Genomic DNA, 576716 nt, shown 5'->3' on the forward strand with positions numbered 1-576716 from the left:
ATGGGTCAGAACAAGGGTTAAGCAGAACCAGGGCCAGAACCAGGGTGGTCAGAAGAAAGCAGACCAAAAGGGTAAAGATACCAAAGGTGAACAAAATGACCAGAAGTCTTCAACAGGTCCCCAACAAACCAAAGATGGTGGGGGTCAGGCTTCCCAGAAGAAGAAGAATCAAGAAGGCCAGTCTAAAAGGTGGTGCCAATACTGTAAAAGTAAAACTCACTGGTTTAGTGAGTGCACCAAGAAAGGAGGGCAAACTCCTGCCACTGCAGCCCCTAAGGCAACTGCACCCCCTAGTACAGCCAGCAGTGCTAGTGCACCTCCCAAGGGATTAGTTGGGTTAACCTTGGGTTCTGAGGGGTATGACAACTTAGTTGGCACACTCACTCAGGCTGTCCTTGTCTGTACAGGGGATGTGGATATATCCCCTGATGTCAGTCCCAATACTTTGGGCAAATACAGGCAGACACCTTTGATAAATGGCAAAATGGCTCAGGCCTATAGGGACCCTTGTGCCAGTGTCACCATGGTGACACCTAACTTTGTGGACCCTGGACAGATCATGCCAGGTACAGATTTCCTGGTGACCAATGCCAGCAACGTCACTACCAGTCATAGTATGGCGATTGTTGCTTTCTCCTAGGGAAGGGTAAATGGCCAAAAGAAGGTTGTAGTTAGTTCAGACCTCCCAGTGGATTGTTTGTTGGGCAATGATTTGGAGTCATCACAATGGTCAGAAGTGGAGCAGAGGACTCACATGGAGATGTTAGGCTTGCCAGCACATGTGCTTGCTGTGACTAGGTCACAGGCCAGAAGATGCCCCACTGAACAGGTGCTGGATCCTGGAACAATGGACCAGACACCATCCAAGAAGAAGAGCAGTAGGGTTAAGGCATTGCCTTCCCCCTTGCCCCAGGTTGAGGATCAAGTCTCAGAGGAGGCTGACCTACAGGAACTGAGGGAAACTGAGCCTAAAGAATTTGAACTTGATCAAGTTGAATTTCTGGGCTCAGGGGGACCCTCCAGAGCAGACCTGGGGAAGGAGCAGTTAGCCTGCCCTTCTCTTGAACCCCTCAGACAGCAGGCTGCTGCTGAGGCTGCAGGGAACGCAACAGGTGCCCACAAGGTATACTGGGAAGATGGACTCCTATACTCTGAGTCAAGAGACCCCAAGCCTGGTGCAACCAGGAGGCTGGTCATCCCCTTGTCTCTGAGAGGTTTCCTTCTCACCTTGGCCCATGAGATTCCCCTTGCAGGTCACTTAGGCCAGAACAAGACTTGGGACAGGATTGTCTCACACTTTCACTGGCCTCACATGAATGAAGATAACAAGGAGTTTTGTCGCTCCTGTGTCACTTGCCAAGCCAGTGGTAAGTCAGGTGGCACCACAAAGGCCCTCCTTATACCAATGCCTGTGGTGGGGGTGCCCTTTGAAAGAGTGGGGATTGACATTGTTGGTCCAATGGAACCCCAGACAGCATCAGGGCACAAGTTTATACTGGTGGTGGTGGACCATGCCACCAGGTATCCTGAAACTATTCCCCTTAGGACCACTACAGCACCTGTTGTGGCAAGAGCCCTAGTTGGAGTGTTCTCCAGAGTGGGCTTCCCTAAGGAGGTTGTCTCTGACAGAGGTGCAGACTTCATGTCAAGCTACTTAACTGCTATGTGGAAGGAATGTGGTGTCAACTACAAGTTCACTACACCCTATCATCCACAATGCAATGGGCTTGTTGAAAGGTTCAACAGGACCCTAAAAGGGATGATTCATGGACTACCTGAAAAGCTCAGGCGTAGATGGGATGTCCTGATACCCTGCCTTTTATTTGCTTATAGAGAAGTCCCACAGAAGGGGGTTGGCTACAGCCCTTTTGAACTTTTGTATGGACATCCTGTAAGAGGACCCCTGTGTTTGGTGAAGGAAGGATGGGAGAGACCTCTCAAAAAGCCTGCAACCAGCATAGTGGACTATGTACTTGGTCTCCGCTCCAGGATGGCTGAGTACATGGAAAAGGCATCTGAAAACCTTAAGGCCAGCCAAGAACTCCAAAAAGCTTGGCATGACCAAAAGGCTGTCCTGACTGTGTATCAGCCTGGACAGAAGGTGTGGGTGTTGGAGCCAGTGGCCCCAGCAGCACTCAAAGACAAATGGTCTGGGCCCCACACAATCCTTGAGCAAAAGGGAGAGGTCACCTACCTGGTGGACCTTGGAACTCCCAGGAGCCCCCACAGGGTGCTTCATGTGAACAGGCTCAAAGCATATGTTGACAGGAAGGACATGAGTTTGCTCATGGCCACAGATGAGGGACAGGAGGAAGAGAGTGACCCTCTCCCAGACCTGCTCACTCAGAATCCTGATGATGGATCAGTAGATGGTGTTGTCTTTTGGGGCTGCCTCTCTGAACATCAACAGAAGGATTGTAAACAGGTTCTTCAATCCTTCAGACATATGTTCTCTCTAACACCCAGTCAAACCAATTGGTGCACCCATGAGGTTGACACTGGTGACAGCTTGCCAGTCAAGAGTAAAATCTACAGGCAGCCTGATCATGTTAGAGACTGCATCAAGACAGAGGTGCAGAAAATGTTAGAGTTGGGAGTCATTGAAGCCTCAGATAGCCCTTGGGCTAGTCCAGTAGTTCTAGTGCCAAAGCCTCACACCCAGGGTGGTAAGAAAAAGATGAGGTTTTGCGTAGACTACAGAGGTCTCAATGCAGTCACTAAGACTGATGCCCACCCAATACCAAGGGCAGATGAACTTATAGATAGATTGGCTTCTGCCAACTACTTAAGTACATTTGACCTGACAGTTGGGTATTGGCAAATCAGGTTAGCTGAGGATGCCAAGCCCAAGACAGCATTTTCAACCCCTGGTGGACATTATAAATTTGTGGTAATGTCCTTTGGTCTGAAAAATACACATGCCACCTTCCAAAGGCTGGTGAATCAAGTTCTCTCTGAGCTGGATGACTTCTGTGCAGCATATCTTGATGATATAGCTGTCTTTAGTTCCACCTGGGAGGATCACCTGGTCCACCTGAGGAAAGTGTTAGAGGCTCTGCAGAAGGCAGGCCTCACTATCAAGGCCACAACGTGCCAGATAGGGCAGACACAGGTTGTATACTTGGGCCACCTTGTAGGTGGAGGCCAAGTTCAGCTACTGGAGAGCAAGATACAGTCCATCAGGGACTGGGCTCCTCCAACCACCCAGACTTAGGTCCGAGCTTTCTTGGGCCTGACTGGTTAATACAGAAAGTTTGTCAGGAATTATGGATCAATTGTGACTCCACTTAATGAACTGACAAGTAAAAAGATGCCAAAGAAAGTTCAGTGGACAGCAAGCTGTCAAAAAGCATTCGATGACCTATAGCAGGCCATGTGCACAGCACCTATCCTCAAGAGTCCAGACTACTCCAAACCATTCATTGTCCAAACAGATGCTTCTGAGTTGGGTGTGGGAGCTGTTCTATCTCAACTGAATTTTGATGGTAATGACAAGCCCATTGCTTTTATAAGCAGAAGGCTGACCCCCAGAGAGAAAAATTGGTCAGCTATTGAGAGGGAGGCCTTTGCTGTGGTTTTGGCCCTGAAGAAACTGAGGCCATACTTGTTTGGCACTCATTTCAAGATTCAGAACGACTATAAGCCCCTATTGTGGCTAAATCAGATGAAGGGTGAAAACCTCAAACTGCTTGGGTGGTCCATTTCCCTACAGGGGATGGATTTTACAGTGGAGCATAGACCTGGCACTGATCATGGCAATGCAGATGGGCTCTCCAGGTATTTCCTCTTAGAACAAGAAGACTCACCTGGTCAAGGTTAGTTTATTGTCCCAAAGTTTGGGGGGGGGGTCATGTAGGAGAGTAGGGTCTGCAATCCTATGATCACCCAGATTTTTTGCTTTTGTTTCACTGGTTTACGACTTTCTCTGGCTGTGGGCCTGCTAATCAGACCCACAGCCTAGCTGTTCTCTCACTAAATTACAACATGTACCCTAGGTGCATTTACCAATTGGTACTGGGCCGCCTTATCAGACCCTGTAACTCAGGGCATAGGTGTACCCAGGGCCTACCAGGGGCTGCAGCATGTATTATGCCACCCCTGGCTGGCCATCTAAATCTGACACAACTGGCTGCACGACAGCTGGGGCAAGGTGGTGTAATCACCCTTTGCTTTAGATATAGTATACCTATATCTAACCCTAAAATGGACACACAGATTCCTATCAGTCACTCCTATGGCAGGCCTTGACAATCCTGAAGGCAGAGTGCTTGGAATCGTGTGAGATGGTGCTCTGGCATGAGCTGAGCCCGTTTGCAGCTTGCGGAACCAAGTCCTAATAGCTGTTCCATGATAACGCATACCATATACTCTTAAGTGCATTATAATCCTCGCGGTTAAATGCTATCTTTGGTATCGCTCCATCAAAACATGTCGAGTAAGGTGTCATACGAATTGGAATACTAACCCCTCGCCAATTCTGGCGACGGGGTTAGCATTCCACCCTTCTAGAGGGACACGACATGTATGTAACTGTGAACCCCGGTTAAAGTTAACTCAAGCCTCAGCATCACAAAATGGATGCTGCCACCACAGACACAAGTCTGACCCCCTGCAGCTGGGAGTCCTTCCAGCGAGGGGAGCTTGGTCAAAGGGTTTCCTGTCAGGGCGGTGCTAGCACCATCCCAGACAGGGTTTTGTGTATCCTGGGTAGGCAGGGCTATACAGGAAGGTGACTGCAAGTGGCACCCCGGTGCTCACTACGCATCTGCCGGCTAGAACCAGTTCCAGGGGCACACCAGCCCCTGAGCTGGGGAAAGTCCGGGATGGGAGAGGGTGTAACCACCCCCCTTCCTGGTCCCACCCCTAGGGCAGGACCTAGTTGCGTACCCACCCCTTTCTTTAGGATAAAGGCAGGAGCGGGGACCCTTCCAAATTAGATCATCTTTGAATCAAGAAACTACTTTCTACGAAAGGAACTCTCGACTTCTTCTCAAGATTTCTCCCTTGTGACTAAGGAGTAGTCACCCTGCACCCGCAGGCACCATCTAAGAACACTGCGGTTTGCTGCACGTCCTTCCTCCGGAATCCGACCGACCAGCATGACGAGACCCGGCTTCCCTGGCACCTCTGACCTCTACCTACCTCTACAGCTAAGCTGAGAACCGTAGGTGCGACGAGACCTCGAGGGACCGGCCATCATCAGAACTGCACGACTTCTATCCAGCACGACCGCCGAGGGATCCTCTGGTGAGTGCTTTGAGGTTGGAGAAGCCCCGACCCTGAGCAGCTCCAGCACCGAAGTCCAGTCCCCCAGCATCCACCCGATCTGCGTGGGGCCCTTCTGCTTTTTGCTGCTCACCGTGTTGTCTGGCTACTAGCCCGCTGGCTTGTGGCCTTCCTGACGATGACCGACGACAACAACACTGCTGGTCTGGTTGCTCCAGACTGGCCCTCGCTCCCTTCCAAAAGAGGAGCACCCCGGACCCTCCTGGTCCACTCCAGACGCCATTTTAGGTCCACCGCGTGGGCTTGAATTTGCCAAGACTTGTTGCCCCAATCCTGGGTCCAGCGACGTCGACAGCATCAACCATCGTGGGACAGCTCGCACCTCCATCCTGGTCGCCGACAAAGCCTCCTGGTCCGTGAGACTGCAGAGCCCAGCGTCGCCCACTCACCTGGTCGAGGTGCTTCCATCCGGTGCCCTCCTGGTGCCCATCTAATCACTGGCTAGTGATTCAGAACTTGGTCCCCTCTGCTTACAGGTGTCTTCCATCTTCGATCCAGGCTTGGATCCACCGAACAATCTTCACTGGTCGCCTGCCAGCAACTCCTTCTTTCAGGCTCCTGGTTCGTCAACGAGGATTTCCGACGCCTTTCCAAACCTATGCAGCCGCAGCCCCTGGGCTAGGTAACTTCGGCATTTCGGTGCCCCAGCATAGCTTCACTATCCAAGGGTCCAGATCCACTTTCGTTTTCGACCTACCTAGTCGGGTTCGCCCGAGAACACTAACTTTGCTTTTACTAGCCTCCATAGACTTTGTCCCGCATCCCGCGTGAGAGTGCACACTCTGCACCCGAGTCCCCTAGGCCTCCTACTAGTAATCTGAAGGTTCAGTAACGTAGTCCTAGCGATTCCAAACCCTATGAGATTAGTACTTACCTGCTAGTAATTTCGCATTCCACTTTTAGAGTATATGGTTTTTCGTGCCCCTCGGGCATTTGTGTAAATTGTGCAACTTAAAGTATTTTCGTAAGAGTTTTGTTGTGTGCTTAGTACCCTGTCCTCATAAAGAGTACAGGGCTGTTGTGATCTAAATAAATACACTGTTTATTTTCATAACACTTGTGTGGTGTCCTTTCACTTGGTGTTCAAGGGGTATATGTGATGGTATAACAGCTGGCTTAACACGCCCTCTAGAGTTTAGCCCGAAGACTGCTCGTATCCACGCTACTAGGATAGCTGGTCTATAAGGTTGACTTTCAACCAATCATCAATAAGGGTTGTTTGGACTGATACATAGTGATCACTAGAATAGTGAGCACTGCATATCAGGCCAACTTCTCACAACCTGCCCCTAGACTTTCACCTCCCCCTATCTCCAGGACTACCCTTTCCCCTGCCCCAGGAAGGACTGAGCTAGCAGAGAGCCTTAAACGTCAGCTGAAACTCCAGGAAGCTAAGGATTTAGCAGAGGAGAAAGTAAGAGAGTTTAAGAGGGAGAAGCTAAGGATGGCCTGCCAAGCAGAAGAGGAGCAGCAAAGGGTCAGACAGGAAGAGTGGGCTTGGAAGGAGGAGGAGAGGGAAAGGGAGAGGCTTGGGAAAGAAAGGGAGCAACAGGAGAAAGAGAAGAAGAGGGAAAGGGAGATGCTGGAGAAAGAAAGGGAGAGACAGGAGAAAGAGAAGGATATGGAATTGGAGAAAGAACGGATAGCCCTGGAGAAAGAGTAGCTCAAATTAGCAGCTGATAAATGGCTCAGCTCTATGGATGGTGAATCCACTTCAAAATCCCAGGGAAACGAAAAAACACCACCAAGGTACCAAAAGAATTGATACACATGCATGTCCCTGGCACTGATATTCTCAGTTGGATGCGTGCCTTTCATCTAGCATGTAAGGCTCAAGGTCTTAATGGTCAGTCCAAAGCAGCAGCTTTACTGAGTCGCCTCCCTCGGGAAGGGACTGAAGTGATTGAAAGGATGCCTGAGAAAGACAGTCTGACATATGGGTGCATGAAGGATGCTTTGATTAGGCAGTTTGGGTTGAAACCAGCCCAGTACTTGCAGAGGTTCCGTGAGAACAAGATGGCAGAGGGTGTTCCTTTTGAGAATTGGGTCCATGACATAGTGAGAGACTGGAATGAGTGGGTGAGAGGGATGGAAGCAAATGATTACCAGTCCCTAAATCAGGTAATGATTGCAGAGCGTCTCCGGGAGGAGTGCTCTAGCCCACTCAGACAGTATCTGTCTGACCTTCCTGAGCGGGATCCTGAGAAACCTGCAGTGATGGCAGATAAGTGGTTTGCCAGCAGATTGAACAGGGGGCAGGGGCAACCCCTTTCCAAGCCCAAGGGGGAGAAGAACTCCCAGCAGGCTGGCCCTAAACCAGAGGGGAAGGGCCAGAACGGTTCCCAAGGCTCTCAGTCAGGACCAGAGTCTAAGGGAAATGGGGCCTCGAGTCAGCACCGGGAGGGGAAAGGAGGTAAGGGTCCTTTCACTCCCATGGTGATTAAATGCTATAAGTGCCAATGAGAGGGACACTTAAAGCCAAACTACCCAGTGAAGGGTGTGGTGCCAGTGCCACCCGTGATAGCAAGTGTGCTTTCAGTGGGGACAGACATGAAGGGAGGCCCAAGTGAGTGTAACTTAGTCACCAGGGACATCTGGGAACTTGACACAGAAGCCCTTAAGCATATACACCCTAACTCAATGGGGTATATGAGTGTGGCAAGTATCAATGGAAGGAAGGTTCCTGCCATGAGGGATACTGGTACCCACAGGACTATGGTTGAACAGAAATATCTCAAACCTGAAGAGATCATTCCTGGTTCGAAGGGGTATGGACTTGTAGCTAGTGGTGATGACATGGAGTACCCTCTTGCTAGAGTGCAGGTAGGGGTGAATGGCAAGAAGGCCATGGTCAATGTCAGGGTGCGAGAGAAGCAGGGTGCTGGGTGCTTTCTGGGGAATGATCTTGTTGAACCTGGGTTGGTACCAGTCCTTGGAGCCTATATGGCCTGGATTTCATCAGCTGTGCTCACTAGGGCACAGACTGAAAAACTGTGTCCTAGTGAAGTGGGGACCACTCTAGTGGAAGAGACACTTGAGGGGAACAGGCCAGAACAAGAACTAAGGACAGATTCTGAGAAGGAAACTGTCCTGGTGTCTGCACCTCCTGCTCCGGTTGGAGAGAAGGGTGAGCATCCAGTGGCGGATAAGGTGTTGGAGTCTGGGTCCCTGCCAGAGCTGCAGGAGCTGCTTGTGGCAGGAGGACCGTCCCGTGAGGAGTTTTGTAAGGCACAGGCTGAGTGTCCTACACTTGTTGGCCTGCGGACGACTGCTCAGGAGAAAGTCTCCACTGGAGTAGTCAGAAAGCCCAAGGTGGCTTGGGAAGATTGACTCCTTTACAGTGAGCCTGCTGACCCAGAGCCAGGAGCCAGCAAAAGGTAGGTGGTTCCTCAGCTGCACAGGAATTTCCTGCTGCAGCTAGCCCATGATGTACCCCTAGCTGGTCACTTGGGCATCAAAAAGACAAAGGACAGGTTAGCACCTCTGTTTTACTGGCCAGGAGTTGGTCAGGATGGGGAGAAGTTTTGCCGTACCTGTCTGGTCTGTCAGGACAGCAGCATGTCTGGTAGCCCGATGAAGGCACCCTTGGTTCCCCTACCATCCTTGGAGGTATCCTTAGAGAGGGTGGTGTGTCTTACCAGGAATGGCACAGTTTCTTTACTTGCAATGGCTGAAGAGTTGGAAGAGGAGAGTTAGTCCCTCCCTGACTTATTGCAAGGTGATGAGAAGGATGGTTCATTTGAGGGAGTTAAGCTTGCCTCTGAACTGACACCTGAACAGCAGGTGGAGTGTAAAGCGCTGCTGGGGAGATTCTACCATCTCTTATCACTTACCCCTGGGCTGACGCCTGTTTGTGTGCTTGACATAGACACAGGGGACACCCTGCCTGCTACGAAGCAGCCCAGGAAGGTGATCTGGACTGAAGAGTGTCAGAAGGCATTTGATGAATTGAAATCTGCACTATGCAATGCACCTGTGTTGAAGGCCCCTGATTACAGTCAGACCTTCATTGTGCAGACAGATGCTTCAGACAAGGGAGTTGGGGCAGTTCTTGCCCAGCTCAATGAAAAGGGAAGGGAGCATCCAGGGGCCTTTATCAGCCGCTGACTACACCCCAGGGAGCAGAACTGGTCTGCAGTTGAAAAAGAATGCTTTGCCATAATGTGGGCCCTTCGAAGATTCAGGCCTTACTTGTTTGGTGCAAGGTTTGTGGTTCAGACAGATCACAAGCCCCTCAAGTGGCTCATAGCAATGAAGGGGGAGAACCCAAAGTTGCTCAGGTGGTCCATATCTCTGCAGGGACTAGATTTGACTGTGGAACATAAAGCAGGCTTACAGCATAGTAATGCAGATGGACTTTCCCGCCGGTTTATCCAATCAGATGATCGGTCTTCTCCCACTGGGAAGTAAGTACCGGCCATTCTGATATGGGGAGGGCATATGTTGGGATGGGAAGTCTCCTGCATGTCTCTGGAGAGAGTGCTTCCCCTGCCTAATGCTAATCACCAGGCAAGTCACTCAAAAGCTACTGTACAGTTTCTAGATCCCTTCCTCAGTGAGCATGATAATCATACATGTCCACTGATGGTCTCCCTGTTTACATGGATTGAGACCCTAGAGCTTGGCTCTGAGGTCGAGGGGGCATGTCAAGTCAAGTCAAGTCAAACATTTGTATAGCGCACTACTCACCCAGAGGGTCTCAAGGCGCTTGACGTGGGGGGGGTGTTCGTTACTTATCAAATAGCCAGGCTTTGAGTTGTTTTCTGAAGGAGAGGTGGTTCTGTGTAAGGCAGAGGTGGGTGGGGAGAGAGTTCCAGGTTTTAGCCGCTAAGTAGGAGAAGGATCTTCCTTTCATGGTGGCTCTTCGGATGAGTGGAATCGCGGCAAGGGCTTGATTGGACGATCGTAGTTGGCGGGTGGGGGTGTAAAAGGTCAGGTGCGTGTTGAGGTATTTGGATCCCAGGTCGTGGAGGGCTTTGTGTGCATGGGTGAGGAGACGGAACGTTATTCTCTTGTTGACTGGGAGCCAGTGAAGGTCTCTCAGGTGACCGGAAATGTGATTGTGGCGGGGTGTGTCAAGGATGAGTCGGGCGGAGGCGTTCTGAATGCGTTGTAAGCATGGGCGGAAAATCCGTTACGCTCGTGGATTTTGCGGATTTTCGGGAAATCCGCAATCCGCGAGATTTGCGGATTTCCCGCAAAATCCGCAAATTCGCACGCAGCGGATTTTTTTGGCGGCGCGCGGCGTTGGTGATACAATTTTTGCGGCGCGCGGCGTTTATCATCGTTTGCCGAGTTGTTTTTTTCGATAGTTTGCGAGTGCTGCGCCATTTTGGATCTTGCTGTGTGATCCCGCGGGAATTGGCGAGCGCGATTACGTCATCGCGGCTTGCCAGCGATAGTTTGTCAACGCGAGTACGTCGAGATCACGTCTCGCGGTACTTCGCAATTGCGAGATTTGAGATGCGGCGCGCGAAAATATAAATTTGCAATTCTGCACAAGAAATCCACCAGCAAGCAGCATAAACCTTCTAGAAATGATGATTTTTATGTGAATAACTCCTTAGTTTGACATTTGCCTGCACTTTTTTAGCGAGGAGTCCATTTTGGGGAGGGGGGCAGGGGGGTGGGAGGAAGGAAGTGCCCCATAGTCTTCAACTTCCTGTTCCTGTTCAGCAGGCTCCTCCCAGTGCTTTGTCCATCTCCTGGTCACTTTTCATTTGGATGTGGACCTGGAAGGATTACTTTTTGTGGATGCTGCTGGATCTTTGGATTTGAGGCCTTTTTGACTTTCTTTGGATCACTGTTGGATTAGAAATTTTACAAGTAAGTTTGTTTGGGGCATTACAGTTGCTGCAACTAAAATTTTGGGATTTTCGATTTTTGGGCTGTTTTGGGGCCTTTTGCCCAGGGGTACTCAGTGGTGGGTGGACTGATTCTTTCTGTGGGTTGTCTTGAACTTAAACATCATGGAGGCCATAGATGAATTGGGATTGTGCTGATTTTTCTGTGTTTTTCGATTTTTTTTTTGTGTAAAATTTTGTGTTTTTCGATTTTTGACCTGTTGTTGGGGCCTTGACCAGGGGTAGTGAGTGGTGCATGGGCCTAGTCTTTCTGTGGGCTGTCTTGAATTTAAACATCATGGAGGGCATGGATGGAATGGGATTGTGCAGATTTTTCAGTGATTTTCGTTTTTTGGGCCTGTACTTGTGGCCTTTTCACCAGGGGTATTTGAGTCTAGCATGGGCCTAGTCTTTCTGTGGGCTGTCTTGAATTTAAACATCATGGAGGCCATGGATGGAATGGGATTGTGCTGATTTTGCAGTGTTTTTCGATTTTTGGGGGTGTTCATGGGGAGGGACATGCCATGTGGCTGGTGGCCATTTTGAGTGCAGCTACAGGCACTGGCCATGTGCTGGCAGGCAAGTGGCCATTTTGAATGCAGGCTTTGTTGTTAGGCCTCCAACCATTTTGCCTACTTTTCAACCTTTATTTATGCCCAGGGGTAGTGAGTCTTGCATGGGCCTAGTCTTTCTGTGGGTTGTCTTGAATTTAAACATCATGGAGGCCATGGATTGAATGGGATTGTGCTGATTTTGCAGTGTTTTTCGATTTTTGGGTGTGTTCATGGGGAGGGACATGCCATGTGGCTGGTGGCCATTTTGAGTGCAGCTACAGGCACTGGCCATGTGCTGGCAGGCAAGTGGCCATTTTGAATGCAGGCTTTGTTGTTAGGCCTCCAACCATTTTGCCTACTTTTCAACCTTTATTTATGCCCAGGGGTAGTGAGTCTTGCATGGGCCTAGTATTTCTGTGGGTTGTCTTGAATTTAAACATCATGGAGGCCATGGATTGAATGGGATTGTGCTGATTTTGCAGTGTTTTTCGATTTTTGGGCCTGTACTTGTGGCCTTTTCAACAGGGGTATTTGAGTCTAGCATGGGCCTAGTCTTTCTGTGGGCTGTCTTGAATTTAAACATCATGGAGGCCATGGATGGAATGGGATTGTGCTGATTTTGCAGTGTTTTTCGATTTTTGGGCCTGTACTTGTGGCCTTTTCACCAGGGGTATTTGAGTCTAGCATGGGCCTAGTCTTTCTGTGGGCTGTCTTGAATTTAAACATCATGGAGGCCATGGATGGAATGGGATTGTGCTGATTTTGCAGTGTTTTTCGATTTTTGGGCCTGTACTTGTGGCCTTTTCACCAGGGGTATTTGAGTCTAGCATGGGCCTAGTCTTTCTGTGGGCTGTCTTGAATTTAAACATCATGGAGGCCATGGATGGAATGGGATTGTGCTGATTTTGCAGTGTTTTTCGATTTTTGGTTTTGGGGGTGTTCATGGGGAGGGACATGCCATGTGGCTGGTGGCCATTTTGAGTGCAGCTACAGGCACTGGCCATGTGCTGGCAGGCAAGTGGCCATTTTGAATGCAGGCTTTGTTGTTAGGCCTCCAACCATTTTGCCTACTTTTCAACCTTTATTTATGCCCAGGGGTAGTGAGTCTTGCATGGGCCTAGTATTTCTGTGGGTTGTCTTGAATTTAAACATCATGGAGGCCATGGATTGAATGGGATTGTGCTGATTTTGCAGTGTTTTTCGATTTTTGGGCCTGTACTTGTGGCCTTTTCACCAGGGGTATTTGAGTCTAGCATGGGCCTAGTCTTTCTGTGGGCTGTCTTGAATTTAAACATCATGGAGGCCATGGATGGAATGGGATTGTGCTGATTTTGCAGTGTTTTTCGATTTTTGGGCCTGTACTTGTGGCCTTTTCACCAGGGGTATTTGAGTCTAGCATGGGCCTAGTCTTTCTGTGGGCTGTCTTGAATTTAAACATCATGGAGGCCATGGATGGAATGGGATTGTGCTGATTTTGCAGTGTTTTTCGATTTTTGGGGGTGTTCATGGGGAGGGACATGCCATGTGGCTGGTGGCCATTTTGAGTGCAGCTACAGGCACTGGCCATGTGCTGGCAGGCAAGTGGCCATTTTGAATGCAGGCTTTGTTGTTAGGCCTCCAACCATTTTGCCTACTTTTCAACCTTTATTTATGCCCAGGGGTAGTGAGTCTTGCATGGGCCTAGTATTTCTGTGGGTTGTCTTGAATTTAAACATCATGGAGGCCATGGATTGAATGGGATTGTGCTGATTTTGCAGTGTTTTTCGATTTTTGGGCCTGTACTTGTGGCCTTTTCAACAGGGGTATTTGAGTCTAGCATGGGCCTAGTCTTTCTGTGGGCTGTCTTGAATTTAAACATCATGGAGGCCATGGATGGAATGGGATTGTGCTGATTTTGCAGTGTTTTTCGATTTTTGGGCCTGTACTTGTGGCCTTTTCACCAGGGGTATTTGAGTCTAGCATGGGCCTAGTCTTTCTGTGGGCTGTCTTGAATTTAAACATCATGGAGGCAATGGATGGAATGGGATTGTGCTGATTTTGCAGTGTTTTTCGATTTTTGGGCCTGTACTTGTGGCCTTTTCACCAGGGGTATTTGAGTCTAGCATGGGCCTAGTCTTTCTGTGGGCTGTCTTGAATTTAAACATCATGGAGGCCATGGATGGAATGGGATTGTGCTGATTTTGCAGTGTTTTTCGATTTTTGGTGGGGTGTTCATGGGGAGGGACATGCCATGTGGCTGGTGGCCATTTTGAGTGCAGCTACAGGCACTGGCCATGTGCTGGCAGGCAAGTGGCCATTTTGAATGCAGGCTTTGTTGTTAGGCCTCCAACCATTTTGCCTACTTTTCAACCTTTATTTATGCCCAGGGGTAGTGAGTCTTGCATGGGCCTAGTATTTCTGTGGGTTGTCTTGAATTTCAACATCATGGAGGCCATGGATTGAATGGGATTGTGCTGATTTTGCAGTGTTTTTCGATTTTTGGGCCTGTACTTGTGGCCTTTTCACCAGGGGTATTTGAGTCTAGCATGGGCCTAGTCTTTCTGTGGGCTGTCTTGAATTTAAACATCATGGAGGCCATGGATGGAATGGGATTGTGCTGATTTTGCAGTGTTTTTCGATTTTTGGGCCTGTACTTGTGGCCTTTTCACCAGGGGTATTTGAGTCTAGCATGGGCCTAGTCTTTCTGTGGGCTGTCTTGAATTTAAACATCATGGAGGCCATGGATGGAATGGGATTGTGCTGATTTTGCAGTGTTTTTCGATTTTTGGGGGTGTTCATGGGGAGGGACATGCCATGTGGCTGGTGGCCATTTTGAGTGCAGCTACAAGGCACTGGCCATGTGCTGGCAGGCAAGTGGCCATTTTGAATGCAGGCTTTGTTGTTAGGCCTCCAACCATTTTGCCTACTTTTCAACCTTTATTTATGCCCAGGGGTAGTGAGTCTTGCATGGGCCTAGTATTTCTGTGGGTTGTCTTGAATTTAAACATCATGGAGGCCATGGATTGAATGGGATTGTGCTGATTTTGCAGTGTTTTTCGATTTTTGGGCCTGTACTTGTGGCCTTTTCACCAGGGGTATTTGAGTCTAGCATGGGCCTAGTCTTTCTGTGGGCTGTCTTGAATTTAAACATCATGGAGGCCATGGATGGAATGGGATTGTGCTGATTTTGCAGTGTTTTTCGATTTTTGGGGGTGTTCATGGGGAGGGACATGCCATGTGGCTGGTGGCCATTTTGAGTGCAGCTACAGGCACTGGCCATGTGCTGGCAGGCAAGTGGCCATTTTAAATGCAGGCGTTGTTGTTAGGCCTCCAACCATTTTGCCTACTTTTCAACCTTTATTTATGCCCAGGGGTAGTGAGTCTTGCATGGGCCTAGTCTTTCTGTGGGTTGTCTTGAATTTAAACATTATGGAGGGCATGGATGGATTGGGATTGTGCTGATTTTGCAGTGTTTTTCGATTTTTTGGTGCTCTATAACTGAACTGATGTTCCTCTGTCTTCCATTTTTTTTAGGTGCACAAGACTCAAGAGAACCACCAGTGCCTGGAAGAAGTCCTGCAGCGGTGTGTGTGTGCAGCATAACGTCACGCGACGTCACGTCTGGCCTCAGACAACTCTACAATTCGTGCAACTGCGGCCTGCTGTCTGACCTGCTCTGAAGAAGATGGCCCCGCCCCCAAAGAAAGTTCTCCGTAGCTCCTCTAGCAAGAAAGTTGCTAGTAAGGAGCAGAAGAAGCAAGTTACCAAGGAGGCTGGTGTGCCACCCGCCACTTTTTTTGGGAGCAAAAAAAAAAGTACGCCTGCAGCAGCAGGATCTGCTGGGGACCAAGCTGGGAGCAGCACCCCTGCTCCATTGGGTTCAGTGCCTCCACCACCACGCCAACTTAAGTCAAAGCCCTTGAGTGCTTCAGAGGCAGTCAGTGTACTTCTCCAATCACCATCGACCAGTGATGTTGGCTCATCGCAAGAAAGTAGCAGCAATGTCCCTGAATCAACACAGGTTGTTGTAACTCATCTGACAAGTGTTGAACAACCACAGCCGCAACAACAACACCATGTGCAAGTACACGCCCAAGTACATGTGGAAGGAGAGGCAGCAAAAGGAGATGCGCAAGCAAAGGTGCATGGAGGTTCACAAGTGCCCACAATAGTTGTTCCTCCCGAAGTAGGGGCACATTTGGAAATCGACAATGAAGCCGAGGTATCATTGGAAGCCACTCCTCCTGATGATCATTCATTGTCTTCCACATCCCTAGCAAGGAAAAGATCAAGGGGGGTGTCTACATCTTCTTCAAGCCCACCTCCTTCTGATGCAAGTGATCTGTCTTGGGAACCACAACTGCGGTCTGACAGTGAGGCACACCATGATCTGACACCGGTACCTAAGCGTAAAAGGAAGGTCGTCCAAAAACTCAAACCTATGGAGTGTGATGAGGCTCAACAAGAAGTGACAGATACTGCTGGTGATGAAGCCTCTCACGATGACGACGAGCCAGTCATCACAAAGGTCACTGCAGCCCCACCGGGCATGCAGCAAAGAGACATTTTGACCCTATCCCGAGAAGCTGCTGAGCGTGATGATGATGTCGGCGAGGAGGCAATGGAAATGGAATCATTAGATTTGGAGTTAAGTAGTACACCAAAACCTACCGCTTCCATATTTCTTCCTCGCAAGAAGGTACCCACCTCGTCCTCGACCTCAATTCGTGGTGGTGAAAGTGCAAAACGTACTGAAGTTCGGCAATCCACATCCTCCACTTCATCTGCCATTAGCAACAGGACCACCACCACCAGTATCGCCGCCTCCTCTGCCCCCCGAAGACATTTCAAGTCTCCAGTTTGGGACTTCTTTAGTGTTTGCCCAAAAAATGAAAACATAGCCATTTGTAGCATTTGCAAGCTTCGAGTTAGTCGTGGTAAGTTGGGTTCCAACTATGGTACCGGAGGCCAGAGAGGTCATCTTAGGAGAACGCACGATGTCCAATGGTTTGCGCACCTACACACGATCAAGGAAGCCGCAATTGCACGCAATGAAAACGTTGTTTTTTCATCTGGTGATGACGAGGAGGTAGAAGACGATTCAAACACTTCACTTAAACCCAGTTCCCCTGTCAGCAGCACACCCCATGGGAGCCACACTAAGAGTGTGGGAGAGAGTGAGACATCAATGCGGAAAAGTTCATCAGCGAGCGTAACTGGGTCGAAGAGATCATCATCATCCCGTAAATCCTTGGTCCAGGGCAACATTAAAAAGATGTTGTTTACAGAAGCGCAATATGAACGCAACCACCCAATGACCCGTCTGTATAACACTAAGCTGGCTAAAATGCTAGCTCTGGACCTTCTCCCTTTTTCTTTTGTAGAAGGGGTTGGTTTTCTAGAATTAGTGACAGCGCTCTGCCCTAAATGGAAGGTTCCTAGCCGGTTCTATTTTGCACGAGTTGCGGTTCCAGATCTACATGAAGATGTTCTGAAGGTGATTGGGGCAGCTTTGCAGAAGAGTGCTGTTCACACTATACATCTGACAACAGACATGTGGACCAGTGGCGCAGGCGCTGATTACATGTGCATCACTGCACACTGGGTCTCTTTTTCAGGGGCTAAAGCAAAGCTAAACTCAGGTGTTGACACTAACATTGTTTTTAAAGGTGCTCGGAAACATGCAACACTATCCATGTTTGGTTTGGAGAAACGTCACACAGCAGAAAACATTTTGGATGTCTTTAACAGAAAGGTCCTTAACTGGCTGTCCCCACTAAAACGCAAGGTTGGTTATGTTTCCACGGACAATGGCTCCAATATAGTTAAGGCCATGAGGGACGGTTACTATTTCAGAGTGCCGTGTTTGGCGCACTGTATAAACCTGGTTGTCCAAAAATTCTTGGGTAATAAAGGCAGTGCAGCGTACGGTGTATTGGACACCTGCCGAAAAATGTGCAAGCATTTCAGCCATTCTTTTAAGGCCCGGAAGCAGCTGAGGAGCCTGCTATATCAACATCAAATGCCAGTGAAAGCACTCATCCAGGAGGTGGTAACTCGTTGGAACTCAACCTTCTACATGCTTGAGCGTCTGTATGAGCAGTGTACGGAACTCGATCAATATTTCTTTAAAGAGGGTGCAGAGGAGCTGAGGATGGGTGGGCCGCAATGGAACATAGTTGAAAGCCTGACACGCATGCTTCGTCCTTTTGAGTTCTTCACGCGTGCAGTCAGCAAGGAGGACTCTAATTTGGGAAAAGCTATCCCATTGTTGTACATGCTGGAGGACCAACTGAAGGAGGTGTGTTCTGTGTTTAGAAAAGATAAAAACCAAGACTCTTTGCTTCTGGCCGAGCAATTATTAGAGCTCCTACAAGGTGATGAACGTCTTAAAAAGATCCACTCAGAACAGCATTACATTTGTGCTACTATTCTGGATCCACGCTACAAAAAGGCGCTGGCAGGCCAAGCATTCTTTCCTTTTGATGATGAACATGTTCTAAAGTACAAACGTTGGCTAGCCTTGTCAGCCAAGAAGTTTGAAACAGAACGGCTGGAAATTGAAGGAAATGGCAGTACATCAGCAGGCCATCCCCAGTCAAAACAATCCACTTCTGCACCTGTGGCTGTGGCACAAGTGACCTCTCAGCCGTTAAAGACACCGGCAACCGGATCATCTGCACGAAAGACAACAGAAACATTGGAGGCTGAAGAGGATTGGCTAGCTCTGCGTGGGTTTGGTTCTCAAAAGGTCAGAGGCACAGCAAGAGCTAAGCAAAGTGGAGGAACCTTGGATGAGGACCTTGAGTCGATGGTGAAGGACTATCTGAATGACTCAACAGAGGTCTATGTTAATTCTGACCCATTGGCGTATTGGCATGGGAAAAAAGAATTGTGGCCACAGCTCACCAACCTGGCTTTAAACTACTTGTCTTGCCCACTCGCAAGCGTGTCTTCTGAACGGGTTTTCAGTGCGGCTGGTGGGATTGTAACTCCCAAACGGAGCCGCCTCTCGCCCAAAAATGTGGAGAGGTTAACAATGATCAAGATGAATCAGCACCTCATACCACCAGATTTCAGAGTACGAGAGAGCGTGCCGGATGAAGAGGAGGTGGACAGCAACATAGATGAGGGAATTTCTACTCTGTCAGGTGACACTGACCTCACCCTGCCTGAATTCGCAGAGTATGATGACAAAGCCTTATTCTTATTCCTGGACCGTGATACCGACTTCGAGCCCTGAAAATGAGACAACGAATCAATAACTTTCTTTTTCATCCTTATTCACTTTTATTCCTGTGTGTCTGTCTTTCTTTGTTGTGCACAGTTAATATAATTCAAACTTTAATCAGATAATCACAAAAACAAGCCCATCAGCAGAACTGTCTTCACTTGTTTGCTAATTTATTTGAAGGTGCCGCAGTCTGCATTCCTCAGGTTCACAAGTTCAGAAGAACATGCTCCTCTATCCTCCTCCTCCAGACTCCTATTTCCATCAAAGCAGAGGGCTGGTTTACGCCCAATGAAGAAAGACTCAGCACTTGTGGGGGTGTTGTTCTACCTCTTTGCAGGTGAGTTGACGGGTCTGGGGCCATTGCTGGGAAGCACTAAAAGTGGTTTGGACCAAATCCGAGGCGGAAATTTTTTTGTGTTTTTGATGACTTGCTTGCCTTTGAGGTGCTCTTAGGGGGGGTTCCGTCTGTTTGCGGGTGAGTTTCGTGGTCTGGGAGCACTGCTGGGACACTCTAATCTTGATTGCATTTGCTTTTCAGGAAATCCGTCGTGCCAACCCCGACTTATGGCCTAGCTACGCAGCGCGTTTGGACCGAAGGCCCAGAAATATTGCAAGTATGAGATTTTGCTTTTGGCCTGTTTGGGGGTGTTATGCTTCTTGGCGGGTGGGTTGACGGGTCTTGGGGCATTCCTGGGAAGGTCTAATACCGGGTAGAAGTGGTTGGGACAAAATCCAGGCCGATTTTTTTTTTGGCTATTTCTGACATTTTGCTCTATGTAGCGTTTTCGGGGGCCTGTTTGGGGGGCTTCCTGGTGTTTGTGGGTGAGTTTCGTGGTCTGGGAGCACTGCTGGGACACTCTAATCTTGATTGCATTTGCTTTTCAGGAAATCCGTCGTGCCAACCCCGACTTATGGCCTAGCTACGCAGCGCGTTTGGACCGAAGGCCCAGAAATATTGCAAGTATGAGATTTTGCTTTTGGCCTGTTTGGGGGTGTTATGCTTCTTGGCGGGTGGGTTGACGGGTCTTGGGGCATTCCTGGGAAGGTCTAATACCGGGTAGAAGTGGTTGGGACAAAATCCAGGCCGATTTTTTTTGGCTATTTCTGACATTTTGCTCTATGTAGCGTTTTCGGGGGCCTGTTTGGGGGGCTTCCTGGTGTTTGTGGGTGACTTTCGTGGTCTGGGAGCACTGCTGGGACACTCTAATCTTGATTGCATTTGCTTTTCAGGAAATCCGTCGTGCCAACCCCGACTTATGGCCTAGCTACGCAGCGCGTTTGGACCGAAGGCCCAGAAATATTGCAAGTATGAGATTTTGCTTTTGGCCTGTTTGGGGGTGTTATGCTTCTTGGCGGGTGGGTTGACGGGTCTTGGGGCATTCCTGGGAAGGTCTAATACCGGGTAGAAGTGGTTGGGACAAAATCCAGGCCGATTTTTTTTGGCTATTTCTGACATTTTGCTCTATGTAGCGTTTTCGGGGGCCTGTTTGGGGGGCTTCCTGGTGTTTGTGGGTGACTTTCGTGGTCTGGGAGCACTGCTGGCTATATATACTTTACTTTGCAAGAGGTTTGAAGCAAATCCATGGTGGCAGAGGGGACTTAGGGCCTAGCTGCAGAGCGCGCGCGGAGTGATTTGGGAAATTTGTGAAAAATTGACTAAGTCCCCATTTTTGTACTTTTGCTCTTTGGCTGTTTGGGGGTCTTCTACTCGTTTTCTCCTGGGTTGACGGCTCTGGGGCCATTGCTGGGAAGCTCTAATACCGGATAAAAGTGTTTTGGACCAAATCCCAGGCGGAATTTATTTTGTGTTTTTGATGACTTGCTTGCCTTTGAGGTGCTCTTAGGGGGGGTTCCGTCTGTTTGCGGGTGAGTTTCGTGGTCTGGGAGCACTGCTGGGACACTCTAATCTTGATTGCATTTGCTTTTCAGGAAATCCGTCGTGCCAACCCCGACTTATGGCCTAGCTACGCAGCGCGTTTGGACCGAAGGCCCAGAAATATTGCAAGTATGAGATTTTGCTTTTGGCCTGTTTGGGGGTGTTACGCTTCTTGGCGGGTGGGTTGCCGGGTCTTGGGGCATTCCTGGGAAGGTCTAATACCGGGTAGAAGTGGTTGGGACAAAATCCGCGCGGAAAAGCCTTTAGTTTTGGCACTTTTTGTAACTTAGGGTTCGTTAGGGTTAGCCCTAGCAGCAGGATTGCATGTGTTTCGGGGTGTTCTAGATTTTTCAAACTGAGTTCTGGGGTCTTAGAGCACTCGTGAAAATGTGTAATTTTGGTTGCAAGTCATTTGAAGAAAATCCATGGTGGGAAAGGGGGGATTTGGCATAGTTAAAGAAAGCCTTTGCCACTATTCTTAACTTAGGGTTCGTTAGGGTTAGCAGTATTTCTATTGCATGTGTTTGAGTGGGGGGGATTTCGAGTCTTGGAGCGATGCTGGCTATGGCTACTTTTGCTTGGTTGCTTGTAAGTGGTTTGAATGCAATCCACGGTGGGTAATGGGTAATTAGGGTACTTCGGCCTACTTTTACTTTCAAAGTAAGTTTTGTCACCAGTTTTCTGCTAGGCCTCGTTTTTTGAGATTTGATTGGGGGTCTTCTACATTTTTGCGACTGGCTTTAGTAAGGGTCTGGGTGGGAGCACTGCTAGGAAGATCTAATTTTGTTCTAAAACACAGTTTACAGTACACCTAGCTTGAGGGGCAAGATCCGCTACATTAATTTTCCCATACTTATTTATCCTTCAAAAGGTGACTCAGAGTACGCACTTTCAAAAACATTGTACTGTCTACTAGGAAAAACAAATTGTGACTTTTTGCACTCCACAGCCTACATACCTTATATTTATTTATCAGTGGTGTTGTAATATTATATCACTTCCTGTTTTTCGTTGAATAATTACAGGCCGGGTTTCAGTCTCTGCAATGGGGAAAAAAGGATGGAGTCAGGCTTCACAGTAGCGAGCCACAATTCAGCATCAGGCAGGCAGTGGACAGGGTGTCTTCTGGTGACCAACATCGATGGACGAAGCGTCGGCTGCAATGGAGGAGTGCCGCTAATAGGAGGATTTTTTTTCTGCGGGCAACCTACTTACCACTTCCAACAGGACCACTACAACCACATAGATACAGTATCCCTTGCCTTTTTCTCTGACTGTGACTGCATTTCTTGGCTCTCTCTCGGCTTCTACATTGATCCCTTAACACATCACTTAGTCCACTCCACTATCACATCTGCACCACACATAGTCATTTGTAAGTGCTCCTACGTAATTCGCAAGTCGCAGCACGCCCCAGGCCGTAGAGGACTGGGATGGCCCCAATGATGAAGCATGTCACCAAGGGGCAACCCTGGTGAGTGAGGGGACACCTAGAAAAAAAGCAATTTCTCCTTTTCTATCTACTATACCTTCTGTCAGGTTACGCAGCCCCTAAGCGCCTACCGTACTATGAAACTACATTTCCCATGAGTAGGCGGGAGACTTGCAGACTATTTAGTGAGACTATATGAGAGTACCCTTGTATGTTAGGACAGCACTTCACTGATGCCTGTCTTGTCTTCTGTTACAGGTATCCTTTCCCTGCTGACCCTACCTTTACCCATCCCACATTTTTTATTTTAGTTTGTTATTTTTCTCCCCCGCCTAATGCCTCGAACACCCTGTGTTTACACTTCTGGGTGTTGGTGACATTTGGAGGTGGAACCATATTTGCATCGACTGGATCACGGGGAGTAAACCTGACACCTTCCAGACCAACCCCATTGAGTGTTGTTGTGAATGGATTTATAGTGACCAGCAAGGCTCTCGGGTATCTGGCTACAGAGACCTTATGTTGAATATCGTTATCAATAATTCCACACAGGCCCTGTACTGTCGCATTCTTTCTTTCCACAGTTGTCGATGATATATTCTTACTCTGCTTGACAAAGAACCATTGCTAATGTGAAAGAACTTCAACCGAATTAGTAGTTATACTTTACCATTTGTTAGGCTACAATGTGGCACTGCTCTACTGTACTTCTGTCACATGCTATATTCTCAGTTGTACCGTTGAATTGCTCAGGAGGACAAACCAGATTTCATTTTCTTTTTTTTCATAGGCATGCAACTGCCACTGTGTCACAACAATAGTACCACCGCTATGAGGAAATTTTATCCGACCAAGATTGCCAACGTTATTCGGTGTTTCCCGTGGAGCCAGCCCTGGGTCTAGCCCTACTTTCAAACACAAATTACAGGTAAGATAAGCGTTTGGTGGTTTGGGGGTATAATGGAGTATTAGTACGAGAGACGAGAGAATGAAGGTAGTACTACTAAAGTCCTAGGACTCTTGGATTCACTTCACTTAGTCTGTGAGAGGCACTTAGTGTTGAAAACATTTGGGCATTTACACTTAAAGGAAGAAAATGGAACTAAACTTTCAGGAAAACAGTCAACGTTAAACCCCCACCCACCAGGCAAGCAGTAAAAAACAGGTATGCTCAGATAAAGTTTGAAAAAGTATATTTATATCCCTAACAAAATAATCTCCCGCAAGATCCTCCCTAACCCCAACGATTGTCCTTCAAAAGTCCCCAAAAACCCAACTCCCAATTCCCACCCCCCAAAAGTCTCTAAAAAAGGGGCAAGGGACACTATGGGTGGATGCTGTTAACTTTTTGGGCCAGGGCATCATGCTCCTCGCGGAGCAAGGCGAGCTCCTGCTGAAGGCGGGACACCATCAGGGTGGTGCGGCGCAGGCGTGCCTTCACTGCCTTGCAGGTGCAATGCCTGTGAGAGGCAGCTGTTGGCCTTGCTGCTCGGTGGTGGCGTTTGCCTTTGGCAGCCCGGCTCAGTCTGGGTGGACCACTGTGCTGGGTGGCAGCCCGTGGGGCCACGGAGGCCGATGCAGACGACGTTGTTGTAGTTGTCGACTGCACACTTTCCACGTCCTCCAGGGCCACCAGCCGCCGATATTCCGCAACAGTGGCCTCGATCCTCCGTTGCCGGGCCGCTCTAGCCAGCTCCTTCCTCCTTGTCCGTTTGGAAGGAGAACCTATATGAAGAAAGAAAGACATAGTCTGTAACCAATGCTCTTTTAGATTAACTCAATCATTCAGCAGAAATTTGTGTTGCAGTACAACTAGCAACTTGCAAGCGCATTACATAACTATTGAGGCCAGTATCTATCTAACCTCACACTTCTTCATCCTTGCTCTAACATTAGTGGGAGTTTAAGGAACAAATTCTACGAGCACTGTGGACTTCCATTGGAGTCGACTATGAAAGTACACCAGTCTTATTCTTCTTCTTATCTCTTGTTTTGGAAAATTGGTACGTTATTTTCTGCAAGCCGGCATAATGCCAGCGCGGTAAACTTGCACCCGAGAAAAAGAGACGCACGCCATGAGGAGTGACCTAGACTTGCGTTGCCGTTGCGTTACTGTACCCGTCCAGTACATGCAGGTGGTGAATCTCTTACTTTTCTATTACGGGTGGCACTGAGAATACTCTGTTACAACTCAAGGGCTACTGCTTAATTAATTTAACTTTCACCCTACAGTGGAAATGAGTACTAGAAATGGAAAATTGAAGAAGATAAATAATCTGATTATCTATCACTTCACATGGGATGTTTTTGCTTATATATGGGATGACTTTAGGTGCTTTGCTTTTTGTTGAGTGACCAGTGATACATCCACACATGAATGACTGAGTACTACTAAACTTATTAAGAGAGGTAGGGAGTGGCCACCATAATAACCGGATCTATGCAGTGCTTGCAATACAAACTACTGCTACTATTTATGGTAGTATTTGGACAAAATTAAAAGTTCTTTTCCTTGCCTTTCCTACACTGGAACGGACGTGCGGGTGCAGTGTTACATGCTCTTCAAAGTTACACTTAGTTCATCCACTGACCGTCTACTCTCTCTAGATCATGGGTACTCACAAACTTTCTCTCAGGGGCTACATTTACAGTGTAGTTTGGGGCCGAGGGCCGCACTGGTGGGGGCGGAGTCAGAGGGGGCGGGGCTAAAGCAAAACGATAACTTGTGACCATGAGGTTGCACACAGGTCCCTGCAGCAGATGCCCTCATCCACTGAGCCACCAGACCCAGCATTTACATACATCTCTCTCCCTCCTGCTCTCCCTCCTGCCCTCCCTCCATCTCTCTCTCCCTCCTGCCCTCCCTCTCCCTCCCCCTCTGTCATCTCACTGTGTGTGTGTCTATCTGTGTCAGCCTTCAGCCCGGGTTGAGACCGCTTCCTCAACGCGCACACACAGACAACAACACCAAAGTACTTAACAGGTCTTTAAAAGACCATTAACATATTATTGAGGCTTTGTTTGTTTTAGCGCCCCTGCTTCTCCACCCTGACAATCACTGCTTGCCCGGCCCCACAGAGCAGAGGCTTTGTTCTATTTCACCTCTTTGTGGCCTTGCATCTCCACTCTGCTCTGTGGGGGCCGGGGGAGCAGTGATTGTCAGAGTGGAGATGCAGGGGCGCTAACAGGTGAAATACAAAAAAGCCTCTGCTCTGTGGGGGCCGGGGGAGCAGTGATTGTCTGCAAGGTCTGCGCACCGCCAACGAAGGCTTGCCGGGCCACCACCGGCCCGCGGGCCGTACTAGGAGTACCCCTGCTCTAGATACACATATGCTATCTAAGAGTCAGATAGTAGCATGATCCAGGTATATGGACACATACAGTTTCTGTGTCACCCACCCAGGCTGTTGTCCTTCCACCCATCATTGCTTCATCATTCACCCAGCCATGCATCTCATATTCTTGCCTTCCCAGCTAGTCTTCAATCTCAATAAGTAAGGAATATATAAGAGCTTACCTCTGGCCGCCACCACCACCGTCTCAACTCTCACAGCCGCCGCCTCCTCCCCTGAAGAATCGCCCTCCGCCTCCGTGTCGAGCACCACTACCTCCACACTGGCCCCGCCACCAGATGTTCCACCTACAAAGTACATTTAAGAATGTTAGAATAAAGCACTCACTAGTCACTAGTATTTGGTCTAGGAATGAAGACATGTGAAAACAATGTAATTTGTGACTGTCTACGTTAAAGTTAAAAAAATGTCCCTTTTTCCAGGGAAGGTTGTCTTGCTGCACTTTTTGGCACAACTGATGAAGGCTGTTTTTTTAACACGCACCATTTTTCTCCACACAGACAGAAGATGGACTTCTAACAACAAGATCAAGTTGAAACCAGGTGAGAGCTCGGCTCGACCACAAGAAATGTCTTCAATTAATCGTCAGCACTAACCACTTTTCCATTATCAGTTAAACGTTTAGTTTTATTATGACTTCATTTTAATAAATGTGTTTACTTTTAATAAAGCTTTTAAACTTAAATACAATCTGTGTTTTTTGGTCCAGACTAGAGTGACTGAGCGAAAGGTTTTGCAATTTTTGCAAGCATGAGTCCAGATAGAACACTTCAAAAGACATTATGGACAATCCCAGAGGACTGCACTAAGTTGATAGAGCTATTGCTGACTAGAATCATGGGAGTTTCGCCAACCGTGCAATCTTAGTTAGCTACACAGACAGACTAATAAGAATAATCTAGTAATACCACAGGGAGTCATAGTAGAGGCAGGATAAGAATTTAGATACAGTCTACAAGAAGAGCAAAGACAATTTTGAAAAAAGTCAAATGAGGAACGCTAGGAAAAATAGGTACTAGTCTAAAATGAAAACTTACTGGGGCCAGCAGAGGAGCCCTCGCCTGCCCGATCCTGGCCCTGTTGATGAACAGCATCCGCCGCCTGCTGCTCCTGTGTCCTCCTCTCGCCCCTGGGGGGAGCTGACGTACAACATGAAAGAAAGAACAGAAAACATGGATGATTGTTGCTTGTCAATGTCAACCAAATCAAACATTTCAAAAGAACAATAACAAAATATTTCTGCGAAATTATATTGATTATGGTTACTTTTCATTTATTTGCGGACCTGTGACTTCGAAAGTCACGTAACTCACTAAACAAAGTACTGAAACGTTCACCTAGGACTGGCAGGCAGCAGTCCGCAGGCAAGACGCAAAGTGACAGACAAACTCCATTGTGATTTCAGTCAGATCAGTGACAACACTAACAGTTGCCTGCTACATTACCAGTCATTTAAATAGTCAAACTATCAATCCACCGCCACTATTTTTCTTATTGTCAGGGTTACAAAGGAAGGGGCAGATTTAAGCCCTTGCGGCTCTTTTGCGCCGTTCTTGCGTGACTTTTGTGACGCAGCAGCTAAACAAAAAAGGGCGCCATGGTGCGGCGTATAATATTATAACAACGTGACGCATTTGGGAGATGCATCCCGTTATAAAGCCCTGCGCCATCAGGGGGCGTTCCGGCGCAAGGGAGGCAATTCCTGCGCTGGAACACATCCTAATAGTGGCTGAGGGAAATCTACAAAATATCAATCAGTCACCTTTAGGACAATGATGCGTCACACAAACCCTGCACCTGCTTGAAGCAGACGTACGGCTTGACCCAGCATTGGGGAGATAGGGTACCCCAGAGCATTGATGGAGCTGCGCCATCGTTGCGACGCAACTCCAGCAGTAAAGCTTCGGTGACGTTTTGGGCCCATGGTGCGCCGCATTGCAAATACGGCGCACCATGTTTGGTGGTGGTAGCGGGCCGCACAATTAATGGCGCATCCCTGCTACTTTGCAGGGATGCGACGGTAATTGCAATTCTGCCCCTTAGGGGCATACTTACTTACGCGTTCTGGCGCATCTCCAGAGATGCGCCAGATCAAATGCGTCACGCAAAACTACCCTTGCGACACGGCAGATGTGCCTCATTTACAATGCGGCGCGCCCTGGCGCAAGGGTAGGCACTTGCGTGAGGCATCTCGTCACGTAAGAGCGGCGCATCGCTGGAGTCACGTCGCCAACGCAATGCAACTCCAGTAATGCTCAGGGCCACCCAATACTTAACATGCTGTGTCAGTCCTTTCGCCTGCTTCGAGCAGACATAAGGAATTGAATTGACGTAGCAGCGTCGCAGAAGTGCCTGCGTTAAATCTTGTACATTTCACGCAGGCAATTTTGCGAGGCGCACAGCCGCTGGACCGCCCACCCTGCGTACTAGGAACGCACCCATTGTGGTGCAGGCCCATGGCTTTATAACATGACGCATCTCCCTAGATGCGTCATGCTGTAAATGACTCGCAGGGATGCGGCACGTTTACGCCGCTGTTGCGTCACGCAAGGCAACGTAAACGTGGCGCAAGGGGCTTGTAAATGTAATCTGCCCCCTAGTGTCTAGCATTACGCAGTTCTGTAAAGTACACTCATACATAATAGTTACTCAGGCCAATGAGACCACGAAATAGAAAACAAATAAGCATAGTAGCAACGCCACTGAGAAGGAGAGCAGTGCACCTGAAATGCACAGAAGATTTTGAAATATAATTTAACTACAATGTAATCGTCATCAGCGGCATTATTGGCTTGCTCCATGTAAAAAACAAATATTTGCAATACAACAACACAGAGCAGGAGAAAACATCATAGTAGTGAGTGATTAAATGGCTACTACTACTCACCAAGCCCGGGGATCTCCAAGCCGAGCTGGTCCAGCAGGTCGCGCTCGCGGTCCAGGAGGTCCGTCCAGCGATGGGTGACCTGGCTGTAGGTGCGCTGGACCCCGTAGAGGTGGGATATGGCCCAGCACACCTTCTCCCACCGCTTCCGGCGCTCCCGCATGTTGTAGCCGCCGGCCGCGATCCTGCCGCCTCCCGCGATGGTCCTGGGCAGGCGGCGCTGGACGAAGTAGACCAGCGCGCCCACTTCCTCCGGGCTGAAGATCTCCCGTCGCGTCACCTGCTCCCCCCTCAATCTCCCGCATGCTGTCCTGCCACTGGGTCCAGCACTACTCCCCGCCGCCGCTGCGGCCCTCAAGTGCCTGGGCAGCTTCAGGGCGCCTGGCTTGACCATGGTCTGGGCAGGTAAGGTAGGAAGAAGTAGAAAATTAAGAAAGAATAGGATAGGGAAGAAGAAAAGAAAAGAGTTTAAAAAAGTAGTTTAAAAGTAAAGAAAAATAGCAGAAAAGACAAAAATATACAGCTAGGAAAAGAGAGGGATAGATAAGAAGCAAAATCGTAAAAAAAAAACTGAAAACAAGCAAAGGATGGCAAAGATACCAAGAGGATTAAACACCATGCCCAGACACAGGAAATGAATGAAAAACAAGATGGCCGGCGCCCGTTCACGAGCGCAAAAGTAAGTTCGCGCGAGATTTTCCTCGCGATCTCGTGCGAACCTCTAGATTTCCCGCGCGATCTCGTGCGAACCTCTACTCGCAATGCGCTTACTGCGCGAGATTATACATAGCGGGCGGAAACGGAAATACGTCACGCAAACAAAATGGCCGCGCCCGTACTCGACCTTGGGGTAAATTCGCGTGTTGCGCTGCAAGCGGCTCGCGAATACTGCAAAAAAACTCGCGAAACAACAAGCCGCAACAAAATAAAATGCTCATTCGCACGAATTGGCGGCTTCCGCGGTCGGTTTCGCACGACGCCGCGCCCCGCGAATAGCGCGAAAAAAACCGAAAAACGATTTCAGCAAAAGCAAAAGCAATGAGCAGGTGCAAAAGGTCAACCTCATGATTTGTAACGATTCTTTGTAGTGCTTCCTGAGGGGGCCCTCCAGAATTCGGTTGCCTGCTTGCAACTATTGTGTGACCCTGCTCTGACCTTAACTGTATGCCACAAAGGTCCTGATTTACAGCTAAAGGAGCAGACAAGCAGGTGCCAGGCTGGAACTTTAAATTCTTTCAGTGACACATTAATTAGCCCCTAATTCATTATTGTCAGTTGGGGCAGGGCAGGTGTTGTTAATAAACTAACCCCAAATTAATTCATGTCAGTTCAAGCAGGGCAGGTGGGCTTGCTTTTCCCCCCCATCTTCTACAGTGATGATGAACCAGAGGGTGGCATTGATGTAACAGAGGGTGGCATGGGTCAAAGAGAGGGGGCCAGTGGTAAAACAGAGGGTGCTGGGAGGCTGTGATGATGAACCAGACGTAGAAACAACATAGTCGCGACCGTTGCGAGCCGACAAGTAAGTTCGCAATTGCGAACTAGTACCAAATCCTCGCGAACTGGCAGAAACAATTGCGAACACAAAAAAAAAAATCCGCAAATTCGCGGGAATTCGCGGATTTTGCGGATTGCGAATCCGCAAATCCGCAAAATTCGCGAACGCGAGATCCGCAAAATTCGCCCATGCTTAATGCGTTGGAGTTTATTCTGTAGTTTGGCTGTGGTTCCGGCGTAGAGGGTGTTTCCGTGGTCCAGTCGGCTTGTGACAAGTGCTTGGGTGACCGTCTTTCTTGTTTCGGTGGGGATCCAGTGGAAGATCTTTCTGAGCATACGTAAGATGTTAAAGCATGATGATGAGACAGTGTTGACTTGTCTGGTCATCGAGAGGGAGGAGTCTAGAATGAATCCCAGGTTGCGAGCATGGTCCGTTGGTTTAGGTGCGCTGCCCAGGGCCGGTGGCCACCATGATTCGTCCCATGCGGAGGGGGATGATCCTAGGATGAGGACTTTCGTCTTGTCAGAATTCAGTTTTAAGCGGCTGTTCTTCATCCACTCGGCAACGTCTTTCATTCCTTCGTGAAGGTTAGTTTTAGCGGTGTTTGGGTCTTTGGTGAGGGAAAGGATTAGCTGGGTGTCGTCAGCGTAGGAGATGATGTTGAGGTTGTGCTGGCGTGCGATGGATGCGAGGGGGCTCATGTAGACGTTGAAGAGGGTGGGGCTGAGCGATGATCCTTGTGGTACGCCGCAGATGACATCGGTGGCCTCTGACCTGAAAGGGGGAGGCAGTCTCTCTGGGTTCTTCCAGCGAGAAACGAGATGATCCAGTCCAGTGCTTTTCCTTGTATCCCGACGTTTCTGAGGCGTTGTACAAGGGTGCTATGACAGACCGTGTCAAACGCTGCGGAGAGGTCCAGAAGGATGAGGGCAGCTGTTTCCCCGTTGTGGAGAAGTGTTCGGATGTCGTCTGTGGCTGCGATGAGGGCGGTCTCGGTGCTGTGTTTGGCTCGGAAGCCGGACTGTGAGGGGTCGAGGGAGCCATTAGATTCGAGGAAGGCTGTGAGCTGATTGTTGACGGTCTTCTCTATGACCTTGGCAGGGAAAGGGAGGAGCGAGATGGGGCGGTAGTTCTTGAGTTCAGTCGGGTCTGCTGTGGGTTTCTTCAGTAGAGCACTGAGTTTGGCATGTTTCCAGCTTTCTGGGAAGATAGCGGTGTTGAGGGAGCAGTTGATGATATCCTGGAGATGGGGTGCGATGATGGAGTCAGCCTTGTTGAAGATGTGGTGGGGGCATGGGTCGGTTGGTGATCCGGAGTGAATGGAGTTCATCAAGCGGATGGTGTCTTCGGTGCTGATTGGGTCCCAGGTGACAAGGGTGGTGGTGGGGGGCTTCAGTTCGGTGGTGGTGAGGGGGGTGGACTGGTCGCCAAAGCTGTTATGTATGTCAGCAATTTTGCTGTGGAAGAATGAGGCTAGAGAGTTGCAGAGATCTTGAGAGGGAGTGATGTCGTTAGAGCCGGCGTTGGGATTGGTTAGCTGTTTGACGAATGCTGAAGAGCTCCTTGCTGTTGTGGGCGTTGTTATCGAGTCGATCCTTGAACGATAATTTCTTGGTGGATCGGATCAGCTGATGGTGTTTGCGGGTGGCGTCCTTGAGGGCGGTCATGTTGTCTGTGGTTGGGTTTTTTCGCCAGGCTTTCTCGAGGGTGCGGCAGTTCTTTTTGGAGTTCTTGAGGTCGTCATTGAACCAGGAGGCTTTTTTGCTACCTGGTTTGTTTTGATGGTTTTTCAAGGGTGCTAATTCGTTGGCGCAGTGGGAGATCCATTGTGCGAGATTGATGGCTGCTTGGTTTGGGTCCGATGGTTTGGTGGGAAGGTTTTGGTTGAGCGATGTGGTGAGCTGGTCGGTGGTAATTTTGTTTCAGTTTCTGCGTGGGACTTGTTGTGGGTGGTGGTGGGTTGTGGTCTTTCTGAAGTTGAAGTGGATGCAGCTGTGGTCCGTCCAGTGGAGTCCAGTGGCGTGAATGAAGGAGATGTGTTTGCTGGAGGAGAATATTGGGTCGAGCGTGTGTCCGGCGTGGTGGGTGGGGGTGTTTACCAGTTGTAAGAGTCCGAGATTGGCGAGGTTGTCCAGCAGGGTGGTGGTGTTGCTGTTGTTATTCTTTTCCAGGTGGAAGTTGAGGTTCCCTAGGAGAATGTAGTCCTCAGAGGGGAGGGCGTGTGGGCTGATAAAGTCAGTGATCTCTTCGCTAAATTGTGTGCGGGGTCCTGGTGGTCTGTAGATGAGGGTGCCTCTTAGTGTGGTCTTGGGGCCGGTGTGTATCTGGAAGTGGAGGTGTTCGGCGGCGGTGAAGGTGTCGTCGAAGCTGGTTGTGAGGCGGATGGTGTTCTTGTGGACGATGGCGATGCCTCCTCCTGTTCGGTTGATGCGGTCCTTTCGGATGATCTTGTAGCCGTCCGGGATGGCTATGGCGATGTCGGGCGCTGATGCGGTATTCATCCAGGTTTCTGTGAGAAAGGCGACGTCCGGTGTTGTGGTGTCTAGTAGGTTCCATAGTTCAATGGCGTGTCTGTGGACCGAGCGGGTGTTGAGCACCCCTATTTTTCAGAGTGTGGCTATTGCCCTCTCTATTAAGGCTGTGGTGGACTGACAGTGGTGGCAGCAATAAATCTATAGTCAGGAGGGGTGAGTCCCAAGGCACCCTCCTGACCAAGTCTGTGCAGATTGCCATGCCTGTGGGCCTGTTGCCTTTGTCAGCCTGATGTATGTTTGAGAGCCCGTGGGTGTACAGGGGAAAAATGGTGATTTGAGCCAGTGTGAGGAATGCAAGCTGTTCTGCTGGATATCCCAGATCCCCCGTGCCCCTCCCTATTTCCTTGGAAAGGCCTGGTGGGCTGGGGTAGACACTCAGATCTTATCTAGGTTTAGCTGTACTAACTTTGGAGCGGACCCTCCCCCACTGGTCAGGGCCTCCTGGGCTGGAGTTAATTAAAAATCCACTTTAGGGAGTTGCACAGCCTGATACCAGGAGAACATGGGGGTGGACTGGGGCATGCTTTACCCATGCATTGAACACGCCATGAATGGTTTGTGATTGGAGGTGTATTCAGGATGCAAAAGAAGCAGACCCTCTGATTTGATGAGCCATCAATCAGAGGTGATAATAGTCTGGCCTGAGTGGTCAGCTGTTGTTCAAGACTGCTCTATGACTGACGAGGCAACCACACCAGGGCCGTCTGAAGATAGCGAGGTACGACCTGCAGTGTGAAGGCAGGATATAAGACCCTGTTCACTGCGTCTGGGCCAGCTGGTTCTGTTAGGCTTGTAGAGCGGAGCGTGCGCTTTGGAACAAGGTAATTAGAGACAGCTGCCCAAGGTGTGGAAAGGAAGCTTGTGGCACATCGCCCAAGGTGTGGAAAGGAAGCTTACAGCCCATCACAGAGGCTTGTGGAAAGAAGCTTGCGGCACATCAATTAAAGCTGGTGGAAAGAAGCTAGCAGCCAGGAAGGGAGCCAGAGAGGAGGAAGCTTGGTTCTAGTCGTTGAAGGTGAGATCAAATTCCATCTAAGCTCCTTCCGTGCGCTGTGGGAGCCTGTACGAGCAGTAGTTGGGAATATAGGCTAGTGAAGCAGGCCCCCACCGTTCTTTGCGTGATCTCTGAGGGTTTCAGGGTGAACTGGCACTCTGTCCAGCCACTACCCTCCTACAGCTAGCCAGTGGCTACTGGACTAGTGGGACTCCAGTAAACTGTGCCAAGACATCAGGCAACTGTGATCAGATCCCTGAGACCACTAGAGCGGTGTCCTCACTCACGACGGGAGGGCACTTCTGTTGCTTTGGGTGGGGGGTATAGGGCTGATCAAGAACATTTGACTTCACATCATATGCTGAAACTATATCCTTTCAATTCAAAGATTGGTATCAAGGCTCTAGTGAATGAGAGCAGCCCTGTGCAACATGATCTGTAAAATGCAATGCTTATTGGGTGTTTTCATGTTAACTGTGTTTTTATAGTGCTTGGCGTCTAGGCGCTATGATACTGTTTGGGGTCAGAACTCTGTCCAAGAGGGTTGTAGATTGAGAACAGCAATATCCAGGCAATCAGAAATAGTATCAAACTGGCAAAAAACACACAATGTAGTGCAAAAGAATATAAACACAAGTAAAAGAAAGCAAGATAACCATTAATTATAATCACATATGAAATTTAATACCATGGATACAAATTGATAAAAATTATTACATTATTAATAATAAGGTAAAAAATAACATTAAGAGAAGACAGATAGACTAATCTCTTTATCATAACAGATGGGGTGGGAACAGTAATGGCTCCCACGGCTGATAGTTCGGGTCGATGTCAACGCGTTTCGACACAGAGTGCCTTCATCAGGACCTTAACAGCACCTTATCAGCACATATCTAGAATTATAGAAGGATAACAGATAAACTTTTACTTGTGTTTAAAATTATATATTTCATTGGATCTGATAGATTGCACTTACATTTACTGCCAGAAAGTATTTATAGTACATTTCACCGCACAAAAAAGACATGGACAGGAAACCAAATAGCAAACTATGTACTACATAGGTCAATTTTTCGCATCCTTTTGTAACACATATTTTACATCTCCTAAAAATCACTAATTCCTTACATGATCTTGGAATTCTTTTGCAATGCATATTTACCATTTCCTAAAGAACACTAATTTCTTACATAGTCTTGGAATTCAAAAACAATGAAGAAAAAATATATACACACATCGTTATACCAAAGATGAATCACATAGAAACATACATAAATAGTATATATACAATATATATTCTGGTCCTTAGTAGGTAAGAAGAGAAAGGAAACCGGAAAAGGCCATTTCTAAAGGTTGATCCTATCTAAAGGGGAAGAAAGCCTTCCTATTAGGTTGTGTTTGAAAAGAATAAGATGCCAAGCAATAAGAATGTCTCGCACTCTAATCAAAAGACTCCATTTAATATAGCTATCTAGCTATTCGCAATGTTTAAATTTATTCAAGTGTGTGTCATTGGCGCCCACATCATTGCAATATCAATCTCAGTAATTCTGCTGTGTGGGACCTACTGGAGGTAACAGGAGGGGTAGTTGGCACCCAAGGACCCTCATTAGTGAAGTGGGCTTCATCCCCCAACAAGTAGTGCGCCAGGAGTCGCATTTGCCTAGGGGTGAAGAAAGAGGGCGTTGCCTCCAAATACCTCTCAGCAACCCTGCTGTGTGGGAAGTACTGGCGGTATCAGGAGGGGCAGTCAGCCCAAGGACCTTTAGGAGTAGAGTGGACTTCATCCACCAACCAGTAGTGTGCCAGAAGTTGCACTTGCACAGTAGTGGAAAAAGGGGGTAAGGCCTCCAAAGACCTCTCAGAAATCCCGCTGTGTTGGACTTACTGGAGGTAACAGAAGGGTTAGTGCCCCCAAGGGACCCTCAGCATCTAAGGGGACTTCATCCCCAAATAGTTGTGTAAAAGGAGGCGTGTTCGGAGAGTGGTGTTGAAAGGGAGCTGGGTTTCAGCCACTTGCCGGTCTCGGCTTCTTTAATTATTATTATTATTATTATTATTATTATTATTATTATTATTATTATTTATTAGGGGAGGGAGCCACATATAACTCCTACCCTGGGCCAATTTCGGCCAGGGGCCAGGCCTTTTTGAATGGGGGGGCCACACGGACCCCTCCTCTGGCAGATTTTGGCCCCAGGGACCCATTCCCCTAGGGACTGGCCTTTTTCTATCATTAAATTAAAGAGATGGGGCTGAGTGCCCCCCTGGCCGATTTTGGCCCCTGTGAACCCTTTCCCTGGGGCCCGGTCATTTTTGTTCTAAATAAAGAAGGGGAAGGACTACACGGCCCCCCTCCCAGGCCATTTTGCGCCCAGGGTCCCCATCCCAAGAGGGCCCGGTCTCTCTTCTGGGTACCCTGGTCCACCCAGGGCAACCACTTATAACTGTTGGGGACCTCAGGCCCCCGTGATCCCTGCCAGCAGCCCCCTCCTGTGGGTGTCAACATTGCTTTTATGGAGAGGGAGATACTAAACTGCAGCTCCTTCTCCGTGAAAGCAATTCTACTCTGCTTCCAGCAAGCTAGAGCATATTTAGTGCTCTCGCTTGCTGGAAGTAGAGCATTTGCTATGGCTTGGCGGGAGAGGTAAATCTCCTGCCAAGCCATAGCAAACAGTTACGTCCTGGGGGTGGGCGCCCCGGAACATACTAGTAGTCAGCCCTAGGGGGGTGGCAGTACCCAGGGCCATCTATGGCTCCATCAGGGGGGCTGTGCGTCCCCCCACCTTTCTAATTTGTAGGGACTTGCACGGAAGGTGGCAGTCTGGGAGGGGTGCCACCAATTTCTTTATAAAAAGATAGACCAAGGGAGGTTGTGGTCCCTGGGGCCCACGGGGTCCCTGAGACCCCAATACAATTGTGTTTTGGCCCCAGGGAGGTGGTGGTCCCCAGGACTAGGGGTGGGGAGTCTGAGAGGCTGCCTCTATAAAAATATAGTAGCCAAGGGGAGGTGGTGGCTCCCCCAGGGCACAGGGGGGGTCCATGAAACCCCCTGATTATTTTGTGGCATGTGGCCCTAGGTAGATGGTGGTCCCGGGGCCCTGGGGGAGGTCAGAGAGCCTCCCAGTTATAAAATCAATATGCCAATGGGAGGTGGTGGTCCCCAGTGCAATATTAAGCCTCAGAAGGGCAGGGTCGTGTACCCTCCTCCCTTATTAACAAAATCCTGCCGGGACCTGGCCCAGCATGGGGCCAATACCTATTGAAGCACAGGAGCCTGCACTTTAAAAAAAAAAAAAAAATTCAGTGGGATCAATGGATATTAAAAAACAAAATGCTTTTTTGGCCCAGCGGGGTCCCTGTGGGCCCCCTCCGCAAGAGGCCCAGGGATCACGGTATTCCTACCCTGCCCTTTTTAAAAAAAAACATTTCTGGGACGAAGCTCAAGCCGAGTCCCAAGATGGCTGCCAACTCTTACTGGTTTGAAGTGTTGGCAGTCAGTCAGATCTCAGCCCGAGATCAGGAGGGGTCGCGGATCCTGAGTGACCCTAGACATACAATTGGAAATGTCTTTAGGCTAATCTGCAACTACTGAATGGGTTTACAACAATTTATAAATGTATAAGTTTCTGGACCAACAACTACCATTCTACCAAATGTGGTTTAATTCCGTTCAGCAGTTCAGGCTGTAGCCATGTCTAATGTTTTTATGGAAATTAACATAGGGGAAATCCAGTTTTGGGACCCCTCTTTTTCTCAGCTCCCGCTTAAAGGATAACCCCGAAATTTTCCAGACAGCAGCTGAAGTGAGCATCAAACTAGTTTTGACAATTATTCTCAAGGATTTATCAAACAATGCAAAAGTTACTGGCAAATCAGAAAACACTCTTCCTAAGGAAACTACATCATTACTAGAACTACCTACCGGCAACCACCAGTAGGTAATTAAAAAAGGATTTTTACTTTCCTGCGATATGCATACATTTTCATTGTAAAGGTATTCGTGGTAAAGGCATGTGCATGGTAATGACTTGCGTGGTAAAGGCAATCCATGGTAATGGCATGCGTGGTAATGGCGTGTGTAGTTCCATCATACATTCCATAAAAATAAGCGCAGCAAATGAGCCATGCTCATTTAGCAGGAGATGGGTAAGGAAGTAGCATATTTCAAGTTCTGTATTTTGGAGCACACTGTCCCAAATATATGGCTAAAGCATGGTGCGATATGGCACTGATATTTCTAGAGACCACATTTTTTATTGAAATGACACCTAAATTTGCATAAACCCATATGTTGGACAATGTATAATGTATGGGAATCGGGTTCATGCTTTTATAATTATCATGAGTACATCACACAAATGCAGTGCCCTGGTTTGTTTAGATTCCATTAAAATTGTTGTTCCATCACACTTCAGAATTACAAACAAAAACAACGTAGCTCATTTGTACTTTCATTGATGCTGATATAGTTTGAAATATCTATATAGTTCATTCACAAGCATTTACATTTTGTATTGACACCCTACAGCCTGTCCTTTCACAATCCCTTGCAGTCAAAGAGAAAAAGAAAACACCAATGTCTATGTTGAAAAGAATTATCAGCAATTTGTCAATAAACCTTGCCTTACATTTGACCCTTCCTGCTCATACTCCTATGAGGTTATGCTAGGGGTCCTGCAGCATCAGCCTCTCCCGCACCCCTACGTCCTGCAGAGGAATGACAAACCAACAAGGCAGAAGTGCAAAGGACTGCAACTCTAAACTCTGCCATATGCCAGAGCACTTGGTACTCCTTGGTATATGAACTGAGAATTTACTTGGAAGGTTCTGAGAAGACCTGTGAACTAGGATGTAATCTCTGGGGACATACGAGCCATCCTCCTCTGCCTCTGGGAGGCAGAGGTGAGATAAAGAGGCATGGCTTTTATAGTAGGATGTTATCTCTGCTCTTTTCAATTCCTCTATGTCATTAAGGGCCTGATTTAGATCTTGGTGGATGGGTGGCACAGTCACAACGGTGATGGATATCCCGTACGCTGAGATATAAATCCCATTATATCCGATGGGATTTATATTTCAGCAAATGGGATAACCCTCACCTTTGTGAGGAGTAACCTGTACGCCAAGATCTAAATCAGGCCCTAAGTGTAAATTTCCATCTTAAAACCCTGCACTGGAAAGCCTTAGATGTCCTCAACAGGGCATCTCCACACAACAAGGAAAAAAGATGGATATTAATTCCATGCGTAGTAAAATGTATGAAGAAGTGCCATCACTCCATTGGTTGCTGCAGTATTTGGACTATTTCCCAGAGCAATCACTAAACACAACTATAAATGTATTCACACATTATGGGCCCACATTATGAAGTGTTTAAGTCACATCCAAAATGTGATGTCCATCTTACCAAATGTGATACAGGAAAATAACTCAAACATGCAAAAAGAATGACACAATAAGCGTTGGCAAAGCCATTAGGTCTCACCATTGCAACCTATTGGCTTTGCCAGTACTTTTAGCCATGCAGCACATCATCCCCAATACTGTGCTGCATATCTACATAGCTAATGTGGGCAAGCACGCCACATATGCACGCACCTACAAAATGACATGCCAAACTTATTTTTTTCTTCTCAGTTACCAGTCCGAGCTGGATCAATAAATAAGCACATATATAAAGTAGGTGGGGTGCAGGAAGCAAACATGGGGATGCCTCGGTGTGGGGAAGAAGTAACACATGGAATGAGGAGCAGAAGTGACTTGGGGCATGGGCAGATGGAAGGTTTTCAAAGCAGGTGTGGTGAAAGCAACACAGGAAAAGCAATACATGGAGCATGGGTAGGTTGTGAAAGCAACATAGGAGCACGGGCAGGTGAAGCAACACTAGGGCAAAGGTGGAACTATCAACTGGCCGAAAGAGAGCAGTATTGAGCAATGTTAAACTGGAAGGGAGAAAGCACACAGGTGAGAAGGCAATGCTGGGGAGTGGGGGAGAAGCACAAGGGTGACAGTGAGTGTGAGTAACAGAGCACGGCCGACCTGGTGAAAGCAGCACACGAGGGAGCCAGCAGGAAAATACATGCACTTTTGTAAAGCGATTAAACAACAAGTAAAAAATAGCACTTGAAAAAGGGAGCAATGGAAGGACATAGTAATGCATTCATCCGTCAGGGGCGTGGCAAACACAGTAAGAGGAAGGAGAGCCCACACAGCTGACGAATAAGAAGCAAGCAAATGTGAGTGACTATGATACCAACCAATGGTAAACAATGGGCAGGCCCTAAGCCCACTGTAAGACAACATTACCTCTCACAACAGATAACCCATGGGCTGTCATAGGCAAAGCCTAAAAAGGAGTAACAGGTAATGGTCTGCAGTAAACCCTTGGCAATTGGCATTCTTGGCAGAGAAAGAGGACCGCTGAACCTGTTTAGAGATCCTCTCTTGTGTGCAGGGATATCTAAGCCTGCTCACGGAAAAATGGAAAAAGATAAGAGATGGGTCAACTAAAAAGATAAAGATATAGAGAAAAAAGGCATGAATGAAAATATTTGTGGGGAGAAAAGAAACAACAGGAAATAGGCTAAGGTTAGCAAGAAAGAGGTAATAGGACAAGATGCCCAGAAGACAAGGTAAGCAGTGAGGCAAATGAAAAGCAAACATAGATTGATTAGAGATGCATGTGACAATACTACTGACAAAGTAGAATAAAGAAGCCCATTGAGAGAACGAAATAGGTAAAACCGAGAAAGTATGAGCTTCGGAAATGGCTAGATGTTAAGACCAGAAGGAGAGAATAAAAGAGCCAAAATATGGATTAAAGAGGTAACTAATAGGAGTGAAGATAAAAGTACACAGGGGTGGAAAGAAAGAATACCAGGCACGGATTTCAGCAGCATTCAGTTGGACACTCATCATTTCAATTTGATTGGTTTTGAGCTCCCGAGTAGATGCATGGCAATGTGTAGGACTGTATAAAACTATTTATTAAATAAAGACATACACGGCTAGTAGGAAGTAGAAAAACGGATGAGGAATAATGGTGTAAATGAGAAAGAAAGTGTCAAACATGAGTTCTAATATTGGAACAAAGAGGCTTAGATGAAATGAAGAGAGACAAAGATGAGGACTACTGAGACTACAGTGATATGGAAATACAAAACTGGCAAAGGAACCAAATAAGGATTTTTTTAAAAGAGGCATAAGAAGGAAAGACTGAATATACCTGAAGAGTACGTTGAGATGGTATAGCGCCAAAGGGATAACAGTCAGTAGAAAAATTGAAATAGGAGAGAGAAAAAGGATTAAAGGGTGAGGTAGACAAGCATGATAATGAAAGTAAAAGACGAGAGATAAGAGCTGGTTTTGACTGACAACGAACATTAGTGCCTGAAAATGGATTACTACCATTACCGGGCGTGTGCACAGTGAATGGAGCTTTACATAGTGACTTCAAAGGAGTTCAAACACTTCCAAATGAATAATTCTTATAATGTGGCAGTAGAATTCCTGACAACACATATGTGGTTTGAAAGCCATATTTTAGATGCCGCTCTGAAGAGAAACTCACCAAATATTCCAATACTTCAGGAACTGACACATTGTGACAGGATGGTGCTTGCTGTGGCACATACATCCACAGATAGAACCACATGCTAACTATCAAAGAACATGACTGATGCAGTGGAGCACTTTATCCATAAGACTTGATGTGCAGTGGGTGAGTAGGCTTTGTTCATGCGCCAAACTCTTGTGCTCAAACAAATCTCCCAGGGTTTGATACCTGCACCCCTTTGACAATACCCAGAAGTGCTATTTCTCCACCCCATCAGAGACAGTATGTGCCTATGACAAAATTGGGTATGGTTCTCGGAGGGATGCTTTCCGGTGTTGGGTGGCCAGAGATCTCTCGGCCCATGCAGCTCTGAAGACCAGCAGGGACTTGCACTGCATGACATATGACTGGTCCAGAATTGGATGAATGAAAATATGTCATTAGAAAAGAAAACTAGGGATAAAAAAAATTGAGGGGAAAAGGAAAAATAAATTGGCCTTGCCTGTCCACCTGAGGTTTTACAGCACCACACCCTTGTGGAAGTATATGTTGCAGCTGAACATGAGCATTAGGACTGTGGAGGCTTTTCTGCTCTGTTCTTTCTATTGAGGTTGTCAGTAGAAGAGGCGAACAAATGTAGGATTAGAGATCAAATTGGAGCTTGAAAGAAAAGGCAACATATCTTAACAATGCATGTCCTTCTCAACAGTCCCTGGCTTTCTTTTACTGCAGTCTTCCTTACAAACCTGGGATTAGTCAATGAGCATTGTGCTAATGTATAAACATTTAACTTTTAGGGAACTTATTTGTGACATTTTATTAACGCTAAGGGGAACATTACAACCAAATAAAAAAAAATTTAGGTCCCAAATAGAGAATTTTTTGTTACAAAAGGGGACATGATGGCTAATATTGTGGAACATTTTCGAAACCAACAAGGTAGAATTATTTGGTAAAGAAATAAAGAGAGTTCACTGTAGGGAATGGAAATTGATATGCTGGGATAAAACAATGACACATGGGAAAAATAAAGAGGAAACTATGTGGTTCAAATGCAGACATAGACCTTTTTTGGGGATTTTCTTTGATACAATACAGGTCATTGTTCACATTTGTGCGTCCGTGTGGAAATGCCATTATACGTGGTGAGTGACAAGGACCATCGCCACCTGTTTGGTCACCTTGTGGGGAAGATAATGATGACCCCAGGATGAGCATCCGGGTTAAAAAAAGAAACTGTGTGATGTCCGCTTGTGGATTCCGGCTCCAAGTGAAGTGTTAGATGCAGCCTTCCTTTTTCTGTGTATCCTGGCAACAAATGGGGAAGAGAGGATAAAGCTCTGCCTTCCTCTCCGAACATCAGCAACGCTCAGCGATGCTGACAAGGCGCGTGCCTCTGATGAGCAGGAATCCCCTGCTCTGCAAATAAACATTTCCTGTACCAGTGTCTAGGGAAGAGCCTGAACATTTTTTGGGCTTAAATATGCACTGAAAAGACAACCGTGCAAACACAAAAACGGCACCTTTGACCTCTCTTCGACAATCAGTCGTCTCACTCACTTACCATCAGCTCTGTGAAGCAACCTGTGTCCAACATTTCGTGCCTTCTCCCTGATAATAGTTATTTTGTGGCAAAGAAACACACCCCCCAAACACCCTGCTGTGACAATTATTTTGAAGTTGATTTATTTTGTTGAAACATTTCAGCAATGCAATTTTTCGCTATGGATTTCTGATAATTATTGCAACTTACGTTTTAATAAATTAAAACATTATTTACACCTCTGAATTATTGCAACATTAGCTGTTGTTCAGTTGTCGTAATCCACAAGGCACCTTACTTTTGGAATGACTGGTTGGTGTTCTTTTTCTGTGAGATCAGCCCAACTGCTTATTCTTCCACTGTTAAATGTTTTTTTTCCCTGTTTTGAAGGCCATAAATACCACGATATAACGGTTGGGAGAGGTTAAAAAGAGCAAACATTGGTGTACAGAAGGTGGAATGTTCAGTGAAGAGTGTAATGTTGAGAAGCACATATTATATAATAATATATATAGCTCAGAAGGAACTTTAAAACACTTTACGCAATACCCCCGTGACAGGGAGCAAATCAAAGCCACAAGGAATACATACAACTGGGTGATTGAAGATAGGTAGAGGGAATTAAGGAAGATAGCATGAGAGGACCTGGAACAGGCTGTCTCAGAGATTAAACAAACAAATTGGGAAATCATTAACTGCCCATTGTTTACTCAAGAGTTCAAGCATATTGATCCTAGGAGAAACATGGGAAGCCCATTTTGCAGGCATTTTTAATACATTACAAAAGGGGCTAGAGGTTAAAATAAAGGAAATAGCTATTGATCTCACTTTAACCACAGAATTAAGTTTGTCCATTATTGTGGACGAGGTGGAGGTTGCGCTAGCAAAGGGCCTTTGTTTGAAGGACCCTGGTCCTGATGGGGTGCCCCTTGATCACTTTAAAAATAATCCTAGGCTCTGGTCACCTCTGCTTACGAACATCTTTAAAGCAGCCATAACTGTCCCCTTGCCTGCATCATGGAAGAAAGCAATAGTGGCCCCAGTCTTTAAGAAATGAGCAAGAAGTGATCCGGCGTTTTATAGGCCAATTTCATTGATAGATACAACGGCCAAAGTTTTGGGCAGGGTTCTCTTCACACGCTTGGAAAATTGGGCATCAGAAAATGTGATTATGTCCAACACCCATATAGCTTTAGGGGAGGGTGGGGCACAACTGAACAATGCCTTAATATATCCCAAATTATCAATAAGCACGTATGGTCCATGTTGAGCTCTATCCATCTGGCCTTCGTGGACCTATCTAGTGCTTTTTACACGGTCAATCCTGATAAATTATGGGCTGTGATGGAAGGCATGGGTGTGGAACAAGCACTAGTCACCTCATTATGCTGGCTCCACTCCAGTACTTTCATCAAAGTGGCAGTAAAGAGGAAAGAAAACGCTCCATTATGTCGACAGAGGGAGTTATGCAAGGATGTGTCCTGGACCCCTTCCTGTTTTTATTTATACCAACAGGTTGGAGGCTTTCTTACTAAATAAGGAACTTTATTTCCCTAAAATTGGAAATAAACCGGTCTGCTTTTATCTTATGCAGATGACACAGTTTTATCAGCAAGGACAGCCATGAGTCTGCAGAAATCTCTTGCTGCTTTTACCGATTGAATGACTGTTTGATCTAAAAGTACATTTTATTAAATCATATACAAAGGCATGCGGACCCAAAACTACTAAGACAAAAAATTTTACTGTGCAGGAAATGAGGATTTAAAAGGTTAATAACCTTTCATATTTGGGCAATCTTTTTGACAGCCGGTTGAGATGGGATCCGCTCCTAACTCTAAGAGCACAGTAGACAAGCAGGGCGATGGACACATTATTCTGCTTTGCCTGTAAATTGGGGCACAAGCCCGTGAAGGAACTAATCACCCTTTATAGAGCCAAATGCCTCTCTATTGCCACGTATGGAGCTGGGGTTTGGGGTTACAACCAAAGCCAACAGCTTGTTTTCATCGAAAATAAATTCATGAAGAGATTACTGATGCTCCCGAAAAGTGCTTCTTCCCTTTTCTGCTACACTGAACTTGGTCTAGAATGTATAGAGGACTGTTTAGGCAGTGCCCCATTCCTCTTATAGCCAAAGATATGGACCCCTGATGACCTAATGCTCTCAAGTGAAATGATTAAAGACTGCTTAAAATTAGACAATGTTTTAAAGATTCCATGGTTTCAATATGATAGGAGGAAGGTCAATGAGATTGGCTTGGAACACTTTTTGAAAACCCTCAAGGAATTCCCCTGAATGCCAATAGTAAAATTAAGGAGACGTACCATGCTAAGGGGAAATGACTCACTATGCACAAATATGGTGATATAGGAGAACCCCTTTTGCTTTCATCCCCTGCACAATGTTATCTTTCTTTTTCCGTTAAATCTCAGTTTAGGTTTTATTTAACTAGGTTCCGCTTATGCACTGTGCACATTCTGATGTTATTCCCCAGCCAAAGAGGGTGGTCAAGAAAGCTTACACTGTGTCCATGTGAGAATACCTCTGTTCAAAGCACTATGCACTTTACATTATCTTGCACACTGTATAAATCGGAGAGAATTTCATTTCTGATTCCATTGTTAAGGAATATTCGGCCATGTTTGTATACTGATGGTATTAACTTTTTATATTCCCTAGCTACGAACGAATTCTGTATTGCAGTAGCTAACTACATAAGAGGCTCTCTTGTGATTAGAAAGTCTTATGAGTTAAATCTGCATAGAGTTTTAGCCTTTTATTGCGATTCCTCTAAGTATTGTATTTAAAAAAAATGTAATTTGTAAACTTTTAATGGCTCTCTAAGCCAAAATAAAGTTATTCTTGACTTGACTTGATCAGTAGTCGTAATCCAAATGTGCATTACTTTTGGAAAGACTGGTTGGTGTTCTTTTTCTGTGAGATCAGCCCAAATGCTTATTCTGCCACTGTTAAAAGTTTTTTCCCCTGATTTGAGGCCTGAAATACCACAATATAACGGTTGGCAGAGGGTAAAAAGAGCAAACATCGGTGCACAGAAGGTGGAATGTTCAGTGAAGAGCGCAATCTTGAGAAGCATATAATGTATGCGCTAGAATGTACCCTCCAACCCACCCCTGCGAAAAACTGAATAATATTCCATATCAAGAGAGTTTTCTAGGGCCTATGTTACCCACGAATAACTGAATTGAGATCTCGGTAAATGGATACTTTTACAAGCTCACTTAATGTTTAGGTACTTTACTTTTAAGTCCAGCCTACCAGACAGCATAAGCAGTCTGCTTGCAAAAGACCTATTGTCAGTTTACCAAGAACTTACAGTGGACTTAAAGCATGTCCATTGCAAACAATTGGTTCACTCTATTGTCATTCTCATGTACATGGATCTTACTCCATGGTTGTTGATAATGATGATGGTTTGATGGATGCTTTGGTCAGCTTATGTTTGTCCTCCCCCCCCCTCCACCCCAGAGCATTGCCACTTTATTTGGGTTTTTGTATTACTTAATTTTAGGGAACTACTTTTTTCTGTTTAACCACTCCAGTGACGGATTAAATCCAGATCTGTTGACTGGGTGTGAGTGTTTGATTGGTTCAGATGCTCCGTCCATCACCACCCCCTTTTGTACCGCTTTGTTCGCCATAAGTGTGGCAGGGTATGCTCAGACGTGAGTCCCTTGCTCACTTTGCCACTGGATTAAAGCAAGCTTGGCTGAAGACGGCTGTAATGCTAGAAACCGGTTCTAGGAAGCTGGTTTCCGGTCCAGGGAAGGCATGGTTTGGCAGTTCGGGCTGGACGGTTCCCATGAGGCACAGGGTCAGACTGATTTGCATATGACGATGTCTGAACTGGGGTGGCAGAGTGGGCTAAAGAACGGTGATGGATTAAACCCAGATCTGTTGACTGGTTATGAGTGTTTGATTGGTTCAGATGCTCCGTCCATGATCACCCCCTTTTGTACTACCAGACAGCATAAGCAGTCTGCTTGCAAAAGACCTATTATCAGTTTACCAAGAACTTACAGTGGACTTAAAGCATGCCCATTGCAAACAATTGGTTCACTCTATTGTCATTCTCATGTACATGGATCTTACTCAATGGTTGTTGATGATGATGATGGTTTGATGGATGCTTTGGCCAGCTTATGTTTGTCCTCCCCCTCTATCCCCGATCATAGCCACTTTATTTGGGTTTTTGTATTACTTACTTTTAGAGAACTACTTTTTTCTGTTTAAGCACTCCGTGAGAGCGCATGTGTTTTCCAGCTGCCTCCCACACATGCTTCTTTCCCTATTTCCCACTCGGTGTTACACTTTTTCATCCATGGGCTTCTCTCCCTTCCACCTGCAATGCTCTCCCTTGTCCATCTGCTTGCCTCTCCCCACCTCGCAATCCATGTTGCTCTCTGTCGCCCATGTGCTTCGTGGTATTCTATCCCACTTTCTCTTCTCCCCCACACTATGAATGCTCATTTTCCCCTTCCTACCCTCTTTCGTTACCCCCCTCCGACAAGACTTAGTTCTTATTTTTTAATTTCAGTTTTGTGCTAAAAATCTTTTTTTTATTTACCAATCCAAATAAGAAATTAAAACAAAAGGAGCCTGTGTTGTTCCGCTGGCACAAGCTTACAATCTGAAACATGCAAGAAGCAGTGGAATCAGGTAACCACTGTTACACCTTTTTGCTTGTTTTTTTTTGAAGATGCTGCACCAGATCCTGACACTGTATAGCACTGCCAAAACCAATTGATGAAGCCAACAGGTCCCAAAAGTGAGACCCAGTGGTTCTGCTAAAGCTTATTAGGTTTTGACTTAACGTGGTAGAGAGCTTGAGCAGCTTCCTCTTGGCGGGTGATGTATATTAATAAAGACATATAGATAGTAGCAGAGTCAAGCACTCTGCAGGGGAGCAAGTAGTATCAGAAACATGCAGAGTTCCTACCTGGAAACTTGTGACAGCAACCTCCTATACTGGAAAGTGTATGGAGTTTGACAGATATAGCGAAATGAGGAGAAGGGCGGCAAGGGGCTGCAGCTCCAGAGACTTTAAACCCTACTCTTCCATGAGGTTTGTATAATGAAGCCAATAGCTTATTATCAACCGGAACATGAAGAGGTCATGATTTCCTCTACATTCTACTGACTCAAAGAACAGTGCAACTCTTCTGTGAAAACATATTCCATTGGAGACACTTCTCATATGAAACTGCCCTTATATTAAGCTCCTCCACTACGTCAGCTTCATGAACTTCCAATTCCTACTTGCCCATACATCTACTCCTCTCTTGTTCAGCAATGACCTTTGATCTATTTGGTCGTTACGAATTGACAAAATATGAATGCCCAGTAAGCTTTTTCATCAATTATGTAACAGAACAAAATCAATAAGCTTTTGCTGGAAACAATGATCTATGACACCCAATAAATTAGAGTGTAAAATACAACATGGATTAATTCCCTTATGTCCATCCCCTGACTTGCTCCCACTTGCTGCTGAATTACTGAGATGCCATTCTTTGGAAAGAATATTCTAAAATGGAAAATGCTGTAGCTTCAACATCATGACACCAATCATTCCTTGCTTGAACCCAAATATAGTCGATTCCGCTCTTACCACTACTCACTGACTAGACCATGAACAATTTGCAGTTTTATGATTTTAGTATGGATTGACGTAACGTAAATTGATACTTGTATAGCGCACTACTCACCCGCAAGGGTCTCAAGGCGCTTGTACGAATACTGCTGTGGAACCCATCCTGGCTTTCCCTGTGAGGCGTCCACTCCTGGGCACCCCCAAGGTGGAGGCCAGGCATCCTTAGCGTTGTGGGGTCCGTTGTGGAGATTAAGCAAGCTATTGCCCAGAGTTGCAGAGTGGGACTCCATGATAGAATAGGCACCGAGGCGAGAATTATCAGGTCCGTGGAATTTTGAGCCCAAGACCCACCGAGGCGGGGAATTGAACCCTGGTCCCGGGTTAGACCTCTGCATCAGGGTCTGCCGCTCTAATCATTGAGCCACACTTCTCTATTGAGATTGAGACTGAGAAGATTCCCTTGACAGTCTTTCATACATTTAACCATATGGTAATTGCCATAGCCAGATTGAGTATACGAGTTACCAGATGCTTGCCTAGAGAGCAGCACCTGATTTATAGAACTCCAAAAGTCCCAACAGATTACTTTTTGCTATGGATAAGCACCTCCATTTTTCCCTTCTTCTGAGCCAAACAGCAACCCCTTATTCCATCAACAATTTTGTTTGCTAGGAAAAGGGCTTTGTTCAAACTTATGGCCCGAGTTTCCAATGCTGCCCACAGCACTGCTCCCAAAAACGCCTTAACCTTTACTCACTACATCACTGAACAAGGCCTATATTCAGACAATCAAACCTATTTGCCACCACCAAGCCACAACAAACTGTATCCAACAAGCAGTGACCTCCCTACTATAACCATCAGCTAAACTGAGTGCTACAATTTCACTTCACTTCGTCAAAACCACTCCCAGTGTGTAGCTCCTCGAAATGAAATAAGAAAATGGCTGCCAACCCACCACTTTACAAAAGATCCTTTCGAATATTACTCCTCGAAAAACTACTCAAACAATATTACATATAATAGTGCATGAACTGGTTTGTTCTTTTTCTACATTGATTATCTTCGGTAGCATAAACCAAACCACTATACATAAATACTAAAGCTGATTATGACCTTTGGTACCATTGGTTTTCTAGCATTCTTAGGTCTCACCTAGAAGGAGCATGCACTGTCTCTTCGAGATGTGCTACATTCAGAATATGGGCTTGGAGCATCACCCATCTTTTTAATTGCTTCCTCTCTCTTTCCTTTGGAAATGCTGGTTTTTGTTTGGTCGATGCTCTTAATAGTCCCTCCATTTGGACTTTGTATCCTCCCATGAGGCATGCGCCAGTTACATGTGTTCTTACTCTTCAGGTTATGTAGAGATCTTAGAGAGCACTCTTTTTTTTGTTGGCCTCCCTCTGCTTCTTAAGTATTCTGCTTCTTTGGGTTTGTTGGCTTCATTTACCCCTCACTTAATCACCTTGTGCTGTCCCCCCAACCCCTTCTACAGCACTGCTTCCCTGCCCTCACTACTCCTCCGAGATCGCTGCAATCGCTGTTTTTTTTTTATTTAAATGAGTACATTTATATGGCAGGGGGAGATTAAATGATGTGCCCAGATTCACAGGATGTTAAGCCGATGTTGAGGCTCGAACATGAATCCCAATCTCCTAATTCAGCAGCTATAACCTCTGCGCCACTTCCTCTCTGGGGATCCATGTGACAGGAAATCGCCTCAAAGTTACTGCTCTTATGTCAGGGGACTTGTGTGGCTATGCACCTTTTTTAGCACCGCGCCCACTGCTTCAACAATGCACCTTCCACTTGTTTATTTTCATTACCGCTTCTCATACTTGACCTCCCCATGCCATCTCTCCCCACCCTCTCACAACACTGCGTGTCTGCCCCACAACTATCTCGTTTTAGAAAAAATTTAACTTAGTTCCCATATATAGAGTGGGCACTGGGGATATTAAGTAATTTACCCAGATTCACAGGAGATTGAGTCAATGCTGAGGCTCAAACATGGGTCCCAAGCTCTCAAGTCGGCAGCTTTAACCGCTGCACCACTTCCTCTCACACTGGCCTGGGATCCATGCTGGAGACTTCCTTTGTGGACACAGTAGTAATGTTTGGGGGCGGGGGGGGGGTCACTGATTCCTCGATGCAGGGCTCCTTCCATAATGAGACCTCAAGACATGTAAGGAGTCAGCTGAGGGGATTGGCAGGCCATGAGGAGCGCTTCCTGTCGCCACCTCATGTTCTCCCTGTGGCCCCTTTATCTGGAGCTCTGCCAGTGTCCCCCGGTCATGTGGTGCAGGGCCAGGATGGGTCTCACGGAGCTCAAACAGTGCACATCAGTCACGATCGATGGCACCGCGTTTTTAGGTCTCGCCTATGCTTTTTATTGGTGCGCGTCATACTTTATGGTAAACACTCACTTTCTATTTGAAGTGAGACTTGTTTGTTCCCTCCCCTTCTCCTTTTCGGCTCAGTGATCCAGACTGGATTGTGCACTGGCGGCGTGACATGGTGAGATTCATATGTTGGTTCAGTACTATTTTATACACACACTGTTCAGGACAATGGCAGCTGTGCTGCATTTTCCAGTATGTGACTTCTTACACTTCATGGTGTTATCACTTTAACAGTGCGCAGTGTAAGGGACTGAGGGGCCTATAACAAACGGGGCAATCACTGTAATAAATGGACATGCACACTCTTAGTACTGGAGCGGACTCGGGGCCACGTGCAACCCTCATCCATTTATTTAAAGCCTTCTGGCCACGCCTGGCCAGAAGGTGATACATTGTGTGGAGGTTCTTCCGGGCTTCAGCCGAGACCCGCGAAACACTAGACCGCTACATCCCTACCCAACTTGGTATTTTAAATCAAACAAGTTCAAAAAGTTAGCATGCGAAATCCACCAGTTTTTTACTTGGTCGGGGGTTAGGCCTGAGGTGGTAATGTTCCCTGCCTCTGGCCAGCGGAGGCTCCAAATCTCTGGTCACGGGGGAGGATGGCATGCTGACCGAAGCAGTCACTGGCGATTGACTGGCCATGTCCTCAGGTGGACCAGAGCCATCTTCCGGGACCTCCTCGCCAACCACTGGGATATCAGGCACTGAGGGGATGCGCTTAAACCATGACACGTTATGGGTCACTTCTTCTCCATTCCGCTGCACTGTCACTGCCGTGCCATTGGTCGTTTTAATTGTCCGGGGTTCTGCTTCGAACGGGGTCCTGAACTTCCCTCCCGGTCTCCGGGTTCGGATCAATACCGTGTCTCCTGGAGCTAGTTCCTTTTCTCGTGCACTCCTCTTCCGGCTTGCTCTCTCGTTCGTCCTTCTCCTTCTCTCTTGAGTGGCCTCAGGTACATATGGTTCTGGCGTCCAGTTCTCAGCCATTGGTAGGAAGTCTCTCCGGGGCCCCGTTAGCATTAGCTACCAAGGAGATCTTTGTGTGGTGCTAAGCGGTGTGCTCCAATATTCCCTCAGGAAGTGTTGCAACGCTTCCTCCTGGTCTGTTCCATCTGCCATTGATATTCTCAGTATCTTGTTCACAGTCCTCATGAACCGCTCAGCCTCCCCATTGGCCTGAGGTCATTGTGGGGTGATCCTATGGTGTTTCACCCCCAAACTTTGCAGGAATTCTTTAAACTCACTGTCTTGGAACGGCGGTCCATTGTCTGTCTTTATCACTCGTGGGATGCCAAACATTGCAAATGTTTTGCTGAGAATAGGCTGCATGTTTGCGAAGCTGGTGGATGGTGCCACTTCGACCACTGGGTATTTAGTATAACTGTCTATCAACACTACTGTCACCCTTCCATCAGGAAAACTTCCAAAATCTAGGCTGACCCAGGCCCACAGGGATGGGGCAGGTTCTTCGGTAATGACAGGCGCCGGGGCCTCTGGCATGCTGGTCAACTGGCATGTCCGGCAGTTCTTTAAAACCTCTTCTACTTTGTTTTCCATGTTGGGAAACCACACCTTCTCCCGCATTCGTGCCTTCAGTCTCCGGGTCCCTTGGTGTCCTTCGTGGGCCAATACTGTTGCCTTGTCTTGAAGACTAACCGGTATGACTACCCTAGATCCTCGAAGTATGAGGCCATTGTCTGCCCTGCTGAACTCATTGTGTATCCTCCAGAACTGTGCCAACCGTTCTCGATCCGTTTCATGCCACCCACTTACATTACGTAGGAAATTCTCCCATGAGCTAGCTTCCATCGCCTCTTTCACTCTTTGTATGACCACATCGTTCTCAAATTGGGCTATCATGACGTATGCTGCTAGTGCCTGGGGACAGGCCATCTGCGACACCATGTTCACGAACTCCTCTGTTTGCCTCTCCTGATCCGGCACTGGGTGTTCTTCTAATGGAGGATGTCGTGACAGGAAGTCTGTGGGGTTCTTCACTCCCGGCCTGTAGATCAGGTCCATTTGGTAGTGTTAGATCTGAATCGCCCATCTCTCTATCCGCGGCGGCGGATGTGGGGCAGTGCCTTTGAACAACGGTACCAACGGCTGATGGTCCGTTACCATCCTGAAGGGATGTCCGGTGATGTAGAGGTGAAAATGATTACAGGCCCATTTCACCGCTAGCGCCTCTCTTTCCACTTGTGAGCATCTCGCCTCTGTTGCAGTGAGGGCCTTGCTGGCAAAAGCCAACGGAACCCACACTCCCGGTTCCGCTTCTTGTGTAAGCAGTGCACCTAGCCCAACTGGGCTAGCATCCACAAGTATCTCTGTCTGTCTCGCTGTGTCAAAATACGCCATTGTTGTACCATCTAATAGCGCCGCCTTTACTTTGTCAAATGCTTCCGCCTCCACCCTGGACCTTTTCCAGGCGTTCTCCTTCTTCGTCAAGTTCCATAACGGCTCTGCGATCGTTGCCAGCTGAATGAAATGAAATGAAAATTACATTTATATGGCGCATAAACTACCCTGAGGCCTCACAGCACTATTATCTGAAACAGAAGGGTACAGGAATTTCGTGCTAGCAGGATGTACCAAATAGGTGGGTTTTAAAAAGTTTTCTGAATGCCAGCAAGTTGTTGGTCCTTCTAAGCGAGAGGGGGAGGGCGTTCCACAGCTTTATAGCGTTGAATGTAAATGAGCGGCCTCCCCAACGAGCTTTGTTTATCTTGTTTGAGGTAGCCGAATGGGATGAACAGGAGCGCAAGGCTCTATGGGGGAGGTATGGGGTAATCAAAGGATGCATTATGGCAGGACCGGTCCTCCAGATTGCTTTCCACGTAAGACACATAGCTTTAAATGGAATCCTAGCTGTTATAGGCAACCAGTGTAACTTCTTAAGGGCAGGCTTAGCAGATTGCCTCTGTTGGATTTGGTAGAGCAGTTGGGCGGCACAATTCTGTGTGACCTGGAATTTATTAATTGTGGCCTTTGGGGCTCCCAGATAGAGAGCATTGCCGTAGTTCAGGCGAGAGAGTATTAGGGCCTGAACCATGACTCTCCTTGCCTGGAACGGAAGAAGAGGGAGGATCTTACAGAGCATCCTCATCAAACCGTAACAGGTAGATGAGGTCATAGTGGCCTGGACCATAAAATCCAGGGAACTGTCTAGCCAGACTCCCAGGCTTTTTATCTGTGTTTTTGGGGGGGGAGGGGGGTCCCATACATTCCGGCCACATAGGGACCAGAATGTTGGGTGCTGGGTTGCCTAGTAACATAATTTCATTTTTTTCCCCGTTGAGTCTAAGGCAGGAGAGCTCCATCCACTTGGCGACCGCCTCCAAACAGGGGCCTAAGGTGCTAGACGACCCCCCAGCCTGGTTTAATGAAACCACAAGCTGGGTGTCGTCTGCATAGGTGACAATTTTGACGCCAAAAGGATGGACCACCTCCGCCAGAGGTCTCATGTAAATATTAAAAAGGGTGGGGCTCAGGGCAGAGCCCTGAGACACCCCGCACATGAGTGGCTGCTTAGTGGAAACAATGTTTCCCTTAAAGACCTGGAAGAAGCTCTCCTCCAGGAAGGAGGTCAGCCATGTCAGTGCCACGCCCGACACCCCCATGCCACTAAGACGATGTAATAAAGTGGCATGGTTAACCGTGTCGAACGCGGCACTGAGATCTAATAGGATGATGGCCGCCTTGCCTCCCCCGGTCTAGCAGAATCCTTGTCTCCTCTATCACAGCCAATAGAGCTGTCTCAGTCCCGTGCTGGGGACGGACCCCGTCTGAAACGTAGAAAGCAGTTGGTTAGATTCCAAGTGCTCGACCAGTGAGTTGTTAATGTGTTTCTCCACCAATTTGCTCATCCAGGGCAAAAGGGAGATAGGGCGATAATTGGACAAATTGCTTTGGTCCAGATTGGTTTTTTTAATAGAGCCCTGACCATAGCGCATTTCCATGATACAGGAACTATGCCTGAAACAATTGAAGTATTAAGGACATCAAGGATTACTGGGCGGATTGTATCAATGACCTTAATTAGAGATTGAGGAGGCGCTGGGTCTCTCGGGGAACCCGAGGTGACCTTGAAAATTATTTTCTCCAAGGAAACAGGGTCTATAGGAGTGAATTGTTCCAACATGCAGATGGCCGGGGAATCAGAACTCACTGTTCCAGCTGTTTCTAACTCTGCACTGTTAGGGGTGAAGGAAGCATAAATGGTCTGGATTTTTTGATGGAAGAAAGTTGCCTGGTTATTGCATCGTGTCAGTGCTCCCTCTGCGGAAACCAATTCTTGGGGCGGGGAGATCCATGATTTAGCTATCTTAAAGATCTCCTTGGGCGAGTTGGCAGCTGTGTTGATTTTGGTTTCATAAAAGAGGGCTTGTGCTGCCTTGCTTTCAGTTTTGTAGAGACGGACCGCTGCTCTGTAGTCTGCTTTCTTATCTTGAGAGTAGTCCCGTCTCCACCCCCTTTCCATCTTACGGCAAGATTGTTTCTTGTCCCCTAGTCTAGCTGTGAACCATGAGGCTACTTTTTGTCTCTTTATATGCTGCAACCATTCTTTGGGAAGGACTAGATCAAGGGAGTTCTGGATCCAGTTGTCAAAGTTACTGCTGGCCTGGGTGGGATTAAAGACCTTTACTGGCTTGAGATCAGCAAGGGCAGACCCAATGAGTAGGGGAAAGTCTTGACAACTTCCTACCCCATTGTTCTTTTGGCTCCTGGATAGACATGTTACCCAGTTCAAGGGAATCAGGTAGTGGTCAGTCCAGGGTAGAGGGAGAGGTGTTTTAGTGGTTAATGTATCAATATTACTGAATACGTGATCCAGTAAATGGCCCTTATTAAGCGTCGGGGCAAATCCTTTTTGTGCCAGATCAATTGCTTGGAGACTCAGCCGCAAATTATTGGCCGAGGGGTCGAGAGAATTATCCAGGTGGAGATTTAGGTCGCCTAGTACCGTACAGTTGGCCGATGCAAGTGCTGAGTCGGCGAGGGATGAATCTGGCACAATATTGGGCCATGCCCATGAAACTTCGAACCTCTGATGCAGTTGTCGGGGCTGGAGCGTGTTTGATGGCTGATGACTCAGAGGGTCCACTTTGACCCCTTTGGAGTCAAAGACGTATCCAAAGAACTCTATGGATTTTTTGAAAAACTGGTATTTCTCTTTGTGCCACTTACTCCGTATTCCGCTAGTCTCCGCAGCGTGGCTCTCAGTCTCCGATGATGTTCTTCACTGATCTTGGCATGAATGAGAATGTCATCACTGACATTTAGCACCCCTTGCAGACCGGACAATATCTCTCTGATGGTGTTTTGAAATATTTCAGCGGCTGACGTTATGCCAAAATTAAGTCTCTCATACCTCCTCAATCCTAGGTGTGTTGAAAACGTTGTGATGTGGCGGCTTTCCTCCGCCAGTTTTAGCTGGTGGTACCCCGCATTGAGATCTAGCTTGGAGCACCACTGTACTCCGTTCAGGTCTGTTAAGATATCATCTACGGTAGGCGTGAGATGTTTCTCCCTCTTTATCGCCTTGTTGGGCATCCGCATGTCAATGCAAATCCTTATTTATTTTGCCAGGTTGTCTGGGTTTTTCGGCCATCACCATCGGCAAAACCCCGGGTGTCGGGCCCGTTACCTTCTCTATCACCCCTTGTTCTTCTAGCTGCCTGAGCTCTTGTTCGACTGCAGCTCTGAGGTGTAGCGGGATCCTCCTATGACTGAGCGCTATGGGTTGTATTGACTTGTCAATGTGTAACTTCACTGGTGGTCTTTTGATGGTGCCCAATTCCTTGAATAGCGACGGAAACATCTGAATTATTTCTTCTGTTTGAATGGCTTTGACCGCATTGGCAAATGCAATTAGCTTTAGATCTTCTGCCGTGTGACTTCCTACTAGCAAATCTGCCTCCTTGTCAATCACATGAAATGTTGTCCTCACCTCTTCATCTTTTACTTGTACAGTCATTTTTCCTCGCACTGGCAGCGGCTGCTGGCTGCCTTATGTCAGAATGCGAACATTGGATGGCACTAGCGGTGGGCGGGGTTTTAGAGCCTTGTAGTGCTGGATGCCCATCACATTGATGGTGGCTCCCGAGTCTATGACTCCCGTCACCGTCGATCTGAATTTTACACTTTGGCTGTGGTCTTCTTCTCTTCAGCTCGTTCATAAATGATACATAATAACATTCCTCATCATCATCAGTGGACGAGTCATCTAGCCGTGCTTGCTGACGGGGTGGTCCCTTTTCAGGTCCGGGCTGTCGTATGTCGTCCAGGGCAAGCTGCCTGACAGCTCTCGTTGCAGTCTTCTGTCCTTTTGCGCCTTGTCCTCGCGAATTTCCTCGAGGATTGCCTCTGCAGACGCGTGCGAAATGGTTTTGTCCTCCGCACTTGGCGCAGGTCTTGCCACATGCGGGGCAGCCATCTTGGTTGAGTTCGTCATATCCGCATTATCCACATGGCGTCCGCCGCGACGTTCTGGTTTGCCACCTTCCTCGTCCTCCTCGGCCACTGCTACGTACCGCATCCACCCTTTCTGTCTTTATGGTGGCCTCAGTATTTACTTGGTGATTGAAAACGGTTTCTATCCCTGTATCTCGAGCATCTGATAACTCATGTGACCTCGCCAGGATCAATATTTCGTCTAAAGTGATCCGAGGATGCCTCAGTATTAATGTTCTTAGGTGCTTGTTCCGGCATCCTTGCATTATCTGTGCTGTGACTTCTTTTGTTTGATCATCATCCGAGCACGTGCTTATTAATTCCCTTAGACGTGCATGGAAGGCATCCATTGTTTCTCCTTCCCTTTGTCTTGACTGTCTAAACTTGAAACGTTTATAGTGTGGATTCAACTGTGGGTCAAAATGAGCATTCAGTGCCTGTATTGCTGCATTGTAATCTGTGGCTGCACCGGTGTTGGGCAGATGTGTGAATAACTAGTAAAGTTCATCTCCTCCGAAGTGCAATAGTAGTGACCTTTTTACTTCTTCATTTGTCTCTCTGGTTGCAACAAAATAATTATTCAACCGGCCTCGCCACAATGTCCATCTCGGTGCAGCCGTTCCAGGATCAATCAGCTCACTGAATGGCGGTATTGGGTTGATCTGCGAATGTGGAGATTGCTGTACCACAGGTTGCGTCGCCGATGCTGGGACCGCTGATGGCTGCCCCCCTCCAGCCGCAGCAATATTCGGTGGGTTTGACATTGTTTCCTCCCTCTTACTCTGTTTTACTCTTAATCCTCTTTAGCTCTCTTTACTCAGTACACTGCCTTCATCACCTCGATGATTCTATTGTTGTGTGCCAATGATTGTTTGTTTCTTGCCTTTCCTTATAACTTTTTTTTTTCTCTGTCCCATGTGCGGCCGATGCTCATGCCCCGGGGCTTTCCCTCACCCCTCGCTATTTTCCTGCCTTCGCTTCTCTGGAAGGCTTCTTTCGCACATCTCTGACGCCGGGGCTGGCTTCGTGCTCATTCGCGCATGCGCGCTCCTCACTTCCAGCCGCCCGGGCGTCTCCGTCACTGGGCCTGCTTTGACTTCACACGCGCCATGCCCTCATGCAGCTCTTGCTCACGCTGCTTACTGGCTTCGCTCCGTTGCGGCCAGGTCTTAACCAGGGCGTTTCCCCGCTCCGATTCTTCAACAACTTTCCGAATCCACGTCACCGCACTTCAGACGGGACGGTCATGGTAAGGCTTTCTTCATTCACCTGTTGGATCGATCCCAACCTCCGTCGCCAGTGTAAGGGACTGAGGGGGCTATAACAAACGGGGCAATCACTGTAATAAATGGACATGCACACTCTTAGTACTGGAGCGGACTGGGGGCCACGTGCAACCTTCATCCATTTATTTATAGCCTTCTGGCCATACCTAGCAAGAAGGTGATACATTGTGTGGAGGTGCTTCCGGGCCTCAGCCGAGACCCGCAAAACACTAGACCACTACACGCAGCATTTATTGTGTGTTATGTAACTTCTTAGATCTTTACGGCGCTTTCGCTTTAACAAACAGCGGTGCTACGTTCTTTAATATGATCCTTCTTAGATTTTAGCAGCGCTTTCACTTTAACAAGCTGCTGCGTTCATTGTTCGGTATGTGAGTTCCTAGATCTCCATGCCGCATTCAGTTTAGCAAACAGCGGTGCTGTGTTCTTCGATGTGGGAGTTCTTACATTTTCACAGCGCTTTCACGTTAACAAACTGCTGCGTTTATTGTCTGATATGTGACTTGTTAAGCTCCGTCTGAGGGTCTGTGGAGGCCCAGTCACGAGGTGAGCGAGAGACACACGCATTAGGCAACTGCAGTGCTCACCCCGTGAGTCTGACTGGCTTGGAACTGCTTGTTTTAAATAGCTAATTTGGACAAGAGCATCAAACTTGTGACGAGATATTGTGGTAAAAGTGCTGCCTTCGAAAAACGTGGTCTCATTAATGTTGATGTGTAACAAGTGTGCATTCATCCCGGACTGCACGTTCTGGTTGTAAAGCAGATTCCTTTAAATTAGCATGGGGAGTGCAGGCACACAACCACAGATGGGCTCTAGAACCGTGCTGAGGCTGTCCCCTCGTCTCCACACTGCACTTCCAGTAAACTCGCGCGGACACAGTTTGCATGTTTCTGGCGTAGGGCACATTGCCGGGAAAGGATTTTCCCTCGAACTAGCCCTGTATCCCGCGCTTGCGATTCTAGTGGGTTCTACAACTTGTCCCAGTGTCCAAACCCCAGTGCTGGACACCAGGCGCAGGTCCCTGGTGGTGTGAAACAGATTTCATAATGTGAGAGACACTGGCATTGGTTCTGCTGCTCTGGCCTCGTTGTGGCCCCCGCTGGGTGCCCACAGTTTACAGTCTGGGCGCCTACTTCTTTGTAGACACTGCTGGGCACCAGACACAGGTCCTTGGTAGTTTGCTTCAGATATCATGACGTGATTGACACTGGCACCGGTTCTGCTCTGCGGCCTCGTTCTGGGCCTCTCTTGATACCCACAGTCTACAGTTTGGGTGCCTACATCCTTGTGTTTTTTTACTATAAAGCTCAGTGTGGTGCCCACTTCAGGGACATCGCGCTTCATGTTTCCTTTTTTTATTTCTTTAAAGATAAGAGCGGTGCCAGCTACAGGAACACCGCACTTTGTTTATATATTAGCACTTTTGGCTTTGCCAAGGCTTTTTTATTCTGATGCCCTGCCACCTTTGCTTTGCCTATGTACACACAGACGGGCCATCAGTGAGTATTCCAGATAAACAACTAAGGCCAGTCAATGCCTGATGCATCATTTACATGCTGGATGTTTGCACGGCTCGGCTCGTACTTTTCCTTATGACTAGAGCTGCCGACTTTAGAGCTAGGGAACCAGATACCAGCCTCTACGTAGGTTCAGCATCCTGTGATCCTGGGCAAACCACTTAATCTCCCTGTGCCTACCAAAAATGAATGTGCTCTTGTGTAACGTAACCGGTGCTCATATAAAGTGCTCTAGTACCTTCAAGTCGACTTTCTGCTGTATAAATCTGAAAAAAGTCAGTCTACTAACTTTGCTCTCCCTTGCTTCTTCCTAGAAATTCAACAGCCTGTCCCTCTCTATTCCACCCTTTGTTGTTATTTTTTAACACAGATTATTTATCAAAAATTTGAGAATGTTTTTACCAAAAAGGATCACATACAGCTAATCCATATAAACTTCAGGGAATGATTATGTGTGGTTTGAAAAATATATAACGGTTTAGAATCATTAGTTATACTTAAACAAGCATTTGAAATGCAATAGGTCTCATTACTGAACATTTGAGCTATTGGCGTTGCTAATAATAATGAAATGCCAATAACTCAAACTTTCAGTAATGTGAGACCTATTGCATTGCAAATGCTTGTTCAGAATTGGGCCTCACAGATCTTGTAAAACACCAGGGTACTCAGTGTCTTTCACCTTTCTTCATGTCCTAGTATGCAGTAATAACGCTAACAGCTCCATCTCTGTACCTCAGCCGTGACCTGCCACGGGCCCTCATTGTCGGTAGCAGAGACAGCCCTACAAATGCATCTCCTTTCTGATCTGCAGCCTCGGTGGGGAAGCCAGTCAGGGAAGCCAGGATTGATCCTAGGTTTCCTGGTGTGAAATCCTGATGTGAAATAGCCCAGTACCAGTAAGGTCTTACTGGTACTGGGCTATTTCCCGTGGGCTGCTGCAATTTTTCAGGTCTCGCCTAGGCAGCGCGCATGCGTTGCTCTAGGAGGGCCTTTAGCCATCGGTCTGCTCCTTTTCTAGCACACTCGTGCTTGTGCTGGCATCCACCTTGTGTTAGCGAGCAGCGGCGCGCATGCTAATTGAAAACATATGGCTCTCATGCACCTGCTGCTCACTCCCAAAAGGTGGATGCTTCTCTCTTGCGCCATTCTTTTTTTAGATTTATCTAGTCATCATTGTGTTTGGTTTGGGGAATCCGCTGCATATAATTGTTTTCGCCTTTCCTGATCAGATCATTAACAGAGATTCTGGAGACTTTCCCGCAGTCATCAGCACATAGGAAAAGTTTTGTTTCATGTGTGGTGAACATTTACACCCCTTTGGTCGGGGAAGATTTTACGAGTCGAGGAGCAAACGTAGTAACTTGAACTTCCCAAACGGGGGTGCTGATTTGATGATTGTTGCGTCAGTTCTCGCCTATCTGTGCCTTGTTCTCTTGGGAATCACAAATGTACAGCACGAGCACTGAGGGCGTGGCTTCCTTAGTATATGCTAATGAAGTCTACATATAAGAACGCCATCGTTGACCGTTGGCTGCACCCTCGACTGGATGCCATTACCTTAACTGGATGCCATCACCTTACAACCGGTATTAGAAGGCAAACCTGCATAGACTGCTCGTGTCCGAGCTTCGCCCAGACAGTCGAAAGTGGAGCCACGCAATTTTCATTTCCCCCCTAATCCACTGCGATCTGTGCCCAAAATATAACAAGACTATGTGCCACAAAATGGGGAACGTTTTCACCCCACCTTTCACGCAGGGCCGGCCTTTAACACGTGCAAGCTTTGCTTGCGCCGAGGGTGCGTACCTCCAGAGGGGCACAGGAGCACCCTGCAGCAGTCCCCCCACCACTTAGGTGTAATGAAAAGTGTGTGTAAATGCTTTTTTCTGAAGCCTGCTTTGTTTGTCATTTTTTCATTGCATTCTTTAATTTTACCCCCTCACCTGCCCCATCTCCTCTTACGTTTTCAATACATAGACACATAGGAAAAGTGGGAGGGTGCCAAATCTGGTTTTGCACAGGGAGCGCTCTGATCAAAGGTGTCTCTGCTTTCACGTATGCTATACCCTCACTTCTGGCCCAACTCACCCAAGGCGCACACCTCTGACACAAGGCAGTATCAGAAGGAGACAGGCCACTGATTCGAAGGGCATTAATGTCTGTCACCTAAAGTACTGTCACATGTGCAGGGCTCACACCCAAGCCATAGATCAGACCTGCCCGAGGCTCTCTCAGCCCAACACACACATGTACAATGTCACTGGATGCCCATCTCAGCCACTCGAAATGCGCAGAAGTCTTGCATGCGCAGCACTGTCACCAAAGGTCCAACTCAAGCAGTGGGAACCTGCCTAGGCCATGGATCGAATGCACGGGAGCCTGCCTAGGCCATGGATCGAATGTGCAGGAGCGTTAGCCAGCCGTCAACATACACGGGCAGTACGGTCACCCATGGGCCCATCTCATGTGCATGGCTCCCATCCAGCCATATAGTACGGATGCGGGGTCCTCGCCCAGGCGGCCACTTGCGTTTCACATGCTAACGCTCATCTGTGCGTTATTGTCACCGAAGGTACCATCACATGTGAACAACACCTCACCCAGGCCAGCACTTGTGTATATGAACCTCACTCAGTTCACATATCACAGGTGGAGAAACCCTTCTCCTCTGTAGCCTAAATCCGGACGCCCACTCCTGTGGGCATGATACCAGAATACCAGACATCATGACCAAATCTAATCCGACGGAGATATTGTAGCGGAAATATAGTTTACACAATTAGTGTTCCTTTGGTGTCGATCACAGCACCCAACAGCATGACATTTTTATAAACGATATTTAGGACGCCATATTACTGCCAGAGGATGTCTCTGTGATGCTGTTCTCCAGTACAGCTCTCTGTTGTGTAGTGCCAGAATTACTGTAACCACATATCGTCTGAGGGAAGCTTGCATCCTACTTATAGTCTAAAAATGTCTCTCCGTTGCAAAAAATGAAAAAAAAAACTACAACCTGAGGGATGAATCATTTTGCAAACGATGTTTCAGACACAATATTTCTGTCAAGCTATATTTTTGTTGACATCATCTGAAATACAACTACGCCCAACACAGGTAGCAGCCCACATGTGTGGTTATCTCACCATGATCCCTTCCATGAACTCAGGCCAGCTACCGCAGGCTTAGTACCTGAACCTCAAATGACAAACAGCCTGGCCCGAACCATGACTCCAAGCCCCTAGCCACTACGTTAATGTACATACTACAGAGCTTAGCATGCAGCATGAAACTCAGGCTTTGCAATGCTGTGGGGGCTAATGGAGCATTTGATCCTTCTTAGGTCGGTGGACTGCGCTCTGCCACTTGTTTAGCTAGTGCAGGGGCGGGGAGGGTCCCTACTATTTCCAGCAACTAAATAAAAATGTATTTTGTTTAGCCCTCATTACTACAGGAAGATGTGCAACTGAGTCACCGAGGCAGGAAAAAACAGAAAACCTGTTTGTGCAGTCAGACTATTTTTTGCAAGCTTTGTAACCTTTACAGTTAAATAAGAATCGTTTGACTTCAGCACCTCAGGGACTCCCACGTTTTTCATAACTTTACAATATAAACGTACAATCCACCATCCATTAGTATGAAAGCCTGTCCTTTCTTTGGTCTGCCATTAGCCAGGCAATGCTAAGCACTTAAAAGGTCCCAAAGGCGAGACCTGTTGGCTATGTTCATGCTTGTTCTTTGGGCAAGGGCAGCTTCTTTCGCTCTCTTGTCAAAGGACCACTTGGGCTTTTGGTGCAACCCGTTCCTTTGTCCTTCTTGTTCAGAGAGTCTGACCTGGTGCTATGCAGGGCACAGTCTCAGTACCTCCGAGTATCCGCTTCTAGCAGAAATACAAAAGGAACAGTTCTGTGGGGCCAAAGTGTGCAGTTTGTACATTTATAGCGCTGTCAGCAGAGTGTGGATGTGAAAGGACCTCTCGTGTGCGTGTATGTCCATGTCTGTCCCTAAGGTAAACTTCTCCGACTACTGAGGTTTTCAGTATTTATAACGTATATATGTGCATAGAATGCCAGCTGAGTGGCTCAATTTTAAGAAGCCCTGCAGAAGGCTAGAGAACAGGAATGTATGACATTACAACGCATACATTTACAATGCATGCCTTTACTATGCAGTTTTTACATCACAACATCCTTTACAATGCATTCTTTTACATAGCATGCCATTGCATCTCATTTTTAGAAACTACTTTTACAACGCATTCCATTACATTGCATTATACCTTTACAACGCATATCCATTGCAATGCATTCCATTACTTTGCATTTAAGGTAAGTATTGGATAGTATAGGGGAAATAATTACTAATCTAACTCCAGTGAGTGCAACAGTAGGGTAAGTGTTGGAAGGTGTAGGGGTAAAAATTACTATTCTAACTCCAGTGAGTACAACAGTAGGGTAAGTGTTGGAAGGTGTAGGGGTAATATTTACTATTCTAACTCCAGTGAGTGCAACAGTAGGGCAAGTGTAGGAAGGTGTAGGGGTAAAAATTACTATTCTAACTCCAGTGAGTGCAACAGTAGAGTAAGTGTTGGATAGTGTAAGGGTACTATGCGTTGTAATGGTATGTGTTGTAATGACTTGCGATGTAATACCTGCGTTGTAGTGACATGCATTGTAATGGCATGTGTTGTAGTGACATGCAATGTAATGGCTGCGTTGTAATGCCATGCAATGTAAAGGATGTTGCGATGTAATGACTCCTATGTAAAGGTAGTGCGATGTAATGACTGTGTTGTAAAGAATGTTTCCCAGAGTACAGCTGTGAAAGGATCTCATGTGCGCACGTGTGTATATCCACGTCTGTACCTCTCACACTCTAGTCTTCTGCAGCACCTCCTACAATTGAGCCACTGGCATTCTATGCTCTTTTGTATGTTATAAATTGTGAAAACCTCAGCAGACAGAGCAGTTTACCTGTTGCTGCCAAGAGAGCAGGTTGTGCCTTTGATCCACCCACTGTCTAATGTTACTTGCCCGCCGGCTCAGCACAAAGATCACTGTTGGCACTGACCCGAAGTATGGCAAGGACTGCGGGCAAAATAAAAATTATACATAGAGTTATGTAAACTATGGATTACGTTGTTTGGGTTGATGGGGATAGTTGAGCCATCAATACTATGAGCTAGTTGAAATGGGGGTCCTGAAATCCTCATCTTCATAGGACTTTCCACTGAGATATATTTATTGGACCACTGGAATATATTAATCGGATCCTCCAAAAGGGGTCACTGGGAGCCATGAAATGCCACATTCTGCACCTGAAGAGTTCAAGTCTAGCATTCCATTTAGATTTCTAGAAAATAAGACCGCCTTAATGACAGCTTTCCGCAAAAGCCTCTTATTGCAAAACATGTAATTGTTTAAATGCACAATACAAGCCAGATGATACAATCAGCTTAATGCCACTCATTTCATCAATCTGAGGAGCATGAAAGGCTAACTCAACACTATCAATGTTTTAACGTAGGGACCTTAAATTCACGAAAAACAATCTCTACCTCCCATTGATCTACTTTACCATCTTATGTTTTTAAATACAATTATTTTGTATGAACGTATAAGAACAAAAAGACAAATTATGGCATTATCTTCTCTTGTTTGGATGGGCAGGGAATGTGTATACTCCTTCCATATGCATAAATCTGGTGCTGCGCCGCATCATCTTACTCTGGGGATCCAAGTTGGAGTATCCCTTTGTTGACACAGCAGTGCCAGCAAAGCGCCTCACGGGTGCTGCTCTTAAGTCAGGGGACTTGTGCGCCCGCACACCTTTTATTGGCACCGCACCCGCTGCTTCAACAACGCACTTTGCCCTGGTTTATTTTTTGTGGCTTGTATTTTTTTCCACCTGTCACTAAGAATGGTGTTTTACTCCGAGCATGTGTAGTGGTCAATTGAAATACTCACTCTTTGTGCCATATCGCTCTCTTCTATTGAAAATGCTTCCATGTATTTATCTTAAGCTACTAGTCCCTGCCAAGAAACTGCTCACAGGTGCAAAATCCTTCTCACTGCAATCCAATCATGCTTTCAACCCTCTATAGCCAAACTCTATCCTCAAAAAGCTGCTTCAAAACCTTTCCCCACACCCTTCACTTGTTCCAAACTGTATTAAAGAGTGCCATAATTAATCGTGATTCTACCAAATAAACCCTACTTCTTTAAAAGTGTATTATAACACCCTCCCCTTTTTCCATATTGTTCCCTGCTATTATTAATACAAGATGTCTCTACAGCAAAAGGTAAGTAAAAAACACATGGTCATTTACAACAGCAGCTCTGACTTTAACAAATGTGAGGCCGATTGCATTGCAAATGCTCATTTGTAGAAATGCTACTGCTCTTCTATAAGTACAAAACAGCTACAGAACTGCTCATAGTCATGCAACTATTAGGTCCATATTTAGGTCGAGCATGCTGTTTTCAAGTATGGATTTAAAGCCCCGCCCACACTCCGCCCATATTTGTCATTGGCGTGTGCCTTCGTAAATTCTGGCTTCTGATTTGTTAATAGGCTTGTTAGTCCCTCCTTAGTAACACCTTGTCTTCATTTGTAAACTCCCATGAGGACTGGCCATTTTACTTCTGTTTTTACACTTTGTCTTATTTAGTCGGTAAGCACTATGGGCCCGATGTAGGTAAATGGCATTTACCGATTCGTAAATACCGAATTTTACCGATTCGGTATTTACAAATCGGTAAATGCTATATAGGTATTTTTACCGATCTTTTTTTACCAAATCTGTAATATTCGGTAATTACTGAATCGGTATTTACCGATTCGGTAATTACCATCGATTCCTGTGGGCCTTGAGGCCCATAGGAACCAATGTTAATTACCGAATCGGTAAATACCGATTCGGTAAAATTACCGAATTTACAAGGGGGACAGGGTGTCACTTTGACACCCTGTTGCACCCCTGATTCAGGCTTGTGTGCCATGTGACACACGTACATGCCCTCAAGGGAAGGTATGTGTGCCACAGGTGTACATGCAGATGAGCATGTACACAGGAATTCGTTATTTACCATGCAATAGTATTACATGGTAAATAACGAATTCTTAGGGGCCTGTGGCACTGTTTCCAGTGCCACCTACATATAGATTTACCGAATCGGTAAATTTACCGATTCGGTATTTTACACAATCGGTAAATTTACCGAATCAGTAAATGTACAGATTCTGTAAAATATAGGCCCCCACATCTCAATCACCAAATACCGGTTGGTTACCGACCGGTATTTGGTGACCTACATCTGGCCCTATTTTCTTTAATGAGTTTCTCCTACTGCCAGAACGAAATGCTCTCCTGCACCATGCATGCTTTCAATTTCCTAGTAGCCCGGGACAATGGTGGACGCTTCTTTGAAATGAAATAGGTATTGAATTTATAAGAGTTTGAGCTATTGGCATTGTAAATGACAATGCTTTTTATTTATGTTAATTATCAAAGCAGATAAATAAAAGGCATTGTCATATACAATTACAATAGCTTAAACTCTCGCAAATGCAAGACCTTTTGCATTGCAAATGCTTGTTTTAGCTTGTCAGCAAGATTGCTCAAGGTCTTGACTTCCATCATTAGGCCACAGCTGGCAGAGAAGTGCATGAGAATCAAATGGGTTCCCTTGGCAACTTTTAGGGTTGCACTCTTGCTTGCAACCTCTCTAGTTCATCCACTATGAAGACTATTCTTTCAAAAAAGCCTATACCTTTACGTTCCATTAGATTTAGTAGCTCCTTAGAAGCTTCTATTGTTTGTCACTGTTCATTAACGTAAGGCAGCCTCAAATTTTCAGTCAATATTGTGTACAATTATCAATGACCGCCATCTGATGAGAAATTGCTTTTTGTGGTTCAAGGGTGAATGTGACACCACTTCTGGAACTCATATGGTATGGATAAAATGGCGACCCTGTGAAGTTCAAAAATAAATTAAAAACAAAAAAAACAAGATGGCCAGAAATGAGATTAAAAAACGCAAGCACAGGGCGCTTCGATAATCACATAAAACAACAGCCACGTTTTAAATTTCATTGGATTTTAATACTGTCAGAGAAATAAGACCTGTCAATTTGCACTATTTAAAGGTATTTACAAGATTTGTTTTTACGGCACAAAACACAAAGCATGTTTTACTATCCAGAAGTCGCTCTTTCGAGATCATTCATTCCAGAAAATAATTCGTAACGAGTTTCTTGCTGGTTTCGCTGATCTTGTCCAAGCAAAACACTGCAATCACATCGGACAACTACGATTCGACGTACCCATTTTGTGGAATCCAGGACTTACGAAACTAACAAACTCAATACTACTGCGACTGTCCAGCATCGATAGTAAACACATGGTTCTCTCGGTGGCTGTGTGGTACTTCCCCCGATTCCATTCCATCGTTTTATCTCAAGCTGCTCTATTTCCAGTCTCTGTGTTTGTTAATGACACCCTCTGAGATAACATGTCACTCACTCCTCCCAGAGAGGGAGTGAGAGTGAAGCAGAGCACGGAGGCGGGATGCGTGAGGTGCACTGTATGTAGATTGTATGTATGTAGATGCACTGTAGTTTAACACGAGTAAGCCTGGTGTGCTCGGTATGTTATTATTAAGTGTAGAAAGAAAAGCGTCTCCGATGTGGTGGTGTTCTGAGGCAGATGCGCAGGCGCATTGCCTGCCTCTATGTTGGTACCCATCTAAATGTCTGATTTGTGCCTCGTATGTAGATCCACAAATGTATGAAGCACGTGTAGTGTGAGCAGATGCACTAATGTGTTGTTGGTGTTAAGAGGGTGTGAAAGGATACACAAGAGTATGCTTGGTGTGTATAATAAGCACGAGTGTGAAAGCGAGTGCACAAATGTGGGTCTATACAAAAATGAACATTTGCTCAAGATACATTTTGCACAACCTGAAGACAGGCTTTCTAAAGCTGGCATATGCTTCTTTGGAAGAGAATGTTTATAGTCAGGTTTCCATCACAAAGGATGTTGGGGAGTAATTAAATTTACACCGCACAGGGTGAAACAGCTCGCCACGCAAACAGACAGATCTAAGCAACACATCTAGTAACGCCATGTGCTGACCATTAAATCCCACTGGAGAGATGCTGATGACTAGCGTCCTGAAATACTCTGCTGACAGCAAGGAGAAAACGCAGCACTCAGAGAAAGAAAGACCAGTTAGCACAGCAAGGCAATTGGGCATGCGGTGACGTCGGAGGGTTGAGAAGTGCGTCTGAACAAAACAGAATGCATATGCTAATGTGCAGTGCTCTAAATAGGTAGGTACTGTCCGCTTCTAATGTAATGTAAGTTATGTATACTTGTAAAGCGCACTGTTACCTTGTTACGTGGCGTCCTGGCGCTGTATACCGCTGGGGAACCCGTCCTGGCTTTCCCTGAGAGAGGGCACCCCCAAGGTGAAGCCAAGCATCCCCGGCGCTGCTGGGGCTGTTGTGGAGATTAAGCAAGCTATTGCCCAGAGTTGCAGAGTGGGACCTAAGGTTAGCGTAGGCACCTAGGTGAGAATTATCAAGTCCGCGGACATTGACCCAAGCCGCGTCGGGTATTGGACCCTGGTCCCGGGCCGACCTCTGCTTCAGTGTCTGCTGCTTCGAACCAGTGAGCCACCTTCACTTCTCAGCTGTCACAGGACAGTATCAGCACTTCTCTGGAGCAAACAGGAGCTGTGAACAGAGAGGGCCACTATTTCTGTATTCGTATTTAAAGCACTGCTTCCAGGGCACGAGTCGGGGGTACACGCGACTCCCCCCACTATTTTTACAGGGTGGACACCATCCACCCTGCTCATCAAAAGCAGGATACTCGAAAAAGAATACACCAACCAAGCATTTCCAAGTGATTGAGGCTGAATCCAGAATGTCTTGGTCTGCCGGTCCCCACGCCCCTGCACTTAACTTTCTTAGATGTCGTAAGTTGACTTGCATGCCCATCTCTGCGCTACCTATCACAGCTCTTGCCTTGCCCTTTGAAACTACCCCAATCGCCTTGTATAGGTGCCAGGCTGCTGCTGCTCACCGGGGCGAGCTTCGCTCACTCGCCCCCCTTCTGCCGTCATTTATTGTTCCACTGTCGCCGGCCCGATCCCTACTGCCTCTTGGTGGCTACACCCTGTATAATGCACGGAGATGGTGCACCAGGAGAGCTGCGTGTACCAGGTGATGCGGCTGGGTCCCTGCACTCCCCCTTAGCAGAATAGGGCCTGTTGACCATCTCCAGGGCAGCAGCAGGTTGACTGCTATGAAGCAATGGATGGAGTGTGTGGTGTTTATATTCTATCTCGAGTTACATTTTGCTGGCGTCAGCATGAAAGACTCAGATAACGCAGGCCTATCCCGAATTTTCCGTGAGTGGCGCGTGAATGTTGTGGTTCTGTGCTCATTTCTGTACGCAGGCCTATCCCGAATTTTCCGTGAGTGGCGCGTGAATGTTGTGGTTCTGTGCTCATTTCTGTACACAAACCGGAGTCCCTTCCATTTTACTCAGTGAAGAAGGCAATACCCGAGCGTGAAGCCGAGAAACACTACTTATAATTCAGCCTGTTTTACCGAGAAGCCCCATAGAATGATTTCCTGTTTGGTGTTGATGCCAAGAAGCCTGGCATGTGCCTGCTTCTCCGGTCCACGTTGTAAGATTTGTAGTGTAGTTTCTAAATGGTGGTGGCGCCCACAAAAATAAACATCTTGTATGGTTGCCTTTCAGTGAACATGGCTTTGAAAACTGTATGGCAGTGGCTGGAATTGTTGCCTTTCCATAGAATCTGATATTACATATCATATTCCTGCAAGAGCAGCTACAGTGATTGTAAAGGTATTTCCACAGCCTTGCATGCGCCACATAGGTAGGTTATGTATTGCTGCAGGTTTAGCTGTTTAGGATATCTGAAAGGGGTTCCAAGCAGGTGCCTTGGTAACGTCTAACTCCCTCCTACTGCTATGAACCCCCCCCCCAAAAAAAACATCCTAGACCTTTCCCTCTTCTATCCCCCTCACTATTCCTTTTCAATCCAAATAACAGACTAATATTTCCACTGCACTTCCTGTGAGGTCACGCGCTGTGATGTCACTTCCTGTGATATTCCTTAACTTTGAGTGTCCCCCTACTTATTTTTTTAGGACTTGTGCCCTGAATGTTTCTGTGTTTTCAAGCAGCAGTAGTTTAGTAAGTGTTTAAGGACCCTGCTCTTGGAACACAACTCTTTTTGTCCCTTTCTTTTGAAACTCTTCCCAGGCTAGATCTACAGGTAGCCAGAGGCTCTGCTGCGCATGGCCCGCAGCCCGGTGAGGTCCAGGGAACGCGGGGCTTGGGTCTAGTCAGGGCTTTAAGTAAGATGGAAAAACTGGGGGGGGTCTCTCAAAGGGGCGTGGCTAATGTAATTAGGGGAGTGGCTAATGTACTTAAGGGCGTGGATTTAAAACACATAAGCTAAAAATCTTTGCTTAGCATAGTGTGCCGCTTGACTTGTATTTTTCTCTGTCGGTCATGGCATCCAGACATATGATACAATTAGTAACATCATACCTACAAGACAGGACTATTGGCTTTGTCAATGATTGTTTGTTGCATAAGATAAATAGGCAGCAATTTTGGCTTGTATAGAATATTTAAAAGTCTTCCACTTTATTTATTTATTTTATTTGAAAAGTTTTATATAGCGCTGGCTAGGCCCAGAGGTATCAGAGCGCTTTACATGAGGAAGTGCATTGTTTCAGAGCATAATTACCAGTTACATAGTTACAAGTTACACAGTTTCAGAGCATAGTTACAAATTGCTGGAGCGTAGTTACATGCGTTAAAAACAAATATGTAAGGGAAAAAGCAGGCAAGGGTAGAGATTCAGGGGACAGAATAGGAGCAGGGGAGGTAGACAAAGAATGAAAGAGGGAAAGAGGTGGGGAAGGGTGAAGGAAACATAACCAGGAGAGGAGGAAAATCGTGGAAATTGTGTCATTCCCACACCTCTGCTGTGTATGGCTTCCTTTATGCTGTGGATTCTCTCAGAAGAGTCTCTGAGACTCCAGGGCATAAATACTGTACCCTCCCCAACAAGGGGAGAGGGAGTGCTTTGGCAAGGGGCGCCATTTCCACACCTCTGCTGTCGTGGCTCCCTTGACGCTGTGGACTCTCTCAGGGGGGTCTCTGAGACTCCAGGGTAAAAATGCTGGAGCCCTTACCAACAAGGGAAAAAAAGAGTGCTTTGGTGAAGGGTACACACCATTGTGGTAGCTTTAAGGATAATGGTGTAATGCTTGGTAAAACAGTTTTAGAATCCCTCCATGAGGCATAGTCAGAGGTAAATAAGAAGATTCCATTCTCGTGGGGAAAAGTTATTTTTAATTGTGTGCTCTAAGTTGATTCCGCCTCCAACACCAGATCACATAGAGGACTTTGTGTTGAGGTTAAAATACAAGGGTGGTGGCTATCTTGAGGACATAATTTCTCCTGCGTCAGGGCTTCAGGGGTAAATGCTGGGCACTGCTAGCATTAACTCTCAGAGTTACAGGTCAGAATTTCCTACTTTGACTTCTTGTGCCTTTGGACGTTGTTCTCTAGCAGCTGACATTGAACCAGTTATTGCACCAAATGACCAAACGCCAAAATCAGCTAGAAATATTCTCCAGTCTGTGCTTCTTAAACAATGTTGCTCCTCCCGAGTGTCAAAAAGAGAAGGGAAAACCAGAGAGAAAATTACTCTCTTTAAAGGATTTCCTTTCCCCTATTACGCTCACCTGGCATGACGTCATGCCGTTACTTCTCCACTGGTGAGAAGTGAGCAGTGTGAGCACGATCACATTGCTGTGCCCACTGTCACTGTAGTCTGGAAAAAAACAGACCGCCTGTGCAAGGGAACAAAACAGCCCGATAGAGACCAGTTTCGAGCCCCACTTTAAAAAAACTGCTGGTGCTCAGCACCGGGGAGATCCGGCCCACTTAAAGCCCTGGATCTAGCTGAACTTCCAGTTTCTAACACGGAGTCCACGCACAGCAGAAAGCTCTGGGTATCTCCTCAACGTCTCTTAATCCACACAAAAAGGGATTATTCTGGTCGTGCCAGCAAAGTGAGCGTCAGAAAGAATGCAGTCAGTGTCTGATTTAATAAGCAAATATTGCCCTGACAGTAAAATGCTTCATTAATACTGCATTATTCCTTTTAAAGTGTGAGCTGGAGGCGAACGTGCTCCTCAAGATGTTCAGCAGATTGAGCTAAATTCCACTACTGGGGCGGTGGGCCCCATGGGGGTACCGCAAAATGGTGCCCCCATGCAGAACGCGAGTCTCCTCCTCCACAGATATTCATTGGCCATGGGCTGAATGGGCCCCGTGATGGTTCGGTGGCCCCCGGAAGGGTTGGGGCCCACTTGCAGGGGCTGAAGGGGTCTACGTTACGCCCCTGCACTGACCCCTTTTCACCTTACACTCTCAGTACCAAAGCACAGGAGGACACAGAGACATACACACGCTAGACGTACTAAGCTCTCAAGAATGTGATGCAAGTTTAGGACATAATAGGAGTAATCGTGTCTTACAATGTATCTGTCTCCCTGTTCCTCCTTCATATTGTGATCTGACTTAGAAATGCAAGGTATATGTCTCCGAAACATGGCCGGGCTTGGAGCGCGTCGAGTTGCCATGGTGCAAGGATAGTTTAGAAAGGAACGGATCTCGGCTGAAAATTCTTTAACTCCAAAATACACACGGAACTCTTGAAATGCTTTGGGCGCCTCCTTGGGGCGGATTACGTTTTCTGCAGTTGCCAAGCAACCCGAGTCGACTCAAAACAGCAGCATCACCTCGGACATGAAACGAACGTTTCTGCGACCAGATTCCTCAGGTGTTCTCCGCCGCCGACCCAGCTGACGCCGTGACCCCGCGTCTGGGGAGCGCGAACTGCAGGTGTTAATGCGCCTTCTGGGACTCCGTCCACGGAGCTGAACAGATGTTTCTTCGCTGCCCTCCCTCTCCCTAAGGTCCCATCAATACTTACTTATAGTGAGACAAAGGAAACGCCCTGCCTCTCCAGCCCAAGTCTCCGGACCCAGAAATAGTTCGTGTTTTTTTCTGCTGACCGTGTGCATTTCTCGTTTACCGCCAAATGCAATCTCTGTAGCCTAATCTAGATAATCCTGTAATTACTCCCATGACCCCATGGGACTAGAAGTGTTAAGCCTGCCTAACTTCTTATCACACCGCCCGAAACTGCAGACTGCCCTCATTAAATACATGTTTTACTTGAACAGGCCCCTTTGCAATAAAACAAAAGTTGCAGCAGACTTATTTAGGTGATATATTAAAAAGTTAATTTTCGACTCTTCGTTTTCAGTTTACACAATAAATCCGAATGTAGCGGGTTTTCGTGAGCCCCATGCCCCCGCAGGCAGTAGAGGCCGTGGTTCATTCATCTGTATTTACTAATCTCATACATGTTTTTGTGTAGTACTGTACGGCCATCAACAAGTATTTTATGTGTACAGAGATGACTTTACTCTTCTAGATTGGTACAGCTGTCCAGTTGAGACTCCGCTTATTACTAATTCATAAGTACTAGTGTTTTCTTTCTAGGACGTTCGCCTGTTCTTAATTCCGACATCAACTTTCAAATCCAGTGCATCAAGGCAACGTAAATACAATTTACGCAGTCTAATCGCAATGCAAGAAAACCCTCCTACTAATTGAAAGGTCTCACGAACCGCTGAAAATAGTCTATTCATCAATGTTCACAATACTAGGTAACTATATACCCAATATCGTTTTTCAAAGACAAGGTGTACTGATTGTAGGATGACCTCCAGGGATTAGCATGATCTGGCGATTTGGCTAGGGACACTGCGTTCCATTTTGATAATATCCTATCTCTAGGTCATATTCAGATCATGTGTGGCTTTGCCCACCTTTAATAGTCTTCATAGCACCATCAAATGCAAATCATAACAGCACATTTTTACATCTCCTCAGGTAAACAACCCAACCACTTTTGCATATGGTGGTGTCTAACATATATATCTCTAGAAGAACCAGCGATATACCGTCCTAGGTTTAACCAGAGGATGCCAGAAAAAAATAGCACTGTATACTCTGTTCCATCCAGATCTCAAAAAGTAACCAGAAGTTCTCCTCTTTTCTAGTATATAGTTTACGTCCGATTTGTCCACATTCTTATACATATTAATTTAATATCTTGCAAGAAGTATCCAAGAGTAATAATCTCTTTTCTTCTACATTAAAGCAACAGACTTTGCCAACCCTGCAGAGTTCACTGAAAAGCATTGTTTAAGGAGACCCCGTTAAAGTAGTCCCTAGATAGGGATTTTTGGATTCAGATAACGAAAAGAGGGGCTAATTACATACAAACAGTGAATTAACCCAAATTAACTATCTACACAGAAATATCACTTACAAAATCAGATGCAACCTTTCTGCAACAAATACATCTTTTCATTAAGAGTAACTGAATAGACACTTGTTTAGAACACATTTGCAAAAGTGTGTAGCATGCTAGCAGAAATGCCCCAGCAGTCTTTTGTAAGGCTGGATAAATGCTAAATAACCAATGATTTTGAAATTAACTATTTTTGTTTGAAAAGGTATTAAGACTTAAAACGGGATCAACTTAAATAACATCATTAAACTGTGGACATTTAAAGATATCTCGTACAATCGAAGTAAATTAGAAATATCACACCATGCATTTAGGCCGCCAAATCCTTTTGCCTTCTACAGAAAATTGCAAAATTATGTTTGAGCTTTGTTTTGACTAACTGAAAAATGTCGCTTGTGGTAAAATATTACAAAAGCATAACGGACACAATTCATGAGAATAGATGGGGCATAAGAGTATAGATTTATTGGACTTTCGATATCTCCATCTCTAGATGTTGTTGGCTTAAAGCACACAACTGTTCGAGTAATTAGCTCTTCATGCCATTTAATTCAGCACACACATTTGCCCCAATACTCCAACTGCATGTACATACGCATGGCCAGTCTCTTACTAATGCATTACGTATACTGTATATTCAATGATGCACAATTTCTCACCATTTTTAAGAGAAGATGAGGGCACCAGGGTTTTTCTGTCTCTTGGGCACTTGCTTTTCATTAACTGGTAACCAAAACAGGGACGCAGCCAAATCCACAATCAGTCAACACTTTCTTCCTCTTAAAATACTTAAATAATTTGATTTTCACAGATATGTGAAATCTGTGCATGTCTATGGGCCAACCATAAATATATTTAATGCTGGGCAAACATACAAAATTCTGTTGGTAAAATATTTGAGCTCAAATGCCTTTCCTCTGCCTTCCACATCTTGTCATTAATTCAACACTTGTCTTTCACATTAGATAGAGTGCACACCCTGGCAGTGTGCAGTAGTAGGGCCTGGGGCTCCTGCAGATAACTGCCCACTCCCCTGCTTTTGACTCTTTGGTCTAAAGTAGTGGTAGCTGTGGGCAGTAAGGAAGGACCTTTTTGCCCCCGTCTTGTGAGTCATGTGATAGGGGACAAGCCTTTAGCGAGTTACTTCTGCTCCCAATGTTGGGAGGGCCTATGGGGCACAATGTGACCTGCCCTCCCCTTTTCGGCAAGCCATAGTGACCCAAGCGAGGTGCAGATTCTACCCACCCAGCCCCCTAATATTGGTGTAGTTGAAATTTGTAAATTTGAGGAGATGCTGAGGGAATAGCTGCATGCAACACTTAATGACTTCTAGGACACATGGACTCTCCATCAAATAATTGTTAGGACAGCCCTTAGGGAAAGGGCATTAGTACGTATTGTGCAAGAACATTCATACCAGCTTGGGGCGCAGGCTCACAGTTTACCAGTGTATGACAAGTGGCTGCAGGTCCCTTTGGCAGCCTGGCTTGGGGGCGGGACCATGTGAGGTGGCCAAAAGTACAGAGAGTTGGGATTGCCCTTCAAAAAAATGGTGATTTCCCTTGTGTGGTCCGAGAAGGATGAAAGGAATTCAAACCTTCACGTTGAGACAGTTCCAGAGAAAGCCGCAAAGTAAATAAAATGTATATCACTCCATCACTATGCAAATAAGCATTTTTTTTAAATGTGCTACATTTTGATTAGTAAGTAACAGGATTGTAATACATTAATTGTTGCTACCTTCTAGGAATCATCTACAGTTTCTATGTTAGTTTTAAGAACATTATGTTTAGGGTTCATTGTTATAAAATAACATGACCAATTACCAGCAGCAAAATTATTAGTGATCAAACTAGCCATTGATTCGGTTGAGCTGGAGGGTGGCAGGATCCTGACAGGGGATTCTGGGCTCTAGGAGTAGTTGTACCCTGCAAGTATCTTTCCCTGAGCTCTTCCTTGTCCTTGCCACTCATCACCTCACTTTGAGTAGCGAGGAATGCTAAAGGAACAGAGTTCTTAAAATAACTTAACTAAAGAAGCAAACAGTTGGGCAGTTTCTCTGACCACCATTATTAAGCCTGATTGGCTCAGGGAACATCGCCTAGACCAGACAATGTGTAATCATTAATGGTTTATGAGATCAAGCCCATGCCTTAATACCCGTCTGCCCCTACTGTCTACTTTCCTCATCGTTACCCTTTGGCCAGGCTGCAGATCGTCGTCTAGGTTTTTCCTCTCTGCGTCCTTCTGAAGAGCTATGTGCTTGTAAACCAGGGCCCTTCCAATCGGCTGCACCACCCATTCCTTATGAATTTGCTAACCTTTCCCAGTAAAATTTATAATTAAAATAACCCATTGTATGAGGTTCTAGAGTGGGAAGTGATCCTAGATTAACGAATACTACTTGACTAAAAAATAACAGATACGCTTACAAAATTCCATTATTTACATACAAATTTTAAATTTGTTCTCAACTGTTTGTTTGCAGTTAGGGATGATTTAAATGTAGCAGGTAAATACTTTACACATTGATAACTCGCAAGTATTAAGAAGCAGAGCGTTGATGCATCTACGAAAACATAAATACGTAAACAGACCATTCCCAGAGTTTCGTACCTCTTCAACTCACACTTCTCCCCATCTTCACCTATTGGACGTTTTTTCAGTGTTATCACAAAATACAATTAGCACAAGCTAACAAAAAGGTCTGTGCAGTTTCCAACTCTTCACATCGCAGTCCCATTCCATAAATGTGGCCGGTGACTTATATGACCAGCGTGATTTCCATCATCATGAAGAGGTCACGCTTCAACAGAGAATAGTCAATGATACAGATTTTAATCCATTTGTTGTCTCATTGTTCAAGGCAGAATAATACTTTCAGAATAATCTTTAAAATCCAAACTGTTGAGGGGAATGGGCTAGTTTGTGCAATATGTCCAATTGCTGTAAATCTCATTCATAAGTTCTAGCCATAGCAAGGCTGACTCACCCACTCCTTTAAATAAGTATAAAATGAAGACTTCGATGAACTGTTTGCAGATAAACTTAACATATAAAAGCTTTGGATATGCAGATTGCAAATGTCATATTATTAGGACAGTCTGTTCAGTGAGCTACAATCAAACTTCATCACCCTCCTGATGAGGGTTCCTAAGTAGGTGAAAGCTCTGAACTTCTGGGCAATAAACTGTCTAAGAAACATTAAACACCAAGCAACTGCACTGCGGATCAACAACATACATGACCAGGACCCCCAATATACACATGGCCCCTACACAACGATGGGATGAGTTCTGCCCACAACTGCAAACTGCATGAGAGGTCTGGAGTGCATGGCATTGAGGTGTACGTGTGTGTGAGTTACATGGTGCTAGTGACTATATGCGTGTGCAGGTGTGTGGCTAATAGAATACCATGAATAAAATATCTTTAAAATATTTTATGCCCAAACCTGAACTCATAACGAAGAGCCATAATCCTGTCCCTGATCTGTTTCAGGAGCTCTGGGGCGGTCAGCCAGTCCATTCTATTCAGTGTTCAAGGAAAGGAATGGATGCAAGAAGCAAACTGGAAGAAAGGAAATTCTAATCTGTATGAAATGATGAGTTACAGATCACATGGGACTGAGGCCATCATGGCTGGTGTGAGGAGGTAGAGACAAACTATTGGACAACTTTCATCATATTTTGAAGATAGTATCAAACTTAAGAAGGTGGCTGAGTTATATTATGAAAGAACACCACACTATCTTCAGCATTCCACCCAAAAACATCTATGGCCATGAGTTAAAAATAATTTCTATCAAACCTAAAACCAACTACGGTGTCATTTGATGCTACCTTCCGCCAGCATTCCATGAACAACTTTCGCTGATGATCCGCACAGATCCAGCTAGTAGCGCCCAACAGTGAAAGTTGAACAGTCTAACACTGTACACAATATATAGAGTGGAAAAGTGCAGCCTCCCTGTAGAATTGTACATGGGTTCATTCCAGAGACCTCTGACCCACGCTAGAGGAGATTATGTGGAACGTGTGGAGTGCAGGCCATCAATAACCTCAAAATATTTCTACATGCTCCCAACTTTAAAGACCCACACCTCCCATCTGATCAATGTTGTGGAATGGTAAGCTTTCCTACTAAACAAACGGCAGATTAATGGCATGGAGACAGTGATGTTACAGCAGCTTTGACGGCCAAAGGACTGAGGATGATACTGTGGTAGGGAGGATGGTTTCATCGGTGCAGTCCTTCCAACCCCTTCTTGCGTCTTCCTGGCAGGAGATTATTCATCACAGCCCAGCAGCTCCACACGCAGAGTAATGCGCTCGTGCCAAGAGTGTGGCAGTATGCGGACATAGCGGGCATAAAAAGGCGGGTCAAAAATGTTTTTCTTGTGTGAGTTGTTGTCATTGTTTCCAGGAAAGATCTGCAGATGAATAGAGAGGACAAGGACAAGAAATAAAAAAAAATAATCAGACAGCATTGACAATAAGTTCAGCAACAATCAATCCTTACTCACTTTAGAAAGACTCAAGCAAGATAATATTTCTACCGGCAACCTCCTAACAGCAACATTTCAACGTCATTAAAACATCATTTATTTATTTATTTATTTATTTATACATACAAAATAAAGCCTAAACACACTACCAGAAAAATGGATACAGAGGTGATCGATCCTGTGTCACACAGCAATTGCATTTGGCAGGTGGGAGAATAGCCATTTTTATGCATCATTAAAATCCTCAATGTGCTTGTAAGTAATTTTGCAGACACAAAATCTTCTTAGAGGCCCCTTACCTACCTTGATAATATGAATATATCACTGATGTAAAGGAAAAAGGATTGTAAATATGAAACAATCTCTCTAACATTAAGCTGCGGCATGCAATCCATTAGCAGATGATCTGTGACTTAGTAGGTAATCACATTGAATTTAAAGGGTCTATTCTTTCAATAATCTTCTAGGTTATCTGAAGACATCTGGTTCTGTCTTCAACAGAACCATGTTCCTATCCAAGCACTGGTTACTATGCTGTGAATTGGGAAACACTTGGTAGTAAGCCTGGACAAGAATTCATCTCAGTTCCCCTTAAATACATTTGGGTATTCCTATAAAGCCAATCAGGAGCCGATGAAGCTTGAGCATGGCATGTGGGTCCTCCTACAGAGGTGAAGGTTAGGCCACCATAGGGTTGTGCACCATGTTTTATATAAGTGTGATCCTTACTGTGGAGGGTAGGCCCCTACAGGGCAGCAACGTTAATATAAACAAAAGAAACTGATTATCAGTTTAAAACTCATTTTCAGTTGCTGTTGACGTACTATAGTGTAATTGTATTTATCTAGTGCTTACTACCCCTGACGAAGCGTCATAGTGCTTTTTGGCAAGTACCATGCTACTCCAAACCCAAAATGAATTAGTAGTGGATTAGTAAAGTGAAATTTGAGTTATATTGAGCAGTGGACATGTGAGCCTGTTAGTTGGATTGAAAACAATAATTGGGGAATAAAAGAGTCAAGTCAAGTCAAGAGATTTATATAGCGCGCTACATACCCATAGGGTCTCAAGGTGCTTGAGGAAGGGTGGAGAATTACTTGTCGAATATCCAAGTTTTAAGTTGCTTTCTGAATGCTAGGTGGTTCTGAGTAAGGCGAAGGTGAGTGGGAAGAGAGTTCCAAGTTTTAGCTGCCAGGTAGGAGGAGGATCTACCTCCCATGGTGGTTTTGTTGATGCGAGGTACAGTGGCAAGGGCTTGGTTGGAGGATCGTAGCTGACGGGTGGGGGTGTAGAAGGACAGTCATGTGTTGAGGCATTCTGGTCCAAGTTCGTAAAGTGCTTTGTGTGCGTGGGTTAGGAGGCGGAAAGTAATCCTTTTATTTACCCGGGAGCCAGTGGAGGTTTTTCAGGTGACCAGAGATGTGTTCTTTACGCGGGATGTCTAGTATGAGCCTGGCTGAAGCGTTCTGGATGCGTTGGAGTTTTTTCTGGAGTTTTGCGGTGGTACCGGCGTATAGGGTGTTTCCGTAGTCCAGGCGGCTCGTGACCAGTGCGTGGGTGACCGTTTTACGAGTTTCTGTGGGGTTCCAGCGAAATGTTTTTTTAGCATGCGAAGAATGTTGAAGCAAGATGATGAGACGGCGTTGACTTGTCTGTTCATCGAGAGTGAGGAGTCCAGGATGACGCCCAGGTTCCGTGCGTGGTCTGTCGGGATGGGTGCTTTTCCAAGGGCCTCTGGCCACCAAGAGTCATCCCAGGCGGAGGGGGCGGTGCCTAAGATGAGGACTTCTGTTTTGTCTGAGTTCAGTTTCAGACGGCTGTGCTTCATCCACTCGGCTACTTCTTTCATTCCTTCGTGTAAGTTGGTTTTGGCGGTGTTAGGGTCTTTGGTGAGTGAGAGGATCAGTTGAGTGTCGTCAGCGTAGGAGATGATGTTGAGGTTATGTTGGCGTGCGATGGTCGCGAGGGGGCTCATGTATACGTTGAAGAGGGTGGGGCTGAGTGAAGATCCTTGTGGCACGCCGCAGATGACTTCAGAGGCCTCTGACTTGAAAGGTGGGAGGCGGACTCTCTGGGTTCTTCCGGTGAGGAACGAGGTGATCCATTCCAGTGCTTTTCCTTGGATTCCGACGTTTCTGAGGCGCTGTGGAAGGGTGCTATGACAGACTGTGTCGAAGGCAGCGGAGAGGTCGAGGAGGATGAGGGCGACTGTGTCTCCATTGTCTAGTAGAGTTCGAATGTCGTCTGTTGCTGCGATAAGTGCGGTCTCAGTGCTGTGTTTGGCTTGGAATCTGGACTGTGAGGAGTCGAGGGATTTGTTGGTTTCAAGGAAGGTGGCGAGCTGGTTGTTGACAGCTTTCTCGATGACTTTGGCCGGGAATGGAAGAAGCGAGATGGGGCAGTAGTTTTTGAGTTCGGTGGGGTCAGCTGTGGGTTTTTTCAGAAGGGCGCTGAGTTCTGCGTGTTTCCAGCTTTCCGGGAAGGTGGCGGAGTTGAGGGAGCAGTTGATGACATCTCGGAGGTGTGGTGCTATGATGGAGTCTGCTTTGTTGAAGATGTGGTGAGGGCATGGATCAGTTGGGGATCCTGAGTGGATGGAGTTCATCAGGCGGATGGTGTCCTCAGTGGAGATTGGGTTCCAGTCTTTAAGGATGTTCAAGGGGGGTGAAGGTCCTGCAGAAGGTTGGGTGGGTTGGTCTCCGGGTCGGTTGTCGAAGCTGTTGTGGATGTCTGCGATTTTGTTGTGGAAGAAGGAAGCTAGGGAGTCGCAGAGGGCTTGGGAGTGGGTGATGTTGTTGGAGTTGGCTGATGGGTTGGTAAATTCTTTGACGATGTTGAATAATTCCTTGCTGTTGTGGGCGTTGTTGTCTAGTCGGTCTTTGAAAGAGGCTTTCTTGGCAGACCGGATTAGTTGGTGGTGTATGCGGGTGGCGTTTTTGAAGGCGTCCCTGGTGCTGGTGTTTGGGTCCTTTTTCCAGGTCTTCTCGAGGGAGCGACAGAGTTTCTTCGATTTTTTAAGATCATCGTTGAACCAGGAGGCGATTTTGCTGCCTAGTTTGATTTGGCGTTTTTTCAACGGTGCTAGGATGTCGGCGCTGTTGGATAGCCATTGGGTGAGGTAATCTTTCTCTGAGCACAGGGGAAGTCCCCCTTGGTTGGAAGCAGGCTTTGGTAAGACCACTACGGAAAAATAACTCCATTCCGTGGACAGACCTGACAAACCTTAGACCCATCTCTCTTCTCCCTTTCTTAGGGAAGCTTACTGAGAAGTTTGTGAACGGGCATTTGTCTAAATACATCGAGAGCGCAGGGGTACTTGATCCTTCCCAGTCGGGGTTTAGACCCAGGCACAGCACAGAGACTGCCTTACTGTCCGTCGCTGACGATCTTCGTATGCTACAGGATAAAGGGTTTTCCGTTATCCTGGTGCTCTTAGATCTGTCAGCGGCGTTTGACACTGTCTCACATGAGATCATGACCTCCAGACTAATGGACATCGGTCTGGAAGGCAAGGCGCTGGCCTGGCTAAGGAGTTTTTTCACCAACCGCACTCAGAGAGTCATACTGGGTCCATACCAGTCAGAGGAGGTTGAGATCTCAAAGGGGGTGCCACAGGGCTCCTGTTTGAGCCCAACGCTTTTTAACATCTATGTGGCACCCCTAGCTAACATCATGAGATCTCATGGATTCATCCCTGTATCGTATGCAGACGATACTCAACTCCTCTTCCCCTTTAAAACCTTGACCCCTGATGTGCGTAACTCCTTTGCACAGGGAATGAAAGAGGTGGCGCATTGGATGGCAGCAAATTTCCTTCAGTGTAACGTCTCTAAGACTGAGGTCATGCTCTTTGGAGAAGCCAAACGACTCTGGACTCCTGACTGGTGGCCTCAAGACCTAGGCCCAGTCCCCGTACCTAGAGTCGTTGTGAAAGATCTAGGAGTTAAATTGGATCAGGAGCTTGCCCTTAAACTTCATGCCAATCAAGTTGTAAGCTCCTGTTTCCATGTCATTGGCCTTCTCCGACGGGTATTTCCCATGTTACCTGATACAACAAGGAAAACACTAGTACAGTCGCTAGTGTTAAGCAGACTGGATTATTGCAACGGTCTGTTGCTGGCCGCCAATGAGGACGTCATGACCAGACTACAAGTCGTGCAAAATACAGCTGCACGGCTTGTTTTTAATGCCCCAGCCCGCACTCCCTCTATGCCACTTCTAAACAAACTTCACTGGCTTACTGTAAAACAGAGGGTGTTGTTTAAAACATGCTGCACCATTCACAAATGCCTCATTGGCAAAGGTCCCGACTATCTGACCAAAAAGTTCATTCCCTATACCCCCTTGAGGTCTCTCAGATCTGGAGAGCAACAACTGTTATGTGTCCCCAGGTTCTGGAAATCTAGACAAGGGGGAAGGGCTCTGTCAGTAGCTGGACCAAAGCTCTGGAATGATCTTCCCTATGACATCAGAGTGTGTAAGGAACAGTTTCCTTTTAGAAAAAAATTAAAGACATTCTTGTTCAATTACTAGCTCTGTTAGGGCATTTTTTATACACTGGTCAGGGCTTTTGTTCACAGATGTTGCCAAAAGGCGCGGAGATACTCCTTAGGGAGTCGAGTTCCTAGCGCGTTACAAGTCTGTAAATAAATAAATAAATAAATATTAATGGCTGCTTGGTCGGGGTTAGAGGAGTGGGCAGGGGGGGTTTAGAAGAAGCGATGAGGAGATCTGGTCGATGGTGATTTTGTTCCAATTTCTTCGCAGGGTGGGTTGAGGATGGTTGTGGATTGTGGTCTTATTGTAGATAAAGCGAACGCAGCTGTAGTCCGTCCAATGAAGAGCTGTGGTGTGACTGAATGAGACATGTTTGCTGGAGGTGAAGATCGGGTCGAGTGTGTGACCTGCAATGTGGGTGGGGGTAGTGACAAGTTGTTTGAGTCCGAGGTCGGCGAGATTGTCCAGAAGGGCGGTGGCGCTGCTGTCATTGCTCTTTTCCAGGTGAAAATTGAGGTCTCCCAATAGAATGTAGTCCTCGGAGGGGAGGGCGTGTGGGGTGATAAAGTCAATGATGTCGTCACTGAATTGTGTACGGGGTCCTGGGGGCCGGTAGAGGAGGGTGCCTCTGAGTGTGGTCTTGGGGTCGGTGTGGATCTGAAAGTGGAGGTGTTCGGTGCTGGCAAGGTGACGTCTGAGCGGGTTGAGATGCGGATGGAGTTCTTATGGACGATAGCGATGCCTCCTCCTGTTTGCTCGATGCGGTCCTTACGGATGATCTTGTATCCTTCCGGGATGGCAATGGTGATGTCTGGGGCTGATGAGGCATTCATCCTAACAGAAACATGGAAGGCGACGTCCGGAGAGATGGTGTGTAGTAGATTCCAGAGGTCGATGGCGTGTCTGTGGACCGAGCGGGTGTTGAGCAGGATGCATTTTAGGTGGTTGGTGTCAGGTCTCTGTTCGGTGTTGGTGGATGAGGAGTTGGTTTTGGTGCCGTCGAACTTGCAGGAGTTGCAAGAGAAGGGTCCATGGGTGTGTCCAGGAGCGGCTTGGACGCAGTTGGGAGAACGGCCGGGGTTAAGGGCTAGGAGGGTGGTGGCATCGTAAGTGATGCGAGTGTGCTGGACATTGCGGGAACCAGGGGGTCTGGCGCTAGGCGCGGTCCAGGCGCGGACGGGCGTAGACGGGCTTACCTTTGGTGCATCTTCGGCGCGGCCTTAGCGCGTGGACGCTGCACGTTGGTTGATCTGCTTTAAATGGAGAGGGAGGGGGCGGAGCGTGGGAGGGGCAGCTGGGAGGCGGTATCGGGGAGGGTAGGCGGGCCAGGGGAGTACACACCAATAGCAATGGGGGAATGGGAATGGAACGTGAAACGGGGCAGAGAGGCCACAGAAGTTCGAGGAATAGTAAACAAAGAGCGCTAATGCAACTAAAGCCAGCAATACTAGGCAGCACCTTCTATTCAGCTAATATTATTCGGAATTAAATTGCAGAATCACACAGATGCGCAAATGAGGGCGAGAGTCGGCGCTAGATATAGTTGAAAGCGCTAGCAATTCGAGGCTAAACAATACCACACTGCAGTTTCAATCAGCGCTGGAAGGAGGGTCACGCTCGGGATCTGAAAGCAGGAAGCGTGTAGGAGCGTCCGCAATGGACAGGGTCCAGACGGTCACAGCGATGCGAGGGGGGAGGTCAGCTAAGTGTTCGTGGGTGGGAGGGGCAGCTGGGAGGCGGTATCGGGGAGGGTAGGCGGGCCAGGGGAGTGCACACCAATAGCAATGGGGGAATGGGAATGGAACGTGAAACAGGGCAGAGAGGCCACAGAAGTTCGAGGAATAGTAAACAAAGAGCGCTAATGCAACTAAAGCCAGCAATACTAGGCAGCACCTTCTATTCAGCTAATATTATTCGGAATTAAATTGCAGAATCAAACAGATGCGCAAATCAGAGGGCGAGAGTCGGCGGGAGGAGTCTAGAAAGTTCATTGGGAGATCATAGTAGCATGATGAGGTTTGGGATGAATATACGGGGAGATGGAGGAAAGAATCTCAATAAATGGATTAGGGAGCTCATAGTAGTAAAATGAGTTTGGGATGAGTCAAAGGAGGGATAGGTGAGGGAAGAATTTAGAAGGGTTGTTTGGGAGATCATATTATTAAAATGAGGTTTGTGGTGATCCAAGGAGGGATAGAGGAGAGAAGAGTCTAGAGCGGGTTATTTTGGAGCTCATAGTAGTAGAACGAGGTTTGGGATGAGTCAGAGAGTGGAGGTAGAGGATATATTGAGAGAGGCATAGGGTGAAATATACGGTAGTGCATTGGAGACAGTCAACTGTTTTTTTTTTACAGTAGGAGCAAAGTAGTAAATATATAGATACACAAGTACATATTTATATCAAGAAATATACATCTAAATACATACATATAATCAAATTAAATGTTTATATACACAGGGATACGCTGTGCATTTGTGTTCGAGTATGGTGGTTATGTAGGAAAGAGCCAACTCTTGAGTAGTCTTCTGAAGATAAGATAGTTATCTGTGGATCTTAAGTTTGAGGGTAATGGATTCCATAGTTTGGCTGCTTGAACAGAGAAAGATGTGCCACCTATGTTTTTAGGTCGAGCCTGGGAAGCGCATGTGTTGCTATGCGAGGCCTGCTGTATTCGAGTATGAAGTTGAAGCTCTGCCCAGTTTCCGCCCATATTTTTTATTGGCTTGCGTCTTTGTCCTTTGTAAATGCTGGCTTCTGATTCGTTAATAGGCTTGTTATGCCCTCCTTAGTACCGCCTTGTCTTCATTTGTAACGTCCCAAGAGGACCGTCCCTTTTACTTCTGTTACACAGTATGTCTTATTTAGTCTGTAAGCACAATTTTCTTTATTTGTTTTTCCTACTGCAGCCAAGACATGTTTTCCTGCAAAATTCAGCACACCATGCGTGCTTCCACTTTCCAAGAACCCCAGGACAATGGTAGCCACATCTTCAAAGTGAAATAGGTCAAAGAAAAACAAACCTTTGCTAATCAAGTTTGACCTATGGCATTGTAAATGATAATACCTTTTATTTATGTTAATTCAAAGCAACAACGGCAGACCTTCTATGCCGCACCTCATGCCAGTTCCTATATGTACAGTCGCTGTGCAGACTACCACTATGCCAGCCGTTGAGTGACGTTACTGTGCTCCAGATCAGAGAATCATGCAACAAATGGGGGTGCGCAGCTCAAGAAGTCCAATAGGCCAGTGTAAATAGAAAAATAACTTCTTTATTCAAAAAAATTCTTTTAAAATTCATTGAGTTTAGACAATCCAGCCAACGTGTTTCATTCCCATATAGGGAACTTACTCAGGGCAAACACAATGTCACGTGTAAGAGTACACTTCGAAAGAGATGTCAGCAAGTAGTTGTTAGAGGTAGTTGTTTTAGAATCTGTGCCTCTTCACAAGGAGCAATATACTCCTGTGTAATCCTGTGTTTTGCAGGAAAACCTTCCCCCAGATATCTGGGAAGAGGGGGTCCAAATATGGTGAAGGGGCCCGCCGGACAAGATCAATGACCAAGTAGTAGCTGTTTGTGACAGAAAGAATTTCCAATCAATATCTTGAGAAAAGAAAGGGATCCCACCGTAATAAGGTGACTCCACGGGAAGAAGTCAACGGCCAGGTAGTAGCTGTAGTGATCACCCAGGACACTCCAAGGATGGAAGGTGTCTTGAGTCAGTATGGCGAAAAAAAGGCAAAGGTCAGTTGGAGAGTTAATAAGGAGTGCCTCTTATAGTTTCATCGCATCACCAAGAACTGTCCAAAAAAGTTAATCTTTTTTAGGTCCTGTACCATGACCCAAAAGTGTAATTACTAGAAAAGAGCGATTCCTCCACGTCGCAAACCGATCCGTCCTTCGTCCTCATAATCAGCCTTTTATTTATGTGTTAGTTATCAAAACAGATAAATAAAAGGCATTGTCATGTATAATGCCAATAGCTTAAACTCTCAGAAATCCGAGACCTATTGTATTGCAAACGCTTGTTTTTCTTGAATGGTGGGATTTTGAAGTGAGGTGCCAATCTGGGCGCAGGTTCCTTTGGTGAATGAATTTGGTGATTTTATTCCTGATGAAAAGCGGTCCTGCTCCATATATTGCTTTGTGGGTGATACAAAGCAGCTTCAATGCTTCCAAATCTCGTTTGTAGTGCATAGAGTAGCATGCAGTCATTTTACCATGATTCAGAACAGGGGGTGGTGATGAACAGAGTGTCTGAATTAAGCAGACCACTCTACCCAGTCCAAAGATCAGGGCTTGATCCATCACCGTTTTTTAGCTCACTGCACCATCCCAGCTCAGAACTTGGCTATATGCAAATTAGTCTGACCCTGGCCCAGTGCATCATGGGAACAGGGCAGACCAAACTACCAAGCCAATTCTTATACTGGGAAGGAAACAAGCTACCGGGGACCGGTTTCTGGCATTTCAGCCGTCTTCGGCCCGGCTTGCTTGTCTCCTTTCTGGTGAAGAATTGGCTTGGTAGTGGTAGAGTGGTCTGCTTAATTCAGACACTCAGTTCATCACCACCCCCTTTTCTGAATCGTTTTTGGCCACTATAGGTGTGGCAGGGTATACTCAGACATGAGTCCCTTTCTCACTGCACCATCAGGATTCAAGCAAGCCGGGCCGAAGACAGCTGAAATGCCAGAAACCGGTCCCCGGTAGCTTGTCTCCTTTCTGGTGAAGAATTGGCTTGGTAGTTTAGTCTGCCCTGTTCCCATGATGCACTGGGCCAGGGACAGACTGATTTGCATATAGCCAGGTTCTGAGCTGGGATGGTGCAGTGAGATAAATAACGGTGATGGATCAAGCCCTGATCTTTGGACTGGGTAAGAGTGGTCTGCTTAATTCAGACACTCTGTTCATCACCACCCCCTTTTCTGAATCGTTTTTGGCCACTATAGGTGTGGCAGGGTATACTCAGACATGAGTCCCTTTCTCACTGCACCATCAGGATTCAAGCAAGCCGGGCCAAAGACGGCTGAAATGCCAGAAACCGGTCCCCGGTAGCTTGTCTCCTTTCTGGTGAAGAATTGGCTTGGTAGTTTAGTCTGCCCTGTTCCCATGATGCACTGGGCCAGGGACAGACTGATTTGCATATAGCCAGGTTCTGAGCTGGGATGGTGCAGTGAGATAAATAACGGTGATGGATCAAGCCCTGATCTTTGGACTGGGTAAGAGTGGTCTGCTTAATTCAGACACTCTGTTCATCACCACCCCCTTTTCTGAATCGTCATTTTACCATGGCCACAGGCCAGCAGGCAGGATAAAAAAAATCAACAGTCTGCTATGTGTAGGAAATGGATCCTCATAAGGTGCAAGCCGTAGTGCAATGGACCGCCCCTACTTCGGTTAAGGAAGTGGAACAGTTCATTGGCTTTGCCAATTTCTATAGACGCTTCATTAACCGCTTCTCGGACATAGTGACACCCATTACCAGGCTCCTCAAAAAGGGAATCCCCTTCATTTGGACTGTTGAAGCTGATACAGCGTTTAAGGAACTAAAGAAAGCCTTCACTAGTGCTCTTGTTTTGAGACATCCTGATCAGTGTAGTCCCTTTATAGTGGAGGTGGATGCTTCACAGGTCGCTGTGGGAGGGGTGTTGTCGCAAGTCCATCCTGAAACAGGGGAGTTACATCCTGTGGCGTTCTATTCACACAAACTGACACCACCTGAAGTGAATTATGCGGTAGGGGAAAGAGAATTGCTGGCAATAAAGAAGGTACTGGAGGAATGGAGATCCTATCTCCTAGGAACTAGATACACGGTAACTATCATCACTGACCATAGAAATCTCCAATACCTTAAGACAACCAAAGCCCTTTCTATGCGACAACTACGATGGACCCAGTTTTTCAATGGGTATGATTTTGAGATTCACTTTCGCGCTGGGCGAAAGAATGGGAAAGCAGATGCCCTGTCACGGTTAGGGTTCGATCCTTTACCTTCAGGAGAGGTTCCACCTTCTATCCTAGATACCAAGAGAATCATAGGTGTTGTAAGCAAGGAAGAGAGGTTTCTGAGGGAGATATACGAGGTACAGCAAACCCCCCAAGCTCTGAAGTATCTGAAGAGTCAAGAAACCATTTGGAAAGATGGATTGGGATATGTGATGGGTGGTCTATATATCCCAACTGTGCCATTGAGACACGAAATTTTACATTGGTGTCATACACAGGGATTGGCGGGTCATCCAGGATGCAAGAACTGTGGAAATGGTGAAACGTTATTGTTGGTGGCCCAGTATGTCACAAGATATACAAGATTTTGTGAAGACCTGTCATGTCTGTGCTCAGGGTAAATCCTCTCACATCAAACCAGTAGGATTGTTAAACCCAATCCCAACTCCTCCAGGTCCTTGGCATACAGTGTCAATGGATTTTATAGTCTAATTACCTCGCACAAGTACAGGGAACACTACAGTATTAGTTGTAGTAGATCATTTTACTAAAACTGCCCATTTCATTCCCTTACCTGGTTTGCCTTCTTCATTGAAACTAGCTCAAATATTTTTAAGACATGTAGTTCGGTTGCATGGCATACCTTTTGTTTTGATCACGGATAGAGGCACCCAATTTGTCTCAAGATTTTGGAGACAATTATGCGGGCTATTACAAGTGGAAGTACGTTTGTCCTCCAGCCATCACCCCCAAACAGATGGACAAACGGAGAGAGTTAACCAGAGTTTAGAACAGCTGATTAGATGCCAATGTCTTCAGTCTACAAAAGAGTGGGATGAAGTCATCTGGTTAGCGGAATTGGCATATAACAACAGTCATCACTTCTCCACTTTGTTCACTCCTTTTTATGGTTCACATGGGTTCCATCCCAGAGTATTACCTATCCCTCTTTCCATCACCTGCAACACTCCCTCAGTATCTGCCTTAGTACAACATTTGCAAATGGTACACAATGCCGTTATGGAAAATTTAGACAAAGCCAAGACTCAATACAAGAAGGGGGCAGATGCACATAGAACACCAGAACCTGTATATGCGGAGGGTGATAAGGTGTGGCTGTCATCTAAATACATTGCCTTGAAGGGGGCTTGTCAATTTCAACCCAAATACATTGGCCCTTTCGCAATCTCTAAAATCATTAATCCAGTAGCCATGAAGCTTGATCTCCCTGTGTCCATGAGAATTCACCCCGTATTCCATGTCTCGCTCCTTAAGCCAGTTGCACCTGGTACACGTTTGCTAGTGGGTACACCACCAGTTGTTGTGGATTCTGAAGAAGAATACGAAGTGGAGAGTATTGTCGACTCCCGGAGAAGTAGGGGTAGATTACAATATCTAATACACTGGAAAGGATATGGAATCGAAGAACGCAGTTGGGAGCCTGCAAGTCAGGTTCATGCCCCTAGACTGATACGTTTGTTTCATAGACGCCATCCTGGTAAACCCAAACCTGTTGGGGGCATTTTGGGAGGGGCGTACTGTCATGCCTGCCGAACCCGTACTGACGCGGTTGGCAAAGACATGGTTGGCAAGTGCCGCTAATATCCGATGAGCGCATGCGCAAGGACTAGCGCATGCGTGAGCAGACTATTTAGTCCTTCCTTGTTGTTGTTACGACGCTTTGCGTTCGTTTCGGGATTTGTGCATTGCTTCCGGGTTTGGTGGCGTCCGGACCGCGTCGGGGATCGTATGCGGTTTCGAGTCATCTTCCCGATTGCACCCTTCGGGTTTCAAGATAAGTATTAGCGGTTCTTGGAGCTGCAGTATCGGGTGATTTGGATTACGTCCAGGGCAGGATAGCGCTGGAAAGTTTGTTTTTGGATCATTGTTTTACGGTGTTGGTATCCGTGTTAGTCATACTGACGGGGGTGATTTCTGTTATTATCAGGAGTGACTCAGATGTTGTTGTAGCGCTCCAGGACATCTTTTTGAAGGTTGGCCATAGACACTAAACAGGTACTACTGTTTCCTTAGGGGGCTTCTGGTTGCACGTGAAGGTCCAGAGAGAAACTAAAACGTCTCCATTGTGTTTTAGGGAATCATTAGTAGAGGACCAGCTGACTTCTTGTGGAGAAACAGGGAGACATTCTTCTTAAGGCACACCACGTATCTGGTACATTTGTATGCATTATTCATACTATACAGTTACATTTAGGGTATGCACTTAGACCTAATATTTATTCCTTATTTACAGGAGTGTTCTTTCCACTGCATATTACTACCGACTTTTTCTGTGAAGATAACAGAATCCAGTCACGTCTAGGTAGATGCATTGCTCACAGCGTCCAGGTATCCCATATTGCTGTTTAATGAGATACATATAAAGAGAGCCACTTAAACGTCTCTATTAATCAGTCCTCTTAATTACAGGAGAAGATCCTGAAGACCATAGAGTGGGTTGACCAGTTCTCTACGCATCCTGGATTCCTGATTCCTGTGTCTCCCCCCGCCTTTCCTTGTTTTGTTTCCCTGCTTTCCCTGCATTGGCATCATCTCTGTTCACCAGTGTATATATATTCCTTGGTGTAGAGTGAACCGGTGTAGGGGAGTTGTGGATAGAGCTTCAACTCCGTGGTGTTTCCGAGGCATCCTACTACAGGACACGACATTGGCTCACTCGAATAATCTCTTTGTCTGGAATTGGTCCTGATTTAGTCAGCACAGGCTCACAATATTGACTTGTGTAGTTAGTTTCCATAACAAGTTGGCTCAACTCTCTCTTTCGTACTTTAGAGACTGCCAGCAGAGTCTTCCTTCCGGTTAAATAACCCTTGCTCGTCTCGTGGGCCCCTGCTTTCAGTACAAGTGGGTTGTTCTTGGCTTCCAGGTGACACCTAGCCTGCTTCCTTTGTTTTAATGATATATTTGCCACCATGTACAATGCCAGCTCCATCACCTAGGAGTCCGTGCAGCCTTCTACATGCTCCCCAGGGAAGTGGCCCCAGTGCTGGCCGTATCTCAGGGAGCACTCAAAGTTCCTTGTTCTGTGTGGTGGCCACTATCTTGCTTTTTCACTCGTCCACCATAGCAGCTCGGCTCACTTCTACCACAGCTTTCTTATCGTCACCAGTGGCCTTTACTTAATCCTCAGGGATCTCACAACACCACAACCACCGCAGCCCTGTCATCAGATGTGATGGGAGGCCTCTCTCAGCCCGCAGCTGGAGAGAAGCGATCAGACTACGCGTTCATTCTCATCTTGGCTTAGGCCACGCCCCCACATACCTTTAGTCCTAGACAATGGGAGCCTGAGAGACAGAGACCCAGACACCGAGGGCCCTAAATACTGACTATTAAGGATGGAATTGAGAAATGGAAGAATAAAAATGTGAAAATCTTGGAGAGATAGAGCACCCCCTGTAAGTCCCTAGTAAATGATATCCCTTGTACCTAGGCTCTGGGTACTGATGAGGGTCCTCCAGGGTTGCAGCACAAATTGTGCCACCCCTTACCAAAACCATGCATACTGCCATTGCAGACTGTGTGTCTTGGTGCAGAGAAAACTGAAGAGTCGATATGTCACATAGCCATGTGTGCCATGCCCACATACAATGCATGAGGATGAGGTAAGTCACCCCTACAGCAGGCCTTACAGCTCTAAGCAGGGTGCACTATATCCCATGTGCAGACCTTAAAATATCGAAGTCCATTCTTGGATACTGTAAGTGCACAGGGAAGCCAGAGAGAGTACATGGGCTGGATACTTGTCAGTAAGGGTTTCCTAGCTCCATGATGGCTTCACTGTACCCCAACATGTTTGGTACCAAACATCTTACCTTAATAAATCCTCACTGATGCCAATGTTGGAATTATCAATGTATGCACATGGAGACTCTTTTAGAGGGTCCCCCGAAAACCTAATAAGCACTGGTGCCGTCTCTGACTAGTCTTAGCCAGACTGTCACCCCCAGACATGTTTCTGACCTCATGGGATGAGAGCAGGCACACTTAGAGGCCAGAAACAAAGAGGGTGTAGACACCCTAAGGGTAGGTAGCCCATTGGCTACTACCTGTCATCCCCCCCTTTAATGCCCCTAAATTTAGTATTTAGGTGGCATCACCAGACCCTGAGCTTAGAATAGATGGACCTTAGAAAGACAACAGACAAAGAAGTGCTGCTGAACAGAGAACCGAAAACCTGCTGCAGATAATTGGTGCCAAACCATGCTGGCTGCTTCCAGGACTCAACAATCGTGTGTGCTGTCTCTTCCTGCAACTGTGAGACATCCAAGAACCCCGGAGCACCTCCAGCCTTCGACCAATTGCCATGAACCTCCCTTGGAGTAGAGGAGGTATGCCCCGAGCCAAGCAGTCCAGTTTACTGATCCGCTGCTCCCCGGCGACTGCGACTCAACACCAAAGCCAGAAGAGCTACATCAGCTCCGAAGGGCCAGATCTGTCCCCCCCAACAAGTGAGAGGAAACCAGGACCTACCGGAGCCATGCCAATACCCAGGGTACCAGACCCCCTACACCGAAGATTGAGAAGAAAGAGTCCAATCTGGACTCCAACTGCCCATGACGCAGAGAACTGTCAAGGGACTTGGAGACCCCTGAGACCCGCTCCCTGAGTGGCCCAGCTGTTCCGGAATCATCCCTGCAACCTTTCTGACCGTGAGGATCATTTTAATGCTTGGCTGCCCTATCTGCTCAGCACCAAGCCCGCCCAGCATCGCTAACAACAAACCAGCCGTGCTCTTGTGGTCCTGAGGCCATTGTGGCCTGTCCCCACGAGTAGGACCCCGGACTTACCTTTAAGTCCCTCTGTGCAGCGCGTTTTAAGGTGGCCCCTTCTTCGTATCGCCAGCTACGAACAACCCAGCAACCTGCTACCAGCCGAATTCGGGACGCTCCGGATCTTTTGCTGCTGGAACATAGGAAATGACCCTGCTACTTACCTAATTCCAGAAGGTGAACCTCGAGAACCCACTGTGTGATTTTTATATGCTTTTCCATATTTTCTCCCATCGACTTCTATTGTGCGTAGTTGCGCACAAGAGGGATTTATTTTGTGTATTTGAAAAATCATAATTTAAAAAGTACTTACCTTAGAACAAAGTTTTGGGTCTGAAAAATGATATAAAAATCAATGTTATTTTTATAAACTGGTCTCTGATTTATTCTTGAGTGTGTATCTCATTTATTGCCTCTGTCAGTACAACAAATGCTTAACACTACCCTCTGATAAGCCTTACCGCTCGCTCATACTACCACAAACAGAGTGTTAGTATTACCTACTTTTGCCTCTGTGTACAAGCAAGGGATCGCAGGACTCTCTGCACAGTGTATTTTGTTTTAATACACTACAGAGAACCAGCCTCCTACAGACTTAAGAAAAAACAACACTAAAGCACGATGGAGGCCCACTCTCTGCTGCATGCCATTAGGAGGCTGCCCTACCAACAGGGCTAAAATAAAAACAGACATCAGTACTACCCAGCAGTGAACACCGAACTTTGCAGACCTCAGAAACTAACGTTCAGGAGGGGACCCAGGTTTTGAATTACCCCCACATACTGATTCTTCAGATTTCGGGTGAATAGGTTCTCCCACACCTACTTAGAAGCTGGGCATGATTAATCTTAAATACTCAATAAATATATAATTAAAGTTATACTATCCCTTAGCAGTGGCGGCTGGTGAGGTTTGAAAGTGGTGGGGCTGGGCTTGGTCAGTTGGGGGGTGTTCAAGATGTTGGTTGCCATTTTCTATCAAAATCTTTTCAAACAGAAATGGGATCAAAAGCGCGAATAATAAGAAAATAGGCCTGGCTTGTTAGACAAGCCTGACCTCCTTTAGCAAAATGTAAAACAGGGGCTGGTATCTCCCTCACAGCATGTTTGTATTTAGATAATAGGATGGGTAGGGGTTAATAATCACAATGCATCTCTAAAACCAGAATAATAAATAGTAGAATTAAGAAGGCTCGCCCAAATGAAAAACGTAGTTAGGCCATAAATTGCATAATTCGTGCCCAAAACAGAGATCAGTTTGTTCTTTCTTAGCCATGGTATTTGTCAAAGGACAGTCTTTCCTGAGAGAAAGAAACAAATGGGGTTTGATGGAAAAAACAGATTGAACAATACACTTGCACATATTCAAGAAACTTTAATATGTTTCTCAAATTATTTCCAATCCTTTAGGACCTGACTTCTTCAGCTTGATCTTGTTCTTTAAATGGGGGCTAAATGTGTTTTGATACTATTTTTAAACACCACCTGGTATTTTTACACCATTTTTAAATGTTTAAAATTACACCTAATGGAGCCGCCGCTGGGTTGCCAGCCACCAGCCCCGTCTCACATTGCAACTAGCTCCACTCCGCCTCCAAATGCTTGCAAGCCGCCCCTCAACGCAAAAGGGCAGCGCCAGATGAAAAGGAAAGGCCGGAACAAACAGACCTTAATAAGCATAGCAGAAATTTACCCACTCTTTCAATCAGGGAAAAAACCTGAACAGCTGGTCAGGAGCCCTATCGTAGCAAGCCCTGGCAGTAGGGATCCACCCCCTATGGCCCCCGGATCTCCCCTAATGGAGTACCACCAAAAGCAAGTCTTACCCCTTCCATGTTGGAGGATGGCAGAGTTGTATCCAATGGTAGCAACGGATTCCAACATAAGCCTGAGGAACACTGTATCTGCAAAGCGACCGATGTAAGTCCTCTTACTCTACCTCGGATATCTGAACCTGTAACAGTTCAGCCAACTCAAAACTCGGACCCTGTACGGAACGAACCAACCACTGCAAGCAATGTAAGCCTCCGTCCCCGAGAGCTGGCGGTACCTAAGCCCTTGAGTCCTCAAATTCAATTCATAACCACCACAGCCAGCTCCATCACGGACCTTTCTATGCCCCCTCTAACAACCCTCACCCCTGGTGAGAATCCTACTGGAATCCAGCATCACCCTGATCATAGTAATTAAAGTTTGCAAGCCCCGAACAACCAGCCAATCCTCCTGCAATCTTATCCAAATGATCTCTCTTCTAGCATTCTTTTTACTCCAGAGTATCAATCAAAGGGCCCATTTGACATTCTGAATAGAGGGAACTTACTGCAGCTACTTAGCAGCATACCAGCTCTTAAGGACTTGTCTTCAGCGGACCTCTTGTCCATTGAATTCATAAAAACAGGCAGGTCGGACGGGAATGAGGCGACAAAAGCTACATGGACTTCCACTGACATAGTCAACAAAATCTTCAAGGAACAAGGTCACCTTAAAGCATGGGGGATCAACACAGCTGCCCACTACAACACAGGATACCCGTTGCCCCTGCATGAGCAGCCCCATCAGCGACCAGACACAATCTCAACGACTAGGTCCGTGCTGAGGGGTGCACTGGGTCGCTCTACCACTACAGCACCGCAGGCGATACACATGGAAAATACTTTAAGGCTTACTAACACGTATCGCACAATTGAACATCGGCTCATCAGGATATGTAATGCACAAGGAAATTCTCAATGACAAGGTCGTCGAACAGAGAGAGATCCGCGCATGGAGGCACCGCACATGGACCTATGCTCTTGGAACATCAACCGGCTATACAATAAAGTAGCGGATACTGATTTCCTACAATATGTACAGGAAACATGGCTGGAAGAGCCAATCCATCTGGAGGGATATACCTGCCATCATTCCCCAGCCACAAGGAACAGCAAGTTTGGTCGTCTGTCAGGAGGCCTAGCAACCTATCTCAAAATATCAACGATTGGTTACGCTCGGGCACTCAACACAACCTCCTTGGCTATAAATACAGTGGAGGTACTATTTAACTTCGGGGGTAAGAAGAAAGAGGTACAGCTTACCAACACCTACATCAACCCAAAAAATAAGGGAAAGGAGGGGAAAGTCCTAACAGACCACTTATATAACATTATGAACACCCGAACATCCCCAAATCGAATTCTGTCTGGAGACTTTAATCAGTGCATCTTGGGGACTTCAGCAAACAATGATATTCAGGCACAGTCTCATTATTGGGATATCCCGAACCAATCGTTAAGCGGTCATTGCAAGGCATCAAAGGCTGCAAAGGCACTATTGGAAGACCTTGAACACATGGGCCTGAGGGTCTTAAACGGAAGATTCGCAAAGGATTCGCCATCTGTGGCCTCATTTAACTCTGGCACTACCACCTCCTTTATTGACTATATGCTAGTATCCCTCACGCTATTTCATCACGTTTTGGGCTACAACTTAGGAGACAAGGGTGAAAGCGACCATCGCTCTCAAGAAATCAGTTTAGGAGCCCTCCCAGACGAAATTCTCTCAAACGCAACTGGGCCGCAGGACAGTTACACAATCATCCTTAAGCGAATTAAAACGTCAGTAGCAAATACTGCAGAGGTACTTCTGGCTGCAAAGACTCAACTGAGCACTTCAAATTATCCTTCCGGCAACACAGTCGCAGGCTGAGAACATTTTACGATGGAGTTTGCAAACAACTACTCTACAACTGTACGGCATTTTCCACCACCGGCACATGCTGTCACAAGGAAGATCTCGGGCACCCAGAAACTGGCAATGAAATCATATAAAAAAGCGATTAATAAATCTTTAAGATTGCTGAAGAAAAGCCCGGGGGATGGAATGCTGCTAGCACAGATTCGCAAGCACAGAGCGGATCTCAAAACATGGAATAGGGAAATCAAAAGAGCTAACAACGCTGACTTCTGGGCCAAACTTCATCATGCATCCAAGGGCAATAACAGTGCCCAGTTTTGGTCGATCATAAATAAATTGCTAAACCCAAAAATCAGTGGTATAACATCACATATATCGAAACCAACTTGGGAATTATTTCTTGATGATCATTTTAATCACCAGGCGAGCAAAACAAGGGAGCCTCTTAATCTTCTTGATGGCCGACAACCGCAAATTTGCCCACCAAGAGAAGATGACATTCTAGCACCCTCTGTGGCTCAACTCAGGAAATTAATCTCCAAAGGTAGAAAAGACGGGGCAGCTGGACCAAATGGTATTCCCCCGGCCCTCTTCAAACTTGAACCTGATTATTGGGCCGACATATTGATCCCCCTCTATTCATCTGTAACCAACTCTGGATGTCTTCCCGTCTCATGGAAGGGCTCGATCATTTCACCGATCTATAAGTCGGGGGATAGACTCCTCCCAAAAAACTATCAGCTGATTGCACTCCTCGACGTCGAGGCCAAATACTTTGCAGGACTCCTATTGATCCATCTGCGAGAATGGGCTGCAAACCAAAGCTTAATACCATCTAGCCAAACGGGGTTCTGCAAAGACATGGGGACAACAACCAATTTGATCGCCACTTCGCTGCTCATTGACAAGGCTAAAGCGACCAAGCAGGCTCTCCACCTCTGCTTTGTGGACTTTAAGGCGGCCTTTGACAACGTCAACCGAGAAATCCTCTGGCGAAAACTGGCCTCCTGGGGGATTCCCCCGCCTCTATTTAGCCTCCTGATCGAGTTGCACGCAAACATGTGGGTCCAGGTAAAGCTTGGGAATGGCTCGCACCTCTCTAGGCGCATTTCTACCACAAAGGGCCTAAAGCAGGGGTGCGTGTTAGCTCCAACTCTTTTTAATCGCTATACAGCTGACCTGCCACCCGCCTTAGACGCCTGTAGTTCTCATGCTCCGCGGTTAGGAGGTAAAGGGCTGTCCAGCATCTCCTATGCGGACGACGTGGTCCTGGTCAGTCACACGAAAGTTGGTCTTCAAAACCTTATTAATACCGTTCACGATTACGCCGTCAAAAACCTACTAGAAGTGAACATTAGCAAAACAAAAGTTCTTTCTATAACTAGGAGCAAAAAGACGTACACTTGGACGCTCGGCTCAGAAGCAATTTCAAACTGCTCTGAATACAAATATCTTGGGATCCAAGTCGATAATGGTGGCCGCTACCAAAACCAACTAGAGGCCATCAAGAGGAAAGGCATGCTAATAGCCGTGACTTTGAAACAGTTAAAGGCTAACCTGACCGGCAAGACTCTACTTCCACTATTACGAGTAGCTAAAATCAAAATAGAGTCATCAATCACGTACGGCAGTGAGGCCCTAAGAGGAATTGACGCAAAACTTCTGGACACAACCATCTCAAACGCCTACAGATTTCTCTTTAATCTGCCACTCTATACTTCGCAGGCCCAGATTCGGTTGGAATTTGGGCTGACGTGCCAAACACTTGCTCGAAGAGGCTCATACATCAAGTGCTGGCACAAATTAAAGAATTCACCAGAAAACACCTCGAACCGACAGCTCTTGCAAGACACGATTACCTCATCGAGGATGCCGGCGAAAAAATACTTAGAGGAGTCCCTGACCATCACAGGACTGAAAGACATATGGGAGACTCCTCTATCACATGCGCAATGTGGAGGACAAAGCTTTTCTCTCCTACAGGCGCCATGCCTGGATGACCTTGTGCACATACAAAACACCGGGGCTCCAAGCATATTCTGGTCTGGGGTATGGCTGGAAAACAAAAGAGGCCTTTTTCAAACACAGGCTAGGGATTCTACCCGCCATTCCTTACCTACCACCATGGTTGAGGCAGAACTATGGGACCAAATGCCGGTTCTGCGGAACAGGAATCGAAGACTTGGAACATTTATTGTGCACTTGTCCGAAGTTGAACGATGAAAGAGTAGCTCTGTTGAAAACAGCTTTCAACGAATTAGGAGTCCGCTCACGCAGACAAGCTGTCCTCGCCTGTTTTGATCCTTGTCTCCCGCCACTAAACGGGAAGCTAGTGAAATTCCTGAAACTATCGGAACGGAAACAAATAACCCAGGCACTTGGCTAAGTGGAAACCCGGGACAGGACCAAGTGCCGTGAACAATTTTCCCTGCCGGGGTTTTACTGCTTTTTATCTTGATATTCGATCAATTACGAACTTTTGCTTTTAAGGCCTTTTAAATTTCTTATGAGATTGTTTTTAATGCACTTTTTGTAACGTTTTTATTAACCTAAACAATAAAGAATTACTTACTTACCTAATGTGTAATGTCAGATTTGCGGTCTACTAATATACTTGCTTTCATGATAATTGTCATAGAGGTGCAACTGTTCCGTGCAGGAAACGCTAGTTCAGTAGTCTGCAATCAATGTCTAAAGCAATTTAATACTGACTCACAAAGCTATTTTTGCTTACATGTTTTCACTTGCGACTGCCAGCAATTCACAGAAGGCGACCCTGCAGTCAAAAACCTTTTTATTACCTCGTAAATGATATATTTCAAAGGCTTGTGAGGAGCGGGCAGTCACTCTGAAGCAAGAGTAGTTTGCTGCCATGCTTTGCGAACACCCAAACGTGAGTTTTATATTTTCTCACAATCTCCCCTTCAACCTCTTTTCTCCAGTAAACTAGCAGAGGTTTATTTTGGATTTTAAAAAAACCTGTGCTTTTACACGAAGGAGCTGGCAACACACAACCGCCGGTGTATAATTATTAAAGACAATCAAAAGCAGGAATGTCAGTACTCAGCCAGGGCCAGGAATTCACAATGCAAAAAGTGTGAAACTGGCTAACTCAGTAAAGTTATTTAATGAAACTTGCAGGAAATCGTAAAACTGCACCTATGCAAGATTGCTGTAGGCGTCATCACCTGCTTAGACATTAGTGGCTTCCCTTTGTAATGTGAAGTATAAAACTGGGCCTGGGCCTTACCGGCTGGTGGTGAACTTCTCAAGTTCACATAACACAGTCTGCACACCGTCACGACGTGACAAGTCCCACTCCCGACAGCAACCAGTTGTGCCCATGGACTAGCTGCTGCAGCCTCCCAGCAGTAATTCAGGCTGCTGTCCAAAGCAGCAAACTTTCAGCCAGTCATGCTGCGCAGCAATATTTAAGAAATGACATCCAGTGCCGTCCACAATGACCAGGATTAATGGAGGCGCTGGAACTGAAGCAGCCTCACTCACTGCGCAGACTCGAGCCTCTGCTTCCTCACTACCACGCCCTTTCCCAACTCGTCACAGGGGTGTCCCACCCACCCCTGTAACGAGTTGGGAAAGGGTGAGGTTACAAGGCTCCTCACTCTGTGATTGACGTGGAGGTTTTGTTATCCCGGCCTTGCATTTAAAACGCCCGGGACAAACTTTACCTTCACGCCATCAGGGGCAGGAGATTGGGCTTTGAATCCAAGTCTTTGCCGAGCTGATGACATCACAGCCTTCAGGGCTGTGAGGTTATCGGCCCGGCAAACACTTAGACGTGATGGCTGTGTCCACAATGATTAATGGACAACTCAGGTGTCGATGGTGAGTAGGGAAGACAGACAGTACTCCGTGTTCAAGGGGATAAATTAAATTAGAATGAGGGGGCATTTTTTATTTGTACATGGAAACAAAATGAGCAGCTGCTGCTTCATTATTGCTGTATGTAACGAGGGTGGAGCCCCGACGCCCATAGAGAGAAACCGCCACTGTCCCTTAGATGCACACAATGGTCCTGATTCACAAAGGTAAACGTAGACCAGAAGTCTAAGTTTAGACCGGATGTCTAAACTTGGTCCAAAAGTCTAACTTTACTACTACTAAAGTTAAACTTTTGGTCCAAGTTTAGACTTCAGGTCTTAACTTAGACATTTGGTCTAAGTTTATTTTTGTGAATCAGGCCCTATATTTCTATCTCGTGAGAGGGTCTTTTAACCCCACGGTACCAGTGCAAGTTTTAGGTTCCATGGTTCACTTTTATTTAGCATAAATGTCCTTCACTAGTGTTCAGCACAGATGCATTGGTTTTGGGAAGACCTGTAAGGAGTGGGACTGTGGCTAAGTCCACACCCGTTTTCCTGCTGCTTTGCAAATGCCCTAAGCTCTTAAATTAAAGTTCTGACGAGGCTAGTTGCTTGCATGTGATGGAGGCAGAGGCGGTGAAGCCTAAATCAGTAATGGGCCTGTTTGCTAAAAGGTTGTGAACTCCCCTCATACAGACCTGTTAGACCCGGGACCCTGGCCGGCCAAGACTCGCGTCGAGGTCAGTCAGGGAACGCCAGTTCTAAGTGTCAGGGCAAGGGAGTCACACACCAAGGCAACCCCTACTCGCCCTCTAGGTAACGTGGCGCGAGCAGTCAAGGCTAAACTTGGAGGCGATGTAAGTTAAGTATTTGCGCATGCACCCCAGCAACAACACCCAAGGCCCACCACAAAGAAAACACTCCACACAAGGTTATGTAAAAATAGCCTTTGTATTATAAAAATATACATCAGATAAAACACACATCTTATTACACGGTGCCAACAGGCACGGGCGGAATTTACAAGGGATATTTGTACAGGACAGGGCCACCTGGACCACTGTCAAGGGTATCAGCACTTTTAGAAATAATTACTGTAGCCCAAAAATATAACAGTAGAGCATACAACCAGTAATCACTGGTAACAGGACCTCTCTAGCACCACCTGTACTAGGGAGAAAACAACCACCTACATGTCACAATACCTATAGGGGTGCAAAAGCAACACACATGATGTCGTAACATTCAGAGGTGTAAAAGGATAAAGAGAACACATGATGAATAATCTACCCATTCAGAGGTGTAAGCAAAACACATGATGCCGTAACATTCAGAGGTGCAGAATCAATAACAATTTCCCCAAACTCACCAGTCACCACCTGTGACTGTCCCGGTGTCCCAATGTCAGGGCCTAAACGTGGCAGTTGTCCACTAAGTGCTGGACAACTGGAGCAGGGAAAGTTAGCACAAAGTTGGAGCCTCTCTGGGCTCAAAGAACCACCACTTGTGGCACTGGTGAGCCTCTCTTAGGCTCTCTCACTAGCAAGGGGGGGTTGCTGAGCCTCTCGGGGCTCCAGCAACAGAAAGATACAGCCTCGCTGGGCTGGGGGGTCCCTCGCTCTGGGGACCCAAAGAGATGAGGCTTTGCCAAGAGCCACGCTGGGCTCTACTCAATTGGTGCCCCCGGGGCACCTCGTGGCTCCACAAACGCGGAGATGCTTCCTCTCGTCGGAGCCTCTCTTAGGCTCGGGTTGGAGTCCCTCCTGGACTCGGGATGCAAGGGACAATGCCCCCAGGATCGTGGGAGCGGCCCGCTGCCAACCGGGGCCGCTCTGAGCACACTGATGGCCACAATCGTTGGAGTCCCTCTCGGGGGACTCGGGAAATACTGGCCGCCTAGAGCCTCGCAGGCTCTCACTCACAGGCGCGAACAAAGAACTGGCCCCTCTTGTCGGAGCGACCCTCTCTCAACGGGGCCGCCCGCAGCACAACAAAGAACCCGCCCCCGCACTCACCGGCTGCCTCGGCTGCTCAGCTGGGCCGCGGGCGGGGCTCCTCTCCACTAGGGAGCTCCAGGCAAGACGCGGCAGGCTGCTTCCTGCTTCTCCGGTCTTCCCGATGACGCGGCCGGAGGCTCGGCCGGCTGGGCCAATCCCAGCGCGGCAGGGCGATGACGCGGGTGGCTTCTCCTTCTCGGCTTCTCCTCTGCGAGGACGACACGGGGCAATGCCGGGTGGGCACCGGCTCCAATTAAATTAAGAAGCGAGGTGGCACTCGCAACTTCAGGACGATCTCGGCACAGAACTACTCGAGGTGGGCACTCGATCCTTGGCAAGGAACAGCGCCCGGTCCCAGCAGCAATTCACAGTCAGCGAGGTGTGCCCTCGCTCGGGGCGGACAGTGCCGGGTGGGCACCGGCCTCTGTAATTACAGCGCTCACAAGCGCAATAAGTGAAATAAAGCGCTCCCAAGCGCTAGGCAAGAAGTCCTCAGTGCTCCCCAGCACTGGAGGACAGGGCAGAGCTCCAGCAGGGCTGGAGGCAGGCAGGGGGGCAAGGCTGGGCCAGAGCCAGCACACTGGGTCTCCAGGCAGGGAGACTCCCCAAGTGGCGGTCCTTCTGGCCCCAGCAGCGGCACAAGCCCCCTCTGGCAGGATTCCAAAAGAAGAACAATTTCAGTGGGGACACAGCCCCTTCTTATACTGTAAATTCCTTTGTTACAATGTGCAGGGTGGGGGGAAAACCAGTCGCAGCTGGTTCTGGAGCACTCTTGATGGCCCAACCACCCATTCCTTTCACTGGGGAGGCTAGGGTCATTAGACACACCACAGGGGGGCGGAGCCAGCATTGTGTGGGGAAAACCCAGCCCATCCAGGACCCAGGTACACTCCTCCCACACATCACTCATGCTAATCTCCCACTCACCACCGGGCAGACCCATCCAGACTTCCTGGAGCCTGGCATGCCAGCCAGCTCCAGCCAATCACGCTCCAGCACCCTCCCTGCACACATATCTCAATGTCCAGAAGTAGCACTTCCCAACTAGACACATACATGCCGCAGACACCATCTTGCAGCATTCACTCTTACGAGTTCAGGCATACCAAACTCGAGCCTGCACTCCCCACGCATCAGGAACTACCAGGGACACACACATTCCCCATGCATTCCTATGGGAGGGCAGGCCAGCCATACTTCACGCACGCACTTTCACTCTGGGACTCGGGGGAAAGTGCGCAGAGACCCAAAAATCACTGACACAGGGTCACAAATAAGGCAAAAAGTCTAGGGGTGAACCTGCCCTGCGGGCCAAGTCCAACACAACCCCCTTCCAGCCAAAACGCAGGGGAGAACAATCACCACCGTGATGGACTTCCCTGCTTGGGGCGATAGAACACGGACGCAGGCCCGCCACTGCCGGGACACTCTCCTGTTCTATGCCACGGTGAACCCCTAGGGTTCCTTCTAAAGCTCCTGTAAGGACCAACTGGGCTACCCCACTGGTACTCCTCAGCTGTCCGTGGCCAGGACCCGGCCCTGGGCCACCCAGGGGCCACCGGTCCTTGCCCATTCGCAGAGCGGGGGGTAGTAACCCCTGGCACATAGTGTCCATTCTCCACTCTCCCTGTCTGCAAGACAGGACTGGACTGCCACTGGTTCACCAGCCTTTGGTCTACAACCTCAGGCGGACCAGGAGTCTCAGGGAAGGCTTTCCTCCCCTTACCTCTTCTTCCAGGGTTCCTCCTCCTCCTGCGAGGGGGACACCCCGAACGCCATTCCAACCTAAGGTTTAACCCCTCAGGTTGCACCGGGGTCAGAGGTGGGCTTTCCCACCCTCTGCACCCCCTTCCAGAGGTCTGCCCTCTCCCAACTGGAGAAGTTACTCTGGAAGAACCGGTCAGGACACTGCTTATAGTCGTCCTACCCTTCAGGTCAGGCCGAACCTGCACCTGGCCTCTCAACCTCCGGTCTAAAACCTTTAGTGGAATAATTGCCTGGCACTCCAGGACTTCTGAGGACTCACACGCAATGCCCCTGAGGCTGACACATGACCCATGTGTCGTGTGACGGTCTGTCTGGCGCAGATCTCCCGCCTCCTGTCCACCTGACAGTGCGCAAAGATCCCCCAGACCAGAAGTGGCGCCACCCGGGTCCACCCAAGACCTAGCCCAACTGGCTAGTCTCTGGTCCACTGGTGCATCCACTGGGAAACTCGTCCCCCAATCACTCCTCGCTTCGGACTTTTGTGCCCTCCCAACTGGAGCGACACTGCCGGACACTGGAACCCCTGGAGTTCTGGTTACAGACACTCCAGGTTCCCTAGACACTAGGAGATCCTCCTCAAGTGTACTAACAGGACAGCCTAGGTCCCCAACCTGGTGTTCCCTCAAGAAACCACCCAAGTTCTGAGACAGGGCTTCGGGCCTCTGGGTGCTCTCAGCCACCCCCTGACTCCTGCTCCACTGAGCCAGGCAGTCAGCCCCTTCACCCTTCTCACTATACTGGGACCTAGCTGGGCTACACTGAGCCTCTTCCACCACGCTGGGCTGGAAGCTCCCTGTACCACTACTGTTGGACTCACTCTCTAATGACTGTACAGCACCTCTGGCCCTCTCCCAGCGGTCTGCTTCCAGTGCAAGCTCCCATGGTTCAGACAATCCACACCCCGTCAGGTGTTGCCGCAACCCTGGGGAACAACAACTGAGCAACAGCTCTCTGAGAAACATATCGAACAATATGTCCCAATCACATTTCGTGGGCTCCTGTACCCAATCACACAGGGCTTCACAACAGTCCTCCTCAAATTCCTCCCACGACTGGTGAGGCAGCTTCCTACTGCCCCTGAATTTCAACCTTTTCTCCTCCTCTGGAGAACCAGGAACCATACTCTGGGAACTGGGAGTGGGACTGTCAACATCAACACTGAAAAAGCTGCCACCACTGGACTCCACCCTCCCTGGGGGATCCAGAAAATTAAGACTGCGGTCAGGGGATAACCTACACTCTAGGGCTATCTTCTCCCTGGCCAAGGCCCTCTCAGCCTCTGCAATCCGCTCATTCATACCCAGCTGCGCCATCTTCCAGGCATACTCTAACCTGAGCTTCTCCATGGCCAGCTGGTGCTCCCTCTCTTCTCTCCTATCCATCCACTCCTCTGGGGACAGGGAAAGGGATGGGGTGCTACATCTGACACGGGACCCAGCAAGGGACTCCCTATCTAGGGGGTACTCGCTCTCTGCTGGCGCCCATCCACTGTCAAACTCACTCTCCACATCAGACTCTTCAGGGCTCCCCTCAGACCCACCACCCTCATGGTGTGCAGTCCGGGCCCTCTCCCTCTCACTGTGCTCACGCTCCCAGTCACTCTTCTGCCACAGGATCATGTTATCCCTAAGCTTGGACTGGGTGTCTGACTCACTCACTGGGATGTCTCTCTCCTTACATAACCGTACCAACTCATGCACACTGTACTTAGACAGGCCACACAGGTTAAAAGGAGATTCCATCTTGACAGGATGCTCACAGACACGTGCAACACAAGGGAACTAGCAATCTGAAGTAAAAGTACACAATTCCAAAACTTCCACTCTCCCTAAAAAAAGAACTCACTCATGCGTCCAGGAAAACACACCATTCATCCACGCACACCCTCCCCTCGGATCGGTAAGGCAGTTTCTACCACCCCTGACTTCTCAACCTGACCACATGTGACACAGGTACCAAACTCTGGAAGCAGGGCGGGGGACAAATGTACTGAACACAATTATCAAATTACACTCTTCAGGAGAAGCAATAATGGAACTTCACCAAAACACAATAATCCCCAAAAAATGTGGTCATCTAAAATGCAGAGCTTTGTAGTGGCCAGTTGCTACTGTGGTACAACGCAAACACAAATTCTTATCCTCACCGCTTGCCGCCAATGTTAGACCCGGGACCCTGGCCGGCCAAGACTCGCGTCGAGGTCAGTCAGGGAACGCCAGTTCTAAGTGTCAGGGCAAGGGAGTCACACACCAAGGCAACCCCTACTCGCCCTCTAGGTAACGTGGCGCGAGCAGTCAAGGCTAAACTTGGAGGCGATGTAAGTTAAGTATTTGCGCATGCACCCCAGCAACAACACCCAAGGCCCACCACAAAGAAAACACTCCACACAAGGTTATGTAAAAATAGCCTTTGTATTATAAAAATATACATCAGATAAAACACACATCTTATTACACGGTGCCAACAGGCACGGGCGGAATTTACAAGGGATATTTGTACAGGACAGGGCCACCTGGACCACTGTCAAGGGTATCAGCACTTTTAGAAATAATTACTGTAGCCCAAAAATATAACAGTAGAGCATACAACCAGTAATCACTGGTAACAGGACCTCTCTAGCACCACCTGTACTAGGGAGAAAACAACCACCTACATGTCACAATACCTATAGGGGTGCAAAAGCAACACACATGATGTCGTAACATTCAGAGGTGTAAAAGGATAAAGAGAACACATGATGAATAATCTACCCATTCAGAGGTGTAAGCAAAACACATGATGCCGTAACATTCAGAGGTGCAGAATCAATAACAATTTCCCCAAACTCACCAGTCACCACCTGTGACTGTCCCGGTGTCCCAATGTCAGGGCCTAAACGTGGCAGTTGTCCACTAAGTGCTGGACAACTGGAGCAGGGAAAGTTAGCACAAAGTTGGAGCCTCTCTGGGCTCAAAGAACCACCACTTGTGGCACTGGTGAGCCTCTCTTAGGCTCTCTCACTAGCAAGGGGGGGTTGCTGAGCCTCTCGGGGCTCCAGCAACAGAAAGATACAGCCTCGCTGGGCTGGGGGGTCCCTCGCTCTGGGGACCCAAAGAGATGAGGCTTTGCCAAGAGCCACGCTGGGCTCTACTCAATTGGTGCCCCCGGGGCACCTCGTGGCTCCACAAACGCGGAGATGCTTCCTCTCGTCGGAGCCTCTCTTAGGCTCGGGTTGGAGTCCCTCCTGGACTCGGGATGCAAGGGACAATGCCCCCAGGATCGTGGGAGCGGCCCGCTGCCAACCGGGGCCGCTCTGAGCACACTGATGGCCACAATCGTTGGAGTCCCTCTCGGGGGACTCGGGAAATACTGGCCGCCTAGAGCCTCGCAGGCTCTCACTCACAGGCGCGAACAAAGAACTGGCCCCTCTTGTCGGAGCGACCCTCTCTCAACGGGGCCGCCCGCAGCACAACAAAGAACCCGCCCCCGCACTCACCGGCTGCCTCGGCTGCTCAGCTGGGCCGCGGGCGGGGCTCCTCTCCACTAGGGAGCTCCAGGCAAGACGCGGCAGGCTGCTTCCTGCTTCTCCGGTCTTCCCGATGACGCGGCCGGAGGCTCGGCCGGCTGGGCCAATCCCAGCGCGGCAGGGCGATGACGCGGGTGGCTTCTCCTTCTCGGCTTCTCCTCTGCGAGGACGACACGGGGCAATGCCGGGTGGGCACCGGCTCCAATTAAATTAAGAAGCGAGGTGGCACTCGCAACTTCAGGACGATCTCGGCACAGAACTACTCGAGGTGGGCACTCGATCCTTGGCAAGGAACAGCGCCCGGTCCCAGCAGCAATTCACAGTCAGCGAGGTGTGCCCTCGCTCGGGGCGGACAGTGCCGGGTGGGCACCGGCCTCTGTAATTACAGCGCTCACAAGCGCAATAAGTGAAATAAAGCGCTCCCAAGCGCTAGGCAAGAAGTCCTCAGTGCTCCCCAGCACTGGAGGACAGGGCAGAGCTCCAGCAGGGCTGGAGGCAGGCAGGGGGGCAAGGCTGGGCCAGAGCCAGCACACTGGGTCTCCAGGCAGGGAGACTCCCCAAGTGGCGGTCCTTCTGGCCCCAGCAGCGGCACAAGCCCCCTCTGGCAGGATTCCAAAAGAAGAACAATTTCAGTGGGGACACAGCCCCTTCTTATACTGTAAATTCCTTTGTTACAATGTGCAGGGTGGGGGGAAAACCAGTCGCAGCTGGTTCTGGAGCACTCTTGATGGCCCAACCACCCATTCCTTTCACTGGGGAGGCTAGGGTCATTAGACACACCACAGGGGGGCGGAGCCAGCATTGTGTGGGGAAAACCCAGCCCATCCAGGACCCAGGTACACTCCTCCCACACATCACTCATGCTAATCTCCCACTCACCACCGGGCAGACCCATCCAGACTTCCTGGAGCCTGGCATGCCAGCCAGCTCCAGCCAATCACGCTCCAGCACCCTCCCTGCACACATATCTCAATGTCCAGAAGTAGCACTTCCCAACTAGACACATACATGCCGCAGACACCATCTTGCAGCATTCACTCTTACGAGTTCAGGCATACCAAACTCGAGCCTGCACTCCCCACGCATCAGGAACTACCAGGGACACACACATTCCCCATGCATTCCTATGGGAGGGCAGGCCAGCCATACTTCACGCACGCACTTTCACTCTGGGACTCGGGGGAAAGTGCGCAGAGACCCAAAAATCACTGACACAGGGTCACAAATAAGGCAAAAAGTCTAGGGGTGAACCTGCCCTGCGGGCCAAGTCCAACAAGACCCCTCGGAGATCATTTACGTGCACTTTGGACAATAACCGAGCACTAGTTTATCACTTGTGATTCCACTCTTTGGTTCCACCTTCATGCTTCCGGCGAAGGCAAAGAAAGGCAAGTGCCCGCCCCCTCGACTGTCATTTGTTTGTGTTCACATACTAGACTTATCTACCTGATACAACACCACCACCACCCTCTCCCCCCCGCCCCCAACACACACACACACCCATATGGAAACAGAGTGCTCGTGCTCATTCCTAGGAAGCTGGCCCTGTCTGCCGTCTGACACGGTGCGTCTAACCTGAAGTGACTGTGTTAACTCAAGATTAAAGCTGGCACCCGATGCGGGCCACTGATTTAAACACAAGTCAAATCCTTGACTGGTTAACACATTTCCGGAGAGTTAATGATTTAGGGGCGCCCGTTCAAGGACCGGCCTGTTCTGGCTGCCTTTGTTATTAACGCGAGTTACCAGTTGGCAGGGGACACATTTAAAGCCGAGCAGTGACCGCACTCGGGTCCTTGACATGCAACACGTACCTTGTCGGTTTTGGTTCTGCTGTCTTGGTATATGGTCCAGGAGGTGCCGTTGTCGCTGTACGCCACTTTGTACGCCGCCACGTACTGAACGGTACCGAAGTCCTTTGCTCCTTGCGTCATAATTCCGGTGACTTTCCTGTGCGTCAAAAGGTCAATCTACAGGGAGATGACAAATAGCCAGTGCTTTAAATGGGAAAAAATAAGTGCAGGTACTCCTTAAAATGAGCTAGAGGTGTAGTGAGGGGGTGGGGCTAAGGACAAGACATGATGATACTTCATGACTTCTATAATAGTTGCAGCACACACCAAAACACATGAGAAATGTGTTTATATAAACGAAGCAGGTTAACTCATTACACAGAATGAAAGAGAAATGCTATAATATGTTAACATTTCCTTTTTTTGCAATAGATGCACCTTCTTAATGCCATACTGTTAATTGCTGTTTGGTACAAAACCATATATTTGTCAGCACATGAGTAGGAAGAAACTGAAAATACCTCCATGTCGCACCAAAGCTCTTATGGCACCAAGCAAATGAAGCTAATCATCATGACCCTCCTCAGAAGATATCTCTTGTCTCTTCCATAGATCCATCCTTTCATCCTACCATTTACCTGCTGATGTCCACCATTTAACCTTTACATTCTGACATCTATTCTGTCTTTCATCCATCATTCAGTTTTTCACCATTCCGTCTGTGCACCCTTCATATACAAACCTATCCATCCATCCAACTCAAAACCTATCCATTCATCCTTTCACTCATCCATCTCTTTATCCTCCCTTTTGCTCATTCATCAATCCTTTCGCTCATCTGTCCATTAACCCTGTCACTCCTTTATTCCATCCTCCCTTTCATTCAATCACACTTTCACTCAATCCCTCCTTTCACTCATTCATCCTCCATCTCTTTCATTCATGCTCCCTCCCTTTCAATCATCCATCCAATCTTTCACTTATCCACCCATCATCCACCCTTTTATCCAATCATCCACCCTCTTTCACCCAGCAATCCATCCATCTATACATCCGCCCTTGCTCACTCATCCATCCACACACTCACCCACTGAAAATACCCCCACTTCAACCCAAAGCTCTTATGGCACAATGTAAATGAAGCAAATCATCAAGACCCTTCCCAGAAGCTAGCTCGTCTCTTCCATAGATCTATCCATTCATTCTCTCATCCTACCTTTTACCTGCTGATGTCCATCATTTAACCTTTACATTGTGTCGTCTGTTGAGTCTTTCATCCATCATTCACTTTTCACCATTCAGCTTTCACCATTCCGTCTCTCCACCGTTCATATCCAAACCTAGCCATCCATCCATCCATCTCCAAACCTATCCATTCATCATTTCACTCATTCATCTCTTTATCCAACCTTTCGCTCATTTATTAATCCTTTCGCTCATTTATCCATCAACCCTTTCACTCCTTTATTCCATCCACCCTTTTATTCCATCACTCTTTCACTCAATCCCTCCTTTCACTCATCCATCATCCACCCTTTCATCCATCCTTTCTTCCTTTCATTCATCCATCCAATCTTTCACTTATCCACTCATCATCTGCCCTTTTATCCACTCATCCACCCCCTTTCACCCAGCCGTCCATACTTTCACTCATCATCCATTCATTCATCCATACATCCACCCTTGTTCACTCATCCATCCATAAAATTTAACACCATCAATACAAAGTTCATTGCCTCATTCTCCATGAAAGTTGTGACTCGTTGTGTCATGCTCTTTTTGACCACTCCCTCGGAAACCTCTGTCATCTGACACTTTACACAAATGCGCAGGATAGTGTGACTGTGATTGACAGCACAGGGCCTGAATGGACCCTGCTCTGTCAAGCGCAGTGTGATTGTGAGCACCCGGACATTAGTCAAATGAGCCCTGCTGAATAGCTCGTCTGGGGCTCAGATCGGGACTGTAGAAGCGGCGCCTCGGCTGCTAGAGACACGTTCCAAACCGGCTCACCAGCATAGGCAATGAGCCTTACTTTTCGTGAGTACCAGTACTCTCCACGGCAGTAGAGAAGAGCCAGTACTCAGAGTGATAAATCTGAGAAGTGCTGGTACTTAGTACCGATGAGTACCGGCCCATTTAAAGCACTGCAAACAGCACAAGGATTAGGATGCATCAGGTTTTGACAGATGCGCGTTATCTTTTGCACTAAAACTGTCTCCGGAGAGGGAGGGTAATATTGTTACAGCCACAGAGGGAATATAACTGAAACTGTATCACAGACGTAACAAATGCACCATAGACACTAGAGCAATGAGGGATGAAGGCTGCCGCACTAACTCTGCCTCGCTTCTGACCCTCACCCCCTACCTAATAAGTATCCAGTTAATTACATAACATGTCATAACATTTAGCCACCTTCTTAGCACTCTGGACAGAAATGTTACCTTCACAGTTCACTATCCAATATGACACACCTCTGAACAATATGATAAACAGTTACATAAAATGTAAACTGACTCCTGTGACTGAGTACACCAGAACCATGAGAGCACCCACATTTCAAAAGTACTGCAGCATCAGGCATGTGGCAGTAAAATGCTATGCAAATACCGCTATATAGTAAGGAGGAACCTTGCGCTGCACTGTGGTGAGTGGGTGCTTCCTGCCAGAGGCGTAGCTAGAGCTTGTGGAGCCCGGGGCTATCCTTCAGATTGCCACCACCTGGGGGGGTGCTGGGGAAAAAGGACGAAGAGCATCTGAAAGAGGTCCGAGAGACACATAGTATCACCGCTGATAGTTACCTGGATCATGCAAGTTAAATGCACATACATGACACAGTCCGGGGCTAGACAGCCCCCGTCCACAAAATAGTGCCGCCTGGGGTGGATCGCCCCCACCTAACTACGCCGTTGAAGGAAAATCAGAAGGAAACCCAAAACTTATATCAGTTCTACCTACCCTGTTTGTGACATCGCACTCATAACATCACAGTTTGTGCAGGACCCTAGTCCTCTGTCCCCTATCTGCCCCATCCATGACCTCAGCAATGTCTGCAGACTGGTCCACCACACTGGGTTTGACCAAGATTCCCCTGGCAGCACCTTCAGGATACTATAAGTGAGTACTTTGCACCTGATCACTAGACTAACTTGAGTTCTGCAGTTGGGGCAGTACCAGGCCGGATGAAGGGGAAGACTGTTGGGAGGGGCAGTAATTTAAAAACAAAGCTGGAAGGACAAAATATGTTTATTCTGTCCCAAGTTTCGATTGTCTTCACCTTCAGGTAACAGCATATAAAATAAATGCCCACTGTATGTTTAACGATGAATCCAAGTTAAAGTAATCGGTAGGAAATGCATTTATTTGCATTATGATATTTTATTGATTAATTCAGTCACTACAGATGCGTGTAACCAGACAGTTAGAGGAATAGATTCCTGGTGGTGGTGGATAAGGAGTGATGGTTAACGACTTCTGTATTTAAAGTGCTACGATGTCCCAGCCTATGACTTAAAGCACAATGAATATGCAACTCATTATTTTAACACAGTATAAAATGTTTTTGAAGTGTCACATTTTGCGGTGTAATGTCTTTCATAAGTCACTGCATCAATAGAAATGTAACATTAGCAATGCAAATACTTGGCACCTATGATATTAACCACCTCTGCTACCTCACACAAATGAACAAATGAAATCTCTCTCCAGCAGGTAAATTAATCACCAGAGTTTACTTGACACAGTGTTGCCCGAAAACTGCTCAATATACAAGGAACATTGTAGTACTTTTAACACCTCTGTACTGCTAGAAAACTGCGAAACAAAAGTTCCATTACTGAAGAGAAGAGTATTTTGAAGTGCAGGCCCATTTAAAACATTGCTCCTATTACTGTGCCGGTTTGTCCCCGTGTCCAAAGCCAAGGTCAGAGCCTGCAACATGCTCCCTTTATACATAACAGAGAGAGCACCATAGCTGCCAAAGTTTCAGACTGCTATGTGTGATGGTTCTTAATTTCAGTGAAATTATGAGTGACATTTCAATGACAATGAGTAACACCTTCAAAAGAGTAACATTAAGCAATGAAGACGAGGGAAACGCAGTGGGGTTGAATGAAAAAATCCAACATAAATGACTAGAAATGTTTTTTTGTCCAAAAGCTAACTTGACTCCCAACCATAATATAAATCATTAACCCTGAGAGGTCCGCGACCACTCCTCCCCCAGTTGGGGAACCTCTATCTGCCCAAGGCACAGATCACACCATGACCCCCACATGTAGTCAGAGCTACACTAGGCTCTATTGACTTAGGTGACACAGTGTGGCTCAGAAACCCAGAGCGGCCTAATACTATTTTAGTGCGACTGTATGTGGAGTGGCGCGTCTCCTGAAAACGAGTGAATCAACAGACACAGGCTGTGAGTGACTGCAAAACTACATCTGGTAACAGAGCAGGCAGCTGAAGATAATCGTGACTGCGCACTGGGCGCTGCTAGTTTAAAAGGCAAGCACATCTTTAATTTTATTAAAAACTAGCAGTGAGAGATATAATTACCTCACTCCAGGCGAGCGTCAATTCGGCCCGGCCTCCTTGTGCTCCACTGACTCCCGGGGGAAACCATGCCACCCGGGCATGATTCAGGTTCAGCAGCAAAGCTGCACAACAGTTTGCCCTGGGCTGCAGTGGCCGCTGCGATCTTTGGGGTTGGGTGGGTTTGGTCGCAGGAACACATTTTTGAAAATAATTCCTGCGGTGTGAGGCGGGCCATTGCCCCTGGAGCCTCCAACAACTTCATTCTTACACAGGCACTGCAGACAACCGTTGACGCTGCATCGGGTAGCAGCAGGAAGTCACGTGACGTGCGGTGCTGCTGCGCAGCGCTTGCACTTAAAAATGGGTCCGTGCTTCACTGGCCCGTTGCGGAGGCCTTTATAATTTATTTGGGTACACTGACTGACAGTAGTGTCAGTCAGTTTCTCTGAATAAATTATAAAGTCTGCAGCAACGTGCCACTGTAGCGCGGTCGCAGCCCTCCAAATAGTGCACGTGGGGCGGACTGACACCACTGCCCCCTCCACCGCCCCCCCGCCCGCGCCCCCCCAGCTATGCTGCTGGAACTTCCGCCAAGAGGCAGTAGAACACGGATATAGTCTAGCAGGGTTGGAAAAAGCTTAATGGTACAAAATTGAAAAGTGGCGTGTTCCAGGAATTTTCTCAAGAGAGAAAATAATTACCTGCTGGTTAATTGCTGTGGGCAATCTATGAATGTTATAGGCAAACATCTAGGGAATGGCATACCTACTCACTAGTGTGGTAAACCCCCCCGGGGGGTGGGAGTGCGGGTGAGAGTACCAAGGCGAGTAGAGAAATCCCAAGTGGTCCTTTTGAGAGGTGCCCAAAATATAAGGAGTAAATATAAAATTACATAGGATTAAAAGCATTAGTGCGCTAGCGCGGTTATTGCAACCAGGGAGGACACAAGGATGAAGCATGAATCCTCTGGTTTGCAGCCGTAAATTACTCACAAAAGACATGTAGCAGAGAGCGGCGGCTCTAAGGATTGCCAGCCAGGTCCACAACTTAAAGACATGAAAAAATACCCATTTACAGGATTAAAATGCGTCTGGAGCGCTCTTCTTTGTGGTGCACAAGTATCAAGATCATAAACGTGAACATCTGCTATGGAGAAGCACCAGTGCATGAGATTGATCTGCGTGAGCCGTAAATTAATTACAAACGGCATCCAACAGATTTCGTTGGAGCCGAGAGTCTACAGTGAGTTCCATGACTTTGGGAGAAGAAAAGGAAATGGCTTTTGGTCTTTACCTGGCTAGCAAGCATTAGAGAATACAATGTGGTGTCCGGGTGTCAGGCGAAGTGACCTGAAGTGGTTGCTGTGGTATGCTTCGGGCCCGGGCAGGGAGTCTCGAATTGATCAGGTGCTGCATGCCAAGATTTCATTTTTTTTTAAATAATTCCTGTAGTGTGAAGCGCACTCATTGCCCCTGGAGCCTCCCCAACTTAATTCTCACAGAGTGGACAGGCAGATAGAGATTACAAAGTCAGGTTTACGTTCAAGTAGGGAGGTAGAAAAAAGGCAGATAGAAAGACAAAAGAAGAACTCCGGCATAAACAGGGAGAGAAAAATAAAAAAAGTGTTAAAGAAAGTAAGACAGGCTGTAGATGAGCCACAGACAAAGAAAGATAGAGAAAATACAGTGATGGATAGAGGCAGTCAGTTATGGGTAGAGCTCGATGGAGGGAGAGAAACAAGATGATGCAGAAGGAGGCAACACATGCAGACACGGAGAATGATGGAGTGGACAGGCAGAAAGGGTGTGTATCACTTACGACGCAACTTTTACGTCGCATTCCGTTACAACGCAGATTTTACAACGCTGGATCCATTACATCGGATGCCATTACAATGCATGGCATTACATAGCAGATGCTATTACAACGCATACCATTACATCGTAAGTATTGGTAAGTATATAATTTTTTTAAAATTTTATTTAATATTATATAATTGATTTAATTATTATTAATTATAAAAAAAATATTTATTTATGTTTTTAAATATTATAAATTAAATATATTAATTTAAGTAATTTTTTAAATAAGTATGAGAATAGGAGTATATGTTTTGGGGTACTGAGGTATATGTTTTGGGGTGTTTGGGTATTTTTAGGTTTTAGGGCAGAGTTTGGGTTTTGGGGTACAGGGGTGTTTTTAGGGCAGGGTTTGGGTTTTGGGGTACAGGGGTGTTTTTAGGTTTTAGGGCAGGGTTTGGGTTTTGGGGTACAGGGGTGTTTTTAGGTTTTAGGGCAGGGTTTGGGTTTTGGGGTACAGGGGTGTTTTTAGGTTTTAGGGCAGGGTTTGGGTTTTGGGGTACAGGGGTGTTTTTAGGTTTTAGGGCAGGGTTTGGGTTTTGGGGTACAGGGGGGTTTTTAGGTTTTAGGGCAGGGTTTGGATTTTGGGGTACAGGGGTGTTTTTAGGTTTTAGGGCAGGGTTTGGGTTTTGGGGTACAGGGGTGTTTTTAGGTTTTAGGGCAGGGTTTGGGTTTTGGGGTACAGGGGTGTTTTTAGGTTTTAGGGCAGGGTTTGGGTTTTGGGGTACAGGGGTGTTAGGTTTTAGGGCAGGGTTTGGGTTTTGGGGTACAGGGGTGTTTTTAGGTTTTAGGGCAGGGTTTGGGTTTTGGGGTACAGGGGTGTTTTAGGGTTCAGCAGTAGGTTTGTGTTTAGGGATAATTAAATTATATTGACCATTTTTAAATTAATTAAAATATATTTAATAAATTAAATTAATTATTTTACATTAATTACATTTTTAAATTAAATGAATTAAATTAAATAAATTATTAATATTAAATTAATTTAATTACAATTTTAAAAATATGTACATTAAACTAATTTCATTATTTTAATTTATTTAAATTAATTACAATTTTTATTAAAATTACATTTATTAAATAGATATTATTTTATTAAATTAAATTAATGACTATTTTAAAATGTATTTTAATTAAATTGTTTAAATAAAATTAATTAAATTAACTTAATAACATTTTTAAAAAAAGGTATACTTACCTATACTTACGATGTAATGCCATGCGTTGTAATACCATCTGCTATGTAATGCCATGCGTTGTAATGGCATCCGATGTAATGGATCCTGCGTTGTAAAATCTGCGTTGTAACGGAATGCGACGTAAAATAACGCGTTCTACTGACACCAATCCGGCAGAAAGACAGACAAAGAAGACTGACAGTGCGAATAGGAACGAAAGACAGAAAGAGATAGACACATTTAGAGGGAAAGAGATAGACAGAAAGACAATCAGAGACAGTGACAGACAGAACTAGAGAGGGAGAGACAGGCAGAAAAGTAGTCAGAAACAAAGGGGCAGTAACAAAGCCAGATAGTGAGTCAGACAGGTGGAAAGTAAGCAGACAGAGAGAAAGAGATAGGCAGGTACTTATATCAGCAGAGATGGCAGACACAGGCAGTAAATAGTAGAAGAGGAAGAAAGGCAACTAGGAAAAAATACAAACAGTGAGACAGAGATGAAAGATAGACAAAAAGGGGGGAAACAGAAAAGCATAGAGATGGGCTGGCACACAGACAAGTATGGATAAACAGAATGGGAGGGAAAGCCAGAAAGATAGGTGATGACTTTTGTCCTGTAATAATAATAATTATTTCTAATTTCTGTCTCATTGTAATTCACAGAAATCCTCAGTTTTTGCCTAATTGCCCTGTTTTGTTCTTTTCTTCTTTAACTGTAATTATCTGTATGTGCTTGGGTGCAGGCTTGTGACCCACTACGGTGAATTGTTGAAGGAATTATTTGTCTTCTTCATTGTTGATCAAGTAAAGATTGCGACCTCTGTCCGGCTGGACATGTCAAAACCAACATAGATCAATTTAGTCTATATTTATTGTTCTCATCATAATATGTGCATGGGACCACTGTTGTTTAAAATTATTATGTTCCCCAAGGTCCTGTGCTGACTCATTGGGGCTCCCTTGTTGTTTGCAAACACAACGTTTGTCCTGTAAGCCTGCTAATTCCATGCAGGCTGTCAGTTGTATTGTACCAGTGTTTTAAATATCGCAGCACAAAAATATTTTTGTAGGAGATAATCTTATAAACATCCATCATTTTACCTCCATGGTCTTCGGCTTCATCATTGCTCCCTTGTTGCAAGCCTTATCGACCAATCCAGTTTGCCCCTGCCCTCGCGCTCCTTTCACACTCACCCTAAGTTGTCCCCAGCTTTGACCTCGCAGTTGTGATGTTCTCCTTCCTGCACTGATCCCACCCCCTCAGGGTAATGATTCAGATGGTAGGCATGCGCATCCATGTGACGTGCGGTGCTGCTGTGCGGCGCTTGCACTTCAAACGGCGGACGCACTGCCCTGGCCTGTTGCGGTGGCCTTTATAATTTATTTGGGTACACTGACTGTCAATAGTGTCAGTCAGTGTACCCAAATAAATTATAGAGGCTACCGCAGTGCAGCGCGGCTGCCGCCCTCAAACATTGTGCCGCCTGGGGGGGGGTGCCCCCCCTAGCTACGCCGCTGCTTCCTGCCACAAACATGTTGTATCATTCTAGTACCATTCCACGACCGAGCCTGGAACAATGTGTGCGAAGACTCTGTGGACGTTAAGTCAGTTAACAGAGACCTTTGCACGCATCAGGAGCCCTTGGTTGTCTTCTTTCCACAAGCTAACCTATCATTACAGGTAAGTGAGACAGAAGTCGACTACGTTTTTTGCCCGGGAACACACAAGATGGCCATGTAGAGAGGCTGAGATCATAAAACGGGTCCCTTACATCCAAGACCCAGAGCTGGGTGACACCTAGAATGATTTGTATTGCACCTTGTGAACTTATAGAGATACAACATTTTACTTTTGTTTTAGCAAGCAAACATACAGGGCCGGACTGGCTACTGGGCGTTTTGGCATGCTGCTGAGCTGGGGGACGATTTCGTTGATGGGGACCTGCGTGTGCTGAACGAAATTTGTTTTGCGTTGTTTATTCCAAAGCACACGCAGGTCTCCATCATCAAAATCAGCCCCCAGCTCAGCAGCATTCCAAAGCGCACAGTAGCCAGTCTGGCCCTGCAAATATAGCAGAACTCAGACGTATGAAAGCTGTACAACCAGTGGTGGCCAGCAACGATTAGGGGAGGCAAGATTAAATAACTTACCTTATCGGCGCCGCATCTCTTTAGCGTTGTGATTGGTCTGAGCGCCTTGATTAGGTGCTCAGGCGAGGACTGGTGGCCTGGGCAGGTTCTCCACGCTGGCTGTAATGCAGCCTTTATGGAGAACATGCAAAGTGCACATGACTGTTTGTCCAGCCCCAGCAGGCCGACCAAACAGTCACTGCGCACTTGACTGCCCTACTCTGAAAGTAGATTAGCTCCATCTGCCCGCAAAGCAGCAGGGAAACATAAAATTATATGTTTCCTTAATTTACACTGCTTAAAATCATTGGGGTGACACTCCCGCCTTAGTGGAGGAGCTGCCACTGTGTACAACTAGAGATACTCTTCCAAGAGCCCATTTTAAGTCTCGCTCGACAGTGCAGTTATTGCTATATTTTATGTGATAAAATCAACAAAAAAGAGCTTACAGCGAACTACTAAGAGAAGGGCTTTAATTTCACCCACCGGCTAGTTCCCGAGTACAGGAACTTATAGGACTGGAGGTCTGTGCTTTAACTCAACTACTATAACAAGGGGAACCCCTGAAAAACAGATGTAGGTAGAGGACCAGGGGAAAAAAGGACCAATATTCACAAAAGATGAGTTCTACCTATTTCACTTGAACATATGCAATATGTCATATACTAAGTCAGACACTCTGTCTGGACCATTAACTCAAATATAGAGGCATTTAAGAACATATATTTCTTATTTGATTTCATATTTTATTTTCAATTTTTAGTGTTCTTGTATATACTTTCACTACAAAAATATCAGTACATTAATAAATACAATCAGACCCCATCGCACAACCATTAATTCAAACACACTCGGCCACCTTCATACTCGCACGGAACCACGATACATGCATCACACATATACAAAACAAGCTTAAAAGGGCACCTGAGTCCCTTACGATGTCTATTAATTTTCAAACCGACAGGTTTAGTCTACTAAACAATACTGTAAATTATACTCATTTGAAACATTTTTTATAGATATTTATAGGTCCATAAAGGTAAAGACCTCAAAATCACTTAAATCAGTCAAAACTAGTTATCATTTCAAAAGTGGGACTTATCAACGTGTTTCCTCATTGTTTCAAGGTACATGGTTCAAAAATATCAAAGGAGGGCACTACTGCAAAGCACAAACGCGTGTTTCGGTGAAAAAACCCTTTTGTTTGGGTGCCATCTTCTTCAGGGTGCATATACTGTATATTCCACAAGGAAAGCAATGGGACATGGGAAATATTATTTCAGACTGCCACACTCTTTGCTACAGAGGTAAAAGGAAGAGGGCCGCTGCTAATTTCCTACGGATCAGGCCTATCAACGGATTTACATAGAAGAAGGTCGACAGGTTGTTGCTGTGTGCATCAAGGTAGTAAATATAATAAAATCGCTATGCCAGTCTCCGATATTGTTCAGTGTAGAGAAAACGGGCGCATAGGCTGCTGCGGTTCTTCTTTAAGGGACGCAATGAATACCGCCTTTTGAAGACAACTAATCAAGGGGGATTCTCAAGGCTCATAAAGGTTGCTTCATAGTTAATAGATGGCCAAAACAAAATTCGATAATCTGGATGAAAGACAAAAAACAGCAAACGACTCCAAGGCGATAAAGCGTCCTGCCAACAAAGAGACGGTTGTGCTTTAACTCAAAAAGTGGTATGGGGGAAATAGATTTGCCCTTTAATAATTCTGGCAAGAATCTCTTTTGTAGTCCTCACAGGTTTAGCTGACTGACAGAATTGTGTAATAAAAACATTAAATAAAATATACACCCATATATTTATATCTTGGCAAGGGAGTAACCAGAAATTTAAAATAGCCCCCACTTTGAACCGGAGTGCTGAGGCCACCAAACAAGTGAGGAAACCCTTCACTAGAACAGATTCTATCCATGCATTTATCCATTCTTCTTGCACCCTTCCATCCACCCACTGATATCTACTGTTTCACCTTCACATTGTCATTCATTCATTCTTTTACCCATCATTCTAGATATCATAATTCCATCCATTCATCCTGCCACTCAATTTGTCATCCATCATCCATCCATTTTTAGACATATCCTGGGCACACTTGTAAAATCATCAGTTCATACAACATTAGAAATGCGATGCAGTTGACACCGGTGGGTTGCTTAAGGGTTTGGTATATGAAGATGTTCATGCAAAAAGACAACCCCAGCCGACACGTGTTTCGTCAACAGGTCAGTGCCTGTGACTCTTCAGGGCTTAAAGCGCGTAGAGGAGGTAACAAAGAACTGGTGATAATTCCAACCCGGTGTATGGGTGATAGGACAGCCGTGGTATGGCCATCAGGTAATGGTGGTTTATTAATAAATAAATATTAATCAATACATAATGTGATGTACGTTATAAAAACCAGCAGTCATGACTTACAGGGCTGCCCATACCAATGTACCACTCCACTTAGTCAACTCAATTTAAAACTCCTCTATTCGATCTTAGGAAAAGATCATAAAAGTACAGAGGTAAAAAGAAGTTCAGTAAAATATACATACAAAATTCAATCAACAATATACCATTTCATATGCTACTAATTCATGATCTTAAAAACAATGTAATTAATTTCATGTAATCTCAATGGATTTTCTGCTTCGGTTGGCCATCTTCAGAAAACAACAGACATTAACACAGATTTCTGGACTATTTAACAATTGAAGATAAATTAATGCCACCATATACTTTCAAAAAGCAGACCTGATCCATAGAGGTTTAACTTAGAAACACTGATAATTGTTTAGGGCAAATGCACAGCAGGTTTATTTATATATGTGTTTATCGTCAAAATACGTGGACTAGATTTTTTGGTGCTCCAAAGGTGACGTCGAGGGTCCGACGACGTCGAAAGAACATTGGTTGTATGTGAGGCTAGTGGATCACTAGTTTCATCCCTTTTAGGCACACAATTTTGTTGTCTTTCTGGTAGAAAAAGACTTCCACAATTGTTTTTCAGTTAGTTCATAGTCTTGTTTTAATTCTTTAGAGTATTACATTCCTTTTTAATTTCAAAACGTTACCATGTGAGTTTTAAACATCTTATACTTCAGGCAATGTCATGTGTAGACATCCAATGCATTTCGGGCACTGTTGTAATGCCCTTCGTCAGGGAACAGACACTGTAAAAGAGTGTATGAGTAAACCATTATCCTACGTTTTGAAATTAAAAAGGAATGTAATACTCTAAAGAATTAAAACAAGACTATGAACTAACTGAAAATCAATTGTGGAAGTCTTTTTCTACCAGAAAGACAACAAACTTGTGTGCCTAAAAGGGATGAAACTAGTGATCCACTAGCCTCACATACAACCATAGAGGTTTAAGACATTGTTGAAAGGCTTTACGATAAATCCACAAAAGAACATAAAATGCAGTAAAGACTGTTCCAATGTATCATCACAGGTGCAGAGGACTGTACTCCACATACCTTCAGTTCCATAAAAACAAACTAAACACCAAACCATTCCAGACCGGAGTCGGGGAAAAAAAAAAAGATATTTCCACCAACTTAGCTCTAGTATTAGGTACGAGGCAATATTGTGGGTTGCAAACATTGTATAAGAATAGCAGATAGTATGCTTACTGGCAGCCTCCTGAAACCTCAAAGCAGTGACAAACTCCATAAATCTATGTTTTACCAAATTTTTTGTAGAATTGGTGATCAGATCAGGGGTGCTGAACACTTCTGGCAAGCCAATATTGCAAATAGTTTTACACACACACATCTCAGCCAAGGTATGGTACAGCCCTTATCCAATTTCAGGCAGTCTTCAATAACAGCCCTATTCAGGCTAGCCTCCTTGTTATAGTTATAGTTATTGATTTATATAGCGCTGAATCACCCATGAGGGTATCTCGGCGCTTAGGCTGTGGAACCCTACCTGGCTCTCCCTGTGAGGGGGGAGCCAGGCATCCCAGCGCAGGTAGGGCCGTTGTGGAGATTAAGCAAGCTATTGCCCAGAGTTGCAGCGTGGGGCCTATGATTAGAGAAGGCGCCGAAGCGAGAATTATCGAGTCCGCAGACATTGATCCTAGACCCTGCCGCGTCGGGAATTGAACCCTGGTCCCGGGCCTGATCTCTGCTTCCGGGTCTGCCGCCTCTAACCAGTGAGCCACACTTCTCCTGTTACTCCAAACACTAACCCATAATAGAAGAGGAGCTAACTTAATGCAACCTATTATGTACTCTAATTTTAGTTCAGAGTGTAATTTAAAACTAGCACTTGAGTGCAGGAGATTTATCAATTTTCTACAAATTCTGTTCTCTTCCACTTGGATAGGGGCTACGTTGTAAAACTCCCAAACCCCGGCTCCATAACTGGCGGTAGGTACGCATTGCATTTGGTAGAATGCGAGAAAGGGATAAACAGTACCCATACCATCACTCTTAGCGAAATAAAAAGGGAGCTTGCTGCTCTCCCAAGTTTCCTGTGTGAGGTATTTACTTGAAACTGCCAAGAATTGCCTGCATCAAAGGTCAGCTCTAGGTAACAAATTATTAACTGCGCTTAGCTGCTTGTCACCTATATTTAATACTGGCACAAAGTTCTTGAAAGCCCAGTCACCATAATGTGCGACTTTGCAAAATTGTTTTTCAGATCTAGGTTTTTCATTAAAAGGACAAAAGAGTCCACCAAATTGCAGAGGGCTAGAGGGGTTTTGGCCAGCAACACTGTGTCATCGGCATATAATAAAGCCGGCACGGCTAGATTGGCGGTTATGGGCACGTCCTTGGTAGAGCCTAATGAGGGTACATTTAAATCATTACAATATAGGATCAATAGTGGCGGTTCTAATACGCATCCCTGACGCACTCCACTGGACAAGAAAAGCATCTGAAAGTGGCCATAATGTACCTTTGTGCTTAGGTTTTCATGAAGGCCATATTGAGAATTTACCAACTCAATATTCACCCCTAACTTAATTAGCATCAGACAAAGTTTTGTTCTTGGCAATAGTATACTTACTATCAGATGTCAAACTCAGACACTGATCCACTGTGCCCAACCCTGGACAAAAACCATATTGACAGTTATTAAAAATACTGTGATCTGCAATCCAATTCTCCAGCAGGTTTAAAATAACTGTTCCCAGTAACTTTATGGAACTATCCACCAATTAGATAGGTCTGTAACATTTAGGTCCCCTTTTTTGAAAATAGGCCCTATTGTAGATAATGACCACTACCCGGGAATAGTACAACTTAAGGAGTTATTAAAAAGATTTGTAAATAATTGGCCCAAGAGTTCAGGAATGCATTTTTACAGATCAATAGGGATCCCATCAGGACCCGGTGCCTTACTGCCAGCACTAGCTTGTATGGAATCTTCAACTTCACCAGGGATAAACTGTAATAAAATAGGTTCAGAGGAAGAGATAAAAAGATGTTTTAATAAAGCCTCTTGCTCAACATCCCTTTCTAAATGGGAAATACAAGGAAAATGCTCAACCCAATCTGGCATGTGATATTACTGATCAAAAGAGGATTTGACTGGGCATTTTGCAAAGAGAGCCTACTCATGGTTCCCCAAAAATCTTACTACACTTTTGTTCCGCTGCCAATTCTAGCATCTCCCAAGCTTTGGAAAATGGTAGGCGTTTCCTTTCTTCGATAGTAGATCTATAGGACTTCCTAGATCACCACCACATTCCTAGGGCAATGAGCTAATACTTTTCTCAGATGATTAATGGCGGTGGAGCATTTCCCATTAAACCACCGCGGTGGGGGGGTTCGGACAGGGGTACAGGGAGGGTTCCAGTAAAGCATTCTTGATAATAACGCATAACTGATTATAACCATGGGATAACTCAACTCTAGATCCTACATGTAGCCAATCCAGAAAGAGTGGAAGATTTTTCTTCAATAGATCTACTAAGGTCGCCGGGGTATCTTTCATACGCCAGACTAATCAAGCCATCATTGGAATGTTTATTTATACTGTCGTCCATTAATTGACTTTTATCCCTAGATATAGGAGAATCTCCTTCAATAAGGAGGGCATTATGATCGCTCCATTAAGTTTTAATTATAGTGCGATGCCTACACCAGTGCAAAAAGTATTTTGATACATATACATAATCAATAGTAAAGACATACCCCTTTCCTCTATATGTTGTATTAAATTAGAATACTCTCCTGAAAATTACTTATCACAACTTCTAGATTCATTTGGGCAACTAAATCCTCAGTGCCAGCCCCCTCGTATCACACAAAACAGTATCTGCAGCAGTAAGACACATGTCCACACCATCCATTTCACTTCCCATTTTTGCATTTAAATCACTGCAGATTAGAATCCTTTGCATAGACACATTTTCTATTTGCTGTAATTTTAAATTTGCAATAAAATCAAATAAATTATGAAATTGACTCAAGTAAGACATTGAAAACTATTTTTTGTAAAAATTAACCAAATAAAGATACTAGAACTTTTTTAGTTTTTAATTAGAAGGGCCTGATATGCTGGGCTACCCGTATTTATAACAGATATGTTTAGACATAATTTAAGCTTTACCCAGATGGCAAGGCCTCCTTTGCCTCTCCCATAAGTGGCGGCAATAGGAGGGCTGTTGGATAGCATGAGAAACCGGTGCAGTTTATAGGTTCCATGGCCCAAGTCTCTTAGAAAACAATAACATTGTATCGTTTATAAAAGCAAGCCAGTCAGGATTAAAGATCTTACTTTCGAGCCCAGCCACATTCCAACTAATTAAAGACAAACTGGTAGGCATGCTTAATTCATCTACCTGTAAAACCACTGCCAGAGATATATAGTTGGTACTTGAACTGATAATAATTTCATTGACCACTATGTCCTCGACAGGAGCTATTTCATTAGTACTTGATTCAATGGTAACCGTTCCGTTGTACCCAAGGGAGGGTTCATAGGCACTGTCCAAGATGACCTTACGTTGAGTACTAATTTCATTAACTGTAAACTCCAGGGCAAAGGCAGAGCCACCATTATTCTTATACAAAGCAGTCATTTCTGTGGTGTCAATGGGCTGTTTACAATAATTGGCCCGACATCTTTATCTCAGAGTAATTTGCATTGGCCAGAATATCGGAAACATGGATGGTTTCAGCATTGCAGTTTTGCGGTGCAACTATCCTTATTGATCCCAGAGATGTTTTACTAACGTAGAGGCATGCTCGGGATCAAATGACGAAAGTCATAGTCATACAAATTTGCTAGAAGAGTAAAACGATTTGTGCACCCAATGTTAAAAGTATCAACAAATTGGTGCAATGGAGGGCACATGGGCTGCTCAAAGTGCGACTCACGGGGACATGGTCTGTAAAAAAAATCCAAGTGGGAGAGGGCGAATGCCACTGTTTGCGGCAAATGGCAGCAAGCCCCAGGACAAAATTCTCTCTGAAATCAATGGGTATCTAAAATTCACAATGATACAGTCCCCATAGATACTCTTGTGGCAAGAGCCCACCCATGCGACACGTCGAATCATTATGATGTTGTTGTAATCCTGCGCACTAAAGTTTGAGTTTCTAACCAACCAGTGGCATACCTTATTGTGAAGCTCAGTAGGGCACTCATAAGATTGTTTTGAGACCGGGAGCACACCTGCTAGAACGAAAATAAATGGACAGCATGCAGAAGACAAGTTAATCACCTGCAATTGATGCCATTTTGTCACAGACTGTGTGCCCTTGAGGGGGTTCGTCGATACTTGAATAGGGGCAACAGGCGCTAGTGTACTGGGGACTGGAATTGGTCTGTCCGGCGGCTTATTAAACTGCGTGTTAGACTGGGTATGCAGTACTAATCTATGACTGATATTAGCCTTTGGTAGAATCTGAGGACTTTTTCTTGGTGGGAGAGGAAGAGAGTTCTGGACTGGCATATCAGCTGTATTAACACTTTATAAATGACCTTTTATTGCTCCAGAGTAACTTATAACAACTTTCCAACAGTTAACTCCAGACTATCGATCTATCTCTGATAGGCTTCAAACAGTCATTTAAAATTGCAGTAAATTTACACATCATAGTTTCGCACATTGAGTCCTGCATATCTCCCAGATGATATACAACGTCAGAGTCCGACTTTGGGGTGAGAGACAGTAATGTTGAATCTGCCAGACATCTGGATTTATGCTTGCCCATAACGACCAGTGGGTTTAAAGGAGAAGAGATGGTCGAAGTAGCCTCATTAGTCTTAGTTACATCAGTTGCGACAGAGTAATTGCTGCAAATTAGAGTTTCTGCATTAGGCCTAGTACTTTCTTGTGCGTCAGTCCTTGACACTTCCCAGGCTCGCACATCTTGATCAAAAAGGGGAGATGCTCCCCCGCCCTCCATTGACAGTCGCTTCTCTGTTAAATCAATCTCCTTAGAGACTACGCACACCGCTCGTGCCAGAAAAGAGTCAATTGTGTTCAAATTGCTTCTTGTGTTCAACTTTGTGTTAATATCCCTTCTTTTGCCCATATTGATGCACTTAATAGGAGTACTTATAAAATATTGGGCTTACCCCAGTCACTGCCAGCTTCCTGATCTGCTCCTTGGGTGAGGGATGTTTCAGCGTATAAACGCACAAGGAGTTACTGCACTGCACTAACTCCCCTCAAAATCTTCTCAAGAGTCTCCTAGTATCAGCTTGTTAATTGAAAGAACCAAGAGGGGGCCCAGCAATGGCTGGCCGCAGACAGGCACAGACTGTTCCGGTCTTGCCCCAGGCACATGTGCGCGTGTCCCACGTAACGGGAGCCCCAAGCAGCAAGAGATGTATGCCTCCGGGAGTGTAAGAAAAATGTGAGCGGCGGCTAGTCGTGGGTGTGTTCGAGCCTGAAGTTAACTGCCCCCCACCGACATATTGAGCATCCCGCGCAACAGGAGCCCCAAGCAGCAAGAAATACACACCTCCGGGCACAGAAGAATAAGGTGAGTGACGGCTTGCCGAAAGGCATGCTCAGGCCTGAAGTGAGTCCCCTGCCCCCTCCGATACAATGGGCGTCCCATGCAGCGGGAGCCAAAAGCAGCAAGAAATACCCACCTCTGGGTGCAGAAGTACAACGTGGGTGGTGGCTTGCCATGGCTGTGCTCGGGTCTGAAGTTCTCTGCCCTCTAAAATAGAATGGGCATCCAGCACATCGGGAGCCCTAAGCAGCAAGAAATACGCGCCTCTGGGCACAAAAGAACAACGTGGGCTACGGCTTGCTCGGGCCTGATTTAATATTATTTCTTGCAGCAGACAAACAGAACATTGTGGAAGTGTTTAATAAAATCAGACTTTTTTCGGATCTAGGCAGATTCAAAATCAATCATTCTAAATCTGAGGTTCTACTGTTCAATTGCTAAAACTAAATCCTTCCATCTGATATGCGTAATCAAGTCTGCAGGTCTAATTCAATTAGATACTTGGGGATATACGTGTCGCATGACGTTTCACAGCTATATCGACTCAATTGTGAACCAATGCTTTTGACAGCTAGGAAGCTTCTCAACCAGTGGCAGACTGTACCGCTCTCTATGGTAGGGAGAGTAGCAGTGATAAAAACGATGATTCTCCCGCTTTTTATTTTAATTTTTCAAATGTATTAAAGTCTTGGTTACATTTTTCTATGAGATGGACCAAATGCTACGTAATTTTGTTTGGTCAGGGAAGAAACCTTGTACAAAACTAAACACTCTACCGCCATCCATTCAAGAAAGTGGTCTTGCACTCCCACATTTCGAAAAATATTATCAGGCAGCTTTTATCGACTGGTGTACAAGATCCTTTGCTAGACGTGATCTGGGAGGAAACTTCCATTTGAAACAGATGCTTCTAGAAATTGGTATCCAGCTTATTCCATTTATAAAGATTCCCAAGGTTCCCAAATGTAGTATATACTGGAAGCTTCGGGGTATTACTGCTAGGTTTTCTCAGCTACAGGAAGAATATCAGTTTATCCCTTTTCACCCTGAAATCTTGATTGAGTCTAGTAGTGAAGTAGGGCTCCACGTGAATAAGAAAAAGCATATCAACCTGGGAGAAGGGGATACATCGCTTATAAGGAGCAATAAAAACCTGGGATCCGTTGAAACGAATTTCTCCAGGACTCCCCCCTACATTGCTTTTCTCCTTTTTCCAACTGTGTAATTTTATAAGAAATTTTCAACCTACTAAAGATGGTTTGGCGAATTTGATCAGCTGTGCTTATTATGTGAAAGAAACTAGAGGGATAGGGAACTGGTATCAGATCCTCCAGGAGTAGCTGCATGCAAAAGAAATTCCAAAGGTATTACAAAAGATCCAGAACTCCATAGGCTGTCAGCTAGATAGGCAATCATGGAGAGCAGACATTATCTGGGCACACAAAGCCATTAGAGGGGCCAATTTCAAACGTATTGCATTCTTTTGTAAGTAGCAACTGTATTTCACACCATCTCGCCTTCATAAGAAGTACCCTTCTATTTCAGATACCCGTTTTAAAAGCAATTGTCCCAATGGGGATTGGCTCCATATTCGCTTCTTTTGTGTGGCTTTAGTAGAATTCTGGAAGCACATTTTCTGCTGGCTTAACGACAAGCTCCAAATAGACTTAGTCCCTGAAACAAAAACTGTTGTTCTAGGTATTGTAGACTCTTTCAACTTATCTATTCGACAGCATCAGTATATTTTTGCATTTCTTATCGCCAAGTCCTTGATTCTGCAAAAGTGGAAAGTGGCTGAGGCCCTTAAAATGAAAGAAAAGCTGTATTCGCAAAGAGTAGGAGCTACAGCTAAATTTCAGGGAATTTGGGGGTTAAAAGTAGATTTGCACTAACTACATGGATATTTTCAGGGTTCTGGGTTTTTCCTTCCTTGAATCTGGTCATTGTTAAAATATGATGCTAAATATTTCTCTATTTGTACTCTATATATTTATATACATGAATCATATAAGTATCTTGATGATTTGTGGCTTTAATGCTTTCTCTTCTACTACCTGCAATAGTATTAATAAAAAAAAGAATTAAAAAAAAAGTCCTCTGCCCCCTCTGATACAACGGGCATCCCGTGCAGCGGGAGCCCCAGGCAGCAAGAAATACGCGCCTCTGGGCGCGGAAGTACAAGGTGGGTGGTGGCTTGCTGTGGGTTTTCCTTGGGCCTTAAGTTCTCCACCCCCTCCGATACAAGCAACAAGAAATATGCGCCTCCGGCACGGGGCAACAACTTGGGCGGCGGCTTGCCACAGGTGTGCTCAGGGTCTGAAGTCATCTGCCCCCTTCGATATAATGGGCTGCCACTCCACTTAGTCATCAGGGTCAAATTAAAATAAGCCCTGGTAAAACTGCTCAAACCGGCCCCATGCAGTAGGCGGTGGTGACTAGAGTGGGGCATTAGGCCTTCAAGGCTGGCTCATGGCAGCTTTGAAAGAAGCCCCCTTCCTCCAGCCACTGGTAAAATACCAGAGTGCAGAATGCAAGGACCGGCCCTACAATCAACAATGTAACAGCATAGATAGATACTTGTTGAATGTGTTCCTTATTATCGGGCAGTACAACCAGTTGGTGATATACACAATATAAATAAATGCATACCAATATGTTATGTTATTTTGACCGTGCACGCCGGCTATTTATACTCTTTTCCCACTCTTTTCCCTCTCACACAAACTAGAAAATTCCCAAACGCAAAAGAAGCAGAAGGAATTACAGGACATACATATGCCAAGAAAACAGAATGCGTGAAAGAGAGCGCACAGTGTCTGGATCAGAAGGTCCCCTATCTGAGACACACAATCAACATGAAGGCCCTTTCCCCCAAAATGGCGCGACGGTCGGGGGAGGCAGACAAAAAGAAAGATAAACGCGTGGCAGCGGGGCTTTGGCATGCACGTCAAGAGGTAGTGACAGGGGTCAAGTTACAGACAGCAGCGGGGGCTCAAAGGATCGGAAAGTGCAGCGGTAAATGGACAGGGCAGCCAGTTGTGCTAAGCCGCTGAAGTGGAGGGAATCCGCCAGTACGGGCGAGGCAGCAACGTGTACATGGTAAAAGGAGAGCCCGGGCGATAGGCCAGGAAGGTGAAGAAGAGTTCAGGAAGAAAAGCGTCTCGACTCACTCCGAAGAAAGGCCCAGAGTGAGGCTTACCGGCCTACAGGGAAATGTTGAAACTGGGAGGTCCAAGGGCTGAGGCCGGGTCAGTCGTGTGCTGCACTTCCAGCATGCTTCGCTTCTGACACTCGCTATGTCCAGGGGCGTAACGCAGGCCCGTTCGGCGCAGGGGGGCTTGGGAGGGGGCCATGCCTGCAGCCAAAGTGTATGAATATTTGTGAGATATGGGATACTCGGGGGGCCCTCATCACATCCTGCCGAATTCATTTAAATATTCTTTCAAGGAACGAGTGGATAAATACATTATTTAAAGTCTATAAGGCTTCATGGAGTTAACAGATTAAAATATAGGATTGAGAGAAACCTGAAAAACGCAGTCTCTATTAGCAGAATAAGAACGTTTGAAGAGCCTTCTTAAATGCTAAGAAATTATCTTTCAGGTGAATTGACTGATAAGAGTTCCACGAGAAAGCCAGAAACGAGAAGGTTCTGCACCCTAATCTTACTTTGAATACACGAGGAACGTGCAATAAGCGAAGAAACCTATTTCAGGTGCGTTCTAGAAAAACGTGCGCCCTTTCAACAGCAACCACATTAGAATCACCCGCGTGCCGGGGCATTAAGGGATGGTAGGACCGGTGAGAAGTCTGCCGCATGACAGGTTGGTCCCCGACGTGTTTTTCCCTGTCACACTGGCCTTCCAGAGGCACGGGTCACCCAGACATTCTCATGATGTCTCTGCAGATCACCTATGGGTCCCAGATCGATGCCAGGGTTCAGATACCATAGAGGCTCACTTGGCATTAATGCATGGCACGGACAGACACAAAGCTCTCACGCTGTTCTTGCATTCTCCATAAAAGAGGCCACTGTGCGGTTAATGCTGCGGCTGAAGTGCAGAGAGCTACGGCCCTTCAAAACCAGCGAGTGAAGGCACTTACCCACTGATAGGCTGGCCCCTCGACGGCACGAAAATGCGGAAAATGAAGTTTTCGTGAAAGTTAATTAGAACAAAATATGATGGTAGGTTTAATGAACTTCTGCGTCCTAATTATCCAAAGCAGAATCAAGGGTGAACGCAAAGCTTGTGAATCTGAGTGCTTCTCCCAGAAACCGGAGACCATGACTGTAAATGAATGTTTGTGTTGTGTCGGTTTCCATTATTTATCTCAGGTTTTTGCCATTTTGGGGTATTTGAAAATGGCCCCTTTTCAATCACTATAATGTGTATTATTCATTGTTATTGTAAATGCGAAATTGTATTCAGAGCAAGCGCCTGTCATGCTGTAGATAGGCGCACACAACCCCGTTATCATTACCCGTTACCACATCAAACCTACTAAAGTAAAGTGAAATGTGGTTTGAGAGACTGGAACTCAGGATTTCTTGCACATTGTACCTACATGCTTGTGTGAGTTTGAATTATTGAAGGACAATCTGTAAGAGCAAATCATCTGCAGACACCGCTTTCTGTGAGCAGATGCATACTGTTCTGGAGAGGTGTTTCGCAGCAGCCAGAGCCGCTGACCCCAGCGTACAGGGCTCACGGTTTGATCCCCAGCACTGGCGGCAGCTCAGCTCGGTACCATGTGACTCTGGGCAATAGCTCACTTAATCTCACCGATGGCCCCCAGCGCCTTGAAACCTTAAGGGGTGAGATGTTCGCACTTAACAAATAGGAATTATTTATTATTATAACAGTGCATCCTGGGGTCATAAATTAGCCACAGACACTTGGTATAACTTTGGGTTCTTGCCACACATCCAGCCAGATTCGAATTAAAGACCAATTTTGTGTCAGGGAAATCTACAAGTGATGGTACAATTCACTAGCACATAAAACCCCTAAAAAGAAAACCCCAAAAAATTTAGGAGGTGGAAGTCACCATTCCTCAGCACCACTTGAATGGGGAGGAGTAGGGAAGCTCTAAACATCCACTTCCATGCATTCAGTGCAGGTGTGGTGCATCAGAATGTATTTGAATCAGTAGAGAGCTAACCATCTCATGCAGAGAATGACAAAGTAATTAACCTAACAAATGAACCAAGTGAACCAGGACATAGTAACTGGCATGAGAAGTAGACCATGGCATAGTAACAGACCGATGCAAAAAGAACAATTGATGGACAGAATGCTGAACAAGGTCAAACACTCACCCCCAATACAGAGATCTGGGCCGACATCCAACGTATTTTTTGCTCACCACACCATTCCAGTTTGGTCCTAAGCCATATTCAAATCAATCTTGGCTCTGCTCCCCTTTTAACCAGTCCTGCCCAAACTGCCAAGCCAGGTCCTTCCCGGACCGGAAACAAGCATCCTAGGACTGGTTTCAGGGTATCACCCCTCATCAGGCAGGCTAGCTTGACTTCAGTGGCATTAAGAGCAAGTGTCCTGATATCTGGGCATGACCGTCCCAGTTAGGGCAACAAATGCAAAAAGAACAATTGATGGACGGAAGCCGTCACAAATGAACTCATAGTGATTTCAGACACAAATGGTCAGCAGTAGTTCTATTCCTTGATATAAGTGCCACATTCAACACAGTGTCTCATTTGACACTCATCAGGAGACTGGAAGAGGCTGGCATAGCAGGGAAAGCCCTTTATGGTTAACCTAATTTCTGAAAAAACAGAGGTTTTTAGGTTTGGGAGGAAACATTCTGTTAGAAAACCCTCACCTTGGACCAAGGGGTGCCACAGGGCTCATCTCTGAGCCCTACCCTGTTTAATGTCTATATCCAACCGCTGACAGACATCATAATGGGACATGGGTTTTCAATGGCATCATATGTGGATGAGACCAAGATGACCAGCTCACCTGTTTCTAGGAGGCTTACACACCCCCTCCACAAAACTGAAATAAAAAGTCTGGGTTTGTTGATAGATTGCCATCTTACCAAGGAGACCAGAGCCAAGAAACTAGGTGCCTGTTACTCAGAATACTCAAAGAACAAATGTTCAAGGCCTTGTGTTTTCATACCTTGACTGTGTCAACTCAGTCCTCTGTATGTGATCAAGCATCTCCAAATTGTTCAGAATGCTGCTGCCCTGATTCTCCTGAAGAGTCCAAAGCAGCATTCTTTCTTGTCATCTTTGGTAGGTCTACATTGGTTGCTGACCCTCAAGAGAGTCAAACTTAAATCGCTCTGTCTGAGTGATCTATAATAAAAGTTTTTCTATAATTCAACAGTTGTTAACTCCCTACAACCCCAAAAGATCACTACGATCCAAAGATCAGAAACTCCTCACTATACCAAAAATAAAGAAATCTAGGTGCGGAGGTCATTCTTTCATCTACTTGGCACCAAATCTTTAGAACACGCTGATTTTATCCTTGAGAATGATTGAGGAAGAAACAAAATTTCAGCAACTACTTAAAACTTATCTCTTTGAATGAGCGACTTGTTTGATCCTCTGTGCGATGGACCTGTTTTTACTGCTGGTAGGCCCGTTGGGTAGCCATGCACTTTACAAATCCCTAGCATAGCATAGCACTGAAAGTCCATTTTAAATGCTGAGCTCAAGCATTTCTTTTCATTATTTTATTAGAAAATCATCGAAATTCAGCTGCAGCCACAGTTGGTTCTTTGTCTCCCTCTCTCTCTTTCTCTGTTGCAAAAGTATAATTTAGAGCTTTCTTGGCTGAGGAGATGTATTTGAAACAATTTGAAATTTAATGTACTTAACCTCCATTACTATGTTCGTTGTAATGACTGTGCAGAACAGTCCATTATATTAAATTGCATTTCTCATGTTTCTGTCTAATGAAAAACATTTGCAAATACAGGTTTTAGAAAGTAACAGCTTGACTGGCTTGCTTTGCAAGTAACATTTTGGTACCACCTCTCTACATAATGTTATGCTATAAAACCGTGTGCTGTTTTTGTCTAAAACAGTGGTTCTTAACCTGTAGTCCGAGTGCCCCTGGGGGCCCACAAGGCCTACTCAAAAGGTTCGCAACTGTTTTTACAGAATTTAATATTAAAATTAATAAAGTATATACAAATAAAGAAGCAAACTGGACATTCAAAACTTATTCTAAATTTCTTTGTGAATTACACAAAATATTTCAATATTTGAGCATTTGTTTGTTGTATTATTGTTTTTGTATTTTCGTGTATTTTTTTGATGTCCAAAACATAAAAATTTCTGAGATGGGGGATATCCGGCTACCAATAATGACTCAAAGGTGGTCCCCGGATTTCAGTAATGATTCGGTGGGGCTCCATAGAAGTCAAAATGGTAAGAACCACTAGTCTAAAACATTATAAAAGGTCGGCGAACAAACATTGTTTTTAGAATTTAGGGATTCAGGATTGTAGCTTTGCACATTCAGACATTTTAGACTTTAGATACATTATTACACTTTGCTAGGCAGCACTGCACAGGTTAAACGTGCTGTTTTTATTTAAGGAAGCCATTGCTCACATTGCTACTTTATTGTGCTCTGTTCAGAACAGAGAGAACTGCTGTTTATTTTATATAGGTAGGGCTAGAAATGTGGTTCTTTGTCCTTAGGATTTATTATGATGATGATTTAATTTATGCTAATTGCCAAATTACGAATTATGTTTGCTTTCCGTGGTTTTAACTTTGATATCTGAATAAATCTGCAACTTGAAAACTGGAGAAACCTAGCTGTGCACATTTCTTGAAGGTCTAAGGTCAGTATTTGAGCACTAGAATCCCTCTTTTCTGCGCATTGACCCACCTTGATATGCTTAGGGTAAAGGCAACAGTTTTGGTGTTGGAGAGTAAATAATCATGTCATATTAGGCATGGTCACTCTCTGCTGGATGGTATGACATCCTGTGGCACTTCAAATAGAGACAGACCGAAAGGTGGGAAGGAATGGTAAAGCATATGACCCTTCACAAAATAGAACACTGATGAGCTTATAAAGTGGGAAAGACAGAAACCAGGCTAAGCTATGCCTAACACTCCCACGTCCCTACTATTCATGAATAGATTTCCAAGTTGCACCCTCTTTGGACAATCATTTTGCAATCAGGCACAGCACGTGGCATGTAATAGAAGCTTTCATGTAGATGGCAGCAGACACAGCCCATTTCTACTTTCCTTTTGCTGAAAAACATGTTTGAGCAGCCTGGAAGTGCGTATTTGCAGGCAAGAGAATAATCAATTTAGGGAAACTAAATGTAGTATAGTAAGGGAAAGTAGCATTATAAATTGCACAATTTGCTATCTCCAAAGAGAGGCATTAGTCTGTGGATGCTTTATCATTGACGTCAGTTCTGGTAAGATCAAGCCCAAGAACCAGGTCTTGGGTCTGTTCTTCATCCCACCAGCCAGTGCTCAGTAGTGAGTTTGATCAGTGTGGGTATTAATACAGTTTACAGCGGTACCATCATGCTCGGTGGTTGATTGTGTCTAGTCAGGGGTAAAGCCCCCAAGCAAGACAAGGTATGGAGGCCAAAGTAATATCTGATAGAAGATGAAACAAGGATAACATAAACGTATTTTCAGGCCCTTAAGGACCACACTGAAGCACAAAAACATAGCCCTGGTTAACCAAACAAGACTCTGTCTAATTATACCCTTCAATGAAGATATTCCATACCTAAAAATAAATATTTATTTTCATTTTTTAGGTCTCGCCCTGGCCAAAGCGCGCAAAGCGCGTTCTCGCCGCGAGACTTATAGCCGTCAGCTCTGCTTACAAAGAGCCAAAAGGGAGACAAGAGATGGGCATGCGCAGCATGCCGGAATCAGATCAGGTTGCGCGCATGAACACGCGCTCCGATTCCGGCATGCTGTTCACAGACGCACGCACACACACACACACAGGCACACACACACACACACGCGCACACACACACATCCCCTCCCTCTCTCTCTCTCCCCCCGCACTCCCACTCCCACTCACTGGGCTCTTTCCTTGTGTCCCTCTCCCTCCGCAGCGGGTCAGTCTCACCAGCAGGCTCCAATTCAGGCTCGGAGCTTGGCCTATCTTCTCGGCGATCCTCAGCTTGTTCAATTACGTGAAATCGTCATCGCGCGGTCTCCATTCTAGGAAGCATTGTGCGCTAAGCAAAAGGAGTACTTTTCTGGTTGTCAATGCTATTGCTCTGTGAGCGTACGGTGGATACTTGCCAGGGCGCACGCGCATTGTGCGACGAGTTGGGAGGGGGCGGCGCGGGCAGAGTGAGGGATTGAGAGAGGAGCATGAATGGGCCAAAATGGCGGATACTGTGCAGGTGAGATGGGGTAGGCGGGAAAAGGGTCCATAGATGGGAAATTGGGAGGTGGAGCTGAGATGTGTGGCGGGGAGGCTGGAGAAATGATGGGTGGGAAGAAAAAGACTTCGGGAGCAGAGATATCCGAATGCACGAAGTACAGAGCAAGAAGCAGCAACACATGGCCTGCCCACCTCCCTGTTTTCAGCTTTAGATGCACTCACCGACTTGTGTGATTAGTTCCAAATGCATGCATTGCCAAATTAGATCTTCCTATAAGCTACCCCCTTTTACTTTACTTCTAGTAGTGACCTCTAGACGTAACTCATTTTCTGTCTTGCATTAACCACATATGCAACTCACAATACGTACCCATTTCTGCTGCATACCACATCCACCATCTGCTCCGTAACTCAAAACCACAGCCATTTTTATTTTTTAAACATACACTTACACACTACTTCTGGCCCTCAAAAAACTCTCATCTGTTACTACCCCTTGGCCATTACTACCCTCGGTCAGAAGTCAGCGGTCATGTTGCTTGTTAGCTTGGCTCTCTTGATTATGTACCTGTCCACTTGTTGCTTATTTGCACGTCCCCCTGTCGCTTATTTGGATGTCCCCCTGTCGCTTATTTGCATGTCCCCCTGTCACTTATTTGCATGTCCCCCTGTCGCTCATTTGCATGTCTCCCTGTCGCTTATTTGGATGTCTCCCTGTCACTTATCTGCATGACCCCTGTCGCTTATTTGCATGTCCCCCTGTCGCTTATTTGCATGTCCCCCTGTAGTTAATTTGCATGTCCCACTGTCGCTTATTTGCATGTTCCACTGTCGCTTATTTGCATGTCCCACTGTCGCTTATTTGCATGTCCCACTGTCGCTTATTTGCATGTCCCACTGTCGCTTATTTGCATGTCCCACTGTCGCTTATTTGCATGTCCCACTGTCGCTTATTTGCATGTCCCACTGTTGCTTATTTGCATGTCCCACTGTCGCTTATTTGCATGTCCCACTGTTGCTTATTTGCATGTCCCACTGTCGCTTATTTGCATGTCCCACTGTCGCTTATTTGCATGTCCCACTGTCGCTTATTTGCATGTCCCACTGTCGCTTATTTGCATGTCCCACTGTCGCTTATTTGCATGGCCCACTGTCGCTTATTTGCATGGCCCACTGTTGCTTATTTGCATGTCCCACTGTTGCTTATTTGCATGTCCCACTGTTGCTTATTTACATGTCTCACTGTTGCTTATTTGCATGCCCCCTATTGCTTATTTGTATATCCCCCATATTACTTATTTGCATGGAAGCCTGTTGCTAGTCCCCCTATTGTTCATGTATTCCTCTTCGTTCCCATAACCCTCATTATTTTGTTACCATATCTATGTTCTTTTCGTGTTCACTTTTCCTCGTCTCAGTGACCGAATGCTGCAAGTGCCTTGTTGGCTCTACTTAGTGCCTTGTTAACTGAACTTAGTGCCGTGGTGCCTATGCTTGGGCCCTTGTTGTTCATGTTGGTACCTCCTTGCAGTGACCGAATGTTGCAATTGCCTTGTTGGCTCTACTTAGTGCCTTGTTAACTTAACATAGTGCCGTGGTGCCTATGCGTTGGCCCTTGTTGTTCATGTTGGTACCTCCTTGCCTGTTTGTGTCCCTGCGCCCCTCACCTGTTGTCCTTTTATTTATTTTTAACACATCTGTACGTCCTCCCTTTATTATTTTAAAGCTCAGCAGACAGCACAGCTGTCTGGTTTGCTAACAACATCATGGGGACATTCAGAAAGTTTCCCTGAGAATGCATTCTGCCCATTGTTCACCATTGGCTTTGTGATTTGTAACTCACATTTTCTTGCTTTCTATCTGCTGACTATATTTGTTTTTGGCTGTTCAGCTTGAGTTAGTCCCTTCCGTTGCCCAAACTCTATTTACTGCATTCTTCCACTAGTACTGGATTTCTGTAAATATGCCTTTAAATCTTATTCTTATGTTGTCACATTTGCTGTGCAAGACACGGGTAAAATGTCAGGCTCTGTCGTCCAGGGAGCTTGGTCTTTATTTGTCTTGAAAGTGAGAGGACTTATGTGAGAGGATTTATGTGATAATCATTCTGGTTGCCGGGGGAGTGCTTGAAAAAGGCTGTATACCGTTTTTAGGTCTCGCACCTGTGACACAGGGCGAAGCCCTGTCGCAGCGAGACCTATTCCAACAAGAAAGAAGGGGGTTCCCAGTGGGCCAGCGGCTCTGCTTACAAGGAGACAAGAGATGGGCACGCGCAGCATGCCTGAATCAGGTCAGGTTGCGCGCGCGTTCACCATCTCCGGTCTTCCTTGAAAGCCTCATGCACTTCTCGCATACACACACTGCTTTAGTTTTAGCTTCACACACGCATGCACACACACACACACACTAGCGCACACACAGAGAGACACACGCACGCACAAACACACGAGCGCACACACAGAGACACACGCACGCACACACACAAGCGCACATACACGCACACACACACACACAAGCGCACACATACAGAGACACACACCACACCACACCCCCAACTAAGCCCCACTCACCACATCGGCGCCACTCCCCGCGTCACCACTGCTCCTCTGGTTATTCTTTCTCTTTCCTAGGGCGGGTGCTGGTCATTCCAGGCTTTACACGTCCTCTTTCTCTATTCATAGAGGCAGCGATCGCGTCGTCTGTCCACTATTTAAGCGCGCGACACAAACGGAGGAGGTAGGGCTACACTATCAAGCCGCTATTTGACAGGCCTTGATACTGGTAGGCTGGCGCAGAAAAAGAGCGGTATGGGGGAGGAGTTAACAATGGCTATAGAGTATAATGGAGGGGTACTCCAGGAAATATGATTGTGGATGGACAGAGAAAATGGGAGATGCCTCTCGGCCTGAGAGGTGAGAGGCACCGGGGCGGCTGAGGAGAGCAGACCTTGAGTGACGAAAGGCGGTGCTGCACAGAGAACTAGTGCGAGATTAAATAAAGGAACTCTTATGCCACTTGTGTAGCGCTTGTGATGCTAAAGGGTTGCCTCGAAACGCTCAGTGTGACCACATTTTTTAAGCCGGGAAAGAGCATAGACAAAAACGTAGGACTGCAATTTGCCTGCGATTGTTGTCACAGTAACATAATAACAAAACCTACTGGTTTAGGACTTCCAATGACGTATGGATATGGTTACCAGATAAGAACACAAAGCGCAAGTTCATGATCTTTCTTTTAGATACTTTTATAATCTGCTAGTTTAGTCCAGTTGGTTTTAAGTATGAGCAAACTGAGTTTGGCTGTAACATTTGCAGTAGTTACACCGCTAAACGATTTAGCATATTGTAAGCTAGCAAAACTGTTCCAGCATGTGTGTGCGCTACAGTTTCATATTTGAACAGTGCTTTTCTTAACATTAGAATGGACTAGCTTTGGGCAAACCTGGGAGTCATGGCATATCAATGCAGAAACCAGGTTAATTTTAATTTCGTCTGTTGCGCACTTGGCTTTGATCTGCTGACTTTTGCAATAGCACACATTTGGAGTGAAACTTTGTAGAGTAACAACTTTTTGATTAGTAAATCGCAACTAGAGGGATAGTGGTGGAAAGTGCGAATAGTGCGGTGCTGCTCTGTCCCTTTCAACCCAAAACATGTATTTTATTTATGACGATGTGACTGGCCTGCTGTCCAATATAAGAATTTTCCCATCCCCCTTGTGTCTATCTATCTATCTCACTCACTCTATCGCATCACCACAGCATCACTCGGGGGCATCACAGAATCCCTCAGGGGCACCACAGAATCACTCAGGGGCACCACAGAATCACTCAGGGGCACCACAACATCACTCAGGGGCACCACAACATCACTCCGGGGCACCACAACATCACTATGCGCTACCACAGCATGACTGAATGCCACATCATTCGTCGCCACCACAACATCAATCCGCGCCTCCACAGCATCAATCTGTCAAACCTTTCAACAACTGGCTCAATTATGTTTTCTCAATGTTTCAAGCTTTATTACAAATGTCACAAAAAGATGTTAATATTTCACCTCTGTTCTTGGATTTAAGTCACAATAAAATACACTAAAGGTAATCTTCACAAAAGTTATTTTACAAAAGATAAAGGTATTGCCATTATAAATTACAATACCTTTATTTAGGTATTAATTATTTTAAAACATTTAAATCCATTGTTATTTGTAATATCAATACATCTAAGTCATGTAAATACAACACATATTGCATTACAAATGTTATAGGTGTCACATTTGCGAAAGTTAAAACTATTAGCATTGTAAATGCAAAGCTATTCATTTCACTATTTTCAAAACCAACATATAAATAAAATATGTGCCATTTACAATACCAATAGCTCAAACTTTCCTAATGCAAGACCTATTGCATTGCAAATGCTGATTATATATATTCCGTACAAGCAGTTACCCTAGAAAAGGGTGTCCAGCAATTGAAAGGAAATTGGACTAGGTTAAGTAGAATTTACTGCTGAAACAGCCATGTTTCAAGATGTTTTTAAAATTGGCTGTGATAAAAACAAGAGATGTTTGGAAGTAGGTGGAAAAGTCAAATTGTTAGCAGTCAAATAAGATAAAGAAAGAACTGTCTGCATTGAATCCTGGGGACAACTGCCAAAAGAAGTTTAGCTAAGCATAGGGCTTGACTCTACTGTGGTCTGTAGAATTTTATCATTTGACAGTAAAAGTCTTGGATGTTGTAATTCATATGATAAAAACAGTCTACACTTAAGGAATCTGTCTCAGAGAGTAACAGCGCTTCTGCAGAGATGTCTTCCCAATGTCTTTCTAAGGAGCGGATTAGCAATACAATCGGACAAAATATTTCCGTATGTGGTCTATCTATACAAATACTGAGATAGTAGATGAATCAGGTGCTTCAAATTTTGTGCAAAACAATACACTTCAACCAAAATGTCTTAATTTAAAAATTATACCAAATAGATTTATAACATTTTCTGCATTCAGTGGATTGTTCCCAATGATCATTAACCTCGTTTTCTTCTATTACAGGGGTCCAATCCTGCTTTTGCAGGCAAAAAACCTATCTAGGTAAGACTGGCAAAAGGATAGCTGTATGATAACCCACCTGAAGCCACTCCGAAGGGCGATTTGTCGCAGCCGTCCAGGCGTTGGTCTTGCCAAGTTTGTCCAGACGAGCATAGTGTGGGTACCAGGTGAAGGCGTCAATCCCCCATGTCTTGAAAGTACTGGACGCTGTGATCTGCTTATCAGATATCAGGTGTGATTTCATGCCCAGTGGCTCAGAGCAACCTGCCGTGTTGAAATACACTGTAACACAACAGTTCACAGAGAACAGAGGTGGTGAAAGGGAAGAGTACAGAGTCGGGTTCCATTGCAGCAAGCACAATGGAGGCGCAGCAGTGGTAACAGTTATGATTCACACTCAAATGCTGAAGTGCAATCAGCTCGCATGCTAAGCAGTACACCCACCAGCTGACAAACAACAAACTGATCTTTGGAAGCGAAAATCCCACTGAGAGCAACAAAAGAATATTTTTTCATTGTATTATTTCATCTACATGGTTGTTTGCTCTATTGATCTACTGAATGGTTGGATACAGAATAATTCTGATTGTACTATGAGAAGATCAAGACTCGTGTTGGGTATGGCCTTCTGCAATTTAAGGCAACAGACTTGTAGAAAGGCAGAAGGAAGTCTGCTAAATAAGGATTTGTCATACAGGAAAACCTTTGAGAAGATATATATATTTTACACTAGGTCCCTTTTAAGGTTAATTTGCACTTCAAAGCATTTTGGATGTACTTGAAAAACCGAGTTAAATGTTTAAAAATGCTGTAGTGTGGATCTCGGGTAGAGCACTCGAAAAGCCATGTTTCAGCAACCTTTTGGTACTCTCAGGGGTTTTAGTGTTTAATGAAGCACTGCAATCCAAAAGCATGCATATTGATGAACCAATCGCCTGAATAGCCTAACAGCATTTAGTTCTTGCACACCGAGAGCTCAAGCAAGCCACCCTAAGTGAAGAACCTGAAATGATCTCATACTGGCGTTCCATGGGCAGGGCTGCATTCTCTAAAAACTGTAGTGTTCTAGTTCTTGAGTGCTATCTAAGACAGCAACTTACATTTCACTAATCTACTTGATATCAAAATGCTGTGTGAAGAAACCAACTGCTATGGAAGACAAATTTCAGAGTCCTTGATAAAGAAATATTAGAAGTTTTATAATCAAACTGTTCAATCTAGCCATGTCATAAGAGCATGGGAGATGGAGCCGCTATGTGTATTAACCAACCTGTAAAAAGTAATCATTGATGGAGAAATTCTTGTGGGCGCAATTTATTATTATTAATGGTTACCAGATGATCTTCATTATTCACTCTTTAGTCTTGGTTACAAAGACAATCGTCCTCATAAGTTTACGTGATTTGCAATGCCTGAAGTGGTTGAATTTCATGTAGAGCACATAGAATTCTGAATCAAGGATGCAGGTACCTAAGGTGAATCAAGCTTTATTCCATACACATTTGACAAATCATCGAGAGCAGCTTGAAGTAGGTTTCATTGTCAAACAAGGTTCATGAGGAGACCAGTGCAGGAGCATTCGGTACTGGATCCCAAGAGGCTTATTTAAGTATCTCCTGATCCCTACACAGAAAACATGGAGATCTAGTGGCCTAAAATGCTTGAGGATGGCAGAAGCGATAAAATGCACATTAAGATCTGTGTGGCGTCATTGGATGGTCTACCTCTCGCCTTCAGCCCTTCTCAACAGCCAACCGGTTGCTCAACAGTCGCCAATTTGTTGCGGATGGGCTGAGAGAAGGGCACGAGAGGAAACTGCAGAAAGTAAATAAGTTTGTTTTTTGTTCCCGCCGCTGCCCTAATGAACTCTGAGCCTAGGGTTGGGGCGTAACACATGCCCTGTAGGCCCGGGGTGGCTCTAACTCTTCTGTTGAGATACAGGAGCCCTATGGTTTAGCACTGAATATCAATACTAGACTGACAAAGTTAGTGAGAGGTGTTCCTTTGGAAAGCTGTTGCTACACCTCTAGGTACAAGAACACAATGTCAAGACTGTTGAGCTATATGCCACAGCTTTGAACTGCACAAGTTTAAGAACACCCATCAATGATTAGATTCACCAGTGTGTCCTCCTTACACCAGGTCCTTATGGACATTGAGAGTGACTAAGACCCTGATGCAGCTGTGCTCTGTTCCTTTATGGAAGAGGGGGGCGGTACTTTGCGGACCTACCGGACGTACAGCTCACCATATTCACAGATTTCCGCCTGCCTGATGGAAATCTGTATGCTTACAGGGGAGCCGTGCCTTGGCAGCTCCATTGAAGGCCGCATAGATTGCTGACCAGCTTCCATGTTTCATGCGGTGTCTCAGTAAGGGGAGGTTTGTTTGCTTTAAACAAAAACTAATGACCCTGACCCCTAAGGAGTTTTCTCAGTGGGTGCAGGAGTCCCAATCTATTTTTCTCATGAGGACCACCAGGCTTTTTCTTGCAGCCGAATACAAAGAAAAGTATATTAAAACATCCACCTTAAAGATGACAGATGGTTTGAGGTATTTACAGCAAAGGCCTGAAGTTAGATTCTACAAGAGTGGACTGACCATTTGGAGCACAGGATACTCTGCCATGTTTATGGTGGAGTATCCTGTCCGCCAAACTCTAAACGAGGCCAGCTGTCTCTAGTCATGGACGTTTCACCTTTAAATCATTGTTTACAGGTGTGTTAGTCTAATCAGTTCAATGAATGAAAGACAAGACTACAACACCCACAGTATACATGGCTGCCTAACGAAACACCTTAACTGCAAACAGTATCCATAATGCGATGGAGGGAAGGGGGTCACCCAAGGACTCGGAGTGTTCTCTATACAGCAAGAGGACTTTCCGTCATGGGATTTCACAGCCTCAATCAGGTTAAGTGATGGTCCTAGGTTTCAGGTGAAATTTGTCAATTTAGCCATTTACGCTGGACCAAACCAAAGCTGGGATAGTCAAATGTGTCAACTACACTTTTCTTATGTACCAACGTTTTGCAGAAACCTCTATTTGGTCCCAGAACAAAGCCTACATTTCCACTGAATGGATTGTTTAATGTGTTCTTTCTTTTGTCTTGCAAGAGTTAACAATGCATCCAACATATTTCTCAGGAACATTTCACGCCCTCAGAGAGATAGTGGCATTGAAGAGTATTGGAGCTCGTTTGAGCCCCGACTTGGCGCGTCAGCCAGCGGCCAACTCCTTCAAATACCCACCCAGGTCATTAAGACATTAAATAAAGTGACAAAGATCTCTCTGTGCACCTCTGCCTGACCCTTTCTCACAGGTCAGGCCTAGGAGCATAAGCATTTAAAGATCGATCTCATCTTTGCATAATTCCCTCTGTGTGTAGGAGTTGAAGATCTTCTAGTGGAGTGGTGGAAGACTGAAAATGGATTCATATCAACATTTCCATAAGAAAGCGTATAATAGGGATAATTTTTACTTTAATTTTGAAGGCACATTAGCTATACAAATGATGTAACATTTGGTGACCTGGTGTTTCTTTTAATTTCTTTCATTATAATTTCAAAAGTTATTTTACCACAGTTTAAATATTATTTTACCACAGTTTATATTTTAATAGTTAAAGATGAATTTATTTCACCACAGAATATACTCTGTGTGTAGTTAAAATAAAATGTGTTCCTCATTCCATGAAGATCATGGGTTTAATCAGATTTATATACATAAAAAAACTGAAGAAAAAAAAGATGTTATATATATAAAAATCAAACATAGGTATATTTATGCAATGTATAATTTATGTGTATCTGGCTTTGTAACTTTGGTTATGTACATATGCATGTGTGCATTAATATGAGTTTATCCCTTTTGTAAGGATGTAACTGCTTACAGGTGTATGTACATATGTATTTATGATTATAAATTTAATGTGTATATACATATATAAAACTTTGCTAGAAAAACAAACATTTGAAGGTGAGCAGATTCAGAGTGTCGTTGGTGTTGTAGGGTGTTCTATATAGGAGCTGATCTCCACCTAAACTTGGGAACTACCCAGAGTTCTCTGCTTCTTTTTTGCATTATTTCTGTGGTACTCTAATCCTGAAAGGGTATTGTTTTCACTTGTTCTAGATGCCCCCTTGTGTCTGGACAAAGCTAAACCTCTTTGAAGAGCTATAATGATAGCGAAATACATGTCAAGGGTTACTTGTAATCATTCCAGGTTGGCTTGGATGGTATTTTATCATTCCAAAGCTGTAACACTATGCCTGTAGAGGTAAAAGGTTTTCGTTCTTTCTAGCTTGACGTGGCTGTCACTGTGCTAATTATGTATACTACAATAAATGTGTGCTTATGCTCTACATGTATATGTAAGTCAGAGTGTATAGATAACATATGTATAAGCATCTGTATAAGAGTCTACGCATCTTTGCATGAAAATACATATATATCAGAATAGGTAAATATGATTATAGGGTAAGTTTGTGTACCTATGCATATTTCTATAACTATATAGTTAAATATTAAGAAATAAAATAATCTAAATTCTAACATGACAAAATATATATGTCCGGTTATGTAGATTGGAGTTGTCTATTTACATATGGGTATGTAAATAAGTTTATGCTTCAGTTTTTAAGGAGAATATATATATATATATATATATATATATAAAAATGTAGCTATTGAGTAAAAAAATTATAATAAATTAATACATTCTATCTATATTTAAGCACAAAGTAAGTGTGTGTATCTGATCATATTACTACATGCATACGGCTATGTAAAAAGGTTCATGCGTTGTACAGATATATCACTAACTATCGTGTGCATGTATCTGTATATATTGAGATATACATGCATGTCTATATTTAGAATCATGAGAATCCACCTATTCCTTTCATTCCACTCCCTTCAAAACACTAGATTAAATGCTTGAGATGTTAGAGTTCAAACGTAACTCAACTAATGCTACTAGGAAAAGGAAGCACATTTTACCAACCTATTACTATCTAACCTTGGGCTACCTAGCATCCTGCTACTCACCACAAAGCACTTCAATACCTCTTGGGGGGTAGTAAGCGCTTTATAAATACAATTTGAAGGATCACGGATTTAACTCCCTATACTAATAGTATTTATTTTATAGCTACTGAACATGATTTTTGAGAAAAAAGACCGAGTAAAATAAGTTTAGTGCGGTGGATGATTTTCGCCATGTTTAAATGCTCATAACTTCCATAAAACGGCTGTAAGTGTTGAATTTGTCAAAAGTTGGCAGGTTTTGTCATGATTTTCCAAGGTTGACTGTTGGAAATCATTTCTGTGCATTGCAGTTCTGCGCGCTGCCACACAGCGTCGCTCGGGAGTTAGGACACAGATATGAATGATAGGGAAGCAGAACTATCACTTGAAGAGATAACAAAGGAGGCACACGTTCATCGCTTACTAACCAATCCAAGTTTTGAACAAAGTATTGGTAAATTCACTGAAATATATTTACAATCCGGTCTACCTCAGCACAACCTTCAACTGCAAACCTTAAATATAGGTGTCCCATTGTTTTATTAAATCAACTGTGTCGCATAATGCTGTATTACAGAGAGGGGTGACCTGTCCCACTTTTGAATTAAACTATTCCTCTACTGAAATTTACAAAGATAAGTTAAAGGTGTGTGCGTTTTTTAGGAGAGGTGCTTGTGACAAACAGAGATACAGAAGTGCTGGTACTAAGGGCTTCATTTGTAAAATTAGTCCTGGTGCCCCAAACCTGCTTGGAATCCTGCGGTCGGTGCTATTAAATGTCAGCCATGACGAACACCAAGGTCCTGAATCCACTTCGGATCTCTTTAATTCACTACCAGACACTCCCTTCCCTTTTATCTCACTCTTGCAGGTTTCTGCTTTCTCCCTTGGTGGCATATTGTGTCTTTCTTTTCCTCCATCTTTCTGCGGTTTTCCCCCTCTTGCTCTTTATTAAGGCCTGATGAGAAAGAATAAGTACTGGTCCTCGAAAAGTAGTGCTGGTGGCCCCTCACCACTGGCTCAAATTAAGCACTGCTGGTATGCTCAATCCATAGTACTTATTTGCTCTTGAGAAGTGTGGACTCTCTCCCATTAAGTCAATTGCTACAGAGGGCTGGTACACTCCCTTTCAAATTAAAGAGCAGTCGCTCAGTACAATACTTGCGCATTTAAAGTACTGCCTGTCTGACTAACTATTCAGAAAGGGGGGGGGGGGGGGGGGAAACTGACACATCAAAGGTTGGAGTCGAACCCAACGCCCGACGCGTCAGAGCACTCGCCATATAAGGGACTGTTCTGTACATGTCAGAGACCCAGAAGTGGCGTAAAGTAAATTGATGGGGGCCACCCGCAGAATGGGAAGAGGAGCCCCAAGTCTCCAATATCTCACAGATATTAATTAGCCTTGGGAAGAATGACCTCCCCCGCCACACCCCGAAGGGGGTTTAAGGGGCCTGTTTTACGCCCCCGAGACCCAGTTGTGGGTGCAGTGTGGTGGAGAGTGATTAGTGTACGTCTGAGAGATAAAGCAGCCTCAGCTGCGTCACATCTGCAGGTAAGACTACAACCTTTTCATGGGACCAAACATGTACCCTGGAAATAAGGCTTCACTTGTACTTTCAAGTTTCAAGTGATGTCTGACTTCCCCCAGTCCACTCGAAAAACCTCCAAGTTACTCCCACTCACTCTTGAACAAACTGGTAACCCTGCTGACTCACATATGCTTATTTTATTTACAATGTTTATACTTAGTTCTTACTCTTAACACACCCGGAAGTAGTGAAAAGCAGCAGGCACATGGAGAATACTGTAGTCAAACTACACAAGAAGGTGAAGGCAGAGTTCCCTGCTGTACAGCCAAGACCCGAAGCTCCTGATTTGCTGGCAGGGAACACCTGTCCGAACTTTTGGGGCTGATAGGGGTTGACGTGCAGTGTGTAAGGGCAGTCTCCGTGGGGCCTAGAGAGTCAGTGGAACCTCCCTGCCCACTCTCCAGTGTCCTCATGAATGGGTGGCAAAAATATCATCACCATTGGCGTGTCAGTGGGTGGCAAAAATTATAGCCCACCTTCATCTTTAATTGCTCTTTGTTAAGTTTTGATTTTTAGGTACATATGTGAAACACCTTCTTATTGTTCTCAGTGTAACATTATGGAAATCTAGAATGCTATGCAGGCCGAATCTACTATGCAAGGCCGCTTTATTCCTCATTCTGAATACAGGAGCTCTCTTATGTACTGCAGGAAGGGTCTGGAAGCCATTTTACAAGGCAAACAACTACAGGCCCTAAAGTCAGAGGACTGTTGACCAATATTAAGAGCAAACTGACAAAGGCCTTTTCAGCTATATATGTTCATTTACATCCAAAAAGTACAACATTTGTGCATGGCAGGAATTCAGGGAAGAAATTGTGGAAGGTGTAAATACATTTACTACAGCATATTGCTCAACCAGGACTGCAGAATAAAGCATGATTAGCCAGGTACATTCCTGAACATACACAAAACATGTGCATTAGGCAGTGCTTAATTTGAGCCAGTGGTTTCTGGTGCTCGGCACAGGCACTTAATTGTCATCACCACACTTATGACACTCTGCCACATGGTGACGCTGCTCAATCTAATGAAGAGATGAGCAGAACAACAGTTGTTTATAAATACAAATACATTAAAAAAATACTAATATCCGCTTTCCCAGATATTCTTTTAGCGTTTGGGACCTGGAATAATCTGAACTGTCCCACTTGCAAGAGAGAGATGATTAGTGGTTGTTTTGAAACTGTCATTGACCGTGATGACGAAGTACTGGGTGGTGGTAGCTGCAGTGGCCTCCGGGTCAGGGCCCTGACATTTAGTGCTTAATTTGTAAAATGATGATTAGGTGGCATTCATGAACTCATTTCTGAACCTTTCCAAAACCTGGAAATGACCGGAGATTTACTCCATGAAAGGTTTGGAGTAACCCCCTTCCAGGAATGGAAGGGGAATTATAGAGAAATGAGGACGCCCAAACTTGGAGCAGATGTAGAGGATAGCGTTTTTCCACAGAGAAAAATATTTTCTCTGTGGAGGAAAAAAAAGAACAAAAACGTGCCTGTGTACATGGAGATCTTGTCCTCTGTCTGGCCAAGATTTCATGCATACTATTGGGAATGCTAGTGAAATACAAAATGTAGTAAACCTGCACCTATTTGTAGGAGTTGCATGCCCAGATGTACTACTTTCTGTGTGAGCTGCTCCCGTTATATTTTCTTATTACTATGCAGTGACCATATGATGGCAATACAATACGAGAAAAGGAAGAGTGTGGGCAAATAATACCACAAAATAAGAGTGTTAATATGTGAAAAGAAAAGAGCGGGATATTGAGGGGATTAATTACATATACAATGTATTCAGCACAGAGACAATTATCATTGGGAATCAAGCATAATATTCCAATAAATGAAAAACAGCAATCATGCTAAGCAATAATTACACCTACAGTACCCTAAATACACATCGATGTACTACTTTAAATACATGAATTAACACAAAATACAAGTAGTAATATATATAAGGGATAAGGTACTCCCTGCATACATTATAAGAATATTGCAAGTCACCAAGAATTTCTACAGCCATATGAAGGAACGAGGCCGAAGGCTGGCTGAGTTCCTTTAAAAGGTTATGGAACTCAGATGTGACTTGTAATATCCTTATCATGTGTGCCAGGGGGTTCTTAATGCCATATTATACATGGTCACACCTTTCCCGCAAACCACTTAAACCTTGGTGTGTAGCTCTTTCATATGAAAGAACAGGCATGTTTGCAAACATGAAGAATACAAAGAATACTGCTGGTGCATAATTAAACACATCAAAATACGGTTAGTTATTTGCTGCAAACAGTAATTAGCAGCAGTTCAATACAAGTCAGTTTGAAAAAAAAAGGTGCACTAGCTCAGAATATGTAGAAGCATGCAGAACGATTCTAGCTCTTCTCCAACTGTCTAATGAGTGCATAAAATAAAAATGTTATCTTTGTCACTGTAAGCTAAAAAAAAAGAGCAGAAGACAGATAGCAATGTTCCTTTTCATTGTTTTAAATAGCTGCTTCAGTTATACTCAGTAACTTCACCTGCCTTTCACCTCGGTTGCTGGCAGCAGGCATTGTGAGTCAGAACTAGACTGTAATAACTTATAATAATCGAGTTCTGACATTTATAATAGGAGTCGGAGTCCCTCACAAGACGCCAGTTATAAAGAAATTAGAAACTGCCGTTTATACAGGAATTACAGAATCCCATGTAGTATAGAAGGTTGCATGACGTTATAATGCATGCGTTTACCCCGCATGCCGTTACAAGACACATTTTTACCCTGACTTGCTGTTGGGGGTGTGCTGGATATTGGAATAGTATGATTTACTATTCCAATTCCAGTGTGCTCAACAGTAGGGAAGGTGTTGAAGTTAAATCCAACACCTTATACCCCCTGCAACAAGTCATTTGCGTTGTAACAGCATGCGGGTGAAAAGCATGCATTATAACAAATGCGTTGTAACGGCTGTTTCCCATTACAGAAGCTTTACACACCATAAAAAATTGTTCTCTTGTCTCTCTCAAACAATTGTCACTAAACGTGCCTCAATAGTAAGTCCATTTCAAAGTCCACCTAAGAGGTAGTCAATCTGACCAGAAGAATATAGGAGAAACTCCCTTGATTTCTTTCCTCCTCATCTCAATACATTGGCATACCGTAATTAATTTTTGGGAAGACTCGCCACAGAAAAAGTCAAGGCTTTTCAGCCGTGACAATTTATCAATCAAGAGTATTTGAAAAGTGCGTTACTCACCCGCTAGGGTCTCAAGGCGCTGGAGAGCGGTGGGGGGCTGCTACTGCTCGAAAAGCCAGGTCTTGAGTTGCTTCCTGAAGGAGAGATGGTCCTGGGTGAGTCGTAGGTGGGTGGGGAGGGTGTTCCAGGTCTTGGCCGCCAGGTAGGTGAAGGATCTTCCTCTGTTGGTGGTTCTGCGGATCCGTGGGACGGTGGCGAGGGCGAGGCTGGCGGAGCGGAGCTGGCGGGTTGGCGTGTAGAACGTGAGGCGGTTGTTGAGGTATTCGGGCCCAAGTTGTGGAGAGCCTTGTGTGCGTGGGAGGAGCCAGTGCAGGTCCCTCAGGTGGGCGGAGATGTGGCTGTGTCAGGTGATGTCCAAGTCGAGTCGCGCTGAGGCTTTCTGGATGCGCTGGAGTCTTTTCTGTAGTTTGGCGGTGGTCTCAGCATAGCGGGCGTTCCCGTAGTCCAGACGGCTGGTGACGAGGGCCTGGATGACGTTTTCCTGGTTCCAGTGGGGATCCAGCGGAAGATCTTACGGAGCATGCCGAGAGTGTTGAAGCAGGAGGAGGTAACGGCATTAACTTGCTTGGCCATCATGAGGGAGGAGTCCAGGATGAAGCCCAGGTTGCGTGCGTGGTCCGTGGGCTTCGGTGGGGGGCCCAGAGCAGGGGGCAACCAGGAGTCATCCCAGGCGTATATGGATGGGCCGAGGATGAGGACTTCCGTCTTGTCTGAGTTCAGTTTCAGGCAGCTGAGCTTCATTCAGTCTGCGATGCCTTTCATTCCGTCCTGGAAGCTGGGTCTGGTGGAGGTGGGGTCGTTGGTGAGGGAGAGGATCAGTTGGGTATCGTCGGCATAGGAGATGATGTTGAGGTTGTGCTTGCGTGCGATGGCTGCGAGGGGGCTCATGTAGACGTTGAAGAGGGTGGGGCTGAGCAAGGAGCCTTGAGGTACGCTGCAGATGATCTTGGTGGCTTCTGCGAGGAAGGGCGGGAAACGGACTCTTTGGGTTCTGTCGGAGAGGAAGGAGGTGATCCATTCCAGGGCCTTTCATTGAATCCCAGCGTGGTGGAGGCGGGTTGTCAGGGTGTGGTGGCAGACCGTGTCGAACGCAGCCGAAAGGTTGAGCAGGATGAGGGCGGCGGTTTCTCCGTTGTCCAGCAGGGTCCGGATGTCGTCGGTGGCCGCGATGAGGGCGGTCTCGTTGCTGTGGTTCGCTCGGAATCTGGTCTGCGATGGGTCCAGGGAGCCGTTCGTCTCCAGGAAGGCTGTCAGGTGTTTGTTGACGATTTTCTCAATGACTTTTGCAAGGAAGGGGAGGAGCGAGATGGGGCAGAAGTTCTTGAGGTCTGAGGGGTCTGCGGTGGGTTTCTTCAGGAGAGCACTGATCTCTGCGTGCTTCCAGCTCACCGGGAAGGTGGCGTATATGAAGGAGATGTTGATGATGTCCCAAAGTTTGGGTGCGATGATGGAGTCAACTTTGTTGAAGATGGGGTGTGGGCAGGGATCGGCTGGGGAGCCAGAGTGGATGGTGTTCATTGTGTAGGTGGTATCTTCCGTGCTGACCTGAGTCCAGGCGCACATGGTGGTGGTGGGGGGTGTAGGTTCGGTGGTGGGGTACGTGTTCTGAGCGCCAAAGCTGTCATGTATGTCGACGATCTTACGGTGAAAAAGGTGGCCAGAGAGTTGCAGAGGTCTTGAGAAGGCATGATGTCGTCGTTGCTGGCGTTGGGGTTGGAGAGCTCTTTCACGACGTTGAAGAGTTCCTTGCTGTTGTGGGTGTTGTTGTCCAGTCGTTCTCTGAAGGATGACCTTTTGGTGGTGCGGATCAGCTGGTGGTGTTTGCGGGTGGCGTTCTCGAGGGCTGTCATGTTGTCCGTTGACTGGTTGTGGCGCTTGGCTTTCTCGAGGTCACGGCAGGATTTCTTGGAGTCTTTGAGATCGTTGGTGAACTATGCAGCTTTCTTGCTGTTGAGGTTGCTGGGAGGGTATTTTAGTGGAGCAAGGGTGTCGGCGCAGTCGGTGATCCACTGTGTGAGGTTGCGGGCTCCTTCTTTGGGGTCTGTGGTGTTGGTGGGAGGGTTTAGGCGCGAGGAGGTGGTGAGTTGGTCGGTGGTGATCTTGCTCCAGCATCTTCGGGGGGTTTGTTGAGGGTGGTGGTGGGTCGTCGTTTTCCTGAAGTTGAAGTGTACGCAGCTGTGGTCGGTCCAGTGGAGCTCGCGGTGTGGCTGAAGGAGATGTGGTTGCTGGAGGAGAAGACAGGGTCGAGCCTGTGGCCGGCATAATGGGTGGGGGTGTTGACCAGTTGCTTGAATCAGAGGTTGGCGAGGTTGTCTAGTAGGGCGGTGGTGTTGTTGTCCTGGTTGTTCTCCAGGTGGAAATTGAGGAGGATGTAGTCGGGGAGGCGAGGGCGAGTGGGCTGATGAAGTCTGCGATGGGCTCGCTGACGTGTGAGTGTGGTCCCGGGGGTCTGTAGATGAGGGTTCCTCTGAGGGTGGTCTTGGGGTCGGTCTGAATCTGGAAGTGCAGGTGCCCTGCGGTGGCGAGGGTGTTGTCGGTGTTGGTCGTGATGCAGATAGTGTTTCTGTGGGCGATGGCGATGGCTCCTCCGGTCTGGTTGACGCGGTCCCTCCGGATGATCTTGTAGCCGTCCGGGATCGCAATGGGGATGTCGGGGCTGAGGAGGCGTTCATCCAGGTTTCCGTGAAGGAGGCGACGTCTGGTGCCGTTTTATCCAGGAGGTCCCATAGTTCGACGGCATGCCTGTGGATGGAGCGGGTGTTGAGCAGGATGCACTTGAGGTGGTTGTTGTTGGCGGCTGTTTTGGCTGGCGCAGTGCAGGACCGAGTGCAGGTGTAGTAGCAGGCGTGGCAGGTGAAGGCTCCGTGGGTGCATTTCGGGGTGGCTTGGTAGCAGGCTGGATGTCGGCCGGTGTTGAGTGCGTGGAGGGTGGTGGCGTCGTAGCTCAGTCGGGTTGGCTGGCTCTGGCAGGGTCCAGGGGTTCTGGCGCTGGGCGCGGTCCAGGCGCGGACGGGTGTAGACAGGCTTGCCTTTGGCGCGCAATCGGAGCGCCCGCTGCGCGTGGCCGCTGCGCGTACACGCGGTCCCCGCGAGGGCAAGCCTGGAGAGCAGGGGCCCTAAGGAGAGGCAGCAGCAAGAGGGCCAAGCAGGCAGCGGCAGCAGAATCCGGGCACACGGGGGCCGTGCGGTAGTAGAGTCAAGGGTCACTCTACCTCCTCCTCACTTTTGTCCTGGCCTCCTCAGGACAAAAGTGAAAGACAAAAAAAAACACATGTGCTGTTCTCACGCCGGTACTCGTGAAACCGTCAAGTAGTGAACCATCACTATTTCTTATTTCAACCAATGCTCTGCATACAATAGGATGCAATGCAGGATCTTGAAACGGATATCCCGCTAAAGTAAACCAAGCTCTGATTAATCCGGAACAGAGGCCCTTCGAGGTGGCTATAAATTGTCACTGTTGACTTACTCTGTGAAGGAGACTTCAAAAAATGAAGATGTGCCAATGTATTGGGACAATGAGGAGGAAAGACATCAAGGTAGTTTCGCCTATATTCTTTTCAGATTGACTACCTCTTTGGTGGCCTTTGAAATGAACTTACTATTGAGGCACGCTTCCTGTCAACTGTTTGAGAGAGACAAGGGAGCAATTTTTATTGTTGTGTAAGGCTTATATATATATATATATTTATCAGTGTTGTATTTTGTTTTTTTTAATTTATGTAAAATTTTACATTTATGTGTATTTAGGGACTGCAGGCTACACTAGATGTCATTATTGGTTGGCATGATAGTATGCTTGATTAAATCAGGTCCCCAATGTTAATTGTCTCATTGTGATTAATACAGTTTGTACGTAATGAATCCCCGCCACTTACCACTCTTCTATGATGACAACACATCATGAATAATACAAACGAGATTTCAACCTAACAGATCCTACCTTAAAAGTATGTTACAACAACCTCACTTGGTAAAACAACATTACCATTTCTGATTTTTTTTTTTTAAAGGAAAATACCAAAAGGACGCTGTTTTTTTTCTCACAGTGCATCCATACGGGACCCGTGAAAAAACGAACGCGATAAAACTGAATCTTGTCAACATTTGATTGGATGTCCACGCCACAAGGCGAGTTGTGGTTTTTACAGTCGATGGGCATTTGAGTGCAGAAGCGGCCCCGGCACCCAGGTGCCCTCTTGCAAACCACTCCCTGTCCGGGCTCATGGAAAAGAGGCCGTCAAACGGCGCCCAGTGCCATGACACTGCCCAGAGGACCAGCGATACGAATCGAAATATGAATCCTGAACGAGGAGTCGAGCTGGGTCGGGTCCAGGCAGGAATTCCTGAGTCTATCTCTCTACTGAAATTATGAAAAGAGGGATCGTTTTCCCATCAAATTGTGTGTGAAATGCAACGCTGGCCAGAGGAGTCTTGTTCTTGGGGACACTTCTGTACCTTAACCATCTTTAAAAACTGGACCTATTTGTACAGGGGCCCTTTATAGCATATATTTAAAGGATGAGTAGGGGCTGTGTTTGGACAATAATAGAGGAAGGGTTTTCTTCCCCTGAGGGCTTGAGATAAATCTCTCATCACCTGGTGCTTAGAAAGCAGGTGCACACCTGGCTGCCGAGGGGATTTCAGGCCCTTTTTTCTCGGCCCTTCATGTGGCGCAGCGCAGGTGCCCGGGGCGCCCAGTGCAGGCTTATGTCTCTCAAATGTCTGCGTCACCCACGCGTTGCACCAAGGAGGGGACATCCCGTCATTGCGATTAGAGGTAAATGACCCTCCTGGCGCTTGGGCGTTCCATACTGGTCAGCGCCCTTTGAACCGTGACGGCCTAAAGTCTATTAAAATGCTGTTTAGAGGTTACTGCTTGGGACCTGTTCCTTAATCCACGTGATAACAGATTAGCCCTAGAATTTGAAAGCTGGCGGAGGTGGGCACTTAAAATCACAGTCCCTACCTCAGTTGGGGAGTCTCTTCTTAAACCATGTATGTGGCTCTGCTCCTGCGCAACTGGCCTAGGGACGGTGACCTACTACAGGCGTTTGCTTTAAAGTAGAAAATGGCATCAGGGCAAGCTGCAGAGGATGCCGGGACTGACTTTTTTACCCAGAAGATAAAGCACCCTGTAAAGAGGCTCTCTCTTTCTGCCGGCAATAAAACTCTGACTTTCAGAGGTTTTTGAACCTCATTCTCCTACCCTTGTTAAAATGAGATTTTTTTCAGATTTTGGGCCCCATTGTTTGGACCAATGTGGGCCTTGACGTTTCTCTTCTCTTAATTCCACTAGACACACAACAGCTCAGCAGGCGAAAGGAGAGGCTGGACTTCACCCAAATAGGGTCACCTGGCAGCCACGGCTCAGCCTTTCATGCAATAGAAAATTAACAGAGCGCGGGCCTACTCTAACTGGGTGGTAAATTTTTAATAAAAATCACATCTATGATACACGTTGTAGAGCACTGTGACATAAGCAAAACAATTGTATTTTATTTTGGGAAGAGGGAAGGTTCAGACCTATAAAAGAAGCGTTACAGTTCTCTGTAGCAAATAAATAATCTGTGTGATGCCAGGCCAGTATCGAAGCAAACCAGAATCTAAAACGGCTATTATTACTTGGAACCCGCATTCCAAACACCTGACCTGCGCTTATATTGTATTTGCTATTTAGCACACAGTCATTTCCACTATTTCTGACCACCTAGTGGACATGTCCGACTGCTTCACGAATATTGTTATATTATATTCTCTTGCGGGTCTGCATTTACTGTTGAGGTCCCTTCTATTGCCGCAAACATTGCCTGAAAAGAGCACAAATACATTTGTTCCCACGTACCTTACAAACGACATCTATAGCGTATTTTTACAACTTCCAAACGGCCCCAATCTGCCAATGTGGCTCACTTTTTTCTGATTTGCTAACGGGGGCGTCATTTTTTTGGGTGCCCGGGCATATTTTTTGTCCCAGTCCGACCCTATTCTCTCTAATCAGAGGAAAGATGTTTCTGAAGTTGCAGACTTTGACTCAAGTGAGAGCTGGGTTGTCTGAAGGCCTTCCCACCTGTCCTGTGAAACCCTTCAAAGGAAGACGCCAGACAGGGTGCAAGGATAGGTGCTCATGCGCATGCAACAGGCAGATTCAGGAGGAAAATAAAAACTGCAACAGTGACAAATTCGATCAGTATGTGGCAATTTACCATTCATTTCACAGCCCACAAGCTCGAAGCGTAGAGTGCAGGCATGGCGACACACCACAGGGTAGATGCGTATGAACTGCCCGATCAGCGGAGGGTCAAACATGTTGGCCTTCATGCTGTTGTTGTCCATGTTTCCGGTGAAGACCTGCAGAGGGAACAAGGACATGCATTGCAAGTTATGGTTAAGTTTGCACATAAAGTTGTATTTATCTAATTCACAAGACGCTGGGCCCCATTTGCTATGTTGGTGCTATGGTCATAGAGTCTGTGATCCAACGAGTGCCCACCAAATCTGTAAGAGCTTTTCTCTAAACTATTGGTTCCAGTTCAAAGCCTACGGCTTTACTGCTGCATTCAGTTCAGCACAGCAACAAGTTCAATGCCAGAGTATTGTGAGTTTCCCACCATTTCACCACCAGTACCAGACTTACTGTCTTAATGTTGGAGCTCCACCAGCTCTTGAGTTACCGTCTTGATGAGAGAGCACCACCACTCGCCTACCAGAACTTCAGGTAGTGTCTTAATGTGAGTGCACCACCACTGCACCCCAATACTCATAGTTGTAATGCAAGTGTGTCTTAATTACACCTCAACACCCATTCCACTTTGTAAAGTAAAAGTGCCATCATTACCTCCTCATCTACTTCCTCTTCCCAGCCCTTACAAAGTGAGCTGTGTGCAGCTAGCAGACAGGCACATGTTGCCTACCTAAAATAAAAACAAAAAAACTGCTTGGGTCCTCACTAGAAGAGGCTCGCCCACCATCCTCCTTCAGGTAAATAGCCAGATGCCACCAACAGCAACTTCTGTTTTTTGTCGGTCTCTAGACATACTCCCTGTCATTGCTCCATAAGGGTGGGGGGGGGGGGTCTTCTGTTATCATTTTACTTTTTATTTGGAACCGGTGCTTGGCAATGGTCCAGAGGTCCTAGGAAATGAAGGTTCAGTAAGACCTTGCATGGGAGATCGGTCAAACCTGGTTCATCTCATCTTTTAAGGGAAGGCTGGCCCTTTTGTTTGTGATGCAGAGTCAGTCTAAGAAGCCTGTATTCTGGGTCTTGAAGAGAGGAAGGATTGTGATAAATCAGGTTTGCTTCTCCTTCCTTAAACAGTGTGTGGCGTAAGTTCCTGATTACCACTGACAAGGTTCTCATCTCTTCCATCAGCTTCTTGCCACTCAAGTTGGGCTTCAATGGAAGTGGAGCTTAGTGGAGACTCTCTACTCTTTACTCATTTTGGATGAGAGAGAGGAGCATGTGATGTGTATCTTTTAATTGATCCCAGCACTTGTAATGATAAAAAAGGGCTCAGTGGGTCATTACTTATTAATGCGACAGAGCAACATATTGGACTGGGGGACCAATCCAGGACTTCTGTGCGCTTTTAAACAAACACGCAAATGGTATTTGATTACACCATCTGCTTTCACGGTTAAGCTAATAGTTAATACCGCCGTACTTAATAAAGGTCCGCAGACCGCTAATCAACAAATGCAGCCTGGATAACTAGGGCACTGGACTCACTGACTCCTCTGAAACCTTCTAATAGCACCCACAGTAATGCAACAGCTAATTGTTTTATGGAGTAACTTCTTAGTATGAAAAAGGTGAGCAAAAGGCTAGAGCGTCTGTGGTGGAGAAGCTACAAGTTAGATGACAAAATAATATATCTTGATGCATTGAAAAACAATCACAAATAAATTAAAAGAACACGCCCCAGTTTTTTACCCCTACGATATCTGGGGGCTCACCTCAGGAGATCTTTAACATAGTCAAGCCCCTCACTTTCCTTGAGCGAGTGTCAGTCACCACTGAATACTGCAACCTAGCAGCACGATATTTCTCAGAGAAGATAGATACTATCTGTGCTTCTTTTACTGAACCGGTTAGGAACTATACATTTACTCCACCCGAGCAATCATGGCTCTTCCTCTCAGAGGGTTTTTCCAGCCTTAAGACCCTAAGTGTGTCCGAGACTGGCAGTCCTCTTTCCATAGTGAAAGCTGTATCCCCCTTTAACCCCGTCTCCTCGACCGTGCTGGAGCCTGGGGGAGGAAGTCATTGCTCCCCTACTCTGAAAACTACTGAACTTATCTTTTTCTACTGGCCGGGTTCCTTTATATTGGAAATATGCGATGAGCTAAAGAAGCCTTCCTTGGACCCCTTTCTAACTGAGAATCTGAGACTATCTTATTACTCCCACATTTCGCCACGGTTTCTGAAAAATATTTCAATCAGCAGCTGACTCAGTTTATCGAAGGAAACAATGTTCTCCATGAAACCCAATCGTGGTTTAGGCCAATGTTCAGTACGGAATCTGCTCTACTTCTGGCTTCCGAATCCCTTAGACTTACCACAGATGAAGGCAAGACAGCAGCACTGATTATGCTGGACTTAAGTATCCCATGGTCTGCTACTTGAATGACTCTGGAAACTAGGTATTGGGGGTTGTACACTTAGCTGGATAGTGGATTTCCTCCAGTATCGCACCTTCCATGCTTTCCAGCAGTCACTCACCTCGGATATTTCCCCCCTGCAGCAAGAGGTGTCTCCGGGTTTGGCTCGAAGTCCGACCTTGTTTAATGTATGCATGTGCTCCCTGGCGGAGGTAGTTGAGTGTCACGGTTTAAAGATAGTGTCATATGCTGATGACACACTGCTGATTATTACCTTGACTGAGGATGACGTTGAAGCTGCTTCCAACTTCAAAGCATGTCTGCTCGACCTGGCAAAATGGATGGAATCCAGCTGCCCTAGACTTAACACAGGCAAGACAAAGTCCTTGTTGTAGGCAAGCAACCATCTATTTGGACCACTAAATGGTGGCCATCTGAATTAGGTTCGATGCCTGTTTCCTTATCGAAGATAAAAAAAAACTCTGGATTTGGTTTGACTCCTAGCTGACCCTTGATCATTAGATTTCTAAGCTTACCTGTACTTGATATCTTGAAGATGCATCACAAAATCTTAGAGCTCCTGCCGGACTCAGCAAGAAACATGGTCGTCCAGACGCTTGTAGTATTGTGTTTGGATAATTGTAATATATTCTACCTTTGTGTCTCCAAGGGATGAACAAGAATGCTGTAGAGGGTTCAGAACGCCACAGCAATGATGCTTCTGTATATCCCAAGAAGGTCCTCTATTGGTTCTGCCCTTGCTAAACTTCACTGGCTTCCTATTCAGATAAGAGTAGCTTTTAAAGCGCTATGCTTCTGCCACAGAATATTAAATCGAAAAGATCCCAGTTATCTTTTTCCCTTGGTTAAACCTTACCTGATTCTCTGGGACGGCCAGGCTATAGATACCCACAACTCAGAGTGTTCGTCTGGGTGGTGACTCGGTCAGCTTCCTGGCCACTAAGAAGTAGAACCTCCCCCCCCTGTGGGCCTTAGAATGCAACTCTCTGAAGTCTTATTTTGCAAAAAACGAAAGACCAGTTTTTCAGGCAATCTATGGCAAGTTAATGGTTTTGGCTGGCTCGCTGATGCTTTAAGGAGAAGACTAGCACAGGGATACTCCGAATTGGAGTAACCAGGTGATTTACAAGCTTCTAACATAACACACGGTGTTCACATGTTTTAGATGGGAATGTTGCCTACATTGTACACAGGCAAGTTACCCTGTCCCGAGTGCCTGACTGCAAGTGAATCTGGATGCTGACTTTTATTTTGGCCCTGGCACCATCCTAATCTAGCATGTGTGCAGAGGCCTGACCGAGAAATGCAAAGTCCAGGGTCTGTCCTGTGACCTGGAGCGGTGCATGAAAATGCCCTTATTGTGAATTGTAGAATACTGTCCCTGTTTAGGGTATACATCATAAAGTGATGGAGGCAGCAGACCAGGTTTTGTGATTTATATTTTGAAGACATTGGGTCATGTGTACTATTTACCAGTTGCAATGTGCAACCTATATTTTTTAGACTGATGAGTCTGGGGACAAGAGAAAGATTGAAACACACATCAATAAAACCACTGCACTCACTTGAAGCTGGTACAAAAAAACCACCCTAAGACTTTGAATTGAGTTGCCTTTTGAAAACTGATAAGGCTGAGCAACGTGTGCCTAGCCCCTGCCTATAACCTAGTATAGAGGTGATAATAGCAGTATCCACAGCCTCATAGCAAAGAATGACGATTATCCGGTAGGGGAAGAGACTGTAATACCTCATAATTAGCACAACCCTGACTAGTGGAATATATTTGAGTAGTATTAGAATACAATCATTTTCTTGTCTTAAAAGAGCCACTGGCCTGGATTTGATATAATTGGGTCTGTTGTTGGCCTGTTCAGTTCTGAGCTCAAGTCCCCCTCACACTACTTCCAAGAGAAGCCTGTGACTACTTGCTTTTACTACCCTCAGAGTTCAGTGCGGGAAGGGTTGTACAAGTTTGCAGAGCCATAATTAAATAGACCCAAGGACAGCAGTGGCAAACTACCTCAACCACCATGGCGAGGACCAAAGACCCCTGTCTGACTTGTAGCCTCCCCAACGGAGTCTGACAACATGAGTCAGGACTCCATGTTTGTACTGACATTATTTCAATGAGTGGCAAGTTGTTGTTTTAGCACCACTGCCTTGTTTTTTCTTCCTTTCGTGATACTTTGTATTAGTATGGAACAATCTGACAAGTGTATAGAAAGGACCTCCAGTTTTGCTACAGAGAGCTCCCTTTCTGCCTCCGAGTGTAAAGCCCTTACAAAGAAACTCATGCACAACCCTCCTCCTTATTCACCTGGCAATTCAGGGACTCTTTTTTTCTTGTTTCTTCCTCCTCCTCCTGGCCCTCACCTGAATAAGGCTCTGAGATAAAGAATGAGTCAGGCATCTAGACCAAGGGGAATTAGGTCAAGCACGAAGCTCTTCCATGAGTATTGCCTTACCTTTTGAGACAATCTTGGCCTTCCTGACCCTCAGCCCAGTCCAGTGGGGTTTATTTCACCAACATTTGGTTTGTATACTTCCAATGCATTCAATTGTAAAAAGACGCCAAACCTCATAAATAACATGATTTGGACAGAGTGGCCTTTCCTAAAAAAATGTTCTATCGTTTTCCTCTTGAACAGGCTGAAAATTAGTAGACTTGCTTCTGGATGCTGCACTTAACCATACTTACGCTGGTCTCCACCTCTAACACTGCAAATATTTCTCAATCACTAATCAAGGGCTTTCATCTCTGTTGCAAAAAGGGTGGTGAGTGTTCAGAACATCCAGCTAAGATGGAAAGTCTGTTTTTGTAACCAGAATTGATTTTGCTGGTCTTTATTCCAGAGCAGTGTTAGCATGTGCCAGAATACTGGCTCTTCGCCTTCCAGTCATAGGCTCATAACCACCAGAGAAGTTCAAAAGGCTGCCATCATTCCTTTTCAAGGTCCCAGGTTCTTTTGTCAAGCTCTGGATTACTTACTTCACAGAGTTTCTCAGGAAGTGAGTTCCATTTATCCACATTTCTCAAAGATACCACTTGCACCCGCGTTTTCTCTAAATCTAAAAAGCTCAAGGCCTAATTTGTTGTGAGTCTCCCAAAAGGGAGACTCAGGTTCATTAAGGCTACGCATGCCTCTGGTCATGAGACCGGTACCAGGATCGGTCTCATGCCACTCAACATAAAAAACATGTTGCAGCCTCTTTATTTCTGGTTTCCAGTACGTACTCCATGTGAGGTTATCGTAAGTAAACACACATTCAGAAAAAATGTTATCTTGTCATGTATGTAGAAGCATAGCTTGACGCACACATACAGCTATGCCTCTGACTCGCCTCTCCATTCTACTCTCTAGATCAAGATGTGTCTTGACAAGTATATGTATTTGTTTATCCTGATTACCTACTGATTGTGTCATTCAAGCATGAATGTCCAGTTGGGATGCATTGATGGGTGACCTTCACGAGAGGCATTTTTAGAAGATGGATGGTGTCCTTTTCTATTAATTGCAAATATGTTGTCTGCTTAGAAGCATAATGCATAACCATTCAAGCAGATGCTGCATTTAGCTCCTAGACTGCCTCTGGACCTCCACAGAATTGTTTTTAAAATTCCAGAGGAGCAATGCCCACAGTTTGAAGACCTTATTGACATGTCTCTTGAAAGGTTTTTCCTAGGGCCGACTATTTTATCAAGTTTCCTGACCCCATGTGCGACCTCCATTTGGACCAACATTTTCTACAGGCTCCTCCCTTGAGCCTTTGCAATCTTGTTCTCTTAAGTTACTTTCCTTTAGAGTTTTGTTCCAATGGTTCATTACCTCTGCTATTAGATTACATGAACAGGTTTATCTTGGTTACCGGGCTCCTTAAGTCTAGGTCTCTCCAGAACCCTTCATTTTTCAACATGGTCCAGTAGCTGTGCTCAAGCCCCATTCCAGTTTTCGCTGCTCTCCGGAAATTGTATTTCATGTTTTCTTCCTCAATCTTTCTTATGCTACTGCAGGTCAACTTCATTGCCTAGATATACATCATGCAGTTATTTAGAGCACACAGCATCCAATAGGCCGCGCTAATCTTTTTTTACCAACTTCTGATCTTGCATTTCATTTCAGTTCCTGACTAAGGTCAGTTATTTTTATGGTCTAAGACCTGTCTGATCATCCATTGCCAATTGGGTAGTTGTGTTGCTCCACTAGAAATATGGCTGCTTCATGGGCAGAGGTGATGGGTTCATCATTACAGGACATCTGGGCCAATGCTGAGAGGTCCTGTCTTTTCACTTTTGTTTTTGACAACCGACCGCAGGTGAATTCAGTTGGGAAGGGACATCTTGGTTCTAATGTGTTGTCCTCCATTCTTTCAGATAATGTGCAGTATAGTATTTTGTATTTACTTAAGAAAATCATTTCACATGTGCACTGACTGAGCTTTCTTGTTCTGGTGGCTTGTTAGCACTTAAGTATTTTTGTTTATTTCGTTACTATGCAAAGGCTGGGGTAGGAAGTGGATGAGGAGATAATACTTTGATTAGATACCGGTTATCCCATTACTCCAATTCCTTCTTTCTCATTTAAGCCCTCACAATGAGCGGCCTTGTGGCTTATTTCTTAAGAGGCAGGGGTATACATCCTATAGTTTATGTTATTGGGTTATACTGCCTAGAAGACAAAGGAGGGGGCATTCTCTTGTAGTAAGGATCCAGGGTATTTTGTTTTTGTTTTCTGTAGGTAGCAAGATGCCTTTTTGCAAGGTGCCCACACCTACTTTGTCAGAATGGGACAAGGAAATAGCAACTGAACTAATAGGATTACCGGCATGTAAGCAAACAATTCCACCAAGAACTCAATCCTGTAACAAGAGTGATCATTACTCAGCACTTACATAAGGTTGTAAAATTAGAGCGCTATTACTCTAGCACATAACGACATAACTCAAGCAGTGTTGTAATGGTAGTGCACCATCACTCAACTGCAGTACACAATGTTGTAATGAGATTGCCTAGTCATCCTCATCTAAAACTTTGGGTCTTATTTGCAAAAAACTGACGCATCTGTGCAGATGTGTCAGTTTCCCTGCGCCTGCGTGCAAAATCTTGTGCCACCATGGATGTGCCATATTTACAATACGGCGCACCATGGCACAAGGCTTTACAGATGCATCAGAAATGTTGATGCATCTTTCAGCGCAAAAGTCACATGCTGCTGTAGCCGTGTCGCAAGCACGAAGCAACTTCAGCAATGCATGGGGAGTCCTATTGCTAATACACGGTCACTCCTTACGACTGCTTCAAGCTGGTGTAGGTGTTTGACACAGTGCAGTGTTGTTCTACAACTGGTGCAGTGAAATTTTGTAGATTTTACTGCATCACTTCTACGAGGCTTAATCCCCTTGGGAATGCCCACCCTGAATGTATTATACCGGACGCAGGGCTTTACAAAGTGATTTATCTCCCTAGATGTGTCACGTTGTAAATGGGCCATAACGTGAAGCATCGTTTGCGCCGCTGCTGCGTCACAAAAAGTGACGCAACAGCGGTGCGAAAGTGTCACAAGGGGCTTGAAAATCTGCCCCTTTATTTCAGTTGTTAAAACCATAAAAGTACATAAAAACTTCACAACGTAAAATTAATCCATTAATAATTAAAATGTAAGAGATACAAGCATATCAATTCCAAAAGTTAAAATGCATAATACTGTATGATAGAAAACATAGTGCAAGTCAAGTCGCTAATCATTATTTAATCCTATAGTCTTTGATCATTTTAGATTGTTTGTAACAGAGTAAACAATAGTGGTCCTGGTGTCATCCTTACATATTTGCACAGCATTACTTCTATCAGTAATCCCAAATAGTCCACATAAAGGGATGATCCAGTAGGCGCATTGTAGGAGAGTAGGGTCTGCAATCCTATGATCACCCAGATTTTTTGCTTTTGTTTCACTGGTTTACGACTTTCTCTGGCTGTGGGCCTGCTAATCAGACCCACAGCCTGGCTGTTCTCTTTCTAAATTACGATATGTACCCTAGGTGCATTTACCAATTGGTACTGGGCCACCTTATCAGACCCCGTAACGCAGGGCATAGGTGTACCCAGGGCCGCCAGGGGCTGAAGCATGTATTATGCCACCCCTGGCTGGCCGCCTAAATTTGACACAACTGGCTGCATGACAGCTGGGGCGAAGTCGTGTAATCACACTTTGTTTTAGGTATAGTAGCTCTATATCTAACCATACAATGGACACCCGAGTTCCTATCAGTCACTCCTATGGCAGGCCTTAACAATCCTGAAGGCAGAGTGCGTGGGCTCGTGTGAGCTAGGTTCAGGCCCGAGCCGAGCCCGGTTGCAGCTTGCGGAATCAAGACCCAATAGTTGTTCCATGATAACGCGTACCATATCGGTAACTCCGGTGTCGCGTTATCAAGGCATGTCGAGTAAGGTGTCATACGAATCGGGGTGCTGCCCTCTCACCAACTCTGGCGATGAGGTTAGCATCCCACCCTTCTAGAGGGACACGACATGTACGTAACTGTGAACCCCGGTTAAAGTTAACTGAAGCCTCAGCTCCACAAAATGGATGCTGCCACCACAGACACGAGTCTGACCTCCTGCTGCTGGGAGTCCTTCCAGCGAGGAGCGCTTGGACAAAGGGTTTCCTGTCGAGGGCGCTGTTCGCACCGTCCCAGACAGGGTTTGTGTATTCTGGGTAGGTAGGGCTTTGGCGAGAAGGTGACTGCGGAGTGGCACCCCGGTGCTCACTACGCATCTGCCGGTTAGAACCAGTTCCAGGGGCGACAGCCCTGGCCTGGGGAAAGTCCGGCAGGGGAGAGGGGCGTAACTACCCCCCTTCCTGGTCCCACCCTTAGGGCAGGACCTAGTCATGTACCCACCCCTTTCTTTAGGATAAAGACCGGAGCGGGGACCCTTCCAAATTAGATCATCTTTGAATCAAGAACTACTTTCTACGAAAGGACACTCAAGACTCTTCTCAAGATTTCTCCCTTGTGGCTAAGGAGTAGTCACCCTGCATCAGCGGGCACCATCTAAGAACTCTGCGGTTTGCTGCAAGTCCTTCCTCAAGGATCCGACGGCCCAGCTCGACGAGAACCGGCTTCCCTGGCACCTCTGACCTCTACCCACGTCATCAGCTCAGCTGTGATCTGTGGGTGCGACGAGACCTCGAGGGACCGGCCATCATCAGAACCTGCACGCTCTTAAAAACCAGCACGACCATCGAGGTAACTCTCTGGTGAGTGCTCTGGGGTCCGAGAAGCCCCGAACCTGAGCCGCTCTAGCACCGAAGTGCAGTCTCCCAGCATCTCCACGATCTGCGTGGGGCCCTTCTGCTCGCTGCTCAGCACGTTGTCTGGTCACTCGCCGCTGGCTTGTGCCCTTCTGTGACGACATCCGAGAATCATCACTGCTGGTCTGGTTGCTCCAGACTGGCCCTTGCTTCCATCTTTGCGAGAAGCACCCCGGACCCTCCTGGTCCACTCAAGACGCCATCTTAGGCCCACCACGTGGCCCTAAGATCTGCCAAGGCTTGTTGCCCATCCTGGGCTCAGCGACGCCGACAGCATCATCCTTCGTGGGACAGCTCGCACCTCCACCGTGGCCGCCGACAACGCCTCCTGGTCCGTGAGACTGCAGAGCCTAGCGTCGCCCACTCACCTAGTCGAGGTGACGGCCAACCGGTGCCTTCCTGGTACCCTCTGACTACTGGCTAGTAGTACGAACTTGGTCCCCTCTGCTTTCAGGTTTCATCAATCTCCGATCCAGGCTTGGATCTCTACGAACTGTTCAGCACTGGTCGCCGGCCAGCAACTCCTTTTCCTTCCGGCTCCTGGCTCGTCAGCGAAGACCCCGACGCCTGTAAGACTTGTGCAGCCGCAGCCCTCGTGGCTAGGTAACTCGGCATTTCGGTGCCTGCATAGCCTCCTTACTCTAGGGTCCTGAGTCCCTCGCTTCCGACTTGCCTTATCGGGTCCGCCCGAGACCTTAACCTTTCCGTGTCCTCGGACACTTGTTTTTAATTGTGCACTTGAAGTATTTACTAAAGAGATTTGGTTTGTGCTAAGTACCCTGTCCTCATAAAGAGTACAGGGCTGTTGTGATTCTTAATAAATATCCTGTTTATTTTCATAACACTTGTGTGGTGTCCTTTCACTTGGTGTTCAAGGGGTACATGTGTGGTAAACAGCTGGCTTAACACGCCCTCTCGAGTCTTTAGCCTTAGACTGCTCGTATCCACGCTACTAGGATAGCTGGTCTATAGGTTGACTTACAACCAAACACCATAAGGGTCGTTGGAATGATACATAGCGGTCGCTAGAATAGCGAACGTTGCATATCGGGCCAACTTCTCACATTGGTGAGCAGCGGTTGGGATTTGAGCTTGCTGTTGTTTTACCACACGTATCCTAAGAATATCTTGTTGAAAGATCGCACAAGTACTGTTAGTACATATAACTAAAGCTTAGAATACTCCGAGTTCTACTGAACCAGCTGTTGTAGCTCCTCAAGGCTTAGCACACCTTGGCTACAACTCTTAGCAAGGGTACAGTAGGTAAACACGTAGTGTAGGTAGGTGCATCACTTACACCACACTAGAAACAGTATGTCGGACAAAGGAGGAAACTCTGGGTCTCCCCTTGTGTCAGTTGACCCTCCACAGGTCATCCCTTCAGGATATACTGTGCTGAGCTTCAAGGAGTTAAGACGACTGTGTCACTCCAGGAAGATTCAGCAGGGGTCTAACCCCACAACGTCCTTTCTGATTGGTCTCTTGGAGACTTATGATGCCAGAAGAGCTGAGAAACTTCGTAGCTCTTCTAATCCAGAAGGAGACATGCCTCCCCTCGAGGGAACCCGGGACGATCCTGACCTCATCCACCTCGCAACTGAGAACGAAGATGTGGAGGAGGATGAGGATGAGGATCTCTCTGGGGATGAGGCAGATAAGGGACAGGTAGAAGTCGTCAGACTAAGCAGGTCCAACTTAAGCAAACATGATAGCGGTACTGGGGGACCCCTGGGGCCACTATCAGGTCAGCTTAACATTGGGAATGGACGAGCCAGATCTCTGTCAAGAGGCTCTGGCAGATCCCTTCAAACCAATGGCTCTCACAACTCGTCTCAGAGAGGGATGACGTCCCCTCAGAGGAGAGTGTACGAAGCTAAGGAAAGGGCAGCCAATCTAAGGATTGAAAGGGAAGAACTTGCCCTGGCCAAAGAGAGGCTTGCCTTTGCTAGAGAGCAACAGTTAAGTGGGGCAGTCCCCACTGGTGGCAGCAATGTACCTAGTAATAGGGAAAAGAGTTTCGATACGAAACACCTTGGTAAGATAGTGCCCCCCTTTAAACAAGGGGACGACATCCACAAATGGATTACTGCTTTGGAGAGGGCCTGCACTGTGCAGGGTGTTCCCCAGAGTCAGTGGGCAGCTATCTTGTGGCTCTCCTTTGAAGGAAAAGGAAGAGACAAGCTCCTCACCACAAGGGTGGAGGATGCTAACAATTACCAAATCTTGAAAAATACACTCGTTGAAGGGTTCGGCCTAACCACTGAGCAGTACAGGGTGCTGTTCAGGGATACCCAGAAAACGCAGTCTCAAGATTGGTCTGATTTTGTCGATTGTGCCACTAAGGCTTTTGAGGGCTGGTTGCTGGGCAGTAAGGTTACTGATTATCAAGGATTGTATAATTTGATGATGAGAGAACAAATTTTAAACAATTGTCAGAACCAGTTGTTGCATCAGCATCTTGTCGACTCGGATCTGACCTCTCCCCAAGAATTGGGAAAGAAGGCAGACAGATGGGTTCGTACAAGAGCTAAACAGAACCAGGGCCAGAATCAAGGTGGTCAGAAGAAAGCAGACCAGAAGGGTAACGATTCTAAAGGGGAACAAAGTGACCAGAAGTCTTCGACAGGTCCCCAACAACCCAAAGAGGGTGGGGGTCAGGCTCCCCAAAAGAAGAAAGAAGGCCAATCCAAAAGATGGTGCCAGTACTGTAAAAGTAAATCTCACTGGTTTAGTGAGTGCACCAAGAAAGGAGGAGGGCAGACTCCTGCCACTGCAGGCCCTAAGGCACCTGTGCCCCCTAGTACAGTCAGCAGTGGTAGTGCGCCTCCCAAGGGTTTAGTAGGGTTAACCCTGGGTTCTGAGGGGCGTGACAACTTAGTTGGCACACTCACTCAGGCTGTCCTTGTCAGTACAGGGGACGCGGACGTATCCCCCGACGTAAGCCCCAATACTTTGGGCAAATACCGACAGACGCCTTTCATAAATGGAAAGATGGCTCAGGCCTATAGGGACACTTGTGCCAGCGTCACCATGGTGACGCCTAACTTTGTGGACCCTGGACAGATCATGCCAGGTACAGAATTCCTGGTGACCAATGCAAGCAATGTCACTACCAATCACAGTATGGCAATTGTAGCTTTCTCCTGGGGAGGGGTAACTGGCCAAAAGAAGGTTGTAGTTAGTCCAGACCTCCCAGTGGATTGTTTGTTGGGCAATGATTTGGAGTCGTCACAATGGTCAGAAGTGGAGCACCGGACTCACATGGAAATGTTAGGTTTGCCAGCACATGTGTTCGCTGTGACTAGGTCACAGGTCAGGAAATGCCCCACTGAACAGGTGCTGGATCCTGGAACAACGGACCAGACACCTCCCAAGAAAAAGAGCAGTAGGGTTAAGGCTGCGCCTTCCCCCTTACCTCAGGTCGAGGATCAAGTCTCAGAGGAGGCTGACCTACAGGAATTGCGGGAAACTGAGCCTAGGGAATTCGAACTTGATCAAGTTGAATTCTTGGGTTCAGGGGGACCCTCAAGGGAAGACCTGGGGAAGGACCAGTTAGACTGCCCTTCTCTTGAACCCCTCAGACAGCAGGCTGCTGCTGAGGCTGCTGGGAACGCCACAGGTACCCACAAGGTATACTGGGAAGATGGACTCCTGTACACTGAGTCAAGAGACCCCAAGCCTGGCATGACCAGGAGGCTGGTTGTACCCTTGTCTCAGCGTGGTTTCCTACTTACCTTGGCCCACGAGATTCCCTTAGCAGGTCACTTGGGCCAGACGAAAACGTGGGACAGGCTTGTCTCACACTTTCACTGGCCTCACATGAACGAAGATACCAAGGAGTTTTGCCGCTCCTGTGTCACTTGCCAAGCCAGTGGTAAGTCAGGTGGCACGACAAAGGCCCCCCTTATACCAATGCCTGTGGTGGGGGTGCCCTTTGAACGGGTGGGGATCGACATCGTCGGTCCCATGGAACCACCTACAGCATCAGGGCACAAGTTTATACTGGTGGTAGTGGATCATGCCACCAGGTATCCTGAAGCTATTCCCCTTAGGACCACTACAGCACCTGTTGTGGCAAGAGCCCTAGTTGGAGTGTTCTCCAGAGTGGGCTTCCCTAAGGAGGTCGTCTCCGACAGAGGTGCAAACTTTATGTCGAGCTACTTAACTGCTATGTGGAAGGAATGTGGTGTTAACTACAAGTTCACTACACCCTATCACCCACAATGCAATGGGCTTGTTGAGAGATTCAACAGGACCCTAAAAGGGATGATTCATGGACTACCGGAAAAGCTTCGGCGTAGATGGGACGTCCTGATCCCCTGCCTCTTGTTCGCCTACAGAGAAGTCCCGCAGAAGGGGGTTGGCTACAGCCCTTTTGAACTTCTGTACGGGCATCCTGTAAGGGGACCCCTGTGTTTGGTGAAGGAAGGATGGGAGAGACCTCTCAAAAAGCCTGCAGCCAACATAGTGGACTATGTGCTTGGCCTCCGCTCGCGGATGGCTGAATACATGGAAAAGGCATCTGAAAACCTTAAGGCCAGCCAAGAACTCCAAAAAACTTGGCATGACCAAAAGGCTGTCTTGACTGTTTACCAGCCCGGACAGAAGGTGTGGGTGTTGGAGCCAGTGGCCCCAGCAGCACTCAAGGACAAATGGTCCGGGCCCTACACCATCCTGGAGAAAAAGGGAGAGGTCACCTACCTGGTCGACCTGGGAACTCCCCGGAGCCCCCACAGGGTGCTTCATGTCAACAGGCTAAAAGCATATGTCGACAGGAAGGACATGAGTTTGCTCATGGCCCTAGATGAGGGGCAGGAAGAGGAGAGTGACCCTCTCCCCGACCTGCTCACTCAGAATCCTGACGATGGCTCGGTAGATGGTGTTGTCTTTTGTGGCAGCCTCTCCGAACATCAACAGAGAGACTGTAAACAGGTTCTTCAGTCTTTCAGACATATGTTTTCTCTAACCCCCAGCCAGACCGATTGGTGCACCCATGAGGTTGACACTGGTGACAGCCTGCCCGTGAAAAGTAAAATCTACAGGCAGCCTGATCACGTTAGAGACTGCATCAAGAGTGAAGTGCAGAAAATGTTGGAGCTGGGAGTCATTGAGCCCTCGGATAGCCCTTGGGCTAGTCCCGTAGTTCTAGTGCCGAAACCTCACACCCAGGGTGGTAAGAGAGAGATGAGGTTTTGCGTAGATTACAGGGGTCTCAATGCAGTCACTAAGACTGACGCCCACCCAATACCAAGGGCAGACGAGCTTATCGATAGATTGGCTTCGGCCAACTACCTGAGTACGTTTGACCTGACAGCTGGGTATTGGCAAATCAGATTAGCTGAGGACGCCAAGCCTAAAACCGCATTTTCAACCCCTGGTGGGCATTATCAGTTCGTGGTGATGCCCTTCGGTCTGAAAAATGCACCTGCCACCTTCCAACGGTTGGTGAATCAAGTCCTTACTGGGCTGGAAGACTTCTGTGCGGCGTATCTTGACGATATCGCTGTCTTTAGCTCCACCTGGGAGGATCACCTGGTCCACCTGCGGAAGACATTAGAGGCACTGCAAGCAGCAGGTCTCACTATCAAGGCCACCAAGTGCCAGATAGGGCAGACACAGGTTGTATACCTGGGCCACCTTGTAGGTGGAGGCCAGGTTCAGCCACTGGAGAGCAAGATACGGTCAATCGGGGACTGGGCTCCTCCAACCACCCAGACTCAGGTTCGAGCTTTCTTGGGCCTGACTGGTTACTATAGGAAGTTTGTCAGGAACTATGGTTCCATTGTGACACCATTAAACGAACTGACAAGTAAGAAAATGCCAAAAAAGGTTCAGTGGACAGCGAGCTGTCAAAAAGCATTCGATGACCTAAAGCAGGCCATGTGCACGGCGCCTATCCTCAAGAGTCCGGACTACTCCAAACCATTCATTGTCCAAACAGATGCTTCTGAGTTGGGTGTGGGAGCTGTTCTTTCTCAACTGAATTTTGATGGTCAAGACCAGCCCATTGCTTTTATAAGCAGAAGGCTGACCCCTAGAGAGAAGAATTGGTCAGCTATTGAGAGGGAGGCCTTTGCTGTGGTTTGGGCCCTGAAGAAGCTGAGGCCATACTTGTTTGGCACTCACTTCAAGATTCAGACCGACCATAAGCCCCTCTTGTGGCTAAATCAGATGAAGGGTGAAAACCCCAAACTGCTTAGGTGGTCCATTTCCCTACAGGGGATGGACTTTACAGTGGAACATAGACCTGGTACTGATCATGGCAATGCCGATGGGCTCTCCAGATATTTCCACTTAGAACAAGAAGACTCACCTGGTCAAGGTTAGCTTATTGTTCCGACGTTTGGGGGGGGTCATGTAGGAGAGTAGGGTCTGCAATCCTATGATCACCCAGATTTTTTGCTTTTGTTTCACTGGTTTACGACTTTCTCTGGCTGTGGGCCTGCTAATCAGACCCACAGCCTGGCTGTTCTCTTTCTAAATTACGATATGTACCCTAGGTGCATTTACCAATTGGTACTGGGCCACCTTATCAGACCCCGTAACGCAGGGCATAGGTGTACCCAGGGCCGCCAGGGGCTGAAGCATGTATTATGCCACCCCTGGCTGGCCGCCTAAATTTGACACAACTGGCTGCATGACAGCTGGGGCGAAGTCGTGTAATCACACTTTGTTTTAGGTATAGTAGCTCTATATCTAACCATACAATGGACACCCGAGTTCCTATCAGTCACTCCTATGGCAGGCCTTAACAATCCTGAAGGCAGAGTGCGTGGGCTCGTGTGAGCTAGGTTCAGGCCCGAGCCGAGCCCGGTTGCAGCTTGCGGAATCAAGACCCAATAGCTGTTCCATGATAACGCGTACCATATCGGTAACTCCGGTGTCGCGTTATCAAGGCATGTCGAGTAAGGTGTCATACGAATCGGGGTGCTGCCCTCTCACCAACTCTGGCGATGAGGTTAGCATCCCACCCTTCTAGAGGGACACGACATGTACGTAACTGTGAACCCCGGTTAAAGTTAACTGAAGCCTCAGCTCCACAAAATGGATGCTGCCACCACAGACACAAGTCTGACCTCCTGCTGCTGGGAGTCCTTCCAGCGAGGAGCGCTTGGACAAAGGGTTTCCTGTCGAGGGCGCTGTTCGCACCGTCCCAGACAGGGTTTGTGTATTCTGGGTAGGTAGGGCTTTGGCGAGAAGGTGACTGCGGAGTGGCACCCCGGTGCTCACTACGCATCTGCCGGTTAGAACCAGTTCCAGGGGCGACAGCCCTGGCCTGGGGAAAGTCCGGCAGGGGAGAGGGGCGTAACTACCCCCCTTCCTGGTCCCACCCTTAGGGCAGGACCTAGTCATGTACCCACCCCTTTCTTTAGGATAAAGACCGGAGCGGGGACCCTTCCAAATTAGATCATCTTTGAATCAAGAACTACTTTCTACGAAAGGACACTCAAGACTCTTCTCAAGATTTCTCCCTTGTGGCTAAGGAGTAGTCACCCTGCATCAGCGGGCACCATCTAAGAACTCTGCGGTTTGCTGCAAGTCCTTCCTCAAGGATCCGACGGCCCAGCTCGACGAGAACCGGCTTCCCTGGCACCTCTGACCTCTACCCACGTCATCAGCTCAGCTGTGATCTGTGGGTGCGACGAGACCTCGAGGGACCGGCCATCATCAGAACCTGCACGCTCTTAAAAACCAGCACGACCATCGAGGTAACTCTCTGGTGAGTGCTCTGGGGTCCGAGAAGCCCAGACCCTGAGCCGCTCTAGCACCGAAGTGCAGTCTCCCAGCATCTCCACGATCTGCGTGGGGCCCTTCTGCTCGCTGCTCAGCACGTTGTCTGGTCACTCGCCGCTGGCTTGTGCCCTTCTGTGACGACATCCGAGAATCATCACTGCTGGTCTGGTTGCTCCAGACTGGCCCTTGCTTCCATCTTTGCGAGAAGCACCCCGGACCCTCCTGGTCCACTCAAGACGCCATCTTAGGCCCACCACGTGGCCCTAAGATCTGCCAAGGCTTGTTGCCCATCCTGGGCTCAGCGACGCCGACAGCATCATCCTTCGTGGGACAGCTCGCACCTCCACCGTGGTCGCCGACAACGCCTCCTGGTCCGTGAGACTGCAGAGCCTAGCGTCGCCCACTCACCTAGTCGAGGTGACGGCCAACCGGTGCCTTCCTGGTACCCTCTGACTACTGGCTAGTAGTACGAACTTGGTCCCCTCTGCTTTCAGGTTTCATCAATCTCCGATCCAGGCTTGGATCTCTACGAACTATTCAGCACTGGTCGCCGGCCAGCAACTCCTTTTCCTTCCGGCTCCTGGCTCGTCAGCGAAGACCCCGACGCCTGTAAGACTTGTGCAGCCGCAGCCCTCGTGGCTAGGTAACTCGGCATTTCGGTGCCTGCATAGCCTCCTTACTCTAGGGTCCTGAGTCCCTCGCTTCCGACTTGCCTTATCGGGTCCGCCCGAGACCTTAACCTTTCCGTGTCCTCGGACACTTGTTTTTAATTGTGCACTTGAAGTATTTACTAAAGAGATTTGGTTTGTGCTAAGTACCCTGTCCTCATAAAGAGTACAGGGCTGTTGTGATTCTTAATAAATATCCTGTTTATTTTCATAACACTTGTGTGGTGTCCTTTCACTTGGTGTTCAAGGGGTACATGTGTGGTAAACAGCTGGCTTAACACGCCCTCTCGAGTCTTTAGCCTTAGACTGCTCGTATCCACGCTACTAGGATAGCTGGTCTATAGGTTGACTTACAACCAAACACCATAATGGTCGTTGGAACGATACATAGCGGTCGCTAGAATAGCGAACGTTGCATATCGGGCCAACTTCTCACACGCATTGCTTAGCATAGACACTGCAAAAGAACAATATATGCTCACCATTCTCTTCAACCTGACATTCTACGGGGCAGAGTTTAAAAGAAGAATTGATTAGAGTTCCTCTAGGTAGAAGAGAAAGATGCAATAGGTAAAATCCCCAGCCTGAATTAAATAAAGAGGGACCTCTTAGACGAACATTCACATAATTCATGAAATCTTCAAAGGAAGAGCCACATTTAAAAGACAGGTATGCATCAGTGGGACTTTCCACAGAGGCTGGGGAGATTTCGAACCCAAAACGTTGTCCCAGTAATGGGATTTGACATAGCTTCGGGTGCCACTTGTCATTACAGAGGGAGGACAGAAAGACCAATCCTAATTAGCCAAGTCTTAAAATGAAGCACCCACGGGGATCTGAGAACTAATCGATAGGCTAACATTTCTCTCAAACACTCTTTGTATGGGACAAGGTGCTCAGAGGTCCATAGCCTAACCCTATACAGCCAGGGCTTGAGTAGCACTATATCAGATATCCGTCTGATATTAAGATAGTATCGGAAAGTAAACGCGTGCCCCTAGTAATCCTCAGTAGGGATCTGAGAAAAAAAAAATTCTCCTTTAGATCAAGGTTACAGCAACCCCTCAGCTCTGCTCCATACAGAGCAGAACCACTTATTTGGGCCCTATAAATTTCCCTGGCAGGTGAGATTTGATATGAGGTAGTTTTAGTTGCAAAATTAACAATAGATCCATCTCTATGTTTTAGTGTCAAAGAAACTTTTGTTAACTGTGCAGACCAACTATTGAAGTCTGATAGACTAATCTCTGGAGATACTAAATCTGGTACTGTTTATAGTTTGTCTCCGTCTAGAGCCCCATTCCATCTAGCCGCCTTCCAATGGCTAAATGTGTGTGGGTGTCTCGAGTCAGCACTGAATTTGGTCCCCTTTAACTTTAGTGCAAGGGGAAAATTATTGCTCTCACAGTGATCTAGTATCTCCATATCCATCAATTCGAATCAGTTCCTAATACTGATCATAATGTAATCAATACTGCTAGGATAGCCTACAATCTTAAATGTCGGATTGGCGTCAGGGTCCGACTGAGTCCGCCCATTGCATACTCTTAAGCCATGGGTGAGCACAATATCCGATATCTGAATGGCAATAAGACTCATATGAAGAATCTTAATTTTTGTGGGATGGGGGAATTCCCCAGCATTCTACTTCTGGCTGTATCAACTCAAGCAGCGGATCATATGGCTCAAAACGACAAATGAAAATGCCTGCTATTACCTTATGGAAACCTGGCCCAAAATCTTGCAAAAGAGAGTTCAAATCTTTCATTGTTTAGGAGGATTTGTTACAAGAGGAAGATATATTATAGATATTCCCAAGGAAATAGGGGATCCCCTGCTTGGGAGTAATGCAAGAAAATCTGGAAAGTCAATGTCAACAACCCGAATAGAACAAGAAAGAGATACTTTAATCCAGATAAGAAGGCCACCCGATGGCCAACCTGCTTTAGAAGGAAGAACTTCAACACTGTAAGTCCTATAACCCTGTTTGTGAACCTTATCAACTGAGCATGTCACTTGGAAAAACGAATGTGGAATCCTTCAATAAATCGATCCCAGTTGTCATCAATCAGATTAGATATTATTTCCGCTATATTCCAGGTCAATAGCTGTAAGCCTGATGGCAAACCATGGCTCGTATATAAAATAGGGTGACTACAAGAACTATTAGGTTCTGGGATGGAAATGGGCCCCAATGGTGAGTTGGGTGGGAAAAGATACAAACTTTCCTAGTCTTTTCAACAGCGATGCTCAGTTAGCATTTTCAAACGAGTACTCCATCACTTTGCCTGCAGCCATAAATTACTGTTGTAGGTATTGCATGCAAGCACCCCTCATTCACTGCAAGCACTTCAGTGCATGTGTGAGCATGCCTCTTTCACTGTCCGCCCGTGTGACATTCTTTGAATGTATGTAGAGGTCCAATTTGTGTTAGTATTTGAATATATGAGAGGTATCATCAGCATTTGAATAAGACTTCTAATGTGAGAGTCCATTACAGCTCCAGCAGCAATCTGGCTTAAGTCCCGTTATCCATGCTTCACTTCAGCTCATGTCTTCAATTTCTCCATAATCAGCATCAACATTCAAGTTCACCACATCTTTAGCAGTACCACTGCCCATATATCCTGGCTAATGAGGGGTGATATCCCGAATCTGGTCCTAGGATGCTTGTTTCCAGTACGGGGAGGACCCGACCTGGCAGTTCAGGCTGGACTGTTCCCATGAGCATCAGGGTCAAGACTGATTTGGATATGGCTGGGTTCAAATTGGAATGCAGTGGTGAGCAAAAAAACGATGTATTTAAGCACCGAGCTCTGTACTGGGGTGAGTATTTGACATTTTCAGCAATCCATCCATCATTTGTTCCTTTTGTATTGGTCACCCTAAGTGGGACAGGTGTGCCCTGATGTCGGTCCTGTGCTCACCATGTCACCAGAGTCAAGCTATGTCAAGATATCAAAACCGATATCAGGATGCTTGTATCCTATCAGGGGAGGACCTGGCCTGGCAGTTCAGTCTGGACTGTTCCCAAGGGGGGCAGGGTCAAGACTGATTTGCAAATGGCTGGGTTAAAACTGCATTGGCGTGGTAAGCAAAATAAAGATGAATTTAGTTAAGCCCTGATCTTTGTACTGGGGGTGAGTGTTTGACATTGTTCAGCATTCTGTCTATCATTTTTTAGTTTTGCTTTTGTCGCCCTAAGTGAAAAGGGTAGGTCCAGACGTGTGTCCCGTGCCCAGAGTCAAGCTATTGTTGCTGATGAGGTGTGATGCCAAACACCTGTCCTAGGATGCTTGTTTCCAATCCGGGGAACCCCTGGCCTGGCAGTTTGGGCTTGACTGTTCCCATGGGGAGCAGGGTCAAGGCTGATTTGCATTTGGCTTGGTTCAAACTGGAATGGCATGGTGAGTAAAAAAAGCAATATATTTAGGCCCAGATCCCTCTGTACTGGGGGTGAGTGTTTGACCTTGTTCAGCATTCCGTCCATCATGTGTTTCGTTTGCATGGATCTTTAGTGAATGGGAAAGTACCAATCCCCAAGTATACATCTCCTTTACTACTGGGTCTTTGTTTTCCACAGTTTTTTCAGCCTACTCTTAGTAGCAGCACCTTTCACCAGGGCTGGACTAGGCTCACAAACCAGCCTTGGTAATTACCTCTGACCGGCCCCTAGCGGGGGTGGGAGGATGGGGAGAGGTTTAGATGTAATTGCAAGGGCTCGAACACTGCTGCAGCAGTTCTGTTACATGGGGCCGATTTTGCAGCATACTGCAACACTGGCCTCCAGCATAAACAAGCATTTGCAATGCAATAGGTATCGCATTTGGAAAAGTTCGAGCTGTTGGCGTTTAAAATGACAATGTTTTGTACTTTTTTTTTTGCAGTGGAGTAATATGCAAAGCGGTATTGCCATTGGTATTTTTAACGTCAACATCTCTACCTTTAACAAATGAGAAAGTGTTAAAAGCTGAATACATATTATGAACTAAAACAACAACCAGACTGATTTGAATACACAGCTGCCAAGTAATACTGGCATTCCTTACAGAGTACATATTGGAATGTATATAACAGAGTGGGCTATGGCACGGCTGTTATAGTGACTGCTGAAACTAGGCAAGCACTGTCAGGCAACCAACAGTGGTCTACCACGTTGCAAATGCAGGACACAAATTCCCCAGTTGCCAGGAAAGAGGGAGCACTAAATCGGCAAAATGTAATTTTGCTTGGGGCTTTTAAAAAAGGAGGCACCAGGCATGTCTGCAAGATCTGAGAGAGCCCTAAAGGTATATTTGTGACTGCACCTTGGTAGAAAGTAGATTTTGGTGTCTCTGTGCCCCCCTTTTCATCTTGTACTTCCATACTGCTCCTTCATTCTCAATCTATCCCACAGCAACGTTCCAGAAGGCAGGGATAGAGAGAGAGCGGGGAGCGGGGGAAGGCGGGTGGTGAGGTGGTGTCAGGGGTACTCACAAAAGAAGGGTCACTGAATGAATGAATGAATGAGTAAAATTTATAATGCGCAGACAATAACCCGAAGGTATCAAGGCGCCTAACAGAGAGAGGTCAGAAGAAAGATTGCTGCATCGCTACAGGTACGCTTGCGTAAAAAGGTGAGTTTTCAGGGCCCTTTTAAAAGCCTGAAGGGAAGGCAGTGATCTCATTTCCAGAGGAAGAGCATTCCACCACGTAGGGGCCAAGGTGGAAAAGGCCCTGCCACCCCATTTCGCTCTCCTGAAACGAGGGGTCGTTAGCAGAAGTCTACCGGAGGACCGTAGATTCCTGGTGGGGAGATAGTGGAACAGAATGGAGCCTAGACCAGAGGGGCTGTTTCTGGCCAGAGCCTTGTTTGTCAGGCATACAATCTTAAAATGGATCCGTGCCTCTACAGGGAGCCAGTGTAGTAGCTTTCTAGCTGCTGTGGCTGAGGAGCGCTTGAGAAGGTCCAGGACGAACCTGGCAGCGGCATTTTGGACTACCTGCAAGCGCTGTAGTAGGCTCTTTTTCAGGCCCGCTTACAGCGCGTTGCAGTAGTCTATTCTAGAGCCTATCAGAGCAACTGCTAGTTGTTTCCTGGCCTGAAGGGAGAGGTAGTTCCTAATCCTTCTCAGGATATGGATAATGCCCCAGCAGGTCGAGATGGTACGACTAACCAGCTTGTTCATGTCAAGGGCAGGGTCAATCATGACCCCCAAATTCTTGGCAGAGGCAGTAGGGGTGGGACAGGCTCCTAGTGACTCTGGCCACCAGCTAGAAGACCATACTTCCTCTTTCCCTCCGAACACCATCACCTCTGTCTTCTCTCCATTTAGTTTAAGCGAGTTTGTGATCATCCATTTGCCGACCGCCTCCATACAGGATCTAAAATTGGAGGCAGTCGGAGCGCTAGCATGGGAGAGAGAGACAAGGATGATGCACTATGTGTGATGGGGAGACTGTGGGGCCGTTCTGCGTCCTCTTGGAGAGCTGAGGTGACAGCACAGAGTGCCATGACTTACAATGGAGGGCATGTAGTTCGGATGGCACCCTGCAGGAAAGGCCTACTCTCACAAGGGAGATCTGGTGAAGAGTCAAAGGGCACAGGAAGGCCTAGTCCACTGACTGAAAGGGTTTTCAAGAGCAGGCCAAGAAAGAAATCACAAAATAAATATCTTAAGGGAGTGTATGGTGTGTCAGAGCAAGGTAAGGCGGCTCACTAACCGAAGCAGCTCGAAAGCGGCACGTGCGTACTAAAAAAATCACCAATCAATAAATAACTCAAGTGGGATGGCAACATAGGGCGCATGAAAGGATTGGAAGGCCATGAAAAGGGGGCTGGGGTCAGAGGGCACCGAAAAGACTAGCCCAACATTCAAAGAAAGCTGGGGTCGGAGGGTACAGGAATGACTAGCCCACCACCCCAGAGGGATGAGTGCAGGGGAGTCAGGAAGGCCTGGGCACTAGCATGCGGAGGCGGAGGTCAGAGGGAGCAGGACAGACTGGCCACAGTTATAAGGGAGCTGAGGCCAGGGAGCGCAGGTAGCATTCCTGAACCACATCTCAAGGACCTAGTGTAAGATGTGCACAGAGGTCGTCTTATTAGAATAGTGCTGTGTTCAGATGACTGGGGGGCAGCTGTCATCCATTCCAAGGGGACTGGGGCCAGAGGACGCAGGAGGTGCTTGCAACTTATACTAGGGGGCTGAGGTCAAAGAACTCGGGTAAGATGACTCTTACACAGGGGACAGCCCATCATTATGTAGATAGCGTGGTCCACAGTCACACACAGGTGGGGTCAGAGGGCACAGTAAGAGTGGTCCGCCGGTTTGACGTACAGGACTAGGACTCTTGTATAGCTCACAGAGCTAGGCCCAGAAACATACAACAGTCCAGGGGGTGTGAGAAGGCATCTGGGTGAAGTGCACTGTAACTGTATGTGACAGATCACACGCCTGGGGAGAGGGGCTTGGGTGCCCTGCCTGCCTCCTCCACCCCTCCGCCATGCTTCAAGGTCACTGGGTGAAACTTGCAAGCCCAACATCACACAGATACCGGAGCCGTGGAGAATCCATGTTCTTCATGACATGTTGTTCAGGAAGTAACCCCGCCCTCAGGTGCAACACCCCCATGGCACCTATACACCTATGTTACCCACTACTGCCTGACAGTAGTACACTGTCATGCAGCAGTTAGAGAAAACAAACAGCACATATGATGAAACATACTTCTTGTTGTCAAAATGTTGTATGGGACCATCTTGCGTCGCAACTATGACTTGCAACATACACACACACACAAACTCCATCTGCGTCTCCCTCACACGCTTGGCAGCAGGCGCATTAACCAGAGCTAACACACAGAAACAAAGAGCAATGGGAGTATTCATGGGCGAGGGGAGTATTCTCCTTTGGGTAGCGGTACTCTAATTGCTGCGGGGACTGAGCGGTTTAGGTCTCACTCACCTCTGGGGGTCGCAGTAGCTGGGCCCCCCAGCCACCGTCGGGATGCATGCATTCTCTGCCGAGACCAAGGGAGCAGAAGCAGATAAAACCAGCCCACTGCTCAGTTTCACGGTGGGGTTGGGGAGGAGAGCTTTGTGCTTCCTGTGCCCTCCACGGAAGATGTCTGCCTTGTTGCTGCACCTGGCTGGAGCCGCCGCCCGGTTCGGAGGGAGAGTCGGCTGGAGTCAAGGAGCGGCGGCGGTGACTTCTGCAACAGACCGCAGTTTTCGGTGACAGGAACTTCTGAACAGTGCCAAAACTGTGCGGGGGAAGAGATGGCACCATGCGTTTCAAGTTAGGAGGGGTAAGGAGGACCAGGCAGCAGGGAGAGGATACTTAACCTCAGGCGGAACGGGGTGGGAACCGGTGGCTTAGACACTGCAGGGAATAGCAGGCAAAATGTAACTAGCGCGCGCGCCTAGGGGAGGAGGTGGGCCTGCGCGGCCATCTTATACGTGTTGTTTTGAGTAACAGGACACACGTTTACAATCATAATCTACGGTGGAAATGAAAAAGATTTTGCACTATCAGAAAGCAGGAAACAGGGTATTGACGAGCAGAGACAAAGGATGCTGTGGTGAACACAAATGTGGCTTTTACAGTCACAGTAGCTCCAGAGAGATTCACACATTCCTAGGCTGTTTGAGGATGTAGCTCCGTAGGCTGACGGCAGCAGGAGGGAGGCACGCGCAGCAGCAGCAGCAGGGAGGGGTGGAGGGGGGCTGCGGGATTCATTTGCGGGAGCGATCATTTCTACCATATGGTGGCGCTTGCTCCCGCAAGTGAATCTCCTGATGTGCACGGGTTGCCATTGAAGGCAATGGAACACATGCATGTGCTTGGCTGAAAAGCCAAAGCGATACTAAAAGGTCTTTTTGCCTTTGCAGCGCATGCGCGCTGCGTAGGTGAGACCTAAAAACGCCCCCCATCAGTAAAAAACTGGCCCCCACTCTTCCAGACCACCGGGGAAATGCCCGGTGCCCGCTATGGCCAGTCCAGCCCTACCTGTCACTCCCTAAATGGAACCTGGTTCGTGTCAAATTCTTCACCCAGCCAGTTCTACATTACTATCTCTGTACAATGTGACAACTGTATTGTGCTGTACTCCAGGAAAGAAGCCTCTGGGATGATGGGTAAGTGTGTAACCACAGTAACCACTATAACAGGAAACAATCCAAGATTTAAATTGAGGGAAAAGAGGAGTTGGAGAGACCTACCTCCAATAAATGTATAAGAAGGCATTAATCGTTATGTTGCAACAGACACTATTGTGACACTATCGGCAAAACATACGTAACTTCCATCCCACGCATATGCTTTTCGTTACAGCAGTAATGGAAATACACTTGGGGCACTAAATGCATGATAGACCGAAATGTGTTTTTCTTCTGAATATCAAATACTGTATACTGTTTAACATAAGCCTGTGGGAATAAGCAGGGGTTGACTTAGCCACATTTGTGGTCGTATCTCAGGCACCCGCAAGCTTTGGAAAGGAATAAGGTGAGCAAACAGAACTGGTGTTTTTGGCATCCTTACCTATTTTTTTAAACCAACACTGAAATGGGCCATGACTTTTAATAAAGAGACCAGTGCTCACCTTGTCTTTCTCTTTGTCAGTCTCTTTGTAAAAGTTGAACAAATGGCCATCAAGGCTGTATGCCACTTTGAACCCTCTGATGTACTCTGCTGTGCCCACTCGGCTCGCTCCCTGGGTCAGGATGCCAGAGATCCGCATCTTCCGCAGTAGATTGACCTGTGCAAAAACCAACAATGAATACAGTTACCCTTGGATAAAAAGTAGCTTCAGTGATCTACAAAGGCAGCACAATGAAAAATGTGAGTAAATGCAGCTTTACCTATGCTAAGAATAAGAAAACACTGAGGATTTGTTATTCTGAAAACAATGCTCTTTACATTCGATTTACATTTGGTAACAAAGGAAATCACTTTAAATAATCCTACATTTTCCTACTCACAAACCCAAAGCAGAAGGTATCATTGCTTTAAGATCCTTGATGGAAATTCCATTTTGATAGTTATAAATGGCATCTGTTGGTTCCACTGTAATAATGGCTTTGAGGCACTGGACTGTACATGTCAATCAAAAAAAAGGACAATTCTATTTATTAAATAAAATACCAACTGACACGACTACTAACTGATATGTTGGCCTGAAAAGAATGATTATGTAGTTGTTAATGGAATCCCTGTCGACATCCTGATGATTCGGGGCATCATAAAAGTTGATCGGTCTGTTTGTACTCACTCGGCAGTAGTGTTCAAGCTTGGGGGTTTCGGCAGACGTTGGGGCAAGATTACTGTAACACTGCTCTGCGGGGTGGGGGGCTAACAATGATCATATCGATTAGTAGACTGTGCAGAGTATTGAGCATGCAAAAAGATGATCATAGCATCAGGATTACAGTCAGCATTTTCATTTAATTAGAGTGATACTTTTTGATCATGTAGCACGTGGTTAGATGTGGCAATGCTTGGAGCTTCTCCAGCTCTGCTGAAAAAAAACTGTTAAGTTTTGTATCTACATCATAATGTGCCACCACTTGACAATCCTCAGAGTAATCAACTATAATTTTATAGGTAACTACCTTGGTAATATATTTAATTGGCTGCCCTACTTAATGTGGTGGTGACCTCATGGGAGCCTAAGGACTTGAGCTGATAAAGTAACAGATGGTGTTGCCAAGTCAATTGGTGTGGAAGAGGGGAAAGATGGCTGCAGTATGCTCCCGCTATGACCTATGGCACTTCAGCTCCTGGGCTGCGTTTACAAGGACCTTCTTAGAAGCAGAGCTCAGAAGTTATTGCTATTTGAGTGTCTGAAACTGGTTTTATTCAGGCCAGTGCATTAATGGCTCGTTCACCACAAGCATGCAGTTGTTGGCAGCCATGTTCCATTTGTTGTTCTGCGTTTCTTTGAATATTTTATACATGCATTGCTTGGTCCCTTTAGTCTGTTTGAGTGCACAAGCTGTTAGCGGACCATGCGAGTTTGTCCTAATCTCTATAATCTCATTGGTAGTGTTACCAGTGGCTGGTCTGGAAGAAAGACCCCCCCCCCCACCCCCACCCCCCCTTATGTGTGCTACTCAAACAGATGATGGATAGAAAGCTGAATGAATCATACATTCATCCCCAGTCAAGAGATCTGGGTTAAATCCATCGTTCTTTTGCTCACCCTGCCACCCCTGTTTAGACGCAGCCATATGCAAATCAGTCTTGACCCTGTGCATCATGGGAACTGTCCAGACGGAACTGCCAAGCCAGGTCCACCTTGGACCGGAAACAAGCATCCTTGGACTGTTTTCAGGGTATGTCACCCCTCATCAGCCAGGCTAGCTTGAGTGGCCCAGTGAGCAAGGGACCCACATCTGGGCATACCCTTCGCACTTAGGGCGAAAAGTACTGCGCAAACAAGGCATAAGCTATCTCAGACCCATTCTTAATTGCCTTACAACTTTCGGTATTAGCATCCCTTTAACTCTGTAGTTCAAGTATGCTGGCCCCCTTACATTTTAGGCTCTCTTTCAATCTTTTAGAATTGAGTGAATCTCTTCGGGAACTTCACCTATTTTTTCAATGATCGCTGAGCATTTACAGGGCTCGCTTGGCATAGGTGACGGCTCCCATACTGTTTCTTGCATCACTCGCAACCTCCTCTCCATTACTGCAATGTTAGTTAATATTTTACCCTTAGCTGTAGTTTGATCGTCTATTTTCATTGTCTTGGAGGTTAGTCCATCAGCTACAATGTCTAAAGTCCTGAACATCGTTCTCACGATGGCACAAACAGGCTGTACTGGGGACGGAGGGTTCCAGTATGGCTTGGCATGCTTATGCCCAGGTTGAGCAGTGACGTGTTTGAATGGGGGGTTCTCTCACAGTACTAGGCATTACTAGGCATCAAAAACATGACTCTGGATGCAACTACAATCAAATTAAACGTTCTCTGAAGTTATTCAACCTACAGTAAATACCCAGACGAAATAAAGTGGATCCAGAGGCTACCGGATGTCTTTGGTAAATGAGTTTATATTGAGGACGCTGAAACGGGGAATGGGTGCCGACCATCGTGAAGCATTCGGTCCTCGGTTGAAGCTCCATCTGAGCTTGAGGATTCTCCTAGTTACATTACATCTATGACTGGGTGTGGACGGTTTAATGTGCATGAGCAGGTGGCACTGAGAAAGAACTGTGCTGCTTGGACAACAGCCAGACCCATCCTGCTGAAATTCCGGCTTACTGGCTCATGCCAAACTGTGAACCAGCAAAGCTATATTGACATTTCCATGTGAAGCATGCAGTCTCCATCACAGCAGTGGCTTTTTAACGGGTTACGGTACAGTATTGGCACCATTGTTGCACAGCTGTTTTCTAAGCTGGCAATGTTGAGACACACAAGAAGAGAATTTACAAATTACTGCAGCAGAAACTCTCAATCACTCCAAAGTCTTTGTTCTCCTTAACACTGCCCAATCCCACCTGTTCTCAAATCACATATGTGGTGGTTGATGAATTACTCCCACAGAGAAGCAGATAACATTGTGTGTACCTGGCTGCACTTCTTGGCGAGGGTAGCTGCAGCTGCTGTCACTGGTTTGCCTTTTCTTACCAGGTCTCAGGATTCAATAAGCAAGAAGTCTCACTTGTAATAAATGCTGTTTATATTGACTGTTGGAATGATTGATGATATTAGTGAAAGATAAGAATACTGTTATAATTTTAACAAGCACTGGCAATGCCACTAGGTCTGGCTTTGTAGGAATGTAGTAGGGCAATGCGTAGTATTACAAGTAAATATCCTGCTCTTATGATTCGCAATGTACCTCAATATAGGCCTGGGTAGTCTCCTAACCTTTCACCTACATTTACCTTGCCATTGTACTACATAACAGATTTGGTGCTGACCTTTTACATAGATTAGGTGTTGCATACATTTCGTGTGGTTTTCTACGAAAAGTAGCAGAATTTATTATGCAGGTGGATTCTCAGAATCACAGCAGGATTACCATCTTCTGCATAATAGCTATGAATAAGGTTCATCGTCATCCTTGGTCGACATAACACAGAAAGATAGATCCCCTGAGGGTACCTTTTGGGTATATAAGCAGCATATCTTTGCTGGGGCAGGCAGAGGAGAAAGACTTCCATGCTGACACACTGACGTGAGACACCGAGGTTCCTGCACGCAGACACTCCAGCACACAGTGGTCTGACATCCCTCGTGGGGTGTTCGTCTGGAGACCTAGACAGGAACCTTCATTCTTTCACACCAGGTAATGGGGTTAGTTATATCCTAGGAGGATTCTTGGCTCTTCGTCTACATACATGCTAGGTACATTTAGTTACTGCATCGTAGGAGTGCGCATTATTACTGCCATGTATTGATATGCCCATAGAAATCTATAATCCATTTACCCAGTTGGTGCTTATAATCATTTAGATCGGTTTCTGTCTTATGGTTGTTGCACCACATATACTTTACGCTAGAATGATGTTGGTTTAATAAATGCTTATTGAAAATGTCCCTACCGTTTATTCTGAGTATCTCTCTGAGACAAAGTGAGCAGGAGTAACTGAGCGAAAAGTACTGTACTATTTCAATGATCCCTGAGGGGTCAGGGTTCTCATGTTCGATAATTGCCAGAAACGATTCGCTCCTTGGTAAGAGGAGCTCATAGTGGCACTGTGAGCTAGCTGGTAATGCAGGCGAACATATCTGGTGGGTGTGTCTGGAATCAGTATGGACACCACTCCCACAGTGTATGTTGTCTAAATGTGGAGATCATATATAGATTTGTAGGAACTACACAACCCTGCAAATAACTATGTATTTGTGTGGTAGGAAAGAACTGTATAATAATATTGGTATATGTTTAAAGGTCAGGTGAAAGTAACACTGTCAAGCAAGACCTTAAAATCCTTGTAAGTTACTGAAAGCCCTCCTCCCATCTGTGCTGCTGCCATAGAAAAACAACATTAATGAGCTAGTTATCTTAAGCAGTGATTAATTTGAGCCGGAGCTTTCTGGTGCTAAGCACCGGCACTTAATTGGTTTCCAGTGCTCGGCACCGGCACCCAATTGTCAACATCACACTTAAGGTAGTCTGCCATAAGGTGGCACTGCACATGTCATTTAGAGATGAGCAGTATACCAGTTGTTTAGGAAAACAATATACATGAAAAAATTACTAATGCTTGCCTCCCCAATCCGTCCTTTAGCTTTGGGCCCTCGAATAATCTGAACTGTCGCATTTACATGCAAGAGAGATGTATAGGAGTTGTTTTGGCAGTGATGACAGGGGCGACGGGTGGTGCAAGCTGCAGTGGCCTCCTGGTCAGAGACCTGACACTTAATATTTTACAAATTAAGCACTGTAAGACACTTTAATAGTATTCCAAAGTCTTATGCTTTCCCATGAAAGTTCATGCTTAGGCTGCTGGACAAAGAAAATAATCACAGCTGGTAAAGGGGAAGGACTTTTTTTGTGGAAGCACAAAATCAAAACATGTACTCCCGGCTCCTAACCTATGGGTGGAGACAAAGCCCCTCTCTAGTGATTCGCACATAATTTGGAATTAGAACAAGATACAGCTAGTCTTTTAGAAATAAATTATGATCCCTAAATAGGGCAGGCAGCAGGCAAACTTTTACTTCATCTAGCACAGTACTAGCTCCATCTCTGGACAGTAATGACACCAGCGTTTGTCCTCAAAAACTTAGAAGGAAAAACATGAATCAGACCTCCTGTTAGTCAAATGCATGTCTTTCAGGTGATGCACAGATCCCGACTGCACCAAACAGCAAGCAAGCTAGTACATGGAAGAGATCAGGCTCACCAAATGCCACTGCAAGCGTCTTGAACACAATTGGAGATGAGGTTAGAACAACACCAACAAGTGCACCTACAAATCTACCCTCAGACAGTACCATCAGCAAATCAGAGCAACCAAATGCTCAGCCCCCACCGACCACATATAAATCTGCACCAATGGTGCTGAGGAAGTCTTTACTATAGAGAAAGACTTCACCTCTCCAGAAGGTAGCACCATCGAGTAGCCCCCTCTCAGGACTCAGCACCAGGCTGTACCTGTTCTTCAGCAACAAGACCACCAAAACCTATGGAAATGTAGAGCACCAGCCCGACACTTTTAACGTCACAGCCCTCTTGGCCATCTCCAACACCCAGAGGATCAACCTGACCACCTGGTCTACCATCACCACTCAAGATATCACACCAACCATGCAATCCATAAATTACAAAGCACCCTGGGAATTCTGCACACACTCCATCTTCATCAAAGGACTGCCCCCCATCATCCAAGCCCTCAGCTCAAACCTGAATGAATCAATCACCACAGTCACCTACTTGGACTCCTGGAAACACGCCACAATACTCCCCCCCCCCCCACTTCAAGAAACTGTCACAGTCCCAAAAACACTAGTGCACTACCAGCCCATCTCCCTGCTACTCTACCAGGCAAGAGTCTTAAAAAAGATGATGAACAATCGCCTAGCCACCTGCATCACTGACAACCATCTCCTCAATACCACTGAAGCCGGATTCAGGCTCAACCACAGTACAGAGAGAGTCCAATTTCACACTTAATGCATGGCCTCCACTGGTTACCAGTGGAAAAACGGATTTCACTTAAGGCCGTCTGCATTATCCACAGGGCCCTTCACAAAGCCGGGCCAACCTTTTTTCATGATCGGTTTTCCTGGTATACTCCGTAAACTTTTAAACACTTTTTTGTTCTCTGTTTAATTTTTGCATTCTTTTAGTAGTGTTATGTTCTGATAAGCGCGGGGATGCCTATTGGTAACCAGGCGCTATACAAAACTCAGAATAATAATAATAATAATAATGAATAATACTCCTTGTAGGAACCTGAGATCGAGCTCCGCGCACATGATCGCTGTTCCAAGAATAAGCACAGCACAATGGGGTGGAAGAATGCTTTTGTACCACGGTGGGAAACGATGGAACTCCTTGCCTTTAGGCCTACGCTCGCAATTCAGCTTGCAGCTGTTTAGGAAAGAGCTAAAGACCTGGCTATTTTCTCAATTGGTCACCAGTTATGTATTTGAGGTAGGCCTTCAGGCGGTTTTCTCCTGGGTTTTTGATCCACACAGCGCTAAGACACCTTCGGATATTGCGCGCTTTGTATAACTACCTCATTCATTCATTTGTTTCTCATCCCTGCCATGGATGGCATCTGGATGATCATGACCACAGGTGACACATCAACCCTTATCCTACTAAATCTCCCCACAGCCTTTGACATTACCTCCCATCCCATCCTTTTCCAATGACTGCCTGAGGCCGGCACCCATGGTCTGCTCTTTGCTGTATTTGCTCCTATCTGATAAGCCACACTCAGTAAGTCATCCTGGACCCCTTTACCTCGGACGCCTTATCTTTCATCTGCAGAGTTCCACATGGATCCGGACTGATCCCCACTCTGTTCAATGGCTACAGGACCCTATACATAAGCATCATCTGCGCCCATGGAATGAACATTATATCCTATGTTGTTAACACTCAGCTCATACTCTCCCTCTCTGACAAGACACCAAACACCCAGACCAATTTTTCCTCCTGCATGACTGAAGAAGCCAGATGGATGAAAAACAACTGTCTTAAGCTCAAAACAGACAAGATGCAACTAGTAATCTTCAGCAAAGACCCCTTGCTCTGGTGGCCTGATGAACTCGGACCCAAACCCCTCCAGGGAACGTAGGCAAGGAACCTCAGAATAGTGATTGAAAACAATGACCTAACAAGTAAATCGAGTCTCTGTCTCCTGCTACCACACACTCAAGATACGGAAGAAGATCCTTAAACTGTTTACCACCAACACTCACAGAACGTTCACCCGAGCCCTTATCAACAGGAAACAGGACTGTGGCGACACACTATATGACGGAATCATTGCTCACCTGACCAGAAGACACTAGAACGTACAAAACACTGCTGTCAGGCTCACCCTCAACCTTCTACCCCACACTCACATCATCCCTTACCAGAAAGAGCTTAATTGGCTCTGTTGGACCTGGCATTTTTTTGCAGGGTTATCTTAAACTTTTTGCCTTCCTCCTGTATTTTTTCTGAAATGTTTTTGTTGGCTTTAGGACTCTGAGCATGTTATCACTACTATTCAGTGCTAAAATGTAGGTGCTCTCTCCTTTAAACATGGTATGATTGGTCTACAACAGTTTGGCATATTTTAGTTTACCTGTAAGTTCCTTGTACAGTGGTATCCCATATATCCAGGGCCTGTTAACCAAATGCTAGTAGTGGCCCTTCAGCGCTGCTTGCGCCACCCACAGAAGTAGCCTTTCAAACCTGTCTCAGGCCTCTGGCACTGCAGAGCCTGTGTATGCAGTTTGCTGCCACAGTGATTTGCCATTTAAAGCTACTTGCCAAGCTGAAACATCCTTTTTACTGCATGCAGGTCACCCCTGAAGGTAGGCCCTAGGCAGCCCTAAGGGCAGGGGGCTGTGTAGGTAAAAGGTAGGACATGTGCCTTTATTGTGCGGCATGTTCTGATAGTGACAAGCACCCTAATTTGTTTTTCACTACAGTTGGTGCTGCTCCGATCATAGGTTAATCAATCAATCAAGTAATTTGTAGAGCGCGCTACTCACCTGTTAGGGTCTCAAGGCGCTGGGAGGGAGGGGAGTCGCTACTGCTTGAACAGCCAGGTCTTGAGTTGCTTCCTGAAGGAGAGATGGTTCTGGGTCAGCCGCAGGGGGGGTGCGGAGGGAGTTCCATGTCTTGGCTGCCAGGTAGGAGAAGGATCTCCCTCTGGCGGTGGCTTTGCGAATTCATTGGACGGCGGCGAGAGCAAGGCTGGCGGATCGGAGTGTAGAAAAAGAGAGCAACATGTGCGTTTCCATACTAGTATCGATGCCCGGATGGCTGGCGCAAGTCGCCTATTAGTTTCCATTCTGAATAGTTACCAAATAAAGAGACGGGCGCTGGGAGCAGGAATCACAAGAACAGAGTTTATTTCTCATGAGGAGAGCCTGTCATTTCAGACACGAAACAAGGTGTCATCGGGAGGTGCTCTAACAAGTGAGCTGAGACTCCGTCTTTTATACCTTACAAAACACTTGGCGCTACAATCACAGCATTGTGAAACAAAGAAAAGATATCCCCATAATCCTCGTGTCAATCCTACCCCACATGTGTTCACAATAGGGACCCTTGACTTGCTGATAAGAGGGGAGGGCAATCACGCAGCTGAGTGTTCCGTCAACTGTTTAGAATGTGTGCGCCTGATCATAGCCCAGGGGGTGGGGTGGCCAGGATCAATAGTGGGTCCTTTGAAGAGGAGTGACTTCATACAAAAAGGGCAGTAAATGGTATCTCCTGGCTTAGGCGATGGCCTCGGACATGTGTGGCCAGTCGGACTCGGGGGAAGGGGTCATCAAAGGAGAGGTATTCATGCCGCGTGGACAATCGAGTGCGGAGGGAGGGCTTGGTAACAGAGGGGCATTCATGGAAGGAAAGGAGGTGTTGGTCAGGCGCGGCCGTGACTACCAAGGACAGGATTTTGCAGAAGGAGGTTTATGACTTGCCCGTGTGAGGGAGAAGGGGAAGGGGGAGCCAGGGTGTGCACAGGGACAGAGTCGCACAGAGAGAGAGAGAGATCTTATGACTCATGCATGAGAGAGCGGTGGTAGTCAGGTGCAGCTGGGGAGGGTTATGTCAGCTGGGGCGAAGGTGACCTCTTCAAGAGTGAATGGGGGGTTTGCGTGGGTCAAGCAGAAGGGCTGCCTTTCAGGGCAGGGTCGCACAGAGGGAGAGGGTTTCATTAATCCATGCATGTGAGAGAGAGAGGTTCAGATACGCGCAGAAGGGAAGCCGGTGATTGTAATGAGCAGGAAAAAAGGGGCCAGGGTGCTTAGAATGGCTGTCATGTATGCATGGGTACAGGCCTTTGCTGGCAGAGTAAATGCAGTCAATGCTTTACGGTATTCATGGTGCATGCAGGGAGAGGAGTGAGAAGAGGGAAATGAACGTTGCTTATGTACATCCATATTTCTAATTTTCTACAGTCGCCCCTTTTTACATAGCAAAGTTCATTTTCGTAATCGATGAGGGTACATATAAACAGGTGCGGTCGAAGAATTAGCATTTGTCAATACTAACATAGGGCATATAATCATGGACAGTTGATGTGTTTGGCAGAATGCAGCACATAGGAGATTGCATTTGTCGAGTTCCTGTTATTTCAAAGCATTACATAGCATAAATATTTCTGACTTAAAAATGTGGCCAATGAGCATTTTGATCAAGTAGTTGAGGGCGGAATTCAGTTCAATACACAAGATCTCTTCGTCACAGTGTCTTTTTAGTAGTGAGCCATCACTGGTAGGCTCTAGTCCGTGTCCTTTTGTTGGCGCTGTTGAGCACCGGTGGTGGAGCTATGAGTCCAGCTCGGATTCATCCTTACAAGTCGCAGGGTGCGGTCAGTCCTCTGCTGTTAGACCACAGTCCTGTTTCCTAAACAATCCGTTTGGCGGCGCCTTATGCTCGGCACCTATATTTCTGTGGCAACACCCTATTCCCATTTGAATGCAGTTCTTCCTTTTGGCAATAAGTCACGTGGAAAAGAGGGTGTGTGTCGTTCAAATAGTCGATAGGAGAGAGAGTGGAGTTGGGTCGGAGTTCCTGGGATACACAAAAGGGACCAGGGGAGCAAAGGATAACAAGCAAGCAGGCCCATCAATCGGGCCCAAAGAAGGGGGACGGAGACTCCAGGCACACGTGGGTTTAGCAGACGGAGGGCTTCAGGGCAGCCCGTCATTTTTCATTTTCCACGTTTGAAATTGCTGTCTCGTCCCGCATCTTGTCGCTCTGCAGCTCCACCTTTTTGGTCGAGGTCGCATGTATCTCAAGATCTGCAGCCAGGCACGTCCGACCCTTCTCCTCCGGTGATCGCAAATCTTTGAATAGGTACAAAACAAGCTTTTAGAGAACTGACAGAAGAAGACATTTATGCATGTGAATTCCTCCCTTAATCCTACGCGTTTGGGAGATACGCTCATCGGTCACAGTCAGAGGTCTATTACCAAGCAGTGCATATGTTGGCATTCCTACTGAGTTCATGCCAAGTTTATTCGTCGTCCCATTTATAATTCAAGTGAGGACAAATAAGATTCCCATCAACTGTGCATTTCATCATATTCAACATTTCGGAACATTTCCCTTCAAGGCTGGCTAACCTTTTCAAACAGGGCGGGGGCGCTATCATCGAGAGTCACGTAAAACAAGTTTTTTTCGAGGGACGACAGTTACTCATGGTCATCATATTTATACCCGGGACAGCAGCTGGGGTCTATCAAATGGGGCGGGGATGCTTCAGGCGCTCGTGCTTGGGTGCAAAAAGAAGGGGGGGGGTAATCTGGGCGTTGGGGGTCAAGCTGGACATTGGCGTTCGTCTCTGATGAACAGAAAAATAAGGTGCCATTGACATACAGTTCCCCTATAAAGGCCAGATTGGGGGACCTTAGCCGTCTTACCTGTCCTTTCTTTCTCAGCCAATTCGAGTTCATTCATTTTACAGAAAGGAGAGGTAGTAACATGGCGATATACAATCAGTTTAGTTTTCAGTCAATTTCGCTGAACGCCTTCGCGTTCAATAATTACCCAATCAGACTGGTGCCTGCGAGGCACGATTTTACCATAAAAAGGAAGAGGAAATAAGGAGACTCTCATAGAGTGAGAGTCGTCCGCAATCTAAACGAGCCATTTGGTACACGCATGGCATGTAGAGAAAGAGAGAGAGACAGAGAGACAGAGAGAGAGAGAGAGAGAGAGAGAGAGAGAGAGAGAGAGAGACGTGTACAAAAATAGGTCATTTAGTGCGTTCATAACACAGAACAGTAGGGGGTCAGGTAACGGAGAGACGTAAACAAAGGGAGAACATAAACCCCTACAGTACACACACACACAAACTCAGACGAAGGAAGACAGTACATGTATTACATATATAAGACATTCACAACAAAAACAGAAAGCAATAGTTGGCCAACAAGATCTATATATTGTTATATCCTACTTATCTTTTACTATCCTATTTACCTACGTGCTTAGCTCTGTCTACCTTTCCCTCCCTTTTCCCTCTCGCTTGTTATCTCTTCAAGCGTTCTCAATTGCCAATACTTACACCTCGGTTAGTCGATCAGAAATTAACCTGGTCGCGCTATTTACCCATGGTTGGATTTTAAACCATTCTCCAGTTCCTTCCTTTGGTCGGAAGTTCTTCAGGCTGAGGCAACGGCAAGTATTGATCGGGAGAACAGTCGGACAGCTTGGCTACATCTATAGGAGTGTGAGAAGGGAGCAGTACATTTGAACATCAGCAACATTTCTAACTTCCCAGATGGGTGCAGTCTTGGTAACCTTCACCCGTGCACTTTTCTTTTGTCCTTTCCCTACCTAGTCAAACGTCTAGTTACCTTCTCTAATGTGTTATTTCGAGCCAATTTTTCGTCATACAGTACCCGTCAAGTCTCTATGTCAGTCCATCCTCCCAGTCGCTATGTTCTGAGGAGGTACAGTCATGTCAAGTCTACGTCTTTTTTTTAAGAACTTATTGTCAGAAGGACCATGCTCATATTCCCTTCTTCCCTTTCTCGTCGGTGGTTCGGTCATCGTCCTCCCATACTTCAATCGAGGTTCCGACGTGACCTGCAGAAGGGAGGAGAAAGAAGGGGGTGGGGGGGCAGCATGCAAACCACATCAGCATGCAGTAATCCGGAAATGTTTTTACCTACCACGTACTCGACCTATCTCCACGTAGTGCATTTCTTTACCATCTCGGCGTTTAAGCCCAGAGGGACCAGTAATGTCAGATAGATAATCATTGACGATCTGCGTATCTACATGAGTTGCTTGGTCGTAACCCCTTTTGGTTGGGTGCAAGGGTGGCGGTCAGGTGGCATTTCTGTGGTGTCGCTTTAAGGCTTCTAAAACACTTTTCCGGCTGCCTGTGACACATAATGTAGCTGCTAAATATCGGGTCCTTTTTAGCCTTCAGCCTTCATCATACTTTCTCGTTGCTCACAGTAGTAATACATTCAAAACTCATTAATGCAACCGCTACAACTAGGCTTTCTTTTTCAAAAATACCTTTAATAAAAAGTGCTGGTGTATAAATACAGGCCTACAACCCAGTGGACCGGCCACGGAGCAGATTGGAACTGTACATAAGAAGAACGAAGTTGGTGGCAGTTCATTGCATAAAGTGCGTCAGTGCAATAAAATCGTATAGAACCCTACTACAGAGCAAGCATGATGCATGTCAAGGATTCAGTTTTCAATTAATTCATTAATTCATTATCCAGATGCTCGTTCACTGTCTAAATTACACCAGTTCATTGTTCCCATTCATAATAAGTACCCACCCTAAGTCATTTCATTGTCAAAACACATGATCAATATCTGTATTGCTTTCTTCTCTAAGCACATAATCACTATCCATCTTATCGACTTTCATTGTCCAAAAATGCATACATATCTCAGAGCATCACTATTCGAGCAATCCAGGTGAACAGGGAGTTCGAAAGTTTTCGTTTCGTGTATCGGCGCCATTTTGGGCGAGGTCAGGCAGGTTCCGGTATAGTCAGAATGTCTCCAATGACTCATGGTCGGACCAGAACCTTCCGTTGGCAGTTCAAAAACCTTTTCGCAATGTGGTAACAGTCTAACAAATGGACCATCAGTCAAAGAGTGGGGAGGGCAACAACAATTTTCCTACCGGGTCATTCTGGTGTTCCACCGGAACTGAACAAGTCTGTACTTTGGCTGTGTTTTAGCCATTTCCAAACTGAGGCTGGCGCCGGCAGGAGTGTGTCGATGTCGTGGGTCCCAGTGAGGGGGACGGGGGCACCCATGCAGAGGGGTCGGGGGCCCCCCGGCTCTCATAGAATCTTCAAGGTTGAGGAGAGATGGCATGGGGCGTGTGCCCGCCCCGGGCAAAAAGACCGCTTTTCGATGTGGACCCTCTTTAAGTAAGAGCGTTGGGGTGTCGCTGGAAGCCTCCACCTGGAGGGAGGTGGGGGAGGCTCGTTCGCGCCACCTCCCCCTTCCAGCGACCCCTCGCCGATCCTCGGCTCCGCCGTTTCGATATTGGCCGTGCCGGCTATTGAAGATGGGGGGGGGGGGGTCGGTGGCTGATCAGTGGCTGAGGCAAGACAGCCCCCCCCCCCTTTTTTTGACATGTGGTGGGACTACCTCCAACTCTCCAGGAATTTGAAATGTGGCGGGACTACCTGTAACTATCCAGGCGTCGGCATGTGGCGGGACTACCTGTAACTATCCAGGCGTCGGCATGTGGCGGGACTACTTGCACTTGTCCAGGCGTTGACATGTGGCGGGACTACATGTAAGCGCCGTCGTTCTTGTTTTTGGCTTCGGCCTTCTTCGCGGGCCGGTCCAGGCGAGAGACAGAGGGGGGGGGTGGTCGGTGGCTGAGGCAAGACAGCCCCCCCCCGTGGCCTGCAGGGCAGCAGGAGAGGAGAGAAGGAGAGGCCATCACGGTTTTCTGGGCCGTCCGCCCCACAGCCTCCCCTTCCGACTGCGGCCAGGCGAGCCCCGCATGCCTCGAGGCCTCGCCTACCGGATGGGCGTAACCGCGGACCTGTGGCACTTCGGGAGTTTCCGGAATGGGGGTAGGTACCTATTGATTTGTATCTATTTCATGTGACCGTTATTTGGGCGTGGTGGGCAATGAGGCAGACATGTTTAGGGCAGGAATAGGCAACGGAACCTAGTTACCTCGTGGCTTGCCTTGGTGTCAAGCTTGTCTTCCCTCGCCATTTTTATCTTTCTTATTACGGGTTATTTCTAACGTTTCTTATTTTATTTTTAGCGAAGTTGATAACTCCTCAGTGGCCTACTGATTTCGCTCAACTCCTTTTCTTGTATTTTTATGCCATAGCCTATTATAAGCTATAGCGACTAGTCCACACTTAATGAATAGGTCCTTATTAGGTGTGCCTTCCAGTGGAGCTGGATGGTTCAACTCTAATAAGTGGTCCGGGCTAAACAGGCTACCAACCAGTGGGGAGAAGATAGGCATGACGGATTACAACGGGGACAAAAGTCTGCACTACCTATCTTATCACGGCGGGCAAAGACTAGACAGAATATTTCTATTCTCCGTTGTTTGCAGGCGGTGAATACCTCAAAAGAACCAATACCGAACACTTAATGTACGGTCAATCAAAACAATCAGTGGGGAGAATAAGTGGGTACGAAAAGTTTGCGTTACCCACTCTTTCTCTACCTGCAAAGAGAGACCTTGTTCCTCCCTGTTTGCAGACAAAGAATCTCCAGACAATAATCCACGAACGGCAGTTCGGGAAACAGTGGGGGAGAAAGATAGGCACGACGGATTACAATGGGGACAAAAGTCTGCGTTACCTATCCTTCACTGCTTGCAAAGGGAGAGCCTGTTGTTTCTCCGTTTGCAGACGGTGAATCTCCAGAGGTACCAATCAAAAGAGTAATACTAGTATTATCCAAACCAAACAATTAATTCACAATTTGTCGCATTTACGCGACCTTACCCGGACCGGACCGTGTGGGCAGTTCTTCGCCTTCCTCCTTCCAGCGCCCGATCGTTCTCTTACTCCATGATTTTACCGCGCCAATCCTGTGGGATTCCAGTCAGGACAGTGGGTCATTCGAGAGAGGTCCGTTCGGAATCGGTGAAGTTCATTCAATCGGCAGCCGGACGAGGGCCCTCTCAAGGCAGGTATACTCCGATCATTTAGATGTTCACCTCATCGTCTGGATCTCTCTCATTGGACCTTATGTCACTGATGGACCCCGCGTTGGGACGCCAATTGTAGAAAAAGAGAGCAACATGTGCGTTTCCATACTAGTATCGATGCCCGGATGGCTGGCGCAAGTCGCCTATTAGTTTCCATTCTGAATAGTTACCAAATAAAGAGACGGGCGCTGGGAGCAGGAATCACAAGAACAGAGTTTATTTCTCATGAGGAGAGCCTGTCATTTCAGACACGAAACAAGGTGTCATCGGGAGGTGCTCTAACAAGTGAGCTGAGACTCCGTCTTTTATACCTTACAAAACACTTGGCGTTACAATCACAGCATTGTGAAACAAAGAAAAGATATCCCCATAATCCTCGTGTCAATCCTACCCCACATGTGTTCACAATAGGGACCCGTGACTTGCTGATAAGAGGGGAGGGCAATCACGCAGCTGAGTGTTCCGTCAACTGTTTAGAATGTGTGCGCCTGATCATAGCCCAGGGGGTGGGGTGGCCAGGATCAATAGTGGGTCCTTTGAAGAGGAGTGACTTCATACAAAAAGGGCAGTAAATGGTATCTCCTGGCTTAGGCGATGGCCTCGGACATGTGTGGCCAGTCGGACTCGGGGGAAGGGGTCATCAAAGGAGAGGTATTCATGCCGCGTGGACAATCGAGTGCGGAGGGAGGGCTTGGTAACAGAGGGGCATTCATGGAAGGAAAGGAGGTGTTGGTCAGGCGCGGCCGTGACTACCAAGGACAGGATTTTGCAGAAGGAGGTTTATGACTTGCCCGTGTGAGGGAGAAGGGGAAGGGGGAGCCAGGGTGTGCACAGGGACAGAGTCGCACAGAGAGAGAGAGAGATCTTATGACTCATGCATGAGAGAGCGGTGGTAGTCAGGTGCAGCTGGGGAGGGTTATGTCAGCTGGGGCGAAGGTGACCTCTTCAAGAGTGAATGGGGGGTTTGCGTGGGTCAAGCAGAAGGGCTGCCTTTCAGGGCAGGGTCGCACAGAGGGAGAGGGTTTCATTAATCCATGCATGTGAGAGAGAGAGAGGTTGAGATACGCGCAGAAGGGAAGCCGGTGATTGTAATGAGCAGGAAAAAAGGGGCCAGGGTGCTTAGAATGGCTGTCATGTATGCATGGGTACAGGCCTTTGCTGGCAGAGTAAATGCAGTCAATGCTTTACGGTATTCATGGTGCATGCAGGGAGAGGAGTGAGAAGAGTGAAATGAACGTTGCTTATGTACATCCATATTTCTAATTTTCTACAGGAGCTGGCGGGAGGGTGTGTAGAATGTGAGGCGGCTGTTGAGGTATTTGGGGCCCATGTCATGGAGAGCCTTGTGTGCGTGGGTGAGGAGTCTGAACGTGATCCTCTTGCTGACGGGGAGTCAGTGCAGGTCTTTCAGATGGGCAGAGATTTGGCTGTGACGGGGGATGTCCAGGATGAGTCAGAGGCGTTCTGTATGCGCTGGAGTCTTTTCTGGAGTTTGGCTGTGGTTCCAGCGTAGAGGGTGTTCCCGTAGTCCAGTCGGCTGGTGACGAGGGCCTGGGTGACAGTCTTCCTGGTGTCGGTGGGGATCCACCGGAAGATCTTTCGAGCATGCGCAGGGTGTTGAAACAGGATGACGAGACGGCGTTGACTTGCTTGGTCATTGTGAGGGATGAGTCCAGGATGAAGCCCAGGTTGCGTGCATGGTCCGTGGACTTGGGGGCGGTGCCCAGCGCAGAGGGCCACCAGGAGTCGTCCCAGGCAGAGGGCGATGGTCCCAGGATGAGGACTTCCGTCTTGTCTGAGTTCAGTTTCAGACGGCTGAGCTTCATCCATTCCGTGACGTCTTTCATCCCTTCCTGGAGGCTGGCGGTGGCGGGGTCGTTGGTGAGGGAGAGGATCAGCTGGGGTGTCGTCAGCGTAGGAGATGATGTTAAGGTTGTGTTGGCGTGCGATGGCTGCGAGAGGGCTCATGTAGACGTTGAAGAGGGTGGGGCTGAGCGAGGATCCTTGAGGAACGCCGCAGATGACTTCGGTGGCCGCGGATCAGAAGGGGGAGGGGGGAGGCGGACTCTCTGGGTTCTTCCGGCGAGGAACGAGATGATCCATTCCAAGGCCGTTCCTTGGATTCCGGTGTTGCTGAGGTGCCGTATCAAGGTGCGGTTGCACACGGTGTCGAACGCTGCTGAGAGGTCCAGGAGGATGAGGGCAGCTGTATCCCCGTTGTCGAGCAGGGACCTGATGTCGTCAGTAGCTGCGATGAGGGCGGTTTTGGTGCTGTGGTTTGCTCGGAAGCCGGACTGCGAGGGGTCGAGGGATCCATTAGTCTCGAGTTAGGTTAGCATTGGGAATTCCCTCATATCTTTATAAGTGGTAATTTTTTATCTGAAAGGCGTAGCATTGCCATGTTTGGTATGTTTGGAACAGTGGTGGTAAATTCGCATTATTGGTGTAGGTGGTTTTCATTCCAATTATGGAAATACTACTTTTTGAAACTGGACATTTCTATGTGCTTAAAACTATTGTAATTTACAGTCTGACTCCAATCTTTGTCTCAGGCAAAGTGACAGCTAGGCTTTGTGTACACCTTCCAGATAGCCATCACACAGGAAGGGCTGTGGATAACAGGGTTGCATCTGCATTCGTCTTCAAACTGAATAGTCTTCCTGGGCTGGTAGAGTGGTAGGCGGGGCACACAGACTTTATAGGCTGTGTCCTGCCCTCACACCAAGGGTTTGTTTACCCCTACTGATGTCTGGAGCCTGGGCTGGGGTTGAATGGAGATATTGTGCACTTCTAAGATATCTTTTGACGTTACCTCACCACAACAAAGACATTATGAGTTTAAGTACAAGGGCTCTGAACCCATGTTTTTAGACACTGAGTGGGACTTGTAACAAGATGCTGCTGGATCTACATGCTGCACCAAAGGACTGCTGTGCTACCAGAAAAGATCACTATTTGGACAGTTTCTGCTCTGTTAGGCTGACCTGCTTGCCTGTTTGGCTGCTACAGACTCTGACACCAGGGTGGTGGTCGGCTGCCTGCCTGTGCCTCGCAGTTCCCAGTGTTCTCAAGGGACGGTTGGCTACCCCTCCCTGCTCACATGAAGTCTGGAAGGATTCCAGTGGCAGTGCTGTGTGCCACCTGAAGCTATAGTTGAGTCTGCCTTGTGGTGTACCCGTAAACATGCAGGGAAGAAGTGCTGCCACCTGAAGAAAGCCGCTGCAGCGCCTCTCATTGTGGTCTCTCCAGTACGGGAGACCATGACAAACACTCGGGAGCAGCAGCCTGGTAAAAGGGTCGCAGGTTCTCCTTGCGACAGCAAGCTTCACTCTCCTGCAGAAGGTGTTGAATTGGGATCTTAATCGCCATGTGGCCACCGCAGCCATTCTGTAAGTTTCACCATCTTCGGCACCGCGTCCCGGGGGACTTGCAGCACATTCCTGGAAATAGTGAAAATGCAGCTGCCCCTCACTGCAGAGAGGATGCGAACAGTGTTGATCATTGCATGACTCGGCCCGAGGGGTTCCAGCATGGTTGCACTGTGCTCCTTGATATTGGGGGAGGGGTATCTCTTCTAGCTTCTAGTTCTAAGCGGGGGATCCAGCGAGGTCACTCCGTCAAAGGTGATCGTGGGAGCCTCAACAGTTTCACACAGGCCTTGCATGCCCTGGAGCCCCAGTTTGCAGGTCATGATAACCCTCAATGGAGGTCCCTATCATGCTTGGCCCCTGAATATGTAAATGACCTTGCTGCTGCTGAGAGGCCCGCAGGTGGTTTATTACCGTAATCGATTTAGAAGGGGTTCCTATGTTAAATGTGAAATTACTGTATAGCACCGGATAGGAGTGCAAGTGCCTTGACACCCTCCAACTGAGTTGGTGATTTGTGTACTTTTTTCATAACCACTGCCTTTCGTGCCCTAATGCTATTGTGTATATTGTTTTTGCTTCTTGTACTGATAAGATAACAAGTACTACCCCAGGTAAGTATAAGGTGAACAGGGATTTTGATTTATGTGAGTTAGCCATTAGATGCATGGCCTGCCGTGATATTATTATGTATGTCATTTGGAGGCTTGCCACGTCAGGATAATGAGTACTGATTCAGGATCCGCATAACATGTAATGTAATGATGTTTTTATGAAACCTTTCTTTTATTGCACTCATTGTAACATTTGACAATTGCCTAGATGGCAAAGGGATTATTGGTTTTGGTTTATATTTATATGCAATACAGAAGCTTCTTCCAATAAAACATTGTGTGGAGTCTCTTTTGTGGTGTATTTATTGTGTCACTGGTGTGAGTGTGTTGCGCAAACACTTTGCACATTGCTCCTGGGATAAGCCTGGCTGCTTGTGCCAAGCTACCAAGGGGGTGAGCAGGGGTTATCCTGGGTGTGCAACTACCTTACCCTGACTAGAGTGGTGGGTTCTGCCTGGCTTAGGTGCAAACCATAGCCAACCAGACACCTCATTTCTAACAGTTTCCCAATCCACAAACAAGCACTTTTCAAACTCCTCAAGCACAGATACAAAGCCTTATAACACATTAGCCTCATGCACCTCAACAACCGGGTAAACTTCCACAAACCTACTAGACCCCTCCACTCAGTCGAACTTCTACTCGCAACACTTGCATGCGTAGAACCAGATGCGGCAGTCGTGCCTTCTGCTACCTTTCTTCTAAAGCCTGGAACAATCTGCCCCTGTATATCAGAGCCTCCTATTTAGTTCTCGAATCGGCAAGAAACTGAAGACCTTGCTCTTCACCTAGCCCTGGCCATTGCTCTACCCATACAGCTCCTAAGTCAGTGCTAAGAAACCCTCCCAGCGGAGTTATGAGCTATGCAAATAAACATAACATAACCAGGATCACTATCCTGCTCCCCTCTCTACCGCGAACCCATTTGCTCGCTCAATCGTCCTTCAAGTTCAGAGACCCTTCTAGTGACATGAAGAGCATTACTATTTTTTTTTTAAAAACGCCTGTACCATACATAATGGCTGTAAATGATATTATAGGAGGAGTGACTTAAATATAACACAAGCTGAAAGGCGTATACAGGTAAAATTACCTTCAACTGTGTTATTTACAAGTGTATTGCTCTAACAGGTATGCTGTTTTCTTGTGCTTGTTTCCGAAGTAAATCCAGATTACTTATTTATTAATCGTTACACATTCCATCATTTTCTGTTCTTCTTTGATCAATTAGCTTTCGTTTACTTTCCATGGTTTTTTAAAATCCTAAAACAATATATCACGCGCAGCTCACAAGCCCCAGAGGAAGAAAGCAGGTAGATATGAATAGAGCGACAGCTGAGCTTCATGCAGTACTGACTGTACCTGAATCCAGGGGCTCTTGTCATAGTTGCTTGACGTCCAGGCATTTACTATTCCTTGCTTGTTGAGTCTGGAGAGTTCCGGACCCCAGCGCTGCAGACCCAGGAACCCATAGTGCACAGAAGACGCGGAAATCTGGGAATCTGCAATAGCCCCACCTTCCATGCCCAGTGCAACAGCGCAGCCTGGCGGCAGAATTGGAAAGATAAACACAATATACGAGTCAACAGAAGGCGATAAGATTGGGCGATCACTTTAACGTCATTTACAAGATTACCGTCCCCCCTAGGCCATGACCATGCATAAACCGTGCAAGAATCGACACCAGAAATAAATGCACCAGCTTGCTTACAAAACTCCGTATGTTTACAAAGCACAATTCAAGCCTTGACACAGATACACTTGACATTTCTGGCTGTGAAAGTGCCTTGTTTAAAATCGCACTGAATTCCAATCTCACCTTGACTGGCCTCCTCATCTACAGCCCTCCGGGCCCTTCTAGTTCTTTTAGAGAAGATCTGTTTAACAAAGTCGCTCAATATGCGTGTAAGACAGCCAATTTCACCATTCTTGGGGACCTCAACCTCCACCTTGAACACAGTGGGAAGGTTGAGATCTCCAGTTTCCTGGCGGACTTTGAGGCCTATCAGATGATCCAACAGGTTCAGGCAGGCACCCATGTGTCCGGCCACCTGTTGGACCCTATTTTTTCAAACTTAAGCGCCCTTACGATTCTACCGCCCGTCCCACAGGTATGGACTGACCATTTCCTGGCCTCCTTTGAACTGCGATTACCGGAAAAAGAAACTGGCCCGTCCAACTCCTGTTCTTAAGCGCCCTTGGCACAAGCTTGACTCGGGCTGTCTATCTGCATGGCTGTCTAGCCATAGGCCCCAACTGCCGCCGGATATGGAGGCAGCAAACTCCTGCTTCAATGAGTGTGTAACGTCGGGCCTAGTCAGCTGTATCCTGGCTAGGCTGGGAGGTAAATCCCGCAGGCCATCGAACCCTTGGTTTGGTGACTCACTAGTCACAGCCAAAAAGGGCTGCAAGCAGTTGTAATGTGCCTGGAGGTGCTCTTACGACCAAGCGGCGAAAAGTGAATACCGAGCCGCCATTAAACAGTATCACAAGCTTATTCAGCGAGCTAGAGCAGAGTTTGTGGCCAATAAAATCTTGACTAGTACCAACCCCGCCAAGACTATCTTCTCTGTGCTGAAGAGTATGAAGAGTTTGAAGAGCGGCGGTACTATGGGGACTCCGTTTATCTCCTCTGATCAGCAGTGCAACGAGTTGGCCGTGCACTTTGTGAACAAAGTAGAGAAGATCTACCTCTGTTTACCCACCCTGATTTGGGGTGTTAGGGGCTCTGGGGGCCTCATATTCCATGGGGATAAATATCTTGGCTTTCTTTTCCCCCGTTGTCACAGATGGAGCTTGAGGCTTTCTGTTCTAAGATCAAATCGGGTTCGCCAGCGGACCCACTGACTCCTGCTCATTTCCACCAGTTTCACACCTCTCTCTCTCCGCTGAATCTGAAATTGGTCAATTTTTCTTTGGCTTCAGCGTCCGTACCGAGGGCCTGGAAACATGCCAAGGTCATTCCCCTGCTCAAAAAACCGCCCATGAACACCGCGGAGCCAACCAACTACCGCCCGATTTCCCAATTGCTCTTTCTGGCAAAGGTGACAGAATTGTATGTGAATTCCATCCTCTCCAAGTTTTCCGAGCAAAATGCTGTTTTTGATCCATCTCAGCATGGTTTCCATGCCCGCCATAGCACGGAGTATGCTCTGCTGGTAGTTACGGAGGCCATTGGGGCAAACTTGGATGTTGGAGACTCAGCGGCCTTGGTCCTTTTGGATCTAAGTGCCGCTTTCGACACAGTCTCCCATGCAATACTTTTAAGACGCCTGCAGGAAATAGGCATAAGGGACGTAGCCCTGAAGTGGCTCCAGTCTTTTCTGGAGGGGAGGTCCTTTCAAGTCCACGTGCCTCCTTTCCACTCAAGAGCTTGCCTTGCACCAGGGTGTACCGCACCGGTCAGTGCTAAGCCCCCTGCTGTTTAACATCTACGGCCAGCCTTTGGCTGTGCTGGCGAAGGGAAGGGGCCTGTCACTGGTATAGTACGATGACGACACCCAGTTGGTGATTGCATTCTCCAAATAAAAAGGTGCACCAACTTGATAAAGTTCAAAGATGACCTCTCTGCAATTGCGGACTGGATGGCGGCGAATTGTTTGCAACTCAACGCCAGTAAGTCCGAGATCCTGCTGCTTGGGAAGGATCGGGGTTTGTGGTCCGAACAGTGTTGGCCGGACCGCCTGAAACCTGCCCCTTGCCCAAGGACACTGTGAAAAATCCAGGAATTTAGTTTGATAGCGGCCTAACATGTGACGCCCAATCCAAGGCAGTGGCGGGGGCTTATTTTGGGCTTCTGCGTGGCCTGCGGCCACTGTTAGCTTTTTTCCCTCCAAAGGTTCGCCAAACCATTCTTCAGTCTATAATTCTGTCAAGTCTGGATTATGGCAACTGCTTATACTTGGGTGCGAACAAGGCCAGTGTTAAGCGTCTTCAAAGGGCACAGAATGCAGCCGCCCGCATGCTGGTGGCCCTCCGAACTCTTGCTCTGTCTCCCATGTACTTCGGAAACTTCACTGGTTGGCGGTGGAGAAACACATTCAATTTAAGGCACTCTGTTTGGGACATAGGATTCTACCGCTTCAGGCACCCGTAGGGCTGACGGGGCTGCTTGGTTTCTATGTGCCACGTCGCCCCTTGAGATCTGCTGCCTCAGCTCTGGTTTGTACTCCACGTGTCCTGAAAGCCAGAGCAGGTGGCCGTTCCTTCCGCAGTCTGGCGGCGCAACTCTGGAATTCGCTTCCCGCTACCATCAGAGTGATCCAGAACCACCTTGCATTCCGGAAGGTCATAAAGACCTGGCTTTTTCCAGCCTAAACCCGTCTGTTTTCTGGTTTGTGTCATGGATCATTGTGTCTGCGGTCTGCGCTGGGACGCCTCGTCGCTGGGGCAGCTATTCGCATTACAAATCTGACAAATAAATAAATAAAATAGCAATAGCAATAGCATCTCTGTGCTAAAAATTGAATTTCGAATGAAAAAAGACACATGCATCCGGTAAGTTAGTTATGAAACGTAAAATTCCACTAAAGTATTATAAAATGTTCTTGTACAGATCATAAGGGGCTGACCAGTTATCATGATTTACAGACTTAACAAGCGGTGCATGTTAAGTCTGTAAATCAATAATCGCTCTTGGCAACATTTGTGGTAAAGTAGGTTACATTTGTGGTGAGTGGGTTACATTTGTGGCGTGATGGGTTACATTTTGGGCCTTATGCCACATCCTCCCCACTTGGGTTTTGGTTAGTTGTAGTATAGGCGGACCTAACTGGAGCCATGGCCTGGTGGAAGCTGTTTTTCCCTTCACTGCCTCGAACACTAAAAATTAAAAGCAGTAAAAGTTGACAAATATTTCCCTGTCGGAGGGCACTTTAGAATTCTACGTAGCACATGCTCTGACTGTGAATCAGGATGTGAAAAGAATAGTCACAGATCCTTGTGCTAAAAATGTGTGCGTCAGTCATCAATTTACAAATCATTTACCAGGTGAAATGAGGGGGAAAAGTCCTTCGAGGCTGCTCGCTACATTATGCAGAAGGAGAGACGGTTAGTAGATGTTACATGGTTGCTCATTTTGGGGCGAATTGCAGAGATTTTCTACCATTTTGCAAAGATAAAGCAGCTCAAACGAGTGCAGGGATGCTCGTGTATCCGTAGTAGCTTGCACGTGTTAGAGAGCGCATTGCCATCAGACCTTTACTGTCCCTGGTGTTCACCCCGTTCGGCGTAACGCCAAGCAACAGCCTGAAAGAGGTGGACACCGAGAGAGGAACTGAAACCAGCCCTGCAAACAGCTCAGCTGCCCCCCCCTCCCCCCCCCCCCCCATGCGTAGGCAGCCGAAACACAGTGAGTCTCCCATCATGCATTAAAAAAAAGGGTCACCTGCCAAACAGAGGTTTGTCTGCAAAACTAACTCCATCGGCAAAGTACGCGGGACGCCGGGAGACTGACGAGAGACTTCTGCAGACCGACTTGTAATTGGCGGGTGACTCTCTTTGAATGCACAACGGGAGAATTACTAATCTTACTTTGGGGTAACGTGACACTAACTCCACCAGCGCAGGACACCGGACGCCGGGAGACAGCCATGGGACTTTTGCAGACAAACCTCCATTTGGCAGGAGACCCTTTTTTTAATGCACGACGGGAAAATTACTGGGTTACGCCTGCCTATGCATTGGGAATATATTACTCTGGGGAAATAAACGTAACCTAGTAGAAACCATAATAATTGAGTCTATTAGCTACAATTGGCATCGTGACAGGGATCTGGATGATTTTTATCTTCACAGCTTTTTATTCTTGACTTCTGAACATAGGGCGATGGCGATTTTACGAGAAATTCCTTCATACAGATATTGAAGCCTTGAAAAAGTCACAAATTGCGACGAAACACGTGTCGGCTGTACCATTGCTGTAACAACTAGGCAACAGGGCTGAAGATTTACATGATGAACAAAGTGCATTATGTTTTTTCATTTTGTATATTAAATAATTGCCTTGACTGTTTATAGTAAAGCATATACTTATCCTGGTTGTGCTCGGTCATTGTTTTTGTACTTCTACTTCTGTACAGCACTTTTAATTTGCAAAACGTTGTTCATGCTCTACAGTTATGAAGAAGCAGCACTTCTCAGCAGATCTACCATACCTTCAATGAAACACCCCTGGCATCCCCACAGAGGTGCTCTATTCTGAACTGAACAGAACCATTACGCGACAGCGGAACCACCATGCTTTAATGGGTCACAGTCATGCATTGTGTAAAGCCGATATGCGTTGAGTGACACTCCTAAAGAAGCTGCAGCTACTTTGTTTCACTTCAAGGACTTTTTCAAAGATTGCCATTTTAGACAGAGACTCCATACATCATAGTACTGTAACCACAGAATTAAAGATGGAGTAAAAAGGAGAAATAAACCGAGTGTTGCATCCCACTACTGATCCTCATGTACTTACGAAGGTGGCAGGTCTTCCCGATGAATGGAGAGGGACATCTGCAGGTGAAATCGGCATCAAGATCCATGCAGGTTCCACTGTTCTGACATGGCTGAGAAGAACAGTCATTCACATCTGGGTAAGCAGCAAAAAGAAGGTAAAGAAAGTGGGTGAGAGGGGGAACCAACCTACTGATCCACACAGAAGGGTTTAGACTTTCTGGAATGGGTCCATCTTCAGGAGAGAAATAAGTGAATGTACATTTCCAATGAAAACTCTAATGACAATAGAAGCAAAATCACAGAGATCCCATGCATTTCACAGTTAGATCCGGTCTCCAAAGGAAGGGAACTTGTTCCTAATATGGACAGAAAGGAAAGGAGTGTAGATACATAATTCTTATTCGGAGGCCTCCCGGAGAAGATTGATCAAATAGCTATTCTGGTATTGAACATCAGCTGGTTTTTCTCATCTTGTCATACCAGCAGCTTTTATTGCAGGGCTGAAGCTTACTGCTATTGTGTAACCCAACACCCCGAGCTCTTTAGGGAAGAAGCACAACTTTGGGATGCACCTTCACATCCCAATGACAGTCTTTCAACACCCCCGCCCCCTGCATTTCCTCGAGGGTTGATGCACAACTTTATAAGTCACTCAGTGGTTGAAGAAGACCTTTAGGCAGTGCTCGATTTGAGCAGGTGATTCACCGGCACTTATCACAGCTGCCACATGGTGCACGGTTTACGTAATTTGGAGATGAAAACAACCACAGTTATTTATTAGTTCAATATACATTAAAAACGACTAATGCACGCATCCCGATCTGTTCTTTTAGCTTTGGAGGCCTGGAACAGTCTTAATTGTCACACCTGAATGAGTGTGATGGTTAACTGTTGTGTTACTGGCAACGGCTGCACTGGCAGGGGCAATGGGTGGTACAAGCTGCAGTGGCCTCCAGATGAGGGCCCTGGCATCTATTATTTCTAAAAATTGAGCAATGCCTCTAGGATATTATCCCCACATCACCAGCTTTCACTGCACACAATGAAGCATGCCAATAGGTTGGGACCTCCCTTCCTCTGTGTACCCTCTCCTAATGACAAACTCCACTCCTTTCAACAAGGACATGACCTAAAACTCTCCAAGGAGCACATCCTGAACCTCCTGTTCTCTCGGATCCAAAGGCTCTGGATCACAAAACACCATCACCACATCCCGCCTCCCCTTGCTATGGTTTGCTTCATCAATGGAGGAGAGACGAGTCCAAAGCTCAAGAAAGACCTTTAATTAATATCAATCCTTCCAAGATGCAAGAGAGCCAAAACCCATTTCACTGTTTTAGCTGAAGATTTCTCTAGAACATAACTTACACATGGTTATCCTACCGTACTGGAATCCCGGCTCAGCTAGAGAGAGTGTTTATGACAACCTTCGATTGGTTCGGTCCACTGAGTCCACCAAAATCAAACACAGAAGACTGAAGCCTTCTGCTTACTGGTACAAAGGAGAACAGTTCTGAGGAGATGAAAGTATAAATATCAGACACCTATGCTGCTGGTGTAACTTCTGTGGATACAAGCTAGCAAGCCATAGGACCAAAAGTCCCAAATCAAGCTCACAGCGCAGATGCAACAGGGGCACAGCTATCAGTTATGCAGCAACGCCGGGCCATTGGGCTCGGCCTGGCTGTAAGGGTACTGTTGGGCAGGGGAGGGGAGAAGTCATAGTAAGGAAAGCAAAAGATGGCCCAAAGGCAAGCACTGGAGCCGAAGCCGGAGGCTCTGTAGTACATGATGAGAAGGCCCCCCTGTGTCATGAGCCAGCCTTCTTTATAACTGAAGGACTGCATTAGCTGTCTGCTGACACATGCTAGTGTAGACCTTGGTGGAGGCTGGCTAGCACAGGCCATTATGTACACAGTTAAGTGGCAGGGGCCATTGTAGCACAGGCTCACTAAGCCAATTAGCTACCTTCTTAGTTTACAGTCAGTTACACTTCTCTTTATCATACCATACTATACTGTTTTCTGCTTCGGTTTTGGTTGAACATAAGGCGCGTTTTGTTTTCGTTTTAAAATGTGTTTTTTTTAATTCCAGATACACACCTAACCTGGCTTTTTCAGTTTTTTTCGTACTCCAAACACGCTGTGGATAGAATGAGAACATGCGGTTTAGGCGTTGAAGGGGAATGGAATAAAGCTATAGAAATGCCAGCCAGGACAATATAATCCCTAAACTGGGACGAGTACCAGCTGTCAAGCTTTGTAGGTTCCCAATAATCCACATGATGAAAAATGGATGAGATACACCCTGTTTTCTTGTTTGTGTTGTGCTTTGTACAAATAAGCACTGCAATTGTCATTATGGCAAGCATTTAGTCACCCCGAGAAGCCAGGCAGAACTATCTCTTTGTGAGACTATGAAATTATGAATATTATGTCTTTGCTATACCGGACATTGTCTTTGCTATACCGGACATTCCTCGGCTTGAGTTGCATGTGCCAAAGGGTAATATGGGTGATTGATAGGACGCACATTTAGATTATTATTTGATTTCCAATCTGATAATCAAGCTGATGTGAATATATTCACAGTAGTTAATCAAAACGCTGACTATGTTATATTAATTTGTTAAAAATGTCTAAGAGTTTGTAGAAGGTTGACAACTAGGAGTCTCATATATTGGCGTTATTTAAGAGAAAACAGTCTTGCAAAATGAGAAATGCAAGGGCAATAGGCCACTTTATATTATTGTTCATGCGAAGAGTTTGTAACCAAAAATGAAATAAGGTTATAATCCCAAACACAGAGAGAGAGTGAAGGGTAGAGGGGCACTGTCAAGCTAGGCAATATTGGGGCAGACTGCACAAAATCATATCTCTGCTTCCAGCTGAAGGCTACTGGGCCAAAGGGCACAAAGCTTTATTTTGCTGACTTTGTAGTGCTACTGGCCTCATAAGATGAGAATAGCAGACCCAGATCATAACCTGTATTGTTCAAACAGTTATGGGGATGTGTACCATCTCGATATAGATTTGAGGTTTTGCTATGCTAGGATTAGATTAGTGCTTAGAAGCAGCAACATAAGGGTAGGATTGCAATACATTTATACAAGCAATACTGCTTTGGTAGTTCCTCCTATTGAATCTTTATGTACTATTGCTGCTGCTCTTTTATTTGTCTTCATTGTGGTTACAATTCATAATGTGTGCACTACACTAGGATTTTTATTTTAAAATAAATTGTTAAAATGAATCCTTCGTGTTCTAGTCTTCTTCAGAAGGTAGTTTTTGAATGAAAGAGAATTTGGGTTCTCTTAGCTATCTCCTTAATATCTAATGTGATTGATTGTTAACTAAGACTCATTCAACTCCATATGGCTCAGTGGGTTGTGGGGTGGTTTCAATACAACTGTCTCATTGACTCAGTTCCTAGTCCCAAGAGGGCTAGATAACCAATCCCTGTTTCTAGAAAAATGATGAAAACCCAACCCCTGTTTCTAGAAAAATGATGAAAACCTATCTATGGGAAACTCAAAACTACTGCTATTAAAATGCATTAAAAAGCAGTACAGATAATGAAATAAATGTTGGGGAGGCCCTGCTCCAAGTCAGGCAGGCATGCCATGGGCATTTCAATTAGATATATTGTTATTATTTTGTGTTCACCTTGTTAAAGACATACCAACTTAATATGTTAAGCTATAAAAAAAATCTGCAGATATTCAGGATGCAGTTGAGGCCTTTTGAATTGCAAAAGTAGAGAAACACTTATAAATGCCTCTTTTAAAAATATCCATGAAATCGCAAGTTTCATGAAATGCTGACAGTAAAGTAGAAGAGTAGTGCTGCCAAGTCATCAAATGTTGACATCGCAGTGTTCTACTAAACATTTTCTTAGAAAATATAACTTTAGTGCATTCTTAATAGCGTAGTGTCTGGATGTGTGTTATTGAGTTGTAAAGGGGGGCCCCAGTAGCTAACATCAAAAAAAAATATTGTAGAATATTTATTTTTGGTGATTCTAGAGATGCAGGACAGGGCAAAGAGAATCTTTTTTTCTCTACACTGAAAGGTCCCTTTGAAAATGGCTAACATTGTAAGCTACTACATGCGCAAGAATTGCAATAAACCATCTTGCAATTCCAACATGTGACATTAATGTTACGTACGACTTTACTAACCTCCCTAACATTTTGGGGCCTCATTATGCTGGTGTCAGAATCACATGGTAAATGTTGACTTTGCAAAATAGTTCTATATATGTGGAAATCCTTACATTTGGCACAGATTTAACCCTCCTGGACCAATGTTGGAGCCGTAGGAGAGATCTATAGATCCCTTAGCACATTTGTGTGGAGCGGGGAAGGCTATTGATCATTGCCAAACGCACCTCTACCTACTTCTTCCAAACATTGCGGAAGCTGTGGGTATTTAGGGAGACCTGAAAGTGAATGATGGCTGCGGTATTTGCCCCCCTTCTCTCACTGGATGGCCTTTCATTGCTACTACAGTGATTTTAGGTTGGCCCATGGCACGTGAGATCACCCAGATATGTTTTTCATCTGCATTTTGCTACTTTTACATTTCTCCTTATTGCAAATGCACCAGTACGTGTGCAAGTAAATCAGAAAGAAGTGAAGAAAAAAAGAAAAAGGCAGAATAATCGAGAGATTAAGATAAAGGGAGAGAGGGGTGAGGGTGAGAGAGGGAAGACAGGTATGAGAATAAATATGAAGGGTAGAGTAGCTGAAGATGACATTACCAGAGTGGAAGCACAGACTAGAGGCAGTGCTGGAGTGAATGAAATTGCATTTTTTAAATACTGCCAACCTGTCATCTTTCAGTCACATCGGAGTACTCAGTGACAGTCCAATACTGCAGAAAATCAAACTCAAACTGTCATTTAAAATCTACAAACAATGGTAGCTGCCATCATGAACATCATGCATTTGTGGGGTGATAGTGGAGGTGGGAGGTGTTAAGGTGCACAGATTGATATAGCTCAAAACTGATATGTACCATTTCAGAAAAGCCCCTGTGCTCTGCTCTTTTCCCCATTTGTTGCTGCACCAGGAACTCACTTGGTCTCCAGTTTGACGGCATGTAAATGTAAATGTATTTGAGCTTGTATAGCGCACAGCTACCCGCAGTGGGTTTCCTGGCGCTTGCTTAGGGAACCCGTCCTGGTATTCCCCTGTGAGATAACCCCGGCAGGGTATCCACAAGGTGAAAGCCAGGCATCCCGCCGCGAGGGGCCGTTGTGGAGATTAAGCAAGCTATTGCCCAGAGTCGCAGAGTGTGAACCCGTGAGTCGAGAAGGCACCGGAGCAAGAATTATCAAGACCGTGGAATTTTTGAGCCCAAGACCCGCCGAGGCGGGGAATTGAACCCTGGTCCAGGGCCGATCTCAGCGTGCAGGTCTGCCGCCTCTAACCCCTGAGCCACACTTCTCCACTTCTCCGCATGGTCTAGGGATGTAGGTATCAGTTGCACTGCAGTATTAGGGCTCAACTATAACACAATTATGACTGTCTTTAGACATCCTACAGAGGGATGATGGGCTAGTGTTACACTCCGGCCTATGGCTCTCTTGCTATGCCACTGAGATGCAATTAATTACAACACTCAACTGCATTTACAACTACCTGGAAGTGCCAGTCCCTTCCCAGCACTAGTCTTCACACTTTCACAACTCCTACAATAATCTATTCCTGAAACAACCTCCATCATGGACAGGGTTCCATGTGGATCTGCCCACTCCCACAGTTTGCACAACATACAAAAGGTGCATCTTCTGGATATCATGAAAGTCGAAAACATTGGTGATCTGTAGGAAATTTCAATCCAGATCTACTTGAATTTAAAAGAGGTCTGGGTTTGGAAAAAGTTGCAAACCTCTTGATGCAATGTTTTATGTTGGATGCAATTGGATGTGCCGTAAGAGCCAGACAACAAACATCCTGTTCATAGACTTAGTAGAGACCTCATCATTTACTTCCATTGGCCTGACTCAGGAAACACCACTGAAATCAGTGAAGATTGCACTCAACTCGAGCCTTCTGTTTCACAGCTTCCTTAACATTAAGTTTCAGGTTGCTCTGAAAAGCACATCCCACAGACACACCGGGACAGAACATCCAGACAGGCAGCAACTCCTGGTGAAGACTATCTTGCAAGGCAAGGCAAAGGGTATATTAGGAAATGGCAAAGGCACCTTGGAAGACTGCTCAGGTGCCTGAGCTAACTGAAGATGGCACGGCTACCCAACTGGAGAAGGGCGTGCATGTACTCGCCAGAACATATCACCACAGGATGACTCAAATTCTGGTCATTGATGGGAATCCCAGAATCACATTGAGAAGCACTAAATATCGCCCCCAGTGTTATCAGAAGATACTAATATCAGACTGAGCACTACACACAGTGAAGAACATAAACACTCAACCTCGGCCTTCAAGAAAGCAGTCAAAATGATCTTACTTAACAGATTTCTTCCATGTGAATTCTCCACATCAGGCCTGATTGTGTGTACTGCGGACTCTAGAAAGTTCAGATTGAGGATGACCACGTGCCTTATACACACAACTATAGCTACGCGAGTTGTCCTCCCCTCACCCAAGGTTGTATGAGACAAAGCACTGTTTTTCCTCTGATTATATCTTACTGGTTGGTATTTATGATGTAATGTGATGGGAGTTTTCTCTGTAAAGAGCTCTGATACCCTTGACTCTTGTTAACACTTTGTAAAAAAATAAATAACAATACAGAAATTCCACTACCAAAAGTGTATTCTACCATTTACATCAACAGATTGTCCTCCTGTTTCACCAACTCCCTTAAAAAAATTCCCCAGTACTAGCAGACAAGATTTTTGCACGCTCTTTACAATGATTTGCCTAAAATATTCTCCCCAAGTCCCAATTCATAGGAGTTACGACATGAATCATCCTTGGCCAAGAGCAAAAGAATCACATATTTAGCTTGAAGCCTCTGCAATAACTGGTCATAACAGAAAGATCTGGAATCAAGTCTCCGCGCATCGCTCTTAAGGCATTATATGCTTTGCCACCGGATCTCTCACTCAATCAATCAATCAGGGGCTTGTATATTGCAGCCTCACACCTGTGAGGGTCTCAAAGCGCTAGGGGTGAGAGGCTGCTGGTCGCACTGTGTGGAGGAACATTGCCAAGATTTTCCAGCCATAGTCTCCACTTGAACATTTGAGGTCAAGAACCAGAAAGTCGCTTTTCACTTACCCACGAAGATACAGAAGACATTCAGGCTCGGGGTCCCAACCCAAGGGAGTTTGTCGATCATGGTGGTCTTTGTGGTAAATCTTGTGTGATTCGTGTGTGCAAGCAATTTGTTGTCACTTTTACCCTTCGCTGTGTGTTCTGGAGAGGTCTTATAAAAAAAGACATGAAGCTCTTCATAAAAGCTCATAATAAATGACTTCCTGCATCTTTATTCACGGCTTTTCTTCTCTTGAACTCTCTCCTTTACTATTAGTCTTTCAGCTTGAGATAGCTCGCCTTCTAGCAACATCTCAAATTAATGCATGGACTCTTTAGGAAAACCCGATGTTAACTTGAAAGGCTATATCGGTCTACTAAATACAAAACGGGAACAGACTGGACCTCCAAGACAGTCAGTAATAATAATGCATATAAAGGTTCCCTGAAAACAAAAAGCATACCTACCGTTTGTTGGACTGGCAAATAATTGACCTGACAGTGTGATACAACAAGAAGCTTTCAAAGTCTCTCAAACTATTTCACACTATAAAATGGAGGCCATTGAGCTGGCCACTCCAACATTTCAAACTATCAAAATGTGACTTATGATTAGTCTTACGAACGAAGCCCCTGTCATTCAATAATTAAAACCAATATGATCTTCTCACCATTTAAATGGCCTGTAAAAGACAACACATTACTGCTATAAACACGGTGGCAGATGAGAATACAATTAAATTATAACCTGTTATAAAACATAACTCTTATTAAAACGTATTTAAGAAGCGTTTCTGGATGTGTCAGTCTGGGAGATCAGTACAGTTGGGGACCTGCACTCGAACGGTACTCTTGTGCGCTGCTAAGAGCTCAAGCAGCAGTGTGGTCTGCATGGTGCTGCATTCTTGACCTCTGGTGCTCAAAGACTAGCAAGTTAAGTCAAGTTAAGTTACCATTTGTATAGCGCACTACTCACCCAGGGGGTCTCAAGGCGCTTGAGGGAGGGGGGATACTTTACTTATTGAATATCCAAGTTTTTAGTTGCTTTCTGAAGGAGAGGTGGTTCTGTGTAAGGCGGAGGTGGGTGGGGAGAGAGTTCCAGGTTTTGGCCGCTAAGTAGGAGAAGGATCTTCCCCCCCCATGGTGGATCTATGGATGCGCGGAATTGCGGCGAGGGCTTGATTGGACGATCGTAGTTGGCGGGTGGGGGTGTAAAAGGACAGGCGCGTGTTGAGGCATTCGGGTCCTATGTCGTAGAGGGCTTTGTGTGCGTGGGTGAGGAGACAGAACGTTATCCTCTTGTTGACGGGGAGCCAGTGGAGGTCTTTCAGGTGACCGGAAATGTGAGCTTGGCGGGGGATGTCTAGTAAGAGTCTGGCTGAGGCGTTTTGGATGCATTGGGAGTTTTTTCTGTAGTTTGGCTGTGGTTCCGGCGTAGAGGGTGTTTCCGTAATCCAGTCGTCTTGTGACCAGTGCGTGGGTGACCGTTTTTCTTGTTTCGGCAGGGATCCAACGGAAGATTTTTTTGAGCATGCGTAGGATGTTGAAGCATGATGAAGAGACGGCGTTGACTAGTCTGGTCATCGAGTGAGAGGAGTCTAGGATGAAGCCTAGGTTGCGCGCGTGGTCCATAGGTATGGGTGCGGTTCCCAGGGCCGGTGGCCACCATGAGTCGTCCCAAGCAGAGGGGGATGAGCCTAAGATGAGGACTTCCGTTTTGTCCAAGTTCAGTTTTAAACGGCTGTTCTTCATCCACTCGGCTACATCTTTCATTCCTTTGTGTAAGTTGGTTTTGGCGGTGTTTGGGTCATTGGTGAGGGAGAGGATCAGCTGGGTGTCGTCTGTGTAGGAGATGATGTTGAGGTTGTGTCGGCGCGCAATGGATGCGAGGGGACTCATGTATACGTTGAAGAGGGTGGGACTGAGTGATGATCCTTGTGGTACGTCGCAGATGACTTCGGTGGCCTCTGATCTAAAAAGGGGGAGGCGGAGTCTCTGAGTTCTTCCGGCGAGGAACGAGATGATCCAGTCCAATGCTTTTCCTTGTATTCCGATGTTGCTGAGGCGTTGTATGAGGGTGCTATGACAGACTGTGTCGAAGGCTGCGGAGAGGTCAAGTAGGATGAGGGCAACTGTTTCTCCGTTGTCCAGTAGTGTTCAAATGTCGTCTGTTGCTGCGATGAGGGCGGTCTCGGTGCTGTGTTTGGCTCGGAAGCCGGACTGTGAGGGGTCGAGGGATTTGTTGGATTCGAGGAAGGCGGCGAGCTGACTGTTGACGGCTTTCTCAATAACGTTGGCAGGGAATGGGTGGAGCGAGATGGGGCTGTAGTTCTTCAGTTCAGTGGGGTCTGCTGTGGGTTTCTTCAGAAGGGCGCTGAGTTCGGCATGTTTCCAGCTTTCCGGGAAGGTAGCGGAGTTGAGGGAGCAGTTGATGACGTCTCGGAAATGGGGAGCGATGATGGAGTCTGCTTTGTTGAAAATGTGGTGGGGACATGGGTCGGTAGGCGATCCTGAGTGGATGGAGTTTATCAGGCGGATGGTGTCTTCAGTGGTTCCAGGCGCAAAGGTTGTTAGAGGGGGGTTTTGGTTCAGAGGTGGGTGGAGTGGACTGGTCTTCGGACTGGTTTTCAAAGCTGTTATGTATGTCGACGATTTTGTTGTGGAAGAATGAGGCTAGGGAGTTGCAGAGGTCTTGGTAGGGAGTGATATCGTTGGTGCCGGCGGTGGGGTTGGTAAATTCTTTGACGATGTTGAATAGTTCCTTGCTGTTGTGGATGTTGTCAAGTCGATCCTTGAATGCTGATTTCTTGGTAGATCGGATCAGTTGGTGGTGTTTGCGGGTGGCGTTCTTGAAGGTGGTCAGGTTGTCAGTGGTCGAGGGTGCGACAGAACTTCTCGGATTTCTTAAGGTCATCGTTGAACCAGGGGGCTTTTTTGCTACCTTGCATGATTTGATGGTTTTTCAAGGGTGCTAGTTCGTTGGCGCTCTGGGTGATCCATTGTGTGAGGTTGGTGGCTGCTTGGTTTGGGTCCGATGACTTGGCAGGAGGGTTTTGGTAAAGCGATGTGAAGAGCTGGTCGGTGGTGATTTTGTTCCAGTTTCTTCAGGGAATTGGTTGTGGGAGGTTGTGGGTCGAGGTCTTTTTGTAGTTGAAGTGAACGCAGCTGTGGTCCATTCAATGGAGAGCTGTGGTGTGGTTGAAGGAGATGTGCTTGCTGGAGGTAAAGATTGGGTTGAGCGTGTGCCCGGCATAGTGGGTGGGGGTATCAACAAGTTATTAGAGTCCGAGGTTGGCCAGGTTGTCCAGAAGGGTGGTGGTGTTGCTGTCGTTTTTATTTTCCAGGTGAAAGTTGAGGTCTCCCAGTAGAATGTTGTCCTCGGAGGGGAGGGCGTGTGGGCTGATTAAGTCAGTGATGCCTTCGCTGAATTGTGTGCGGGGTCCAGGTGGCCTGTAGATGAGGGTGGTGGGAGGACTCACTGGGGCACAAATGTAATGCCTCAGACTAGTTAAATGCCCTAGGATACCAGTGCAAGGTCTCTAGGAATGCATGATTCAAATATATCCAATTGTATATCCTGCACAGGGCTTACTTAACTCCCCGGCGTTTACATCTAATATTGGTCATATGTTTTGGCATGTAGGTAACGGTGTTCATTTTGGACAGCAGTATTTTCTAATACTACACATTCTATGGAAAGCTATGAAGTTTCTACTGCTCTACACTGCCTGCTGGGCCCATACCTCCCCCTAAGGATACAAATGTCACACCAAGATTCATGGATTTATCATTGCTGCTGGCTAATCAAGCAGTGGCAACCAAACGAAAATCACATATGCCCCTTTGATCTCACACTGGAGGACTGAGGTTATTAGGTGGGCACAGGTGGAGAGCATGGCACTTCTCAGGAAGGAAAAACATGGCCCACAATGGCAAACCCTGGGGTACACTGGGATATGATCCTTCAGAACTTTAGAGAAAATGCTCAAGAGAATGCTCACCGCCTTAAACCCCTCACCCGTCAGCTTAGTACATACAATATGCTTCCCTGCTATACTGAAGGTCTCTGGGGGTGCGTTCGTCAGAATATAGGGCCTCATTATGAGTTTGGCAGTGAGGGAGCAGGACCACCTGCTCCCGCACCGTCAAATTCATGTACAAACCACCCACCAGATCAGGAGTTTTCTCCTGTCTACAGGCAGTTTTTTGGCGTTCCCAGGGCGGTGCCTATAAAGTAGGCACCTCAATGGGAATGTCGAAGGCAGTACCTGCACGGCATGGACTGCTGCAGTCCATGTCTTGCAGGTACTGGTGTGCATGCACACAAGGGGGCTTGCATTCACAGAGTGAGGCTTGTTTCTTCACCGCCACACATTTCATGGCAGTCACACCGCCATGAAAAGTGAGGCGGTGAGGAAACTCATAAGATGCTTGGCGGGCCGCAGCGGCCTCACCAAGCATATTGCGGCCTCAATACCGCCATGCCACAGCCAGGGATCTTTGGTCCCTGGTGGTGGCAGTGGTCCCAGGGCGGCCTAACTGCCCTGGTTGTAATGGAGCAGTCAGAAGGCTGCCATCACTGCGCCCCCACGAGCCTAGCGGTCCGTGGACCACCAGACTCGTAATAAAGCCCATAGTGCCCAATCCATAGTGCTTGCAACCAGCCTTATATATCCCTCTTCAGCGTTCAGCACTCCCAACATGGCGGTGCCCTCGATCCCTCGAGGCCTAAGGTGTTCTTCTCACCAGGATCACCAATGATTGTGTCAGTTTTGTGATGAGTTGCAAGGGGACTGGGAGGATGGGATTTCACTTATTTTGATGGTGCCTTTGACTTTAACGCAGGTGGGCCCAATTATTTTTTTGAAGCACAGTACATTGCTAATTGATCCATTGTTTGCCCAAGTGAAATGAGCGGAGTACATACACCCCTGAATCCACAATGGCTCCTTAGATGACATGTACAGTTGAAACTCGAACATTTCCATAAAGATGTATTTAAAAAAAAAAAAAAAACATTTTGGATGCTTGATGAATTTAGACAGGATGTCGGTCTGTATTGATGTTACAGGAAAGAATAGTTTTCATCTGGAACAATTCGATTTTCCCAAGATTACCGCCTGAAGCACAATTTATACATACTTTATTTTCAGTTATCAGTATGTACATGTAACTGCCCAAACCAGCTCATCCAGATTTATGGTACTATACTTAAATGAACATCAAATGTACATAGGTAGAAAAGCTCAATGCCGACAAACACTTTCTAATTTTACTTGCACTGCGACAGAAAATGGTACTAGGTGTAAGTGTCGGTGTAAATGCCGGCAGGTTGTCACCAGAACTTCAATGTGTTGGCAAATCAGCAGCAAGATTCCGCTAACCAGCAGGAGCATCCTTTTTAGTACATACACGTTTCTCTCTCCAGTGCCAAGACAGCTTATTTCATTTCATGGAATCTTTGGGTAGGTTGACCTAATGACTTGTTCCATCCTCCAAACAGATCAATCCAATACCATGTAATCAAGGCACTTCTTCTGACAGATGTTTGCTTGAGTGCAACTGAAATTTTAGACTTCATTTTTATGCACAGTATAAACGCATCTTCCTGGATAAGCACACAAATGATAATTAAGCTTTGGATTAAAAGGAAAAGAGAACTAGAGAAGACTGCAATAAAGTTTTAATTTTGAACTGGAATAACGACTGAATGGGTTAACCTAAACATAGTGAACAAAGAAGACTTCGGCACCAAAGTGAAGGCTAGTCAAAAGCAAAGAAACTGTATCTCACCGGCGTATATTTGACAACTTTGTCTAGAAGATCGGTAAATCATCAGCACCACACATGGTTTCAAACAGGGCTGTGGCTCCTAAGAGCAAACACGTCTCTTCATGAGCTGCTATGCGCAAATGTTCTGACCTGGGTAGTAATTATTTCAGTCCTATTGCTAAAATGTGTTGTGCCATTGTGTCATGGATAAAAGATTGCTGCAGTCTAAGTTCTGTTTGAAGTAGCTACTCAAGTTTAAGGGGCAGATTTATGTTAACTGGAGCATCCCCAGGGATGCGCCAGTTATTGTGCGCCACAGTGCGCCACAGCTCCGCCACCCATGGTGCAAAAACGGCACAGATGCGGGACACATCTGTGCCGGAAAGGTGACGCATTGCTGGAGTTTGCGACGCAGCTCCAGCAAGGCTCGGGGGTGCCCCATCTTCACAATGCTGCGTCAAGACCTACGCCTGCTTCAAGCAGGCGCAGGGTTTTGACGCAGCATTGGCCTGAAAGTGACTGAGTGAAACCTCAGACTTCACTCAGCCACTTTCAGGAGGCGTTCCTGCGCTTTACACGTTCCTGGGCTTTACAACGTGACGCATCTCCTAGATGCGTCACGTTGTAAATAGGGTGCATTGTTTGCGCCGACGTTGCGTCAAATAAAGTGACGCAATTGCGGCGCAAAGAGGCGCAAGAGCCTCATAAATCTGCCCCAACGTGTTTACTTTTAGATACTTTGCACATTCTGTTACTCTGTCAGTCTTTTGCACTTGTATTCCTACTCAAACGGTTCACTACACCTAAGCAGTCCTGACCTAGTGGACCACAATGAGAAAATGTGCTATCTAGAAATGCCCATGGGTGCCCAGCATTTTCTTTTACTGTGATACTACTGAAGTGAGGTGCTATAACACACAAACTCCGCTTTAATAAAAGCAACTATATAAACTAAAACTAATAAATCTTTGTGTTATTTCTTTGCTGATTGTCATAGTTGGAGGTAGAAAAAGGAAGCGTGGGTTGAAAGTTGATGACCGACAGCATAAGACTCCCACAAAAGGTAAAAAGGAAAAGCAACCATAACCAAACCCCTAGACGCACAGGGCAAAGGGAAGCAGATTAGAGATGAAGGGGGAAAGCAGAACATAGCACTGGTGAAATCGAATGACAGGAGGAACTGATACAGAAGCAGTGTGAAACAAAAGGAACAAAATAAAGGTCCAAATTAGGAATAGGAGTTAATGAATTTCTCAAATAAGTAGAAGAAATAGTAAATCCATTGTGGGAGAATTCTCTTGGAGCAGAGAAAGCTACGGAAGGTTTAGGTTCAACATATTATGCCTATGGAACAGCGGCAGCGCCTTCAATAAGGTGAAGGAGCATCGTCCCACTGCTCTCTGAGCAGTGCAGAAAGGAAAAAAATTATAACACAATGTTATTATCATTTTATTTTTCAGTACTGAGTCTGTATTTACCTTAAGAAAAGCGTCTTGCTCCCTTTGCGATCTCTAGGGATGGGCGGGGCTGGGTTGGGCTGGAATGTCATGACGCGAGGAGCAGGGAGGAAGAGTTGTAGGCACCGTAGGTGTGCATGCTGGTTGGCCAGCCGTCTTAGAACGGGCAAACCATCATGCGCACTTTGCATTTTTAAACCTAGCTGTGATGCACAGCCAGGTAGAGAACAGTCCCAAGACTCCCAGACACTGTCTGAGCAGTCAAACAGGCCACTCATGCCAATCACAACGCTGCTGTCATGCAGCCTCCGAACCTGTGTGCTTCTGTACTGCCGGGAGTCAGAAGAGGACAGAGGAGAGGCAGCGAGCGGAGGGTAAGTAATTTTTTTTCCCCGTCCGTCTTTCCCTCCTCCCCCCGTTGCCCTACCACTTTTGCACCACAGCAGCTGCCTCTGCTATGGAAAAGGTATATGCCACAGGATTTTCCATTTACAGGGAATCTTCAATCTTACAAATTGGCAACGAAAAAAGTCAGAGTTTCTACTGTTGTCAAGAACTCTAAACCATGGATTAAATGTCAAAGTGGAAATTGTACTGCCTTTCTCACAGCAATGGATGTAGCAACCGGGTGTGCTACTGCTACCCTTCAATGCCCTGGTTGGAATGAAGATGGAGAATACAGCTTTGCCTACACAGTGAAAACAAATTTTGTACATTATTTCAAGGTGAAGACATACTATACCCATGTTTAGTAGTATGCACATTTTGCTATCTTCAGCACCATCTGTATGCTTAGATGGCACACTTTAGGGATGACATACTGTAAGAAATTGGGTTGTTGGTCGACTAGTGTATAAGCCCTGGTCAATCAGTGACCACAATCCTTGTCAGGGTAAGGCACAAGCAAACCTCAAGTTAACATATGCTCACTCCCTTGGTAACTTGGGACAGAGCAGTCAGTTCTAACTTAAATGCAACGTGTAAAGTATTTGTGCAACGCTTCAAACAGTAACACAGAGAAGACACAGTAACACAGGAAATACACACCACAAAAGGAGCCTTTCTTCAGGTTCTTCCTTTGTCCTTTCAGACCCAGTCTCTACAATGACATAAGTACCTCACAAGCAATGAGCCACACGTCGGAAATGCAAGGAGTCTTACATAATGGATGCTGGGAAGTCACCATGTGCCCTGTGCTGGTCACAACATGAAATGGCTCAGCATCGATGTAGCCTCAAACTTTCGAGACCTATGCTTACGAACAAGAACTGTATCTCCTCTAGTGCAGGTGAAATCTTTTGCATGTCGACGCTTGTCTGCTTAGGCTTTCATTTTCCTCTTACAATCCAAGTCTTTCATGTGTGCTTTTTCCTCTGCAATTGCTTTTCTTTTGGTCGATTGAGGTAATTTCGTCATCATGGCCGTCCTGAACATCAAGGTTGCAGGAATTTCATGTGTGGTCGAGGGAGGGGTCAAGCAGTAAGCTTGAAGAGTAGAATTTAAGACAGCTTTTCTAGTACAGCACACTGGAATGCTTTTTTTAGAGTACTCATGAAATCTTCGACAAGGCCATTGGCATGTGGCTAAAGAGGGGTGCTCTTCAGATGCTTCACATTAAGATGACTTGGAATTCTTGACTGCATGACGGTGGCCCGTTGTCAGACTTTAAGAAACACCCCAGGTTGCGAAGAGGTTGTCTAATTTCTCAATGACACGTTCTTAAGTGATAGATGAGGGATCTTCAATTAATAGAAAATGGGAATATTCATCAACAATCACCATAAGGTGATGTCTTTTGTCAAGAGGCCAGAAGAAGTTGACTGGAATTCTTTGCCATGCATGCTTTTGCAACTATTACATATTTAACAGGTGTTGAGTGGTTTTCAATGACAGGAAGTTGCAGGTATGGTAAGCCTTTAATTATTCTTCAACTCTTTCATCGAGATGTGGAAACTAGACTCGGTCCCGGAGAGCTCATTTGGTGGCAATAATTCCACGATGTCCTTCATGAGCCACTTCGATTATCTGTTGTTGCAAACTCTCCGGAATGACAATTTTCCAACCTCTTATAATAATACCTTGCTGAGTAACGGATAGTTAATCTTTGACATTCTTAAACTTTTGACACTCACTATCACTGGTAAGAGGTCGAAGGTGCTGGTACCAAGACTGATGCGCAATAACGTCTTTCAGTTTCAGTATGTCACTCTCTTGACTTTTGGCAATGACAATTTGCTCCAACAAAATGGCAGCTGTTGTGCTCAATTTCACTATTAAATTTATGAACGCTTCAGTCGCCTTAGAGTGGGTACCATGGCATTGTAGAGGCAATCATGAGAATGAATCTGCAAGTTTCTGATATTTCCCTAGACAATGCACAATGGTGTAGTTATATTCTTGCAATCGCAGGCCCCAACATTCAATGTGAGGAAGCATTTATGCTTTTGGATTTCCAAAGATAGTCAGCAACACTTGATGATTGGTCACAAGAGTGAAGGGCTTCCCATAAAAGTATAAGAGAAAATGTTTACAAGCCAGCACCCCTGCTAAGCTTTCTTTCTTAGGTTGTGAATAAGCATGTTCAGTTTGGGCCAAACTTCGGCTTGCATATGCCACAATATGTCTTCGAACATGTGACCAAAGTAAAGAAACATTATTTTTCGACAAGTCTATTGATGGCGCACTGACAGTGACAACGTCTTGTATGTATCGAGAGCAATAGCTGGCCATGCTAAGGAATAAACATAACATGGAAAGATCTTGTGGGACACTGACAGCAAGCAAGATCGGGTGTCATGCCCCCATCAGAAAAGATATGGGCATAGAATTTTAACTTTGTCTTATGGAACTCAAAGTTTTCGGCATTCAAAGTTAGAGTGGCATCAGTGAGCAGCTGACACACTTGCATGAGAGCTTTATCATACTCCTTCTGGGTAGCTCCAAAAACAAATCTGTCATCACTGTAATTGAAAGCATTCACGGCAAGCTGTTTGATGTGATGAATGACATCTTGGACTAGGTCTGTAACTGATGACACACCACAACGTATTCTCTGATAAGGGAACAGACCAACATGTTTAGAAAAGGTGCGTAAAGTACCTGCAATCCTCCTCAAGTTCTAACTGATGATATATTTTATTCAGGTTCAGGCAATAGAGTACCTTCGCACCATTCAATTGTGTTATGTCGGCAATGTGAGGACCTGGATGTTGCTCTCTTTAAATTGCCTTGTTCACTTGACGCATATCCATGCATATGCGTACAGCTCCTTCGCTGTCCTTTTTGGGTAATACCACTATGGGAAAAACCCATGGAGTTGGACCAGTGGAACGCTCAATGATATTGTGTTTGAGTAAGGATTCAAGTTCTTTTTCAACTGCTTTCTGTAAGTGAAAGCAAATCTTTGAGCAATAGGATGGACATCCCCTATAATGTGTACTTAGACTTTAATAGTCTTGAGTTTTCTCAGCCCATGAAACAACAAAGGGAGTTGTCTTACTATTTCGTGAAGAGCATACATGCTAAAGTTCATGTATATTAGTCTCATATCAGCAGCTCTGCTGAAGCAGAGTAAACAAGCGATTGATGCCGCATCTTGAAGCACATGAATGGATGCATGTACTTTTGCTTTCTTATGCTTTATCATTGCTGCAAATGAACCCTGTCTTTTTAGTGGGGTTGATGCAGTCCACAATTACACTTTACTTTTTAATGGCATAAGTCGGGGCAATGGAGACATTTCATTATATTTCTCCTCCGACATAATATTTATTGATGCACCACTATCATTAATGAATGGTATTGAACAACTATTGACCTTTAGTGTGATCTTTGGATAATGTTTGAATCACTTTGTTGCTTTTTCAAGTCAATCTCTCTTGGTTCATTATTTGTTCTCACAGGCGGCCAGTCCAACAAGCGCATGCTCTTCTGAGGTAAAGATTGACATGGCACAACCATCTTCTTAACTTTCGCTTCATATTGATACATAAGATCCATTTGGCAACTATTAAGCTGTCGATCATCTTCGTTTGGTGTTGATGTGTCTCAGCTGATGTGGTTGCTTGGCCTTATGGGTGTGTGTCGAACGTCGCCCTTGGAATGTTCGAGCAGCCATTTTGTCTTGGTGCCATGACACACTTACTTTTTCCTTCACCTTGCACATCATGACAAAATGGTTCTCCTTTCCACAGCCTTTGCACATCTGCCAAATGGCAGGACATTTTCCTTTATGTGGAAACAAAAATTCACACCTGAAGAACAACTTCTTTTCCTGTGGGAAATTCACTTGGTGTCCCTCTGCCTTGTGCTTTAGCTTATTTCTCACATTCATGACTGACTCATTCTGTGCACCTCCGGCTTCCATGTCAGCAGCTTGTCGATCAACAGGCTCTTGAGCTCTGGCAGTCATGAGAACTTGCTCCAGACTAAGAGTTTCTCTCAGCATTCGTTGTCTGAACGAATCTGACAAGCATTGGTCAATCACTCGGACGCGTATAGCTTCCTCATCATTAACTTTATTGAACTTACAGTGTTTGCTGAGAGTATCCAATCTCTCAACAAATTTGTCGACGGTTTCCCCAGCTTTCTGTCATTAAAGAATGAAAATTTACTTTTCGTAATCTACATTTGCCATTAGATTGAACCTGAAAGTCAAGGCTGCTTTGATTTGACTGTATGTGATTTTAGCAGCTTTCGACAGTTTCTTATTACTTCTTTTACTCCTCCACCAGCAAGATTCCTAAGGTATTTGATGATCTTCTTGATATCTTCTTCTTTAATCGCAGCAATGACATCAACAAATGTCTCTATCCAGGCAGTTCATCTATCACCAATATTCAGCTTTTTATCTGTATCGAATGTCTGTGGTGGTTTAAAGAAGGTGGTGGTATTGTAACCATTTACAAGATTGGCTGACACTGAGGGTGGATTCCTTCCGACACAATCTGCTGTCCACTAGGACGTGCTTCATCCATGCCATCTCTAAGACCCTGTACTATGCTAGCCTCTTGGTCTTCTTGGACAGCCCGTGAAACCTTGACCTTCATTATGGTCTCCATGGCAGCCCTTTGCTTTTAGGAGATCTTGGGAGTTGTTCTAAGCGACCATCCTACAGTTTTGGTGGTGGGCCACCTTGGGTATGGACAGCTCCGCAAACACAACCCTGGGTGCTTTCTCTGGTGCTACCTCCCTCAATGCAATGGAACAATGGCTCTCTTTACTCAGTACTGGTAAGAAAATTACCATTTATTGAACCACTTTGTCTTTAGACTTCTCTTTGTGCTGACTGACACCTGGTTGATCTCTACCTCGTAGTGCTTCTGTTCACAGTTCTTGCTCTTTGCTGCTCTTTCAAAACATGGTTGCATCAGCCTATAGCAGTGTCACTCCATAAGAATGTATGGCATTGAGTTGCCTAGTAGTGCAGTACCTCTTTGTGCAGCCTTCCCAGCAGGTTTTTTGCAACTGATGTGTAGACTTCTTACTGAAGCTTTATTGCCTTAAACTGTTTTATATGGAACTGGAGCTGCGCTTTGACTCCACATATGCCAAACGGCAATTCTGCTCTTCAACAGAGGCACATGTGAGACACACAAGCAGGTTTCTGGACCACGGCAAACTCTCTGGGACAGCACTGACAATCTTCATGTTACTAATCCCCTATGTGGTCGCCAGTTGCAGCGTCCTCCCCGGCCCGGGTACTCACCAATCACTATGCCACACATGGAGCTTAGGAGAACATATCTTTATTCTTCTTTGTGTAACCACAAACTCAACATTCTAAACCTGCATTCAATTCACAATGCTCAAATGCTTATTACGTCACAGTTCTACTGAGTCCATCAGGAGCCACATAGTTTCCATCATTACAAATAAACACAACACTACACACAATGGAGCGCAGGCCGCTTACAGAGTACCCTAAATCTACCATGCAGAGCATTGATTGGATCTGGGTCAAAGATGCACCATGCAGCTGATGTGATGCATCAAGTCAGAGATGTGGCAAGGCTGCGGTGTGCATCGATAACGAGGATCCCATTGACTGTGCTTGTGATGGGAAGTTGGGTATGCAACGTGCAGCTGGCGATGCATAAGTTCCGAGGCTCTGCAGTGCGAAGTCCAGCGTCATCGTCAATGATGCTGTTGAGGAGCGATGTGAAGACCTGGACTGTAGATGCACCCTGCGGCCGGGGCGATGCATCGGTTCCGAGAACTGCTGTGGGCAGGGCAGGGCTTCACAACAGGCCCAATCCATGCAGCAGCAGCGGTTGGTGATGTGCCGCTCAGCCGAGGAGATGAGCCTGTTCCACTGGCAAGCACCTTAGACCCACTTCCAAGGGTCCAGGACTGGGGCGGCACAACTAGGCAGGGTAGACTCACAGATGGCAAAGTCCAGGTGCAGGTGCAAGATGATTGAAAGCCTGTTATGTCAATGAGGCTTCAGATCAGCAGGCCAGCCAACTAGCCCTTGGAGTCACTCAATAAATCTATCAATCATTTGTTAAGTGCACTACATACCCGTGAGGGTCTGAAGGCGCTGGAGGGGAGAAAGGGGGGGCCACTACTGACCGAACAGCCAGGTCTTTAGTGTCCTCCTGAAGGTCAGCAGGTCTTGGGTCTGTCGTAGGCTCAGTGTGAGGGTGTTCCATGTCTTGGCGGCGAGGTGGGAGAAGGATCTCCCGCCGGTGGTTGTTGTTGTTCGGATGCGCAGGACGGTGGCGAGTGAGAGGTCAGCTGAGCGTAGCTGGCGGTTGGGGGTGTAGAAGGAGAGCCGTCTGTTGAGGTAGGCTGGGCCGTCTTGTGGAGTGTCTTGTGTGCGTGGATGAGGAGCTTGAAGGATATACTCTTGTTGACGAGGAGCCAGTGCAGGTTTCTCAGGTGGGGGGTGATGTGGCCGTGTCGTGGTACATAGGGGATCAGTCGTGCTGAGGCGTTTTGGATGCATTGTAGTCTATTAATGAGCTTGGTCAGGGCTCCCACGTAGAGGGCGTTTCCGTAGTCGCGTCTGCGGTTGGGCTGGCCTGAGTGACTGTGTTCTGGGTTCAAGAGATGCAGGTCCAGTCCTTCTCACACAAGCAAGAGGGCAGCAGGTCAGCAGAGGAAGAGTCCAGCAGAGTGCAGTCAATCATATTGGCAGTCCTTCTTCCTGGCAGTGTATCCACAGGTTCAGAAGTGTACTGAATTGCTGGTGTCGGAGGTCTTCCTTTTATACACAGTTGTGACTTTGATGTGGGGAGAAGCTTCTAAAGGTATGCCTTTGAAGTGCACAGATGCACTGTCTTCCCTGCCCTCGCTACACACTAACTACAGAGGGTATTTAACCCTTTGTGTAGAGACAGGAAACAGCCTATTCAGGTTTATGTGAGGCTAGGCCGAACTTCTCCCTCCCATCCTGTCAGTAATGGCCCACTAAGTCACACCTAACCTCCCATTGTGTGCGGCTGTCTAGGAGGAATACACAAAGCCGCAACTTCTTACTACACCCAGTCATGTGACCAGAGACAGGCTGCAGGCCCCAAACGGCAAAGGCAAAAAAATACCAACTTTCTAAAAGTGGCATTTTCAGAATTGTAATTTAAAATTCGACTTCACTATACATTAAGATTTTAAATTAAGACACCAAACTTTGACCATTTATATGTTCCTATGTGGAATTTACACATATAAAATATAATTAGGTAACCCCAGTGCAATCCTATGGGATATATAGGCTTCAATGCAGTAATTTAAGTGTTTTTCACTACCAGGATATATAAAACTCAAAAGTTCATGTCCTCCTTTTTAATTACATTGCACCCGGGCCTTTGGGCTGTCCAGGGTCTACCGGATGGGTGACTTGCATGTACTAACAAGCATTTGCAATGAAATAGGTTGTGCATTTGTAAGAGAGCTATTGGCATTGTAAATTACAATGTCTTCCCACAGACTAGTTCTAGATAGCCTTCTCTGGCTAAACCACCCTCTCTTTCTTACATAACACAAGGTGCTGCTGTGCTGCTCGTCATATCCTAAATGACGTGTTTGAGCTCAGAGTAAAACACGGGAGCAAAACTCTTTTCAGATGCAAGCTTGTCACGGCAGTAACAAAGCACTCACTGACACAAGCACAGATTCACAGCACTATAAGTAACTGTGATAACACTATTCCAACTCATCCTTCTCAGAGGACAACAAGTATTTACAATGCAACGGTTTCGCCTTTAAAAAAGTTAGAGCTATTGGCATTATAAAATGACAACATTTTTATTTGTGTTGGTTTTGAAAATAGATAAATAAATGGCACTGTCATTTACAATGCCAATAGCTTAATCTCTTGCAAATGCCACACACAAACACACAGACCCACACAGAGTCCCACACACATACATACCTACAGAGCCACACGGAGAGCCACACACACAGAGCCGCACACTTCCAGTAGTCGGTGGGCAGTGTGGAGCAGACCAGCACCCAGCCTGACAGGGCCAGCAGGAAGGCCACGATCTCCCCCGCCATGCTGGCCATGGTCACCGGCGAGGGTCACAGGGCACACTTGTCAGAGCTGAGGGCACGGGTGAGAGCTGAGGGCAGGGGTAAGAGCTGAGGGCAGAGGGGTGAGAGCTGAGGGCAGAGGGGTGAGAGCTGAGGGCAGAGGGGTGAGAACTGAGGGCAGAGGGGTGAGAGCTGAGGGCACACGGGTGAGAGCTGAGGGCACAGGAGTCAGTGAGGGCACAGGAGTCAGTGAGGGCACAGGAGTCAGTGAGGGCACAGGAGTCAGTGAGGGCTGGAGGCCTGGGTTGAGGTCAGAGGGCACAGGTGCCAGAAGTGAGGGCCTAGGAAGAGCTGAGGGCAGAGGGGTAAGAGATGAGAGTACAGGGGTAAGACGTGAGTGAGGGCCCGGGTGAGCTCAGATGGCAAAGCAGCAACTTTGGCCTCTGCATTGTCTGAAATAATAGTAATAAGGTGTGTGTATCAAGCTGGATGTGGATAGGTGTGTGTTTATGGGGCGGAATCACACCTCTCTAGTTTAGGCTGTGTGTATCGGTAAGTGAGTAGGTTTGTATATGCCTGTGTGTAGGTGAGTGCCTCTTTTTGTATGCGGAGGTCTGTGTCTCTGTGTTGATATTGTGTGTCTGTGTTTGTCCGTATGTGAGTGTCTGTTTGCGTGTGTTTGTGTGTGTGTGTATCTGTGTGTGCTTGTAGTCGAATATTGGTATGTGTGCATCTGTGTTGTGTGTGCGCATGTGTCTCTGTCCGTATATGTGTGCATGTCTGCATGCGTCTCTCTGGTCTTTATTAGTTTGTCTGTATGTGTCTACGTGTGTTCGCGTCTGTGTCTTCTATGTGTGTGCTTGCCTGTGTGTGTGTGCACGTGTGCTGTTTGTCTGTGTCTATGTATGTGTGTGCACGAGACTGCCTATGTGTATATGTGTGTATGCTCGTGCCCCTGTTACTCTGTGTGCTATATGAATGCGTGTCTGTGTGCGCCCGTGTGCGCGTGTATACGTGTTGGTGTGTGTTTGCCTCTGCATGCATAGTTGTGTCACACGCCTTTTTAATGCACACTCCTGAATATAAAGCGGTTCGTTTTTGTGGGTGTGAATGTGTCCAAGTGTCAGTGCGCGTGTGTCTGTGTAGTGATGGTGTGTGCTTGTCTCTTTGTGTGCTCTGTTGTATCTCTCACTCTTTGTACACCACTTTCCTGATAGAAAGAGGTTACTCTGTTTCAGTGTATGCGTGTGTGTGCACGTCTATGTATATGTGTGAGGTGCGGTTGTATGTCTGTCTTTGTGCGTCGTGCAGAGTTGTCTCACGCACTCTTTGTACACCACACTCCTGAATATAAAGGGGTTACTTTGTATATTTGTGTGTATATATATATATATATATATATATATATATATATATATATATATATATATATATATATATATATATATATATATATATATATATATATATATATATATATATATATATATATATATATATATATACATACACACATATATATATATACACACACGCAGGAAAGTCGACACTTGAAGGCAATGGAAGGACGACAGCGGACCCAGGAGTTGAAGGTGCAATTTTCTTTATTTGTGCATAAAACCCCGCACCTCAGCCATGACGCGTTTCGAGCCTACCTTGGCCCTTGATCACATATATATATATATATATATATATATATATATCTATGGTCGATGTGTGCGCGTCTATTTATGGTGTTGGTGTCGGACAATGTGGGTGTGTGCCTGTCTGTGTGTGTAGAGTTGTATCAGACACTCCGTGCAAACCACTTTCCTGACTATAACGTGGTAGCTGGCCGCAGACCCTGGCCTCTGAAGGGGTTTTATAGTGGGTTATGGCGGATTCAGCTGAGTCCAGGCAAACTGTGGTGTGGTAAATGTGGGAGCAACTGTCTTTGGCAGAGGGGGGAGGGGTGTCTGCTCTCTCTCTTTGGGGGACAATAATCCCCTTAATTGAGCCACCGGGCAACTCACTCCAGCTTCTAGCCCAGACAATTACGGCCCAGTTAGAGACCAAACCCCCGCCCAGCACCCCCCCACCGCTCTGCTCAGATCTAATCAACCCTACCCCCCCGCCCAATCAGTATGCTTTGGTTTCATGATATCACCAGGCGCTTGTGTAGGGCACTTTCTTTTCCTCAAACACAAGCTCCTTAAAGCTCTTCAAAGCGCATTATTCCTGATCTTCGTGTCCGGGTAACTTGAGCCAAGTTTAATAAAGTTATTATCACAGAGAGGAGCAGGCGGTTGCAGGGACTTAATGCTTAAATCCAAGATTTAACAGCGCTCCATTGAAGCGGTTTTAATAGAGATTGTAGAAGTTCATATTGACTGAATGTGAATGTAGAAATCTGCCACTCGACCCCAAAACACCCCGAGCCAGCAGCCCTTTAAGAGCTCATCCATCCACCCTCGGCCCCCCGTTACACTCCCCTAACAAACGCACACACTCATGCTCATCCCCCCTCAAAGCTCTTCTCCTCGAGGACTGTGCATGCTCCGTGTAACCCCGCTCTTTGGACCCGCTCGCCTGAGAAGGTACAGAGGGCACCAGGGGTCACCACGAGGGCCCCTCGGTGGTACCAGAGGGAGGGACCAGGGGTGTCCGGGCGCAGCATGTGTTTAAAGCCCCTTGTTCCCGCGCCCGTTAAAAATTGTCATTCATGTATATTTTTTTCTCTTTTGAAAGGGAATCCGTTTCTGATGACATGTCGCTAGGCCACTCAGACCCCCCCATCAGAAAGGGTTATTATTATTACATAGAAGGCGCCTTCCATAGAAGGTATCTTCAAGGAGCTATGACCCGTGCGGCAGTAATTCCCTTCTGTGGACATATTTATAGTTCTTGTATCTGTTTCTGCAGGTTCTGCGCCTGTCTGGGCTCGGTACACATTAGCAGCTGGTCGCTTGCCTGTCTTCCGGCCCCCAGCTCCTGTCCTCTGCGGTCACCACCCAGGCAGGAAGGCCAGCCATTGTGCCCTGGGAAGAGAATACTAGCCCGGCTGCTGCCTTCGATCCTCCTCCTCGACACCGGCACCTACAGAGCAAATTCCCTATCAACAATTCCTCAGCAGGCGCCGTGGATGGCGGAAGAGGCTGCAACATCCACTCCAACTGGTGTCAAAGAGGGACGGCGACGCTGCCCAAAGGTGGCGAGGTGGGGGAGAGGAAGGAAGAGGGTGGAGGGTGGAAAGAGGCCGAGCGCGGAGGCAGACTCACAGGTTAGGGAGGGTGCAGTGCTGCCGGCCACCGAGTGCTGCTGCTGCAGGCCTGTGCCTTGATAAGGCCCCAGGCTCGCCTTCTGGAATTACAGCTCCATTGTTACTATTCACGGTGCCCACGCAGATAGGAACCCAGCCCTACCGCTGGAAAAGGGAAAGCAGCAGGGAGACAGAAAAACAAGTCAGGTCCCGGGCCGGCAGCCAATCACAGCGCGGCCCGGGGAATGACGTCACGGGGGTGTCAAAACAGGCCGACACGAGAAAAAAAAAAATGCACACACCCACCGCCGCGATGACGATCAGAAAAGGGTGGAGAGGGAAGAAATCGCGGGAACGCCCACGAATCTGGTCCGGCCATGACGGACAGATCCCTGTTCCAATGGCTAGCCTCCATTTATGGAGCTAGCCAATGGAACAGAGGGCGGATCCCTAAGCCACATACTATTCTCATTAGGTTTTCGCCTGCGCGAAAATCTGCGCAGCTTTCACTTAGGCGAAACCTAAAAAACTGTGAGGAATAGAATTACCACCGAAAGTGTCACTTGATGGTAGTGCCTAGAGAGGGGTGGTTCTGCACTAAAGATTGCCATACAGTGTGCTACTTTAAACATCCAGTCAGGTACCTGAAAGATGTCAGTGGCTGACGGTTAGTTCCAAAGCGCTATAAAATGTGCTAAGTTTTAGATGCACAGTTAGAGGTGGCTATCAAGCCAGTGCGTGAGTAAGAAATCACCCCTACCCCACACCCCCTCCTGCAGCTATATGAATTATAAAGTACAGCAATAATGAAAGTTCTGTGGGTTTCACATGTACATGAGCCCTGGTCCCACTACTACTGCTGCACTAATGAAAGCCATGCCTCCGCACATTACCACACTTTCACTACACTTTGTGGTCCTTTAAACATCCAGTTTCTGCATATTCAAAATTGCCATCACCTAACAACATCTGGAGCGATTAGAAGCTTAAAATGAACGGACTGTGGTTTCTGTAGATTACATTTGAGAGCTGCAGGAGTTTATGATTCTTGCTTTAACTAGTGAAATATACATTTGAAAGGGATGCTTTCAGAACGGGTCGCTGGGGCGATTAGTAGGCCTACTTGAGGCACTAGAATAAACTTTGAAATTTTATGTAAACTGGGCTCATGAAGCCCTTGTCATCCGGGAATAGTCTGAAGGAGCAGGACACTAACATTCTGTTTGCATAATTCGTATGAAGGGAGGGTGGTATTAGGATTGTGTGTGTTTGGAGGTGGGGAACAGTATCCGCAGCAACGCCAGGGCAATGCAGTAACCAAAAGGTCATCTAACCAGGGTGGAGGGCGACTTGGTCTAGAATAAGATCTTGGTACACAGATTTAAAATAAAATATGAACAAGTTAACAACCGGAAGAGTGAGGAAAAAAATAAGCAGCAGCCAATCAACTTTGCCAATATAGAAGAAAAAAAAATATCAAGATATTTTGCTTAACCTTCCATCATATTGTTCGATCACTTGGGAACTGGATTTGAGTAAGCGAGTAGGTTCTCCCCGTGTCTACGAAAGCAAGCACTCCGATTTCCCGAGGATGCATTTAGAAAGAAAAGCCGCAGCAGAGGATGTTGTGTTGCATGTGGAGCGTCCGACTTTGAAACAGGGAAACCGGGTTCGAGTCTTTCCGTGGTGCCTACCAAAAAAATTAGCCAAAGCACACAGAAAAAGGAGTGCAATGGAAACAAAGAGAAAAAAACAAACAAGCAACAATAAAAGTAAAAGGGCAAGTTGCCAGCGGCAAGCACCACTCACGGGAAGGAGGGACTAATGTGCGCAATTAGCCACAAAAAGGCAAGGAATTGGCAAGCGAGGGGCGCGCTGCAAGCCACTCAGAGAAGATGCATCACGTCTCCAGAGCGAGACCTAAAAAGGAAGGCTTGGGCCTGGCAAAAGGTTTTTTTGCCAGGTCGAAAAGGTCTGAGGTATGTTTAGAGGGCTACTTAAGTAGGTGGCACAATCAGTGCTGCAGGCCCACTAGTAGCATTAATTTACAGGCCTTGGGCACTTATAGTACCACTTTTCAATGGACTTATAAGGAAATTGTAATATGCCAATTAAGTATGATCCATTATTACCATGTTTAGAGGAGAGAGCACATGCACTAGCACTGGTTAACAGTGGTATAGTACTCGCAGTCCTTAGGCCAGCAAAAACAAGGTCAGAAGAAATAGAAGAAGAAAGGCAAAAAGTTAAGGGGAAGACCACCCAAAGACTGACAGGTCTAACACTGCTATACGTGGAAGGCACTTTTCCTTGCATGTGTCATTGCAGTACTTTTACACTGCTGCCCATGTGGAGAACAAGGGTGCTTTCCGGAGTCCTACATATTTATCACATATATGGGTGGTAACATCACATTTAATTTCTGGACCAATGGTGTAATTTCTGTGCCAACTCACAATGGCCTTATTGAATTAAATACACCAATTGAGAGTAACTAATTTTACAGTACAGTTTCAGGGGGAGGACATGCACACTGTGACAACAAAGAACAAATAGCACGATTTGAGCGCACCATGCTGTGTAAATCAAGTCCTCCCAGCCTATTATAAACTTCCGATCTTCATTCCAGGCCCTCGCCTAACCTGCATAAACAATTATCATGCACTATTCTACTCACCAGTTTCATGCAATCCTCTTTAATACCATTCGAAGTGATTTTCTGCACATTGTTTGGACTAATCACACCCCATAGAAATTTGAGCATATCTCACCTACTGTGAAAGTACTGCTTGGGTTTCCTCTCTCCGCAGAATCGACTTCAGAGTCGAGTGTGCCATCTACAAGGCAATCCATTTGATAAAACCTGACTATCTTGCTGCTAAACTCATCATCTCCAAGGGTGTCCACACTATGGCACCTCCCACTCACAAAGAATACCTCAGCAAAACACCCTCCTTTTGTATCTCTGATTAACTTTTTCGTTGGTGTAATTTAGGAAAGGTCTAAAAATTCACCTTCTTACAATTTTCTTACCCCGCTCCTACTACCACTACTTCACGGCATGGTGGTTCACACTGTAAATATACCTGCACAACTTGGCCTTCTCAGATGTGCTCCCTTGTGTCTGGACATGTTTATGGGGTTGCTTTTATTAATTTCAGGTTGCCTTTAATGGTATTTTCCTAATCCATACCTGTAGTACTGTTCCTGAAGTGGAAAAAAGCTTCTCTCATCTTACAGCTGGCCCTCGCCAGCCAGTAGGTGGTTAGTTATAGGTAGGACCTAGTTTCCATTCCATCCGTTCTGTTTCTCAAGGTCTCGGTATACTGTAGCGCCATGAAACCGCCAGGTGTACGTGCGCTTTAAAAATAATTTAAACTCAAACTCAAACTTAGACACACATGAAGCCACTCACGCACCCATTGACAGACCCACTCAGAGATTCATGCCCCACTGACAGATCCATACAATCACTCAAACACCCACTTACTCACCCATAGTCACTGACCCATCTACTCACTCATCCATACTGTGACTAACACATGAACTCACTCACCCTTACAGTCAGTGACACACCCACTCACTCCAGCCATTCAGACACCCAAGCAGTCACTCATACACCCACTCATTCAACTATACAGCTACCAACACAGCCATTCAGTCACCCATACAGCTAGTGACATGCATAATCAGTCTCTCATACAGGCACTGACACACTCATTCATTCACACATACAGACACTCACATACCCACTCACTTACCATACAGCTACTTACATACATACTCACTCACCCATACAGCAACTCAAACACCCATTCACTTACTGACACCCACCCATTCACTTACTGACACCCACTCACTCACCCATACCACCACACATACACACACTCATTTGCCCACTCAGTCACTCACACACCCACTCACTCACAGACCCATGTAACCACTTACTCACCCATACAGTTACTGACACACCCACTCACTCTCCCATACATTCACAAATATACCCACTCACTGATAAAGCTAACACAACCACTTACTCACCTATTCAGCCACCCACTCATCCACTCACTCACCTGTAGTCACTGACACACCTATTCACTCAGCCAAACACTCATTAACACACCCACTCGCTCACCTATACAAGTACTAAAACAGCCACTCACTCACCAGTATTGCTACTACTGCACTCACTCACATAGCAATATAAGCAGTTACATAGTCATTCATGAACCCATACAGTCACTGTCACACCCACTCATTCGCCCACATACCCACTCACTCACACACTTACACATCCACTTGCTCACTCATGCATTCACTCACTCATTAACACAGAAACTCACGCAGACTATTTCTTATACACAAACACAAACAGTTTATCTTTTTTAAATTAAGAAAGGTGAGTCTAACAAGAACCATTATTTTTGTTTTTTCACAACTTTTTTTTATTTTTTATTTTTTGGTTTTTTTTTTTCAAATGAAGTGGCAACTGGAAAATGTCTTTAAAAGGAAAAACTGAAAAGTGGGGAAACGTCAACAAACAAAAAAAATAACAATTATGCACTTTTGCAGCATCCAAAAGTGCATTAACACTGTTCCCCTACAGGTAGAACTTTTCTTAGAGTACAAACAGTATTTGTATGGTACTGTCAATGAGTACAGGAGACGTTGTGTGAGTGGGTGTATGAGAGGTTGCATGGGGGGTGCGAGTGATCTTGTGGATGATGTCACCAGTAATGTAATTTGAGCTATCATAAGCTGTGCAATGCAGGGGTGAAAGCTATAGTTAGCTCAGGTACATAGAACTGTTGAATTTCTATGGTTTTGCATGAGTGAAATGTAAACCTAACTATAATGTCCCTGTAACCTTTGGTTTTTAATATATATATATTATAATATATTATATAATATATATATGTGTGTGTGTGTGAAATTCAGCAGTTGTAGTTACCTGAGCGAGCTATTATTAAGTTTAACAAATCTTCATGAAACTTTCCAAAAAGAACTTTCTTTCAACTCTGCTTCTAACTGGAAAGTTTTGGGGGATCTGTCAAGCTCATTTTCATAATTTATACATATACACTCTATAGGGATATTGAAAGTCGCCGTGGAGATCCAAGACCATAGTGGAACTAGGCCGAAGGCTGAGATTCTGTGATGGGATAATTGGGCCAAAGGTCATGTAATGCATTTTTTATAGACCTTATCATTATGATAATTAGTGTTGTTAAAACTTTAAAAATACTTTGAATGTTGGAAAGTATCTTTCTAGACACATTTATTCAGAATCCTGATTCTCCATCCTGAATAATGCCTCCAAATAGCGCTTTTATAGAACATCAAATTAAAAACCCTACCGACAAATCCCACAGACAAAACAATCAAAACGGCCTGTATATCCCAGAATGATAAGCAATACCTGGATTCACGGAGCTACACACACATGTGCTTGGGAAACTTGAGCGCCCTGAAACCATCTATTCTCCCACCTCGCAATACAGGACACTTGGCTAAGTAGGGGAGGATGGAACTCTGCCCCCCAAAAATTAGGTTCCTCTAAAATATTTTAAGTGGTGACTTTAAAGAAACAGCATCAGGGCTACTCACTCTTTTGACAGTGTACTCCTTCATACCCAGAAGGGCACTTGCAGGCATATTCTGTGAAGACATCCCCACGACGGGTGCTGGAAATTATCTGGCATTCTGCATTGTGATGGCAAGGGTTTGGGTGACAAGGACCTGAGGGAATCACAAAACAAATTTCAAATGTGATGAGGATCAACTGCCGTCAGCTTTGTCACAGAAAAAGTACACTTTTTTAGTTTTTACACATACTACTGTGAACAATTGCTCAAAATTATTTATTAATAACTACAGTCAAATAATCACATCAAACTCCAACTACATTGCTTTGTGTCTCTTATATTCTGACTTAAGTCCAGGAAAAACATTAACTATATGAGCCCTAGAATAATGGGCAGCAAGAACACTGGAGACCCTGCTACACCATTGTAACAAACAATAGGAAGGTCTCTTCCTCCCAGTCATATGCCTAATATGCATGGGGGGTGCAAACTGTACTTGCCAGGTCCTCATCACTTAGATTCAGTAACTGGATATCCCCCACAAGTTCAAGTTTTTATTTTATGATTTGGAACTCGTGAGAGGTCCACATAAAAGTGCAACAGCAAAACAGTACAAATATATAAAATCATTAAGTTGTTACAAAATAAAGATGACCGACCTGATTAATATAAATTCAAAAAGCATTTAAAAAAGTTAAATATTCTAGAACAAAACGTTTCATTAGGGGGGCTTAAGATCGCTTCAGAAAATGCATTTTCAGATAGAACACCTAATATATATATCCTCCACAACTGCTGTATGCCAAATGGGTACATTTCAAGTAGTGTATTTTGCCTCGATCTTAATTTGAGGGTTTATCTAATTATCCATGGGGTGCACTTGTTCCACAGGTCATCCCGTGGATGAGAGGGTCAAAATAGATGCTCTACTAAACAATGCCATTGGGGAATGAAAGTTGGAACAGAAGCTGCAGGTGATGGAGATGGAACCACCTCCTTTGTGCCTCATACACAGCTGAAATCCACTTCCACTGTGTGAAACTACTCATCCGCTGCCCTATGATGCCCAGGCAGGTAGGGGATTCTATCTGGCAGGGCAGATGTAGAAGTAGGTGCTGCAGAGGCTTATCCATCCCTTGCCCCACACCTCTTACTGAAAATCGTTAAGAGAGGGAGATATGCTGCTGTTTCATTAAGACAACCTGGCATTAAACATCTGCTCTTTTTTTAATGGCCCTGTCACCTCGACCAAGTATTGTGGAGTTCATATTTAATTGCTGACATAGCCCATAGCATTGGGCTATAAGGCAATAAGGCCCAGCCAACTAAATGTCCTAGAATGTAGGCATTTAACATCTGTTAATTAGCTGCATTCAAAATTCATCAAAAATATGGATCGAGATGTATGTATGTATGTATGTATGTGTTCTATGTCACAAATCTAGCCTAAAGGCAGTGAATAATTTAGAGGGACAAAGACCAGCATAAAGTCAACAAGTGCTAGGAGTTTGTGGGTTGTTAATGCATTGTGAAGCATGGTCAGCATTGGGACAGTCCCAGTGAATACGGGGGATGTTGTTTTAGATCCAGGGAGCCCAGATGGAAAAGGTCTACTGCCTTTGTTTTTACTTTTGGCTGTGGGTAAGTGGAGAACCACCAGAGATGGTGAGCTTGTCTACCAATAAGCAGGGATGCTGGTCGTTATGGCTTTGTACATGATGTCACTGGTTATGGAAATGGTGCGGTCTGGCAAGGGGAACTAATAGAGTCCCATCAGGATCTGGTTGATCGGCAGAAAATAGGATCAATTGACTTATTCGTCTGCTTGTGGGGTGTGAATTTATGTGCATCAAGGCTGACAGGCTTACTGCCCAAATGCCGCTGAGCATTAACTGCTAATAAATGAACTCATCCCTCTCATTAGTAAAACAAAAAGGTCATAAGTGGAGTGTTTGAATTAATCTCAGTCACAGGTTATTATTCATGCTGCATTCTTCACCTTCATCAATACTTTATTTCGGCTTGTATAACCATAAAAATTCATATATAAAGAAGTTAAAGCATTAAAACTTCTTGTTTGCATTAAAACGATATAATGAATACTTCTGGTAGTCCTGCTTAAAAAGCCTGCATGGGCGTTCCAGTTTGTAAATACAAACAGATTTACAAACAGAGGTATTGTTAAAAGACAGTACATGATTCAGATAAAACTTCTTAGTAGCCCACATATATCAGCATATTTAAAAAGTTTAACTAGCAGCAACAATGTTGGAGACACAGGTACAGTTTATGGTGTAATCGCACACATTGAGACCAGAAAGTCTTCCAGCTATGTTGTCACAGATAGCTTGTTTAATCGATTCTCCATGCCCACACTAAACATCTAGAGACAGCACAATGTGCTCCTTTGTGTCACACCTAAGTATCCTAGAAGGTTCCCAGTAGTGAACTGTGTCCATTAACTTGCAGGGAGAAATAATCCATCTTTTTCAGGACAGGGGATAACTAGAACAGAAAAAGGGAAAGTGATCCACTGATTCTTCCAACTGCAGGCAAAATGGGTGCTGGGAAGATAATGAGCAGCTTCTTACCATTTTGATGTAAAAGGTTTTAACAGATGGGTGCCTATTCTGAACTTTATGTACAAACTTTTAGCTTGGGTGGGACAAATCCTGTCAAAATAAGGTTTGAAGCTAAAAAACTATTTATAGCTCACAAATGTCTGGGTGATACTCCCCGCTTTTTGGTCTTTCCGAGTTTGTTCCAACGTAAGGTCCCAATAAGCCTGCTTCATTTTTATAAAGATAACTTTTGACATTGAGGTGAGGGGGGAGCAAGACCTCCATTTTAACAAGTTCACACAATGCTTTTATTTTCCTGAGCCATGGGGTGCAAACTTCCATGTCAATAGCGACTATCTCCACCAGGGCTTTTCTATATATCTCGAGGACCAGTATCGTCCAAAAGCGCACCCAATACGTCAGAAGTTTTAAAGGTCTCACTTGATCATTACTCTTTAGAGCTATGTCAAGTCAAAGTGGTGTGAGATGTGTGCTTGCAGGCAGATTAAATATTGTGTGACTCTGAAACGTAAAACATGCGTGAAAACAAATGAAAGTGACAGGTTATTCAGAGACCCCTACCTGGTTAAGGCAACTCTCGGATTTGGCAATTCCAATCCTAATAACCAGGAGGTAAGAATCCAGTGGACAAGAATGACTGCATCCAACAGGGAAGGACAAGTAACCTCTTGTTTAAAAGGACCCTCACTCACCACTAGTTGGTGACATGCTTCATCATCGGGTCCCCGCTGGGGTGGCCGAATTCCCCCCCAGCGTGCTACAACGCCTGAGTTACAGCAGAGCGGGTTGGTGGTGAGTGCAATAGTGATTAAACTCAAAAAGATGTGCAAAATATGTGAGTGCAGGGTTAAAAAATACTCGGTTGAACCCAAACAAAATATTTAATGCGGGCCAACCTGTATTGAATAATCTGAATAACCTGTCACTTTCATTTGTTTTCACGCATGTTTTACGTTTCACAGAGTCCCTCCTTAGTTGTTTTTGATATACTTGTTGGGGTACAGGAGTGTTTACTCGCGCCCTATCTCTCTTGTTGATATTAAGATTAAATATTGTCCCGATGAGATGGTTATCAATTTGGTTAAGTATAGACATATCAGCACATCCCCAAAGTTCTGCACCATATGTGCCCCCTGGCAAAGCTGTTGCCCTATATACTTCATGGGCAGGTGTACCTGCTCTGCCGGAGGTGACCTTGTATTTCATTACTATAGCAGGTGGCCTTTGGAGCAGGATGGTTCTGCTGTGGGACCCAAGACATGTTATCGGTCAGTCTTACACCCTGGTAATCAAATCATTTTACTTGCTCCTTCTATCCTCATTCTGCCTCTAAAGGAACGGTGGAAGTTCAGAGCCATGAATTTTTACTTTGGTTGGTTTATCTCAAGCCCATTGCAAGGTCAAAAGATGCAAAACTAAAAAACAGCAACTGAAGGCCACGCAGGGTTTGGGATATTAAAAGCATGTTGTCGGCAAACATAAGGATGCGTAAGTTGGCACATGCAAATTTAGGGACATCATGGTTACATTTTGCCAGCCAATCTACCAATCCATTAATATGTAAACTAAAGAGCACGGGGCAAGCACGCATCCTTGCCTGACACATGATTATAGCTATCCTAGATGAAAGATCACAACCCGAATTCGACCTAACCTGTGCAAATGTCAGAGTGTAGGGTTTTCAGAATCCTTAACAGATCAGCTCGAACATTCTATGACAAAACACCACCAATACGTTTTCCATCGAACCCTGATCAAAAGCTGCCCGTAAGTCTATAAAGGCAACAAACAGGTAATTCTGCCTTAGGGTGACATACTTCCAGCAGATCGTCCAGAAACAATATACCTGGTCCAAGGTACTGCCTTAGCCCTAAGCCCAGCCTGGCTAGCTGATACAATGTGGTGATCTGTTATTCACATTTGAAGTCTTATCAGTATCTGCCTGGCAAAGATGTTCTGGCTGATGTCAATCAGACTGATGGGTTTGTTAATGGATGGGACATCTCTACTCCCCTTCTTGTAAATAGGAATGATGGTTGGTGGCTCTGTGCCAGAAAGGGGGAGGGGGGTCCTCACCTCTCAGGATAACATTACAGAGTGCATTCTAATGGGGCATCCAGATTTCTGGTTGGGACAGATATAGATCACCTGGGATGCCATTGGGGCTGGGTGCCTTCTCCCGTTTTAGCAACTGTAGTGCCTGTGAGGTTTCTGCCAGTCCGAATTCTAAAGGAGCTGCCGCCTCAGTCCCAACCTTTGTCACTAAAATGGTCTACCGATGCTTCGGGTTGGACCACTGCAGCACAATGATTTCCTATGGAGCGGTTCCTAGTCACTATAAGTTTCCAAAAAACCTGGTATTCCTATTGTAAAGGGGTTCAGTACGTTCTTCCCATTGTTTTGCATCCCACTCTCTTTTTGCCTTAATCAGAAGTGCCTTATAGGCTCTGTGGCATCAGCAAACACCTTACGGCCACCTTTTTTTGCAACTTCAGTTAATAATGTTTTGTCGTGTCTTCAGTCTCTTGAATTCCATCAAGGGAGATTGAATGGCCCTTGACCCCTCTGCCCTTCCTTGGTAAAGAGAGGTTTTCAGTAGCCCCATAAATTCACAATGGTGGTGCACAAAATGTATCGTGCTTAGGTCGATTGATTCTAGAGGGGCCTTCTTTCTGCAAAAAGATTGTAAATTTGCATCAGGGCTGCTGCGTTATTTGCTTTTCCTGCCTATTTCACATTCCTTTTGTTACTGCATGTTACAACCCTGCTTATAGTGATGTTACTCTGTGTCCTTAAGTATGAAAAGGGTATAGCCAAAAAATGGGCGATTAAAGCTATGTGATGGTTGTCATTTCTGGAGACTATCTCCATATCAATTAACTATGGCCATAGTGATCTGTACAGAGAGATATAGTCTATATTGATGGTATACAAGCTTATCTTGATCGTTGGGTGGCCCAGAAACTCAGACTTAGTGGAGCCATTCATAACCTTCAGACCATGGGTCACAATCAAGTCAAAGATTTGAGCTTCGCCGCTAGAATGCTTAACCACACAGTCAGTGTCACTAGCATACATTACCCTGGAAGCATGTCTTTGTTCCATCTGATCCATGGAAGTAAGACCAGTCGGCTATTTTGCGTTACAATCTCCTGCAATGATTGGGATTGCTAATGTGTGTTAGTTGGGTCAGTCCCTGAATGAAGGTTTGCCGGTGATAGAGCATGATGTTATTTTGAAAATTGTAGGGGTGCACCATAACCACTCGTAGTCAGCATCCGCATATTTAGAGGACTGTATTAACGTGTGATTCTTAGACATGTAGAACTAATCGAGTGTATTGCGAAGTGTAGAAGTGTGCCCATGTCATTTGGAGACTAATGTAGTGTCCGATTCAAGAACATGCTTCAAGTAAAGCAGAAATTATTGTTTTGTGTTTAAAATTTTGCATTAGATTTGAACGTGCCATATTAAAGTTGCACGTGTAGGTTGCCTATTAAAGAAACGCGTAATGCTAACATGAGAAAGAATAATGTTTCGAAATGTGATGAAATAATTTTTTAGAATGGTTTAAATGTAATGCTTATGTTGTTGTATTAGAAATGCATTTAAAAGTGTAAAGGCCTGAAACATGAAATTGCTAGCAGAGGCCTAACTGTATTTTCTTAGTTTGGCTAATGTTACAGGTTTGAGAAATGGTTTCCTTGGGAAAAGGCTCCTTTCCACAGTTGAATTCAAAATGTAACTTAGAGCGTGTGTAAGATTGTTTCTTATGTATTTCTTTTGCAGGATCAAGGTCACGTAGCTTGTTGGGTAGAATAATCCATTGTTTAAGGAGTTAGGTTGGTAGGAGTGAGAAAGAAGGGAGTCTACTGGTATGCACAACTGCAACATTTGGTGGGGAAGGTGCCTGGGACCCAAGGACACAGCAACGGTTTTTGTAAGAAGATGGACCTGTACTGGAAAAATACGAGAGGCCGCACCTGCCTGAAGGGGTGTGTTTATGGCCTTGTCTACTGTTTTGGGATTTTGTAATAGGGAAAGTGCCCCGAGGGAGGAGTTTTAGGTCAGTCTAAGGCAGTCCAGGAGGAGATGCAGTTAGACAGGGGGGTTTAGTGGGAACTAGGCAGGAGAAAGGAAGGAGCATCTTAGAATGAGCTCGATAGCTTTGGCTACTTACGTTGAAAAAGTGAATGTGCTTCTTAGGGAGCCTTCACAGCTGACACCTTTTTCTCTTGCTTGGGAGGTATGTTATGTAGGGATGTCACCTTAGAGTTAGTGTAGGGACAGACTAATCCTTTCTTTCCCATTGGAGCAGATGCAGTCAAGACTTCAAGTGGGAAAAATCATAGTATGCCTAATGCTTCTGGAACTTACTCTGCTTTTCATTTTGGGTCGTCTGAGACTCCTGCGTAGGATTATGTTTGCATTAGTGCCAGTTTATTTCTTGAACCTCTTGCTGAGGTGCTTGTATGTTCAGTTGTTTTTGGCTATGTAATACATTTTTAAACTTTACTTCGTAGTCAGTGATCCTTTGGATTGGGATGTATTTGGTCTTTGAAAAATTGTCACAAGCATGAAAATAGAGAACTTCCCTTTACACTTCCTTGCAGACAAAAAGATTCAGTCGGTCAGGGATTCTAAGGATAGGTAAGGAAAAATCTGTATATGAATCCCAAAGTTATCAATGGGACAGAGCTGATGTAACTGTTAATGATAGCAATATGCCTGACCTCTGGGACAGAGTCTGTTGGACTAACTACACCCAGTATGTCTCTACAATCTGAAGGAATTCTTTTTACTTTAGGGAACATGTCTATCCGAAGCCAGATCAGCAATCCACCAGAACGTCTCCCGCAGATAATGCGCCCATGTTTCCTGCAATAGTATGATATGAAGTTGGTCTGTAAAGGCACCCCTTTAAGGACTTGCTAACTTAGCTCTAATCCCCACTATGTTCCAGAACATGAATTTTATAATGTCAGTTTGTTTGCCCCAGCAAGTTAGGCTAGCATATTTGTGTTATCCCTGTCATCTTTCGCTACTGGATTAGGGGCATTAATAGAGGTTACCATATAAAGTTTAGGTGAGGGTTCTGTCATTGGTGATCTATCTAATGATGTAGAATTAAGCTGAAATGGTCTAGTAGCTTCAAGCTGGTTTTCTGGTAGTCAATTTCAAAAAGGCACTCATGTGCAGCAGGGAGGCCTATAGCTATGCTCCAAAGCTATCCGCCCTTCTACCCGCTTGTGATTAAGTAGCTTCAGACTTATGTAATCCAAGGTTGAGTGTCCACTGCTGAACTTAGTGGGTTTAACTAGATCTTCTCTTATGACAGATCTGCAGTCCCTAACCTTTTAGAGACAATGAATGCCTTTATTTGTTAGAGACTCTTGGATTTCTCTGGTATCTGGTGGGATATGTGGGGCGTTAATCATTAATATGTTGGATTGTTTGGTATTTCCTCCTACAGGTCTTACTAAACGTCTTTTAGAGTTTGGGGTTGGTGGGGCCTTCCTCATGTTATGGTGACCAAATAATCCATTACCCATATGGGGTTTTGAGAGCCTCGGGTCACATCACTGATGAGTATTAGAGCTACATCCTGGGTTTGGAGAGAGAGCGGACGTCCCCCCAGTCACTCTAGCTGTACTCGAAGCCTTTGTTATGTGTACCCAATTTGGTAAGCATGTTTTGGGCAATTTATTGGAGTACTTCCCAATCTGGTGTCATGGCTAGGATGAGCATAGCCAGTCTTCCTTTTGATTCAGGGTGATTTAAAGTTGAACTTCAATTGCAGAGCCGTTAAGTTATCCTCCTTGTTAATGAGGGCCTCAGACAGCCTTCCTATGTGATCTTGCACCCAAATGATCTCTCTGTAATTAAATTAACTGCGGGTTGAGGAATCCCTCCCAACAGGAAGAGTGCTACTATGAGTCGTTGGTGACGGTCTATTGTTTGTGGTTGGTTCTGCCATGATCTCTAACACTACAAACCGGTTGCAACATTCAATGGTTATTACAGGTCTTACACTTAATGAATCAGGCAGCTGGGCTATTGTTAGGCTTTGCTTCCCAATCACAAGTGTTATAGAGGTACTAGTGTTATTATCTATGGTGCTGTGAGCCAGTGTTTCAGTACTCCCTGTTTTTTTTAAGAATGGTCTTATATCAGTGGACTCGGTAGGCTTCGACTTATTCCAATAATACATTTATTTAATCAGTTCTCAGCTGCGAGTTTTGGCAGTTTTTTTGTTTTCCCTGTGTCATGTGACTTATCATTGGCTTTTCGTTACATCATGGTAGCTAGTAGGACTATATTGCCAGGGTACCCCTTTGCGAAGTTATTACAGCTGGTCACTCCAAATGAACTAGTAATAGAAACATCTGTCAAGATTAGTTGAGTAAAAGTTAAAAGGGTTGCCAGGCCTAAGTCACTATTATTCCCTCTGCATGGGTCAAACAGATGTAATGCAAAAGTAAAATTAGAGTAGCAATTTAGCCAACTGATTTTTGATTGTGAACACTGTGTCCATTCTACCGGTTTAGAAAGAAAGAAGAACAACAAAACAACTTAATCATAACAATCCTCAAGTTCTCTCCCATGGAGACTTGTACTAATTAAACACTAAAGTAATACAACAAAAACAAAAGGGCTGCCCCTTTTCTCATCACTAGAGGAACGGGACAGGGGTGTCCCCTCTCCCCGCTACTGTTCGCGCTATATATGGAACCCTTCGCCCAGCGCGTTCGTGCCCACGCTAATATCGCGGGTATGCGCTTTGGAGCTGACGTCCATAAAATCAGCCTCTATGCCTGGCCTTTGTTGGAGGGGATGTGGGCTGTCTGGGAATCTAATTCATCTGTTATGGCGCTGCCCGAAACTGGAACGTTATTGGGCAACAGTTCTCGATGAGCTGGATGCTGCTTTTCAGATCACACTGCCCGACTGCCTGAACATACTGTGCTAGGGCTACCGCACCCTAAATTTTTCCCCGGCGCTCCCTCAGGGGTAAACAAATCGCACTGGCTCTATTGGCGGCGCAGGCAAGTCCTTTTAGCACACTGGGGCTCAACGGCGATACCGGATATACGGGACTGGTTTCAATGGTTTTATTGCACACCCTTGCTATGGAGCGCCTTTTACTGGGTATGGATGGGAAATGTTCTCTATACGCTAACCTTTGGACACCGTTTTTACAGCTCTTGTCTAAGGACCTTCGGCAAGTGACATGCTCGAAGTACCTGCAAATACTACAACTTATTCCCTTGGAACCTGTAGGCGCTTCGACGCGCACCTGAGGATCTGCTAGATGCGGTCACGCAGAGGGAGATTGAACCATGGGGGACAAGTGTTACTTGGATAAGCTGATGCGGAGGGGGGAAGGTGTGGGAGGGTGGGTGTAGGGGTACACTGGGCGGGTTGGGGGGTAGGGTAGGTGGGAGGGTTTTGTTTTTTCTGTTCTTTTTACTCTTCTCTTCTAAAAGCGGACACTATGCTTCAGGTGGGGTGGTAGTGATTCCTCACTTACGCGGGGTCGATCTCCGGGTTGTAGACCCAGACGCTGTGTTCGCTCATTGTTTGAATCCCCCCTGCCGGCGAGTCGATGTAGGCAGCTGGGCTGTGTTCCAAGACATTCTAACCGCACAATAAAAATGTTTGATTCTAAAAACAAAAGGGCACCACGAAGTGATAGACTTTGGCAGCAAATCTTTTCTATCAGTCAATCCAGCGTGGCATAAAGCAAAAAATTACTTGCACTGTGCTGGCTTCCTCCCACTATGGAGGAAGTTATCAATACAACCCCATCCTTCAAGTGGGTTTTAGGCCACAGAGGGTCTTGGGCCTCAAGAAACCCAAGTCGTCCCAAAAGAAGAGTGCAGGGGGGAGGCTATATGGTGTTTGTTGATTAGTTCGTAGAGCAGTAGGACAATAAAAGGAAACTCCTGCTGCTTTAAGGTGTCTTATGATTGAGCCAAGAGTGACAAAGTGTAGCCCAGCACAAAAGTAAGTTGCAGTCTATCCTCATAATATTCCACAGGGCGTGATCACTCACCACATGAGCCCACTTTTACCCTTCACAAAATCGTATATGTACTATGGAGTAGGGACCTGGACACGTAGCTGGCCACTTGCCTGTAACCTCCGGGTCCTGCTTGTTCCAAACTGATCCAGTAACACTGCGGCTACCTAGGTTTTTCTGACCGGGTTTTCTCACTCACCGTTCTTCCTGCCAACAGAGTCTAGCCCACCCAATGACCTACTTAATGCAGGCTGTAGTGTGGCCGCATCTCTGGTACGCTGAAGCCAGGCCAAAGGCAAGCCTGTCTACACTTGTCTGTGCCTGGACTGCGCACAGCACCATGACCTGCCCCCAAAGATACACCATTGCCAAGTCCCTTGACACCGGATGACACACAAACTCTGCCACCAAACCGACCCACAGTAGGACCTTTCACCTGCACCCACACCAGCCCACCGACCAGCCCCACCCCAAACACCACCTGAACAAAATCACCAACTTGCGTGTACCCTTCTCAACAAATGCTCACTATGCGAGCTTTCTAATGAATTATAGGACCTCATCACCACCCTCACACCCAACATGGTCTTCCTCACTAAGACCTGGCGCAACCACACATCTGCTCCAGACATTGCCACAGCGATCCCAGACAGATATAACATACCTTACCATGACTGCACGAACAAGCCAGGAGGAGGAACATCTATTATCCACAAAGACACCATACAGTGTACCACCAGCACTCTCATGGAACACCTCAACTTCAGCGAGGATGACAAGACAACCATCAAAGGCACACTCACATAATGACTCCAAGGCCAGCACTCCACCTTCTGCAACACCATCACAGACTAGTCTTAGAATCCAAGGACTACATCTTCCTCTGCAACCTAAATTTCCACATTGGCAATGCCAACGACAAAAACACCACACACCTCAACAGTAAGAACAGCCTTGGATTTACCCGGATCACCCATGACCTTAGGCACACCACAGGACACACGCTGGACCCAATTTTCACCTCTAGCAACCACGTCAAATACAGTCACATCACAGAACTCACATGGACGATTCACTCCATTGTCCACTTCAGCATCTCCATGCCCTGCACCGTCATCACCAAGATGACCAATGCCACCCACCGGAGTTGGAACAAAATCTCAGAGACCAGCTGGGCAAATGCAGTCAACACCTCCAACCCTGCTAATGCCACCTACCTCTAACAGGGAGTGAAAAACTTCAACACCCGGATCACCAATTGCACAGACAGCATCATCCCCATCAAGAGCAACATACAGAGAAAATATTCCAAAATAGGCCAGGGGGTACACTCAAGAAGTCAGAACCACTAAACAGGACAGCAAACAGTTAGAGAGGATATGGCGCGGCAGCAAAGACAACTCTGGAAGAGCAGCCTTCAAGACCTTCCTCAACCTCTACCACCTCCTGCTGTGGGCAACAAAGAAGACAGCCTGCGCTGCATGCATCAAAACCAGTGGCGACACTACCAAGGTTAAGGAATTCTCCATTCCGACTGCCAGCGAAAACTATATCATACACTCTGAGGAGCTGTGCGACAACCTCGCCCACTTCTTCCACAACGAGATTTGAACCATATACAGAAACCTTGAACCCCAACCCACACCTATGGACCACCACTGTACCCGACAAACTGTTAACTGACCACCTGGAACATCCTTTCCACCCAGGACAGTACCTCCACCATGAAATCCACCCACTCAAGAGCACAGACCTATGCACGGACCACATCTTCAACCTCAGAAACCAAAGGATAGGCCAGGAACTCACTACCCTTCTCAACACCTCTATCACCACCGCAACACTTCCCAAAGCCTGGCAACAGGCAGTCAGACCACTGCTCAAAAAACCCTCCGCCGACCCCAGGGAACTTAATAACTACTAGCCAACTCACGACACATCTGGAACATGACCAGCTACTCAACATCTTCCAATCTGGCTTCCGCAACAATCACAGCACCGAAAAGTCTGGTATAAGAATAAATCAGCCTACTCTTCCAGGTAATCAGAATTTTTGAATAACGGCTTACGAAGGAAGAAAAAGATTTTACACATCTTCTCCCTCCACACCTTGCCATCCATCTCTTGCATTCAGAACCCTGGATGGATCTGGAGGGGGTGCAGCAATTGAGAGACTGAAGACTGAAGCAGGCAGTGTGGAATGAAGGAAAACATCCCATCACTGGACAAGAGACAAGCTGCCTTGAACTCGGACAACCCAAGGCCAATGGAACATACATCTGCCACTGAGTCGGATCTGAATCCTGCTCTGAAATTTAACATTTTCCTGCACCCTGCCACTCCATACCAAGTGCCAATAAACATTTATCACGGGGGCATCCTGGTCTCATTTAAGCAGGCTACATATGGCAGGAACTAAATCCTGCAAAATAATTTTTCCATCCGACATTTCTCTGATCTCAGAAGGAAGCAGAAGTATGCCACCATAGGCAAAAACCTGAATCCCCTTTCATTGATTAATCTCACAACATCAGATCTTGAAAAACATACATCTGGCGCCTGTTCCATACAATACGTGCTCCCTAGAGGAAGAAGACATTTGCAGTCCTATTAAGAGTCTCCTCAAAATGCAGGTTTCTACGATGCCTGAGACAAACCACAAAGATATCCCTATCAAGATGGATTCACAATAGCATATATGGCCTTAGTTTTTACAATACAAGGAATGACGAACTAGCTTTTATATCTCCTACCTTCACAGTGTTAAATGCTTAAAAAATGTTTTTGGAGTGCAACATCACCATTTCCTATGAAGCACCAGAATTAACATGTCCCCTCAAGGGGACCGACACTCCAAATCCCACTAATTCCATCAAGGCCTCCATCCTGAAGAGAATTATCTAACAATCATGCTCCCTCAGTCACTAAATCTAAGAATACAACATGACAAAACAAAAGACACAACAGATCTAACAAACTACAAATCAAAGTCACCATCTGAAGATTCTGTTCATACACTGAAGCTTAGCAGAATCGGAAGAATCAAGACTCGTCTGAACACTGCCCTCCCAAATGACTTCGATAATCGACTATCAAGTTCCAAGGTGGAACCTGAGAGTACCTTGCCTGGCCCCTGAATATTGGCCGAATTAATGCAAATCATGTCACAAAATATTTATTTTTGAGACCTTGAATAAACAATTAATTCATATATTAATGCAAATCATGCCAAAATATATACATATCTGATAGCTTCTTAAAACACAATTCTTCAAAGCTGCTTCTTCAACATTACAAAATCATTATGAAAACTAGAGCCGCAAGCACGCGGGGTGAAGCTGAGCTATCTGAAGACAGTAACTTTCATAGAAATTGTTGATTCCAGTTTCTCTTCCTCCAATCCCTTAATTCTCCAATGACCTACACAAATGGTCTGAATTCTCGGACATGGGCCTTTACCGGTGCCAATCCAGGCTAACTGCTTGGAGCCTGCATATCATAATCGCCACTCAGTCACGGAGGCAGTCAGCCATGGCCTCTCCATCAACGCCTCCCAAATGCCACCACAAAGTTAGTTCCCTGTTCTGATTACTATTTTTCAAATCTATGTTTCCAGATGGAGAGACTGCTGCTCTCACTGCCTGAGGTCACTTGATTGAAAGTGAGATCTGCGAGCTCTACATGAAGAAGCTGTTGCGACTGCACAATAGGCTTGTGCATGGTGGACCCAAGGCTCGCTGATCCAGTTGTGGACTACACACAGCCAATTGCTTAATGCCAATTGGCTAACGACCAAAGCACAATCAAATGCTCAGTCTATTATTTCTATGAAAATGATCAGAGTCTCATCATCCACCTGCTCAGCAGTTTCAGTATAAGAGTGAGAGAACAAGGAAGTCGCCCAATATAGTAATGCACTTCTGGGGCTGAGGCGAAAAGTTAAGAGAAAAAAGTCACCTGGCTAGCACACTACATACAGCCCAGATGTACTCATCATTTTAATGGCTGCAAATGCTTCAACTCCGTTTGCAGACGTTAAAATGCTTTTTCCTATTTACTAATCTTATTTTAGGATCCGCAGATGTGGAAAACAAATTCGAAATGTTTTTCTGATAATGTTATTCTGAATGAATACAGATTAAGCATCTGGATGGGGCTTGTTGTAGGCATTCCTTTCAAATACCAAATCAATATCTAATGTATCAATGTTTTATCTGGTTGCAAAACATTTTGGCACTAATAACTATGTTGGTCGGAGTTGCCTCTGACCGACATCGCTGCAGATTGGGAACCAACCGACCCCAGGTGCAGTTGCAAACTTCCATTTTTCAATGGGAGCTTGTGCGGCGGGCCGAAACCGCCCGCAAGACAAGCTCCCATTGAACATTTTATATTTTAAAACAACCTTAAGGTGCTTGCCACACAGTGCAGGGATGTGAAGGGGCAGGGCCACATGCGGCGAGCCAGGGGGAAGGGGTCCTGCCAGGCGCCTCCAATGTCACTTTCCGACAGCCTTTCCATGTCAGAAAGGCTGACATGGAAAGGCTGTTGGAAACCGACATCATAATCCTGACGGAGGAACTGCCGTCTTTAGGGAATTATGAGGCCTTTCCGGGTCCACCGGATTGTGTCGGTTGGACCCTGCGACTGCAGCGCCGACCACAAGCAACATTATGCGTCAGTCGGACCTCAGCAGTAGAAGCGGTTTGGACCGCAACAGACAAGTTGTCAGTTGAGGTCCGAACTGCATTGTAATCAAGCCCTGAGTTTTTTATGGACACCTCAAAGAAGGTGGTAACCCATATGTAAAAGGGAAAGGGGACCCATTCCTCTTTGTGACTGTTAAAAAAAAAGTCCTGGGAACCACTGTCTCATCTTAAAGAAACCTTAAAAATGAAAAAAAAATACTCTTTAAACCAGTCCCATTATAAGAAAAACAAGCACTGGCGTTGCCAATAGGTCTCGCAGTAGGAAAGTTGGAGCTATTGGTTTTGTAAATGACAAAGCCCTTTATGTTTTTAAAATGAAAACAAAAATAAAAGGCATTGTTATTTGCAATTGTAATGGCTCCAACGTTCCTACTGCGAGACCTATTGTGCACTGCACAGTGTGGGTGAAAGTGGCACTGCGTGGGTGTGAGTGGCTTTGAGTGAGTGGCGTTGTGTGGGTGAGTGGCGTTGCGTGGGGGTGAGTGGCGTTGCGTGGGGGTGAGTGGCGTTGCGTGGGGGTGAGTGGCGTTGCGTGGGGGTGAGTGGCGTTGCGTGGGGGTGAGTGGCGTTGCGTGGGGGTGAGTGGCGTTGCGTGGGGGTGAGTGGCGTTGCGTGGGGGTGAGTGGCGTTGCGTGGATGAGTGGCGCTGCGTGGATGAGTGGGGTTGCGTGGATGAGTGGGGTTGCGTGGATGAGTGGGGTTGCGTGGATGAGTGGGGTTGCGTGGATGAGTGGGGTTGCGTGGTGCGTGGATGAGTGGGGTTGCGTAGATGAGTGGGGTTGCGTAGATGAGTGGGGTTGCGTAGATGAGTGGGGTTGCGTAGATGAGTGGGGTTGCGTGGATGAGTGGGGTTGCGTGGATGAGTGGGGTTGCGTGGATGAGTGGGGTTGCGTGGATGAGTTGCGTTGCGTGGGTGAGTGTGGTGTTGCGTGGGTGATAGTGGGCTTGCATGGGTGTGAGTGGCGTTGCGTGTCTGTAAGTGTTGCTGTGTGGGTGAAAGTGGCACAGAGCCTTTGATGTGGCGTGGCGCAGGAGAAATGGTGCTGCTGCTAATGAAATATAACAAGCCAGACCTCTTGGCTGTACCAAGGCTTGTTACACGTTGGATACATCTAGCTTTGCAGTATAGAAATCTGGACTCCACCGTGAAGGCTTCTCGACAGGACACATGGAAATGTGGGCCCTCGGAGAGCTGGATTTTCCCAGCCCTTGTTTTTAAACTGAGTATGTTGGCCTTTCTCGGGCTTCTTCCTCTCGCACCTAGCTTCCCTACGGAGCAGCCATTTTTGTACTCTGCAACACACATTTGGAATACAAATGATGTACTGTTACAAACTCATAGTTAAGCATTCCCATAGTTGAAACATCCTAAACAGCGGGTACATGCGATGTCTGCTTCCAGTAAACTTTGCAGGGAGAATGGAGACAGGGTCCAGAAAAAGCTACTGAGAAAACTGGTGGCACCTAAGCATGCAAACGTATATGAACACATACATGTGCAAATATACATATGTAAAAGGACAGTGTTTGGAGGGCGCATTGTTTATCTACTAAGAAGAATTTCTGCTGCCAGGGGGAAGGGCTGCTTTCGACAAGTATTTGGTCACTCCAGCTGGGAGCTTATGTTACAGCCATTCAAAGGAGGGCGTGTGGGGGCTTAAGTCTGGTGGAACGAATAATCGGACAGTCTAGTTGGGGTGGGGGTGGTAATGCAATTAAGAGGAGAGAGAACAATGGGCTGTTAGAAAAATCCCCAATTTCCCTCTAGCCTCAAAGGATTCTTGCTGCAGACACAACACGCATGTATGCAAATCATGATGGATTTATGTAAATACCGAGTGAGCCTGGTCTTTTATCAGGCCTTTTTAATCGTAGGACGAACCGTCACTAAGGACAAGCACAAAAATTAAATGTAGCTTCTAAAATTCAAGTGAGATATATTGAAGTCGAAAATATTAGCAAAAGGCGGATTAGGAGGGAAGCCGGATGGGGGCGGGAGAGCCTGGTGTGGGGGGCGTGAATGCGCGAGGGGAGGCAGGCGGATTTGGAGGGAAGCCTGATGGGGGCGGGCGTGCCTGTGGGAGGGTGATTGAGAAATGTTGCTGATGCGGGAGGGAAGCCTGATGGGGGCGGGAGAGCCTGGTGGGGGGGCGTGCCTGTGGGAGGGTGATTGGGAAATGTTGCCGATGCGGGAGGGAAGCCTGATGGGGGCGGGAGAGCCTGGTGGGGGACGTGCCTGTGGGAGGGTGATTGGGAAATGTTGCCGATGCGGGAGGGAAGCCTGATGGGGGCGGGAGAGCCTGGTGGGGGGCGTGCCTGTGGGAGGGTGATTGAGAAATGTTGCCGATGCGCGTGCATGTTTAATCACGTGGTTCACGTGAACTGCATGAAAACCGCGTGGCTGAAAGCCCTTTGGTTTCACAATGTTTTCGCCACTTGAATTCTCGCTCTGCTCGATGCGCTTGCGCACATCAATAGGTCGCGAGACCTAAAAAGGGCTGCATTTAAAAAAACATACGTTTGCTTCATCAAATAGCTTAGACATTGTCAGACCAGAGACAAAGAAACACACAATAAAAAGACAAGGCAGCAACCATTCTGCGTCTATGCTCCCAGCATCTGGAATGACATCTCTGTACTCATCTGCACGGCCCAAACGCTGCAAAAATTGAATAAAAAGCTGAAGACACTCCTCTTCAAAAAACACACTATATCACAGCAAAGTAACAGTCTACCTTCAGTCTCAGAACCCAGGTTCCTTCCAATCACTTATCGACTGATTCTTTGCTTTTGGCCCTGCACAGTGCTACGATGCCTTTTTCGGCTAGCTTAGCGCTATACAGATACCATATACATGCATAATAGGACAACACGCAAATGCATGGACCGCTTCCGCGCTCGTTTTAAAATGTACGCATTTTCATGCATTTTAACGAACGTGCCTCGAAATGTGTAATTCAATGAGGAATAACTGCGCTGCTACATCAGTAATTGCTGCTCCAGCTTGAGGCCTACGCCAGGCTAACGAGCGTGTATTCGGCACATATTCCAATTACACAACTGGTGGTGTACATGTTGCAACAACGAATAAAAGGGAGTGTGTAACCATATCCAAAGCTGTTCTGGACAGCTACCGGCCCCCGTTTGTTATCGACCGTCCTGCTGAGGAACTCACGAGGCTGGCACTGAACAGTTACATTGCCGAGGGTAGATTGCACTTAATTAAGGATAAGAGTTTTCCAGAATCGAACATGTCATTCAGTTCGCTTCTTTGTGCTGGGTGTTAGTTGAGCTGAAAATGGGTTTGTTTTCCATGTCTGCGGATTTAAAACGATAATTTTGTTGCAGCGGAGGGTCAAGTAATTCTCTTAACAGGTTTCCCACTCTTACTTAACACAGTTCTTAGAATGTGTCTAAACAATAGAACATGTTTTGAGTGTTTTTCACTCTCAGTTTACTTCCATTTTAGTCTAATCTAAAATACATCAATTGCAAAACCGAAGCTGCTTCCAAGCTCGTCATCTGTATTTTGTGTCCCAGATCATACATCTTCGGCGACTGCTGGTGGGAAAGTGCGATTTCCAGGCACAAAATGTGTCAGCAGCACAAGCCAGGCGGCACTAAACACAGCCATCTGTTACTCGCATGGTACATTAATTTTAAATCAACCGTGCCAAAAAAATATATGTTTTTCAACAAAAACGCAACGAATAGCAATGCCCAGGCAAAGCGCCGACGCAGAACGTCCCATTCTGGAACACGCTGCGCTGATGAAAAGAAATGACCCTCCTTTCTCTCTCTGAAAAGCCGCGCCCAGCCAGCTACACACTGCAATTAGCTGGTGCGCTGTTTCCTTCGGGAAAAACACCCTTTGCGTCGAAAAAGCCCGCCCGATGGCGGGACACTATGTCAACAGCAAGTCAACGACTCCAGAATAGGAGTCATGCAGAAGAATAAAATGTGCTCGTCCTGCGTTTGTTTTTACAAAAATACACCGCCTTCGAGAGGGCCAGCTAGCCAGATTGTGAAAAGTAAATGGACTCACCCATTTATAAATCTATGAAAATGTTTCACTTAGAAACAAAATATGGAAACCACGAATGACCAGATATCACACTATTTAGACGTAGACTTTCAACGTACTCCTTCATGTATACCAAAGGACACTTACTCCCAAAGATAGTATTATGTGATTTAATAAACTCCTACCAAATGTGCTACTCTCACCCGCCAACAAATGTCTGTTTTTCTGGTTTTCCATTTTTGACAACCATCAATTCAAGAAAGCCTGGGAACCATTGTACTTTCTGACCTGCAAGCATGTGCACAAAACTAAATAAAAAAACCATACAGCTACAAAATGAGTTTGTTACGGACTCAAAGGAACCTACCAGCAACCTGCTTCTCTGCTAGACCTGACCTGTGGATACAGGGCTCGCCTCCCGCTGCCGCACTTCACATCCAAGGAGCGGCCGCCGAGTGGAGCGCGGGCCTCCTGGACTACATTTCCCAGCAGCCCTAGCGCCCAGATACCGCACCAGGGGCACATAAATTACAGCGACAACCCGCGGGCCACCCCTCTAACACCCGCCACACTACAAACAAGGTTAGTGCCATATTGGGACTCTCTTAATATTGTATTGAGTAACACAAAAGGATGGCTACCTTACAAGATGGTGATCCTAGCTGTAGGAAATCTACTGGTGGTTAACTATTAGGGACTCTTGGCAACTTCCTTATAAGGGTATCAACTGCACTTGCCAAGGACATAGAACTCACTGAAAAAGACTATCCTTGGATACATCCTTTGACAAAAGGTCCTCTCTGGGCCCTCTGGCACATGCTAGATCACCTACCTATCCAGATTCTAACTTGCAGGGTTCGCTTCCTCCCTCAGGAGTGGTAACTTCTTCCCCATCGCAATCAGCGATCATGGTCATAAGTGATAACTCTCCAAAAGAAGGAGTGCCCAGCAGCGACTTAGTCAGAGAATCTTCTCCTAAAATTAAGACTCGATCTGCTGGCCAAGTGAAAGCTATCACAGTCCAACCAAAGGGGAGGGAGCAAACAAAAAGGAAACGCCCTGGTCCTCAAATCAATGCTGGTGGGAAAAAAGCAAGATCTTGTAAAAGTAATGTTCCACCTGATGACCCAGTTGTGACGTCACAAACCAACCCGTACTACTGGATGGGGTTGACAGAAGTGGGCAGGGAACCCGTTTGGACAATAGGGAGGAGGATCCACACTTGGAGCTGGGTCCTTCCTTCTGGAAAAGACTGGAGGCCACCTTCAAGAAAATGGGTCATCCATTGCATAATCGGCTGGACTCCATTGAAAACAGACTGGTGTGCCTTGAACTTTCACTGGCATCAGCTAAGAAACAGGCAGGTCCAAGCCGTAGCACCCACACTCCTAGACTAAAACCTACTGTAGCTAATGATCCATCTAGTTCCAATAGTGCAACTGGGCCAGGTCAGACTGCAAGGCCTGTTTTGGCTGTTGATAAGGGGCCAATTGTTAATCTACAACCAGTCACCCAAAAAGGAGTGGGAAACACACACCAAACTAGTGCGATACCACAAGCCACCTTGTCAGGAGTAGTTTCTTCCCCGGTATCTTACCTCGCAGGGGCGGGTGTGAAGTCATTGAATAAAGAGAGAACTGTGGGCGATGGAGCTAAGTTGCAGGACAAACAGCCAAGTTTACCTACCTCAAGCAGAGCACACAGCGAGTCTCCCCTACCTTATATTAACCTCCCTCCTCAAATAGCCCCTTTTGTGGTAGTTCTGGTAGGGGTCCCCCCACTACCTCGTGGGAAACGAGAATCATACCAAGACCTAAAGCACAAATCTATTTTCTGGCGAAATAAAAACCGCCCATTGCCAGTGAACATGCGTGCTGAAATTATGGGTGTCAGGAGAGTTAACTGGATAGGCAGGGGATGTAAGACTGTTGTAGGAGATTGTATCGTTATTAATTTCAGAGACCAGATATGTGTCAACTTCATCTGTAACTGGTCTCACAATGATATGACTACTGGGATACAAGCACTACCCTTAGCCTATTTCTATGGCCCCCCTTACCCCAGTTTCCTTTGAGAGGGATATGTTTTCTCAGGGGTCTGTACCCAATTTCTGCCCCTTAGGGAACATCAGGTTGTTCAACAGATTCCAGACCCTGTCGGGGCTGGGGGACTGTGATTGACAGTATGAACAAGAACAAGCATTGGAAATGCAATAGGTCTCGCATTAGGAAAGTTTGAGCGATTGGTATTGTAAAAGACACTTTTTTATTTGTGTTGGTTTTAGAAATAGCTAAATTAATAGCTTTATCAGTTACAATGTCAATAGTTTTAACTTTCGCAAATGTGACACCTATAGCATTTGTAATGCAATGTGTGTTGTATTTACGTGACTTAGATGTATTGATATTACAAATAACAATGGCTTTTAATTTTGTAAATAATTAATGCTTAAATAAAAGTTATTATAATTTATAAGGGCAATAGCTTAAACGTTTGTAAATAACTTTTGTGAAGATTATGTTCAGTGTATTTTATTGTGCCGAAAATCCAAGAACATTGCATTTGCACCTACACACACACACACAGAGCCACACACACACATATAGATGTGGTGATTGTGTATCTGGGGGATGTGGTGGTGGTGGATGTGGTGGATGTGGTGGTGGTGGTGGATGTGGTGGTGGTGGTGGATGTGGTGGTGGTGGTGGATGTGGTGATGGTGGTGGATGTGGAGGTGGTGGATGTGGAGGTGGTGGATGTGGAGGTGGTGGATGTGGAGGTGGTGGATGTGGAGATGGTGGATGTGGAGATGGTGGATGTGGAGGTGGTGGATGTGGAGGTGGTGGATGTGGAGGTGGTGGATGTGGAGGTGGTGGATGTGGAGGTGGTGGATGTGGAGGTGGTGGATGTGGAGGTGGTGGATGTGGAGGTGGTGGATGTGGAGGTGGTGGATGTGGAGGTGGTGGATGTGGAGGTGGTGGATGTGGAGGTGGTGGATGTGGAGGTGGTGGATGTGGAGGTGGTGGATGTGGAGGTGGTGGATGTGGCGGTGGTGGATGTGGCGGTGGTGGATGTGGCGGTGGTGGATGTGGAGGTGGTGGATGTGGAGGTGGTGGATGTGGAGGTGGTGGATGTGGAGGTGGTGGATGTGGAGGTAGTGGATGTGGAGGTGGTGGAGGATGTGGAGATGGTAGAGGATGTGGAGGTGGTGGAGGATGTGGAGATGGTAGAGGATGTGGAGATGGTAGAGGATGTGGAGATGGTAGAGGATGTGGAGATGGTAGAGGATGTGGAGATGGTGGATGTGGTGGTGGTGGTGGATGTGGAGGTGGTGGTGGATGTGGAGGTGGTGGTGGATGTGGAGGTGGTGGTGGATGTGGAGGTGGTGGTGGATGTGGAGGTGGTGGTGGATGTGGAGGTGGTGGTGGATGTGGAGGTGGTGGATGTGGATGTGGAGGTGGTGGATGTGGAGGTGGTGGATGTGGTGGATGTGGTGGATGTGGTGGTGGTGGATGTGGTGGATGTGGTGGTGGTGGATGTGGTGGTGGTGTGTGTGGTGGTGGATGCGGTGGTGGATGAGGTGGTGGTGGATGTCCCACATAAGATCAAAAGCAAGACAACCTCCATCCACCCGTTGCTTGCTCCTACTAATGTAGCTAGGCGCTTCAGAGCCCCAGAAAGGGGTGGTAAGCGCTATATAAGCGTTACTTTACCGTCTGAAACGCACACAAGGATGAATAGACTATGCAAATGAGGAAACAGACCCTTTCCTTGCAAGTTTCTCAAAAGGACGTTTTCCAGATTTATGGCGCTTGAGTTAAACTGGGAGAAAGTGAAAGAGTGAGGGAGGGGGTAAAGACGGAGAGGGGTCGCCCAAGAGTGAGGGAACATTGAGTGAGTGGAAAGAAGAAGGGGGGTGAGAGCGAGCAGCCAAGTGGGGAGACCCAGAGGGCAGAGCGCGTGCAAGAATGCGGCCCCACTGGGGGGCTGCTGGGAGAGGAGGAATGGACAGGACAGCCTGACAATAGCGCGGGGAGGGGGCAGGATGCGGGGCGTGAGGGGCAGAGCGAGGGGCGCGGTGTGGCGGGGGAGGGGCGCCTGTGTTTGCATTGTGTGTGGCTTGTTTTATGTTTGATGTTCACAGTTTCAACGAGAGTCAGGTGAAAATGGGTGGCAGTGCCGGGACGACAGGCTAGGGGTTGGTGCGCATGTGTTTTGGGTGAAAAATGATAGACCCGTGCCTGGATTTTGGGTGGGGGCACGCCCCAAACTAACAGTGCAGGTGGAAGGGCGTGGGATGCAAAAGCGCTGCAGCTCGCTCCATCAGCGCTTGCTTGCATGCACCTCAGCAATCAGGGAAACAATACTCCCACACACACACACACACCTTTAAAAGCTGATGCGCTATGCAGTTTCTGGCGTCTTCGTCCAGGATACAAACTGTCCTGAGCCGTCACTGCTGCACGTGAAATAAGCCGTGCTGCTGCCTACTGATCAGTTCACTTCCGCCAAAACATTTTGCACGCGCGGTTTGATGCTTTTTTTGTTTGGTTTTTATTAAATTTCACAGTTTTGTGTGGCCATATGGGGGTTGTTACTCCAATACACAACCAAACGCTGGTGATTAAATACTGTGTTAAATTGTGGAAGCACGTGATCTGACAGCTTTGCTCTCGAGAGAAAATAAGGTGTTTGTGTGTTTTCTCACTCTGTTCTTAGCGGTGCCAGCCTGTGAAAGAAGTCGAGTAGTTGGGCATACGCCGTTCACTAGTACAAGCACGGATTGTTTGTTTTAATTTTTTCCTTCGTGTAATTTGTGAGACTTCATTTTAACTGGGTGGCAGTCTCTGCTATTTAAAGCGTGTGACTTGTAGGTGTGTGTGTGTAGGTGATGAGGAAAAAAATAAATAAAACAAGAAGGAGGGCATTGCTGTGGTGAGGGGGCGGGGGGGAGGAGAAATGAGACACGGCGGGCAGGGGAGGCGGCAGAGCGGGGAGAGGGTGTAGTCGAGTAGTTGGGCATACGCCGTTCACTAGTAAAAGCACTGATTGTTTGTTTTCATTTTTTCCTTTGTGTAATTTGTGAGACTTCATTTTAACTGGGCGGCAGTCTCTGCTATTTAAAGCGTGTGACTTGTAGGTGTGTGTGTGTGTGTAGGCGATGAGGAAAAAAAATAAATAAAACAAGAAGGAGGGCATTGCTGTGGGGAGGGGGGAGGAGAAATGCGACACGACGGGCAGGGGAGGGGGCGGAGCGGGGAGAGGGTGTTAAGCAGCAGGGGCCTTTGAAGTGAAGCTAAGCTTCACTTCAAACGTGTGGGAGGAGTGCGGCTGAGGGAACAGACGGCGATTTGGTGATGTGCATGCGCATTTTAGGTCAATGCGCAAGCGCATTGACCTAAAAGCCACGGGCACAGCACCAAATCGCCAAGTTGGGTAAAGTCTGTTTAAGACGCTATAGTCTCGCTCTGCTCAATGCGCTTGCACATTGAGAGGCGAGACCTAAAAACCCATATTGGTTAGTAGGGGAGGGGATGGTAGAGAAGGGTTAGAGACTGAGAAAGGGAATGTGCAGGCACAGTGTAGTAAAGGTGAAGGGCTGGTTGAGGTTGGTCAAGGTACCACATGTGACATCACTCCAAAGGCTCTAGAGGTAGATCAGTCCACAAACAGACCCCATAATATACATTTTGGTCTAGAGGGACAACCCGTTCGGGGTAAACTGGCCACACTATCAGATGGCCCACTAAGTTGGACATCGCTGGTTTCCTGGAATGTGGCAGGGCTGGGGTCAAAACTTAACTCGAAGGCTTGGGCAGACTTCATTGACCACTTTGACATCTGTTTGTTTCAAGAAGTCTGGGCGGTTGAACCAATGTTTAGAGTTGGCTATTTGAACTTTTATGTCCCTGCTGTAAAAAAAATCTAAAGGGTGACCTATGGGGGGGGTGGTTATATGGGTCAAACAGTCCCTAAAATGTAAAACCCAGTTGCTCCCCACTGTATGTGACGACATTCTTGGTGTTAGATTTAACTTCCATGCAAATTTAGAAATTGACATCTTTAATGTTTATGCTAGGGGGCTCCAAGGTGGTAAGATTGGAAGTTGTACCTAAACTGGATACATTACAACAGGCTTCCCCAAATAACATAATGACATTGATTGCTAGGGACTTTAACACCACTTTTGAACCCCTTGGTTTGGACGATATCCATTTGACAGAGGAGGACGACGCTAGGTGGGGAGTTCCCCAGCTTAGCACTAAACCTATAAAAAAGTGGACCGAGGCTGCTATCCAGCTAAAGGGTTTCTGTTTGGAGAACGAGTTGAGGGCTGCCAACGGGCGTACGCTCTCAGATAAAATGGGGAAGGAAACTTTTGACAATGGTGCTAGGGCAAGCAACAATGATTACTTACTTGTCTCTCTCAATATGTGGTCAACTCTCCTCGACATGGAGGTTGTGTCACGTATTGAAAGCGACCATAACCCCCTGTGCGCAAAGTTAAATTTGGGCATTCATACTGGGGATGACGCTCATCAAGGGCATTCTTACCCGGATCTAGTTATGACAAATGATGAGCGACACCTTAAATGGTGCCAAGGTCGCTGGGCATCAGGAAATAATTTGTTTCATTGAGGGAGACCTGGAAGGGGCCTTAGAGGCTATGGAGGACGTCATACTGAAAGGTTCTCCCCCCTATCTTTTATTAGAGGCACACAACAGGCTCTTTACTAAACTGAAATCATACTTCTGTAAACCCAGCTTAGGGAAAAAAAGAGCTATAGTTAAAAAACTAGAGAGCTGGTATAATAGCTCCTGCCGCCAAGCTAGGAGGGACTTGGGTATAGCCCTTAAGTCTAAAGATATGGGAGCAGTAAGACTGGCTAGGGCGAACTACAGGCGTAAGCAAATTGCTGCTAAAAAGGACTGGGAAGAGGGCCTGTGGCAGGATTTGAAAGTGGCGTGCTCTGCAAAGAATCCCAAACTCTTTTGGGAAATCTTTAAGTGGGACAGGGGAGGACATGGAGAGAGCCCTCACAATAATGTTGACCATAACTCTTGGGTCGACTATTTTAAGCCCCAATATGCTGCCAGTGCGAATGGTAAAATCGTAGGAGACTTCTCCCATATTGTGTACAAGGAACCTATCTTTTCCATGAATGAGGTGGACAGGGTGCTGGACCTAGTCACTGAGGGGCGTGCTGCCGGCATGGATTGTGTCCCCGCAGATTTATTTCTGAACAACAGAAGGCGCTGGCGATTTTATATTTTGTATGTGGCAAACGCCATAGCTCAAGGGATGGAAGTGCCCATCTCATGGAAAGGGGCAGAAATAGTGCCGGTGTATAAAAAAGGGTGACAAGTCACTTGCAGCCAATTATAGACCAATAAGTCTAATTGACTGCTTACAAAAAATCATGGCTCGGCTGGTTTTAGGCAGAATTTAGTCCTGGATGGATAATGAAAATATTTTAAGTCACCTCCAGGCTGGGTTCCGCCCAAAAACAAGTACCATTGACCAGGTCTTCCGGTTCATTATGTTATACTGGCGTACCGTGGTCTTGGAAAAGGGCACTTTGTATGCCGTTTTTGTCGACTTAAAAGCGGCTTTTGACCTGGTCCCTTGTAATATACTATGGAAAGTTTTAGCGGACCTGGGGATGGCACCTGAATTGCTGAGTTCGATTGTCCGCCTGCATGAGGATACCTTCGCTCGGGTACGGTGGGGATCCCAGGGGGAGGTTACCGAGCCCTTTCCGGTGGAGCGTGGAGTAAGGCAGGGTTGCGTCATGGTGCCCACCTTGTTCTCGCTCTTCGTGAACGGGGTTGCGGATTTCCTCTCCCTGGTGCCGACCGATGACCCTGCGATGTCCGGTGAGCGGGTCTCGATCCTCATGTTCGCGGACGACACATCATTTCAAAGACTCCAAGTGGACTCCAGCAAGCACTGAAGCGATTTGAAGATTTTTGTTTGGACAGGGGACTAGAAATAAATACTACAAAAACTAAGTATATGGTTCTGACTGGTCGTAAAACGTGCGGGACAAATAGACCTTTCTGAGGGCTGATCAATATGAATGGTTCCCCGCTGGAGCGGGTAGATGCTTTTACCTACCTGGGGGGTCACCCTTCAGAAAGATCTGGGGTGGTCCAGTCAACTGGACATTGCGGTCCTAAAACTCCGCCAGCAGGCAGGTATCCTTCTAAAAAAAAATTCCTCCTCAACAACTAGGCACATTAGCCCCTTATTGGAAGTACATGGGATGAAGGTCCTAGGTTCGGCCCTATATGGAGCCGAACTCTGGGGTTTTGAAGACCTTAGAAAATTAACACTAGCTGAAAATGAATTTCTTCGAAAAGCTACTAGCCTCCCCATAAGTACCCCCTTATTACCGCTAATGTGGGACCTTGGAAAAAAGGTGGTCCAGGATCTAGCCTTTTTGCGTCCAGTTCTTTACTGGCGCCGGTTGTGGACGACAGAAGAACTACAGCATTATGCCCATGGTCTAAAAGAGATAATGGTTAAGGACACGTCCCAAAGAATTAATTGGCTCAAGAACATCAAGTCGATACTTTCCAAGTTAGGAATGACTGACTTATGGGAGGACCCGGAAAACGCTAATTTTCCCTCCAAAAACTACTAAAAGAAAAATATTGGGAGATGGTGATCTCCGAAGCAAGGTCAGAGAGTCTCTCCGCTCATCTAACTAGTCGTTTCATGGACATTAAAGCCCTACCGAAACTGGGACAATATTTGGATATTATTGGCAAACAACAGGATCGCAAGCTCCATTTCCAGCTTAGGGTAGGATCACTCCCAGTAAGATCTTTTACGGTTAAATGGCCAGATAAAAGTGGAATGGACAGATGTCCCAATTGCGAGGAGGAACAAGAGACAATTAGTCACTTTTTATTTTTTTGTCCCCTGTACAATGCCCCCAGATCGATGTGGATCAAGCCTTTATGTAAACTGATAGGGTTACACAGACATGCTGAGGCTCTGAGAATCTTAACTACAGACCCGACGCCTACAACTGCTGTTGCTGTGGCTACATTCTTGAAATGGGCTTGGGTAATCTGCACAAAATACATAGCGGTAAAAATGTGAAGATTAAGTTGTACTTGTCCTTGCATTTGTGGGCTAACCCTTGTGAATCTTTGTGCAATATTCCCCTGGATTAATGTATGTTTATGAAATTGTTTTCATACCCCTTTTAAACTGTAATTCGACATAGTCTACTCTAGTTTAATACTTTTTAAAAATATTTATTGTATGGATTTTAACGTCTTTCTTATCTACATTTGTGTAATATATGTATGTATACTTTTATGACTTAATTGTCGAATAAAGTTTGTAAAGTTAAAGCTAAATGAGTTTGTCATATGTTTGCATAAAAAATGTAAGTTCAAAGAACATTCTCAAAAAACAAATGTGACCTTCCTACTAGAGATGTGCTTAAAATAAAAAGCCATTTTATTTGTGAAGGAGATGAAGATAAATCACCACCTAACCAAGCATACAAATAGCATGCAGTTACAATGTCATTTAAACTCTTTATAGCAACTTTAAAAAGAACATAGAAAATAAATCCCCATCTGAGCACTCAAAATGCATCCAATCTAAATGCTGGCAAATTTAATATAACTTAGTAAAGTAAAACACACTTCAAACTAGGTTTGCCACTGAAGAGAAAGGAACTACTTTTAGGTGGATGTGAACAATGTGCATAGCCATTGTGCAGTCACTCAAACTGCAAGGAGCCAGTGGGTAAAGTGACCTGACCCACTGCCACATTCAATATGCTGGGATGGGTGGAAGCAAAATGTTGAAAGAGGATTTAACTGACCAGTGGGTGAAGCCCACTGACCAAAAGCTCCCCTGTATAAGTGTATAAAGTATGAATATTTTAGAAAAACAATCCCAGCAAGACAACTAAAGTTGTTTCGGAGGCCAGACCCAAAAACTAGCACCATCTCTACTGCAGTCTTCCTTGGAAATCCATGGACGCATTTGTGTGGGTCGATCTTATTTTTGTCCAAAGTAGGGAAGTGTAGTGTCCTTTCTAAACTCCTGGGGCGAGTCTTTGTGGAAAGATGCTGGTCTAACCAGGTACATTCGCCTCATTTGACCTTTCAGGAAGTCACCAATACATAATACATCATGGGCCACACTGTCCTTCCGAGCAGGCAAATCATGGTTTGAAAACCTACAAATTAAAACCTAATTCGGTTTTGGAATTTCCCAAACGACAGACCCCAGCTTTTTAAGAAAAAAAAAAACTTTCAGCTGGGGGAAGCAATACTGAAATGCTTGGTGCACTTTGTTTCACACTTGTCCCTGTCCCACATGATAATTAGCATTGTGCATGGCTCCTTTGTTTGCTCTCCAAGGTGGACTCTAAGGAAAAGTTCAATCATATACATGGATACAGGCAGACACTTATAAAAGTGTTCCTAACCCAGCATTCTTCACACTGCCAGTGGAACACCACTCTGGGCGGGAGGCAGAACTGGAAGGCAGGCACCAAACTCCAGCTGAACATTAGGGAAAATAGATAGAGACATATGTGTGTGTATGTTCACTGCTGTGGCTATTAGGAAAATATACTGATGCCAAAAGGATATATTGAAGAGAAATGTTTGCCAAAATGTATAGATAACACACTTGTCAACACAGTGGTGTGTGTTGATAATCTGGGAAAGACATAGGTTTGGGATATTTTCCGACCTGGATATGCGAGATGGATTTGCTCATTAAATTCTCAAAGGCCATCAAGAATATGTATGATGCTCACAGAATGTATATACGCGTTTATATTTTTGTTCTTTTGAACTTTCTGAGGTATGAATTATGCTGATGTTTGTAAGCTATAAGGCAAATCCAAACATAAATTAGAGTTTCTGTACGGCTGCAATGTACTTCTCAATAAAAGCAGAGGAAAATGGAACCACATTGGATCTACTTTTGCTCAAATAAGCACATTTTATTGAGTGGTGTGTAGATCCTACTATATACAGCCTCATTGGAGCTTTGAGGAGATTCCCTATCCTATTTCTATGTTGATGTAAAATTATTTTTTTTAGGAGTGATGGCATTCTATGGAGACCCCAACACATTGGCTTAGTTTGAAAATTTCAGATATGTTATTTGTAGCTAGCTGATCATTTCTGTCGGATACCAACATGCACATCTGTATGGGGCTCTCAAAAGAAAGTTCTATGAAGGTGACGCTCCTTGAATTAAGTCCATTTTAAGGCTATGCCTAAAGACTTTTTCCATTTTCAAGTTGTCAATAATGCCATAATATACATTTAGGACATGGTCATATTAGGTATGAATTTGAATTCCTATTCAATTTCTGCTACACCCTCTAATAAGTATATATACATATAAAAAAAACATAACAGTTAAAAAGAAAGTCCTAATACATGGTTAGTTGCCAACTCTAAACCATGGGTGGCATAAATGTACCTAATGATGTATGACAACTGCTCACCCCTTTGTTCGAAGTTTGGAATTTGGAGGAGGGATATAACATTCGTAGTTGGGGTAAATAGCCATTATACCAGTGAAACATTTTAATCAATGGACACTTTGCCAAGGGGTAGATGCGCGCACATAGTGGTTTACAACGTACTTGGCAGATAATGCACCTGTAATTTACTCTCCACATCAGTATCTGCAGAGATCACTACAATATTAAGAGAACGAGCAGTGGTTTCAGCACCAGATACCGCATGCCACAGATCCTATTAGAATAGGTGTTCTCATTTTGCCTGAGCAGACCTGGTCAGTGTTAGATGCATACGTCCACCAACCAGGCTAGGACCAACAGAAGGGGCAGATCACACAAGCGATGCTAGAGTGATTGAGCATTTCCAGACAGCTAGGATAGCTAGCACATTTTACAAACCAGAGAACGTGTTCACCTGCATCAGCACCTAGCGATGCTCCATTCTGCCATTAATTCAAAAACCATACAGGGTGAGAGGACAATTTACCATGCAGCAACAGATTCCCTTTTAGGTAGTCTGTAGGAAACATCAGTTAGAAGTTGTAGAGTCCTCGAGAGAAGCACAAGGGTGTGAAGTGGTAATTGTAACAAGTACATCTGGAAATGGTTCAGATTCCAATAAGAAATGTGAAGCTTGAGTCCTAGATCAGAAACCATTGAATGTGTGGCCTAATATTTCTCTTTAAGAAGGAGCCCAACTAAGGTGGAGAACATGCAGCTTGAGCTGGCAGCCATAAGAGCGGACTTCCACAAAACAAACACAAGAATGGAAGTAGCGGAAGGCCGAATAAGCTCAGTGGAAGACAAGACAAGCGGGAACACCAAGGCCATAGCAGAATTGCAGAAAGTCACGAAGGCCATACAAAAACAACTAGCGGAGAAGGACGACAGGGCAAGAAGGGGCAACATAAGAATCCTGGGCATACCTGAAGGAGCAGAAGACAAAGCGGGCTCGTGCGCAGCCATGCTAGAGGAGATGATTCCACAACTCATGGGCATCACATTTGAAAGAAGGTTCGAGGTGCAAAAGGCCTATAGAATACCAGCAGGGAGAGCAATGACAGGCAAGGGGCCAAGGGCGATAATTTGCAACCCACTCAGGATGAGCCAAACAGAAGCCATATTTGCTTTTGCCAGAAAGAACCAGAATCTGTCGTGGGTGGGGAGCAAGATCGTGCTAACCCAAGACTACTCGAAGCAAACGGTAGAGTCAAGAAAAGGGTTCCTGGCCCTCAGAGAAACCCTACGCAAGAGGGGCGCCACTTTCAGCTTTGTTTTACGAGACCCTACGCAAGAGGGGCGCCACTTTCAGCTTTGTTTTACGAGCACCGACGAAGCTTTCAGCTTCGTCGGTGCTCGTACTTGGTCGAAAGGGCGTCCCCACATTTTGGCGGGAGTAATCAACAACATTGCTCCCGACCAATGGCATTCTTAACATTCCTGATTCTTTCATTTTGTCCCAAGTTAACGAATCGTAACAATCCCAAGTCAAACTCTTGTTATGTTCCTTTTCCTTTCTGAACAGATTGTCATAACAAAACCAATGGTTACCTTGATACGTTGTCGAGTAACCCATAATTCGTGATTGGTAAACGGGAAACTCAGGGAGCAACTCGGGCCTACGTTCCCCCAAAATCGATGTGAAAATACCCCATGCATTGCCCCAGTTGCCAATGTTCTCATTAACCTTAAAGGCGGCCATTTTTGCGCGCCAAACACTCGGATGCATCAAGTCCTTCTGACTTTTCACATGCTCCACATCATAATGATCAACAAGCAGGGAAAAAATATTCACGTACTCTCCCGCCCAGATCTTTTCTTTTATAGCTAACGGCACATGTTGTCCCAATCTCTCTCTACGAGAGGGTGCTGACTCGTCCCTTGCAATCGGCAATGGCCGCTTACCTGCACCGGACGCAGCTTCTGCCGCTTGCGGCTTGTCTATCCCCGCCACTCTAGCTGCCTCTTTCTTCTCACGAAGCCCTTTTATCAGCGCCTGTGCCTCGGCAGCCGTGGCGCCATCACCACTATCCCCCAACCACGCTGCTAGCTGTGCTGCCAGCTCGGGGGGCATGTCTTCCTTGGATGTCGGGGAGACGGCCCCCGGGATTGGATTCCCCTCTATCGGTACTGGGGTCGGCGCCTCGAGAGGGGCAGAGGGAACCGGGACGTCCCCACCGGCTGGAACCTTTCTCGGCCTCTTAGGTCTCCCTCCAGCCGGCGAAGGGCCCGAACCCTCCTCCCCATCTCGCTCCGCCAACCGTTTCTTTATGTCGGACATATCTTTAAAGAGTGCCCGAACCATCTGGTCAGTCGTCATTCTCTTTTCGCCTTTCCTGGGCATCTTCTTCGACGAAGTATCTGGAAGACAAAGAAAAAGATCAAAAACGCTCAAAATTGGCTCTTTGTTCTGTCCCGAGCTCACGTGTAGCGAGGAGGTGCAGCTTCGGAGCACAAGAACAAGAGGACGTCTTCTGGCCTTGCGTCTCCTTTTATCCGTCTTCAGGGCGGGCGTAAACCCGCCCCTGCCCGTCCCGAGGGCGTGGCTGGCTGCGTCAGTGTCTAGGCCAGCCCACTCTAGGGCGGGAACAGGCGCGCCCCGGCTACGCCGCTTCGGGCATACCAGCCGAGACGCGCCTCCCGCCCAAAAATGGCTTCCCGGGGGGATCGAGGCACTCCGCCATACGTTCGGGGGGACCGAGTGGTCGCCCCTTTCCACTTTCAGCTTTGTTGGTCCAGCCAGGTTCAAAGTAACAGACAAATGGAAAACAATGATCTTTGAATGCCCAGACTACCTAAGGAACTACCTACGAGGACCACCGGTGGAAGAGATGGAGGAGATAAAAAGCCCCGGGGCAGCAAAAAGAAGTGCATCACCAGACGTGAGCGGACAATCTGAGTCAGACGCACCACACCACAAACCAAGGAATATTCAGGACATAAGACAACAAATCTACCTCAAGCTACCATGAACAGTCAAACGAGAGCTGTAAATAGACAAAAAGGCCGAGGGGATACTCCCAAGCAGATACAAAGAGACTTACCGCCGGACGTTGGCAATCCCAGCGACCAACTATGCAACAGGGACTGAACAAGACAATTTTCTTTTTACTTCCAGCCTACCTACGAACAAAGCAAGAACACAAAATCTACCTCAGGGATGATGCGGGGCAGAGGAACTTTGTCGTCGCACACCCACTCAGCAAGTAAGGGAGGGTGGGGGGTGGGAAGGAAGGGACGGGTGGGGGGTGGGAAGGAAGGGACGGGCAGGGGGGTCAGGGGGGGCGGGTGGGAGCGGGGAGCGTATACATGGGCTTACTTTCTATCATCTTTCTTTCTTCCTCTACTATCTTCCCCTCTATATCTTCGTGTCGGGGTCCAGCAAACGCAGGCATAGGTACTGAGAAATGCATACAACACAGAAACCGCAAGCACGCAAGGAAGGGCCAAATAGACCGCGAAACACGAGCAACATAGAATGACAAACACCAGCCAGAGCAGCATCGCAACGGACATTAAGATAGTGTCCCTAAATGTCAAGGGTCTTAACAGCCCGGTCAAAAGATGGAAGGTGCTCGAGCACCTTAAGAAACTCAAAGGCGACATCTATGTGCTCCAAGAAACTAGATTAGAAGCAGCTGACATCGGGTGCATAGGTGCAAACTGGATAAGCGAGGTTGTGGGATCTCCGGCACAGAACAAGAAGAATGGTGTAGTAACGATTATCACCAAAAAATCCCAGCTAGCAGTGGTAGGCTCACAAGTCGACACCCAAGGAAGGACACTGGTGACCACTCTTAGAAGGGCGGGAGAAACATTTCACGTAGCGAACATATACGGTCCCAACACTGAAGATAAATCATTCTGGGAGGGGGTGGGATCACAACTACACACCCTACCACTAGAAGACCTGCTGATAGTCGCCGGGGACATGAACCAGGTTCTAGACTCAGCGATCGACAAACACCCAAACAGGCCAAGCCAAACAGCAAACAATCCCAACATCCTGAAGAATCTCTCCGCCAAACTCAGACTGAGAGACCCATGGCGCCTAAGCAACCCAGACGCCAGAGAATACACATTCTACTCCAACCCACACAACTCATACAGCCAAATAGATTATATCCTCATGTCAGAAACACACACCCACCTCATAGACCACACGGAGATGGGAACCAGATCTGTATCACACCACTCGCGCATAAGTCTAACCTTGGCGGGCAGGCATAACGAAAAGCCAACCCGCAGATGGCGATTCGATGATAGCATACTCCATCACGTCTCAGCGAAAGCCGAGATAGAGGAGGCGATAAAAGAATACCTGCTAATGAATGACGCACCACAGACAAACAGGGAAATACTAGGGGACGCACTAAAAGCCACTGTTTGGGGAGCAGTCATGACAGTCAAGGGCAGATTAAACAAAGGAAGGAACAAAAAAGTTGAAGACCTAGAAAATGAAATTAAAAAGCTGGAGAACAGCCACATAGCCAGCATGGAAGATAAGAACACACTCACGAATCTAACCAAACAGAAGTACGAACTCAATAGAATATTGAGTGAGCGAGCAGGGACCTGGATTAACAAATATAAATCTATTAACCTCTGCACTGCAAACAAGGCAGGCAAGAACCTAGCATCCTACTTAAGAGGGAAACAGCGACAACACACGATAGGAGCCATCAAAGACAGACAGGGCAAGTCCATGACTGCAAACAAAGAAATACTAGAGGTCTTCAGAGATTTCTATGAGGGACTGTACACCAGGGATGAAACACTAAAGGAGGATGGGGGCAAAGAGCTGCTAGGAAGTATAACCACATCTACATTATCAGACCGTGAACGAGACATCCTAGAGCTAGACATAACGGAGGATGAGATAGACAAAGCCACGGCAAGCCTCAAGGACAATAAAGCGCCAGGGCCAGATGGCTTCACAGCTAGCTTCTACAAAAATTACCTGCACATCCTCAAACCTACAATGAAACAGGTATTCACAGAATGCGCCCAGGCAGGTCACATGGCACCCTCGATGGCTGAGGCAAACATAATTGTCATACCAAAGGAGGGGAAGGATTCCACTGAGGCAAAGAACTTCAGACCAATCTCCCTCATCAATGTAGACTGCAAGATCTACACTAAAGTACTTGCCAATAGACTCAATGCTTATCTACCCAAACTCATACACAACTCTCAAGTGGGCTACCTCAAAAACCGCATGTCCCACGACAACACAAGACTACTATGCCACATAATCAACCACTCCTCCAGGAGCAACAATGCCGCAGTCATGATAGCCCTAGACGCGGAGAAAGCCTTTGACAGGGTCTCATGGCCTTTCCTAGAGCAATGTATGGCGAAATTCGGTTTAGGACCAAACTACAGGAAGATGGTGATGGCCCTATACAGCAGTCCCAAAGCCAGGGTGGTGGTCAACGGAGGCACATCTATCATACTCAACCTAGGCAGGGGTACGAGACAAGGCTGCCCACTCTCACCAGCCCTATTCCTGTTAGCCATTGAACCACTCCTCACGATGATTAGAACAAATGAAGATATAGTAGGGATACCTATAGGGGGAGAAACTTTTAAGCTGGCGGCGTATGCGGACGATGTTCTAATAGTCACAGAAGACCCCGAAAGATCCATTAGAGCACTTACTGACAGTATTGACAAATACGCCCAAGTCCCGGGGTACAAGCTCAACAAAGATAAATCGGAATGCAAACCCCTAAACATCCACTCAACAAGAGAGGTACTAGGGACCTCCGGATTAACATGGCAACAGAAGCCCATAAAATACTTAGGCATCCTTTTTGAGAGAGACCTAAGAACGACACTGGAGCACAACGAACAGGCGACAATCCAGAAAATTAAGGAGAAAGTGGAAGGGTGGTCGCCCAAATTCACAACATGGTGGGGAAGGGTAGAAGCGATAAAAATGATGCTAACACCTGTGGTCAACTACATGCTAACCATGCTCCCATTGATGAACACAGAAGATTTCCACAAGAAACTAGACAAGATATTGAACAACTTCCTGTGGAAAGAGAAAAAACCCAGAATAAGCCTACACAAGCTTAGGCTCACAAAAGAGCTGGGCGGTCTGAACAGAACACACTTCAAAAGATTCCAGGTAGCATGCATAGCCAGACAGGGACTACACTGGTTAGACCCAAGAAAGGAATATACCCCAGCATGGCTAACACTAGAGCATGGACTATTAAAAGGAATGAACCCCATCACCCTCCTCACAGCCACCCGACACCCAGCAGTCAAGGAGAACCCCGTCCTGAAGAACACGAAAACAGCTCTCCTGAGTGTTGACAAACTATTGACATCAAGCATAAGAGGCAGCCAACTTGAATCCATATGGCACAACCCGACATTGAAATACAGAGATAAGGTCCTAGACATGCACAAATGGTATAGACATGGCATCTCCACGGCCCAAGACCTTCAGAAACAGGGCGCATACACAACTTTCAACACCATCAAAGAAACACAACCTACAAAGCATAGAGCTCTACAACTTCCTGAAAATCAAAGTAGCCATCAGAAAGGCAAACCTCAATAACCGTACACCTCCGCTCATACAACTCGCAGTCAGTCTCAACACACTAGGACATCAAGTAGCACACCTATACAAAGTCCTCCGCCCCAAAAACTGCAAACTAAATGATAAGGTCACAAATTTTTGGGGGGCGGTAGCAGGAAGGGAGCTAAGCGAAGCAGAGAAAGCAGAGATGTGGAGATCCTCCACTAGGAAGAAAATAACGGCAGCGCTCAACCAGACCAAATATTGGTTAATGCACAAGGCATACTGGACACCGGCCCGCCTGGCCGCTCTGGGGATCCGAGACAGCGATACATGCTGGAATTGCCACAAAGGGAAGGGAGACCTAGAACACCTTCTGCTCAGCTGCCCTAAGGTCAGGGGATTCTGGAACAGAATTGGAACACTCATCAATGAGATCACAGGAATAGACATACACATAGATTTCCCAAACTTAGTCCTAGGCTTTACGGCTCCGTCAATCACAACGACAGAAGATCGCAAACTCATTGACCTATTGCTAACGGCGGCAGTCAAAACGGTCCTAAGTAATTGGAAGGACACCTCAAAAGCCGCGCCCCAAGCATGGCTCAACTGGGTCACGTTCTTAAGGGGGGCAGACAACATCACAGCGAAACACTCACCGAAAACCCATAGGCAGGTGAACATGTGGGGACCCCTAGACCTTTACCTAACATCACATAAACCACCATAGGCGCAGAATCCAGACAACAATAGAAGGGACACGCTTTCCTGCGTACCGAGCACTCTTCTCTCTTGACCTCGACCTCTATCCGCCCCCTTCCTAACTATTGCCCGGGGCTGGGGAAAGGAATACCAACGAACAACGAAGCGGCGCAGAGTAGGAGGCAAAAGACAACGACCAACAGAACACGGACAATCAAACTATTACCCCCCCCCCTCCCACCCCCCGGCGCCCCTTTCTTTCCTCTTTTTCCTTCTTTCTCTGATCATCCACTCATGTATATCCCATGCTCCATGTAAATATATATTTTTTTACACAATAACAAATTACAGAAATAAAAAACAAGCATTTGCAATAAGTCTTGCAGCATTAAAGTGTGATATTGGCATTGTGTATGACAATGCGTTGCATAAAGTTTTTAGCAAACTTTGAATTGATGAGCAGTGAGAGTGTGTGCAAGAGTATGCTGTTGCTCACAGCCGTTATTATTCACACAGCTCTGATGATGCACCTCACGCACGGGGCTGACGCACTTATTATTCACACAGCTCTGATGATGCACCTCAGGCCCAGGCTCACAGCTGTTATTATTCACATAGCTCTGATGATGCACCTCACGCACGGGGCTGACGCAGTTCTTATTCACACAGCTCTAATGATGCACCTAACGCACGGGCTCACAGCTGTTATTATTCACACAACTCTGACACTGGGCTGATGCAGTTATTATTCACACAGCTCTGATGATGCACCTCAGGCACGGGCTCACAGCTGTTAATATTCATACAGCTCTGATGATGTACCTCACGCACGGGACTGACGCAGTTATTATTTACACAGCTCTGATGCACCTCAGGCATGGGCTCACAGCTGTTATTATTCACACAGCTTTGATAATGCACCTCACGGCGCACTGTCCCTTTGTACAGAGTTGAAATACACCTCTCCTGCTCTACTAACAAAGGGCCCCAAATGACTCGTACGTCACCGCTTTCGGCATCTTATCGAGTTTATCAATCATGGATATATCGGCCCGCCACTCCACATATGCATGTTACGAGCAGTCACTCCACACTGATCTTTGTCGCATTCTGCGAGGGGCAGCAGTGCACACTGTTTCAGTAAGTGCGAACTGGAAGGATGCTGTTTGAAAGTGCGTGCACTGAATGTATTGTTTGGTACATGCCTGCGTTCTGTCGAATCAGCCGTAAAGTGTGACGTTGTGAGTTTGTTGCACAGGTTAGGGATGCTTCTGTAAACATGTGTACAATATTGCCCTGTGGTGTTGCTTTTTTGCAGTAATAAAGAAAGACACTTTAGAATAACTTGGCTGTTGAAAACTTGAGACATGGCTGCTGGGTTTATTTTTTCCACTCTTGTGCCATGCTCGTTTTTTCGTGTTTCATGAAGTAGGGAGGCATGGTGAGGCTGTCATCCGGCAAGCATACTGATGGGTGGCAGGATCACAGGTGACAGGGTGGTAGTCTGGGGAGTCTGTCAGTGATAGGGAGGTGTGAAGGTGGGGTTTGTCGGTGTGCAGTGACAGGGTCTAGTGGCTCAGTGTGTGGAGAGTGCGAGGGGGAAGTGTGTTGCCTGGGCTGTTAGTGCTGGTTGGGTGAGGGATACTATGGCAATGGTGTAGAAGTGTGGCCAGTCAGTGCATCAGAGTCTGTCAGTGCTACTCTGTGTGTAGGATGTAGTCAGGGGGCGCCAGCGTGCAGGTTGCGGTGCCTGAGTGGAAGGGGGAAAGGTGCTTCCGTGTAGGTCGAGGTTATCGTTGAGAGTTGTGTAGGAGTGTCTGTGTGAAGGGTGGCATGGTTTTAAAGACAGCGTGGGTGTCTGTGTGCGGGTTTGATGGCATCGGATTGTAACTGCAGACCGTGACAGCACTGTGGGTGCTCGTGTGTGCGGGGCTGCGGGGGGGGAGGGGCCTGCCAGTGTTGTCAGGTATGTGGCTCCGCTCCCTCCCTCTTCCACGGTTCAGAGGCCGCATTCCTTCCCTTGGCCCTGGGGGATGAGCGCGCAGAGCAAGGTCTACCCCGGGGGCAGTACACAGGAGCCCCGCCCAGGGGAACGAACGAGTGATGGGGACTGGCGCATTCAGGGCCATCGAGAGGCGCAGCACTGATTTCCACCACCCGGCACAGGACAGCAGCCAGAGCTAATGCAGAGAGGCAGCAGCCCACAGGCGCTACATGCATTCATGCCAGCGCCAAGAAAACAAGTGTCCAGGAAGGGCCCCGTGCCCAGCTGCTCTCCCTGGGATCTCACCTGTCACAGCTCGGCCGCCTCCTCTACTTCCGGTCCGGCGCCGGTTGGTGACGTCACAACAATCCCAAAGCTCTAACGCGCCATGCCTTGCCGGACTCCGCCCCCAACCGATAGCCCCGCCCCGAAGTTATGACGTACGACGTGGACTGTGGCGCGCGAGGAGAGGGGATGCATAAACTGGTGTCCAGCGCAGCTTCTGCACGAGATGAGGGGAAAGACCGGACTGGCGGTAAGTGGGACGGGGGGCGGTGCGCTTGTGTGTGCGAGCGTGTGTGTGTGCGACGGAGGAGCGTGTGTGTGTGTGCGCGACGGGGGTCTCTGTATGTGTGCGTGCGTGTGTCTGTGTGTGCGCATGCGTGCTGGGGGAAGTGTGCCTGTGTATGTATGCGCTTCCCAGGAGACAGACACGGCGAGCGCGTTCGCACGCGCGTGGCCTGCGCCGATCGCCTTTCGCGAGATGCGCGCGGCCAGGTGCTGTCTCCTGGGAAGCAGAGTCAGCAACAAAAGATCTCTGGCGAGACCTAAAAAAGGAGCCCTACTGTCGATTTACGGTGTGAGGAAATGTTCCCACTGGGTGAATGTGTGGACTGCAGAAGAGGAAGGCTCAGCCGGGATTCATACCTTTCTCCGTCTCGTTGCAGATCACTCCAGTGAAGCCTTCTGGGCAGAAGCATGTGAAGGCAGAGGCGGATATGCCAGTGAGACAGGTTCCTCCATTCAGGCATCGGTTTACGTCACAGAGTTCACCTGCAAAACAGAGGGTCAGTGAGAATGGAGCATGATACAGGGATGAAGACATACACACCTAGGGCATCATTTACGAGACCACAAGCTGCACTTTTGCGCCGCCAGACGTCACTTATTTTACGCTTCGGTGGTAAAATGTGCAGCAGCATATTTACAAAGCCAAGCAAATCCACTTTGTGTGGCTTTTCATGGCCTCGTAAATATGTGCCACAGCGTGAAAGGGGTGTTCCATTGGTGTTGCTGTGGGTGTTCGCACGCAACACCCATGGAATCAGAAGCATTCCCGGATTTACGAGGAATCGCAAACCTGGGAATGAGTCAGGTTTTAACGCCTCAGCAGAGGTGGCATTAGGGAGGTGCAACGAGGAGAAATTTCCTTATTTCTCCACATTCTTTCATCTTTCTTCCTGTGCTGCATTTTGCAGCAGACCTAGAACGAGGAAAACACTGCTTGTGATTGTTTTGTGCAGGAAGGTGCCCCATCTTGCACAAAAACATTCACTCCTACAACCCAGACACTCTCGCTGCCCGGCGCCACAACCTAGTAAATGAGGCCCTGTGTCTTTTCTCCTAAGAGACCAAGCAACAACCAAAACATAACACTGCAACGCCTAGTAGTAGTACCGTTTATTCCCTCCATACAGCGCCACAGGGTGTTTCTGCTTCAGCCCCAACTCGCTGTACCGTGTAGACCAGAGGTCTTCAATCTGTGGGGCGCGACCCCCAGGGGGGTCGTGGAGTCCTTGGAAGGGGGTCGCAGATTCTGCCAGAGCACACAGTTCCTGGCGGTGGGCTGATCGAGGGTGTTTATGGCGGAGGCCTGATTCACACCGAGGTGTGAAAAACATCCAAGCCTCATTAACAAGTAAAAGGTCTTCTAAAGACCTGTCAAGTACTCGGGTGTGACTGTGTGTGTGTGTGTCCCTGAAGCCGTTTCGAGCTGGGGGAGGAGGAGAAGTGGGGGGTGGGGGGCGGAGGGGGCTGGGGGAGCAGGCTGTAGTGTAGCCCTTTGAGGTCAATGCATATTGCGCGCCTGGAGCTGTGGGTCCCATGACACGTCCCCGACCCCAGCAGGGACACACAGAGATGCCCTCCCATGATCGGGAAAGAAGGAAGAGCAGAGAGATACTGACCCCCCCCCCTCCATGAGAGAGGCACAGAAAAGGTGGGTGGATGAATGATGGGTGGATGGATGGATGTAAGGATGAAGGATGGATGGGTGTGTGAAAAGGTGGGTGGATGAATGAGGAATGGATGGATGAAAGGGTGGATGGAAGGATGAAAGGATGGATGGATGAAAGGGTGGATGGATGAAAGGATGAAAGGGTAGATGGATGAAGGATTTATGGATGGATAAAAGGTTGTATGGATGGATAAAAGGTTGCATGGATGAATGATGGATGGATGGATGTGTGAAAAGATGGGTGGATGAATGATGGGTGAATGGATGGATGAAAGGGTGGATGGATGGATGAAGGATGGGTGTATGGGTGGAAGGATGAAAGGGTGGATGGGTGAAGGATAGATGGATGAAGGATAGATGTAAGGATGAAAGGGTGGACGGATGAAGGATGGATGGATGAAAGGATGGATGGATGAAAGGGTGGATGGATGAAAGGGTGGATGGATGGACTGATGAAGGATGGATGTTTGGATGGATAAAAGGTTGCATGGATGGATGAATGAAGCATGGGTGGATGAATGAAAAGGTGGGGGATGATGGATGGATGAAAGGGTAAATGGATGAAGGATGGATGGATGTATGGATGGGAGGATGGGAGGATGAAAGGGTGGGTGGATGGAGGGATGGATAAAAGGTTGCATGGATGAATGATGGATGGATAAAAGGTTGCATGGATGAATGATGGATGGATGTGCGAAAAGGTGGGTGGATGAATGATGGGTGGATGGGTGGAAGGGTGGAGGGGTAAAGGATGGATGTATGGATGGAAAGATGAAAGTGTGGATGGATGAAGGATGGAAGGATGAAAGGATGGATGGATGTGTGAAAGTGTGGGTGGATGAATGATGGCTGTGATGAGGTCTAACAGGCGCATTTATGGTTGTCAAAAGATGATGATGAGGAGTACCAGTTTCTAGAAACTTTTGTCGGAAGGGGGTCCTTACCCCTCAAAAGGTTTTACAAGGGGGTCTCGGCATCAAAAAGTTTGAAGACCTCTGGTGTAGACCCAGCTGGGGTCAGCTGGAGAGGATGTCGCTTACAAAAATGTGAGTGTTTTGTTCCCTGCAGCAAACAAACACATTCAGCTCCATTTTGGCCCGTTGTGCATCTTTTCCAAGGCAGAACAATGGGAACCTATCCGCATGACTGCGAGCCTGTGTATTTATTTGTGAAATAAAAGCCTTTTGTCCCAGTCACAATGCGGCCAAGCGCAGTGTCCTGACGCACGGGCCTCTGACGGGTCCCAGGAGCGCGAGGATTCTCAGAACATCCGGCTCTTTTACACTCTCTGGAGTAACCCACAGGAATGTACTCTGGGTCGGCCCTGTGCCAGGGGTCGGGAAGAACGAGTCGTGCAGTGAGCCGACGCCCCACCTCGCGCGCTCCTCGTCGGACACGTGTCTGCCCTGCAACAGCTGATGCATTTGTTCCATTTAATAATGTGCACATGTGTGAGGTATGTGTACAGCATGAGCACGGCCAAATGGAAGCAGGGTCAGCATTGTCTTTTCCGCATGATTTCAGATGGATTACAGAGAAAGGAGCAGCAGAGCTGTGCTTATTGCCTGCCCCTCGGGACCAAGAAGCGAAATTCAGTGAGAGGAACAAACCAATCAAGCATTGCCAAAACTAATATGTCTGTTCTTGGGAAGCAATGACTTTTCAGAGCAGCGTTTCTCGTTTTTATTTTTTTGCAAGTATATGCGACAAAAAGTAAAAAGAACAAAATGTCAAGAAACGTGTATAAGTTCCTAAATGATGCAGGTGCATGCTTGCAATAAAAATGAACTAAAAAAAATTGTCCTAAAACCGGCATGACAAGGTGAACCTATTTCCTTAATGATCAATAGCGCTGCTCCATTGTGTTTTGCAAGCATCACCTATAAAGCCTATGATAAACTCTGGCATTTATGTTCACACTGCCGCAGTTCTTTGCTGTGGTAGCCTCTTTTATCACAATCACTGTTTCCATCCACTTTGATGCCCCCATGGGGAGTTTTTAATCACTTCCTTATTCAGTTGAGACTGCGAAATCATTGGTGACAATTCTCCAAACAAAATCTTAGGAAACAGACAGGATCTAACTGATTAAACATAGCGCTAGCCCTGAGAATACCTCCCATTTATAAATGTAACTATATTTTCACATTTTCATGTTGTAAGATATGTAACTGGCAGACAACCATACCCAACAGACAATGCGTAGAGTACTATTGTAATCTAAAAAAGTAAGCCAGCATAATGTGTCAAAATAGATTATATTTGTGTTATTTCTTTTGAGCGCAGACACATTTTGAAAGCAGATGCAGATCTATATGCGCAGTTTCGCTCAAGCTTTTTATTATTTTGCACCAGCTAACTCATTTGTGACATTTAATTGGGTCTTCTTATTGCAAACTCAATTAAACCTTACATTGTATTGATCTGACACATAAGAATGCTACAATGTTTTTTTTAATGGATAATATATTGATAATTTATTTACTTCTATGACTGTCGGACAGTCCTCTTCATCCACTGGTCTGTTAGGGACTTACCTGTGTGTTTTCTCCGCCCTCTACAGTTACAGCATAGGGCAATGGGCAATGGGCTAGACCACTTCAGCCACTGGCCAACATCACCACGAGTGACATTCTTCCCATTTGTAAGGAGCACATCCACATACAAAGTAGTTCCCATCAGTGCTTCGGACAACTATAGAAAGACGTTGGTTGTGAGCCCAACAAAATATTAGTGCTTTTAGCCACTTTTTGTTCTTTTAGTTTGATGAGGCCTAGCAATATCCTCAATAATAAGGCTTTGCAAAACCCATGATAAAACAAAATTAGCAATGACAACTCCAAAAGGCTGGCAGGCACGGCCTTTGCCTAACCGATAGGTTTTACTGATGCTTGTTTTTTGGTGTCTGAAAGTTCAAATCTTGACGGGCATATCTCAGTGTTTTAGCTTCCCAAAGTAAAAAAAAAAAAAATACTTGAAAATATGAGTGGCAGGAATCAACTGATCAGGCAAAGTACCATTACTTACAGACAATGGATGAAGTGGGCTGACTGTTTTCCGGTACTGTATACTGTGTTGGGTGAGAGAAACATGTGAATGACATTTGACATTTGAGGAAACCAATGGCTGAAGAAGCTGGTTTAAAACTTCCAAATGGATGTGTATATGTGAGTAGTGTTGTTTAGTTGTTTTGAAAATATGGAACAGGCGACACAGAAAAAGCAGTTTCTAGGGTAGACTGAAAAAGGAGGACTGACTCGACCCTAGGCAGGTAACGTTTAAGGCAGTGTTGCAACAACAACATTTATTAGTGCAAGCTAGAATCACTGCTTATGAGGTAGTAACTTCACTGAATAGCAAATTTACGGACACATCAATGTCTGTAACATGCGTGTTAGTACAATATGTTATGCAAAAGCATAAATACATGGCTTACATTATACAAGTTTGACTATGCCACCTTATGTTCTGAAGAGCAAATACAGGTGCCTGTGAGGGACATGTCTTGTAGCTTGTAATAGTTTTCGTATTTACAAGACCCATAAAACAGGCATTTCTCAGAGGGGTTGAGTATTTCTGCAATTTCGAACCACATAAATATTCAGAGTTTATATAAGTTATTACGCCCTGGCCTCTCTGTCAATTAATATAAGCAAGATTGTGAAGCAACCCTTTATCAGCAAGGGTTGCGAAACAAGAGGAAAGCCAGAGGGCTTGGCTTCAGGCTAAAACAGACACAGAGATACTGTGGTGGTGGAAAAGATGGTTGAGTAGGATATCTGCAATAAAGAGAGCGGTAAACAACTTGTACGGAGGGAAGAAGTAGAAGAAAATACTCGGGGAACGGGTGATTTTAGATAGTGGCACACAAAGTAATTTAGAGGGGTTCTAACCCTAGAGATTATGGAGTGGTTTAGGAGATAAGAGCATGTGAGTATTGATAAGCAAAGTGCATTGAGTATCAAACCACGATAATGAATTTAGTAAAATGTTAAAACACAAGTATTAAATGGTTATTAGTTTTCGATTGTTTACAGAGATCCCTGATGAAGGGCACGGTGTTGCCCGAAATGCATTGGGTTTAATTGAATAAACACTGCCTTTGATGAACCTTGCACTTGTCATGTTCTTGCATGAGGACCGGAGTGGCACAGTTTGAACACTGAGAAGCATGGAAAATGGTGCATGATTCCTTGCGGGGATTTAAAGTTTCAGAAGAACAGAGAAACATTGGGAGTAAAATGGAAACTAGAATAAAGAGAGATAAATATGAGTAAAATTGGATGAATCAAGTACACACGATTGCCAAAGCGGCGTATGTTGCAGTGCATTTGGTTGGGGCGTAATGACGCCTTATTTTTACAGAAGTATGTTGTGTCCAGTGTCATTTGGCGAGGGACTTAACCAAGTTGCACGCACACAATGAAAAACCAGGAGACAAAATAGCATTGAATCAGGAGTGCATCCTGACAATTTGTATGTATAAAAATTACTATTCCCATCTACCCCAAAACCCATGTCCAGCCTAAAACTCCCTTACTTACCTTATAACGCGTTGTAATGGCATTCATTGTAATGGCAAGTGTTGTAGTGATTTGCGTTGTAATGGCATGCGTTGTAATGGTATACAATGTAAAGGCAGTGGCGTTGTAAAAGCAATGCGATGTAATGACTGTGTTGTAATGGATGTTTCCTGGTGGCCCGAGGACCCAAGGTGCACGTACTAATCAATTACGGTCTTACTGTGCCTCACATGGAAGGAGAAGAACAAAGAAGCTGAAATTATAATTAGAAGAGAGAATGATTTGTTCTCCTTTTTGATAATCAGAACCGCAACAGTTCAAGTTTAATTAAACAGATTTGTTGATTGATTGTTTAGTACATTTATATGAGCACACCAACACCCTTCCCACCAGTTTCATCCACTATAACCAGCAGCAGTTAGACGGTGAATAGGTGGGTTTTACATATGTTCTTTAAAGACATATACTCAGGGGTGAGGCGTACAGTGAGAGGCTGTGTAGTCTAAATAATGGCAGCCCTGTAGGAATATAACGTCCACCAAGGAGGAAGCAACAGAAGCAAATAATGACCGGAAAAGCCTCAGATGCCGCTCAGAGAGCACAGGTAGAGCCCAAAGACAAAAACCTACTAGGCAGAAACAATAGTTAATGAATAGGACTGCAGGGTGGATTGTGCGTACAGATTTACAAGCAATTCATTAACAAACACAAATCCAATGAAGGCTAACTATTCTGGGTTTACTTGTGTTTCCATCTAGAGGGAGCCTGTCCTGGCAGATCGCCCTGGACTATTCCTGTTGGAGGAGTACGAAGACTGATTTGCATATGGTTAATATTTGGTCTAAGGTGGCACAGTGAGTGCAAAATGATGAACTTGAATGGGCCAGCGAGTAGTGGCTGAAATTAATTCAAGCATACCTTCCGTCACTTTGTTCCTCTTTGCATAGATGCTCTAAGTGTAATGGAAGTGCCCAGGCATGGGCCCCATACTAACTGTGCCACAGGGACAAGCAAGTCAAAACCAGTTCTGGTTTGTTTGTATTTCCATTTGGCGGGGATGTGGCCTGGCTGTATTTGCTGGACTATTTCTATTAGAGAAGGTTGAGGGTTAATTTGCATCGATGGGCTGGGAAGCTGCTAATAGTAACTTGCTAATGCGAAGATCAATTTTGATCATGAATGAATGAATACGCACTTGTATAGCATATACCCGAGGGCATCCCAGCGCTTAACCCCTTCGCTGCACGGTGGTCGTGTGCGGATGACGAGCTGAGCTCGTCATGTAACGCAGCTTTTTAAAAATTGCCGCACACAGCGGGAAAAGCTGCTGCAGCGATGCGGTTAATGTGACGACACTTAGCAAGCACTACTCAGGAGAAAAGGACGTTTTTCAGCTGTTTCCTGAAACTAAAGAAGTTAGGTTCCAAGCGTATAAGCTCAGGAATTCGGTTCCATATCTTGGAATCATGCGTTACCTCAATTTGTTCCATAAAGTGCATTCCGGCATGAGTTCGGACACACACAAAAATACGCACACATCAGTGCAGGAAGGAGTCATTCTAAAGTGCTCCTGATCTCCGGGAGCTTGGACTCCGGGCTCTTCCATAAACTTGCTTAACCTAAGAGACCAGCTGCTCAGAACTTCTAGGAAAAGAAGTTTATAGGGGAGAAGAGAAGGAATGTCAGAGAGAGAGACATAAAGAGAGAGCACCTTGTCATATGAGGGCGAGGCCTGGTATATCATGCCAATTTGTAGCATGCAAGAGCTATGTCACGTGAGCGCAGTTCATGGCCTACAACGGTGATGATGGACATGTGATGGCTGTACATGAGCACAGAGGCTTTCAGGGGGCACATGGGGCTGAATCCAGGGATTGGAAGCAGTTCCTGTCGTATGATATTTGTGGATGTGCATCGATTCTCCTGGGAAAGCCAACTTGAAAATGGAGTCTACAAATGTAACTATTAATTCAGGTAATTGAGAAAACTCGCCTTTATTATGGATGTAAAAGAGAAAAGTGGCGTTCAGAGTTACAGTGAGCTGTGAGAGGGAACTCAGGGTGGGAGATCCAAGGCAGCTTCCCGCCTAAGAGCAGATTCATGAAGCTGAAAGTCGAAGTGTGGGTCAGACCTCGAGGTTTACGAGAGCGTTAAAGGTGGCACTCCACACTCACCCGATTAGAGAGACTGTAAATAAGAACTGGCTTCGAGAGGCTGTAGTTGATCTCGACTTGGCACGAGGAGGATGACCAGCCGCAGCCCATGCAGGTAAGAGTGGTGGGCCGGCTGGGGTGGAGGTGGATTCAACAGACGACAACAAGGGAAAATTAAATAAATCATAAATTTTCCCATGTCGTCGTTTGTTGAAGTATGGATCATGTATCAGTCATACCATAGGTCTGTCTCATTCTTTTAGCTTTGGGGACCTGGAATAATCTGAACTGCTGCATTTACATGCAAGAGAGATGGTTATTATTTGTTTTGGCAGCGATGACAGGGGCGATTGGTGGTGCAAGTGGCAGTGGCCTCCTGGTCAGAGCCCTGGCACTTAATATTTTACAAATTAAGCACTGGCTGTAACAGACAGCCTTTGAAGAGGGAGAGAGAAAAGAAAGAATGCACTTCAAAAGAAGCAGAATTCCAACACAAAGCGTCAAAGACCAAGACCCTAAATCACATTTGGTGTCTGGAAATGGACCACAAAAAGAGGAGGTTGAACCCCCAAAAACTGTGATTTGCCAAGCAGCCAGACTGGCTGTGTGAGGAGATGGAGCTTTGAAAGATTTCTGCCTGTGACCAGGACCGGGGGCCAAGGCCTGCTAGTCTCCTTGCTGGGTGACAGGTGTTTACCCAGGAAAACCAAGACCATCTGCTCTGGAGCCCCAGGACCTGCCTGCTTGCTTGCCAAGACCAGTGTACCCTGTGAGCCCATGTACTCAGGATCTATAGTAGGCCGGGCTCCGGGACATCAGGAGTAAAAGGCCTCAACAACCACGGTTGGACCCAGTAATCCCTGCCTGCCCCATGGCCCTCAAAGGGCTTCTGACAAGAATCATCTGGGAGTGTCAGCTGGATATAAGGGTTTTCAGAATCACATGAAAAGGGTTCTGAGAAAACACTTGAAGCCCATGGAACTAAAGGGTTTGGAGGGTTACAGAACTAAGAACTGGGGGCAGTTGTACAGCTTGAACCAGAGGTTAAGGCACTAGACATTGGGATTGAAATAGTTAATCTTCAGCTTTATCATCTTTTCCAAAATAGTAATAACAAAGAAGGAAGTGCAATGTTATCTTCATGTGCAGGTATTACTAGGAATAACCCAGTTTGTGATGGAAGTTAGAAAGACATACAAGCTTTCTACCAAGGGCCCCAGAGGTGATGCAATCCAGGAGTAATAGAGGAAGAGACAAACAAATAGATTGTTCCCTGAGCAAAGCATAATGTCCAAGGCAGGAGTTGTAGGACATCAAAAATGATACATTGGGCAGTGGTTTCTGGATGTCAGCCAATAGATTTAAGCATGACACACTCAGGGTCTGGGCTACAAGAGGCAGGTCTAGGGAGCACCTATGGTGTTATCAAAAGGAGTGTGCCATGGTGTCTGTATAAGCATCAAAGATGGACTTGCTGCCAGGACATTTGAGCAATGAGATTCTGTTGATGGCGCTAAAAATCCTAACAACCCTGGACATGTACTTTTTTGCATGTTGCCACAGTCAGGAAGGTTCTTAAGGAAGTCATAAAGCACAAAAGACGAACAGATGACACAGGCTGAATTTGTCTCAAAGAACCAAGAATAGTGCAGACTCTTAGCTTGGTTGTTGAGGTGAAAGAAAAATGTGTTTGGGGTTCAAGTCCTCCTCCTTAGAGGTAAAACCTGTTTTTTATTTTCCCTGGGAGCAGTCTCTTATTTTATCCAAATCCCCACTATATCTTTTGAGCCACCCATGCAGCCTTTACGAAGGTCTAATGTTCCAGTAGCAGATCTGCAGATAGAGATGTTTATAAACATAAAAATGTTGCAGAACTAGTGATAAAATCATCCAAAAGATGGTGGCTTCCCCGACGCTAAATATGCCACCTTGACGGAGTGGTGCCCCTCACTCTCTGTGGCCCCGGCTCCACACTTTTGACGAAGTCTTTGACTTTTTTACTCAACCTCTGCGCTTTACTTTGTTACCGTGCCACTGAACGGGCTACATAACTGGACCCTCCCTGCTACCCTTAAGGCGGAGTCTCGCTTTCAAGAAACCACGGGGAGGGCCTTCCCCCTTTTTAGGTCTCGCAACCTATCGATGCGCGCAAGCGCATCGATAGGGAGTGAGAATTCAAGTGGCGAAAATCATCGTCAAACCAAGGGCTTTCAGCCCCGCAGTTTTCATGCAGTTCACGTGAACCACGTGATTAAACATGCACGCGCATCGACAGCATTTCTCCTGCAGGCTCGCAAAAGGCTCTCCTCCCTCCCCACATCAAAGTCATCAATCACCCTCCCACAGGCTTCCCCAGCGCTGCCCTGCCCCCTGCTTCACGGCCAGGCCATCTGTTGCCTGCCAGAGACCTCTCACACCTCCGTCACAGCATGCCTGTGTACTTCAAAGGCTTATCACTTCACACGGCCGCAGCCCCCCTCCCAGCACTGCCTTGCTTAGGGAGGGTTGGGCACACTTGCTTGGTGCCCTCAGATATTTTGTTCTAACTGGGGAGTATTTTTATTTTTTTGCTACTCTCTTGTTTGTGGGCTTTCTATGATTGTCTAACTAATTCTGAGCTTGTAGAGTAGTGCATACCCTTCCCCACACCTCTACCCCATGCTTTTTACTCGCTCCATCTTGCTTCAAATCGAGGTTGTCTGTGAGGTCTTGGCCTCCGGTGTCGGTATGTACTTGACTCATTTCCGTTTCCTGGTATCGGCAGAGAAATGCCTGTAATTATCCAGTGCGCTCTCACTCGTCAAACTCTGACCCCTTGATCGACCACCACTTCAACAGAAATGACACGGGTTCTTGAGTAATGGCAACAACTAAAGACTGCGAGATTACGCGGGAAATGCTCGTTTTCGTGCACTAGAATAAGAAATGCAAAATTATTAAACTAAATTTTCTTGGTAGCATGAGACTAAGTATAAATCAGGTTACCTACAGTAAACGGCTTCTATACAAGGCTGCGCTGGAAGAGGCCACTAGGTTACCCAATGCTGTTCCGCGCAGTTATCGCTCGATGATTGAATCAAAGCGCGCGCACCGTCGGTAATAGTGCACTTGTGGAAAACTGCATGATGGCGTTTTAATGTCTGTCGTGTTCGCAGGTCATTCATGGTGTGTCTATATGAGGCCAGCCAGTGCGTCCCACATTCCACTTGGAGACGATATTCGGAGTTGTTGTGAGAGTTGCATGTGTGCAAGGTGATATCTGTTCGTACCCAGCAGGAGAAGCTCCCATTCACGGACAGTTTTCGCCATTATTTCTACATTAATGAATTCCGTGCTCAGCTGTGTGTGTGTGTGTGTCCGCTCCTTATTGTGAGTGTCTAGCACCCTCTAGTGACTGCTTTTCAGTGTCGCGTTCAGGTATGCTCAAAGGGTATCTATACTGCAAGCAATACCGGGGCTGTAAGCTCAAGAAGCTATTTCGAACCATTACCATTAAAGCGATCAGCGTCCATTTCGAGCGCCGTTCTTGCGGAAATGCGATGTTTGATGATGAAGCAAATGTTACTACTTTAATGTTAGTCACGTTTTTGGCTTGCGAGAAGAGCCATATCAAAGTTAATCTAACGTAAGTGAAAATAAAATTACATGTCAAAGTTCACACAGTGAGAACATCAGCTGGGAATCAAATCGGACAGAACAAAAAAAAAGCATTGGCATAGCCAATAGGTCTCGCCTTTGGGACCTTCTAAATGTTTAGCCATGCATCACATTATCCATTACATTGCATTACCCATTAAGAAATATCAAAGTGTGTACGTGCATTGAGGACTTCTTTGTAGCATGTTACAAGCAATCTCAGGCAGTGATGAAATGAGCAGGTCCTCTCTGCTTCCGGGTCCCTGCAAGTCTTTTACTAGAGGCATTTCTCCGCAGTGCTGCGAGCTTGTGGCATTTCTCAGGAGCAAGCAGGGGCTCTGTAAAGTGAGCCCCTGCCCTTCCATATTCCACTAAAAACCCTGATCACTGGGAAACACTCAAGATCACAATAAGGGTTCAGTGTTATTGCAATGGGGAGACAGGTCCTTGCATTAAGCGGTTCTCCGAGGTAACCATAAAAGACTTGACTACATTTTACGGGCAATAGAATATTGAAAAAAACATGCTTATGGAAAAGGTTATTATCAGTCCAAATGAGATAAGACCTGAGTGTTTTTAGGTTATGATGACGTTGAGAAGCAGGCACTCCAAAGCAGAAATACACATTTCAAACCTGCCTTAAGGTGCCTTTAGGCCTAAACTGAGTTTAACTTGGTGACATTGCACCTTGCTTATGTTTGAGCTTTCCTTTGAATGTGTTTAGTGGACACTTTCGGGGGGCCCTAATGTTTGGGCCTCTCCAGCCAATAAAAAGAAGTGACCGACGGGAACAACCGAAGAACATGGCAAGATACCGAGAGAACAAGGCAGACACAGAAACAAATACGCTGTAACAGTCCCAGATACAGTCAGACAGCGGGAACGGGAATACACCAAGAACGACAGCAGAGGAGAGGCAAGAAAAAGGAAAGATGTGAGGCACAGCACATAGAACACGATCTATAAAATAAACAGAGGAATGCACAGAGACAAAAGGCGCAGAGGTTAACAGGAAGAAAAACGCAATTAGAGAGAATGCATGGAAAGAAACAGTGACAACAGCAGACAGTCAAAAGATAAACAGCAGACAAATACACAGACAGACACACAAAGGCAAACAGGCAGGCATCAGAAAAGAGGAAAAGCTGTAGAGGCAGAACATATAACAAGCACTGGCGTTGCCAATAGGTCTCGCAGTAGGAAAGTTGGAGCTATTGGTTTTCTAAATGACATTTTATATTTATATATCGTTATTGGCATTGTCAATAACAATATATAAATATAAAATGTTATTTACAAAACCAATAGCTCCAACTTTCCTACTGCGAGACCTATTGGCAACGCCACTGCTTGTTCTTTATACACCGCACAATCTCTTTGTTGCCTTGATTCCCATATTTCTATCCAGGGCATGTCCAACAGCCACGTCCTCTGACTCCCCTGCCCTGAGGAAGGTGAGACCCACACCGAGTCGAACACCGAAACGCGCGTCGGTGTTGTCACTATTTTATGGACCAAATCAAATTCATGATCCACACTTGTGGTTACTATCATAACTTAAATGCAATTGGATGGCCTTGGACATACTTGGTGCCACTTAAAATGTAGAGGATTTATCTATCCATAGATTATTACCATTGTCATTGCCACTTGTAAAAATTCGTCCATTTGTTCTTATTTGTTGCATTGTTGGTATGAGTATGGTTGAACCCCTGACTTAAAGGACTTGTTAGTATACGAGAGTATGAATCTGTTGGTGTGAAACTGTTGGTGTGAATGGGGTTTGGGATGTGATAGGTTTATTTATAAATCAATCATTGTCAATGAACTACTAATACATTTTGATGTGCCTGGCCAGATCCCTGGGTGTCTATATATCGGCAACTTGTAGGGCACTTTATTTATTGCGGTAGAGAATTTCTGTTTTGAGTAGCTTGTTCATTCCCCTGATTTTTCTCTACCCCATTCACTTCATGGGCCCCCTCCGTTTGAGTGGTCATCCAAAAGATGGACTTAATGTTTAGAGGTATGAGAGTCTCTTGAAGAAACTGTTTTTATTGGTTTACTAAAAAAAACATACTTAGAACCACTGATATTACTAGTCAAATGCTTCCTGTACTACCCTAGCCACCACTGCAATAAATGTGTCTCTGCATGCATGGATCCGTCTGTTCTAGGATAGGTGGAAGGTGCGTCAGACCTAGGCTTGTCGCAAAGCTTCAGATGGCTGAGATAGAAGAGCTTGTGAGGTTTTGGATTGGTTGGAACAAGTATGCCAAGGAGCTGACACCAACCATAAGAGAAGGAGAGGTGTTCCCGAGAGCCTTGAGTTGCAGGACAACTGCTCTTATTTTTTTAACATCTCACTGGTACGGGAAAGCTTTCATTTTGTGATTTCCCAATACGATGATGCGGCTGGAAAGGTTCTCTTCTTTAAGTGCAAGCATCAGAGAACAGAGAGCTTAATGTGCTTGTTCTGAGCCATATATCTTATTTTACATCTAAACCTATTAGAAGATGACTGCTATTCATGTTCTCTTTAGGCCCCTGGCCACTTCTACTGCGCCTTCAATTGTATGAACATGGCGGGTGCAGTTGTAAACTGAATCGAATAAAAGAAACATTCATGCGTGGTTAATGTAAATTGAACCAGAGCGTAGCAATCCACATTTCATAGGGCACTTGGAGAACGTGTACTTCTGAGTTAGGTGACCCTATTATGAGAACTTTGCATTCTATGAATTACCGTCACATTGCCGGAGCCAAAATCAAACACATTTCGGGACACGTTTTTGGGGAAGCGGAGTAAATTCAGCACATAGTCTAAGCTTGGTAATATCGCTAGATCATAACTAAATAACAACCAACTGCGAACGTGATCTTGCTAGACATCTGAAAAGAATGCTGAAGTGTTGTTGTGTTGTTTTCAGCGGTTGCTTTCCAAGCTAGGCTTAATCTCACTTCAAGCACAGTATGGAGGGGTGGATAATACGTGGAAATTCATCTCCCATCACCCCATGCTTCCTGTTTCCCTTTCTTACACCTGCTTGTTATTCGCCATCCCTCCTCTACCTCTTTGCCACTGCTTTTCAACGTGTCTCGTCTTCCTTCTCCCTTTTCTCTCTTTCACTCTTTTGCTTTGGGTCAAAGTCTGATGCTAAGTGCTGAACACAACCTGCAACTAATGGTAAAACCTGACCAGAACTCTAAGGTATTGAATGTTGGATACTACACCACTATGCCTCTGTGCTCTGGTGCCACTCCACCTGCTGCACTATTGAAAACTACGCTCCTGGTAGTGTGAGCGATCCTAACAAGTGTGGATTATAACCGATACATCACTACAGGAGACTTGCCCGTGTCTACTCAACAGTGGCAGCTGGGTTGCAGCTTTCATTTTGGGTCGGATTCGCTGCCTTTAAGCAGCAAAAGCAAGTTGTTTTACTTACAGTCATCATAAACCAAATCAGACTCAGGCCAGTGCTGGCACCCCCACAACCATGTGCAAAGTCACTGGCCTTTATTTTTATTTTATTTAATGAGATTTTATACAGCGCAAACGTTACCCGAAGTTGTCAGAGCGCTTTACATAAGAACCAGTTGCAAAACATAAGGAGTTAGGATTACATGTGTTACATAAAAGATACAAACAGAAAAAATTGCACATGTACAAGATGTAAAGTCACACAAGGACGAGATACAAACAGAAAGAAAAATTGCAAATGTACAAGTAGTAAAGTCACTCAAGAAGAGATATAAATGGATATACTCTAAGAGTCACATAGGAATTGGAGAGAGTGTCAAAGGTCTACTGCATATACTAGTGATTAGCGTTATCTCTCCCTCATATTTATATATATATATATATATATATATATATATATATATATATATATATATATTCAATAACAAATTGCCCACGAGCTTCGGGGAGCACTCGACAGCGCCTCCACCATCCAGCGCTTGTTGTCCGCCCACCTGCTAGAGACCTTGAATTATATTTGCTGCCTGACGCGTTTCAGGGTAGGAAACCCTTTCTTCAGAGGCTTCTGGGCTTAAAATCATGGCGCTACAGCGTTTGTGTGTTCTCTGTTCTCTTTTATTCATTGCTGGCCCCACGTGACATCAGGGGGCCCTGCTAAGTGCAGTATGCATGCCCCATGCATTTTGGGACATGTAGTTTCACAGCACCATAATGTACCTTTTTCCCCGTGTTGATTGTCTTTAATAGATTGCAGAATCCTGTGGGTGGGTGGGCTTGTCGATTTGCTGTGCTGTGCTGTATATATATATCCAACAAGACAGGTTACCCCAAACAAAGAGGCCACAGGAAGTTATTCTTGCTCACGTAGTGTTTAATCAGAGCATGCACGCAGGTTACAGAAACTGCAAATCACATCAATAAAGTTTAAACACCAGACGCGTTTCAGGAGTTCCAATGTCCTTTCATCAGTGGCGTGTGGTAAGTGGAGAGAAAAACACACAATTCTTCAGCACACAACTTAATTATAGACACCTGCCTCAGTGGGCGTGATTGTGTGCACAGCCTTCTGGATGTTGAAGTGTGCCGAGTTATTCCCAAGTGGGTGTGTAGTTCATTTTCCGAATAAATCCAATTATTCACCAAGTGGGTTGATGCCAATGCTGATAGTAAGATGCCTCGCTTTCCTGCTGTGATTACGTGCAATCAGACACCACCCATCTTGTTAGATATTTTACGGCTGGTCCCGGCCGTGAAGCAGGCCCACCACTGGCTCTGTGGTAGGTAATAACGGGGTAAACCCTTGATACTAACCGACCTGGGTCAAAGTGTAATTGCAGAAAAGTGGTCGGCTATATAACATTTCTTAAAACAAACTTTGCAATGAATGCTTAAAGTGGTACACAAAACAAAGGAAATTTAGAAGACTGAATTTTTATTCAGCTGTATGCAATAATATTAATTTCATTCACATATGATAAATCTCTCATTTCATCACATACAGAGTAATTACTGACATAGTTCATATAGTAATCACTTATTATAGTGCTCCGTAGGTGTCAAAGAATGGGGTTCAAACAGATGGGGTAGGGTGTGGTTGGAATAGATGGAGGGACAAAGAAAAGGAATTGTGTCCTGTGAACAATTCTACATCAATCTAAGAGCATTTCTAGTCTTAAATAGATCACAAGGTTCCCTAAACAAACATTACACGAGAGCCATCTATGGCTAATTGTAATTTGACGTGTATGTTGAAGAAAAGACTGTCGACGTTTCGACCCCCGTGGTAAGGGCAGGTTATTCCTCAGTGTGGGGTCTTCATCAGGACTATAAGGGTTGTGAGCACCTAAGAAAATAAATACGGATATCACTCAGTTGATTAATTAAAGGGAGGCGTCTATGAATGACACACAAACATGTGTACTTACATTAGTTATGGCGTTAGTGATGTCCCAGTTAGGTTGGAGACTTGCGCCGCTATGTTGATTCTGTGGGAAAAATGTCCCATTAGGAAGTATAATGACGGACAACCATGTGAGAGTGAGTGTCTAATGTGGCAAAGACACTTACTTTGTGTTCTCCTTCGAGAGGGAACTGAAGGTTATGGCGTATATGGAGTCCCAGTTGAGTTGGAGACTTGCGCCGCTATGTTGATTCTGTGGGGAAAAGTACCCCATTAGGACAGATAATGAAAAACAGCCTGTGAGAGTGAGTGTCTGGTGTGGCAGAGACACTTACTTTGTGTTCTCCTCCGAGGGGGAACAGGAGGTCCGGGTCGTGCCTAGTAACGACGTGGATCAATGAAAAAACGGTGTAGATCAGTCACACCATCTGAAAATAATTAAAAAGGTGAATGGGACCTTGCTGATTTGTGCCCTAGTAAGATTCCCTAGTACAGATTGATTCTACTGGTGCAGGGGGTTTTTGTACATGAAATAAATCAATCTCAAACGAACTTAAGCTTGGGGTACCCACCCATCTGTTAAAAAAGGTTAAAATGGATGTAGGGTAAACTGATTCGTCTTGATAATGAAAGCAGTACCTATACCGAGGGACACTAACTCTATGGGTTAGGTACTAATAGATGCACGTAGTGGCTGTAGAATGACGGCACCCCACGTTCAAACTTACGAGACCAAGGCCCAGCTTGCCCGGTCCCGTATCGATCCCAATGTTATGGACTAATGGGTGTGCAAACGTCGGTATTAGAGCTCCGTAGAGGGGCCCGCTTACCTGTGCATATGCCGGATTCAATCCTGGGCGGAATGCATCGGAACAGTAGTGTTCCGTGTTGATAAGCCCCGTAAGGGGGTGTGTCTGTAGAGGGCGGGACCACAGTACCACGCGGTGCTGCAGCTAGCTGCTCACTATTGAGGGAGGGTCCCGACTGCGCATGCGTAGGAAGAGAGACACTCCAGTATCCTGTCATTCTAGGTTCTGAAGCCGATAAAGATTGTGGGAAAAGGCATATTGTGTAGTGTTCCAAGGAATGAGGGCATCCCTCTGGTCTGTCACTAAACATGAATGTATTAAAGACCAGCGGTCCACAGTGTAGTAGGATCTGTAAATATTGTGTCATACATTGCATTGACATGACATACATCTTATTCCTTACTCTCAGCATAGATCGAGGTTTAGTATATTCAAAATACTTTATAAACCTTCAGCTTCAATACACTTTAAAAAATGTGGGGCTGTGATGTTGTACATATAAAGACCACTTGGACAGGATTATATGATGTGATAGTCTATCAGGGGTCAGATGTCAGGCCCGCCAACTGTGAATAGATAGTATCAAGTTCATTAAGACCATTGTCCACAGTGTCTAATAAATGCATCCATTTACATTCTCTCAGATTGAGTAGCGCATTCAGATCCCCACCCCGTGGCCCAATCACAATTTTCTCAACTACTAGCCATTTGGAGATTCCGGAGTGTGTGCTTTAGATACAAAATGCTCAACCAGAGGGGAGCCAGGTGTCTGACATCTTATACGGCTACAATGCTGTAGGATCCGCTTCTTTACATGTTGTTTAGTTTGTCCAATGTATACCAAGTCACAGGGACAGACTATGGCATAGATTACGTCATTGGTGTTACAATTCGTCAGGGATTTAAGAATCACCTTGTGATTACGATATGTCCACGTCTTGGTCTCTAAAGTTAATGGACAGGCTTTGCATTTAGTGCATTTGTAATGCCCCACGACTTGGGGAAGGTTCCAGATGCTTTGTAAGGTGGGTGTTGCAGGAGGTTCTAAAAGCGAACAAACTACTATGTCCCTGATATTCTTCGCTTTTTTAAAAGCATGCATTGGAGCTTCTTTGCAATCAATGACATCTGACACCAAATTCCAGTGTTTATTCACTGCCTTCTTGATCAGGTTGCTCTTTGTACAAAAAGTGGTTACACATACAATCCGATCTGGGTTGACAGAGCGTTCTCTAGGTTTGAGAAGATCTTCTCGTACATTGAACCATGCCCTCTTTCTGGCCCTTGTCACAAGTCTCCTAGGGTACCCCCTCTCCATGAGTCGGCTGATCAATAGATCAGACTCCTTAAAATGCTGATGTCTAGAAAGTCAATACAAGTGTTACTCATGCTCATAGTAAATTTAATGTCCTGTGATTGGTTATTCAGCCATGCAAGGAATAAGTTCAATTCTGCTTCATCCCCGGTCCATAGCATCAGGACATCGTCGATATAGCGTCTCCACATCCAAATATTGTTTTCATACGTTTTTTTTGATGTTAAGATGCAATCCTGTTCATAATCCGCCATGTATAATATAGCCAAGTCGGGAGCGAGGCTGCCCCCATCGCCACTCCCTTGCTTTGGATAAAAGAACTCATCTTGAAAAATGAAGAAATTGTTCTTCATTGCCACCTCCAGAAGTTCAATAATGAAGTCTGTTGGTACCTGGGTGGGTTGGATTCTTCTGTCCAGTGCTCTTCTCATCATGGCCAGGGCAGGATCTTGTGGAATGCTTGTGTATAGCGAGACTATATCAAGAGTTACCAGTAGTTGTTTGTCTCGGTCGAATGCGATGCCATCTACTTGATTTATAATTTGCATGGTATCACGGACGTAGGTGGGAGTATTGACAGCTAGCGGTTTTAGAAAAGTATCGACATATTTACATAATGGCTCCAGCAGGGACCCACACCCCGATACAATTGGTCATCCAGGGGGTTTTGATAAGTTCTTGTGGATCTTAGGTAGGGTGTATATCGTTGGAGTTCTTGGCTGTGGGACATTCAAATATTCAGGTTCCTTAGAGCTCAAAAAACCGGCATCTTTTCCTCTTAGTGTGATTTCTTGGATTTTCATTCTGATCTCCCTTGTGGGATTGGTATTGATTGAGGTGTAACTAACCCCATCTTGGAGTTGGGAATAGATCTCCTCTTTATATTGTTGAACATCTTGCAGCACTATCGCCCCACCCTTGTCCGCGGGCTTGATAACAAGAGTTTTGTTGCTCCTCAAATTTTCCAGGGCTAGTCATTCACCTTGGGTGATGTTGTGTTGTACATATGAACGTGTAGTACAAATATTCATCACATCTCTCATCACCACATTTTCGTATGTTAGGATCCTGTGTGATATCTGGTGAGCCTTAGGAGTAAACGTTGAAGGAGGTCTTAATCCGGTCCCCACAGAATCAACATAGCGGCGCAAGTCTCCAACTCAACTGGGACTCCATATACGCCATAACCTTCAGTTCCCTCTCGAAGGAGAACACAAAGTAAGTGTCTTTGCCACATTAGACACTCACTCTCACATGGTTGTCCGTCATTATCCTTCCTAATGGGACATTTTTCCCACAGAATCAACATAGCGGCGCAAGTCTCCAACCTAATTGGGACATCACTAACGCCATAACTAATGTAGGTACACATGTTTGTGGGTCATTCATAGACGCCTCCCTTTAATTAATCAACTGAGTGATATCCGTATTTATTTTCTTAGGTGCTCACAACCCTTATTGTCCTGATGAAGACCCCACACTGAGGAATAACCTGCCCTTACCACGGGGGTCGAAACGTCGAAACGTCGACAGTCTTTTCTTCAACATACACGTCAAATTACAATTAGCCATAGATGGCTCTCGTGTAATGTTTGTTTAGGGAACCTTGTGATCTATTTAAGACTGGAAATGCTCTTAGATTGATGTAGAATTGTTCACAGGACACAATTCCTTTTCTTTGTCCCTCCATCTATTCCAACCACACCCTACCCCATCTGTTTGAACCCCTTTCTTTGACACCTACGGAGCACTATAATAAGTGATTACTATATGAACTATGTCAGTAATTACTCTGTATGTGATGAAATTAGAGATTTATCATATGTGAATGAAATTAATATTATTGCATACCACTGGTTCTGGCGGGTCCCGAGCTGGCACCACTTGATGCTGTGACTAGGAAGGAAGTTAAATCGGGCGCCTTAACAGGGTGGTGTCTGATTGCACGTAATCACAGCAGGAAAGCGTGGCATCTTACTATCAGAATTGGCATCAACCCACTGGGTGCATAATTGGATTTATTCGGAGAATGAACTACACACCCACTTGGGAATAACTCGGCGCACTTCAACATCCAGAAGGCTGTGCACACAATCACGCCCACTGAGGCAGGTGTCTATAATTAAGTTGTGCGCTGAAGAATTATGTGTTTCTCTCTCTACTTACCACACACCACTGATGAAAGGACATTGGAACTCCTGAAACGCGTCTGGCGTTTAAACTTTATTGATGTGATTTGCAGTTTCTGTAACCTGCGTGCATATTGTGATTATACACTACATGAGCAAGAATAACTTCCTGTGGCCTCTTCGTTTGGGGTAACCTGTCTTGTTTGATATATATATATATATATATATATATATATATATATATATATACACATATATATATATATACACATATATATATATACATATATACATATATATATATACATATATACATATATATATATATATATATATATACACACATATATATATATATATACACATATATACATATATATATATATATATATATATATATATATATATATATATATATATATATATATATATATATATATATATATATATATATATATATATATATATATATATATATATATATATATATATATATATACACACATATACACAAACCCTTCTCCTCGAAAAAGGGAAACGAGCCGCAACCTCAGCAGTGAGGACATTTTTTTTTATTTAATTGTTCTCGCAGGCATACCTGACGCGTTTCAGTCAGCATTGACTTTTTTCAAAGGTTTTAGCCTGACGCATTGCGTGTAAAGGGGTTCCACAAACCTCCAACTTTATTCAAAAAGTTCCGCCCTCTTCTTGTTCATGGGCTCCCTCAGTGGGTCGACATGCCATTTCTACTCGTAGGTCCGATGTCATTCATTGAATCTATTTCCTCTAATGGCATTTTGTTTAAGGAATCACTTCCTTTAATGACAAAGTGTCTTGTGGGGCCTGTGATGTAGATGGCAGTCCTATTTTCTGTTCAAAGGTCTGCTGGGACTTGTGGTTTCCTATTGCACGGTTCTTTGAGGTGTTTTAATTAAAGTGAAAGTTCTTTTCTTTTTTCTCTTTCACAGCTGACTCCGTAGCATACCTCCTTTGGCTTCGGGATGGTGTCCAAGCAGCCTTGCAGTCTTCGGTGTCACCTGCTGAACCCTTTTCGTTGGCACGAGTCATCAAATTTGGTTCATTTGCGGGCAGCAATGGCGCACTGTGCTGGTGGTGCGATCCTCACGGCTGAACCACGCCGTAATTATGTAAAACAAACCCTTCTCCTCGAAAAAGGGAAACGAGCCGCAACCTCAGCAGTGAGGAATTTTTTTTTAATTTAATTGTTCTCGCAGGCATACCTGACGCGTTTCAGTCAGCATTGACTTTTTTCAAAGGTTTTAGCCTGACGCTTTGCGTGTAAAGGGGTTCCACAAACCTCAACTTTATTAAAAAAGTTCCGCCCTCTTCTTGTTCATGGGCTCCCTCAGTGGGTCGACATGCCATTTCTACTCGTAGGTTGCTTGACATTAATTGAATTAATATATATATATATATATATATATATATATATATATATATATATATATATATATACATACACACACACACACATACATAGTAGATTTTCTCAGGTCAAGACCCAAAAGACACCCAAAAAAAGAAAATCAGGAGAGCAGAGTTCCATTAAGTGGGGTCGGCGGGGGGACGCAGTCACAGCACTAAGGGAGGGTGGGAGAGATACAAGGGTATGGAGAAAAGGCAAAACAGAAAAGGGAAGAAACATTTGAGGATCGTCAAGGGGGAAACGAGGGAAAAGGGTAAAGGACAAGGGAATGGACAAGATGGCGGGTCAGGGTCCAGAGAAAAGAGGCCGAGAACAGTGCAGAAAGTGCCGCAAGCCCAGACCAAGGAAAGAATGTGCACTGCCGGATAGTAACAAATACGAACAAGGCTTTTTGTACAATTCTAGAAACTTTCTTCAATGGGGTAGTGTATCAGAAGCCCTTGCATTTGATAAAAACGCCAAGAAGATATGATACAAAAGTCTGAAAAAGACTGGTAAGCCTGAGAGACATTTCCCTCATGCTGGCGTAATCTTGCATGGTTTCAGTAGTTTTGCGTACCTATATGTTACAAATGATTTCCAAAATTAGGCCTGTGTGCCACGTGGCAAATATTTAGTGCAGGGGCGTGGAAACAATAGTAGCCGTTTGTGGACGTTCTGTATTTTATGCTATTTGTTTTTGCACAAAGGTATCTGCTAAAACATAGCAGTAAATACCGCTTGTACATTTTGCGTAATTTTTCACAATTAAACAAAAGCAAATTTGGCATACCCCTACTGACTAGGAGTACTTCAAAAGAAGACAAGTCAGTCACTAAAGCAACTATGACGAGACAGAGGGTGTGCAAAGGTGCAAATATTTTCTCCTACAAACTTATTGAATTTTTTTCCTTTTGTTAAATTAGAAATAGCAAACACTGGTAAAACATGTGAAGATTAAAAATAAACTGTGAAAAAAAAACTCTACTTGGGTGATTTTTATGGGAAAAAAAATAATGTTAACAAAACCCCACTCTTGGTGGATGAAATGCCACTTCAAAAAACGTTTTGTAGGAAAATTCTTTCACCTGCTCATTTTTGGGAAGAAAGTTGACTCGCTAAATTCTGTAAAGTTTACAATATTTTGCCGCTTTTACAAAATGTGACATTCATAAAACTTCACAAAAATATATTTTCCACACTCATTCAATTTCACTAAGTGAGATGTGACAGAGTGCAATACTTTGCAAGACTTATACTCAGTACTTGGTTTGTAGCAATGACTTCACTTATTGACTTTTCCAACTGAGCCAAAATATTTGTTATAAGCTCAAGCTAACTTTGATTTTTAGTGTAAACCTCAAGCACATGGGTATAGGTGTCAACAGTGTGCAGTGGCTTTGTGACCCAGAGGCCTGCAAGGCACACTGCGCTCTTAATTATAGCTGCTTTCAGGTAGGCTTCTCTATATACTCATGTGCTGCCTGTATGGAGGTTTGTCTTTCATGGCCTCCTTTATGTCTAGTAGTTATGCCAGACAGTCCAAAGGGTACTGTTCTGTCATAATTCTAAGATGCAAGATAAATAAATCACAATCATAGTTCATCGAAGGTAGCTAGTGAAGAATAGCCTGCCTTTTAATTTGGATTCCTGTTTATTCATGTATGTATTTAACCGCTTTCTACAGCACTGCTGGGCAATTGTGTGGTTTATACAGTAGACATATTCATATCACATAAGAACCAATTGCATACTCAGACTTTACAATAGAGCACCAGTTCAGGGTTACTGTTGATTGTGTCAACCTCTTTATTACAGACATAACCTGCCGAGATGGGTCATTAACCGTTTTCTTGAGCCAAGAGAGATTCAAGAGCCCACCCTCAAGGAGAAAGGGCTGGGCTCTTGAATCTGGCGGGTGACCATCCCAGAATGATGTGGCAGCCCCTGTAAAGGTCCGATTTTGTTCTTTGGAGGATATATATTTATGTCTCGCTGTATGTAGGATCTCAAATTCTTTAGTATTCCTCATTTGCCATGATTCCTGAGGTAGCCCACCAGAACGAGAGTTCCATGGCTTCATTGAAACCCCAAAAAACCTTGACCCGTGGGGCAAACACCGAGGTAAAGAACCCTGTGTGCCACAACCTGTAGGAATAATCCATTCTAACTCCCATGTGTGGAGATACACAATTTTTGCGGAGCTTGTGGTGTTAGGAATATTTATGTGTTAGAGAATTTAAGAATCCAATCAATACATTTGGAAGCATCTGTTTTGTTGTCTAGGACGACAGAATCACGAGAGTAGATTGCCCCACCGTGTTCAGATGCTTCGCCCAGATGTTTATGTCTGCAGCCTTCACACAACAATGACGAGCCCCGGGGTGTCCTTGAAGCCAGTGACATGACTGAAGTAGGCTAAACACCTGATACCAGCAAGGCGTAGAATGTTCGCAAAGGAAAATGTAGTGTGTGCTCCGATACATATTTTAAGATGGCAAAAAAATAGTAAGTTACTAGCCACGGGAGCCTTTATTGTAATTTATATGAGAACGCAGATCTTGAACTGAACAAACAAATGCCCACAGGGACATAACTGCATAATAATAGTCAAATCTTTATAGGCTTCCTGAATAGCGTGCGTCAACAAGCGATAAATACAAACCTTTGTCCTCCTGTATCCTTCTGCTATCATTCCAAATCCAAATAACTGACTAATCTATCCACCAGGGCATGGGGGGAGTGCACACCCTCGCCTCCACATTTATCGGAAACGTTTCTGGGTTTTATTAGTGAAATTTCCATGAGGGTGAGTAAAGCCCAGATTATAGTATGTCTTTATGTACAAAAGCGTGTTATCAAACCATGTGAAATCAAACTGAAAGGTACATGAAAGAAAGTGTAACAAATATGTAGGAGTACCAAAATATAAAACAACATATTGGGAGGCGCCTTGATTCCCACAGATTGTAAGAAGCATAATGCAATCTTTGTAGCACAGAGGTTTTGTGAAGTGAAAACTTTGCCTCCTGAAAGAAGAAAGTGGTTACTTACCATCAAGAAACTCTGATTATAATAATACTAATAATTCATGTTGGTAAAGCGAGAACACATCACCCCTAAAGGTTTCAATGCGCTTGTGCTAGTAGGGGAGAGTAAGTGAGCTATTGCCCAGAGTATATCAACAAAAAGGAGGAACCAGAAACGGACTATATTTAGCGGGGTCCAGTGTACATGTCCGGGAGAACAGTAACACAAGGAGGGTACAAAGTTCCCAGAGTAAGGTGAGGGAGTGAATGTAGCGTAGAGAAGGAAAAGGAAAAAAAGGCGGGGAATTTCCCTTTTTGGAACTAAAACCCTCACACACCTAGCAAGCTAGGTGTCATGCTTCATCATATGGGTTCTCCTCCTCGTCAGACTGGCACTGCAAATGTCTGACGGGCACCCGCGAAGGGGCTCTTTATCGGAGATCTTCTGTTCCAGCCATATGGTGCATGCGTGTGAGAGGGCAAGTGAATGTGTAGTCGTAAAGTGAGAGTGATTTAAAAAAGGTTAGGCAATCCACAGGGAACTTTATTAGTGTGGTTGACTCCATTGCAGCGTGTTACTATTGCCCAGAGTCACATGATGCCGAGCTGAGCTGCAGCAAGTGCTGTGAGCCCCACCCTCCGGAGTCAGATGCTCTGGCCACTGCACCACAACTCTTAAATGTATCTCCACAAATGTATAATCACAGGGAGCACAAAAGAGCCGATGAGGTCCCTAACTATAGTTATAGGGGATGGGAGCTGAACCAACTTTTCTCTTTTCCAGCTTCCCACAGGTGGGGCTGGAAGCAACGGAGAATATTCTCCTGCTGGGACTCGCCATTATCCTGCATTCGGCTCTTGATGGAGGTCTGCGGCCAGTCTAGCGATCAGCACTCTGCAGATGTGTGTGGTGAACACCACCTTCTGAGACTCCTCCCAAGGGGAGGATTGTCAAAGTGAGTCCGAGGCACATGCCTGACACAGTAACTCACCAGCAGAAAGATTCTCCACTACTGAGAATTCACACCATGAAAGGGAACAACAACTAAAGACCAGGTCAACTTTTTGGAAGACTCATCAGCAGTCTCCGATTATTACTATTGAAGTCAATGGCGCTGCTGTGCAGATATACTCCAAAAGATTCTTAGTCGAATATACATATTCCATTCCCATGTGCAACAAAGACACCATGACCATCTAAGACAGTGCCTCAACCTCATCCACTTGAGGGTGTCTGCTATACACCTCAAGGCTAGCTCTACTACAACAAAGCTCGTTCTCATGGGCCACAAGATCCAGTCGCACAATGAAGAACGGCTCAAAAACACGCAACTGGTCTCCAAAGCCCTCCCCACCTAATGCTGAAACATTGGTTTTCACATGAAAACCTTCCTCTTGTTTAAAGCTGGAACTTTTAACTGCCTGGCTTCAGCTGAGCCCCTTATTGTCAAGGAAACCCTATTCCCTGTCCTTCATTTTCAAGTCCGCAAGCCAAGCACTGGTCCAATCACACACCAACATCATTGCAAGATGGCTACCCGCAGTCCACCTTCACCACTACAGTAGGACATGGTCATACTGCTGTAAATGCTCAATGCACACACAACAACATAACTCTCAGTCTTATCCCACCCCTTCCAGTCTGCATCCAGTTGTAATAACTCTGCATCATATGCAAAGTTATCCACTCCAGTACACTGGACCAGTTTTTACACTACTTTCCCTTCATTGCCACATACATGGCATCAATGTGATTAAACGCAAAGGATCCCAAGAAAAGGAAGGTAATACAGACCTACTTCCACTATCTCCCTCAACCTCTCACATACTTCCTCCTTCATCTGACACTGCCCCCTTACACAAAATATTCAGTTAAGAAAATAAACCCCCATTTGAGCTCAATACGTCCCCACATTCTTCTAACCTCCCCTCCTCATTGGCAGCCCTAAAACAATTTGCATTTCTCTGTTATCCACAGTACTGCAATACTGAAAATGATAATGAATTTCTTCTGTAACTTGCACATGACCCAACATACTCTCTTCTTTATGTAAAGGACTCCCTTGAGTCTTGAATGTAGTTCTATTCGCTGTACATAATGCCAGAAAATAAACATACATAAAAGATTGGTGCGCAATATTGGATGAAAGCATATTTTGGTGAAGGGGAGCCAATTAGCTCTTTTTTAAAAAAAATTATTAGACATGTCGTGATTCAGTTTTTCAGTTTGAGTCGCAATGTCTGACTGTACCAACAGCATTTTCAGTCACTTCGGGGCTAATTATGAACCAGTTGGGTGGTACCCCCTGAAGGGATAGCGCTTAGGGAGATTCCAAGTGGCCTAGTGTTCTGGTAATAGCAAGGGTGGGAAAACCTGGCCCAATTTTACCAGGTGAAAAGACACCTGGCAAAATCAAGTGTGATCTAAGGTCATGGGGGCAGTCACAGGCCGGTCCATGGGCAGCGGGCACAGGCTGGTCCACGGGCAGAGGGTACAGGCCGGTCCACAGCCTGCCGACAAAGGCTGGTCCACGGCCTGCCGACAAAGGCCGGTCCACGGCCTGCCGACAAAGGCCGGTCCACGGCCTGCCGACAAAGGCCGGGCCACGGCCTACCGACAAAGGCCACAGGCTGGTCCACGGGCAGCGGACACAGGCCGGTCCACGGGCAGCGGACACAGGCCGGTCCATGGGCAGCAGACACAGGCCAGTCCATGGGCAGCGGACACAGGCCGGTCCATGGGCAGCGGACACAGGCAGGTCCAGGGACTATGGACAAATGCGGGTCCAGGGACTGCGGACAAAGGCCGGTCCCCACCAACAACACAGGTTGAGCATGACCTCCTCGCTACTCTCTCCAGTCCGCCCAGAGGCTGCCCTGCCTGCTGCCACCTCTGTAATCAGGGTAATTACGCGGAAAAGCACTCAGTAATGCCAGAGCCACATGAATATTTCCCATTCAAGGACTGACTAGTAATTGCACGGTACAGGTGAACCAAACCTTCTGGGCCCAGAATGACCTGTTCCTATCCAGTCCCTGCACGACTGCCGCTAGCCGGCCCTTACTGTCCTGCACTAATGCTAAAAAGCAGAGGCAGAGCCATGCCAAGCTGAATCTGTACAAGTAGAATAAAGGGTTTTCTGCCCATCAAGAGAAACAATACCCCTCTATCTATTTAGCATTGTGTTCTGTTACATTTCTTAACTTCAGGGAATTTTCTCCTATCTGCACTCTCAGAAACCTTCACAACAGCAAAAAAATCGATGGCCTTGTGGTCCCAAATTTAAACAAGAGGAACTATTCTCAAGGACTCTCGGCTGCTTTGGATTACAGTGCACCATTGAAGGACCTCGGTCTTTAGCTAACAATGACATGCTTGAACTGGGACAACAACCTTTGCATAGATAAAGACACAAAATATGCTTTGCAGATATAATTTTCATGAACAAATCTTTTTGGGCCGCGACTGAAGGCTGAAGTGTTTCGCAAGAGCTACACTGGATGTGTGTGAAAATGACAACTGTAATTTTTTTTAACGGCACAGGACCCCCATGCATGTCAATAACTCCGCGCTCGGTGGCATTGGGGGAGTGGAGGGGGGTGGGGGGGAGTTTTCCCTTCAGCAGCTGCACTCACAATTCACGGCCCCTAACCAATCAGGGCATGAAATTCAATGAACATTATTCTCGGCCAAAACGCCTGAGGCGCTGATGGCGTCCATGCACTTACATTATGAAGCCGAATAAAAGGGTTTACAACTTTTACCATCTAATGCACTTTCCCATTTAATAAGAGAATGAATAAATATCCGTTTCTGCCAGTCCTGATCCTCTAATGATGTCTACAGTCTGTCTAGTAAGGAGGGGCCTGGCTTCTTGGGGTGCTTCTCGCTTGTTCTGGAGGACCTCGAATCTATCTGGCTGGTCCAGTCACCAGGGGTGTGGGAGAGGGGATGTACTGCATCAATGTGTAAGCAGGGATGGGGACAGCTAATACAGAGGCTGAAATAGACCCCCATCCCTCAGTGTACGGTGTACGCTGCAGATGGACTAGCGGGAAACAGTATGATTAGAACTGATCGGCTTCCAGCTGCTTATGGAGTCTGGACTGACTGTCGGCCAAGGTCGGATCGATAAGACAGGCACTCAGGCAGGGAGGGATGGGCCAATGACTGAGGGCCAGTTGTGAGCCGGTCTTTTAGATGACATTTTGGCCCTTTTGGTGTCTTTCCGTATCATTTGGCTGACCTAAGCGGCCCTAAGGGGGCCTGAACGGCCTCGCTGGGGCAAGTGGTCTCTGCTCCTCTCTCCCTCCCAGATGGAGGCTCGCAGTGGCCTTCCCCGTCCCCCGCCGGGCCGGCTTGTTACTGTTTGGGACATTGGCCACTATAGGCACACGGATGAGTTCAGACTCCATGAGGCGAGGGATGGGTGCATGAGTATGAGTGGCCACGCTGGAACCCAAGAGTATTTCCACCCCATGGCCCCTTCCCCTCCAGTGGGGTCAATCAGTGTCTTTCCAGGCTCCTTCCCCCACCTGGCTGGGACTTTGAGCCCATAATGGGCGGGTGGGGGTGGAAGCCATGTCTTGAGAGGCCTCGCTCAAGTCCAACTGAGATGGACCATTGTCACTCCCTGACCCCCAGTCGGGGGCCATCAGTGTTCTTCCCTTGACCTCTACCCAGCTGGACTCTGCATGTGATTGGTCTCTGCCACTGTGGGTCCACCTGCGACGGGGCCTCCTGACCAGGAGAAAAGGACGGAGAATGTGGTGAGAGAAGGTGAAGAATGAGGGGCAGAACTACAAGGAGTAGATGAGGGACTAAAGGGGAAGCGGCAGAGAGACAGAAGCCGTCTGCACTTGTAGGCCTAGATGATTGGGGAAGAGGTCAAGACGGCTATAGAAAGAGTAAGAAAGGCAGAGAAAGACCAGCAGGGGAGAGTAGAAACAAGGAAGGTGGAGAGTCATAGGGAACAATTAGGGTAAAGAGTGCGGGAGGAGGAGAAATAGATGCAGACAGGAGAGAAGTTAGAGTGAGTGGGGAGAGCTGGAACAACTAAAAGTAGAGAGTTTTTTGTGTGTGTAAAGTGTAAGACAAAAAGTGAGACATGAGAGAAAAGGGACGAGGTACTGGCAGTGCTCACTAGGGACTTAATAATTGCTGCGTATTCTTTTTCTGTGAAACATTCCCCACAACTGCAACCATGCGTGATCTGCATTCCACTGCCTGCATTTCTGTAGTGAGCCTTTATAGAGGATGGCTGAGGAGCTATATAATTTCCTGTCATATAGCAATCCATGCTTCCTTATTCCGGCCTCTAAGCGCAGTCTGTAAAACAATTAACAGCGCTCAGTTTTACCGACCACAAAAGGTTGGTTTCGTTTTCCAGTATTCAATCTTGTGACCTGCAAGTTACAGCAGATTTTGCAACTCACTGCGTCCTGTAACTGGAGTACGATACTAGTATGACAGAAACGTGCCCTTGGGGGCTTCTAAGGGCTGAATGACGTGGCAGGTGGAGCCTCGCCAGATAGGGATGAGAACCAGGTGCACTGCAGGCCTGATTAGGAGCCCCACTATATTGCGAGGGGGTAAATCCGCACATGAAAATGGCGTCACCGTGCAGTACACTACACCACCACCGCGAAATTACAAGTTATAACCAATAGAATGTGGGACCGTTTTACAGGCTTGTAAAACAACACAGAATTTATCATCCACGGGGTTTAACAAACATAATTCACCATCAAATACTTTATTGCGGTCAATAGACCATAAAAGTGCATGTGCAATAAGCCAACAACAAATTAAAACATTCTCGGGTACATGAGCTCGAAGCCCAAGAGTCCAAGATTACTGTTATCCCGCACCCCAAAATATGGACATAATACATAGCAGCAGGCACAAAAGAACAGATAGTAAAAGATGTACAATTATTAAGGCGAAAAGGAACGCATACATTTTATGGAGATAAAATATTTTTTAAACACTCTATAAAACACATATAAAAGGATTACGTGTAAAAAAGATACCCAGACCATATAAAAACCACTGTATAGAGCAAAGCTGACAAAACCTTCTTTATTTTTAGAAGTGACCTGCACACACACCACACAGAAAGTATACAGCGTGACACCGCAAATACAATTGGGCGATAAAGTATTGTATTTCAGTAACTTAAATGTCTATACGCAGTATTTGGGCCCAAGATTTCTACATAGTTGTGTCAACCAGAGGCATCTGAATGTTTTATAGCCGGGGCAGAAGAAGAAAACATGCAACTCTGATTCCTCTGCGTGGTTACAGGCTGCACAACCTAGAGAGAGAGTGCCTCCCGATTTTTTGTTGGGAAAAACACGCAGCGGGATGGCCCGTGCCTAAATTGAATATATATTTTCCTCGCTAGCGTGGTTGTATCTCATCTAGGGTAGGCTCTAGGATGTACTTATCTTTTATCCTAAATAACTCAACTGTTACTGAACCTGTGGTTGAGCACTCCTGTATACGGGAGAATTTGTCCCCCCTGTAGCTCTGAACCAGTTCCTTTCTGGAAACTGTAGCACAGGCTTCCTCTGGATAATGCCATAGACTCACTCTGTCCATGTTCAAAAATGCCTCCCTAACATAGGCTAACCAAGGTAGTGTTCCGACACCATGCAAGGCCAAGATCTCCTTTAGCTCATCCCTATACACAACCACTTGCGGGGTTATCCATTACCGGCGCCAATAATTTAGGGGTCTAAGAGCAATTTCATCAGCAATAGGCCTTACCCCCAGATCTAAGTGAAGCGGTGTAAGTGGAGTGCTAGGAGGAAGACCAAAAAGCTGCCTAAAAGAGTTCTCAATCTTAATGATGTTTCTCATAGAACTATACCCCCATAGTTCAGCCCCGTACATAGCAGAACCCCTTGTTTGCATTTGATACGTTTCCACTATTGGTCCAATCGGTGTAAAAGAGGAGTTGCTAAATAGCTTGATCAGGCCTCCTGTGTGAGTTCTGTGCTAACAAACTAATTTTGTGAATTTGGGCCCTCCAGTCCATTTTCCCAGTTAGGGTTACCCCATGAAATTCAAAAACAGAAACCCTCTCTAATGGAATGCCGTGCAGGCTGAGATTAGGCCCGGTAGAGCTGGTTGGTTTAAAGACCATATCATTGATCTCAAGTTCCCTACTGTCACAAAAGGCCTTAAAGTTGTCGAGGACATTCTGTATGTCCATCGGTGACTTTGAGAGCAACAGGGTATCATCATCAAACATCATTGCCGGTATCTTCCTACTTGCTATCTTGGGTGCATTGTTATCCTTCTCTGCATTCAATGCATCTACGAGTGCATATATGAATAGGCAAAAGAGGGTGGGTGCAAGCACATAACCCTGTCTTACCCCACTGTCTATAGCTATAGGTGAGGTGAGTTCCCCATGTTTGCTGAATCCAATTTGGGCATATTTGCCTTCGTGCAAATGCCTAAGCATGTGACAAAGATAGATAGGCACCCCAGATCATTTAAAACAGCCCATAGTTTATCTCTTGGCACTAGATCAAACAGATTTGAAATCCATGAAGATCAGATAGGGGCTGCCATCCTGAATAGTCACAGATTTTCAGTACAAGATTTGAAGCCGGAAAATTTGGTCAAGGGTTTGATTTTGATTTGTTTCTTAAATTTATAAAGCACAACGAAAAGACGTATTTTTCCTAAAGCCAGTTTGTAATGGGCTTAATATTTTACGTTTGTCCAGCAAGTTTGCAGACGGACCAACAATACTCTGGCAAATATTTTCTGGCTAACATCAATTAAACTTATGGGCCTTTAGTTAGAGAGGAGAAGCGGTGAACCCTTTTTATGGACTTGCAGAATTTCCGCAACAGCCCACGTTGGTGGAATAGCCATTCCATGCAGTATGGCATTACACAGGATCCATAGATAAGAAGCCCAGATGGTTGGCTCAGTGCGAAAGAGGTCGCCTGATATCTTATCAACAACTGATGCTTTGGAAGGGGCAGTTTTACTTAAAGCACTGGTTATCTCTGGGAGCATTTTCTGTGGGGGCTCAACACAGATATTCTGCAGTGGAGTAATGTCTATGGTTGTGTTGTTGGCCTCCTACTCCAACTGTAGGTACAGGGCCTCAAAATTTTCTTTCTATTTATCGGGTGCAATATTTGGTTCAATAGCCTGCTTCCCTTCCCCCAGAGTTAACTATACACCAGAAAGCCTTCATGTCATGAACGGATAGGCCCTGCTTCAAGGACTCCTACTTGTCCAACTCCCATGCTTTTTTGGCTTCGAAGATACTAGCTCTATATAACACACTTTTTGCTCTAATTAGGGGTCTATCCTGGAATTTAATTGCCTCAGTTAGGGCTAACTTTGCCTTCCGGCAACTGTCCTTAAACCAGGGGTGTTTACCCTTTTTTATAACCACTAGAATGTGACGGTGGGAAAAAATATCAGGTAGAATAGATGTCAGCATTTCATTGGTCTCTGTGACTTGCTCAAGGGAGGTAAAAAAGCCATCACTAGAAATGGACTGTTCCGTTGACACCAAGCAAGGAATAATTGATTTATACAAGGAAGCCATCTTAACACATGATTGCTGAATGGCTGACCACCGGACCTTTCTTCTGTCATTGGTAAGAACTAATCTATCATCTGGTGGTATGTTTAAACCAGAAACGACTTCACTAATCAGCAGTTCTAACTCCACAATCAGGTCATTATGATCACTATTGTGTCGGGTGGAGACAATCCTGATATCAACAAGGATGTAGTCTATGATGGAGTAGTATCCTGGGTGATTAAAAGTATGTTTCCCTGGAGTATCTGATTTGGTTTGGCCATTACATGCCCCTAGGGAGTGATTCAGGGTGAGTGATTTAATCTGGAGCACCAACGGTGTACAAGCCCTGGTTGGCGGGATGCTTACCTCTCGACAGCCCAGTGTAGATCTTCTACACTGGGAATTCCTCCATTAAAATCGTTCAGGGGCTCAACTGGCAATTAAAGTCTCCACCATAACCATCCAATATTTATTGTGGATGGTAGATCTTAAAGCCGCTAGTTGGTCAAAGGACGGTGATTCATGGCTGCTGCTAACAGGCCTGGAGTAGACATTGACCAGAGCAAATCTGACCTTAGATGTGAATGTCATGAGAATGCACTGAACGTCATTAGAAAAAAACTCCAGCTGTTTAACTAGACAGCCCAGAAGGGACTCAACCCATACACAGAGAACGCCCAAGGGCCTACTCTTACCCCTGGTGGTTACGGCAACTGCTGTGCCTCCTCTCTATCCCAGGTTTCCTGAAACATATAGATGTCATATTGGTCCACAAAGGCACCCCCCAGTCCAGATTATTCAGCTTATTTCTAAGCCCCGCAACATTCTAGGATAAGACCCTTAACTTTGTTGGGTCTGTAGAATTAACAGGCATAAGTAACCTATAATTAGCGTTGAGAGGCCTGGTTTCACTAAATAGGTCACTTGGTCTCATCGCCAGAGTTCGGTTGAGGAACTCAATGCTATCAGCTACGAGCTCTGGGGAGTTGGAGTCTAATGAGAATACGTGGGCTAAGGCCTGGGTGCAAGGTTTATGACAATCCTGGGGTTGGGCTTATAAAAGGGTCATTAAACGACGGCCCCACTACAGCTAGGCCGACACAACTTGCCTGCCCATCCCCACCTGGAGGAAATGTAACAGGGGACTTCTTCATATCACCTACCCCAGACTTGATGCTTTGTAGGTGAAATGCCAGATTTAAAATAGCCTGCTCCCTGATTTCTTCTTGACAATTAGTTGTATGTTCAGGGTGCTGCATAGCTGTGAATCAATCAACCTCTTCTAAGACCCCAAATCTATTTGCGGTGGGTATGTTATATTGTAGGGGTCTGGGGAGATGGTATCACTGTCTTGCATACTGGGGATTCCGCTTTCGCAGCCCCTGTCCGAGACTCATGTGCGCACTGGTACTTGGTGTGAGATGTAGAAGTACCCTAATGGTAGAGACCTAATTCCCTCATCTTGGCTATAATGATTTAAAAACATAGAAAGCTTTGAATGATCATTGTTTGTTTTTTTAATTGATTACTATGCAATCTTTGGTCTGGTGTAGACTGGATTGAGTGGGGCGGCATGATGTAGAGTGAGGTGGGTTAGATTGGCGTGAGTGGGGTGGACTGAATTGGAGCGGGGTGGATTGGGGTGTACTGCATGATTATGTGTTAAAGCTTAATTTCAGAAATTACACATAATAGGAAACAATATCGCTTTGCAATAAAACAATCCCCATCTTTTGATAACAGCACCTAAGAGCAAAAACAAAAGAACTCTTCTTCCACTATTCTTTTAGTTATGACATGATTTATTAGTTATTCCACACTTCAAGCGGGTTCGAAGGGACGGTAATGCCTTTGCTTTTTTGGCTGCCAATGCATGGAATGAGCTTGCCAGTGAGCTGCAATGTACAGTTTCTGAGTCAGTCTTCCATAAAAAACGCAAGGCTTGGTATTTCTCTGAGGAGATGTAGTTCTTTGAGTATGGGATTGTGCACCTGGGCTCTCCTGATAGTGCCAGGACACTCCTCTGAGTAGTCGTGTGCTTTGTAAATCTATCATTCATTCATTCTTTCATGAGTACAAAGTGAGAAAAGAAGACATGGCAAAATAAAAGAAAGTTTACTATAGAAAATAAATCTTTGCAATTTTGTTTGTCCTGCTGGGCACATTTTTGCCAGTCACAAGCTTTCTGTTTGCAGAGCGCTAAAAGTTAAAAAGAACAAAATACAAAATAATACCTCAATCGTGTCGGGAGCAGTGAACGCGCACTGATTAAGTTGAACCAATCAGTGCTTGGTCCCTGCTCCACAGAGAGGAAAGGAAATTATGTTACGCCTGCTTTGACAAATTATAAGGATGTAAAGAATAGTGCCACGCAAGCCAACAAATGGTAAGCAATGGGACGGCCCAAGCGCTTTTTGTTCACAACAGTGTCTCGCAAGCAAGACGCATGTGCTAGTTAGTACATGCTCTTGAGGGCTCCACTATAAAAATAAAAACCAAGGCAGCAGGCCCTTACCATCTATGCACCCAGGAACAACATTCAGCACTCATCGGGACCATCGCAATGCTGCTCCAATTTAGGAAAGAGTTGAAGACTCGCCTCTTTAAAGAACACTACATAACTATGAAGTAACCATCCACAATTCAAATTCCTCTCTAATTATGAACTTTATGCTCGCCTTTGACCATATATGAAGCTCCACTGCATTTCGGCTAGGCTTGCACTATAGAAATATTATATATATATATATATATATATATGCATGCCCCTGAATTAGTAACCTGGCTGTGATTTCAGTTAACTACATATATTTTACATATTTCGCTGTATGCAGCCTGGAGAATCACATCAAATTTTTGTATTTCGGTCTACAGTTTTATATTCAAAAGCAACATGACAGCTCATCACGCCGTGGATCCATGCTGAACATCTGCTAGGCAGGAAATAACATTCTCCACGCACCAGCCAGGAGGCTGACACTAGCAGTGTGGCTGACATGATCATGAATCAGCAGGGCAGGGTGGATACTGATCTACTCTGAGGCGGGAGCACTGAGCGATCAACTACCTCAATCCAACAGAAGGCCGGCTTCGACATGCTAAAACGAACGGGTGGCAGGCTCCATTAATGGGCAGCAGTCGCACTAATAATGAACTGAAGTCCACCTACCACAGATGCATCAATCCCAAGCGTCCTGGAAATGGGTGCGAGAAATTTTTCATAAATGAACATCCCTCCAGGTCCATTCTGGGATCAAGAGAGGCAATCAAAAAAATGTGGACTCTTCTTTTTTGGCCCTAAATGGAAGCTATGTTGCTGAGGGTTTCATTATTTTCTAACTAGCAGCTAACAGAAAGCTAGATTAACAATTGTATTTCCCCATTCTATTTCGGCAACTACGGGTTGCATTGCCCAAAGAATCACAGAGCACTCAAGGGGTAATCATAACAAATATCTTTAATGTAAGCAAACACGTTTCCGCAATGCTGCCTTCCTCCGTGCTTGTAAATTTCAAATGAAGTGGCACACATAATAGACGGCCTTTGAAAGTCACAAACATTACTCCCATTGGAGCTTTATGACATCATAATATGCATGCCACTTCATTTGAAATTTACAAGCACGGAAGAAGACAGCATTGCCGAAACGTGTCTGCTTACATTAAAGATATATTTTATGATTACCCTGTGTGTGCGCCGTGAGTCTTTGGACACCACATATATATATATATATATATATATATATATTCCGTTCAACGGTTCAATCTGTAGCCATGTCTAAAAATTGTAAAATTCCCATAGATGTTGCCCTTTTCTCGGTCCCGGCTTGACGAATCACTCTGAAACTGTCCTTGTAGAACTAGGCAAAGTAGGCGACTTTAACCTCATCAAAGTTATTACCAAAACAAAAAATGATTCGTCTATGGGAATAGTTGGTCCTAGCTATAACTAGCGCCTAACCACAGGTGGTGCACGGAGGAGCGCTACCCCAGAGCGCTCAATAATAAACTCCTGTCATCCAAAGCGACCATGCACTCAGCAGGTAGGACATATGGGCTTTGTTCAGCACAATCAAGAGACGCGTTTCGGCACTTTCTACCTTTATCAATCTTTTTTAGTGCTTAAAATCGCCATGTTGAAAACACCTTTATTGCTCATTCCCATCCATAAACATGGAAAAAATACTTGTAGTTCATAGTAACAAACCATGTCTTTAATAATACACGTAATTCATAATAAAATATTCATGGTTTCACTCCAAGTATGTTTTTAAAATGTTACTCGAGCTGCATTCAACATGGAAAATTCCCAGTGGAAAAAATATTGCAATGATGTTTTCCAAACTGTCCTTTCTGTCCTCCTAACTCACCACTCAGCTTATGTCTACGCGGAGCCCTGCTCCAGCATCCACAGGCCAACGTTCCAGAATGGGCTTCTAACAGGATCCTTGCAATGCACGCTATGAGAGCTTGTCCACTCTCAGTGACCCCGCTGCTCCCACCTCATTCCTTCCTCCATGATGCCTCCTTCTGGTCCGGGGGCTTGCCGGCCATATTACTCCCAGTCCCACAACAGTGGAGTTTGTTGGCTACCGCCCAACCACAGGTGGTGCATTTTTCGGCAAGATGTGGTATATCAGTGAAATAAAACCGGGTATATGTGCTTGCTGGCATGTGTTATTTTAATGCATTGAGATACGGTTCGTGAGTACCAAGAGGTTTGTTCTGTGTGTGCACTGGGCAGCCGTGTGTCCCCAGACATTTGGGGCTGAAGGGAGTCGTGCAGAGAAAGAATCAGCATGTCTAGATGTGCTTAGGGTGCATCGAGCTGCCTTGGTGTGTACAATCACCGAGGCCCTCCCCCCGGTACTGTGAGGTGAGAGAGAGTTTTTTTAATATCCACCGTCTTCACCGGGTGGTAGTGAGAACATAGGTCAAGGGGCATCTAGACATGGAGTCGGAAGCAGTGCGCTTCAGGTGCTGAGAGGGCGGGAGGAAAAACTAAACTTAGCCTGAGCGCTCAGGTGCCACCGAAGGGAGCAGAGTGAACCGAGATCACGGGAGCCTTTGAGTCTATCAGTCGCCTTGCCCAGCGCTGCAAGATGAGTAGCATCAGCAAGCCCCACCAACTCCCAGGCAAGGTCATAAATTCATGCAACACCTTGTCTTGTCACCAAGAAGGTCAGCACTAGAATGGAGTGGCACTCCCGCTAAATTCCACTGACTTTTTATGCAACTCTGCGGAATTCTGTATAGTTCAACTCCCTGAACTCCACTCACCCCTAAAGAAGCAGCTGCTCCGTATTTCACTGAATGCACTGTCCCTAAGTTCCAACGTAAAACGACACACTATCCCGGTCTGCACCAGGAACACCTTTAGAAAGGTGCGTCATGGCACGAAGAGGGAACGTACACCTATGTGTAATACAGGCCCAGATGTCTTACAGGGATACAAGATACATCTCTGCATCTCAAATAGCACTTCAGTCATCGTGGTCACATGGACAGGCCAGAATGTGGTACCTTGTCATGTTAATTTTTCTTCTAGCACGCTCACCAAAAGTGGCTCTTTGGTGCCAGAATCAGAGGAAGGTACTTTCATACCACTTTCTAAAATAACCCCATGACACGGAAGAAAAGGCTGCAGAATTGGGGGCAACAACTATACTAAAACTTAGACAGCTGTGCAAATGTATTCAAAAATGTCAGATTATGTTGGCTTGGAAGGTGTTTGGGTGTGGGGAGCAAAGCGGTCACAAAATATTCCAGCGTTAGGTTAAATGGAGTAGATGTTCTTGTTCCTGCTACTTCAGACAGCAGCTTTGGTTTCTTTGTGTGTGTCAGATCCTGGTGACAGAGGGTGAATGCGTCTTCAGAGACGTACAGAGCAGATCACTACAGACCTTTCAATTTTACTTCGAAGAAGTCATGCCCCATGACAAGCATCAGCTTTAATCCAGGTAACACCCTATCAGTGGGACCTATGGTTACTATGTCCTCTTTGAATGCAGGTGGGACCAGATGTGGAACAGCCAGTCCCTGGTTTGAGAAGAGGACAGATTTTACAACTATAAAGAAAACACTTGAAGCTTTCCTGTTTAAGTAATACCAAATATCATCTCAAATGTTTTCCAAGAAGTTACTGAAAATTGGAAATGTTTGATTGAATTGCTCAACCGCCGCATTGGCCAACATTCATTCCGGAGGCCTGGATCCTGGCCAGGATATGAGGACAATGAACAACTACAAAAGTTAATCTCAGTTACATTCATTACAGCGAGCTGCTTCCCTTGTAATCCCCGTGGGCAACAAGAATTCATATACGAGGTTTTTTTCCTCAAGGTGCACAGTACATCTTTATTTTAACTTCTAGGATGAGCAGGAAATGATGCCAGTGCTAGACCGGTTGCCCTTCTATCATTCTAGTTGAAATGGAGATATTAAAACAACAGAGCTGTAGTGAGTGTGATACACTATATATTGGTATAATATATTAGTATGATCCTTCCTACAATAAATGGGAAAGTATACTTTTCTACTAGATGACGACTACTTTTAGCACGTGTTGCATTAAAAATGAGGGAGCTGAAGAACAGTAACTCCAGAAGACTTTGCTTTAGTACAAGAGGTCCGTTCTGTGGCAGTCCGGTCACTCGGCTTGTCCCTGTGACCCGTTCGCCCTTCTTTCACCCTCAGCTTTAGGTCTATAGGTGCCCCGTGGCAGACACTCCCAGGTCTCAACTATAGAGTGCCCTCCCGAACACAACATAACTGGATGCGGCTGCAAATACCCACTCTAATTCAAGCTAACGAAGCAGGACACACCAGCGGTTCATTTAATTTATCCTTACTTTTAATTTTATCAAACTTCTATTTATTGAACATTATGTTAAGCTGGCTTTATGCGTCACCAAACGGCAGCTTCGTTTTAAAAGGCGCCTTCTCTCTGACAGTCTCACAGGAAGTGGCACGCGACTGATCCAGACTGCATGGCTGCTGCACGTCCAGGTCAAATAAATGAAGTGCCCTGTGTCTATTATTTAGTGACAATGTTGGTGTTGCAGCGGGGGGTGTTGATGCTAAAGTGTTTTTATATTATTATCCCAAAAGGTGCATCTGTCAGACGGTGAATGCTAGACTAGGGTTTAGTGGATGGTAAAGTGAACAAGCATTGGCATAGTCAATAGGTCTGGCCTTTGGGGCCTTTAAAATATGTAGTTCTGAGCGCAATATCCTTCCTGCAACAACATCAACTGTTGCAAGGCTAAACACTTATAAGGTCCCAAAGGTGAGACCTATTGGATATGCCAATGCTTGTTAAACTTACTGATCCATTTTGGATTGGTAAATAAATAAAAAATGGTGACCACGTCATTTGATAGGCATGCATGCAAGATGCTAAGAAATATATTTTCGCCTTTTTGTTGTGCTGCACAGCATCTTGTCAATGCTGCAAAGCATGGCTAAAAGGCAACTGACAATGACAAAAGGGCCTAAAGGTGAGACCTATTAGCTTGGTCAATGCTTGTTTTTGTCTCTCAGAAACAATCCTACCCCTCCCATCATTCCCTTCCACACCACACAAAAATAGCAGGGGTTGTTTCTGAGAAACAAACAAATGCTAAGGCCCTGACACTCGCGGTTCACTCTTACCTTCCTCTGCCCAGTTCCACTATCTCTCAGAAGGCCTTCATAGGGATGTCGACACAGTCAATCACAAAATCCTACTAATGCGGCTGGCGGAACTCGGGCTGGAAGATCTTGCTTTTAACTGGCTCAAGTCAAATCTGGAAAATAAGCAACAAGTGGTACAACTCCCCCCTGCTCATCCAGTTTTAGAACGATCGAGCATGGGGTCCCTCAAGGATCTACCATCAGCCTGAGGTTCAGTGAATTCTGAACCCGTTTCATAAAGGTCATGGTAGCGTTACGAATTTGGTAATAGCGAACCGTAAATGGCGAGTGCGGCAAGTACGAGTGTTTTTCATCATGTTCGATTGATGGATTCACTACGTATTTAGGGATTTCGTTCTGAACCCTCGGGTTCCATTTTGTATACGGCAGCCATTTTGTGGTTGCCCTCACATAGGCCGATGACTACGGTCAAACGAGTCTTTGGGACACGTACACCTTTAGCTGACTTTTAGATGACCTGGGCGAACTGACCCCGTTGCCTGAAGCGAACCATGCTGAGCCAGTTCCTTGTCCGGTAGCTGGTCGAGATAGAGATCAAAGAGCAGGACATTGTTGAGTTTATTGTACACGCACACACCCCTCTATCTTGCTTCACATCTGTTTCTGTTCTTTCTTTTATGGTCTGTTCATGGTTTGGGTTGTGGTCTTTTATTATGGGTTTGTCCGGCCTGTCCGAGCAAGAATGTTGGGCTTTCCCGTGTAATTGATGGTGGGCTGCACAACTGAAAAGTGGGTGTTAGAACTGGCTATTTCTGGTAGGCTAAGGCTGACGCCAAAGCCAGGCAGAAACCACCATTCTAGTCAGGGTAAGGAAGTCACATGCCAAGATAACCTCTGCTCACCCCCTTGGTAGCTTGGCTCAAGCAGGAAGGCTAAACTCGGAGGCAATGTGTAAAGCATTTGCGCCAGCGCACAACAGCAACAACATACTAGGCACACCACAAAAGAGACTCCACACAAGGTTATTATAAAAATAACTTTTGTATTGTAAAAACATATCAGATAAAATCACACATATACATTGTGCCAACTGGCACGGGCAATATTCACAGGGATTATGTACACAAGACAGGGCCACATGGGCACCTGTCAGAATCAGATATAGCACTTCTAGATAAAAGGTAGAATGTAAAATAATAATCAAAGATAACAACCAGTAACCACTGGTAACAGGAACCAGGACCTTACTAGGACCACCTGTACTAAGAAAGAAGAACCACCTAAGTATCACACAGCATTAGGGGTCTAAGAAAGAATACATTACTCATGATGCAATAAACCTACATTCAGAGGAGTAGAAAAGACAACCACCTAAGTATCACTCAGCGTTTAGGGGTCTAGGAAAAGCACACATTACCCATGATGCAATAACCTACATTCAGAGGAGCAATAAAGAGAAACACATGATGCCATAAAATACATTCAGAGGTGTTAGGAATAAAGCACATGATGCAATAAAGTACATTCAGGGGTGCAGCGCAAGAAGACACATGATGACTAAACATTCAGAGGTGCAGCGCATGGAAAGAAAGACACAGGATGCAGTAACACATTTAGAGTTGCATAATAAATCAATAGCGCAAAAACACACAGTAGGTAATTACTAGTAAAAACATAGGAATCACACTTGCGCATAACTTACATATGCCACCACCTGTGGCAGTCCCTAGGCCAACTGGCCTTGATGGGGCAAGGATGCCATGGGTCCAATGTCAGGGCGCGCTGCCATGCAGCGCCAGTCCAAAGTACAAAAGCCTAAACGTGGCAGCTTCCCACAAAGTGCTGGACAGCTGGGAAATAAAAACTGCGGCAGGACTCTCACTGACCCTAGCAGTACATTGCGCCAAACTGAGCCACACAGGCTAGAAAACAAATGCTCTCTCTGGAGCCCTCTGGCTCCTCAACAAAGATGTCCCCCCCTGAGCCTAACAGGCTCTATTCAGCGAATAGGGGGTCGTGGGAGCCCCTCCCTGGGGGGCTTGAAATCGCTACAATGCCCCCAGAGCCTAACAGGCCCTAAAAGCAACTTGGCCCATCGTTGGAGTCTCTCTGGACTCTAAGGCAACAAGCACGATATCCCTCTCCTTGAGGGGGGGGCGGACACCGACAATGTGTCCCGGCGCCCCCCGAATATGCCCAACTGTTGGAGTCCTTCTCTGTGGACTCAGCATTAAAAGGACATGGACACGGCATCTGCTAGGCACCCCCGGACCCGAGCTCTGCTCACCTGGCATCCGCGGTCGGCTCCGATCCTGGGCGGCAGCACTTGCACACGCGGGGCTCCTCGGGACACACAGGAGCCCGGCTTCACCGGCGGCGGGGGCGGGCACCGACAATGTGCCCCGCGTCCCCTCCGCTCTCCCTTCACTCGTGCTGCAGGGCTCCCTCAGCTCACGGGAGCCCTGTCGCCCGCCGCCATGATTCTTCTCCGGTCTCCCTTCCAGCGCGGGAGACCGGCCACAGCTTCCCTGTCCGCTGTCCCGCTCTGGCGATCCTTCGTGGGGGCTCACGCTGCCCCAGCCAATCAGTGCTCGAGTCGGCCCAACCGCCTATCAGGGCGCGAGCTTCCAAAGACGCGGCGCCGCGGCCTCCAATCAGCGGGATAGATGGCTGATGACGCGCCGGCCTGAGGACCAATCGCAGCGCGGCTCTGACGGGCCCAGCCTCGGTACTGCTGAGGAGGCTCGTCTCCGCCGACCAATCCGGACGCAGCTCCTTCGTTGCTGGAGCAGAGCCCTCGGCCCCCATCAGGCTCCCCGGACTGGTGGCAACCACGAACACGGCGCTCTCGATCCGGCCAGCGAGCAGCCAGCGCGCCACACAGGCCAAACGGCTGAGGCTCTGTCCCAAGGGCACACAAGCAGCCCACGATCCCAGCGGTATACAGCAACTTCAGGAGGCAAAGACAGAAGGTTCAAAAATAAAGCGCTCCCAAGCGCTGGGGGGGAAATAAAGCGCTCCAAAGCGCTAGATGCCAAAATAAAGCAACCAATTCCTTCAGGAGTCCAGGACCTCAGCAGTCCAGGACATAAGGTGGAGCACAGCAGCTCCCAGACATGGAAAGTCCATCAGAGGTCCAGGGGATGAGCAGGGCCCAGGGATTCCCCTGAGCCCCAGCAGCAGCATGCCCCTGGCAGATTCAAGTTAAAAACAAGAACATTTTGGAAGGGGGCACAGCCCCTTCTTATACACAGAAAAGCCTTTGAAGTCCTTTGAAGCAGGCAGTGTGAGAACCAGCTAGAACTGGTTATAGGGAAGTCCCTTCAGTATCAGGGACAGAGGTGTCAGTCGCCCAGCGGGAGGTGGAGCCAGCTTTGTAGTTAGGCAGGCACAGCCCTTCACTATCAGGTGCCATCTCCTCCCACTTCCCTGGCAGCAGATGCTGCCTTTCATCCATGGGCTGACTTCAGACAACCTCCTGGGCTCTCTAGCCCCTGTCACCCTCAAACCAGAAAGTTAATCCACAAGCAGGCCCAGGCAATCTGGGCCAGGCTCACCAGCCAATCACACGCCAGCACCAACTTACACAAATATCCCAACTTCCAAAAGTAGTACTTCCAGGCTAGACACAGTCATGCCGCATACATCATTTTGCAGCATTCATTCTCACGAGTTCATACATACCAAACTCGCCCCTGCACTCCCCACGCATCAGGAACTACCATGGGCATACATATTCCCCATTCATTCCTATGGGAGGGCAGGTCACTCACCATTCATTCACAGAGAGCTCAAGCACTTTACACTGTACCACAGTGAAAAAGTGCGCAGAGGCCTAAAATCACCAACACCAGGTTCCATAAACAGGCTAGGAAAAAGCAAAAAGTCTAGGGGTGAACCTGCCCAACGGGCCGGGTCCAACAGTGGGTTTGTCATCATGTGATACCTTTTGCAACGTTACCTATGATTGGATAATTCGTAAATAATGGGTGGTTGTCAGGAATGTGATTTTTAGCATAAAAGACGATGTTTCGCAATACAAAAATTGAGCAGTCTCTAGCGAACCTACTTGTGACGTACTTTGTAGACTTCTGTTCCTGGTTGCAGCCAATACATTTGATCTTTGACGTCACCGAGAAGTATCCCGTGTCTCTGTATTCTAAGACAGGTGAACCCAAAGACATTGGGCGTGCCCCTGGCGCCGCTGGGTTCTAAAACCCGGTTATTCAAGCCCGATCCTTTTCAATATTTATCTAAGACCCTTGATTCCCATCATTAAATCTTATAACGTCAAGCTGGTGAATTATGCTAACGACATGCAGCTCATCCTATCCTTAGAAGGCAGGGAGTCTGTATGAAATTCACGAGTGTATGCAGAAGACTGCCAGTTGGCTTATGGATAATTCCCTACAATTTAATTGTGGGAAAACAGAAATTTTGCACTGCACAGTGGAAAAAGTCCCTCGCCCACTTCCAGATGGGTTTTGGCCTATTCAGACAGACACACCTCCCAAACCAGCAGCTGATGTGCGCTATGTTGGGGTAGTTTTCGATAATAAGCTGAGTATGGAGAAACATGTAAATAAAACAGTTGGCACCTGTTTCTCCCTTATCAAAGCTTTGCGGATGATCCTTCCCATGTTGCCTCTATCAGCCAGGGCTTTAGTAGTCAGAAGCGTCATTTTGAGTCAGCTAGACTACTGTAATGCCCTGCTTCATGGTGCACCTAATTTTCTCCATAAGAGGTTACAAAGAATACAAACAATCGCCGCCAAGTTAGCCTTAAAGAGGAGATGTGACAACTCTGCATCTCCGGCTCTTATTGATCTTCACTAGCTTCCTCTGGTTCAGAGAATCCAGTTTAAAGGTGCGTGCATTGTGTTCAAGGCCCTTCATGGGCTTGGACCCCGGCCTTTGCAGAAAAAATTTGCTTAGTACTCCCCACCACGAATTCTTCGCTCATCTGCTGCTCACTTGGTCCGCACCACTAGAGCACGAACTTCCAGATTTGGTGGCAGAGCATTTAGATGTGTAGCGGCACAGCTGTGAAATAACCTCCCATTTAACATCAGATAATTAGAGGATTTCACACAGTTTAGAAAAACCTTAAAACCCATCGATCCCCCAGGGTGAAGTGTTGCATCACTTGCTGTAGGCAAACTCTGCGTGTGTAGTGGAACCGTCGGTCTTTCATCGTCTGGATACCCATGGGGTGACAGAGCGATTCATAAATGCTGGATGCATTACATTACATTACTGCACAGGGAAATCCTGATGCTGTGGAGGTGGTGGTTCTGTGACTGATGGGCTACTAGTAAAGTCTGGCCGCTGGCAGAGGCAAGCGCTTTTTTAAATATAAAGCGGCCACACAAGAGGTGCTGCAATCATATTTTAAGTAAAAGTGGGACTCCCCAAGTTATAGGAGTTTCCTGAACAGGGCTGCCAAAGGGTCCCTCGCAAAAGATTGGTCGAAATATACAAGAAGAAAAGTCTAGTTTCTCTGGTGCGTGCTCCCAATAATGGTATTTTAACTGATCAATTCTTGGATTCCAAAAATTCTTATCAATTCGAAGGTTTTATGGACATCATTTTCCCCATTTTAGCAAGAAAATTGTTTATTCAATGGAGGCTAGGCACCCTGCCGATCAAAACCTTTACTTGCAAATGGACAATGAGGGATGATAAGATCTGTCCAGGGTGCAGTAATCATGATGAGGAGAAAATTAATGTTCTGTTTTTCTGCCCAGCTTACAATAGACCAAGGAAATATTGGCTAGCGCCATTATGTAGGAACTTGGGCATAAGGAGCCATTTACACTCATACAGAATATTGAAAACAAGCACCCTGCCCCACATAGTCTTTGCAGTTGCCAAGTTTATAATGGCTATGTGGCAGATAAGGAGAAAATTAGTAAAAGACTGAACATTGATATGAACTGTAATGTTTACTCCCACTCATGACCAGACTCTCCAAGGAAATGAATTCTTATGAAATGTACATTGGCATGTTTTTATTGTAAGTGGATGCCTTTTAAATGTTGTATGTTCTTATTGTATCTTTTATGGTCTGAAAGGCCGAAATAAAGAATTTTTGGATTGGATTTTTGGAAATCCTGATGCTGTGGAGGTGGTGGTTCTGTGACTGATGGGCTACTAGTAAAGTCTGACCGCTAGCAGCGGCAAGCGCTTTTTTTAAATATAAAGCGGCCACACAAGAGGTGCTGCAAATCATATTTTAAGTAAAAGTGCAATGTCATTGTGCGCTTAGTGTAAATATAAATCAGACGATAAAGTGTGATGTCCAAAGCAGTTTTAGGCAAGGAGGATGAACGAGAGGTTAACAAAAACAAGCACTGAAATACAAGCGGAGCCCCGCAGCCGCGAAAGTTAGTTAGCCCGCGAGCCCGCTGGGGAGAACAGTCTGTTCTTTTTGGAAGCACATACTTGTTCTTGAGGCACACCCCTGTGCGCTCCCGCCAGGTGTATGCCCCCACAAGTATGAGTTTGTGCTTGGAAAAAGAGCAGAACAATGGCTAAAGGTTTCCTATGCAGCGCATGCGCGGTGCGTAGGCGGACTTAAAAATGCTTGGGTGTGCAAATGAGGGAAGTCAGAGAGCGAGTGCATGAGTCGGACGACGCTACTGTTAGTCAAGAAACTAACTAGTGAAGAAGAACTAGACCGGCATAGCACAAGTCGAGGGTACACGCGGGTGGACGGCATCCACCCACTAATTTAGAAAAAGTATGCTGAATTCGTCCCGGTGTAATTTTCAAATACCAGGACACACTCAGTAGTGCCTGCATGTTATTGACTATTTTTGACCCCCAAAAACATGCAGGGGAAGGGGCCTTTCTTAGTTAAGACTCTTACTTGGCCCATAACAAAGGCCGAATCTGAGGGGTCATCAGGCCTCCTTTTGTTAGAGTCTCCTGGCTGCCAGCAGTCAGGAGCCTCACACATAGACGCAACTGCAGTAGAGGGGAAGCAAAGGCTCACACCTTGGTAGCACTTCACAAATACAAAGAGGCAGCTTTTCACTTTGTTCAGGCTCTGTTCATCATATATGCATGCACTGTAAGACTGTCAGATGTGTTGGTCTTTCCCAGTATTTAAATGAAATAAATAGCCTTTAACACCAACTCTCACAGAATTCTATTAGATAAACTGCGAGAGATTGGTGTCACTGGGATGGCATTAGATTGGATGCAGAGCTTTCTATCGGATAGATCCCAATGTTTACAACTGGACACCCTTGTATCCCAGACCACAACTGTGGACAAGGGTGTTCCTCAGGGCTCCATATTAAGCCCCACTCTGTTCAATATCTATGTGTCATCTCTGACCTCTGTCATTAAATCGTGCGGGTTCAAAACCACCTCCTATGCGGAAAATACGCAGGTCATAGACCCCATAGAGAAGGACCCAGAGGTGACCAGAGATAGATTTGCTGTGCATGATAAAAATAGCCACATGGATGAAAAAGAACTTCCTGCAACTTAATTCCAACAAAACTGAGATCTTATTGTTTGCAAAAGAAGAGGATTTATGGACTGAGGAGTGGTGGCCGGGGGAACTTGGAGAAGCTCCCACCCCAAAAAAATGGGCAAAAAAACTTGGGAATTTAATGGACAATAATCTATCTATGGAGGAGCATGTTAAGACCCTTTCTGGCAAATATTTTGGATTGATGTGTACGCTAAAAAAGATCTTCCCCTGGATTCCTCTCTCCACCAGAAGGGTTCTGATACAGGCACGTATAGTCAGTAGACTTGATTACGGAAATGCTCTACTGGTGGGGATGAGGGAGGACCTGCTTTCAAGCCTACAAGTTGTGCAAAATATGATGGCACGCATAGCACTGAACAAGCCAGCACGCACCCCTTCCTTACCATTATTGAGAGAGTTGCATTGGCTTCCTATTAGGAACAGAGCAGTTTCCAAACTTTTTTGCCTGGTTTTTAAAGCACTGGCCGGACTGGGGCCTAGATACCTAACGAAGAAATTAGAATGGTATATCCCGGCCCGGCAGCTAAAATCTAGTGGCCAAAAGCTCCTTCGAACCCTGAGATTTAAAAAGGTTAAGATGGATGGTCGTGACGTTTCCTACCTGGCCCCCAAATATTGGGATGCGCTGCCAGAAGACCTGCGGGCATGTCCCACCTCTACGATCTTTAAGAAACACCTAAAAACCTGGCTATTTTAAATGAGTAATGTTGCATTATGTCGCCTATTTCCCGGGCGGCGAGAGATCCCTTTGGGGATGATTCATGCGCCATATAAAAAAAATAAAATAAAATAAATAGCATTTATATAGTGCTTACTACCCTTGAGGAGGCGTTGTAATGTAAATATCACTATTTTGTCTTGTAGAGCACTATAGGTAGAGGGAAGTTTGCGCTGCAAAAGGCAACACTGTTTTATGTGTAGCTTACAAAAGTGTGAATCTTCTGCCTAAATCAGGAGGGTTTCCCTGCATACTCAAAATGTGCTCCAATGTACTCATGATAGACATGTTATACATATATGTGACGGCTTAAGATCTGGCTTATGCTCGTTGTGATGAATGCAAAAAGAACAATTGATGGACAGAATGCAGAACAATGTCATACATTCAACCCAAGTACAGAGCTATGGGCCTGAAACCATTTTTTTTTTTTTTTAATCACCATGCCATTCCAGTTTGGACCCAGCCATATGCAAATCAGTCTTGACCCTGCGTCCAATGGACACAGTCCAGCCCGAACTACCAGGTCAGGTCCTCCATGGACTGGAAACAAGCATCCTAGGACCAGTTTCGGGCTTTTAGCCCTCATCAGTCAGGATAGCTTGACCCCAGTGGCATGGAGAGCATGGGACCCACGTCTGGGCATACCAGTCCCACTCGGGGTGACAAATGCAAAAAGAACAATTGATGGACAGAATGCAGAACAATGTCATACATTCACCCCAGTACAGAGATCTGGGCCTAAATCCATCGTTGTTTTGCTCACCATGGCATTTCAGTTTGGACCCAGCCACATGCAAGTCAGTCATCACCCTGCGCCCAATGGGAACAGTCCAGCCCCAACAGCTTTGGATTTAACTGAGATCCTTGTGACTGGGGGTGAATGTTGGCATTGTCCAGCATTCCCTCCTTCAATTGTTTCTTTTGAATATGTCACGCGCAGTGATGTCACGCACAGTGATATCACTTGCATACTGATTAACTAGGTTAGTGCCCCCACTTCATTTTTAGGTCTCGCCTGTCGATGCGCATGCGCATCGAGCAAGGCGAGAGTATTGCGAGTTATCCACTCTTTATCTGCACTGCAAGGAATCGTGGCGATTCCTTGCAGTGCCCGTGACTTTTAAGGTCAATGCGCATGCGCATTAAGCTTATGCGCATGCGCATTGACCTTAAAAGTCACGGGCGCGTGCATGTCCGTCTTCCCGCCGTCTCGCATTTCCCCTGTCGCACTTCTCCTCCCCCCTCCCCTCTCTTCCCTCCAGCTTGTTTTTTGTTTATTTGACCCGCTCCGCCCCCTCCCCTTCCCGCCGTGTCGCATTTCTCCTCCCCCCTCCCCTCTCTTCCCTCCGGCTTTTTTTGTGTTTATTTTACCCGCCGTGTCGCGTGTCTCCGATCCTTTCGCTCTCCTCCCCCCTCCCCTCTCTTCCCTCCGGCTTCTTTTTTTTTGTTTATTTTACTCGCACCTCTCCCCTCTCCGCCCCCGTTCCGCCCCTACTCTCCTCCCCCCTCCTCCTCTCCTCCCGCCGTGCCTCCCCTACTCTCCTCCCCCCTCCTCCTCTCCTCCCCTGCCTGCCTGCCGCTACCGGACGACAACAAACCACAATTTCTAATGTGATAAATGCACGCGTGTGTGCTCTGTGATATTTTTAAGCTGTCGTATATTTGCATTAAAAATGCCATATACACCGGAATGTTATTCGCTCGGTTGGTTCGTGTTAAGCGTTGTACTATTTCCATTAAGGATCAGTATATTTAAATAGAATTAGCGTGGACAATAAATCTCGCACTAAAATGTATGTATGCTGTTGGTCTTCATTTGCATTGACGTTTCAAGCTGCCTGTTTAGCTGAAACCCGCAAAACGTGTATATACAAATAACATCCATGTTAATTCCGTAATTCAGTTTAAAAGTAGTGATCGGTGTTTGTGTTTTAACGTAGCCTATTTCAGGTGGCCAAGGCTAGAGTGAAATGTGCATGTCAATAACGCACTTTAGCGCTGGCTGGTAGCTTTTACACGTTTCAGATTAAATACGGAGGCCCTGCACTTTTTTTTCGCAGCACCATAATGCTCACTCATATTTACTCTTGTGCTATGACTTTTCTAAAAAATAATAATAATAATAATAATTTCGGTTTATTTCCTACAAAATTAACCGATTGGAACAGAACCGAGCAGAGCTGTGGCATGGGATGAGGGTAAGCGCCCGCGGCCCCCACCTCGGGCGCAATTCTTTCTAATGAGGTCATGGCTGGGACGTCTGCCGATAGTGTTTGCTTTTCTGGGGGAGGGGCGTGCGCATGTCATTTTTTTTTCTTCCTTATTTGTAGTGCATGTGGCCCTGGGAGCGTCCTTGCAGGCCGACGGGAGAATCTCTTACTGTTGGCAATGTTTGTGCCCCCTGCCCACGCTTGCACCCACACACATCCCAGCGATTGGGACCGGTTACATGTTTTCTCCTTCAAACTGTACATTTTCTTGCGGTGGTCTCACTCACGGGCATGTGAATTCCTGTAAAATAAGTGATTTCTGTTTTGCACAGCAGCATTGCATTCCAATAGTCTGTTCTTTTTGTTATATGTGACTTGAGGCTGCAAGGATGACAGGTCTTCTCTGACTGATGTAAAACTGCCCAGTCCCGTCTTGCAGATGTGCGGGGGAGGGGGTGCATTTTCTCGTTTATACTCCATTTGACTAATCCCTCCACAGTTTTGCTAGCTGCAGAAGAGACTACACATTTCTCACAAGTGATACTGCATGCCTCTAACTCTGTTAGACATTGCTATTTTTTTAGTTTTCATAGAAGCTTATGGCAATCCTAGAGGGAGCGCTACTATGTCTTTCAACATTTACTATAAACAATCTCTGTACTGCACTTGTCCTATGTTCAGAAAGGTACAGTCATATTTGACTCGCATGATTTCATGGCAGCTTTGCATTCTGGGACGTGTAGTTTTGTCAATTCAAGTTGAATAACTCTTTCTAGTTACAAATCTACTGGACGCTGTTTTCAGCCTTGGTCTTACCACCAGGAGGATATATAACCCGCTGTCCCCTCACCCTCACTCTCACTCATCCTCACTCACCCTCAACACCACACACTCACTCACCCTCACTCACCCTCAACACCTCACCCTCACTCACTCACCCTCAACACCTCACCCTCAACTCCTCACTCACCCTCACTCTCACTCATCCTCACTCAACCACCCTCAACTTCACTCACCCTCAACGCCTCACCCAACACCTCACCTTCACTCACCATCAACATCTCACCCTCACTCACCCACAAAACATCAGCCTCAACCCCTCACCCTCAATCACTCACCCTCAACCATTCACCCTCACTCACCCTCCCTCACCCTCAATTCCTCACCCACACCCTCAACACTTCACCCTAAACACCTCACTCATCCTCAACGCCTCCCCCTCACTCCCCCTCACCCTCACTCACCCTCAACACCTCACCATCACTAACACTCAACACCTCACCCTCACTAACTCTCAATCCCTCAATCACCCTTCCCCTCACTCACCCTCAATACCTCACCCTCACTAACACTGAAACCCTCAATCACCCTCACTCTTACTCTCACTCACACTCTACACCTCAGCCTCACCCTCACTCACTCACCCTCAACACCTCACCCCCTCAACCCCTCACCCCCTCACCCTCAACACCTCACCCCCTCACCCTCAACTCCTCACCCTCAACACCTCACCCTCACTCACTCTCAACACCTCACCCTCACTCACTCACCCTCAACACCTCACCCTCACTCACTCACAATCAATCACCCTCAACCCCTCACCCTCAACCCCTCACCCTCAACACCTCACCCTCAACACCTCACCCTCAACACCTCACCCTCAACACCTCACCCTCAACACCTTAACCCCTCACCCTCAACCCCTCACCCTCAACCCCTCACCCTCAACCCCTCACCCTCAACCCCTCACCCTCAACCCCTCACCCTCAACCCCTCACCCTCAACCCCTCACCCTCAACCCCACTCACCCTCACTCACCCTCACTCACCCTCACTCACCCTCACTCACCCTCACTCACCCTCACTCACCCTCACTCACCCTCACTCACCCTCACTCACCCTCACTCACCCTCACTCACCCTCACTCATCCTCAACCCCTCACTCACCCTCACTCATCCTCACTCACCCTCACCCACCCTCAACCCCTCACCCTAACTCACAATCACCCTCACTCACCCTCACTCACTCTCACTCACCCTCAACCCCTCACTCACCCTCAACACCTCACTCACCCTCACCCTCACTCACCCTCAACACCTCACCCTCACACAGTGCAATAGGTCTCAGAGGATTTTTAGTTAAAGCTTTTACAATTGTTTATGGCTTTTTTGATTTGTAATTCTTTAGCATTGGCTACAAAAAATAAAAATGCAAAAGATTTACAACAAAAAACCCATAAACAATTCTAAAAGCACTAACTCTAATGCTGCGAGACCTATTGCATTTCCAATGCTTGTTTGGGACTTGTGCCCTGCAAGACCCCTTCACAGCGAGTGGAGATTGAAGGGGCGGTTACGTGTGAAGTGTCTGTGAAAGAAGACAGGACCTCGTGCGTGAAGGTGTTCTTCAGGTGCCAACTCTCGGCGCTGGGTGCTCTTGGGTCAAAGTCTATGCCCGCTGCTTCCCTCGCAGTATAATGAGGGATCGAACGTCAGCTACCTGTGCTCTGCCTTCCCCACCAGAGGTGAGATCCGGGCGCAGACACGGACCGGCAGCACAAGCCCACGGGCCTCTTAGCAGCTGGTACAATGCAATCTGAATAAAGCAACATAACCCTAATAAGCCACCGGCTTAAGCAGTGCCTGTGGCTGGGGCCGCGACTGAAGGCATGAGCAGGAACAGGTGTAATAATAGCCGCGGATACTGCCTGGCTGTCATTAGTCCTCTAATAACAGAGATGTTCGCGGCTAAGCCGCTGCTGCTTGTTGCAGTGGCGCGCAGGAATAACCAGCTCCGCGGCTCCAGCACGCGCTCTTGTTGTGTTATAGAATGACGTTCAGGACACGCAGTCTTCTGTGAAAGGGGCAGGTCCTGTGACAGGAGCAGACAAAACAAAAACAGCCACCACCCAGCCACCTCACAGCGCATCAGCACATCAGAGGCACGGGAGCCCGTGGGTGGCAGATTAGAATCAGGGCCCCTGCCCGCCGCGCGCGCGCGTCAGCTGAGCGCTGGGCAGCAGTTCAAGTCCCTGCTCGTCGACAGCTCCCTCGCCCTGCCTGGTTCCAGCATGAGCTCACCCGCGCGCAGAACACAACACAAGGCCAAGCTGTTCACACGCTTCAGGGAGGAAACAAATCAAACTCGCATTAACACATGATGAGCAAACGTGCAGGGTTGAACGGCTCTTCAGGCTTCCACCAGAAAACAAGATTAGAAAAAACACTCTGTATCCCCAGTGTTGTGTCCACAGCAGAAACAAACATCTGTGTGTGTCTAGGAGCCCTTGCACAACACCGAAACCGCAGTTTAAACAAATGGCCCCACAGTTACGCATATAATAGAGTCCTGTTGCGTGCCGGCGAACATTTTGGCACCAAATGCAGCTCCGTTGCTTTACATGCAGTCATACATCTCATGGGATGTCAAGAGCAGGCCGCACATCAGGCAGAAGGAAACAAAAGAAGGACTACGTCTCAATACTTCTCCAGTTTGCACGAGGTTAGTGCCCGGGGTCAGCCAATTGTCCTCATTCGGTGACAGGGTTTTTTAATTAATAATAAAAAGAAAACACAAGACTCCAAACATCTCTCAGTTTATTTCAAGCATCACTAATCACTCCTGAGCCAGTGGTTCCTGGCCACATCTAAATGAGCGCATGTTGGCTCCAGCCACCTGTCAGTAGGCCTTTCCCAGCCCTCATAGGCGCCTCGCAATCACCCCTGGTCATCCCTCAGTGTCCCCGTGATGCCACTCTATGAACCCTTGCCACCACTTAATGCTTTTAACCCAAATATCAAAGGGGCCATACTCAACTCTCCATGGACACTAGTCCTCTCTCCATGCACCCTAGTCTCTTTTCCATAGGTCTTAACCACCCTCAAGGTAACTTTAGTCGCCTGGGTCCTAGTTCCCTTTCAATGGGCACTAATGACCTTTTGCTCTCCCCTTCTAAATGTTTTTGTTTAAATCGGTTTGTTGAGTTTTAATGTCCGTAACTGGCAAATACAGCATTTCAAACATGTCCACAACAGTCACTTCACTCGGAAGTGGGTGGCAGTTAAACACAACAGTGTGTGCTGTACGGCTCAAGGCGATATCCGGCTTATAAATTAGTATATGTGTCCAAAACCGTTGTTCATTATACATATAACTGTTTTGAAGCCAGGAATTCATCTGCCTTTCTAAGCGCTCAGTGGCCTCTCGGGCGTTACTCAGTTAGGCTAGGCCATTCCTTAGTGACGCTTGTTACATCTTATCCACGCTCTGCGAGCCCTGGGTTCTGCCTGTTTGGTCTGGGGCCATCTCTCCATGGGTCCAGATAAAACGCTGGCTTAAAACAATCTACTACAGGATCGCAGGCCCCTCAGCCCCTCGGTTCAAACCAAAATTCCCTGATTAACTTGTAATTATAAAACAATATATTTGTTTATTAAGACAACCTTTGCTCCAAGTACAGCCCAGTCACCCAAATCACATCAGCCTGGCTGGAGACCAAAGTTTGTTTTGTCAACCACTTTTTAGACAATTCCCCTATTTAAACAATACCTTTATTGAGCCAAGCACTGGACATCCAGATGGAGTCGGCTAAGGCGGGGGAGGAGGGTTTTCTGACCTGTTTCCCATTTCCTCCACAATCCTGGAATTTAGAAACCCACGAGCTACATTTAGGTGTGAAGTCTTGGTGGGAAAGTTTCACCCAAAGCGGGCCTGGCTAGGGGTGTCCGTTCTCCCGACTCACACAAATTCTATGAAAAGAACTGTTGCCAGAACAATCCACGCGTCAGAGATGTTCAGTCCTGGGCACATAACACCCCCTCCATCATTACACTGCGGGACACATCGAGTGCCCCCGGAAATGACTCATCTGTAATTACTGTCGAGCACGATTAGCTGTGGCAGCGAGGGAGGGGGTGGTGCAGGCATGTTATGTTCCCATCACCACACAACTGCAGGTGCAGGATGAGCAAGGATTTGGGGTCATTTAGGGAAAGAGGGTCAAATAATATAATGGAGGTCGACGGGAGCGATAATTCATCGGGTGCTTCAGGGAAAGGGAAACAGTGAGTGACCAAAATAACGTGAAAACTGGGGAAACGCATCCTGGTTTATAAAAGGGGTGGAAGTACTGGTGTCCCCTTGCACGGGGGCATCCACGTGAGCCGGCTAAACTAAGCAGAGATTTAATTTACTGTCCTCGAACAGCTGAGCTAGACGAGGCCATTAAGAATCAGGTGAGAAATGAAGATTATTTCCCCCGAATATCCCTCAAGAACCCAGCCCAACCCTATGGCAAGCTCGAGGAGCTTCTCCGCTCCAATGCAGCCTTTGCGTTCTGGTACTTGCATGACTTGTTCTTGAATGGAATGCAAAACTACAAAGACCAGAATGCAAGGCGAAAACATGATTGGATAGTTGCCGTCGCCAGTTAGGAAATAACTTGATATCACTGGTCAAATAAAATTCGAGTATCAACGACGTGTTTTGAAAATGGGTTTCTCCAGCTCTGCCTGTTAGCTTTAGTGGCATTTCAGTGACCTGCCTGCACCTTCTTCAATTTGGAGAATTACAATAAAACAAAACACTAAAAGCGTACAACAACACATTTCAGAGACATTGAAAAGTCCCCTTTATACCGCCAAACAATTTTTAAAAGAATATCAGGTCCCAGAGAATCATTAATAAAAGAGTAACATCAACACTTACTCTCTGCAGCCAGAATGGCACTGGAGCTGATGAAAGTAGCCAAAAGTGCCCAGCGGATGCTGGCGCCGTGCGCTGCCATGGTGCCCGCGCGGTGCTGATGGCTGCGGCCGAGGTCCTCGGATGTGTCCGCCTGTCCTGCGCGCCCAGGAGTCTGGTGGGTTTGGGCTCTCTCGGGACGGATCGCAACCCGCTGTCTTCTGTCTCTCGCGAAGGCTGAGCTTGCAGATTACAGACCCACGTGCCCCGCTCTCTGCCCAATGACACACTCCGCTCTGAGGCGGGCTGGGCTGGCGGGAGGGCGGTGTGACCTGCGGCAGGCAGAGACTGAGCCTGATTGCACGGCCTGAGAGCTGTAGGGATGCTGTGAATCAGCTGTTCCGAGTACTGTGATGCACTCGGCGGGAGTCTAGAGCTGTCAGCCAACTCGGCATCTTCTGCATATTGTTATCGTGGGGATTTTGAATCAGAAATGCAGTACCACGAGTCCAGCATGCAACTACTTTGTTTATGTTTCATTTTTTTTCAATTCTACTTTTATTTCCGGAACGTTTGGGTGTTTTCGGAATTAAACGGCCAAAAATAATTACATCTGTGGCATCCCCTCAGGTGTTTGTGAGATCATAAACTTTATTTTGCGGGATTGAAAAGTTCGTCCAGTAGCATTAGGTGGCTCCTGGTACTTGAATTGCTGCTTTTGGAAGATGTGAGGTAGCACCAATTCAAGAGAATGACAGAGCCTCTACTAGAGAAACGCTTTTATAAAACATTGGGCGCCTGATTCACAAAGGCAACTCACACTTGTGAGTAATTCACTCTTTTGAGTATGTTTCCTGTATTTTGACTGCTCACAAAATCCCAGTGTAAATTTTCTTCAAAAACATAACTCACAGGTCACCACCAAATTGAAGGGCCTTGGGCTATTTAAAAACCGTAGGACTATTCACAAAGAGAACTAACTCTTTTGTGTAATTTACACATATAATTTACTTTTAAACTTTTGAGTAACTTTACTAACTGATTTCCTGAACAGCTAGAGGTAGCAAACTTACTGACAACTGTAAAAGTAAAATACTCAAAAGTGTAAGTTACCTTAGTGACAAGCCCCTGCATTTTGTGAACGGCCCGTGACCCTCAAGTAGGTGGAGACATGTAAGCTACGCCTTTGGAGTTATTTTATACTTGGATTTTGTGAATAGCTAAAAACAAGTCAACCTACTCAAAAGTGTAAATTTCCCAAAATGTAAATTACCTTTGTGAATCAAGCCCTCCGGTTAGTACTGTTGCTTTAAGGTACAGTCCGTCAGCCCGCTGTGCATGGTACCTACTGTGTGTTTTGCATGTGTGCATTTGTTTCCTGTAACTGTGATTACTGTATGAAAGTACTCAGTAGAATATTGGAAACTTGAATTAACTAATAATCGTGAAATATTTTTGTATGTGGAGACAATGTTGAAATAAACGTTTTAGAGGTAAGTTATCATCCCAAAAACACAGCCCCCTTTAGAAAATAAAGACCCAACAGTGCACGCAAGCTCGGAACAGCACTTTGGGCCCTTGCACATTCCCCATCTAGACAAGTCTCATGCCAAGAGCCAAGTCTATTTATAAAGTTAGATACGTCTCCCATGTCCGGTTGCTTTGGTCCAAAGCGAACACAATTTTCTTATCATGGGAATTCTTCAGTGATGACGGATATGTTTCCATGAATATTGCATCCCTGCTTCTTTGCAGAGGCACAGTAATTGCTGTGGAACAGTTAATTATATTGTAAGATGTAAGTGCACATTGGGTTTTTGGTAGGTTATATACACAGAACATGAAATACTCATAGTTAGTGAAAGTAAAGAAAAACAGAGATCTAAATAATTCAGTTAGTGTTGTTTTAAATATTTTGTCTGAATAAGAAATAAACAGTAGGAGTAATTGAAGGAAGGAACAGACGGCAGAAGCTTAAAATAGCACTCAGCAGTATGATTTCAGGGTAAAATATCATGCTAGATCTTATGCGCCCTTCTCTGTACAAAAAACGTTAAAGAACGAAATTTGAATGCATTAAAAGTTCATTAGGATCTGCTAAAGCAACTTCTTCACCAAACCGTCTTGTCCCACACACACGTGAACATTAACTGCATGCTTACCAAACCGGTTAACTGGTGAAAGACCTCACTTGGTAAAGGCAGCACCCATCAAATATGCCTGAATATGTGTGGTGTGTGCTCTATTTGAGAAGCGGCCTATTGAGACTGTAATCCGCCCAATGACGAGTGTGGTCAATATAATTGCTCCCAAACCTATCTTTCACCGTGAGCTCCTATCGGGCCTAGCATTTAAAACAACAACTTTACCTTTGGTTCTAATTCAAAGGAGCCCCATTACATCCTCCCTCAATATTTGAGCCATCAGATGAGCGCAGCCAATTTCTTAGACCGTGTACTCTAAATCTTAGACATAATCAGTCACTATAGAAATTAAGGTATTTTACAGAGACACACTGATTATCTGCTGTCTCTCCCTTCCCACCCACATCACCCCCATTCTCCTACATACACAAACTATCCCCTCCATGACACTTTTGCCAAAGCCATTTATGACACCTCCTGCTTCTGACGATTCTCTGCCAGCTTGCAGTCTGCCTAGAAGCTGCCTCTTCCCTTACACTGTACCTGTGAGCTCATAGAAAGAGATCGACTGTTCAGTCTACCTTGTGCTGCCTACCTACTGTCATTCAACGAGTTAACATGTGCCCCTGGCCACCACAGGCCAGCTGAATCCAGAGCAACCATCAAGCTTCTGGTGTTTTTCTCAAATACTGAGGTAATGACCTCATGCTGTTCCCTACTGCATTCGTTCAGCAACACTGAAGAGAATCCCTCTTCCTTGCACAACGCAATATCCTGTCCGGTTCCCCAGCATCCGTAGAGAACCAGCCCAAATTCTCTCCCTGCCTTGCAGTGGTGGCAGTGAATGTTTTAACTCCATTAGCCTACAGATCAACCCAAACACACCACTGAAGTCAGGTCTCAAGAGAACGCATGCCAGCCAAGCACAGTGCAAGGGTGATGAAGAGTGATCCTGGCACAGAACAAGTGTGAGGCTGTTAGAAATGGTCGTCTCTAGTTGGCACTGGCTGGCGCCATTGTCCAAATAGGGACTCTTCTTACTAAGTCAGGGCAAGTGGGTCACCCCTTTCTATAATCCCTGCTTAACCCTGTGGTAACGTAGCACAAGCAGTTAGGCCTATCACAAAGGCAGTGTGTGAAGCGTTTATGACCACATACAATAAGGCAGTAATGACACCACAAAAGGACACAACTCAGGTAGGTATAGAAAAATAATATCTTTATCTAACAGTTTAACTCAACTCTTAAAGCGCTTCAACAATGACAATTCACGTCAACCCGTAGGGACTCAAAGAGATAACAACATCTCCTCCAAAGCGTAACACTGACTAGTTCAGGGGTGGGGCCTACGCGACCCGTTGTGCACCAGGTACCTGCCATTGAAAGGGGGGACAGCATGCAGCTTCTCAAAGAAGCGGAGACGGTGACTGGCGGACTCCCAGCGACCACAAAGCGGGACGGCAGAGGTCTGCAGCGTGCACCCACACTTACTCTGGCACTCGGGGACAGGCGGGCTCTCAGCAGCAGCAGCATACGGCTACGGTGGCCCGGGTTGGGGGAGGCAAGGACTCTCGTAGTGTCACTCCGTGGTTAGCGCGCAGCGGCAGCAGCTCTCTCATAGTTGCGGCGGCCCACAGGACAATTCAGGAGGGGATGCAAAGTTGTCAAGGGTGCGGGCACTCAACGGATACAGCTCTCTCTCAGCTGCGGCGGCCCGCGGGACAATTCCAAAGAGGGATGCAAAGTTGTCAAGGGTGCAGGCACTCAGCTCCTACAGCTCTCTCTCAGCTGCGGTGGCCCGCAGCACAATTCCAAAAGGGGGGATGCAAAGTAGGCCAAGGTGTGGCCGCTTAGCGGCTACGGCTCTCTCTTAGCTGTTGCGGCCCACACAACAAAGCACAATGTTGCACGTAACAAAGGGTCGTGGGTGCCCAGCGGCTACAGCTCTCCTCTGGCTGCGGCAGCCCACGGGACAGCTCACAATGGTTCACAATCGCACAGGGTGTGGGCACTCAGCGGCTACTGCTCTCTCTTGGCTGCGGCGGCCCAGGGGACAAATCACAATGGTTCACAGTAGCACAGGGTGTTGGCACTCAGCGGCTACAGCTCCCTTTCGGTTGCCGCGGCCCACAGGATAAATCACAATGGTGCGGGTTCCGTCGTCTCTCAGCGACGGAAGCTCTCCCTGAGCTGCAGCAGCCCACACGGATCCTGCAGAAGGTTGGAGGGTATAGATTTAGGCGGGCTCTCAGCGGCGGCGGCTCTCGTCTTAGCTGCCGCGTCCCGCACAGGTTTAGCAAAGAAAGGTTCAGAATTAGGCGGGTGCTCAGCGGCGGCAGTTCTCTTTGAGCTGCAGCGGCCCACACAGGTTCAGCAAGGAAAGATTCAAAGGTTCTGAATTAGGCGGGCGCTCAGTAGCGGCAGTTCTCTATGAGTTGCAGCGGCACACACAAGTTCAGCAAAGGTTTCTGACGATGCCCTTACAGTAGAACTAGAGGCTCCGGATTACTCGACAGGGGCCTCACCTGCAAGCAGAACTCCTCGCACAGGAAATCCAACAGCCGACTGGGTGAAGTCTAATGTCCCTGAGACTTCGGCCGGAGGCTACCTCGATCTGGGCCCTTGGGTAGTTTCTTCCGCAAGATGGGTTAAATTTGCAAAGTCCTTTTCTCTGTTCACTCGGTCCCAGTCTTGTCTTGACATCCAGAAGGAACACCCTTGGCCAAAGTTTCAGCGCAGCATTTTATACCTAAAAAGTCTGTGTTCTCTAAGGTTGCAAATCACTGACTCCAGTCAGAACCAGATCGGTGGGTTCGGAGAGCACTTGGTTTACGAGGCGACATCCTGCCCTCTCAGAATGAGGAGGTCTGCTATCAGACACCCAGTGGGAGGTGGAGCCATTATTCACCTTGCCAGGCACGACCCTGATTGGATCAAAGAGTCACCCCTCCCCACACTTGGAATACCGATCCCTCTCTAAAGCCAGATCTGACCCAGCTGGCCCTGCTGCTCCAAAACCAGACGGCCATTATGCATACTCGCAACAGCCCGCAGTAAAGCTTTAAACAAGAAAGTACTGCGTTTTCAGGAAAGGCATTTCACAACATATAACACCTAAACGGCCCTCACTAAAAGGTGGCCCTCGCTGGCCTGATCATAAACATATCAAACACGCATTTTTATTTATTTATTTATTTTATTTAAAGTTTTATATAGCGCAATCTGAGCTCTTCACAGTTACATGAGGTAGGTTAGAGATACATCATGTATGGCAAAACATTTCACAATGATATGAGGTAGGTTTGGTATACAGCTATGCAGTAAACATTTCAAAATGAAATGAGGTAGGTTATGTATACAGCTATACAGTATTAGCATAAATATATACAATGACATGTGGTAGATTTAGGATACAACTTAATATCAGAAATAACATATATCTATATAATTCCTGTATATGTCTATCTTCAAGGTCACAACAAAAGTTATTGGAATTGCTTACTGTACAAGGTGTACTGGGACTTCCAGTACAAATAGTTACGAAGTGTCTTTTTTCATGCATTCTACATCCATAAGTCTTGAGTGGTATAGTACCGACAGGTTATCCCCAATATAACGGGCGACTATCTCTTTACTTACATTGGTGTTCTGTTTTGGTAGGTAGGTTAGGTAAACAGTTATACAGTATTAGCATAAATATATATAATGACATGAGGTAGATTTAGGATACAACTTGATATCAGAAATAACATATATCTATATAATTCCTGTATATGTCTATCTTCAAGGTTACAATAAAAGTTATTGGAATTGCTTACTGTACAAGGTGTACTGGGACTCCAGTACAAATAGTTCCGAAGTGTCTTTTTCCGTGCATTCTTCATCCATAAGTCTGGATTAGTATAGTACCGACAAAGGATATCCCCAGTATAACTGGGGACTTTCTAATTACTTACATTGTTGTTCTGTTTTGGAAACATCTATGTCATGGTGCCAGTGATGAACTGTCTTGCCTATGTAAGGAACTTGCTCATTAGGAAGATCTTAGCTTCCCTCTTGAATGTTGCTGTGTTCCTATCGGGGTCCTAGGCCCAGATAGGATGATAGAAAGTAATCCTTAGCAACACAGGCTATACTAATGTAAGCGTCAGAGTTATCTTAATTCACACAGTCATTTATATACATGGAGCAATCGCGCTGTGGCACTGAGTAGCAGTGGCACGGTGCCCAGAACATTTATATTCAGCCAACATACAAGACAGGAAGAGTAGCAGGGGAAGGTAGACCTACGCCAATGATGCCAGGTCTAACAGGGGCCATGTGAAACAAGCATTTGCAATGCAATGGTCTCGGCATCATTAAAGGTAGAGCTATTGGCATTGCTCATGACATTTTTTTTCCTTAAATCAAAAATAAATGGCATTGTCATTAACATTGCCAATACACAGCACTCTGCACTCAACAGCATACAATGCTCCGCACACTCACTCTGCACTCACTGCTCTGCACACTCACTCTGCACTCACTGCTCTGCACACTCACTCTGCACTCACTGCTCTGCACACTCACTCTGCACTCACTGCTCTGCACACTCACTCTGCACTCACTACTCTGCACACTCACTCTGCACTCACTACTCTGCACACTCACTCTGCACTCACTACTCTGCACACTCACTACTCACTACTCTGCACTCACTACTCACTACTCTGCACTCACTACTCTGCACTCAGCACTCTGCACTCAGCACTCTGCACTCACTACTCTGCACTCACTACTCTGCACTCACTACTCTGCACTCACTACTCACTACTCTGCACTCACTACTCTGCACTCACTACTCACTACTCTGCACTCACTACTCACTACTCTGCACTCACTACTCTGCACTCACTACTCTGCACTCACTACTCTGCACTCACCACTCTGCACTCACTACTCACTACTCTGCACTCACTACTCACTACTCTGCACTCACTACTCTGCACTCACTACTCTGCACTCACCACTCACTACTCTGCACTCACTACTCACTACTCTGCACTCACTACTCTGCACTCACTACTCTGCACTCACTACTCATTACTCTGCACTCACTACTCTGCACTCACTACTCTGCACTCACTACTCTGCACTCAGCAATCACTACTCACTACTCTGCATTCACTACTCTGCACTCACTACTCTGCACTCACTACTCTGCACTCACTACTCTGCACTCAGCACTCACTACTCTGCATTACTACTCTGCACTCACTACTCTGCACTCTGCACTCACTACTCTGCACTCACTACTCTGCACTCACTACTCTGCACTCACCACTCACTACTCAGCACTCACTACTCTGCACTCACTACTCTGCACTCACTACTCACTACTCTGCATTACTACTCTGCACTCACTATGCACTCACTACTCTGCACTCAGTACTCTGCACTCAGTACTCTGCACTCAGCACTCACTACTCACTACTCTGCATTACTACTCTGCACTCAGCACTCACTACTCTGCATTACTACTCTGCACTCACTACTCTGCACTCACTACTCTGCACTCACTACTCACTACTCTGCATTACTACTCTGCACTCACTACTCTGCACTCACTACTCTGCACTCACTACTCACTACTCTGCATTACTACTCTGCACTCACTACTCTGCACTCACTACTCTGCACTCACTACTCTGCACTCACTACTCTGCACTCAGCACTCACTACTCTGCACTCACTACTCTGCACTCACTACTCTGCACTCACTACTCTGCATTACTACTCTGCACTCACTACTCTGCACTCACTACTCTGCACTCACTACTCTGCATTACTACTCTGCATTACTACTCTGCACTCACTTTACAATGATTCTTTAGTATCGCGCCTTCCGCCATATTTTATGGTTATTACTAAGTATGATTCATGCTGCTATAAATTTGCAGACTTTTAACATATCAGCAGTGCCCTCTCTAAAGATGTGTAAAGCGTTAGGTGTGTGTAATACTTGTCATGCGGCTCTGGGCTGGCCCTTGTGTTCTGATGATTTTTCCCCATGTTTGAGCTGGCTGATTGTTCATCCTGTGCCTCTTCCTGAGTATGTTTCTCTTCCTTTCTCTAAGATTGAGGAAACCCCTGTCGCTCTCCGTGAGTTCCATTGTATAACATTTTATGTAGCTCAGAACTGTGTCCAATCTAGCGGACTATAACCACCCTGAACATCGCAATTTAATTGTACGGTTTATTTGAAGAGCATTAGTTTTAATAATGTTTGAAACCAATCTTCTAGCACCTGCTCTGAAATGGATCTTATATAATGACTTACAGGTGATGAAGTGTAGTTAGGTTCTGTCGCAGTCACTTCCACACTACTGTACATGAGAAAGAATCAACTATCTGAGGGTGTTATGACCTTTGCCTTGTTGTTTTATTTTCCCAAAATATTAAACTGCTCATTCACAAGTTGCAAATACCTTCCTGCAACTGATTAAACCTTACGAAACTTGTTTAAATCGTTTCTAAGTCTTTGTTGAAAAATATTTTTAATGGGCTAATGAATTGCAACAATACCCTGAATCAGCACACATACCAGAGTCTGAATTTTGTGGGATTTTTTCTTAGCTGAATCATCAGTAATTTGTGTGTTCCATATGCTGTTTCAGTGTGCGTGATTTGGTTATGTACATGCTGAGGAGCATCCTAAATGCCCCCGGAATCCCGCCGCGGCCGCCCCGGAAGTCAGGCACGGTCGCCTGTGACGGGGGCGGGGCCACGTCCAGACCGGAAGAGGAGGCAGGCGGAGTCAAATGCGTCTCGCGCCCAGGGCTCCTGTGAGCGGTGTGGAGCCCCGGGGCCGTGCCAGCAGGAGGTTGGGCGCCGTGTGCTGAGAGCAGAGTCCCCGACATTGGCCAGGTAAGTTCCAAAAGGCTGGGGGGGCTTGGTGCACTTGTGTGTGTGTGTGTGCGTGTATGCTCGTGTGTGTATGTATGTGTGCGACGGTGACGGCGGGGGAGGGAGGGAGGGGAGGCCTCGGTGCACTTGTGTGTGTGCGCGTGTGTGTGTATGTGTCGGGGGGTGTATGTATGTATGTGCGTGCGTGCATGGGCGCTTGTGTGTGTGTATGCACATGCGTATGTGGTGCTTGAGCTTCCCAGGAGACAGCGCCTGGCCACAGCGCGCGTTCCAGTTTCAAATCGGCTCCAAGGATGCGCGTGGCCGAAACTGTCTCCTGGGAAGCACACTCGCTAACAATAGTTCTCGGCGAGACACGCTTCCTCGCGTTTAGCCGAGACCTAAAAAGGAGCTTGGCTTTGGCTGCATAATCATGTGTTTAGTATGCCGGTCTGGTTATGGGTGAGATACATCTTTTAGAAGCCTGTAACATTGTTTGTTTTTGTATGGCCACATAAGACACAGGGTGCGTGGACTGAAACACAACATGGCAGACGCTATTTATTAGTGCCCCAATACCTGCACTGTAAATCCAACAACATCCTGGAAAATCACACAAAACGCTCAAACAACTGCTAACTTATGGAGGAGAGCATAGATTGATCACTGGTGGAGATTAAGTGAGGAGACCTTTTCTGTGTCATCAGGGTCAACATCCACTGCGAGCTCGAAAATCTCATACAAATATTACCAGTAGCCGACTTGTAACTTACTAAGAGATTCTTCAACTTCCACACCTTTCTGAGTCACTCAATCCTAGCATCCGTATTGGAATGGTGCATTACCCCAAAATAGACATAGTTTTTAGCATTTTGAAGTTAAGTCAATAAAGGGAGGTTTGGTGAAGTTTCAAAAGTTTATTTTCTCTTCCAAAGATTAGTCTGCATTTTTGGTTCTTTTATTCAGGTTAGTCAAATAAATCCATTTACATAAATATTCAAGAAAAGCATAGTTAGATAAAGTATAGAAAATAACAGAGTGTTCCATAAAGGATTAGGGGCTAGATGTAGGTATCCAAATACCGGTCGGTAACGGCCGAAAATACTGGCATCTCAAAATACAGATTCAGTATTTTTATCGATTCGGTAATTTTTCTGAATCAGTACATTTACCGATTCGGTAAAATTACCGATTTGGTAAAATTACCGAATTGGTAAAATTACCGAATCTGTATTTTGACATGTGTGTAGCACTGTAAACAATGCTACAGGCCTTTAAGGATTTGTTATTTACCACAAACTTTTAGTTGGTGGTAAATAAGGAATTCCTATGTAAATGCATAAATGCCCCTAAGGGCATGTATGTGTGCCACATGGCACAGGTGTAACAAGCAAACTAATCAGGGGTGCAACGGGGTGTCAAAGTGACACCCTGCCACCCTTGACTTTTTCGGTATTTACTGAATCGGTAATTACAGATTCGGTAATTAACATTTATTCCTATGGGCCTCCAGGCCCCTAGGAATCAATGGCAATTACCGAATTGGTAAATACCGATTCGGTAAATACCGAATCTTAACGATTCGGTATTTTTTACCGAATTTATATCTGCATAGGAGTTACCAATTCTAAAATACCGAATCGGTAAAATTTGGTATTTTAGAACCGGTAATTTCCTATTACCTACATCTAGCCCTTAGTCCTTGTTCTAATCTAAAGGCTCTACCCTATCCAAACAAGAACCTATAAAGATTTATTTTAGAAAACAGCAAATAGGAATTTTGAGCAAAATACAGATAACTATGAAAAGGTTAAACTCCCCAAGAAGAGTAGTTCTGGTAACTCAGCCGAGTGCCCTAACAGCTGCGGTAGCAACCATTAAAACAAGTAGAAGGAATGAATCATAGCCGTAGCTTTCATCAGTATAAAAGATAGAAAGTCTCCCCACTAGGCTTAAGGAAAATAAAAAAATCACCCTTAGCAGTAACCTGTGGCAATTCAGGTTAGCACAATAAAGGGCTAAGGGACATGGCCAGGGAAGAGGTGCATCAAATGCCTAACTTTCTAGCTAGGAACACATACTATATAGAAAGCACAAAACATGTTTTCAAAAACAAGTAAATATGTAAGTATATAAGTGAGGAAAGATCTTCTGATGGTCCATCATCTTTGACCTTGATTCCCACGGTTTATGACCATATTGAGATGTAGTTGATCAATTGTGGCTACAGAGGATTTGCTTTTGCACGCCTATTCTATTAGCTGTTCGGTTTCCCATTGTGTAACAATGAGTTGTTCTATGAATTGAAACACTAATATTTGGTATGTCTTGGTTAGAACATGAATTTGAAAGTAAAGCAAGCATTTTCTTTCATTAGCCTACTTGTGCATTGTAAGCATTTGGCAGGAAATAGTCTAAAATATAGGAGTCATGTAGTGTGAGGAATAAAGAAATACATTTTGCAGCAATAGCACATTTCACGAAGACATCAAGTTCAATAGTCCAGCTATAATGTTAAATCATCATTTTCAAAAAGGCATTTGTTTTCTTAAAGAGATCAGAAAGAATAAGAAAAATGAGAATCTGGAAGAGTAGGTTTGAGGGTGCAATAATTGACCCTTGGAGGAAAGGGCAGGAGAGCAAGTAGAATAATTTAAGGGCTGACCAGTAGGGCTCAAAATATATAAAAAAGGGGAAAAAATATATAGAATTTAGGGGTTGTTGAATTGATAGTGTTGGCTGTTTTGGTAAAAATGCACTAGTCATATAAAACCTGTCAGAGGGAGGCTGCTTCAATAGGTGGGCGGGGGAGGGGGAGGGTGGGCTAGGGGGGAGGGATCGCTGAGAAGGGGGGCACAGGGAGGGATAAGGGGGGCACATGGGGAGAAAAGGGGATAAAAACATCATCATCGAGAAACAAGAAGGGCCAGAGTGACATATATAGGAATAGGAAGAGCGAATGTCAAAAAAAATATGCGGATAGTTACAATGAATATATGTGGGTTCAATGATGCAAAAAACGAAGAGATTTGAAGGAATATTTAAGGATAATGCATGCCGACCTTATATGTGTACAGGAAACTCATATTGAGGTCTCCCAAAAAGGCTTATCAGAACAACTGGGCTACCAATTACTAGCATATACAACACAAGGGACAAGAACGCGGGGGTGGCTATACTGGCGTGGGGAAGGGGTGTGGTAGTGAAAAGACAGAAGGCAGATGCTTATGGCCGATGGGTCATGATGGAATGCCAGGTGCAGGGATGTAATTTCACACTCTGTTCGGTCTATGCTCTTACAGTGGATGACCCCGAGGTCATCGATTATATTAATGCACAAATGACCAACTGGCCTATGCCAATCATTGTGTGCGGAGATCTGAATATTAATGGCCTGTGGAAAAGCGACCCAGCAAGGTTCTCTGTACGGAAGAAGAAAAGCCATAGGGCATTGATACAACTGATGCAAGATAATGGGTTGATTGACATATGGGAACAGCAAAATATCAGTGAAGGGGGTAGTACTTACTATTCTGCTCCACATAAAGCCTTAGCAAGGTTAGATTCTTTTTTGGTATCACCCTCAATAGCATCGTTCGCTAAAGTTAAAAAGCTGCCGCGGGTGATGTCAGATCACAATCCTTTGACCCTAGATGTATCTATCCCAAATCACCAAAGACAGATAACGAATTGGACATTCGAGAGAGCTTTGCTACAGGACACTAAATATGTCACTCAGATGGAAGGCTGGTTCAAAGAATTCTTCGAGGTAAATAGAGGGACTGCCTCCCCGGCGGTAGTATGGGATACTATGAAGGCTGGTATAAGGGGCGAGACAATCAGCTATTCTATAAAACGGAACAAGATAGAGAAAGAGGAGACAGAGGGGAAGGTAAGGACAGTTGCTTAAATTGAAGGAGAGCTCCCAGAAGCGATCAGGGCAAATCAAGATATCACGGAAATAACACAGAATTTAGCTTTTCCTAAGGCAGCTGTAGGTGAATCACTTGCTTCTAAAGCAGCAGGAAAATATATGGCTTGGATGCAAGATCAATATGAGTACAGTGAGCAGATCAGCCGTATATTAGCTATTCAAACTCGCCAGGCTGCTACCAAAGGGGAGATATCAGAGATTAAGTCAAAAACAGGGGTCGTAGCCACAACACCAGGGGAGATTTGTTTACTATTTCAGGATTTCTATCAGAAATTATATAACCCGGACAAACGCGTGGATAGTAGCGAAATAGAGTTATCTAGAGAGCGCTACACTAGAGAAGCTAACAATGGAGGAAAAAATGGCTTTGGAAACTAGCTTCACTCCAGAGGAAATACAGAGAGCAATTAAAGATGTACCTGCTGGGAAAGCAGTAGACCCTGACCTCATCCCACTGGAATTTTATAAAAAATTTCTCCCTTGCTTAGAAGAAGATATCTATAAACTTATGATTGCGATACAAAGTGGAGTGGCACCTCCTGAGTCTTGGGGGGAGGCCACTATGGTGGTATTTCTTAAAAAGAATAAGCCCCCAACTGATCCTGGGTCTTATAGACCAATAAGTCTAATGAATAGTGATACAAAAATCGATCCAAGATTTTGTCCAATAGGCTAAGCGCGGTAAGATTATCTCTCCTCGACAACACGGGTTTATCACTGGTAGGGGCACCGCAAATCATATAAGAAGACTGTTTACACTATTTGATGGAACGGCAGCCTCACGAGACCCTATGGCGTTAATATTGCTAGATGCTGAGAAAGCGTTTTGATAGGGTCTCTTGGGGCTTCCTTTGGGCAGTATTAAAGAAAGTAAATTTAGGGGATGGGTGCGTAGGAGCCTTAAATGCATTATATAGGAACCTGAGGATAAGGCTAAGAATCATAGGAGAGATGAGCAGGATAATAAACATCGGACGGGGAACCAAGCAAGGGTGCCCCTGTTCCCCGCTACTCTTCGCCTTATATATAGATTCCTTCATAAGAAGGATAGAGCTAAATGGAAGTATCTTGCCAGTAGTTTTGAATGGATACGAAACTAAAATCTTAGGGTATGCTGACGACCTGGCCATCACATCTATAGATCAGGTCTCAGCATTAGTGGAAATAGAAAAGGAAGCAGCATTTTACAGAGACATATCAGATTATAAATTAAATCAGAGCAAAACTCAAATTGTAATTAATCAAAAGATAACGATAGTGGACCAGAGAATAACGGAGTCAGCAGTTTATCTTGGGATAACAATAACATCTGATCTGACAAAGGTAGTGGCAAAAAATATGAACCCAGTGATTAAAAAAGCTAAAAAAGACTTAGATAGACTAAACAATCTGCATTTAACAACAATAGGCAGGTGTAACATAAAAAGATGTTATTTCTGCCAAAGTGCTATATCTATTTCGGACTATCCCCCTAAAATTTAATAACAACTGGTTTAATGAAATAGAGGGAGTCACAAACATATTTATATGGGCAAAAGGCAAAACACGACGGGGGCTAAAATATCTATCCCTACTGAGAGAACGGGGTGGTCTAGCGGCTCCTTACTTCAAAGCCTATTATCAGGCCACTGTCCTACACTACATCAGAGGGCTACTGGGCGGAAATATGAAGGATCGGTGGAGGGGTGATGAGGGTGTCCCGGATGTATATGAGTTATTAGTTAAAGATTCTAATAAGTGGCTGCTCTCGTTTAATGAAAGAAGTTACTACAAAAAAAATAAGGTTTAAGAACCTAGGTGCTGCGATGTCGGTCTGGTCTGTGATTAGGAAGAAAATAAAAATAGGGAGGATGAATTATTACATCCCCCTATTTAGAAACCCGTCGCTACCCGGGGTATTTCATGATCAAGTAATGAAGAGATGGGATATTTCAGGGGTTAAAACCATTGGGGACCTCATAGGCTCGACATGTTTTATAACATTTGATCAGGCACAGCAGTTATATAACTTAGAGTGAAGAGATTTTTTTAAATATCTACAGGTCAGGTCAGTCTTATTAAAAAAACAGGGGGGTGATATCAACTTTAGAAGGGAAGAAGTCATGGAGTATCTGAGAGCCGGGGAAGGTTGTCTATATCCCAATTATATGGTGAAATTAGTCAGCACAAACAGGATGATTGTGGGAGGATGTTTGAAAAATGGAAAACTAAGCTCAATCTATCAAGGAACGAGGCCGAAAAGTCGCTCAAACTACTAAATTCTGTGCTAAGAGTAGCAAATCTCCAAACACAACAATATAAAACTATGTTCGAGCTTTACTATACACCGCACAGAATTGCACGATGGTGCGGAACAAGGGGGATAACCTGCTGGAGATGCCAATCTACACAAGCTGATACGGTGCATATGTTCGCTTCATGCCCCTCTCTAGACTTATTTAAACGATCATTAGAGCAATTCTTTGATAAATCATTAGGGATATCTATCTCTCTAACAAATGAAGTTATGGTTTTAGGGGTAACAAGGGATGGTATTGAGGCTCCACATCATGAATTTATATATCTAGCAATGACACTAAGTCGGCTATGCATTGCAACACTTTGGAAAGATCTAAATCTACCAACATTTCAACAGTGGATGTCACGATTGCTGAATATATATACATTAGAGAAAGCATTATATGACAGAAAGGGATGGAAGACACAGCAAGTAGGGAAAGGATATGGGCCCCAGTCACAGAATGGAAACAGAGGCTGGAAGAAGGGTAAAGATGGTATAATGGAATGGGGTTATGCTTGGTCTTAATAAGAAATCCCATTTGGTACAATTTATCTTCAAGTAATTATGTATCATGTATTGTGGTTGTCCGTATATTTGGTTATATTCTCTGATAGATCTTTTTTTTCATGTTTTTTTCTGGAATCCAACGATCCATTATTGATATTCTGTGTAATAATGCCACTCTGAATTGTGTAATGAATGGTTATCTTTGATGATGATGAATAAAAAATAAAAAAATAAAAATATTGAGGCTTAGCAGTAAAAGAGTGATAGAAGTGAGAGGTTTCTGGAGGAATAAGCTGCATTTTCTCTATTTACAGGTTTGATAAAGGCACATTTTCTAATCTCTATTTTGATATGCATTATCTGGGTTAACATCAAAGCATTAAACATTAAAGCACATTTCCATATTATTATGACGTACATTTTTTGTAAAAATGTTCAACTTCCACAATACCCCATCTGAATATTTTATTAATCATCACACATCAATTTTTCTCATGTGAGTCAATTTTAGAGTGTACTTTCATTGTCAGTTGAGTCTCGTCTTTTTCTTTTCACATCCCTAAATTTTATTGAGTTCATGTAGTGGCCGTTCATAATACCACTCCTGCTCATACCATTTCCTTTCCAACCTTTCCTTTCTCTTTCGAAGTATATATTTACAGCCCAAGAACAGTGCATAAAGAAATATTGGACAAAGCCCCACTAGTACTAATGGCATCAGGATAGCTTTAAAGTCACCCTTTCCAGCTGTTGAAAACCAGTTTCCAATAGTGGCAATTCCTTTCCCAAAATTCTCAAACAAACGTGATATTTCCAAATCATGTAATTCAGGTTCCAAACCTGAAATATTCTTTGCAAAGCTTTCTGTTTCCCTACTCTCATCAGGTATGTATGTGCAGCAATGAGCAATGAGTTCATTTAAGCATCGTGCAGACTCCGCCCTTTTTGCGTTTAAAATGTCTAAAGCAAGTCGGTCTTGTAAAACCATTGTCGGTATGGCTGTTAGTTCTGTATTTACTGTAAACACAGCTCCGAATGTGCTAGTTGCCATTGTTTCGACAACTGTTGACAATTTTCTAGTATTTTTGGTATTTAAGATGACGCCTACAGGTGGAATGACAGCTTCAAATATGTTTCCTACTAATCCATATCCTGTTTTTGTACTACGTTTCTGTCTATGTGCGGGTGTTAATGTTAATATGTTATCACATGATACATCTTTGGTATTGGTGTGCCTAAATAGCAGATATTCTGTTAGTCAGCTGGCAAGAAGAAGTAAGCATTCTGTCCACAAATGTAAAAAATCCCCTGGAATAGCATTTTCATCTACTTTCAAGATTTCCCAAGATCCTCCATTTAATTCGAAAGTGTGCCACCGCTACTAATCCCTACATGTCTAGTCCTTTTGGGTGTTCGTCTTCTGTGCACACAAATGTTCCCTTGGTGTTGGCTGTCAGGTCTCAGTTTAGGGTAAACTATCTTCTTTCAAAAATCATTTTCCTCCTTCTTCCAAGTATTATCTAAAACATCATTCTTTCTGTCAGTAGTAAGTGTCATTTTATTGTAGCTTAATTCTAAAGTCATTATATAAGTCTTTTCTATTGGTCGCATTAAACATGTTACATTTTCTTTCTAAGCCTTTACACTATCCATGGCTCAGTGAGGAAAGAAGTAGTACCAAACTGTGTCCATTTCCTTTGCTTGTGAGTGTAAATTCATGTTTTTGATTAATAGTACACTAGAAAGTATTACATCATGTTTAGAATAGAAATACTCAAAATGTCCTCTCCTGCAAACTAATGATAATGGGATGGTGCAAGAAATAGCATAATATAGAGGCATGTGGTAGTAGTTAACTTCTGATACCAATGTAGGTACGTGTGCATGTACACAGCAATCTTTTGTTTTCATGGCATTGGTGTATTCTTGTACTAATCTAGAATAGACATTAGTAGAATAATCATTTTTCTTATATCTTACAAAGAAGTAACTAAAGGGATCTTCCATAGAATTTCAAATAGGTGAATTAGTAATGTTCTTTGCTTCAGACTCTGACTCTGGCGCTTAGAAGAATTCTATTAATTCTATATTGATCATCATTACTGTGATTATGAAAATTGAACCCATAATACATGTGCACTTATTTCTAATGCAACACATTCTCTGAGTCAGTTCAAAGCACTTAATTCAATAGCTTGTAGCGAGTTTTAACACATAGCTTCTTTAGTGCTGTTCTTCCTTTTTTTTTCTTTTCAATTGTCAAGCTTTCTCATCTGATAATCCTTAACCCTACCCTGTGTTCTTCTAAAATGTTATCCCTACTCTTATGCAACTTTCAACTCGGGCCTAGGTTGAACTTCTGTAAAACAAAGAACTAAAACAACAACATCCAATAGACTCAGTTCAGGACTTCTTTGACTTCTTCTTAATATTCTCTAATTACCTTCTGATTATTTTTGTCTGGTTTGCTTTGTCTCTTTTTTTCAGGGAGGTTGAAATTGTTCAGGGTTCACGTTACACAACTCTATCAAAGTGAGATTCAAAGCTGTGTTCACAAAGTAAGACCATTCAGGTGATGAATATGTGCTACAAAAAACGGTAGTGTGATTTATGTTGTCAGAGGTACTATGTTTGTTGAAAATTGTTTTTGATTCCAGCCTCTGTTCCCCTGAATTGAATCGATTCCCTTAGTTATATAACAAATATTAGGGTAGGCACCAGGCCTACGACGGATTTCGTTGGAAAATCTTCTGCTAGAGAGTAACAATCTCTAAATACCAGGAAATTTGTACCTGGGTATTTTTTACCATTTACATTAAGTATTCTCCACACCGAAATACATTTAATTTCATAATTCATTTAGTTGAGTGCCCCGCATATCAGAACAAAGTAAACTCTTTAGAGCACAACCGTCTAACTACCTGTAAATGTCAGAACCCAAAACGCTCAGTATTAGAGAAGAAGACATTGAGGAATTCCTACGGCGTCCCTCCACACTTAATCCAGGAACCACTGCCATTAACCCAGGTCAACAATCAGACCTAGAGAAGATAACTCGGCTAAAGAAGAAACAAATACGTACCGCCCTCCATGCGGAAGTACTATTGGAACACCATTGAGCGGGTACAATCCCAGAAGGTCTCCAAGTAAAGAACATCCATGTAATATTCATCGATCAGCCAGAATATCTTGACGGTTTCAGCCATATTGGAACCAAATGCTTGAGAGACTGGAAATTTCATGCGAACAAAACTGCAGAAAGACTAAGGGCCCCATTATGATGTCGGGCAGATTGCCCCCGCCTACCGCCAGCCTGGCGGGGGCAATCCGCCCGACATCCAAGCTCGTTTTCCCCCCGCCATATGAGTATGGCGGGGAGGACCTCAGCGAACGGCAAGACCGTCCACCGCTTATCCGCCCCGGTCGCCTTGCGGCAGGGGAGGAAAAGGAATAATATGGTGGCAGTGTCTATTAGACACCGTCAGCCATATTACGATGGGCCTGGGCAAGTGCCTTTCCGTGGCGGCAATGCCGCCATGGCATGCGGTCTTCATTTTGTGGGCCCCCTTCGGGCCCCCAAAGTGAAGGAGGGGTGGGGGGTGCACACAGGGTGGTACCTGTGGTACCCCCCTGCATTTGCATATACAATGCGGTAGGCACCCCCTTAGTCTCAAGGAACTCAAACTAATCAAGAATTGGAAGAAGCCCTTTTAAAATGCACAAGCATTATTACTAAAACTTGGAAAGGAAAACAAGACATTCAGGAAAAATACCGAAGACGCAAAAAGATCAAAAAAGCCATCATAAACGTCTCTGAAAAAAGGACATATCCATACCTCTACAAAGAATATTATAAACAGCCCCAAAACACCGGAGCGTTACGAACCTACGGAGGATGAAGCAGGCGTCAGTTCCTTACTTTCTCGGATGCGTCATCCCTTTCGGACAGTTCAAGTGATGCAGAACCGTCCACGGGTACAAGAAGTAATCCTCCAAGACAATTCTGTCAACCGGCGCCTTTCTTAGACAGAGGCATCGGCCGGCCGAGGGGACGAGCAAGAGCCAACAGATGGTACAATCCCCAATCCAATCTGTACCAGGGGGAAATAACTACGAGAAGGAATGTCTACCGGTGGTAGTACAAGAGAAAAGCTCCATCTATAATCTCACAAATTATGATCTATCTAAAGAGGAATTGAGTGTAATGCAAAAAGGCCTTTCATTTATCCCTACAGTTAAACCAGATCTGGGACAAATCAAATTGGAATTAATACAACTATTTCGCAAAATGAGGCTAACAATTTTTTTCGAAGATAAAACAGATCAGATACAAAGGAATTATTCAGGATTAAAGAATCCTTCGACCTTTTTTCCAAACACTGCCAACATCCCAATAGAATTATTGACATTCGAAAAGAATGTATTAAAAGATTTGGAAAATTGGGAAAATAAGAAAACATATACGAAACGGAACCTCCCCAAAAATGAAAAATTGGCTTTAGACAATCTGAGACAAAATGACCAACTCATAATTAAGTCCGCCGACAAAGGCAAGGGGTAGTGCTACTACAACGAGAAAAAAAACGAAGAGGAAGTTGCACGACAACTGTCTGATGAGCAATATTACAGGAAAACTGACGAGGATTGGATCAAAAAGATAAAGTCCAAACTAGAGCCTTTAATCATCATTTGTAAAGAAGAGGGGTGGCTTTTGAAGAAGGATGCCCAGTACCTTATCAACTAAAATCCAAGGACTCCATTAATGTATATCTTACCAAAAATTCATAAAGATCAAGAGAACCCCCCAGGAAGACCAATAAACTCTGGGTTGAATTCAATACTAGAGCGACCAGCAAAATACGTGGACACCTTTTTGAAATCAATTGTAAGTAACACAACTAGCTATATAAAAGACACCATGCAAGCTATTGTTCCCTTAAAAAACCCACCTTTTGACCAAGAGCAAGAAACACTTGTAACATTAGATATTGTGAGTCTTTACTCCAATATTCCTCAAGAAGCAGGAATGGAAGCTCTCCATGTATTTCTAGAGAAAAGGGATAGTCCACAGAATGTGCCAACCAATTTTCTTCTTCAACTGGCGAAGATATGTTTAAAACACAATTTTTTCTCCTTTAATGACACCCACTTTCTACAGGTAAAGGGCACCGCAATGGGGTGTCCTTTTGCCCCAGAAATGGCCATAATGTTTATGGCACTATTTGAAGAAAAGTAGGTATACAATAACAACCCCTATGATGGACACATTAAAATGGGCATCGTTACATAGACAATGTTTTTATGCTCTAGCGCGGAAGGGATGAACAGCTTCAAATATTTGCAGTATGGTTGAACAACCGGAATCCAGATATACAATTTACCCTTAACACCAGCAAGGTTGAGATCAATATTTTGGACCTACTTATAAGACATGACCAAGGACATATATACACCACCCTATATACCAAAGAGACCGACAGAAACACTTTCCTTCACTTTGCAAGCTTCCATCAGAGAAACCTACAGGAAAATTTACCACTGAGTCAGTTCCTGAGAATTTGACGAAATTGTAAAAGAAAGGAGGATTACTTTGACAACGCTACGGTTCTCCTAAGCAAACCTCTGGAAAGGAACTACCCCAAAAAGCTGCTAAAAAAGCAATGAAGCGGTGTGGTATACCCCACGGAACTCTCTTCTGACGTCAAGAACCAAGAGAAAGTTACCCATTTGGTCTGTGTCACTACTTTCGCAGGTGTCACAAATGATGTACAAAAAATAATCAGAAAAAATTGGAACACAGTTGAAAGCCTTGAACCATTTAGGCAAGTCCCCATCTTTGCACTCAATAAGAATACCAGCATTAAAGACAAACTTGTGCATGCACACACCAAAGTAAAAAAACAAGAAACCTCTTCATGCTCATTGTTATCCTTACCACCAGTTAAAGGACACAAGAAATGTGTCAATTGTGTTTCATGCACCAGCACAATAGAAGGCACAAAGTTCAACTACGGGAAGAAATACATCAAAAACGACGAATTCACACACTGCAATTACTGAATAGTTTGCCCATTTGCCAAAGCATATATTGGAAAAACCAACCAACCAATCAAAAAGAGGATTACACAACACCGGTCACGCATAAGATGCAAGACACCCAATGCTTCGATGGTGGCACACTGTACCGAAATGGGGCACAGCCCTAGTGAAATCAAATGGACTGTATTAAGACATAATACTGGAAGTAACATCGAGAACACATATCCAAAATAGAAGCTAAAACCATCTTGTTTCTGGCTACTATGGAAAATAGCCTAAATGAGATGTCGGAACTTACAAACTGTGGATAGACGTCCTCCTGGCTCACCAAGTACCATTACCATGCGAAGAATTTCAATTCCATATATTGCGCCAATGCACATGATTTTGCCCAAGTTACACCACTTTATTCAGAGAAACGTGTTATACCAGTGGCTAAGGTGAAGATAATTAAACATATAATCTACAAATAGAGAAATACACAACAGAAACAAGCACCAAGGTGAACTGTCAATCTGCAGGGAAAACAAAGATGACTAAATATGGAACACTCTGACTCAAGTTTCTTTAACTCTATGCCATTTCATGCTAATGGAGAGATGTAAAATAAAGTGCCCAATATGGAATATGCTTTGCACCTTGAAGTTTTCATGAAACAAACTTTAATGTCATTAAAGCAATTGCTATGACATACCCATGCAATGCACAGCATCATGGAAACTAAAATCACCGGTTCAAACACATAAGAGCAATCGATATCATGACATCATGATTTTAAATTCAAAAATCATTGTACATGAAAAAGCTACATGAGAAAATACGATAAAAAGTTGCATTTGGAACTACAAAACTTTCCAACTAAACACGCATTAGCGTAAAAACAGTCAGGTGATGTAAATAGGAAGTTCAGTTTCAAATCGCTGACGTCAGACGCCAAGTAGGCAAATGAAATGGCCCCCTAAGAGCGAACGGTCTCTCCCAGCGCTTGGATATTGCCAGCGACAACAGAAAACTGAAAAACCGCTGTTGATCTAAACACAGGAGACAAGAAGGCAAAAAAAGCCGAGACATCCCCGCTACGCGACGCTGCAACACTCGGGCATCGCCAATGTGTGTAATCATGCATGTGAAAGATCAGGGTTTGAACAGTATGAGAGACATTTTTCTTTAACGGCACGTGCAAAGCAATAAAGAAAGAGTCTTAGCGCTTCTTTAAGAACCATCGCCATCACAGAGACCCCGGGTCTTTCACGTAAGAAGTAAACTTTACATCACGGAAAATCACTAAAGTGCTGCATAAAAATAGTACGTCATGTCCAATTAGAGTTGAATTCATCCCCCTTGCACCACGGGTCATGACTCTCCATTTACTTAAATTCAGATAAGAATTCGGGCCTGTAGAAGCAAAGCGTATTTGACGTTTCGGGTACCACTGGCACAAAGGCTTTCCCTTGATCTTAAACGCAGATAAGAATTAACCACTAAGCACTCCTACACCTTTCTTAACAGTAGCGGACAGATAGTTAATCACCAACTTCATAAGAACCGGGACATAATAGTAATATAGAATGACCTTTTATTCCCTTAGCCTCAACATGATTCATGAATTAACGGACCCTTGACAAATCAAAACCATTCTCCAGTACGACAGTAGGAGAAATTATAGGTACCATATAAAAGCAAGTCAAAGTCTACTTCTTATTGCACCAATAGATAAACTGAGATGGTATTTTAGGTATTACTTTCTTTCAAACAGGTAGCAAAGTTACAGTAAACGATTCCAACAACAAGAGACGGCCTCAAAATCATCAGCAGAACTATATTGTGAAACACTGACGAGTAAACACTATAACAAATGTTATTATTATTCTTATAGAGCCTAGAGCTGTCCTACCACAATTACAATCAACCCTGATGAAGACCTTGATGTAAATTAAGTGTACTGGTCCCACAGCTGCAGGGTCGAAACGCGTCGGTATATGTTAGTGGTTCAGAAATATTCAAGACAACAGAAGATATTGATTTCCTCAGTTGGTAGAGTTGGACTAATACAGACTTACTCTATAATCCTTTAAAAAGATCTCTGACCATTAAAGAGGAACAAAAGATCAGAAAGGTGCAGAGGACTAAGTTGGACTCAGTTCCAGCACGATAGATATCAGTAGGACATCACGAACTTTGGGAAACTACACAGTGTCTACTTTTTTCACCAATGACAGCGTGAAATATATTCTATGCATGAAGTAAAAGAAAAATTATGTAATGTATAAGAATTTCGAAATGTTGGAATGTATTTATGTGTACTGTTGTCTAATAAGCAAAAGCTTTATTAGTGAGTAATGTATTGTTTTTATGTGGTTTTTGTATGAACGTTAAGTCTATTCAGAATTTTGAAGATATTTTGTTATGCACTAGGTGAAGGAATACTTAAACGACAAAAAGTATACTAAGAAAGAAAAAATAATATATGCACAGAGTCAATAAAAGGGACTTCTGTGCTACAAAAAATGGTAGTGTGATTTATGGTGTCAGAGGTACTATGTTTGTTGAAAAGTGTTTTTGATTCCAGCCTCTGTTCCCCTGAATTGAATCAATCCCCTTAGTTATATAACCAATATTAGGGTAGGCACCAGGCCTACGAGGGATTTCGTTGGAAAATCTTCTGCTAGAGATTAACAATTTCTAAATATCAGGAAATTTGTACCTGAGTATTTTTTACCATTTACATTAAGTATTCCCCACAACGAAATACATTTAATTTCATAATTAATTTAATTGAGTGCCCCGCATATCAGAACAAAGTAAACTATTTAGAACACAACCGCCTAACTACCTGTAAATGTCAGAACCCAAAACGCTCAGTATTAGAGAAGAAGACATTGAGGAACTCCTACGGCGTCCCTCCACACTTCATTCAGGAACCACTGCCATTAACCCAGGTCAACAATCAGACCTTGAGAAGATAACTCGGCTAAAGAAGAAACAAATACGTATCACCCTCCATGGGGAAGTACTTTTGGAACACCTTCGAGCGGGTACAATCCCAGCAGGTCTCCAAGTAAAGAACACCCCTGTAGTATTCATCGATCAGCCAGAATATCGTGACGGTTTTAGCCATATTAGAACCAAACGCTTGAGAGACTGGATGTTTCATTCAATCAAAACTGCAGAAAGACTTAGGGCCCGATGTAGATAGGCAAATACCGGACGGTAACGGCCGAAAATCGGTAATTTCGTCCCTTACCGACCGTATCGAGATGTATGTGTTAAAAAAAATTCCGATTCGGTAAAAACCAGTCGGTAAAATACCGAATCGGTATTTCACGAATCGGAATACACCGAATTCTTATTTACCGAATCGGTAAATAAGAAATGGTTATTTTCCGAATCGGAACATACCGAATTTTTATTTACTGAGTCTATAAACAAGAAATGGTAAAAATGGCATATCGAGATGTAGGAAACCCAAAAAATACCGAATTCCATGAAAATCGGTATTTAAGAGTCGATATTTACCATGGATTGAAAGCAGGTGGAACCCAGGTACTGGATATAAAAGAAGGCCCCAAAATGCAACAGTGCAACCACAATGGGGGCTTTCTACATTATGACAAGGCGGCTACGGATACAGGCAGCAGGAGAGAGGGTCTGGCTAAGGGAGGAGCAGGTGTATAGGCAGAGGATCACCCTCTTCCAACTGACTGAAGCTGAGATCCTGCAAAGGTACAGACTCCACCCCAGAACCATCCTGGACTTGATCAGGGAGCTCCACTCATATCTGGAACACTCAACCCCAAGAGCACATGCCATCCCACCCCACGTGCAGGTGTTGTGCTGCCTACACCTTCTTGCTTCTGGGAGCTACCAGCATGTGATTTCTGCGGTAGGTGGGGTGTCCCAGAGCTGCCTGTCACTTTTCTTTAGAAAATTCCTTGACGTCATGATGCAGAGGATGGAACACTACATTGAGTTCCCTGACACACCTGCTGAACTAGCAAAGACCAAAACCGATTTCTACCAACTTGCACAGTTCCCGCACATCATAGGCTGTATCGATGGGACGCACATCCCACTATGCCCACCTGCAGCAACAGAACACATATATAAAAAACGGAAGTCTATGCATTCAATCAATGTGCAGGTGATCTGCAACGCTGCCAACATAATTACGGACATTGTTGCAAAATTTCCAGGGAGTACCCACGACTCCTACATCTTCCAGCATAGTGGGATATACAGATGCCTTGTGGCTGGTGATTTTGGGGATAGATACCTGCTAGGTAAGTAAGTGTGAGACACCCTGATAGTCAATGCAGAATGATCAATCATGAGTATGTGACTAATCAAAATTTAATTTTCCACCCAGGTGACAGTGCATATGCCCTGCGTTCATTTGTTCTCACCCCCTACCTGAATCCATCCACCAGGACCGAAAGGCGTTACACCGTGGCACACAGAACAACACGTTGCGTGGTGGAACACACTTTTGGACTGTTTAAAAGCAGATTTAGGTGCCTCCATAAGAGTGGAGGTGCACGGCAGTACACACCAATGATCTGTTGCAAAATTATTGCGACCTGCGCCATGCTGCACAATCTTGCCACCAAGGAGGGCACAGAGTTAGAACTCACATATCATGAGGACATAGATGATGAGACAGAACAAGCCGATCACAATGCAGCAGGTGTAGCGCCAGCAACAGATGGTAGACTGAGACGTGCAGAAATCACAAACAGATATTTCTAATAGAGTGATGAAACACAGGCATGTTTACTTCTTGAAGCACTCAGTTTAATATGCACTACTGCACTTCACATATTCAAGACCACATGAACCAAATAAAATCCACTTTTCACACTGGGTGGCCAAAGTTCACTTGACTGTGACCTGTCCTGTGTTCTGGATGATATGTTAATGTTTGCGTTTACGCATTATGTTGTGGGAGCCACGGGCAGGGAGTCAACTTGCGCAGTGGTGCCAGGGTCATCTGCATGGAGCCTGCTGCTCCGACGAACGTCCTGTACAGGCGTGCTGGATCCACTCCTGCTTGTGGACTCCTCTGTGTCCCCGTTACACGTGTTACCAGCAGTGGCTGTCTGCTGTGTCAGCAGTGTCAGTACCTCCATAGCAGAGGTCACCCTCCCCATCCATATGGACAAGTCACTGCAGCAGTGCACAATGTCAGTCTGCATGTTCACTGACCGGCGGCATAGCAGGGTGGTTGCAGTTGCCAGACGGTTGATGGACTTATTTAGCTGCTTAAGTTCGTGCCTATTCCTGCGCCTTTCTGTCTGGTCACTCTCCAGCGTGTCACAGAGGGAACCCATGAGCACACCCATGTCCCTCACCCCCTCTGCCATGGACTCCATTCCTTTGGCCATGGACTCCATTCCTAGGGCCATGGAGCATATCCCCCGATCAATGTTTGACATCCTGCTGTTCAGGATGCGCACCTGTCTGTGCACTGCCATGATCCCTTAGGCCTGCATGCGCTGGATCCTCACCATAGTGCTTTCCAAACCAGCAAAGACCCCCTGCATATCATGCCCCTCTTCTCGCTCACATGCTCTACGACCACGGGCACTTGCACGCCCAGATCCTAATGACCCCTGTTGCCCTGCGTTGCCAGCCAGTACTGGAGTGCTAGGTGTGTGAACCTCCACCTCTTCCTCATCAGAGCTTTCCAGGATCCTGAGTGGTGGAACGTCCTGCCTCCCAGGCCTCAAATGCACAGAGGACCCTTAGTTTGGTGTTGTGGCACCTGCAGGTGCTGCCGGAGTCTGTGTCTCAAACAGCAGGGGTGACAGTGGCTGTGCTGTGGTGTCTTCCTCCATTGCTGTGGGTGCCTGCGTTGTGGAAGTGTCCTCAGGGACAGTGCTGGGTCCTGCTGTGTCTGTGGGCTTCTCCCTCGCAGCCGTCCCTTGCCTCCCCTCCCTGTGCTGCACTGCGCGATGACTCTCCAGTGGGCAGACATGGACAATGATCACCTGTGTGTTTTCATTAGACAAATTCCTATCACACAATTTCCTAAGCCTCAACTGCTTGTGTATGGGAAGTGTGGCATGGCATGCAGTATTCTGTGTTGGCTGCTTTGATGAATGTTCCTATGACTATGACTACCATGATGCATTGCTGGTGAGTACTGACATGTGTTCTGGATTGTGATTGAGTCACCCACATTGGGGAAGGGGCCAGGGAATGGGCTGGGATTCATGTCCATGCATCTTACCTTTCTTTCTTGCAGCTCTGGATGTGCTGTCAGCATCCCCAATCCTGTGTATGCTTTCAGGCTCCATGGTGGATTCCACCAGCTGCTCCAGTTCAGTGAGGCTTGGTGCATGGCTCCTCCCTCCACCTGTGGCTGAGGATTCTTTCCTCTGAGTTCCAATCTTCTTTTTGGTGGTGATCTTCAGATCATACCACCTTTTTTTAATGTCTTCTATTTCACAATGTGTGATCCCTAGGGCATTTACTTTGCTCTGGATCGCCAGCCAGGTGTTTCTTTTGACAGACTCTGCTACTTGCAGAGACTGTCTCCCAAAAAGCTGGCTGTAATGCTGCACTACCTCCTCCACCAGCACCTGAAGCTCAGTTGTGCTGAATGTAAGCTTCCGTTTTCTGTCAACACCATCCCTCTGGCCTTCCTGGGACTCCATGGTGATGCTCTGCTGGGCTCAGTGCAGCCTGCTCCTCTGTCTCCCCTCCAGCTCTCCAAACAGGTCTGTGGCTCTGCACCTGCATGGGTGTGGCCAACTCCAGGTACTGGGTGTGGTACTTGCATCTGATTGGTTGATTTCACAGGAGCTTGAACCTGTTCAGGTTGAGTTTCTGGGGACAGGGGTCCCTCAAGGGCAGACCTGGGGCAGGCCCAATTAGATTGCCCTTCACTTGAACCCCTCAGACAGCAAGCTGCTGCTGAGGCTGCAGGGAATGCTCAAGGTGCCCATAAAGTTTATTGGGATGATGGACTCCTTTACTCAGAGGCTAGAGACCCCAAGCCTGGTGCCACCAGGAGGTTGGTTATACCTTTGAAGTTTAGGGGTTTCCTTCACACCTTGGCCCATGATATTCCCCTTGCAGGACACTTAGGCCAGAACAAGACTTGGGACAGGCTTGTTCCTCACTTTCACTGGCCTCACATGTCAGAAAATGTCAAGGAGTTTTGTCGCTCCTGTGTCACTTGCCAAGCCAGTGGTAAGTCAGGTGGCACAACAAAGGCCCCCCTGATACCACTACCTGTGGTGGGGGTACCCTTTGAAAGAGTTGGCATAGATATTGTGGGTCCCATGGATCCTCAAACAGCATCTGGGCACAGATTTATACTGGTGGTAGTGGATCATGCCACCAGGTACCCAGAGGCAATTCCCCTGAGCACCACCACAGCACCTGTGGTGGCAAAAGCCCTCATTGCAGTTTTCTCAAGAGTGGGCTTTCCAAAGGAGGTTCTTTCAGACAGAGGTACCAACTTTATGTCTGGATACTTAAAAGCAATGTGGAAGGAGTGTGGAGTAAACTACAAGTTTACCACACCCTATCATCCTCAGTGCAATGGGCTTGTGGAGAGATTCAACAAGACCCTCAAGGGAATGATAAAAGGACTACCAGAGAAGCTTAGGCAGAAATGGGACACCCTTTTACCCTGCTTGCTCTTTGCTTACAGAGAGGTCCCACAGAAGGGGGTTGGCTACAGCCCTTTTGAACTTTTGTTTGGCCACCCTGTGAGGGGTCCACTGTGTTTGGTGAAGGAAGGATGGGAGTTACCTCTCAAAAAGCCTAAGCTAGATGTTGTGGACTATGTACTTGGTCTCCGCTCCAGGATGGCTGAATACATGGAGAGAGCATCCAAAAACCTGGAGGCCAGCCAAGAATTACAGAAAGCTTGGCATGACCAAAAGGCTGTTCTGGTTGAGTACCAGCCAGGGCAGAAGGTGTGGGTGTTGGACCCAGTGGGCCCAGCAGCACTCCAGGACAAATGGACTGGATCCTACCCTATCATTGAGAAAAAGGGAGAAGTCACCTATGTGGTTGACTTTTGAACCCCTAGGAGCCCCCACAGGGTGCTCCATGTAAATCGATTAAAAGCATTTGTTGACAGGGAGGACATGAGTCTCCTCATGGCCACAGATGGGGATTAGGAGGAAGAGAGTGACCCTCTCCCAGACCTGCTTTCCCAGAACCCCGATGATGGTTCAGTTGATGGAGTAGCCTTGGCAGGCAGCCTCACTGAGCAGCAACAGGTGGACTGCAGACAGGTGTTGCAGGCCCACAGGCATATGTTTTCACTCACACCCAGTCAAACTAACTGGTGCACCCATGAGGTGGACACTGGTGACAGTCTGCCTGTGAAGAATAAGATCTACAGGCAACCTGACCATGTCAGGGATTGCATAAAGGCTGAGGTGCAAAATATGTTGGAGCTTGGAGTGATTGAGCCATCAGAGAGTCCATGGGCTAGCCCAGTGGTCCTTGTGCCAAAACCTCATACCAAAGATGGAAAGAGAGAAATTAGGTTTTGTGTGGACTACAGAGGCCTCAATGCAGTCACTAGGACAGATGCACATCCCATTCCAAGAGCAGATGAGCTCATTGATAAATTGGCTTCTGCCAAGTTTCTGAGCACATTTGATTTGACAGCTGGCTACTGGCAGATCAGACTAGCTGAAGAGTCAAAAGCCAAAACAGCATTCTCTACCCTTAGTGGACATTATCAGTTTGTGGTAATGCCCTTTGGTTTGAAGAATGCACCTGCCACCTTCCAAAGGTTGGTGAATCAAGTCCTTGCTGGGTTGGATGACTTTTGCGCAGCATATCTAGATGATATTGCTGTCTTTAGCTCCACCTGGGAGGATCACCTGATCCACCTGAAGAAGGTTCTGGAGGCCCTGCAAAAGGCAGGCCTGATTATCAAGGCTACCAAGTGCCAGATAGGGCAGAGCAAGGTTGTGTACTTGAGCCACCTAGTAGGTGGGGGTCAAGTTCAACCATTGGAGAGCAAGATCCAGACCTTACAGGACTGGGCTCCTCCAACTACCCAGACACAAGTCAGAGCCTTCTTGGGCCTATTTGGTATTACAGAAAATTTGTGAAAAACTATGGGTCCATTGTGACACCATTGAATGACTTGACATCCAAGAAGATGCCCAAAAAGGTTCAGTGGACAGTTAGCTGTCAAAAGGCATTTGATGACCTGAAGAAGGCCATGTGCTCTGCACCTATCCTGAAGAGTCCTGACTACTCCAAACAGTTCATTGTACAGACAGATGCTTCTGAGTTGGGGGTGGGAGCTGTGCTTTCACAACTTAATCAAAATGGTCAAGACCAGCCCATTGTTTTTATTAGCAGAAGGCTGACCCCCAGGGAGAAACGTTGGTTAGCTATTGAGAGGGAGGCCTTTGCTGTGGTTTGGGCCCTGAAGAAGTTGAGGCCATACTTGTTTGGTACTCACTTCCTAATTCAGACAGACCATAAGCCCCTCTTGTGGCTAAATCTGATGAAGGGTGAAAATCCCAAACTGCTCAGGTGGTCCATTTCCCTACAGGGGATGGACTTTACAGTGGAGCACCGCCCAGGGACTGACCATGGTAATGCAGATGGTCTCTCCAGGTACTTCCACTTAGAGCATGAACACTTATCTGGTCAAGGTTAAGTTTAATGTCCCTGCGTTTGGGGGGGGGGGGTTGTGTAGGAGAGTAGGGTCTGCTATCCTATGGTCACCCCAATTTTTGCTTTTTGCTTCACTGGTTTTCGACTTACTGAGGCTGTGGGTCTGCTAATCAGACCCCCAGCCTGCTGTTCTCTCTCTAAATGTGTAATACATGTGCTATAGGTACATACCACAATTGGAAATGGACTCCTTGTCAGCCCCTGTACCATGCACTATAGGTGCTCAGGGCATAGGTGCCACCAAGGCCTTCCCAGGGCTGAATCATAGCTTTTGCCACCCCTGGCTGGTTCTTAAATTGACACAACTGGCTGATCACTCAGCTGGGGCAAGTGGGTGTAATCACCCCTTGCTTAGATATAGTATACCTATATCTAAACCTATATCTGGACACATATAAACCTGTGAGTCACTCCTATGGAAGGCCTTATCAATCCTGGAGGCAGAGTGCGTGGTTTAATGTGAGATGGAGCTCTGGCATGAGCTGAGCCTGTCTGCAGCTGTCGGGAACAACTCCCTAAGCTGATCCGGGATAATGCCATACCATATACTACCAAGTGCCTTATAATCCTCGCGGTTATATAGCAACTTTGGTTTGGCTTTATCAAAACATGTCGTGTAAGGTGTCATACGAATTGGAATACTACCCCCTCGCCAGTTCTGGTGACGGGGGTAGCATTCCACCCTTCTAGAGGGAGAAGACATGTTACTTTACTGAAACGCGGTTGATTTTAAAAGAGCCTCAGATCCACAAAATGGATGCCTCTGCCACAGACACTGGTCTGGCCTCCTGCTGCTGACCGAAACTCAGCAAATGGTGGCCTGGACAAAGGGTTTCCTGTCGCAGGGCGGTGTTACACCACCCCAGACAGGAGATAGTGGATTGTAGCAGGGAGGTTTCAAAGAAACCAGACACTGCCTGGGGAGCACAAGGCTGCCCCTTGCATAATCCGGCCAAACCGGTTCTGGGGCACACCAGCCCCAGTCCCAACGTGGCCTGGATCAAAGGAAAGGGGTGTATCCACCCCCTTCCTGGGTCCCACCCATAGGAGGGGACCTAGCAGGTAATCCAGCCCACCAGATTCGAATAAGAGTGGGAGCAGTGCCAATGCAACTCAGATTATCCTGAAGAAACATAAGAAACGAGACTCTGGACCCTTCGACATCCTACTCAACGTAGAAGACTGAAGAATCTCCCTTGTGGTCAAGGAGTGACCACCCTGTGCAAACAGGTACCATCCAGCACCTCGACCCTTGCTTTGTTGCAGTTCCCGCCGGAACTCGAGCGACAGAGATCGACAAGATCAAGCTTGCCTGCCTTCTTCCAGCCCGATCCACAGTCCCTGCAGAGCTGAGACCCGTGGAGGCGACCGGAAGCGTGGGGAATGCCATCTTGAAAAGGCCACGAGACGCTGACCGTGCAGCCGACGAGTGACCCTCGAAGCTGTACACCAGGGTTTGAGAAGCCCCAACCCTGAGCTACATTTGCACCAAAGCTACCCCCTCCACACTCGACGGGTGCTGCGTGGGGCCCTTCTGCTTGTGTTGGCTTGACCCGTTGGCCCGGTCACTTGCCAGCTGGCTTGTGGCCCCTGTGCCAACGAAAACCTTAAACCGACTTGCTTTTCTGGTTGCTTCAGATTTGCACCAGCTCCTGTGAAAAGGAGCCCCCGCTCTGACCCTCCTGGTCTGAGTGAGAAGCAATCTCCCGGTTCCGCATGGATTGCTTTTGCCAAGTGCTGTTTGCTCCAATCTCAAAGCCGACGGCGCTGACGGCGAGAACCTACGTGGGACAGATCGTGACCTGCTCCTGGACGTCGCAGATGCCCCAGAGCCCACGTGACAGCGGAGAGAAGTTCCTTGACAACCATCTGATTGCGCTCGACATTGCCTGGTTCCGTCCTGGTTCCACCCTGGTCACTGCTGAGTGACCCAGACTCTGTCCCCTCTGCTTTCAGATTCTTCTCGATTTTGAGCCACCCTTGGATCACACCGGACACTTCTGCTTCCCATCGCCTGCAGCATCTTCAGCTCCAAGCACCAAGAGCCTGCGTGTCAAAACCCGACGCCACTTCTACCCTGTGCACCCGCTTCCTGTGGGTGAGGTAATATTGCAACGCCAGTGTTCCCACACTGGTACATATCTCTAGGGTCTGTGTCTTAAGTTTTGTTCCTCTAGGTTCAGCGGAAGTATCTTTAAACTCTCTTTGTGTAACTTTTACGCACCATTGACATTGCATTGGTGCAAGCCGCACTTTACGTGCTGCACCCGAATCCCGCGGGCTTCTCCCGACTTCAGAATTGCTAGTCCAGACTGCTCCCAGCGATTCTCTAGGCCCTAGGCCTAACCACTGTTCGATTGGTATCTCTTATACCACTTTTTTAATATATGGTTTGAGTGGCCACCCGCCCTCATCCATAATTGTGCAACTTTGTATGTTATACTGTGCTTTTGATTTAACGCTTGTGCCCCTTTGCTCATAAAGAGTACTGGGGATTAATTTAGAAATAAACACATATATTTTTATAATATATACTTGTGTGGTGTCCTTTCATTTGATATTACAGGATTGTATGTGGTAAAACAGCTCGCTTAACACAACCTCTTAAGTTAAGCCTTTAAGGCTGCTTAGTCCATGCTACCCCTAGGATAGCTTGTCTAACAAGTTTGACTTACAACCAGACACCATAAGGGATTGTTTGGACTGATACAAGGTCATTCCAGATTTGGAAACACCACATATCAGGCCAACTTCTCACAGAAGGGATCAGGCTTTAAACAGTATAAGAGACATTTTTCTTTAACGGCACGTGCAAAGCAATAAAGAAAGAGTCTCAGCGCTTCTATAAGAACCGTTGCCATCACAGAGACCCTGGGTCTTTCACGTTAGAAGTAAACTTTACATCACAGAAAATAACTAAAGACCTGTATAAAAATAGTATGTCATGTCCAATTAGAGTTGAATTCACCCCCCTGGCACCACAGGTCACAACCCTCCATTTACTTAAATTCAGATAAGAATTCGGGCATGTAGAAGCAAAGCGTATTTCACGTTTCGGGTACCACTGGCACAAAGGCTTTCCCTTGATATTAAACGCAGATAAGAATTACCCACTAAGCACTCCTGCACCTTTCTTAACAGTAGCGGACAAATAGTTAATCACCAACTTCATAAGAACCGGGACATAATAGTAATATAGAATGACCTTTTATTCCCTTAGCCTCAACATGATTCAGGAAATAAGGGACCCCTGACAAATCAAGACCATTCTCCAGTACGACAGTAGGAGAAATGGTAGGTACCATATAAAAGCAAGTCAAAGTCTACTTCTTATTACACCAATAGATAAACTGAGATGGTATTTTAAGTATTACTTTCATTCAAACAGGTAGCAAAGTTACAGTAATCGATTCCAACAACAAGAGACGGTATGTAAGGCCCCAAAACCATCAGCAGAACTATATTGTGAAACACTAACGAGTACACAATATAACACATTTTATTATTATTCTTATAGAGCCTAAAGCTGTCCTACCACAATTACAATCAGCCCTGATGAAGGCCTTGATGTAAATTAAGTGTGCTGGTCCCACAGCTGCAAGGTCGAACGCGTCAGTATATTTTAGTTGTTCAGAAATATTCAGAACAACAGAAGATATTGATTTCCTCAGTTGGTAGAATTGGACTAATGCAGACTCGCTCTATAATCCTTTTAGAAGATCTCTGACCATTAAAAGTGACTAAAAGATCAGAAGGGTGCAGAGGACTAAGTTAGACTCAGTTCCAGCACAATAGATATCAGTAGGACATCACGAACTTTGGGAAACTACACAGTGTCTACTTTTTACACCAATGACAGCGTGAAATAGATTCTATGCATGAAGTAAAAGAAAAATGATGTAATGTATAAGAATTTCGAAACTTTGGAATGTATTTATGTGTACTGTTGTCTAATAAGCAAAAGCTTGTTCAATGAGTAATGTATTGTTTTTATGTGTTTTTTTGGTATGAACGTTAAGTCTATTCAGAATATTGAAGATATTTTGTTATGTACTAGGTGAAGGAATACTTAAACGACAAAAAGTATACTAAGATAGAAAAAATAATATATTTAATTGAATAATATATATTTAATTGAAGCAACAGGGAGATAGATGGGTGCATCTTCCATTGTCCCTTGCGGACCGCATTGGTCTCATAAAAATGGTAATATTGCCACAGTTCTTGCATCTTTTTAGTAACATACCATTCCTGCTCACTCAACACTTCTTTAGTACTATGCGCACACAGCTCCTTTGGCTGGTCTGGGGGGAGTAGGCAGACCCGGGTGTTATGGAAAACGCTTATCATGGATTACAAGCATGGGGGCTTTATTGTACCGGAACCATATCTGTACTATGTCTGTGCTCAAGAAGAATATGCGCACTACTGGATTGGCACTCATGAATTCATCCCACACGTAGTGATAGAGGACGGTGACACCCATCCTGTCCCTTTAAGTTACATACTAACACACGCTAAGAGGGAGACCCCCGCTCAGAAATTAACACGATTGACACCACTATCAAAGCCTGGCAGGTACTAGGCCGCCTGGCCAGTAAGCTACCACTGTACTCCTCTGTCTTACCTATTGCTTTTCACTCAGATCTATCGGTAACACACAAGACGGGGGCACTGCGCACCTTCAGTCAAGTAGGTATGGTTAAAATGCAGGACGTCTTTCTGGAGAGCTCCTTCTTGACGGCTGATGACCTCGACTACATACTGAACAAAACACCATTATTATTTTCCTTTTTCACAGACTGAAGAAAGCGCTGCAAACGTTCTACCACACCAACACTACAAATCCTGTGACCCTGAATACTCTCCAAGTCCTCCTTCTTAGCCCAACACGTTGCCACTTACTAACCAAACTATATCGCTCTGCCAGGGAGAAAAAAGACAGCTGCCCCCTAACCGTAGCTTGGATGTATGGAATACTTATTTAGAACCACCGTTGTCATTGCCAGACTGGGAACACTGCTGTCAGCTCATGGGCACCCTGACCTTGAACTATTATCTTCAAATCATACATTACAAGTTTCTATATCAAGTATACTATACTCCCAGTAGATTATGTAAATATGGGCTTTGAGACAACGACCTCTGTAAGCATTGCGGTACACCATATGCTGATTTCTGGCATTTATCGTAGGTATCCCCTAGGGTGGCTCAATTCTGGGTCGTGCACAATGGGTGGTGTGCAGTTACAATGCTATCCGCATAACTGTTTGCTGGGTTTGGTGCCTGCTGTGAAGGAGGCTCTGGGCAGATTGGTGAGGGTGGCTCTCCTGATGGCCAAGAGGCGGGTAGCAATGACCTGGGAGAGCACAGCAGCTCCAATGACCACACAATGGCGCCAGGACTTGGCGAGTTGTCCAGACCGACTCATTCTTTATGCAGAGGAGCTCCCCTCCTCATCTAGACCTGCTGATAAATGGGATCCATTTCTACAATATTTACGATCTGTGTCAGCAGGGGAGCCCCCAAAAAATGTTGCAAGTCAACTTTAAGATGTATGGACCAACAGCATGATACTATCCTACTCATTGTAGATATAATCACATGTCAATATTTCATGGTTTATAATTTTCGGCAAGTGTTATGAGATTGTTTTTATTGCTTTGTCTATGTCCGTTGCTGATGATATTGTGCATTGTGCATGCTTATCGAAAATCTAAAAAAAAAAAAAATTATAATAATTGTCAGAACCAGCTTTTGCACCAGTCCCTGGTGGACTCTGATCTGACATCTCCCCAAGAAATGGGAGATAAGGCAGACAAATGGGTCCAAACAAGGGTCAAACAGAAGTATCAGGGTGGTGGTGGTGGTAACCAGAGGAAAGATACTTCCAAAACCCAAGAGAAAGGCGGGCATGAGTCCCCAAAAGTCTTCCTCTGTGGGTGGGTACCAAAGTCCTACTTCCCCTGGAAATAAACCTTAATGGTTTGTTTGCAAAAAGGAAGGCCACAAGAACTATGATTCTAATTAGCACAAGGCCAGCAATAAGGACACTGCTGCTACTACTACTACTACACCACCCCATATTGCCCCAAGTAATAGTCCCCAGGTGGTAGTAGCACACCTAAAATGTTTGTTGGGTTCTCATGGGGTACTGAGGTGGATACTGGCCTAGCCGGATCCCCTACATATGCCACCTTAGTCTGTGATGGTACTTTTAATGTAAGTCCCAATACCTCTGATTATTAGTCAGAAAACTGTAGCACGCAGGGACACAGGAGCTAGTGTTACCAAGGTGACAGGAAGACTGGTGTCCTGTAGTGTAGTTCCTATATTCCCAATAGGCTCTGCGCATTGGAATAATATATCCTATAGATTTAAAGTAGGACTTAGGTCAGTAGGTCTCTATCGAATCTACTAAACTTAATTGTGAGTGCAGCTAGCTCAGAGGTCACTAGAAGCATTCTCAAATTTACAAGAAGGGATTAGTTTCTGACAACCGCATAAACATGACAACTTTGTTTCCCTAGGACTGGAATAATTATCTTCAGAGTTGTGGGAACAATAGATAAGTATTTCACTCAGTCAATCGTGCATGCTTCGTTTCTTCAAAGTTTGCAGAGAAATAGTGAGACTGGCGTTTTCAATAAAAGGTTTATTGAACAGTCTTCTGTCTCATGCAAGAGAGATGAACTGCTACAATCGTTAGACATAATGCAAAGTATAACGTGTACAGTGAGAATAGTATTATAAAATAATACTGTAATAGCATTGTATGGTTTCTAAGCCATATAAAAATACATATATAAATAACACATGCTAAAATACTCACTGGTGCTTCAAAAATACGCCTTCCCCAATGTACCTAACCTAACCTAGGTCTAGTACGAGGGAAGAAGTAAGTATGGTTTTTAGCATAGGTTTAGTTTTTGCCAAGAATCTACCAAAGGTTTCTCTAGGTTCTAATCTGCTCCATATCTTAAAATGAAGGAGGTCTGGTATCTCTGTCTCGGGACTGGATTTCCCAACACCCCGCAAGGGGAGTCAGAAACACTGAGCTGGATTCTCAGCAGAGGAGGGCAGCTTCCTGATCAGTGCGTCAGCTGGAGAATCGGCTTCCTTCGACACATGCTGTAGCGAGCTGCGTCGGGCAAGTAGGTTGTCGATCTACTCCGAACCACCGTGCTTTACCATTGCAAGTGAAGGTATATTTCTACCTTGAAAGTGTTTAGGAATGCCATGTTTGACGTAAAGTCGGGCATATGAACGTCATGAATGAACCGCTAAGGAATAGATGTTCATTGTAAAACTAACTGAGTTCTTAGAGAAATCAATATTCAAGCAAGGGGTGAGGTAATTGAAATTTTTATGGTCAGGTATGTCCCCTAACGAGTACCCCATCATCTCCATGTACGAGTTAAAGTGCATGTAACTTCCCTCCGCAACCGAATTTGATGACGCAAATACATTTGCGTCCAACGTTAACATGTCCTCTATCAGATCCACCATGAATGGATTGATAATTCAGTTCCTAAGTATGCCGTGCCACCGTCTTTACATGGTGCACTTTCACGTTTTCCTGGCTCTGCCGAGTTAGGCCCTGATTCCTGCCATTGAACCACTTTTTCCGTCTCTGTCTCCGACAGCTGCAACGTGGAGATGAAATGCATCCCTGACCTCTGCCTTACTCCCTGCCAAGCGAGCGGTGCCCGGCTCGGCCTGCTCTGCCTGCCAAAAACAGTATTTTGCCTTCAAGTTATCAGCGTAGCCAGCTCAGCCTCCTCGAAAACACATTCCTGTCTAGTAAAATAAGTAAACAGTTCCCCGACTGCAGAGTAAAGGGCCAAGCCTTCCTGTCCTCCTCATGTAATTCATTGCTCCCGTTACCATGGTAGGCCCTGGCTCCGCGCATTTGCACCTAGATACGCATACATTCAGTATAGAATAGCATCTGCCCGAAAGACCTTTTACTCCAGATTAAACATCCTCCAAACACAAGATATCAGATATGTTTTAGGAACAGGTCGATCTGACATGCCAGACCTATGTCTCTTCTACTAGTATTAAAAGTCAGACCCTTAGCTTCCTCCAGATGCACGTCAATCACACGTCATAGTAGCTGCGCGCGTATTCAGGTCACAGGTTTCAGCTGACTCTGCAAGAATTCAATAAGCATCCACCCACTTGTGACACTTTTCTGTGACGTCTCTAGTTCACGCCTATGTGCACACCCATGTTCACGCCTTTTTGCTACGCACATGTGTTCTTATCATATACATTTCACTAGTCACGCCTACTGTAATGCAATGCTATTGTGTCATTTTACTATATATGTCATGTACTGTGAATAACTCGTTGACATCTTTCCTGACATCTTCCCTTGCATACCCGAACCCTTGTATTGATGGAATAGATCTCCATTGACTCGAGTCATTTCTGAATTAAAGCCCTTTAAGACTCAGACACCCCGGACTCTGCCTTTCATTTTATTGAGCTATTCTTTTACTTGTAATTATATGAAAAAAAGGTACGGTAAAATATTTACCACATAATTTGGCGCCCGAATAGGGCCCCCTCCCCCACCCCACGTGCCGGTGATGCGTCGCAAGCCTTGCCCCCTGCCACGGCCGTGACGGACCCCATGCGCATCTGCAGGATTTCCTGTATCTCCCTCAGGCCCACGGAGGTGACGGAGACTGCGATCGACATCCAGACGAGGCGGTGAGGAGTGCGGAGGATCCCGACCAGAGCCCAGCCGAGAGAGCAGTGTCCGAGGTGTCGAGAGGCCCACCTGTAGTGCCGAGGCGCATGCGTAGTGCACAGCCGAAGCAGTGACGTCAGTCCAGTCCAGTCGAGTTTCCGAGGCCTTCCGTTCCGTGCTTCCCGGTGAGTACCGTTGCTGGGGACGCATCAAGACGGGTGCATTAATTTGTATCCGGTCAAGACGGGTTTGGGTACACAGACCCGGTCTGCACTGTTTTAGCAGTGTATCTGTACTGTTTAGCAGTATATCAAGTAATTCTTGTATTCAACGGTTCCATTTTGTCCTCGTTATTGAATTAGGGGGTAGTCAATATATGTTCGAAATGTTTCAATGTGTTTAATGTCGTGGTATGAGTGACTGTTTGCATATTATATTGTGTTCATTGTTTTCGTGTCCATTTTAGAGGCAGCAATGCCTTTGTTCTCGAAGTTACGACAGATAGGGACTAGGAAAGGGATTCTTGAAGAAGCAGTTCCCATCCCACCCAGGGACACTCCTGGACATTTTATGTACCACAAGCACAGCTTAGATGCCATATTATATCTAGATTTGTGGGTGGATTACACAAAGGACTTGTCAGAGAATCAGAGATGGCCTGTTACAGGGACATGGGATGCCGAGTGCATCATGAGAGTAGAAGAAGCGTTATGGAAAAAGAAAGCTAGACAATCACAGAAAGACGCCATTGAATTGTGGCGTAAAGAATCACATAGACGGACAGAAAAAGCATTCAGAAAGGCAGAGAAAAGTAGAGAGGATTCCGAAAAAGCCAAAGAAAAAGAACTAATAGAAGAAGGAGAACGAGTTAGCATGGAACAACACGACAGACAGAGTAATGCCATTGTGACAGGACTGTATCCAGTTCTGGCCGAGGGCCTGCCCAAGGCGACCCCGGAAATACCGAAAGATCTGCCCCTTCCATTGGTTCCGACTAAATTACGTCATAAGACCGCAGCAGACATTTTCCTTTCTTCCTATTTAGACGATATAGCTCCCGTATATACCAATGCACCTGCCCATGTACCCGTACCACCTGCTGACGTTAACCTACCCCACGATCATCTACCCCCAGGTCCCCAACAGCAAACCCCTCCTGCACCTGTTGTCACTTCCCCTATAGTTATTCCCGATATTCATCCGCTTAATCCTTTTGGGCCTGGCGCTGTTAAGGGCCCAACCCCGTTACACATACCGACCCTACAGCCAGGTTATGCTCAAGCCTCCGCCTCGGGAGGTGCCACAGGAGGTTATCGCACCCCGCCACAGTTACAACGTGTGACATTGAGAGAATACGCAATGTCGCGAACACCTAAAGGAGCTCCAGCCGAAAAGCTTAAAGAACAACTTACTGATTGCAGATATGATACAGTGCCAGGAAAAACAGGACCCATGTTGTTAGCATCCCTACGTTTAAGACGTGTTACAGATTATTTAGTTTTACTACCAGAAATGCCAGACCATCTAGACAATATATATCATTTTATCAGAACAGGAGAAAGACCGGAGTGTGTTGGTGAAGCCATGTCACGTCAGAAAGTTGAGACTCAAGGTTTAATAATGCGATTTTGGTTAATTGTTTGATAAGGGAACAAGATCAGCCCAGTTTTCCACAAGGAGAGATGAATAGATTGACCAGATGGAGTCAGAATATTGCAGAGGGTAAACATGACAAGGAGAAATGTGTACATGCTATGGTTAGAAAAATACGTGCAGAAATAATAGCAATACATGCCCGTCGAGAGTCTGATAGGCAACTCGAGTCAGATGTCGAGAAAACCTCAGATGAGGAAGAACAACCAGAGACTACAGCGGAAACCTCGCAACTAGCAAATAGAGACATGATAGCATACGTAGGTAGAGAGAAACTCCCTAGACCATCTCCTCTTGATCGGCCCTTTGACAGACCCATTCGTTTAGAAAACAAGAAACGTTACCTTTGTCCGATACCAGAGCGGTATTCCCTTGAGCATATATTCCAAAATACTGACAAAGTACTGAAAGACAGAGTAGGTTATCAAGAACTAAATACCTTACGTGATCAGGAACTAGCCCGGTCCGCAGTACAGTGGGCCGGGGATGACAGCATATACAAAGACGATTCAGTAGTGCACACATTTTTAAGTCTCACTCCAGAAGAACAGCGACTAGCTGGTATATACATGACCCAACACCTTATTATACAGTATGAGAATCAAGCATCTGATCCAGGTCCGTTATACAATTTATTGCAAGACTTACTCCTGAGAAGATGGAGAGGCCTAGGTACCGATTTAATTGAAATGATTTTAGAACAACGTCACAAATATAGAACTTTCTTGACTCCACATCTTGTTTCCGTTCCACCCCCAGTCAGGCAGCCATATCACTTAGACAAACAGAATCCTTTACGTGAAGTACATCCAGTCAGGAAAGCCGATGATACCATTGAACGTGTGTTCGTTTACACGCCCATTACTAAAATGGAATTATTGGAAATGAAGAAAATAGTTCCCAGTCATGATAAAGACCCTGCAGGTTTCCACCGTGAAATAAAAGACATGTTACTCATGGGTGATTACACCTATCCCGACATTATGAAAATATTGAAAGTGGTATTGCCTGCCGGTATTTACGAGAAACTCAAAGAAAAAGAATGGGAGGTGGGAGACAAAAAGATTGATTGGGCTGCATTAGAAACCGAAGAAACTGGTCGAACCCCAGGTGTAGGTCTTGGGGAGAAAACTAAAGCATTACCAGGTTTATTAGTACAGGTTTTGCCTAGACTGTTAGCGACTAAAAAGGAGGATTGGGATGCAATCTCAGCCTGCAAACAGAAACACGACGAAGACACTAGTGATTTTTATTCTAGATTCGAGAAATGTTTTATTATTAACAGTGGCCTGAAAACAAGTAGCGAGTCATACCCACACCTTTTTGTGTCAAAATTAGTCGAGAATTCTTTGCCTCAGGTTAAGAACCGTGTCTTGAAAGTCGAGAGTACATGGCAAGCCAATACGCCATCCCAAATGTTACAAATGTTACAATACCACCAGAACAGAATTAGAGAGGAACATGATCACGAACAGAGACGTATGAAAGACACGAAAATGAAAATGTTAGTTGCTCAGTCAGTTCCAGCAGATGGCCAGAAAAAGGGCGCGACACAGTCAAATAATTCAGCGGCTCCCGTTAAAGGGACATGCAACTATTGTAAACAGCCAGGTCACTGTGTAAACGAATGTGCAGTTTTGAAACACAATATCTCCACAGGTAAAACCAAAGAGAGACCACGTCCGCCCAGACAGGATCAGGTCCAAAAACATGTTCCACAGAATGTACAACCTATGCATGTTCCACAACAGACCGTAGCGGTACCACAGCCCCAACCCATTGCCGCTACTCACCATGTCACACAGCAGATGTACCAGTATGCTCAATCCGATTACCCCGATTACCAGCAATACACATGAAACAGCCTAGAGAGGGAGGTTGGCTTGCCTCTTATTGAGGTTCCTGTAGATCAAGAGGGTCCTTATGTACATAGTCAGGTATTAGGGAAAGATAGAAAGTTTTTGATTGACACAGGGGCAAGCAGAACAACCATCAGTCATGAAGAGGTACCAGGGGCACCCCTCTCGGGCTCACAGAATGTTTCCCTTGGATTTTCAGGAAAGCCTATTGTTAATGAAGTATCGAAACCAGTACCCCTTGCAGTTGGTCCATTGTCCCGAACTACAGATTTATTGCTCACGAAATCATGTCCAGAAAACTTGCTTGGTATAAAGACCCTGCAAGCTCTAGAGCTGTAATTTGTTGTTCTCCGGAAGGAGTCAGGCTGTTTCTTCGTGACTTCAAGGGTCATTATGTATTGAGAGATTTTGACCCCAGGTTACAGAACGTCCCTGCACATTTATGGGCTAAAGGCCCCACTGATGTAGGTTGTATGCACATTACACCATACCGTGTCACACTCAAGCCAGGAGTTATACTACCACGTATCCGACAATACAAGTTACCACCAGATGCTGTAGTGGCTTTACTGAAAATCATTGACGAGCTCATTGCACAAGGAGTGGTTGTAGAAACCGACTCCAATGTTTGTAATTCTCCTATCATTCCGATTCTTAAACGTACTGATCCAAACACACCTCCAGTTTACCGACTGGTTATTGATTTGGGCGAATTGAATAAATGCGTGGTACCACAGTATCCTGTGGTTCCAGATATCTCCTCATTATTGACAGCTATTGATTCAGAGGCGACGTTCTTTACTGTAATCGATCTGAAGAACGCCTTCTTTAGTGTCCCCATTGATCCGGAAAGCCAGTATCTTTTCGGATTCTGTTTAAATGGCCGAAGCTTCAAATTTGCACGCGCACCTCAAGGATTCACAGAAAGCCCCAGCATCTACAGTCAAGCATTGAAACGACAACTTGACAATATTAACATGCCTCCTAATACTGCCCTATTACAGTACGTCGATGATCTACTGATCACCGCCCGAAGTGAACCAGAATGTGAACAAGCCTCACTGACTGTTTTGTTTTTCTTGGCGGACAAGGGACACAAGGTGTCTCCTTCGAAGCTACAATTCTGTGCCCAGCGAGTGGTGTACCTTGGGCACTCGCTGTCCAAGGAGGGGAGACAGTTGACACCAGATCGTATACAGTTAATTGCACATCTCCCACAGCCCAAGACACAGAAAGATGTACGAGCCTTTATTGGACTCACTTCTTATTGCAGACAATGGATTCCACAATATGCATTTCTAGCTAAACCACTCATACAGTTGACAACACAAGAGGCAGCGTCTTCGACTGTCCTCCCCTGGACTCAGGAACATACACAAGCTTTTGACGAATTAAAGAAAGCCTTATGTCAAGCACCAGTGTAAGCGACACCATGTTACAGCAAACCTTTTACACTTTTCGTCACAGAACGTGATGGCACAGCGTTGTCGGTTCTCACTCAGCTCCAGGCAGACAAATACAGACCGTGTGCTTATTTTTCAAGCACATTAGATCCAGTAGCCCAGGCCTTGCCTGCGTGCTTGAAATCAGTTGCAGCAACAGCTCTAGCAATCAGACAAAGTGATTCCATTGTATTGGGACACCAAATGACAGTACAGGTTCCACACTCTGTGGAAGTTCTCCTAAACAGAACTCAGACCCAACACTTGACCATAGCACGACTGACAGGTTATGAATTGACATTATTCCAACCACACATAGAAATCAGACGTTGTAATACACTGAATCCTGCTACACTTTTACCATCAAGCACAACAGATCCTACTCCACATGACTGCGTAGATGTAGTTGACACAGTTACGAAACCCAGACAAGACTTGACAGATGTTGCATTACCCGATCCAGACCTGACACTATATGTGGATGGTTCATGCATGAGAACAAGTACAGGAGAGCTAGTGGCCGCATATGCAGTGACCACTGAAACTGAAGTCATAGAAACACATCGCATTGACACCCTGTCAGCCCAAGCAGCAGAGCTCATTGCTCTGACCCAAGCCTGCATACTAGCCAAAAACAAGAAAGTAAACATATACACAGATTCACGTTATGCATTCGGAGTCGTACACGACTTCGGTGTCCTCTGGCAAGAGAGAGGTTTTCTAACCTCTCACTGAGCCAAAATCCAGCACGGTCCCCTCATTCAAGCGCTGTTAGAAGCAATACATTTGCCTACAGCCATAGCCATCATGAAGTGCAATGCACATACGAAAGTAACAGACAAGATTTCACAGGGTAACGACTTCGCAGATCAGACAGCGAAATATACAGCACAGACTCATACTCATACGACTGATATGACAAAAACTGACGTATCATCACTGACACACAGCATGACAGTCAGGGACCCCGCACTAGATGTCATTGACATACAGACACATGCTACTTCAGAAGAAATCAAGAAATGGGCTGAAAAAGGAGGGGTCCAGACAGATCAGGGTTGGATGACGAGGGGAAAAACCACATGGTTCCTCCCCGACTCTATGGTTCAAGTTATCATCAATACTGCACATAGTCCAGCACATTTAGGTGAAAAAGCCATGTTAGATAGTTTACAGAATCTCTGGTTCAACAAGCATTTACGAGCAGCAGCAAAACAAAAAGTGCGTACCTGCATGATCTGTTGTCAGTTCAATCCAGGAAAAGGGATTCCCGTAGAGCAAGGTGGATTTCATCCTCCTGACTATCCTTTTGAAGTCCTCCAGATGGATTATATCCAGATGGCAAGATGCCGAGGATTCAAGTATGTCCTCGTAGTTGTATGTGCCCTATCCCGATGGACAGAAGCATATCCCGTCCCAGATTACACTGCCTCGACCACTGCCAGGCAGCTGGTTCGTGAATTTTTCCATCGATACGGTTTGCCCCGTGTCGTGTATTCGGACAACGGTCAGCCATTCTCGTCTGAACTTATGAAGCAGGTCTCGCTTTTATTGGGGTATCAATGGAAGTTCCACTGTGTCCGGCATCCAGAGGCAGCAGGTCTCGTGGACCGCCATAATCAGACTCTGAAAACTCGCCTTGCAAAAGTGTGTAAAGAGAAGGGCGTAGATTGGATAGTAGCATTGCCAGTTGCACTGTTTTATATGAGAATGGTAGCCCATTCTAGGACAGGGCTATCCCCGTATGAGGTGGTCTTCGGTAGACCTCCTAATATGTGGGGGACGCCTTTGCCGAGAAAAATCACTGATGTCGAAAGTACTATGTTGACAGATTACCTTGCTTCCTTGATGTCTGCACTACAATCATGTCGTTCACAGGTTGCAGCAGCCTTCCCAGACAACACCGAGGTGAAGCCACATGCACTGGTCCCGGGTGATACTGTAGTTGTCCGGAACTTCGATAGGACGAGCCCTTTGGAGCCCCGCTGGAAGGAGCCGAAGATTGTTTTGTTAACAACCCGGACTGCTGTAAAACTGGAGGGGAGGAAGGGCTGGGTGCACTCCAGTCACGTGAAGAAATTTCATGGACTTCCGCCAAACCCTGATTCAAAGTACTCTCACTTACCAGAGACAGATACTAAACTCCCTTTTCGAGAGAAAACTCCCCAAGAGGAGTACAGACAGAAATTGAGGTCTAGTAAGTCAGACAGTTTAATTGTTTAAGTCCCCTCCTGGGTGAAGCGGTTAGGCAGTTTCTGACAATGTACAAGTTAGACCCAAATAGAGAGAGAGATAGACAGGAGATCATGAAAAGAAATCGTTACTGTAAAAATCTCCGTAGTAGGTGCATCTGCACCCTGCTTATTATGTTTTTTCTGAGTCTTACGTTAATTGGCATCAGCTTAATGTTGTACATGTATTTTCCGATTGCACATTCTTTTTCTAATGACACTGCAGAGCACACGTTTAGTGAACTACCTCCACACGAACTGTCTTATCGACTTGCGCTGCGCAACAATACGTTCATCCGCATGTTACACCATTCTCACCAGATCAACAATGCTACTAACTGTTGGATATGTGGCCGACTCCCTCCCTATCAGAACTACAAGGGAGCTCTGCCCCTCTTTCCTTACCCGTTTACACATAATGGTTCCTGTGGTGCATGGTTTAGTTTAATATCCTCTTTAGACACTGAATCAAGGGTTTCCCAAGGCAAATGGATATGGGGGAACCTGAACACAGTCATGAACAAAGCATGTTTTCCAGATGAAGAAGGTCTTCCACAAATGACAGGGACCGATCTAGAAAATGAAGTGTATGGATTAGGCAATTTTACACTCAACCTCATGATCCTAAATGTTCAGTCAGAAACTAGTCCAGACTTGCTATCCATATCGGTTTTACCAGCTAAAGGTGTATTATGCGTCAGAAAGAATGGTTCAGTACATCTAGGCCATAGTGATTGCACTACTGTGGTCGAATTCAGTGATGAAGGCAAGTCTACATTCAAAGCTTCCCGACATTCCTATTTCATTTGTGGTCATGCAGCTTATGTACGTTTACCTCTAGACTGGGATGGTACTTGTTTCATTGCATTCTTATTGCCACCAGTTTTTCTAGTTCCATCTGATTATCACAGAAATTCCCGCCTCAATCTAGTTAGACACAAAAGAGATCTTCCATTAGTTGATTTTACTGAAACCGCATGGGAACAATATACTGATTTCAATAAAGGATTCTTTCCCTATTTAGGCACAGTGTCCAATAGTAAACTGATACGCAAATTAACCAGAATTCTCGAAGCAGTAGTGAATGAGACTACTTCAGCTTTGGGCAACTTAACAGAGGAGCAGTCCGCTATGAGACTTGTTGTTCTTCAGAACCGCCTTGTCCTTGACGTCATCTGGCCGATAGGGGCGGGGCTTGTAGAGTCATCGGATCCAGTTGTTGCGTGTTTATTCCTAATAACGCGCCATCAGTCTATAAGGCCATCAGCAGACTTCACGAAATTGCCTATCAGATACACCAGAACCCAGGCTCCTGGACTTGGTCCGGTTGGCTCTGGAGTGTAATAACAGCCTGGGGATGGAAGCTATTGTCATTCCTAGGGATTATATTGGCCATTGTGTTCAGTTGCTGTTTATGTCTTCAATGTGGGCCAGCGATTTGCGGCTTGTGCGCCACAGCTTGTATTCCCCGTTCAAGTTCACGTTCCCATTCCAGATTAAAGAAAGAAGAGCAGATGATGTTATACGAACAGATAGATGGTCTCATTAAAATAGATATATCCTAATGGGTCCGTAGGGGACAAGGAGGGAATGAGGTAATTGAAATTTTTATGGTCAGGTATGTCCCCTAACGAGTACCCCATCGTCTCCATGTACGGGTTAAAGTGCATGTAACTCCCCTCCGCAACCGAATTTGATGACGCAAATACATTTGCGTCCAACGTTAACATGTCCTCTATCAGATCCACCATGAATGGATTGATAATTCAGTTCCTAAGTATGCCGTGCCACCGTCTTTACATGGTGCACTTTCACGTTTTCCTGGCTCTGCCGAGTTAGGCCCTGATTCCTGCCATTGAACCACTTTTTCCGTCTCTGTCTCCGACAGCTGCAACGTGGAGATGAAATGCATCCCTGACCTCTGCCTTACTCCCTGCCAAGCAAGCGGTGCCCGGCTCGGCCTGCTCTGCCTGCCAAAAACAGTATTTTGCCTTCAAGTTATCAGCGTAGCCAGCTCAGCCTCCTCGAAAACACATTCCTGTCAAATTCCTAAGCGGGTCCTTTTCCCCGACGCTTGCGCTGCCATCAACCTAACCCGCATGCGCAGCGTCTATAGATCTCCATGACATCCTCACGCATGCGCAGACCTTCCACTAACATGCACGCGCAGCGTCCTGTGAGCTCCCTGACGACCTCCCGCCCACCGGAATACGTAGCGTCACCTGACCTACCCCGGAAGCGGGTTTCCCAGGGATATCTACCCCGCGCTCGCTCAATCAGTTCTAACCGAGCGGCGGACGGTAGACGTAGGCTACATGCCTCCACCCTTCACGACTAACTGTAAGTAGATTTCCCTCCCCAGGGGCCTATGCAATTCCTTGAGCCCACGCCCATTAGGTATACCCACGCTGTGATTTACAAGCTCCATATTTCTTCACATAGAATACGTTGGCAAACGTGAAGCGCCTACCCCTAGCTCGATGAAGTCCATCACGAGCTTGTCCAAAGTAAGCCCTGACTCTGTAGAGCTCAGCTCCGTGCATCTTTATCTGTTTTGTGTTTGTAAGAGTCTTGTATGTCTTATTGTTCACTACAACATCCATAGTAGGATTTACTGGCACATCTTTACCGAATAGATGGTATTGTTTTTAAGCGCAGCACAAAGTCACGCTGTTAAACGCGATTAGCAACGCGCCAATGCCTTGCCTCATATAAGCATGCTGCCCCAAAAAAGACACGCATGCTTTTACAACAACTTGTCCATAGGTATACAATTATTATAGCGCACCCTCACCAATATGAGCACGCTCTCACTCTATAAGTAGACACGCCCTCTACCTGAGAAGGCACTTTTCCCATTCACCACTGTGGAACGAAAGGATATCTGCACGACGTTTTTTCACCAAAAACACTGCGCATCGTAACAGGATAGTAATTACTTCTTTACTTATTCTTTCCTTCCCTAGGTTTTTTAACTCCTAAACCTTAGGAGTGATTTCCCAGAGATACAGTTTTATCTTCTGGAAGACCAAGGAGTTAGGTCAGGGTGAGTCTTTTAGGGGACCCACACCTCCCACTTCCTTGTTTTTGGTCCTGAGGAATACTGGGGATTACCCCATAAGGTAGAAACATGTCGACCATCACATAGTAGAGATACACAGGCCGTAACTCCCCTGCCAGTATCTCACCTTACGTTTTAACTTTGTCCAACAACCTTTTTATTAAAGATAATACTGAAGTGTTGACCAGGACAATTTTAACATTCACACTGTTTTTTGTGCACCCCACATTTCACAACCTGCTCCACTGTAAACCAGGTGTTGAAGCACACCCAAGTGACGCTAGGCCACTTGGGTGGGCCCCGATGATGAAGCAAGTCACCACCAGGTGGTGAGTGAGGGGTTTACTTACAAAGGAAGAATATTCCCTTGTCCGGAAAAAAGCCTTCTCTTCTCTCTTCTCTCATCGGGTGGTACTCCTTCATTTGTTTGTAACAGTTCCTTGATCAGGGGATCAGGAGTATTCCCCGTCCAGCTACTTTGGACGAAATTCCTTACTCTCTACCTTGGTAATAGATAGATTAGCAGCGCACAGCTGTGAGAGTATAAGACCTCATCTCTCGCAACATAAACACAGATATCCTGTCACGGAGCAGACATGGCAGAAAACCAGGGCCTATCATTCTCAACTGAAGAAATCGATTCCATCATGAGTGATCTCAATGCTTTTGCGGATCCCAGCATCAGCAATACCATCTCACAAACATCGGAATGGGACAAACTCACAGAACTAAAAAGAAACCGCATCAGAACTATACTGCATGGAACCATATTGAAAGAATATGTTACCAATGCCATGGCCCCCAAGGGGTTACTAGTGACAAATGCCCCAAGAATCTTCTTAGAAGATGAAGAGTTCAGGAGAGACTGGGCACAAATAGCATGGCACTGCACGCATGACTGGATCATGCTTATTCTGAAGACAGCTGTACGACTATCTGAGAAAATTCAGATCGAAATTCAAAACATGGAAGGCCACATAAAAACAACGATCACTGGATACAAAAAAAGATTGGATGAGATAAACAAAGAGATCAATGAATACAGAGAGAATCTCACACAGCAAAAAGTATCCAAGTTCCAAAAGGATTTGAAAAAATTTTCCTTTGTAAAGGCCTATCCATATTCTGACCGAGATTATAAAGCAACCACAGCACAAGAACAAGACTCAGATGCCTCAAGCAATACCTCCCACAGTTCGAATAGCAGTGGAGGGTCCAACTCAAGCACACCACGACAGAGAAGGAGAGGTGGTTATCAAGGGAACTACCAATGGCCACAATACCCCCACCCACCTTTCCATGATCCATACCAACAACCTCAACAATTTCCGATGTATGGCTGGCAACCACCATTCCAACAATACCCCTTCCAACAAAACCAATACCGTCCTCCTTTTCAGAGCAGAGGCAGGCGCGGGAGAGGCCGGAACAAACGGGGCAACACCGTCCATTGGGAAGAGGAAGAAATGGTGAGCAACAACACCAGGAACAAAACCGCATCCAACAAAGCAGGCCCCAGCAACATGAGGACCTAGTAACAAACCTCTCATCACGAGTACTAACAGACGCGGAAAACAAAATCCTTAACAAAGGGCTGGGTTTTGTCCCTACAGCCAATTTGGACAAATTCAAATTACACTGCGAACTAGCAGCCTTCTTCAGGAAACTGAAACTCAAAGCTTTCTTTGAAAAGAACAACTTGGATAGCAATGAAGAAGTACCCAATGAAACGGGACTAAGAACGAAATCTACCTTCGTCCCACCACCCCACACCATCCCTGTGGAAATAAATGCATTCGAACAGGCAGTGTTTAATGACATAGAATCTATGGTTGCACCAACCCAATTTCAAAACATCAACAGGGCAGAGAGAAAGGCCCTAACAGATCTGAAGGGAGATGAGACCATCATCATAAAACCAGCGGACAAAGGTGGTGGCCTAGTTGTCATGGACTTGACAAATTACCAGCAAGAATGTAAACGACTACTAGAGGACCGCAATAACTACCTGCCTCTAACAGACGACCCCACAGACGATCTAAGAAGGGAAATAGTGGAACTAGTGGAAGAAGCTGAACACTTAGGAGACATTTCTAAACAAGAAGCAGATTACCTCACCAAGACAGAGGCAAAAATACCTTACTTCTATATTGTTCCTAAGATGCACAAGAACAAGACACCTCCTCCTGGCAGACCCATAGTCTCAGGCATAGGCTCACTACTGGAACCTCTTTCTAGATTCTGCGACTACTTCTTGAAACCGATAGTCCAAGGAACCAGCACTTACCTGAAAGACACCAAAAGTCTCCTAACAATCCTGGAAACCATCAAAATGGAAGAGGATATGATTCTGGTCAGCTTCGATATTGAAAGCCTCTACACCAATATCCCCCAGGATGCTACTATCAATGTTCTCAAAGGAACACTAGATCAAACCAATTGGGAACACAGAACACCGAGGGAATTCATAATCAAATGTGCTACCCTAGCACTCAAAAGAAACTTTTTTGAGTTCGAAGGATCCCTGTATCTACAGATAGGCGGCACATCTATGGGCAGTGTTTTCGCGCCCAGCATAGCGGGATTGTATGTATACGATTTCGAACAAAAATACATCCTCTCAGCCACCAACCCATATCTGGAAAACATCAAGTTCTGGCGCAGATATATAGATGATGTGCTCACAATTTGGAAGGGCCCTCCAGAAATCCTAACACAATTCATCACTTGGCTCAACACCTGTGACCAACATCTTCACTTTACCCACAATGTGAGCAACAATGAAATGATTTTCCTTGACATTGAAATCAAAAGAGAAGAAGAAGGTCTGACTACCAAAACTCATTTCAAACCTACCGCGAAAAATAACCTGCTGAGATTTGAAAGTTTTCACCCCCGGCCATTAAGGGAAAACCTCCCCTATGGACAGTATCTAAGACTACGCAGAAACTGCAGCAGACTGAATGACTACAAAGAACAAGCCAAGGATTTGACGGTAAAACTCACACAACGTGGATACCCGAAAAAGATCACTACGAAATGCCAAAAACGAGCAAGAAACCAACCTCGAGAAGCCCTGTTGGAAGAAATCACCAAAGAAAATGAGAGCACACCTCTCACATGTGTCACCACATACAATGCCATCTCCAACATGGTTAGCAAAAGCATTAGAAAACATTGGCCAATAGTCAACTCTGGACCTTTCAAGTGGGAGAAACCTCTCTTTTCATATAAAAGAGCACAGAGCTTGAAAAATACACTGGTCAATACGAGACCTAGACAAAGCAAAAACAACAGTGACCCTACCTTGACACAGATATGGGGTCTTCCACCAGTCACGGGACATTCACGTTGCGGAAATTGTAGTGTCTGTCATTTGACAGAAAATACAAAGACCATAGTCTTGGAGCCAGGCAAAGTTTGGGAGCAAAGGGCACAAACTAACTGCAATAGCTGTAATGTTGTTTACCTTATCACCTGCACCTGCGGAAAACCTTACGTAGGGATGACAACACGAAAAATAAAGCAACGCATCTGTGAACACAGAAGCACAATCAGATGCAAAAAGAACATAACCAAACTAACGGATCATTTCCTTTCAGCGCATCACACCACAAACGACATGAGGTGGACGGTAATAGAACAATTGTCACAGGGGCCTAACATCCAAGCCCGTCTGTTCGAGAAGGAACAAAGGTGGATATACAGACTTTCCACCCACCAACGGGGCCTTAACGATAACATACCGTGGAACTCTGTAATTAAATGACGGCTACACCACATTTTTCAGATATGATCCACTCTGAGGCAGCCCTGTTTCAGCCCTGGCTAACCAAAACCCCGAATATGACTTCAGCCCTGGCAAACCAATACCCCGAATATGACACACCATGGGTACTATGAACCACACTAGCCCGGGGTTCAGCCATACCTCCACCAATACTACGTTGCCCAGTACCGCTGTGTCTCTTACACGCATAGTTTTCCCTGACTTCTGCCCTTTTCGAGCACCCCTTGGAACTATAGCCTTGTGATTTTATCACGAGAACCAATGAGGCCCACGCTAGTACGTGCCCCCAAATCAGCATAGATTTCTTATAAGGCCCCGTCAATTCGAGCCTTTTCCCATTCCTCCACCTCCTAAAAGCATTGATCACTATGCTTTATCACTCAAATTCCTAAGCGGGTCCTTTTCCCCGACGCTTGCGCTGCCATCAACCTAACCCGCATGCGCAGCGTCTATAGATCTCCATGACATCCTCACGCATGCGCAGACCTTCCACTGACACGCACGCGCAGCGTCCTGTGAGCTCCCTGACGACCTCCCGCCCACCGGAATACGTAGCGTCACCTGACCTACCCCGGAAGCGGGTTTCCCAGGGATATCTACCCCGCGCTCGCTCAATCAGTTCTAACCGAGCGGCGGACGGTAGACGTAGGCTACATGCCTCCACCCTTCACGACTAACTGTAAGTAGATTTCCCTCCCCAGGGGCCTATGCAATTCCTTGAGCCCACGCCCATTAGGTATACCCACGCTGTGATTTACAAGCTCCATATTTCTTCACATAGAATACGTTGGCAAACGTGAAGCGCCTACCCCTAGCTCGATGAAGTCCATCACGAGCTTGTCCAAAGTAAGCCCTGACTCTGTAGAGCTCAGCTCCGTGCATCTTTATCTGTTTTGTGTTTGTAAGAGTCTTGTATGTCTTATTGTTCACTACAACATCCATAGTAGGATTTACTGGCACATCTTTACCGAATAGATGGTATTGTTTTTAAGCGCAGCACAAAGTCACGCTGTTAAACGCGATTAGCAACGCGCCAATGCCTTGCCTCATATAAGCATGCTGCCCCAAAAAAGACACGCATGCTTTTACAACAACTTGTCCATAGGTATACAATTATTATAGCGCACCCTCACCAATATGAGCACGCTCTCACTCTATAAGTAGACACGCCCTCTACCTGAGAAGGCACTTTTCCCATTCACCACTGTGGAACGAAAGGATATCTGCACGACGTTTTTTCACCAAAAACACTGCGCATCGTAACAGGATAGTAATTACTTCTTTACTTATTCTTTCCTTCCCTAGGTTTTTTAACTCCTAAACCTTAGGAGTGATTTCCCAGAGATACAGTTTTATCTTCTGGAAGACCAAGGAGTTAGGTCAGGGTGAGTCTTTTAGGGGACCCACACCTCCCACTTCCTTGTTTTTGGTCCTGAGGAATACCGGGGATTACCCCATAAGGTAGAAACATGTCGACCATCACATAGTAGAGATACACAGGCCGTAACTCCCCTGCCAGTATCTCACCTTACGTTTTAACTTTGTCCAACAACCTTTTTATTAAAGATAATACTGAAGTGTTGACCAGGACAATTTTAACATTCACACTGTTTTTTGTGCACCCCACATTTCACAACCTGCTCCACTGTAAACCAGGTGTTGAAGCACACCCAAGTGACGCTAGGCCACTTGGGTGGGCCCCGATGATGAAGCAAGTCACCACCAGGTGGTGAGTGAGGGGTTTACTTACAAAGGAAGAATATTCCCTTGTCCGGAAAAAAGCCTTCTCTTCTCTCTTCTCTCATCGGGTGGTACTCCTTCATTTGTTTGTAATTGTAAAATAAGTAAACAGTTCCCCGACTGCAGAGTAAAGGGCCAAGCCTTCCTGTCCTCCTCATGTAATTCATTGCTCCCGTTACCATGGTAGGCCCTGGCTCCGCGCATTTGCACCTAGATACGCATACATTCAGTATAGAATAGCCTCTGCCCGAAAGACCTTTTACTCCAGATTAAACATCCTCCAAACACAAGATATCAGATATGTTTTGGGAATAGGTCGATCTGACATGCCAGACCTATGTCTCTTCTACTAGTATTAAAAGTCAGACCCTTAGCTTCCTCCAGATGCACGTCAATCACACGTCATAGTAGCTGCGCGCGTATTCAGGTCACAGGTTTCAGCTGACTCTGCAAGAATTCACTAAGCATCCACCCACTTGTCACACTTTTCTGTGACGTCTCTAGTTCACGCCTATGTGTACACCCATGTTCACGCCTTTTTGCTACGCACATGTGTTCTTATCATATACATTTCACTAGTCACGCCTACTGTAATGCAATGCTATTGTGTCATTTTACTTTATATGTCATGTACTGTGAATAACTCGTTGACATCTTTCCTGACATCTTCCCTTGCATACCCGAACCCTTGTATTGATGGAATAGATCTCCATTGACTCGAGTCATTTCTGAATTAAAGCCCTTTAAGACTCAGACACCCCGGACTCTGCCTTTCATTTTATTGAGCTATTCTTTAACTTGTAATTATATGAAAAAAAGGTACGGTAAAATATTTACCACAGGGGAAGTACCTAGCGGCTTAAGCTGGTTTTCCAAGAATTCATTGTGACGTTTGATGAACAGATGGAAGTAGCCATGCCTGTATTTGGGTTGCATGGACTATGCCTAAATAAGGGCTTGATTTCTATGCCTATACAAGGGTGACGTGAATTGTACCTATAATAGGGCATGAATCAGGAAAATCCATTCGGAATCTAAAATGCCATACAACACCCACTCCACTTTCTTATGTATGACTTCTACTAAGTTCTAAACTCTTTAAACATATCTAAACATGATGTGTTAAAACCCACCCAAAATACATAAAAATGCAATGGTACTGTTTGTACACAAAAGCGCATTGGTGCTGTATGCATTCAAAGCTATGTTTCTTTCTAACCATAAAGTTGACATTTGTAAACGCTGTCTGAATGAATCATGAGAATACATTTATGAGATGACTCGTTAATACATAATAAAAAGGTCCCAAAATCTTTTCTTGTCATATTACATATAACTGTTGGTATAAGGACAAGGTCAAATATTGTCTCTGGAAGTTTTTCAAAGAATTCTAGTTCTCTATGAATAGTTCTACTTTAAGCAGATTCATTTTTGCCAAAAAATGAAAAATGGAAATTTGGAAAAATTAATAATCATATAAAAAAGAGTTCCAAAGTTAGAACTTTGTTTTGAAAAAGCATAGGTGGAATTCTGTGTGCCAAATCAAAAGTCAGCGGTATTGTTTGGAGAAAACATAAAATCTTCTAAGTCTGTAAAGAATTCATCTAACATAGTAGGTGAGAGTTGGATTACCTTGTTAAGAAGATCAACTGCACATAGATGTGAAGCATCGCCGTCAGCATTGGTCGCATTAGCAATGTTCGTAGTGGATGATTCATGTGTGCCTGTTTCCTCTCGTACCTCACCGTCAGCATTTTGCGTCTGTGAGATCTCAATGAATGCCGTCATCAAAATCGGTAGCCGCTGGGGACAACATCCCTTGGCATGACAGATGGGAGTGTCAGACATGTGTCTAGCATGCATTCTTCTCCGAAAAGCAGGCAGTGTAGAACAGGTAAGATGCAATCTTGCCAAATTGGTCTGAATGATAGAAACCATGTGGTATTTAATTCTCTCAGACGAGGTAGTCCCAAAATTTGGACGATGCGCTCACAACACTTTATCGCCCGTAGAATTGTCTCCATGGTGAACTGGGTGTCGCTTGTGGATTGACTTGCCATATCCCAGCAGTAGGAGCAAAAACAGTATCCCTGCTGCGAGTCCCAAAATGAGAGGCAATCCGCCAAACACAGAGTGCACGAAGTTTGGAAATATTCCTAGGACTGCTTCAAAAGGTGCTAGTAGTCCAGAAAATACTGTCTTAAATACATGTACAATACCACTCGTATCAGACATGTTTAAGATACGACTTAACATTTCCTAGTAATGTATAGGGCAATTTGTAGTTAAGAGGGCATGTGTCTCTGCAGAAGTACTTGCAACTTGCAGATCATAGGTTTCTTTGGCCGAGGTCAGTGGCACAATTTTTTTGCAAAAGAATAGCTTTTATTCTGCTAAAAGTATCAATTCGTATAGAAGAGATGTTCAGTGAAGGCCATAAAGGGGAGTGTCTTGGTTTTTGGAAACAATACTTGCATACAGCCAGGGACCCTGGCTGAAACAGTCACTAGATAGAGTAAACCTGGCAACATTCCACAGCAGCTGTGATCATTCAACATAATGTAAATTCCATTTGAAAGTTGTCCATTAAGTGGATCAATCACCGCAGCCGGAGAACCTTGCAGGTGGCAGGATAAGTTGTTAGAGGAACCATTGCAGGCCCCCTGTAGGCTTATACCCTGACAAAGGAGGGAACCGCTTAGTACGTTTTCACAGTTTTTCCCGCTAAGCAACACTTCACGACCCCCACTCCAACATCTGTGGCTGAACAGTAATTCCCAGGATGTATTGATGTATTCTTTACCCAACCTTTCATATGTGCCTGCTGGTATGTGTTTTAGGCAATATTGAAAATGGAAAATTGTAACAGGCAGAGTGATTGTTCCATGTATAATCCATTCTGTGGCTGACTTTTCAGCGACAGTAAATGACAATCTTTCCAGTTTTTCAATGCCCAGCACTGTATAGTCTGCTCCCCTCTGTGCCAGTTTGATCTGTTTATCAGTGAGATTGAATTATGAAAACAGTGACGTAGTATTGATTTATCAGCATTCCCAAAGTTAATACCAGAGTCAACCAAAGTAGAAGAAAAAGCACATCCAACACAATCCAAAGTTCAATCCATGGTGAAACCAGATAAGTCTTTTCCAAGTGATGAAAAAGGTCTGTTGCTTGTTCTTTCAAAATTCTTTTTACTGGTGTCGCTTCAGGTTCCCTGGGATCCTCGGAAAACGTATCAAAGTTAATGAAATAACCAGAGGCAGTTCTGTCTAGTGTTGGGATTGCATCAGGATTCGTTGAAATCGCTGGAACCACTTGATACATTTGTGTAGTCTGATGCTACTTCGTTATAGACAGGTGTTTCTTGATGAACTGTTATTTGGGTATCAAGAGGTACAAGTTCCATAGCTTTGTTGCATAGACCTTCATTTCGCACTGCAGATTCTTTAAAGGTGATTAGTCTCTCAGTTTGAACCTCTTGGATAGTAGCCAGAGCTGGGCGCCTGTTACATTGGCGTAGTCCACTTGGCCTACTGCTTATGATCGGCCACATGATGTGGTTTGACCAGGTCGATTGACACAAACCTGTTCTCCTTTTTACCAGCAAGGGGCGGCAGTAATACTGTTCTTGATCCGTGGATTGCTAGTACAGGTACTGGTTATCTGTAAGAAGTCCCAAATTCCTTCTTGTCTGCGATCTTCTCTCTGACTAGATCCCCAAGCTTAGGAATCCAGACAGGCCTTGCTGGGACATTTGGTTTCTCTTCAGTGGTTGTTGGCTTCAGGAACACGTTACTTTGTTTTGTTCTTATTTCATTTAAGTCCTGTAAAACAGCCAAACGGTCTTTGATATCAAAGGGTTTTTGGTCTACCACTGAAGTCTGACAATCAAGGTCCAATACTAACATTCTGGTCCCAAAAAGGACTTCATATGGAGTGATACCCCCTATAGAACTTTTTGGCAGATTGTTAAGACTACGTTGGACACTTATTGGATGTTTGACCCACCGTTCACCCAAGCCTAATACCCTAGCAGTTATAGATTGCTTTATGTCCTGGTTTTTTCTCTCCACAACCGAATTTCCCTCAGGATGGAATGGACTAGAATACCGCAATGCAACGCCCAATTTGGCCATGGCCTCCTTGTAAGCTCGAGAGCTAAACGCAGGACCCTGGTAAGAATGTAGCGTACCCACTGCGTATGTACCGATAAAGACTCGCAAATCTTTTATTACAGTTCGAGCGTCAGCCGAGCGCTGAGGCCACATCCAAATGAATCTTGAGCACGAATCCACTGCGACCATGATATCTGTAAGGGACCGCAGTGATCCAGGTAAACGCAAGCTAATGGTTTATCTGAAATTAACAGGGGCGTCTGCGCAGGACGTTTCACTGTAGAGACTTTCATATTTTGGCAGATTTCACATTCCAAAACATAATTTCTGGTTGGTTTCCTCATGCACGGCCACCAGTATCTCTGTTTTAATAATGATTCTGTGGCGGAAACACCTGCATATGCAGAGGCAAGCCCTTCATGTGCTGCTAAGATTAGTCCTAATCTATGTTCCATGTTTGGAATTACCCTATCCCCCACTCCAGGGATTCAAGCAAACAACCACTAACAATATGGGCAGCATCCATATAAGGCTCTTTCACACACAGAACAGATACAGCCTATACAGTAGCAGGGCTGCATCGCCCACACATAAAGTACATTTTATTTTAATTTGATTTGTTAAATGCAACTTTACTGAAGTTTTATGGTGCTGGCATAGACCAAATAACACACAAAAGGTAATGAGAGCAATGCGTGCAGAAAGTCTAACAATTGGCAATCACTCCAACCCATTATTTTTCTCCCACTGTGCCACGCTAATTAGAGGACTGCCTTATGCAAATCAGTATAGATTCTGCTCCAAATGGTAACAGTCCATCCTAAACTTCCCACTATGTAAATTGTATTCAATTTATATTTCTAAAAATGTGTATCCTGTGCAATAGATCCACTTGTTGAATGCTGGCTGCAGAACCTGTGTAGAATATGCAGATAGAAGTAAAATTCCTAGACTCAACCTCACTCTTTTGGGGTATCAGTGAGCTGGTGGAATTGGAGCACACATCATTACTAAATCAACTGGAGACCATTCAAAGTATGGAGAGTGGTACACAAATAGCTAAAGTATTTATTATATGTAAACTCGTTTATTATAATTATTGTAATATTTCACCTCTACACATAAGCCACACTAATCACTGAATAAATAAATTATTTTTCCAGAAAAGACACGGTTGCCATAGCACTCACTCTATTGTTAAGGGTTGAACACAGACACTTTTTTGTAGCCTGTGTCAGTACATGCTCTGATATGGAAGTCCCCACAAATGCACCACCCAGGCAGTCTTAAATTAATGGTGATGCTCTTAAATTGTTGCGCCTGCACATGTGGAGGTTGTTCCAATGGAATTTAAATGTGCACTTGGGAAGAGGATGGACGTATCTGGCTGCATGATAGCTTTTGCGCTGGGCTAAGAGAGAGGTGCCCTGGCCGATCCTAGTTTTGCCATTGGCATATAATGATAGCAAAACTTATTTGTTGTGGCTACACTTCCATTAAATTAAGGGTAGTAACTTATTTAATTTACTTTGGTATCTTTTCTAATATTTAAGCAGATTCATTTTTGCCAAAAAATGAAAAATGGAAATTTGGAAAAATTAATAATCATATAAAAAAGAGTTCCAAAGTTAGAACTTTGTTTTGAAAAAGCATAGGTGGAATTCTGTGTGCCAAATCAAAAGTCAGCGGTATTGTTTGGAGAAAACATAAAATCTTCTAAGTCTGTAAAGAATTTATCTAACATAGTAGGTGAGAGTTGGATTACCTTGTTAAGAAGATCAACTGCACATAGATGTGAAGCATCGCCGTCAGCATTGGTCACATTAGCAATGTTCGTAGTGGATGATTCATGTGTGCCTGTTTCCTCTCGTACCTCACCGTCAGCATTTTGCGTCTGTGAGATCTCAATGAATGCCGTCATCAAAATCGGTAGCCGCTGGGGACAACATCCCTTGGCATGACAGATGGGAGTGTCAGACATGTGTCTAGCATGCATTCTTCTCCGAAAAGCAGGCAGTGTAGAACAGGTAAGATGCAATCTTGCCAAATTGGTCTGAATGATAGAAACCATGTGGTATTTAATTCTCTCAGACGAGGTAGTCCCAAAATTTGGACGATGCGCTCACAACACTTTATCGCCCGTAGAATTGTCTCCATGGTGAACTGGGTGTCGCTTGTGGATTGACTTGCCATATCCCAGCAGTAGGAGCAAAAACAGTATCCCTGCTGCGAGTCCCAAAATGAGAGGCAATCCGCCAAACACAGAGTGCACGAAGTTTGGAAATATTCCTAGGACTGCTTCAAAAGGTGCTAGTAGTCCAGAAAATACTGTCTTAAATACATGTACAATACCACTCGTATCAGACATGTTTAAGATACGACTTAACATTTCCTAGTAATGTATAGGGCAATTTGTAGTTAAGAGGGCATGTGTCTCTGCAGAAGTACTTGCAACTTGCAGATCATAGGTTTCTTTGGCCGAGGTCAGTGGCACAGTTTTTTTGCAAAAGAATAGCTTTTATTCTGCTAAAAGTATCAATTCGTATAGAAGAGATGTTCAGTGAAGGCCATAAAGGGGAGTGTCTTGGTTTTTGGAAACAATACTTGCATACAGCCAGGGACCCTGGCTGAAACAGTCACTAGATAGAGTAAACCTGGCAACATTCCACAGCAGCTGTGATCATTCAACATAATGTAAATTCCATTTGAAAGTTGTCCATTAAGTGGATCAATCACCGCAGCCGGAGAACCTTGCAGGTGGCAGGATAAGTTGTTAGAGGAACCATTGCAGGCCCCCTGTAGGCTTATACCCTGACAAAGGAGGGAACCGCTTAGTACGTTTTCACAGTTTTTCCCGCTAAGCAACACTTCACGACCCCCACTCCAACATCTGTGGCTGAACAGTAATTCCCAGGATGTATTGATGTATTCTTTACCCAACCTTTCATATGTGCCTGCTGGTATGTGTTTTAGGCAATATTGAAAATGGAAAATTGTAACAGGCAGAGTGATTGTTCCATGTATAATCCATTCTGTGGCTGACTTTTCAGCGACAGTAAATGACAATCTTTCCAGTTTTTCAATGCCCAGCACTGTATAGTCTGCTCCCCTCTGTGCCAGTTTGATCTGTTTATCAGTGAGATTGAATTATGAAAACAGTGACGTAGTATTGATTTATCAGCATTCCCAAAGTTAATACCAGAGTCAACCAAAGTAGAAGAAAAAGCACATCCAACACAATCCAAAGTTCAATCCATGGTGAAACCAGATAAGTCTTTTCCAAGTGATGAAAAAGGTCTGTTGCTTGTTCTTTCAAAATTCTTTTTACTGGTGTCGCTTCAGGTTCCCTGGGATCCTCGGAAAACGTATCAAAGTTAATGAAATAACCAGAGGCAGTTCTGTCTAGTGTTGGGATTGCATCAGGATTCGTTGAAATCGCTGGAACCACTTGATACATTTGTGTAGTCTGATGCTACTTCGTTATAGACAGGTGTTTCTTGATGAACTGTTATTTGGGTATCAAGAGGTACAAGTTCCATAGCTTTGTTGCATAGACCTTCATTTCGCACTGCAGATTCTTTAAAGGTGATTAGTCTCTCAGTTTGAACCTCTTGGATAGTAGCCAGAGCTGGGCGCCTGTTACATTGGCGTAGTCCACTTGGCCTACTGCTTATGATCGGCCACATGATGTGGTTTGACCAGGTCGATTGACACAAACCTGTTCTCCTTTTTACCAGCAAGGGGCGGCAGTAATACTGTTCTTGATCCGTGGATTGCTAGTACAGGTACTGGTTATCTGTAAGAAGTCCCAAATTCCTTCTTGTCTGCGATCTTCTCTCTGACTAGATCCCCAAGCTTAGGAATCCAGACAGGCCTTGCTGGGACATTTGGTTTCTCTTCAGTGGTTGTTGGCTTCAGGAACACGTTACTTTGTTTTGTTCTTATTTCATTTAAGTCCTGTAAAACAGCCAAACGGTCTTTGATATCAAAGGGTTTTTGGTCTACCACTGAAGTCTGACAATCAAGGTCCAATACTAACATTCTGGTCCCAAAAAGGACTTCATATGGAGTGATACCCCCTATAGAACTTTTTGGCAGATTGTTAAGACTACGTTGGACACTTATTGGATGTTTGACCCACCGTTCACCCAAGCCTAATACCCTAGCAGTTATAGATTGCTTTATGTCCTGGTTTTTTCTCTCCACAACCGAATTTCCCTCAGGATGGAATGGACTAGAATACCGCAATGCAACGCCCAATTTGGCCATGGCCTCCTTGTAAGCTCGAGAGCTAAACGCAGGACCCTGGTAAGAATGTAGCGTACCCACTGCGTATGTACCGATAAAGACTCGCAAATCTTTTATTACAGTTCGAGCGTCAGCCGAGCGCTGAGGCCACATCCAAATGAATCTTGAGCACGAATCCACTGCGACCATGATATCTGTAAGGGACCGCAGTGATCCAGGTAAACGCAAGCTAATGGTTTATCTGAAATTAACAGGGGCGTCTGCGCAGGACGTTTCACTGTAGAGACTTTCATATTTTGGCAGATTTCACATTCCAAAACATAATTTCTGGTTGGTTTCCTCATGCACGGCCACCAGTATCTCTGTTTTAATAATGATTCTGTGGCGGAAACACCTGCATATGCAGAGGCAAGCCCTTCATGTGCTGCTAAGATTAGTCCTAATCTATGTTCCATGTTTGGAATTACCCTATCCCCCACTCCAGGGATTCAAGCAAACAACCACTAACAATATGGGCAGCATCCATATAAGGCTCTTTCACACACAGAACAGATACAGCCTATACAGTAGCAGGGCTGCATCGCCCACACATAAAGTACATTTTATTTTAATTTGATTTGTTAAATGCAACTTTACTGAAGTTTTATGGTGCTGGCATAGACCAAATAACACACAAAAGGTAATGAGAGCAATGCGTGCAGAAAGTCTAACAATTGGCAATCACTCCAACCCATTATTTTTCTCCCACTGTGCCACGCTAATTAGAGGACTGCCTTATGCAAATCAGTATAGATTCTGCTCCAAATGGTAACAGTCCATCCTAAACTTCCCACTATGTAAATTGTATTCAATTTATATTTCTAAAAATGTGTATCCTGTGCAATAGATCCACTTGTTGAATGCTGGCTGCAGAACCTGTGTAGAATATGCAGATAGAAGTAAAATTCCTAGACTCAACCTCACTCTTTTGGGGTATCAGTGAGCTGGTGGAATTGGAGCACACATCATTACTAAATCAACTGGAGACCATTCAAAGTATGGAGAGTGGTACACAAATAGCTAAAGTATTTATTATATGTAAACTCGTTTATTATAATTATTGTAATATTTCACCTCTACACATAAGCCACACTAATCACTGAATAAATAAATTATTTTTCCAGAAAAGACACGGTTGCCATAGCACTCACTCTATTGTTAAGGGTTGAACACAGACACTTTTTTGTAGCCTGTGTCAGTACATGCTCTGATATGGAAGTCCCCACAAATGCACCACCCAGGCAGTCTTAAATTAATGGTGATGCTCTTAAATTGTTGCGCCTGCACATGTGGAGGTTGTTCCAATGGAATTTAAATGTGCACTTGGGAAGAGGATGGACGTATCTGGCTGCATGATAGCTTTTGCGCTGGGCTAAGAGAGAGGTGCCCTGGCCGATCCTAGTTTTGCCATTGGCATATAATGATAGCAAAACTTATTTGTTGTGGCTACACTTCCATTAAATTAAGGGTAGTAACTTATTTAATTTACTTTGGTATCTTTTCTAATATTTAATTTGCATTTTATTGCTGGCCTTTCAAGATGTCACTTCCTGTAATGTCCCTAACTTCAAAGGTCACATGACATCACTGCCTGTGATGTTATGAAGGAGAGGGTCAAGGAATGATGTAAATTCTGCCACCCATAGCATTTTGGTGAATTGATGTCCATGTCGGGTCAGCTGAAGTCTAGTGTGTGCAGCTCTGCTCACAGTCATCGCACAGGTCCCCGAGGCCAGGGCCACCCAACCACTTGTTTCAAATCAGATCTCCATAGGGCACCATGCAGTGTGAGGAATCAGAGCATCACTCCATGACCCCCCATCCAGGACTACACTCAGAGAGTAAGCCAAATACGGCCGGCTTCAGCACATTTCCTGTAGTGCCAAGCAGCTCTCCTGTCCTCTCCGACCGCTGGGCACGCTCCAAATCAACAAATCTCAGGTGTCAGCCGTCACCAGCCCACAAGGAGCAGCAGATGTCGATAGATAGAAAGTTGCAATCGGCAAAATCAGTAATAGTTTAGGGCACTCGAGTCCGGTGCCAGGGGCGGCTCGAGGCTGATGTTGGCCCTGGGCAGGGAGCGTAGGTAGGGGGCCCCGGAAGAGGGGGTCCGGGCGGGGCGGAGCACGGAGGCCAGTGAAGAGGGGGGGTCAGGGTGTTTGGAGTGAAACAGAGCCAGAGGCCGCCAAATCCCTGCCAGGGGCCGCCCTGCAAATATGTATCCATCCTTAGAAGATTGTTATATTAAGGATATATATTGGCATGGTGGCCCCTGGGGTTTGGTGGCCCTGTGCAGGTGCACAGCTTGCACATGCCTAAGGCCGCCCCTGCCGGAGCCGCACTAGAGTACAGAAGCCATGTTTGTCATCCACGGGTCGCCTCACCAGCCCCTTGCAATTTTGCAGTATTCCTATTAACTTTCTTTCCATCGCCTGCACCTTCTCGAGAAATTACCAGAGAGGGTGAGCTTTATTGAGATGGAAATGTTCATTTTGCTGAGGTTGCACGACAGTGTATGTTTGAACATGATCTGAACACTTAATTTAAACCACATTCTAGTTCTGATTGCTTACAGGGTTCATGGGGTAAGGAGGAATCAAAATGCGCTACCCAGGCCATGCCTAAGCATTACAGCTGTTTTGGTTACAGCCTCATCTGCACATAGTGAAAGGTTGACATGCTACTCTTGTTTGCCAGTGAAGCAAGCTACAATTTCCTGAAATAGCTCATGTTTGTTTTTACTCTCTTGGTCAAAGTCTGGTGAGGAACAATAAGGGAATGTCCCCAAACATGAGTGCCGATAGGTCCGATTTCTCAAATTAAGCTCTGTAGCACTTCTATCTCTGCCGATCTCCCCATGCAATTTGTCTGTACTTCTAAGATTATCAGCCTCTCAAACTTTATTTGTTTCTTTCTCCATGTCATATTCATATGATATATGAGCTTCTCTCTAACATCTACCAATTCTACTCTCTATTACCAATACTCCATCTCTCTCCAACGAATCCCCCATTTCTAACACGTTTTCCCTCACTCCATCCTCGTACTCTCTCTCATGTCCTTCTCTCCATACTCTTTTCGCCACATTATCATTCCCGTCAACCCCAGCTCTCTCACATACCGCTCTGCACTCTCTCACATACCTCTCTGCAGTTTCACTGTCCTCGTTGGATGACTTGTTTTTTTCCACTCCTTTCACTTTCTGGATTCCATTCATGTCCGTGTAGTCTGACTATTATATTGAGTGCCACTCCTGGTATATGTCCAGAGACAAGGAAGCATCCTCTTTTTCTAACCTCTACTAAAGCTCACTTATATATAACATTTCATTTCCACCACCATACAGTTAAGAATTATATATTTATAGTGCTATTGCGTTCATTTACAAATTCAATAAGGATAGATTTCAATAAATCAGTGTTGTGTTTTAATCACATTTCTCATTTTGTTGTTGTATTATTCATCCTTATGTGCTTACCTGACTCCAAGTAAGCTTTCAGTGATGTTTTTCAAGGTGAAAATTGAATTACAAGAATAATCAACATTAAAGAGATGCAGAGCTCTACCATATGGTCAGACAAATATTGGCTCCCAAAATACAGTAAAACGTCTGCAATGTTTGGTTGATTTGCTGAGAACAATATTATCTGTGTGGCAGCACACTTGACTGTGTAGCAGAAAACCAGTTTCAACTCAGTACAGTGAGAGTAAGATGGACAAAATATTTGCTAGAAACTAGTCTGTGGATGTAAATGTTGAGAGATGGATGGATAACGTCATATCCTTCTAATATAAGCATCCTTTCATCAAACACTGAATGGAATGAGACACTCTTGAAATATTCAGTAATAGTTGTATGATGGAAAAATGCATACCTTTACAACTCATGCCTTCACAGCGAGATTTTTACAAAGCATGTACCAGTGCAACTCATGTCTTCGCCACGCATGTCATTACCATGATCGTAGATATGAGTACTTTATATATGTACCTTTACCATGCATAACATCACCATGCATACCAATACCACAAATACCTTTAGAACCCATTTTTTAAATATATTAAAATAAATACTTTTGAATAAAAAAAATACTTCTAGGATATACCGGAATGGTATGTAAAACAAGGCAGCACAGTAATATTTTTGAACACATCTACATAGAAGAAAAGCTAAAACCTTAATAAATAGAGTTATCTTTTTACATTTGCACAGAAGTCTTTCCTTTATTTTAAGATGAAGATGGTAAAAAATAATATTTCTTTACCAAATAAATTAAATATACATTCAGTCAAATTTTAAACCACAATCAAAAATACATTCCAAAACATATTTTACTGTGAATTATCGAATACCACAAAAAACATCATAATTCAGCCGTCCACCATTTTGTGCTCAGTGGTTCACTGACTTTCAATTGTAACCACACACACCATTGACAGCAGGAGAGAGACACACAGCCAGTTGCAAACACTGCCATCTAGCTACACAACTAAGTATAACCTTGACCAATAACGTTCTCTGACAAAACTAACATTATATCCAGAACAAATATGTAGGTAGCATATTTAAACATTTTAGATTGTGATAACAATTACTAATGTGGACTTTTCAAGTTCCATTACTAATTGTAAACAACTGGAAGGTAAAAAAAATATACCGCCTACTCAGATTTGATTCTGCACAGTGGCTGAGGTTTCAAAATTACTAGTCAAACCCCGCCACATAATTACCTCAGGGGAGGTGGTGTACAGTGACTGAGAGGCAGAATTAGTATTCTACCACCACCGGTTATTTACCTCAGGGAAGGTGCTGGACAGTGACTGAGGGGCAGAATTAGTATTCTAACACCACCGGGTATTTACCTCAGGGAAGGTGCTAGGCAGTGACTGGGGGACACAATACAAAATTACTATTCGAACTCCACCAGGTATTTACTTCAGGGAAAGTGCTGGACAGTGAAGGGGGGGGGGGGAATTGCTATTGTTACTCTGCCTAGTACTTACCTCAGGGAACGGGCTGGACAGTGACTAAGTGGCAAAATTACTATTCTAAGACTGTCAGGTACTTACCTCAGGGAATGTGCTGGACAGTGGTCTGGGAGCATAATTACTATTCTAACTCCACCAGGTACTTGCCTCATTGAAGATGCTTGACAGTAACTTGGAGGCAAAGTTACTATTCCCACTCCGTAAAGTACTTACCTCATAGATAGTGCTTGATAGTACTGGTGGGGAGCAAAATCACTATTCTACCACTACTAAGTACTTACATCGGGGAAGCTGCTAGGCAGTGACTGGGGGGTAAGATCACTAATGTTACATCACTAACTACTTTTTTTTCTACAGACCCTATAAGAAAAAAAATACAAAATACAATAGGACAAAAGAAAATTTAGCAAATGTGAGAAAAACAGTGTATAAAGGATAAAAACCTTTTCCGGGAAATATTCTTTAAAAAATCTATGCATAACAAATTCTAACCTATTTCATTCAACAGGCAAAAACATTAAGGGCCTTATTGCGAGTACAGTGGTCCTGGGACCGCTGTAGTAGCGGTGGCGGTCCGACTGCCACCACCTTGTCAGTCCAACCGCCGTATTCCAGTGGTGGCTGTGGAACTCGGAGGGCAGGAGTTCGAGGCCCTCTCCACCTGTATGCTTCTGCCTGTGCCTTATCCCTGGTGGTCCAGTGGTAGAGCATCACTGCTCTGCTGCTTGAGTGCCCCTCTGTCTCTCTTGCTGCTGTTTCTGTCCCTCTTTCTACTTTTCTCTTTCATTTTTCTGCCTCTGCCTTTTGGCTTTGCTTTTTTTCTTTTATTTTTCCTCCTTTTTCCTGTCCTCTCCCTCTCTCATCGTCCCTGATGCTGCAGTCCCTGCTGCCCCACCCACCTCCAGTGTCCCTTCCCGCTCCTGCGTTTCCTGCCTCCCAACTGTCCAGCCCCCCGGCAGCACTACTTAATGGTGGTTACTGAGTGGTGAAAGTGCAGTCCACTATCCTTTAGTGGACTTGCTCCTTCCACAGCGCAGTGCCTTGTGGTTGCTGCTGCTGCTGCTACTGACTCGGAAGTCAGGAGTTTGAGGTTCTCCTCCACCCACAGGTTTCTGCCTGTGCCTCATCTCTGGTGGTCCAGTGTTAGAGAGTCACTGTTCTGCTGCTTGACTGCCCTTCTGTCTCTCTTGCTGCTGTTTCTGTCCCTCTTTCTGCTTTCCTCTTTCATTTTTTTGCTGCTGCCTTTTGGCTTTTCTTTTTTTCTTTTCTGTTTTCTCCTTTTTCATGTCCTCTCCCTTGTGGTCCCTGTCACTGGGATCCCTGCAGCCCCAATGCCTTCCAGTTTCCCTTCCTTTGTTTCCCACCTCCCAGCTGTCCAGTCCCCTGCAGCACTTCTTAATGGCGGACACGCAGTGGGTGTACCAAAGGCACCTAGTGCAAGCTGGTCTGAGCCTGCAACACCTGGACCGCGCCCAGCGCAGGGACCCTGCTTCTCAGACATTCCACCACCAGGACACCAACAACCTACTCAACTTCAACCCAGAATGCCACACCACCTTCCATCTAGTATCACCGAAGAAGACCCTTGGACCTTTCGCCTGCCGGAACTGCAACCACACCTTTAGCCATACCAACACACCAGCTCCTCTCACTGCCAGCCAACCAATAGCACACCTGTCTGGCTCAACTGCCTCCTCCTCATTGTACAGTCCCTCTAAAAACACAGAAATCTGGGACCTCCTCAATGCCACCTCTACTGACACCGCTTTGTTGACTGAAACCTGGACCAACCCCTGCTCCAGAGCAGACAGAGCCATCGCAATCCCTGATGGCAACAAAATCAAGCACAAGGACTGCCCGACCACCCAGGGGGAGGCATCGCCATCGTCCTCAAAAGCACAGTCCGACTGACCACGCACTCCAACGACAACCATGGAACACCTCCACTTTCTGATCCAGACCAACCCCAACACCACCGTCTACAGACCCCTCGGCCTGACTCCCATTCACCAACGCCATCGTAGAACTCATCGCACCCCATGCTCTTGCATCCACTGACTACATTCTACTTCTGGAGAACCTTGACAACATCGGGCTCAAGCAGCTTTTCATCACTCCCACCCACACAGCCAGATACACGCTTGACCCGTCTGCTCTAGCAGTGGGAACATCAGCTACAGCCACACCACCAAATTCTCATGGACCGACCGTCGCTCCGTGCATCTCGCCTTCGCCACACCCACCGAACACCACCTTCATCATCGCCCTCCCATGGTAGCTGTACCAAGGACACTGAAGAACTTCTAGTCAACTCCCTCAGCACAATCATTCTGCCAACACCAATGGATGCCAACACCACAGGACCAGGGCAGTTTCTAGGTGTTTTGCCGCCCTAGGCGAGAATTGAAAAATGCCGCCCCCTCCCTTTTACTACGATCACTTTTGCCCCCCGTCATCCAGGATAGAAGAATGAATGCCTATAAGTAATAAGGACTCCCTGAAAATTGGATCAAGCTCCTGGGTCAGGGTAAATAGACCATTAAAAATAACACACCCAGGCACGCAACCTAGATATACAATGTGTTGAGACCCAGACTACTGAAATAACATAAAACTGCAAGATGGTATCTTATTGTTAAAAACAATTTTTTAGGATTTTAATAATTATCATGTACATATGAATAAAAGTTTTACATTCGAAAATTTATACATAATAAAAATACATTGCATTGACAACAATTTTATATAGGAAACAATAAAAAATAATACAAATTCTTCATTACCTCATTTGTATTATTTTTTATTGTTTCCTAGATACAAGACCAGAACCGGAGTAAGATTGTTCTCCCACCTCACCGCAAGGACCTAGAACACCCTGCCCCTCCACCTCAGGCAATACGCATTGCTGACCCAATTCATGAAGGACCTCAAGACCTGGCTCTTTGAATGATCAGTCCAAACAGCAGCCCCCACCCCCTCTGCCAGCGACGTAAGACCCTCACGGGTGAGTAGCCACGCTATACAGGACCCTTATTGATTGTTTGATTGAACTGCCCAAAAACCGCCACCTGCGTCGGGATCCAGGATCCCACGGCAGTGGCGGTGTGGAAAGGGGCAGAAAATGTTGGCGGTGCCGATGCCATCACCGCCAAGCAGATTACGACCTGCATTTCCACTGCACATGGGGGGTGCATGCGGAGGGGCACAAGTTATGCCACCCCTCGAACTGCACCTTCCTGCGTGCGAGGTGTGACATGGACGACATGGTGCATGCCACACCGTGCACAAAAGTGCTGTAGGTGCTGTCACAGTGGCTGATTGCTGTTTAGGCTCTCCTATGAGCCTAATATACCAGGAGCCATGACACCGCCGCAGCACCACCCACCCTAGTTTTAACTCGTAATCTGGCAGGCGGGTTCACCATGGGCTTGGCGGCCTTCCTTGAAACTGCTGCAGTAGGGCGGTCCAACAGTAAGACTGCCAAGCTCGTAATAAGACCTTCACAGTAGTAGTAAAAATAAATTCACAATCAAAATGTTGTCTCAAATAACAATGCAAAACCTTTTTCCCTTAGCAGGTACATTGGTGACAAAAACATTACACTACAGTTTTAAACCATATCATTCACAAAAAGTCTCTTTCGTTAAATTGTTCTGCAGATCAGAGTACAAATCACCTAAAGTAAAAAATCAAGTGACTCGAAAATCTGACAGAATATTATCCTGAAGAGCAGAACCCAGTTTAGGAAAGGTAAAAATCATCTCAGGTAAATAATCTGTAAAAAGCAATGCATTTCCAAATCTATCAGCTTTCTTCCAACAGACTACAAAGACTAACATTTAGGGCCTGATTTAGATCTTGGTGAGAGTGGTCCAGCTGTTGCTTTTTTGGCGGTCTTCCCGTCCGCCGCCTTTGATTTTATCTTTTTGGGGGAAAATCTTCCCTTTTTTGGGCGAAATCCCCCCCATAGGCCCTCCCTCTAGCTATTGGGACAAGAGTCCTCCTGAAAATGAATGAAATGGTGGATGTCTGGTTTTCATACATTGAGAGCCTGCTCTGGGTATGCTTGGCTTTTTGTGATTGTGAGTATATAAGGGAAAGTGCAAACGGTTACCCAGACAACATTCTCTCTCATTCCCCTAGCTCCCAGAATTATAAGGGCTTTGTGTGTGTGTTAATCAACTTCCCCATCCAATACCTCTATATCTCTTGCACCACATCTCTAAAGGTTTGTGTAACAGCCCTGCAATTATTCTAAAAAAGTTATATTATATTTAACTATCATGCATTGTATTCTTTAAACATTAATGCTCAGAAATTACAATTAATACCTGGGTATTAATACTCTTCCCACCCAATACCACTATAGCCTTTGCATCCCATACCTGAAGGTTTATGTAATAATCTTACAATTATTTTAAGTAATTAATTTTACAATTAATATCAGACATTGTAGACATTAAACATTAATACTCAGGTATTATAATAAATACTCCCCCACCCAATGATCCTATATCCCTTGCATCCTGTCCCTAAAGGTTTGTGTTATAATCTTACAATTCTTTTAATTAATTAATGTTATATTTAATTATCATACATTTGAATAATTAAAGATCAATACTCATGTATTATAATTAATACCTGTGCATTAATACACTTCCCCACCCTATGCACTTATATCCCATACCTAAACGATTGTGTAAGATCTCTAAAAATACCTTATAACATTGAAACAATTAATTAAGAGCATATATAATTTTAGTAAAATAGTAATGCTTGAGTATTAAAAGTAATACCTTAGTATTAATACACTTTCCCACGCAAAACCCCTCTATCTCTTGCATCCCACTCCTAAATGCTTAGGTTACTTAAATTTGTTTTTTGTATATAAATATATATTTGATTTAAATCATATATAATTAAGTGTTATCATTAATACTAATGTATAAAATAAATATTATCAAACTATAAATTAGTAACACATGTCCCTACATATATGCTTACCTATATATTTACCTATATACTTACCCAATAAAGTGTGGTAAGTGTATATGCCAATCATTCGTGGTAACGGCATGTGTGGTAAAGACATGCGTGGTAAATGTATATGATTGATAGGGACATGGGAGGTAAAGACTTATGCATGGTAATGACTGCATGATAAAGGTATTGCGTAGTTAAGACTTTGTTGTAATGGCTGTTTCCCTTCAGTAACATAACATTGCATATGTATCTGTGGCCCAATAGCAAACGTAAGCTATCACCTGGTCATCTTGGAAAGTAGACTATTAATTGTATTACATTTACAACAGAGTAGCCAACTTATAACGTAATAAATGATCATCCTTATGTTTGTGTCAATTGTTGCAGATAGGGGCGTAGGTTCTGGGTGGGGTGAGTCTGGAGGGTTGTTTGAGGTGTAGCACCCCCCCACCCTCAATAAATGTATTTTTTTGGGCTTGGAGTTTGGTTCTGGGGCACGGAGTAGGGTTTGCTTTCTCTCTGTCACTCTTTTTGATCGTGAACGAAGAATGAAAGACAAAAGAGTGACCTGTGATGTAAACGGGGAAGAGAGAGCGAGAGTAGAGAGAGAGACAGAAATACCCATCTGGTAACTGAATTTCAAACTGTGAACCCTAATAACCTGGAATCAATACCAGCGTCCCTTCTTGTCTGAATTGTGTGATCCAAAGTAAATATTTAATTTCACAGAGCCTTTTTTTCTGTATTATAACATAATTTGGGTTCAGGATGTACAAGCGCATCTTATGTTTAATTTAATAGACAATAATGCTGCTCCGCCTATAATAAGAGTCTAGGCCATGTTTAGGGTTTACATGACTACTGACTTGCCTCTTAGTTCACTAACGGCATTGGCATTTTCGTTTGGGAGTGAGCCATGAAGTTTTCTAAAAACCATTATAATCTGATATGCTAAGGTGATATGCTGCTGCATGTTAAAGAAATACACTTTTTTGGAGTTTTTAAGAGACACACCATATATTTACATTATATTAGCTGCACAATGAACATGATAAATATTTTCATGGCTCTGCTCGTGCATGGACCCATAAAGCCAAGTCAGACCCATGGCTTCGCTCTGGCTCAACTCGCCCTATTATTTTGCCCATGCGTCCGCCTCTATTTGCAACTGGGACTTAGTATAGTCACTTGATAAATTGTTTTCAAAAGGCGCAGACTAGGAACTTGGAGCCCTGCTCACATGCGCTGATTTGACAACTCTACCATCAAAGCATCTTGCAGCAGAGACGAAGAAAAGTGCATGCAGTGAAAATGTATTTGAAATAAGTGCTCCCAATTCTAGGACTCCAGGTCATTGTCTTGTATGTGTCCATAGTCATGAGTTCCCAAGCAGAACTACCAGGACCAGGTGCAATGGGCAGTAGTGTAGCTTCAGCGGCGGTGCTTGGGGTGTTACACCCCTCAAATGTGTTCTTGGTTTGGTGGTTGAGTTGGGGGCCTTGAGTCGGGTCTGCTTTGTCTGTTTCATTTATTCTTATCATTCTCATTTCACTATCAGGTTTTAATTTGTTCATTTTTTGGTTGGGAATCTTGAAAATATATAGTGACCAGTTTACCAGAAAAGTAGTACATCTGCAGCCATAGAAATATCCTTGAATCAGTGCAAATATATAACTTTTTGGAATTCACAAACCTTCCTATTATTAGCCTTGTAAAACTGCACCAGTTTCAATTTTCCAGCCATACCACTGGCAATCAAACACCAAAAAGGTGATGGGAGGAATGTTTGCAAATAATGTAACTGGAGGCCAATGTTCAGGATAGCATTTCAAACCATGGTTTTTCACCCATCATGTCACTCTAGACAGAGGCCCACCTAATCCAAATCCCTACTGGCAGTCATTCCTCAACCTTGGTCATCTCACCCCTCTTGCCCACACCCCACTGCTTTTTAGTTGTGAAATTTGAGATTCACCTCCCCCACATCTCACTAAGCTGTGCCCTGCACAGAGACTTGTTTAGAGGCAAGTGATTGGGGCATTTAGTTATCATGTAGATGTGTTTGAGCATGGCTTTAAAAAGAAAACTGTAAGCATCCTAGATGGTAGAGGGGTCCAGATGTATTGGCCATTGTCGGGATGAGCACTGCTTTGCAGTGCTATTTTTCCAGTTCATCGAAAATCAAGGCAGAAGGAGGCCTTCAATCTTAGATCTTTTATCCCTCACATTCACGGCAGATTGTTCTTTTTCGTGCTATCCCTGTATTTGGCCTTTTAGGGGATGCAGGTGGGTTTCCTGTGCTTTGTGCTTCTGAAGCGAGGTGGTTCAACCAAGCCAGGCCTGTGGGGAAGCTGAGATCCACATATAGATTTTTCTTACCAATCTCCAGAATCCCAGAACAGGCCAACCAGACCTTTTTACCTGTCTTAGAGCGTAGAGGGGAAAATTCTCAATCATCACTTTAAACTATTTATCACTATCGAATTTTCCACAAAGAACCACTTACTACGAACTGAAATTTCAAGGGTTTATTACATAGCCAAAAATAATTGGATGTACAGACATCTCAGCAAAAGGTTCAGGAAATAAACTGGAACTAATACATACATGATCCTAGGCAGGAGTCTCCAGCGACTCAAGATGAAAAGCAAAATCAATTCAAGGATCATTAGGCAAAGAATGACAATCCCAACTTGAGTTCTGGACTGCATTTACAGAAAGGAAGAATTTGGTTAGACTGTCCCTACACTGACTCTAAGGTGACATCCCTACTTAACAATTCTTCCCCAGGCGTGAATAAAGGTGTCAACAGTGATGACTTACTTATTGTCTAATTGCATCGACCTCTTTGAATTATCTAATGTACTCCTTCTCCTAATTTAAATTGGATTCAAATGGATTTCTCATTGCAAGAACTAAGCGTAATCCCTAGTATCGTTTCTACATTACAAGTCTATTGTACAACGTGTCAGGAGAATTTCTTATCTTCATATCTGTAACGACCGGATTTTCGGACCAGATAGAATCAGCTCATCAGAGCACCACCAACCCAGCCGAAACGCAACCACCTCCCTCCTCAGGACCCATCTATCCAGGCACCTGGGTACCTACCTGAGGATGGGGAATTAGCAATATACAAGCTCATATCATCAGAAACACCACTAAATCTATAGGGATTACTAGGAATACTCACTGATTACTAAGGACGTCCTTGCCCTACACCACACTCATACAATGTAGTCTCGCGACCACATGGGCCCAGACTAATCTACCCTGGGGCAGTTCTGATTATATACCATTACACACTGGCCGCAACCAGTGCTCACTCAAGCCACGATCCTGTGGGTACAGGCATCAGTACCCCCCTGATGCCCTCTCTATAATATCCAAGCCACAATCTTGTGGGTATAGACACCAGTATCCCCCCTGGTGCTCTCTTACTTACATTACAAGCCACAATCCTGTGGGTATAAACATCAGTTTCCCCCCTGATGCTCTCTATAATCTCCAAGCCACAATCTTGTGGGTATACACACTGACTACAATCAGTGCTCTCATTAACGCCGCTACACAACGACGATCACTTTCCTATGAATACCTTCAGCTCTCTCTCTCTATGTTGGGAAGTTTCTCTCACTATTCACTAGAGGTACAATAATATTATGGAATGGCCGAATTACACGGTGTACAACTTATCCTTCAGTTCAAGGGCTCCTCTCTCCCTAATTATTCAGTTATTACTTACCTGATCAGGGGTAGCGTCTGTTCAAACAGTAACACCTGACTAGAATAACAGGTTACCTTTTCATATAAGAATAAGAGGCACAATAATATTATGGAATGGCCGAATTACATAGTGTATAACTTATTCTCTTAGCTCAAGGGCTCCTCTCTCCCTAATTATTCAGTGGTCACTTACCTGATCGGGGGTCGCTTCCGTTCGTGCACTGACACCTGACTAGAAGAAAAGGTTACCTGCACTATATAAGAACAAGGCATACGCTGGTTCACTAAGAACAGGGGTATCTTTATTACAATAACAATAACAATATAACACTATACTATAACACATAGCCTGAAAAGTAAAATGGGAATAGACACATACACAGATCTGCGGGGTCTCTGTAAAGCTTTATTACTATACCACATCCACATGTAACTAACAGGGACTGTAAATAGATTGCACACAGCTGAAAGGAAAAGGATTAGCAACACAATAGGGACAAGGTTAATGTTTAAATGTAAAGGACAAATATCACCTGATTAGTATGAAGTCTTGCTCTAGCTGTCATCTGGGTTCCTCACTCGTATGTGCCTTAGCTCGTCTCAGATACACGCATCTGCGCTGATCACTCTGCACTGGATTCCTCTCCCCCACGAACTCTCTCCACCTTCCAACTTCACCTAATAGTTTCTGCCGCTCTGATAACCGTTCACTCCACTAGCTTCTTCACTCTGTCTGATTATCTCAGTTCCAATGTCCAATTCACTCCAGCTGCTCCCACAGACTAATCCACGATATAACTTCAGTCTCTTCCAAAAAAGGCATCACTTCAGACTCCAGCTGATCACAACTCCTTCTGATAAGTAACTGCTTCTGACTGCTTCCTTCAGTTCCAAACATCATCTCACTACTCTCTGTTCAAAACACCATCTGCTCACAACTGCTTCTGGCTTCTCTCTCTGGTTCCAGCTCACTGACTGTCTGTCTGTCTTCTCTCTGTTCCAAGCATCTTCTTCTTTCTCTGACTCCAACTGTCTCACTGACAAACTGACTAACTGACTTCTTTCCGTTCCAAGCATCCACTGTCTCTTCTCCTCTGCTCCAACTCCTTCTGCTTCCAACTCCACTCCTTCTGCTTCAGCTCCAATCCTTCTGAACTCAACTCTTTCTGCAACTCAACTGAACCTCTGTCAAGCTATCCACGTCGTCCCTTACCTTGCCTGGATGGTTGCCCTCTGGGATGACGCAGATGATTTCGCAGAGACGCAAGGGACCAACTTCCCTGATCACTAACTAAAGCTTACTGATTTTAAAAAGTACAGCAAGGGTTTAACTAGAAAGTAGGGAGGAGGGCTGGTACTGGACGTTGAAGTGTTGAATTTTGGGTCTTGCTGTCGACCTGCGAAGCAACAAGCACAAAAGACTTTACAATTCAGATACTAAAGGTTTCTCCTAGCTATTCTGAATCTTGTAACTATACTAGTCTAGGCACTTAAATTCAGTCTGGATGTTCTGATGTTCCCCTACCTGCGACCAGTAAGATGTTGAGCTTCGTCCAGTATTTCTTTATGGGTAGTGATGATGAAGTCGTCAGAAGTCCTCTAAGATAAGTGGTCAGCTTGTAGGATCAAGTTGTATTATGCTGAAAATCAAAAGGTTGGATTACTTTATATTCATTAAAAGACCTTTCGCAAAACCTTCCTATCTAATTTACCACTTACTTGCAATAAACTTCTTGCTTCATAAACTTGGGGTTCTTGTATGTGTCCTCTAGATTCAGGAAAGATAAGCTGAGACCAAAAAGCACACTAAATCCTAAAACCTAACATCAAGTGCAAAACTAAATTCACAATCTAAAATATAGCTCAGAACATTACACTCATGAAATCAGAACAAAAGTTCTTCACTCGAAAACTGAGATTCTAAAATCAGAAATGTCCAAAGTCTCTTCCTTGCATCTTCTTCTGCGAGTTAGAGTTCCAAAAATTATTGTTGACCTTTCTTGTGAAGGGCGCCTTTTAACAAACAAAGAAAGTACTTAGCTTTTTATCACTTTGTCTTTCAGGGTCTTCATTACGGTTGCTGAAGAAGAATCGCCATGAAGTGGAGTTGAGAAGAAATCCTGCCGGAATAGAAAAGCCTTCAGGTAGGTCCCAAACTCCTGACGCGACCTTCTCTGATGGAAGTCAGAAGGCAAAGCGTCTTCCAGAAGGCTGGGTGCGGTTTAAGTACAGGACCGCACCCAGCCCCACCCGGCTACGCACTCAGAACGTGCGCGAAGTCGAAGTCTCCAGATCCCTTCCTGACGCGCACCAAAAAGGCGCGTGCGAGGGATGCGGGGAGAGAGCAACAAAACCTTCTCAGAGCGAAGGCTCAGTTTTCAACAGCGCTAAGTTCCAAGTCCTGAAATAAAACCAATGGGAACACAGAAACTTGCGCAAGGCACAGTGAAAGCATGATTGTTGTGATTTACAATAAGTTATAAGGCATGAAATAACGTACACTCAAACACACTGATCTTGAAGCGTGCGGGCGCACGGGACAGGGGCGGGTTTCAAAAAGGGAAATGCTACATGTGCCTAAAGGGCATGTGTACTCTTTAGGGAAGGGCAGGTGTACTTTTAGGGAAGGGCATCGTGGGATCATGACAACCTCTTTCTGACTGACTCCGCCCCTGCACTTCACTAATATGGAATGCTCTCTCCTCATGGAAAGTTCCAGCCATCAGCCCGCCGCCCATCAGATCTCTGCACCACTCCGCGTCAAGTACACACACCCAGCCGGCCGGCCTTTTGTGGTGTCTTCGACACAAAGAATAATACAGCCTACCGATAAGGGCTGGCCCAGACCGGTTCTCTCCAAGTGAACAACACCTCATAACTAAAACATCACCTTTACCCTGCAAGCATCTCCGTCTGCAGGGACAGAAAGCAAAATGGAGTCTCTCTAGTTCTGGGCCTTGTAGGCCTGAGAAGGATGAAATAACACGTAGCTCTGTCAGAGTACATACACAAACCATACCAATATGTAATATAAAGTCAGGACTACAGGATCCACCCTCTACTATAGGTAGGATGATGAAAGGACACATAATTATGTCAAAGCCAATAGGCAATAGATGGATTAGAGTTAAGAATAAGGGATCTATCATCATATTAAGCAGCTATCCTCTAGTTTATGCTTCTAGGTTCTGAAAAAGGCCTGAAAGGGACCAACACAAGCCAAGAATAAAGATCCAGGATGGTAGCAAGCTTAAAGTCAAGAAATTTTAAAGGAGAAACCCTTTCAGAGAAAAGGGATGGGGTTATTAGATGCTCTAAAAAAACAACAGTTCCCTTTTCTTCTTCTTCTTATTATTATTATGTTTCTTATATAGCGCCTGAATCGACACCCGAAGGGGTATCTCCGCGCTTGCCTTGGGAACCCATCCTGGCTTTTCCCTGTGAGATAGCCCCTACAGGGCATCCCCAAGGTGAAAGCCAGGCATCCCGCCGCGGGGGGCCGTTGTGGAGATTAAGCAAGCTTAATGCCCAGAGTTGCAGAGTGTGAACCCATGATTAGGTCAGGCACCGAAGCGAGAATTATCGAGTCCATGGACATTTGAGCTCAAGACCCTGCCGCGTCGGGAATTGAACCCTGGTCCCGGGTCTGACCTCTGCTTCAGGGTCTGCCTGCTCTAGAGGTATTACTACCTCTGAGGGATTTTCTACCAACAGGTTAAGGATGAACCATATAATGTATTCAGGGTTGCATGGAGATTAACAAATTTACAAAAGTAACAGTTTTCACAAGCAGTCTGTCTAAGATTATTGAAAGCCTCAAATACAAGGAATGCATACAAGATTACTGCACACTAATAAACTAATGAGAATATGCACACTCACAGGAAATTTTCATTATAAAAATATCTTTATTTGGTGATTTGACCGACCATTTGATTAAAAGCAGAATAATTCACATTTATTCATTAGAAACATTAAAATCTTAAAACAACTGAAATGTGTCGACGCGGCGTTTCGGTGATGTAAGTTGTCACCTTCTTCAGGACAGTATTTCAAATGTTAAAATCACTATTTGGTAGTTCATTGATCGCTTTATTCAATGCGCGATTTCTGGAATTTTTACCCTTTCAGTACAGTTTCTTAATTCTGTGACCTTTCACTTGAAGACAGGGTTTCCATTTCCCTTGTAGTTATTAGGGTCTGAAAATAGTTTTTTCTGGATTATTTTTATTACAATCCTAGGGTGGACGGTGGTATTTACTCCTTGCCCAGCCGAACTTGGGGGAAGTTTCCCTTGACGAGATACTTTATGTATATCTCTGTTTGCTCGCACTATTTCTTGGGCGGCGGCTTATGTTTAAAATTGGACGCTCATTTGGGTTGTTTTTAGAGATTTCTCTGGCGTCACGAGTGGGCATCTGCACCGACCGTCTCACCGGGTTAGAAACTTCCCCCAAAATCAGTTTGTCCTACTGAGATACCTCTACAATGAGCGTAGATGCTTTGACATACGTTTTTATTTAAATAGAACCAAATAAAGAGGGAAACAACCTTTACAACGCACCTTTTACAACGCACTACCATTACAACGAAACTTTTACAACGCAACATCCATTACAACGCATGCATTTACAACGCAACCATTACAACGCATGACACTAAAACGCACACCACTACAACGCATGTCATTACAATGCAGTCATTACAACGCATACCATTACAACGCATAGCATTACAACACATAGTACCCCTACACTATCCAACCCTTACCCTACTGTTGCACCCCCTGGAGTTAGAATAGTAATTTTAACCCTTACACTATCCAACACTTACCCTACTGTTGCACCTCCTGGAGTTAGAATAGTAATTTTTACCCCTACACTATCCAACACTTACCCTACTGTTGCGCCCCCTGCAGTTAGAATAGTAATTTTTACCCCTACACTATCCAACACTTACCTTACATGCAATGTAATGTTATGCATTGTAAATGTAGTATGCATTGTAGTGGAGTGCGTTGTAAAGGTAGTTTCAAAGAATTCGTTGTAATGGCATGCGTTGTAATGGTATGCGTTGTAATGGATGTTGCGGTGTAAAAAATGCGTTGTAAAGGTCGGCGTTGTAAAAGTATGCGTTGTAAAGTCATACATCCAAATAATGAACATGTATATATCATACATTATAAATTGAACTCCGTTGGCAAATGTCTAATTTAGTGCTTCTTAATCAACAAACTTATGGGCTAAGTTAGCCTTTGGCGGAGAGGGGTTTCCATCGCAACATCAGCAAAGTTCCCTGAAGTTCCCTGAAGTCCCAATTTATATACAGATGAGCGGACCTTATATATGTCAGCAATGGTGACCACTCCATCTCCATTGCTGACATACTCCTTTGATGGCCCACCCGATTTAGAATGGCAATCGAATGGCCCGTTTTTACCCTCCCTTACCACTGTGAAAAAAGTGACTGTAAGCGGCATTCAAATGTTTAAATGGCCCCCAACCTGTGGCAGCAGTGGTCGGCATAGGTAAGTGCGGTTGGTGGGACAAGATGCGGCAGGGGGGAACCAGACAGATGACGGAATAGGTATTATTTATTTTTTTAAATTATACATATTCCATCATCTGTCAACATCCCCCTCCCACCATACCCGGTCCGACCGCGATTACCTGTACCAGCCACCACTGCACTGTGGGAGAAAACTCTGTTGGGTGTTTTATGTATTTTTTTTAAATACAATCTCACTTAGGGATTTAGTTTTTTTAAAAACAAAAACATTTTAAAAGTTTGACAGATGGTACTATAATTTTGACAGTAACATCCGTTAAACTTCTAATGTTTAGAGGTGTCTGCAGAGTTGCCCCTCCAAACTCTAAATCAGCCCCTATATAAAGTATAATGTTTCTCCACAGGGATTTGTTCTGATATCCTGTATTGGCACAAAGACACTGCTGCAGTCACTTTAACCTACTGAACAAGCTTAAAGGCATTAATACGCATTTTAAAATAATTTTATTATTAGGTCTCCCAGAGCCAGCGCATGCGATGTGTCTGCGAGACATTTAGTATTAGGGTTTTCAAAGTGCTACTAGACGCTTTTGCTGGCCTCAAGTTTGCGGTTAGGCGTGCATGCACACGCGCAGCTGCCATCTGCCTCCTTTACAGCCGGATCACTTTCTCCTGCTGCCACGCGCGCATCACTAACCGTGTATTTTTTTTGCCTTCCAGCGTGATCACTTCCACTCTTAGTTCAGATTTTGTAATACTTTTCTAAAACTAGCGTGGTTTTTTTTTGCTTTCCAGTGCGATCACTCCCACTCTTACAGGTTTTGTAATACTTTTCTAAAATAAGATTTTCCCTGAAATACAGTAGGGATGCCTCCCTGCAGGACTAGGCGACATCCTAGTTTTGGTCTCACTATAATGCAAAGGTGGTCTCTGGAGACGGAGATCTAGACCCCATATTCAAGCCAAGGGTAGGTAAAAGACATAATGCACGTCTGCCTGGCAGAGCAATTTATCTTTAATAAGTGCAGTATTTTTTTGCGTGGTGCCTTGCAGCAGTGGATGTGTGTGCGGCCACCAGGCTCTGAAAGCGTGAGGCGCCAGGCTCTGACAGCGTGAGGCGCAGGGTCGGATTGGGATTGAAAATCGGCCCGGGCACACAAACAAAAAATCGGCCAATTTGCATAATGAGCGCCCATCTGCCTCTATAAAGGCCACTCGGGCACCCACTGGGCCGATGGCGATATTCTCAACAATAGAGACATCGCCCCTAGACTGCTTAAAAAAAGCAGCCCACAGCAGGTACTCAGACACCGGCCCCTCGGGCATTGCCCGAGTGCCCGCGTTACCAATCCGACGCTGGTGAGGCGCCTCAGCAGAGCAGCACATGGAAATATTAGATTACTCGGTGAAAATGTAATGTAAATGTAATGTAATGTAATGTAAAATTTTATTTATATCGCGCAGCAATCGCTCCAATGGAGCATCTAAGCCAAAGCCAAATCAATATTATAGAAAAGTAACCAGTTCTCATTGAAGGCACAGTCTTGCCTCATCTAGACTGGCACAGGTTTGGTGAGAACAATGTACCAAAAGCGGATACTTTTCTCTGCCATGTGCTCTGCTGCCGTATTCATCAAAGGAAACATTCCCTGCGGCCCTAGTGTATGGATTGTCATTCCATGGAAAATCTGGAATCACGTTCCATCTGGTAGAAGTGCCAACAGGTGGAAGTAATGATATTTGAGCTGATGAGGAGCGGGAGGTTCATCATTTTGTGGGTTTTGTTTTGCCCTGCATGGCAGCAGCTCTGAGTGGCACTCGGCGGCAGTCAGCACACCTCCCTTGTCCTTTGTAAACTATTCAGAGGTTAGCAGAATGTATTCTGGGTCGATTTGGTGTGTGTTTGCAAGTGTGAGAGATACTGAACACATCGAATGATCGCATGAAATATTAAATTGTTCACCCGTCTTGCGTACGGGCAGGTGTGACGGGGTGGCAGCCTTCGTCTGTAGTCAGGTGTTTCTTTAACCTAATCTGAAGACGTGGGAGCCAAGTTATTGATTTGTGCTCGCTTTCCTATTTCCCGATCATGGTGTTGAGCCAGTCACCATTTGAAGTAAGAACTTATTTTCTTTTATTTCCTAGTTTTTCTATCATATTTAGTCATGTGGATTCTCGACTTCCAGTGATGCCTGTCCTGCCCTTTAAGTGTTGAGGGTGCATCCTGTAACTGCTTTTTTTTGTTACAGAGTGGCTGCTAAATTGTTGGTCTCTCTGTAGCAGTGCATTGCACTGTCACTTAAACAAGATGTAGAGACCTGTATGTATGGTTATTTGTTTAACCAATACATTTGTAATAACTGCCATTATTACAGCACAAAAGCTGCTTTCAAGGAAGCGGCGTGCATGTACACACTCTTGAAAAAGATAGTATCAGTAGAAAGGGTTTTTTAGTATAAAGGGAACAATTGCGCTCTGCAGGATAAACGGCTGTCAAGTGGACATAGAACTAAGTAGAAATAAGTACCCCTTATCTAGTGTTTGGAACTCCAAACCCATATGACATTAGCCAAGAACCTGTGCACACATAAAGTCAAAAACAGAGTATGTTTGTATTATACACAAAAGGACAAACGGTCACCATGAATTTTCTTGTTTCTTTTAATGCTTGTTGGCATAAAGACCAGCCAGCCGACACGTGTTTCGTCAGAGAACAGTCAACTCTGACTCTTCAGGGCCAAGTCGTAATAGACGGTATGTGTAATCCCTACGCCGGTGATAATTTCAATCCGGTCAGGGTCTGGGATAGCGTAGAAAGAATCATGTAAGACAGGGGTACTCAAAGTACGGCCCGCGGGCCAGTGGCGGCCCGGCAAGCCTTCAGTGGAGGCCCGCGTAGCTTGAGACATCGCACCTGTGTGTGTTTTTTTTTTAAACTTCAGCCAACACCTCGGGGAGCAGCAGTGCGTAATCAGAGAGCCTGCTCTGTGGGGGCCGGGCGATTCCAGTCACAGTCAAGAGTGGAGCTGCAGGGGCGCTAAGAGGTGAACAAAGCCCCATTAACAAACAAATGGTCGTTTAAAGACCTGTCAAGTACTGGGGTGCCTGGGGGGCTGTGTCACACACAGGTGAGAGGGGGGAGGACAGCAGGAACTGAGAGCCTGGTGAGGTGGGAGGGCAGAGCAGGGAGTGAGAGCCCGGGTGAGGGAGGTGGAAGGGGCAGCAGGGAGTCAGAGCCTGGGTGAGGGAGGTGGGAGTGCAGCAGGGAGTGAGAGCCAGGTGAGGTGGGAGGGCAGAGCAGGGAGTGAGAGCCCGGGTGAGGGGAGGTGGGAGGGCAGAGCAGGGAGTGAGAGCCCAGGTGAGGGAGGTGGGAGGGCAGAACAGGGAGTGACAGCCCGGGTGAGGGAGGTGGGAGGGCAGAGCAGGGAGTGAGAGCCCGGGTGAGGGAGGTGGGAGGGCCGAGCAGGGAGTGAGAGCCCGGAGGTGGGAGGGCAGCAGTGAGTGAGAGCCCGGTGAGGTGACAGAGGGCAGCAGGGACTGAGAGTCGGGTGAGGTGGGAGGGCAGCAGGGAGTGAGAGTCCGGTGAGGTGGGAGGGCAGCAGTGAGTGGGAGCTGGGTGAGGTGGCAGAGGGCAGTAGGGAGTGAGAGCTGGGTGAGCTGACAGAGGGCAGCAGGGAGTGAGAGCCGGGTGAGGTGGGAGGGCAGCAGGGAGTGAGAACCTGGGTGAGGTGGGAGGGCAGCAGGGAGTGAGAGCCCTGTGAGGTGGGAGGGCAGAGCAGGGAGTGAGAGCCTGGTGAGGTGGGAGGGCAGAGCAGGGAGTGAGAGCCCGGTGAGATGGGAGGGCAGAGCAGGGAGTGAAAGCCCAGGTGAGGGAGGTGGGAGGGCAGAGCAGGGAGTGAGAGCCCAGGTGAGAGAGGTGGGAGGGCAGAGCATGGAGTGAGACCCCGGGTGTGGGAGGTGGGAGGGCAGCAGAGAGTGAGAGCCCAGTGAGGTGGGAGGGCAGCAGTGAGTGAGAGCCGGGTGAGGTGGGAGGGCAGCAGGGAGTGAGAGCCGGGTGAGGTGGGAGGGCAGCAGAGAGTGAGAGCCGGGTGAGGTGAGACAGATAGAGACAGGTAAAGACATATAGAGGCAGAGACAGATAGAGACAGGGGCAGACAGAGCTAGATAGGGTCAGGGACAGGGACAGACAGAGACAGATAGAGGCAGAGACAGATAGAGGCAGAGACAGACAGCGATAGAGACAGACAGCGATAGAGACAGACAGCGATAGAGACAGACAGCGATAGAGACAGACAGCGATAGAGACAGACAGCGATAGAGACAAAGACAGCGATAGAGACAAAGACAGAGACAGGGAGACAAAGACAGAGACAGGGAGACAAAGACAGAGACAGGGAGACAAAGACAGAGACAGGGAGACAAAGACAGAGACAGGGAGACAAAGACAGATACAGGGAGACAAAGACAGAGACAGGGAGACCAAGACAGAGGGAGGGAGACAAAGAGAGAGGGAGAGACAGAGAGAGAGATATAGAGATATATATATATATATAGAGAGAGATATATATATATATATATATATATATAGAGATATATATATATATATATATATATATATATATATATATATATATATATAGAGAGAGAGAGAGAGAGAGAGAGAGAGAGAGATAGAGAGAGAGATATATATATATAGAGAGAGAGAGATATATATATAGAGAGAGATATATATATATATATATAGAGAGATATATATATAGAGAGAGATATATATATATATAGAGAGATATAGAGAGATATATATATAGAGAGATATATATAGAGAGAGATATAGAGAGATATAGAGAGATATAGAGAGATATAGAGAGATATAGATATAGAGAGATATAGAGAGATATAGATATATATATATATATATATATGTATGCTGGTCTGTTGGCCCAGTGGATGAATGCGTCAGCTGCAGGTACCTGTGTTCAACTTCATGGTCACAGTTGTTTTTCTTTCTAGCCCCTTCCCCCTCCCCCACTGACCCCGCCTCCACTGGTGCGGCCCTCGCCCACAAACCACACTGTAAATTCGGCCCCCGAGAGAAAGTTTGTGAGTACCCATGATGTAAGAGATGAAGATATCAACCCGGAGGCGAAAATTGTCTGGCAATTCTCGCTTCCGGGTTGATTGGACTACTGCTGAAACATGGGGTCTCCTTCTTCTCTCTAATCTTGACACTTATCTCGTGTCTTTGAAGATTGTCTGGCCATTCTACAAGCTTCACGATCATTACCGTTACGGACCTATCCGTTCTTCATTGACCCCATATCGGCTTGAAAGAGTTCCCAGATTAATGACAAGTGGAGTAGAATCTACTCTCGAACTCCGATTGATGAAATAATGTACTTATTGTTCTTGCAACTTGGATTCCGTAACTATTAGTGCTTCCATCAGTTGAGAGCCCCATATCTTCATCTCTTACATGATTCTTTCTACGCTATCCCAGACCCCGACCTGGTTGGAATTATCACCGGCGTAGTGTTTACACATACCGTCTATTACGACTTGGCCCTGAAGAGTCAGAGTTGACTGTTCTCTGACGATACACGTGTCGACTGGCTGGTCTATATGCCAACAAGCATTAAAAGAAACAAGAAAATTCATGGAGACCTTTTGTCCTTTTCTGTATAATAAAAATATACTCTGTTTTTGACTTTATGTGTGCACAGGTCCTTGGCTACTCTTGAAAAAGATGCACATGCGTCGTCAACGCTAGAACACGCACACGAAACCACTTGTAAGCCGATAGCGACACCAAGAATTGCAAACAGATACCTGAACATGAAGCATGTCCATGCACAAAGACATATGCAGAATTACAGGTGTAATCACACAGACATCTTGTGCAGCCACATACACACAAGTCCTTTTCTAAAAGTGGATCGGCTGTGAGTAAACAGCAGAAGATAATCGACGTGCAGTGTTAAAGGCGCTGTATTAGGGCGAAGGCGCCATTTGATGAGTGTGGTTAATACAGACCTCATGGGCACACATAGCAGGCTGGATGCTTTTACAAAGAAAAGTTTCGAAGGATTTATTCGCCAATGATTCCAGAAGTTTCCGTTGAACCCAAAGACTCGATCCAGTAAGCGCCAGAACATTTATTATAGGGATTGCTCAGAGGACAAATGCACATAGTTGCTGCTACGGCCCTTCATCCTTCGAGGTCGATATAACCAGCATCATTGCGAATGCTGGCAGTACTACTTGTTACAAGTGTCACGAGACCGCGCTTGCAGGATGCAGGGCTCTAGTGGGTGAGCACAACCGTGAGGACATGGAGGCGCTCTGGGAAAAGGGGCGCCTGCACCCAACTGGTCCAAAACAGACAGACCACTGTTGTCACCAGCGTGCGCACATGTACCTTGTGCTGGCCCACAACATTGTTCATCGCTTCTATGCCAGTGCCTACTGGAGTTAAACATGCCTGCCAAGCTTCGCCAGACGCATGTGTTAAGGTGAGATGGTCTTATGCACGCTTCTGAAAACCAGTTCACACGAAATGATTGGCATGGGCGCAAATAAAAATACATTCAAAATAAATGGTTTTAAGATCCTGCCAGCCTGCAAAGCGTGTGGCATTATGGTATGGACATGATACCACTGATGGGGCAGTTAATGTGTAGCTGTGTGCATCTGTTTTCACATTTATTAAACTAATAATACTTTTCATTTAATGCCTGCGTTGTGGCAGCACGACACTTAGCTACAGGGGAAGATCTAAATGGGACCAGCCAGTGCACTCGTGTTGTCTTGGGACAGTAGAGGAACATTTACTTATGCGAATCCCGAGACAATATCTCTTGATGGGTTTTGGTCACTTAGGAGTGGTGCTCCCAGTTCACTAAAGCGAAACTGAAACACAGCAGTAGTATGACGGCCACCATTATTCAGCCCGAAGATAACAGGAATGTTATTTTATTCCGTTTAATTTTCCACACTGGTAGCAGGCTAGCAGCAGCCTGCAGCTTTTTGTGCAGACACATGCAATAAACGTAAAACCTTACACAAATATAAAAGCGAAGATGCTCAGCTGCCAAGGTACAGCAGCTAATAAAAAGCCTAAGTATGTTTGTATACATTTAAGCATTTTTTATGACGCTGTGGACAATATGAGGCTGGCGAACCAGCTAAAGCTGTCGCTATGCCAGACCAAAAATGGATCTAAAATAATGTAATTTCTATGCGATGGATCTAGTAAAGATTCAAAATGTTTCGAGTTTACGCTCAGCATATTGTATACAGGGTTTTAAGTGGGCCGGGTCTTGCCGGTACTCAGCAACAGCAGTTCTAAAAAGCAGGTGCTGAAACGGGTACCTATTAGGCTCTCCATTTTCGCCGTCACCATCCGAGTGAAAAATACACTCTGCAGCTGTACCACTCTTCACTGCCTTTGATGTAATTTAAATAAACTTTTTTTAGTTCTTTCACAGTCTCTTGATTTTAGAACTGAAGCATTTTTTAAAAAAAGGGAGCCATTGTTGTTGCTTATTTATCTTATGCAGCTAACAACCATTGACAAAGCCAATAGTCTAGGCTTGTTGTATGAGGTAATGTTACTTGTTGTATTGACATTCCTACAAAACACAGATAAACCAGCATATCTTTTGCAGATAAAGAGCTAGAGAAGATCAAAACTATTGTCAGAGCCCTGTTCATCTTTATGCAGCCTGTAAAGTAATAGCCAAGAGTACCTTTGTCTTATCTAATATATTTTTCCCCCAGATGAACTGTTGTCTGCAGTTCAAGGTGTGATTTAAGGTCGGCCTGGCCTACAGAACAATCAGCCAGTGTCCAACAGGCTGGCCATTGAAAATGACGATACCTTTTATTTATATTTTAAAAACCAAAACATAAATAAAAGGCATTGTCATTTACCATGCCAATTTAGTGGCACAGCACCCAGGATAATGTGCTGCTTGGCTAAACACTTATAAGGTCCCAAAAGCAAGAGCTATTGGCTATGTAAATGCTTGTTATTTACTGGTTTCATTATCACTAATGGGGACTTTAGGGTTCCGCCCAAAGTATGCCTAATTATGAAACCTGACAGATATTATTTGAAATCCATGTCACCTCTCCTTTGTACATGCCTAGCTTTATCAGGTTTAAGATAGTGTCTTAACCCTTTACTCAGATAAACATAGCATTGGTTTCCCAAATGCAGCACTTCTACTCAATATGTAATTATTTGATTTATTTGATTATAGTGATGTGGCTACTTCTACTTTCTACATTCTATATCTAGACCAGTCTTACAGACTTTAATATGTCATATTTTCTTACCCACATGACTATATTTTTTATCTGGTTACAAATAGATTCGAGTTAAATTGGCAGATAGTATATTTTAGTATCATTGTCCATAGAAGAATCCTTTGTGTTCTGTCAGGAGAAAGTGTACATTGTTTGACTGCGTCACTCCACATAGGCCACCTAAAATGGCAATTGATATGTTCTTGGCACTTTTGTTGTTTAGGATAGCCTGATACCAGTGAGTTATGAAACCAACGCAGTACTGGATATTGAATTAGTTGGCATGAGAAGTACAAGGCTTTACCTTGATGTAGGACAGTCTCTTTTAGTTATCTCTCACAATTCGTTGTAACCATTGTGGACGATTCATTGATTTCAATCATACTTTGGTACTGGGGTGACAACTAATATGGGAGGATGTGTAGCATCTTTTTCCTCTGGTCCTGTCTGTCTGGAAAAGGCATTGGCTGTGCCATGTCAATGACCAGGGAAATATGAGATATCATGATGAAATTAGAAAAATAAGAGCGCCCACTTAGCTTGGTGAACCATAACAACTTTCATTGATGTCAAACATAGGAGATTTTTGTGATTAGTCCAGACAGTATTCCCATAGTTAGCTCCCTCCAAACATTTTTGCCAATGTGAAAAGGCCTCCTTGATTGCTAATATGTCAGGATCATATAAACAATGTGGTTTTAGTATAATTTTCTACTAGGAAACAAAACGTAACATCTGGATGTCGAAGAATGGAAGCAGTAGTGAAAGCTTCCTTTAGTGTAGAAAAGGCAGTGTTTTATTTCTCCCCAGTAAAATTCTAAGTTTTTGTTGTTGTCATATTTACAATGGGGTTTGGGGGAGGGTTCAGTGCAGGGGTGGTGCTTGTAAGGTGCGCTGATAACTTTCAAAAGATGCAGGTTCTGACTCTGCCGCCGGACGGAGCCATGCCGCGATTTCCTGGGTGTACGAATTCCCCAGGGGCACTCTCACAGTGGCCTCCTCCGCCGACCGTAGCCCATGGCGCTGGGAGGATAGGGAGGGCGCCTGCCGCGTCGGATCTCCCCACCTCCAACACCCTGCATGAGGCCCTTGGCCCCCAGGGCCCGCCACGCAGCCAGGTCTGGGTCTGCCGGGTAGCATCCCACTGACCGGGGTGCTACCCGGCATGGAAAACGGGCCCAAGTCCAACCAGGAGCCGCAGCCCGCCCTCCCCGGGGACGGGGCGGAGAGAAAGCAGCCGTCCGCTGCAGGTAAGGCGCCCCACACCACAAGGTTTCAGGTGCCCCGGGCCAGCCGGAGTGACCCCTCAGACAAGAGCACCGCCAACCACAGAACCCCTCCACCATGCCAGGCTGCAGCGGCCCGGGCATCGTCTCCCCAGGCACCACCTTCCCCTTGCTGCCCCCACCCCTGCAAAGTAATTAATCCACCGGAGGAAAGGAATCGGAACGGGGAACGGTGCCGCCCGGCCCCCAAGAGGAGAAACCACCCTCCCCTTGCTGCCCCCACCCTAACAAAGAGATACATCCCACGGGAAAAAAATGCATTCAAATGCGGGTGAAGGAGCCGTCCGGCCCCCAAGGAAGGAGCCCGGGGGAAGCACTCACTCGTAACTTTTGGACTGGAAACACGTGTGTGCCCCACCATTATGGGACCGTCTCCTGTTGTCGCTCTTGTCCTTGGTCCACCATCTTGCGAAACAGCAGACATTCTACTGCCCTCCCTTGGTGCTGTGTCTGCGTCTCCCCTCCAACCCCACTTAATGGAACTCTGCTCCCCTTGTTTTTTGGGTCCTGACCTGAGAAAATCTACTATTTGTATGTATATGTATATAGAGATAACTCTAACCACTAGTATTTGCAGTAGACCTTTGTACTCTCTACCATTCCAATGTGACTCTTAGAGTTTATACATTTATATCTCTTCCTTGAGTGACTTTACAACTTGTACATTTGCAATTTAATTTTATTTTTTTCTGTTTGTATCTCCTCCTTGTGTGACTCTACAACTTGTACATTTGCAATTTTTTTCTGTTTGTATCTCCTCCTTGAGTGACTTTACAACTTGTACATTTGCAATGTATTTGTTTCTGTTTGTATCTCCTCCTTGTGTGACTCTACAAGTTGTACATTTGCAAATTTTTTTCTGTTTCTATCTCTTCCTTATGTGACTTTACAACTTGTACATTTGCAATTTCTTTTTGTAACTCATGTAATCCTAAGTCCTTATGTATCGCAACTGTTTCTTATATAAAGCGCTCTGACACCTTCGGGTAATGTTTGTGCTATATAAAATTGCATTAAATAAAATACAAAAAATAAAAATAAATGGTCGAAACATTCTGGAAAAATTATTGATAGAAATAAGCTAAGCCTATAAAATGTTATATGTTCTCGACACTAGTAGGTTGAGGCCAATCCAGCACAGTTTGTACCTCAGACTTTTCCATACCAGTACAGATGTTAGAGATCTGATATCCCTGAAACATTATTTCTTTTCCATCAAAGAGACATTTCTCAAATTTAGAATACATGGAATGTCTTTGAAAACAATGTCGCTAAATGTTCTATGATCTAATAGCACAGTTATGTGAGGGAGAAAATAGCAACTACTGATGGTTATATACTTCAATTCATGGTAATCTATACACAGTTTTTATTCCCCTCTGGGTTTAGGTATGAAAGAGATAGGAGCCGCAGCAGGCAATATTGAATACCTAATGAATCCCTTGTGTTTGTCTTCCTTAACTGTCAAGGGCTATATCATGCTAAGTGGATTCTGCGCTTCTGGGACAAGGTTTATGGCACAGTCATATTCTCAGTGAGGTGACAGGGTTTCTGCTTATTTGTTATTGAAAACATGAGCAAAATCAATATAGGATTTTGGAATCTTATTCTTTCGGAACTCAGATTCTTCCTTCTCTGACACCTTTTTTCTTTTTTTTTTTTTTTTTTTTTTCCGATTATTGCAGTAACCAAGTTTCTTTTTTTTTTTTTTATATTTTATTTTCATTGGTAAATTCAGACAATCAAAACAAATGCTCAGAAAATAAATAATACAAATATATACAATAAGAATGGGGTACATAGTAGAAAGACGTTATATATTGAACTGAATACCTAGCATAGTATCTAAAGAACATAGAGCATCCGTAAATTAAGTAATTTGAAAAAAATACATTCAACCCATATCTTATATTTTTGAACATAGCAAAACATAACTATGATGCAAAATCGAACACACAAAAGATCAAATAGTTAATAAGAAAAAAGGTCATAATGCACGGAGAAACATAGTAACCAAGTATTTGTTATTGAAAACATGAGCAAAATCAATATAGGATTTTGGAATCTTATTCTTTCGGAACTCAGATTCTTCCTTCTCTGACACCTTTTTTCTATGGAGAACAAAACATTTAATTTCTTGAGCCTGGAACTTTCTTAGGATGATTTGGCTCATCATTAAGCAATAGAACAAGAAAAACAAAATAGATGGAGTCTGTCATTCGATTACAGGATTATTTCACCTCGTCCATGTGGTTCCCAGTAAGCAGACTACATTTTAAGAATCTATGATATCAAACATTCAGAGGGCGATTTCGATGTCGGGTGGAATTGCTTCCGACCGACTCCAACGCAGTCCTGGAACTGACGACACCCAGTTGGCGGTCCCGACCGCATACTTAGGATGCGACCGCACACTGCTCGGTCACATTCATACATTTCCCTATGGGAGCATGCATTACGACTGTAAAGTGGCCCTAAAACATGCTCCCCCAGGGAAATTGGAGGTGTGTTTCGTCCCTGCACCTCTTGGCAGGCACCTCGAGGGGCCTGCCACAGGGTGCAGGGATCAACAGATGGGCCCCATAGGTGTCCCCTTGGCCCCCAACTGGCGGCCGCACACATAAGATTTCCAACATGGTCAATGGGACCTCTGTGCATAGTAATAAGCCCTTGCTGGAAAAATTGTCAATCTGAAAAAACAGACTAATCAGGATTGGATACAGTCACCCTAAGTCTGACTTCTAGGGATAAACAGACCCGTTTACTGACAGATTAAGACACTATCTTAGATGATGGCCTGCATTTCCACTGGAGAGGCATAAGGTAGTTTCCAAACAACAATCCTTTCCCTCCACAGTATGCCTTATGCCTTTCACCTTTATTGGCTCCTCAGTCAAGGCTTTCTCTTGAGAAGTTTCTGAACTGTAGTAATATCATATATGGCGAGTGAGCCCTCTGTTCTTCCTCATTTTTTGTTATGTGTCAAATTTTAAGAGTTGAATGTAACAGAACTGCTGTGGTAGTGGTCAATTCACCATCAGAGGGCATCTTTTAACTCTTTGTTAAGACCTTGATAAAAGGAAGCACCTGCCTCCTCTTCTGTCCAAGCTGGTTGAGCCACTAACTATTGGAATTGACTAACATAGAAGATAAGGCCTTTATTGCCTTGCTTTAGGGTAAGAAATCCCAGAAGGGCCATGCTCAAGGTCTGTCTGTTCTGTACTATCTCCTTAAAATAAGTCATGGTTGGTTCATAATTAGCAAACTAAGGACCCTATCAAGCTATGCTTTCCTTAGTAAAGTAAGACCGAATAAAAATAAATGTAGCTGTAAAAAGGTCAGGCTGGATTTTAGTAATGCCTTAAGCCTTTTTGTAGAGTACAGTCTCAAAGGAATCCATATCTGATATAGTGTCACTCAAACTGTCAAGCTTCAGCTGAAGACATATATCTGCCAAGAGTCCGGTCTGTCCCCAAATTTCCCTGGAGGTAATTACCACGTTAATACCTCACCAGAGAAGGAAGAGGAAAATTGGTAAAGGAGAGAGTAGACACATGAGCTTTTACTGTCAAAAGTTGGTGTTATCATGGAGTAACATCTCCTTGCAGATAGGCCCTATTACTCACTCTTAGATGGTGTAGAGAACAAAGGCTAGATGAGGGTGATAAAAATATAGAGATCTCTACGTAGGTAGTATTTAAGCATTTGAGATAGAATGAAACCTCAGGCCCAAAGAAACTTACAAGCTTACCCAAATCCAGTAAAGATGGTGCATTGATTAGAGCAATTGTTGGCCAGGATTCTGGTGTTGCCTCCCAGGATGCCCAAACATTTGAGGTAAAGAATCAGCACATACACATACAAGTAAACACGACAAACTGGGAAAGCCAAAGAAGGTAACACGGAAAATGGCTATGCAAGGGAGCTGGAAAGGGGTCAAATACAATGGTGAGAGATGCAGGATCGGGTTTGTTGACAAACTATAAGCAGTGGAAAGCCAAAACAACGACAAGTCTTTGCCAGACAAAGATACTTGTGCGTAGGCCCAGGTGATTAGCAGTCTAGCTTCCTAACTCTTTATTGTCCAGTCTTGCACAGTGTACATTCCCTTACCTCTCATTTCTTGGTGTTCTTCCATTGATATCCTGGTAGAAACAGCATCTGTTTGGAAAGGGGAAGGCATAAAAGTGACCTTAGTACTATTTCACAGGAAGGGCCACTCACAAATAATCCTCATATGAGCTTTAGGACTGGAAAGAGGAATCTACTCAGTTGTACAGTAATGTGTGGAAATACACCATTGAGTCCGAGTGGTCCACTGAGTTAACAGTACTATGACGTGCATAGTTTATAAATGGAGAGAGAGGTGTGGCACAGCGGCCAGAGCAGCGGACTCCGAGCACATGGCTAATGGTTCAATTCCCTGAGTCAGCTCAACTCAGCACCATGTGACTCTGGGCAGTAGCTCACTCGGGCTCCCCGACTACCCCCCAGGGCCCTAAAACCTTAAGGGGTGATATGTTTGCACTTTACAGATATGGATCATAAATACATAGGTTAATATGGATACATTTCTATTAGATGGTACCTTCCTACAATTCACAGATCGCTTGAACGCCATGGGGCAGATTTATGTTGGGAAGGCGCCACGTTTGCGTCACGCAACTGCGGCGTAAACGTAGCGCACCCCTACGACCCATTTACACCGTGACGCATCTAGGCAGATGCGTCATGTTGTAAAGCCCTGCGCCACTTGTGAGCGTTCCGGCGCAGGGTGGGCGTTCCGTGGCAGGTGCGCCTTGCAAAAGTGGCTGAGTGTAATCTATAAGATTTCACTCAGTCACTTTCAGGCCAATGCTGCGTCAAAACCCTGCGCCTGCTTGAAGCAGGCGTAGGTCTTGACGCAGCATTGTAAAGATGGGGCACCCCCGAGCCTTGCTGGAGCTGCGTTGCGCTTGCGACGCAACTCCAGCAATGCGTCACCTTTACAGCACAGATGCGTCACGCATCTGTGCCGTTTTTGCCCCACGGTGCGCCGCATTGTAAATGCGGCGCACCATGGGTGGCGGAGCAGCGGCGTAAAATAACTGGCGCATCCCTGGGGATGCGCCAGTTATCATACATCTGCCCCCATGTGTTTTAATACCCAGTGTCACTCAGATTGTGTCTTACTCCCTTTCGATTGTGTCAAGTTAATTCTTCAAGAAAGAAAAAAGAGTTTAACATAACAGCAATGATTACCCACCGTCTGACCAGCAGTGGCTTGCTGAGAGGCTATTCCCACAAAATTTCATATGCTTTCAATAACAGTGAAAATACCAGGAGGTAAAAACATGGCTAGTTTTTAAAATGGATTTTGAAATGTTTCTGTTTTTGCTTGTATGAAGGAAGTTTTACAAGGAAGCAGTAAGAGAAGTCACAGTACATTAAGGGAGTTGAATGAACTGAGTGACCTCCAAATGCTGCTCATAAAACTATAAACAGAAGCTCATTCGTCTAATGAAGTCTGTGCAGTAGAAAAGAACCGCTACTGCCTTGGAGTAGTTCCATTTGGCAGAGCAGAGCTCTGCAGTGTTTGTGAAGGACTCAGCCTCCCTCTTCCCAGAATCATCCGGATGGTTCTAATTTCTAGAAAATGTCCTAATCATGGCCTTGACTTGCATGCTATCAACATCCTTACTTGCTAAAATAAACATTGCGTTCACACGAGCACAAACACTTAGCCGATGTTCCAATCAAATAGCTATGAAGGTTTTCTTTCCAGATATGCAGATGTCTCTTCTGTGGATGTACGACTGCCAGGCACTTGATGTTTGTCCTTCTTCATACATAATTTATTGTTCAATTCCTAGAGTAGGGTTTTTTAACCAGATGCGAAAATAGTGCACCCATTTTCAATTCAATTGTAGGCAGCCCCCTACAAACCACCCTACCTACTAATCTACCTATTTTCCCAAATCCATCCTCCTTTTTACCCATCCAAATTCTCTATTACCACATACATTTTTTAAATATACATTGAACACTCCACTTCAAGGGCAAAGATGTATTCCCCACTCTAATGCTATTTTCACTGCATGGCTTAAATGCGGCTGCTTCATCTTTTAACTCTCCCTCTCCTCCGCTTTTGCCATAGGTCCTCTGGTATTGCCTCAAGTTTTGGGGGCAGGGATGTGCAGTCTCACTATTTAGTGCTTACTGCTCCCTTTCTTGAGTCAGCCACCCCATACTCTCTGATGCTGCCAGTAGGGTCCCTGGTTGACTTGCACTCAGCATTTGGGGCAAATGTACAAAGGGACCAAAACAGTTAGAGAGTTGGAAGGAAATATTATCATAGATAAGAGTAAATCACATCAACAATATGCACAGTGCAGTCCTGACAATGAATCTAAGGATGACCTTGCCAATTATGCAGACCAATCTGGCCATAGCCCTGGTTTAACTGCCGATTTCCATATATTGAATAGGATCAAGGAACAGGTGCCAACTAATGCTTCTAATGTTTGTTTCATGGGCAGTGGTTGCCAATTTCTCCAGCGTTTCAGTTTCATTTTTAAAGAGTAGGCAGTGGTCCCTGGGACCGTTGCCTGCTCTTAAAAAACGTTTCTGCTGCCAATCACAAAGGTGAAGGGGTCTTCTGCAGACCCCCTTCTGTTTGCGACTGGCTTCCCACCCACTCGAAGTAGGCAGTAAACTGCAATTGTTTTGTGACTGGCTTCGGGTTACAAAACAATCATACATGCACTTGCGACCCGCTATTAGGAAGGGATACCCTTGGCAGAGTGAGTCAGTAATAGATTACCAACTCACAAAATAGAGTTGGTACATTGCACAAGCCTTTTAAGCTGTTGCAAAGGGACCGACTCTCCGTTTGTGACTGCTAACAATGGTTGTGCATGTGCCCCTTTGTTCTAATTGTGTCCTTGCCATTTAAAATGTTGTAAGTTATAAGGAAATATACAATTGTAATGCGAAAGCATAGAAGAACAGTTAGCAAAATGTTAGCATACAATGAAAGTTGGGAAGTAACCATTGTCACCCAAAAATGATCTATTGGTGGAGTAGTTCTTGCAGAGATGTTGAAGATTTTGAGAACAACAACAAACTGACAGGTATAAAATGGAATACCCAAATGATTACTATGAGAAGATGAAGAGTTTGCTGAAAGGAAGGAGGTGAATCAAGATGATAGAATTTTTTTGATGCTGGGAGGCTAGTGAAATGAGAAAATCATATGGAATCCATTAATCTAAGCAAGACAAATCTTTGAAGTTGCATCAAAACCCTTGTTGCCTTTTTAGGGGGCCTAAACAACTGGAGCCATAGTGAGGGATGCACACTGACCTTTGAATTATTAAATATGCACTCATTATGTTATTTGCCTCTTGCTACTCCGATTAAATTCCAGAAAGCCTCATAAATATGGGATGGGGTTCAGTGGAAGTGAAGAAAGCGATACATGCCTGATTAGTCTCAACCTTACCATATGGGGTGTGGTTCTGGTTTTTTGAGTCAATAGCATATTATGGACATTATTGAAGGTCTTTTGTGGAAGTTTCTTATATACCTAGGTTGAAGTAATTTGCCTTGAATTAAATGTGAATTCCTTGCTTTGGCTTCAATCAATCAATTATTTGTAAAGCGCACTAAATACCCGCGAGGGTCTCAAGGCGCAGGGGGTGGAGGGTGCTACTGATCGAACAGCCAAGTCTTGAGAATCCTCCTGAAGGTCAGCAGGTCTTGGGTCTGTCGTAGGCTAAGTGGGAGGGTGTTCCATCTCTTGGCGGCGAGGTGGGAGAAGGATCTCCCACCGGTGGTTGTTCTTCAGATGCGCGGGACAGTGGCGAGTGAGAGGTCGGCGGAGTGGAGCTGGGGGTTGGGGATGTAGAAGGAGAGCCGTCTGTTGAGGTAGGCTGGGCCGGTCTTGTGGAGTGCCTTGTGTGCCTGGGTGAGGAGCTTGAAGGATATCCTCTTGTTGACAAGGAGCCAGTGCACGTTTCTCAGTTGGGGGGTGATGTGGCCGTGGCGTGGTACGTTGAGGATCAGTCGTGCCGAGGCGTTTTGGATGCGTTGTAGTCATTTGATGACCTTGGTCGGAGCTCCCGCGTAGAGGGCGTTTCCGTGGTCGAATCTGCTGCTGACGAGGGCCTGGGTGACTGTCTTTCATGTATCTATCGGGATCCATCTGTAGATCTTGCCGAGCATGCGGAGGGTGTTGAAGCAGGAGGAGGAGACGACGTTGACTTGCTTGGTCATTGAGAGCATTGAGTTGAGGAGGATTCCCAGGTTGCGTGCGTGGTCGGTGGGCATCTGGGCTGCCCCCAGTGCCGTCGGCCACCAGGAGTCGTCCCAGGCTGAAGGGTTGGAGCCAAGGATGATGACCTCTGTCTTGTCCGAGTTCAGCTTCAGACAGCTGGTCTTCATCCAGTCGGCGTCGGCCTTCATTCCTTTGTGGAGGTTTGCTTCGGCGGTGATGGGGTCCTTGGTGAGGGAGAGGATCAGCTGAGTGTTGTCGGCATAGGAGATTATGTTGAGGTCGTGCAGTCGGGCTACATGTGCGAGCAGGGCCATGTAAATTTTGAACAGCCTTGGGCTGAGGGAGGATCTCTGGGGTACGCCGCAGATGACCTCAGAGACTTTGGAATGGAATGGGGGGAGGTGGACGCTCTGGGATCTGCCGGAGAGGAAGGAGGTGGTCCAATCCAGAGCCTTGTCTCGGATCCTTGCAGCGTGGAGGCGTGTGCATAGTCTGCGGTGGCAGACGGTGTCGAAGGCGGCAGAGAAGTCTAGGAGGATCTGTGCTGTGGTCTCGCCGTTGTCCAGCAGGGTCCTGATGTCGTCGTTGGCGGCGATGAAAGCAGTCTCGGTGCTGTGGTTGCTGCGGAACCCTGACTGGAAAGGGTCCAGGATTCTGTTTTCTTCAAGGTATTGAGTTAGCTGTCTGTTGATGGCTTTCTTTATGACCTTGGCCAGGAAGGGGAGCAGAGAGATGGGCCGGAAGTTCTTGAGGTCTCTTGGGTCTGCCTTATGCCTTACGTTTTTTGAGTAGGGCATTGATCTCAGCATGTTTCTAGATCTCTGGGAAGGTCACGGTATCAAGGGAGAGATTGATGACGTTGCGCGGGTGGGGTGCGATGGAGCTGCTTGCTCTGTTGAAGATGTGGTGCGGGAATGGGTCTGACGGAGAGCCGGAGTGGATTGTGCGCATGGTCTTGATGGTGTCATCGATGCTCACGCTGGCCCAGGCTTGCAGGGGGTCGTGTTCGATGGTGGAGTTCTGGACTTTTTGGTTCCGTCCAGAGGTGTCAGGGAACAACACCCAAAGACCCCGGAGTTCCACCTGCCTTGGTGCGCAAATGAACAGAAACACGGGCTTCTCGATGGTGGCGTCAAAGACCAAAGGTTTATTACTGCAGGGACACAGAAGTCACAGAAACTACGCATGGGCAGTGTCTAGGAGCCTGTTCAATTTGTACAAAGAGGGTTGCTCCTTATATACTAGTTTTTGGCCTTCAGGCGAATTCTTCACATGTTAGTACATTCCCAAAACCTTTGTGTCACAGACAATAAATATTTGGCGTACACAGGAACCATTGATAAAATCTGATACAAAACATCTACGGAGAGGGGTTCCCACTAGTTCATCACAATCCCTTGTCAATATTGCATTCAAGAGCCGGACCGCCTCATCGTAAATTTCGTTACCTCCCCCTAATAAAGGCCCAGAAGGAAAGGAGCAGAGCCAGGTGCAGAAGATAGGAAAGCGGGATAAGAGATGTTTGTGGGTTGTAAATGGGCAAGGCTACCGGCTTCGGCCGCCTAATCATGATCGGGACAATGGACACGAGAACCAGTTCAGGTGGGCTGGCCTCGGGCAGAGGAGGCAGCCTTTGTCGAGTCATGTAGCTACAGCGTGATCTGGTTTAAGGTGCACGTGTCATGAAAGAGGTGAATCTCCGGCTAAGGCTACGTGTCCTTAATCGAAATGAAGTGATCAGAGGTTATTGCATATGTGAGGGCAAGAAACACAAAATGGCGGCCATGATCTAAGATGGATGCCGTGGGTAGATCAGAAATGTGTTCATAACAGGAGTGCTCTTGCTCGTAGTATAGCGAAAACACCAGGATATGCTAAATGGATCATTTGCGGTTCGCTGATACCAATATTATGTATTTCCGACAATATTGAAAACACGGGTTCAAATCATCACGGAACCTCAGACCCTCCTTTTGCCCTTACATAGGCAATTACTCAGTCTATGTCAGAGTCTAGTTCTATACTCATCAGGTCAGTGACATGCTGTTGTATCATCATCCTTTCTCGCGCCTTTTCTCCAACTGCAGGTGGTTTCCTAAAACAGGTTGCAGCACAAAGACTACACAAAGCTGGACCACACTGGATAATCAGGCAGCATGAGAATAGGAATACTAAGATGACACCGATGATCATTAGAACCTTCCATCCCCACGCTGAGATCAGAGTCCAAAACCACTCCATAAAGGACCAGTTTCCCTTGTCTACGTGTATAGAGTCGGAAATCTTGTGTAGCTTAGAGATCGCCTCATAGACTGTTGGAGCGTTATTAGGAATAAAGACACAGCAGCTCGATTGGATCATTCTACATACCCCACCTCGGTCTGCAAGGATAACGTCTAGAACCATACGGTTCTGCAACGTCATGAGTCTATCCGCCTGAAGCTCAGCTGTCAAATTACTAAGGGCACCAGCAGTTTCGGTAATAGTAGATTCAACTACCCGTGTTAGCTGACGTATATTTCTACTATTGGCCATAGGCCCCCAGAACGGAAGGAAGCCTTTGAAGAAGTCTCCAGCTTCCTGACCAGCAGTATCTTCCTTGCTGAAGACACCTCTCGCTACTCTGGTTCTGTGGTAATCAGATGAAGCAGTGTATGTTGGAGGCAACAATCGAGCAATATAGCATGAACCTGAAAAGTCAGCAGGTAACCATGTATATGCCCGGTCTCGACAGATGAAATAGGTACCCCTAGCAGTAAGGAAGGCAGGGGAAGAGTTAGCCAGAAACACATAGGTTTCAACGCACTCGCTCCTCCCTAGCTGAGCTCTTGAATTTCTCCCATTACCTTGCAAACAGACCTGACCTCGGTGTGGTACGACCCAGATTGGAGTTGAGCTTTTACGCTTGCTTTCTCCTAAACTAAGGCGATACTCTGAAGTATTCCAACTTAAATACACTCGCAGTTCATCTCTAGGGTATGATGGAGTATTATTGACATCCTTGATCATATCAATAATTCCCTGGACTAAAGCTTTGTTGGCAGAGTTATATTTAGTGGAACGTGGTGGACGTGGAGGATAGGTTTCAAGGGCATAAGCAAAGATGGTTTGAAGGGCCTGAAATGATCCATTGTAGCTGAAAGGCAAAACTAGATAAGGTATACCTTTATCCATAGTGTGGGGTATCAAGCCACACACCCAGCAGTCTGTAGTGTTAACTACCAGTTGGTGTTGGTGCAAGAGCTGTACAAAAGTGTTGTTAATAAACTCTGAGCGTCGAGCTTGCTCATGTTCGGGAAACGAGTGAAAAGAGTGTATAGAGGAAACAGTAGTAATTGCAGGATCAAGGGGAGGTACTGTGGTTACTGGCACAAAAATCAAATTTATACTGAAAACAGTTCCACCCACCAATGTTGCTAAAATAATCAAGAATGTAATGGCACATTGCATCAAAAAGCATTTGCTATGAAGAATTCTGTAAAGTCTGTTTCTGCGAACGTAAATCACATTTTCTTGTTGCAGCGCAGGAAGCTCCATCTTCTACAATCCGCTCGCGACCACTGATGATGTGTACGTAGATGAAAATGCCTCTATCAGCCCTGGGAGTTCCCAGAACCAACAGAAAGATCGACCTTGTGTCAGACCCCTGCAAATCCAACTAGGCACACAGCCACGACCCTACGGCTACCCAGACGGCAAGGCAATTTTTAAAAACAATAAAACAATAGCAAACTTCCTGGCTGAGGGCAAAAGTTCAATATTTTAAAAATATCACAGTATGCAGTTGCCTGCTTTATTTGTCCATATTACGGCTTCTTAAGTTATATCTCTGCTTCTCAGGTACTGTCTGATCGGCAAATAGTGTTTCACTGGTAGTTGCTGCAGTGTTCAAGTTCGCAGATGGCAGAGTTTCTTCTGATGCAGGAGACAAATGTTCAGTGTTCAAAGGAGTCTTTTCAGGAGGAGAGTCAGAGCTTGGAGTGTCATTGATCAATTCGGCATCGCTGAAAGGGATAAATTTTGGAGTTCTTTCAAATTCGGAGGAACCAATTCCCTTCTTCACCCAGTCGTCGTAAGGAAGCGGCAAAGGGACACGCTTAACATGGGACGCGTGCACCCAGTGCTTGCGTCCAGCCACACGAACTGCTGTCCTCGTTGTAAGAAGGACCTGGAAAGGACCGACGTAGCGGGGCTGAAGATTCTTTGTCCTCACGAAGTTCCTGATGACGACGAGGTCTCCCGGTTTCAGCTGATGCCCTGGACTCTCCGGAGGTTTTGGTAAAGCATCGAAAACCTGTTGATGAATAAGACTCAATTTAGCAGTCAAGTCGTAAAGGTAGTCTATCAACATAGGATATTCTAAAGAACTGAACTCTTTAGGCCTTGGCACACCCCAGATATTTGCCGGGCGGCCAAAAACGATTTCATAAGGGCTAAGCCCTACTCTAGAATGTACAGTTGCTCTCGTTGATAACAAGGCCAAAGGAAGTGCGTCTGGCCAGGCTAAACCTGTGGATGCCTGTACTTTAGCTATCTTTAGCTTGAGGGTGCCATTGTAACCCTCCACTAAACCAGCAGACTGGGGATGGTTCGCACTGTGGAATTTCTGTTTCAGCCCTAGGCCGGCACACACACTCTGCATAACTTTCCCTATAAACTCACTTCCGTTATCTGACCATACAATCCGTGGCATTCCGTATCTAGGGAAATATTCTTTGAGAAGAATTTTGGCAGTTGATAAGGCAGTATTGTCCTTCAGTGGGTATGCTTCTATCCACCTGGAAAAAGCACAAACCACCACTAGGACATATTTTAAATTATTACAGCGGTCCATGTGAATAAAATCTAACTGAATTACTTCAAAAGGGCAGGAAGGAGGAGCGAAATGACCAGCAGGAGTTGGAGTTCCCTTGCCAGGATTATGCATCAGGCATATCATACAATTTTTCACCACTCTCTCTGCACACTTACTGATTCCCTCATTTTTCCAGACCGGAGCCAACATCTTACAGATTCCTTTAGAACTTATATGCGCTACTCCATGCGCCATTGTCACCACTGCAAGCACATACGCATCCGGCAACATCCAACTCTGCTGTTCTGTCAAATCAATCCAACATCCATTCGAGTCCAACTTGCCCGTACTTTCTCTCCATACTCGTTTCTCTTCCTCAGTTGCTTCTTTCTGAATCTCTTTCACACTTTCCATAGTATCCTCACACATTCCAGACTCAGTGATCCATCTTGCAGACGTTGCAACATACATTCTGCTCATCATGTCTCTAGCTGTCTGTTTAGCAATTTCATCAGCAAAAGCATTCCCACGACCAACATCATCCGTGATTGCTTTATGAGCACTGCATTTAACAATCGCAACTTCAGTCGGCAAGGTTAGAGATTCCAACAAGTCGTTAACTAGCTGACCGTGTTGAATCTTAGTCCCATGGGACGTAATGAAACCTCTTTCTCTCCACAAACGGCCAAAACTATGGGCCACGCCAAATGCGTACTGACTATCTGTAAAGACATTCACTCTCTTTCCCTTAGCTAAAACACACGCTCTCGTTAGAGCTATTAATTCTGCAGCTTGGGCAGAATTCTGACTCACTCTTGCAGTCTCCACAATCGTTTTCAAAGTCGTTACTGCATAGGCAGCAGTCACATCACCATTTTCCAATTTAAAACATGATCCGTCCACATACAGCGTACCATCTGGATCTGATAATGGAGTATCCCTCAAGTCAATGCGTCCTTTTGTCTCTTCCTCCGTTTTAAAACAACAATCATGTGGCTCGGAATCACTCAACTCTTGATTAGCCGGCAACAGTGTTGCTGGATTCAATACATTACATCTTTTGATCTGAATATGACTCGCTAGTAATGTCAGCTCGTAACCAGATAGTCTCGCACTAGTAAGGTGTTGTGTCTTCGTTCGGTTCATGAGTGTGTCCACTGCATGAGGAACCATGACCACTAGCATGTTGTTCATCACCAGACCAGCAGATTGTCGAATGGAAGCCGCAGCTGCCGCTGTAGCTCTCAAACAACTAGGTAACGCTCTAGCTACCGGATCTAATGTTGATGAAAAATACGCACAAGGGCATTGTTTATCACCAAATTTCTGTGTCAGAACACTCAACGCGCAACCTTCTCTCTCGTGAACATAGAGCGTGAATGGCTTACTGTAATCAGGTGTACCCAATACAGGAGCTGAACACAATGCTTTTCGTAATTCAGTAAAACTCTCCTGACATTCATCAGACCATGGCACCGGACTCGGAACATTTTTCCCAGTCAAAGCTACCAATGGTTTCGCTAAAAGAGAAAAATTCGGAATCCACTGCCTACAGTAAGAGGTAATACCTAAAAAGGCACGTACTTCTCTCTGCGTGCGTGGAACACTCATTTGCGTAATTGCTTTTATTCTCTCTGGGGTCAACTTTCTTCCCTCCTTTGCCAAGAGATGACCTAGGTAGGTCACTTCTTGGCAGCAGTATTGCATCTTGGAAGGTGATACCTTGTGATTCAGATTAGACAAGTGATGTAATAACGAAACTGTAGCTGCTTTGCAAGTTTCCTTTTCATCGGCAGCCACTAAAAGATCATCTACGTACTGTACTAGGGCAGAACCTGGAGGAAGGACAAAGGAATCTAACTGGCTTTTTAATGCTTGACTGTAAATAGATGGGCTCTCACAGTAGCCCTGTGGAGCGCGTTTAAATCTGAAACTTCGACCTCCTAGACAGAAGCCAAAAATATCTCTGCTTTCCTCGGCTATCGGAATGCTGAAAAAGGCATTCTTCAAGTCGATGACTGAGAACCAAGTGGCTGTAGCAGGAATTAATGTTAACAAGGCAGTAATGTCTGGAACCACAGGAAACTGCGGAACCACAATCTTATTAACTTCTCTAAGGTCTATGACAAACCTGTACACTGGAGGTTTTGTAGGATCAGTTCGTTTCAAAATCGGTAGTACAGGACTATTACAAACATTTCCTCTAGTTTCTTCAACCACACCTTTCTTAATCAAATCTTGCACAATCAATAAAAGTGCACGCTCTCCTTCACTAGATATTTTGTATTGAGGAATTCTTGGAAATTTTACATTTGCTTTCAAAGTGACTACATATGGTGGTATTTCTAAAAGGCCTACATCATTAGGACCAGTCGCCCAAAGAGAATCAGGGAGTGAGCGTAGCTCTGGCGGGAGTGCATCCATTGACAAGTACATCGGAGAGGTGATATTTTTACCCAATGTAAGCTGTACCCCTTCCGGAGAACAGTACAATGTCGCATATAGTCGTTTTAACAAATCTAAACCAAGCAGGTTCTCATTACAACCCGTCGTCAAAATCAAGGGTGCTCTCAATTGACATGGTCCAACAGAAATAGACAAAGGGCCAGATATAGGGTTGTAAACAGGGGCGCCTGAAAAACCTACAGAAACATTTGTTGAGCCAGACAAAGGTGCACCAGGGAGTTTCGCATGAATGATAGAACTTTTTGCGGCACCAGTATCCAACAGAAACGGTTCGACTACACCTGATGTTGCTACTGCGACATAAGGCCCACTCTGATCTACTGGAACTGATACTACTCCCTCTCTTTGTCCATGGCTGTCCTAGTACCCGTTTTGCTGAAATCCCTCATCCACTTCACAATAGTCTTCAACAAGATATTGCTGAGATCTATTTTGCTGGGCAGGCTGTCCATTTCTCTGATCAAAGTGATTAGAAGGGCGATCATTCGTCTGTGGAGGCATAGCACCTCGCCCTCGACCTCTAGAATTCTGTACAAAACCACCACGACCTCTCTGAGCTGCTGCCGCATTATTTTGTGCTAAAATCGGACACTCATTCTTGTAGTGACCCTCTTTCTTACAATACGCACATTGGTTCCACTGATATTGAGGCCTCGTTGAACTATAATCTGTCCTCTGATAGGAACCCTGTTGCATATTAGACTGATTCGTGCGAGGCGGATACGCCTGTTGCAAAAGAACCTTAGTCTTTAAATCTTTCGTTTTCTTTTCTGATTTCTCCTTTTCTTCTTTATCCCTATTTTCATAGTATTGTGCAGTTGCAAGTATTTGCGCAGTTGTAGAAACAGCCCACGCACTCTCTGAATCCTTTAATTTATTGCATAATTCAGGTAACAAATTATGCACGAATTTATCGACAAACAGTCTCTGTCCTCCTTCAGTGCTCATGTCCTGACCACTATGATCTACAAAAGTCTCTTCGAACCTCGTGAAGAAGTCGGAGACACTTTCGTCTTTCTTTTGCTTGCATGCGGATAACTTGTCCCAATTAACACGCAATGCGGGCATCAGAGTCTTCATTAAGTCGATTATCCTACCCGGAAGATTAGCAATTAGGGGTTCAGGTTTTGCACCACCTATTTGCTGACCATCCGCTGCAGTGATGGCTGCCCAATCACCACCTAAGGCAACTTGATGATCCTCTCTACGAATTTTAGCCCAGACTGGTTGAGGAACTACATTCCCAAATAACATATCAATGTCTGCTAAATTCATTATACAAGCCTCAACTGTCTGTGTTAATTCCTTGTAATATCCAGCAGGATTCTTACGCGGATCTGGTAAGGCCTGTTTCACTGCTAGCACTTCAGCTCGCTTCCACGGAATGTGTATCCACACTCTCTGAAACTGTGCTGGAACAGCTGCAATACCAGCATTATTATCAGCTGCCACTGCTTCACGCCAAATTGGAGGAACCTCCCTCATTGGATATTGGCGACTCAGTTTCGTCTTACCTTTCTCTAAATCTCTCGGTGAACGAAGAGATGGATCATTCCTAAAACTTAAGATCAGTTCCATCGCTTCTTCTATTTTTTCACCTACTATCATACCAGCAGCAAACTCTTTCTGAACCTTAATCAAGTCTTCTAAATTTGATTCAATATCATCTTCCTCTATTTCATCACGTAACAACGAGCACATCTCGTCAAAGACGTACCGCTGTGTTGGTTCCTTCCACTGCATAAATGTTTCTAGTACATCTCTCGTACTATATCTCCTACTCTTCGAAATCCATCTGAGAGCCGTGGAATCTAAAATTCCCCGTTCCTCAGTACTTGGATGCTGACTCCGTCTCTGAACAGAGTCAGAAGTAGGAGTCTTGATTAAAGTTTTATAGAAAGGAGACAGTATGTTAGACACAGAATCAGTGATTCTTTGACGTACAGAAAGTGGAGTTAACACACTCGCAGACGTAGAAAACACAGTAGAGGTAGGAACAGATAGCGAGGCAGTAGGAGTATTGAGAAAAATAGTTTGTGAAGTAGTAGGTGTAAGCGAGACAGATACAGGTATAGAAGTCGGCAATCCAGGAAGAGGAGGAGCCGTAGGAACATTCACATTAACCACAGGAGGTACAGGAACTTGATTCTGAGGGGCAGGAGCAGGAATACCAGGTTGTCCAGCAACCGGCAATTGAACATTTGGTACAAGTGGAGCCGTAGCACCTTGTGCATACGGTGGAGGTGACCGTAACAGATAAGACAACAGAGGGTCGTTTTCCGAATCCTCTAGTATCTTAGCCGTTTTCGATGGCAAGGCAGGGTAGCACTTGTCGATCGCTAAATTATGCTCTCTAATGGCCACCTCTATAGCCTTCTCACACTCGTTATCTTGCAGCTGTTTAGTTGATTGCTCTAGAGTTAACTCTTCTTTCTCTTTCTGTTCTTTCTTAAATTTTTTCATTTCTCTCTGTTTGGATTCTTTTCGCCAGTAACGGAAAGAATCAAACATTGCCGGCCGGGCTTTCTTCCTAAACAATTTCGCTTCTAAATTATCAAGAATTTCGGGTTCAAAACTACCATGCAGTGGCCAACTAAGGACACCGTCTTTGTTGATGTAGCGGACCCACACCTCATTATAGGATATAGGACCCACTCCATGTTTACAATATAAGTCATATAGGGGAGTCCCAATCGGAGGAACCAGACATGAGTCCTCCAACCGTGAGTCACTGTTGCAACCGAAGCACGACAACATACAATTTCTCCGACTTACCATTTTCAGTCCGGAACACAAAACAAACAAAACACAAAACAAATATGTGCACTTGAACCAAGAACTTAGGCCTACCAAAACCAAACTAATGTATCGATACCCAAACTGAACCAAATAGACTACCGTGACCAGAACAACCAGTGATAATCTTACGAAACTAAACCAAACTAAGAACCAATCAAGGATTTTTAACAACCCTCACAAAGTAACCGACTAGCGACCACTAAATACTTAACTGAGGCACTGAAGACGTCACCAAGGAGAAACCCGTCACGTTTCGCTGTACTAAGGGCTGCACCTCGGGTCCAAGACAGGGCGACGGTCAAGGCAACGGCCCACTGCAGCCGTCCTGAACGGGAACCCTCGTGGAAGAGAACTTCGGGCCACTTTTGCGATATGCCGGGATCGATGAAGTGGGGCGCCTCCCTCAGGAATCTTCACACGAAGCCTCTCGAACTCTTCAGGCTTTTGGACCGGTACCGAATGACGTCGCCCCACGTTGGGCGCCAATTGGAGTTCTGGACTTTTTGGTTCCTTCCAGAGGTGTCAGGGAACAACACCCAAAGACCCCGGAGTTCCACCTGCCTTGGTGCGCAAATGAACAGAAACACGGGCTTCTCGATGGTGGCGTCAAAGACCAAAGGTTTATTACTGCAGGGACACAGAAGTCACAGAAACTACGCATGGGCAGTGTCTAGGAGCCTGTTCAATTTGTACAAAGAGGGTTGCTCCTTATATACTAGTTTTTGGCCTTCAGGCGAATTCTTCACATGTTAGTACATTCCCAAAACCTTTGTGTCACAGACAATAAATATTTGGCGTACACAGGAACCATTGATAAAATCTGATACAAAACATCTACGGAGGGGGGTTCCCACTAGTTCATCACAATCCCTTGTCAATATTGCATTCAAGAGCCGGACCGCCTCATCGTAAATTTCGTTACCTCCCCCTAATAAAGGCCCAGAAGGAAAGGAGCAGAGCCAGGTGCAGAAGATAGGAAAGCGGGATAAGAGATGTTTGTGGGTTGTAAATGGGCAAGGCTACCGGCTTCGGCCGCCTAATCATGATCGGGACAATGGACACGAGAACCAGTTCAGGTGGGCTGGCCTCGGGCAGAGGAGGCAGCCTTTGTCGAGTCATGTAGCTACAGCGTGATCTGGTTTAAGGTGCACGTGTCATGAAAGAGGTGAATCTCCGGCTAAGGCTACGTGTCCTTAATCGAAATGAAGTGATCAGAGGTTATTGCATATGTGAGGGCAAGAAACACAAAATGGCGGCCATGATCTAAGATGGATGCCGTGGGTAGATCAGAAATGTGTTCATAACAGGAGTGCTCTTGCTCGTAGTATAGCGAAAACACCAGGATATGCTAAATGGATCATTTGCGGTTCGCTGATACCAATATTATGTATTTCCGACAATATTGAAAACACAGGTTCAAATCATCACGGAACCTCAATGGTGTGCGGAGTGTCTGTTGTGTTGCTTTCTGTTGGGGCTGTCTGGGTGTTGACGCTGTCGTGGATGTCTGCTATCTTGCGGTGGAAGAAGGTGGCAAGAGAGTCGCACAGGGCTTGCGACAGTGGGATGTCATTGGTGTTGGAGCTGGGGTTTGGAGAATTCATTCACAATGTTGAAGAGCTCTTTACTATTGAGTGCATTGTTGTCGAGGTGGTCTTTGAAGGAGGTCCTCTTGGCCGCCCAGATGAGGTGGTGGAGGATGGCTTCCTTGTGTGCTGAGTGGCTGTCCGGAGTTTGTTCACTGTGTCATTTCTTCTCTAGTTTCCGGCAGGCTTGCTTGGAGGCTAGGAGTTCTGCGGTGAACCAGCTGGCCTACCTGCTGGTGTCTCTGTGGGGGGGTTTCTTCAGTGGGGCGAGGGTGTTGGTGCAGTCCTCGATCCAGCGTCTGAGGCTGTGGGCAGCGTCGTCGGTGTTGGAGGGTTCGGAGGGTGGGCTGAGAGTGAGGTTTCCGTGTAGTTGGTCTTCGGTGATTTTGCTCCAGCAGCGGCGGGGGATCTGTTGGGTGCGGTGGTGTGTGGTGGGTTTCTGGAACGCAAAGTGGATGCAGCGGTGGTCGGTCCAGAGGAGTTCGGTGGTGTGGCTGACAGAGACGTGCAGGCTTGAGGAGAAGACGGGGTCGAGCGTGTGGCCGAAAGAGTGGGTGGGCCTTGTGACGAGTTGCTTCAGTCCGAGGTTGGCAAGGTTATCGATCAGGGTTCTGGAGTTGTTGTTGTTGTTCTCAAGGTGAAAGTTCAGGTCTCTGAGGAGGATGTAGTCGGTGGAGGTCAGGGCGTGCATGCTGATCAAGTCAGCGATGGAGTCGCTGAACTGGGGGCGGGGTCCGGGGAATCGGTAGACGAGGGTGCCTCTGAGGGTGGAGTTAGGGTCTGTGTAGATCTAGTAATACATGTGTTCAGCAGTGCTGAGCGTGTCATCGGTGCTAGTCGAGACCCTGATGCTGTTCTTGTGGACGATAGCGATTCCTCCTCCGACTCAGTTGGTGCTGTCTCTGCGAGTGATCTTGTAGCCGTCTGGGGTGGCTATGGCAATATCGGGTGTTGAGGAGTCTTTAAACCAGGTCTCAGTCAGGAAGGCGACGTCCGAGGATGTTGTGTCGAGCAGGTCCCAGAGTTCAACGGCATGCTTGCGTACAGAGCGGGTGTTCAGTAGTATACATCGGAGGTGGTTGGGGTGTTTCTTGGCGGGTGGTTGGTTGGCTTTGAGGCTGGTGTAGCTGCCGTTACAGCAGGTGAAGGGGGCATGTGTGCGTTTCGGGGTGGCCTTGAAGCAGGTGCGGCTCCGTGAGGAGTTGAGAGCGTGCAGAGTGCTGGCGTCATAGTGGCGGCGGTCGTCGTGGTGGGTTTGGGGGCCAGGGGTTCTGGCGCTGGGCGTGGTCCAGGCGCAGAAGGGTGCTGATGGGCTTGCCTTAGGCGCGCCTTTGGCATATATGGGGAGGTGGGAGGGAGGAGAAGCTGGGAGGCGGCAGGCAGGGGGAGCGAATGGGCAGTGTGCAGTCAGGGGTGCGTGGCCGCATGGCATGCAGTTGCGAGGGAGGTGAGGGACAACAAAGGTAACAGAAGGAAAAAGGGGCACAGAAACTAGGGAAAAACAAGAGGCACAGAGGGTAGAAGGGCACAAAAAAACGAGTGGAACAGAGGGAAGAAGGGCACAAAATATGAGTGGAACAGAAGGCAAAAGGGCACAAAAATGAGGGAAAAACAAGTGGCACAGAGGGCAGAAGGGCAAAAAAGAATTAGTGGAAAAGAGGACAGAAGGGCACAAAAACAGTGGAACAGAAGGCAAAAGGGGCACAAAAACAAGGGAAAAAAGAGTGGAACAGAGGGCAGAAGGGCACAAAAACGAGTGGAACAGTAGGCAGAAGGGCACAAAAATGAGGGAAAAATGAGTGGCACAGAGGGCAGAATGGCACACAACAAAACGAGTGGAACAGAGGGTAGAAGGGCACAAAAAATGAGTGGAACAGAGGCAAAAGAGGCACAAAAACGAGGGAAAAACGAGTGGCACAGAAGGCAGACGGGCACAAAAAACATGTGGAACAGAAGGCAAAAGGGGCACAGAAATACCGGAAAAAGGAGTGGCACAGAGGCAAAATACAGAATACAGAAATACAGGGGCAGCTGAGAACAGAAGGCAGAACGGGCAGAGAGGCACGGGGCAGCGATGGGAAAAGAAGGGAAAACCGGGCAGGGACACGGGGGCAGCGAGGGGTACAGAAGGAAAGACCGGGCAGAGAGAGCACAAGGACAGCGAGGGGAACAGAGGGAAGAAAAAAGGGCATGGACCACGTACAGCCAACGGGGAAAGACAGACAACAGCAGTCACAGACACAACAATGAAAATACAGGCAATACAATAAAAGCAATAAAGCGGAGGATGAACAAACCTACCAGGGAGGAGGTGCAGGTGGTAGCCTGCGGGTGGTGGAGGGCCTCGAATGTCCTCTGCAGCTGCAGCTGGGGCAGGGAGACACAGGCGGTGCTGTGCGGAGGTGGAGCTACCTACCTGGTAGAGTCAAGGGTCACTCTCCTCACCGTGCAACGGCCGGCATATATGGTGTGGTGGGAGCAAGGGGAAGCTGGGAGGCGGGGGCAGCGAATGGGCAGTGGGCAATCAGGGGGGCGTGCCCGCAGGGGACGCAGCGGCGGGGGCAGTGAGGGACAATGAAGGTAACAGCAGGAAAAAGGGGCACAGAAACGAGGGGAAAACAAGTGGCACAGAGGGCAGAAGGACATAAAATACGAGTGGAACAGAAGGCAGAAGGGCACAAAAAAACGAGTGAAACAGAAGGCAAAAGAGGCACAAAAACGAGAGAAAAACTAGTGGCACAGAGGGCAGAAGCGGTACAAAAGGGGGTGGTGATGGACGGAGCATCTGAACCAATCAAACACTCACATCCAGTTAACAGATCTGGGTTTAATCCATCACTGTTCTTTAGCCCACTCTGCCACCCCAATTCAGACATGGCCATATGCAAATCAGTCTGACCCTGTGCCTCATGGGAACAGTCCAGCCCGAACTGCCAAGCCATGCCTTCCCTGGACCGGAAACAAGCTTCCTAGGACCGGTTTCTGGCATTACAGTCGTCTGCAGCCCGGCTTGCTTGAATCCAGTGGCAAAGTGAGCAAGGGACTCACTTCTGAGCATACCCTGCCAACTTTATGGCGAACAAAGCGGTACAAAAGGTGGTGGTGAAAGACGGAGCATCTGAACCAATCAAACACTCACACCTAGTCAACGGATCTGGGTTTAATCCATCACCGTTCTTTAGCCCTCTCTGCCACCCCAGTTCAGACATGGCATATGCAAATCAGTCGGACCCTGTGCCTCATGGGAACAATCCAGCCCGAACTGCCAAGCCATTCCTTCCCTGGACCGGAAACAAGCTTCCTAGGACCGGTTTCTGGCATTCCAGCCCTCTTCAGCCAGGCATGCTTGAATCCAGTGGCAAAGTGAGCAAGGGACTCACGTCTGAGCATACCCTGCCAACTTTATGGCAAACAAAGCGGCACAAAAGGGGGTGGTGATGGACGGAGCATCTGAACCAATCAAACACTCACACCCAGTCAACAGATCTGGGTTTAATCCATCACCCTTCTTTAGCCCACTATTTTTATAAGACAAAAATAACAAAAATAGGAGAAAGAAAAAAGAGAAAAATAGAGAACAATACATATGCTATACAACAATAATATAAAAATTGAATTGGAAATGCTACAATGATAAAGAGTAAATGGAAATTTTTTAAATAAATATCACAATGTATGTCAATTAATTTGAGCTTAGTAAATCATGGGAGAAGTCACATAGGTTTGGAAACTTATTCAATAACAGGGTGATGAGTGTTAGACTTTAAAGCAGATTAACCCCAAAAGATAGTGACAGGTGCCCAAAAAGTTGCTTTATTAATAGCTAAGGGTATGGGGGTGACATCACTTCTATCTAGTCTATGATCATAGCAAATACGATACTACCATGCTTGATAGGAGATATTAAGAGCATTTTCCCAATTTTTTGTTATTTGTTGAAAAGCAAAGGCAATTAATAAGGCTATAATTTGTACATTGAACTCACAATTAATCCAAAAGTCGGAAAGACTCCCTAAAGAGATGTTTGTGAAGGAAAACGGGACACGAATATAAAATATGTGATTAATCTGTGCCAAGACTTATAGCCAAAATTGATATGTGTGTGGACACTTAAATAGCATGTGTTTTAAAGTGGAGTTAGAAAATAACACGACCAACATGAAGAAGATACGGTGGACTTATGTAGAGAACTTGCAATAATCAATAGTGGGTTGTATATGAAAAATAACATTTGGTTGGTATTAGCAGTACGAGATGTTTTACACATTTTCAAACATATTTTGTTCCATAAGTGAAGAAAAAAAGATGTATGGGTGTCAGTTCCCCACAGAAGTTTGAATAATGTTTTATGCCTGGGTTCAGGAAGAGACATAAATTGAGTGTAAATCTTAGAAGAAGAGGGAAAATGTTGTAACAATATGCAAAGAGGTAAAAGTTAAGGTGTTGGAGAATTGTAAGAGGTAGAAATTGTAGATATTAAAAGTTGATATTTAAGTTTAAATGAGTTAGGGAGAGGTTTGAGCTTGAGAAAAAGAAATCAGGAGTCTTTATGCACTAATTGATTAATCCATAGTAAACCTTTAACCCACCTAGATTTACAAAAAATAGTTCTGTTATTTATCTTAATGAGTTTATTGCACCAAATAGATGATTGGAGAAATTGATCCATATGAGAGAGACAAGAAATAAAGATAGGGTGTAATAATCTACAGGCATTTTTAAGAATAGAAAGAGAGAGGGAGAAAGGTCGATGAGTGAAAGATAATAATTCTGAAAAGTAAAAGGGCTAAATAAAGAGTTAGTTTCAATTCTAACAATAATGGACGCTCCTTTAAAGAAAGATCATTATAATATTGAGATGATTTCCTCAAAAAGAAAGCTGCATGATAAGATTGGACATTTGGAAAATGAAATCCACCCTATTGTTTATCCAATTGGAGTTTGATGAGAGACCTGTAAGGCCTTTTATGATTCCATAAGAAAGTTATACGGGTAGAATATATATTTTTTAATGGATGAGGGAATATTAATTGGTATTGCAGAAACATAGAAAAGTATAATAGGTACTAATATCATTTTAGTGGAACATAGCCTCCCCACCATGAATCAAACAGGGGATTCCATCCAGACGTATGAGTGATTAGGGTTGAAATAAGGGAAATAGCGTTAATCGATATAGTATCTTTGACAGAAGCCATAAACCATAGCCCTAAATATTTTATTTTGGTTGGACTCCAGAGGAAATTTGAAGAAGAAAAATTATGTTTGAAACACCGTTTATTCAGTGGGAGAATTTCACATTTGTAAGTGTTAAGGTTATATCCTGAAAGGGTGGCATAATCAGAGACGGTGTCAAGAAATATTTGCAATGAAGAATCAGGAGAGGACATACATAAAAAAATGTTGTCAGCATAAACTGAACACTTTATATTTTTATCACCATATTGAAAACCCTGAACATTATTATTAAAGCGGTGTTGAGATAAAAGAGCTTTAAGTACAAGAATGAAAAGAAGTGGGGAAAGAGGACAGCCTTGCCATACTCCTCTATGTGAAGGAAAAGAAGAAGACATTAAACCATTAATGAAAATGGATGCTTTAAGGGAGGAATTTAGAAGCGAGATTAAGGTAGTGAAATTTTGTCCAAATCCAAACCAAGAGAAAGTGGAGAAAAGAAAGCTCCAGTGAACTCGATCAAAAGCCTGTTTGGTATCAAGCGATATAGCTGCCAAAGTTTGGGCGTTAGTTTTAAATTTACTTAAAATCTTAAAGATAATTCTTGAGTTATCTGTAAGATTCCTACCTTTAATAAAACCACATTGCTCTTTACCAATTAAACTCATAAGAAGTGGATCTAAACTTAAGGCAAACATTTTTGCGAAAAATCTTACAATCAGAATTAAAAAGAGAGATTGGTTGATAGTTTTTACATAATTTAGGATCCTTATTGTCCTTGAGAATGAGTCAAATTAAAGTATCCTGAAAAATGTCAGAGGTGGGATTGTTAATAATAATAAATAAAAAGAGTTTAAATAATTGTAGGAGTAGTTCCTTAGAAAAGTAAGTATTGCATTCAATAGGGAAACCATCTGGTCCAGTTGCTTGGCCTAATTTTACAGTGTTATTTGCCATATAGATTTCTTGAAGAGAAATGTCCTCTTCAAGAGAGGAGATTCCATTAAAATGTCAATATCTTTAAATACTGGAGTTTGATTGTCACGTAAAAGAATTTCAGTTTTAATTCTCTCTTGTTTAACTTTAAGACAATATGCTAAAATGTACCTGCTTAATTTTGGCCCCTGTAGTACTTAGAGCTATAGGGAGAGGTATTTTAAGGAGAGAACGTGTTGAATTGGAATTTGGCTTTAATTAAATAATTCAAAACTAATCTAATTTGGTTGTAAAATAGGTATGTTCTAGGTTTTTAATATGTTTCATAGTCTCCAAGGCTTTCTTTATAATTACTTTCTTTTGATTTGAGACATAGGATAAAATTAAATCTCTTGCAGCAGCTTTAAAGGTATCCCACACGGTTTGAAAAGAGACTTCCAGAGTTTTGTTCAAAAGGATTAATTCATGAATAAAAGTCCTGAAGCGCTGACTGAAATCAGTATCTAAAAAAAGAAAGGTATTAAAATGCCAACATCTTATTTTTGGAGGGCTAGTAAGAAAATCAAGATCTAAAGTAAATGGGATGCGATCTGAAATTAAAATAGTGCTGATGTCTGCTAGTATAATGTGTTGAGAAAAAGCTTTAGAAACAAAAAAAGTAATTAATTAATTCTAGATTTTGTAAAGTTGACTGGGGAAAAAAAGTGAAGTATTTTTTTAGGCAAGGATTGCTGACACACCAAGCGTCAGTAAACACGCGTTGTTTGAATGTGAAGGTAAATTACTTATGTATGGAGGAAGAAACAAAGGTGGATTTAGAGCATGGATACTCGCAAACATTTGCCATGGGGTCACAAAGTATGGTCTGTGGTGTTACCGAGGGCCACACTGATACACTGATGCTAACATGGGGGTGGTAGGGGGTCTGGGTGGGTCAGGGATTGTGTTGGGAGGCCTAAAAAAATTATAATAAACTGGCAAGCATTTATTTTCAGGGTAATAAATGCTTACTTGTTTATTAAACTTTTTTCTGAATATTAGTGCTCAGCAACTAAACAGCAGCTCATGCTGCTGTTCACCATGGGGGCCGCATGTAAGGGTCAAGAGGGCCTCAAGCGGCCCCCGGGCCGTACTTTGAGTATCACTGATTTAGAGGAACGATCTATAAATAGATCTAATGTCAAATTACAAGTTACCTCAAATATGTATTATTTATCTGTAACAGACATCAGTTTATGTTGAATAGTGAGCCAAAAAGATCCGTCATGTTGAGTGGGGGCATAGATATTAAAAATGGTTACTGGAATATTATGAATGGTTAATTTTAATATAAGCTAACAACCCTCAGTATCTAAATCTTGAGTTCACAGTTTAACACCTAAGGCTTTTTTTAAAAAGTACTACTACACCATTGATACTCAGAGTACGGCCCGGGGGCCGCATGCAGTCCTCCTGACTTTTACCTGCCGCCTTCAGGTCCACTGCAACACTGATCTACTGTTTATTTGACTTAGCACTGAACCTTGAAAAAATGCTAAATAAACAGGCAAGTATTTATCCAAAGGGCAATTGGTGTTAAATAAACGATTTAAGTAAAGAGTCCTACACCGCTTATCTTTAGGAACACCTGCAAGACATATTGCAAGAAAAGTGTAAACATACGATGAAGTCTCTACAATTTCCAGAACTATTTCACTTTAGAGTATATCAGTGCATTGAGATTTTTTTTTAAAAAAGGGATAGTTTTCAAAGAAGAATTTAGAAATATTCATTGACTCTCCTCCAATACCATGACAACAATGACATTAGTGGAATGAATCAAGTCAGTTGTTAGGTGCATTCTTAGGGTGGCTTGGGTTATTACTATATGTGAAAAACATTTTTCTTTATTAAATCAAACACAGGAAAAGATTCTGTATAGCGCGTCCTGATGTCATGTATTTAGAGGTCCTCTTATATATGATAACAAAATAAATTAGGGAAAGTGAAATAAAACAATTGCCTAGAATCAAACAATTTAGTAGAGAGGGGGCACCATGGTTAACCACATGTTTTCTGTTTTCTCATTGAGCAATTAAGACGCTAGATGTATATGCTTCACTTCCTCTACACCCACCTTACCTCCAACACCCAGACCCCCAACTGCCACTGTTGGCAATAGTGCGCCCTCTGTCACCTAACAGACTAAACATTTTGGCTCCATGGAAAATGTTTTTTGAGTGCCCAAGGTCTACAACATTATGTTTGCCTGTTCCAGGTAACAAAAGTGCATATCCTACCTAGTTACAAATGAGTTTTGGAACTTCTGTATGTACAACTAAAAATTCTTGCAATTGTGCCATATCCACATTCAATGTTGCTAAAGGAGCAAGCACCCTTTGTCACTTGATGGTTGAACCTAACCCCTTAACATTCCATGTAACTATGTGTAAGGTCATACATAACAGTTAAAACAGTTACAAGCAGTGTTAACACAATTCACAGTTTAAATAATAAAAAACATAGTTAATATTCATGTAAACAAAGAACATAGTAATAAAATTGATACTGAGAAAAAGAGAAGGAATAAAAACAGGATAAGTGTCCATTGAAATAAAACAATGTAATTGTACCATGAAGTTCTGTATAGAGAAAAGTATGGCCAAAGAAAGAAGAATGAAATGAAGAACAAGAATAAGAGGAATAAGCAATAATTATCCAAGTATATAAAGAAAATAGAGAAAAGAAGAAATAGGAGAAAAGAGAGGAGAGAAAAAAGAAATAAGGGCAGAGAACATAGAAGACAACATAACAACTAAAAACATAACCTATGACACACAAACAATTCAGGGTGGTGACACAGCCAACAAGGGGCGAGTGAAACAATACAATAAACAAATATGATGTAGTCCTGAAGATGAATGTAAAAGAAAATACTTGAAATGAGAGGAATAAACCAATTAACAGACACAATCCACACAGTAAGGAAGATAACATGAAGGTTAATGATACAAGACAAACTGTAACCAGCATATCAGAAAATGTCCTAGAAAGAAAATTGCCTGATATTGTAAAGTCAAGTCAAAGAAACTTTTAAGGCCTTATGCCTAGTCAACAAAGCACTTCCCGGTGGCGGTGCTGAGGAAATTTCAAGAATGTTCTTACCTTACATCCCTTCGCGTCCCCCTAGATCTGCCAACCTAGGCCTACTTCAGATTGCTAAGATTAGGCGGGCAAGATGGGGAGGAAGGATATTATCGAACAGCGCAGCAAAACTATGGAACAAAATGCCAATGTCCATGAGATTCCAAGCAAATCTGAAGCTTTTTAGGAAGGATCTGAAAACATGGTTATTTTCATCCATCTAGTCCTTCTGGTAATATAGTCTTTTCCTCTGACATACACTAGCGCCAAGACACCACGGCAATCAGGCGCTTTATAAACATATATCTATCCTATCCTGTCCTTGAAGTAACCATTTCTTCTCCTTTGAAATTATCTATGAAATGTTGCTGAGCCAAGGGATCCTCATATGTTGTGGTTTTGTTTTTGGAGGTTACTTTAAACAAAAATGGGTGAAAAGTCCAAATTGTGCATTTAAAGATCGAAGTGCTGGTCTCATGTTCAAACGGCGGTTCCTAATTTCCACCTAAGCTTTCGCAAAGTCCTGAGCAAAAACGAGTTGTGAACCAGACCAGAAGATATGTCCTTTGGCTTTAGCAACCTTGATAACTTGGAGAAGTTCTACATATTCCAAAAAGTAAAGAATGACACCTCAAGGTATCTGTGATAATGAAGGGTATCTAGCAGAATGACCCAGTCTATGTGCATGTTGAATATTCAGTAATGGTAAAGCTGGAAGATCTAAAAGATTGGGAACAAAAGTTTGGAAGAAGGAAATGGGGTCAGTGCCTTCTGTTCCTTCCTTCATACTGTATATGCGTAGGTAGTTTCTTCTGCCTCTATTTTCGAAATCTTTTGCATGTTATCTCAAATACAACATTTCATTCTCTGCAGAGTGTGGATAGAATCTTCTAGATCACTAACTCTGCTCAAAATGTGTACCTCTATTGTCCATTAATAACCAGCTGTCATTAACACTTGCAATTTGTTGTTCTGTTACTCCCTATATGTTTTAAGGGATCTAGGGCCAGATGCATCAAGCGAAATGCGCTCGCAAAAGGGCCAGATTCTCAGAATCTGGCCCTTTGCGAGTGCAATTTTTGCATTTGGGATGCATCATCCCAAATGCAAAAATCGCAAATAGAGAATTCGCTAAATTGCGATTGTTTGCATTTAAGGAATCTCAAATTGAGATTCCTTAAATGCAATGCATGAAAGTATCAAAAATAGCGAATTCGCTAATAGGGCACGCAAATTACCACGAAGTACAACTTCATGGTAATTTGCAAAAACTTTGAAAAATGCACTTTTGTGCATTTATCAAAGTTTCATGTTGCGCACACACATGCCCTAAGGGCATGTCTGTGCGCAACATATGTGCACAGATCACATTCAGGGGTGTAACAGGGTGTCCTTTGGACACCCCTGCACCCTTGAACTCGCAATCTCAATTTGCGAATCGCTAATTGCGATTCGCAAATTGAGATTGTCTTCCCATTCATTCCTATGGGCCTCTAGGCCCATAGGAATTAATGGGGAGGTATTCATTAATTGCGACTCGCATGTTGCGAGTCGCAATTAAGGAATTCTAAGGAATCGCTATTTTTATAGTGATTGCTTGATGCATTCCATTTTGCTATTCCTTATTAGCGATTCCTTAATTTTCGCTAATAAGGAATCGCAAAATGGATGCTTGATGCATCTGGCCCCTAATTTCTTTAAGCAGTAGGTCCATGGAAATGACATTTAAAGATTTTAGTGGAGACGGGGCTCTTTCTTAACTCATTTAGTAGCTTGTTTAGCAGTGGACAATTGTTTAGAAGCCATCTTGAGATTAGTAGAATTAGCCCATTAGAAGTAGAAGTAGACGAGGCAGCAGACTCCTAACTACTACCTTCCATATTATCAGTAAGTACTGAAAGCGAGCTATCAGTAGTCAATGTGAATTCTTTCGACAAAAAAGAGGTATTAAATGGAAACTATCACACATTTCTAGTTCTTCCCATAAGTTAAAACAAGGGATGGCGAAAGGCATACAATATAAAAGTGTGCGTATGTCTTAAAACAAAATAAAAAGCGACTGAGGTATTTTAAGTTCTGAACACATTGTAATTATGTACAATAATGACTGAAAGGAATGAGAGGGGCTATATTCCCTTCAGGTAATTTGTCGTGTTAAACAGGCAGCACTCAATGTAAATATATTCAGACAGCTTAATACTAAATGAACAGGTTACTGAGAGACTTTAAAAACTACAGAAAACACTGTGAAAGCCTTGAAGACTGAAATGTAACCTTCTCTTCAGAAAATTCATTTGTTCATTCGAGTAGAGAAAACGAGACAGAAACAAGTCTGTCTGGCTTACAGGACACTATGCAGCTGCTTAAGGAATGTTGCTGATAAGGAGACTGCATACACGTAGTGAAAGTAAAATCGCTAGCACCACATTCTCCTCAACGCACCCGCCTGTTTATATGCTTAAAAACTGCTACAGCAGCGAAAAACACCAACCTTCAGGAATGAGCAAGGACTGGATGACACATTCTTCATGAGAAAGCCTTTATTGGGGCGCTCAGAACATATGTCGGGTTGGGTCTGCTCTACCCGGCAGCGGCATCGGAGCTCTTCGCAGTGCAGCCATTTTCCATGGTATCAAGCCACGTTCCGGGGATGTGAATCTTAATAGTGTACAACTGCTTCTTAAAGAAACTGGGTTACTGTAGGGCGTCCCAAGTGGACAAATTTACAAAGAGAAAGTTGAGACTGCGGATCATATCTTAGTGAATGTTCAAATATCAGGTGTGATTTTTTTGAGGACCTAAATGAAATGACATGAGTGGCTAGCAAATTTAACCTGTATTGGGATTAGCCATAGAAGTGTAGGGATTTAAACAGGAAACTGGTGTCCATCCCAAAGAATACAATGACATAATATCTGAATGGCCTCTATTTCTCCAACCCGCCCTTTAATGGATGAAAATCAGCGGGAATGTGGAATAAAGAGAGACAGATCCAGATGCTGTCCATATTCACCCTGGTTATGTGAAGTGTGCTCAGGATTGTTGCTGTAAATAAATAAATATTGAGACAAGTTACTTCTGGTTATCCTAAACTAAAACTTTCCTAAGCTCCTAAGCTCAATTGACAAAGGACCTGATTTAATTCTTGGTGGTTAGGATACTTTGTCGCAACGGCCACAGGGTCTCCTCACTGCAAAGAATGCAGTCCGCTCGCTGCATTTAGGTGCGGGTAGAGCTTTGGGTAAATCATGGCAGAGACTACTCTGACAGCCCTTGGAGTTAGGGCCATCAGAGAAATGCCTACATGTTCATCCTCCCAAATTGGATGGGCGGACATACAGTAATTTATTACTGTTCCATACCACCAGTAATATCTGGCAGAAAGGAACAGTAAAAACATTTACAGCTCCCCCTGCCATGGGAGAAGCCTCCCATGGGGGGAAAAGCATTACTTTACAAAAGAAAATCCAGTTTCAGGATTTTCTTTTGAAAAGGTTACTATTTTTTACAGGGCTGCGTCCTTCCATCGCAGCCTTGTAACAAACTGTAAAATACATTGACTCGAACCGCTGTGAAGGCAGTCCCTGCCAATGCCTTTAGCAGTCACTCATAAATTTGGCAGACGAGTCGTCCTGGCCTGGCAGGCTTAATTGTCGGAGGCTGGCTCAGTTTATAGTATCCACCTATGGTAGGACACCGTGCACAGAGTCTGGGTTACTCTTGGTGATAGTGTTTAGGTCCCTGAAAACCAGAACTCTCAAGAGGTAGCTGTGGAGAGCAGCTAAAGCTTATTCAGGAAGGTGTAAAGCAAGTGCATTTACCAATATAGTCAGTCACTACGCTTTTAACACAAGAAAGGACCGCACCAGGTGAGTATAAAAATACTTTGTATTTATTAACACAAACTAGACACTCACTTTGTATATCTCCTATCCAGAGATATACACTAAACACAAGAAATAGGTAAATAGCATAAGAGAACACATAGGGCCCAAACGGGGTGCCAAACCATATACTAAAATAGTGGAATGAGAGGTAAGTACCAAAACAGGATGAATACCCAAGGATTCAGGACCCCAAAAGAAGCACTGACCCACCCACCGTGATTAGCCTGGGACCCTAGGGTTCCCGGGTGCAGAGTGGTTACACCTTGTCAAACATCGAAAGGATAACAGAGAGTAAATTGCGATTGGATTTTTTTGCAGTTCTAGGACCCTTCCCAAAATACCCCAAAGGAACCACTTGAATCAAGAAAGGTTGGAGAGCCGCCCTACCCGTGGATACCCCAGGAACCAGGATAACTACTCCATGGTGCCCAGGTTCACAGGGATGAAGTGGTGTCAAAACCACCAGTAGACGCCGATGGAAGTCCGTGGAAGATAAGCAGCTCCAGAGAGTCTCATGGACCAGACCGGTGGAACCAGGATGTGGAACCCAGATGAGCAAAACCTGAAACAGAGTGGACAGAGTGCAAACCACCCGAAGGGGACCAGGAGGCAACGGGACACAATACCAGACCTTCTTGGAGGTTCTTGCTCTAGCACAGTGAGCAACAGCTGTGGAGACCAGGCAATGATGCAGGAGTACAGGAGCCATCTATGAGCTGTACCATGCCGGTCAACGAGTGCAGAAAGGTCAGTGGCTGGCAGGACTATCAACAAGCCTTGGCAAATGTAGACAATGGTTTGCAGAAGAAGTTACTGTGGTGCAGACCAGAAGGGTCTGTGGGACTATCCCAGCAAGGGAAAGTCGGGACCAGCATATAGGAGAACCAGGAGGAATTGAGGGAATCCCCTCGAGGTCCCTTTGGCAGCAGGCACAAGATCGCAGGGAAGCCTCAACGGCACACGGTGATGAAGGCCCGCGATGCAGAGGATGCAGGTAGGATGTAATCCTTGGTGCTCTTCAGTGCTGGAGGCTGGGGATTCTAGCATCTTGAAGATCTTTTGTGGAGATAGTCAATGCACAGGGAAGTAACTTCAAGGGATATTCCTTCTGGCTTGGATGCAGACTGATTCCTTGGTGTCTTGGAGGATGCACAGACATGGAGATGTAGAACTTGAAGAAGCACAGGGACGAAGATGAAGCAGGAGTCTTCCCACTGAAAGCAGTCTTGTTATAGGTCCTGGCTTGAAGAACATCAGAGTTCCACAGTCCACCAGCAGACAAGTCTTTGAACAGTCTTCAGACAACAGGCAGTCAGATCTTGAAGTTGTTATAGGAACGAATCTAAGGGCCTACCATCAGGGGAGCCCTTAAGTAACTCTTAAAAAGGGGAAGGACCTCTTCTGTGGTGACCGCCTATAAGAGGGGGTCAGGGATGCTACTCAGCTGTCCTAGCCAGTCAGATGCTCCCAGGGGCCAAGATTCAACAAGGCAGATTTAAGTGGCCAACTGGAGGAGGTCTGGGCACCTCCCTAGATAGGAGCGGGACAGGGGGAGGACACTCCCTTGTCCTTTGTGTGGTTTTGTGCCAGAGTGGGAGCCAAGTGCTCCTGAACTGGGCAAAACTGGTTTATGCAATTGAATGCAGTCTGGTGGCGCTCAGGAGCACCTCACCCTACCTAATTCTAAAGGAGAGGTGGTCACATCTCACCTTCACAGGAAATCCTTTGTTCAGCTTCCCCTGTCTGAGTTAAGCTTATCAGCAGGGGGCCAGAACACTATCTAGGGGCTGCATAGCACGTGCTGGAAGGCAGACCCTGTACGGCTACACAGGTAAGTATAGGGGGGTCCTCTAAGGAGCTCCCACATTGGTATCATGCAACTATGACTGGAACCATCTTGACTTGCTAGTGTCCACTACAAACCTTATAATGGCTGTCCCGCACTTACAAGGCCAAGAGCATGGAGTCTGGGGTTTGAAGGGGTATTCCTGCTGCTCGTGCAGGGGCACCCACACACTTAGAACCATAGTTCTAAGTGCCCTTGGACTGCAGGGTCTCCCTTAGGGGTTACTTATAGGTTTAAAGTGCAGTGACCAGGATATAACGGAAACCTTATATACCAAGTGAAAGGTGCAAACACCATTTCATGCAGACAGCAATGGCATCCCCACAGACACAGTTTGCATTGGCAGAGGAAAGGAAGAGGAGAAGCAGACTGCTCAGAGGGATAAATATAACAGGACATTCCACAAGACCAGCTTCTGACACAAAAAGGTCCTTTATAAGAGTTAGAGAAAAATCAAAGACCTGTGATTCAGTGTCCACTTTCATCTGTTCTGGTTCCTGAGAAGTGGACAACTAGCAAGCAGGTGGCATGCATTCTACACCTGTTCCTGGTTCCACACCTCATCTATAATGTTACATGGCCACACCCCCATGCAAATGAGGGAATAGCCTCTCAATCTCAATTCAATCTCAATTCAATCTTTATTCGTATTTCAGGAATTCATAAAAGCACATGTATAGTTATACAATCCATAAAAAATAAATAACAATTGATAACATTAAATCAGTCAGCAATGGTACGAATTTAGCCATTTTCCATCATTTTGCGAGCCCGGACTGCAGTTTTTAGAAAAGTGCAAGTGCGACAAATTATCTCCTCATTGTCTAGTGCAAGTAACAGCTGGTACGATTGGTCCAAAGTAATAGGTCTACGTTTTCCAAAAAAGGGAATTAAAAGCCATTTGGTGAATTTCAGATAACAGTTACAAAAAAAGAAAAAGTGCAAGTCACTTTGAGTACTTAGCCCATTGCAGGGGTAGCTTATTTTATGTGAGCTAGAGTGGTGACCCAGGGGGGAGTTTAACAAATATTTAACAGAGCCAGTCCCTAGTCGAAACAGCAGGCTTCTTTTCCATTGAGTCATAGATAGGGTTAGGTACAGAGCAAAGGACACAAATAGGTCCTTTATAAGAGTTAGAGAAAAATCAAATACCTGTAACTCAGTGTCCACTTTCATCTGTTCTGGTTCCTGAGAAGTGGCAACTAGCAAGCAGGTGGCAAATGAGGGAATAGCCTCTCATAATAGCATTGCACCAGCACCTACAGTGTTACAGAAGGGTACACACAAGCAACTGCGGCCCATTCTATAATACCATTGTGTTCCGGGGCACACAGAGCTGGTAAACATGACCTTTGCGTACCCAGGGTACAGTGTATAATACGGCATCTGGGGTATTAGAGGCGGGCCGCAGAAGCTTATGCGTCCCCTTCTGTAATACTGATAGGCTGGCACACATGCAAAGCCAGTGCTATTATGAGAAGACATTCCCTCATTTGCATGGGGGCATCACTTTCCCTCTACTTCTGTGCCATATCATGGATGCGGGCACAGAAGCAAACATGCTCTTAAGAGGCACATTGAAAGTGCACCACAAAAGGTTGAACACTAAAAGTGTACCTGCTAAAGGCAGCCCTCAGGGGGGAAGAAAGGGGGTCCCATTGACCACTCAAACATCCCCCTGCAGGCAGGTGCAGTGACTCACTACACCTGCCTACGTGAGAATCTCTCTCCCCTCTTCAAAGTGCAAGCAGCTGCCTGCACTGTGAAACACAGAGCTGCTTTGAAGCAGTTGCTTCTTGTTTCACTTGCATGAACTGCCCTCGGGCAGAGCACGTCTATGGCTGCCCAGGGGGCAGCGTGTTCTTTGTCATAGGATGCACTGTTCCTGTTTGCGCTCAGTGCACTTTTTGAAAGATGTCAACAAAGTCAAGCGCACAGAACGTTGGTAATTTCCTAGGTTTAGGTTTGTTGTATCGTTAGATGAAAGGATAAGATCAAACTCCAAATGTTTCTTGTTCGTGTTTATTTTATTTCTCTGGTGAGTATTTGTTTCATGAGAAAACCAGCCGACACGTGTTTCGTCAATAACAGGGTAGACCCGTGACTCTTCAGGGCTGGGGAGATAAGGTAGAGTATGAAACTATACTTTTTTTATGGGGGTGGGGGATATAAATATAAGGATGTGAGAGGGCCAGTGTGGAAGGAGTGACGAAGAGAAAGACTATCAGCAGTTAGGCCAATTGTTATTAAGTGGAAACCAAAAGATAAGGGTGGCAGAGAAGGAAGGAGGGATGGGGGGTTGTTACTAGAAGTGCAAATTCAGAGATAACCGAGTGACATAATAAACAAAAGTGAGTGCACAGGTGTGGTGGTGAGCTGCTGTTATATTACTAGTAATTCCAAAGAAAGCAGCGACGCAAGCGAAAACCACATGGTGTGTGTCATGTGGGAAAAGAGGTGACAAGCTGAACAGCGCATATACATGACTGTAATGTCTATACAATATAAGTAACGATGTCCTGTGGAAATAAAAGGGAGGAAAATACAGAGAAAATAAACAGTTATTCAGACGTTACTTTGCTAATAACCGGTGGTGAGTGGTATGTGGTGCATTGATGCGTAATCATAAGCAACAGTATTCCATATTTTAAATAATTTAGAAGTAAGACATTTGCAATGATAATGTCAAAAGACCAGGATGCCACATTACTCATGTAGCGGTGATGATGGAGGTACCTTGGGAAACATAAAACATAGCATACCCAAAATGCGTCTATATGCTGCGCGAACTTATGGTAATATTTCCTATACATGCCAAATGACCAGGATGCCACAGAACCCATATAGTGGCGATGGAGGAAGTACCTTGGGAAACATAAAACATAGCACACCCAAAAACACGTCTATATGCTACGTGAACTCATGGTAATGTTTCCTGTATATGCAGTTGGATCTATGCTGTTTATCTGCTGTATTTATGTTTAAAAAGTAAAACGATTTAAGTAAAGAGTCCTACACCGCTTATCTTTAGGAACACCTGCAAGACATATTGCAAGAAAAGTGTAAACATACGATGAAGTCTCTACAATTTCCAGAACTATTTCACTTTAGAGTATATCAGTGCATTGAGATTTTTTTTTAAAAAAGGGATAGTTTTCAAAGAAGAATTTAGAAATATTCATTGACTCTCCTCCAATACCATGACAACAATGACATTAGTGGAATGAATCAAGTCAGTTGTTAGGTGCATTCTTAGGGTGGCTTGGGTTATTACTATATGTGAAAAACATTTTTCTTTATTAAATCAAACACAGGAAAAGATTCTGTATAGCGCGTCCTGATGTCATGTATTTAGAGGTCCTCTTATATATGATAACAAAATAAATTAGGGAAAGTGAAATAAAACAATTGCCTAGAATCAAACAATTTAGTAGAGAGGGGGCACCATGGTTAACCACATGTTTTCTGTTTTCTCATTGAGCAATTAAGACGCTAGATGTATATGCTTCACTTCCTCTACACCCACCTTACCTCCAACACCCAGACCCCCAACTGCCACTGTTGGCAATAGTGCGCCCTCTGTCACCTAACAGACTAAACATTTTGGCTCCATGGAAAATGTTTTTTGAGTGCCCAAGGTCTACAACATTATGTTTGCCTGTTCCAGGTAACAAAAGTGCATATCCTACCTAGTTACAAATGAGTTTTGGAACTTCTGTATGTACAACTAAAAATTCTTGCAATTGTGCCATATCCACATTCAATGTTGCTAAAGGAGCAAGCACCCTTTGTCACTTGATGGTTGAACCTAACCCCTTAACATTCCATGTAACTATGTGTAAGGTCATACATAACAGTTAAAACAGTTACAAGCAGTGTTAACACAATTCACAGTTTAAATAATAAAAAACATAGTTAATATTCATGTAAACAAAGAACATAGTAATAAAATTGATACTGAGAAAAAGAGAAGGAATAAAAACAGGATAAGTGTCCATTGAAATAAAACAATGTAATTGTACCATGAAGTTCTGTATAGAGAAAAGTATGGCCAAAGAAAGAAGAATGAAATGAAGAACAAGAATAAGAGGAATAAGCAATAATTATCCAAGTATATAAAGAAAATAGAGAAAAGAAGAAATAGGAGAAAAGAGAGGAGAGAAAAAAGAAATAAGGGCAGAGAACATAGAAGACAACATAACAACTAAAAACATAACCTATGACACACAAACAATTCAGGGTGGTGACACAGCCAACAAGGGGCGAGTGAAACAATACAATAAACAAATATGATGTAGTCCTGAAGATGAATGTAAAAGAAAATACTTGAAATGAGAGGAATAAACCAATTAACAGACACAATCCACACAGTAAGGAAGATAACATGAAGGTTAATGATACAAGACAAACTGTAACCAGCATATCAGAAAATGTCCTAGAAAGAAAATTGCCTGATATTGTAAAGTCAAGTCAAAGAAACTTTTAAGGCCTTATGCCTAGTCAACAAAGCACTTCCCGGTGGCGGTGCTGAGGAAATTTCAAGAATGTTCTTACCTTACATCCCTTCGCGTCCCCCTAGATCTGCCAACCTAGGCCTACTTCAGATTGCTAAGATTAGGCGGGCAAGATGGGGAGGAAGGATATTATCGAACAGCGCAGCAAAACTATGGAACAAAATGCCAATGTCCATGAGATTCCAAGCAAATCTGAAGCTTTTTAGGAAGGATCTGAAAACATGGTTATTTTCATCCATCTAGTCCTTCTGGTAATATAGTCTTTTCCTCTGACATACACTAGCGCCAAGACACCACGGCAATCAGGCGCTTTATAAACATATATCTATCCTATCCTGTCCTTGAAGTAACCATTTCTTCTCCTTTGAAATTATCTATGAAATGTTGCTGAGCCAAGGGATCCTCATATGTTGTGGTTTTGTTTTTGGAGGTTACTTTAAACAAAAATGGGTGAAAAGTCCAAATTGTGCATTTAAAGATCGAAGTGCTGGTCTCATGTTCAAACGGCGGTTCCTAATTTCCACCTAAGCTTTCGCAAAGTCCTGAGCAAAAACGAGTTGTGAACCAGACCAGAAGATATGTCCTTTGGCTTTAGCAACCTTGATAACTTGGAGAAGTTCTACATATTCCAAAAAGTAAAGAATGACACCTCAAGGTATCTGTGATAATGAAGGGTATCTAGCAGAATGACCCAGTCTATGTGCATGTTGAATATTCAGTAATGGTAAAGCTGGAAGATCTAAAAGATTGGGAACAAAAGTTTGGAAGAAGGAAATGGGGTCAGTGCCTTCTGTTCCTTCCTTCATACTGTATATGCGTAGGTAGTTTCTTCTGCCTCTATTTTCGAAATCTTTTGCATGTTATCTCAAATACAACATTTCATTCTCTGCAGAGTGTGGATAGAATCTTCTAGATCACTAACTCTGCTCAAAATGTGTACCTCTATTGTCCATTAATAACCAGCTGTCATTAACACTTGCAATTTGTTGTTCTGTTACTCCCTATATGTTTTAAGGGATCTAGGGCCAGATGCATCAAGCGAAATGCGCTCGCAAAAGGGCCAGATTCTCAGAATCTGGCCCTTTGCGAGTGCAATTTTTGCATTTGGGATGCATCATCCCAAATGCAAAAATCGCAAATAGAGAATTCGCTAAATTGCGATTGTTTGCATTTAAGGAATCTCAAATTGAGATTCCTTAAATGCAATGCATGAAAGTATCAAAAATAGCGAATTCGCTAATAGGGCACGCAAATTACCACGAAGTACAACTTCATGGTAATTTGCAAAAACTTTGAAAAATGCACTTTTGTGCATTTATCAAAGTTTCATGTTGCGCACACACATGCCCTAAGGGCATGTCTGTGCGCAACATATGTGCACAGATCACATTCAGGGGTGTAACAGGGTGTCCTTTGGACACCCCTGCACCCTTGAACTCGCAATCTCAATTTGCGAATCGCTAATTGCGATTCGCAAATTGAGATTGTCTTCCCATTCATTCCTATGGGCCTCTAGGCCCATAGGAATTAATGGGGAGGTATTCATTAATTGCGACTCGCATGTTGCGAGTCGCAATTAAGGAATTCTAAGGAATCGCTATTTTTATAGTGATTGCTTGATGCATTCCATTTTGCTATTCCTTATTAGCGATTCCTTAATTTTCGCTAATAAGGAATCGCAAAATGGATGCTTGATGCATCTGGCCCCTAATTTCTTTAAGCAGTAGGTCCATGGAAATGACATTTAAAGATTTTAGTGGAGACGGGGCTCTTTCTTAACTCATTTAGTAGCTTGTTTAGCAGTGGACAATTGTTTAGAAGCCATCTTGAGATTAGTAGAATTAGCCCATTAGAAGTAGAAGTAGACGAGGCAGCAGACTCCTAACTACTACCTTCCATATTATCAGTAAGTACTGAAAGCGAGCTATCAGTAGTCAATGTGAATTCTTTCGACAAAAAAGAGGTATTAAATGGAAACTATCACACATTTCTAGTTCTTCCCATAAGTTAAAACAAGGGATGGCGAAAGGCATACAATATAAAAGTGTGCGTATGTCTTAAAACAAAATAAAAAGCGACTGAGGTATTTTAAGTTCTGAACACATTGTAATTATGTACAATAATGACTGAAAGGAATGAGAGGGGCTATATTCCCTTCAGGTAATTTGTCGTGTTAAACAGGCAGCACTCAATGTAAATATATTCAGACAGCTTAATACTAAATGAACAGGTTACTGAGAGACTTTAAAAACTACAGAAAACACTGTGAAAGCCTTGAAGACTGAAATGTAACCTTCTCTTCAGAAAATTCATTTGTTCATTCGAGTAGAGAAAACGAGACAGAAACAAGTCTGTCTGGCTTACAGGACACTATGCAGCTGCTTAAGGAATGTTGCTGATAAGGAGACTGCATACACGTAGTGAAAGTAAAATCGCTAGCACCACATTCTCCTCAACGCACCCGCCTGTTTATATGCTTAAAAACTGCTACAGCAGCGAAAAACACCAACCTTCAGGAATGAGCAAGGACTGGATGACACATTCTTCATGAGAAAGCCTTTATTGGGGCGCTCAGAACATATGTCGGGTTGGGTCTGCTCTACCCGGCAGCGGCATCGGAGCTCTTCGCAGTGCAGCCATTTTCCATGGTATCAAGCCACGTTCCGGGGATGTGAATCTTAATAGTGTACAACTGCTTCTTAAAGAAACTGGGTTACTGTAGGGCGTCCCAAGTGGACAAATTTACAAAGAGAAAGTTGAGACTGCGGATCATATCTTAGTGAATGTTCAAATATCAGGTGTGATTTTTTTGAGGACCTAAATGAAATGACATGAGTGGCTAGCAAATTTAACCTGTATTGGGATTAGCCATAGAAGTGTAGGGATTTAAACAGGAAACTGGTGTCCATCCCAAAGAATACAATGACATAATATCTGAATGGCCTCTATTTCTCCAACCCGCCCTTTAATGGATGAAAATCAGCGGGAATGTGGAATAAAGAGAGACAGATCCAGATGCTGTCCATATTCACCCTGGTTATGTGAAGTGTGCTCAGGATTGTTGCTGTAAATAAATAAATATTGAGACAAGTTACTTCTGGTTATCCTAAACTAAAACTTTCCTAAGCTCCTAAGCTCAATTGACAAAGGACCTGATTTAATTCTTGGTGGTTAGGATACTTTGTCGCAACGGCCACAGGGTCTCCTCACTGCAAAGAATGCAGTCCGCTCGCTGCATTTAGGTGCGGGTAGAGCTTTGGGTAAATCATGGCAGAGACTACTCTGACAGCCCTTGGAGTTAGGGCCATCAGAGAAATGCCTACATGTTCATCCTCCCAAATTGGATGGGCGGACATACAGTAATTTATTACTGTTCCATACCACCAGTAATATCTGGCAGAAAGGAACAGTAAAAACATTTACAGCTCCCCCTGCCATGGGAGAAGCCTCCCATGGGGGGAAAAGCATTACTTTACAAAAGAAAATCCAGTTTCAGGATTTTCTTTTGAAAAGGTTACTATTTTTTACAGGGCTGCGTCCTTCCATCGCAGCCTTGTAACAAACTGTAAAATACATTGACTCGAACCGCTGTGAAGGCAGTCCCTGCCAATGCCTTTAGCAGTCACTCATAAATTTGGCAGACGAGTCGTCCTGGCCTGGCAGGCTTAATTGTCGGAGGCTGGCTCAGTTTATAGTATCCACCTATGGTAGGACACCGTGCACAGAGTCTGGGTTACTCTTGGTGATAGTGTTTAGGTCCCTGAAAACCAGAACTCTCAAGAGGTAGCTGTGGAGAGCAGCTAAAGCTTATTCAGGAAGGTGTAAAGCAAGTGCATTTACCAATATAGTCAGTCACTACGCTTTTAACACAAGAAAGGACCGCACCAGGTGAGTATAAAAATACTTTGTATTTATTAACACAAACTAGACACTCACTTTGTATATCTCCTATCCAGAGATATACACTAAACACAAGAAATAGGTAAATAGCATAAGAGAACACATAGGGCCCAAACGGGGTGCCAAACCATATACTAAAATAGTGGAATGAGAGGTAAGTACCAAAACAGGATGAATACCCAAGGATTCAGGACCCCAAAAGAAGCACTGACCCACCCACCGTGATTAGCCTGGGACCCTAGGGTTCCCGGGTGCAGAGTGGTTACACCTTGTCAAACATCGAAAGGATAACAGAGAGTAAATTGCGATTGGATTTTTTTGCAGTTCTAGGACCCTTCCCAAAATACCCCAAAGGAACCACTTGAATCAAGAAAGGTTGGAGAGCCGCCCTACCCGTGGATACCCCAGGAACCAGGATAACTACTCCATGGTGCCCAGGTTCACAGGGATGAAGTGGTGTCAAAACCACCAGTAGACGCCGATGGAAGTCCGTGGAAGATAAGCAGCTCCAGAGAGTCTCATGGACCAGACCGGTGGAACCAGGATGTGGAACCCAGATGAGCAAAACCTGAAACAGAGTGGACAGAGTGCAAACCACCCGAAGGGGACCAGGAGGCAACGGGACACAATACCAGACCTTCTTGGAGGTTCTTGCTCTAGCACAGTGAGCAACAGCTGTGGAGACCAGGCAATGATGCAGGAGTACAGGAGCCATCTATGAGCTGTACCATGCCGGTCAACGAGTGCAGAAAGGTCAGTGGCTGGCAGGACTATCAACAAGCCTTGGCAAATGTAGACAATGGTTTGCAGAAGAAGTTACTGTGGTGCAGACCAGAAGGGTCTGTGGGACTATCCCAGCAAGGGAAAGTCGGGACCAGCATATAGGAGAACCAGGAGGAATTGAGGGAATCCCCTCGAGGTCCCTTTGGCAGCAGGCACAAGATCGCAGGGAAGCCTCAACGGCACACGGTGATGAAGGCCCGCGATGCAGAGGATGCAGGTAGGATGTAATCCTTGGTGCTCTTCAGTGCTGGAGGCTGGGGATTCTAGCATCTTGAAGATCTTTTGTGGAGATAGTCAATGCACAGGGAAGTAACTTCAAGGGATATTCCTTCTGGCTTGGATGCAGACTGATTCCTTGGTGTCTTGGAGGATGCACAGACATGGAGATGTAGAACTTGAAGAAGCACAGGGACGAAGATGAAGCAGGAGTCTTCCCACTGAAAGCAGTCTTGTTATAGGTCCTGGCTTGAAGAACATCAGAGTTCCACAGTCCACCAGCAGACAAGTCTTTGAACAGTCTTCAGACAACAGGCAGTCAGATCTTGAAGTTGTTATAGGAACGAATCTAAGGGCCTACCATCAGGGGAGCCCTTAAGTAACTCTTAAAAAGGGGAAGGACCTCTTCTGTGGTGACCGCCTATAAGAGGGGGTCAGGGATGCTACTCAGCTGTCCTAGCCAGTCAGATGCTCCCAGGGGCCAAGATTCAACAAGGCAGATTTAAGTGGCCAACTGGAGGAGGTCTGGGCACCTCCCTAGATAGGAGCGGGACAGGGGGAGGACACTCCCTTGTCCTTTGTGTGGTTTTGTGCCAGAGTGGGAGCCAAGTGCTCCTGAACTGGGCAAAACTGGTTTATGCAATTGAATGCAGTCTGGTGGCGCTCAGGAGCACCTCACCCTACCTAATTCTAAAGGAGAGGTGGTCACATCTCACCTTCACAGGAAATCCTTTGTTCAGCTTCCCCTGTCTGAGTTAAGCTTATCAGCAGGGGGCCAGAACACTATCTAGGGGCTGCATAGCACGTGCTGGAAGGCAGACCCTGTACGGCTACACAGGTAAGTATAGGGGGGTCCTCTAAGGAGCTCCCACATTGGTATCATGCAACTATGACTGGAACCATCTTGACTTGCTAGTGTCCACTACAAACCTTATAATGGCTGTCCCGCACTTACAAGGCCAAGAGCATGGAGTCTGGGGTTTGAAGGGGTATTCCTGCTGCTCGTGCAGGGGCACCCACACACTTAGAACCATAGTTCTAAGTGCCCTTGGACTGCAGGGTCTCCCTTAGGGGTTACTTATAGGTTTAAAGTGCAGTGACCAGGATATAACGGAAACCTTATATACCAAGTGAAAGGTGCAAACACCATTTCATGCAGACAGCAATGGCATCCCCACAGACACAGTTTGCATTGGCAGAGGAAAGGAAGAGGAGAAGCAGACTGCTCAGAGGGATAAATATAACAGGACATTCCACAAGACCAGCTTCTGACACAAAAAGGTCCTTTATAAGAGTTAGAGAAAAATCAAAGACCTGTGATTCAGTGTCCACTTTCATCTGTTCTGGTTCCTGAGAAGTGGACAACTAGCAAGCAGGTGGCATGCATTCTACACCTGTTCCTGGTTCCACACCTCATCTATAATGTTACATGGCCACACCCCCATGCAAATGAGGGAATAGCCTCTCAATCTCAATTCAATCTCAATTCAATCTTTATTCGTATTTCAGGAATTCATAAAAGCACATGTATAGTTATACAATCCATAAAAAATAAATAACAATTGATAACATTAAATCAGTCAGCAATGGTACGAATTTAGCCATTTTCCATCATTTTGCGAGCCCGGACTGCAGTTTTTAGAAAAGTGCAAGTGCGACAAATTATCTCCTCATTGTCTAGTGCAAGTAACAGCTGGTACGATTGGTCCAAAGTAATAGGTCTACGTTTTCCAAAAAAGGGAATTAAAAGCCATTTGGTGAATTTCAGATAACAGTTACAAAAAAAGAAAAAGTGCAAGTCACTTTGAGTACTTAGCCCATTGCAGGGGTAGCTTATTTTATGTGAGCTAGAGTGGTGACCCAGGGGGGAGTTTAACAAATATTTAACAGAGCCAGTCCCTAGTCGAAACAGCAGGCTTCTTTTCCATTGAGTCATAGATAGGGTTAGGTACAGAGCAAAGGACACAAATAGGTCCTTTATAAGAGTTAGAGAAAAATCAAATACCTGTAACTCAGTGTCCACTTTCATCTGTTCTGGTTCCTGAGAAGTGGCAACTAGCAAGCAGGTGGCAAATGAGGGAATAGCCTCTCATAATAGCATTGCACCAGCACCTACAGTGTTACAGAAGGGTACACACAAGCAACTGCGGCCCATTCTATAATACCATTGTGTTCCGGGGCACACAGAGCTGGTAAACATGACCTTTGCGTACCCAGGGTACAGTGTATAATACGGCATCTGGGGTATTAGAGGCGGGCCGCAGAAGCTTATGCGTCCCCTTCTGTAATACTGATAGGCTGGCACACATGCAAAGCCAGTGCTATTATGAGAAGACATTCCCTCATTTGCATGGGGGCATCACTTTCCCTCTACTTCTGTGCCATATCATGGATGCGGGCACAGAAGCAAACATGCTCTTAAGAGGCACATTGAAAGTGCACCACAAAAGGTTGAACACTAAAAGTGTACCTGCTAAAGGCAGCCCTCAGGGGGGAAGAAAGGGGGTCCCATTGACCACTCAAACATCCCCCTGCAGGCAGGTGCAGTGACTCACTACACCTGCCTACGTGAGAATCTCTCTCCCCTCTTCAAAGTGCAAGCAGCTGCCTGCACTGTGAAACACAGAGCTGCTTTGAAGCAGTTGCTTCTTGTTTCACTTGCATGAACTGCCCTCGGGCAGAGCACGTCTATGGCTGCCCAGGGGGCAGCGTGTTCTTTGTCATAGGATGCACTGTTCCTGTTTGCGCTCAGTGCACTTTTTGAAAGATGTCAACAAAGTCAAGCGCACAGAACGTTGGTAATTTCCTAGGTTTAGGTTTGTTGTATCGTTAGATGAAAGGATAAGATCAAACTCCAAATGTTTCTTGTTCGTGTTTATTTTATTTCTCTGGTGAGTATTTGTTTCATGAGAAAACCAGCCGACACGTGTTTCGTCAATAACAGGGTAGACCCGTGACTCTTCAGGGCTGGGGAGATAAGGTAGAGTATGAAACTATACTTTTTTTATGGGGGTGGGGGATATAAATATAAGGATGTGAGAGGGCCAGTGTGGAAGGAGTGACGAAGAGAAAGACTATCAGCAGTTAGGCCAATTGTTATTAAGTGGAAACCAAAAGATAAGGGTGGCAGAGAAGGAAGGAGGGATGGGGGGTTGTTACTAGAAGTGCAAATTCAGAGATAACCGAGTGACATAATAAACAAAAGTGAGTGCACAGGTGTGGTGGTGAGCTGCTGTTATATTACTAGTAATTCCAAAGAAAGCAGCGACGCAAGCGAAAACCACATGGTGTGTGTCATGTGGGAAAAGAGGTGACAAGCTGAACAGCGCATATACATGACTGTAATGTCTATACAATATAAGTAACGATGTCCTGTGGAAATAAAAGGGAGGAAAATACAGAGAAAATAAACAGTTATTCAGACGTTACTTTGCTAATAACCGGTGGTGAGTGGTATGTGGTGCATTGATGCGTAATCATAAGCAACAGTATTCCATATTTTAAATAATTTAGAAGTAAGACATTTGCAATGATAATGTCAAAAGACCAGGATGCCACATTACTCATGTAGCGGTGATGATGGAGGTACCTTGGGAAACATAAAACATAGCATACCCAAAATGCGTCTATATGCTGCGCGAACTTATGGTAATATTTCCTATACATGCCAAATGACCAGGATGCCACAGAACCCATATAGTGGCGATGGAGGAAGTACCTTGGGAAACATAAAACATAGCACACCCAAAAACACGTCTATATGCTACGTGAACTCATGGTAATGTTTCCTGTATATGCAGTTGGATCTATGCTGTTTATCTGCTGTATTTATGTTTAAAAAGTAAAACGATTTAAGTAAAGAGTCCTACACCGCTTATCTTTAGGAACACCTGCAAGACATATTGCAAGAAAAGTGTAAACATACGATGAAGTCTCTACAATTTCCAGAACTATTTCACTTTAGAGTATATCAGTGCATTGAGATTTTTTTTTAAAAAAGGGATAGTTTTCAAAGAAGAATTTAGAAATATTCATTGACTCTCCTCCAATACCATGACAACAATGACATTAGTGGAATGAATCAAGTCAGTTGTTAGGTGCATTCTTAGGGTGGCTTGGGTTATTACTATATGTGAAAAACATTTTTCTTTATTAAATCAAACACAGGAAAAGATTCTGTATAGCGCGTCCTGATGTCATGTATTTAGAGGTCCTCTTATATATGATAACAAAATAAATTAGGGAAAGTGAAATAAAACAATTGCCTAGAATCAAACAATTTAGTAGAGAGGGGGCACCATGGTTAACCACATGTTTTCTGTTTTCTCATTGAGCAATTAAGACGCTAGATGTATATGCTTCACTTCCTCTACACCCACCTTACCTCCAACACCCAGACCCCCAACTGCCACTGTTGGCAATAGTGCGCCCTCTGTCACCTAACAGACTAAACATTTTGGCTCCATGGAAAATGTTTTTTGAGTGCCCAAGGTCTACAACATTATGTTTGCCTGTTCCAGGTAACAAAAGTGCATATCCTACCTAGTTACAAATGAGTTTTGGAACTTCTGTATGTACAACTAAAAATTCTTGCAATTGTGCCATATCCACATTCAATGTTGCTAAAGGAGCAAGCACCCTTTGTCACTTGATGGTTGAACCTAACCCCTTAACATTCCATGTAACTATGTGTAAGGTCATACATAACAGTTAAAACAGTTACAAGCAGTGTTAACACAATTCACAGTTTAAATAATAAAAAACATAGTTAATATTCATGTAAACAAAGAACATAGTAATAAAATTGATACTGAGAAAAAGAGAAGGAATAAAAACAGGATAAGTGTCCATTGAAATAAAACAATGTAATTGTACCATGAAGTTCTGTATAGAGAAAAGTATGGCCAAAGAAAGAAGAATGAAATGAAGAACAAGAATAAGAGGAATAAGCAATAATTATCCAAGTATATAAAGAAAATAGAGAAAAGAAGAAATAGGAGAAAAGAGAGGAGAGAAAAAAGAAATAAGGGCAGAGAACATAGAAGACAACATAACAACTAAAAACATAACCTATGACACACAAACAATTCAGGGTGGTGACACAGCCAACAAGGGGCGAGTGAAACAATACAATAAACAAATATGATGTAGTCCTGAAGATGAATGTAAAAGAAAATACTTGAAATGAGAGGAATAAACCAATTAACAGACACAATCCACACAGTAAGGAAGATAACATGAAGGTTAATGATACAAGACAAACTGTAACCAGCATATCAGAAAATGTCCTAGAAAGAAAATTGCCTGATATTGTAAAGTCAAGTCAAAGAAACTTTTAAGGCCTTATGCCTAGTCAACAAAGCACTTCCCGGTGGCGGTGCTGAGGAAATTTCAAGAATGTTCTTACCTTACATCCCTTCGCGTCCCCCTAGATCTGCCAACCTAGGCCTACTTCAGATTGCTAAGATTAGGCGGGCAAGATGGGGAGGAAGGATATTATCGAACAGCGCAGCAAAACTATGGAACAAAATGCCAATGTCCATGAGATTCCAAGCAAATCTGAAGCTTTTTAGGAAGGATCTGAAAACATGGTTATTTTCATCCATCTAGTCCTTCTGGTAATATAGTCTTTTCCTCTGACATACACTAGCGCCAAGACACCACGGCAATCAGGCGCTTTATAAACATATATCTATCCTATCCTGTCCTTGAAGTAACCATTTCTTCTCCTTTGAAATTATCTATGAAATGTTGCTGAGCCAAGGGATCCTCATATGTTGTGGTTTTGTTTTTGGAGGTTACTTTAAACAAAAATGGGTGAAAAGTCCAAATTGTGCATTTAAAGATCGAAGTGCTGGTCTCATGTTCAAACGGCGGTTCCTAATTTCCACCTAAGCTTTCGCAAAGTCCTGAGCAAAAACGAGTTGTGAACCAGACCAGAAGATATGTCCTTTGGCTTTAGCAACCTTGATAACTTGGAGAAGTTCTACATATTCCAAAAAGTAAAGAATGACACCTCAAGGTATCTGTGATAATGAAGGGTATCTAGCAGAATGACCCAGTCTATGTGCATGTTGAATATTCAGTAATGGTAAAGCTGGAAGATCTAAAAGATTGGGAACAAAAGTTTGGAAGAAGGAAATGGGGTCAGTGCCTTCTGTTCCTTCCTTCATACTGTATATGCGTAGGTTGTTTCTTCTGCCTCTATTTTCGAAATCTTTTGCATGTTATCTCAAATACAACATTTCATTCTCTGCAGAGTGTGGATAGAATCTTCTAGATCACTAACTCTGCTCAAAATGTGTACCTCTATTGTCCATTAATAACCAGCTGTCATTAACACTTGCAATTTGTTGTTCTGTTACTCCCTATATGTTTTAAGGGATCTAGGGCCAGATGCATCAAGCGAAATGCGCTCGCAAAAGGGCCAGATTCTCAGAATCTGGCCCTTTGCGAGTGCAATTTTTGCATTTGGGATGCATCATCCCAAATGCAAAAATCGCAAATAGAGAATTCGCTAAATTGCGATTGTTTGCATTTAAGGAATCTCAAATTGAGATTCCTTAAATGCAATGCATGAAAGTATCAAAAATAGCGAATTCGCTAATAGGGCACGCAAATTACCACGAAGTACAACTTCATGGTAATTTGCAAAAACTTTGAAAAATGCACTTTTGTGCATTTATCAAAGTTTCATGTTGCGCACACACATGCCCTAAGGGCATGTCTGTGCGCAACATATGTGCACAGATCACATTCAGGGGTGTAACAGGGTGTCCTTTGGACACCCCTGCACCCTTGAACTCGCAATCTCAATTTGCGAATCGCTAATTGCGATTCGCAAATTGAGATTGTCTTCCCATTCATTCCTATGGGCCTCTAGGCCCATAGGAATTAATGGGGAGGTATTCATTAATTGCGACTCGCATGTTGCGAGTCGCAATTAAGGAATTCTAAGGAATCGCTATTTTTATAGTGATTGCTTGATGCATTCCATTTTGCTATTCCTTATTAGCGATTCCTTAATTTTCGCTAATAAGGAATCGCAAAATGGATGCTTGATGCATCTGGCCCCTAATTTCTTTAAGCAGTAGGTCCATGGAAATGACATTTAAAGATTTTAGTGGAGACGGGGCTCTTTCTTAACTCATTTAGTAGCTTGTTTAGCAGTGGACAATTGTTTAGAAGCCATCTTGAGATTAGTAGAATTAGCCCATTAGAAGTAGAAGTAGACGAGGCAGCAGACTCCTAACTACTACCTTCCATATTATCAGTAAGTACTGAAAGCGAGCTATCAGTAGTCAATGTGAATTCTTTCGACAAAAAAGAGGTATTAAATGGAAACTATCACACATTTCTAGTTCTTCCCATAAGTTAAAACAAGGGATGGCGAAAGGCATACAATATAAAAGTGTGCGTATGTCTTAAAACAAAATAAAAAGCGACTGAGGTATTTTAAGTTCTGAACACATTGTAATTATGTACAATAATGACTGAAAGGAATGAGAGGGGCTATATTCCCTTCAGGTAATTTGTCGTGTTAAACAGGCAGCACTCAATGTAAATATATTCAGACAGCTTAATACTAAATGAACAGGTTACTGAGAGACTTTAAAAACTACAGAAAACACTGTGAAAGCCTTGAAGACTGAAATGTAACCTTCTCTTCAGAAAATTCATTTGTTCATTCGAGTAGAGAAAACGAGACAGAAACAAGTCTGTCTGGCTTACAGGACACTATGCAGCTGCTTAAGGAATGTTGCTGATAAGGAGACTGCATACACGTAGTGAAAGTAAAATCGCTAGCACCACATTCTCCTCAACGCACCCGCCTGTTTATATGCTTAAAAACTGCTACAGCAGCGAAAAACACCAACCTTCAGGAATGAGCAAGGACTGGATGACACATTCTTCATGAGAAAGCCTTTATTGGGGCGCTCAGAACATATGTCGGGTTGGGTCTGCTCTACCCGGCAGCGGCATCGGAGCTCTTCGCAGTGCAGCCATTTTCCATGGTATCAAGCCACGTTCCGGGGATGTGAATCTTAATAGTGTACAACTGCTTCTTAAAGAAACTGGGTTACTGTAGGGCGTCCCAAGTGGACAAATTTACAAAGAGAAAGTTGAGACTGCGGATCATATCTTAGTGAATGTTCAAATATCAGGTGTGATTTTTTTGAGGACCTAAATGAAATGACATGAGTGGCTAGCAAATTTAACCTGTATTGGGATTAGCCATAGAAGTGTAGGGATTTAAACAGGAAACTGGTGTCCATCCCAAAGAATACAATGACATAATATCTGAATGGCCTCTATTTCTCCAACCCGCCCTTTAATGGATGAAAATCAGCGGGAATGTGGAATAAAGAGAGACAGATCCAGATGCTGTCCATATTCACCCTGGTTATGTGAAGTGTGCTCAGGATTGTTGCTGTAAATAAATAAATATTGAGACAAGTTACTTCTGGTTATCCTAAACTAAAACTTTCCTAAGCTCCTAAGCTCAATTGACAAAGGACCTGATTTAATTCTTGGTGGTTAGGATACTTTGTCGCAACGGCCACAGGGTCTCCTCACTGCAAAGAATGCAGTCCGCTCGCTGCATTTAGGTGCGGGTAGAGCTTTGGGTAAATCATGGCAGAGACTACTCTGACAGCCCTTGGAGTTAGGGCCATCAGAGAAATGCCTACATGTTCATCCTCCCAAATTGGATGGGCGGACATACAGTAATTTATTACTGTTCCATACCACCAGTAATATCTGGCAGAAAGGAACAGTAAAAACATTTACAGCTCCCCCTGCCATGGGAGAAGCCTCCCATGGGGGGAAAAGCATTACTTTACAAAAGAAAATCCAGTTTCAGGATTTTCTTTTGAAAAGGTTACTATTTTTTACAGGGCTGCGTCCTTCCATCGCAGCCTTGTAACAAACTGTAAAATACATTGACTCGAACCGCTGTGAAGGCAGTCCCTGCCAATGCCTTTAGCAGTCACTCATAAATTTGGCAGACGAGTCGTCCTGGCCTGGCAGGCTTAATTGTCGGAGGCTGGCTCAGTTTATAGTATCCACCTATGGTAGGACACCGTGCACAGAGTCTGGGTTACTCTTGGTGATAGTGTTTAGGTCCCTGAAAACCAGAACTCTCAAGAGGTAGCTGTGGAGAGCAGCTAAAGCTTATTCAGGAAGGTGTAAAGCAAGTGCATTTACCAATATAGTCAGTCACTACGCTTTTAACACAAGAAAGGACCGCACCAGGTGAGTATAAAAATACTTTGTATTTATTAACACAAACTAGACACTCACTTTGTATATCTCCTATCCAGAGATATACACTAAACACAAGAAATAGGTAAATAGCATAAGAGAACACATAGGGCCCAAACGGGGTGCCAAACCATATACTAAAATAGTGGAATGAGAGGTAAGTACCAAAACAGGATGAATACCCAAGGATTCAGGACCCCAAAAGAAGCACTGACCCACCCACCGTGATTAGCCTGGGACCCTAGGGTTCCCGGGTGCAGAGTGGTTACACCTTGTCAAACATCGAAAGGATAACAGAGAGTAAATTGCGATTGGATTTTTTTGCAGTTCTAGGACCCTTCCCAAAATACCCCAAAGGAACCACTTGAATCAAGAAAGGTTGGAGAGCCGCCCTACCCGTGGATACCCCAGGAACCAGGATAACTACTCCATGGTGCCCAGGTTCACAGGGATGAAGTGGTGTCAAAACCACCAGTAGACGCCGATGGAAGTCCGTGGAAGATAAGCAGCTCCAGAGAGTCTCATGGACCAGACCGGTGGAACCAGGATGTGGAACCCAGATGAGCAAAACCTGAAACAGAGTGGACAGAGTGCAAACCACCCGAAGGGGACCAGGAGGCAACGGGACACAATACCAGACCTTCTTGGAGGTTCTTGCTCTAGCACAGTGAGCAACAGCTGTGGAGACCAGGCAATGATGCAGGAGTACAGGAGCCATCTATGAGCTGTACCATGCCGGTCAACGAGTGCAGAAAGGTCAGTGGCTGGCAGGACTATCAACAAGCCTTGGCAAATGTAGACAATGGTTTGCAGAAGAAGTTACTGTGGTGCAGACCAGAAGGGTCTGTGGGACTATCCCAGCAAGGGAAAGTCGGGACCAGCATATAGGAGAACCAGGAGGAATTGAGGGAATCCCCTCGAGGTCCCTTTGGCAGCAGGCACAAGATCGCAGGGAAGCCTCAACGGCACACGGTGATGAAGGCCCGCGATGCAGAGGATGCAGGTAGGATGTAATCCTTGGTGCTCTTCAGTGCTGGAGGCTGGGGATTCTAGCATCTTGAAGATCTTTTGTGGAGATAGTCAATGCACAGGGAAGTAACTTCAAGGGATATTCCTTCTGGCTTGGATGCAGACTGATTCCTTGGTGTCTTGGAGGATGCACAGACATGGAGATGTAGAACTTGAAGAAGCACAGGGACGAAGATGAAGCAGGAGTCTTCCCACTGAAAGCAGTCTTGTTATAGGTCCTGGCTTGAAGAACATCAGAGTTCCACAGTCCACCAGCAGACAAGTCTTTGAACAGTCTTCAGACAACAGGCAGTCAGATCTTGAAGTTGTTATAGGAACGAATCTAAGGGCCTACCATCAGGGGAGCCCTTAAGTAACTCTTAAAAAGGGGAAGGACCTCTTCTGTGGTGACCGCCTATAAGAGGGGGTCAGGGATGCTACTCAGCTGTCCTAGCCAGTCAGATGCTCCCAGGGGCCAAGATTCAACAAGGCAGATTTAAGTGGCCAACTGGAGGAGGTCTGGGCACCTCCCTAGATAGGAGCGGGACAGGGGGAGGACACTCCCTTGTCCTTTGTGTGGTTTTGTGCCAGAGTGGGAGCCAAGTGCTCCTGAACTGGGCAAAACTGGTTTATGCAATTGAATGCAGTCTGGTGGCGCTCAGGAGCACCTCACCCTACCTAATTCTAAAGGAGAGGTGGTCACATCTCACCTTCACAGGAAATCCTTTGTTCAGCTTCCCCTGTCTGAGTTAAGCTTATCAGCAGGGGGCCAGAACACTATCTAGGGGCTGCATAGCACGTGCTGGAAGGCAGACCCTGTACGGCTACACAGGTAAGTATAGGGGGGTCCTCTAAGGAGCTCCCACATTGGTATCATGCAACTATGACTGGAACCATCTTGACTTGCTAGTGTCCACTACAAACCTTATAATGGCTGTCCCGCACTTACAAGGCCAAGAGCATGGAGTCTGGGGTTTGAAGGGGTATTCCTGCTGCTCGTGCAGGGGCACCCACACACTTAGAACCATAGTTCTAAGTGCCCTTGGACTGCAGGGTCTCCCTTAGGGGTTACTTATAGGTTTAAAGTGCAGTGACCAGGATATAACGGAAACCTTATATACCAAGTGAAAGGTGCAAACACCATTTCATGCAGACAGCAATGGCATCCCCACAGACACAGTTTGCATTGGCAGAGGAAAGGAAGAGGAGAAGCAGACTGCTCAGAGGGATAAATATAACAGGACATTCCACAAGACCAGCTTCTGACACAAAAAGGTCCTTTATAAGAGTTAGAGAAAAATCAAAGACCTGTGATTCAGTGTCCACTTTCATCTGTTCTGGTTCCTGAGAAGTGGACAACTAGCAAGCAGGTGGCATGCATTCTACACCTGTTCCTGGTTCCACACCTCATCTATAATGTTACATGGCCACACCCCCATGCAAATGAGGGAATAGCCTCTCAATCTCAATTCAATCTCAATTCAATCTTTATTCGTATTTCAGGAATTCATAAAAGCACATGTATAGTTATACAATCCATAAAAAATAAATAACAATTGATAACATTAAATCAGTCAGCAATGGTACGAATTTAGCCATTTTCCATCATTTTGCGAGCCCGGACTGCAGTTTTTAGAAAAGTGCAAGTGCGACAAATTATCTCCTCATTGTCTAGTGCAAGTAACAGCTGGTACGATTGGTCCAAAGTAATAGGTCTACGTTTTCCAAAAAAGGGAATTAAAAGCCATTTGGTGAATTTCAGATAACAGTTACAAAAAAAGAAAAAGTGCAAGTCACTTTGAGTACTTAGCCCATTGCAGGGGTAGCTTATTTTATGTGAGCTAGAGTGGTGACCCAGGGGGGAGTTTAACAAATATTTAACAGAGCCAGTCCCTAGTCGAAACAGCAGGCTTCTTTTCCATTGAGTCATAGATAGGGTTAGGTACAGAGCAAAGGACACAAATAGGTCCTTTATAAGAGTTAGAGAAAAATCAAATACCTGTAACTCAGTGTCCACTTTCATCTGTTCTGGTTCCTGAGAAGTGGCAACTAGCAAGCAGGTGGCAAATGAGGGAATAGCCTCTCATAATAGCATTGCACCAGCACCTACAGTGTTACAGAAGGGTACACACAAGCAACTGCGGCCCATTCTATAATACCATTGTGTTCCGGGGCACACAGAGCTGGTAAACATGACCTTTGCGTACCCAGGGTACAGTGTATAATACGGCATCTGGGGTATTAGAGGCGGGCCGCAGAAGCTTATGCGTCCCCTTCTGTAATACTGATAGGCTGGCACACATGCAAAGCCAGTGCTATTATGAGAAGACATTCCCTCATTTGCATGGGGGCATCACTTTCCCTCTACTTCTGTGCCATATCATGGATGCGGGCACAGAAGCAAACATGCTCTTAAGAGGCACATTGAAAGTGCACCACAAAAGGTTGAACACTAAAAGTGTACCTGCTAAAGGCAGCCCTCAGGGGGGAAGAAAGGGGGTCCCATTGACCACTCAAACATCCCCCTGCAGGCAGGTGCAGTGACTCACTACACCTGCCTACGTGAGAATCTCTCTCCCCTCTTCAAAGTGCAAGCAGCTGCCTGCACTGTGAAACACAGAGCTGCTTTGAAGCAGTTGCTTCTTGTTTCACTTGCATGAACTGCCCTCGGGCAGAGCACGTCTATGGCTGCCCAGGGGGCAGCGTGTTCTTTGTCATAGGATGCACTGTTCCTGTTTGCGCTCAGTGCACTTTTTGAAAGATGTCAACAAAGTCAAGCGCACAGAACGTTGGTAATTTCCTAGGTTTAGGTTTGTTGTATCGTTAGATGAAAGGATAAGATCAAACTCCAAATGTTTCTTGTTCGTGTTTATTTTATTTCTCTGGTGAGTATTTGTTTCATGAGAAAACCAGCCGACACGTGTTTCGTCAATAACAGGGTAGACCCGTGACTCTTCAGGGCTGGGGAGATAAGGTAGAGTATGAAACTATACTTTTTTTATGGGGGTGGGGGATATAAATATAAGGATGTGAGAGGGCCAGTGTGGAAGGAGTGACGAAGAGAAAGACTATCAGCAGTTAGGCCAATTGTTATTAAGTGGAAACCAAAAGATAAGGGTGGCAGAGAAGGAAGGAGGGATGGGGGGTTGTTACTAGAAGTGCAAATTCAGAGATAACCGAGTGACATAATAAACAAAAGTGAGTGCACAGGTGTGGTGGTGAGCTGCTGTTATATTACTAGTAATTCCAAAGAAAGCAGCGACGCAAGCGAAAACCACATGGTGTGTGTCATGTGGGAAAAGAGGTGACAAGCTGAACAGCGCATATACATGACTGTAATGTCTATACAATATAAGTAACGATGTCCTGTGGAAATAAAAGGGAGGAAAATACAGAGAAAATAAACAGTTATTCAGACGTTACTTTGCTAATAACCGGTGGTGAGTGGTATGTGGTGCATTGATGCGTAATCATAAGCAACAGTATTCCATATTTTAAATAATTTAGAAGTAAGACATTTGCAATGATAATGTCAAAAGACCAGGATGCCACATTACTCATGTAGCGGTGATGATGGAGGTACCTTGGGAAACATAAAACATAGCATACCCAAAATGCGTCTATATGCTGCGCGAACTTATGGTGATATTTCCTATACATGCCAAATGACCAGGATGCCACAGAACCCATATAGTGGCGATGGAGGAAGTACCTTGGGAAACATAAAACATAGCACACCCAAAAACACGTCTATATGCTACGTGAACTCATGGTAATGTTTCCTGTATATGCAGTTGGATCTATGCTGTTTATCTGCTGTATTTATGTTTAAAAAGTAAAAAAGTTATGTACGAAGAGTTAGTCTCTGTAAGTCGTTTGAAAGTTAAGACGGGAGGGAGAAGGTGTATCTATTCTGGTGAAAGCCTTATCTAGAGGGTAGTGGTTTAAGGGAGCTATGTTTACGATGTAATCTGGTTAAGGGTGACAAGAAATTACTTTCTCATGGTAATTGCGCATGTATTGCTAGACGCATCTTAGTTCCTAAAAAGATATGTCAAAGATGTATATGTTGGTTACACGCTCACAGGGTAACATTCGGGAGGGTGAATCTATGTACAAGGGAAATTTCTCATATTTTGCGTATCATATCCAAGATTTACAAAAGGGCTGCAGAATGCAGGCATACCTGTAGAATACGTGTGAAGACTGTATCTACAAGGGAATGAAAAGAACAGGGGTAAGGGCCGAGGAGTGATAAGCTAGGCACATACAGTATTTTTAGCGGGAATTGAAATGCAAATTAAGATCAGGGCTCGACTCACCGTCGGACCGGTGATATTTCCAACCCGGTCCTAATTGGGTATGAGTGTCAGTATGACGCGGAAGGAAAAGTTAATCCAAGCGTCAAAGAGGTACGATGGCCAGGTCCGCCGCCGGTTTTGCGGTGGTTTGCCAAGATCAAGCAAATCCATTTGTCCCGGTCCTTCGGCGAAAAAATAGAACAAAAGGAAACTTGTTATAGATCTAATAAAGATATAATGAGGGGTTTCCAACGACCTACACCCCTGGGAGGGGTTTCAATTTTCGAAGCCTGTCCCTCTTACCTAGAAGCCGTTTTCGAAGGATGGAAAATAATCCGCAGGTTCTCCGTGTGAGCGAGACACCGAGTATGGTGTCTGTTTGTTTATATTGGCGATGAATCAATGACGTCACAAAAACGGCGCCCTACAAAACCGATCAGGAAAGCTAGAGCGGGCTAGCGGTGACGGAAAATTGGTACATTTGAAGGAAAGACTAGAATCATTTCCTTGGTGCTAAGGTGTTGAGGCATAAAGCCAGAGAGTGTATTAATTCTGATGGCAAAAAAGCGAGTAACATAAGTTTCGTGTTTTGATGGAAAAAAATAAGTCTGTGCCGTATATGATCCAAGATATGCTTGGAAAAACGGTGTTATAAGTAAGGTTTGCCAAAAATTGTGATCACGGTGTTACCTTGTGAAAACTAAGACGTGTACCGATTGGATTAGTTTGGCTATGAATTTTGGGTGTGAAGGAAAAGAAGGGAAAAGGCGGTACCATGATATGCTCCCTACTTGAGACAGGATAGTTCCAAGGTGGAGAAGAGCCTTACATGAGGTGGAAAAATGAGTATGAAGCGCTTTGTTACTGAAGCTATTTTTTGTTGACCGCTGGGGAATAGGAAAACTGAGATTGAGAATGCGAAGTAATAGGTGAAAGGTTCTAAGAACACATTTTTATAAAACACTTCTCGTGATTGCAATGATTAATTATTACTCTGATTTCATAAATACACAGGCAAAAAATCTCATACTGATTAATTGTCAGAGTTACAAAAAATAATGAAGTTCATCTCATTTTTCCACCTCATGTAAGGCTCTTCTCCACCTTGGAACTATCCTGTCTCAAGTAGGGAGCATATCATGGTACCGCCTTTTCCCTTCTTTTCTTTCACACCCAAAATTCATAGCCAAACTAATCCAATCGGTACACATCTTAGTTTTCACAAGGTAACACCGTGATCACAATTTTTGGCAAACCTTACTTATAACACCGTTTTTCCAAGCATATCTTGGATCATATACAGCACAGACTTATTTTATTCCATCAAAACACGAAACTTATGTTACTCGTTTTTTTGCCATCAGAATTAATACACTCTCTGGCTTTATACCTCAACACCTTAGCACCAAGGAAATGATTCTAGTCTTTCCTTCAAATGTACCAATTTTCCGTCACCGCTAGCCCGCTCTAGCTTTCCTGATCGGTTTTGTAGGGCGCCTTTTTTGTGACGTCATTGCTTCATCGCCAATAGAAACAAACAGACACCATACTCCGTGTCTCGCTCACACGGAGAACCTGCGGATTATTTTCCGTCCTTCGAAAACGGCTTCTAGGTAAGAGGGACAGGCTTTGAAAATTGAAACCCCTCCCAGGGGTGTAGGTCGTTGGAAACGCCTCATTATATCTTTATTAGATGTATAACAAGTTTCCATTTGTTATATTTTTTCGCTAGAGCCGAATGACCGGGACAAGCGGATTTGCTTGATCTTGGCAAACCACCGCAAAACCGGCGGCGGACCTGGCCATCGTACCTCTTTGACGCTTGGATTAACTTTTCCTTCCGCTTCATACTGACACTCATACCCAATTAGGACCGGGTTGGAAATATCACCGGTCCGACTGTGAGTCGAGCCCCGATCTTAATTTGCATTTCAATTCCCGTTAAAAATACTGTCTGTGCCTAGCTTATCACGCCTCGGCCCTTACCCCAGTTCTTTTCATTCCCTTGTAGATACAGTCTTCACACGTATTCTACAGGTAGGCCTGCATTCTGCAGCCCTTTTGTAAATCTCGGATATGATACGCAAAATATGAGAAATTTCCTTTGTACATAGATTCACCCTCCCGAATGTTACCCTGTGAGCGTGTACCCGACCTATACATCTTTGACATATCTTTTTAGGAACTAAGATGCGTCTAGCAATACATGCGCAATTACCATGAGAAAGTAATTTCTTGTCACCCTTAACCAGATTTCATTGTAAACATAGCTCCCTTAAACCACTACCCTCTAGATAAGGCTTTCACCAGAATAGATACACCTTCTCCCTCCCGTCTTAACTTTCAGACGACTTACAGAGACTAACTCTTCGTACATAACTTTTTTACTTTTTAAACATAAATACAGCAGATAAACAGCATAGATCCAACTGCATATACAGGAAACATTATCATGAGTTCACGTAGCATATAGACGTGTTTTTGGGTGTGCTATGTTTTATGTTTCCCAAGGTACTTCCTCCATCGCCACTATATGGGTTCTGTGGCATCCTGGTCATTTGGCATGTATAGGAAATATCACCATAAGTTCGCACAGCATATAGACGCATTTTGGGTATGCTATGTTTTATGTTTCCCAAGGTACCTCCATCATCACCGCTACATGAGTTCTGTGGCATCCTGGTCTTTTGACATTATCATTGCAAATGTCTTACTTCTAAATTATTTAAAATATGGAATACTGTTGCTTATGATAACGCATCAATGCACCACATACCACTCACCACCGGTTATTAGCAAAGTAACGTCTGAATAACTGTTTATTTTCTCTGTATTTTCCTCCCTTTTATTTCCACAGGACATCGTTACTTATATTGTATAGACATTACAGTCATGTATATGCGCTGTTCAGCTTGTCAACTCTGTTCCCACATGACACACACCATGTGGTTTTCGCTTGCGTCGCTGCTTTCTTTGGAATTACTAGTAATATAACAGCAGCTCACCACCACACCTGTGCACTCACTTTTGTTTAATATGTCACTCGGTTATCTCTGAATTTGCACTTCTAGTAACAACCCCCCGTCCCTCCTTCCTTCTCTGCCACCCTTATCTTTTGGTTTGCACTTAATAACAATTGGCCTAACTGCAGATTGTCTTTCTCTTCGTCACTCCTTCCACACTGGCCCTCTCACATCCTTATATTTATATCCCCCACCCCCATAAAAAAAGTATAGTTTCATACTCTACCTTATCTCCCCAGCCCTGAAGAGTCACGGGTCTACCCCGTTATTGACGAAACACGTGTCGGCTGGTTTTCTCATGAAACGAATACTCACCAGAGAAATAAAATAAACACGAACAAGAAACATTTGGAGTTTGATCTTATCCTTTCATCTAACGATACAACAAACCTAAACCTAGGAAATTACCAACGTTGCGTGTGCTTGCCTTTGTTGACATTTATACAGGAGGGAGAGTCTGCCTACCCCTCCCTTTTTCAGGGACCAGGGTTATCTCTGATCAAGTAGTAGCACCAACCACCCGAATCCCCTCTTTTTTCTTTCTCCATTACTCTCTGACCACTACCTGTAGAGCGCCATCAAATTTCTGGACACTCACATAACCCTTCGCTGAATCTTATACACTTTTTGAAAGATGCCGCCTGCACTGTGTAACTCATTGCGGCTTTGAATTAGTCACTTCTTGTTTCACTTGCATGAACTGCCCTCGGGCAGTGCACATTCATGGCTGCCCAGGGGGCAACGTGTTCTTTGTCATAGGATGCACTGTTCCTGTTTGCGCTCAGTGCACTTTTTGAAAGATGCCGCCTGCACTGTGTAACTCATTGTGGCTTTGAAGCAGTAGCTTCTTGTTTCACTTGCATGAACTGCCCTCGGGCAGCGCACGTTCACGGCTGCCCAGGGGGCAGAGTGTTCTTTGTCATAGGATGCACTGTTTGCGCTCAGTGCACTTTTTGAAAGATGCCGCTTGCACTGTGTAACTCATTGTGGCTTTGAAGCAGTAGCTTCTTGTTTCACTTGCATGAACTGCCCCAGGGCAGTGCAAGTTTGCGGCTGTCCAGAGGGCAGCACGTTCTTTGTAATAAGATGCAATGTCCCTGTTTGCACCCGGCGCACCTTTTGAAAGAAGTGCCAAAACAAGAAAAGTGCATCTTATGCATAATTCGACCCCTGGTTGCCAGACGGTTTAAACACTGTCTTAACGATCAAATGAAAATGTTGCACATTCTGTGTAAACACCAGTGCTGCCTTGGCTGTTCTATTATAATTGCTCTTTTAGATTTATGCAACACTGATTTTTGAAATCTTTAAATACATGCTGTTCAAACACCTCACTCCTTGCAGGTATATCTGTGGACTCTTTTTTCCAATTGCCATGAAAGTGGCCAAGCAGAGATAATCCAATTCATTTGGAATTAATATGGTTATTAGTTCATTTACGAGGACTGGGTCAAAATATGCTACTCAGCGTCCATCTGTTCCCTATGACATGTAAATCACATGTAAATACATTTGAAACAATTCTTCTCATGAATAATTTCCACGATGCCCAAGTCCATTCTGTTGTTTACTCTCAGCCGCCGTCTACAGTTTACGCTCTGGGTTGCCTGTGCACAGCTGTTCTGTGCCTCCCTCTAGAGCCTCAGTACTCAGATTGCAGTCTGAATTTCACGTGAATCTTGGTAGCTCCTGTCATTGGCCTCCATCGTTGAAGAGAAGTAGCCTTTTCTCTCAATGACAACTGAAGCTCCTGATGCTAGTTGTGCATATTTGAATCTCCTGATACTGAGTTCATTTGGAAGCACCTGTGTAGAACAGCTGTATCTCACTGTAGGCTCTGAAATCGAAAAGACCCTCGAGATAGGGCAGAAAAGGGGTATCGTTTGGTATGGTTTTTGTTCGGCCTTTTATTAAGAGATGAGTGGAAAAAAACATCGTTTCCTTGCAGTTCACATGTCCCGCATAGCAGAAACCACAAATATGAAGAAGAGATAATCAGATCACATGGCCTAATAATGGTAAAAGGTGATGCAAGAAAATAGAATGCAGTCTGACTAGATAGAAGATTAGTGAGTCTGAGGTAGCTAAAAATGCAGCAGTGAGAAATGAAGAAGCAATTGGGAGTGAGAGCACACATATAAAAGTACGCAGATTATGTTTGTCAAACTAAGAGGATCGAATAGGAACTACAAGTTGGTTGACTGAAAGGCAATCAACCATGGAGTAAAGTACGCTGACAAAGATAAATGGTATAGACCTATAAATCGACTATTATGATGCTTTAAAATACCGTTACATTTGGAAAAACTCCCAAGTTGTAGGACGACTGGTTGTTTTTCTGAGCAATAGCTCCAGAGATGTAAGTGAAAAGGAAAAGATGCATGCTTCAGGTCAGGCAAGATGGCGGCTGCGTGATTTGTGGGGTTGTCACTCCCCGACCGCTATGCTCACTAAGTGGTACTATGTGGAGCTAATGCCCTGCTGAGCCTCGAGGGTTTTGCGGAGAACAGGATTACAACCCCCGCCACCCTGGATGTTATTTGTTCAAGGACTGAGCAATTTTTGGCACCGTGCGGCGGAACTCCGTTTCCGCGTACCGCGAAGTCAGACGTACCTGGGTAGCTGGCAGACATGGCTAGCCGGCAAGTTGCTGGGGGAGAAGATGAACCAGAGCAGGATGGCGCCGCAGAGAGCGGCCCCTAAGGAAAGAGTTACCAGCGCGAAGGCAGCTATGGTGTTCAGGAACCTGCCTGTACAAAAGAACTCAAAGCAGCCCGCTCCCCCACTCAGGGAAATGAGGAAAAGGAGGCGGAGAAGGGGGGAGTAAGATCGGGACTCCCAACAGTGAACGGCTTCTTCCAGACGAGGTTGCAAGGAAAAAGACCCCTAGGGTCCCGGGGATGTTCTCAGGCAAGCCAGCAAGTGGGAAACAGAGCAAACTGACTAAACTATTGCTGGAGAGAACTCCAACACAATCGAGAAACACAGGCTCAGTTTCCGGTATTGCCTCTGCTACTGCAACAGCTGTTGCTACTAATAAAATATGCAACACTGTATCTAACTTGAATGGGGCTGTTATACTGGACTCCCTCAGTATCAGAGAAACCGTCGTTGGGAGGGAGGGGTGAGGGGGGGTTAAAGCAGACCAATGAAACTTGAATGTGGAAAAGGCCGCTTTATTTGGAACAGGTGCGCATCACAATTTAATAAACCTCACCAAAAGCCTTCCAAAACTAAACCTCATTAAATAAATAAATAACCTTAACCCCACCCCTCCTCTAAACTTTCATGACCCCTCGCTCACCCATATAATACAACATTTCAAAACATTACAACAACATTATAAAACATTACATCATCATTATAAAACATTACATCATCATATTAACCCCATAACTTCCGATAACCAACTCACATGCCTGCCCCATCTCTGTCAAACCCCCCAAAAAGTGTAATCAGAAAACCAATGACCAACTTATCCTTTCCTTGCTGATAACCCAACCTGACCATTAATAAACCAAAATCTGCCACAAACTGCCCTGAAACAACCAGACCCCGCACGGCACCTGCTCAAGCGACAAATTACAACTGAAAAACCCCTTGCACCACTGCTCTAAACAAAAACCACTGAATAAAAACCAGAAAACAAATCGCGACAAAAAGAGGGAAAATGAAAGGAAAACAATAATATAACTGAAGGAAAAAAACAGTAACTAAGCTAATCCTAAACATTTTTTGGGAGGGAGGGCGGGACTACAATTACTAGCTAACCTCCCAGCCACCAGGTCACCAAACCTAAAATGGTGGCTGGGAGGCGGTGACAAGGGACTATATAAGTTGGGCTACAAACTCCTACTAGGAAGTAGCCCAAAAAATACCTTCTAGAAAGTTCTGCATAACAAACCTCCCCCCCACAGCCCTCCCAAATCGCCGGGGGGGGACCTCCCTTAGGTCGGCAGCCCCCCCCCCCCCCAAGTCCCCCTTGGGAGGGAGGGGTGAGGGGGAGGTTAAAGCAGACCAATGAAACTTGAATGTGGAAAAGGCCGCTTTATTCGGAACAGGTGCACATCACAATTTAATAAACCTTGGCAAAAGCCTTCCAAAACTAAACCTCACTAAATAAATAAATAACCTTTGATGAACGAATGCCCCACAATCCAAACTGTCACCACTCGAGACCAGGGCCCAGCTACCGAACCTGTAAAGGAAAAAACAGTGAATACTCAAGGCCAAGAGGATGACGCATGCGCCTCCCCCGTGTTGCCCCGCACATATCATTTAAAGCACTGAGAAGACCAGCATCCCAACCGCATGATGTCCCTCTGAGACCACCCTCTATTGTATGCTTCTGTCGCAGTGCCAATCCTAAAAGAATGCGTTCCATAGTGATCCCCCTCCAAGCCAATCTTCTGTAAAGCTTTACGCAACACCATGCGCAATTGATAAGCTGTAACAGGCGCCTTATTAATGTGCTGAAAAACAAGATCACAATCCAGACCCCCAGAAAGCTTGCGCCAAAGGTGAGCCAAACGCAATAGATAAGTAATTTATGGTGAACGAGCCTCCAACCACACTCCTTTCCCCACCTTCTTCTGATCAGTCTTAGAGCTAGCAAGCCACACATGCACACCCTCTTCCGAGCAAAAAACATCCCTCCAGTAAACCCCTCCCTTAGATTTAGAACCCAGCAACTCCGAAACTAGGAAGGCCCAAAAAACATGAAAGCCATCAACATGGCAAACAAACAAGCCTCAAAGTCATCTCTGCAAACAGAAGGCAAAATCTCTAACAGCCGAGCCAGCGTCTGCCATGATAAAGGGGCACAAAGCATTTTTGCACCTCACCGCTCCCTGGCGGGAAACATCACTTACAACGCAAGCATTACAACGCACTACCATTACATCGCAACCATTACAACGCAAACCATTACAACGCATTGCGCTGGGGGGCGCTCTAGGATAGGGAATATATTTAATTTACTATCCAACACCTTCCCTACTATCCACGGGGACTGGAGTTGGAATAGTAAATTAAATAATTCACTTTCCAGCGCCTAAAAGCACTATGCGTTGTAATGGTATGCGATGTAAAAACCGCGTTGTAACAGCAGGCGTTGTAATAGCCTGCGTTGTAACGTCATAGATCCCTCCCTGGCCCAACCTTCAAGCATTCTCTTTCCAATCTTACCAGCCGAAGAAGAATAACTCCAAAAAAGCTTACCCATGAAGGAAATTCCTGCCAACTTCCCTGCAATAGTCACCCTAGACAAACCCTTATCCATAAGATCCAAGATGAACTGATTCACATCTTCAGAACGACGCCAAGTCTCCTCTCGCCTGCATGCGCCTGATTCCAAGAACTCTTTCCATGCAAGAGAATATGCAGCACGCGTGGACACAGACAAAGAACCTACCACCAGCAACACCGGCTCCATCTCTGGGAGCCCCACAGTCTGAAAAGCAACACCTCGGGTCTTACCCAACCCGTCATCAGCAACATTACACTTAAACTGATTAGAATGACCTCCTGGAGGGGGAGCAGACTGTACCCCCCTGTACCTCCCCATGCGCTGACTCTGTAGCTCCATACCCGACAGTAAGGTAGACCACCTAGATCTGCTATTCATTGGGGCCAGCGAGGTCGCGCCAGACCTCCGTGTGCTGACTGCGACGGGCTCCCTCGTTGGTACGGAAAGTGCCGCGCTAGGCTCTATCCTCACTTCACCTCGGTGAAACTGGGCTGAACCACGCCCTACCGAGTACGGACCGCCGCGCTGAACCACATCCTGAAAAGAAAAAGTTTGGACTGGTGTGCTGGGTTCCCTAAAAATCATCTGTCCCAGTACCTGGTCGTTGAAAAACTACTGAACCAACTGACCTCCCTTGCAACCTATCGATAGACAACACCCTGCCTGCACTCATCAGAGGTGCACCCCTCACAGGTGAATCACCCACCACTTCTTCCTCATCACTCCAATTCAAACCTGCTGATGCCACCACCGAAGACGAAGTCCTGCCCAAAACTGTCTCAGCAAAACCCAGCTGCTCACCCTCCCTCAGTCCACCACCCCTATCCATACACAAGCTCCCAAAGCACCCCCAACCAGAAGACCTAACACCCAAAGCACTACCACGCAGACCCTCTGACCAATAAGGAACCATGTCCGAAGACCCACCCACAGTAACATCCCCTACCTGCTACAAATCCCTACCAAACCGAGGAAATGCACAAGGAACAAAATGTCCAGCACCCCCAACAGGTACCTTCGACCAAGCCTCAGATGGCATACCAACAGCTGACCTCCCAGCCCCAGTCTCACCCACCTCAGAAAAACACCTTTTGCTGGCACCCCCTCCCCCACCTGAGCCCATTCCCCCTCCCCCCTCGAACTTCCAACCACTGACATAACTTCCTCATGCTCTGACAGTGGCCCGGAAAACAATAAAGGGCTACCCAAAAAACCTCCCTCAGTGCCCCCCACCATTTCCAGCCCAGCACCATCATCAGCATATTGACAAAAAGAAGATTCACCCACATCAAATCTACTGGCGTCAGAAATACCCTCAGCAGACACACCCCCAGCCAGACGCTCCACATTCACTAGCCCAGGCACCTCCGGAGAAAAAGAAAGAACGTCCCCGCCTGCTTCCCAGCCGTTCCTCCCCTCGCCCAATGCAATAGAGCCTCTATGAGGCACACGCGGAAGAGCACCGGCTCCCGACCCCTCCCGCTGCTCAAGCGCCGTAAGAGAAGCTGAACGCTTCTTTGACTTCCTTTTGCCTCGCCGATCTCCCACGGCCGCAGGGGCAGCCTCAAAACCGCCGGCATGCTCAAGAAAACTGGCGCCTTCAGACGGGCGCCCGGCTAGGGATAAAAGTACCGCAGCCCCCACTATGGAACCAGGGGGGTCGCGCCCCCCCCTCACCAGCGCTTTACCATGCGGGCCTGCTTCCTTGTACGGAAATGGCCCCGCTCACTTACCCCTTGTGCTCGACGCTTCCGAGGGGAGGAACAAGCCGCCACAGCCGCAGCAACGCCCGCAGAGGCCTGGTGCGAAGGACGCGCCGGGCCCCCTCCAATTACAAGATCCATTCTGCCAGCTTCCGACAGAAGACGCAGAGCCACAAGTACACAATGATCCTCCATAACCACAGTGAATAATAGTAAAGAAATACGCCAAACCTAATATTAATTAACGCTAAATGCAATACTAATATCACCACAAGACAAAAATTACTAGCTAACCTCCCAGCTACCAGGTCACCAAACCAAAAATGGTGGCTGGGAGGCGGTGACAAGGGACTATATAAGTTAGGCTACAAACTCCTACTAGGAAGTAGCCCAAAAATACCTTCTAGAAAGTTCTGCATAACAAACCTCCCCCCCACAGCCCTCCCAAATCGCCTCCGGTCGGCAGCCCCCCCCCAAGCCCACGTGTGCATAATACCCCTGAAGTATTAGACAGTCAAACAGGGGAGTTAGAAAGGATCACCTGCAAGGGGTGAAATGGAGGAAGGGCCAGGCGTGTTGGCTATTCTCAGTGAGGGGACCGGTGAGCTAAAAGAACTCGGGATAAAGTGCCTGGTACTCCGGACTGAGAGAATGTTTTCTCAATGGCGGAAGAATCCGATCTAAATATCGCCAGCGAACTGGATTACACGGATACAAATGCCACAGGGGATGACAGTGACAGCCCTCCGACGACTGCAGACACCCTAAAAAGGGCCACTAATCGATCTAGAAAGAAAAATCATGTCGGCTCTTGGCACGAAAGCTCTCACTCTGATACCAACGAATACCTTCAATGGGACTATTCTAACACCAATCTGGAAGTTGAGGGGGGGCAGGGGGGAGGCAGGCCCAGGATTCCAGGAGGAAAATCTTAGTGTCTCGGATAGATAAACCGAACCTGTTCCCTCAATCGGCTTAATTTACGCAACTCTTAAGGCAATGTTAATTGAGGCTTGTCAGGAGAATAAAAGAGTGCAACTTGCGACTAAGAAAATTCAGGGCGCTATTCGTAAAACAACTAAAGCTTGCACGGAGGTGGTAGCAAGAACCACCGCCCTGGAGGAACGCGTAGTGGGATTCGAGGCTGGTTTGGAGAGTATTGAGCAAAAAACATCTGCTAATTATGCCAGGATGGTGGACATCATGTGGAAACTTGAAGAGTCCGAAAACAGACAGCGGAGGAATAACCAGCGTCTGCTGGGCATCGAGGAGAAAGTCGAGGGGAGCGATGTCGAAGGGTTTGTGCTAAACCTTTTCAAATCAGCTTTCTCAGAACTATCACATTGGAACTGGGATGCAGAGATTCAGCGTGTACATAGATTTCCCCTAATGGTAAAAAGCAATCCCGGCCCCAACCTAAAGCCCTGAGCAATCTTAATATTCTTTGAGAATTTCTTACTGCGGCATAGTATATTCGATAAGGCTAGACCGGACGCCCAAAAACACAGCCGAGCGGCAGACTTTTTTTTGTGGCCGGACTTCTACCACACAACCTTAGAGAGAAGAGAAGAGGGTGGCTTCGACAGCTGATCAGCCCCTTCCAAAAACACGGATGTGAAGTGTACCTGATGAACCCCGCTCGGTTGAAAGTTATATTTCAAGGGCGGGTCAGGGTATTTACTTCTGATATTCAGGCTGAGAACTACCTGAATGAGTTTACTGGTGGCTGATTGAGTTCGAGACTTTTTTTGTGGGGGTGGGGGGTGTTTGGTTTGGGTGGTTGGGTTTTTTTTTTCCTCCTGGCTCTCCCTCTCTTGCACTCTCAAAGTGGGGTGTAAGCTCAAACTGAGTGTTGTGGTTCATTGGTTGCACATGTGTCATTATTACTGCATTCTCCGGGCTGTTTTGATTCTTTAAATAAGCAGGGCAGGGCTTGCAAATGTGTAATTATTACTGCATTCTCTGGGCTGTTTTGATTCTTTAAAAAAGCAGGGCTAGGCTTGGCTTCTCATGTATTTTTGATAAGGATTTTCTTTTTTCAGGTTGGGGAGGGACATGGGGCGCACATTAAATGCGGGAGGCATTGCAAGAGTCTGAGGACCTTTTTTGACTTAGTAAGGGGTGGGAGGTGGGTTGGGGGGTAGGCAGGTGGATCCTATTCGGGGCTGAGGGGACTTCATGTGGTATAGGCTTTGGGTTGTTTAGATGTGTTCTCTCTTATGATTTTCAGTGTCATACTGTATTTACATATTTTTACTATAAACAATGGGGTGTATTAGGATAGCTTCTGTTAATATTTGTAGACTAAACGATCCTGCTAAATGGGGTAGGATAAAGGAAGATATTCGTATCTTGAATGCAGATATTATCGCTTGCAGGAGATGCATATTGAAGCTAGTAGAAATAGAATCATGGAGCTGGATGGGTTCCAGCTAATTTTGTGGACTAAGCAGGAGGTCAAGACAAAGGGCGTTGCTATATTTGCACGTCCGGGTATGGCAAACTTCACACGTTCTATCTCTGATAAATTTGGGAGATGTTCAATTATACAATGCTCAATTGACAATAGCATGTTCACACTATGTTCTGTTTATGGATAGGTATTAGATGATCTCGAATTGTACAACTGGCTGGGCGTGAAACTGGTGGGTTGGCCATCTCCGCTTATAGTGTGCGGTGATTTTAATATTAATCTGGGCTGTGTGATATCCAATCATCCGGAAATAGTATATCAGGGGTGGAAACTGAATGTTTTTAGATTTCTTAGTCAACTGAAAAAGCTGCATGGGCTTGTAGATATGTGGGCACAGGCAGAGGGCAATGATCCCGGGTTTAGCTATTTTTCTGCCCCGCATAAATCACACGCAAGATTGGATTCTTTTTTTATTTCCCAATGTCTGGTGCAGGGCAGTAAAATAACTAAGTTTCCCAGGTTAATGTCTGACCACAACCCTTTGGTACTGGAAGTGAATATTAGATGTCAGAAGCAAGTAACCAGTTGGACTTTCAATAGGGCTTTGCTGAGTGACAATTCTTACGTAGAACATATGGTCATGTGGATTACTAGATTCCTAAATGGGAATGTGGGAAGTACGGGCATTCAGAATGTCTGGGATACCCTGAAAGCCGGAATTAGGGGAAAGGCCACGCAGTTTGGCTGGGAGATTCAGAAAAAAGAGAGAAACAAGCTAAAGAAATTGTACGAAGTGTTGACGAAAGCTGAGATTAATTTGGTTATGGTAATAGGGGGGGTGTTGAAATGGCTTAAACAGGGATCTTAGACGCGAAATCTGCCATACGGAGATCTCATTTGCTAAATCCGTGGGCAGATATTTAGCCTGGTGGTCTAAACTCTTCGAAAGCAATGAAAAGGTAGGGCACATGCTAGCTGTACGGATCATAGAAAAAGAAGCACAGACTCGGATCACAGGTATTTTAGATCCAGATATCGGTTTAGCAACTGATTCAGGAGCAATTCTTTCTGCCTTTCAGAAGTTTTATCAGAAGTTATATACAGAAGATCTTTGAGACAACTGCGGGCTACAGGGTGAAATTAAGAGATACCTTGATGAGGTTAAATTGGATCAGTTGTCTTCTGTGGATTGGGAAATTTTGGATGCCCCTATTAGTCTTGGAGAAATTCTCTGTGCGTTAGATTCACTGCCACCAGGTAAAGCTGTTGGTCCTGATCTCCTGCCAGGTGGATTCTATAAGATGTTCCGCACACAGCAGGCTACATTAATGCTTGAGATGTTCGGCATAGTACAGAGGGGGGATACACCTCCAGAGTCTTGGAGGAGTACAAAGACTGTTATATTTTTAAAGAAAGGGAAAGTCGCGACCGACCCTGGGGCATATTGGACTATTACATTGATAAATAGTGATATAAAGATCTATTCCAAAAGTTTTGTAAACAGATTGGCGTCAGTCATAAAAACAAGCATTTGCAATGCAATAGGTCTTGTATTAGGAAAGTTTGAGCTATTGGTTTTGTAAATGTCAGGATCCACCCATCTCCCCATCAAAAGGGTAGATCAAGAAGAATGTACAAGCTAAGACACCCTTGCTGGAAGACTTCACTGCGATTTCTAGTGGCAGCGTTGCGGAGGTTCGCCATCTTGGGAATGCGGAAGTAATTCCGTTTTCCGATCGGCGGTTAGCCTTGCAGTTGTTCCTAGAGCGTCTGTATTTCGCGCACGCGCGCAATTCGTGCTGCGCACTTCAACTGAAGAATTTATCGGAGAAGAGTGTTTCCTCACGTTCTCTTCAGAGAAAGTTTTCTTTTCGACCAGAATTTATCAGACGAGGCTTCCGAACAGAAACCTAAAGGAAAGTAACTGAGTTACGTTTTCTCAGAAAAACAAATAGCATTTCCTAATGAACATTTTTTCCCTCAGTAATTTCGTGACCAGAAGCATCACGTCGTCGGAGTCAAGAGAAGTTGTCGTGAGGAGGAGTCGGAGTTTGGGAAGACTTCAGTCAAGAGAAGTTCCCTCAAAGACATTCAAGTAAGCGTAGTAGTTTTGGTTAATTCAAGAGAAGTCTCAAGGCAATGAACTAAAGACGCTAAGGACTCAATCTAGCAAGAAGGCTGAAGAGCGTGTTGCGTCTAGAGCCTTATCAGAGACTTTATGAAGAGAAATATTTGGTAAAGACTTTGAAGCTTCAGACTATGCAAGAGTTGTAAAAACTATTGTTTTGAAAAGATTTATCTTCAAGAAATTTTCAGGAAAATTCGAGTGTGAGAGAGAGTTCACAGTTCTGAGTTCAAGACTTTGAGTTTCACATTCCAGAGAGTGTTCGGAGCAATTCACCTAGTCAAGAATTTCCAATGACCTTTTGAGTGTTCTTCCAGTGAACCAGTAGTAACACTTCAGACAATACATTAAGGAGAGTGGCTGGCTTACTAGTCTGTATTGGTAAGGCTCAGAGTTCTGGGAATAGAATAGAGCAGAGTAACATTAAATGTTAAGTAGAGAAGGTTAAAAATTTGTCTTTTCCTTTTCAGAGAGTCCATCCAAAAGACTCCTGAGGCAGACCAGTTGAGGAAGAAGTCTCTCTTGTTTTGTCTGTCCACTTCCCCTTTCCCTTGCGGGTTAGGATTAGGGACTGTGTTATCAAAGCAGTTTCTGGTCTAGCTTGAAGGGGTCTGGGGAAAGAGCATCTGTTCCTGAGGGGGCCGAACCAGTGTATCCTTTACGGTTCTGACAGATTGAAGTGCCTGCCTCTTTATTGAGGAATCAGGTCCCCTCCCGGACAGAATGACGGAGGGCTTTGACTTGAAGGCTTTAAATGAAGTTTTAGGTAGTATGCAGGTGCAGTTAAATAACGTTTTAGAGGAAAATAAGGCCTTAAGGGAGGAAGTTAAAAGATCTAGTCTGGAGACAATGCAGACTCGTCAGAGGTTAGAAAGTTTGGTGACGGCAGGGTCTTTACCTAGAACTTCGACACCACAGCAGTCATCCTCATCTGGGATTTCAACTCAAGAAATTCATTCCATCTCCCTAGTCATTCCATTAGCGCCCCCAGAGAGATATGGGGGGGATCCGATGAAGGCTCAGATTTTTCTGACACAGTGTTCATTACACTTTCTGTGTCGTCCTGTAATTTTTACTGAGAATCAGGCCAAGGTAGCATTCATATTGTCCTATCTGACGGGAGATGCGGCTGCTTGGTCCATGTCATTGGTCACCAAAAAGGATACGATCCTAACAAATTATGAGAATTTCAAAGTGGAGTTTGCCCGAATTTTTGATCGCCGATCCTGCGCTCAATCTACAGATAATGAACTGCTGGACCTTAAGCAAGGAAATCGAGACTTGGTTGGATATTTGGCTAACTTTAATAAGTTAGTGGTGGAAACCAATTGGCCAGAGGAGAAAAGAGCGGCAATTTTTTACAGAGGCCTTCGGGACGAATTAAAAGATGCTCTTGCCCAAATCCCGCAACGACCCACAGAAGTCTCTGCTCTCATAGATTTGGTCTTGCAGTTGGACCATAGACTAAATGAGCGTAAACACAAAAAAAGGAAGGACTTTCGTCCCATACCTCCTCGATTTGATCGAATGAGAAGTGAATCTCAAAAGAGTTCAGATGCATCATCTGCTGAAGAACCCATGCAAATTGGATCTGTTAGAGGGCCTTTGTCTAAGGAGGAGAAGGAGAGACGGAGGAACTCGCAATTGTGTCTATATTGTGGTGTGTCTGGACATTTTGTCAGAGAATGTCCCAAACGATTGAAAACTTCGCTGCCAGTAAAAGATCGGCTTCGCCCGTAGAGAGAGTTGCACGGGTGGAAGCGACAGCAAAGTCAACTCCTGAATCACAGCATATTATGAATACCCGCCAGTCTGCTGCACCACATTTAATCGCAATTTTTGTGGTTAAATTTCGAGATCAAGAGATCAAGGAAGTATCTGTCATGATTGACTCTGGAGCAACAGGCAACTTTTGTGATCTGAAATATGCTCGGCGGCATGGAATTCAATTTGTGAAGAAGACAACTCCTGAACCTGTTCGTGCTGTTGATGGCACCAACTTGTCCTCTGGCCCCATTACTCATGAAACGGAACTGGTTCAATTAACAGGGCTAAAAGGACATTCGGAGTATATCACTTTTAATTTAATTGATGCTCTGCAGTTCCAGTTAATTTTGGGACTTCCCTGGTTAACTGAGCACAATCCAAGAATAGATTGGAGTCGAAGAACAATAGAAATGAGCTCTCCTTATTGTGTTGAAAATTGTTTTGGTGCTGTGAAGATTCCAGAAGATGAGTCACAGGTCAAGATCTTAGCCTCTGTTCACCCGGCCCAAATCTGTGTGGTGGAAGCAAAATCAATTGCAGCGGAGTATCAAGACTTAGCAACTGTTTTTGATAAAAAAAAGGTCAGAAACGCTTTCTCCACATTGTCCTTACGACTGTAAGATAGACATTGAGCCTGGAGCTATTTTGCCCTGCAGTCGAATTTATGCTCTCACAGAAACTGAAAATCGATTTTTGAAAGAGTACTTAAACAAATATTTGGCCAATGGATTTATTCGTCCTTCACAGTCTCCTGTCACCTCGCCTCTTTTTTTCATCCCAAAGCGCGATGGAGATCTTCGAGCCTGCATCGACTACAGAGCATTAAATCAGGTGACTGTCAAGAATAGGTACCCACTACCATTAATCTCAGTATTGTTGGATCAGGTTAAGAATGCTAAGGTCTATACAAAGCTAGATCTTAGGGGGGCATATCATCTAATCAGAGTGGCCACAGGAGATGAGTGGAAAACAGCATTTCGAACACGATATGGGTTATTCGAATACCAGGTGATGCCGTATGGCCTTTGTAATGCCCCAGCAGCCTTCCAACATTTTGTGAACGATGTGTTGGGAGAGTTTTTGGATCGAGTGGCTGTGGTTTATATCGATGATATTTTAATTTTCTCCAACAGCCTGGAAGAACATATTCCTCATGTAAGAGCAATTTTGAGTAAATTGATGGAGAATCATCTCTATGTCAAGTTAGAAAAGTGCGCCTTCCATGTTACCAGAGTTGAGTTTCTGGGTTTTGTGCTATCCCCTGATGGAGTGAGCATGGATGTCACTAAAATTAAGGCAGTTCAGGATTGGCCCTCTCCCAGATCTGTAAAGGAAGTTCAGAGTTTTTTGGGGTATTCAAACTTCTACAGAACGTTCATTTCCGATTTTTCTCAGAAGGTAACCCCCATTACTTGACTCCTTAAGAAGGGAATCAAGTTTGAATGGAAAGAAGAAGCTGAGGAGGCTTTTCAATTTCTAAAGAATTCTTTCACTCAAGCTCCGATATTGTTACATCCTCGAACTGAAGACCCATTTTATGTAGAAGCTGATGCTTCTGATGTCGCTATTGGAGGAATTTTGTCTCAGCGACATCCAGTCTCAGGTCAGCTTCATCCTGTGGCGTATTACTCTAGGAAACTAAATCCTCCTGAGTGCAATTATTCTATTTCTGATAAAGAGCTTCTGGCTGTGAAGAGTGCTTTTGTGGAATGGCGCCACTATTTGATGGGAGCTAGACATAAGGTTACAGTCTTTACGGACCACAGGAATCTGCAATTCCTCAAGTCTGCTCGTACCTTAACTGCGAGGCAGTTGCGATGGTCATTGTTTTTTGCGGACTTTGACTTCGTCATTACCTTCCGCCCCGGAAAGAGTAATGCCAAAGCAGATGCCTTATCAAGAATTGATTCTACCATTTCAGAGAAAACAGAAAGAGAAGAGCAGAGCATCATCCCGAAGGAAAGAATTATCATGGTAACTAATGCAAGTGATCTGGTGGACAAGGTGCAGAAAAGTATGTCCCTTCAAGAAATGAAAGATTGGTCTCAGAACGAGAAAGGTCGAGAAATTAAGAATGGTTTGCCATATCAAGATCAACGTTTATTCCTGCTGACATCAGAGCTCCAAGAAAAGGCATTGGAATCTTGTCACGATCATTTATTGGCAGGGCATAAAGGAATTCTCAAGACCACAGAGTTGGTGGAAAGGAACTTTTGGTGGCCAGACATGAGACCACAGATTCGACAATATGTGACTTCTTGTGAGAGGTGTTTGCGAGGAAAAGCGGATAGGTGATCACCTCAAGGGAAGTTAAAGCCTTTACCTGTGCCGCCTTACCCCTGGCACACGGTGTCGATGGATTTGATAGTGGAGCTACCTCCTAGCCTTGGGTTCACTACAGTTTTAGTGTTCGTTGATGTATTTTCTAAAATGACACACTTCATCCCTTTAAAAAAGGTTCCTGATGCCCCAACATTGGCACAGCTTTTTTCTCAGCATGTTGTGCGATTGCATGGGATTCCCAAAATCCTGGTTTCGGATAGGGGAACTCAGTTTGTCTCACATTTTTGGAAGGCTTTCACCCACAGGTTAGGAATCAACACTCGTTTCTCCACTAGCTACCATCCAGAAACGGATGGCCAGACGGAGAGAGTGAATCAGGAACTTGAGCAGTACCTTCGGCTATACCTATTGGATCAAAAGATGGAATGGTCTGAGATGGTGTGGGCTGCAGAGTTTGCTTATAATAACTTGGTTCACTCTTCCACTGGTTATTCGCCTTTCTATGTAAATTATGGTAGACACCCTACCTTAATTGTGGAGAAAGAAGAGAGTTCAGTCCCTGCAGTAAACAAAATAGTTTCAAAAGTTCAGAGATCCCTTGCTCAAGTTAAAGAAAATCTGCTCAGAGCCAAGGTGTGGCTGTCCACAAAAAACCTGAAATTAAAAACTAATCGGAAATTCCAACCCCGATTTTTAGGGCCCTTCACAGTCGAGAAAATGTTAGGTCCAGTAACGGTTAGGCTACATTTACCCTCATATCTGAAAATTCATCCTACCTTTCATGTTTCTTTGATTAAGAAAAGCCCAACGAACTTGAGAGTAGGTTTGACTCCTAAGCCAGTTCAGATAGATGGGGAGGAAGAGTTTGAGGTACATAAGATTTTAGATTCAAAATTCAGAAAAGGCACACTATACTATTTGGTTGACTGGAAAAACTTTGGTCCAGAGGAAAGATCACGGGAGCCTTGTGAAAATGTACATGCTCTGAAATTGCTCAGAGAATTTCATAATCTTCATCCTTCAAAACCCAGGTTGGGGGGAGCATCCTTGGTGAGAGGTACTGTCAGGATCTGCCCATCTCCCTATCAAAAGGGTAGATCAAGAAGAATGTACAAGCTAAGACACCCTTGCTGGAAGACTTCACTGCGATTTCTAGTGGCAGCGTGGCGGAGGTTCGCCATCTTGGGAATGCGGAAGTAATTCCGTTTTCCGATCGGCGGTTAGCCTTGCAGTTGTTCCTAGAGCGTTTGTATTTCGCGCACGCACGCAATTCGTGCTGCGCACTTCAACTGAAGAATTTATCGGAGAAGAGTGTTTCCTCACGCTCTCTTCAGAGAAAGTTTTCTTTTCGACAAGAATTTATCAGACGAGGCTTCCGAACAGAAACCTAAAGGAAAGTAACTGAGTTACGTTTTCTCAGAAAAACAAATAGCATTTCCTAATGAACATTTTTTCCCTCAGTAATTTCGTGACCAGAAGCATCACGTTGTCAGAGTCAAGAGAAGTTGTTGTGAGGAGGAGTCGGAGTTTGGGAAGACTTCAGTCAAGAGAAGTTCCCTCAAAAACATTCAAGTAAGCGTAGTAGTTTTGGTTAATTCAAGAGAAGTCTCAAGGCAATGAACTAAAGACGCTAAGGACTCATTCTAGCAAGAAGGCTGAAGAGCGTTTTGCGTCTAGAGCCTTATCAGAGACTTTATGAAGAGAAATATTTGGTAAAGACTTTGAAGCTTCAGAATATGCAAGAGTTGTAAAGACTATTGTTTTGAAAAGACTTATCTTCAAGAAATTTTCAGGAAAATTCGAGTGTGAGAGAGAGTTCACAGTTCTGAGTTCAAGACTTTGAGTTTCACAGTCCAGAGAGTGTTCGGAGCAATTCACCTAGTCAAGAATTTCCAATGACCTTTTGAGTGTTCTTCCAGTGAACCAATAGTAACACTTCAGACAATACATTAAGGAGAGTGGCTGGCTTCCTAGTCTGTATTGGTAAGGCTCAGAGTTCTTGGAATAGAATAGAGCAGAGTAACATTAGATGTTAAGTAGAGAAGGTTAAAAATGTGTCTTTTCCTTTTCATAGAGTCCATCCAAAAGACTCCCGAGGCAGACCAGTTGAGGAAGAAGTCTCTCTTGTTTTGTCTGTCCACTTCCCCTTTCCCTTGCGGGTTAGGATTAGGGACTGCGTTATCAAAGCAGTTTCTGGTCTTGGCTTGAAGGGGTCTGGGGAAAGAGCATCTGTTCCTGAGGGGGCCGAACCAGTGTATCCTTTACGGTTCTGACAGTAAATGACAATTTATTTATATATGTGTTGTTTTTGAAAATAGCTAAATTAATAGCTTTGTCATTTACAATGTCAATAGTTATAACTTTCGCAAATGTGACACCAATAGCATTTGTAATGCAACATGTTTTGTATTTACGTGACTTAGATGTATTGATATTACAAATAACAATGGCTTTTAATTTTTTTAAATAATTAATACTTAAATAAAAGTGATTGTAATTTATAATGGCAATAGCTTAAACTTTTGTAAAGAACTTTTGTTCAGTGATGAAAATCCAAGAACAGAAGTGAAATATTAACATCTTTTTGTGACATTTGTAATAAAGCTTGAAACATTGAGAGAACATATTTGAACCAGTGATGCTGTGGTTGCGCTGAGTGATGCTGTGGTTGCGCTGAGTGACGTTGTGGTTGCGCTGAGTAATGCTGTGGTTGTGCTGAGTGATGCTGTGGTTGCGATGAGTGGTGCTGTGGTGGTGCAGAGTGGTGCTGTGGTGGTGCTGAGTGACAATGTGGTGGTGCGGAGTGGTGCTGTGGTGGTGCTGAGTGGTGCTGTGGTGGTGCTGAGTGGTGCTGTGGTGGTGCTGAGTGGGGCTGTGGTGGTGCTTAATGATGCTGTGGTGGTGCTGAGTGGTTCTGCGGTGGTGCTGAGTGATAATGTGGTGGTGCTGAGTGATAATGTGGAGGTGCTGAGTGATAATGTGGTGGTGCTGAGTGGTGCTGTGTTGGTGCTGAGTGGTGCTGAGTGAAGCTGTGGTGGTGCTGAGTGGTGTTGTGGTGGTGCTGAGACATAATGTGGTGGTGCTGAGTGATAATGTGGTGGTGCTGAGTGATAATGTGGTGGTGCTGAGTGGTGCTGTGTTGGTGCTGAGTGGTGCTGAGTGATGCTGTGGTGGTGCTGAGTGGTGTTGTGGTGGTGCTAAGTGATGAAGTGGTGGTGCTGAGTTATAATGTGGTGGTGCTGAGTGATGCTCGGGTAGTGCTGAGGGATGATGTGGTGATGCAGAGTGGTGCTGTGATGGTGCTGAGTGATGCTGGGGTGGCACTGAGTGGTGCTGTGGTGGTGCTGAGTGGTGCTGGAGTGGCGCACAGTGATGCTGGGGTGGCGCTGAGTGATGCTGTGGTGGTGCTGAGTGGTGCTGGGGTTGCGCTTAGTGATGCTGGGATAGCGCTGAGCGATGCAGGGGTTGCGCTGAGTGATGCAGGGGTTGCGCTGAGTGATGCAGGGGTTGCGCTGAGTGATGCTGGGGTTGCGCTGAGTGATGCTGGGGTTGCGCTGAGTTATGCTGAGGTTGCGCTGAGTGATGCTGGGGTTGCAAGGGAAAAACGAGTCTAACAGAGGGTAGAAAAACAAGGGAAAAACGAGTCTAACAGGGCAGTAGGGCACAAAAAACGAGTCTGACAGGGGCAGAAGGGCACAAAAAAGCAAGTCTAATAGGGCAGAAGGGCAAAAAAAACGATATGAATAAATGTAAGGTGCAAGCACATAAGGCAGGATGTACAGGAAACGCAGAAATATACAGTAAAGTGATGAGGAGGAGGACGGGGAGGGTCCCCAGAGAAGGACAGAGGAGAAGAGGCGCATGAAAGCGGGCTCTGCTCGCCGAAGGGAAAGTAATTTGCATCTCTCTCAGATTACTGCTGCCGAGGCAGCCTGAGCCTCTCTACGAGACCTAAACAGGCTGTAACTTTGGTGTTTACACATTCCAACAGGCAGACTCTGCCTTGTCCTCACAACAAGCCTCGAAGCACCTGACGTTTTGGTAACAGTGACCTGGCCAACCCGGGAATGTTCCAGCTTCATGTGAACTCTTTCAGGGCAGGTTATCAAACAACCAGCGAAGGCAAGGTGTGCAAGTTACATTTCAGATCCCACAGTTGCGGGTTTGGAAAACCCCACTTGCCCTGTGCGGCGCTTATGATCTGTGTGTATTTTGCGGCTGGAGGCCGCACACTGTGTGCTGCGTGCAGGCAGCAGCGGCGAATCTGCGCTGCATTATGTGGTGTTTGTCCTTCAATTAAGTCAAAAGCTTTCATTTCACAGCTCACTGTCACTCGGGCAGGCTTTTATCTGAGGTAATGAACAGGAATGCCCTCAGTTAGGAGTCACATGGTGCGCTGCGTACATTAACTCTTTCCAAGCTGAACAAAAGTTTGTGGTTGCTCGCCGTATTACCTAGCACTATTTTCTGAAAAAAAGAACTTGAGCTGCTTTCAAATAATGGATATTTTTCCAAAACGTGGAGCTATTTACAAGTTAGTACTCATTCGCAGGTTGCCTGGAATTGCCATAACCCCTATTTTATGGGCAGCAGTTGTAACGACAACTCTATCACTATTCGTAGGGCATCCCTACAAACCATGCAAGGACTTTGAGACATGGCAATATTCGAGCACAAATAAAAATAAAGTCCTGTATATGATAATACCAGAAACTTTCTTAGACAGGAACGCATCCTCAATGTTTAAAATTTCTCAATATAAGGTAGGTAAATAATATTGACCTGTACAACTCTCCGAAATGTATTGTTCATGCTGTTATAAAGGAACTTGTGTTATTGCATGGCAGTAAGATGTAGCAATGTAATCAATTTGCATATGTTATTACAAAAGCATATATCTCATGAACAAAATTACATAATAAAAATAAAAGCAATATAAAGAGATCACTGTATAAAGTATAAACCGCACAGTTAGAAACTCCTTATTTCGCGATCGTTGTCGTCAGTACATAACTCCATCACCCCCTCCTGTCTTCAACTCACTGATCACATGACCAAAGATTTAAGCACTGTACAAACATTACTAATAATCTGTTTCTACCTCATTCACTTGTTACTGTTAGCACATACATACTCTTACCCCCTCCATCTGTCTGGGATCGGATATGCCAGTGCATTAAATGAGCCGGACTGTCCGGTACTAAGCACCGGCACTTTTTAAGAGGGGGAGAGTACCTAGTCAAGTCAAGTCAAGTCAAGAAATTTATATAGCGCGCTACATACCCATAGGGTCTCAAGGCGCTAGAGGGAGGGTGGGGAATTATTTGTCGAATATCCAAGTTTTAAGTTGCTTTCTGAATGCCAGGTGGTTCTGAGTAAGGCGAAGGTGAGTGGGAAGTGAGTTCCAGGTTTTAGCTGCCAGGTAGGAGAAGGATCTACCTCCCATAGTGGTTTTGTTGATGCGAGGTACCGTGGCAAGGGCTTGGTTGGAGGATCGCAGCTGACGGGAGGGGGTGTAGAAGGACAATCGTGTGTTGAGGCATTCGGGCCCAAGTTCGTAAAGTGCTTTGTGTGCGTGGGTTAGGAGGCGGAAAGTAATCCTCTTATTTACGGGGAGCCAGTGGAGGTTTTTCAGGTGACCAGAGATGTGTTCTTTACGCGGGATGTCTAGTATGAGCCTGGCTGAAGCGTTCTGGATGCGTTGGAGTTTATTCTGGAGTTTTGCGGTGGTACCGGCGTATAGTGTGTTTCCGTAGTCCAGGCGGCTCGTGACCAGTGCGTGGGTGACCGTTCTTCTAGTTTCGGTGGGGATCCAGCGAAATGTTTTTTTGAGCATGCGAAAAATGTTGAAGCAAGATGATGAAACAGCGTTGACTTGTCTGGTCATCGAGAGTGAGGAGTCCAGGATGACGCCCAAGTTCCGTGCGTGGTCCGTCGGGATGGGGGCTTTTCCAAGGGCATCTGGCCACCAAGAGTCATCCTAGGCGGAGGGGGAGTTGCCTAAGATGAGGACTTCTGTTTTGTCTGAGTTCAGTTTCAGACGGCTGTGCTTCATCCACTTGGCTACTTCTTTCATTCCTTCGTGTAAGTTGGTTTTGGTGGTGTTAGGGTCTTTGGTGAGTGATAGGATCAGTTGAGTGTCATCCGCGTAGGAGATGATGTTGAGATTGTGTTGGCGAGCGATGGCCGCAAGGGGGCTCATGTATACGTTGAAGAGGGTGGGGCTGAGTGACGATCCTTGTGGCACGCCGCAGATGACTTCAGAGGACTTTGACTTGAATGGTAGGAGGCGGACTCTCTGTGTTCTTCCGATGAGGAACGAGGTGATCCATTCCAATGCTTTTCCTTGGATTCCTACGTCTCTGAGGTGCTGTAGAAGGGTGCTGTGACAGACTGTGTCGAAGGCAGCGGAGAGGTCGAGGAGGATGAGGGCGACCGTGTCTCCATTGTCCAGTAGAGTTCGAATGTCGTCTGTTGCTGCGATGAGGGCGGTCTCAGTGCTGTGTTTGGCTCGGAAGCCGGACTGTGAGGAGTCAAGGGATTTGTTGGTTTCGAGGAAGGCGGCGAGCTGGTTGTTGACAGCTTTCTCAATGACTTTGGGCGGGAAGGGAAGAAGCGAGATGGGGCGGTAGTTTTTTAGTTCGGTGGGGTCAGCTGTGGGTTTTTTCAGAAGGGCGCTGAGTTCTGCGTGTTTCCAGCTTTCCGGGAAGGTGGCGGAGTTGAGGGAGCAGTTGATGACATCTCGGAGGTGTGGTGCTATGATGGAGTCTGCTTTGTTGAAGATGTGGTGAGGGCATGGGTCAGTTGGGGATCCTGAGTGGATGGAGTTCATCAGGCGGATGGTGTCCTCAGTGGAGATTGGGTTCCAGTCATTAAGGATGTTCAGGGGGGGTGAGGGTCCTGCAGAAGATTGGGTGGGTTGGTCTTCGGGTCGGTTGTCGAAGCTGTTGTGTTGAGTACACTTCTTAAGCGAGGCGTAATACTTTTAATTGGTGAGTACCAGCACTTCCCAGAACCAGGAGGTACTCTGATACAGAGTACCCGCACTTCTACTTTCCATTTAAGCACTAGATAGATACCACATACTTCCACCTTTACAAAATGGTGAAAGCACATCTTCTGAATTCACATATCTGCGTGTATAGAGCTGAAGAACATTCTTGAAGTGTTCGCAGAGACCAGCGCTTCGTTAAAGACCTCTTCAGTTCAAAGTTATTTATGTGGCAGCCGGGAACAGAGCACTACAGTTCTTCAAACTCCCAACGAAAAGCGCACACACAAACTACTTCAAGATAAATACAATAATTGTGCGGGATTACCATAGCTCATATGCACAGAGACTGTAACTCCTAAACGCTGTGCTGAAAAGGCGTCACCTATTACACCAATTTAATAGAGCTCAACGAATGGCTTCGGGAGAATGAAGGGCTGTGTCGGCCCTGCAGGGACTCGACCTAGTGACCTGTCGGTCACTTCACACGCCCAGTCATCCCGCCAATTAAACTCGATGACGACATTTCAGCTGTAACCAGACACACGTGAGGGGGAAAGGTTGCGAAACCTAACAGCAAAACACGAGCTTTAAATTACCATGGAGTGGACGGCCCGTCACAAAATTCACACTATTGCCAAAAACAATAAACCATATGCTCTGGAAACACTTATGGAATTAGGACAGTGACCACAAAGGAACATACCGCGGCCATTTTAGCCACATACATGAAAACACGGACACGTCAATACTTTCACAGCACTTCATCAGCAAACATTTTATTGCAATGTGAGGAACGAGGCGCTTAAAAAAAAATATTAGTAAAGAATGCGTCTGTGAAACCAAGCTAGTTTTGGGGAGGAACTAGAAGCGCGTGGTGACATCGGAGGTTTCAGCTATAGGGCTTAGTGTATTGGGAAAGGCAGAGAGGGGTGATGAAAACACTGGGTAAGAAGACGGGTGATGAAAACTCTGGTTAAGAAGAGGGGTGATGAAAACTGGTGAAGAAGAGGGGTGATGAAAAAACTGGTTAAGAAGAGGGGTGTTGAAAAAACTGGTTAAGAAGAGGGGTGATGAAAACACTGGGCAAGAAGAGGGATGACTAGGACGGCAGATGGGCACACGGAGTGGAATACGGGACAGGAAGGGGTGATGAAAATACATGGAAAGGACAAGAAAGAAAACGGCGGTGCAGGGGGGCGCGAGGAGTGGCAGACGAGGGCACATAGTGGGAAACAAGGGACCGGAAGGGGTGATAAAAACACAGGACAAGGAGAGGGGCGATGAAAACACCGGCAAGGAGAGGGGTGACAACAGAGGGGTGCAGGGGGGCAGCAGTTAGTGGCAAATGAGCAAACAGTGGAAAACATGACAGTAAGGGGTGATGAAAACACAAGACAAGGAGAGGGCGAAAAGAGAGGGTGGCAGACATCCGTGGGCTGTCAATAATTAGGGGAGCAGCAGCCTTTGATGTGCCGGCCAGGCAGCGCTGGGAGGGAGGCTGGGCACGAAGGAAGGAGAAATGCGAGTCATTGCCTGGCGGCTGCGAAGTGTGAAGCAGTGGGCAGGGAAACAGATCCCTTTGAAGCTCTTGGAGGCAGGAGCAAATGGTAAGGGGAGGAGAAATGCTTTTGGAAGGCTCGGGCAAGCTTGTGCATGAGGACGTCGTGCACTTCTAGAAATCCGCTGGTTTCGCTTTTTGGTTTCACTCCAATAGGTCTCTCTACGAGACCTAAAAATGGCATCCCCTCAACAACACGGTTTTGTCCCGGGTCGGGAAACCATCAATCATATACGACGGACAATAACATTGTTTGATTGCACCAAGGTTATAGGAGACCCTATGGCCTTAATTATTTTAGACGCAGAAAAGGCATTTGATAGGGCCTCCTTGCCTTTTTTATGGGCTGCTATGAAGCACTATGGGATAGGGGAAGGATTCCTAAGAGCAATTTAAAGTATGTATAAAGAACCAATTGCGAAAATTGCTCTGATGGGAGCACTGTCGGGGGAAATTAACATAATGTGAGGAACAAGACAAGGTTGCCCGTGCACCCCCTTGTTTTTTGCCATTTATAATGATCCTTTAATTAGGAAGATTCAGGAGAGCCAAATAATTCAACCTATCTATGCCAGAGGAGAAGACGTCAAAATCTTGAGATATGCAGATGATCTAGCCATTACAACAGCTGCTCCTTTCCAGGCACTAGAGGAAATAACTATTTTAACATCGCAATTTTGTAGGTTTTCTCGCTATCATCTCAATGATAGCAAAACGCAAATAGTAGTTAACAACAAGATTACACTAGTTGATCAGTGGATAGTATTCAATGCTAGATACCTAGGTATTGAGATAAGCTCCAAACCCGAAGTTATTATTGATATTAACCTTAAACCACTTCTACAAAACATTAAATCAGACTCCCGAAGAATGAATAATTTACATTTCACGCTAATAGGTAGAAGCAACGTTGTTAAAATGATTTTCTTTCTTGCCCAAAATTCTATATTGCTTTAGAGCAATTCCTTTAGACATTAATAATATTTGCTTTCAGAAGCTAGATCAGCTAGTTTCATGGTTTTTATGGGCCGGACAGCATACAAGAAGGGCGCTTAGATATATGAAACTTACCTCGAGACAGAGGATGCTGGTCCATCCCCAACTTTCAAATATATTATTGGGTAACCATGTTAAAAACAGAAGGGGGAGCTGCTAAATGGTGGGAATCCGGGTTGTTCTGAGATCTCAATTTATCATCTAATCTATGGGGTAGAAGCCAGGGGACTTCTTATGCGCCATATAGATTTTGCCTACTTCAAGAGGGTTAAATTTAAGGTTCGCCTCAGTGCTTATAGGGTTTGGACTGTCGTTAGGAAAAAGTTTGGGATTGGGCGGCTACATTTAAATTCCCCCTTAGTAAATAATACCTTTCTCCTGGTAATTTTTCATGATGTATATTTTAAAAACTTGGCTGAAAAAGGCATTCTGTGTATAGGGGATCTCATATCTAATGCCGAAATGCTTACTTTCGAGGCTATCAAGGAGAGATTTGGAATTGAGAACAAACATTTTTTCAAATATTTACAGATAAGGGACTTTTTCATTAATCGGGACCGAATCCCTCTTTTAGATTTGGTTATTGGTGGACAACACACAATAACGTCTTTATATAAACTTGTTAACGAAAGAATGGGCAATGATTTGGCCAAGCATTTCGATTGATGGCAAACGAGTTTACAAGCTGGGCAAGGGGAGTGTGGAGACTCCCTGTTGTTTATCCAAACGACATGTATTTCCGCTAATCTGCAGGTTCAATGTTATAAGACCTGGTGCAATCTGTATATAACTCCGGCGCATATCCATCGATGGGGGGGGCACTTCAGGGACACGCTGTCCTCGGTGTGGGGTGCTGGCTGCAGACAGAGCACACATGTTTGCCACCTGTCCTGGTCTTTCTCAAGTGTTGGGTAAAATAGAGCAGCGTTTAGAATCCATACTGGGATACTTAGTTTTATTGACCCCCCCAGGTTATTATGCTAGGGATTTCTAATCAAGAAATGGAGGAAGCCAACAGGAAAATGGTGTATATAGCAATGGCAGAATTCCGACTGTGTCTGGCCACGGTTTGGCTTGATCCGGTTCCTCCCTTGGTATATGTGTGGTTCAGTAAATTGATATTCATTTACAATTAGGAGATTTCTATTTTATGAAGAAGGGGAAGCGGGGCAAGGGCAAAAGTCGAAAAGATGTGGAATTCTTTAACTATATTGCTTAATATGAATTAGTTGTTAGTTTGACTTGAAGTACCCTGTGAGAAAGATCGTGTCGGGACCCCTGGTAGGGTTGGACTACAAAGCCCAGACGCCCCTGCACGTACAAGGCGGCATCTCGTCTCACCTGAAACACGGACGAAGACCTATATCTCTCCTCTCTTTCCACAGCGTGAGGTAACGGCTAGAGGAGGCGCTACGGACAATGGACGAATAAAAACAGACGCCACACAGGAAACGAGGTCGTCGCAGAACGTCGAGGAGGCGGGACCAGAGACGGACCACGAGGAGGACGCCGAATCTCGGACGCGGGAGCCGGAGCTGAACGCCGAGAGTCAAGACAGCGTTGCTGATCGTGAAGAAGAGGCGGGGGAAACCGAAGACCGCTGGACGGAGGAGTGGTGGTGTCCCCCGGAGGAGGCTGGAGAGCGTGCCGTGACTCAGGAGAGTTACGGCGGGGCCGGTGAGTGGCATTGAACCGAAGCCCAATTGGGGAAATTGTTGTGTGTTGTGGGAGGTGGGAGGTAGAGAAGAAACTGTGGGCGGTGGGTGGAATTTTGTAAGTGGGAAAACCAAAGCGTTCACCTGTGAAAGAACAGTACCCGACAGTATCACGTTAGTTTGTTTATCTTGGGATTAGCTGTTTCTGGTCTATGACTCTGTCCCCACTGTTTCCCTATCCTCATTCCTTGCTAAATCACTCCCTACCCCTTTACCTGCCACTTCCAGTACCTTTACGCACAACCCTTCACCATCCCCCTTTTTCGTGCACTACCTTCCGGTGTAGGAGCAAGGGTTTCGACGCAACAGTACCACTGACGGCCCCTTTCTCTTTTTCCCTCTCGGTACCTCCGGTAATCCAACACCACGGAGACTCTACCGTCCCAGGAACAACAACCACTGGAAGACGAAGGAGGAACATCGAATACCACGGCCAACCCTTTCAACACTGGAGAACTTGGTGCCGCGGGAGGAAGTGCAGAAGCCGTTGTGAAACCTAAAGTCTTGTTTCCTGATAATAAAAGTGTTGTTCACCAATATATTCAGCCTCCGCGTCTGTATATCCGACCTGCCCTCCCACAAGTGGTGTCAGAAGTGGGATCTGACGGAGACATGGAGGCCGCACTTACAAAAATGGCTGAACATCAAGAACATTTGGGCAAAGTAATGGAAAAATTCCTACATGTTGTGGAAGAAGATCGGGAGAAAACGCAAAAGGTCCTTACAGGACAGAGCCAAACACATGGAGCGGCCATGGACAAATTGGCTGAAATACTGGGGAATCAAAAAGGACCTACTACGCTCCCCTCCATGGTTATGCAAAAGTACGTCAGTGGAGAAGATCCTGATTTCTTTTTCACGAACTTTGAGCGTATAGCCACTGCTGCCGCATGGCCTGCCGACAAATGAGGGCAGTATCTGGGTCCCCTCCTTTCAGGGGATTTACAGGCGGCGTACCAAGCAGCCACCATACAAGGAACAGTGCCCTATGCAGACATCAAACGCTGTATAATGGAAAGGTTGGGGGTGGACGACGAATCTTACAGGATAAAGTTACGCCAGATAAAAGAGGGTCCGCAAGAAATACCCCGAGCCTTGTACTTCAGGGTAAAAGATATGACCGATCGGTGGTTGAAGCCTGCCACCTCAGATAAGGACGGTATTATGTCGAAAATATACCTAGAGCAGTACCTGGCCTCTCTCCATCCGCCTATACAGAGGTGGGTTAGACAACAACCCCGTCTGACTCTTGAATCCGCAGTGGAGATTGCAAGTGCCTATAACAGGGCTCAAGAACTCCAAAAGGGCAGAGAAGACACCCAATGGAGAACTCCCGGACCCGGACATCCCAGGCCCTCTCGTGTTTCTGTCCCAAAAAAAACAGATCCTGTGGCTATCTTACCTGGACCTATGATACCTACCCCGGTGTTCAGATCACCGAATCCTGGACCACAGTGTTTTCATTGTGGAGGGATGGGACATATTGCTAAATTTTGTCCCCAAAAAGAGGAACCAATGGAGATAGGGATAGCCAGGAACTACTACTGTTCTAACCCACGAGAACCTTTGCCCCCATATCATTGTGAAGTAAAAGTTAATGGACAGTCCACTTTGGCTTTAGCCGACACGGGGTGTCGACAGAGTGTAGTTCGTCCCCAAGATTTTCAACCTAGAGTAGTACCCAGTGAAGAGATGGTGGCCATCCGATGTGTACACGGGGATGTTAAACAATACCCAACTTCCCAGGTTACAATTCAACATACCAACGACCCAGGAACCTCCTTGAAAGTAGGTCTTATACCGAATCTACCTGAGACAGTCATTTTGGGTAATGACTATCCCCAACTGTCACACATACTAGCATATGATAGACACAAAGGAGAGGACTGGTGGGCTGAAGCTCCTTTTTCTAAATCGAAACCACGGAAGAGTAGGAAGCAGAGGATGATAGAAAAAGGGAAGCCACCTAACGTGTTGCCCGCTATACCTGAAGAGAATCCGTGGGAAACAGATAGAAGTTTTCGGGCAACACAGAGAGAGGATCCGGTTCTGCTGGAGGCTTGGAAGAAAGCACTAGAACAGGAAGACCCCCATCATGTAGGTCCCTATTTCTTTAAGAAAAACGGGTTACTTTATAGGAAAGGGAATCCTACACAAGACCCCCAACTGATAGTACCTACCCCATTTCGAGAGAAGGTTATGTTCCTAGCCCATAGCCATCTGCTAGGAGGTCATTTTGGTCCAGAAAAAACGGAAAAACAGATACTCGAGAGATTTTATTGGCCTGGGATTTACCAACAGGTAAAAAGGTATTGCCGAGAATGTCCCATCTGTCAAAGATACAGCAGGTACATACCTCCTCGTGCACCCTTACGTCCACTCCCTGTGATAGAAGAACCCTTTAACAGAGTAGGCATGGACATCATAGGTCCCTTGTTACCATCGAGGAGTGGTTGTAGGTTTGTGCTGGTGTTGGTAGATTATGCCACCCGTTTCCCTGAGGCCATAGCCTTACGACGACCTGATGCAGTTAATATCGCTAAAGCGATGATAACAGTGTTCTCCAGGGTAGGGTTTCCAAAAGAAATTCTAACAGATCAAGAAACCCCGTTCATATCCAAAGTCATGGATCAAGTCTGTACCCAACTAGGCATACATCAGATCCGAACGGCAGCTTATCACCCCCAGACCGACGGGTTGGTCGAAAGGTACAATGCTACGCTTAAGACCACCCTTAAGAAACTGTTGGAACTAGAAACCAGGAAGTGGGAGGATATGTTACCACTGGCGTTGTTTGCTATAAGGTGCAAAATACAGAAAAGTACGGGGTATTCCCCTTTTGAACTGCTATATGGCCATCAACCCCGAACATTTTTGGACATGGCCCAAGAAAAGTGGGAGAATGAACCAGATAACACTAAGCCCTTAGTTGATTATGTCTCCACTCTCAAAACCCATCTGAGTCAGATCCGGACTATTGTCCGTAATAATCTGGAAGAAGCACAAGCTGCCTAGAAAATGCAATATGACAAAAAAGCAAAGGAGAGAAAGTTTGAGGTGGGCGACCTCGTTCTATTAATGATGGCTTCATCTGATCACAAATTATTGGGTCAATGGCAAGGTCCTTATAGGATTACTGAGAAAGTCACCCCTGTGACTTATAGAATAGAGCTAGACGCCACCCGGGGTACTTCCCAAATCTATCACATCAATTTGTTAAAAAAATGGGAAGGACCACAGCCTGTTCTGAGTGCCCGACCTGAGAATGAGGAACCGTTATTTGTTCAATGCATTGACTCCACTCTTCCCAACCCTTTAAAAGAAAAGTTAATGCAAAACCTCGCTCCCCTTGGAGGAGTGTTTTCCCAAACTCCTGGAAGGACGACCCTCGTACAACATGCCATCCAAACTCCTAAAGGTAAAAGGGTACGACTTCGGCCCTATCGGATACCTGAGGCACGTCGTCAAACCATACGAGAGGAAGTGCAAAAGATGCTGGAAATGGATATTATCGAACCATCCTCTAGTGAGTGGAACTCCCCAATTGTACTAGTTCCAAAACCAGATGGTTCGGTCAGATTTTGTATCGACTTCAGGGAAGTTCACAAATTATCTGAATTCGACACTTATCCACTACCAAGAGTAGATGAAATGGTAGAGAAAATAGGGAGAGCCAAATATATCAGCACGTTAGATCTGTGTAAAGGATATTGGCAAATCCCTTTACGTTCCCAAGACAAAGAGAAAACAGCTTTTTCCACCCCGGATGGTTTATACCATTTTAAGGTTATGCCTTTTGGCATACATGGGGCACCAGCCACTTTTCAAAGGGCAATGAATTGTATCCTACGTCCTCACGAGAGGTATGCCGGAGCATACATAGATGACATTGTCATCTTTAGTGATACATGGGAACAACATGTGCAACACTTGAAACAAGTCATTGTAACCCTAGGAGAAAATGGTTTAAAAATCAATCCCGCAAAAAGCCATTTAGCAGCCCAAACGGTAAATTATCTGGGGTATCTGTTAGGAGAGGGAATGATTAGACCTCAGGATTCCAAATTGACAGCCATATCTCAAATTCCTCTTCCTAAAAACAAGAAAGATCTACGGGCCTTTTTGGGCCTTTTGGGATACTACAGAAGGTTTATTCCCAATTTTTCACAAATTGCATCTCCTCTCACTAACCTACTGCAAAAAGCCTCCAATACAGAAGAACGCTTGAGACATCCCACTCCCGATATCCTAACAGCCTTCTATACCCTGAAGGGTTCCCTGACGTCCGAAACAGTATTAGCCAGTCCTGACTATTCTTTACCGTTTGTTTTACAGACGGATGCATCGGATCAGGGGTTGGGGGCCGTGCTCTCACAAGTATCACGACAGGGACAAGAACAGCCGATTCTATACATCAGTAGGAAATTATTTCCTAGAGAACAAAATTATGCAGTCATTGAAAAAGAGGCATTGGCAGTAAAGTGGGCCATTGAAACACTGAGATACTATCTGGAAGGAAGAGAGTTTACCCTATTCACTGACCATGCTCCTTTGGAATGGTTATCCCACAACAAAGGAAACAACGATCGTGTGTTAAGATGGTTCCTGGCGCTACAACCCTATAGGTTTCGCACTCAACATCGGAAAGGGTCAGAGCAAGGGAATGTAGATTTCCTGTCCAGATATCCACAGGAAAGAAACCCTAGTAACAGGACTCCAAGGAAAAGGGGATGTGAGAAAGATCGTGTCGGGACCCCTGGTAGGGTTGGACTACAAAGCCCAGACACCCCTGCACGTACAAGGCGGCATCTCGTCTCACCTGAAACACGGACGAAGACCTATATCTCTCCTCTCTTTCCACAGCGTGAGGTAACGGTAGAGGAGGCGCTACGGACAATGGACGAATAAAAACAGACGCCACACAGGAAACGAGGTCGTCGCAGAACGTCGAGGAGGCGGGACCAGAGACGGACCACGAGGAGGACGCCGAATTTCGGAGCCGGGAGCCGGAGCTGAACGCCGAGAGTCAAGACAGCGTTGCTGATCGTGAAGAAGAGGCGGGGGAAACCGAAGACCGCTGGACGGAGGAGTGGTGGTGTCCCCCGGAGGAGGCTGGAGAGCGTGCCGTGACTCAGGAGAGTTATGGCGGGGCCGGTGAGTGACATTGAACCGAAGCCCAATTGGGGAAATTGTTGTGTGTTGTGGGAGGTGGGAGGTAGAGAAGAAACTGTGGGCGGTGGGTGGAATTTTGTAAGTGGGAAAACCAAAGCGTTCACCTGTGAAAGAACAGTACCCAACAGTATCACGTTAGTTTGTTTATCTTGGGATTAGCTGTATCTGGTCTATGACTCTGTCCCCACTGTTTCCCTATCCTCATTCCTTGCTAAATCACTCCCTACCCCTTTACCTGCCACTTCCAGTACCTATACGCACAACCCTTCACCATCCCCCTTTTTCGTGCACTACCTTCCGGTGTAGGAGCAAGGGTTTCGACGCAACAGTACCACTGACGGCCCCTTTCTCTTTTTCCCTCTCGGTACCTCCGGTAATCCAACACCACGGAGACTCTACCGTCCCAGGAACACAACCACTGGAAGACGAAGGAGGAACATCGAATACCACGGCCAACCCTTTCAACACTAGAGAACTTGGTGCCGCGGGAGGAAGTGCAGAAGCCGTTGTGAAACCTAAAGTCTTGTTTCCTGATAATAAAAGTGCTGTTCGCCAATATATTCAGCCTCCGCGTCTGTATATCCGACCTGCCCTCCCACATACCCCTATGTCAGAATCAGTTTTGGTGAACCAAATCTTTTTTTTTTTTTGTTTTAAGTGGGGATCCACCTGGGAGGAGGAGGGGGTAAAAACCTTTATGTAAAATTTGGCCATCAGATATGGTTTTCTTGTTTTCTTGTATGTGAACATATGTCACACTGTTTTTCTGTATTTGATGTCCTAATAAAAAACAAAAAAAGAAAAGGAAAAAACGGGGCCTGAAGAAGAGGAGGAAAGGTGCAAACACCTGCTTTTTGATGGTGGCTGGAAGATACACTTTTTAAAAGGAACAGCTGGATTGTGAAAATAGCCATGTGCTGAGGCAGGCTAATCCACAAGAAAAGTAAACATGTTGAAGTTTCGGTCTCTCGGTTAATTAATAAGTGAAACCATCTTCAGGACAATGCTAAGAAGATCAATAAAACAACCCGGTTGAAACATGAGCAGAGATGATTAGGTGAAGAATTCAACTCTCAGTCTGGAAATTGAATTAACCAAAACAACAGGCACTATGGCATGAGACTCTTGCACCCCTGTGGTGGATATTCATATCTATCCATTTCTGCTCATGATTCAATCAGGTTGTTTCTCCTTGCCACTCTATAAACAATGATTGCTTCTCTCAACAATTGTGTAACACATTGCCAATGGAAAACTACTTAAGACAGGCTTTTTTCTACATGGGTGGATCACCACCTATATGACCTTTGTGCAAAAAATCTCTCTTGACCAGTTCCTGCTCATATTAGTGCTGGTTGCTAGAGCATGTAACCCCAACCATACAATGTATGAAACATTGTTCTTATATTGAGATTCATTGTCTACAACTTTCCTTATAGAAGTAAAATTGCTTATTCTCTTGTGTATGCCTCTTCCAAACTATTGTTTTGCTTTTTTTTGCCTTGTGTTGTTCTTCTAAGTCTTTTCCCTCATTTTAAATAACAGGTTATAACAATAAATATAAGCACTTCTCAACCCCAAAAAGGGTGTTTAATTCAATTGAAAATACGTTTTTTTCAAAACATTGTTTTGTGAATAATACCCTTGTTGCAATATTACAAGCTCACAAGGGGTTATTGGGTTGCCCTTATTTTTATGCTAACCCTAGAACCAATGAATGCCATATACAAACAGAGACTTCATATACATGTCAAATACTTGTCACATTAGTTTAATGTAAACTATTGTTTTTCCTTCAATGTACTGACCATTGTATCTGTAGGTGAGTGGAAGAAAGATGAAGCAAGATTTTAACAGATTTGTATTATTTCTTTCATAAACAACTCTACTGTTTTCTCTTGTTGGGTATCAAACATAAGTGCACTTTGTCACACCTGGACATTTGGTTAACCAAACGTTTTACTTTATCGAATGTCATGGAAACATAAACATTACCAGATCGTGGTTGTTTTCTTGTCTTTCAGAAGTGCAGGACCCATTAGATTCTCTTAGTTGAGGGTTGTCTGAGTGGCAAAGCAGGAGGTCCATCTAAGAAGAACTTAGTCTCCCTTACAATATATTAAACAAGTATGCCAAAGATGGTGTCTATCATACTTTCATGGTCTTCTGGAATCCAAAGAGATGATGAAGATCAACAAATCATGTATATTTTGCTATAGTTCTGAAGTTCTACTCGGAAGAAGATGCAATAGCGGACCGAGGGTACTTGAAGATTTAATGTGATGCATGCTATCAAAAGGTAAAACTGCTCCTTGCATTTTTTTGTTGAACTATTCCGAGTTCTTGTATCAGGTTCACTTAAACCCATTTAGCCTATTTGAATTTCTGAGATATATGTGTTGTGCAGTTAAGGCACTCCACCCAAATATGGTTAGCTGAATACACAGGTTAAGTAAATCTTAAATCGCTGTATGCAAATTGGCCAAATAACCAAGGATTATGGCATAATTTTAAAAAGCACTTAAATGTGTAGCTTTCAGCACATTCCCTGGATTTAGATGTAATTCGTTGAAGGTTAGAGTGTTCAGAACCTTTAGCTTGTTCTTTTTGATAACCCACCACATGAACTAAGTGAGCTTGGTCAACTGTTATCCTGTATTAAGTAAGTGAAAACCTAGTGGATTGAAAAATCATTTGAATATTTTTTTAAGTGGATGTTTTTTTAATTGGAATTCCTACATAGTATTTCATAAATAAAGTGGCAGTCGACATATACAGAGACTGGCTTAGATATCCACTTCTCAACAGGTCTCCTTTTAAATTAGAGGATAGTGTTTTTGTGCACAGAGAAACACTCTCATGTGGGCTTGCTTCTATGGAGGAGGCTGTCTTCATACCCACGTAGCGGGAGCGATTGGCAAGTATTAATTTTGAGGTGACAGTCTGTGACCAGGTTCAGGTGTTGGTAGCCGTCTGTGGTTCCACTTTGTATATTGCTTGTTGGGTACTTATTCACTAGATGGGCTGTGTTGACCTATTTGTAGAGACTGTTGTAATGATTGCACGTATTGCAATTGGGCTGACATGTGGGGCAGCCATTAGTTCACTGTACCGGAGGATTAGAGGACAAGAGATGGTGAGGATGATTTTGACGGTATCTCTTCTACATGTTTTTTTTTAATATTATGCATTTCTGCCCATGTCATTGAATATGAATTTGTGTTTTTAATTTGTTGTATGTGTTGTGCTTTATATCCCAATAAAGTTTTTGAACTGAACTGAAAGCTTTCTCTGCATCAATAGCAACAGAAGCCAATGGGTAAGAGAGAGACAAACCTTTAATTAATACATTTAAAAATAATCTAGAAATTTCTGAGACCAATCTGTTCTTAACCAAGCCAGATTGCTCCTTGTCTATCAGATGAGATAAAACAGGTTCTGGTCGTGTGCTTTGGCGCCCGGACTTGTGTCGGCGGTGCCCCACGTTGTGTGGGCCCGGCCCAAGCAGACGAAGCTTTGTGGACTTATTGCTGAGGACGGACCATTTGGGCCCCTTTGTGTGACTGCACGAACACTGGCTGTGGTACTTCCCCGGTTGCTGTGATTCTGGGGGACCCCCGGTGGGGTCGCCGGACCTGGCCGTTCTGCCCTGCCCCACCCTGCTGCCATTTTGTCCCCGAGGGATCAGTATTGCCGGCCTCCACTGCAACCCCTTGCTGCGGGAGTCTGTGCCCGCTGCTGGGCTCCCTCTCTGTGAGGCGTCTTGGTGGGGGACCCCCTGCTTTGGCTCTCCGCTGTCGTCTCGGCTGAGGCGCCGCGGCTGGCAGTGCCCGGACTGGTCCGCCATTTTGTCGCTTGTGGCGCAGCTACTTTGCCTGCCAGGAGATCCCCGCATTGGGCGCTTGCCGGCGGCTGGGCATCCCCGGGGCGGCTGACCCTGTGCCCATTCATCGGTTGCAAAGACTGCGATGGCTGGAAGAGGCGGTTCGAGGAAGGGGGACCGCACCCTGCCGGACATGCTTGGCAGGGCCCAACAACTGCGGGACAGGACGCAGCCGTCGCCGGGATCCTCCCGGGCCTCGGCGGATGCGAATGGAGGGGAGCCACCGGTCACGAGGTCCTTTATGGAAGAACTGTTTAGCTCCCTCAAAGAGGACTTCCAAACGCTGAAGCGGGAAGTGGCCAGTGAGGTCCGTGAAGTGCGTAGAGAGGTGGAGGGCCTAGGCGAGCGAGTTGAAACGGTGGAAACGGCGGCCCAGCGCCGGGACGAAGAGATGGTCCATCTGCAACAGGACGTTCTCCGCCTACAGGAGCAGTGTGTTGAGCTCCAAGCCCACTCCGAGGACCTTGAGAACAGGTCACGGAGGAATAACATTCGGGTACGTGGTGTGCTGCCCGCGGACGAGGGGACCGACTTGGTGGGCTATCTACAAGGCCTGTTCCGGGAGATCCTGGGAGAGGCGGCGGACTTCCCTATTCGCATCGATAGGGCACACAGGGTTGGCCGACAGCGCCAGTCATCGGCGCCCCCACCGGACATTTTGGCTTTCTTGCCCGACTTCCCGCTGAAGGAACGCATCATGACTGAGGCCCGCAGGAAACAGCCCTTGACTTTCCGGGACCGGCCTGTGGCGCTCTATCAGGACCTATCCGCCATCACGCTGCAGAAACGCAGGTCCTTCCGGATTGCCACTGACTTTCTGCGCGAACACGAGACGCCATACTCTTGGGGACATCCCTTCCGCCTGATCTTCTGGTGGAATGGGGTGCTGCATCAGCTGCGCTCTTTGCAGGACGTCTGTGGGGTCCTGGGGCTTACGGCGGCGGAGGAGGAAGGAGCTACACCGTCATGGAGGCGCTCAGAGCGACGGAGCCGGCGGCGGTCGACGAGGAGACAATCTGCGGCCAGCGCAGGACGCCCGGACTCCCCTACCATCAGGGCGGACATGGCCGACGCTTTGAGGGCAGCTTCTGGGGGCTCAGCCGGCTCCCCAGAGGTGGCCATGACAGCCTAACACTTACTCCGGGGGGAGATACTCTCAGCTTCTTTGATGCTTGGTTCGGGTCGGGGAGGTCGGGAGGGAGAGGATTGAGGTGAGTGGCTGAACGTCCACTTTGCTTTTTCTTTCTACGGACTTGCCCCTTCTGGGGCCAGACTGAGACAATGGGGTGTTTAAGTTTACATTTGGCTAGTTGCCATGGTTGTGTTTGGGGTGGGTGTGAGGGTTGTTTTGCTGTTAAGGGGGTCCCGTCTGAAGTTGTCTGTGCCCGCGCTGAATCTGACTTGGCTTCACCAGCGCTGCTGCCCCGCGCGCCCCTCCCGCTGGTCCCTTGCCCTGTGCATAGCGTCCCTGATCCCCGAGAAGAATGTCATCTCTAAAAGTAGTGACCCTTAACGTTAAGGGCCTGAATAACCCTGTGAAGCGCAGAGCGATCTTATCTTTGCTGGAGGGGACGCAGGCGGACATCTGCCTCCTGCAGGAGACCCACTTATTGTCCCGGGATTGCCATAGGCTGCGCTCTGCCACGTTCCCCACCCAGTTCTTCTCCTCGGCTGCGAACAAGACTGCGGGGTGGCCATTCTTCTAGCGAGCTCCTTTAGGGGGGAGGTTTTGTATAAGTACGCTGAACAGAAGGGGAGGCTTCTTGCCTATCGCATGCGCCTAGGAGGCACAGCGTTCACGGTTGGCTCTGTTTACAGCCCAAATGACCACCAAGAACGTTTCTTGGACTCTGTGTTGGTGGACGTCACTGCCTCGCCCGACCGCCATGTCATCTTGGGGGGTGACCTTAATATTGTCTTCGACTCTGTGATGGACAGGTCGGCGCAGCGCTTTCCGCAGACGGGGGAACTGCCCAGGCTGGCAGGGCCCGGATTGCGGAAATGGATTTGCATGACCTTTGGCGCTCCATGCACCCCTCTGATAAGGACTACTCCTACTTTTCACACGCACACCGCACTTATGCACGGCTAGACTATCTCCTGGTGAGTGGTCCGATGCACGCTGCCGCTACAGCGGCGGACATTGGGGTCCTGTCCCTGTCTGATCATGCACCAGTCGCTGGCGTCTTTAAGTGGCCGGCGGCCTCTCCCTCTCGGGGGGTCTGGCGCCTTCGAGATACCCTTTTGCACAAAAAGTCTGTAGTGAAACGCATTGGGGAGGTCATTCAGGACTATTTGATTCACAATAACAACACCAACACCTCCCAGGCGACACAGTGGGCGGCATTGAAGGCAGTCCTCCGAGGGGAATTTATCTCCATCTCCTCAGCCGAAAACAGGGAGAGCCAACGGAAGAGGGACCAGCTGACCGTTCAGGTCCGGGAGCTCGAGCAGGTCCACCGCCGCACGGGGGCTCCGAGGGTGTGGAGACAGTTGAAGGCAGCGAGGAAACTCCTGTCGGCACTGGATCTTGATAGGGCGGAGTATGCCGCCTTGCGCTTGAAGCATGCCTTCTATACAGGGGGGGATAGGTGTGGTAAGCTTCTGGCACATCAGCTCCGGGTCGCGCAACAGCGTAGCGTCGTGCGGGAGCTGGTGGGTGCGGACGGGGTGACCGTTTCCGGGGACGCAGAGGTGGCGGACTCTTTCCGCAGCTTCTACGAGGCGTTGTATGCTGAGGAACCCTCCTCGCAGCGAGCCGCCGAAGACTATCTGGAGTCGGTGACCTTTCCGGTGCTGGATCCTGCTCAGGCGGACCATCTAGAGCGGCCTATTCACGTGGAGGAGGTGATTTTCGCTATAGCACGGCTGAAGCATGGTAAGGCCCCGGGCCCTGACGGGTATACGTCTCTGTTTTACAAGACCTTTTGCACGACTGTAGCCCCTGTTCTTACTCGGCTATTTAATTCCTTCTCCGAACCGGGAGCCATCCCACCGGATCTCCTGAGCGCGACGGTCTCGGTTATCCTGAAACCTGGGAAAGATCGGACCTTATGTGGTTCGTATCGACCCATCTCGCTTTTGAATGTCGACCTCAAGCTGTATACGGGGATTCTAGCGTCCAGGCTGGGCCAGCATCTCCCCGGACTGGTGGAGGCGGACCAGGCTGGCTTTGTGCAATGACAGACGGTTGACAATACCAAACGGGTGGCGCATGTTCTGGAGAAGGCCTCGCGGATCCCGGGGGAGCGGATGCTGCTGTCAGTTGATGCGGAGAAGGCCTTCGATAGAGTTCATTGGCCGTACCTCGAACTGGTTCTCAGGAAACTGGGAATCGGCGATAAGTTCCGCACCATGGTATTTAACTGTTATAGGCATCTTTCAGCATCAGTGCGGGTCAATGGATGTAGCTCCAAGGGCTTTGCCATTGAACGAGGCACGAGGCAGGGCTGCCCCCTCTCGCCGCTTCTGTTCGCTCTCTATATGGAGCCGTTTGCTCAGAGGATTCGTAACAACCCTGACGCTATTGGGGTTAAAATGGGCCAATATGTCCATACGGTTAGCCTCTACGCAGACGATGTCCTGTTGACTTTGGACGACCCTAGGAGGTCGTTACCTGCATGCATCCACGAGCTGGACACCTTTGCGCGTGTGGCCGGCTTCAAAATGAATATGGGCAAATCGGTGGCGCTGGATGTGTCCCTGGCTGCGGCTACTAGAAGGGACCTTCAGCGACTATTCCCCATGCAGTGGTCCTCGTCCATGGTGCCATACCTGGGGATTCTGCTGGCGCCCACATTATCAGAGATGGTTGCGGCTAATTACGCCTCCCTTAGCAGGAAGATCAAGGAGGAGCTTGGCCGCTTGAGCAAGGGCCTGCTGTCCTGGCTGGGTAGGATCGCGGCGGTTAAGATGACGGTGTTGCCTCAGATACTGTATCTTTTCCGCGCCTTGCCTCTCCAACCCCCAGTGGGCTGGATAAGACAAACGCAGGCTGACATCTCCCGCTTTGTCTGGCAGGGCCGCAAGCCGTGGATGAAGAGAGTACTCTCCACACTTGCCCCGGAGGCAGGAGGTCTTGGTATCCCCGACCTCCGTAAATACTTTCAGGCGGCGCAGCTGCGGTATCTAGTGGAGTGGAGCAAGTGGGAGTCCGATAAACACTGGCTTTTTCAAGACCAGGCGGTGGCGGGCCGCACTTTGCAGGAGGTACCATTCTTGCGCCGTGCGCATCGCCCTCCCAACCTTTACGCCTCTTTTAAAATGCGGGTTCCCCTGAGGGAGTGGGACGCAGTATGCGAGGACCGGGGCCTTACCACCTTCCCTTCGCCGTTCACACCTATAGTAGGTAACCCGGACTTCTCCCCCGGGATGGAGCCGGGAGCTTTTTCCCATTGGGTGACGGCGGGCTGCAGGGTGCTCTTCCAGATCTATGGGCCGGAGGGCATGCTGCCCTTTCAGCAACTTCGTCAGGACTTTGGCCTGACAGAGCTGGACAGATTGCGTTACATGCAGGTTCGGCACTGGGCCCTCCAACCCCAGGTGCGTGACGCTGCCGCTCGTCAAATTACACCGTATGAGAGGTGGTTGGTGACCCGTACCTCCGATGCCAAGCTGATTACCGATTTGTATAAGTTCCTACAACCCCCGCCGTTTCATTACTATAACCCGGGGAGGGAGCGCTGGCACAGGGAATTGGGCAGGACACTAAGCCACAGGGAGTGGGACAAAATTGCATACCGGGCGCGGCACTCTGCATACCACACGGGCCTCACGGAGACCTTTACTAAGGTCTCCACTTATTGGTATTACACTCCGGAGCGACTGTATGAGATGCATAGACATACTGACAAGGGGTGCTGGCGGGGTTGCGGGCGGGAGGGTACCCTCTCACACATTCTCTGGGATTGTCCCGTGCTGACCGCTTACTGGAAGGAGGTTTTGGACGAGGTGGATAAGCATTTTGAGATAGAGCTGCCGCGCTTCCCGGCGTATGTATTACTGGGCCTCCCCAATGACCTAATGTACCCACTGAAGTCTCGCAGGGGTAGGCAGATCGCGATTGCGCTGGGGTCTGCGGTCCAGAATATCCTTATCCACTGGCGCACCACCACTGCCCCCTCCATCACGGGTTGGTTGCATAGGCTCTGGAACGTGTTGGGTATGGAGAAGTTGTCGCTTACGGTGGCGGGGGAGATAGACCAATTTGAAGAGCTGTGGCAACCCTTCCTAGCGCTGCTGTCCACCGAGTTCCGGGAACTCACATGCCCAAGGTACCTTAGACTGCTTAGGCTGACGCCACAGGTGACCCCGGCGGACTAGATTGATTGCGGGGCGGGGTCCTGGGGAGGGGGGTGCAGGCTTTTTGGGGCGGATAGTCTTAGTGCGGAGCCATTGGACGGGGGAGTTGGGGTGTTGTTTTTCCTTTCTTTTTCCTTCTTTAGTGGGACGGGGGACGGGGGGACGGGTTGTACTCTGTGAGATTGCTACTGGTTTTCATTGCTTAGCTGTGGAGTGTTGGATATGCGCACGGAGGTTACACTGACTGCATTTTTTTTTCTTGTCCACTTTTTATTTACTGTGTTCTTCCTCTGGACCATTGAACTGCTCTTTGCCATCGCTCCTGAGTTGCATCTTTTCCTTTACTGCATTGTATGTAATCCTAACCTCCTATCCCCTTTCCCCATGTCTTTTTGTCTTAATAAAAATGCTTTAAACCTAAATAGTATAGAGGAAGCATTATCAGTTGTTATTTTATTAAATTGAAATTTGGCATGAACCAGCTCATTCAAGTTAGAATCTGAAGTGGAAGTATAGAATTTGTGTTCTAGGTGTTTAATGTTAGATAATGAGGACATCTGCTGTTTGAAAAAGTGTTCATCTTTTTTTAAAAAAATGAAATCAATAATAAAACCTTGAGCAGCAACCTTAAAAGTGTCCAACAGTAATTGGGGATAAACATCTAATTTCGCATTAAGATCATAAAATTAATCAACAAAAGAATAAAGAGATGTAGGAAAAACAGGGTCCTTTAAAGTAGAATTATTAAACCTCCACATACCCGATTTGGGATGTGCTGGGATTAAGTCCATATCAGAAACTACTAAGGCATGATCAGAAATGACAATAGGCTCAATAAGGGAATTAATAACGGTTTGTGAAAGGGACTTGCTCACAAAACTATGATCTAATCCAGTGAAAGTACAATGTGGAGAGGGGTAGAATGAGAATGAGGATTTTTTTAAGGAAGGATTACACAATCTCCATGCTTCTATTAGATGACATTGGGAAATAGTGGATTTAAATTGTTTATGTGTTTTATGGGGAGCAAATCGAACTTGATATTGTCGAGCTATAAATGGATCAACAATCTGGCTGCAGTCAATACCTAAAATAAAAAAAATGATCATTATATTTATGACATTTATTAGAGAAATTGGGCCAAATTAAAGAATTTGGTTGAGTCAGTCCATACACATTGCAAACTGTTAACGAAATATCATTAATAAGAAACTTAATAAAAATCAATCTACCATCTGGATCAAACACTTGAGTAACAACTGTACATTTCCATTTTTGGGGGCATAAAATGATTACTCCATTTTTCTTATTAAGAGCAGGTGAGACAAAAACAAAGCCTACTCAATTGCGTTTGCGTTTCAAGTTTTCTAATTCTGAAAGGTGAATCTCCTGAAGGAGAGCTATATCTGGATTACATGTAACCAAATGAGATTAACAAATCCTTTCACATTCCATGAAACAACTCTGAAATGTAATAAACAACCAATATATATAGAAATAGTCAATTAAACGTAACAACAAAAGAGATATAATGTATAAGGGAGGAGAAGGCATAAAAAGAGAATAGGTAAGAAAAATAAGGAAATGGAGAAAATAGACAAGAAAAAGAAAGAAAGAGAGAAAAATAAGAAAAGAAAATAGAAGACAGTACATGCCAAAAACTGCCGACTGAAAACATGTACCTTGTTAAATAACAGGAGAAAGAATGGGATGGTGAGGCATGGATGAAGATGGTATGGCTAATCAGGGGGCAATGCGCCACACCAAGATATTAGGTAAGAAAAAGGGAAATAAGAATGAAACAATCCTTGAGCTCTTGCAAAAGAATATGAAGAAAACAAATGTAACAAAAAGAAAACAAACATCGAATATGTGATAGCCTGTGGACGAATACATTTAGTTAGAGCTACATTAAAACATTGCTAAAGATCCCAGCGTGAAGAAAGACCCACTGTGATCATAGAGTCAGTTGAATGAGAATGAATAAAGTGGCGGAGCTATGCTAGAATATCAAAGGAAGTGGTCTTATTCTGGGTTGTGACTTGAAGGTTCAAGGGTGGAATAAGCCAATATAAGCTCCCATAAGATGCAATGCAAGATGAAGACTATGGATGTCTTTCCTCCAGCTATCTGTAGCTAAAGAGACATCTTTTGAAATATATATCTTTGTACCTAAACACATTGGTTGTTTCTTAAATTTGGCTGCATTTAGCATTTTCAAGAGATCAGTCTGTGTGTGGGCTGGATGTTTAAGCATGTGGAAGATGGGACTGCAAAGAGCTTAGGTAAAAAAGAGGGAAATGGAGGATTCAGGAATCTCTTCTTCAATGCCTTCTGGAAGGCCATATATGCTAAAGCCATTGTGTCTATTTCTGTTCTCAAGGTCTTCCGAATGCTTTTTTTTAGCAGGAGGGTGTCTTTTTCCAACATTGAGACTTAAGTAGTTGTAGCTTGGAGTTCGCTGACCCTCTGCTCCACTAATGTCTTCCTAGACTCCATAGACAACCGTTTATCTTCAAGAGTGTGAATCCTTGTGTTTGTTTTTTCAATGAATGGTCTTAGGGCTCTGATTTTTTCTTGCACAGTTTCTAAAGAACTAGGATTACAGAATGTGTCTGGAAAGGGGAGAAACAGAATGTGACATCAAAGGAGTATCGGTGATGGATATGACCAGATTGCACCATGTAAAAAGAGGAACTCATACCCTCCATGAAAGGTTCTCCAGAACACAGACCTGAGTCCGATATTGTGTCTCTTACCGGAGCAAGCAAACCTCTTTATTCTACCCATAAAATAAAAGTCTGTAGCATATGAAAATGAAATATGTGAGCCAGAAACACTACTGGTATAGAATTAAGGGATGTCGCTAAGATTAGATACCATAAATGCAGACCTTCCTACTCAGGTAAGTGACTCATTAAGATGTGAAGCACAAAAATTGTTATATTGTATGCTTTGGATCGAGGCAACAAATTATCTGCAAAAAGATGTAATAGGGAATAATATTCCCAATGCAGTAATTTCTAAAGTGGACGCTCCATTAATTCAAGTGTACAATGTTAGTGTGACAGAAGTGGCTAATTACCAGGTCTTATGGTGGAATGATGTAAATAATCACCAGATTTTTGAAAGCAGGCAATATTGAAAACATTAAGTGAGGCTGAATAAGGTGCAAAAATCCTTGTCATTTTATTAACTCAGACAGTGACACGTTTGTGAGGAGAAGTGGAGCATTACAGCGGAGCCTAACGTCAAATTCGTCATAAATATCAGAAATAAAAGAGAAGCCGCCAAGAATATGTCAAGTAAAGAATTAAGGACTCACTGAGGAGAAGTCAAAACAGGTTACCGCCTTCAGTGTCTAGATTCACTGTACTTAGCATGGTAATAAACCAAATCGTGGCCGCGATGGTCTGAGCAGCGTCATCCATTCATTTATGCCCAAAAAGAGCTTGTTGCTGTGCAGGAGATATTCCAGAAGGAGCCAGATATGTTTATCGTGAGGAGACGACCATTCTTCTGCATACTCAGGCACATGAACAGCAAATACATTTGCTGGCAGTCACGGTGAGGAGAAGGGCCTCATATCTAGGCAGTGGTGGCTGGCATCTATGGCGGGGAGATGCACGTGCAACATAAATTAAAATAAAAAGAATAAAAACTTATCTGAAGGTATTGTGAATTCCTACTAGTCCTCACCTCACCACTGGGGCTGGAAGTAGCAACTTCCTTAACCGCTCAGGGCACTGCTCTCATGCAGCATGATCGCATCGTCCTGATTGGAGGGAGCGGCCTAACTTGGCGCTCCAAGGCACTCTAGAGACCAGCACTTACTCTACTCTATCTAAGCTGTCTTAAGACAGCTGGGTTAGAGCTCTTAAAGTGCTCATGTGTGGCTGGCCATCGCAAGACAGCTGACAAAAAAGACATGCACACTTTAAATAGTGCATAGCCACCCCACCCTCCTTCCTGCTGAGTGACATGCGGCTGTTACTCAGCAGTGGCCCGCCCCCTCCATCCTCATGCTCTGTTCTGGACGGGGGGGGGGGGGGGGGGGGGAAATAAAATGGTAATAAGTTACCATTTTATTTTTCAAGGATTTGGGGGAATTTGAGTGGGGCAACGCTTCTCCGCTCCAACGGAAGAGCGGCCCCTGTATCTAGGTGGCCATCTTGTGCGACACCTAAATCATGCACCTGCAGGTTCTTTTTCATCCGGCATATCATCAGATGTCACCATTTGCAGTCTTTTTTTTCCAATCCTTTCATCCCATTCAGCTTTTCTCTCTCTTGGTATAGGTCAAAATCTGATGCGGGGAGAAAAGTCCTGGTCCCCAAAAATGAATGTGTGCTTCCAGCACCTACAATCACTGGCACAAATTAAGCATAGTTTACAATATCCTTCATCTATAGCTCCCTACCGTGCGGCTTAAAGCAAACGTAAATATTTAGCAGTTGTGACACATCCTGGCATGTTTCCCCAGTTACAAAACGGTCCTAAACATTTTCTTTGATGTAATGACAATCACAAATTCATATAAAGAATGATGTTGCTTCTGGCTTTATCAGTACACAGTAGAGATGCGGGAATCTAGCAAGGCCATGAGGATAGCCTGCAACAAATAATCATAGTCAGAGTGAGACAGTTTTATTTCAGGGACCCAGCTCAAGGTTTAAACCAACTTAAAATAGGGCCAGAAAAGCAACACGTTCTCCTCCGCCGGGACATAATGCGAAGTTAACTAAAATGTCAAAGTGTGAAGAGTGCTTAGTCAAAAGTGGTAAATAATTGCTTGCAATTTACATAAGCCAATACCTTGCCCAGAAATTTGCAGAACGAAGCGCTTTGAATATGATTGTTTACAGAGATGGGAGGCTTAAGGTAACAATTGTAATGTCTCCGGGGAATCATTTTATGCGCACTTTACTCAATCTGTCACTCCACTGTAATTAATCTCCTAGCAATGCCAGGAGACGTTCCCTGCGCTTTTTTTGTTGTTCTTTCCATGGTAGTAGAAAAACAAGGCTGGGTTGCAGTATGGGAGGACGGAATGTGCTTTTTTATTTCGAGCAGTGATTTTTTTTGCGAGAACAACTCGAACATTTGTACATGGTATTGAAAATTACCTTTCCAAGCGGAAACCGCAGTTTATTAGTCACAAATGGTTTGTACTGTCACCAGTCAAAAAAAACATAAGGTTCATTGTACTGTGTAAATAAAAAATGCCATTCTAACAGCAATCAACACCCAATCAGTTTCAAGATGTACACAACCGGAGTCCACTAGAGTTTAACGTCCACCTGTTAAAGGAGCATGACTCGGAATGTAAAAAATATTCGATCACAAAAAAATAGAATCCTGTTAATTGATCATGTATTGAATGTGGCCCCTCCTTTATTCTTTCATGGAGTATTCTGATGGGAAAGGCTATCACTGAATCACACTTTTCCTCTCCATTGGATGCAGAACCTTGTCAAAGACGAGCTCTGTGACAGTGGCCATACTGTCTCTCAGAGCAGCTGCAAAGGATGTGTGCAAAGGGGCTGGAATCACGTGACTTTCTGCACCATCTAGCTAGAACACACATGATCTGCCAGGCAATCATTTTAAATAAAGTGAACACATCTTTGACGAGCTAGGTGTTGCTGTGAATGTGATTCAGCCATTCATCAAGCCAAATCAAAATTACTTTTATCTGTGGCAGACACAAAATCTCCAAATGTGTTGTGAATTGATCCCTTTGCTAAAATGTGTTCAGCATGGCAGCACACAAATATGTGTATTGGGCCCTCGTTTACATTTTGTATAGCACAGTCTAATGTTTGAGAAAGAAAGTTGAGCCGTCACTACTCAAGACCATCCAGCAGGGAGCTTGCCAAATTAAGGCGACCCCGCCTTTCGTCTTTTTACCAGCCTTGGACTTTTGTGTGATAGCCTGAAATATTCTAGGTGTTGTCGTCTCTGTTTACTCCCATTGATCTAATTAGACTAACACACCAGTAGGTAATGAATTGTAGGTGTAATATTTAGGATAGAAGACAGTGTCCTTAATGACCTAGACTATGTCAACTTCTTATGCCTAGTACAAAAAGTTGTTTTTGCACGATGGCAGTGGCAAAGTCCTGGCGGCATCAGAGCCATGTGTTTACCACCACTTCAAGTAAGTATAAGAGTAGGAGAGAAATGTCACTAATCATTTTATCATAACTATTCATCTCCGTGTGGGCTTTATTAGTATTAAGGTTGGATCCTCCTAATTAGTCACTGCTTGCGTTTCAGATAATTAAGGTTTCAGAGTGAAAGAGAGCGCCTTTGTCTACATTCCTCATAAATTGAAAAAATGATTAAGAATCGATTAAAAGGGTTGAGAGAGAACCTCTTCCATTGGATGTTCTTAATTTCTGTGCTTTCTGCAAAATCCAGATCCTTTGCAAACATGAACTGAGCGATCAGTGTGGGTTCTAGTCTGCACAGCAGTTCACACGTTTGTTCTGGCATGTGCACATGATTGTGCCCTGCAATCAGTGTGATGTTGAGCACCTTACACCATGATCCAAGTTACAAGACAATATAGCTGTCACCCAGACACAGATGTAGGTAACCCAAAAGACAGCATTTGGAACACTGAGAAGAATTTCAGTTGGTTTGGTGAATCTCCAAGCATGGAAGAAGAAGGCAGCAAGAGACCAAAACTGGATGGCAGAATGTTCTCTTGATAAGAACCCAACCCCAGTGCTACTCATCATTTTGACCATCTACTGAATTGTGAATGATGAAAGCGAAAATAAGGCCATACTGGTGCCAGGCAACAAGACTATGTAGGACAGCGGGCCACCATCATATGTTTAAAGTTAGAAGGGCAGTGACACCAGATTACAGTGATACTGTACATGTAGTAGAATTAAAAAATGCCACTGAAAGGCAACTCGCTATCTCCAGTGACACAGTCATTGGCATGAGGGACCAAAAGACTAGCTTTCAAATTTGAAGAGCCTAACTTTGGATTTTCTTGAGTACACACTGACAAGCATTTAGTCTGTTGCTGAGATTAGATCTAGCCATTCAACTCTTAAAAGTTAGGGCCAGTAACCCAATACCTGACTTAAGGTAGCTAGAGAAGTAGGTTTCCAGAGTGTTGTCATGAATCAGTTAGATGGTCCTTTCTGACTGGGTGTGTGCTACTTCAGCATCTTAAAGGAGGGCAAGAGAGGACAGTTAATCCCTTGCCAGAGGTTCTCAGTCACAAACTAAACTGACACAGGAAAATATGACACCCAGGTCAGAACACCTTTGACATGGATCCAACAATTGATTCTTTCCCTAGGAACCATAATGAGGTGTAATGAGTGGAGAGTTCCCCACCTAGTGAAGCACAGATTGCCATCAGTGCTAAAACTTCCATATCTGAACCTTTATTACTGGAAGAGGCCATACCACTGGTAAGTAAATTGGAAGGAACAGAACCAAATAAAATTGTCTCAGGGGATGTCAGGGCCCTAAAAAGAATCTGGAAACTGGTTTTAACTGCACAAATTGGACAAGCTATATTGCCTCCATCTATCCACAAAATGATGTCACCCCACGCAGCCTTTTCCTGTGACCTCACCTTCAATTCATGGAAGCTGATGTATGTATGTGGGGCAATTGTAAGCCAGGAACCCAGAAAGGCTGCTGGCCAGGATACAAAGGGCCAGATGCATCAAACAAATGTTTTGCAATTCCCTAATTGCAAATCTTTGCGATTTGCAATTAAGGAATCGCAAAACGGCATGCATGAAAGTGTGCAGTACACTTTCTGAGATTCCTAAGGGGTCGCAAATGACCTACCTCATGAATATTAATGAGGTAGGTCGCAATTTGCGACCTCCCTAGGAATCGCAAAAATCACAGGGATGGTGGCCTGCTGAGATCAGCAGACCACTCTGTTTGTGATTGCTTTTAAATAAAGGAATCTTTTTTTTGTAAAGCATCCCGTTTTCCTGAAAGGAAAACGAGATGCTTTACAAAAATAAAAATTTAAAGTTTTCTTTTCATTTTTTAAGAGCAGGCAGTGGTCCGTGGGACCACTGCCTGCTCTTAAAAATGTTTAAAAAATATTCACAAAGGGGAAGGGGACCCTTAGAACCCCTTCCCATTTGTGAATGTCTTCGCACCTACATGAAGTAGGTGGTAATATGCAAATGTTTTGTGACTGCATTCACTGTCATAACACATTCATGCATACCGTTAGGATGCATGAATGTTTGCTATGTTTGCTAGGATGCAAATTCGCTATTTGGAAGGGACGCCCTAAACACGCCCCTTCCAAATAGCGAATCGCAAACCTATTTTGCGATTCAATAACAGGTTACAGACAGGTTACCGAATCGCAAAATTGGGTTTGATGCATCGCAAAAGCATTTTTTGCAATCGCAAACGGGCGATTCTGTGAATCGGCCCTTTTTGCGAGGAGAAAAATGCTTGATGTATCTGGCCCAATGTCTTGTGACGTCTTTAGCTGTAATCTTTCAACCTGTGCTCCATTATTGACCTTGGGTTTTAATGCTACTTGCAGCAGTAGCTCCTTAATAGGGGCTTCAGGCTTCAGCCTTCTATGAGGCGCCTGTGCATTTTTTCAATTTATCAGTGTTCATGAATACATGCATTTTGTGTTTTCTTAAATTTTGCTGGTATGCAGGTCAGCCCCCTCTGCCTCATCTCAAGGCTCCTGATGACAGGAGGAGGAGGGGTTCGAGGGGGCTGAGGTATGATTGAGCTACAGATCGTTGTTTCAAAATAAAGAACTCTATAGTAGGATGTCTACATTGCGCATGTATGAGGGGCATAGTTCAACTACATTACCCTCACACAGGTACAATTAATTTTATTTAGAAGGCATACCGTGCACGCCTCAGTATATCTGCTACAATGTGACTGGCAGTGTACAATTAAGTCTCTTTCAGTTATAACCATCACATGGGCCAAGTTCTGTCAATAACCATGTAGAGGAGTACAGGAATAGTCGTAGCAAGCAGCATGGACTCCCACTCTGGTTGCATTGTTTTGCATTTCTGGTTTAGTGTTCTGCTTGTACTTGCATCTTTGTCTTATGCAGCATGTTTTGTGTTTCCCTACTTTTGTTCCATTGTAGACTGAGGGAAGTGACTTCAAGATGGCTTTTCCTGCACCTTAAGGCAGTGTTGCAACCCAGCCATTCCAGTTCCCTCTCACTTCTGCCAATTATAAACCCCATCCTACCATTACAAACGTTTTCCTCTTCGCATTGGCACTAAAGGTCATGTGCCTCATCACATCACCCTTCCAGACCTCCAAGTAGGACCTACTCCTATTCACACACCCTAATTAGCTCCACCCTGTAGCGTCCAGTTCAGGATCCAGGCAAGTGACAGAGAAGTTAATAGGGCCTTAGACCACATACCCTGCTCTTCTATTTTGGTCTCTCCCTGGCTCTCTTTCATGCCTCTGTTTAACTTCCACCCAAAAATAACCATAATCCATCCACAGGATCAATAACTGATGCTAATTAACTTGATGTCTTCTTACACTAACTAATGTTAATCCCATGACCCCCACTTAAGAGAAGACCCTTAAACCATGCACTGTATAAATACCTGGGCAACTTTCTGTACTGCTCTATCACTCCTCACATGCAATGTCCAGATACATGTACTCTACTCATACACCTCGCTTGCTTACCAGCATATTTCTTCTGGGGGAACACTGTGTAGCATTCACCTCATCCACAAATTTCATACTCCATGATGACCTCAGCTTTATGATACTAATTGCTTCAAGGAATGGCAGGCTTTTGTATGTATGCAAGTATGTATGTATGCAATATTCTTATAGCACAAACCTAGCCAAAAGGCAGTGGAGCACTGTACTAGGTCAAGCACAAGCATAAAGTCAATAAGTGACAGCAGTAGCTGTGTTGTGGATGGCTAATGCACTGTAATGTAGTCTTCTTTAAAGAAGAAAGTCTTAAACGCTCTCCTAAATTAGGGTAGCGTTGGGGTGATCCTGGTGGATAGAAAGATGCTGTTCCAGATCTTGGGTACATAGAGTGAAAAGTCCTACTGTCTTGTTTTTATTTGGCACTACTTAGTCTCCAGTCTGATGGTGTCCTGGCTGAGGGCAGTAGGTAACAAAGGCACCCACAGCCCCTGCAGTGCTGGGGGGTCGAACTCCACGGCCCCCTCCAGCACAGTACCCTGGCCTGAGAGCTCCTAAGTGAGTTTGGAAGGGGGTCCCTCCATGTTTTTTGCGGGCGCCCCTCAAGTTTAATTATGCCACTGGCTGCAGGTGTCACAAGACCCAGCCAAGATGGCGAGCTTGTTTGCAAGGTAAGCGGAGCTGCTGTTTGTGGTGGCTTTGTAAATGATGCAGCTGCTTTTGAAGATGGAGTGTGCCAATGCAGTTCCAGCTGGATGGGGTAATGTGATCATATTTCTTCTGATCCAGAGTGAAAATTGCTGTGACATGTAGGATGGATCTAATGGGTGCCAGTGTGGGATGTTATTTTTGTGACTGCATCTATTTTCACATGCTCTGCAATACTTCATGCTTATGTGCAGCAAGGTTCACTGCGCTGTGGTTTCATCAGGGTTATGAAGTACTATAAAAATATAACAGTGCAATACATCATCGAGGAAGATATTGAAGAATATCGGACATACCATATTGTAATGTCGCTCTTCTAAAATACAAACTTGAGAGCAATTGAACATTACATAGGGAATAACCAATGTTTCATACCATTCTAGAGTCTCAGCACAGGGTGCGCTATATGAAACAATGTCAATAAATAGTCACGGTTCTCTAATCCTCTTTCATAGCATGCTGTCTAATTTCAACACAGACGTATAGGTCTTTTTTCCATTATTCCGGGTGTGAAGCAGGATTTCAAACATCTACTTTAGGAAGTGTGAGATGGGAGGTTTGAAGAGGGGTGGGGAATTCCTAAAGCTATAAATGGATGATCATTTTAGACAAGATGGTAGCAGAGGATGTTAGGAGTAAGCATGGGCGGATTTTGCGGATCCACGATCCGCGGATTTTGCGGATTTGCGGATCGTGGATCTGCAAAATCCGCGGATTTTGCGGATTTGCGGATCCGCAGATTTGGGGCGGGGGCAGGGCTTCCATGCGAGTGCACATTCCTATTCAGTCACTGAATTTGAGCATCAACTAGTTCGAGCAACCATGTGTGTGTTACTATGCAATCGCCCCGACGGGCGCAGGGGTCCCTTGAGTGAGCTGTCCATCATAGTGGGTGAATGGCGGGCAGAGGGTGCAAACCGCGAGTGTGTGGGCGGGGCCAAACTGGCAGGGCTACCATGCGAGTTCGCATGCCTCTTGTGTGTATAAAAGGTCAGAGAAAGATCAGTTCAGCAGATGAAGAGAAAGAAACCCGAGTTGGGTTGAAGGCACACCTGTCCAGCCTCGACGACGCTCACGATTGTTTTTGGGCTAATGAATGAGTCACTGAATTTGAGCATCAACTAGTTCGAGCGACTATGTGTGTGTTACTATGCAATCGCCCCGACGGGCGCAGGGGTCCCTTGAGTGAGCTGTCCATCATAGTGGGTGAATGGCGGGCAGAGGGTGCAAACCGCGAGTGTGTGGGCGGGGCCAAACGGGCAGGGCTACCATGCGAGTTCACATGCCTCTTGTGTGCATAAAAGGTCAGAGAAAGATCAGTTCAGCAGATGAAGAGAAAGAAACCCCTGGTCACAAGAGCAGCACGGGTATTGTGCTCGTGAAAATCAAGGATGCAAAACAAGCCTCTATCCAGCATCACAGCATTACAACATGTTGTAACTATTTTAGGATGGCGCCGGCAAGCTGCCAGCGCCATCCTAAAATACTTACTAAATTAGCTTCAACAGGAAGCTCTAATAGATAAAATCCAGCACCTGCTCGATTTTATCTATTAGAGCTTCCTGTTGTAGCAAACTTAGTAACTATTTTAGGATGGCGCTGGCAGCTTGCCGGCGCCATCCTAAAATAGTTACAACATTCAACTTTTGACCCCCGGAAAAATCTGCCGCTCGCGGATTTGAGAATTCTCGGTAAATTCGCGGGAGTTAGCGGATCGCGAATTTACCGAAAATTCGCAAAATCCGCGAGCGGAACGGATTTTCCGCTCATACTTAGTTAGGAGGGTGTTATTGAAGATTGTTTACAGGTCACAGTCCTGTTGGTGAGCCAGCAATGCAACTTGCCATGATTAGGCCAGTGATATTATAAATGGATAGAAGGTTGGTGGGGTGGACACACAGAGATTCACAAAATTCCTGGGTACCAGTGATGCTGAATGAGGTGTAGATAATGCTACATAATTCTGCAAATAATTTGAAGAGTCCTTTGCATGGCTGCCTGGTAAAACCTATTGTGCCATTGAAGGTCGTTCCTCTTGTTAAGGATACTTTTTTCATACACTGTATTTCCAGGATTCTAGATTTGTTTGTAGTAGCATTTACTGGTGAGGAACCTACTAGTTTTATGGTGTTGTTGTTTTCAACTGGAGTTTGGGGAGGGATCATTGTGTCAAAAGAAACAGAGAGCCATGTGTGGAAGATCTGACTGTCATTAGGAGTTCACAGACAAACAGGCATTACGAAGACAAGGTCGAATTTCAACTTTTGTCCAAGGTCAGGTATTGAAGAGAGTTGGAATGGTAGATGCTGATGGAAAGATACATTGGTAGTGGAGGTTATGATGGCCAATCTAGGTAATAAGATTATTTCCTGTCACTGTGAAAGCCAGGGAGAGGAGAATATTGCATTACAAACGAGCCCAGCAGAGTGCTTTGGACCCAGTATTTGGTGGTGGAAGCCGAGTACTTTTTGCTAGTACAAAAGGATGAGGAATGTTGCAATTCTGGAGTTGTAAAACCAGTTATGGGTGCCAAGGTCTCCCAAAATAGATAGATCAGGGTTATCACTCATAATGTTGGTAATTGAGTCAAGGAGACCATCCAGGAAGGCTCAGATGTAAAGAGGGGTTCACTAGATAAATATAAGAATGAGGTGGACAATGTAGGAAAAGGTGATACGTGAATAAGAGAAGAAATACACCCAGAGGTTGAAAATCCTAGAAAGTGGAGATGGAGAAGGAACCAGAGCTGGTCCACTTCTACTTCTCTTGGTTAGGCAGCTTCTGGTGAGGTTTAGGGAGGGTGGTTGATCTAGTGTATTGTGGGTTCTACATTGACTTTATATGTAAAGTCTAAGATGTGGTAGCTATTCTTTTTAAGGATCTGGTCTTACTATATAGTGTGGGTGGCAGTGGGGAAAAGGGATGGTGGGGTCTCAGTTATCTAAAGACGACCGTTGCTGAAGGAAGTTTTACAACAACATATGTTTCGTCCTGACTGGGGCTTGTTAACCTGAAGTAATTCAGAGCCATTCTTGAGTATCCAGTCCACATATTCTCGATTTTTGTTAGATAGTACATTCTATCGTTAGTTATATATGAAAGGGTGTTGCAGCTCTGGGGCAGGGCATCTGAGCCAAAATTATTTCTTTTGCATGGTTATTGTTAGAACTTGGGTTTCTGATTGGCAGAGGTATATACTGTGCGGAACAGAAATCACAATCCTAGTCAGGGTAAGTCAGATACATTCCCCACCGTACAGGAATAGCATACTCCTTCGGTGCTAAGTCAGATGCATACCATAAATTAACCTGTGCTCACCCTCTGGCAGCTTGGCACAGAGCAGGCAGGCTTAACTCAGGAGGCAATGTGTAAAGTATTTGTGCAACACTTAAAAGAGTAACACAGTGAAAACACCACAAAAAGGACAGAACACCAGTTAAGAAAACTAGAGAATATTTTTATGAGTAAAGTAAGACCAAAATGTCAAAAATCCAATAAGTAGAAGTCAAGATATGATTTTGAGAGAATTAACTGTTTTTGTAGTGCTTAGAAACAAATAGCGCCGACCCGGGCTATCTGGTCATGCTGGGCAGGGTCAAATCCAAAGCTCAGACTGACTGCGATGGGGCACAGGTCAGATACATGGACCAATCTTGGCCCTCTGTACAGTATCTTGGATGTGTCGACATCAAGGGTGATGCGTGGAGCAAAGGAGGCGAAACGTTGCTGTCAATCCCGCAGATGTAGGTGATGCGTTGGTTCCGAGCTGCACAAAGACGAAGATGCATCGAGAGTCAAGATATGATGGATATCAGGTTGATCCATCACTCTGGGCCAATCGTCTTGCCATTTGTCCTTTGATAGATCTTTTCTTTCCCACCTGAGAGGTAATGGGATTTAACGTTACATTAATCAGTTTCAATTAATATTATAACAAATTTGGCTAAACAATAAGGACCAGGAATCAGTGACTATAGTTAAGAAGCTTTAATGCAAGTTAGAAATTAGATTAAGGTACACAAATCTTAGCACCATGCTATAAAGGTACAAAATAAGAACTGGGAAATCCAACCTTTTAAAGAAGTTTAGGCATGCCAATATATGACAAGCAAGACCTTGTCACAGCAATACAAAAGATCAATAACAAAATCTGGTATTCAGAGAAGAGTTTCTGCTTCTCTCGTCTCTACGTGAGTAAAATCTGGAATCATCTAAATTCAAGTTCAAACTAAAAGAATGATTAGAAATTCTAAGGAATCTCAAAATTCAGGGAAATGCAGAAAAATTTGCGAAAACACTGGAAAGTTCTGCAAGGAAATAATAGAAGGTAGTGGAAATAAGAGAAGAAGTTCGTTTTGAAGAAGCTTGGTCAAGAGTCTACTTGGGTCAGAGGGTTTTGAGTGTTAGCTTAAGCCACACTCAGGAAGAATCAGAAGGAGCAAGCATAGAGATCTAAACCTCTCAAAGTACAACCAAAAGTGGAGGCAAACTCAGTGTAGACTCCAAATATTTGCATCAAAATCACTCAGGTACCAGCTCTCTATTCACATAATCAGGGGTTCCATTGTCCTTTTCTCTTATAACGCTGTAAGCTGCAATATTCACAAAAGTCCCACGATGAATGTGGGAACGAGATTGTGATTGTTCAACCAAGCCATGTTGCAATAATGCTGAATAGGACTCTTCAGTTAACACTCTGGCTCTCCATGTTCCTTGGTCAAGGTATTCTTCTCAGGCTCTCACTCGATTGCTAGTACAGTGTTGTATATATTCTCAAACTAACAACGCATGTGAAAGCACCTGCAAGGGAAAAGTCAGGCAAGCAGAAAAGGAAAGCAGTATTTTATACAGATTGGAAAACAGGGCTAGTAAGAGCAATTTTAAAATATCAAATCAGTGGTGCAGCTTTAATATGCATGTGCAATTTCAAACACAAATTAATATAAATGTCAGTATTGCATGTGTCATACAGAAAAATATTTAATACACATGTGTAAGTATGGCTAAGAACTACAGTTTAAATGAAACAGAAGTGCACACCTTGCATGAGTCATTGTCGTTTCTAGAGTTAACACAACCTAAATAGGTGAAGATGGTTTATCCATCACATCTCCAAAGAATATCTCATTTATTACAGTTAAATCACACAGTGTTATGTATAAATTGTCTAACTCGACAGTGAATGCACTTCAATAATGATGTCAAGTGTAACACCTTGTATTAATGTTGTTAGGCCACACAGTGCAAGTTTATGGTATGTAATTGTAACACGTAACGGTGGAGTAAGAATTACGCTGCTCCAGGGGCGATGTGTCATCGTCGAACCGTTGGATTGTAGGTGATGCATGCAGCACAGAGTGATGCATAGGTGCAAAACTGTGCAAAGTCGGAGATGCATAGGCGTCATGCCATTGGTAATGTGGTGTCCACAGCTCGAGCATCAGGGGCAATGCTTAGGTGTGGAGGGAAATGCACTGGTTCTGATTGGCGCAACGTCTGCTATAAATGGATTTTTGAGGTAAACAGACAATAATACTGCTTTCAAAGCCCATGGTCTGGATTAACACCACTTTGCAAGGTAAGGAGGGCTACCTGCAGCAGGGCAGGTACAGCAAACTAGTAGTCCATAAAGTGCAGCTGAGTGACAGTCCTTTCAGCAGCACAGAGGTCCTTCTTTTGGCAGCAAGTCCTGAGGTCCAGAAGTGTGCTGAGTTGGAGGTGTCAGAAGTCCAGTACTTATACCTAATTGTACCTTTGAAGTCGGGGAGACTACAAAGAGAGGCCTTTCAAAGTACCTGCCCTTCCTGCCCTGGCTCTATACTCACTACAGGGGGGATATGCAGCTCTTTGTGTAGGAACAGCCACATCCCATTCAGGTGCAAGTTTCATCTCCTCCCTCCCATCCTGCCCAGGATGACCCATGCTATGCTATAGGATTTATAGAGTGCATGGCGACCAGAAGGCATCTCAGCGCTAGAAGGAGAGGTATGCACAGAAAAAAAGGGATTGGATAGGATCAGAACACCTAGAAGGTCAGACTAAAAGGCTTTAATGACTTTGAGAAATGCAATTCGGAGTCCAAACACCTTAATGGTGAATGGGAGGGAATTCCAAAGCTTTGCAACATAACAGCTAACGGACCATTCTCCTCTTCTGGCTCTTCTAACTGATGGAACAGAGACCAAGTGCAGATTCGAAGAGCGAAATTCTCTATTATACAAATAATGGGTGACGAATTGGTGAAGTATAGAAGGGTCATTTCCATGGAGAACTCTATAGGCAATGCACTGATTTAAATTTAATTATGGTAGCAATGGGAAGCCAATGCAGCTTCCTCAGCCCCTGCCGGGCTGATTGAGATATGGGAATGCCCATGGGCATACATGCGGTCGCGTTTTGTACCACCTGATTTTCTGGACGGGAACCTGAGAATAGAGAGTTGCCATTGTCCAGGCAAGAAAGAATCAATGCATGGATTACCACTTGCCTTGAGGATGGAGGGAGGAGTGGCAGAATCTTGCGCAGCATCCGCAACAGACCAAATCAACTAGTGGATAATTTAGTAGCCTGAGTTACCATTCTCAAACATTAATCCATTTACATCCCTAGACTTTTTATAATTGCCTTGTTGGCTTGAGGAGTTGTTCCCATGCAAGGAGGCCAATCCTGGTCGTACTGAAGTGGGGACACATTTCCAAGGATCATCAATTCAGTTTTAGCCCCAATAAGCCTAAGCTGAGATAGATTCATCTAGCTGGGTGTCTGTTCCCAACCTATAAGCTACAGAGAGTTCTGTTGGGTAACACAATTATTAAACAAGAATTGTGAAATGTTGAACATTCTTACCATGTATGTCATTTAATTTAATGTATGTGATATATGTGTTGTCGGCAGCTTATTGAAAAAACTAAAAAAAGTAAAGAAAATAGCTGCATTGTATACAAATACTTGGCACATGACAATAAACAGATAAAAACTGAATTTTCTTGGTGTTATATGTGGGTTTTTGGGTGATCTCTCTGACTTACTGTTTTGATTCATCCCTGTAAAATAGGCATTGCATTTGGATTTTGGGGGACGTAAACTAGAGGTCTCTAATAATAAGAGACTCCCCTTCCCAAAGGGATCAATTTATGATCCTTCTATACTGATGTTGATTGTTCAACTTTTCACAACTCTTGTTCATGAATTGTGTTACCAGACAGAACTCTCTGTAGCTTATAGATTGTATACCCAGGTTCAGAGGGCCAAAGGGCAACCCCATTGTATTTAATGATATCTATTTCCAACAGCATCTAAGATTATGAAAGGACGTACCAAAACCAGGGGTAAGTGAGTACACCAGCTTGGTGTCATCCACATAGGAAACTATAGACATCCCAAAAAGGCTATGAGTTCCGGCTGAGGTTGCAGGTAAATGTTAAATAAAGTGGGTCTGAGTGTGGACCCTTGCGGGGCCCCACAGGCAACAGGTACGGCATTGGATATGAAGCCCTTGTCAAAAACCTGGAAACTGCGTCCGTTTCAAAAAAAGCTAATGCAGTCCAAGGTTCTTCCTGTGACATCCGCTTTGCACATCCTCTGCATGAGTATTGACTGGCCAATGGTCTCAAAGGCCACAGTAAAATCTAGGAGTATGATAGCCTCTGTTGTTCCTAGATCCAGTCTCTTTTTTACTTGTTCCACCACTGCTAAAAGGGCTGTTTCCGTGCTATGCCTAGGGTGGAAGCCAGTTTCAGTTTGATGCAAGAAAAAGTTGGTCTCCAGAAATTCAGAGAGGCACCTGTTTACATGGTTTCCAGCCACTTTATTCATGACTGGGAAAAGAAAAATAGGGTGGAAATTTCCCAGAAAAGGGAGGTTAAGATTAGGTTCCTTCTACATGATGTTAACCATCGCATGGTTCCGGGCCTGAGGCACGAGCCCTGAGTCTAGAGATAAATTAATAATTTTAGCACAGTAGGGAAAATTACTTCCAGCTCAAGGGCTATAATTGTGGCGGGTGCAGGGTCAAGGGGAGATCCTGCTTTAATTTTACTGAAAACGTCAGTGAGCTCTTCCAATGAAAGGGGGGGTTGGGGGAATTGAATCAGGACAGCGGAAGAGCTATCTTTATTGTCATTGAGGGGAATGTAGTGACACTTCCACTGACTTTAGCAAAAGATTGATGAATATCCAAAATGTTTGAATTAAAGAAGGAGGCCAACGCATTATATCTATCAACAGAGGGTTTGGATACAGGGGCGTTGGAAGGGAGTTAGTTATTTTTTGGTATTTATTTTCATCAAGATGCTATTGGACCGTCACAATGTGGATGGCTCATTAAGCACACCTAAGCTCCCTTTGTGTTTAGCTGTCTAATGGGAATGCACAAAGCCCAGCATTCACCCACCTCAGATGTGTATTCCAAGACAGGTAGAAAGCACAGAGTGGTTAAGTAGGAAAATATAAACTTTTTGAAACTGGCATTTTCAGACTTGCAGCAAAAAAATCAACTTGTGGGTTCAGACACGAAACTCAAAATATCTATATTTTCCCAATGGGGAATTACACTTATAAAATGTAATAAGGCAATTCCAATGTTAACCTACGGGAGAGATAGGCCTTGTAGTGGTGAAAAATGATCTAATAGGTTTTCACTACCAAGACATGTAAACCTTAAAAGCACATGTTCTACTTTTTAAATACACCACACCCTGCCCATAGGGCTTGTATAGGGCTTACCTTAAGGGTGAATTATATGTATCAAAAAGGAAGATTTGGGCCGGACAAAAAGGTTAACTTGCCAGGTCTACATGGCAGTTTAAAACTGTAACACACACAGAGAGGAGTAGTGTGTATGATTCTCTTAAAGAGAGGTGGCACGAGCTTAGTGAAAAAATACTGCCCTCACTCACAAAATTATGACATCCTTCATCATCGGGCTTGCTTTAATACACCCCTGCGCAGACCAATGCCTGGGGTTGAGCAAAAGGTAGGGGAAGACAATACAAACATATAAAATAATATAGGTAATGGATCCAGGGATCACTAAAAGAAAAAGAGCAGTGAAGGTTAAAACTAGTTCAGTGGTATCTATAGAAAACAATGTATTCCTAGTTCTACTGACTAGGATTGAAGGATGGTAGTGACAGAAAAGTATTAGGAGTTCCTTGAACGCTCTTTACTGCCAGGTTGTCAACATGTTTCTGCTGCTTGACAGGTGATCACGATTACAGGTCACAACAGCCTTCATCAGGACCTTTCAGATCCCAGTGTCTTAAAGTCCTTCAATACCTCGAGTTCCCGGACTCAGCTGTTCGCAGATAGAGGGAACCACTCAATAACTCACTCCAGTTACTCGAGTTTTACATTAGCCATGCTTAAACTGGCGAGTAAGAGGAGAAGAGCCCCTTTAGTCACACTTACTCCCAGGGTAGTGATCCGCCTATCCCTCTTGTCTCGTGCTCACCGTGTAAAACTGCACACACAGGTTCTGCAATGGCAGGCCTGGGACATGTTTAATGGGGCTACTGAAGTGGTGGCACAATCAGTGCTGCAGGCATACAAGCAAAAGACACACAATTGATGGACGGAATGCAGAGCAAATCACACATTCATCCACAGTCAAGAGATCTAGGTTAAGTCCATTGTTCTTTTGCACACCATGCCACCCCAATTTAGCCCCAGCAATATGCAAATCAGTCTTGACCCTGTTCCTCAGGGGAACAGTCCAGTCCAAACTGCCAAGCCAGGTCCTCTCTGGACCAGAAACAATCCTGGGACCAGTTTCGGGGTATTACCCCTCGTCAGCCAGGCTAGCTTGAATCTAGTGGCACAGTGAGCCCGGGACCCATGTCTAGGCATACCCGGCGCAGTTAGAGCGAGAAAGCAAAACACACACAATTGATGGATGGAATTCAGAGCAAATCAAATACTCACCCCAAGTCAAGAGATCTGGGTTGAATTCATTGTTCTTTGGCTCACCATGCAACCCCAGTTTGGACCCAGCCATTTGCAAATCAATCTTGAACCTGTTCTTCATGGGCCAGAAACAAGCATCCTGGGACTGGTTTTGGGGTATTACCCCTCATCAGTCAGGCTAGCTTCAATCTAGGCGCACAGTGAGCCCGTGACCCACGTCTGGGCATACCCGGTGCACTTGGGGCAAGAAAGCAAAAGATACACAATCGATGGACAGCTAGAAGCATTTAATGTACAGGACTGTGCAGAGGTAGTACACTTTACGAGGGACTTATAAGTAAATTGAATATGTCAATTGGGGATAAGCGAAAGTTACCATATTTAGAGTACTGAACAAATGCACTTTAGCACTGGTCAGCAGTGGTAAAGTGCCCAAAATCCTAAACCCATCAAAAATGAAGTAAGTAAAACAGGAGATCAGAAGGCACAAAAAGTCCGGGAAAACCACGCCAAGGATGCCAGGTTCAACATTTATGTTTTGATGTTATGCATTATATCATTTCATAGCACTCGCGGTGCTATGATGCCAAAACATCAACTGTGCATATTATGAAATAAAGTTTCTCATAAGAGGAGCAGAACCAGCCTCCTCTACTCAGTTTCCAGTTTGCACTGATGTTTTTCTAAGAATTGACATTTGTTGCCCACTTGAACAGAAAATGATTTCCCCTTTTAGGCATTGAGGGTTTGACTGGGTTGCAGAGGACTGTGGGATGCCACAGAAAGTAAGCATGGGCACTTTTACTGCCGAAGGGAGGAAATTGAGTGACTCAGTTATACGGAAAATAATGCGCTGGTTGACAGTAAACATGAACAGTAACTGCCAACAGTTTGCCACAGTTCAACCGAATTATTTGGAAAGGTTTCCTTTCCTTTTCTTATGTTTTGTTTTTGTTTTATCTTCAGGGCTAATGCCTGGTGAATGACTCAGCCCATGACGCTGCTGCAGTGACTCACTGGGCAGGGACCAGTTTCCGCTCAGAAAATCTGACTGGATGTTAGTGGTTACTACATGAACTCCACATAAACGAGAAATGTGGCATTCGTACAGAAGCGTCCTGGTATCACGAGACTGCCTAACACGCGCATATGGACTGCTACATACATACAGAAATATATACTCTCTAGTTATCACATCTGCCGTCCGCTGAGGCTTGTTTTGATACAAAGAATAATGTTTACATTCTTCATGAAATGAAATGAAATGAAAAATTATATTTATATAGCGCGCACATACCCTAAGGCCTCGCAGCGCATGTTGTAGTTAACTATTTTCAATATATGAATATATCAAATTAGTCTCAAAGCGTTGTAAATAACAGCTGCCACTTTCACAGTGCTGTCCAGTTTCCTGGTGACATGCCCGAGTATCTCATTGAGGTTTTTTCTTCATATTCTGAGATTTGTAGTCATCTTCATAATTTCGTAAAACAGCTCTGCCAACTCACAGCTCCGCTGCGTGTCACAACATCAACTCCTGCACAGGCCATCGGGTGATGATCCGATATCAGAGTGTGGACAGCGATGTGCAACCCCCTGCACTAGCGGGTTTCCGCTCATCTTTGGTAAATGGGAACAGCCATAGACCATGAGAGGTTTAGAAAACACCCCAGGGGGCAGCCTCTTTTTTGGGTGAAGAAGCGTTTCTTGTGCAGGGACTGAAGTGCTCTTAGACAGTTCTTGGCACAACGCTCTTTACTTTCAAAGCCCCTCGCCCCTCATCTCCTCTTACTTGGTAATTGTTCTTATCTAGCATGTCTAAGACTGCATCACACTGTTGCCAACCCAAACAAGGCCAAATCCATCTGTGTTGAGTGAATATATTTGAAGGGGTCTTCCCTTGGTGGACAAAGACGCACAACTTTTAGACTGAGAACGTATTCTTCTTACCTTTTGCTTGTAATTGAAGCAAAATGCAGGAATATATAGTGAGTGCATCGTTTCTACAGCTAGTGGGTGGCTGAAATATACCACCAGAAGTTGGAAGACTCAAGTTAAACCTTCCCCATTGGATTAAGTGGTATACCTTGTGGACAATACACTTGCCGCAAGTCGGGCTATTTAAAATTAAAAATAGGTGCATACCTCTTAATATTTTTAATCTTGGACAGAAGCTTTGTTATGGACAGACTGAAACAACCTATTAGGATAGGATATGGGTTTCTCCTCAAGAACGATTGGCTTAAACAAACATACATAAATACAAGTTTTCAGCGTCTTTTCTTCAAGAGGGACATGAAGAAAGAAATGATATTCACAGATTCTTTTTTTTAGCAATCTCTTTTTACTGCAGTGATTAGGCACAGTACAGCAACGACAGCAGTTCTCATTTGACAAGGTAGTACAATACAGCTTTCCAGTGAGTTCAAGTTCAAGAATTTGTATAGCACACTACTCACCCAGAGGGTCTCAAGGCGCTTGAGGGAGGGGGGGTACTTTACTTATCGAATATCCAAGTTTTTAGTTGCTTTCTGAAGGAGAGGTGGTTCTGTGTAAGGCGGAGGTGGGTGGGGAGTGAATTCCAGGTTTTGGCCGCTAAGTAGGAGAAGGATCTTCCCCCCATGGTGGATCTATGGATGCGCGGGATTGCGGCGAGGGCTTGGTTGGACGATCGTAGTTGGTGGGTGGGGGTGTAAAAGGACAGGCGCGTGTTGAGGCATTCGGGTCCTAGGTCGTAGAGGGCTTCGTGTGCGTGGGTGAGGAGGCGGAACGTTATTCTCTTGTTGACGGGGAGCCAGTGGAGGTCTTTCAAGTGACCGGAAATGTGAGCATGGCGGTGGATGTCTAGTATGAGTCTGGCTGAGGCATTTTGGATGCGTTGGAGTTTTTTCTGTAGTTTGGCTGTGGTTCCGGCGTAAAGGGTGTTTCCGTAATCCAGTCGGCTTGTGACCAGTGCGTGGGTGACCGTCTTTCTTGTTTCGGTGGGGATCCAACTGAAGATTTTTTTGAGCATGCGTAGGATGTTGAAGCATGAAGATGAGACGGCGTAGACTTGTCTGGTCATCGAGAGGGAGGAGTCCAGGATGAAGCCCATGTTACGTGCGTGGTCCGTAGGTATGGGTGCGGTTCCCAGGGCCGGTGGCCACCATGAATCATCCCAGGCAGAGGGGGATGAACCTAAGATGAGGACTTCCGTTTTGTCCGAGTTCAGTTTTAAACGGCTGTTCTTCATCCACTCGGCTACTTCTTTCATTCCTTCGTGTAAGTTGGTTTTGGTGGTGTTTGGGTCTTTGGTGAGGGAGAGGATCAGCTGGGTGTCGTCTGCGTAGGAGATGATGTTAGGTGGTGTTGGCGCGCGATGGATGCGAGGGGACTCATGTATACGTTGAAGAGGGTGGGACTGAGTGATGATCCTTGTGGTACGCCGCAGATGACTTCGGTGGCCTCTGATCTAAAAGGGGGGAGGCGGACTCTCTGGGTTCTTCCGGCAAGGAACAAGATGATCCATTCCAATGCTTTTCCTTGAATTCCGACGTTGCTGAGGCGTTGTATGAGGGTGCTATGACAGACTGTGAACCCAGGTACTTGGCATCTGTAGCTCTAACTTTATGGCCGGACCTTCCTTATTTCCGCTCTCATACCAATTCGCTCAGATCAATTCTAGGTAACAGGTACGCACAACATGCCTTTGCATCATTCCATCTTCCCCAGACTTTTCGCATTGTGGACAGAAAATCTGACGGAGCTTTTCCAGAGGTCTCTGCCCTGTGAGGGGGCCAGCGGTCTTTGTCTTCACAAAGGGCCGCCCAGTAATAGTTCTCCCTCCGGGAGGCAAAGAATAAGGGACCCTAAGTCAGCGAGCGCTGAAGCATGAAGTCTCGGGGTATGTAGAGTGAAATGATATGGAGCAACCATCCCTCCCAGTGCCCCGTGAGTGCCACAAAAGAGCCATGAGTGTTGTGGGAAACATGTCGTATAGTGAAAGGGAAAGAGTTGCAAATCAGGATGCCCGCTCCACTGGAACCTCGTATACAGCCCACATGTGCCACCATCTTGTAGCCCCACCTGTTTAATGCACAGTAATTGGCCCCCTAGAGGTGCGTTTCCTGTAGGAGGGGCACATCAGGAGCATGCCGTTTCAAATATCAGAGGACTCCGCTAGTTTTATCTTGTCCTCTAGGCCATTGACATTCCAGGAGAGGATATTAAAGTTTTATGGTGGATTTGAGATAGTAATTGTGGATGTGTAGGACATCCCTCCTCCCTGCACAGTGGACTCAAAACTGTCCACCCCCCAGAATTTGCAGAGTTCCTGTCAACCCAACCCTTGTAACCCATTGTATTCTAACATAGGCCCACTAAGCAGCCAGCTCAGCTCTCCTCTCCTCATAACAAATATAGACTTTTACCGCTCTGTTGTAAACAGTTTCATTCTGAGCATTCAAATCGAAGGATTAATCCCACTTAGGTCAGTGAGGGGTGGGAGGGTTAGCACCCCATCCTCAGCAAATTCCACAATCTGCACAAGAGTCAATCAGGACCTACTGTAGAGCTTCAATCAAACAAGTACTTATGAGTACTTTTTAAGGCATCGCCGTTCCAGGGTTTTCTCCATGTGTGTCTTTGTCCATCGGGTTCTGGTGCTGGCCATGTAGTCCGAGATCTCTCTGGGGTCATCAGGAGTGGGATCTTTTATCTTTGACTGGCTGGCAGCCATCAAGCTAGTTCCATGCCTCCTTGAGGGTCTCAAAGAACCAAGTTTTACCTTCTGCTTTCACTCGGGGTTTGCCCAGAAAGACCACCGCACGATTTAGTTCTCCATCATGCATCATTTTTTAAACATCAAGTAAAGAACACTGCATCTACTGGACTCGAATGGTGAAATCCAGACAAAATGTGATAGAGGAATTTTCAAGTGTGAGTGGGGACACACTCTGTGCCTTACAAATGCATCAGATTCCCTAGTGCCGCTCCCAGCTCCACCTAATACTGCTATTCACCGATTACAATCCTCCTTATCACCGTTGGTACCGGTACTAATTGTCCCACCACCCATCCATACAACACCATCCACTACTCGTCCTGGGCCCACCCGGGTTACGACACTACCCCACTCTTGCTTAACGCAATCACCCACTCCAACCACATCCAGACCTGATACCAGGATTGATGAATTACCACATACGTCTACCCCAAGCACAAGGGAAAGGTTCAGTCTCAATAGGATTATGTCTGAACTCCTACAAATCAAAGATGAACTCAACACTGTCAAAAAGATGATTGCTAGACAGCCAATGCACTCCAGATTGGCGTACACGGCTAGATCAAGTCACCCTAATACTCACCGCTCACACACCCCCAAGCACAATCGCCTCTCATGGAACTCCATCCCATCCTCCAATTCCCCTTCCCGACCTATCCGTTGCACTAACCCATTCTCGGAGAATGATATTCGCTCCCTCCTACTCTCCTACAATCCCCTTCTCATCTCGCCCAGCGCCGCGACTCACACAATGAAGGTTATCACCTCCAATCCATTCAGACCCGCCGTGCACAACAATAGAGGAATCAGTGATAATAACCTTAGAAGAATCACACTCACACTTGATTCAACCCCTTCTCTCACTACACCCCTTCTCAAATGCACCCTCCTGAACTGTAGATCGGCCGACAGACACGTAGTAGATGTCACCGACCTCATCATCTCTCATGAGCTGGACTTTATTGTGCTAACAGAGACATGGCTAACTGAATCCTCATCACCCCTCCTGGACATTTTGGTACCACCCAACTATGACATCATCAGACTTGATAGGGGTAGTGGTCCCTAGTACATTGCGTATCCTGAACAAGGAAATAAATAAATTAGTCCGTGAGCAATATCTAGACAGAGTCATGGAACGTGAAAAAGAAATATCCAGGCTAAAAAGAAAGAGATGTAGACTCAAGCTAAAAATGAAAAAGGAAAGGGAGGACAGTGTTTGGATCAATTTAAGGGAATCTGTTGTCCATGGTAGGATCAGAGAATTTTGGGCAATAATCGGGAAGGGGTGCGGTACTAGACTTAGCCCCTCCCCCATCCCAATAGCGGAAGAGGTATGGATTTCTTATATTCGGGACCTTTATGCAGGGAACGGGATTACAGGTGATGACAGTGCCCTAGATGCTACTCTCGAAGGTCTCATTAATTACCCCACAGAAGAAGAAATTGAGATGGCGATAAAAAACATGCGCGACTCTGGGGCAATGGGCCCCGACGAACTCCCTATGACGGTCCTGAAACAGGATCCTTCACGGTGGAGTAAAATCCTGTATCCACTATTTAAAGCCTGCTATTTGTCTAAAACGGTACCTCCCTCTTGGAGGGGAAGTATCTTGGTCCCTATTTTTAAGAAGGGAACTAGGGATAGCCCTAATAACTACCGTCTGATTGCTCTCCTCGACTCCATCGGAAAGGTGTTTGCGAAATGTCTCTTAAATTCCCTCTCCGAGTGGGTCGAGGAGAACAATATCTTGCTGTTTGAGCAGGCCGGCTTCCGTAGGGACCACGGTACGTTAGACAACCTCACCGCTATTCACGTGGTTACTGATAAATACGTCCAGGTGAGGGGAGGGGTGGTGTATGCCGCTTTTATTGATTTCTCCACAGCGTTTGACAAAGTAGACCGCAGAACGCTGTGGGGAAAATTGGCAGCTATTGGGGTCCCAACCTATCTGCTGGAGCTGGTTCAGTCTCTCCATACAGAGACCTGGTGTAGGGTCTTGTTAGGGGGCGAAAGGGGGCTATCTGATCAAATTCCATCTTTGAACGGCCTTAAACAAGGCTGTTTATTGGCTCCCCTTTTGTTCTCCTTATATACGGCAGACCTGCCTGCCGCCTTGTCCGCCAGTGAGGGAATCGCCCCGGTGGTGGGGGGGTCTCCTATATCCTGCCTGATGTACGCCGATGATGTACTTATTCTTGACCTGACCCCTAAAGGACTTGCTAATCGGCTACATGCTCTTCATGCCTTTGCTGTAGCCCATTGCATGAAGATCAATATAACCAAAAGTAAAGTAATGTGCATAGCCGGTATGAAGAAGTGCCGATCTGTAGATTTTGGTTGGTTTATCGGGGGACAAAAACTGGAGGTTGTATACTCTTATACCTTCCTGGGAAAAATCATCACGGCTAACCTGAGTGAGAGGCTCCATATTGAGCATAGTTCCGGCAAAGCTCTCGCCCATGGCAAAGGTTTAAACTCCCTATACCAGGCAACGGGGAAAAGGCACTTCTTGAGTTTATTAGAGGTGTATAAATCTAAAATCCCCGCAACAATACTATATGGTATTGAACTTATAGAGGTGAAAAATTGGGACTTTTGCCATAAGACTGAGGGGAAAATACTAAGATCTCTATCCTCCCTAAATACTGCGTGCTCTTTGGCCGCCTGCAGGCTCGACTTCGGCCTTAGGAGCAGCTGGGTACAGGGATTATGTGCCCTAGTAAGATGGGTGGCCTGCCTGGCTAGAGCGAAAGTAGGGACAATGCGAGCTCTCCTCAGAAGTGAATTATTGTGAAATTTTAACGAATTTTCTCAACTTGTAAGGAATTTTAGAAAAGCTGTAACCCTTCTAAAATTAGATGAAAACGCCCTGTTTTCGTATTCTCCCTTACAGTTAAAACTCGTTCTAAAAGAAGCCTCGTGGGATCTATGTTTTCAGCTTGATAAAAAGTTAATCTGCGAAAAAAGGAATGTAGACCTCCTCCTTAATTCTTATGTGATGAAGTTGCCCCAAGCTTATGCTACATGGAACCTACCACATGGTATTCGTAGATTATGGTTCCTTTTACGTTACGACTTAGTACCTTTAAATCTACTGTTATCCAAATGGTATGGCTCCTCTGCTGTGTGCAATTTATGTAAATTGAATACCCAGGATTGTATGCATGTTTTATTGATTTGCCCCGCGCTCCGTAAACTGCGCTCTAGATGGCTAAAAGTTATTTGTCTCCGCCTGGGAATTGTCACTTTGAACGGTTTTCTTCATGCACTTTATTGCCCTCCAAATGAAATGTTCTGTTTCCATATTTTTAACTTTTTTAAAGGTTTTTTAGCTATTTATTAATATGTCCTGGAAGATGCTTTGACCGTCCGACCTCCTGTAGTTTCGTTTTTGCATGTCAGTCTAGCATTTAAACTGGTCTTTCAAATGTCTTAATTTTGATATGTATGTGTTTCGTATTTTATCTTGTATATTTTATGTGGCCCTCTGCTGAGAGCCAAAACATAATAAATAAAATTGAATTGAATCAGACTTGATAGAAGTAAAAAAAATTGGGGGAGGAATAGCATGCATCCACAGGAGCAACATATCGGTAAATAGAGCCATATCCCCAACATTCTCCTCTTGTGAATACATATGCATCGACATCACCAGTAATGTTACGCCAGTTTGCTCCCTGCACATCATATATCACCCACCTCGTGATAACCTTACTTTCACTGAACACTTCATGGACATGGTCACCATAAACATCGGACGTCAAAACACCCAAATATTCCTAGGCGACTTCAATCTCCACTGGAATGACAATGATGACTCAATGGTCAACAGTCTCAAAAACTTCATCGGCGCGCTTGACCTTGCCCAAATCTGCAACAGCCCAACACACAAAAAAGGTGCAATCCTGGACCTAATAATTTCCAGAAACAATTCCATTAAGCTTGACTCAATCCTCCCCTGTGACTGGTCAGACCACCACATCATTATTTTCTTCATCAGGGAAACAGTGAAACTTAATGCATCCCAATCCACTAAACCAATGATTTGGAAAAGAAACATGAAAAAACTCAAGCTCAACACTCTTCCCACTCACTCCCATAAACTACTCCAGCCTCCGGAGGACCTGGCCTCCGTAAACGACCTCACCAAACATTACCTTAACGCTATGGCTACGGTTATCAATGATGCCACTCCTCTACAACTAAAGAGAGTTCCTCTTAAAAACTCCAAACCCTGGTTCAATGACCTTCTGAACGATGACAGACGCGCTCTCAGAACCTCAGAACGTACTTGGAGATCAGCCCAATCCACCAAACACCTGAAAATTCTAAGGAGTAAGAGAAAAGACTACTACAGAAAGATATCAAACGCACTAAAGCCACATTTTTCTCTCACCAACTAGATCTAGCATGAAATCGACCCCAAAAATTGTTGGAATTAATCAAATCACAATCAAGAGATGAACCTAAACAACTACAAGATTCCTCAGGCACCCAACCCACTTGTGACGACTTCTCTGCTTTCTTTAACCTAAAAACAGAAAACATCAAAAGGGATCTCCTCAATGACCTCACAATCCTACAGTCTTCCCCTCTTGGAAATATACCTCCCTCCCCTCCAAATCCTCCACAACAAACACCCTCTAAACTTCAACTAAAAAAAGAGGCAACCTGGTCCGCTTTCGACCCATACACCGCAGAAACTGTAGGCAAGATTCTGAGCACCCTCAAGCCAGCCAACCATACCACCGATCCTCTCCCTGCTAACGCAGTTAAAGATCTAATTCCTCTGATCCTGCCACTCTGGACCAGGATCATCAACAGCTCTCTACATCAAGGCATCATCCCTGACGTCCTCTAAATTGGTCAAGTCACACCCATCCTAAAAAAAAACACGGCTAACCCGATTGTCCTTAACAACTATCGCCCTATTTCAAACAGCCCTACCCTAGCCAAACTCTTGGAAAAATGCGTTCTCCAACAACTGACAAAACACATTGACCTCTGCGACCTCCTTGACAATCACCAATCTGGCTTTAGAGCAGGGCATAGCACTGAAACTGCCATGACTCACATTATAGACGATGCACTACAAATTCTCGACCAGAATGAATCATGCCTACTCATCTTGCTAGATCTCTCTTCTGCCTTCGATACGGTCAAACACGAAAACCTGATTGAACTGCTGAACCTCAGAATGGGTCTATCAGGCTCAGTGCTTAATTGGTTTACCTCCTTTCTTGTTAACCGGACCCAAAAATTCAAGTCAATAACTCCCTCTCCAAACCTGTACCTGTAACTCTTGGAGTCCCACAAGGGTCCGCACTATCCCCTACACTATTCAATCTTTTCATGGAACCTCTCACTCTCCTGCTGCAATCATCCAATGTCCAATTTCACATGTACGCAGATGATACACAACTCTATCTGAAGATTCATACTCCTGAAGATGTCAAACTACTCAATCAAACGCTGTTGAACACCCAAGTATGAGAACCACCTCAAGCTTAACTCACTCAAAACTGAATTCCTACTGATAGCTCCACCTTTCAAAATTCCCCTCCTCCAAGACTGGTTCAAACACTTAACAGCATTCAACGTGCAACCTACAATAATTGACTCAGCTACGTATAACCCTTGATGGCAACCTCAACATGCATAAACACATTGCCAACGCAACAAAAGGAGCTAATTTCCAGATTAATATCCTAAGGAAACTTAAACCCTTCCTACCAAAAAACGACTTCAAAACGGCAGTTCAAGCTCTAGTTATCCCCAGGATCGAATACGGAAGTGTCTCTCTTTGTGGTCTCCCCAAAGCTACAACAGCACCACTAAGAGCCACCATCAACGCGGCAGCCAGGCTCATAACGGGCTTTAAAAAAGGTCCCAAATCTCCTCTGACCTAAAAGCTCTGAACTGGCTACCATGGGAAGCCAGAATTCACCTAAAAATAGCATGCTTGACCCACCAAGCCATTCACCATAAAGCACCCAGCTATCTCTCTCGGAAATTGCCTATGTCAGATGCAAGAGATCCACAAGAAGTGCAGGAAGCCTATTACTGAAACCTCACAGATTTAATAAGGCGAAAACTTATTAACGCTCCTTTTCAGGGATGGCTCCTAGGATTTGGGACGCACTACCCCCAGAAATCAGATTAACCACATCAACTGCAAGGAAGTAAAGTCGATTCTCATGGAAAAATTCACATGAGCCTCACTGAAGGTCATGTTTTATATAGATGCAATCAGACAATCTACATGACAATCAGGCTCTCTCGGCTTGCACCTTTCTCTGTCTCCTACTAGGCACAAAGTAAGATTGAGTTTTGTTCTACCTCTTTAATTTGTTGTATTTACGCACTCCTTGCACTCGCATATTTGTATTTTGTGATGTGTTGTATAACGCTCACCGCTTGCTATACATTGTTATTTTATATTGTTTGTTGCATAAGTTTCACTGCCTGTAAAGCGCTCAGATATCTGCAAGGATCTGGTTAGCGCTCTATAAAACTTTCAAAATAAATAAACTGAGGGCGGGTCAGGAGATTTAGTAAATTATGATTCAGTCAGGGGGAGTGACACATGTCTCTGGAGCTCCCTATGCACAGGGAGGTGAGACCTATTCAGAAGCCGTTTCTAAGCATTGTTTCCTCACAGCCTCATATACTGCAAACCCGCTCTCATTCATGGATGTCAATGAAGCAAAATGCCAGGAGAAGCATAAGGGAGATATTGAGTGAGGTCACATAGCCACATAGCCAGCGGCATAGATATGGTGCCATCTGCTTCAAAAAAGAAAACAGGCCCTCATCCCCTGGTGTGGTGGCAAGAAACAGCCACCAATTGGGTTTAAGGGGTTCCTTCAGAGGCCAATGTCACTGTCACTGCATCTGTTGCATTATTGACAGCTACGCCCCCGCAAAGGGCAGACCCTTTGCGGGGTACCCCTTCCTGCACATAAACAATCATTTAAAAAAAATGTGGTTGTGCAACTTCTATGTGTGCTGCACTAAGCAGCACAAATAAAATTACAAAACGGCATTTAAAGATTGTTTAGTGCAGAAAGGGGAACTTTCCTGCACATAAACAATCTTCCCCTCAATACAGGCACCCTTGCACTATGGTGCAAGGGTGTCTGCATTGGTGTTAGGCAGCTTAAGATAGCGCCAGCACAGGGGGGAACGCAGGGCTGCACCATTTTTCGGTATGCACCTGTTACAACGCATTCGTTACTCCGCACTACCATTACAACGCGACTTTTACAAAGCATTCCATTACAACGCATTGCGCTGGGGGGCGCTATAGGATAGGGAATAAGTATAATTTACTATCCAACACCTTCCCCAGGGTCCACGGGGACTGGAGTTAGAATAGTAAATTATACTTACCACTATCCAGCACCCCAAAGCGCTATGCGTTGTAATGGTATGCGTTGTAATGGTCGCGTTGTAATGGTAGGTAGTTGTAACGGTATGCGTTGTAACATGGTACATCCCCATTTTTCTGGTAAATATGGTGCAGCCCTGTGCATCTAAAGTGACGTTGTGTGCCGTTAGCGTTCTTGGCTTAACGACATGCTTTGCCACTTTATTGTAAATATGCCCCTAAAATCCTTCAAGGTGATGCTTGATTCTGCAGCATTTCTGTGTCCGAGAACTATGGAAAGAAATTAATACATTCCTAACAGGTCATTTATGTGGAGGAAGCCTGCCTACCACCCCCAATGACACTTCCATCGGTCTTGTGAATTAAAAAAGAGGCAGGGTGACTTGTAAATTCATAAATCTCACTCTAGCAATCAGAGAGTTCCGAACTCACAACACCTAAAGCAAAACTCCTTTTTGAATTACAATGAGAGACAACTTAATGCAACTTTCGACTCTGAAGACTGAAATAGAATTTTCCAGAGGTTGAATAATTTTGCCAGAAATGTGGACGGGATTGCATTTGGGTAGCATTATAATCAGGCTAGACTTCATAGGATGGATCAGGTTAAGCTAGGGAACTGCGGGAGTGGATAAGGGGACGTCTGTCATCTTAAATGGGATTAAGCAGGTGACAGGGACGAGAGCAGTGTAGTGCCCTGCACTATCTGAAAGAGTACACAAGGAGTCCATCTATTACACTTATTCAGAGGCAAGACTATATTCCACATACTTCTAGCAGCTAAGCAAGACAATAGACATTATCTATGTGGAGCAACGACCTGACTAATGCTAGAAAACGAGAAACTTACCTACTGACCATAAAGTAAGTGTTCTGAAGATTGTGGGGCCTGACACCATTCTACCTTAATGAGAATTATAGAGCTCTGACTTGCTGCAACAATCTGAGAGTCCAGGCTTGCTTGAAGTCGATAGGTGTGCCAGCAGTGTTCTGGGCAATGCTGGAGGTGGCTTCAGCTGGAGCCTGCCACCTAAGCATGTTGCATCTTCAGGTAGAGAGGGTGGTTGTGCCTTAAATTACAGTGCACATTGCCTGAGCCTGGCACTATACTAGAATTCCTATACTGCGCAGCTTTCCAGCCTAAAATTCCCAGACCAAGAAGCGTTGTAAGTGACCAAACAGCCTACTTGGTAGGATAGAAGGAGTTTCAGATCTGCCTCTTGCTCTTGGGACTACGAGACACTTGGTACTATGAGCTGGTGTTTTGCATTTAGGTTCGATGGTAGTTGCGATAGCAGGCACAGTAGTTCTGAAGGCAGCTGGTGGTTCCTCACCCTCGTCTATGCACCACTGAAATCATTCTGACTGGTACTGGCAAGGACAACGGCATCATCTGCTATCAGCCTGTTGGGTGTAGTGGGCACTGACTATGACTATGTTGTTCCACAGGTGATTGGAAACTGCATTGGTGCAAATCGTGCTGATGCTTGTGGACTGTGGTCCCATTGGTAGTGTTACAGAAAGACTGGCCAATTACAGAACAAAATTCAAGATCAATGGTCTCACTAGATGCCACAATGGCTTTCGATACTATTGAATGGCCATACCTTTTAGCAGTACTCAAGAAGTTGGGCTTCGGCCTTGGCTTCATCGGATGGGTGAAGCTACTCTACTCGGCCCTCTAGCACAAGTCCTAGTTAACAATAAGAAGTCGGATATATTCACCCCGGTCGTGGGACTCGACAGGGCTGTCCACTCTCGCCCTTGCTTTTTGCTCTATCCTTGGAACCATTAGCGGCATGGATACGCAGGGACCCATCGATTAGAGGGCTTAAGTGGACAGAGGGGTGGGAGGACCTTATATCTTTGTATGCTGATGACATTCTCCTGTATCTCGCCTCCCCGAAAACATCACTGCATGTAGTTCTCAACATTTTTACTAACTTTGGGAAAAACTCTGGGTATAAAATCAGCTGGAGCAAGTCTCTGCTATATGTCCTGCAAGGGGATCCTCCCACCTCACCTCGAAATTGCCCTATCCAGACAGCACAAGAGGTCTTTAAATATCTGGGAATTTTTATCACCGCCAACACTAAACGTCACTATGAATGCAACCTCCTCCCCCCACTACAAAGATTGAAGCACGATGCCGCGAGATGGAAGGCGCTGCCGTTCTCACTTCTGGGAAGAGCAGTACTCTTTAAAATGATGCCCCTGCCGTGCTTCCTATATGTCCTGCAGAATTCCCCTGACCTGGTCCCAGGAAAGTACTTTAAGGAAATAGAGAGCATCCAGAGAGAACTGCTGTGGGATGGCAGACCTCGCATTGCTTTACACAAACTCACACTTGGATGGTGTGAAGGCGATAGGGCTACTAGATATTAGAAAATACTATTGGGCTGCCCATTTGGCAGCGGTGAACCACTGCACCTACTGTCTCGGAGGTGACCCCGGGTACAGAATGGATAGATGGATACTCCCTGGTGGGTAATAACGACAAACCGCGCAGATACCTCCTAACGGAACCAACAAAATACTCAGTCCAAGTCTGGCACATCGTGAACCGTAGCCTAGGGTGGGGACCAAAAACTCACACTAGCCTCCCCATTATGGGACTCTGAACAATTGGGCACCCTGGGGAGGTCAAAGGGGCTTGACAAATGGAACCTCAGAGGGATATCACAGTCGGCGACTTATGGGAAGCTGGCACGGTGGTAGTGTTTGCTTCACTCCGGCGCACACACCAACTGGCAGACACTGAATATTTTAGATGTTTGCAAGTCCGACACTCCCTCCTATCGAATCTGTCAGAGGGAACTTCTCCCCAAAATCCTCTCCCCTAGAGGACAGATTGCTTGATGGTTACCTGCCAGATAAAGTAATCTCCCTTACCTACAAAAAACTTATCAAAATGCTGCAGATCCCCTTGTAACATTGCTGGAGCGATGGGAGAGGGACGGGTTGGAGTTGGATGACGAGGAGTGGCAGGAGGCAGTAGCCTCCCCACGGGAAGTGGCGATTTCATTCAGATTATGGCTTGTCAGAGCTGAAAATTTTGCATAGCGTCTATGTCTCTGGAACCCGATAGGCACATTTGGGCAGGGCGACAGACGGGCAATGTAAGAGACGGTGGGGCCTAGATGGCTCATTTATGCACATTATATAGGAGTGTGGGTATATCCAGAAATATTGGAAGAGGGTGCATAACTGTATGAGCGAAGTGCTGGAAATAGTGATTAGGCCGGAAGCAAAGAGGTGTCTTTTGTACATGTGGGAACCCACAGATCTTAACAGTAAAGATAAGCTATGGGCAACCTTGGGTCAAATGGTAGCAAAAAGAAACATTGCACGACTATGCGGGGCAGCAACACTGTGAAAATTACAGCCTGGAAGGCACATATTGACTGGTGCATGTTCAGGGAAAAAACTGTCTACGTGGCACGGGCTGCCCTAAAATATGGACCGATATCTAGGAGAAATAGAATGCCTAACGTGGGTATATCTGTGAGCCTCCTGTCCTTCCTTTCCAAGACAATCCAACATCACTGTCTCTAGGTTAACTTTTCTGGTCTTAAAAGAGTACATAAGCGATGCTATGTATAATGTTTTTTTAAATGAAAGTGTTTCTGTGTAACATAAGCGGGGCTCATGTAAAGCACTCCAATACATTCAGGCCACACAAATTAATTAAATAAGAAACATGTTACAGTGCTGCTGTGTAACATGTTTTTAAAACACAACACAACAGGAGCTTGTTGGACGTGCATGCATGATAGGCACAGTGAGGAATGTATTAATCTGCTCTGGATGGAGTGAACCGGGTGTGAGAATGAGTTTTAAAACATGCTTATGAACAAGACACTGACAGTGAACAAAGAGCATCCATATCAGGTTGAGAAGACAGAGATGGACACGCACAGTAATACATACCTAGAGCAAAAAAACAAGTGCATTGTATAGAGAAAAGCAGAGGCAGAGAGACATGTTAATACGTTGACAGAGGCACGCAGAACAGTACGAACACCCAGGATACCCTCCCGGGTAATAGTTTGCTATACAAATCTGCATAACATCACACTGATTAAAACGGCCATTTACACGTAGATGGATATATACATTCATTTCATACATAGATATACTGACACGTAGACAGATGTGAAAAAAACACAAAGAGAAGCATACTACTTCATACATAGAGAAACAGCTACATATTAGACTGACA

At 45.4% G+C, this 576716-nt stretch overlaps 1 protein-coding gene and 1 long non-coding RNA gene across 3 annotated transcripts; one reads left to right on the forward strand and one right to left on the reverse strand.

Moving 5' to 3' along the window:
- Nucleotides 1–75750: 75750 nt before the first annotated feature.
- LOC147733530 (lactadherin-like) lies at nucleotides 75751–344247 on the reverse strand. Of its 2 annotated transcripts, none has more exons than XM_086958129.1 (10): nucleotides 343912–344247; nucleotides 285857–285982; nucleotides 244868–244999; nucleotides 213107–213220; nucleotides 208006–208187; nucleotides 187447–187602; nucleotides 160736–160880; nucleotides 144744–144946; nucleotides 111634–111789; nucleotides 75751–79739 (listed from the first exon to the last, which is right to left on the reverse strand). In XM_086958129.1, exons 1-10 carry the CDS (start codon nucleotides 343988–343990, stop codon nucleotides 79596–79598), a joined length of 1437 nt encoding a protein of 478 aa, XP_086814255.1. In that variant the 5' UTR covers nucleotides 343991–344247; the 3' UTR covers nucleotides 75751–79595. The 2 variants fall into 2 exon arrangements, with proteins under 2 accessions (XP_086814255.1, XP_086814256.1); XM_086958130.1 differs by having other exon boundaries at nucleotides 144744–144928; nucleotides 343912–344185.
- An 8544-nt stretch (nucleotides 344248–352791) lies between these two features.
- On the forward strand, nucleotides 352792–442610 carry LOC147733531 (uncharacterized). The gene is made up of 3 exons (XR_015308531.1): nucleotides 352792–352937; nucleotides 423981–424065; nucleotides 442406–442610. It is a non-coding gene; the product is annotated as an uncharacterized LOC147733531 (long non-coding RNA).
- Nucleotides 442611–576716: the final 134106 nt, after the last annotated feature.

This window comes from Lissotriton vulgaris, chromosome 2_1 (genome assembly GCF_964263255.1).
Source record: "Lissotriton vulgaris chromosome 2_1, aLisVul1.2, whole genome shotgun sequence".
NCBI classification, from domain to species: Eukaryota; Metazoa; Chordata; class Amphibia; order Caudata; family Salamandridae; genus Lissotriton; species Lissotriton vulgaris.

Coding starts and splice junctions, on each gene's coding strand:
- LOC147733530 (XM_086958129.1), bottom strand. CDS start 343,990: ATGGCAGCGCACGGCGCCAGCATCCGCTGGGCACTTTTGGCTACTTTC. Junction 208,188..213,106: donor CGGGAAGACCTGCCACCTTC/GTAAGTACATGA, acceptor TTCTGCCGCCAG/GCTGCGCTGTTGCACTGGGC. Junction 144,947..160,735: donor TGTGGGCTGTGAAATGAATG/GTAAATTGCCAC, acceptor GTTGTGTTACAG/TGTATTTCAACACGGCAGGT.